This window comes from Cuculus canorus, chromosome 2 (assembly GCF_017976375.1).
Source record: "Cuculus canorus isolate bCucCan1 chromosome 2, bCucCan1.pri, whole genome shotgun sequence".
NCBI lineage: Eukaryota > Metazoa > Chordata > Aves > Cuculiformes > Cuculidae > Cuculus > Cuculus canorus.
This window is the reverse complement of record NC_071402.1, coordinates 140,148,813-140,595,529: the sequence shown is the minus strand read 5'-3', so window position 1 is coordinate 140,595,529 and position 446,717 is coordinate 140,148,813. Positions and strand designations below refer to the sequence as shown.

The 446,717-nt window shown below is 38.0% G+C and overlaps 1 protein-coding gene and 1 long non-coding RNA gene across 2 annotated transcripts; one reads left to right on the top strand and one right to left on the bottom strand.

The window, feature by feature from the left end:
- Positions 1-164,135: 164,135 nt before the first annotated feature.
- Positions 164,136-426,685, bottom strand: PLXDC2 (plexin domain containing 2). The gene is made up of 14 exons (XM_054058522.1): positions 426,129-426,685; positions 305,045-305,256; positions 285,490-285,636; positions 280,616-280,685; positions 237,951-238,073; positions 234,965-235,083; positions 226,600-226,699; positions 217,275-217,370; positions 216,296-216,377; positions 198,147-198,207; positions 195,182-195,335; positions 194,085-194,123; positions 178,067-178,227; positions 164,136-167,618 (listed from the first exon to the last, which is right to left on the bottom strand). The coding sequence occupies exons 1-14, from the start codon at positions 426,235-426,237 to the stop codon at positions 167,502-167,504; spliced, it is 1,590 nt and encodes a 529-aa protein (XP_053914497.1). The 5' UTR covers positions 426,238-426,685; the 3' UTR covers positions 164,136-167,501.
- LOC128851225 (uncharacterized) lies at positions 423,733-435,403 on the top strand. Its single transcript, XR_008448492.1, has 3 exons — positions 423,733-426,018; positions 429,873-429,995; positions 434,008-435,403. It is a non-coding gene; the product is annotated as an uncharacterized LOC128851225 (long non-coding RNA).
- The last annotated feature ends 11,314 nt before the right edge of the window (positions 435,404-446,717 follow it).

Sequence of the window (446,717 nt, the reverse complement as noted above, 5' to 3'; positions counted from 1 at the left end):
TGTTCTTGTTGGTGTTCTACTGCTTTCTTTTTCTACTTCTTGTGATATGATGGCCAAGCTGGAAGATTATGTCAGACCTGCTGATGGGAGGATCTTCTGCCAGTCTAGAGAAGTATGTTTTCTTATTTTAAGCCTTTATTCTTTTTCCCAGAACTGCCAAAATGGTTCTCAAAGACCAAGGATATGCTCAGGAATATACTTTCCCTTGTACAAGAAGGGCAGAACTGTGATATGAGCTGGTACACAATGTCTCAAAGCAAAGACACATTCACTGGTTACAATCAAACTAATTTTCCCACTAATTTGAAGGCATGATCCATGGAGCATACACAGTCCAGTGCCCCTAAAAATGTTCCTTCTTTAAATACTGCTGGTCTAGTGACAATATATTTTATGGTTACATCAATCCTATCTGAGAAACAGACTTTTTCTTGGTAAAGTAACAACAGGCTTTTCATGTCTTATTGCAATGTGCTTTAACCCGGATGACCATAAGGAACCTACACCTGGAACTTTGCAACTCAATAAGGCAGATGGAACAAGCCTACCCAGTCTGTGCATTAGTTGATTTTAAAAAGCCTTTTCTCATTTGAATTTCTGTACAAACATGCAGGAAAGTGTTCCGTACAGGACTGAACAGTTATATCTGGTCTTAGAAGGTAAAGTTGGGAAGCCATGGATCATATCAGACTAACTGGACCTTGTTTCTTAGTCCACACTAAGGTTTCTTAGTTCGCTGTGTTTCTTGTCTGTATCATGCTGTGTCTCCTGCTGAGGCAAAACAAGGATGAAGGGGCAAATTTTTACGTCTTTAGGTTCAGAATCAAGAAGATGAGTGACAGGTGAGATTTTCAAATTTCAGCTGAAATCATCGGTGTTGGTTACAGGATAACTGGAAATTTCACTCAACATTTTAACACTCCAATGTGCTTTAAAAAATCAATTATCCTTTAATGACTTAACGGTAAATAGTGAAATGTTTACTGAGTTATGGATCATAAAAATTTTGTTTACCCTTAACCAAGTATCTAACAACTAAGCTACAGCTATGTTAATACTTTTTCCATCTCTATAGTCTAAGGAATGTTTAATTAGGTTATATGAAAGGGGTCAGTTCTGTCAATTCTGAATTCTCCAGTGTTTAGCAGTTAAGAAGTTTTTATTGGACATACTCAAAACTCCTTTGTCATTGAGAAGAATAAACAAATCTTGGATGAGGATTTGAGTTACTGGATTAAAAGAGAGCTGAATATGTCCCCTAGTCATGTTCTGAAAGACCACCTCTTCTTGAATTTTCATAATAGGACTGAGATACACCCCTAGTAAAGTATTCAGGACTGTGAAACCCAAGTAGGGATGGGTGGGTACCTGTGCCATTACAAGTGAGATGCTTAAGCTCTGAGGTATCCAAGACCTGGTTTTGGCCTCAGCTTTCCTAACTGCTGTCAAGAAATAACGACGGGTCAATACATAGCACAGCTATTGAGCTGATGGAGCTGTGTGCTGGGTGCGTATACAGACTCTGGGGAGGCAGGAGGAGATGAAGAGCTGGAGGTACCCCACTGAACTGGAATAGACTGAGTCACCTGAGAGCTGAGCCCCACCACTTGCTCCCAGTCATGGAGGGCAGGAAAGGGGAATGGATGCTCAAGGACCATTTCTCCTAAGTATAAACATAAGCACTTGTGATGAATATTTTTTACAGTCTCCAGGCCAACTACAAAACTTGGAGGAACAGAAGGGGCATTCTTAGAGTAGAATTTATTTTTTTTTGCCTCAGATAAAATTATCCTTGAAAGCACTTGAGGCCTTCTTTTGGTCCACCATTTCTCAAGCATGGTAGGGTTTACCATGAGAAACAACCTTCATAGTCACTTATTTTTGTTCTTGTTGAAGTACAGAGCAAGCTTTCTCATTTCTTATTTATGCCCAAATTCTTATTCTTATTTGGGCAGTTTCCTGATGTGATGACGGCAAAGGTCTCCTCATCTGGTGCAGTGAAGAAATTCAGAAACTGCCACTGGCCAGTTGTTTGCTATAATCCTCCTGCTACAAAGACCATCGATAGCTATGTACCTAGTCACATTTTTCTAAATCTCTCTGCAGTTTAAGAAAAAAACCCGTCCAGAATCCGACATAGAAACATCCAATAATATCTCTTTTCCTCTTTTCTACTGTGAAGGAAGCTGTGGAGCAAAAAAACCTTCACTTGAGCTTTTAAAACAGCCTTGCGAGACTGGATGAGCCACAGTTCAGTAGTCCCCTTGGCAGTAAAGGCAACAGTCGTGTAAAAGTGGCACTAGGGGGCAGATGTGCACCATTAAAAGAGTGTTCATAGTTTAAGCTTAAAATCATGTTTATGAATGATCAGAAATAAGAGCAGGATGGAGTCTGGTAACTACCTTGTTCTGTTCATAAATGGCTATGTTAATTGTGTTTTAAGTAAAATTGTACTGTATATTTAATTAGAATATATACTCACATTTCTACATAAAAAGCAAAAGGGATTAGTAATACAAAATTTGATTTTCCAGTGCAGATCAATAGAAGAGACAACTAGGGAATAAAAACACGTTTCATTCATATTTTTTACTGGATCAGATGAGACAAACTATTCAACTGCCATAATGAAATGCATAAAATGTAAACATACTGGCACCATATTGTTGTGGTTCTTCAAGGTGTCCTAGTACTTAAAAATGTGTACATGCTCCCTGAACAGTGATAATTATTTAGAAGCCTATAGTGATGCCTATGGTGATGTCTTAGGAGTTCATCGAGTTAAATATGTGTACAAAACGCTGTATATGACTTCAAGAAGAAAGCCAGGGCAGCAGGCTTAGTTCAGAAAAAGCTACAGTAAGAAATGCTACAGCAGCAGCAGTTTCATTATGCTGTTAAGACAAATTAATCTGCTGCAGAGATAAATGTTCATGCAGTGAAGGATTTTCCTCCCCAAACCTCTCCTTGCCGTGATATACACTGCATCTTCATTACCTGATCTGTTCTAAATTTTATCCAAAGCAAATTAATATTTTTGATACTTTGTTAAAAAATTAAAAAACAAAACTCAAGTGCTAGATATAAAAGGAGTAATTTTATTTCATGTGATTCATTAAAAATGAACTTTTATTGCTGGCTGGACTTGGGCTTAACATAGCAATTTGTCGCCCAAGCAATGCCAACTTAAAATCATCTCCTGTTTAGATTAATCTGAAATTTTTCAATAGACAAGACATAGAGATGAAGCTTTGAAAGTACAGGGGTATTTAATGAGAACTTCATTGTGGCTGCCTTGAAATTAATGGAATTAGTGCAAGAGGATAAGCTATTTACACATTTTTACACAGGGTGACTCTGCAATTCACTGTTCATTTGGAATTGTTTGTTTTTCTGTAGAAGGAAAAAGCACTCAAGGCTGTTTAAAATCTCACTCTTTTATTGTTATAATACTATTGTCCCATCAGATGATTAAAACTTGCCTTGCAGCAGTGGAGGCTCTGTTCAGTTGGAAACGGTAGAGAGGTGAGTAGATGATGCCTGTCATGTTTCCAAGCACATTTCTCAGGCTCACTTGGATTGTTCCATGTAAAAAATGAAGATATTCCTTTCCAAACTGTTGATAGCTGACTATCAGGGTCATCCCTGACTGATGGTCTTTAAATATTTAATTTCTTCATTTTACCTACTGACCTGTAAAACTGACATGATAAAGTGATTCCTTTGCTTTTCTTTATATAGATGCTTTCTATATAAGCATAATTTTAATCTCTCTTCCACAGTTGCCAAATGTATTTTCTTAAAATTTTCTTCGTATGCCATTTGCAAATAATTTCAGTTCTTCTCTGAATTTTCCCCATTTTCTTTTTCTTTCTCTCGTTGTTTAAAATCTGTGCAAGAACTCAGAAAGGTACAGCAGAAACACAGACAGGACAACTTCTGCCTTGCTCTAAGTTGTGAAAGCAGTTAGGTAAGGCCTAGCTGAGGTCCGCGATTACGACGGAGAGAAGAGTCTAGGCAGCATCCCATCCATCAGACTCTGTGAAGACTTGACTTCTGCTCCTCTTGGGCCTCTGTAGGAAATCTGCTGCTCTTATAGCTCTACTCATTTCCTCATATTTATTAGCTCTGCAAAATTACACCTCCTTTACCACTTTCTTCCACTTTAGGTGCATGAGCCTCGGTCCTCTGTGGCTCTTCCTTGTACTTGTGTGTGCTGGTCTTGGAGTTGATGTAGAATTGGGTAACGTGTCAATGTCAAAATATAGTTGATGATCAAAGCATTTTTTGGATGAAAGTGAATTCCCACTCGGGCAAATGTGGAGGTCCAGATGTGGCTGTGTTCCTTTACCTCTCTGAGCAGAACTGAGGACTGGCTCCAGCCCCTGGGAATGGGTCTCTGGAGAACTATGCATTGAAGGCCTCCTTCTCCTAACTCTCTGTGGCACCATACAGGCTCCTCTCATTTATTTGAGAGTGTAATGAGGTGGCTGCTAAGTGGTTAGTTGCCATGACTACCTTTTCCCAAGCTTTGAGAGTAGATGCTAGTTACTTTTAAGGAATCTCCATGGTCTTGAATATTCAAAAGTTAATGCTTGTGGTTCAATAAATTCCTTAGTTATTCCCCTGGTTCCTTAACCTGAATATCATTGGGATGCATTTTTTTTAACATTTTCCTACACATTCTCTTTTCCAGTCTTAATAACTGTCTCTTTCTACATAATTTTATTAGTAAGGGTTCCAAAGCTGCTTTCAGCTTGTATTATTGTTATGCTGTTTTCCTTTTCCTATATGGACAACAATTTACCTAATTAATTCTGACTATGGAGTTATTGAATTCTTCCACTGTGTTTTGTGAATGTAATAAAGAACAGAGCAGAAGATATGAAAGCTTAAGTTTAATTCCAGATTTTTTATTTTATTTATAGCTAGGTCATTGCCAAGGTGTTATAGAGATACTTTGATTTAAATAAAAAACCCCAAAACATTACTGAAAGCATGGAGACTGGGTACTAAAATAAAGATATTTGGCATGTTGTAATCTTTTAAGTTCCAGTTTCCTGCTGTGTAAACCTGGGCTAGAAGTGGTTTCTTTGCAACTTGATCCAGTCCCACAGGAAACATGCTAACACTGTAAAAGTAATTTTAAGCTTTGTACACTATTTACAAAATTTACAAGATCATTTCCGCTACTTTGATGAAGACTTAACTTATGGTCTGTGAAGAGGAAATGTCTGTCATTGAAACATTTCCCCTGCTTCATCTTTCAACACTAGTTTGTTTTCTATTTCAAGGTTTAGTTGTTGGTGTTTGTTAGCCTACATTGGACAAGACAGCTGGCTTTAGCCAATCCGTTCTTGTAGGCTGATCATCTTTGTCCAGGCATATTGTGCAAGTTGTTTCTGACTTCAGCCCTCTGAAAACATGGAAAAAAGTGTTTCCTAAGTTTTAATGGAAGATTTGTGAGAAACTTTAGTGTATTTACTGATTGTTTGTAAAGCACCAAATTATGTTCAGCTGATGACTGCTTAGTGCTGAAGTTCAGCACATCTCACATCTAGACATTAGCTAATGAGCACAAGCTGGTCTAGATGTAATAGCTGTTTATCCTCCCAAAGAAAAAAAAACATACCAGTTTTATCCCAGGAAACCTGGGTGAAGCTTTTAAACCAGACAGTTTTACAGACATGTTGTCATCCTTCAAATCAAGAATACTTCTCCACTGCCTGTTCATGCTGTAGGAGCTATGAATGGTGGCTCAGAAAAGGTCCACCTTCTGTGGCTGGTTTGTTCAAAGGTCCTGACACAGACTGCTGTAGACCAATACTCTGCCATGCATAAAATCAGTCATGAAAATTGTGCACATGCTCTTAAAATACGTTTGGAATAAGAGTATTATTCCCTGTGTCCAGATCAAATTTCTGTTTGTGTCACTATTGTCTATTTTCATAATAATTTATTTATTTCAGTGGACAGGACACTGATTTTGTTGGTATACAATTTTGGTATACTAGGTAGGGTCCAGGCCGCTGCACTGGCCATGTTCTTCTGTTACAGAGCTGAGCTGCTGACTTCCATATTACACTAGAATTGCTTTTGCTTCCCAAGAGGTTTTGTCAGTACATTTTGTAAGCAACAAATAACTTGCAGAGAATTTTTAATGACGTTTGATTAAAAAGTTATCTCTGATGGTGCTATGACTTATAAGTCATGGCATGAGAAATTTATATATGCAATGTCTAGAAAATAAGTCTGGATGAAACAATACTGGATTTTCCAGTAAAAACAGAAAACTTGGATATTTGTTTCCTGAAGACTTTAGCCACTCTTTCTCCTCTTTTTATATCTGTACTTTGAATAGCTCTTCTTGAGCAAGAAGACAGGTGATCTGCTCAGTCAGCCCCAGATTAAACTCTGAGAGAAGTGAAAGGCAGAAGAAAGGAGAGAAAACAGGACAGTAGAACATGTGTTGGTCTTAAACAGCTGAGAAGTGCTTGTGATGTTATTTTGCTTTTCTTGCTAGATCTTCAAACATCTCCTGTCAAATAATTTAGAGGTTTTCATTCTCTAAGCCTTGTTGGCTCTGTGGAGCTGGGTTCAAAGAGGATGTGACAGGTGTTTTGAAGTTGCACCTCAAAGCTTACAGTTCACCTCTTCCTTCCCTGGCTGAAAACACCTTCACTGCCAAAAAAACTATCAGAGGCGGTAACTCATTTTTGGGCCCAGAACAGAAAAGAATATTATAGCCTGTAGATATCTCTTCCAGTTCTTGGTTTCAAATAGTCAGTACTTCATTCTGCTCATGCAGTGAATTTGTTGTGAAATCAAGAATACATTTGCATCTTTACATTCTGACTGAGATCTTTCTTAGAGCACTATGCATCGGATGTTAACTACAATGTGTACAATGACATAAAAAGATAGTCCATTCTATGTATTGACGTTCAAGAATCCTTAATTTCTGTTCATATAACAAGGAAGTTGATCTATGCTGTCTAAAATGAGACCTTAAGTAATGCCAAAAAGTAAAAGGCAATGACAAAATATGTTTGGATACTGAAGATCAGGAGTGTCTTATTATGCCTTTGAAGTGTCTTAGGTCAGTTTTCTCTTGGAGGAAATACTGAGAATTTCAGGAAGAATCACAATTTATTAACAGGTTATAAGTGACTGAGTAGCTTTTCTTGGCAGTACATATCATGGATGCAATACATATTCCTCAGTGACCAATATCTTTCAGCTCTCATTTATAATTATCAAGTGGGTATTACACGATTGTTTGCTGGAAGAATATTATGGGGTGAAGTTTTGACATTCTTACTTTCCTTAGGTTCTTATTCCTACCAAGAGTTTGTATACAAATCGGGCAAGTTGCTTACATTTGTATAAGCTAGTGGAAAATGGCTGTCAATATTTTAAAGAATTCTTGTAGTAAAGATGATACTTTACTTGCTATTTAGAAGCTCTGACTTCAGCTTCCTTTGTAGTGTATATGTATAGCTGCCTCTCACCATTATAAAAGATAAATGAAAATCTAACTGAGACTTTGCTGTTTAGAATTTAATTTTGCTTGTGTAAAGTGGAAAGCTGAGATAACTGCAGTTCTGTGGGTTGTTTTACTTGACATGATCTATGTCAGTGAGAAAAAGAACCAGCCCTGTCCAACCAGCCATTTTTTTCTGCCCTGTAACCTCCTCACTATTAGGCCGGCAGAAGTGTCTGTACAGCCGTACGGTAAACCAAATCCAGCAAGACTACAGCTAACCCACAAACAAAAGTTTTAACCTCGACCAATCCCCCATCCCAAGTCCTGGCATGGCTGATGAATGCAAGCTGCTACACAGTAGTAGAGGTCAGCCAGGAAAGAGCAAAAATCCTGTCTGAACTTATTAGTAGAAGATGAATTTCTTTCTTCAGTGACATTACAACACTGTTTTCACTGCTGTTTTCCAGACTGTAGGACACATTTATTTTCTAAAAAAAATAGAAAATCTAGATAGATTTATGTAGGATTTTTTTTGTAAAAGTTTTTTTCCCATCTCTTAGGTTATTTACAATAAAGAGCAATGAAGTTTCAGTCTTGGGCAAGAACGGTAATAGAAACAGGACTTGTAAAAGCTAAACGTCCTAACTTGCTAACACCAGTTTAATTTCATCAGATGTAGACATACAGGAAGCTCTGTTGTGCTGTATTATTTCACTGGAGACTGTCATGTTACTGTTATGATATATTTGTCCAATGTAGATGAGATTTGAGACAAAGCACAGCTGTTGATTCACATAGTCTAGTATCAGTAAGAATTTTAAAGTAAAATTTTGTGTGAAAGAAACAGAACCATTAGAATTTAATTTCTTCTGTCAATGTTTTAAGCTTGTTCCCACTCTATAAGCCAAGCAGCCTGCTGTTAGAAGGAAGTTTGCTAGGATTCTTAAGCTAAATATAGGATGTTTTTCTATGCAGCTTGGGTAAATGTATTTGGGGTTTGTTAAGACAGCTAGCCTGGATCCTGCTAGCTGTGAAGCCGTAGTGTGCAAAGTAAAATCTGATCAAGGAGCAAGGTGAGAGCCTCAGTGTTTTGCTGTGCTGAACTCTGTGCTAGGTAGCTGTCAATACTGAATTAGATACATCAAGGCTAACTGGAACATGTTTACCTGAACAGTGGGGACTCCAGCAGACATGCCCATTGTGTACTTCCAGCAAATACGAGAGAAACTATGATGCAAAGTAGAAGATAAACAACAATTAGGGCTCTGGTGTCAGCAAAACTTAATGGGATTCAAGAAGTTAGGGAAAACATTGCAATTTGAGATGACAGTGTGCTAGGCAAAGCATAGACTGCAGGCAGGAAGTTTTGCTTGGCTCATTCCCTAGATTATGTCCAGGGGGAAGAACAGAAACAAAGATCTAATAAGCCCGAAAAGCAAGGCAGTCCAGAGCTTGATTTTACTTGAGTTATACCAACCCTAAACACTTGGAAGTGAAATTCAAGCACTATAGAGTTCACTGAGGAACATTAATTTCTGCCCTTGGTTTATAGAGCACAGATGATGTCCTGTGTGCTTAGGAAAGAAAGACTGAAGATTTTGTGAAAAAAAAATCCCCTTTGCTTTGCTTTTCTAAGAGGGAGAAAATTCTTGGGCTACCTGGAAAGTCAATGCCCTTTCTCTTGACAATATTCAGGTATGTCTTGAGCAAACTTGTCAGGCTATTGCAGGAAATAGGTGTATGTTTTAATAAGATCTGTCATTATTTATTTATCTATTCTGTATATGTGGCCTTGCAGCAGAAAAATGTTCTGTACCAACAATATCTGCATCTTGTTTTATCTAATCCCTTTATTAGTAATGGGCTAACATTAGAGATATCTTTAAAAACAAGTAATGTATCATTTCATGTTAGTGTTCGTTGCTTTTATAGTCTGTATTTAGAAACAAGCATTGAAACCTCTGCTGCTTGGATCAGCAGAGATGACAATACAAGAAAATTATAAATGTTGGGTTGCATATGTCCTATTTTCCTGTGCAGATCCAAAATAATGCAAATTACAGAGCCAGCTTTAGTCACAGGTATTGACAAACAGGTAGGGTATTTCCTCTCACTTTGATGACAATTCTTTCCCTTCCTTGTTCCTAACCTGTGGGCATAAACTCACTAGCAATAATAGAGTTGTTATCTTCAGTGTTTTTTTCTTCCTCCACAAGAATCTAAATATATTTTCTGTATTAAGAAAAGATAATGAATGACAGTGACTGCTTTATAAAACAAGACATTATAGAAGGGAAGGAAATGAAACCATGTTTGAATGCCTCAGCTTTCTGCAAGCAAGCCCAATTAGCATTAAATGAGCTTTGACTTTGAAGACTATGATGGTAACTCTATTAGAGTGAAAGAAGATGGACAATTTTCAATATTTAGCCCTTTAAAAGTCTTATGGACATTCACGTTTTTTTTTTTTTTACTACTATTCAATTTCTAACCTATTCATCAAGAGACAGACACTTTACACATTAAATTATGCTTTTGTATGTGTATATTGAATAGGTCTTTTCACTCCCGTCAATCCACTATTAGTCCTAATACAATGTTTGCTTACATCTTTTCTATGTCAGGAAGCTTCTTTCTATTCAAGTCTGTGTGAAGTAACAACATTTCCTAATTTCATAAAGTCCTAGTATATCAGAGCAACCCACTGAGCAGTTGTTCAGCTGGTGAATTAGCTGTATGAATTCATCCATTCTTTGTGTGTCCTCAGGCACTCAGTGCGGGAGAAGTCCCAACTTTCCCACCACAGCAATCCTGTTAGGTGCTCCCCCCCCCCCTTCTGCTCAGCAAAAAGGCAAATACATAAAATGTCTTTGGTAATGATGAAGTCTTCCTGTCTTAATTTTAAACCTGACATAACCAGTACTAGAGTAATTCAGAGTATATCTACCACACATCCTTCTGGACTAGGAGTCAGGAGAGCAAGAATTTTTAAAAGTGTTTTTCTTCTTCTCTCTTCCCCCCGCTAGCAAGTAAGTGCCATGTATTCATGAATCATTTATATTTTTTTTTGTTGGTTTTTTTTTTTTTTTCAGTTAAGCTACGGCCACAAGAGCTCAGAAATGCATATATTTAAATATATTTAAAGAATATGAAAATTAACATAACGTATACAAAGTCCGTTGAGAGGGACTTAGTCTCTGAGAAGGACTGCAGTTTAACAAAACCACTGGGACTCAGATTTTATGTCTGAAATGTAAAGTTTCAAACTCAGTGTGCATCCCCAGAAAGACCATACGTCATCATTAAATCTAGGCAAATAGCGAGAATTTATTTGTAAACATGACTTAATTGGATGGACACTACCAAGTCATTCTTTTAAAGGTTTGATGAGAAGCAGGCAGCAAAAAAGAGTGAATGATCTTTGAAGCCTCAATTCTGCCAGCCAGGCTTTTTCAAATGGAGAAAAAAGAATGAACATGGTATTCCTTTGCAAACTCAAAACATGTAATTCCTCCAATTCATCACTCTGATATTCACTTTATACATAGAAGTGGAGTCTGGCCAGAGTTAGCATCCCCTGTCCTGATATCAGTAGAAGAATTTTGTGTTTTATCAGATGAAGTTATTCAATATAACTCTTCACTTGCCTTGGAGCTCAGGCAGCAGCTGGGTATTCGTACAGCTGTTAGGGACAGAGTAAACTTTACAGACCACTCTGAAAGTGCAGCCTTGAGTCCTGTGCAGAAGACTGACATGAGGCATAGTATATAAACCACAAAACCCTCTAAACCCTTCTGCAGCACAATGCAGCTTTTGAGATATGTTTTAGGCAGCGGGGGGGAAATACTGGCCTGAATTTAAATTTTTTTAAGTCAAAATACTTTTCATTAGCTCTAGAAGGACGGCATACTTCGGTAAGATATTGGAAGAATTATAATAACAATGCACTTTTAGAGACAGCAGTAGGTAATAGAGTCTGGAGGGTAAGCAAGGATAGCAGATATTGTAACAATCTGAGATTTGATGCTACAGCTCACTCCAGGGAACAGAATTTACTTAAGTTCCAAGAGTTTCAGAGCCAGGCACAATCTAACGTAGAGAGCATTAAAGAAGGATAAATTCCAAATTCTGTTACTTTCTTCTTTATTCTGTTAGATAGCACTTTTGACTTATGGCTAAAACGTTAGTATCCCAGGAACAGAAGAAGACTTTTCTGGACAGCCATTTCCATAGCTTCTGCTTCATTGTATCCTCTTTTGATAGTAAACAGAGATGGCTTTCAGAAGTGTGATATTTACCACACTATCTTAAACATTATAAAATAGTAATAATGAATTTATTTCCAGGCAACTGGATAATTTAAGTAGTACTGTGTGATGATCAGGTACCAGGTTTCACAATGTGCTGTGAAATGCAAAAGGACCAACATCTTTCTAATGAAACCAGACAAAATTACTGTATCAGCCCCTGGAAAATAAAATCACACTGAGTGTGCACTAATAAGTAGAGATCTGCTTTATGTTGTCACTGATCCATTAGACAGTGGAAAAGAGGTTTCTTTTCTTAGAGCATTAGAATATAGTGAAAATAGTTGAGTGTACGTTATAAAATATGTTAGTAATATTGCTATTTCAATTATCTTTCTTTTGCAACTAGGTTTAGCCTGTGGTCACAGAGGGGTGACATTTTGTTGTGACATAGGCAGCGGACACAAAGTGTGAAGAAGGTGCCATAGTTACCAGGCTATGCTGCAGAAAATCAAGTTCAACTCTGATATGATCATTACAATTTTTCAATGCACTGACTCATCTGACAAGTATTTTAAACAAATGCAGTAGACTTTAGTTCCGTTATGTAAAATTGGTCACTGTAAAAATAACACAGTATTTTTATACATACTTAGCACTTCATACCTATCAATTAGTCAATACAGCATCCTTATGAGGTAGATGGGTAGACTGCAGTAGTCTTCTTTTACAACAGACAAAATGTTTCAAAAGGCAAATGACTGTCCAAGGCTATGCAATGAGAGAGCCGCGGAACTGGGATTAAAGCTGTGAGGAATGTATCAACACATTCCTTCATTGGTGATACTTCTGCATAGGTGTCAAATAAACTAAGAGCAATGTGAAGTTCCTTGTTGAAAGAGGGATGAACTGTTGGACTTGATGGTCTTATAGGTCTTTTCCAACCTAAATGATTCTATGATTCTATTCCATGAATTGCTGCAAAAATGACTTAGTTAAGTTGGTTGTGGAGCTCTAGTCTCTGTCCTTGCACAGAAGGAGAGATGAGAATAAGATTAATTCTACTTCAGTTTAGAGCTTGATTCAGGTACTTGTATTCAGCTCACATGCCCTAGCGTTTCCCACCTGGCCTCCAGCTGCCAGTGCAGCAGGGCACGAGTATGTCTTACATCTTCTGTCTTATCTATAGCCCTAAATAAATAAACCCTGCCCTAGGAATCATCTGTGCAGATGCCTGCTTCAGCTAAATTTGTCACCATATTGCTCTCTTTGTAGTCAATGCATGGAGCAGAGTCCTGGGGTGAGATTCATCTGACCTATTTTACATGCCTCCCTTAGTATGAAAAGAATTGTACCCTGGAATCTATTGAGCATTAACTCATCCTCCATAGGCTGAAGCAGACTGGAAGGCTAGTTCTGGTGAATTTACGCTGTAGAGATATGTCATTAATCATATGAATATCGTTGAGTGTGACTGAGCAGTTTGGGGCAGCTGATCTATCACTTTGATCTATCACTTTGCTATTGGTTTCTTGGGACATCACTTTGCATTATTACTGAATTAAATTACAGAATCCCTCCTGCAACCGAGTCACAATACTCCCTAGGTACAGTATACTCAGCTGCTCTGTAGGAAATTTTTATTCCTTTTTTGGCCATTGTAGAATCAGAGGAGTTTTTAGCCATAGCATTCAGAAATGGTAGTTCTGCATGAAGTTGGCAAGAACATGTTGCCAACTGGTTCCCACCTTCAGGAAAGTTGTGGCTGCCCCATCCCTGGAGCTGTTCCAGTCCAGGTTGGATAGGGCCTTGGGCAGCCTGATCTAGTAGGTGTCCCTGCCCATGGCCCAGGATTGGAACTAGATGATCTTTAAGGTCTCTTCCTTCCCAAACTATTCTATGATCCTATGAACTTATAAGCAGTTCAGCTGCTGTATTCTGTCAGCATTTATCCATCTGTACCATTGAGTAATATGGGTGCTAACTTAACCAGTATTAACAGGCCTTGCTGAAGAGATATTATTACATTAGGACTGATTAAAGATATATTCCAAGAAGCAATGATTCTTGGAAGAGTACTCATTACTGAAATGTTGACAACGTTGATATCAGGATTTTAACATCCTGCTTGATAATTAAACTACTGGTTGGCAAAGATTTCCTCTGGGTCTGCTGTAAGGGAACCAGATATTACTTCTGAGTTACTGAAGAGAATAATATTCATTTACTGGTCAGTGAAAGATTGCCACTAGTGCTTTTGTCTTGGTCATGTTTCACAAAGATGAGCTTCAAGTTACAAAGAGCGACTGTCAGTGGTGGAAAAGTTCAAGTTCTCTAGTCTTTGACTCTTCCAGCTTGTCTTCAGTTTCAGGCTGGCGTGCTTTAGTGTACTCTGCGCTGTCAGGTTTTCATTTGACATGGATCTGTGTGTGTATGGTGCTTAAGCTAAAGAAAAGAGAGAAGCTTTATAAAAGACAACAACATCAAAGAATTATGAGCTCCTTGCAGATGTCAATGTTGTATGACACATTTAACATGAATTATTTGTGTTGTTGACTCTTCTGCTGGAGTGCAGAGAAGAATGGGCTCTGCTTCAGTTCACTGATCAAGTCTTGATTTTCCTTAAAATAAATGAGACAAAAGGCAGCTTATTAAAGGTGAGGTGTTGTTTGGAGGCTGCCGTAGAATGATAACTGCTACTTTACAGTTTTTCTAATGGATTTCTTATTTTTTTCAGACTTCTAAATGAAAATATCTTTAGTGTGGGTTTCGTAGGGAAAGAAGGGTTGTAGTAATACACTGCATGTCTTTGCATAGCTTTCCAAATTCTCTTCCGGGTAAGTTGGCTAATATCAATCCAATGTAACAAAAACGGGAAGTTCTCTGAAGAATCCTAATTTCCTCTATGGTTTAAGAAGACGTACAGCCAGGCTGAAAATATGTATCTTACTATATCCTTATCGATAGAGTATTCCACATGCAACAGAGAAAGTAGTGGCTATCCTCTTTTTTTGAAAACATATCATTTGTTTCTCACACTTTGTTAGATATCAGAGGTAGAATTCATATAATCTATCTTTAAACATCTACGGTGTGGACGGCTACATCTGAGTTTTACATGCTGGTGGAGAAAACGATACTAATTTTAGCTTGTTTTAAGTCACTTTTTTAGGATAACAGTGATTTTTAATAAGGGTCTCATCAAGAGTTTCTAGGAAGCCAATCCCTCCAGCAGTCAGATGGAAAGGACACAGGTATGCCTCAAACTTGTAAAACGTAATAACTCACGTCCTATCCAGAATCCATTTGAAGAACAATGAGCAAGGTATTTAATAACTGTCTCTAACAGATATACCTTTATTGAAGAAGAGAGAAGAGGGAAATAAAATCAACCATTCTTATGAGAACATGAATGGCTGATGACAGTCTAAGGTGAACCATAGTCTTTGCCCTTTTCCCTCACTGTGCTCTGCAGCCATGATGCTTGGTATGCTTAAGGCTAAGTTACCCTTAATTGTGTCATTTAATGTTCTTCACCGGCTTCTTCTGCCTGGGCTCATTGTTAGGGGCTTGTGGAGCACTGCGTGAAGCCGGGCCCATGGTTTGTCAGCACTGGCAGGAAGGAACAACTCGGTGAACAGGATTGTTCTCTTTCCTTTTATACCCTGCTATCTCCTATCGCAGTGTTATTCACCTGGAAGTCAAGGTGCACCTTCCACCCCACAAGGGCACACTGGCTAGGTGGTATTCGGTATTCTTTCTCTAACTTTATTGTAACTACTATGTAAATGTATATATATATCACAGCCAAAAAGTCTGCTAGTGTAGTTCTTCTGCACCAGGAAAGAGAAAAGAAGTCTTGTTTACTGTCTGCCACGTGAAACTTGCACTGGACATGAATGTTCTGTTCTTTCTCAAATATAAGTCCGTGTCCAGAAACTAGACGAGACACCTAATTCCTACTGAACGCTGGTTTCAGTGAAAGCTAGACATCTAGAAAGAAATTAGATTCCCAAGCCACTTCACGAATGTGAATCTTCCTGTTCTCTGTGAGACAGAGTTAAGAGGAGAATGGAAATGGAGAAAGAATAATAAATTAAGAGTTTTTTGGGTAACTGAAACTTATTTTCTTAGCTGGTTATTTGGAAATTTATTTCGACGCATTTCAGTCTCTGCATACAGAAAATGTCATTCTGAGTGGCTAGTGCGAATTGTTTTATTCCAGTCACTGATGGGAAAGGCAGTACACAGAAAACTGTGTCTGTTATTCTTTGAATCTTAATGTCAGGTTTCTAGGGATTTCTGAGTGGCTGGTTTTATACTTGAAATGGGGAGTTCAAATGTGCTGTAGATGTAGATGCTACAGGTAATTTATAAAGATATATATTTTAAATGGATTGTCAGACTGGAGGTTTATAGAGCAGTTTTGCCATTATTGCACTGCGTGACATTGCATAATTATATAATTTTTAATCCAGAAGGACAGAGTCTTCTTTTTCCTTTGATAATAGCATATTTAACAGGTGTATTGTTGGCTATTAATTTTTCCACAAAAAAATGCCTTATAACTTTATGTAGTAGTTTTTATTTCAAGCTGAAAATTAATGGGTAAATCTTGAAAGAGGTAAAGGAGAATGATCATAATTATGCAAATACAGCTTTACAAAGAAAGGAAGAACTTTTGCTTTCTAGTGGGGTCTGGCAAGATTTTATTTAGCAGACATTTGGGAGATTGTATAGGTAAATGATAATGATCTCCACACTTCAGTATTTAAATCTACAGATCATCCATTTTAACAGGATTCTTTGGATAGAGCACTCTCTTCAAACCTTCATTTACAGAGTTCAGAAAGTTGAATATCTGGTTGAGCCACGGTGTCCCACTGAGCTACTGAAAGGCCAGTTTTCTGTGGCTGACAGCACACAGAAACCAGCATGGCTATCACCATATCCAACTGCCTTTGATGCCTCAGATCTATTAACTTTGTGTTGTTTATAGCTTCATAGAACAGGAGTTTGCTTTATCATGAATCTGAAAGGAGGTCTGCACTCTTGCCTCTTGGTCTGTAATAAAAGCAATTAAACTATGTTGTAATATCTTCTTGTTCCAGGGTTAATGTGTAAGTATAGGCATTTATGTGTATGTAAAATGATAAATATACACTTTGATAATTTTGTATATCACAGTCTTGCTTGAATAGACCACATGTCATGATGCTGGCAGCTATCACAAGGTTTTGTGTTAACATCAGAAAAATAAAAATAACTGTCAATGAGAGAAGATTTTGATTTTTTAGTTGTCGATATATATGAATGTATGTTATTTCAAAAAGTTAAATAGCCACTCACACAGATGACACATCCAGTGTTTGGAGGGAGATTGACAGAAATAGTATATATAGTGAACAGTGAATTCAGTTTAAACTGCTCAATGTATAAAATCCTCCCAGTGGGCTTTATTAAATATTTTGACAGGATTCAAAGTTGGGATTAACATTTCCTCTCTGTTGCAAAAAGAACGCAGAGGATCAGATACTTTGGGCTGCTCTGGCAGTTTTGTATAGTGTCAGCAGCACGAAACAATAATAAAGCTAGTTTAACTGGCCTGTTAAACCTGGTTTACAGTGGCTTTGCATCACTGGAGTGGTACAAAGCAGCCAGCATCCGCTGATGAATCTGGCTCTACGTACTTAGTAGTCTGCTGGTGCTGGTAGTGGCAAGACTGTTGTGAATGACCTCAATGTGAACTGTGTGAGCGATGTTTGGTAACATTAGGGTTGGACCGTTGGCAAAGAAAAGCTGCTAAATTTTATTCTCTCATGGGTACACAGCTAAGAGCCCTTTCTGAAGGCCTGTTCCTCATTTGCTTCCCTTTGAATCAAAGAAAGGTAAAAAAAGGTGGAGAAAATCTTTTCTGGTGCTAGAGCTGAACTGACTTGCAGTGAAACTTAAGGTCACTTTTTCTCCTCTTTTTTTATATCCTGCCCAGTGTTTCTCTGCTTCGCAGAGCTCTTTGCTAGGAATCCCTTTGGACTAAATCCCTCTTGAGACAGAGCATTTTTCAACAAAAGGGAGAAGCCTATATCTCTGATGCTTCTGCCTTATTTTTATAACTGCTTCTCTAGTATGTGAGCACATCTGTATCAACCCTTTCTACATAGAGTCTCATGAAAATGCTGTTTTATTCTTCTGTAGCATTTCCATGACCTGAAATCACAGGGATGCCAAAGCTGTGCGTGACTCAGCAGAAAATCCCTGTGTTCCACTTGTTACATGGATAGTTTACCTATGTGTTCCCTTGAGATTTTTTCTGCAAGTATCTGCTTCCTATTCCAAAATGATGTAGTTCTGTGTTTGTGAATTCCTGTGCAGTGAACATATCCTCCTTACAGGCAGGGGTGTGGACAAAGCCTTTAAATTCATGGTGTTGAACTTCTCTCATGCCTTTGCTAAATTTCTGCTTTGTGAGCTGAGACAGTGCTATATAGTGGCTTCAATAGGCTTCCTCCAGGTGGAGGATGCTGACAGCTGGAGGCTGTGCCTCAGGCTGCAGGTTGGTAGCACATCCTTTGAAAATCTCTTGCAGGAATCTGCTGTCCTAGAATAGGCATTTGTTTGTCTAGACATAGGGTGAAATGCAATGAGCTTAACAGCCACAAATTCTGTAAACGTTCAACTATTTGTGTATTTACTAATGAGGCAGCTCTGAAAAGTCACTTTGGCTGTAAGAAATCATCTTTTGGCTGAGCAGTGACCCCTTCAACGAAACTGAACTAAAATGGAGAGAGAAGGCTCTGGAAAACTACCTGGGACCTTGTTTCTTTTCCTTTAAAGATCCCATTCATCAAAGCGCACAGCATCTTGCTGGCTTCCTCACTAAGCTGGGGTTACTGGGAAATGTCAGTGTTTCAAATTGCCTTTTCTCACCTCCAGCTTCTCGAGAAAGAGCCCTTCTTTTTGAGCAAAGAGCTATCCACAGCAAATACTGAATGAGAACATTTGTCACAGCGAGCCATTTGTCAGCTCCAATTGGGATTACTGTATAATGCTCTTCCTGCTGGTATACAATATGGCTCAGGCTACCACATACTCCAGTTCCCATAGTGACTGCTGGACTCCTGGTGACTGTTTAGTGTCCCGATTCAGTCTTCAGAGCTATTGGTACAGCAAACGTTGGTTATTTTTAGAGGGTCTTTTCTGTTTCATTTTTAGGTGTCATAGCAGACCAAAAAGTATGTGGATCAAAGTTTTCTCCATTGAAAAATAAGAATTAACTATGAAACTAAATTTTAGAATGGAATAGAGGGATCAAGTGTCATAGTGGTCTCTAGAGTTGGCTGCATAATATTCCTCTCTCTAACACGGCGAGAATGATGACCTCAATCTCTTTGCATTATCAATCCTTTTTATCCCAAATCTACTCTAATAAGACAAGAAAGAAAATACAGCAAGTAAAAAACCCACCAACAACACAAAATACCCAGCATACAGGGATACTCTCAACAGTGTTTTGGCGATGGAAATAGAAAATGTTGAATACTGCACAAAGCCATTTGGATACCCGGACATAGATACGGAGTGTGAGATAATTAGATAAAGTGGTGATGGGCAGCAATGCAATGCAACAGCTTAGTAATTCTGATGCCTCTTTTGTAATTGTCCTGTAATATTCTCTCCTGCCTGTTAGATAGGATGTTTGTGTAGGTATGTACATGTATAAGAGAGAGAGAAACAGAGTAAGGTGGGGGACAAATCTCTCATGTTAAAACAAGTTTGCTGACAAGGCAAAGAAATGTGTGAAAAGCCCTGCAGCAAACATTCAGTATGCTCCTGTTTACACTAGAGAACAGCTGCTACACAGATGGGCTGGGATCAGAGGAGTACAAAGCTGCTTTAAGCCATGCGTGCTTTCCCTCATGAGTTAGTCTGTGTGCATTGTAGCTGTAAGCAAAGTTTTCTCCTGCCCTCCCAGCCCAGAGGGGTGGGACAAGACAGATTGTGAGGAAGGGATTGCATTGTTGACTAACAATGTTTTTGGCCCTTTTAGTTAATTGTACCAGGTTTTGTATATCAGTATTATCTTGGAAGGCTGGCTTAGGCTATCAGCTTTTCAGAGGAGCTTTGTGTTTTGCACACAATGTTTTTGAAGTTGGCTGGAGTGCAAATGACTTCTCTTACTATATTATTTTCTAAAAATCCAAAGTGCAAAATAAATACTTCAGATGGCACGTCCTAGCCACATAAAGCTGGCACCAGTCCTATCCTTCAAAAATTATTCAGAGAGAAAAGGACTGTTCTTGTTATCCTTGACCATAGGTGTTCCACTGGAGTCTTTGTGTATTGAGATTCTCTGTAGAGACCACTAACCATGAGAGACTGCAAAGAAGGGGAGCAGATTTCCACATCTTATTTATGTGCCAAGGATGGATAAGGCAAACCAGGTGTCTCTGTGTTTCACATTTTTCTGTGGGGACATAATTACCCAACGTATAGTAATATTTGTAGGGTAGAGTGTCCTGTTCAGTGTTAGCCTTATGTAAGAATGAATGGCCTGCCTTTTTTTTTTTTCCCTTAATATCATCTTTGCACATTTGGGGAATTTATTTTCTTTTAGTTGTTGGAGGCAGTGGAGGATAGGAGTATGGACTGTCCGTAGTCAAAAGAGTGCCCGTGAGCAGAGATCATTGACTAAGTGTGATAACAAGCTTTCACACTCATTAGTTGAAAGGCTCATGAGTTTTACAGTGGTAAGAGTGTAATGGCCAATGATGTGATTGAGATTCCCGTCATAAAACTCCAAGCTCGGTGTTTCTGATTTCTGTTGTTTTCTACTGGCTTCCCTATTCCACTGCTGCCATGGAAAACAGATTATCTAGGATATATTTCACAGATTTATTATCCAAGCATAAAAGAACAATTTTCCACATTGTTGTTTGTTTATATATTTATTTTTTTTCCCCAAAGGTTTGTGATTTGCGTTTGCTAAAGAAAAAAGTCTCTCTAATCTTAATTCTTTTTGTTTATGGTGAGCCAGGCACCACCCTGGAGAGGCATAATTATTTTCATGGAAAATTTGCAGAGAATGCATATCAGTTGCAAAATTAATTCAGTGTATGTTTGTTAATTCATAAAAATAATAATAATCCCTTATTTGTGTTCCTGTCTTTGATTTTAAAGTATTCAAGAATTTTACCTGTATTCCCAGTGTCCAAAATGTACTGGAGTGACAACTCACTTTACGAGTGTCACTTAGTGAGTGTACTGAAGCGGACTTCGGAGTGATTTGTATCAACTATTTGCTTTGGAGCAGCCTTTTGGTTCATATTTCTATAGGATATAGCTAAAGTCATAAACCTCTTGGTATTTAGACAGCTAAGTACATATTTGCATGTACTTCTATGATAATTTTTACTGAATTTATGGTTAATGTATTTGCTAATGAAGGCAGAAGCAGTATTTAATAGACGCAGAGCTTTAGTCATACCTGAAGTGATATATCTGTGAGACATTATTTTGAATAACATATCTCTACCATATATACAGTTTTTACAGTGTATAATGCAAAATCAGTCCCTTGGCTGGTTAAAGTAGTTATGGTGATTGAAACATAAAGTGAAAAATGCAGCAGCTATTCTTCTTACCTTGTAAAAATTTAAACCAAAACGAAGATAATCTGTTAGACTACAGATTGAGAAGACATGTTATATATTATCAAAATCACAATGAGGTTTGTTTTCTGTCTGCTTGGAGGAATTTGTAAATGGGAGTAGTTTATATCTTCATTTTGTATCTTCTGGAACTTTAAAAGCTTCAGCAGTTTTAAATTTGTAGTTCACCTTCCTTCACTGAAGGCAGAAGCCTTCCTCTTACTTTGTTTTCTGCTTCTAAAGCTATAACATTTTCTGTGGACATGAGATATTAGACATGTTCCTATCACTGATTAATTTAGTCACATCTTCTCTGTCAGAATTTTGCCAATAAGAAGAGAAGTGTTAGTGCGAGGTTAATTTAAAGCAACACTGGGGAAGCTGAAATGCTAAGCTTGAATTGCAATAAGTGTTTGAATGTTCAGAGTGGAATTGGTCTTGCCTGAGTTTAGATGTCTAGAGTAGAAATATTTACTTGTGCTAGTGGTCAATGGAAAATAATGAATATTTCTGAGATGTGTTTCAACTGATCTGCTTTAGATTTCTTGGGGTCTTAGATCTTCAGATGTGATGAATTTCAAAAGAGATGTAGCTCCCCATTGGCATGAAAAGGCATCTGACTTGAAGGCTCTGAAGTGAATGCCAAACATTTGCATTAAACACATTTATGTTTGGGGATAGGAGTTGCACTCTGTGCCTGACATATTTTCCTGTCCACTCTGCATTCTCATCTTGTTGCATATGTCTGTGTGATTCAACATGGACTATACATGTGTGTGTGTGTGTGTGTGTGTATGTATAACTTTTATCTGTTAGTTAGGTAGTGGGAATATTTGTCATATATTAGGTAAGGCTGAACATGAAGCGAAAATACCAGGGCTGATTGATTGTCCAAGGTGGTGTACAGCCTTTTTAAAAATACGGTAATAGGAAAGCTATTTCCTCAAAGAGATTTCTTAAGAAATATTGCTGTCTGTATAAAATTGGCATTTAAACGTTTGGGAAGTAAAATGGAAAGCTAAGGTTGTTTATACCTGTGGGCTATTAGCCTTAGAATCAATAGCATTGATTTCTCACTGGGTCTGCAAAACAAACTCATAGCAGCAGTTTCCAAAGAAGTGTGCATTACAAAAACCCGCTTAGACTCTAGGCTACAGCATAATAACTGACTTCCAAAGACTGGTAATCAGATATGGACGTTTTCGTAGAATGTTCCCTTTACTGTGATGTCACACGAGATGTTCACAATGGCTTCATTTATCTCAGCAAACAGTGTTACTTGTGACAGTTTAATATGCCAATGAGCATTTAATTGTGATCTGCTATCAAAGCACATGTGATGAAATACACACAAATTAATGGCAATATAAAATCTCTGAATCAGTGCAGTAGAAAATATATCTGATAAGCAGAATATTAAAGATTAATGTCAAAGCTTTGGTTAAGGCAAATACGGCAAAACCTGACTTCGTTTTGGACGGGTCTGAAAGCAAAATTCTGTATGGGTCCCCTCCCTCATAAGCAACATGCTATTTAATTCCTCTGGAACATTTGAAAATGAAATGTTCAGAAAAAAGGTACCTAGATGCACCACTGATATCTTCCACTTCTGAAAACACTGAATCCTATTGAAATAATTCCTACTTTGTGGTATGTAAAAGCATTGAGCTCTCTTCTTTGAAGAAGAAACATATTCTTGCAAAACGAATCCTTAAAATTTTGCTTTCTCAAGAAAATTACGAAAGCTCTGTCCAACTAATTAGAAGGGCTGTTTACCTTTTTACACTTTTCTATTTGTAGCAGATAAGTACATCTAATTGATGGTTTGGGTGCTTTCCTGGGAAGTGGCAATTGCCTGGAAAGCATGAAATGTAGGTTCTTACCTCTTTAGGCAGAAAAGTTTATTAGACCTACCCCCAAGATGAGCACAGGAGGATGTAAGAGCTTATATGAAAGCAACAAGTGGCGTATCCTTCCCTGTGGCATTTTAAAGGAGAGGACACTATTGCAGTTTTGTGATACCGATTTATTTTTGTGTGGAGGAGATGTGCTCAGAAATTACCTCCTAGATCACTTATCAAAGACACTTAAATAGGAAGATGTATATCATCTGAATGAAACGAGGTTTAGACAATAAAGTTAGCTGCTGAGCTCTACAGGATTGCTGGTCTGCATGAAGTTACAAGCTCAGGTAGATGGCTGGGGGTCTATTTTGTCAGCTGAATGTGGTTTTTAGAATGACAGTTTGGGCACAGACATTTATGCCATTCATATCTTTGGCTCTCTGTTCTTCAGAATTTCCCCAAGCCACTCCTGTCAAAGAAAGAGCATCAGCCCTCATGTGTACCTTTTATTTCCAGGGTGGAGTGGTCTTTGTCTTGCACGTGACACAGCCTGCAGTGTCTAATATTGTGGCTGGAATCCTGTATAGTAATGTTGTAAGCCATGAAGCTAGCCAGGATTTGAAATGTAAGCATCATAAAAGTAAGGAATCTATATTAATATTTAGTAATCAACAGAATCAGTTAGATTTTAAAGCATTTGCTTAGGCTCTCATGTATGGAAATGGTTGCCTAACTCTTTTTAGGATTTTACCTTTCAAAATCTTGGCTGGAGTCCCAAATACATGTGAGAGAACAAACTGAGTCTTCTAAACATGGCAATCTGCCATTACCTGTTGCTGAAAGCCCATGCAGCAGGAGTGGTGCCAAGAGCTGAGCTGTAAAACAGTTCATCTCAGTAGCAGTCATCACCTGCAGCTGTTTGTCAACTTGTTGATTCTAATGTGATAATGAGAGATGTATTGGTCTTGACATTAAATATTTGTGCAGATATCCATGAGAGGATGTTTAGGAGGTTTTGGGGTCAGAAAATAAAGATGAGGGGTGGAGGCTTGTGTTCTTTGAGGTCACAGCAAACTTCAACAAGATGTGAGGGACTGACAAGGGTAACAAATGATAATGAGTCCATTCTTATTACTGAGCTATGCAGGCTAACACAATTAGCATTTTCTTTTGAGAGAGGGATACGGCTTCAAAAAACTCTTGAAAAGTGTCACCCTTTGGCATGCAGATGGAGTTGTGTTAGTCCACTGCCCCTAGGAAAACGTGAAGCATGAGGAAATCTGTTTGAGTCCTTTTGATTCAAACTACAATACTATCAATGATAGAACAATGTGAGCACAAAGTATTCAATTGAGTTGTTTTCCTCCTACTGAAAGTTTTTCTGTATTTTGTGTTTGTTGAAGTCACACCACTATGCAGTTTTCTTTGTGAATGAATAAAATAATTTAAATAAATTCGGTTGCGGTAGGGTGATCACAATGAAAAAAATGGTAAAAAAGCTCTGATTTGTTATATAAAGATTAAAGTGTAGACTCAAATCACTAGATATAAATGAACCTAATAACACTTCTGGGTTTAGTTTAAAAGGATATTAAAAATATAACAATTTTCCAAGTGTCATTTTTAATATTATTACAGTCAAGCAAAACCTGCAGGAACTGCACTATTTCTTGTCTCAGGATGGTGAAAATCTTTGAAAATTTTTGTTGTGAGATTTCCAAAGATCATGCCACAAAAAAAATCTTATAAGAATTACTGAAGAGATTTCAAGCACAGCTTCTATGGACTGAAATCACTCTCACACACAGAAAATTTCACACATGGCTAGAATTAACACACACTTATCTCTGAACACACATCTCTGTTGCTGATACCTACTTCTGATAAAATTCCTAGTAAGAAGATTTCTGACATGTATGTTCTAAAAATTTTAAAAATACCATATCTCTGGACACCTGTATGCACATGCTTTTAGACACTTTATTGTGCACCTAATAGCCTCCTTTTTTCAACTCTTCAAGCCATTTCTCACCCAAAGCCACAGCTGTAACTTGTTAACAACATCTTGAAAAGACATGGTTACTAAACACTATTTACTCTGTCTAGTTTACCCTTTCTATTGAATTTAATTGCTTGGGGTTTGTACTAGGCAACTAAGCAAGGATTAAAATGATATAAAATGTCATACATTTTATAGATGTTCCATAAGTTTGCAAAAATATTAATAGGTGCTACAGTTACTGTAGATACTAGGAGAAGGTTTTAGTTCTTTTGCAGCTGGATTATTAGTACCAATATGTACCTATAACATAATTATGACCATTTTGTTTCTGAAGGTATTCACAATATGCTGTTAGTTTGCAAGCAGAGTAATAAACGCTTCAGCTACATCTTTTGAAAATCTCTTGGGTTCAGGATATTGCTAACAAGCTACAATCCTAGCTGGTGGAAGAAAAAAAACATATTGATACTTGGTGTGAGAGAGAGAATCCAAAGCTAATAGGAAATTTATAGGCTTCTGCTCACGTAAGTTCATACTCTGGCATTTCTGAATACACTTGAGACTTAAATAAATCTCCACATACAAACCAAAATTCCATTGCATCCACAGAGTTGGGTTTTTTTCAAATGTGCTTTCAGGTCTTTGAAGCTTTTGATTTGCACTCATGGGAAATTTGAGCCAACTTTGACATGTGGCTTGCAAACTCTTGGGTCAATCTGAGCTTACAATCTGGAGCCAGATAGTAGAACTGCAGCACTATGAAAACTGGCTTAGAACTGTTCACAGCCTGTAAAGTTGAGCATGGCTTGAAGTGCATGCTGCACTTGATTTCACTGACAAATTCTTCTATATTCTTTATAGAAGTCATTTATTCAGAAGTGGAAGAGGAGTAAAACGTTGGACTAAATGGGGTATCTCAAAATAACCGAACTCTTCGATTATCAGAAACAGTGAGTGTCTGATCTATACCATACTGGGATTGGATAATGGTTTTGTTCATATGCACTGATTACTACCAATACACAAGGGAGAAAAAAAATCACATCACAGTAAAATAAAAGGGAGATTTAACTGTGAGAAAGTGTGAAGGAAAGCAATTTCATAACTGCACGGTAGATATTCGGTCTCTCTCCAATCCCTGTTAATTCACCCTAAATCAAGCACTAAACATATGGTATGTGCAGATGGTTCATGCAGCTGCTCATGCCTAGATTCCAGGTGGGTGTTTCTCTGCAGTTTTATCATATTTTATTTCAAAATATTGTTCCAATTTTTAATGAGGAAATTTTTGAGAATGCAGTAACAAAAAATGTCTCAGGTTAAGGCAGTATCCTTATTTGGGGCTAGCTTGCATTATTATGGGGTGTCAGACCCTTGATCTGAAATAGAGATCCTCAGGACATTTTTCTCAATGGGTATTTCAGCATATTATTCAGGCTCTTATACATTTGCTTACTTACACACCCTGTGCACAGTTGCTGGGATTCCTGTACCAGCTTACTACCACATATAGCATGTAAAGGTACATACACAAAGACTAGTACCACATTTATTTCCCTACAAAAGAAAATACCAGTGATGAAGTACTCCCAAAAGGGCAGTTGGCCAATGTGAGTTCTTTGAATTAGATAAAGATATTTAGAGATTTTGTAAATGCTACAAGCTCATTCCAAGACTAAGAGTGATGCCCCTGAACAGTTTTTTTTCCCTTTGCAGAGCAACAGATTGAATCAAGTGTGTCTTAAGAAACACATGACTGTACAGGGTCATCTTATCCTTCCTCTGTTGATAGCTTTGTTCTATTCTCAGCCACTAAATTACTCAGTATAAATTGTGGCTTTTATGAGACTTCAGTACTGATGCTTCTCGCATCATCACCATAACATGATTCCTGCCTTTTCTGCAGCTCCCTCTCCTATTTAAAAGAGTATCTGAAGGGGGTCTGTAACTATTCTCTCTAGATACTTGTATCTTGCTCATTGGTATTGTCTCATGTATAACTCCTGTGTGGGTTACTGAAAGAGTCCTTAGTACTGTGGTGTCTGAACAATTGAAGTCTCATAGAGCTGAAACCAAGCAGCCATGCTTATGGCTGCAATAGACCTGCCTGGAGGAATGCTGCATCCCAGAATTGTAGTCTTAGAATGGTGGTTGGCTAGAGTCCTCAGAAACAGAATTGGATTAAATACAATATCTGCAATTCTTGTCATTGAAATGAAGTTGTAACTTTTACTATTGTTACTATTGTTACTATTGTAACTTTTACTATTTTACTATGTCGTTCAGACACTGCTCTTAGGATTTAAAAATTGAAGTCTAAAATTACCATCCTTATGATTTCACTGAGCAGCTTCCTAATCCTAGAGTGTCTAAAGATTTGTGTATGAATAAAACAGCGAAAGTCACTGGTCAAAAATGTCGAACAGAACTAGCTGCACACCTGTTTTGAACCCACTCCATGGACTTCCAGTTTCTGGGTTTTGTATCTTGATCAAATGAAGGTTTCTTCCTGAAGTTCAGAAAGATGAGCTGAGCATGGCTGATCTAATAATTTGGTATTGTAAAATGGGCCATCCTGCTCCTTCTCCCCTCTCCTGCTTTATGTGCACACTCCATCTCTGTACCTTACACTAGTTCTGGAGTCTGTCAGAGCATTGATTCATTTAACTGAATTTGGCAGAAAACTGACCCAGCAATGAAATAAGTAGTTTAACAAGTTCAGCTGATCATAATAATCAAAATTGGAGAAAGGAAGAAAAGAGAAAGAGGAGGAAGACCAGCATTCATGGTAGCACTTGGCAATTAAATTTGACATAGGCTCATCTGTCTCACTAAAAGCCTCATCTTACAGAAATAACGCCTCAGAGAATGTTGGGCTTGAGGACATATTCTTAAGCTCAGTGTTTCCGTGTTAGCTGACTTGTATCATTTTATAACTTGTTTATAAGGATTTAACTCTCCCTCTTCTCATTGATTGTGTATAGGACTGTGAATTCTATCGTGTAAGTCAATGTTAGGCAATATATTCCTGATCATTGCAGTCCCTAACTCCATTCCAGATCTGTACCTACTTTCTCCATGGAGTGGACCCTGAAATCATCTTCGCTTTTCTCTAAGGCAAAATTCATTTAGACTAGAAGTCAATTAAAAAATGTTTTTCCTAGATCTGCAGGGGATTAGGAGAAAGATGACAATCAAGAGAGAAGAGATTACTTGGTATAAATAAAACAAAACCTTTAGCTCAAAACAATGGAATTATCCACCAGCTGAGGATCTTGTCTGTTTTATTTCATCTTTATATCAAACCATTCGTTTTGTGATTTTGTTTACCTGTGTTTAAATAGGCTCATCTCTACTGCAACTTTAAACATTCGCCTGACTGAAAAATAAAGAGTCACCTCAAGATCTAGGCTTTTGTTAATTTAATACAAGTCCTTTTAGATGAAATCGCTTCAAGATATGGTTCCTTTCCGCTCTTCAGTATAATTTAATTAAGTGGCTCAATCAGAAATATTGAATCTGTTTCTGTCAGAGTAAACATTTTGCTTATCCCCTTCAAAATAAAAGGCTTCTCTAAGAAAAAGATGAAAAGATTACTATCTATTGATATGGCTACAGTGTAATAATAATTGGGATGATTCCTAGAGTCTTCGTAAAGCATGGCATTTTTCTGCCTGGAGGGTTTCATGTAAATACCTTGTCTTTGACTGTAAAAGAGAGCCTCCGCAGGCTAACCTAGTTCAGTTCAGTCAGGAGCCAGGGGAATATGCGTTGCAGGAAATCTTCCAAACCTGAAGTCACAAGTTATGAAAGAAGTGAAAGCTACAATGAAGCACTTCAGGTGAAATGTTTTGCTACAGAACAACAGAATACAGGTTCTGTTGAGAATATATGCCTACAGACCATAAGCAGTCCTGTAAATTAGAAAATAGAAGATTTACTTTTCACAATAATTTTGTAATATTCTTTGGTGCAATATTAATTACAAAATTTTATCTCAAATAAATATTTTCATTATTGATTTACTTCTATTTTTACTGCTTTTTTTCTTTTAAAGTTGAATCAACTGTTTTTCAGGAACTTTGCTATGAAAATGCTCTGGACTTGCAAACATGGCCCAGGCTAGGGATCTGCAATTTGTAGGAGGAGTTAAAGGCATGCATGTACTAAGCATTTACATATCCATGGTGCGATGAAAGGATACTCAGCATTATTTGGAATGTTATAGCTCAAGAATTATTTTTTATTCTTTGCGGCCTAATTTATAATTCACATTCTAGGATTATCAAGGAGGTAACTTTCAGTGCAAGATTCATGTACACTTCAATGTCTAACATGACATCTGAAATACATGGTCTAACACAAAAATCCCTGAGACTGTGCCTGTAACTCTTTTTATTTAATAAATTAGGAAAGTCAACTATGATCACCTTCAAACTAGTTTCCTTCTGAGTTGACACACAGTTGCATGTGGTGCTACCAACCTTCAAAGCAATTCTGCAGATAATTTTCTGAAAGGCTGTTGAGGCTCTCCATTGTTTTTGCTTCCACATCTTCTACTAAAAATAAATGGGTTCCTTAGAGCACTAACTTGATCTTTGGGAAGAGGGAGCCATGTTTTGCAAATAGGGTGGGTGCTCAAGGACAATGATATTGTTATTACCTAAAAACTGCTTCACAAATTGTTGTGGGTTGGTACACACTGACATTTTCCAACTGAGGGTAAGAAAATGTCTATATTTGAACAAACTTCCACTTGTACTGAACGAAACGATAGAATTGAGCCTTGTCTCACTGTGACAGGTTAGAACATGCTTAACAACCATTTCTTTGTCTCCCACCATTGTTTCCCGAACTATAAGTTTAGTCTCATATTTTTTCTTGTGTTGAACTTGTACATTCAGATTCTTCATCTGATACAGATAGATCTGAAGAGAAAAAAACATGAGTATCAATTCAAAGGATCATATATATATGCATGTGATTGTGCTCTAATTGTGTGTTGGTGAAGCCCTATGTATGCTGAGTTTCAGCCCAAAATATCTCAGAACATACCAATACAGAAAACATGAAATAAAAGCCTTCATCTACAAATTAAGTTCAATTCTTTTTTGAGCCTTTGAGAGAGCTTGGCTGACTTCTCATTGTATTTGCTTTTCTATATATTCACTGTTGGGCTATTTTCAAACAACTGGAAGCCTAAAACATAAGAATGTCTTCTCTCCTGAGATTTCCAGTCCAAATCTACTCGCTTCAGAGTATAATAAGGCTCTGACTTCATTTTCAGAATAAGTAATAGTTTAGATGAGCAAACAGATTTTTGTGTGCCTATACAAACTGAATTTCAACTTAGTTTAGGGCTCCAAACACATTTATTCATACAGAGTATGGACAGAATATAAAGAGGTAATTGTACAAAAGCCTCAGGAATCAGTGATTCTAGGCATACCAGTGGATTTAGACTAGCTTTTTAATCTTTCATCTCTGATTTAAAAATGAAACACATAGAAACAATTATGTATTAATTTTTAATTTTCTCTGTTACTACCTTGTCATACTATTTAAGTTAACGCTGGCTTAAAACATTATGCAAAGCTGCAGACCTTTTGGATTTACTCCCCAGAAATCTTCAGTTATTCAGCTGAGGTAGCAATAAAGGGCTTAGAATTTTACTTTTTATGGTCTGTGGATGAAGTCGGATGAAACATTGCAAACAAGAGCACACGACAAGGGGGTGCAGAAGGAATATCAGCTCCAGCACCAAAGATTGAATGCTGTCATATGCTTGCATAAAAGCAACACTTGCCAGTGGCTACAGAGGAATTTCTGAACCCATGTAAATTTTATTCCAGAACCTTGAAGGAGAATAACAAAGTAACCTTCCAGCAAAGAGGCTAATCACCTTTGGGACAACAAAATGTAAACAAAGAAATGCTCTTAAAAATTAGGATTGAAGCCTGTAACATTTTAATGACTTGGCAGCTAGCACAGTATTGCTTTACAAACAAGCAGAAACCAATACCAACGCATCTGTTGGACTGGGAAGTAAATATATAATCACTCAAACCCTTTGCTTTTAATACAAATATCAAGGCTGCATAATAAGGTATACTTAGACTTATGCTGCAACGGGAACAGGTGGAGGAATTTGTTGGGTCACTTCGTCACAGGGTTCATGAGCAGACAAGATGTCTTCCATGTCAGAAAAACATGTTCTCTACCTCACTAACTTCCTTAGGCCCTCTGATGGCTGCAAAAAGTATTAGGAAATTAGCAGAGGCACATTAAACAGGGGCACAAAGTGGAGTGAAGGATAATACAGCTGAATTCCCAATTCCTGCCATGAGAGAGACATAAATTGGGTGATTCCATAAAATTTGAAGTTTCCTCCTACAAAATATGCGTGAACAAATAAGAATACTGTTTTATGGAGTAGATGATCAAATCTGATTACTTCATGTCTAACCATTCTACTCTGCCAATTACCTTGATTTTGAACATATAAATATAGAAAATGATATAGAAATATATGGATTACAAAGATGCATACATCTATACACATATAATCAAATCATGCAGATATTCACTGAGTTAGTCCTTCTCCCCAAAATTCTAGAGGATATCTCTGTAAAAAGGATAACTATTTAAAATTTGCTGTCACATTGGGCTTCCAAAAGCAGTAAAACAAATTAAGCATGTACTGCATACAGGTTAATCTGGAGCTCTGCTGCATGGAAATATAATACTAAGCATAACACGAGCAATTAGTTATTATTAAACTCCTGTCCAGTCTAATGATCAGGTTTGGAACAGAAAAATACATGGCAGGGAACTGTTGCTCTTGGGAGGGAAAAGAGCAACAGAACAGCAGACAGCCTTCATTTTTCAGAATGCTGTAGAGAGCAACGCTAAAACAATGTTCTCTATAATTGACTTTGGAAAAATGCTTTTAAAGTCAAGTCATAAACATTTTTAGCACACAAAGTAAGATGGAAATCTGTGACCTCTTTCCAAATGTCACTTAGACAGAATTTATGCTAAGGAATATAGGTTACATGCAGAGGGGTAGGATTTTTGATTTACATCATTAAGTGGGTAAGATCCCCCCTTAGGGAGATGCTGTCATCATTAGGAGAGTATCAGTGTGAATACTTTCACATGACCATAGCTGTTTTTCCGGGTGGGAGGTGGTTGGGTTGCTGAGGTAATTGTAGCGGTATAGATAAAGGAGAACATAGTTTTAATGTAGGCATAAGGACCTACTTTCACCCAATGGATGGCTGCAATCACCCACAAAAGAGACGAACTCTGACATCTCATTTTCAAAAGGTAATTTAGCTCTTAGATGAGCTGAGTCGTCCTGGTAGTTCCTATAATGTCCATGTGTGCTAGACGTCTAACAGAGGCACTACAGGTAAATACTTGAACCAAGATGAGTTATATCCAGACCTTCTTCACAGTAAGGTCCAGCCCTAGTGTTTCTGTGTAAGTTGGCTAACTTTTTAGTTACCATTCCTTGGCAACCAGCTTCTGCTTATCACAGACCACCAGACCAGACTACAGAAAGACAGAGATATCGTATTAATATTTGACAAAGAAGGTAAATGACAGAGTCCCCTTAGAGTATGCAAAAATTGGACTTCTGTTACACTTATTTTGCTACAACTGACAGCAGTTACTGGATCCTTGTATCCCCAGTGATTCTTTTCCGTCATGTTAGTCTTTCAAGACTTGTTACAAAAGGTGAATTTATAGAAACTGATTTGTATTAAAAGCCAACCTAGACTTTATACATTTTCTGTGTTCTCAGTGGATATATGTTGTGGTACTCTAAGCCCAGCTCTGCCTTTCTTACCTGCTTGCACACTCTGGTGTTAGAATTATGAGGTTATGTGAGACAAAAACTCTTTATAGCTGAGGAAGCCATTTGTTTAATTTTATTTAAGTTGGTGATCTCATAAATGTTCTTAAAAATTTTTCCACTTGAGGAAACTGTCAGATTAATAATCTTTTATGTTTAATAAAAATATTGCTTAATAAAATCAATTTAATTTGGAATCATATCCACGTGGAGTAGGTAAACAGGGATGGCTAAGGGGACGAAGGAGAATATATTATTCTGTTAAATTACACTATCTTTATACCAATCAATTTCCCCAAGTAGGCGTGCTCTAATGGCCTGATTTTGTGAGACTAGAAACGTATTCTGCAAATCTTGCTTGCAGCAGTTCATATGGCTTTTTGTTATTTTTTAAATTGCCTTTGTAGTTATTTATTTCATTGCCTGCCAGATGATAGACATTTCTGGACATGAACAATAATGTTCTGTGCCTGCATCTCTAATTTATGTTGCTGTCTGTCCAGGTAATAAAGTACTGTAGAAAAATTACTTTACCTATACCTTTATTTGTTAAGCTGAATTCAGTTCAGTTAAGTTATAAACCTTTCTAGATGTGCTACGATAATAGAAATGAAAGCATAGTCTTAAATTAGAAAGAACTTTGGTGACAGGTATGATGGCAGTGAATTATAGAACCCTGTAGGAAGGCATGAAAAATCTCCATTTTCCCGTTATAATTAGCTGAGTGTGTCCCCCTTTGTTCTGATTGTTCCTGGATCTTTTCCTGTTGAAAAGGAAAAGGAGCATCTGCTTCCGTTCCTCATTAATCACAAGTCCAGAGGACATGTTTGTGGGAAGGCAGCCACGTCCTCAGACTTATTGGACCTGGTAGTTCCCTCTCAGTACTTCTTGTGTCAGCTGGAGAAGATCAGAGGCACAGGGAAATGCAGGCATTTGAAGCCAACTTAGTTCTGCCTTGGAAAGCTGATATCCGTTTACTTTGGACATGCAATCCTCTTGTCCCAAATGACTGGGACTTACTATCTTCTGTCAAATACAGCTGGAATTGCCAAACATTTCAAAAGCTGTGAGAGGAAGCTGAGGAGGATAGGGTCTGACAGATGGGCAGAGTGACTGACAGGTGCCCACACACAACCTTCCTGCTCTCTTTTCACCTGAAAGCAGGTTAATCAGTGTGTTCCCCCACAGACTGGGGATGGGAGGAGGCACTTTGCAGGGTTAAAGCACCTCTATATAATATTTAAAAGAAAGACTTCAAGAATAATGCCTTCTTTGTTGCGGGGTTGATGTCAGTCATCAAATTGCAGCACTGGCTCAGACCTGTGGTACCTCACCCTCCTTTTCCACTGGTCAGTGGGAGGTGTTTTAGGCCCAGAGGGAAGGTAGGTATTAAACGCTGAACTTTATGGGGATATCTAACAAGTTCTGACACAAAAATTTTCTTTCCCCTGCAGTTATCATTAAAATTAATTGCTGGCACTGTGAGTGTCCCTTTCATTTGTGTCCATGTTCTGCCTGTCTCTGGATCTTGGCTAGTGAACTGTTGGCTTCTCAGCAAAACCTTCTCAAACCTCTCTCTGAGATAGATTTTGACACTGTTTCTCAACTCTGGAATATTTGTTCAGCCTCTATGAAATATTAATTATAGTAAAGTTTATTGGGTTTCTATAGGTTGCTGTGGAAATCAATTGCCTTTTTGTTTCCCAGGTTTCCCGTTTTATATTCTGATGGGGGATGGTCTTGAATCTTAGTAACTGATACAGAGTGCATTCATTCTGTCTCTGGCCTTGCTTGTGTTAGGTGGTTTTCCTAAAAAGAAATATTATTTTGCGGTTCAAACAGTCAATTCAACAAAATGAAGGAACGAGATACGAAAAAAAGCCACAGGAAAAAAAATACTGTAAGTGGCATTGGCATCACTAATAGAAGCTTTTCTTATTACTCTGTTTGTCACAGCTTTGTGTAAGTGGCTGTGATCCCTTAGCTCCTGGTAGCTGGGTAGCTTGCAGAAGGGAGGTGTTTGGGATTATAAAGGGAATACGCTTGCTCAGGGTTTTATGTTCCCCCCTCTTTTTGTATTAGCCAGATTTATTGGGCCCTATTCATGTCCAAGAATTTGAGTCTATGATCCATAGAGCATTCTCAGTTTCTGTAGAGTCTGATAGGAACGGAAGATCTCTTCAGGCCAGTAGCTATAGCGTGGGATTATGTACTGTATTTCCCATTTTTGTTTTCCCAACAGCAGTGAAGAACACATCTGAAGTGGCTACAGGTTTAGTTTTGCAGGCAATACAATGTCTCTAGAAGCTTCTGAAAGCACAAGAGTAAACATGATAGCTTCTGGGCATGTTCCAGGACTTAAACCCTTCTGCATCTCTTCAGTCTCCTTCTGTTTGGAGACATGAACACTGTCACCAGCACTTGCTTCACTCAGGGGAGCATATGCATTGCAATATGGCGTTTAATTACTCATTCGTAAACTGTTCCTCAAGTAATATGGAACTGTATCCACATTCCTCTGTATCGTCAGATCACCATTTGCTGCTCTGCAAATCACAGGCAAACACAGGCCTGGAGCCCCTTGTGAAAGAAGTATGTAGAATTACATAGTGATAAGTTGTAAAATATTTGCATGTGTTTGCTGTCTGTGGACCACGTTAATTTTCAGCTAAAATAGGCTCACTCTTGCTGGGCTGCTGTTTGCAGTGCATTTTTCTACCCACAAACTCAGTACAGATTTGGTGTGTGTAGTTGGTTGTCTTGGAGGATAGCTACTCACTGAGCTCTTAAGAGCTGCAGCAGGTACTGTGTGATCTGCGAGAGGTTCTGGGAGCAGTAGTGAATATGAATACATTTTTCAGTTGTGGTGAACATATGCTTCGTTGTGGGTTTATTTTGAGAAACTGCAAAAGTTGGCTTAAGGTTGACTCCCTCTGGAATTCCTAATGATTGAAGTTTCTTTAGTCTATTGATTTTAGTGATATTATTTGAAACACTAGCCTTAATTCTTCCATCTCGGCATGCTTGCACAGACTTTCTTATGCAGAATTCTACAAGGCTCAAATCTTACACTGCAATAGCCTGTGGGCTTTGTTTCTTTTTCTTTTTTTTTTTTTTTTGTTTTATTTTTTTTGTTGCCTGCTCTGTATGTTAAGAAAGGACACATCTAAAATATTTGAGAATCAAATGCATGACCTAAGATGTCTTGTGCAGAGTGTCAAGCTATTGCATCATATAATTTTAGGCATGAAAACGGGTATTGGTAAAAGAGAATGCTGATGTATCCAAAACACTGTGGTCCCGAAGGATTCCACTGTAATGTAATTTGCTAGAGATTAAAACCAGAGAGGAAGGGTCTCTACTGCCTATCACACTCCACTAGCAACAAACACAGCACATTTAAAAATGATTAATGGTCAGAGGATACAAAAAATATTAATTTTAACAGCTGTTAATAGACTGTATTTAATAGGAAGAAAGCTGTTCAAGTTGTCTGATATTTATTTATGCCTACTCGGGGGTACAAAAAGAGATGAGTATAAATTATTTCTGACATCTTGATTCTCAATAGAAATCAGTTGCGTATAGAAAAGCTATGCAATATCTTCATTTTATTATAAGCTATTATAAGCTATGTGGACTCCATGTGCTTATGGAATAAAGTGTTGACAGATGCTTTTCTCTGAGCAGAAAACAGTGCTATCAGCCTGGAAATGTGGAACTGCTGTGCTTCAGCTAGCACTAGGTCTTAAACTCTGTTCAGTCATTTTGAGGTGATGGCTGCAATGCAAAAAAATGCAGGCATTAAAGAGAGATACTTTTATCAAACTTGAGAGTAAGGCACTGGAACTTATTTAAGCGGCTGAAGGTAAACAAGATGGGTAATAAAGGCAGGGAGGGGGTGGTAATGGCTTTGTCTTTCCCTTAGAACCTTTGTGCTGGTATGGAAAAGGTTTAGAATTTGTCTCCCAAGAGAAAAGACAGTTAAATATAAAAAATAAAAGCACCAGCTCTCTAGTTGACACAAGAAAGAAAGCTGCAAATGAATTGATGTGAAAAAAAGGAGGAGAAACCAAATCTTTAGTAGTATAGGTCAACACATCCCCGTGTGAATCAATGAATGAATACTAAAGGAATAAATCTAGGAGGAAGGTGCCTGGTTGCTCAGCATGCAGCCAGAATCATGGGGCAGGGAAGATGCTGCATATGCTGAGGGTGTGGGCATGGGTATCGAAAGAAAGACCAGAAACAAAGATGCACAATTAACATGATGAAATTCCCTCTGTCCCCCGCCCTGTGTGTGCAAGACACTCAGTGCTTGACCTTAGGAGCAGATTTGGCTGAGGTACTGTGGGCGGAGTCCAACCTGTTGACTACACTGAGCCAGACACCACCGGCTCATGAGCACATGGGAATGTGGCACTGAATAATTTATTTCAGATGCTTTGTTCTCACCACCCTCCATGGTTGCTATAGAAGGAAGCCTTCCTTTTCTCAGCTTAAGTATCTCTAACCAATTAAGTTCTTTATAATTGAATCTATGTGCAATAAATGTCCCATTCACAATGAATATGAAATCCTTGTCTAACAGCTGCCATGCTCTGTGTAAGACATTATGCTCATATTCAGGAAATGAAGAGAATAGTGTGTTTAGCTGTATTATTCACACCAGAACTTGCTATGAATAATAATATATTTAAAGCAGCAAAAGCAGGAAGTGATTGAGATGGAGACTGATGGAGTCCTGGGCAGGGATCTTGAGAAGCAGAAGTCCTATGTAGTACCAGAGGCACCATTGAAAGTACATTTCCCTGCCACAAAACAGGTTCTTGGGAAGAAACACCTCAGAAGATGTTCTGTGTTATTCCCTAGTCATTGATCACAAAACCTTCAGCACTCCTAATGTATATGGAGCCTCAAGTTCTTATCCTTGCTGTCTCAAAAATCAAGCTTAACTTCCACTACAGTCTTGCCATCACAACTCTTACACAAGCTCCTCTCAAGCTCTTGCTACTCTTGTCCTCAATAATCTATTTCAGAGCACACTGTCTCCTCCTGATCCTTCCTGGTTCTCCATGGGGCTCCCATTCCCCCCAGACATCCTCCTGTGGAAGCCCTTTGCCATTTTTACCTTGGTCTCCAGTCACAGCCTTCTCTCCTCAGGCACTCCATCAATGTCCATTCTGTTAACTGTATATCCATTTTGGTGGCTGGCATCTTTTGCTACCACACCTGTAGCTGATTTTCTGTTTTTTTTTCAGGGAAAGGGAAGGATTTAAACTTCCCCTTTCTCTGCAACCTCGAAACAATCAGCAACTATTACAAAACAAATCAGTATACAAGACATCCCAACTGCAGCTGTGATGTCCCCAGGACTTGGCAAAGCATATTGAAGCCCCAGAGCAAAGCAGCTGTTGGAGAAAGCAGGAAAGTAACTGCTTTGGTACCACCTTCTTACCCACTTTTCATCTTTCACTGGTAGCAGCTGAGCCTGCTGGAGTGAATCACAATCCTGTTTCCAAACTCTTAAGAGTGTAAATCTGTTAATATATTTAGATTTGTTATTTTTAATTGATTTGGCAGGAAAGAGAAGTCTTAGAGGCCCTCTGAAGTACAGCATTCATTCATAGGAACACGATGTAACACTTTATTTGTTTTGCTGATGCTGTCTTATGAAGTTTGTTTAAGTTCCGAATGAAGCCTTTTTTTTTTTTTTGACCTTTACTACTCCTCTATCACAGGGACAAGCCCTGGGAGCATATACAATGCCGTTGACCTAGTGCATGATGCAATCTGTCTTAGTTGACCCTCAGCTGTCTATAGGAAGGGAAATAGTTGGGACCACAGAGCAGCTGCCTGAAGTGGATAGCAGACAAGCCCATCCTGGTAGGCTGTAAGTCAGGCTAGATATAAAAGAAATTGATCTATATTAGCATTTAGGTTTTATTTCATGAGGTCTTCAGTACTTGGTGTTGTCTCAGCTACTTCTGGTTACAGCCTGGCTGGATCTGTGCTGTCCCAGTATTAATAGGAACTGGAGAGCATGACTGTACTGTTTTCAGACCCAGACTGATACGTTATGCATCCTGATGCTGTGTTACACACACTTCCCAAACCTTTTTTTAATACAGGTTTGAAGACCTCCATGCCAAGTTCCCCAGTATGAGTGCTCCTGAGGAATAATAGGAACACTTTAAGTTGAATTCTGGTACAAGGCATACCCTGTCAGTCATGAGCTGCATTCGCACAGCAGAAAATTGTAAAATTCTCTGAGAATAGCAAGAAACAGGCAATTACTAGTAGCCTGGGGTCACATAGAAACTTCCTCTCAAGGGTATGTCATTGTATGTTTGTCTTGCATTTTCTTCTGAAGCAGGTGAGGCTACCATTGTTAGGGCAGGATATCAGGTCCGACAGCCCCAGGCCAATATGTGCACCTTTATTCCCCTTCTTACTGCCTCTGAGGCAGCTGGAGGTGGAGAACCTGATCTTCGTTCTCACCTAGAGTCCAGGAAGGGCCTGTAGCACGTATAATATTGCTTTTCACTCTAGAAGGGTTCCTTATCTTTGTTACACACCAGTCTTGAATTCTTCGGTAAAAAAACACTGGAAGAGTTTGCAGTGCGAGGTGATCAGCTAAAATGGGAGGCTTTAAAGCTGTGTGACATTGCTTTTCTCAATACCTGTGCATTGAAGCATGCAGGGAGGACTGGCCATGCACATGAAAGTAGTTGAGACACAGAACGTTTAGGGTAGGGAGGAAACTGTTTTAACATGAAGAGGAAAGGACCAGTGGTTCCCTAGGCAGGAAAGGTGGGCAGCAGTGTGCAACGAACTGTGCTTCTGCACAAAGTTTGACTTGGAGACTTTCATCTTCATGCACCTCTGAACACATGGATCTTCCAGATGAATATGTGAACCTCCCATCTGCCAGAACTTGTGTGGGTATCCTCAGAGAGGCCAGGGCTGGGGTGTTGTGTACCACCACACCAGGGTCCTGTGCACAGCAAGCTTATCAGACCAGAGACCACATGCAGGATTTATCCAGAATTCCTTCCGTAATGCAGACCTGCATTACTGATCCTTAATACTATTTTCACTTATCATCGCCAGCTGTTTCAGCCTGCAGTACTAGCTTTCTTATTAGTAACAGCTGCTCCAAATTTCAGAGGCAATGCTCTTCTTAATTTTGCCTGAAGCAAATTCTCAATGGCTTGAAACATCTCTAATGTATTTACGTGCATTTAATATTTCTGTTACCATTCAACAGAAAAAGTGAAGACAAGAATTATGCTTAAATACAGAGGAAGAAGACAATATTATTAAGTAAGTGGGTTACCTTTAGATTTTTTTCTTTCTGCTACTGTATTTGTTGTGGGGTTTATCAACATAATAAATTTCAGGGACTAAGTGGAGTCTATTCAGTCTATTAAGGTTCATTTTCTTTTAATACACTAATCCCCTCAGGATGCCATTTGCCGTAATTGTTTCTTGAATGATCCTCCAGTGTTTAAGCTTCAGCCCCTGACTCATAAGCTATTCTGCATACACTTGTGGCTCTGTGCAAAGAAAAATGGGACACATGACATCTGTTTCAAATTTGTTTTTCTTTATTTTGCAGTTATGCCTTTTGTCCTCTTATCTGTATCCCAGCAAAAAAATAGTAAGTGCATTTGGCATTAACTATACTGTTTAAGATTCTATATACCAAAATTAAATCTTCTCAGACTATTGTTTTATTGTCTATAAATTCAGATTTTATGGCCTCTTCTCATACTTTTTTGTCCTTGGATCGGTAGTACTGCCCTTCCTCTGAACTTTACAAGCATTAGAAACATTAGGCAGGCCTATGAAGTTGTGTTGGCCAGAACGATAGATTGCATTGGAGGGAGAGTGCAGCCAGACTGCACTTTTTCCACTCACAACTGGTTTTGACTTGTGGCTTAAATTCCACACACACTTTCACATGCAGTCCTTTTAAATTTCCTTCACATTGTTTAGATTAATCTAGTTCACAAGTAAGTATTTTTAACTGTTCAATATTTTTAGAGTAATATCTGTTATTAACACTACAGTGTGATTTCCATAGAAGACTTACCAAAAGGTGACAAAAAAATCTTAAAAAAATCCAGTCTATTTTCTTGGTAAGGCTGTTTCTTTCTCTGTGTTTTCTAAGTATTTTGTTTAGCCTGACTTGAAAAGTCTTGAAGTTTCTTTGATTTCCTTTGGAAACTATTTTAGTCTCATAGAACTTAATATCAGGAAGGATATTTGTTTGGCATTCGTCTGAATTTCCTTTCCTTAAATTCATGCCATTGCTGATATCTGTATTTTCATGTGTCATACTAAAGGATGCCTCACAATCCTTGGCTAGACTGCCTCCCCTTGTCCTTTAATGGTACCCTTAGCTAAGTTACACATGCTGAGCTCTTCTAATTTACTTATATTGCAGTCCCACTGTGCTCTGAACATTCTCGTTTCTACTTTCTGAGCTTCTACTTCTCGTTTCTACTTTCTGGAGGTCATAAAGCCCCCCCAGCTGAGTGGACTACTCCAGTGCAATAGCACCAGAATGTATCCTGCAGCCATGCCAACTGTCAGCAGTGAAAAATGCAATGAAGCCATCACAATTTACACTACCTACAGATTTGCTGACATGCCCAATCTCGTGCATCCCTGATATTGTATCGCAACATGATACCTTCATTTAGGCACTCTAAAACTCCTCAAGTATTTTCTGTAGTTACATCTCCTTGCAAGTATGCCTTACGTGTAATGCTCTATCACTCAACGTCAGTTATAGCATTGACGCTTCTCATATTTCTCACTTATATTCAGCATTTCATGTATAAGATTAGATTCCTCTCAACAGCTATTCAAGAGCATACATTTATTTTGATGTATCTACTTGTGTGAGTTTTATAATTTATTTCTATAATTTCCAGATTTATTCTGTATTATTTCTTTGCCACAACAGTTTTTGCTGCACTTTCCAAGCTGTTATATGCAAATTTTATATTATAAAATTCTATACTGTACTACATATATTAAATATATATAATATTTCTAAATTAAATTTATATATAATACTAGCTTTAACATTTACATTTCCTTAAGTTTAATTTCTTTCCTTTTCTAGATGATTGATAGAAAATCTAAACATTTATATGTGGACAATTTTATCAAAATAGCACTTCACCTAGTAAACTGTTGTTTTTATCTCTGGTTTGCAATTTTTTTGCAAAAATTTTTGCTTACAGCAGTGTTTTTATTCGATGTGTTGATTTTCATTCAGATAAGCCTTAAATGAGACACAGTATTTCCAGCAGGCTACTATGGAATGCAAACTTTTAAATGTAATTAATGCAAGATCATTTCTCTTAAGCAACTTTTTTATAAGAACTTTTCAAAAATTACATGAAAATTCTTATGCTCTGGTTTTATACTCAGTTTTTTTCCATTGAGAGAAAGGAAGAGAGAATAAAAAGCATTAAGTGGTGAGTGGTGGAGACAACAGTCTTTTGGTCATCAATTTATGTTTTCTTACTTGGAAAGACAGAAAAATAGGAAAAAAGGAGAGGATTTGGAAAACATGTGTTTCTTCTCTTCCTTACTCTTTTGCTCAGTAAGAAATTAAGAAAGTAAGGTGGAGAAAATAAGAGTAGTTTATTTATTTATTTTTAAAATGTGCTTCCAATACTTCATATTAAAATAGGAAAATTTAAAAAGTAAGCTTGCTCTTACTGATGATATTTTGAGGACAGCATGGAAAATACTTGTGAATTTTCAGCAGTATCTACCGAATGCTATTTAAGATCTGGGGGTATTTATGTAAAGTGTATCTCTACAACTAACGAGTGTCTTTCTCGGGCTCTTTTCTACTCCCCACCCTCCTCTTTTCTGAAATATTATTGCAACTGTTAATGCCTGTAGTCCTTTGTTGGCATAGACACCAACAAATAAAAAGGAGCTGTGCCTGCTTGCACAGTGAGGGCTAGTCAAAAGCAGCTTATCAGACTGCAAACAGTGCAAAAGTCACGGACGTATTGTCAAAGAGAGATGCTGCAGAGAGTAAATAGAGTGGAAAACATGGTGATAGGTACTGGGACATTGCTTTGCAGCCACACACCTTAGTCTTGAATTGTTCATTTTGCTGAGTCTATGGGGATGTCTCCAGCTTCTGGATGTATAAATTTTTCCCTACTGCTTTCAGCTGACAAATTTCTTTGGTGGCAGGTGTGTGAAACCTGTTAGAGAGATTTGCCTTAATGGGAATGCTCTGCTGCCTAGAGACTGCTCCTGGGCTTTTGAGCAACTGCAGCAGCATGTTTCAATAGGGCACCATACTTGGATCTCTTTACCTTGCTCCATCAAATTGCAGGATTCAACCAAATCTTATGTCTTAGCATCCCTGAGCTGTTTTCTTTATTACACTAGAGAAAATTGATTCTCATAGCATAAAAATATGGGTCATGATTGTATGTCCTCTTTCCTTCTCCTTGAAATGACAAATGTAGATGATTAATCTTCATGCTATCTATTTCCAACTTTGGCTTCTAAACAGAGAATGCCAGAGAACATATATTCTTTAAGCTAAGTAACATGAGACAGCAGCCAGATTAATAAATGTCTTCCAAGTTCAGAGCTCTAAGTAACAATTACAGCATTACAATGAGAGGTATGTGAGCTCACATGGATTAAACTATAGTGAGCAAACACAGAGCACTTGCTGGGAAAACTTTGTGAATAACAGGGAAACCTTGCCTAGCTGGTTCTACAAAATGAACAGCAGCCCTTTGTTACAGATGGCTGTGGATGAGCAGAGATAAGGAAGAGTACACCTAAGTAATAGGAAAAAGTATTTTGCAAGCACTGTGCTGAAGGCAAACTAAGGTGTAATAAACCGTTTTCTCATCAAAAGGTAGTGTTCAAGGAAGGAAAACATCTGGTAAGGGGAAAGGAGAAAAATATCACTGGTGATCAATTGTCTTTACAAAAGAAAGGTCAGCCGTCACATAGCAGAGTATTTAGTACATGAAGGGAGGACAGCTGGTGGGTGAAAACACGTCATATATATCTGGCATTTTATCCCAACTGCTGTATAGTTTTAAACCCCTCTTTTAACTGTTGCTTAGTTATTCAGGGAACTTCAAACTTGAGTCCACTCAGGAATTTTCAGAATAACTCTTCGAAATACAATGAGAGCATAAAAGTTTCTTTTCAGAAGCAGCGTTTCCAAGACACTGATGGAATTAAATGCTCAATTCCTACTGACTTTTAACGCAAGTTATGCATCTAACTTCCCTTTACATCTTTGAAAAACTCCTTGTTAATCTTCACAGTTTACAATTTGCTCTCTGAGACTGTCTCTCTTAAAATAAACTCTGATCCTCCTGAGAGATTGAAGGGCTGTACAACTTGCAAAATTCCTCCAGTGTGTGTAGTGAGGGAGAATTCTTGTTCATTATTTTTCTCAGGATCTCTTATGCTTTTTTATGCATAAACCAGAGAGCCTAAACTTAGAATTATAGAGTCATAGGATAGTTTAGGTTGGAAGGGACCTTCAAGATCATCTAGTTCTAACCTCCCTGCCATGCACAGGGACACGTCCCACTAGATCAGGCTGCCCAAGGCCCTGTCCAACCTGGCCTTGAACACCCAAAGGGATGGGATGTTCACAACTTCCCTGGGGAACCTGTTTCAGTGCCTCACCACTCTCATAGTGAAGAAATTCTTCCTTATATCTAGTCTAAATTTGCCCCTCTCCAGTTTATACACATTGCCCCTTGTCCTATCACTACAAGCCTTTACTAACAATCCCTCTCTTGCTTTCCTGTAGCCCCTTCAGGTACTGAATGGTAATGATAAGATCTCCTCGGAGCCTTCTCTTCTCCAGGCTGAACAAGCTCAAGTCTCTCAGCCTGTCCTCGTATGTGAGGTGCTCTAGCCTCTGATCATCTTTGTAACCCTCCTCTGGACCCGTTCCAACGGTTCTACATTCTTCTTATCTTGAGGATTCCAGAACTTGACACAATGCTCCAGATGAGGTCTCACAAGAAAGGAATAGAGGGGCAGAATCACCTCTCTCGCCTGGCTGGCCACACTTCTTTTGATACAGCCCAGGAAACGGTTGGCCTTCTGGGCGGCGAGCACACGTTGCCTGCTCATGTCAAGCTTCTGATCAACCAGCACCCCCAAGTCCTTCTCTGCAGGGCTGCTCTCAATCGCATCATCTCCTATCGTGTACTGAAAACGGGGATTGCCCCAACCCAGGTGTAGGACCTTGCACTTGGCCTTGTTGAACCTCAAGAAGTTCACACAGGACTACTTCTCCAGTCTGTCCAGGTCCCTCTGGATGACATCTTATCCTTCTGGCAACTGCACTACTCAACTTGGTGTCATCTGCAAACTTGTTGAGGGTGCACTCAGTCTTGCTGTCAATATCATTGATAAAGATATTAAACAGCACTGGTCCTGATATAGATCCCTGAGGGACACCCCTTGTCATGGATCTCCATCTGGACTTCGAGCCATTGGCCACTACTGTCTGAATACGACCACCCAACCAGTTTCTTATCCACTGTACCATCCACCCATCAAATCCATATCTCTCCGATTTAGAGAGAAGGATGTTGTGGGGGACTGTGTCAAAGGCTTAACAGAAGTACAGATAGATCTCATCCATTGATTTTCCCGTGTCCACTGCTGTGGTTAGCCTATCATAGAAAGCCACTAAGTTGGTCATACAGGACTTGCCCCTGGTGAAGCCATGCTGGCTGCCATTAGTCACCTCCCTGTCCCGCATGGGCTTTGGCCTGGCTTCTAGAAGGATCTGTTCCATGCTTTTCCCAGGCACAGAAGTGAGGCTGACAGGTTGGTAGTTCCCGGGGTTGTTTTTTCTACCCTTTTTAAAAATGGGCACAATATTACCCTTCTTCCAGTCACGAGGGACTTCTCCTGATTACCATGACTTTTCAAATATCATGGAGAGTGTCTTGGCAACCACATCTGCCAATTCCCTCAGGATGCTGGGATGCATCTCATCAGGTCCCGTAGACTTATATATGTTCAGGTTCCTCAGGTGGTCGTGAACCCCATCCTGCTCTATAGTGGGAGGGGGTTTAGTCTGCTGGTCACGATCTTGTTGGCCAATGACCCAGGAGGAGTGAGGAGAGTGGTTGTCAGGGAAGACTGAGGCAAAAAAGTTGTTAAGTACCTCAGCCTTCTCCTTGTCTGTTGATACAAGGTTACCATTTTCAACCATCAGTGGGGGTACCTTCTCTCTAACCTTCCTCTTGTGATTGATGTATCTGTAGAGGGCTTTCCTGTTGGTCTTCACTTCCCATGCTAAGTTAGACTCCCGCTGCACCTTGGCCTTCCTGACCTCATCCCTATACAACTGGGCAACGTCCCTTTGTTCTGCCCAGGTTACCTGTCCCTACTTGCACTGCCTGCGCAGTTCCCTCTTGATCTTGAGTTTGACCAGCAGATCTCAACTCAGCCATGACGATCTCTTCCCTTTCCTGCCTGATTTCCTACATTTGGGGGCTGTGCACTCTTGTGCCTCATGGAAAGCATTCTTAAACATTTGCCAGCTCTGTTCTGCTCCCTCGTCCCTGAAGACCATGTCTCAAGGGGTCCATCAGTTCAACTAACATCTCAAAGTAAAAGTGCAGAGTAAAGTATCTCCGTCTTGTGTTTCACTGTAGTAAGAACAGAGCTAAATCACTATGGTGGTATTTGATACATTATTAATGAAGTCTGATGTTATTTAATGGTACTACCCAGGTAGAAAACCTCCACTAAGTGGCATGAAATGAATACTTGCATAAAGAGAATCTAAGCAGACAGATGCCCTCGCCCAAAGTTTGGGGCTTAGTTGGAAGGGTTCCTGTGGGAAGCTTTCATGGAGGATAAAGAAGCCAGTGAGCACTGAGAGTTTTTCAAGAGCACTCTCCTAGACAGACAAAAACAGTTTATCCCCTCTAAAGGCAAGAGAAGTAGACGGAGCAAGAAACCCCCTTGGCTTTACTGCATGTTCCTTGGTTTGCTCAGAACCAAAAGGGAAATGTAGCAGAGATGGAAGAATGGAACATTAGCCCTTGAAAATTACAAGGGCATTAGTAGGGTGTGCAGAAATGCAGTTAGAAAAGCTGGACTGCAGCTCTGTGGAGAAGGTCCTGGCAGGGGCTTGGTTGTTCAACAAACTCTCTCGGCTTGAATAGTATGCTGCAGCAGCAAAGAAGGGCAACAGGATCCTGGGGCACATCAAGAAAGGTATCACAAGGAGACAGAGATAAAGAAGTCATTATTCCACTCTACTCAGTGCTTGGCAGGTCACACTTGGAGTAATGCATCCAGTTTTGGTCCTTGCTATACCAAAAACATGCAGACAGGCTGGAGAAGGTCCAGAGAAGGGCCACTAAAAGATGATCAAAGGATGAGGAAACCTACCATAAAAATTAAGGCTGAGAGAAATGGGTTTCTTCAGCCTTGAGAGGAGAAGGCTTATGGGACACCTTATTACCATGTGCCTGTACCTAAAAGGTGTCTACCAAGAGGATGGAGACTCCCTTTTTACAAGGAGTCACATGGAAAACACAAGGGGCCATTGGTATAAGTTGCTCCTGGGCAGATTTCAATTGGATTCCAGACTAAAATTTTTCACCATGAGAACCATGGGTCCCTAGGGTAGTGGTAGATTCTGCTACACTGGACACTTTTAAGGCTCAGCTTGACAGGGTGCTGGGCCATCTCATTGAACCTAAAAAGGTTGGACCATATAATCCCAGAGGTCCATTCCAATCTGGCATTCTCTGAAAGGTAACATATTATGAAGAACAGCTTCTATTGTCTCTTTCCAGACTTACAAAGACACAAATGCTTCTATAGATTTGAAATAAGCTGCACTACTTGTGCTAACATCTGAAAACATCGCTTCTGCTTCAGCAATTCACATTGCTTTATGTTCTCCAAGATATATTACTCATGACTTGATTAGTGGCCATATCACATCCTGAACTACAATAATTCTTCACTAAACCATAAACAGATGTGTGTGCTCCACAACCACCTAATAGAGACTTCTCTGTTCCCATTTCAAGTAAGAACAAGAGCAGGCTAGAGGGGCAGAGTATGGAAGCGGAATGGAGAGTATAGAAGCACCAATGGAGGAAAAGATCCAGTAAAGTAAAATTTATTCCCCGTGTCAGTCAAATTCCAGCAGAACCAAGAGTAATTAAATCTGCTAAACTTCACAATCTCTGAAACCAGTGAGGGAAGCTTACCTAAAAAACCTCTATGAAGTCTGAGTGATAGCAAAAATCAGTGAAGCCACAAGCATTCCAGATTCAGTGAAAGAGATTCATTCTGATTGTCCTCAGATTTGCAAATATGGAAACAGCCAGACCAACTTTGACATGAGAGTAAGGGTGCTATCTTATGAAACATAATGAAACCAATAACTGAACAGAAAGAGCAAGTGCATCTTGGAGTGTGCTGGTCCAAAAAGGACTGTTGTGTTTTAACCCCAGCCAACAATATTTTGGTGCCCAATGTAGGGCCTCTTCAGCATGCACCACCTCCTCCTCTGGTGATATTCTGAAATCTTTGCCTTCTGACCATTCCATCATCCCTTCACTGGGGTTTCCTTCTTGAACTGGTGTATGATTGGTGTGACCCACTTCACATAGTGTCAGTTACACGATGTGTAGAGGGGACCCTCCCGTCAAACACCCAGTCCAGCACTGGCAGCTGAGGTGCCAGGAGGAGCTGTGCTTCAGTACCAGCCACTTCTGAAGAAGCTCAAACCCTTTCATATGTTGCCAATGTCTCCATTTTGCTTGGAGTATAGTGGGTCTCAGATCATCTGTATCGCCAGCTCCAAACCCTATGGATAGACTTGGAATCTCTCCTGGAGCTTTTTGCCAGAGACTCCAGAGACTCTGCCAGAGACTTTATTTCTTGTCCCACCTGGACTGTCCCAAGGGCTACTGCATGTGCCTCTGTTTAATTTGTGCAAAGGCTTGTCATTTGAAATAATTTTTCTGCCTGGTCACTCGGTAGAGAGGGCTTGCAATCAGACTGTAACGCAGAACATACATTCTCAAAAAATCATGACACCTAAGAAAGCTTGTGTTTCCTTTTTGCTGGTTGGTGGAGGCATAGCTGTTACCTGTTGAGCACATCCACTAGGATCTGGCAATATCCATCTGCCATTTTTTTCCTAAAAACTGCATCTCCTGTGCAGGTCCCTTGACCTCCCTTTGCTTTATGGCAAAATCAGCTTTCAGAAGGACTTGAATTATTTTCTTCCCTTGCTCAAAAATTTCTTCTGCTGTATTGACCCATATGATGATATCATCAATGTATTAAAGGTGTCCCAGAGCTTCACCCTGTTACAGTGCAGTCTGGTTCAGTCCATGGCAAATGGTAGAGCTGTGTTTCTGCCCCAGGGTGGTCAATTCCAGGTATACTGGATGCCCCTCCAAGAGAAAGCAAACTGTGTCCTGTACTCTGCTATCAAAGGGACTGAGAAGAATGTGTTAGCTATTGTGGCATACCACTTGGCTACCTTTAACTCCGTTTTATACTGAAATTCTTGCACATTCAGCACAGCAGCACTCAGGGGCAGCATGATTTCATTGCTGTGATAGTCTGCTGTTAGTCTCCGCTTCCCACTGGCCATATAGGATTGTGAATGGGGGAGTCTTGGTTGGTGCAGTATTGCCTCCAACGCACCATTGTGGTAACGATGGGCACCTGTTGTTCTTCAAGCCTCAGCAACTTCAGAAGAACACGGTATTCTGAGAGACCGGACAAGGTAGAAAGCTGTCTAATTTCCTTTGTTGCCACAGCGGATATACAAAAAATCCACTAGTATCTTTTTGGATCCTTGAAATACTCTCTTGTGAGGTAGTCTGGGCCAGTCACAATGGGATGTTTTTGCTACTCATTCCCAGTTAGGCTCACTTTTTGGCCTCCAATACAGTTAGCTGTTGGGATCCCCCGTCACTTCAGAAATACAGATGGGTTCTGGCCCTTTATAGCTTTATGACATTACAGTACCGTGTGCACTAGCATCTACTAGAGCCTTATATGCCCACAGGTCTGATATGCCAGGCAATTAAAAACACACAGTCCAATAAATATTGTTGTCCACTTCCTCCACCTGGATGGAGGCAGGGCCCCTCTAGTCCAGGTCATATTCTTCATTACTCATTTTTTGTAAATAAAAATTAAAAATTCCTTTATTAATATTAGAAGTAAGATCAGCTCTTCTACTCTGTCTGGGGAACTGCCCATTGGACAGTGAAGCTGCAATTTTCCTGTGAGAAACCTCTTCTCTTTTTGTTTCCTTGCAACTCACATGCACATTCCTCTAGAGTCGAGGTAGATTTTACATCCCACTTAGTCATGTCCTCCCTGCGGTCACACAGGTAAAACCACAGGGTGGCCCTTGGTGTGTACCCTCTATACCTTCGTACTTGAGCAAAGGAACACTTACTCCTAACTGAGATGTTAGTCTGTACAGTGGGGAAGTAGGACATATCCTCTTTAATTTGCTAGAACTCCCAGGACAGTGTCTCCACAGCAAAGATGCAAGCCCATAGGGAGAAAGAGAGACATCTTTCGTGTTGCCACAATTGGCCAGCCAATTCATCCACTGTTTTTCCTTCTCCCTCTTGCCAGGTTGTTACTGCCACTGTCATGGTTTAACCCTGACTGGCAACTAAGCACCACAGAGTTGCTCACTCACTCCGCCCTGGTTGGATAGGGGAGAGAACTGGAAGAGTAAAAGTGACAGAACTCATGGGTTGAGATAAAGACAGCTTAATAGGTAAAGCAAAAGCTGCCTGCACAAGCAAAGCAAAACAAAGAATTCGTTCACTGCTTCCCATTGGCAGGCAAGTGTTCAATCCTCTCCAGGAAAGCAGGGCTTCATCATGCATAATAAATGACAAATAACAAATTGCAAATGACAAAAAAATGCCATCACTCTAAATGTCCCCTCCTTCCTTCTTCTTCCCCTCCACTTTGTATGCTGAGCATGATGTCATATGGTGTGGAATATCCTTTTGGTCAGTTGGGTTCAGCTGTTCCAGCAGTATTTCCTCCCTGTCGCTGTTGAGTCACGACACGGTGATGTGGAAGCAAGTTTCTTTATTGAAGTTACAGGGCTGGCCGGCCGGTGCTTGACCTTACGCGCGCCTCTTATACCCTTGATTAACACATGCGTCTCCGCATGATTGGATTAGCTTATACACAAACAATCTGTGAATGGATAGTGCTACTTTCATGCATGGTCCTATATTGTCTGCCCACTTCCCGTCCCATGATCTCCTTCCGGGTGCATTAATCAGGGGTCCTCAGCCCGCTGTGGACCCCACACCTCCCAACCTCTTATGCACTCCCTGTCTCCTCACTGATAGTGTGGTGTGAGAAGCAGAAAAGGCCTTGACTCTGTGTAAGCACTGCTTAACAATAACCAAAACATTCCTATATTATCAATACTGTTTCCAGCACAGATCCAAACCATAGCCCCATAACAGCTGCTATGAAGAAAAATTAACTCTACTCCAGCCAAACCCAGCATATGGAGGAAAAGAACTGTGTTTCTTCCCAAGGACAGCAGACACTCAATGAGATTCCCAGAAAGAAATGAATTTAAATCCTCACATTGTATCTAAAAAAACTAATAATTTATGTTTCTTTCTCAGTTTGGAAACAGAAAATATTTTACAGAGACTGGGATTGTATCAATCACTTAGACTTATACAGGCTTTGTGTGGGAAGGTAACTTTAGAAACAGTCCTCTTCTGGAAGACCAGAACTGTCAGCCTCACAGCCTGGAGTTTTTGTTGGCACATGAGAAGTGAGTGATGCAGTGGAAGCCAAATTTAGTTTTTTAAGTTGCTTTGATTTCCATGGAAATTTGGACTAAACTGATTTTGCACAATTTGCATAAATATTTAGCAAGATTCCTTAACTGTGATTAGTTTTCTGGATGTCATAGCAAGGAAAATAACTTCACAAACACTGAAAAATTTATATTATTTCTGTTTCTGATTAGTTTGTCCAGAACAAAGGCGAGATTGTCTATGCATACTTCTGAAGTTATGAAGCTGTCGGAGAAGTCCATGATGTTTTGTTTTCAAGTGTATGACTGGGCCCTTGTGGTGATAGTTCTTGTCTTGTGTGTCTCCCAGCCTACCAACAAGAGCTATTATCCTCAGAAGAAGCAGAAACCATGGATGTGACTTTTAGCCATATTTAGCACATCTGTAACATTTGCATGACTTCTCACTATTTATTAAATAACCATTCCTGTATCACTCATACATTAAAAGCTGTTTTTGGAAAAACAGATTGGAAACATATATCAATGTGCAGAATAGTTTAGAGACACAGCAGTAAAAAAAAGTGTAGCTAATTTTACAAGTAGTGAAGATTCTCAGTTGATATATATATGGGTCCTTTCCAACCTAGTGATTCTATGATTCTATGATCTGATGACCTATTACATGCCAAACCAGAATAACATAGTAAAGAAATAATTAAACCTTTGCACTAGTGGCAGAAATTGTTGATAAGTCCCATTCCAGAACATCTGAGAAATCAAGTAGGTACCTTATTAAATTTCCTAGGAATTGAAAGTTTAAAACAATGAGTACATGTTGCACCCTTCTGATTTGTAGTTATCCCTTTTCTGGGTAGCCCCCTGTGCATATATGCAGCACAGTGCCAAGATGCTCATGTTAGCTCTGAATTTGCTACTTAGGGTACTTTAGAACTCATCTCTGCCTGCAATTCCCAGCAAATCTACCTAGCCTGCAAGATATGCCCACAGCTACTCTGCTTCTGGCAGCACAGTAACTCTATATGTACTGGATGGATAAGTTTCCTTCTATTCCTGTGCAGCTCAAGCTGGTGAGGTAAGTTTACTTATCCTTATAAAACAGTACTTATATGGTAACATTTCTCAAAAGGATGTATTATTCTTAGTGGAAGCTGGATTCCGCTGCTGGAGTGACAGTTGCTCTGCATGAGATTTAGAAAATAAACAGGCACAACAGTTCCTTTCTACAGTGGTTGCCATCAAAAAATCATCATCTGTTAGCAACTACCGCAGAGCAAGGAGACTAGGGTGCCTGACTTGCTGGCTATAGCAATAGTGACAGTAATAGCCACTGTACTGCATGGTTAATTTAATGTAATCTCAAGTACTGAATATATCTGAATAGCTTTTAAGTTGTAGCAGACTTTGCAAAAGTGAAGAAATAGAGGAGAGTAAAGAAATATTTTACTGCGGTAGGATGCAAAAGGACAGTATGTGTCAGTGGAACATCCTTCAACTGAACACTCTTACCCTTGCTAGTTCATTTTAGCCAACCAAGAAAACTGTTACCGATGTGTTTACTTTTGCTTTAAGGGTTACTAGGAAGTGTTAGGCTGGCTTGTCAGAGTGCCTACAGCTGCAGTTAGCGCTAAGACTAAAAATCCTTTTGGTCAGAGAAGTGAAGGATCTTTCTTTCACTTTCTGAGGTATACGATTACTAGCATGCTGCAGTTAGGTTTGTAGACACTGTGCTCTTTGCCAACAGCTGTTTTCATGGGGCCCAGGGTGGAGTTCAGATCGCCATAGAGGCTTTATTGTGTCTTTTGATTTACACACTTGCAACCTCATTTTAGTCCTTACCAAGGAAAACTTTATTTTAAGTTAGAGTCCCCTGTGACATATCAGAATAGTGTAAGGATGATTTGCTTATATTTATCTTCTTCTAGAGAAAAAGTTTCAGCATTAGAATAATTTCACCCCCCTCTTGCACATGCTTAACAGCCTCCAGGGTTCAAGTTTGGGTTTATATGTTAAACGAAGAATGTAAAATAATGCTGATGGGGAACGGGGAGGTACTGAAATTATCAAACATACATTACTACACAATTTACATAAAACATATTTTGCCAAAATGAAATGCTGAAGGCAATGGCAACCTACCAATAGACGTCTTGGAAGCAGAAAGGACCCAATGCAAAGAATCCACTACAAGTTCTCAGGAAGGAAAAAATGTCGGGAAGGTAAGAGAGAGAAGGAGAGAGTACATGGTGACAATATAAGTTCGTACAATGTAAGCTTTAATGATGGAAAAAAGGAGTTGTTCAGCAATCTAATAGAAAGAAAAGAGAGTATAATAGACTCAAAAATAGAGCTGAAGTTCCTCGGTTCTGCATTAAAGTAGTTTAAATTATTAAGTGGGAAAAGTGACTTGTGTTTGTTTTTTGTATTCTTATATAGGTCTTTAGAAGGTTCTGAGAAATACATGGAATCTTCTTTACCCAGGAGCATACAGCAGAAAAAGGGCTAAGGAAATAATTTATTTCTTTTTAACTCTATAGCTGGTGGAAGGTTCTAAAAGCTGGCAAAGAGGTTTATGTCTTTGTGCCAGTGCAGATGGTCTCATCAAACTACATCTGGAGAGTCATACTCTATCAGTTTGGTTCAGAAGTTTTTTATCTGGTTAAATTTAATTCCTATTTTTTTTACCAAACTTTAAGACTTGAACTTTTAAGAATGTCTAGATATCAATGTGGCATTGTAATTCTTAATTATCTACAATATACCTATGTCTGAGGAAATATACCACAATCACATCAAATTAAATGGGAAGTGTTGAAAGAAAACCTGTTAAGAAGAAATCTTTTCTTCTCTTTATGAATATGAAACATAATCACAAACCAGCAGTTATAACCTCTGCAAGCAGTAATGTGCTTTAGAAATATAAAGTAACCCAGAAAAACTATTTATCTAGGTAGTGACGATATGAAAATGAATTTTTAAAAGTGACTATGCCTCATTACTGGCTTTTAGCTGTACTGTTCCTCCATACAGTCCTGCTTCTGGTTCTTATATCTTTTTAATTTTTTATTTTTTTTTTAAGATCAGTAATACATAGCAAAATTATCTTTACAGCATCTTTCTAGGTTACTTAGAATTGCAAATGCGAGTGTAAATATTTTTTTCTCTCAGTTAAATAGACTAAATTGAGGGAAAACATCTCATTATCATTTGCATACAAGAGAGGAGAAAAAATCTTTAATAATCTGGGAAACATTAATAGCTTAAAAATTACCTCACAAATACATTGTATGCATGTTCTGGAAGGATATCTCTAGACAGTGAATGACAGTTTCATGTTTTAGATACCTGGAACATCTGACCCAAATTATTGAGGTGTACTTTTTCAATTATTTGAGTAAGCTTTGGATCAAGTGCTGTGTCTTTGGCCAGCCGAATCTGTTTTCAGGAAATATCTCATATTCTTTTGTAATGTGAGCATGTAGAGCCATAAAAATTTCTTCTGACCTCAGAGGTCTATAGTGTCTTCTTTTGTAGATGAACTGGCCTCTTAAGGATCCACTTATAGCCCACGAAGAGAAATGGCACTTTTTGGGTAAAATTCCTCTTACCTATTCAATGAATGTACTTTAGATAAGATAAATCAGGCCTCTGCTGCACTGACTAGACAGATTTCCATTGAACATAGGCAAAGCCTGGGTGATTAGCTCATAATGGATATCTGCATTAGGCAGATGAATGCTACCTCTTAGTGTTCAAAGTTAACTCTGAGAATTTCTAACAAGCTGCCGAGTACAATAGATAATCATTATTGATACAGGATTAAATTCACATAATTATCTAAAAGCCTGAAGATATTTATCTAATTTTCAGTAACTTGAATCAGTCAGTATTCCTAATTGTTTGTTTTGGTGAGTACATCAGAATCCTTCACATTAAGAACATTACTGTACTTTAAACAGCTTTTAAAATATTTTTAACTCTTCTGTGAAGCACTGCAGTACTGTTTAATGACAAATGACTCTTTTATGGAAAAATAAATTGCTGGCATCCTATGTTTTATCACCTAATTTCTTTTTCTATTTTTAGACCCTGAGCGGCTGATTGAATTCCTAGCTTGACCTTGGACGCATCTCAGGGCTGTGGAAGTGCATGGTTAACCCTGCTCACCCATGCTGTTCCAGCTCTGTTTGCCCCACTCGCACACTATGGGACCTTGTCACTGATGCTTCTGCTTGGCTGATACCTGCCTCCCCATGCCTGTGGGCCACACCCTGCTTGCTGCACCTTGATGCTCAGCACAGGGAAGAGAAAGTCTTCTTTACAAGTGAAGGTAAAGTGTCTGAAGGGAAAACCTGCTGAATCAGAAACACTGTGTGTGTGGCTCTCCAACCTCTACAAGAATAAAACTGAATTTCTTAGATGAGTAAGGGGATGCATGCTTTATTGCACTCATGTAGTATGTGTGCTTTCATTTTTCAGATGATTTTGACCTCACATCCCATTTCAGAACCTGCCTGCAGTCTTATCCTCATGAAGGGCTACATGTACACCTTGTTTTTCCCCTTATATAAAGTTCTCTCATCCTCTCTTCCTGAGAGACATTCTGTATACCAGTTTTCCTCCCATGTTGAGCCTCTGCTATCCCATAAATCACTTATTTTTAATTTTTTTTGGGGCACTCCTTATTTTCTGACTCTCTCTTTTTGAGTGTACAGGGCCCTTGAATCAGGAGTTGTTTGTGCTCCTCACTGCCCAGGGTTCATTTACACTGCCCACTCCTATCATACCATTGCTTTGTACAAGTCCACAGATTATTATATCAACAAAATTATCATATTCTAAGAGGAGATTACAAATCAGTAGTGGCAATACATTACAAAATATGGTTACATGCCAAACAGGTATATGTAAGTATTGATCATATTAAATGATTTGGAAATAGGCCAGTTTCAAAGTTTTCACAATTACTATGCTGTAAGTATTTTCCTATCGCTGAGGCCTCATTCCCTTCAAAACACAGGTAGCATATCTACCCTGTACTGGAAGAAGGTGTTTGAATCTCTAGATGAGGTGAGGAGGGGGGTTAGCAGGACAGCCACATTAAACTTCCAGAGGGCAGAATTTCAGACTGTTCAGAAAGCTGGGTGATAAAATCCCATGGAAGGCAATCTTTAAGGGCAAGGGAGCCCAAGAAGGCTGGGTACTCTTCAAGAAGGAAGTCCTGGCAAGCTGTCCCCATGTGCAGTAAAATGAGCCACTGGGGAAGAAAAACAGCCTGGCTGAGCAGGGAGATATGTGTGGACATCAAAAAGAAGAGGAATGTTTATGAACTCTATAAGAAGGGACAGGCATCTTCGGTGGATTGCAGGGAGGAAGTGAGATCATGCAGAGGGAAGATCAGGAGGGCTAAAGCCCAACTAGAGTTCAGATTGGCGAGTCTCTGAAAGATAATAAAAATCTTTCAAAGGAGGACCAGGGAGAATATTCAGTCCTTATTGGATGCAAAGGGAACAACTTTGACAAAGGATGAGGACAAGGCTGAGGTACTTAATGCCTTCTTTGCCTCAGTCTTTAATAAGGAAAGTTGTTCCCTGTGTGTATGTGCGGAGGAGCTAGAGGAGCAGAACAAAGCTCCCACGATCCAAGAGGAAGTGGTTAGAGACATGTTTGGCCAATTAGACATTCACAAGTCTATGGGGCCAGATGGGATCCACTCGAGAGTATTGAGGGTGGTGGGGGATGTGCTTGCCAGACCCCTTTCCATCACCTTCCAGCAGTCCTGGCTGACTGGGGAAGTTCCACTAGACAGGAGGCTGGCTGATGTTTTACCCACCTACAAGGAGGGTCAGAGGGAGGATCCAGGAAACTACAGGCCTGTCAATCTGACCTCAGCGCCGGGGAAAGTCATGGAACAGGTGATTTTGAGTGCTATCATACAGCATATGCAAGAGAACCGGGTGATCAGGCCCAGTCAACATGGGTTTACGAAAGGCAGATCTTGCCAAACTAACCTGATCGCCTTCTATGACAAAGTGACGACTACTGGATGAGGGAAAGATATAGTCTTCTTGGACTTCAGTAAAGCCTTTGACATAGTTTCTCACAGCATTCTGCTTAGGAAACCATCAGCCTCTGGCCTGGACTGGTGCACACTCTCCTGGGTTGAAAACTGGTTGGATGGCCGGGCCCAGAGAGTGGTGGTAAATGGAGTTAACTCCAGCTGGAGGCCAGTCACAAGTGGGGTTCCCCAGGGCTTGGTACTGGGTCCAGCCCCGTTCAATGTCTTTATCAATGACCCAGATGAAGGCATTTAGTGCACCCTAAGTAAATTTGCAGATGACACTAAGATGGGTGGAAGTGTGGATCTGCTGGAGGGCAGGGAAGCTCTTCAAAGGGATCTGAACAGGCTGGACCGCTGGGCTGAGGCCAATGGCATGAGGTTCAAAAAGGACAAATGCCGGGTCCTGCACTTGGGGCACAACAAACCTTTGCAGTGCTACAGACTAGGGAAGAGCGGCTGGAAAGCTGCCTAGAGGAGAAGGACCTGGGGGTGTTGGTTGACAGCCGACTGAACATGAGCCAGCAGTGTGCCCAGGTGGCCAAGAAGGCCAATGGCATTTTGGCTTGTATCAGAAACGACGTGACCAGCAGGTCCAGGGAGGTTATTCTGCCCCTGCACTTGGCATTGGTGAGATCGCACCTTGAGTACTGTGTTCAGTTTTGGGCCCCTCACCACAAGAAGGATGTCGAGGCTCTGGAGCGTGTCCTCAGAAGAGAAATGAAAGTGGTGAAGGGGCTGGAGAACAAGTCTTATGAGAAGCAGCTGAGGGAACTGGGGTTGTTTAGCCTGGAGAAGAGGAGGCTGAGGGGAGACCTTATTGCTCTCTACGACTACCTGAAAGGAGGTTGTGGAGAGGAGGGAGCTGGCCTCTTCTCCCAAGTGGCAGGAAACAGGACAAGGGGGAATGGCCTGAAGCTCCGACAGGGGAGGTTCAGGCTGGACATCAGAAAAAAAATTTTCACAGAAAGGGTAATTGGGCACTGGCAGAGGCTGCCCAGGGAGATGGTTGAGTCCCCATACCTGGAGGTATTTAAAAGACAAGTGGATGATGTGCTCAGGGACATGTTTTAGTGGTTGATTGGAACGTTTGGTCTTGATGATCCTAGTGGTCTTTTCCAACAAAGTGATTCTATGATTCTGTGATTCTATGAGTGAATACCTGTACACAATCTGTATGTTGAAAGGCTGCATAAAATTAATAAACAACTTCATTTTTCCCCAGGTAGGCATAATTTGCATGCTGGCATCTTATAAGAATAATTTGTTTGCTCTTTACAGTTAGTATGTTTTGCATGCTCACTTGGGGAACATCTTTTATCTTGCTGACACTGCTTTGGCTGTGCTTTGTTTCTTTATGGGTTTAGTTATTATGAGTTGCCATGAGTTTGTTTCTGAGGAAAAAGAAAGACTTAATGTAACAGCTATTTGGTGTGTTTGTGACAGAAAGAAAGGTGAGATGGGAGAAAACCAGTGCTTTGGCAGCCTTGCACTAGGTCTCCAAGGTTTCAGGCAGCCAAATATATTTTGCTTATGCAGGAATCGTACAAATTTGTCATCTATGTTGACCTCTTATAAAGCACGTTCATTTTTTATGAATAGTTTGGTAGTTGATAGGAACTGAATGAAGAAACTACTTGAAGAAAATTTGTCTCTTGATCTCTTCTTTGAATTCCTTACATCAATGTCTTGTTTGACTTCTCAGCTTTAATTCCTGAGAGAGTATTTGTTAAAGCTCTTTTTTTTTTTTTTTTTTTTAATGATGATCATATTGACCAGTGTGGCTATGTCTGGGGATCTGAGGTGTCTTTGAACAAAAAGGAGTAATAGCTGTTGGTGAAACTGCACCCCTAGAAGCAGAAGAGTCACCCTGCTTGCCTTCCCTAACTCTGACTGTGCAACTGTGTAATGAAGCCATGAGTTACGTGTTCTGTTTCATTCCCAAGTTCACTTTTTTTCCCTTCTCTCTTGCTCTTTGTCAGCAAGAGTTTGGCATCTCTCTGGACTGGGGGACTTGAATTGTGGATGGCATTTTGTCTGCTGAATTGCTGTGCAAGCCTGAAGAAATATTGCAAACTACTGCACCAATTTTCTATTAATCTCTTAAATGTACTATGTTCCATATATTTTGAGACTTTAACTGAAAAAAACATATTGCGTTTTGTTGTTGTTATGGGGACTCCCACAGACCAGTCTCAGATGAAGTTCTTTCCCAGTGGTGACCCCGGCAAGCCTTAAATCCCTGTGTGCACTTTTGTCTCTTGCAGCAGTGCCAGTGGAAAACAAAGCTCAGGGATCAGCATGTAGTAAACCAGAAGGAAGATATTCCAGCTCAGGAGGAGCCAGACTCTGAAGCCATTGTACATCTGATCTCAGCAGGCTTTGGAAGTCACTTGGGTTCTATGGCAATACACAAAATCGGGAAGTCAGTCTGGATTACTTTGGATAAAGAATGAAATTTTGAAATTAGTCTCCTGCTGAGCCCTCCAAGCCTTCCACAGGAACTCATCTTCCCATAGGCTATGAGACTGTGCAGCTGCAAGTGCATCAGATCAATATTTTCTGGGATTGTTGAAGGCTGGATGATCAGGTAATGTGTGGAGGCAAGATTTTGTCCCCTTCTGGGTATTGTGCCTTCTATAAATTCAGGATTTTTACAGAGAAAGGCACATTGGATTCCAGCAAACATTTCTAATGAAGTCTTTACCTCTTGAAACTGATATGTATCTGTCTTAAAATAAACAAGTGGGCAAACAGGCTTAAAATAAAAAAAAAAGGTAAAAGCATAGCATTCTTCTCTATGTCTTTGCACTTCAAGTGCTGTCAGTGACACAGAGACTTTTGAAAGCAAAGTATAGCTTATTTGGAACTAAAGACTGACTGAGACATCATATGATAAGACACTAATCTATCTACATGAATTCTGCCTCCTTTCGAATCTCACATTTTTTTTGGTTCAGAGAAAGACCCTCATCCTCAGCATTCTTGTTACTCTTGTCAGGCCTTGGTCTGTTTTATTTCACCACCTGTATTTTGAACACCCTTTCTGAGTATTTTTAATGTCTTTTTCTTCATAGGATAGTCCCTAGAGAATAGAGATGGGATAGGATGCTTATAGGCAAGAGCTTTAGTTATCATCTTTCAGGTTTGATCTTGTTTATTTATATTGGAGAATGTATTGAATTACCTTTTTTCCTCTTTCTATAGCTGTCATTGAAATAAACAATACTAAAGCATACAGGAGGTATTGTACTAGGTGTAATACCTAATCAGAATTCTTAATTCATTGAATACTGCTACAGCATTATCTTATGAAATATGAATTAAACATTTTAAAAAGGGAAAATAGCAGCTGTATAATGTTTAGCTATGCTAAATTTTAACTTCAGTTAAAGATGTTGGATTCTCATTTTACGACAATTTGAAATATGATATGTTTTATAGTAATTGTAGATTGATTGTAATAGCAACTCTGTTGAATTTGCTGCAGCATAAAGCAATGACAGCTGGGCACTGTACAAGAAAACAGGATGTGTGGTATTCTGTTCCTAGCATCCATAGTTTGTTATCCTTAACTGTATTTCCTGAGTTAACTGTATGTAGTCATTGTAGCATAATGCATTCTTTGTACTGATCTTCCTTGTTTCTTTAGTATTTAGACATACTCTGAGGCCAAGGCTGTATGACATAATACTGGAGGTGAGGCAGCTGTTTCCTCACATTCCTCACACCTGCTCCCAGGGTGAGTGCATTTCACACAGGTGTCATTTTGGAACAGTGTAGCGGGCACATTCCTGGCAGAGACTTCCTCTTCTTCAAGATTTTTATTGAAATCACACTTATGAAAATGCAAGCAATACAGTAAGGAGGTATCCCTGTGAAATGAAATTCTCTAGCTAAGATAACTCGGACAAGTTTGTGAATACTCGCAGGATATCTAAATCACGTCCATCTGAAGTACGCTTTCTGGAACCTAAACCTGATGAGGTATATTTAAGTATTCCATGAAAATCTATGCTATGTAGCGTGTTTTACTTACCTGTGTGCATGCAAAGCCCTTATGTTTTGACGTTGTCTTGAAAACTGAATGTGTCTGTTCAGTTTCTGAAATATAGATGTCTCTAGATTTGAAATATCTGTGATGAGGGGGTACTGTGCCTTTGGATGACTTTCAGTGCCTATATTTGGATTGAGATCAGAGTGTCTATTGCTAAGCTGCTTGATCTCAAACTGTAGCTCTAGCAGGGTCTTCTCAAAACAGTACAAACAAGCCCTGGTGGAACTAATAGGAAATCTGAACCGTATATAAACAAACTAACGATAAAGGAAAATCAAACTAACAGTAAAGGAATAATCGATAACTTCCAAACAAATTCTCTCCTCAAATTCTTAGCCTTAAAACAGGAGAAGGACAGACTGATAGAATAAATTCATATTAATAGAATAATTTGGGTTGGAAGGGACCCTTAAAGGTCATTTAGTCCAAATCCCATGCAATGAGCAGGAACATCTTCAACTAGATCAGGTTGCTCAAGAGTCCTGTCCAAGATGACCTTGAATATTTCCAGGGATGGGGCATCTACCACGTCTCTGGGCAACTTCTGCCAGTATTTCACCACTAGTATTTCTATACTAGCAAGCTTTTAGCATGGTCTCATGTATGGTTGTAGTGATGCCTAAAGCTGATTTGAATGAGGACAGTCTTCTATAGGAGACTTTACTTATGTGTCTAAATCCATTCTGGTTTGGCTAGCATTAATGCTAGATTAAAAGTTCTATCTATGTATAATTTGCGAATGAAGACAGCCTAAGAGTTGGCAAAACACCAAATTCTTGCCCATTTTCTTGATATTATCTTTGTGGCAGAAGAGAAGATTCCACGTTAAGTGATAAAAATTCTTCATAGACTTTAATAATGCCTGTAACTTTAAGAACATAGATAAAACCTTCGTTTTCCTCTAGGAAAAAAGATTTAGTAGTACCATGCTGGAGCTTCTTTGTTAAATCCCTACTTTTTCACAATGTTTGTTTTTGTTAAGTTTGTCCCATAAAACTTTTTACATTAAATGTTATTTTTGCTATGGAGAAAACAAGAAAAGATGATCTTTACTGTTAATATAAAAGTCAATTGCAAAAATATAGTCTTTTTCAGCAGTCTTGGAGAGTTGGAAAAGAAATGAAATGAATGGCAAGCCGTGTTGTATCATCTTGTAGAAAAGCTCTGAATGTTGTTTTTAACAGCATTTCCACTTCAAATCAGCCTAATTATCGAGTCATCAATATGGCTCATTAAATATCTATAAGATTCTTGACCCAACAACAAAATTGATATGCAATATTTCATTGGTTTACCTCCACTTGTGAAAGATTATTTTACACATTAAATTACAGTATCATCTATGCTTAACCTTGCGTACATGCACGCACACATACACATGCACACATTTTTTTCAGTTAAAACACATTGTCTTATGAAATATCATTTACAACTATCAAAATAATTTTTGTTTTTAGTTAGTAAAAAGATACTCTGATTTTACCAAACCGATGCATCACGTCAACTTGAAAACCTAATTTGTTATAGAACAGATACACTGCCTGTCAATGTTAAATTATGTTTCCCTCCACTCATTATCAGCTTATGGTTTGCTAGACTACTTCATTTTTGAACTCCAGACTTTCTCTTACTAGTTTCTACAAAGCCACTAAAATTAAATATTTGTAAAAGGGCAACGGTTCTCTCCTTTGAGATCAGTAGTATAATTATGAATAGTCATTACCTGGTTATTTCCATTACTTTGTTGATTTCCATTACACAAAATCTTTGCATTTCATTAGTGAACTAAGCTGTAAATTCAGCCATAAGTTTGTTTTCAAAATTCAAGGGTAATCGCTTCAAGCAAAACTTCGTAGTTGGGATAGCCAATAGATTTAATTTTTAACAGGGATAATGTTTGTGTGACCAGTTATATTGGTTTTACAGGAAGTAAAATTAAAAGAATGTGGTCTAATTCCAGCCATGGTAAAATGCTGCTATACTAATACTGACACAGTACTGAACTTTTCTGGTGGCTGTAAACACTACTGTAGTGGTCTATTGAGCTATGTGGTGACCTTCACATGTGTTACAAGTTACTACCTGCCTGGCTTGACACTCATAGTCACTACAAAATATTACAGACACTGGAAATAGTCTGCAAGTGTGCTCAGATTTGCGAGTAGACTTCAGGGAGACTTTGTCATGGGTGCAAATCCAGTTCAGAGAAATGGCAAACCCAGTGATTTACTGTGTATTATAAAAACGACCTGGAACACTTTTGTGAAAAAACTGAAAAGATGTATGTCTCTGTGAAGTCCACACTTCAGGAACACATTAGAAAATTGTATTTATTTACAATAATACACTGTACTGGCAGCTATCGTTGTAACGCAGCCACAAGCACATCCACAGACATGTGTGTGATGCATAGTTAATGGGTTCCAGGCAGTGTACATATCCCTCAGCCAGAATCCTGTCACCTCTGTTGAGTAATTTCTCCCTACATGCTATACCAAACAGAGGTCTTCACAGTGGTAGGAGAAGACCGACTACTGGGGAAGAGGGGTTTTGTGGGGTCAAAAACCTGTGTTTCTGTTACTAAAGAGGATGCTTTGTTCTAGTGTCTGGGACATACACAGAAATAGAGCAGAGTTTTACGCATTAGGCCAAAACTTGTACTGTCACTCAGCAAGGATCATTCTTGTGAATGATAAATAGTGGGAAATTTGAAAGTAGAGGGCTCACTATAAATTCACTTTATTACTAAGCCATTCTAATACTAAGCTTGTAGTCATGTGACGTGTTGCTTTACCCTTAGGCTGTAAGGATGAGTGAAGGAAAAGTTGGTTGGCAGTTACTAATAACAGGTATTGAGATGTGTATGATACGCATGGTTGCCCTTCTTAGTCACCAAATCTCAGTAAAAATTGTGTACTTCGCATTACGTGTGCTACAAAACATGGAATGTAGTCCTTTCTTTCTACTTTATCTATCTGGAGTGACATATCAGGTGGAAAGACCTTAATTAGTCAGTCGTGCTCAGCTGAGCATGTCTGTAAGTCGCTGTCAGTATTCCTTGCATCTTTGTTTCCTCTGATCAAATTAGGGGTGTGGAGAGCTGTTTCCTTTAAAAGTTCATTCTTCTGTGGAATATCATTTCTGCTTTAAAAAAATCTCAAATAATCAGGAAGAAGCTTTAAGGTGAACTTTACCAGGGAAGAAAACTATTGGCCTATGTGCTGAGTATAAATGGATCAGTCATCCAATTCTTTGGAATTCCTGGCAAAAGACAGAAGTAGATTTTAGCATGTTGCTTGCACAATATTCTTTCTACCTTTCTGTCTATGAAAAGGACAGAAAAAAGGCATATCACATGTTATGTTTATCTTCATCTCTGTTTGCATCATACTTCATGTGTTGCTTCAGAACACAATTTTTTCATCAAAATAAAATAGATGAACACAATGAGAAGGGGAGTAAAAATTATGTTTGTTTTTTTATCCAAGTTTATGTTTGTTTTATTCTGTGCCCTCTTTCATTCCTTTATTTAAAGCAAAAATTAGCAGGATTATGGCTTTAATTCTCATCTCCATTATGGATAGTTTGGAGGCACTGCCTCATCCCTGCCCAGAGCTTTGACCACCTGTGTTTGATTTTGTTCAGTTCTCCTTCTGTCCTCCCCCTGCATTACCAGGCAAGACAAGACAACAGATACACAGTAGGCACAGTTTGATCAGGTGTCACCTGGGATATAGAGGCTGGCATTTATTAGGCAGGAGGGCATTTGGGCTCCATGGCACAGAAGCAGCACGTTGTCCAAAGCACACCAGGCAACAGGTGGGGATGGTGCATACGTAAGTCTCATTCTAAAAAGCAGAGAGAATATGGCAGGACATGTGGCTGAGGACAAGGATGCCAATATGCCACAGTCCAAACACAACCCAAACTTTCACATAGGCTCCCGTGATATCCCCACTGCTACAGAGCAATTACCATACAGGTTAACTGGTTATCCTGCTCTAGATTCTTAGATGGCAGAAAGGAATATCAAGTGGGCTATGCCTGCAGCTGGAGAAGAACGCATGATGTGGGTGGAAATATCTCCCATGAGGGAGACAAAAAATAATCCAAAGAAGTGAGATTATTGGCACTGGGAAGAAGCAGTGCTATTTTAAGACCTGGTCCCACTGAGTTTGAATTCAAAAGTTCCAGGCAGAACAGGCCTCCCACAGTACATTAAGTAGTGCATGCGCAAGGATGCAGTGCCAGATGGTCTGGAATTATCTTTCTTTCCAGTTACTTGAAGGAGTTCTACATCCCACATCGCATGTCCTGTTTCATTGATCATGCAGTGTAAAATAATTTTATTTTGGTGAGCAAGTCTAACATTTTAGATTGATGTGCGGGCTTAGGCAAAAAATTCTCCAGTGTGCCTAAAACCCTAAAAATGGCTCTAGCTGGAATAAATTCTAACTGCTTCACATTAAGAGAAAATAAAAAGACTGAACAGTCCACCTTCAACAAGTTCTTGGGACATCTGGAAGCGTAATTTCCCACGGCCACTGGGAATACTGACCCTTGGATCAAGGTATAGATCTCCAAACCATGTGCTACCCTGGCAGAGGAGAGCTGGGCAGCTGTTTTCCCAGACAAACCAGGAGACAAACAGAGGAATGAAAGAGCAATTCTGAAGTGTACTGTAACCTTGTGCTGTCCTTACCCCTTTCTGCATTATAAGGTAATCTGTGAATAAAGTTAGGCCCAGACAGGAGTGTTTTTCTCCCTTTTTTTGTAACAACTAAACTACAGAGTAACTTGAAAAAGTGTAAACCTGTTCTTCATATGTTAGAAAATGTTAAGAAACTTGGCGATAAGTATATGTGAAAACAAATGGTTTAGGAAAGTGAAGAAGTGGTGAGACACTGTTTGTTATTAAAAAAAAAGAATAAAAATAGCAACAGTAGAAAGGACAAAAAAAAGCATGGAGTATTTTCAATTTAATGAGAATGGCAAGAATATGAAGCACAATTTCAGGACATGCGGTAGTATTTTTATACATGTGTTTTCAGAGACAGTAGTAAGGGAAAATCCTTGCCTGAATTCTAGTGGGAAAAGTGACATTTATGTTATGAAGCCACTTAAATTTTCTAGATGCAGGATGAAATGAACTATGAAGATTTAGAGAAACCTTATGGGTGAAAGATTGTTTTAATTTAAAGAGAAAAATGAGAGAAAAATTAGACTTTCTAGCCATCTTTAGCAAATCCCAAGAGCTCCTTTCCCTGTTGAACTGGTTTCTGTGGAAAAAGTGAAAAATGTTTTGCTTAGTGATAAAAGAGATCCCGAGAGGAGAGAGCTGGTCAGCCAAGGAACAAGCTGCACTAGTTGATTTGAAAAAAGTCCACCCTTTACACTTCTAAAAAAATCCCTCAATCTTCAGTATGTAGGAAGAAATACCATCTGTAACTAAAGAAGAGATAATCATTAATAAACTGTGAAAAGTATTTTTTCCATTATTTAAGGGTTTTGTGTTTATATGCTCTTCAATAAGCTTCAGTCAAAAAATGCTAGCAAGAGGATCTGTTGAATATAGTAACACTTAGAAAAAAATACTACTTTAAACACGGAGATTGGACCACTTATTTAACTTTAAGGGAACCTTTCTCCACCTCAGACAGCTGTGACAGGTGAACATGTTGCCCCTTATATTTAAAGACTGTCGCTTAAAGCAGCACGTTATACTTCTCATCATCCTATTATGAGAAAGAGATTCTTTACTATGGCTAAAAGAATTTTAACATGAGAGATAAGTGTGTTAGGATGCTGATTGAGTTCAAAGGAATACTTTGCACTTTGGAAACGAACAAAACAATCCTATAATTTTTTTTCCAGCAAAATAATGACCATAGTGAACTGGCTATATTTTCAGAGATATCTTGACCATAGTTGAATGAATTATTTAGAAGCCACCAAACGGGTTAGAGCCTGTTCCTTTCCACCCTAACTGAATTGTAACCTGAAAAGTGTAGGTGAGTGCCTAATTGCATTTTGGGTGGCCAAACCAATCCACAAAATTGGTATTTCAGCTGCTGAGGTGAGCTGAGCCTTTTGCTGCTTATGGGTTATTTGAAGAGACTATTTCAGATAAAGGTTCTCTGTTAGTGAAGTTTCAAATGCTCCTAAGGAGAAATTCAGTTAGGCACACTCTGTTGCTTATCAGCTAACAGTATCAGATAGGTTAGCAGAATGTTATTGCAGGCACCTTCAAAGGACCTTAGGGGAAAAAAAAAACCCTGAATCAATAGTTTGCCATACAGAAAATTTCAGTGAAGTTATTGCTCAAGTATCAGATATAAATTAGGTTTTATGTATTGGATTGTGTTTTAGCAAAACAACTCAGTAAACAGTAAAGCAGATGTGTTTTTAAAAGCAAAGTATACGTGCCTGGACTAAGGAGTGAATTCAGGGAAGGCTATGCTGGGGCAGGTTGTTGCAGTGTGGTTTTCTGTAGCAGGATTAAAATGACAGATAGTGAAGAAATGAGATGACCCCTTACTCCAACATAGAAACTTCCAGAAAAGGACGGTTTTACCAGCATGGAGGGCGTTATTAGAAGGGGAAAAATAAGTTACATATATTGCCACAGAGACATGAAGTCAGCTATTCACATTTTGATCTTGGGGACAGTAAAGATACTTCTGGACCAGACATCTATAGTCATAATGAAATATAATGCTTTACAAGTAAAAAAAATGTACCTCAGTGCTGCTCTGATGTGATTACACATAGTAAATGTAATTCACACACACATGGTGGGAAATATAGTATACTTGAACCACAATGGTTTTCATTTTCACACATCACCTCTGTCTTTATAGGATGTCGCTATTGCAGAAGGAGCCGTTCTGTGAGGAAGTCCTGTTACAATGAAGAACTGAGGAGAAACACCTTGCTGCCTCCAAGGACCTGACGTTTGTTCTTTGTTACTTGGCTACTTCACTTAATCTAGAGTGAACGCTATTATGACTTACAGTATATGAACAGTAGTTGATCCCATTAATAGTCTTACAATTTAACTAGTCATGACTTTACTCCTGAGAACTTTCTGAACCTATAAAGCCACTTTGCTTGGTAGAATAGCTGAGTGTTCATTTTTCAATAAGAGCCAGTCACAAAGGAAACTAGAGGCATCAGTAAGTCACCTCCAATTTTAAAAAGTGCTGAGCAGACAACATTTGATATTTATCAACCCTTGATATATAAAAAAAAGCAGTATCTTAAATTGTAAGCCTTAAATGTCATCCTTTTGGTTTTTACCTTGAAGTGGTAGGAATTATATCTTTCAAAGACTAACCAGCAGATTGCAGCCGGCAAACAAGTGAGAAAGAGTGCAAGGGATCTTTTGTCATCATTATTAATAGCACCTCACATGTTCTGTAACAACTTAACAACTTTTATCAGTGTCCCATACTAATCTGTGCTGTTACAAAACATGGTTTATTTTTTTAACTCAAATACTAAACCATGGCAAACATAAATTACATTAAATAATTATGCTAAATATGCATTCAAATCTGTCACACAACAAGCAGAAGTGTCTAAGAAGTTTTTTAACACACTATGTTAATTCATTCTAAAATATAATAATGTCTTACATTAGGTGAAAAATGTTGTGTTGAGTGACCCTAAAAGATTTTCTGAACCAAGGGAGAAAGTTTTTTACAGTGATGAGAGCTAGAAATAAAAGCAAATTATAATTTTGCCCACCAGATCATTGTGTATGACTTTCTTTGTAACAGACATATGAATACTGAATCATTTGATGCTCTCAGCTGAAGGAAATGAGCACTGTGCTCAAATTAAAGTCTGGAAAAGTAAACATGAATATTTATGAGATATCTGGAAGTAGAAAATAACCTTGTGATGAAAAATGCCTTTATTTGCTACCTTAGTGGAATAGGTTTTGTAGGTTGCTGTCACTTTGGTGGGTATTTACTTGCCTGTCAAGTGCACAGTTGCCTGGACAGGACAGATCCTCCCTGGCACAAGAATAAAAGGATCTGAAGCCTTTGCAGAGACACTTCTCATAGATGAACTCTGTAAAACCCACACTGGAGTGCTTTATGGCCACAGCTCTAAGAAACAGAGAAAATTTGCAGACCAACAAAAGATGGGACTGAGAAGCTGAAAGAAATGTTCTCTCTTTCATAAGACACCATAAAAATCGTATCAGAAATTAAGTAAAAATCATAGATAAAAAATTATGGTTCATCTTAACAGGAGTAACTATAGCCTGAGAGGATTTTTGTCTTTATAGCATCATAGAATTCACTGGTGTGGAACTGGAGTGCTGCCTGCAAATATTCTTCCCTATGAGAGATTCTAGATTTGTTATTCTCTGAGACAGCACTTCTCTAACAACTATTGTAGAGAACAGTGTGTTTTGAAAGACTCTTGGCAGAGTATATTTTATGAAAATTTTCATTCATCCAGTCTTCCATTTGGCCTTTCACATAAGAGGTACAATCTGGCACAGGAGAGGTCTGACATGGTGGTGATAAGATTAATGGCAAGCAAGCAGGCAAACAGATTTTTTCTATATTTAGGCATATTATTTGGGTATTAATAGATATTACAAATTTTAATCTAGCCAGGGTCTGAGTTGTCAAAAACTTTCATCACTAGTACTGAAAATGAAATATTTTAAAATTATCTTGAATTAGGGAAACAATTCTTATGTAGTGGGGTAGTGCAAAAAGTAGTATCTACACCGAAAGTTTGGGATGTGAGATTTTCTTTCAGAGTTTGCAAGTATTCATTAGAACTATACGTAAGGTACTTGCTTGAGAAGTCTGCCGTGGGATACTTGATTCTGACAGTAGCCTGAAGCTAATAACGTAAGAGTATACAGGTGAAGAACTCCACAGTTTTGACTGTCCTTGTAATTTACTCACTGCCTCCTCTCAGGCCTTCCTCAAAGCCATTATAACATTGCTCTGCAATGTTATATATAGTGATCCATTGCTCTCCTGGAGGTGATAATTTATTATCGACATCAGATGATGCCAAGAAGCAGAAGTAACACCAAAATTTCTGTGCAATTCTGTATTTTATGGCTTTATAAAAGTTAATCCAATCTCTGCTCTAACAATAGGAAAATTTCTTCACTGACAAATTTTGCCCATCACACCACAAAGTAAGAAAATGAAATAAAATATTGTTTAAATTTTCTCTGACTATTTACATAGCCAGGTGTAAGCGAGGGGTATGTTCTGGTTTGAGCTAAAGTAGATTCAGTTTTCTAACTTCAGCTAAGTCTCATCTAAGTAACTTCATTTTCTGAAAGTTAATAGTGTTCTTCAGACGGTGTCTCTCTCTAGAAGTGATAACACAGTACATTGGTATGTAGAATGACCACTGCTTATACTTATTCCTATATTAACCAAGACCGTGCTCAAGCTGATAGAATGCTGTAAGTCAAAGATGAAAAAGGTTCACACCTGCAGGAAGGGTGGACAGAACAGGTGATGTCAAAATGACCAACAGAGTATTCCATTCCATACGTATCATACTCTATATAAAACCGAGGGATCACAAGGGTTAGCTCTCTCTTCTTCAATTGCTGTGTCCAATAAGGATCTTGTCTGTATCTTTCCCCTGAACCTGAGCCTGTGCATTCCTGAATCCTGTTCCTGAGCCCAGCTCCATCTTGCCACTCACCTTCTTCCCCAAGCTCCCTCTGCTGCATTTGTGGTGATGTATAATCATCAAGAAGTGGGGGCACAATTTCATATATTTGTCTATATTTTATTATTTTCTTGTTAATAGTACTTTCTTAATTATTATTTCATTAAAGCTATGTTAGTGTTAATTTCCAACCTGCAAGTCTTTTCTTCTCATTTTCCTTTCCCCTTTTCCTGGGGATGGGGAAGAAGGGAATTGAGGGCTCAGTTGCTTGGATTTAGCTGCTGATATTAGCCAGGCTGAGGCTAAACTGTGACAGGGTATTAGAACTTTATTTGTAGTGCAAACAGAAAACTTAGGAGGATAATACGGAGGATAATATGGAACTTCTAGACTAACAAATTTTGACAACAGCTTTAATGCTTCACTGATAAAACAATCCAAAGTGCAACTTTATGGATAGATTCATATATAATTATATATAACATGATTAGTTATAGGATTGAGCTTGGTGATAAGAAACCCCACTCCAGACCAGACTTTACTGCAGTCTGCACTCTCATTAAATTAGGTGTCCGGCTTGCACTTCAATACATACATCTGATTGTCTACACCACCCACTTATTGATTTATACTCCAAGAAATGTCCAGAGCAAACCAGACAATTTACCAAGTGGAGAAAGATAGACACAGAAAGCTGTATCCCACCTTTTTAGGATAGGGTGACTCCAGTCTCTCAAACCACAGACCATAAATCTTGGGTTATTCTCTGTTATAATCAGCTACTTACTATAGATTAGAACAGCATAGCAAATCTCCACCAAATTCCCCACCAAATGAGTCTGGTATTGTGATTTTTCCTGGGGCTCTATCTGAACAATACACATTTTTCTTTTCATTCTTTCTCTCTGCACACCAATGCTTCTGATTTTTACAAAGATAACAAAGAGCAACAGAACAGAAAAGGCATAAAGCTGAAAAAATGCCTTACTTAACTTCTTTAAAGTGTTCGAGATTATGCAGGAAGAGAAAAATATGTAACCCTCAAGAATACTGAAGCCAATGTTGATTTCTTCCCAGATTTTTCTAAAATTGTAACACTTGATTCCGGACAGAGCCTGAGGTCAGCAGTGTTTTTTTCATTTCAGCCAATTTTCTGTATTCCTGTAATTTTGCTTCCGATTCCAACTAATGCCAGAAAACACAGCTGTGCAATTTGCAAACAAGAATTTAACTGTACTATTTCTAACCTCACAATACAGTTTATCAGTCAATTTCATGACTTTTTTGTTACAAGGGTCAATGGGCCACCTGGACTATTTTGTCCATCTCTCACTGAAAACTTTCCCTTCTATTTTTCTATTCGTTGCTTTGATGCCTGCTGCTGCCAAAATACTTCTCAAAAAACAAGGTAATTTCTATGCAAACAACCATCCACGCATTAAGATTTGCTTCTCCAAAGTAATCAATGCCTTTTATTCCAGATTGACATGGAATTATTGAATTTCTGGTACACACCCTCTTATTAATCTCATTAGACCTTCAGTCTTGTGAAAACATGGGGATTGAGAACTGCTGGAAGTGTAGTCCCATTTCCAAACAATTGCTCAGTTGATGATGTTAGCAATGCAGGATGGCAAATTGCTCAGGCTACCCGCATTACGTAGCATACTCCAAAGGAGTTAAGAGTTGGAAGGACTTGTGTTAGCATAGTGAATAAAACTTTTTCTACAAAGATGTTTGTAGTAAATTCCTCTACACTAACAGGCATTATGTTTTTTTTTTTTGTGTGTATATCCTCTTTAATAAGGGGCCGATTCTATCCCTGGATGTATGTAAAACGAATCCAGCTCTATGTATGTGTGAGGTGTGATTAGAGATTTCTGGTTTTTAGTTTAAAGTCTGTTCTTCCTGACTCTTCAACAGAAATGAGTTACTCATAATGCCTATGCGACTCCAGAGTCTGAAACTACACCTGTAATATAGATCTGCATTGCAGAATATGGTGTCAAATGGAATAATATTGTCCCCTTAAGACTTTATTCTGTGAATAAAAATGTGGTAATTGTTCTTCAACATGCTTGCTGGAAATCTCTGTCCTGACCAGAACTTTTTTTTTCCTATGAATAAGATTTTCTCAGTGGAAAAAAGGGAGTATGAGTCAGTGTTCTTTAAAAAAAAGTTACTGCTTCTAAATGTTTAAAAACCAAGTAAATTCAGGAAAATTCTGATACATTCCTGTATCTATGGAAATGTTTGGCTTGAGAGTGGGAGAACATTATCTGTTTAGACCATCTTATCTCCTGAGAAAATAAGGGAGAAAGTAACTTCCACTTCTTAAAATTAGACCTTCCACAAAATGACTTTCTCTTTGATTAGGAGAAAGCTACCAACACTTTTCCTGTGTGAAATAAGTCCAGAAAATGGAAAAATAGATACAGGGTACTTTATCTGAATTCTTTCTCTCTTCTTACTACTGGAAGTCAGATTTTCTCTCAGAAAACTAAATAAAAATTCACAAAAAATGTCAAACGTGACTTTCTTTTTTGCAATGATATTATGATTTATTTGGACTACAAACGTTTTTTGAATATTTCTGTATAGAAAATTGCCATTTTCCATTCAACTTTTATATGTGTATCCTTACTTTATGACTTTAGAATTATATTAGAAGTCACTAAACATTGAAAAGAAAAATTCTTTCAAAATGACAAAATTGAGATGAGTTAAATTCAACCTTAGTACCTGTTTCAAATGTCTCTTCTCCTTTAAAAAGCAGCTGAAAGTTAGCATCAACCAGCAGCAACCATCAGGAATAAAACATTTGTGTTAATAACAATCAGTTGGTGTGGATTCTTAGGAGAAGAGAGCATGTGGTACTCATCTGGGGAAAGTCACTCTCGGACCTGATTGGGAAACTGAGCTTATCAAAAAAGAGATAACTTAATTTTATGTCATCAGGTAAGAAGATGATATTTTTTGTTATAACAAAAAATGGTCACCTGAAGATAAAACTTGAAACTTCTAAAATTTTTTTTATAACTTGAAAATTTTGGTTTTCTAGAACTGTATATTCAGAATATTTTGAAAATTGAGTGTTTTAGAGTTTTTACTAGTACTCAAAAGATTTATAAGACATTTAACAAAAACTCTGTCAGTGTGTGTTCCAGTCTCTAAAGTTGCACAAATATTCAGTCTCTCTATGGATGATATATTCCAATATTACAAATTTCATTTAGACAACAATATTTCTCTGAATGGTCTCTTTTGTCCCTGTCTCTAAAAATAAAGCACAGCAAGTGACCCTTGACTTATTGCCAGTTCATCCATTATGACTAATATAATTTGCCCCCCAGATCTATTGAGCTGTTCTTGTCTATGGGTATTCTAAAGTACCTTAAAAATGTACTTCCCTTTGTGGATATTGATTTATTAAAATGTATTTAGCAGAAGCATCCAAAATGATAAGTACTTGATTTTGTTGTTATTTTTAAAACTAGGGTTGGAAGTGCATGTAACGCTGCTTTGAATTATATTTGGTTAAAAACTGTGGGAATTAAAAATCTGTCCATGCTCCATGTAGTGAAATTTGAGGTCTATGAATTAAACTGCAGTGGTTGAGTTGATTTCCAAGTAACTGAACTGCAGAAGTGCTAAGGATAAGTAAAGCTAGATTGTTCAGCATCAAACAAACAAACAAACAAACAAAAAGCATATCAGATCGGGACAGATGAGATAGAAACAGGAATAAATTAAAAGCTTTTTTTCATTTTAAAAAATGGCTAGCTGGATTTTTTTGTTTGTTTTGTTTCTTTTTCTCCAAAAAAGAGGGTTTTTTTTTCTCCAAAAAGGAGTTTTTATTTCCAAAGGCTCTTTCAATCTGAAAAAATAATTTTAGTACTTGCAATTCTCAGTAGATTATTAATTTCATATACCTCTTGCACCAAAGCCACTATAGGATGAGCTGCAGAGTGCCCAGTATGAGCAGCGCTGGAAGGTCGGAAGATTGCACTGGTGGATGTGAGTCCAAGCACAGTTCTGAGACTGCTCTCGGGATATGCCTGAGTTTCCTTTGGGTATTACATCTTCATTGTACTTTGCAATATATCCCAGAGACTGCCTTAACTCCTCAAACAAATTGGAAGGGTTTGGTTAAGATGAGGAGATTAGTATTTATGTAAGGGGCTATGGCTGATAATCTTGGATGTGCCTTTCAGACTTTCTTTCCGGACACCTGATGCCATGGTAGGGAAAAGCACATGCTGAGGTCAGTGCTTGGCTCATCCCATTGGAGCCAATGACAGAGGTAATCCTCTGAGTGCATCAGACAGTGCAAACAAGAGTAGCTCTCTCAATTAAAAAACAACGACAACATTAGTTCCCTATTTTTTTGTACAGTAGCCTCAAGTAGGCCTCCATGGAGACACTGGAGGCAGGAGCTGGGCTGGAGGATTATGGTACCCTGCCTCTTCACCCTGCGAACTTGACACCAGGTAGCAAACACGTGGTGGCCAGGAGGCAGTGAAAGGAGATTTGCTGTGTAATCCAAGGTGTAGTCCTTTTACTGAAGCTTTTTATGCCTACTACTGTTTGCTTGTGCGCTGGGTTTTGGGCACCCCTCATGTGGTAGCAAAAAAAAAAAAGAATCTACATTACTTTAAGGCCGGACCAAGAGCTTGACAAACTCCTGGGCTTTGAATTCAGGATGTCTTGACTTAGTACTCAGAGTGCCCAGACTATTTATATGTCATAGCTGTTAAATGGTTACTCTGGAAATATAATTTTACTGTGAGCTGCTATGGATATAAATCAAAATGACAGAAACTTTGGTAAAAAAAAATAAAGAGTTGCTGATTTGATTAATGTCTCTGGGGAGTGGGAGGAGAATCACTGGCGTACCAGCACTAGAGAATTCTACTAATATAGCTTGATTAACAGAAAAAATATTTTCTGAATGTATAAGTGCAGAGTTAATACAGATTTTTATAATTCTAAAGTTTTATAAAATTCCAGCTAGAAGATTAGAAAAATATGGTATTAGTTTCTTTTAAAAAAATTCTGTATAAGGAAGATTCGCTGTAAGTCAGTTCAGTTCTGAGTAAGAGTAAAAACAAGAAACAGTCATATAATACTAGATTTGGGAAAGAGAACATTTTTAAACATACATACATCATCCTAAACAACATGTAATTCTGTACATAATTTGTCAGGATTTACTGATAAATTAGCTTGTTTAATCAAATGTATCTTCTGTGACTATAATAAATTATTATTGACTTGTTACTTCCTGCTTCGAGAGACCTCATTAAGTAGCAAAAATTATAGAAAACATATCATATTAGGAATTTTTCTCATATGTTTAAAGGGCAAAACCTTTCTACTGGATTTCTTGGCATATCTAGGTTTGTTTCGTTGTTGAAGACTACCAAAAGCTCTTCATTAGCTAAACTTACAAGATTACTAGGCTCATCCAAATTTGTTCCTATGAACAAAGGCAGAAGATGGAAATGAAGTAATTAATGATGCTTTGAAGTGGATAATTTGTGTTCTAGACATAAAAAAAAATTACAATGGAGCTATTAATTTTGCTTACAGTTAAATAAAGAAAGTTTTACTTTGAAGCTAACTACCTTAAATATTGCTATATTCATAAAGCTGTGCAATAACAGTTTGTCTTCAGATAATGAATCATGACATGATCCTGAGTACTCAGCTACCACATCTGTTCACTGGTACCACGGATGGTATGCCACCTGCATATTTAGTGATTTTCAGCTTCAAAGCATAGTTTAAGTATGAGATGAAGCACAAATAGACACATGTGCACTGTCAGTAGCAACTGAGACAGATGGAAAAGCTGCACATCAAATGCTGTAAGATGCATGCATAAGTTGATGTGTGTAGCATTTAGGGTAAAATAAACGAATTTATTAACTCTTTTGAGAAGCTCGTCAATAAGCTGGTCAATGCACCTGAAGAAGTCTAATCGGCTAGCACCTGCTCCTTCTGCTGTTTATTGGATTATATTCTGTTTATTCTTAAATGTTGATGAATTTTAGAGTAATATGTGTGCAAAATAAGTTTCTTAAGGGGAACATTTTTTTTAGGCTAAAAATGTTGGGCGGAGTTAAATTTGTAGGATATTCTGTTCAAAAGTCCAAATCTCCCATCCCAAAACAGTCATAATTAATTGCAAAAAGACTATGTATGTAAAGAATAAACTCAACCACTTTAATCTGTGGTATGGCACCTGGGTAAGTAGTTTTTTACCAAGGACCTCCTTGCTTTTGACATAGCTATGAAAGCCATGGAAGGTATTTCATAAGTATGATAATATTTTTTTCATATAATTAAAAGCACTTTTATTTACCTCTGATTTTGAGAAGGGAGTGTGTGATAGATGGCTTAGCAGTGGTAAACTACTTATGAATGCAGTCTATGAGCGAAATTTGTACGTAAGCCAACAAGAGGTCTCTGGTGAAGACAGGCATAGCTGGAAAGCCAGTGAGAAAGAAACACAATGCACTTAGAGTCTCTTCCTCTTTTGGGAACTCTGTGTGTATTGAAACCACAGTTTGGTCTGTTGTTTGAAAAGGTTGCATGGGGTTAAATTCTGCCATAGGATTTTGGCGTCTAACTCTGACTGGAGTCAATGGGAGTCCTCTGAGCGCATCTGAGGGCACAGCATGACCCTTCCTGATTGTTTTCACTCACTGGATTTTTATGCTACGGCACCTCTGTGTAAGGACAGTCTCAACTCCTCCTTCACTTCAAAGGCCATCTGTAAGGAAAGTTATTCTTGTGTTTCCTTTCATTCTCTGACCAGTCCTTTGCCTTCTTTCATTCCTTCCTTTCTTCTTGATTTATTAAGCTACTAAAATCACAGTCTATAAAAATTAAAATTTCAATCTGAAAGAAAACATAATGAAGTAGATAACATAAGTACAAGAGAACAGCACCAGCAGCTACCGGCAGATATAGCATATTTCATTTTCAGCTGTGTTCTCAAAGATAAAGAACAGTTCAATCAAATTAAAAATGTGAAGAGATTTTCCTTCAAGCCACATTGAGCAATCAAGTCTAAAAAGAAGCCACAGTACTCCTCAAGCAGATAATAATATCAGTGATGAGGTGTTACTATTAGGAGCAAATGGCTCCTGTAAAACAATAAACTGATTTAATGGGCCAAATGATGATAAAATACTTTTCATATATATGCCAGAGGCAGAAATTATTTTGTCAGGATTGGAGTCCTGACCTGACATTCCTACAGCAAAGCTCCAGAATTCTTAAGGTTCATGGCAGTCTTGTGATTACCATGATGGAAAATGAAATGGGACTCTGAAAGCTCAATGCTTCAGATCCCGTTTAAGTATTCTTCAGGAAGGACAATGCTTAAAGCTCTTATTGGCTCACAGAAAAACTGTGATCTAGTGCTGTGTCTTGTATTAAATGTGTTCAGTGTTTATGAATTAAAGCAGGAGAATGAGCGTCCGTGTGAGGAAGCCTGTTTTCTGTCTAGGCTGTAAATTGATTCAATTTAATTTCTTTTGGAATCTGTCTTCCCTAGGCCTAGTTTCAAACTTCCTAAAATTTGTAAGTGTTGCTGAAATTTGCAGCTTTTTGTAGATCCCACCAGAGCTGCTGTATCTGGACTTTTGCAGCACTTAATCCTGGAGATGAATGCTGCACAATAAAAAGTGGCAATGTGTTAGCTAGGGTCTTCCCTTAGAATGCCACAGAATGACAGAACAGTAGGAGCTGGAAGGGATATCACCTGGTCCAACCCACCGCTAAAGCATGTTCACCTACAGAAGGTCACACAGGAACGTGTCCCGGAGGATTTTGTGTATCTCCAGAGGAGATTCCAAAAGCTCCCTGAGCAGCCTGTTCCAGTGCTCAGTCACCCTTTCAGCCAAGAAGGTTTTCTTCATTTTGAAGTGGAATTTCCTGTGTTCCAGTTAGTACCCGTTGCCCCTTGTCCTATTCCTGGGCACCACTGAGAAGAGTCTGGCCCCATCCTCTTGACACCTGCCCCTCAGATATTGACAAGCATGAAGGTTGCACATTACTTGTATGCATACCCCTTGCTGTGATCTGTTCACTGTCCAATAGGGACCTTCTTTTAGTATCACGAAATATATATTTTAAAATACATGAGTTTGTCTTCTACTTTCATAGAAATGTTTCTTCTTTCAGTTACTGGTTTTAAATTTGCTGTACTTTGAGTCTTTCCTGTTATTTCAAATTTTTCACCAGCTACACTGTGTCTAATCTCTGTTATTTTTCCAAACTTTTTTCTTTAATGCTCCAAGCTTACCTTTGGGGATAGTACTGTAAGTTTTGCAGACTGAAAATGAATGCTATTGCCTGACTCTCTCTGCATTTTCTTGTTCCCTTGACCTCTTGGAAACAGTGTTGAGACCACTTGTCTTCCAGTATCCAACTTGAATTGGTAACTTGCTTTTATTTCAAGTTCGTGATCTTCTTCCTGTATCTATGCAAAACATAAGGTCTTTTCACCCTTCCTTTCCGTAGATCCAATTACCTTCTCTGGAGCCTGATTTGAAGGCACCTCCATTTGACAGCTTTGCCCAAGCCCTAGTTTTCTACCCTATTGCCTGTATTTCTTACTGAACATTTAAACTATCTTCTCTTGTTTTAAAGCTTTCTGAAGGGTCTCCAGTTTCAGGAATCACTGCCACTCAAAAATTAGATTGCTGATCGCTGTAATATTAATTCCAAAACAATTCTGATCCTAGCCCAAGAAAAAGAAATTAAGCAATAAAAAGTGTAAATACAGATTTTCCTATGGACCCTATTCTGCAACTAAGGTTTTTTTTTTTCTTGCTGTTATTCTCCAGTTGTGGAGACTTTAAAACAGTTACTAGAGCCTCGATGAACATAAGGAAAGAATAATTAAGATATTTATTTAGAGGAAACGACAATATTTTAATTGTAAAGTGTTTGGTTTATGCAGAGATGTCACCAAGTTTAGCTTTAGTTCAAATAAAATGTTTTAGTGTTCTTTGGAAGTTTTATCATGGGGACCAAAGATTTTTCTGAAACTTTCTTTATGTCCTCACATATCTGTCTTAATATAAAAGTAATGAATTTATGGAAGAAAAGAAATAGATGAAAAAATACCGTAGAAGGAATTTGGAGGGTTTAAACTAGATAGGATGGATAAGACTGCCTTCTATGTGTTGATAAGGCAGAGGAGAACAAATTGTTTTACTCCCGGTTTTCAAAACATGAAAACTTAAGGAAGTATCACCTCACATTTTAATCTTGAACTTTGTTTTCTCAGAATGACATTTTATGTCTAAAACATTGCCCGTGAGATAGATAAATAGTGGCTCCTGGAGCTTGTTTAAAGATGTATTGTCTCATAAGGGATGCACCATACATTTGCTGTGAAGTTATCTTCCTCAGCTTCTGATATTTTTTTGTGTTTAGGTATATACATGTGAATGGGTTTCTTTGGGTTTTGAGTTTATCTATAAAACAGTGCTCTGCCATTTCTGGCTTTTTGTTTGGGAAAAAGTATTGCAAAGATCCATATATTCCCACAAGAACAGGAAAAGTGTTGGCTGAAAAAGGCTTCATTATCAATAACACCCAGGGAGGACTATGTCATCTGAGAATACATGATGAATGGCTTTTTTGGTGTCACATTTCCTGTATGTTTCTATTAATATTTCCTGAATATTTTATGAAGGTTTGTTCATTTTCTTTGAGACTGGCCATGCACAATCTATTTTTCTTGCAAATCAGCTTCAAACCCGGTATTATCACTGTTTAACACTCTTGTGATGGGCTCAATTGTGTCTCACTGGCAATGTTAAGTTTGCGCATAACATAATGTTATCATTTATCAGTAAAAGCTATTTATTTAAGCAAAAACACCAGGGAACCATCAAGAACCATATTCTGGCAAACAGATATCAGTCTAAATGGCTCATATCCCAATGGCTGTTGGAAGTATTACATGGAGGGCTAAAGCACAGGAGGAACATGCAGCTTTTGCTTAGTTAATCATTGCTTGGAGGAAGAGAGACTTTTCTTCAGAGATTGCAGTGTCTGAAGGTTATGTTAATTGTTTAATCTATTTGGACAAAAATCTTATAAAGCAATGGAACAAGAGAGAAAATGCACGTTTGGGGAATTTCTATTAAATTGAGTATACAGTTTACTGGTTCTTTAGTCTAGTGAAAACTGTCTGCTTTTCTCTGCATAGCTGGAATACTTAATTAGTGATTATGTTGAGCTTTCACTTCAGAGGCCTGTAGGGCTTCTAGGAGAGAGCAGAAACATAGAATGTTTCCTTGGTGCAGAGAAATGCATTCTACCTTTGAGGTTAACACTTCAGAAGAGTCCTTGGTCTCAGGATGTTCACATGTGGTTGCTGGTGATTTTTCTCCCTGTGTGTTACTGAGGTCTTCTGTGGGATCGAGGAAGATAGGTGATTTGCTATGCATTTTTACCAAATATATTTTGAATTTTTTTTAAAGGTTTTCCTTGCCCAGATTTCCTGAAAAGGAAAAAATCCTGCCATCCTAATGATCTGTTTTCTCTAGATCCATTGCCAGAATTGCCACAGCAGCAAGTATATATTTCAGTGCTGTAAATGCTTTTCTATTGATCACTACATCTGACAGCATAAAAATATAACTTTCTTTTCATGCTTGCATTCTGTTTTCTTGTTCCATTAGCACTGATAATAATTATCTGTGCATAGATTAATGGAATTACATAACCCCAATTTATATACTGTTCATACAATTGATATACATGTCTCTTAACATTACTTGAATACAAAGATACATTTATTGTTCAAAGACTTACTCAGACATCTTTCTGTGATAATTTTTTCCCATTGGTTCATCTTTAATATGTATTTTGAGTGATACAACTTGAAAGCTTGCATTAGAAATGCACAAATGTATTGTGATGTCTGTAGCAAACTACTACAATTCTTAAGTGCTAGCTCTTCAGTCTTAGCAGTAATACCTAAGTTATGTCTTTTTATTGATCTGAGTAAGAAAGGCTGCACTCTTATATAAGAGCACCAGCACAGTTGTACAATTTTAACTGCACACAAATTACCTAACTTTTATTTGAAAAAAGATGAGGACAGGAAATTGTCAGGAACAAAAATGGCAGTAAGGAACAAACATTTTACTATTAATAAAATTTCTTTCCAGGTTCCTTTCTTGGATTTGGATGTGAGGAAAAAAGTTTCCTTGCACTCTGCTGTCTTTATGACAGAGATGGAAATACTACTTTAAATGATAATGTCTAATTACCTTTTATGAGACAAGTAACAAATACTTTGTGATTTTGCCAACACATTACTGAATTACATTGATATATTCCGTGCTGCATATCTGCCTAAGCCAAAACACCTCTGGGTCCAGCAGCAAGGCTGAGAAAGTATATTGTTTTGCCACATTGTTTTCGAAGTGCTCTAGCTCCATATCCAAAACTGAACGGGAATCTAAAGTCATTCCTCCATACCTTTATATGGGAAGTAAACAAGAGAAATATATTTCTGCTACAGCTCATCCAAAGAAAATCAATACTTCCCCCCACCCTGACCTAACACAATATAGGTTGATTGTGATTTTGCTTTTATTGATGTAAATAGTGAGTTTCAGTGCTTCAGTCAGTAACCTGATAATATAGTAGCATACTTTGCAGAAATATGAATTCTTTCAGGATAGGGAAAACATTTTTCTCTCCTAAACTTTTTTTCTGATCATTGATCTGTCACTTCTTAAAAGTAAAGAAATGAAAATAACCCTTGAGAGTGAAAAGCCACTCTGGGCCTATAAAAATTAGTGCTATAGCTTCACCTTCTAGGAAAGTACCAGATGAACTGCCTGTTCAAGGGATCCTGCAGTTGAAAGGTGGACACTTCTTTCTTCCAGTGATTGAAAACAGTAAAGCTGTCGTCACTGAGTTAACTCAGTGTGTCTGCCTGTGGAGGGAGTTATCATTTCTGGGTCTGAAAAGATAAAGAAGGGGCAGGATGTCAGGACCATCATTTCCACAGTTCAAGGGCTTTCTTCCCATCCCCTCACGCCCCGCCCCCCCCCCCAAAAAAAAAAAGGAAGGAGCAAATTCTAAAGGAAAATGTTTTGTTGGATTTTTTTCTTCCCAACCAGGTCTAGAATGTGAAATTATGTTAAGAATGTCAGATTCATAAGAAATAATGAATTGTTCTTATTTATATTTTGGGAGAAAGACTTAAGCCTTAAATACTGGGAATTATTTAAGACATTGGTGGTGATCTTCTGGTATGCAGGAGCCAGATAAAACTGCTCAGAAAGTTAATTACTTGTTCAGCCTCTTTAGATCTACATATATGAATGAATTTGTGTCATTTTTGCTCAATGAGTTTTACAAAATTAACATTAAGAAAACTTATTGCCTTCAGTATGATCGATGCTGTGGCATGAAAAAGGATGAGGAATATATGGGGTAATTTGCTTTCACTTGCAGAAAAATAGAGCTGCATCGAAAATCTATCAGGAGAAAATTAAGGAAAGGCTGAAACAAGCAGCCACGTTAGTCTTCTTCAGTAGCAAAACTGAAAAAGTGAAGGCTTTGAAAATTTGAAATGCTAATGAATAATAGGAAAGAATAGCCAGTTTAATTTAACTTTGATACTATATATAAAATGGTGTTCTATCTTAATAGACTAGACCATGTGACCCAATTTCTTTTTTCATTTGTATTGCAAGATTGCTTCCTTCCTTTTTTTCAAAAGACTGCTGTTTTGTTACACCTTGGCAATCATCCTTACTGAGATGCAAACATTGATCTCCATCCTGTTTCATATATGCTTTAGTGAATTTCATAGATTTTGCAGTCAGATCTTAATTACTTTCATATGAAATATTCTGCTTACAAGAAGAGAGAAAACCTGAATGTATTGCCTCAGTGATTCTACTGCATAAGTGTGCTACCATGGAAGATCTAAATAGATTGCATTTTTAATTGGCCGTGAAGCAAGGATAAAAACTAAGTATGAAAATGATTTTTGTGTACTTGGAGACTGATATTAAAAACCAGAAACCTTCATTTCTCATGAAAAAACAGTGGTGGCTGTTTTCACTATGGAAATGAATAATAATTGTTCTTTTATCCATTTAATTTTTTTTATTTGAAATTATATACATTAACAAGCTTTATCAAGCACATGGCAGTGTGCCTATTTGCATGCTAAAGAAAATGGATATTTACATATGAGAGGGCAGTGTTGAATTTCTAAAAGAAATAGACATCTGATCCAGTAAACCACTTGAAATGGATCTGCAAATACTGGGGTGTTACAAGGCTGAGGCTGTTTAATTCACTCTTTAGGCAACAGCTCTGGAAGTGAAAAATTCAATCCTTTCCCAAAGTTCCTTTTACAACAGTTTGAGAACACACGTACCTTAGAATAAAATGCAAACCCATCACTCTATTTGAGTGGGAATCAGACAAATGGAAACACCGAGCGCAGGCAAATTTCTGCAATGTCACGCCCTTCCATGATGCGCATGCCTCTGTTGTCTTCGAATCCAAAAGCCAGACTTGCACTTGAAGACAGGTACCTATAATCTTTCTTCCAAAGGAGTAAGATCTCTCTCCTTACAGGAAGGAAAACTAGTTATTTCTACAGCTGCATATTTCTTCCAGCCTAGCCTCCTAGACTAGTCACTCTGGAAATGCTTCCAGCTATGAAGTTTCAGATGGGCAGCTCTTACCTCCTGGGCTCTTTTGGTAGGTGATGACAATTCAAGGTATATTAGGAGGCAGAAAGAGATAAGGATAAAATAATTATAGATCTGCAGACTAATGCTTATCATGCTCATCTCTGAGAATAGTGTCCAGGTTTTTAGACTATTATCTTACATCAATCACTCACGGTAAGGAAAAGTAGTGGGTTTAAGTGCTTTTAAGTGTTAAGATACTTGCAGGAGAGAACTATATGTGAGTCTTCATAGGCAAAACAAGCAACAATCCAGTTCCTCCATGAGTGTCGTAATGACTAATTAGCTGCACAAAAGACAGCCACAATCTGTAGGGAACCAGCCTTAACAATATTTCTTCTGTGCGCGTCTTGAGAACATCTATTGGTCAAGCCACCTGAAAGAAGTGGAGGAAACCTAGTATATGCAGACATCAGGTGTGCTTAATTACAGTCCAGAAAATAAAATTTTGAGACTGAAAGACCATATTTGTAGCGTTTTTTTTTTCATTACAGGAAAATCTGTAAGCTTTGGGGATGGCTCACGGGGAGTTGTGGTAGAAATTCTAGACAACACTATAGCAAGTTTATCCATAATATGTGTATTATAAAAAAATGTGATAGCAAAGAAGGATTAGAGCAGGCAAAAAAATGGACATGTATAGAAATTGATTTATGGCTTCTTTACAAAGTACTTATTTATTCCTATACATATCCATATGGACATATAAGCTAGTCCACAATTCATCATATGTATAGTCCTAGATTTATTGTAAAACAACAATTCTTATAGAAGTTTCTGGATGTACTGACAGTAGGAAATGTAAGGAAAAACTAAAGAGAAACTATACAAAAGTGTCTTTCAAAGACACTGCTATAAGGAATGCTGCAATTTTGATCTCTGCTTCTTCAGATTACAAAAGTCGCTAATGCTGTAAATCATTATCCTCAGAATTAACTCTGTATGGGTCTCTTATCCCATTGACACTAATGAGACAGCTTATGCACATAAAATCAAGCACAGGTGTGATTGTGTGCAGAATTAGTGCTCTACATAATTTCCTTTGGTCATTTGATGCGACGGGTGAGGGAAGCAAGCGGACGACTCAGTGTGAGTGATAAGGCAAGCTTCAACTTTATTCAAAGTCAACCCGGATTATATACCTTAACATTCAAAAGATGCTTTGTGCTTTGTTATAGTTTATACATGATTAGTTACTAAAACTATTTGTTCTTTATTAATTCCTTGTCCCTTGTTAATTCATTGTTGCTATGTTGCTACTTCGAGCTCTGTTTATCTTCTTGCAGTTACAATTACAGTTGCAGTTGGGCTCGGTGCTCCATCCTGTTCCCTTGGGAAAGATTCGCTTGTCCTTCAGAAGTTTCTTCTTAGAGATTCCGCCTTGCATGCCTTCTTGTTCTTTTAGTCCATATCCACACTCAGAGTTTAACAAGGTTTCCATTTATACAATACATGTCTCACAAAGCTTTTCTATTGAATCATGTCCTTGTTCACTTAACCATTCCCCAGCAATGTGATAATACTTGATGAAGATTATTAGTTCACATACAAGAGATCTAGATAGAGCACAGAAGTGAAGCTCCAGAACAAGTCTGCTTCATGAGAGTTGTGGCATTTATCTAAAGTGTGTTTTTATTAAGTGTAAATTTACATGAGGTATGAATTGTTCTACTAATTAATGTTCTCTGATTTTCTAGTCTTATAGTGCTGTAAATGATAGTGATGGATTTCCCTTTTGCTGTTTTGCATTTCTTTTTTTTATGGTATATGTTCTGAACACCTTGTGCTTTCAACATTTCCCTTAACTGGTACTGCAGATATATTGGAAAAAGCAGGGAAACACTTTTAGAAAAAAGGGCAGTAATAGAATGCTTGGTAATAAAAATCCTTGTCCCCTGGCCATCGCAGTAAGATATTTGCATAAAAAAGATCAGGCTTTGCAACAAAATTTACCTTATGGCCAGTGACTCTTAGAAACGCTTAGTTTTCGTAGTTGTTGATCTGGGCCTGTAGTGCCAATTGGCAAAGATTTCAGCTATACCAATTTAGAAATGGTCAAAAAAGAAACAATCCTACCTCTTGCAGGAGACTTGAAAAACTTTCTCAGAGATTCCAGCTGTCAGGACGAGACTTGAGTGTCTATGAATCAAAGCATCCAGTGGTGAAGTGAGAGAAGACTTTCAAGACTTTTTGTGTCCATGCTGTCTTATGAGCTGAGCAGTAATTTCTTTATGAGAGCCGGGGAAATTTCAGGGATGGACATACCAAACATATTGTGTGAGTCAGATGAAATTTGAACAAGTATCCAAATGAGACCCTTTGATTCCAAAGGCTAACTGATATGGCACAGCTTACATCCATAGAGCTAAATTATTTCACCCTTAACTGACATATTTTTGCTTCACCCCGGAGTTTGTGTCTGGGAGATTTTTCTGTGAGAGTTCTAATTTTTAGGAGGTAAAAGTATAATGGGGATTATGTTAAAATTAAATGGTGATATAGTCGACAGGATGGTGGCTGTAGGTTTGCTTTGACATAATTTTGTTTCCTACAGAGCACAAAAGACGTTGAAAAGAAACCAAAAGACTCAGTTGAACTCATACGCAAGTTTCTTTGTTCTCTTTCTTTGTTCTCTCTAACCTGGTCCATGGTACATGGCAGGATAGTAGATAGAGAGATTGTGTAGGCCAGACTGACTTATATCATTGTTAATCACTCCTTTTCTGGGTAGAAATTTTCTATCCAACTTGCGCAGTGAATTCTCTTGTATTTGAGCAGTTTCTGTGAAATTTTCTTCTCTGGCATTTAATGGTTTGACGGACCATATCCTAAATGCTGAAATCCTGAAATAATTTTTCATTAATACCTGGAACTCTAAACTTTCACCCTTACTCAAGCTCAAACTCCAAAGCTACAGTTGACTATTTCCAGTCTTACCCTGCAATAAACATGAGACTCCACTGCAAGCACTGTCGTCCTATTTAGACACCATGTCTTGTGGTATTTAGCAATGAACTGAATTCTGCAGCCACTTCTGTTTGCAGCGACTTAGCATTATCCTAATCCTAGCCATATCTTTTCCATGATTAGTATTCATGCTATTGTGTTAAATTCCCCAGTCCAAATCAGTTAATCAACCTGCCTGAGAGCTCATTATGAAGCCCTGTAGACCTTCCTGTCTGAAGTAGTATAAAGTTTTCTACTCAGATTCAGGGAACATATTCTGCCAGAGGTGAAGGTTGTCCATTTTTAGTTTTAGGCATGGGTCACAGTGGTGGTGTAATGCTGAAACTGAGTTAGCTTAAACAGAGGCTGTGAGGAACAGTAACTAAAACTTGGTAAATTCTTTAATCCTTGTTTAATCTAGGAAGGCTGGTGATTGGCCAGGATAGCTGGGTATAAGGTAAGAGGCAGAGGAGGTGTTCAGAGGAGAAGAACTTTAGAACATTATTAATTCTTAAGTGTTTCAAATCTGATGAGTTCAGGAGAGGGGCTGTTGCTGCCAGAAGCTTAAGATCTCATTGTATCAATGGAATCGGGAAGTCCTACATAACTAAAATGGGACACTTGCAGAAATCTAAGAACAGAAATCTTCTGTTTAACTTCAGATAACAATATTGTTATACTGATTAAGTCCAGCTTTAGGGTTGGAATGAGAATTAGTGGTTCAGGTAACCAGCATCCGAGGATCTCACTTGTTGCTCTTTTTCTACAGAGGTCTTCAGGCTGAGGTAAGCGTGGTAGAGATAGAAGCCAATGTTGTCCAATGAATAAGGTGGTATATTGGAGTCACTGGGTCGTATTCAAACTGTGAGTTGATCAGAAAAATATGAGCATGGGGATTTTTTTCTTTACATTTGAAGGATTCCATCCCTTGAGGAGTTATCTGGCTCTGTCCCGAATGCATTTTAGCAGAGAAGATCTATCACCTGGAAGCCCTCTGCAGGCTGATGTTCTTTGTAAATTCTCCCAAGAGGGAATACTTCCACGCTAACTTTTGCTGTCTAGAAGTTAACTGTGGATTAACATGCAGAAATTTATCAGGAAATTCACTCCTAAGGTGAAAAGAGGCAAATAACAGTGGTATAAACTGCCCTGTTGCAAGATTGCATTCAATTTCAGCTTCTTTCGGGATCTGTAGTTTAATATCTGTAAATTAAATATATAGTGAGCCGAGTAAAGTTTATTCTGTTCATCAGGGGAATTTCAGCAACATTAAGTACTCCTAGGCAGAGAACTGTGTTTTTCCAGGGGAATGAAGTCAGTCTCATTGCAAAGCCATTCTACACAAGGCTGGGTGAGACCTTCCTCAGGGCAAGAATCTTGCAATGATAGAAATGGAAAAAAAAAAATTCTTAGCTTTTTCTGCCTTCTATGGAGTGAAATACAGTCTGCTGGGTAAATGACATGTCTGTGACATTAGAACGTGAGATCAATATAAGAAGGCAAGGTCAGAAATGAAACTTGGCAAAGTTCTTTGGCCTGATCCTGCTGTTTGCACACTAGAAATATTTCCCGAGATGGTATGGGCTCATGTCCACGGATCCACAATGGATTGTACAAACTAACTATTCGACTGCTTATTTAAATGGTTTTATTCATAAGGAAGAAATTAAAAATATGTTCATAAGTAGACTAATAACTTAATTTTTAATAAATTATTTTGCATGTTTTATTTTGGAAAAGGCTATTTCACATGAAGTCCAGAATGTATCAAATGGGAGTTACATTGTCACTTGGTTTGTGCTCTTTCAAGTTGCATAATTCTAGAGTGTGAAAAAGGTAATCTGATATGCATTCTGGCTATTTTTGATGCATAAGTCTTTTGATATTGGAGCATTACAAATCTCTCAGAGGGAAGCCATTATGCAATATTTATGCAAAGCTATCTGAATACTCTGTTATCCCTCTGCAAGCTTTCCTTCCTCTTGCTGGACATTATGCAATGACAATCACCAGGCAGCACTCACTTGTGGAATTTACAGAGAGATTATGTATTCCCTAAACTGAGTGGACCACAGGCAGGGCTAGAATGCTGTTAGAGAAATAAAGACAGAGAGAGCTTTCTCTTTTGTTCCCTCACTAGTTGTTTAATATAAAATGCATTACTTTTGGTATTTAAATAAATTAACTGGCAGCTGCAAGAGGTCAGTTTTGTAACATTCAGCAAGGTGTTTGATATTTGCAAACATAAAGGTCTTCATAGAATATCCATTAAAAACCAGTATAAATGAATGGGATACTTCGCAATCTGGGTTAAGCAAGGGTTGTTAGGATAAATAAAACCTTTTACTAGACCAGCCAATATAATTAGAAAAAAATCAGACAAGTTTAAAGGCATGAAAACCTTTCAACACTTTTGAAATATAAGGCATCAACCTTCAAAGCTAAGTACAAGTGGAGAATAATCACTCAGAATTTAACTTGCTTAGGTTCAATTAGAGACTGAGAAAAAAGCAGGTTAGCATCAGTAGAGAAAGATGCTCCAAGGGATTATCATAGCAAAAGAAGAGCCCAGGTGGTGCTGAGAGGTGGAGAAGAGGGAATTATTTCCTGCTGAGCATTTGGTGATAGGGAGAAAAAGGAAAATTACCGTATGACACAATAGCAGAATCTTTTTGTGTCTTTGATTTTTTTAATGTTCAGCACAGTTACAAATTTGAGTTTTCATGCGGTACGACCACACTGAGGTTACTGTTTCTGCATCTTGCTGTGATATATATATAGTGTTTCTATATAGTGAAAGAGGTATTTTTAAACAAAAAAAGCTGTCATCTTTGATACACTTAAGAAAACAAGCTAAGCACGTGTCACATACTCCTGGATGCTATGCTCTTTTGGTATAGGCACTTCTACAGACTAGGAGAATCAATGATACAGAGGATCACAGGCTTAAAAAATAATTGTCCATCAGCTTTGTTAAAGAGCTGTGCATTGGATGCATGCTAGATAAAGCATAGCTTTCTCTAGAATCAATGAAGAAGAAATTTTTGCAAGCTGTTGATGCTGTCTAAAGGAGTTAAGAGACTCTTTGAAAGATTTTTTTCCTCTGGGCAACTCATGAATGAATCATTCCTTTAGGTTTTCTACATAAGAAAAAAAAATCATCCTTTAAATAATTAAACCAAAAGTGGTTTCCATTTCCTTTCAGAAGAATTTTTACCTGAACTGAACTTTCCATCTCTTCTCTGTGACACCAGAAGAAGAAACCAATAACTCTGACAGACCCTACATCAAAAATGTACAATGTCTAGGCTCGGTTTATTATTTATTTTGTGTATTCACACACATTGTGTAGAGCAACAAAACAGAGTTTTACTGCCCATTCCCTCCCCAACTTAATTTTCGCAGGTCTACAAATTAAACAAATATTAGCTTATGTGTATATGTCATTGTCCACTGTAGTATTACAGAGTTGTTTGGTATCTGTGCCTGCATGCAAGTAAAGGGAGAGGATGTTACATGGAAGTGGAAGAGGGCTCAGCAGAAAACGCTATGTTTAAAGTAAGAAATAATCAGTTCAGAGGGACTGGCTCAGGGAGGAAGGATTTAAACCTTAACCATGTCCATATTCTCCTCCTACAGAACTAGTATTTTGTCTGATCTAATGAAGTCAGAGTTTTAAGGAGAAAGGAGCAATAGCTGAGAACTGTCTGAATTTTCAGCTCAGCCTGAAAAATCCCCTCCAAGTGTCTAGGGAAGGAATACTAGGCACAGATATACTGGGCTTGGGGGGCTGCCCAAACTGTTTGTTGTTCTGAGTATTTGATTTTGTGAATAGCAATAAAGCCTTTTTCATTGGCCTCTGAAAGATTAATTTCTTAATTTAGCACTCAGTGGCAAAGAAGCCTGCAGAAAAAAAATTTGGATGTGCATATAATGAACTGCCGTGTTTATAGTTTGCGTAAGGCACAAAACTCGTAATCTGCTGATTGCAGTTGGATTTGAAAAGTACTAACTCATGAGGGCTGACATTCCAATTATTTTGTTATTAATACATTCTTCATCCGCCTGTACCACTGTATTAGCATCATTTTAATGGCCATGCTAAACAAAGCTAAAGACAGATAATAGGAAATGCCACATTACTGTGCATTTCTCTAAAGGAAAGTGTGGGAAATTTAACGCGACTTTTATTTGATTTAAGGTGGCTGCTTTTCAAAGCAAAAGAACAAGGTGTTGTTAAATTGTGCTGACAAAGGAAGGCAGAAAGTGAACAAAAATTCAATTCCACTGAAATTTTAGACTTGTTCAATCAATAATTTCTGTGCTTGGTATATTTGTTGGTGGCCTTCTGTAAATGGCTTAATATTTCTTAAAAGTGTTGCCATGATTTTTATTTATAGCTCACTCTTTTTCTCTCCATGGGACAGATTTAGCCACAAAGATAATTATCCAAATCACGTTGTCTAAGCACGTAAGAAAGGAAACAAATGTAGAAGAATACAGCTGACTACATGAAAGTGCTTTTCAGGGAGTAAGTTTTTCTTGGTTATTGTGAACTTACTACAGAAATAAAACAGTTATACGACTTTAATGTCATGTCATGCAGACTGTGTAATTGGATAGTTCCAGACTACCTTTCTTGGAGTGAGTAAAAAGCCAATGCATTTAAAACCAGACAGGTGTTAAGACCATACAACTGCCTTGATTTGCGCATGCTGGGACTGTCAAAGAGAACACCTACCTGTTCTTCTGTGAAACTAAACCCACTACTGGTGATGCAATTCAGCCAATGTCTCTGTGTCATGCTTGAGATCTGATGCTCCCAAGCCCTGGGATGTCACTCTGCGGCATTGCAGTGTGCCACCAGCAGGTCTTACAACACATGACGCTCTTCTAATAGGTTTGCACCCCCCTTGGGCAGGATTTATTTCAATCCTGAATATGATCCCATTAAATCCAAGTTTTGTTTTCTCTGCTACATAAACGTAGTAAGAAGAGAGAGTTTTTAAAACCACCTCTAGCTTGCCCTGTTTTGCCACCTGGCACATGAAAAAAGAAATGGGAAGATATTTTTATAGATCTTAATGGCAAGCCCCTGGAGATCTAACTTCTCTCTTCGACCAAAAGCTGTAAGATATGAGCCTCTGACAAAGGATATGATTTTTAGTACTTCTAATAATCCCCCTTGGTGGCACTAAAAATGCACTATTTGTTGAAATTTCTATTTTGAATACATCAGAGTACATATCGTCAAGGTAAATACACTAACTAGCCTAGTGATAATAAGCTAGAGAATGTACTTTTATTCTCTTAATAATAATTTTAAGCAATTTAGTGACATTTTCTTAGATTATTGTAAGTAATGAAACTGGATGCCTACTTTATTCCATGGACTTTTTCTCAGTGCGTATGATACTTACACAATCTTTTCTGGAGCTAATTATCTAGGAAGTTATTTGTCTTTTCTTCTATGGTCCATGTAATGTAAAGATTGCTTCTTTCCAGTGATGAAGCAATGTTCATGTGGACAATATTTTCAGTAATGGGGCTTAAAAAAACCAGACTCCTGAAAGAATATTGCAAGGTCATTAATTATCACTTCAGTAATTGTTTGCTTTTTTTTCCCAAACAAAAAACTACTTTTGAGAACTTAGCTGTTAGTTTTTCGTGCAGAGATAAATGTCTCACTTTAGTGGAATGAAAGAACTTTTTGTCTCTGGGCGTAATAACACAGTAGGAATTGAATCATTAGTTTCGGCATTCATGCATTTGTTAGCAACCTGTCCTGTCTGTCTGTGAATGACTGTAATAACCTCTTTTCCAACCTTTACGTGCATATTATATCAGAATCACATTTTAGAATTCATTTGATTTCTTCAAGAGCTAGAGATGGGGAACATAATTTTCATAGTTCTCTGAAAACCAGGCCTTGTCTGCAGCTGCTCAGCTTGGTAATACTTTTCAAGTTAACAACAATTTTAGCCCTAGTCTAAAAAAGCTCAGAGCCTTACAGTTAGCTAGAACTAATGCCTAAAATAAAATATAGTAGGACAGTGTCATTTACAGATATTTTCTAGTTACCAAAAGTATAATTTTCTTGAAAGAGATCTAATTATGAATTGTGAGCTTCTATGACATCTTAAAACAGATAGAATGATGAATATTTCCTGCCTATATTGAAATTATCTATTATTAAATACAAGAGATTAGCAATTATCTATTCTCAATTTATGAAAACTATAATGCAAATTAATTTCAAGTTCTACCAATTTTGATAATCACCATTGAAAATGAAAACAGATAATGGAGCCAATCATGCCCCACAGAGCTTACAGTCAATAGCATAGGATACGTTGATACAAATGTCAGCAAATCAATAGTAAATAAATGCTTGGGTAGTGATGAAACACTTCAGAAAATTATTGACCATCTTACCGTTTAGCCAGCCCAGTCACACGATGCTCTCTGTCAGCCAACTTAAGTGCCTCATGCTCCCTATCAACTGCAAAGCACTCTGCCCAGCCATACCTCATTGCACTGGGGTCTGATGCACTCACAGTTAGGAAAAGAGAATTGTGAGTTGGCACCAGGAGTTCCCCAATACATGAAATTGAAGACACATAACATTGAGTAGTGTTTCTTGTGTGAGGATGTAGCTTCCTCCCTGCTCTCCTGCTTCTATTGCTTCAGCACTTGAGAAAAAATCAGCTCATTCCCCCAGCACTTGAGAAAAAACAAGCCCTTTCTAAGAAGGTAGGATTTCCTCCAGATTTCTAGTGGACCGCATCTTAGTTTAAGTTTGGCACATTTTTCACACAATAGTTAGATGTGCAATTGTTTTAAAAACTTGATATAGTAAATTACAAGAAATAAATATGTCTCTGATGACAATTTTAATCTTTGGGGCATGAAGTGTCATCTTCAGTGAATAGAAGACTTGACTTCGGAAAGACTGGAAGAAATTGGTTAAACTTGACTTTCCAGAAGGACATGAGGGTTTAGAGTTCAAGTCATAAAGAAATATTATTTGACAGATGGATGTCAGTCCTTGTTGCTCCTTGTCTCTTTTACTTTGTGGCAGAATTACAGAAGCTAACTAGTCAGGGAAGTTTTTTAGCTCTATTAATTGCTTTTTTTTAATCTTATTTTTTTAATCATGAAAACTAAGGAATGCAGTTTTATGGAAATGAAGTAATTTAGATTATTTTTTTGTAGCAAATCACTTTCCTCTGTGGATTATGCTGTTATTTACAAGTATGAGTCTCAAAGCAGCTAAATATAAAAATTCCTTTCAAATTGTGGATTTACTGTACACTTGATAAACAGCAGGGCTAAAAATCATCAAAAGGAAGAGACATTTTCTAGGAAAACCTTGACTTTGTTGTGTAGATTTAGAAATGCAGCCTTAAGCCCATGAGCTTGTCTGCTGGATCCCACTTCTTCAAACAGGCTTGCCCTGTAGGAAATTCCCCTGATGTCTGCAAGCCTTCTCACATAGTAAAAACTATACTTCAGCTTAAGAAACTCAGGATTAAATCCCACTTTTCTGAAAGTCAGTTGCGAAGTTTCTACTGGCTTTCACTCAAGTCTTATTAATAAATTTGATTTTCTTCATAAAATATCATCAAGTATTTTTGAACAGTGTGAATTTTAGTAGAAATAAGGAATGGGAACTTGATGCATCTCCAGGAGAATGAAAAAGTCACCTATAACATTAATATGGCCAGACAGAAGAATGGAACATATTTCAAGCCATGGTAAGAATGATTTTTTTTCTATATTTTGTTCTTGGAAGGGGCGGGCAATTAGATTTTTACTTCTGATTTAATGGAATCAAGATCTTCTGCACATTTGTATGTATGCTCCTCTCTATTAGAGTACCAATTAAAGGCCCATGAGATTCCTGTTGAGCTATGTAAAACAGAAACATGACATCCTTGTTTGTTAATGTATTGAAGAAAGATGTATCTAGTATGTATAGGGTGGACAGGAAAAAATCCCCAGGAGCTTAGAGGAATGAAGAAACCAGTTGCACCTGCTCCCCTGAATCCATAGGTTTCTGTCCAGTAAATTACATTTCTCTTCAAAGAGGACTTAACACTTTTGGAAAGGCAGTCCGATTTGCTACTGTGAATATGCTGATAGCAAGAGTTTGAGGTACTGATTTTTTAGTGCCACTTCAGATATATTTGAAGCAAAGTCTTGCACAGAAAGCCCTTTTTTAGGTACTGTGTTATCTTTTACTGAGACTCACGGGCTCAGATAAATAAGGAAATGGAGATTGACAGTGTTTGCTACCAGAAAATTTGAGCTAACTCCCAGTATCTGAAATAGAAAATCAATCAAAGAATCTGGAAGAGAAAATGAAGCAATTAACAGGAAGATTGATTCCAACTAATCTGCTTGGAAAAATGTCTCTTCTCAGACTTGCGAAGAGCTTTGCTGCTGTTCCCCACAATTTACGTTGTCTGCCGCCATTTATTTGATTTATTTAATTTATTTGTATAAAATGAAAGTATGTAAATCTGAAATGAAAGAAGCAGAAAGCAATTCTGTTTTATTTTTCTTATGTGTTATTTCTTGCATTTTTTTAAATGATAGACACAAGAAATTGCAACTGTCAGTGGTGCAAAAAATGCCTATATACTTCCCCTAAAACCAGACTTACTTCATTTGTATTCTGCACTGAGATCAAACCTCACAGAAGGAACTTATGACCAGCTCGATGAGGAAAAACTCAAAGATGGGCCCCCCTTTTCAAATAATTTTTTTTGAAAGACATATTTTTGACAATTTAGGATCTAATCTCAGATCTTTTTAATCTTGGTGCCCCTCTGAAAGCAAGGTTTTTGCTTTCCGTGCTAAATTGTTTTTTCACTAAAATAAATAAATGCATCTGATGATTTCCTGCGACTCTGCTTACGCAGAATTTTAAAAGCCTTTATGGAAACTTATAATAGGTCTCAACTGAAAATTCCTCAGAAATAAAGGAATTTCTTGACAACTTATGTTGGTTTGTGAGTGTAAGTCTTGAGATTCAAATTGGGTCTAAATGTCTGGAGTCCATAATTAAAATCAGACAGCCTGATGATGCTTCAATAGCTTTAGGATATCCTGCACAGCTCATATGAGTTATGGTACTACTGAATTCACATGTACACAAAAACGTACACATCTGTAGAAAAAAATGAACCAGAAAGCTTTATGGTTGAAAGACAATTCATTAATCTTCTATGCCTTATATAAAAATCTGCTGCATTTAACAACGGTAGATATGGAAGTGAAGGGTAGTAAGCATGGCTATAATAATCATGTATTTCATGTCATAGTTAGTTATGAATGCTCAATGTGGGAAAGGGATACCTTCACTCAACCGGCTTATACCAGAAAAGCCTGTCAAATATGTTCCAAAGTAGTGTTGGTTTTGTTTTTTTTATAAGAAATTGTGATACAGAAGATCATTGTCTTTATGTCTTCAATGCTGTCTTTATGTATTCTGATAGTCCTCCAGTTTGTGCTAGAGACACTGTGAAAGGCTGTAATATATACCTGTACTCTCCTTTTCCCTGGATCAGGAATCATTCCAGCTGGCACCATCCTCGTTAGGGCAGGACTACATTTACCATGAGCACATAGAATAATTATTCTCATTAATCACTTGAGATTATGGGTTGAGTTTGTAAATTACAGAAATAACCTCTTCTGAGAAGGTAATTCTGTCAAGTTCATGAGTGTCCTGCTCACATGATAAACAGATATACGTGGTTGGCTGTGTGTCATTCTACGCACCACCAGTGTAGATATAGACGGTGCTCCGGACTGAGATGCCCACACTGGAATGACCTAGGAAAGCAATGAAGGGGTGTGCTGGTATTTGAGTAAAGACTGAAGATGGGAATAAAAGGATCTAGGACCCGTCACAGCCCTGGAGAATGGAAAAGTCACGTTGTATATACTGAAGATATATCTGCTAAGAAATCTACTCAGTGAAGGACTGCATTGTTCTGAGCGTTTTTAAGGCTGGAAAAGTAGAAATGGGAGGAACTGGTAAGAGACAATTTTTTTTCTGTGGATTATATTTAACCAAGATCATGAAAGGTCTGAAATGAGTCAAGTAATGGGAATGAAATTTATTATACACAGAGATGCATAACATCATCCTACTTTGCAAGGTGCTGAGAAATTGTTATCAAAAGCTGTTTAGGTGACTTTTCTGATTTGTAGTAATCATAGAATCATAGAATTGCTTGGTTGGAAGAAGCCTTCGAGATTATTGAATCCAACCTTACCTGTCCACTACCAAACTACGTCCCTGCGCACTTCACCTGCTCCTATTTTTAATAGCTCCAGGGATGGTGACTCAACCACCTCCCTGCTCAACCTGTTCCAGTGCCAGATAACCCTTTTTGTAAGGAAATTTTTCCTGATGTCTATTCTGAACCTCCTCTGGTGCAACTTGAGGCCATTTCCTCTCATCTTGTCACCTTTCACTTGACAGAAGAGACCAACACCCACAATGTCTTTCATCCAGCAAAAGGAATCTGTTCTTGTTTCAAGTAGGTGTCTGAGGTTGCAGGACTGGAGTGTCTAAACTCAGTCACCTGGTTTAGGGAACACCTAAGGCTGCTAGCTGTTTGCGTAAACCTCAAACAGTAACAAAGATATTTTCACAAGAGAAAATACTACCAGACTTAATTTTGAAAGGGCAGCAATTGTGGTGAAGTAAGAAAGTGAGCTGACACTACTCTGACTATTACCCTTTCCAAAACCCATCTGTGAGAATGGACAAGGTAATTTATGTCACATGCTGAACCTAAGCTCATCTGCCCTCAGGTATTACAATGGGAAGGAGCGAAAAACTCCCATAGCCTTCCACACGCTTGTCTTGTTTGTGGATGAACTATGGTTTATGTGCCTGTCTCTCATCAACCCTGCTGCATGTGCACTGCACTAGGTGATGACCAGGGTGATGATGACCTTTGTTTTAGCACGTGCATGGTAAGTCTGAGACATCACACAATGATGAACTCACTGTCTAGCCACTGTACGGTTCTTGAGCACATATTTCAGTCTCAGAAATCCCAGACAGAAACATGAAGCCTTAGGGCTGTAAATCACCATTTTCTCATTGAACCCGAAGGCTGATGAAACTCAGATTGGCTTCAAGCCTGCGCACGAACAGCAAAGATGTTTGGGCTGTGGAAAGTCTGGAGGTTTTAAACAAATCTCGGAAGACCTTAGACTGTGGAGATTTCAAGTGTGGAAAAAAGCTTGCCCAAGGAGAGTTGAACAGATGATAGATTTATATATTTTTCAATATTATTTATATTCATATTACCATTTGCCAGATCTTTTGTGGAGATGAAACTTTGAACTGTTAGTATTACTAGATCAAAGACAACCACCAAGTACAAGGACTTGAAAATTATGCTTCAATACTTTTTCCCACCAAAGAAGTGAGACTGTAAGCTCTGTGGTAACAGAATACATAGACTATGCTGCATTGCCAAGCAAATTGTTACAGAATTACATACATTTGAAGATGGAAGATTGTTCTGAAACCAGTGTATAATACTATATTCTAGATTTACATATAGGGACAATCTACAGGATCTTCATTTACTATCAAATTCATTCATTCAACAAAATATCTGCATTTTATTGTGTAATCCTTATTTTAGGAAAAAATGCTAAGAGTTTTACCTGAAGTGTTTATTTTGTTATCTAGAGTGATTTTTAGGACATATTTTTAATTAGCTGCCAAGAAAAATATCTGCATGTTTGGGCCACTACTGTATGGAAAACCAATACCTGTGAGAAAAGTGGATTCTTTTGCCAGTGCAAACAAAGATATCAATATTGGCTTTGACAAAGACTATGAAGACTGTTTCCTGCATCAATGCCATTCAAGTGACTGGACCCTGGCATATCACATGGCCAGAGGAGGTGATAGGGAAGGGCTGTGGGCTGCACTGGAGAGACAGTCCAGTACTGTGCAGCTGTTGGAAAGCCTGCTATGAAGTAGGCAACTTTGGACCACAGAGTCGGACGTGATCCATCAGTCAATGAGTATGGCCTCAGAAGCCCAAAATTTTAGACCTGCTAGAGTATCCTGCATGGCCTTTACCCCAGTTCATCCCAGAACATTTGAATGTGTTTCCCATGTTCATTGTATTCAACTACCATAGCTCATTAAATACTTAGGAGCATACCTGAAACATCTTAACAGTTGCAAATCAAAGATGAGCTTTTCTTGCAACACTTTTTTTCTGTTTAAATTCACCATTTGCTCTTAAGGAATTTTTCCTGGTACCGAGAACACAGATATGTGGGCTGATGCAGGTCAACTATGCATTTAACCAGTCATGCTCAGGACTCTGATGGCTTACTACACAACAGAGATGGACAGCATGGGACAAGTCAAGGGAAGAGGAGCCCAAGCCATTGGACAGGCAAAGCAAAGGCTGCACTGCCCCTCAGTCACAAAACCAGCTGGCTTTGACTTCCAGCCACATGCTTTGATGAAGCTATGAGACTTCAGGTTTATTACGCATCGTGGGCTGGCAGAACAATTTACTTAGTAACTATAACCAGACATGTAGCTAAAGCTTAAAACTATGGGGCAAGAGAACTGGCCTTTGTTTTTTTTATACCACAACCATCTGTATCTTTTAAAAGAAAATATTTATTCTTGTTCCTCTTGTTCAATTTTAGCCATTTTGCCTTCTACACATTGTGTAGAAGACTTACCTGTTCTGCCTTTAGTTAGGTTTCACAATGTCACTTCCTTTGCAAGAATTTGTTTTTAGTTGCAGCTATATGTTCAGGGATGTATCATGTAGTCAGGTTTTCATTATAGCACAAAAGATTAATCAAAAGGAATCCAACTATTTTTTTAAAAAAAGATAGATGGAAAATATTATTTCCTTGTGTTTAAAGGAGAAACAATTATTATCTGTGTCCTTCTGAGGCAGAAGTTGGAAAAGTGGTTCATAATTATTTCTCTGTTGCCAGGTGAAACTGCTCAAATATGCCAAAATCTGAACCTTTAAATTTAGAATATCCCATCACAAATGTTTGCTTCATGTGAGATAAGAAGAGCAATGTCTCTCAGCTTGCGGTTTGAACCAGAAAGGTAGTCATTAAATGATTGCAACTCTTATTTTATGATATGGACACATCCATTCACAAAAGCAAGAAAATGAACAAAATGGAAACCATGTGCAATGTTAGTTAGCTGCTCACTTCTGCCCTACCCCCTTCTTTCTGGAAAGAGTGGGTTAGACTTGAGTTTTCTTTCAGAATGATTGTGGGGTTCTGTTTTTTAAAAAAGAAAAACACCCCCCTCCCCCCTAAAACTTGGAAAACACTGCTATGGGCAGTAGTCATGTTCCTGGCATTTGTTTATAGGGTACTCCTTCACCTGTGCATAGAAAGGGACAGATATCCTTTGGAAGAAGAGTGCAGAAGCTTGTATTGAAACAAAGAATTGTATGTGAGGACTGCATCACAGCACACAAACAAAAATGTTCTGTGACAAAACCATGTATTTACGACCTTGATTGTTTCAGTATAAACATCTTTAAGGAGGTAGTAAAATCAAGCATGCTTATGTATATTGTTCATAATTTTCTCCAGTATCCATTTTTGGAGTGCATGCTAAATGCTTCCAGAAGAAAAAATGAGTAAGCCACATTGTCATTTGCACAGTTCATTTTAAATACACAAGTCTCCATTAATATTACATACACAAATATCTCTGCTCCTCTCCTGTTCCTTTTTTACTGCTCAGCTTGAAATCAGTGTGATTTAAAATATCCTGTCAAATTACATATATTATATTACTTTAAGGCAGTTAAGCTTTTTTTTTGTTCCTTAAAAATATCCAAGCATAAATAATCCTTATTTCATACCTCAAGTATGAAAGTATCAAGCAAATGCTACTCAATTTCCTTCCCTATAGTTAATATGACTTTTTTCAGAAATAAAAAAATCAGCAAATTAAAAATGTCCTCTTCTCTCTTTTTAATACATTTCACTGACATAAAATTTGATCATGTTGGATCAGTCTTCAGGAATGCAAACAAGAAAAAAAACCTATAGCTTGAAGACAAGCAGGAAGAGCAAGTAACCTACGCAGTGTAGCGATACTTTGTGTCTTTAATGGTTTTCTGCTCGTTGTGCAACTTCATATGGAGAACATTAATAAAATAGCAGATTGAAATATATGTCTGCTAAGACTAAGGCAGTGTAATAAGTGCTGTTGTGTGTAGCATTTTGTGATTTTTAAAGAGTAGTTTTTGTCTGTTATTGCCTTAAGCTTGTTCAATGTTCTTAGTTTACATTTGACTTTTTTCTCAGGTGTGCCTTCTGTGATATGATTCTTTCCAACAGAAAATAGTGAGGATGCTAAAGCTTACAATAAAGGAGGGTTCAGAAATGAAGTCTTAATCTGAGTCCGACAGATTAAGGTCTTGACTTTTTGTAGCATGGAATACCAAAAGTTTCCTGCTGATTTCAAGGTTTAAGGATAACAGACTCCCGTTCCTCTGTCACAGGGTAGTTACAGTTTTGTGCTATACCTGTACTGACTCTCCATACCTAACCTGGTGCACTGGGGGAACAGCTGGACTGGAAGTCCTGGCAGTCCACTTACCTGGAGTGTGTCACTCCAGCAGGACTAGATAACCGGCCAGTGCTAAACACAAGATGTTAGCAAGCAGGTTTACTTTTAAATGTATTTATTTTTGCTGCTGTGCTTCAAAACCCACATCTTTCCATTCTTTTTCCAAGACTTCTCAATTCTTCCCCTGTCAAGGTAATCCTGTGCCCTGCAGGATGAGGAAAGATTCAGACATGCAGGGCTGGTGTCTGATATGTCTTTGTCAACTGGCTCAGCACAAGGGTCCTGCCTTGTTCTGTGGGGGGGAGGAGAGGGTGAAGAAATGGGGATAAATTCCTTCCAGCACTTCTCCCCAGCAAGGCCATGCAAGATACGCATATGTAGTCCCTAACGTGAGAAAAAAAGGTATTCTCATTCCTAAAACTTTCCTCAGCTTTGTTCCAGGAAGCATCACAGAGCACAGAGCTCGGCAGAGCTCGTTTTAAGAGACTGTAATATATTTGCACTTAAACATCTTGCCTGTCGCCTTACAGCTCTATTCCACTGAGTACATTTCCTCTAGCAGGAAGACCCATGGGATTTTGTTTGCACTTTGTCAGTGAGGAACTTACATGAGAGACAAACATTCCTCACTTCTGGGCTTGAATCACAGTTATCCTGCTGTCTGCTGTGAAGAGCTTTTAAGTGGAGTGTTTGCCATTAGAGCCTCTCAACGTGAATTATTTACTATTGACAATGGTAGCTAGTAGGGAACATTTCTGTGGGATATGGATTTATAATTACACTGTTAGTTTAAGGATTAAAGGTTTTTTTTGATGGCTTGGTAGAGGGTTTTTTTTATGTTTTGAAACTACAGGAGATGTATGAGAAATCTAACCTATCATGTTGTCCCTGGCTCAGGAGAGGGAATAAGGAATGAATAATAATAATAATAAAAATAGAGCAAAGAATTATTTTCTCTAAAAGCTCTTTAATCTGATTCCACAAACAGATGGCCAAAGCAGAAATTGTTGTGTTATTTTGAAAGGTTTGTGTGGCTGCCTGGAAGCTATTGTCCCTGCGTGAGGGAAGGCAGAGTGAGCTGAGCAAATTCTGGTGAGCTTCTGTGAGAAATCAGCCAGATTTGATTAGGAGCCAAAGAGCAATAACTTAAAAGCATGGAAAAATAATGTCAACGTGTATGTTTCCATGCTACCCTGTATTTACTGTATATGCACCATACAGCGGAAAGACAGGTGCTGTACGAAAGGCAAAGCTGTGCAGGGTCTTCATGCAGCATTTCCATCGGACCTGGGCCAGAGCGAAGGGCACCGCTGGGGTGAAGGTTTGGCTGCTCAGCTGGGGAGCACTGCTGTCATAATACTGTGCTCAGCTTCTTCACCAGAGACGTTTTGTGTCCAGCTTACTCTGGCTATGATCACAGAAGTGCCTGCCTAGAGTGCATATTAATACGGATGTATCATTAAAAAACTTTCAGTCTAACCTTGGGGGGTCACTGAATAGGGAAGGTCATATTTAGTGACCAGAGAAAGAAGATTTAAAATATATAACTCTGTTAGGTTCTCCTGCCTTTATTCCCTCTATAAAGTGCAATGCTTTCAGAAGTACACTTTTCTTATATTCATTTGATAAATTATGACAATAGAACTAAATTCAAAATAAGCTTGAAAGACAGCCTAAGAATACTGTGCAGCACAAGGCAGATAGGCAGATATGATTCTTTAAACAACCACTCTGAAAGTGGTTGGCTTCTAATAGTGACAAAAATTGGTTATTCTCTGAGTCAAAGTACCAGTCTTACCTAATTCCTAGTTTACTTCTTAACTGAAATAGCAAAGGGTAATGAGTTCAAATGTAGTTTTCCAATTAGACATTTACAATTGATTGGACTCGATGACCCAGTGGGTCCCTTCCAAACTAGTGATTCTATGATTCTATGAATTGTCCTTGCTTATGGAAGCCAGTGCAACTGTCATAAAAGGAATTTCAGAAAACCTCAGTGCTGACAATGTAAAATTGCCTCAGGAGGGGAACAGTGTGCAAGAACACATCGCATAACTTACAAACAAGTTGCTTGCGATTGTAATGAAGATCGCTGACTGTCTCTGGCCGTGTCATAAATGGGTGTAACAGCCACTGATGATACAGCCTGGCATGACGATGCACTACTGTGAGTGAGGCACCACTCATGGATCAGGTAAAGGACCTGTTGGAACAGCTGCTGTGTGCCAATTGCTAACCCATAGCTAACACAGCTGTTTGCTTTTCCAGTCTACAGTATTTTACTCAGCTACAGCATAACAGTTCTGACAAATGCTGAACTGAAATCTCAGAAAAATTCTGCTTTTCTGCAAGCCTTACTCTTCAAAGTGATGTGAAATGTATGACTCTGTATAAGGATTAAAGCGTGTGTCATCAAACCTTTGAGAAAATTTTAAGTACATCTATTTTTAGTATTATATTTATTTTACAATGTCTTTCACAATGAGCTGGCTGTCAAAATTATCTGATTGTGTGTTTTTGTTTAAATATTCAGATAAATAAAAACCTGTTCTCCTAGAATGCTGTCTCAGGGCAGAAAGAAATGTGGCAAATGAATTACAAACCCTTGACAGTTATTTACAGTAAAAATGCTTATGCAGCAGGAACTGTAATGCTGTGACCAATATTGTTGTAATATAAACAATCTACTTATCCTTTTTTTTTTTTATTTTGCTTTTTCTTTTCAACAGCTTGTTGAGAGGTTCTCCTTCCAGAAAGATTTCACAGGCACAATAAAAACTTTTTAATCAAATCAAAGTTACAAACTGAGAAAACAATCTCAAATTGTCACAAACACTGCTTAACTCTTTTCTGGTAAGGTTCTGGCTGTTTTTAGTCTTGAGTTTTTGTTGGGACTAATCTCTATTTTATTGAGACCCTCACGGTATAAAAACCTATGTTTTTTTTGACATGAATTACTAACAACTATAACAATACATATAATTACATACATTTTATAGGAGGTATGACTTCATAGAATATAACACAATGTTTGGAATAGTTATGGTTACATGATAGTGTGACTCTATGTCCGTAAGAAAAAACTCACAGAAAAGAGGACCAGATTTGGTAAATCTTGGTTTATAACATTTACTATCACTTTGAGAAGGCCTCAAGACATGCTAGATATTCTGGAAATGGGACTGGAAAGGACACAGGACCACTGTTTTGGATGGCATCTGGGGGTGCATGTGAGACAACCAGTCCTGGATGGAGAGCATCTAACAAGCATTTATTAACGTGAGATTTGAAAGACGTGTACTGGTGTATTGCAGAGATGTTACTTCTAACAACGAATACCTGGGATTTCATTTATATATATTACAAAGATGGAGCAGTTGTTTGTCATCCTGAAATCAATTACTGCAGTTACAGAAAAAAAGTCTGTCAGTTTCAAGATCACAGGGAAAGTTCTGTCTCACAAGAAATGTACCTGTTAGATCATAGAATCATAGAATAGTTAGGGTTGGAAGGAACCTTAAAGATCATCTAGTTCCAAACCCCCTGCCATGGGCAGGGACATCCCACTAGATCAGGCTGTCCAAGGCCCCATCCAACCTGGACTTGAACACCTCCAGGAATGGAGCATCCACAGCTTCCCTGGGCAAACTGTGACAGTGTCTCACCACTCTCATGGTGAAGAAATTCTTCCTAGTGTCTAGCCTAAATCTGCCCCCCTCCAGTTTGTACCAGTTCCCCCTCATCCTATCCCCACAAGCCTTTACAAATAGCCCCTCTCCAGCTTTTCTATAGGTCCCCTTCAGGTACTGGAAGGTTGCTATAAGATCTCCTCAGAACCTTCTTTTCTCCAGGCTGAACAAGCCCAAGTCTCTCAGCCTGTCCTTGTATGGAAGTTGCTCCAGCCCTCCGATCATCTTTGTAGCCCTCCTCTGGACCCGTTCCAACAGCTCCATATCCTTCTTACGTTGAGGATTCCAGAACTGGACACAGTATTCCAGATGAGGTCTCACAAGAGAAGAATAGAGAGGCAGAATCACCTCCCTCGACCTGCTGGCCACGCTTCTTTTGGTGCAGCCCAGGATATGGTTGGCCTTCTGGGCTGCAAGCGCACATTGCCAGCTCATGTTGAGCCTCTCATTGACCAGCACCCCCCAAGTCCTTCTCTGCAGGGCTGCTCTCAATCACATCATCTCACATTTTGTACTGAAAATGGGGATTGCCCTGACCCAGATGTAGGACCCTACACTTGACCTTGTTGAACCTCAGGGTGTTCACACAGGCCCACTTCTCCAGTCTGTCCAGGTCCCTCTGGATGACATCTCATCCTTCTGGCAACTGCACTACTCAGCTTGGTGTAATCTGCAAACTTGCTGAGGGTGCACTCAATCTCACTGTCAATATCATTGATAAAGATATTAAAGATATTAAAGAGCACTGGTCCCAGTACGGACCCCTGATGGACACCACTCATCACGAATCACCATCTGGACTTTGAGCCATTGACAACTACTGTCTGAATACATACACCCAACCAGTTTCTTATCCACTGTATTGTCCACCCATCAAATCCATATCTCTCCAATTTAGAGAGAAGGATGTTGTGTGGGACTGCGTCAAAGGCTTTACAGAAGTCCAGATAGATCACATCCATCCATGTACCTGCATCCGCTGCTGTGCTTACCCCATCACAGAAAGCCACTAAGTTGATCATACAGGATTTGCCCCTGGTGAAGCCATGCTGGCTGCCATTAATCACCTCCCTATCCTGCATGTGCTTTAGCATGGCTTCTAGGAGGATCTGTTCCATGATCTTCACAGGCACAGAGGTGAGGCTGACAGGTAGGTAGTTTAGATGAGGCTAAATTCAAAAGATGAACAAGAAATCACTTCCATACAATAGGTCCAACGGTTCTAGAGGGCATTATGGCCTTTCGTCTGGATTTATTGGGTATTTGCATCATGTTCTGACCTTATGAAGGGTCTGTTTACAAAGAGTAAAAAGATGCCCTGAAAGATACCAGTGGAAACTGGTTGATGGGCAAGCTGGTTTTTATAACGTGCCGTGAACCATAAAGGAAGAGTGAATGCTGCTTTCTGGGTGAACATAATGAGGATTATATTTATCTACATAATATATTGACATCAGATTAGAGCAATCTCAGGATCCTCAATTGCTTCTTAAATGTGCCTAGATCTACTAAGAGTCTTAGTAGATTTTCTGTGATTCAGGGGAAATTCTCATGTGAGCTGGTTATTGGTGTTCTGATTTTGAAGTTGCTGGCAGTGACTTCCAGTGAATTTACAGGTAATTAATTCTCTGGGGTCTTTATGCTAGTAAAACAACCTACCGTCATTAAGCACAGTGTCTTTTCCTGTTGCAAATATTAAGATACGGAAAATACTACAGGGGACAACCACCTCTTGAGGAAAAACATTCAGAATGCCTTGATTTAGATAGTACATGAAATTCCTACAGCTTGTCTCAAAACTGCTGCAATCTAATACCCCAATCTGCAAATCACTGCCAGCAGGATGGACAATGTTTTCTCAAAGGATGAGATAATGCAGATATTGGGATAGAGTGATGGAGAAAATTATGCCTGTGCTGATGAGACTTGGAATAGTACAGTTCATCCAAACTGTCTCTGCAGAGACAGGGATCTGCTGAGCCATTCACCAGGATGCTGGGCAGCCTGCCTGTTCTCCAGCTATTGGGGAAGTAAAGAGTGTAGGAAGTGCTGAGGGCTTGATGACTGCAGTATTAATCAACGAAAATGGAGGAAGTAGGGAAACTTCATCTTTGCATATAATTAGCTGGCATTCAAGTCACTGTCTCTATGGGATTAGTTTTAGACTCCACCGATGCAGCTGAGCTGGGCTTGTGCAGATAGTAGCTCTCAGATGCTGGCTTGAGCTCTGAAAGCAATGCAATGTTGGCTATAAATACTACAGCAGGGAATATGCAGGCAATGCTGTTTTCAATACTCATGTTAATCTATTACAAGTTTGCTTTGGTATGTCTCCCTGACACAATGTTGTGCTCTTAAATTCACTCTCCATGTGCAAGCGGTGAAGCTCACTGTTTTTCATGTGCTTAGGAAATATGTAGCTCTACAGTTGCAGCTGTAGTTGTGGAGGGCGGAAGAACAGATGGGTTGAAAGTGAGCAAACCATGTTCAAGATGTTAGTTAAAGAAAAACTTTATGCTTCATGTTGAGGGATAAAAATCTAAAAGGGAGAAGTCTTCCATTTATTTTGGTTCAGATGATCATATAGAAATGAAGACAGGGGCATGGTTGCATTGAAAGGCTGTGGAAGCAGAATGCTGCAAATGGACAACAGAGAGGCATAGAGAACTTTAAAATTCTGCAAAATCTTTTTATCCTGATAGTATTGGAGAAAGAACTCCCAGTCTTCTGGTTACAGACATACTGTATTCATTAAGACATCTGTCTGGGTAGTAGATGACTGGAGGCGCCTTGGCTGTGCTTGGAGATGTGAACCCTATATGTAAGAGTCTTCTAACTTCACTGCCAGGTGAGACGTGACTGACTGAACACAGGGCTAGAAAACACCTACACTGTGCCCTTTATAATCGGTATGATAATAAACCTTGCTACTTTTCTCAGGTTTCTGATAAACTACAAACAAGAAGAACACGGTGATGCCAACAAGAAACATTTCTGAATGTCTTTATTTTATTGTCCATTTTATATTATATTGTGTCTGATCTGTCAAAATCAAAGTGAGATAAGTCGCAGGTAAGTACGTGCATATCTATGTGCCCACATATATTGAGGTTGTTCCCTACAGTTGGTCAAAAAATCCTCTGACTTCTACAAAATATATTACCATGAAATAAAACAATATTAAGAAAAGGCAATGCCTTTCTTTAATTTTGTATGTAGTGCAAGAGGAGATAAAGGTGACAACACTATTGTATGAGGAAGGATGAAGCTCAAAAGTATAACACTGTAATAAATTAGTTTGATCAGGCACACATATTTCACTAGAATTTTCCCTTTTCAACCATGTTTTAAAAATCACTTATTTCTTCTCAGAGTCCTCTTTGCAGTTAATAACATCTTGTGGGAACTGGTGTACTGTCAGAGAAGCTTGGCACTTGAAGAAAAGTGAGGGCAGAGGTAGAGAGGTCTGTGGGTTTCCAGGCAGCCTACAAGCTTTGCTGGGAGTAGAGGGAATGCTCCGCAGCTTGAAGGAAATCACAGGGTTGTGTCATAAGGCTGTAGGGTCAGTATCTCTGTGTATACCTCTTTCTTAATCCACCCACATAATCAGCTTTTCCTCTTTCATATGGATGTTTTTGAAAGTGTTTATAATCTATATTTATGTATGGATGCCAGATGGTGATGCCCTAAGTCTTCAAACTGAACTGAGCATAAAAATATGCTCAAATGAAGCAGGGAAATGTTGCTGTGTCAAAGCCACAGATAATATTCCAGATACAAAATTTACTCAGCAAGTTGCTGCAAAAGAGCTGTCTTTTAAGGCATGCAGCAATAGGATTAGCATTTAACTAAACCAGCAAAATATTTCATTGACAAAGAATACACTAGAACGTAATATGCTAGATCTTTAAAAGGATCTGTAATACATCTAGCACTGGAAATCAGTTATGCAATGGATTTTGACTGAAACTAAGTTATGATTATCATCTGATAAGTCTATTTAGAAAAAAAATGCCTGGACATGTAATTCACATTGCTTGTCGATTACATGAGACAAAGATTAGGATTATGTTATGTATGCCTTCTGATGATAAATAATATAATATACCTGATGTGCCACATTTGGCTCTGTGTTATCTAGCCATGCTCGAAGAACAGTTTCTAAAATGTATTTTATCACTTCCGGTGCAGAGCACTGCTCTAAGCATTGGTATGTGATGGCTGAGATGATAATGTGCTACAAATGGGATTTCCATCATTACAGGCTCCAGTCACAGAATCATAGAATGGTTTGAGATGGGAGGGACCTTAAAGATCACCTAGACTCACCTCTTTGCCATAAGCAGGGGCACCTTCCACTAGATCATGTTGCTCAAAGCCCTGTCCAACCTGGCCTCGGATCACTCCAGGGATGGGGCATCCACTACTTTCCTGGACAACCTGCTCTAGCGCCTCACCACCCTCACAGTAAAAAAATTCTTCCTAATATCTAATCTAAATCTACCCTCTGTCAGCTTAAAACTGTTTCCCCTTGTCCTGTCACTGCACTCCCTGATAAAGAGCCTGTCCTTAGCTTTCCTGTAGGCCACCTTTATGTACTGCAAGGCTGCTATAAGGTCTCTCAGCCTCTCCTTACATGGATACAGTACTCTGATCATCTTTGTGGCCCTCTTCTGGACTCGCTTTAACAGATCCTTGTTCTTCCTGTATTGAGGACTCCAGAATTGAACACAGTCCTCCTGTTGAGAAGAGCAACGAAGCTGGTGAAGGGGCTGGATAACAAGTCTTAGGAGGAGCGGCTGAGAGAGCTGGGGTTGTTTAGCCTGGAGAAGAGGAGGCTGAGGGGAGACCTTATTACTCTCTACAACTACCTAAAAGGAGGTTGTGGAGAGGAGGGAGCTGGCCTCTTCTCCCAAGTGACAGGGGACAGGACAAGAGGGAATGGCCTGAAGCTCCGCCAGGGGAGGTTCAGGTTGGATATCAGAAAAAAATTCTTCACAGAAAGAGTCATTGGGCACTGGCAGAGGCTGCCCAGGGAGGTGGCCGAGTTGCCTTCCCTGGAGGTGTTTAAGGAAAGGGTGGATGAAGTGCTTAGGGACATGGTTTAGGGAGTGTTAGGAATGGTTGGACTCGATGATCCAGTGGGTCCTTTCCAACTTGGTGATTCTGTGAGGTCTCATGAGAGCAGAGCTGATGGGGAGAATCACCTCTCTCAACCTGCTGGTCACACTTTTGCTGCATCCCAGGACATGGCTGGCTTTCTTGGCTGCAAGCACACATTGCTGGCTCATGTTCAGCTTCTTGTCCACCAGCACGTCCAAGCTGTTCTCTTCAGGGCTGCTCTCAATCTGTTCTCTTCCCAGTCTATATTTGTGTTTGGGGTTCCCCCAATCCAGGTGCAGGACCTTTCCCTTGGTCTTGTTGAACTTCATTAGGTCTGCACAGGTCTGCACAGCTTGCCAAAGTCTCCCTGAACGGAATCCATTCCATCCAGCTGAAAAATGTCTGCTTCCTGACTCTGCAAGGTTTTCTTTAATAATTGCAATAAAATATACACAGTTTTTACATTCTTTGCAGAGGGGAATAAGAGCATGAGGGGCCTCTCTATTTTCCAAGAAAAAAAAATTCTCTGTCTTTGATATTTCATTCTGGGAATTCTGGTTTAGCAATAGACAGCTCTCTTGACAGCTTGAGTGCTACTGGCAGCAGACACGTTTTCTTTATGAGAGTCCAAACTTCTGTTTTAATATTAGTGAAATGACAGGATGTCAGCAAAATATATGGAGTTGGGCTGATCCTGATATTTTGACTTTGCAATATGCTCCTCTCGCTCTAAATGCTTTTCTGTTCCAGATTCAAAGCAGAAGACTTCAGGACATGGGAAAAGTGAAGTCGGCATAATTTTTGTATGTTCTTCCACTCATGACTCAGTACATTTTTTACACCATGAAGTTTGCATTGGACACTGTTCTTTCCTTGGGTCTGCATCTTTCTCTTTTTGATGTGAGATATTTTTCTTGCTAAATTTATGCTTACTAAAGCTGAAATGTATTTAAATTGCTGCAATATTGTAAGTGAATGACACTTACTTACTTTCTACTAAATAAATTTTTCAGCCTTACATAACAACCATCTGAAAGTCAAAATTCTGTCTTTTCCCAAGGACATTATTGCAAATCTACTAGTAAAAGTTGTCACGTGTAATTGCTATGCAAGGAAAGGAACTAATGAGATAGATAGTGCTTATCATTTGATATCATGCTTGTTCTACAAGCTTTAAGCACAGGAAAACTATGTCAGATTTATTTCATTGTTCACTCAGATCTTACTATACAGTAAAGATAAAGATGAATATCTGCAAAGAGATCTTTGGATTCTTTTAATTTCCTGCAAGAAAGCACATAGGAAAGGTTTGTAGCACTCCATGTACTTCAACGTTATCTATACCTGAGGGCGACTTTCTATCATAGATGTATTTCAAAAAGAAGGCTAGTGAAGATCCTTTAAATAAATACAAACTTCCTTGCCAAAGAGTTGAAGAAGAACAGGAGTTAAGTCTATAAAAAGGAAATTGGGCAGTATTATCAGTAGAAGTACACTGCAGCCAACAAAAATTATTCCAGAAAGACCCGTTTCCTCCATGGAAAATGGTTTTGTTTCAGTAACCCAATATTAAACCCAAAGTGTTTAATAAAGCTTTGGGAAATGTTTTAGTTTTTAGATATTGCTGTGACAAACACACATCAAAGGTAGTTACAGATGAAGTTTTTCTCTGTTTTGTTTTTTAGCACACTGGTAAATTTTGTGGTGTTTGCAAACTCTCTACTGTGTTCGCTTACTGTGTTCTCTTAATGGAGTACCAGTATCTGGGAAATGATAGCTGGTCCTGAGCTAAGATTCCTGAGAGCAGGAATTAACCCACATGCTGATTGGTTGTCTGATTTCATAATTCATGTAATTCATATCATCAGCATAATTTGTTTTTTGACAAATACATATTAAATGATTCTTTTTATCCTCTTGGTATTAACAAACTGATAGATGATTTGATAATTTATTCTTTGGGAAAAATTTGGGAACTATACTTTGGGATACTAAAGTTAGGTTGAATAGTCACTAACACCTTAGTCACTGTTTCCCTCTTTAAAAAGGATGTTCTCTTTGCCCTTTTACAGTCCTTTGTGATCTCATTGTCTTCTAAGCATCTTCACAAATCAGTGCTAGTAGTTCTGAGACTGCTCTGGCTACTGCTGTGAGCACTCATGGGAGCACTTTTTCAGGCCCTGCTGACTTCAGTGTCTAAATAGTCACCTAAATAGTCTTCCATGCTTCTTGTTTACCTCCCTTGCCTTTGTTAGTAATTACACAATAATTTAGTTACAATTTACTAAGTGCTTGCACCAGTAACTGGCTTGTTTTGGAACAGCTGAAGTTCATTGAGTGATCTCCATAAAGCCTAAGTGTTTGCTAGTGATCCCCACCTATGGACACGATTGGAAGCTACAGGTTGGATCAACATCATGCTCTCCTTTGCTTTCCTGGAAAGAAAAGTGCCAGGCATTCCTCTGACATCCACAGGTACCTGAGGCTCCAGGAGCACTGAGCTCAGCATAAGACCAAGTTCCAATCCAGCCTGTCTTATCTCTCAGAATAGTGATGGAAGCTTCAATTTTCCTTTAAAACAAGTCAATCCAATAGCTGGCACCCAGAGGTGAAGTCCCAGTGCTCGTTTTCTCCCAGCACTGCAACCCCTGTCACTCTCTTATGAGAGCCAGTGTCATTCAGGAGTGAACCGGGAGTGCACACAAGGGAGGCAGAAAGGAAGGGCCAGGACAAGAAGGAGTAAGCTTTGTGCTGCTCTGCTGACACGTAGGAAGAGAGAAAGTTAAGCTATGGCCTTTGTCTCTGGTTCTTTTGAACACAGAACTGTTAAAGTTTAGGGAAGTTCCTTGTGGTAGAAAATGTTGGCATATTTAATGAAAACTCATTTTGCAGAGAAGACTTGTTACATCATAAAATAATGTTTTAAATAAAATAATTTGGTTATCCAGGAGCAAGTACTCATTGTGTCACATTTGTCATGCCTTCTGGCATAACAAATTTAGCATTTACTATGAGACACATTGGCTGCTGTCACAGGAGGTAACAAAATTGATTTAAAAGAGGGACAGCATATGGAAAAATACCACTTTGGTAAAGGACATAATGCTATAGTAATTAACAAAAGAAGAAAATAATATTCTTTTATAGAGAAATCCAATACATTTAAAGTATATCCCTGCGGCATTTTGCTGTGCTTCCAAGGCTAGGTGAATTCTCCTAGGTGCAGTAAACTTCCAATAAAATTTCTTTGTCACGACTATGCTAGGAAGGAACACATAGCAAATGTAGCATAGAACATTTCACTCCCTCTGAAACCTGACATTTTTTCTTGATGAACTTTTGTACGAAAGTTTTTCTTCCTTGAAAAAGAACGTGGTATAAATACTTGAGGTGGACTGTCATACTTCTTTGCTACTCCATCACAGGAAAATAAAACTTTTGATTTCAAGATTGGACTGAATATAGTGAAGTATATTGACTTCTCGGATTCTGACTTGCCTAGAAGTTAAGTTGAAGAGGGGAGGTGATGGAAGAATTCCTTCTCTTTGATCAGGGAAGAGCAAAAAAGCCCAATGTACCTGTATTCAATAAAAAGTGGCTAAAATGTCTATCTTAGAAAGCCTCATATCTGTTGCAAATTCTCTTAGATGGCTACTCTAGAAGCCATAGCAAGTGAAAACACAAAGCACAGACTCTAGAAGAAGTATGTGTTCCCTATTTTTCCAGAAGAGAAGAAGAGGTTGATACAGTTCTAGGAGAAAAAGAAGTTTACCTGCTAGACGCTTGCAATTGATTTTAAGGACTTCTACTTTCTGGAGAACAAGAATGTGGGGTGGGATAGGAGTGGATGTTTCACTTTGTAAAGCTCTGAAGAGTGAGTTTGGCATATGGCAAGCAAGTGCGAGGTACATCCTTAGAGCAGTTTGCTGGCAGGCAGGAGAGAGCTCTCAGGCAGTAAATAGAATTTGTTAAAGTGAGTGGCTCAAATAGTTTAATCTGTGCTCATTTTAATGGACAAGCTGCAGACAGTCCTTCAGAAACCTTTAAATCACATTGTTTGTGCAAGGTTGTGTCATCCACATAGCATCAGCCACAGGTGGCACAGAACAAAATGCATCTACTAAGTCATACTGAAAAGCACGGAAAAGGTGGTATGCAAAATCGTGCAAATCAAAAAAATTCTTCCAAGAAGTTAACTACATGGTACAGTTTTACAAAGGAATGCACTCTCTAAAGGATACTTTTACTTATATCATCAGGCTACCTGTGGGTTTTTTCTCCTAAAACACGTGTGGAAAGCGAGTGCATGTACCTCGTAGTAACTTCTATATTCCTGACATACATCTCCTCTTTGTCTGCAAAGCATTCAATTTTTCAACAAGTCCTCTGACATAATGATAAGATTTTTAAGAAGCAATTGGGAGAGAGAAAAATGATAACTGTATGAAAATGTATTTTCTTTCTGCTTCATAGAAAATAGCATAAAGCCAGGTAAAAGAAAATTCTAGTTAACTAGGCTGTAATAATAAGAATCTAGTCTCTCAGTTTACTATTAGTCATGTTCTGGCCAGCCTGATAAACAGACTTACAACTTCTGGAGTTTAGGCATAGTACTCAGCTGAAAGAAAATTTAATTTATTCTCCATTATAACATTCACATGAAAAATTTTTTTTTGAGATTTGAAAAATTGCAAGAATTTTTCTGTGGTTTAATTTATAGAGCATTGTTTTCCTTGTTTCCTACTTTGTGATAACAAAAGGAATAGTGACTTCATCTTCCAAACAGTATTTCTTTTAAGTCAATCCTCTTTAGAAGCAAACATATCACAGAGCTTCTTGCAATAACAAGTAAGCCATCAGGAGCTCAAGAGAACCTGGTTGCTTCTAACTGTCCAGTGCTTACACTTTCGAAGCAAAACCTACAGAGACAGCCCTGCTCTGCACAGCAGTCAGTCAGTCTAGCAGGAATAACCTGAGCCCAGAGAAGGAACCAGTATAATGGCAATAAAGGGATTTTCATGCATGTTTGTGGAAACATCCATATCGGTTTGTAGCAATCACGTCACTGACACCTGAAAGCTCAAGTGGCAACAGAGAATGGAATCAAGTTTGTAAAGACTTGATGTTTACATTTTCTTGCTTTTCAAGAGAGGGACAAAACATAGAGATATGCACACACCCAAAAATGACTGACCTCTTTTGTAAATAATCTCCTTCAATATCTGCTGGTGGAGTAAGACAAATCTGAATGAACTCTCACCAGAATGAAGAAATCAAATGACCAACAGGGAGCCTTAATAGCAATGTGTTTTTCTCATTAATAATAATAATAATATATTTTTTTACCCAGAATAAAAATTGAGTTAGAGGCCACGGATGTTTAAGTGTCTCTCAGAGGACCATTCCAGTGACAGTCAGTTGATGGAGTCTATTCAAGGCTGCTGTACCTAGAGGCATTACAGCATTACAGACGAAAGCTGCTGGGAACTCCTACGTTTTGCTCCATGACTTCCCACTGCTAAAAACTGCCAGAGCATCCAGGCTGGGGAGAATATTGCTCTGGGGTTACTCTGGCCATGTAGGAATATAGCTGAATAGAAAAGTGTGAGAAAGATCTCTGCTTTGATCCATAAACACTGCTCTTTCAGTAGGTGCACAGTTTTGGCAGAGTAAATATTAAAAAAGTGTATCTCATAGGAACCTGTTCACATAGCCACAGCCAATTAACATGCTTGAAGATGATGGAAAAGCACACATTATTAAGAAGGGGTGAAAATAATGAATCTGTTTTCTTTCCTTTAACAGACAACTGAGATTAATTTCTGTATCTGTGTTTGGATTAAATGCTCCTGCCATTTGTGCAGTCCACTGATAACTGCAAACCATTCTGAATATTTGGCTATGTACAGCAATATTTTGTGTCATCAATTATGGATCACATACGCCAGGCCATCCATAAACGCAATAGGGAATGACAAATTGAAAGCCATATTTGGCTTTCAGTTATGCTGGTGTAAATCTGTAGTAGCTTTGAAATCTATAGTTTTAGAAGAAACTTTTTTTTCAATATTTACAGAAGACCTGAAAATCAAAGGGCCACTTTCGGAGTGCTAACAGAAGCATATAATTTAAGACAGAAGTTAAAGACATCCAGTGATTTTGTGACAGAGAAGCCTGTTTTCTAAATTTGTATATTCCAATAAATGTTGCCATAGTTAAAAAAATGGTGGCAAGTTTTAATTAGCAAGTCTTAAACCTGAAGAAACTACAGAAGGCAATAAACTAAACCAGCATAGGAATTGCATTGTTTTGGACATGTTCTGAGATCAGTTTGTGTGGATGTACTGATACCTCCTCATTCCTCTGCTCAGGGCTGGCAGAAAGCGTCTGGTTAATTTTTCAACTGTGTTGCATCCTGTGAGCAGAAAAAAAAGTATTCCTCACTTCAGCTGGGAGGTCACTGTAGCTGATGGTCCAGCTTCTATCTGAAGACCCAGTTCTGTGTAACTTTTTTTGCTTGCTTTCCCACTCTGGTCTAATCGGATTTTAATGGGGATCTGATTATTATGGTGTTAGTTGGCAGCTGTAGATGGCGATGAGACTAGGAATGATTAAAGTGAGATATAGAGGAAGGAGGAATTGTTCTGTGTAAACAAGAAAGAAAATGAGGCCAAGGCCTCCCTTATCCCTCGGTGACAACATGTCAGAATTATGGCAGTTTTTGTCATTGTGCCCTGTGAGGGGGGCAGGAAGGTCGGAACTCTGTCCAGCATTTTCCAGTCACAGATCTAAGCTGACAGGATCTGGTGTTTTAAGAATTATGTCTTTAGCTATATCTCTATTGACAGAGGTTTCATTGTGAAGGTTTGTACACATTGGTCTTGGAGGACTTGATGCATGGAAATGTATACACTTGGAGGAGTAATTTGGAGCGTCTCCTCATTTGAATGCACCAGAAGCACAGCTGGTGAAACACCAGTGAGATAGAAAAAGAGCAACAGTTGGATGCTGAGTGTATCAAATATTACCTTGATTTAAAACAAGTCTGTGCGGAGTTATGTATGAAGAGTTTATGGTACTTCTGAGATGAACTCAGAACACTGATGTCTTCAGATTTGGATCAGTGCTTCTGCTGCCTAATTTGTGGGGGACTGACAGTGTAATGCTGCAGGTGCCTAGAAATAGTTCTTATGAAGAGGTCTTCAAGGTCTGCTCTAATACTGACCAGTTTTGAGGAGAAGATGTTGGACAGTCTGAATTTGGTATACCTAAGCTCATTCCCATTCTTCCTTTGGCATGTGAATATATATGAGACACAGTGCCTCCATATTGCTGTGTGCAGAAGGTAAGGATGAAGTTGCCAAAATCCAGGTATAAGCAGCTAAGCTGCTATACTTTAGGCATACTTGGCTCCAAAGCAGAGGAGAAATTGAGAGGTATTTGAGTTATGCCTCCTGGTAATCTGTATTACCACAGAAACAGTCCAAGCTATTTTCATTACCGTTTGCTTGCTTTTTGATATTCATTCACTAGTCAGAAAAAACCAGCAATATTTTGAAAGCTTAGATTTATTCAAATCTATTCTGCAAACTTGCAAGTACTGAGAAGCACATGCTTAGAATATTAAAAGTCCAGGTGTTGCATGCATTCTTCTAATTGAAGTCCATATGATTGCCTGAATTAATTCCTATTAACTAGAGTTAGTTGAAGAGTTACCTCTGTTTGTTTCCTCTCCTACCACTAGACAACATGGAAAAAGAACAGTTTCTCAGGGAGTCAGCCAGAACTTTTTATATCGGTTTTGAGCAGTAGTGCAGCCTCTCACTTGTTGCCAAGTTACTATTGTGAACTCACAGCAATAATTTAAAAAAAAAAAAGATACATTGACATCTACGTCCTTGTAACGCTTGCCTTCTACTGAGTCCAAATCACCTATCATCTCAGTTTGTCCAGCTGGAAATAAAAGATCAGTGATTTGCTCAAGGTAACATGAATAATCACATAGTATTCTTCCCCTGCTTTTTCAGCATTTCAGCAATTAATCGTCTGACATACTGCCTTTTTTAGTTGATACTAGAATTCTATTCAATTTGATTCTAGCATAGTGATACAAAGTAGCATCTGGCCAAAAATTTCAAGTTCAAAGCAAAAGCCACAAACTTTCAGTCATATCTACGCTGTGTATCCTGACTGTAAATAACAGGAAAATCCTGGATTTTTTTTTTTTTTTGATAATGTGTGGGAAGGAACCTGAGCAGGCACATTGAACAGAAATACTGAAAACCTTCATGATATTTAAACAGTACATGGGATTCAGAAAACTTGTATCAGATCTCTATATTTTTACAAAGTATTTTGATCCTGCAGAATTTGAATTCTGCTGGCACTAATCTCAGAGTATCATAAAATACCCATATTGTCACATCAGAAAAATATTTGACCCAAATAGCTGAATTTATTGGTGTTTATTATATCACAACCAAAGAAAAATTCTTACTGAATAACATGGTGACAGTTATATGCAGTGGAAAAGGAAAATCAGTTGAAATATACAGAAAGGGGAATAAAGGAACGAAATAATAGAACAGTAATGGGTTACTGTGACACAGATGAGCTGTGATCTCAGCTTTGACTGGTCTTATAAGGAAGAAAAAATGTCCTTTCCCCCAGCTTTCTCCTGTTCAAACTGATTCATCACACTACTTCTATTTTTCTGGTCTGAGATAAATTTAATCTTCAAAACATTTGGAGGAATCCCTTCTGGTGAGGTTTTGAAAGATGTATTTCTTTTTTTCCTGCAAAAGGCTATTCTGCCCTGCTGGCAGACCTGTCTTCTTTCTTCAGGCTCTATATCTCTGATAGAAGAATTTGTGTGCTAGAAATTATCAAGTTTCTGCAATGGCTAGGATAGCCTGACCTGCTTTTAAGTGGCAAGAAAGCCTTTTTACTCCATGGGCTAATGGAGGTCCATTCCAAACGGATAGGTAATGTATTACGACTTCCCTGTGTTCTGTACATTCTCTAGGAGCATTAAACCCTCACAAGAGTCTGTTCTAGTCTAACACACTTGCCATCTTTTTAATTAATTGAATCCTTCTTGCCGTTGTCTAGCTAAATACATCTTTTCCTAGCTTCTCATGTACCTATTTTGAATTGAAGGGGTTGGTTTGTAAAGCTTGGTAGCTGATGATTGGTGATTCTGTTCTTTTTCCTAGTTCTTTCCAATAGGTAATTTTCTCAGTCTTCTTTGAACTTCCTTTTCCATGATCTGCACCTCACTTTGATTAATCGCATCACTCCATTCATATGTTCTTTTTCTCTCTGCTTTGCCAAAGGGTTATATGATGCCTCCCATTCCCATTGTTCTTTCCAGAAAACAGTCATGCTTAGTTCATTTGTCACTGTGTTCTTCTCATCTTTTTACCTGCCAGTTTGAAAGATTTCCTCTGGTCATCTCCACTTCAGTGGTAATGGTGGTTTTTGTGTGTGTGTTCCTTTAGTTCTCTTGACTATATCAATAAGTTCTTGTTTAACTCTACTTCAATTTCTACAATGTTATGAATCATGATTAAGTTTTTTTTTCCTGTAATCGCATTAGTATTGATCCACTTTTCGATTTCCCCTTTCTCACATCACCCTAAGTAAATCTACCGTCATTACAATGTTCCTGCAAACACAGTGGGACAAGTACAGGGAGGATACAGAATGGAGCCACAGCCTATATGCTTCAGTAAGTGTAATTTTATATACAGAAAAGTTACAAAAATGTAAACTGTGCCATGTCATGCTTATTTGAGTCTGATTCTTATTATCGCTACATCTTTCAAAATAACACTGCACTATAGGAATCCTTGATGATTTTTAACCGATTTCCTGATTTTGTGAGATATTGACATCCCTTCCACAGGTGAAATACTTATTGCACAAATGCCTATATAATGTTATATATGCAATTAAGACACAACATTGCCCAGTATATTCTGTTACTCTCTCTCTATGTGTTTCTCCCTGCTATCTTAATGAGTGAAATAGAAAAGAAATGTGACAGAATTCTTACGACTTTCTATTGACAACTTTGTCAGTGGGAAGTTGAGACTTCTCAGAGTGGACAGTCTTAGCCTGTCTGAAGAAAAGGATTAGAATTAGAAGAATAAATGATATAGTGTTTGGTTTTCTCCTCTTCTGGACATCAGGTTGGTTTTTTTTTAATTTTGAAAAAATTTTCATTGTGCTTTGTTTCAAACTAGTTAATACCTATTATAGTGAGTGACTGACCATGTGTTTTAGTTCAAGATTGCCAACATTACAGTCTATCACATGTCAGGGAATGAGTTATAGTAAATGTCTTAATTTCTGGTAGATCAGTGAAGGAGACAACTGGGTGTGTTGTTTTATCACTGTGAGTTTCTATGCTTTTTGGTAAGTGTTATCCCTACCTGCATGACTGTAAAGGATATATTTTAAGTGATCACTCACAACTCATTGTAAATATAATGTGTTTTCTGAGACCCGTGCCTTGATAGATACCATGGGTGTCTATTCTGCCTGTGAAAAATTAGTTGACTGGCACACAATACAGAGACAATTTAAATTTTAAATCTGCTTAGTGGAGAGAGGAATGTGTTTTGAAGCTACAATTTCATAATTTGGAACTAGCTAGAGCATCTGTTCTTTTGCAGATAAAGGTCAATTGTAGTCTGAATTGAATAACATCAAAGATTATTTTATCTCTGTGTTGTTGATATCCTTATCCTTGCACTTATTCGCATAATTTCTGATGAAACTTTGAAATTATGGAAGTGAGTTGGTGAGAAATATTTTATTCCCACTTTAGCAATTAACCTGTTTTACATTCTTTATTCTTCCCACTGTCATGCTACCTTTGTCAGCTCTTTCGAAAGTGTATATTGTGAAACAAGTAACTAAATAGAAATAATTCTACAAAGTACTAGTACTTCAGAAGAAGACTCTGTTAATACAATTATTTTCCCTCCTGTACTGCTTCCTTCCCCTCTGCATTAACTCTGTACATGAGGGTATGCAAGTCCTAGCAATCACAGTGTTTAACAGCTTCTACCTTACACAACCTAAGAAGCACTGCATAAAAAAGAAACGTGTTCATATTCTAGTAATTTTTTGATTTTATAGGGTCAGTATGAGCCTCTCCTATAAATTCTTGTCCATTATAACTACGAAGTGCCAAACCTTTTTTCTTGTGTGCCCTCTAAATACCCTTTCTCTTAAGCTAAGAATCATTTCCTGCATAAATTTGATTTGAGTAGTGATGCCTAGACTGGCTTCAATACTGCGTAGCTGCTAACAATTAAGTAAAACTTTGGCAACGTCCTTGTCAGCCCCCTTAGTAAGTTCTTGAGGTTTTTAAACACCATATTGGTGATTTCTGGGTACATAAAGCAACAGAATTCAGCTAAATCTTTTATAGTCCCTGGGTAAACCCTAGTATGAACAGTCTCACATCTAAAATATCCAACTGAATAACAGTCAGTCATGCATGCGTGCACATCCACGCTCACACATGTGAGGCCATGTCCATCATTGTCCTTAGTGTTGTGAATAGACTGGTAAAGCTCTTAAATATTTAGCACCCATGAATAAAAGTGAGATTTGTATCGCCCAGTAGTAGTCTTCTGAAAAATAAGGCAACTGCCTTCTGCTGATAATTAAGAGAGAATGAAAGACTCAGTCTTGCCTGCCTTGGATACCTATCAGAAGACGAAATGAATTACTACTCTGAGGGTGCATATGTCTCTCCAGACATGACAGAGATTACCAGATTAAACTACAGTTCCTACTATTTAAGGCTATATTTGATTGAGGTTCATATTCTAAATGGAAATCTCTATTATGGCTGTAAACAGAAATTACTGTTTGTTACCTTGAGGTGACCCTGGCATCCTCAGAAATAATAACTGGAAACAGCCCCATCATAAACTTCTAAATGCACAGATTTTCAAAACCTGAAGAAAAAAAAACATAATGTCTTTAGAAAATGAAGTTAAAGGGAAAGAAATCAACTGGGTGAAGTTCATTATTTCTTTTGTTCTTGGTCTTTCTGTGTTTTCACACTTTCTGGGATGTGATAGCATTCCAGAGAAATCTTGCCAAGTATTTTTTTATTGGCAGTATTTAAACTCAGGATGATCAAATCTCTGTCCTGGAGAGGAGACAAGTCTACACCATTTTACCATCTTTCCACATTGAAGACTGAGGATCTTAAAGGGTTTCCAGCTACAAAAATTCCTGACAGGTCTGTAGCACCCATGGCCAAGAAACTGCTGGTGATGTGTAGGGGACAAAAAACCCATTCAGATGGAGGAGCTTGAGGCATAAAAGAAACACCTACCCAGACTAGGTGTTGCCTTCTTTTTACTAGCTGAGACACTTATTAGCTTGAGTCTGCATTGTGTTTTATTACCAGTTCTACGCACACTAAATAGGAAATCCTTACTGGGGCACTCATGCATCTGATGTAGCTGCTAGTGAGTTGCTGTGACTATAAAATGAGTATCATCCACGTTTATATCACTTTTAATGCTTACTCCTGTGCAACAGAGAGTATGCAGAAGCTGTGGCTCCTTGTCAGACTACCACTTGAATCTTCAAGGCCAGATTTGTTCAGCAAAAGCACGGTTAAAATTTTGCAAACCAGATGTAGAATGTAGACACTCATCTTCACCGAGATTAGAACAAATCCATGGCATTACTAAGCAAATGTCAACATTTTCCTTCTTTACCTGTTTCTCTGGAGAGCTAAGAGCTGTTAGGGGGATGGTTAGGGGCATTTTTGACCAAGATGCGCAAGAACAGAGCTTAACGTTTTTCAAAATTTTGCATTAATTCTCAGCACAGTTTCTGAATATGCCTGGAAATATGACTAAAATGTATAAACAATAGGTAATGAAAAGAAAAAAGCTATGAGACTAACTTAAATGATCCCAAGTTGTGTCTACAATTGTAGGACACAATGAGGACAAGGCTGAGGTACTTAGTGCCTTCTTTGCCTCAGTCTTTAATAGTAAGGAAAGTTGTTCCCTTTGTGTACGAACACAGGAGTTAGAGGAGCAGAATGAGGCTCCCATGATCCAAGAGGAGGTGGTTAGAGACTTGCTTGCCCAGCTAGACACCCACAAGTCTATGGGGCCGGATATGGGGACAAGAGTATTAAGGGAGATGTCAGATGTCCTTTCCAAACCGCTTTCCATCATTTTCCAGCAGTCCTGGCTGACTGGGGAAGTTCCACTGGACTGGAGGCTGGCTAATGTTGTGCCCATCTACAAGAAGGGATGCAGGGAGGATCCAGGGAACTACAGGCCTGTCAGTCTGGCCTCAGTGCCGGGGAAAGTCATGGAAAAGTTGTTCTTGAAAGCTATCATGAAGCATATGCAAGAGAACCAGGTGATCAGGCCCAGTCAACATGGGTTTACAAAAGACAGATCTTGCCAAACTAACCTAATCACTTCTATGACAAAGTGACTCGACTACTGGATGAAAGAAAGGCTGTGGATTCTGCTTAGGATACTGTCTGCCTTTGGACTGGATGGGCGCACACTCTCCTGGGTTGAAAACTGGTTGGATGGATGGGCGCAGAGAGTGGTGATAAATGGAGTTAACTCCAGCGGGAGGCCAGTCACAAGTGGGGTTCCTCAGGGCTCGGTACTGGGTCCAGCCCTGTTCAATGTCTTTATCAATGACCTGGATGAATTCACCCTAAGTAAGTTTGCAGATGACACTAAGATGGGTGGAAGCGTGGATCTGCTGGAGGGTAGGGAGGATCTGCAAAGGTATCTGAACAGGCTGGACCGCTGGGCTGAGACCAACGGCATGAAGTTTAACAAGGCCAAATGCCGGGTCCTGCACTTGGGGCACAACAACCCTATGCAGTGCTACAGAATAGGAGAAGTCTGGCTAGAAAGCTGCCTGGAGGAGAGGGACCTGGGAGTGTTGGTTGACAGCTGACTGAACATGAGCCAGCAGTGTGCCCAGGTGGCAAAGAAGGCCAATGGCATCTCGGCTTGTATCAGAAACGACATGACCAGCAGGTCCAGGGAGGTTATTCTTCCTCTGTACTCGGCGCTGGTGAGACTGCACCTTGAATACTGTGTTCAGTTTTGGGCCCCTCACCACAAGAAGGATGTTGAGGCTCTGGAGCGTGTCCTCAGAAGAGCAATGAAGCTGGTGAGGGGGCTGGAGAAGAAGTCTTATGAGGAGCGGCTGAGAGAGCTGGGGTTGTTTAGCCTGGAGAAGAGGAGGCTGAGGGGAGACCTTATTGCTCTCTACAACTACCTTAGAGGAGGTTGTGGAGAGGAGGGAGCTGGCCTCTTCTTCCAAGTGACAGGGGACAGGACAAGGGGGGAATGGCCTCAAGCTCCACCAGGGGAGGTTCAGGCTGGACATCAGGAAAATAATTTTCATGGAAAGGATAATTGGGCACTGGCAGAGGCTGCCCAGGGTAGTGGTTGAGTCACCTTCCCTGGAGGTGTTTAAAGGACTGGTGAATGAGGTGCTGAGGGGCATGGACTAGGGATTGTTAGGAATGGTTGGACTTGATCCAGTGGGTCCTTTCCAACCTAGTGATTCTATGATTCTATGAAATAGAGAAAGTCACTGGATTCAGTCCTGCATATTCAAAAGTCTTTGCTATGAAATGATTAAAAATATTCTGCCCACATGTGCTGAAGTGTATGTTCTTTAGAAGTTAGCCTGCTTAATGGTCTGGACTGGATGAATAACAGGATCTGAGAATCTATTTATCATAAAAAAAGGCATTGTATGAAAGAACAGGATGGTAACATTCCCTTTTAAAACAGCTGTGCTGCAACACTGCATTCTGAACACCTTGTTTCTGTGTGAATTATTGGTGGGAGATCTGAGAAAAGAAATTATAATGATGAGGAGACAAAGACACAAAGGGACTGACCTCCTAGAGAAGATGAAGAGCCACACATGCATATGGTATCTTGGACAAGTGATTAATGGCTACTGGAACTATGAAAGAAGTCCTTCAATATTTAATGAGCATGAACACAGAGAAGTAACAGAACTTTTTAGGATAAGGAAAGTGAAGAAAAGTGTAAATCTCTTGGGACAGAAGACATTTGTATAGGAGACAGACTATTGGCTCTGTTGAAATAATCACTGACAGTATAACATTGTCCTAGTTTGGTTTGTAATTTTTGCATAACTGCTAAAAATTTGCTTTAATAACAATAAAGAGAAATGCAGTCAAAGTAACAAGAAAACAATAACTATATTTTGAGAAGAAAATCTTCCTGACTGGTAACTCTTTGATGAGGTGTAGAACTTTTTGAAATGTAGTAAATCCCTGTCTCTTAGGACTTTAGTAGGAGAATGGTAGAGATGTAAGCAAATGCATAACAGCAAACACTGTCATATTGACAGAGTGGACTTTCATCCATTTTAATTTGCAACAGTAATCAAAGTCTTTAACTTTTTAAAAACACTTTATGCTTTGGTGCATCTATAATTCAGAAGACGCTAGAAAAGCCAAGCAGAATAAATAAGCAAAAGGTCCTACTGTGTTGAGGCACTCCTCCTTCTCTTTCTTCTTCTTCTGAGAACTGTGCCCCAGAGGAAGCAATAGGGTGAATATTTAAGCTCAGTCTGGAATATAAGCATCTTTACCAGGACTAGTATGCACTTGCCTTGCTTTACCTAACATCACAGGAACACAAACTTCAGCATTTTTTATCATCTACTATTGCTGTATAGGGAGACATATGACGTGGCACCTCAGCAGCTCAGTTCTAGAAAGTTTGGGGGAGTTGCTGATGCCACTGGGCCTGGGATGGGCACCCACAGCATGTACCAGGTACCATGTTGCCATGGTACTTCGGTCTTCCATATTGGTACTCTTCGGTTTGCCTGCTGAAGAAATTTACCTTCCCAACCTGTCCTCCTGACTCCAGAGACAAATTCAACTCCTGTCAGTTGTTCAGAATACTGGGTTTGATTTATTTTCTTGCTCTGGTTGTGGTGATCTAGTACAGAACTGCTTGAGAGATACCCTTGGACAGCACTGATTGTGTCATTTGCATAGCTTATTGCCCCCTTTTTTGTTCCTTTGTTTCTCCACTCTTGCACCTACATTTCTCTACCACGATCTTCTCTCAGATAAACAACATGTCCCTAACTACTTTTCACCCATTTTTTTTTCCAGTTTGGGGACATTCATACACATATTCAGTATTTCTGTTACCATTACTGAGATGATTTTTCACCTTATCTGATATTACTGAGCTGGTCACCCTGGCATTGTTGACCTTGTAAAACTTGACTACCCCGGAGGTCTCCAGTGCTCCTCTCTAGTTATCTGTGAAGTTTACCCATTTCACACGTTGCTTCCCCTTAACAACCCATGAAATTCAGACCTCTCCTGCAGAACTCTCTGTAACTTTTCATAGCATCTCACACTGTTATCTGTGACATCCAAGGACTTCTCAGGTTTAATTCGTCCAGCAGGTTTTCACGTGCTGTGTAGATAGCTCAGCCTCACTAAGGCTCAATCTAATAGCCATGGCACCTGCCAACAGTCCACTTGGTCTGTGCTCTTTCTGTCTTTCTCTTATTTTATTCCACTGGGCATATTTTCCTTTTTCCAAGGTTTGTTTTCTTCCCTACTTTTCAGGCTTCTTTCCACCTTGAAAAAAAAATGTCCATAAATAAAACTAATATAACAATGTGTTGTAGTTTTAACCTATATCTGGCTATAAGTGCTAGAAGAAAGAGTGAGTCAGAATCTAGATGAGCTCTGATGTCATATGTGATTCATATTACAGTACAATAAAGGAAATCGGGTCACAGCTTAGATTTCCTTTGCTTGGTGAAGAAATCTATGACCCCCTGAACTATTGCATTGTTATTCTGACTCATCCAGATTGAAGGGTCTAAAAAATGAAACAGAACCAGATCCCTGAAGTATGTCAATACAGAAAGATTGAGGGTTTGGGATCTTTAGATGAATAAAATTGCCGATAATAATATACCTTAGAATATTGTGCTTAATATATTATTAGTGCCCTTATTATCTCACATGTGTATTTCAGACTTGCCTTCTTGAAGGCTTGTGAGAGATTAGTCTGCTCCCAAATTCTCCCCAAAGCCTGCGGCTCCTTACATCTTCCCAAATAAAAGTTTTTAGCACTCTTAAAAACCCAAGCTGAGTCCTTGAATTCTTGCCCCTGAAAAACTAGGTCTGTGCTCAGTTTTAAGTTATTGTTCCATAGAATATAATGTACACTAATAAGTAGCCCAGTTTTTGTCGGAAGAGTATCTAAGCATTTTTATGCTAGTAAGAATATCATAAACCAAGATTTAAGTGCTTGCATATATTGCTCCTTTTCCTCTCCCTAGAGAAAAGGAATGTCATAGTCACTAAGGGTTAATGCTTGCAAAATTGCTCTATTTCACATAATTTCTATCAATCAAATATATTTTAAATTTTAAAGGTTTCTTTTATAAAACAAAGCACACATACCCATTTGCCCTTGCTTTCACCTATTAAAAATAAGTTATATATACTTGAATGTGTGTGTATGTGCATGCCCTCTTCTATTCAACCAAAAACTGCCTTCAGAACAATTGTAGCCATTCACCAAGCAGTCACAAGTTGGATTATATCCTTAATGCTAAGACATCATTTGCCAGTTGGGTGGCACTTCTTTTTGGCCTTAATTGCCAAAAAGACTTTCTATAATAGACTTGACTTCCAATTTACACAGTACTAATGTATTATCCTTATGATAAAATCCCATTACACTAAAAATGACTGGTGTTCCATTTCTGCTTTCCATCTTCCATATTTTCTCCAATTCTTATCGCTGCCAATTTTTACTGTTCAATACTTTCAGCACTTTCAGCGTGATCAAGATCTTAGCTTTTTTTTTGCTATTACCACGTCTGGTCTTCTTACATTTATTCTGACTCCATTAATAGTAATATTTGAAGAATTTGGTAATGTTATTTCATGAAGATAATATTCCTTTCTTATTTACTACACATTACTGGCACCTTTCTAATGTTAGAATTTATACTCATCTCCAGACAACTGATTTACAGTTAATGAGGTCAGGTCAACCATTTTACTTTCTGAATTCGCATTTTCCCTATCACCAGTGTTCTGTCTTATGCAAATGGCCTATTTTGAGCCTCCACACTTAAAACTTCAGGCTGTTCTGTCCTCCTTCTTTTGTCAGCTCACTTTTCTGTTTTGTTCAATGAAGTTTCATAAAAGATATTCCATGTGGTTTTTTTTCATCTCTTTCTGCCTGGGTATCTTTTCCTGCTGCCTAATGACTTACTATCAGAAATAGTGTATTCCTCAGACAGTTTTGGTTTTGATCCAGTAAGTCCACCTCTCATAGTTTCTTGTCATTACTCATTGACTTCCTTCACTGATCTCATCTTCTGTACACTTTATGCCAACATAAAGTCACTTCAAGTCAGAGTTCATACACTGCTAACTTCCTCCTGCTGTTCCTGTCAGATTCCCTTAAATCTACTTTTCATCAAGTCACTAATCCCAGGCGTATGATCTAATTGGGTGGCTCTTGCAGCTCCTTAAGTTATCCTAAACATTACTCAATTTCCCTTTAAATATTCCTTATTTTTTTCATTTTCTTAGCATTCTCCAACTCCTGTCCAAAGTTGTCTACAACTACATTGCTGGATTGCCCATGCTGTAGTATTTGTGTTAATTCCTTTCAGTATTTTAAATACTGAAATTAGTTAAACCTGAATACTAGCTCTCAAATCTCAGAAAGTTTTCACAGAGGAATTAAGATAAAGGAAAACCTACATATTTTCAAGCCCTATAAAACACGTGGATGAAAAGAGGTTATGGATCAGGATTAAAGAGAGGGCAGGGACAGGTGACATTATAGTGGAGGTCTGCTACAGGCTGCCTGACCAGAAAAACTGAGTGGATGAGGGCTTCTAGAGACAGACAGAAGAAGTCTCACATTTGCAAATCCTGGTCCTCATTGGGGAAATTCAACGGCCCCAATAGCTGTTGGATAGGTAACACAGCAAGGTATAAGCAGACTAGGAGGTTCTTGCAATGTGTTGATGATAGCTTTCTTCTCCAAAGGAACAAGTAGCCTGCAAGGTATACAGAGAAATTGTCTGGGCAGCCAAGGATCAGGTTAGGAAAGCTAATGCCCTGATAGAATTAAATCTTGCCAGGGAAGTCAAGAACAAACAGAAAATCTTCTGTAGGTATCTAGATGACAAGAGGAAGACTAGGGAGAATGGGCGCTCTCCAGATGGAAACAGCAGACATGATTACTTGGGTTATGGAGAAGGCTGAGGCACTCCACAACTTGTTTTGCCTCAGTCTTTACTGGCAAGTGCTCTAGCCACACCATCCGTGTCATAAAAGGCAAAGGCAGGGACTGGGACAATGAAGAACTGCCCGTTGTAGGAGCAGATGAGGTGTGAGATCATCCAAGGAACCTGAAGGTGCACAAATCCATGGAATTTGATGAGATGCATCCATGCGAAGAATTACAGATCAGTCAATATCACCTCTGTGACCAGCAAGATCATGGATCAGATCCTCCTGGAAACTATGATAAGGCACACAGAAAATCAGGAGGTGATTGAAGACAGCCAACATGACTTCACTAAAGGTAAATCATGGCTGACAAACTTGGTGATCTTCTACCTCATGAAGTTCAACAAGGCTAAGTGCAAGGTCCTGCACGTGGGCCAAGGCAATCTCAAGTACAAATACAGGCTGGGTGCAGAATAGATTGAGAGTAGCCCTGAAGAGAAGGATCTGGGGGTGCTGGTGGATGAGAAGCTCAGCATGACCCTACAGTGTTCTCTTGCAGCCCATAAAACCAACTGTAGCTTAGCATGCGTCAAAAGAAGTGTGACCAGCAACTTGAGGGAGGTGACTCTGCTCCTCTACTCTAGTGATATCCCATCTAGGGTACTGTATCCAGCTCTGGGACCCCAACATTAGAAGTACATAGATCTGTTGGAGTGAGTCCAGAGGAGAGCCATGAAAATGATCAGAGAGTAGGAGCACTTCTTCTATGAAGACAGGCTTAGAGAGTGGAGTAGCTTAGCCCTGGGGAGACTTTACTGCAATCTTTCATTACCTAAAGGCAGTCTAGAAGAAACATGAGAAGGGACTTTTTGCAAGGACATGTGGTGATAAGACACAGGGTAATGGCTTTAAACTGAAAGACGGTAGATTTAGATCAAGTTTGAGAAAGAAATTTTTTATTGCTAAACTGGTTAGTACTGGAACAGGTTGTCCAGAGAAGTTGTGTACCATCCTTGGCAGTGTTCAAGGTCAAGATGGATGAGGCTTCAGACAATCTAGTCTAGTGGAAGGTGTTCCTACCATGGCAGACGGGTTGAACTAGATGATCTTTAAGGTCCCTTGCAACCCAAACCATTCTATGATTCTACAGAATTGGTCTTTTCTTTTAGTTTTCCAATGACTTTTCCTATAAATCTCAGTAATTGCAACCTAAAAAAAAAACAAAACCAAGGAGCTAAGCAAGAGCAAACTAGGCTTTTTTTAAACCCTTATCTTTCTGTTGTATCAATCCACTCATTTTTCTGTGCAGTCTGTTTTATAATCTAATAATAAATACCATTAAAAGATTCAAACGCAGTCTTGCAAATTTCTGTCAGTGTGATACTGTTGTACACTGCAGTGTAATTTACCTGACTAAATGGCAGGCATTTCCTTATTTGTTTGGCACAGCTTTTCTCTCTGTGCCATCTGTGTCTTCTACTTGATGACTCTTTACAACCTAAATTTTCTCATCTTTCTTGTTTTCGAGGAATCCTACCATTACTTTCAGTGCACTTGATGATTTATTGCTATTAATATAATTAATGCAGCTCATTTACTCTCAAATCCTGGGAAAACAGACTTTAATTTTTAGCTGGAACTCTTTATAACAGTATTTTTCATTAAGAAACTCTTAATTTTGAAAGTATTAAGTTAAATGCATCTTTTCTGAATTGTTTGCATACATTTTCTGAGCAGAAGATTTATGGTTGCAAACCTTTAACTGATGATTTTAGATTCTCTTCTCTGCCAGTTGCTTTCCAGTTAGGTAATTCATTCCAAATATCTTCATCTGTGATCTGCATTTTATTTTGATTAACCGGACCACACTATTAACAATTGGTTTTTTTCTATCCACTTCTCAAAGAAGTCCTTGTTTCCCTTCAATGAAGAAACCAAGCATATTTTTTCTTCATTAATTTTTGTACTCTTATCTTTGGTTTCGTATCTTTCTTTTCATTTAAAAATAACTTTTTTTGGTGGAATCATTATAAACAATATTAGCAGCAATCTGGAATATTGTCCCACAGGTAAGGTGATTAAATGCACCCTCCGTAAGTTTGCAGATGACACTGAATTGTGTGGGAGTGTTAATCTGCTCAAGGGAAAGAAAGCTTTACAGAGGGATCTGGACAAGGACAATTGTACAAGATTCAACAAGGTCCTTGGGCCACAATGACCCCATTCAATGCTACAGGCCTGGGGACAAATGGCTGGAAAGCTGGCTGGCAGAAAAGGACCTAGGAGTGTTGGTCCACAGCCAGCTGAATATGAGAAGCCCCAGTGGCCAAGAAGGTTGATAGCATCCTGGCTTGCATGGGAAATATTGCGGCCAGCAGGACTAAAAAAGTGATTACCCTTCTCCCTGCAATTGGTGCCAGCGAGGCTGCACCTTAAACACCGTGCTCAGTTTTGCGTCCCTGCCCCCCGCCCCCCCCCCCCAAGATACTGAGGTGCTGGACTGTGTGTAAAGAAGGACTATGAACCTGGCGAGGGGTCTAGAGAATAAGTCTTATGAGAAGTGGCTGAAGGAACAGACTGTTAGCCTGCAGAAAAGGAAGCTAAGTAGTAACCTTATCACTCTTTACAACTGCCTGGATGGAGGTTGTAGTGAGATGGGTATTGCTCTCTTCTAAGTGACAAATGAAGGGATGAGAGGAGACAGCCTTAAGTTGTTCCAGGGCAGCTTTAGACTGAATATTAGGAAATATTACTTCGCTGAAGGGATGGCCAAGTGTTGGAACTGGCTGCCCAGGGAAGTGGTGGAGGTATTTAAAAGATGTGTAGATGTGGCACTCAGTGACGTGGTTTAGGGGTGGAATTCAGAGTGTTACTTTTATGGTTGAACTCAATGATCTCAAAGGTATTTTCCAATGTAAAAAATTCCATTATTCTGTGAATGAATATAAAGTTACTGACTTTATATAGGACCCTCTTCAAAATAAATTCCATTCTTTAAATTTGATTTTGTGATGAAAGCTCTGTGGTAGGAAAAACATATCAGTTTTTAACTGGGAATGATAAGGACTCCTCAGATTACTTACCAAGTAACGATTTATTCAAGTTGACATGGAAAAATACCTCCTGTCACTGCTTGTAAACACAATAAACATACATCAAAGGGGTGATGTTTCTACATGTGCTGTTTAAAAGAAGACACACACAATTCAAAGTTTTCTTGCTGCAAGTAAAGGCATATGAGAGGTTTTCAGGCTCTGAGTGCTAGAAAGGTTTGTTCCTCTGCCAGTCTTTCAACTGCCAAAGAAAAGGACAGGTTGCTCTCCTACTGTGTTAGTACACAAAAAACCTGCATGACCTGCTATCATGCCCGACTGCTTTTGCTTAATGAAGAAAGTAGCCTGGCGAGAAGCCCTAGACAAAGTTACCATCTGCTGGGCCTTTGCGTTTTCTCAACAAGGCTCCTGCCCTCTATAGCCAAATGTCTATTGTGAAAACAGCGTTGAACAACGCCATGCTTTACCTTCCATGTCGGTGTCACAAAATGATACTGCTGATGACAAGAAAAGGAATTGGGATTTTGGTAGCTACATAGGAACACATTATGCTTGGCACCAAAGGATGTAATGAGGAGTGCATAATTCAACACAAAACCTCTTAGCAGAGTAATAACTGGCTCAGAATTTGCTGACTGCTTGTTAATTATGGAGCAATTCCAAACTGTCTGACAAAAAACCTGTCCTAAGTTTCCTCATTTGCTTGTCCCAGATGACTAATAGCAACTGTTTTTGAAGGGGGTCCAGGAATGTCTTTGTAGTACCTTTATTTTTCCACAACTCTAGCCAAAACTCTATGTACCAAGGACCTTGAAACTCCAAGCCAAAACCTCTCCCTCCTTGTACTTCTTCCATAAACAAGTTCTCAGTTAGATTTGAAATACAGAGCTGACTGTGAAATAGGCCAAAAAGGAAGCTTGAATAGAAGGATTCTTTGATTAGAAATTCTCTTAATATCTTAAAAAAACTGCGATGTCTTCATTACTATTGGTGCAAGTAACATGGGGAGGAAGGTAAAATCACAAACATTAACTCCTTAGACAAGCAACAAGAAGCAACAGTCTCTAAATTCATCTGTGAATACCAACAAGAACAAATGGTGTTCTGTACACATGGTATCTGTTCCTCTATCTCTCTAAGTTTCCAGAGGAATTTGTGGAACAGACACTAGATATTCTAATCTGAATTTTCAGAGTTGACATATTTAAAAATTTGTTTTTCAAATGCTTTTCATTAGAAACCGGTACTTACTTTTGACAAACTGTCAAGATCAGCTGTGCTGATTTGAGAGACTTATGCTCTAAGTTTTACATCATTGTTTATAAAACTGAGCTTAAAACTATGATGACTAAAAAAAAATATTCTAGACATCTGACCTGACTTTTGTTTTTATGGATGTCCAGTCCATCATCTCAATAGTTTCTTTGTTTTTGTGTAACCACACACATAAACTAGTGGTTGAAATGCCAATGATGTTATTTGGAAATTGTTCAGACAATAAAAGCTGAGTAGTTATCATGCAAATTGAATCTGCAAAATGAACCTGAATTTTTCTAAATATAAGTCTATTAAGACTAGTCTATTGATTAGGGGCTGTGCTTTGTGCTAAATAGCCACATCTTTTCTGCTTTCCAGAATGGATGAAAGGTTTCTGCACTCGCAGAAGGTGTGACTGTGACATCTTGGGCTGGCAAGTTGGTCACTAATGCTACAAGTTTAATGTACACAGAAGGCTTCACAGACCAGAGAGAAGTATCAGCTGGGACTTTTTTTTTTTTGGTGCATTGATTAGGGTAGGCACAACATACGTAGTGTTTTCACTTGGTGGTGGGCATCTAATTTGCTTTGAAAACCAAATAACCACATGTTTAGCATCTAAATATTTCTGAATAGTATGTCCTTTTGTTCAGTATAGGTAATACAGCCTCTATTTGATACGGCATTTTTATATGCCATTTTTTCTTTTGTATTCTATGTCTGTAGGGCTTCATTCAATAAAACTGATTTTGTGTATTTTTAATGTACTTTTAGTTTCCACCTTGATGATAGCATTACTGAATTGTCCTTGATCCAAAGCAGGGTGTTGGAGGCATGCACTAAATGACGATGTTTTAAAAAGGACTTGAAGCATCCATTGCCAGAAAAAAGTACTTTTTAAAAAATATCTGTGAGTAGGTACCAGTGAAATTTGGGGTTGGGTATGAGTATTCTGTGCAACACAGAAACTTCCTGTGTATTTTGTCACTACTCATTTTTAGGCTTGTTTTGATTTCATTCAGTATTGCGGTTCAAAATGTTTTTTCAACCACGTTTCTTCATGTAACACTTAGAAATGAGCAAATACTGAGATATTTTCTTTTTTTGGTTCACTGTAACCAAGACAAGTGGGAGAGTTCTGATGGAAGAGGCCAGTCACCTGGGATTTATTACCCTTACATGCCAGAAACTGGAGCAACTCAGAAAACTGTCCATATTATTAGATGTTTATGCATGTTCTCCAAATAAGCTAATAACTTGGTGAACTTTATGTTTCTTTATGCACTTTAAGGAGCAGGTATTATACATAATATTTCAATTCCTATAATTGTAGACATATTTTAGAAATTGAGTATGCAGCTCTTATGATGTCTAGACCTTGAAATGAATATAACAAAGAGAGTTCCATTAAAGAAGGAATCCAGTTAATATCCTTCAATGAAAGGAAGTAAATATGCAGAAAAAGTAAGAGTTTAGCAATGTCTGCCATTGAAGTAAAAATTAAGTGTCCAAAGAGAAGCTTATGTAAAAAAGCGGCAGTAAGAATTATCCAGATGGGTTTGGCACACTGAATCATTTCATAAGCTCCTCAGACTCACTGGTAAAAAAGAATTCTTCAAAATACATAGAAGCAGTGATTTTTATTCTTATGAACCAAATGCAAACAGGAGGAAGTAAATTGCAGGCTGGAGCACATTTGGTCCAGTATATACATGTGTAATTTAATGTGGACGTTTGCTCTAGGTGATAAAGTGCATGCTTTTCTCCAGGTTCCTTCTGTTTAAGCACACAAGTCATATGAAACATTAATTGGTGTCATTTAACTAGGATACGGACAGAGCTTATGTTAGGAATTAAAGATTTCCAGTGCATGTATGGCTGCGTATTTCACTCTGCTAAAATTTCCAGTATTCAAAGGGTTGGAAAGAAACTCTATACATTTGATATTTTTTTCAAGGTAACTGAGAAAGAAATAAAAAATATGCAAGTAAGTGTCATTGACCTTCCCCTCTCTGTTTCTTTTTTTTTTCTTTGATCATTCCATAAATCTACTCACACAAATTCTTTCAGTTTTGATGTTTCACCTGTTGACTGCAATAAGAACAAACACCTTATACGTAGGCAATGAATCACTTAAATTTTCAGATTGAGAATGACTCTCTCCAAAGAGGGGTTAGTGAGCAACCTGAACAGCTCGGGTTCTGAAAGCATCACTCTTGCTCAGCTGCACATCACTTTACATCAAACCTTCAAAAGAGAGGCTGCTTGTGGTGCAAGGATTAATTTTGCAGCAGTGAGTTTATCCTCATATATTTACATCATGGGCTTTAGAGAGTACTTTATGTGTTTCTAATAATGTTATTTTCAATCCTACTACTTTCCATTTTTAGTACTTACTGGCTGCAGAAGAAGATGCTTATTGTTACTTTTTGACAATTGTTTTTTGCCAAAAATAAATGAATGTTTTGAAGAACTTTGGTCATGCAACAGAAAGGAAGTTATTCGCATTGCTTCATTTTAATGTTGTTCTTCACCACATCCAGTACTGTCCCAGAAGTAAATCCTCAGCATACGTTCACTTGAATGTATGTGTGGCAGTTTCTCATTCCTCATTTGTAATATCACTACTCAATCTAAGAGAAGAAATTGTGTATAACTTTCAAGTAAAATAGCTAGTCAGGTCTTTTATGTAAACTGAAACATGACAGCAGTAATAAGTGGGATGCAATGCAGATTAAAATGAAAAGTTTAAAAAGACTTATGTTGGCTACACAATGTCAAAACCCATCCACTTTCTTCATGACTACATTTCCCAGAACACTGCACATACAAAGAGGATTTGTAGCTCCAGCCTGCTGTTCAGTAGGTACTAAGCTCTCAGAATCCATATGTATGGTGTAGACATTTAAATATATACTATCCTGAAGATAATAAGTTATTCATAAGAGTACAAGCCTTTTGCAAATATTTGTCCTTTCTCAAGGAAATTGCTATCGTGTTTATTTTCCTCCATAAACCCACAATTCCTTCAGGCAGACTGAATTACTTTTCCACCATAAATATAATGGCATAGGTTTGCTGGAGAAAGTGTATTTAGTCAATCCTTCTTATTAAAGTATTCCACCACATTCTGATAAAGGTGATGTCTGACCTGAAACAGGAATGCAAATTTCAAAAAGCAACAGAAGTCTAAACTAGGAGCTCGTTATAAGCAAAAAAACAATTATCAGAAGTTACTATGATATTTATTCTGTGATTAACACAATTTGCTAGAGGGGAAAGGGAAAGCTTTGCTTGCTGTTAGTTTTCTTTTTAATGAATCATGCTTTCTTTCAGTGAAAATGAAGCCTTATACATCACTGTCCAGCTGATCATGAATAAAACAAATTGAAACCCTGAAATATGATCTCAAACTTAGAAAAACATGGTAGCTTTTATATTTATTTCAGAGCACAGAACAATGTAATTGAAAGAACACAATATTTTAGAGTTTAAAAATATGCAATATTTCAGTCCAGTCAATAAGCTTCAAGCTATTTGTACATGAAACTCTGTCTAAATGGAGGCCACTACAGCATGTTTTTGCAATATTCTCAAATAATATGCTACATGATAGAATTATATATTTGTCCTTGATGCTAGAAATAGTTTTCAATTTGGGCGCATAACTATTTACACAGTTAATTCACGACATCAAATTGTCCCAGCAGGATTTCAGGCTGGCTTAAAAACCACTTATTTTAACCAAACAACTGTTCTCAATAATATCCTTTACTGCCTTGGTTGAAGAACATGTCACATCTCTCTCAGTTTGTAAAAGACCTACCTCTCTGCTTGTGTTTTTTTATAGGTTTTATAGTTTTTACCTTATAAGTTACTTTTTTGTATGGATGTGAAGTTTTGGAAGTAATAAACCTCTCTCTGTTCCTGACTTTCAGTGGGATCTGTGGATGCTCAGGATGTGGACACAGGCATTTCGGTGTCTTTAGCCACCCTCAGTTTACACTTCTGTCTAAGCCAAAACTGTCATTTATCACAAGTTATTACAGCTGCCCTAGTGATCTCTAGTAATTCATTTTAATGAAGTGTTTTGATTACTTTTGGTCAAACTTGAAGGTTGAGATCCTCATGTGAATTCACAGAATCACCTAGATGAAAAGTATAATACTGACTTCTACAGCTGAAAATCTGATATGCAATATATTTCCCATCTTCTCCCTCTCAAAGTTGATTGAACTCACTACAGGAGAACTAGAGAAAAAGAACTAGAAAACTTCTCTGCCTCCACCTTTAACTTAACAGTACAAACCTAGGTGTTTTCTTCTTCATGGTGTTATGGTCTGACAAATGGCCTAGTGGAGTCTGCCCTGTAGCTTGATAGTACATACATCAAATAACTCCTTTCTAAAACTAGTGGGTGTATCTGGCCTTGTTACTGAACTATTTGTTTAAAGCTTGTGCATATTAGTTGAGGCTAAACTTCCATTTGCATTGAGCTAACACAGCTCAAAGAAAAATCTTACTCTCCCAGAACTCCATACTGATGAGAAAGAAGTTTCACCTTTCTAGTCTCTCGGAAGTTAACACTTGTCTTTCAGTTTATTACTATCATAATTTGTGTTGTTATTCTTGCAAAATAATGAATTTATTTTTGCTTTCTTTTATAGGATCTTTTACAAGGACTTAGGAGTTCAATTACATCTTATTTAGATTTATGACAAATCTTACTTAAATACCTTCTGATTAATGACAATATTCATATCGACTATATAATTTGCAGTGTTTCATGTCATTACGACTAACTTTGTCACTTTCATCAATATAGCTGATGTCAGGCTAACTCTAAATAAACGTAATAGATTCCAACAGTAGATCAGGAAATAGTAACAGTGCCAGAGAAGAGAGATGCAAAATCATAGAACATCTTGAGTTGGAAGGGATCCTCGAGTCTCTCCAGCAATGCAATAAAACAAAAGATTGGAGTCAAAAGTGTATCATGGACAGTAGATCTGGTAAGAAAATTGTTTATCCAACTTTGACCGACATATCTCTGTACCATTTTCCTCTCTTGGACAAAGTGTTATTTTGCTGATAGAAAATGGCAGTTTACAGTTCACCTTGATGGAGCTGTATCCTCTGCTGATATAGAGTTCCACCTCATAGCTCCTAGGAAGATGATGTCTTCAGGGCTTGGCTACAGCCAGAGAACTATCATTACTCTCAACAATGTCTTTGCAGTTCAGTTGCCAAATAGAGCAACATATCTGCTTTTTGCGTACCCTGCATCAGCAGTCATGGACCCGAGGGCCTGTAAATCAAGTTACCAGCCCACAACCTCTGCCAAGACTGATAGTTGACAGCTAATGCCCATTGTGATGTCTTTGTCTAGGGACACCCGTACACAGAAAGAATCCAGTGAGCATTACTTAGCTGCTCTTGTGCTCAGTTACAATCCTCCATTTATCTATTCTTTTAAAGCAGACCATATGAACTATGAATGAACATAACTTCCTGATAAGCACTTATGGGAAAATAGCTTTTATAGTAGCCATTCATCATTTTATTTGAGAAATATAGTGTAGCAATGATAAATATAGTTGTCTATGGGCAACACTTTCAATTGAACTGGTGGTTTAGATGATTTCATTACAATAAGTTGGGTAAATACTGAAATTACAGAAGTTATTTGGCAAGTCTGTCTAAGGCTTCCTTCATTTACAGTGCTCTGCAATAATAACCTCTGCTGTTACTGTTATAACTCTTCTTATGTTCCGTTCTGTGCAGTGTGGTCTTTTGGTTTTGTGCTGGAACACAGCCTATGCAGAAGACCATAAACCAACTACTTAATTGCGGTGTTGATGCTTTCTTGGATCCCATTGACTTTCTTGGGCAGCTTATGAGAGAGGTGAAGCCTCTGGGCTCTTATGGGGAGCCTGTGAGAATGTGGAAATCATGCATACTGTAAGTGTGTGAAATGTTCAGGGGCAAGAGAAAGACAGAATGAGCACGTGGAGCTAGTGGAACCAAAAAGAATCAATTCAACAGCTTGAAAGCAAAGTAAATATACTAACTGACAACAGTTAAAGTGCTTTGTAAATAGTTTTAACTAATTCAAATAACAACCAAGTGAGCAAACAAACCTTAGTATTGATAAATACCGAAGGAGGAATACTTATTTTTAGTAGGAAAGAATAGGTAACTGTGCCAAGAGTAAAGAGAGGCAGAGAAGGGATGACTTCTATCTCTCCACCCTTGCTTTGGATTCTTGGCTGATTTTGTTCTACAGGCACTAGACAGTACCTCAGCTGAGAGAAATGGAGAAAGCAGAATAATGAATACCTATTGTAAGAGCAAGAAAGTAAAGACTGAGCTTCCAGAGATATTACTGCTTTTTACAGGTGGTTGAAATTTCTTGGCTTGCAGCCCTTCATGCCTTACACCTCTCTCAAGGGAGCTATAATTGCCCAAAAACATACTGCCAGTCTTTTCTTATGGCTTCATTATAACTTGGGTTTCCCAGCTACTTCTCTGCATATTTTTTTTTGTTTTGTTTATTATTAAATTTATTTAGCATTCCCTGTTTTGGACTGATGGATAATGAAAAGTAGGATATCAGTATGTTAACTCTGTTTGCTAAATTATTGCAAATATTTGTTAAACCAGTATTCCTGAGATGATATTTACAGGTAATGATATATGTGATGCAGTTTGTGCTCTCTTGGAGACTGTTTCTGTAAAAATTAAAAGGATTAGAAAGCTGCTTGGAATTGCTTTAGTTTGACTAATGTGTACATTTTCAAAGTCACTGTTTAATGCAGTGTTAAATAAAGAAAACTAAATGTGTTCTCTCAGTAAACTGTTAGTATTGCTCTTTCAGCTATCACTGGTTTAGCTTGAGAGAATCAAAATTATCAGGTGTGTAATCATCCTGTTAGTAAAGGACCTTAAGGGAGCTCAAATTCTGAAGGATGTAATTTAGAGAAAACAATTAAAATCTTGACCTGACCTTGTCAAAACCATTTTGCTGCTAGTACTTGCATTTCTAAATGAGTGTCTTTCTTGCTGGAAATACAAGAGAAAATTCGTTTAGGTTAATAAAATCCTAGTCATATAAGCACAAACAAGGAAAGGGAAATACAAGTTTTATTTGGGAACAAACAGATTTGTTCCATGTGAAAAATTTTGGAAATTTACAGGAATAAATTCTTAAGTTATTAGTAATTTATACTTATGAAATTAGGCAGAATTTTAGCAATTATTCACCATATCTCTGATGTTATTGTGGTCAAAACAGCAAGGTCAAAGCTATTCCAGATCAACTTGAAGAGGAACTGTAAAACTGCAAACATTGGTTCATGAGTTTAAAATATAAATTATAATATCCAATGCTTCATTTCTGTAATTCCCTCAGAAAATAAAGCCAAAACAACCAAAATCACCACTACCTGAGGGCACTGAGTTCTCCAAGGAAAATATTTTATACTGCATGTATAGGACAAACTTAATTACAACTTCAATCAGGAAAAAAGCACTTTACTATGTAAAAGATAGTGGGTACCAGAAAGAGTTCTGCATTATTTTTGTTTTTATTTATTTTTTTAAATTGTAATAATTATTAGAATGTAATATAATTGAGCCAGCAACGTGCACTCACAGTCCAGAAGGCCAACCGAATCCTGGGCTGCATCAAAAGAAGCGTGGCCAGCAGGGCGAGGGAAGTGATTCTGCCTCTCTATTCTTCTCTTGTGAGACCTCATCTGGAATACTGTGTCCAGTTCTGGAATCCTCAACATAAGAAGGATATGGACCTGTTGCAATGGGTCCAGAGGAGGGCTATAGAGATGATCAGAGGGCTGGAGCACCTCCCATATGAGGACAGGCTGAGAGAGTAGGGGTTGTTCAGCCTGGAGAAGAGAAGGCTCAGAGGAGATCTTATAGTCACCCTCCAGTACCTGAAGGGGACCTACAGGAAAGCTGGAGAAAGAGTATTCATAAAGGTTTGTGGGGATAGGACCAGGGGGAACTGGTACAAACTGGAGAGGGGCAGATTTAGACTGGACATTAGGAAGAATTTCTTCACTATGAGAGTGGTGAGACATTGGCACAGGTTGCCCAGGGAAGTTGTGGCTGCCCCATCCCTGGAGGTGTTCAAGGCCAGGTTGGACGGGGCCTTGAGCAACCTGGTCCAGTGGGATGTCCCTGCCCATGGCAGGGGGGTTGGAACTAGATGATCTTTAAGGTTCCTTCCAACCCAAACTATTCTATGATTCTATGATTCTATAATCAGGACATCAGTTATATGATTTTAGGGAAATTTTTAAGATTTTTCTTCCACATCGAGTGTCCCGAGGACAGCAATATTATCCAGATGAGGTGGGTAGTATTCACCCCACCTAACTAGGAAAAGATGGATTTCTAACTAGAGTAATAACTTCAAGGCCCCCTAGAGGAATTTTTGAGAGATTGATGCCTCCTGAGTCTGTTTCAACTTATTCTGAGAGAAATGAGGAAGATCTGCCTCTGGAAGTGCCACTTTCTGTTCACTAGCCATACTTTGACCCTACAGAGCTAATAGAAAGAGATACTCCTTCACTTTCAGAAAGTAAAAAATGCTGTGAAGTAAATCCTGCCTTTCCTATCCAGCATTTTCTTTCAGACATTCTCATGGTCATCCACTCACAAATGAGGTTTTTCATGTGTTTTAAGATCTTCTAGAGTGGTAACTTAGTAGGTAAATGCCCTAATCCTTCTCCATTAACAGGCAAAATAAATTAATTTAAGGTACTTTTGTGTTTTTGCAATATATATTTATTGCTATATATTATGGTTCAGTTTTTATTAATCTGAAAAATTAAGCAAAATGATTAAACTTACAGTAAGACCTTTTATGTGATTACATCTACTGCACTGGGAGGAATACTACCTTATTGTGCTGAAGCAGCTGACCTCCAAGACCTCTTACACTTGTGAGCTGAGTCCCTTGTGTTATATTGCTTGTAAAAAAAGGCAAGGAGGAACATTTTATCTCTCTTGCTGTCAAAATGTTAAGTTATCTGTTCATCCACTTCAAATTCCTCACGAACACAGAGAATTCAAATGTGTTGGAGACAACATGCAGCCCACAATTTTAGTGTTCAGTGCTATTGAGAAGTGCCCAGTTTAAAGACATTTGTCTTTATAAGTTACCTCCTCATTATTTATACTGTTGCAATTCCTATATCACCAATAGAAAAAAACCATAATGGGAAGAGAAAGACAGTGCTTGCTAGTGTTACTGGATCTATTTCATGCTAAATCGCATATTTGAATGTTCTCATTTACTAAGAGCACACTGTGATAATTTAGCAAGTCCGTGATTTTTCTGTCTGTCTATGAATTCATATTTTCAAGAGAGTTGCAATAGTATTCTTGCCAGCATAGTGATTTTCATTCAGGGGTACATGTTTTGAAATCAGCAGAGGAGAGACTGTCTGAATCCCACTAATGGCAAGAAAATAACAGTTAATCATTATTTAGGTTTCATTACTGTACACAGGACGCAAACAAAAAAAACCCCTTCTTTTCTGAACATTGCAGAATTTTATTAGAGTTGATTACAGTGACTCCTAAATGCAGTTTCTAGGGTCATTCCAACTTCATGCAGTCAGTTGCACCATCCACCAGCAAGGCTTAAATAGGGATTCAACTCTCTCTCTCTACCTTTAAAAGAAATTGAATCTACTTTACCTGTGTGGCAGATCTAGGTTGTCTAAGTTCTGCCTGAAAGTTCTGTAAGGATCATAATTAATACTACTAGCTAATGAAATAAAGTTAACGTATGAGTGTGTCCAGTGGGAGTGAGCTAGCCAGTAAACAGTGGAGCTGTGAAGTCTCTCTGTGGATTCTCTTCAAAGATGCTAAGATTTCCTGCAGTCCAGAGAAAAAAGAGAGGACTTAATATTTCTAATCTGAAAGGAAAACAGTGCTTTAAAAAAATGTAGTAGAATCACAGAATAGTTTGGATTGGAAAGAACCTTAGCTTGGAATGACCATGGACATTTTCAACTAGACCAAGTTATTCAGAGCCTTGTCTAACCTGACCTTGAATGTTTCCACAGATGGGGCATTTACCATCTCTCTGGGCAACCTGTTCCAGTGTTTCATCACCTTCACTTTAAAAAAATTTCTTCCTTTATCTAGCCTAAATCTATCCTCTTTTAATTTAAAACCATTAACTGTAAGTATAATTACTTTGAAAAATAAATTCTTTAATGCTCTTTATACATGATATTAAGCATTAAATAATGGAAAATGGATCTCTTCTGCTTAGTAGAAGAGTAGTCTTTGTAGTCACCTTTAAGACGTAACTCTTAAAGAAAATGTTTCCTAAAGATATCACAAATCCACTCCTTTTTAATGGCTTGTTTTCGAACAATTTTTTTTTCATTTTGATACAGGTTAGAATGCATTGGCAATTCTCCTGCACAAAGACAGCAAGGAGAAACAGTCTTTAGCAAAGGTATGTGCTGAAAGAATTACTCAAGGGGTTCTTTAAGTACATGAGGGAAGATAAGAGGGTTTAAATCTCCAAGTTTCTTTCTTCCATTAAGTGTCTGCCCAGAGGTGTCAAAATGGAATGTTTCAGACAGACTCCTCTCCTTGACTTCCCCTGTGGGAAGTTTAAGCCTTGAGCAATCAGGGAATTTCTTGGAAATCTCCTGGATCTGTGGTGGCCACTAAATGTACTTTTTGTCATCTGACTATTTATATGTGACTCTCCAGGGTGGATACCACCATGTTAGTCACATTATTAGTCCTAGCAAAAGTAAGGAGTAACCTTCCAGACAATTCCTGTACTTTTTAAAACAGAGGCAGATCCTTCTTTGCCTTATGCAAAAGAAGCTGATAAGTATGTCTTCTTCTCTTCTTTCACTCTGCTTATTCAGAAACGTGTAGGCAATGAAATTATTTCTGTCTATTGCGTTCTAATATAACTTTTGAAGGCAGAGTAAAAAAGTACAAGGACAAAAACCCCATTTCCTTCAGTCACTCATAACAGCGTTGGTGACTTTAATAGAAGAAGGAACACTACTGCTGCCTGTTGGAGCAGAAAGAGTATATTGCTGAAGAAAAAAAAATCAATGTAAATTATTTTAAACGTTCTGCATTACATTACTCTAAGTCAGACAAAACAGATGAAAGCAATGCTGTATGTGATGGAGAAAGGATGTAGCTAAATAAGAAAAGGCATAAATTATTTAAAGGCTAATGGATGACTAAAACAACTCAAGACAGATGCAGATGACTTATGCTCTGAGAATTTGCCTTACAAGCTAATATAATATAAAGAAAAGAAGCAGCTGGGGACTAATGCAGCAAGGTTATGTGAAATGATAATGAATGAGAAGGAAAAAGAGTGAGAAACCAACATATATGCACTGGAGTAAAGGCTGTGGATCTAGCAAGTCACCTCTTTTGCCACAACCTTTTGAGCAGGAGATGCTCATAGGTGTCAAACTCTGGGCCTCTGAGGCCATACTGCCTGATTGTAAGATCATGTAGAGCTCTGTAGTCCAAGGATTTCTACTTAATAGTGGGCTTTTCAACCGCTGTATAGTGCTAGGCTCTTCCCTTCCTGTGTGGCCCGCAGTCCTCCATCACCTCTCTGGCCACGTGAGATGCCAAGGCCAAGTAGATAACTTTGTAACCAGTTGTAGTTATGTTCTCTCATGGAGTTTGAGGGCCAGAGCTGCTTCACTTCATAACTCACAGGGATGTTACTGCTGTTGAATGACTTCTTAGCAGCCTTATATTACCTGGGTCTGTTTCTGTCAGGATGTTGCAGTCAGCACACTCAGCAATAGAGTGAACCTCAATGATTACTGCCATATTAAGGTACCTGTGAGGCTACTGCTAAAGCACTCACATGGCACTATTTGGAGGTGGGGAGCTTTGTCTTACCAGGAGGTATGACAGTTTCCCCATTGCCCTAAAAAAACCCCATTCTAAACTACATAATCATTTCAGAGGGTTGAGGACTGATGGAAACCTGTTGAACATTTAAAAAAATTTCCTTGTGTTTTCTGACTTACAACTGACTGCAGTAAATCTGCTTAAAACAACAGGTATTTTAACTATCAATGTTGGGTTTATTCTTGAATAAATAGAAATTTTAACAGTTGTGTAAGTTAAGATGAGTCATGTTACAGCACAGCCATTTTAAAGCGATCAGAATGCAGATTAACAAAACAAAATAGCATCAGGCAGATAAAAGAAAACTAATTAGAAAGGAGTACTTGCATCATACTCCTAACTAATGAATGAAAGAGAAAATAAAAAATGTAAAAGACACAGCAAAATGGCCCAAGGTTGCTATATGCAGCAAGCCTATCCTCTGTGCAAGGGCTGTAAATAAGAATGAAGCTTGCCTAGTAACATGCATTTGCATGCATGTATGTTTGATTTTGATGGGTCTATTTGTCAAGTGAAATAGCCTGAGGAAAGCAGCTGTAAAACGTACACAAGGTAAGTCACTGATAATATGTATTTGGAATGATAAAAGCAAGATTGAATGCCAGCAGTACTCTATATTTTAAATGAGTTCCTAGATACGAGCAGCAGCAGAAATAGTCAACTGTAGTCTGACTTTTCTAATAAAAATAAAAAAGAGGTTCTTCTGCATTCCCTCTTATCAATGACATTTTCATACGCAGCTTCACCAGCATTGCCATATCAAAGTTATGTATTTCCCGATTTCCTGAATTGCTTCCCACTAGTGATTTTTTTTCTTTCTTCCTGTATTAATTACAGAACTTCCTGACAGAACAAACATCTGCATTATGGTCTTATTAATGTGAGATTTTGCCATGTATTAAACTGCTGTTTGGTCTAGTATATTTAGTGTAGTTTAGGGTAATCATATCCATCATTATCGTCCATCCTGTCTCCTAAGACTGTGTTTTCTTTTTTGGTCTTATTTTTTAAAGGTCACTAGCCAAAACTTTGATGAGAAATTTCCTCTCTTTTATTTCCTCTTTTGTTGATATTTTCAGGTAGGCTGTTTTTTTTCCCACTTTTTATCCTGAAAAATAACACTTGTATGCAATATAAAATTGTTTTTTTACTTAGCATCCAAGCTGTGCAGAAACCATTCTTTTGCCATTTAACTATGGCCACCCATGAAAAAATAAAATGAGAACATGTAGTATTGAGAGTACTGAGGCTTAATAGTGTTCAAAGAGATTTACCAGTGAATTACATAATTTCACTGTTACTTGAAATCTTCAGATCAGTATTGAAGTCTTTCTGAAAGGTGAGGTCTAACGGAATCTGAAGGTTTGTTTGAGATACAGTAATCATTTAGTATGCTACTTTCTCATGTGCTAGTCAGTAGATCAGCCTAGACTACCATAATATCTTCTTGGCCATAAGTTGTTGAGCCTATAAAAGGTTGCAAACTCCTTCAAAAGAGTTTCTGAAGTAACTTAACTTATGGAGAAAGAATTGAAGCTGAAGAATGGGCTGTGCCCATTGTCTAGTCTAGACTTTAATTCAAGGCACAGTTAAAGTTTTTACTTGCAAAATTTCTTGGTGATCTTTAAACTCCACAGACAACAACTCCGTTTTGTCAAACAACACTTGTAGTTGGATATATCTATGACCACAAGTGATAAACATTAGTGTTTGACATATATGACGTCTCTGTTTAGGAACCAAAAGAGACCTCTTGAAAAGATTATCTAGTCTAGCCCCTTTGTTTAGCATCAGCTAAAGCAGGTTCCTCAGGACTGTGCCCAGTCTAGTTTAAATATATCCACATATAAAATAAAACTTAATTATGGAAGGAAATTTCTCAAATAATTATATGAGAGAACATGTCTGAGTTCTCTAGAGGAGTTGGGACTCTAGAGAGCTGGTCAAACTTTAACCATCCTAGAGACCTTCTATCTGACTTTGGGTTTAAAATTTTTATGCATTTGTTTCCTAGTCATGAACAAAATAAGAGATTATTTTTATTAACAAAAGTTTTAAGTTGGTGAGGAAGGAAAAAGAGAAGTGAAAATTTTCATTTATGGGAATCAGAGGCAAACTGGTATTCTTTAAATAAGCAGTGAAATCTTAGCTTCTATTGTACAAGCTCATCACTAGCATATACAGAAGCTTTACCAACTATATTCCTTATAGCTTCTTATATGTCAGAGTAATTCTTTACTTTTCGAAGGAATGTCTCATACCACAATCAAATGTTTGATACAATTCTGTGAATAGCAATTGAAATCCAGAGATACAAATTGCATTTGTACAAATAGCCCTGTTCAATGTTCTTGAAAATCTTAAACTAACAAGCATGAAAGAATAATGGTATTTCAGAGAAAATGGAGGGCTTTCCTGCCTTGATATGTTCTCTTATGAGTTTACTGAAAGTATTAAACTGACAGCTATGGATAATGAATCTCCCTATTCCCTCAGACAGCCAGGCCAAGCATATGCTAAGAAAGTTTTACCTGATGAGATAACACAGCTCAAATTACAGCTTAAAATGATAAAATGCACTTTGGTCTTCAGGAAGTAAGATATGTAGGTCCTACCGATAATATTTCATAAGAAAAATGTAACATACCGTGTTAAAAATCTAGACCTTCTTGAAGGTCTTGGTTTCAGTTTTTTTCTTTTGACCATTTGAAGTCTTTGCTGGGCTTTGAGTAATGCATCCAGAGAAGTGGCTGCTGTGAAATACAAAATCAGGAAAAGTATTCTGGCTGGTGATGCTACAAGAGATTGAAGAAATATATTTCACCTATTTCTGCATAGTTGGTAAGAGAGGATGTTCTCGTGATTGCTGTTCTGATTTGGAACTCAGTTGTAATCAAGAAAGTGAGTTTTCAAATGCCTAAGCAATGTTCCCAAGGAACTCGCTTCTCGTTACTTTTCTCCAACAATTTGGTTTGGTCTTTTGGAAAGCTAGGGCAGATGGGTCCTCAGTCATCTGTTGGCTTTCAAAGATCAAATGCTAACACTGCTTGTTGCCAGTGCAATTTAAATTCAACATCACCCCCTCACCCTGAATACTACAGAACAATGTTGATCTAAGATTTTACTCTGAGTGGCTTTGTTCATTGGTTGGCATTTAACTTATAAGCCCCTCAATATTATGTTTTATAAGTAAATGTCCTCAGTGAATAAATCCCTAATCAAGGTTTAGATCCAGAAAGTTTTGACTATTAAAATCAATCCTCATTAATATCCAGAGCCATATACTCATTGCCTCTCATAACGAGAAAAAGGACCTTCTGTATAAGAGGAGACTCAGAAGTTATATTCAGCTTTCTAGTGGAGATCTTCCCTTAACTATATGTAATGTCTTTGGCTTTGCATAATAGATATTTCAGATTTCTATTTAAAGTAGGTACCGAGCATAAGTAATCAACTATGATCAGATAACAGTTTTTCTCTACCAGCCTTCATAATGCATCCATTAAAGAAACATTCTTTACACCAGTAAGAAAGCCCATTGTCACTTCTTTGAGCTGGTAAACAGCAGTACTTTGTGTAATATGTTCCTTTGGCTGAAATCAGTATTCAACTGAATTAAGTATTTAAGAGGAATAAAGGTTGAGTAGTTGAATAAAATATTTTGATTTAAATCTAAAGGCTTCCCAGGGATTTTAAATGCAGTTAATGAAATTTCATTGTGAGAGGAGAGAGGAAGAAAAGAATCTCCAAGCATTTTTTTTATTTGGCAAAGCTGGAAGATGGGTTAATGAATTGCAAAATATCTTGCATGGGAGAATGCTGGAAATACAGAGAAGTGGTGAGTTTTATGAGTAATAGGAGATATTGTAGTTTCACCTTGCCTTTTAATGCACGGTCTAAGTCTGTCAGTAATTCTAAAGAAAATGTGAGCTCTGACTGGCACTAGAAAAGATGCTGGCATTGGAAAGGTTTCCATTGCTTGCTAAAAATTTGTTGCAATAACAGTATCAAAACTGAGTACTCCGTTCACCCATGTACAAATGAATTGAGATCATGGTATGTCTTGCAATCATTTTCCCCAGCTGCTTTCAAGTCCCTTCTGTTTTTTAGGGGAGTACAAAGCCTGTAATTAAGGCAATATATATTGTTATTTTGCCATCAAGTATGGACTAAAACTAATAAGATTTGGCTTATTTGTGTCTAAAGCTGTGGCCTTAATCAGAGATCTTAGGCAATACGTAATGTCTTGCTCAATGAAGTTGCCACCATGACTCAGCGGTGGTAAGTTGCCCTTGTTGTAGACCATTTTGATGAGGAGAATGTGATATGATGTTGCCTACATCTGCCTGTCTACTCTAGATTGTTGTCTAGGGGCTACTAAAGCTGAGGGATGGCTAGCATGAACATTACACTGATTTATTCTGTGCTGTTTTTAGTTCTGAGACATAAGCAGTTCTTAACTTCATCCTAAATTATCAAGCATTTGGCTGTAACAGACACTAATACCAAGCTATACTTGTGCTATCAGCAGTCACATTAATTGGAACATAACAGCAGTGTTTAATCTGTACAAGGCTCCATGAGATGAGTGTGTGCATGTTTCAGATCATCACTCAGTTCTGTGCAAAAAGGGATCGACTGCAGTTCCTGGGCTTCCCTGGAAACTCAGCATTCATCAGGAGCATCAGAGGGAGAGGAAAGAGACAACACTGAGTGCAAAGAAAACTCCTTGACATTCTGGAAGTGTTTTAAATATGTGTATGAAGGACATTTGGAAATCAAATAACCTTGGCTACAATTTTGACACTCATGTAGGTATTTCCAGAAGAATAGTGATGAGTATGGGAGCAATGATGAACTAGAATGACTAAGTGTCAATAAACCCCTCAAATTTGGCTCTTTAAAGGTCAGAAAATTTTTAACACTAGAACATTGAAGGACTGGAAATTGGTATAACACACGCTATAATTCTCCTTGCAGAAGCCTGCAGAAAGCTATAAAAAAAATCAGTGCTTCAACATACATATTATTGAATTTCAATGAATCATCATTTTATAGTGGGCATGACATGAAATCTCCATCTTCCTCTGAAACTGAAGGTTAAGAGTGATACACTATTTTATATTGCCCTGAGGTTTATATAGAATTCTGAAAACTACATATTGTACTATTTCTTCTAATACACTCTGTGCTGTGCTTTGCGCACATGAAGCATAGAACGAACACATGCCTGTGGTGAAGACTGCTGTGGTGATTTGGCTGTGTGGTGGTCTGAGTTTGGTGTGTCCTTGAGTCTGAGTGTAACATGAGTATGCACTCTGTGGGAGTTACTCTGATATTCAGTATAGGTAGTGTTGCCTGGAGTTCCTTATGCCAGAGCTCTGCTTTCCAACTGCAGTTGGAAACCTGTACATTTATGGTGATGTTGGGGACATTACATGGGGTTGCTGAGGCACAATTGCTCCACTGTGGGGAAGCCTTCTTCCTAGAAACAAGATCCGACTTCGCTGTGTGGCTTTGGGCGTGTAGTTTCTCTGTGTGATACTTTGCTACACAATGGACATACCAGTTCAGAGGGAGTTGTACCTATGGTCTCTATCACTGCACTTCTGAGGTGTGAAATGCTTTCAAGGTGCACTGCATCCTCCCATTATCAAAAAGAAAATTTCATATTAAGATGGGATACCTAAGAGGAAAATATGGTTTAGATGCAACCGTTACAGATTTTGGACAGACTGATGTGACAGGGCTCACCTGAGTGGGTAATTAATTACTTGTTGTGCATTGGCCAAAGACATATAGGAGACACAGCAATAAATGTGGTGGTTCTTACTGATTTTAGACTTGATGTGATGGTGAGGACAGGGATAACACAAAACACTGATGTAAGTATTTGCATACTAATTCTTTGGTGTCCTTGGGTGTGAAATTAAGTCAAAACTAAAAACTATTCTTTTTTTCACTCTCAAGATGTAGAAAGAGCTTCTGAAAATTGTTCCATAAAATAATAGGGGCACTTCTATCATAGCAATTATAAATTTTATTTTTTTGTCAATGTGTGTGCAATAGCTCAATCACAGTAACCATGAAATAACCTTGAAAGAAAAGCCAAATTTCCTGAAATGAACAATCTATAGCAATCACAAAAAGACTTACTACACCCCAATCTTAATCACAGCTAGTGGTAATAGCAACAAGAACTGAGAGTGCTTATGTCCGCTAGTGGCTGTGGCTAGAAAAATGTGCTGCAGTAGAGCTGAAAGATGTGCATGGAGATGAATATCACAAAGCACTTTTACATTGCAATTGTGTCACTGTTCTGCTATTCTGTATTGGAAGGAAAAGAATTGATGACAACTTTGTTTTACACTAAGACCAAATTCTACACTGATACATCTGTATTTTATTTATTATCTAAGAGTGAGCTTAATGCTGCAAAGAGCTTATCACCCACTGGGCAATATGTGTGAGAATCTGGGATGTCCAATCCATTGTAACTTCTGTTCTGTTCTGCCAACTAGTTAATGGGCCTTTAATTACAGATTAGTTGTAGCAAACCTGCCAGCTTTAAAGGACATGACACTAAAAGCCCCTCGACTTCAGTCACCTGGGAATTGCCATATATAACCACCATGAAATGCTCAGTCTGAAATGTCTGCTTATAATAAATGTGACTAGATAAAAAAGGAGAAGTCATAGGTCTGCACATTTATTAGATTTAGTAGAAATAAGCAGTGAATTGTAGAAATCAGCTCATGAGGGCATTCCACTTCTGCTTGTCTGAAAACCTTATTAACAGTGTATAATACTTTTCCCATAATTTTCATTGTTTTAAGTAAGACTCGATCATGATAAGGTCTGGTGTAAAAATTACCCCTTCTTATTCAATAGATTTGGTTCCCTGTTTATCTTGTCTATATATTAATAAATATGGTTAAGTAGGATGGGTTTGCAATAATCCATTTGCTCCAGGCACCACAATTTGCCAAGTGAATGAACTGGATTGCACTTCTGCTCACATCTCATCAGTAGATTGTTTCCTGCAGCCCAATTCCTGGGTGAGTGTTAGATGTGAACAAATCCACAAGGGCACTGAAAATGCACAGGTATTACTCAAGGCAGTAAAGGAAAAACAATCTGCCTGCCCAGGTCTCTGACATCAGCATTTAGCCTTATGTGACCTGTATTACTGGAGCTGATGTATAGGGAGGAAAATGGTCGTATCGACCTTCAGGGCCCTGTGATGATTTTTCCAGGCTAATGCTTAGTCAAAGACACAATTTGTTTCATACCCTGTAAAACAAAATAATTATCCTTGGAAGTACCATAGACAAAATATATGGATACTCACAATCACACTTGCAGTAGGCACTCTGTATTATGACTCCATATTAGTTCAGGATGATAATTTCTAAAGATAATTTTATTGATTTTCTTTTCGTCAAGTTGCTGGTTCAGAGCCTCAGCTGTATACATCACCATATCCCATTCTGATCCCATAACTGATGGTCATATTCAACCATATTCTAGTGAGTCTACTAGAAATATGAATTTGGTCGGGTATGCTACTGCACCTTTTTTGGACAAGAGTTTAAAATATACCTCAAAGGTTTCCATCAGAAAGCCAAATAATGCCACGCTGAGACTCCAGAAGGTCTAAATACAAGTTATTATGGTGCTCTTCCTTCACAAGTAACCAGCACTAGTAAGACACAAAGAAATTTTATTTTAGGCATCATATATTTAATATAGGATTAAAAAAAAGATATTAATTCATAAGCTTTTGGAAGTCTTGATGTAAAAAGGACAAAAAGGAAACAAGAATATGATTGGAAAAAAGACTATAAACGCAGAACTATTTTATTCATATACAGAGAAAAAAAGATTTCTTTTGTGATGGCTGGCCTGTCTGTCAAAAGATGAAATGATCTGATTATAATACGTAACAAAGTAGGTATAATTTTTATTAGTATTTTTAAAAATTAGTAGGCTTCTTTTTTTTTTTTTTTTTTTCAGTATTCAAGAGCTTACAAAGAATTCCTCCCAGATAAATTTCTTCCAGTGTTCTGTTTAACTAAAGTGAGTGATTCCATTTTATGGTAAACTAATTTAGAAATTTATTTAGGTATCTTTAAGTCCAAACATGAGTCCAGCATTTTCTTTGCCCCATTTCTTGTTAATCTACATGCCATATGCATTATCTCACTTCTAGTTCCACTGAAATGAGAAAGGGGATTACTTTTTTTAATTCCCATTTGTCATCACTGCAGCAGTCCTAGAGCATTAGAAGCCCATCTCCATTTAGTTTCTGTAGTCTGATTATTGACCACTGTTTGGAAACAACTTCTGCAATACTCTGAGCTGCAATATGGATCCCCATTCATGTATTAGCTGGTGTATATTGGATTCAACTAGAATTTTGGCCAGAATTATATTGGTGATGTTGAATTTTGAATTTCATTTGAGAATGGAGGAAATAAAGTGAATTTGCTGCTCTGTGTTAGGAAAACCTTACAAGGAAAGACTAGCTCTTTTTTTCTGAGTTGAAATAAAAGACTAACCCTTGGATTACAGTGTTTGGAAACAGAGTTGCCTGAGTTATTAACAATAAAACACATTGCCAATAGGTTGTTGAAAGCCTAGTCCTGTTGGCAGTCAGTACTTCAGGATTCTTCCCAGTGTTGTTGTCCTGTATAGAGATCTCATTACTTTCTGGCACACTTGCAAGGATAGATATGGAGAATGCTCAGAATTTCTGTTGCTATTCAAATTACACTCGACTTTTGAGTCTAATATTGAATCAGACACTGCTTTCTCCTGGTGTTTCTACCCACATATCTCTTGTGTGCGTTTACCTGCCCATACTCTCACTTTGACTTGTTCACCTCTTGCAAGGGAAATAAAACTTCTAAAGCTTGGCATCTCTTCTTTGCTCTCTAGAAATAAGGTTGTACTTTGCAGTTTGCCATGTTGTCCCCACAAAAGCAGAGGAGAGAAGATAAAATTGGAAAGTTCTGTGTTTGCAGTAGAGATCTCTTACCTATAAGAGACTTGGTTACAATTGCTCCATGGTAACAAGTGAGCAGAGGGGAACTTCTTTTGCTCATATTTCAATTCAGATAAATGTGAGCTGGCTGAGTACATGATGCACAGTATTTGTGATACTACTGCTCTGAGGTTGTGTTGAATTGATTTTGGGAGGTCATTTGTGTAATATCTATATAAGCTCTCCTTAAGGGAAGTTACAGGGCCTCCATTACAATCCAGTTTGAGAATAAGGATTTTTAAATTAAGTGTCTGTGGTTTCTTTTATGTGTCCGTGTTAAATTGTTTTCTGGAGGTTTGAAGAACTTCAGGTACAGAAACAACTTGTAACTTTGGCTTCGCTTATGTCATTGTCCACTCAGCCCTACTGAGAAGGCTAAGGGTATACGCACTTTCCCACTGGGAATGTTATTAAACTGAATATTTCTGTGCTAGATAGCACTGAAATAAGAATCAGAGAAAAGAAATTGTAAGCAGGCAGGAACTACACCTCCACCTCTTTCTGCTGGAAAGGGCACATTTTGTTGTGCTTTCTATGAGCATAGTTGCTCTGCTGCTTCTTTTTCCACCGCTCTGCCAAAAAGATTGATACTGGAAACACACTTCAGGGATCCAAGTCTTGCCAAGGACAAGCCTGTCTCTTACTAACAGGAACTGGAGTTTGTGTGGCCATTCATCATTGGGTTTCTGAGGCTAATGATGGAGTGGGGGAGTGCTTAATTTCCATCAGTAAAATTTCCACCTAGAAATTATGGTGTATGAGAAGAGTACATTCTACACCTCCAAGGCTTCTGTCTTTGTTGTTACAAGAGCAGAGCCAGATAATGGCCTCAGGGGTGGCCTGGAGTCAGCTGAGCTGGTGGCATGTGTCCGTCTTCCCTCTTCCCAGCCTCTTGCCCTTGCCCTGACCGATGACCAGCTCTCAGCTGCTTCCCCAGCAGGCTCCCAGCAAACACTTCACCAATTCGCTGTCACTGTGAGGATGCTCTCATTACCACAGCAACCTGCTCCCACACTGAAGTCTTTATAAGCAGGCATCACACCAGAAAATTCCCTATGTGAGCTGGATTTCTGCTTTCCCTTCTAATGCAATCACATATGTTTCAATGCAGGGATCTTTATTAGTTGCCAGCAATGTTTTCCTGTAAGGGACTGCGTCTCTGCCAAAGTCACATATAAGCATGACATAAATAATCATCCTGAGTAAAATTGTGTATTGCGTTACATAATGCCTTAAGAAGGGGGGGAAAAAGAGAGCAACAGCTACAGCAGCACTTATATTTATGAGCAGTATTTCATGGCATTAGTTCTGTTTAGGCTGTAATGCTTCTCTGACACAGATGCTTAATCTGCTCTTTATTTTCAAGAATGCATTTTCAACAAATGCTAATGTTGCCCAAAAACTGTCATTTCAAATCTAACATCACATGCTCCCCCAGACCTTTGATTAATCACTGCGTTAAGACTTTTTCGTAAATCTTTCCTTTCAAGTGCTATAATGAATTATCTGAGCTTTATTTTTGTTTTTTTGGTTTTTTTTTTTTTTTTTTTGGTGGGAAGTGGTGGGCCACAACCGCAATGGCTGTTGAGTAGAGGCAGAGGAGAAGCCATCCTGCAGGTTGTAATAGCTGATGTATCTTCTCTAAAGGAAGAAAGCAGGAAATAGCACAGTGTTTAAGCTGATCTGGGCGTTCATAAGTTTTGATATGCTGGCTGGGCATGCCATTAAGCTCTCCTCTTTCTCCACAGCTGTGCATTGCTTTGTCATTTTAGGAGGTGTCCAAGTCAGCTGAAGCTCCTTATTTTGGGGCATTTTAGTAACCAGTGAATGATTTATCGGTTTCCATATTCCACTGTAATATTGGTAGAATGGAACTAAAGCTTTGCAATAGAAACAGACATTTTTGGATCTAGCTTTTGTAGGATGGTCTTCATTTGGTCCCTGAGATCAGTGGGACCATTAACAAAGAAAGATGCTTGTCAGTGTATTTGCGTGTCACTCCCCCCCTTCTTTTTTTCCTTCACAATTTGTAGGCTTTTTGAGCAAAATGAGTAAAAGCACATCTGTATTTTGGATCTTTATCTATAATTTTTTAGTAGTATTTACATGCTGCAGCTAGATGTTTGCTTATACTCTTCTCAATATTTGAAATATTTGCTCCAGATTTAGTGCTGATGTCAAATATTAAAATAATTAAATATAGAAAATTAATTTAAAACATCTGAAATGCTTTTACTGTTAATACTCAGCACAACAGGCTGACATCCTACATGTTATCATCTAGGAAAAGAAAACCAAATGTTAATGCTATCAATCTGGACAAACATTCATATTTTTAATCCTAATGAGAAAGTTTTGCTTTTTATTTATATTTTTGGCTGCTGATTACTTTGTAACTTCATGGAAAATGAAAGACGTCTTCTCCTTTATTCAGATTAAATGTACTGTTTCCTATTTAACACTCAGAATCATTCCATGACAATTTTCATGAAAATGCATATTAGCATTATAGATACAGTGAGGAGGATTTTTTGAGTGTAGTGTTAGTCATTCTTTTCCCATTACCATGCGCAGCAATTGACATTTATTTGTAGTAGTTCAGCTGACCTCTCTACTTGCTGTACAACTATTAGTATCCACTGCAGAGAGAAAAAAGGAGCAAAATTATAGGGCTCAGAGTCCCTCTCAAAGTATCATTGCTTATTCAATAGAGTGACAGCTGATTAAACTTACGAAAACAACTCTGTCTATAAACCTCAGTTTTGTCTATACACCATCTTAGAAGAAGAAAAACAGATATATTTCCAATCTGCAGTAGGTAGTGACTGAAGAGAAGACACAGACTAGAAAAATAAAAGTTCCACATATTATTTAATTCCCAAAGTGCAAGGTGAATGTGCTAAATCATTAGAATAGATGGTGGCTAGACTAGACCCCACACAGCACTTCATTGCTTCTGAAGTGAAGGGTTCTGATTTCATTAGTGTCTTGCTCAGGATTTCCTGTTGCGAAGCAGAGAGAAGAGTTTGTCTTTTCTTTGTATGTGTGTGTATGTATCTGTGTGTACTTTTTTCCTTGTGATGCTCATCACTGATATCTCAGCATCCTGCAGTAGTACTTTACATGTCCTCACTCCTAAGGTACCTATCAAGTTCGGAAAGAGCATACAGTGATGCACAGCACTTCCACGTCAGTTCCAGGAATTAAATTCCCAAGCCAATGTTCCTAAGCAAACTTATACCTAAATCTATATTTTGGTGAACTGGATACCTGAGGATGAGGTTGATGAAAAATTGCATGACATACAAGGCAAGGGTGTATTTGGTATTTACATACTAAAGTAACATCATTAAAGAAAATTTACATCCTTAGCTAAAATTTTAGATGTTAGATCTTTTAGAAAAGATTGATTGTCAGCTCCCACCAGACTCCTTGTCATGCCTCGATCCTACTAGGCAGCAGCCCACAGGCCCAGTCAAGCCGTGAGTGCTGGCCGCCTTTCACTGAGATGCTCACCCACACCTTGGGGAGAACAAAGTACTGGGAGGAGATCTGTCAGGTCCTCACAGCAGGATACATATTGTCATTGTGGGAGATGGAGAGTGAGATAGAGTGAAATGACTTTGTGTCATCTTTTATGATAACAGAGTACTCCTGTTTTTGTATTATCCATATTGTTCACTACCCACTAATGCGTTGTTGACACTAGGCAGTAGTAGTGGGTGAGTGTGAGGGGGTGAAAGCATGCTTGTGCATGGCTGCAGGGTACTGCCCCGTGCAGAAACAAGTCTGTGCTCATGCTCCACATCTCACGTGAGCTAAAACTCACGTGTTTAGCTCGTGAGGCTGCTGAGGACACCCTTTGCTCATGCTCGGAGCTGACAAGCCAGGGGTAGGACAAGGTAATACTCTTTTTCTTGAAAGTAGAAATCTTGGCAGGGTGTCCACTGCCTCTTTACTCTCTGGGCAGGAATGATACCTGCAGTCTTCCAAGCATGTCACCCTGCCCTCCTCCCGGACCACAGCCCACATTAGAGAGGGGCTGCGGCACAGGTGAGCACTGGAGGTGATTTCACCCAGTGACAACGCAGCTGCACATCGTTTATGTTTTACAGAGTTAGTTATTTTCAGGTGCATTCTGTTTATACCGTGGACCACCAGAATCACCTCTCTAGGAACAGAATTCCTACCGGAAACAGGTCATCATGAAAATATGCACATGTCCATGGAAGGCACACCATTTTCTTCCTTTGGAAAGCTGTATTTTGTCACTAAAACAGGAATGTGTGGTTGTGGCATGATCCTGGTGTCCCTGTAGGAAAGGCAGAGCTGAAACACTCTAAGCTGAAAAGCTTAGATAAAAGACACCATTGCTGATGTGTAGTCACATGTGACAATCAGAATACAGTACTGTTTGCTACCTCCCAAAACAAAATTTAATGACTTATTGAGACTGAAAAAAAATGATCTAGTAACAAAAACATCAGACACAATGAAGTTAGTCAGACACAAGTGCTATTTATTACTGACAGCTTCTAGGTGTCTGATGAACCATTGTGCCATCCAAGCAGTGAATAAAGTAAGTATCCTTCAAACTAACATAAGCAATTAATAAAATGGCATTTTTGTTTGTTTGTTTGTTTGTTTTTCTGATGAAGAGCTACGCCAAAGGAAATAATGCAAACTGCAAAGGAAGAGTTTAATTAACATCCCTCAACGTTATCCTCCCAGAGAGACTACGGAGACAAAAGGCATCTGTACTAATTAATTGGGCAAAACTATCTGCTTAGTTAAATGGATATAACTATGAGTAATGTCTTGAGCCCTGCTTTTAGAACCCTTTGCTGCTTTAAAAAAATTATCTGGGACAAATTGTTCACTGAAGACACTTGTAGTTTAAACAAGGTGTCTAAATAAAAAGTTCCCAAGAGATTCAGAATTTAGCTTTCTAACTTCTGCGGACAGAATTCAGGCAATAACAGGAAAATCTATCTTCAGATAGTTGTATTAATCAGAAACCACATACAGAAGAAAAATCAAGCGGAGATTTCTTCAGATTGAGGCTTATATTGAGTGACATTGGAAGCAGTCATTTGAGCATGTAATTCAGGTTTTAGATGAGTGCAAAAAAGGAAAGCAGTGAGAATATGGAGTGACATCAGACACATATTGAAAAATCTTTTGAATCTAATGAAAAATCTTGCAAGAGAATTGAGTTCAAAGTGTGAAACCTGTCCTGAGAAAGACCCTGGAGTCAGTGTGAGGCTCTCTGAAATGAGCAATGCACAGGGGAACAACTACTTAAATTAGGAGAGAACTGTGTCAGGAAACGAGACTTTCTTCCCATCAGAAAAATACCTTATTCCACTTTGCATCCTCAACTGTTTTCATCTCCATAAAAAGTCAAGAAACTCTCTAAGATTTGATAATAAACTGATACTTAAAGACTATCTTTAAGAATATATTGTAATATATTGTCTAAATCAAGGTGAATCAGCCCACAGATTTTTTCAGTGCTCCAGCTTAAAGATTTTGTCTGCTCTGGATAAAATTAATCTCGTTTGTCCCTTCCAGCTTTATTTATGTAAGCTGCATCCTGGTTTATCATATTTGGCTTCTGGTAGACTACTACTGGCACACTATTCCACCTCAAAATGCTGTCTGTAGTTCAGGCTTTTTACCCTCAGGAGTGACATAAACCCTTCTTGGGGTGAAATATGGATTCCTGCAGATTTAGACAGATGTTAATGGTTCTGGTGATGTTTCTGATTTTTCAGTGATGGAGCTGTAAATGAAGGAAGACCTCGCGTTTTCACTCAGTGCCACTAGCACGTGGTGCTGCTGCTCTCAAGGCTCTACATAAAGTTTTCTGTCCTGCCTCTTGAACATCTGGCAATACTGATACTCCTCCCCTTCCTTCCTGCATTTTCCCCATCTGCTCCTATATACTAAAAAAAATCCAATCTTAAAAATCAACATCCAAGCCTAACTTACCATTACATCCGTAAATAAAAGTTGTAGTGGGTGTCAGTTCCTGAAATCTCTCTAGAAGTTGAGAATTAGGGTGCATGCTACAGTATCACTCAGTAGCACTTAATTCTGGACTTCGTTAGGCTTCAGGCTTCAAGTAGTTCTCTGCAAGAAGGCACACATGTATAAGGATTCCAATGATCTTACTCTGCACAATAGTGCTTGCTGCAATTTTTTTCACCTCACTGGAAGCAATAAATCCCCCAAGAGCAAAAATGTTGATCTGAGCTGAATTTGTTTAGTCTTCCAGTTCTTCTCCTAATGGCTAATACTATGACTGTAGGCACTATGATTTTGTGCAGCTGAGATACCATCTAGGTGGGTGCCAAATCTTGTCTCTATACAAAGCTTCCTTGCTAATGTCAGAAAATAACAGCATAGCCATTGCTTCAGCCACTGTATGCACTCAAAGTCAAATTTTCCTTTGATGTTCTGTGAGCTGGAACATGAAGGACATGGGGTAATCTGCTCTATTCACCCACCTACTATGTGAAATACTGTCTGCTCACGTCAACTGCTTGCAGAGTCTTGTTTAGAGATTCTCTACAAACAAAAGAGACGGATGTTGTAATTTAGTTTCTTTTACTTATCCTAGATGTGTTCTAATAGAATATAGAAATATTCTCATGTTTTCTTTAGAAGCCTTATTACTCTTCCGTAAAGAATATCTCTTCCTTGTCCACTGGCAAACTGACTCACCACTTCCTTTTTCCATTGCTGTCCACATTTGGATGGCAAATTATTGATTCAACTATTTGGCTGGTTCAGATATTTCTTTAGTGAGTTTTATGATTTCAGCTCTTTTGACCAAGGAAAAATGGTGAAGTTTGCAAAGTCAAATATTCTGTTTAGCCTGTGAAAATTTAATTTGGCCTCCACATTTTTTCAAAATATAGTGATGTATTATGTTTTTTCACAGAATTCTGTCACATACATTATTTGTAGAATGATCTGAAGGCAAATTACAGTGGCATAATGAAGGATATTGTTACTTACAAGACACCTATGTCATCTGCAGCAGAACCTGTTGAGAATGAGGAAGGCAGTTATGAGGAAAGGAAGAACAATTTTACATTGGCCTTCTCTGGGAAGTTGTCCCCCTTCACAGGAATGCTCAGAACACAAATAAATCAGGTGTGTGTATCCCTCAAGTATAATGATGATGGGCCAGGAGAAAAGTCCATGAAAATAAAAGGGTCTTAGGAACAGGATTTGGACAGTATGTAATGAAGTGCAACAAAATTTGAGCAATCAGGAGAAAAATATGGAATAGTTGCTTCCTATGAACTGCCTGCCTTCTCCACATCCAATGCATCATAGGGTGCACTGAGAAACATAACAGGAAATTAAATAAGACTGTAACATTATATGTACACACATGAGAGTGAAATTACAATTCCAGTTCTATTGTAGCTCAGAATTTCTTAATGTCTGGATAAAATTTTGCAAATGTAAGGGTCGTTTTTCAGTGATCTCTTTCAGTGTGATACATGTACCTGACTTAACTGTTTGATTTTACTGAGGCTTTGAGTTCTTGTAGCTCAAATTTCCCTCTTTCTTTCCTGTCAAATAGGATAAGCTGAAGCATAGCACTAAGAGTTTTAGGTGTTACGGAATGTTTAACACTAAAATAGAAAATAATAAATTATAATTTTGGGAGATCTTGCAATCATTACATGCATTAGATACACAAATTTACAGGAAAATTTGAATTAAAAAAGCTGTTAGAATAAATGACTCTGTAAGTAAGCATTTAAACAAATGAAGTAAGCATTTAAACAAATGAAATATTCTGCATTACTTTCAAATGAAGGACCAGAGGGAATGCTAGTGAAGCCACTGTTTCAGAGACCTGGATGGAAATTTCCTTATAAATTATTGAATAACACTTCAGCTGGATCTCTGGGAGGGGTTTATACGACAGTTTTTCAGTTTGGATCAATTAACCTGGTGCTTTATAAAATAATAAGAATAGGATTCTCAGTTAATTTCAATATTTCATCACACCTATGGATTAATATTTGTATAATTTTTTAATGTGGCAATTTTAGTTATTAAAAAACTAGAAAACCAGATGGAATTACAAAACAGCAACATATTACTTAATTAACTTTTGCCTACTGGGATAAATAGAACATAAAACAGAATATATCAAAGCAGACACCAATGAGACACTATGCATCCATTAGTATGCAGGAGGTTTTCTCTTCGGATACCAGTTCTTATCAGACATAAGCATATGCCTATCAGTCTTATTAAATAAACCCAGCAACTCATCATGTTATGATCCATAGCATATAACATCATGGCAAAAAATCAAAAGAAGTATACTATGATGCTCCCCACAGACCAGTGAAATCTGCCACCAAATTGAAAGGTGAGCAAATAGTGAAAAAAACCCTTGCTATTATTTTACAAAGGAGTATGAAATTCAAGTTAGTTTGCAAATACTAACAAACATCCTTCAGCTGTGCAAGAGGGCCTTAAAATAAAAGTAATCAAAATACTGGATTTAAAAATTATTGACTTGTCTGTCTAATCATGTTACAAATATTCTGTCAGCTCCATTCCATGACGTGTATTATATACATGGACAAAAATGTGAGTGAATCGGCCAAAGTGCAGACCTGTAAAACCATAACAACATAAATCTTCCTTACTTATATGAAATATCCCTTGAACTTATTGGTTGGAACTAGATGATCTTTAAGGTCTCTTCCAAGCCAAACCATTCCATGATTCTATAATTCTATGATTCTCTGATTATTGCAGTACTGTGCGGATTTATGTAAATTTTTTAGTATAATTTGCCAATATATGCTCTGAAATAAAAATTATTTCAAACATGATTCCAGCATGCTTGAATTGGAAGCTCTGCACAATTGCTTCATTTGGCCAATGAACTCTAGTTGATCGCTTCCAAAGTTCCTAGAAAAACTACTTCTAAGTACTGCACACCAAATACATGTCTAAATGATGTGCACTGATACCTTTTTATTTAGTAAAAGTGAATGTCACCAGATATATATGTGCATACATATGGTTATTGCTATTGGAATTAATAGCCTGCAATTTAATCCCAGCCTATTAGAAACAGGGCTCAGCAAACCCACACAAATTAAAATGAATGCGCGCCACAGGCTTTTCACAAGGCTTCAAGACAATGTGTTTGTTAGTAACTTCAGGTTAATACCAGTTAGGTCTTGAACAATTTCAGTCTTATGCTAGATGAATTAAAACAGAGGTGTGTTACACAAAATAAAAGAATACAGAAAATACAGTATTGTATTATTTACTGAACAAAATAACTAGTAGAAATTGCATTTGCTTTTTCTTTTAAAACAGCATTAAGTAATGAATTTTAAACCATACAAGCATCAACAAGAAATGTGAATAACTGTACTGTTAAGGTGGTATCTACATTTTTTTTAAAATGCTTGAGATTGGAAACTGCAAATGTTTTATATCTCATTGTAAAATGATTCAAGTGCCTTGTACAGTATGTAAAAATTTTGATAGCTAATGACAATAATGAAATGTAAATATGATACCTGAATTTAATATTTCAATAGTTCAGGCCCAGATCATCAAAGTATTTAAGTTCACACTCCACATGGAAGATCTAGGTTTCACTGCACATTAACCCCTTCCATGAAAGCAGTAACTGTTTTTGATGGTGTAAATTTATAGTCTTGTCTTTCCCTGTAAAGGGAGGGAAAGGGTCAATATTAAAGAAAGAGTGGTTCCAATAGGTAGAAAGGTTATGGCACTGCAACTACATGAACCACCTTCCCTACACAACATAAAAATATTCTAATATTAAGGATTATTTTACAACTCAGTGGAAATATGCAGTAATGCAACCCATTTCCTTTGTCTGGATGACAAAAATGCAGTCTTAACAGTCACAAGAGCCCGCCTTGTGTTAGCTATAAAAAAAAATATATTTATATATATATTTATGCAACTAGTATGTGCATTAAACAAAATCACTGTATGAATCAGCAGGGTTCAATAACACTTGTATCTGAATCTCTAGAACGGGTGCATTGAAGTCTGTGGTGCTTCTCAGTAAGAACTCACAATGAAATGGCAGAGGATAGAAACCCATTGGTTTAAATCTTATTTTTCATATCACATTGCCTAAGAAATAGTCCATAAGGTCTCTGACAGCTAAAAGGATCTGTTGCCTTTACTTCAGCCTACTGTTCATAAATTAAAGATATCTGTTGAAACAAACCTGATAATTGATTTATAGTGAACACTGAAACTGAAAATCAGCCCAATTCCATTGTGAAATCCCTTGAAATAAAGTTAAATATTTTCACCATTGTAAAAATTCTCTTTTATCTTCATTTCTTACCATTTGTGTATCATGAGTTGTTTAAAAGGACAGAAATCAGCAATGTCAAGAAACATTGTACGTGTTCCGGAAAGCATACATATTGTGACTCACTCGGTTAGGTAGGAAGGTTAGTTAAGAATTGAAAAGTGAGTGCATTTCACATCCACTTATAGAAGTATCGGAAAATTTCTTTTTTTCTTCTTTACTTGTTTTGAGATGTTTTTCTCAAACATCTGTGAACACTGTTCAGCGCTCTTTGCACTGAAAGAGTACAGATTTCTCATTCACTCTTTGAAATACCAGAGAAGAACACTTGAACCAAAGGGAAATAGCCTTGTGCACCAAAGCTTTATTATATTTTCGATTACTGTGCATCCCCATACCTAAAACCAAAAAAATGGCACTTCTGCCATAGTTCTGATACCATAGATGTCCACTGACAAGTGTTCTGCATGAATCATTGTGTCTCAGTCCATTAACAAAAACTACTGTGCAGGGGTAATCTGGTATCTTTGATAGTTTTTCTTCTTGGACAAAGCTTATCCAAAATCTTCTATCAGGCTACAGCAGCTTAGGGTTCCTTTTCTTTAAAGAGAGGCAAAGTAAATGTCTTACACCCGTAAGCCAGTACTAATGTTCTGTCCTAGGAACTTTAGCACTGCTCTGACACGATGAACCCTTCTTTTTCTCCAACTGGTTCCACTTCAGCATAGGCAGGATGTCCAGATCCTCTTCTGAATTTCATTGCCGGCCATCTGCTTGGACGTCGCTGTAACAGCAACAACAAGAAAACAAACTTTCAGAATACGAAAGGTACAAGAATAAATTATTAATACAAAACTTTAACAATGGCCTGTAATTCTATTATCTCATACATTTTAGTTTGAGATAAAAAAATCTAAACAAAACACCACTCTGTGTAGCTGTTGCCGGGATGGAGAAGCACAGTTCAGCAGCCGGAAAAGTCAGAGGAATTAATCTCTCTTTCCAAATTTGTGAGTAATGGCTGTTCTCAAAGACCTAAATAATTACCACTAGTCCTAGCAACGAAGAGGGTGAACTAGCTCCAGTTTAAATCTGTTGATCAGCGGATCTGTGAATTTTGTCATATAAAGACCTATTGATCCACCACACCCTGAAAAGAGCCATCAACTGCCCTTCCTTCCTAGTTTTGCAAAGGAATTATCTAGCATATTATACTCCATGGGGGAATGTGTGATAGAAACTATACTTCAAAAAATTATTTAGGGAAGAAATCTGGCAGGCTTATGCAGGACTGTCAAAATAATGATTATTTCAAGTGCCATAATTTCTACTTGAGTAGTTTACTTTGGTGGTTCAAACGGAAGTAACCTTTTTTTTTAAACTCTTATGACCTTTGGGTAGAAGAGTCTTAAGAAGTCCCCACCAATTTTCATTAGGAATTTTGGTGCCTGATTTAAAACCAGCTAATAAACAGAGAAAAGAAATGGATCTTTTCTAGAGCAGATAAAACACTCCCTGTATGATTATGAAACCTCTGAGAAGGCAAAGTGCTTTAAAAATCTCATATTTTAAACTAATTAATGTCTGGAAAGGATCAGACTGTGGGTGACCAAGCTGAGATTCTATCAAAGGGAATAGTTTTCAGGAAAATAGGGAAAGTCCTTCTTAAAATCAGTTAGCAGAAAAAGCTCTCACAAAATGATTATTGCCTGTCGCAAATTTCATCTACCAAATACTCTGATACATATTTCTTTTCTTTCCCAATAATAGTTACAATCTGCCTGGAAGAAGGGCTAGAAGATAAAGCAACCTGTACAGAAACATTGCAGAAAAATGAGAGGAGAAACAATGAAGATAAGTTACAGCCTATATTTTCATGGACAGTTCAAAATCTAAACAATTTTACTTTATGATCTTTCTTCTGAAAATAAACAATGCATTTGGTTTTCTGTCCCATAATACCCTATTTTGATTGCCTTTCAATCACAAAGAATATCTCATGTTGCTGAAGGGTGGTGTTGGGGACCGCACAACAGAACAGAAACAGTCATGACACTATGCTGGGACTCATGGTGCTGTTGCGCAGCAGCAGCATGAGTATTCTTGGGGGACCACTGCTGCCTGCAAGTACAGAAGAAAGTCTTCCTCAGTGCTCACTGTTAGGAAGACACAATATAAAAGCAAACAGTTCCTATTTCTTCTACTGCAGAATCAGGTTTTGAGGAATTCAGAGTTAAATTCTGTTTGGCAGGTAATTTAAAATCCCAGGCCTTTCAATGTAGCATCTTCCTACAAAGTCAGAAGGCAGAACACTGTCCCATTTAATGGTTGTCTTTTCCTAATAAGAAAACTTAGTCTGTTCAAACTTTGGAGACATTTATTCTACGTAAGCTTGATTCAGCTTGGTTTCAAAATTAAGAAGGATAGTTTGGTTACCACTAAAGAAAAAGGGTCATATTCTCTTCTCAGACTCACTAAAGTAAATAAAGAATAATTCAATTAAATGCAAAGGACTTATTCCAGATTTCTACTCGTATAAATGAGAAAAGAATTTGAGTGAGAGGTCTCTAATGAAAAGAGAACATGAAAAAGCACTGGAAAACAAATAGGAAAAAACAATTAGAAACAGTCTCAAATAGCTGTATATAACAGATTAAAACTCAGCTCATCCTTAAGTTGCTCTCTGATCTCATTTTAAGACAAGTCTATGATTAGTTACTACTTCCTTGCCATGTTGCTGTTAGAAATTAAGTCTACCATTTTGGGCTACTCTATTTAATTGGCCTTTCCTTATGATGAAGTATGGAACAGATGTGTATCAGTTCTAATGAAACAATGCCATACAACATAAACATCAGCTGTTGTTCCAGAAATTAATAGTTTTGAAGGTAATTTCTATTAAATTACAGCTTTCTGTGGTTTCTCTTCACGCTCGATGTGAGACTTTTCATTTCTAGTGATCGGATATTTAATTTCAATTTCTTTGTGTGCATGTGTGTAATGTAAGTGGTTGCCAGTCTTAAAAAAGACCACTAACAGGCTATCAATTCATTGACTTGTGTACTGACCCCACGAAAATTTGTAGAGATATTACAGTTTTAATTCATAAAACTAAAAGTAACTTAATTAAGATGGAGAGATATAAATCTCCTAGAGTAACTGAAGCAGCTCAGGAAATAACTAACGTATTTTCCTTTATTCTCTGTGAAGCAGAATAATAATAAGATACGAAAATCCCTAGCTTTCAATAAACACTAACCAACCAAACACATAAAAAACCCAAATGTCAAACCCAACCCAAGCAAAACAAGGAGAAAGTAAGCCGGGTATTTTAACTGATTCCTTAATTTGTGATCTGATTTAACTGAAAAAAATATGATTCCTCCTCTGGAATTAGAACTCTTGGAGGAAATCCTCTGAGCTGTGGTTGGAGAGCTATAACCCTGCTGCTTCCTTTCAGATACTAAACAGCATGAAAACAGGCCTAGGGCTTTTTCATGGGACTGACGTTTCCTTGGGTTCATTATTTTAAACAAATAGAAGGAGGGAAAAGCACTTTTGGCTGCACATGAACAGGATGCAGAAGAATAACTTATGCTACCAATTAAAAAAAAATTAGTTGCTATTGGAGATAGGAAAAATTTTCTAAAAGATTATCAAATGTTCCTTTGTATATTTCAACCAGCACAAAATCCCAGAGTGCTTGTGCACAGATCAACTCTTCACTACTATTCAGAGGTAAACTTCAACACTGGATTTCACCAAGGCGCACACACATTCTCTTTCCAAACTGAGTTTACATGAGGATAAATACTCGAATGAGAATGTGAAAGTAAACCTTTCAAAGTTTTGAAAGACTCTCCAAAGTTCTTTAGCAAACTTGATTTCCCACACAAAATCTGAAGTTATTGAATAATTTTTAGGCTGAATGCTCTGATGTAACTTTGTCTTCTCTATCATTTTCCCATATTTCAAATCGTTCAGACTTTCAGAGGACTGTTTCAATGTTTATTCTGAAGGCTGTGTCTTACATCTCCATTGATATCAACATCTTTGTCTAATTAAAGGACATAATGAATTTAAATCTACTCAAAAGCAGTATTTTTAAACTACACTTTGCCAACAAGTTCTACTTAACTCTCTTAACCAGAAATATGTAATTACAGAGCTATCCAAATTCTGGATCAGTTGTCAAAACTCCAGAAAAAATCTTGCAATGACTTAACCAAATGGTTAAGAAAAGGGGAAAAAACTATAGTACAGTCTAATACTAAATGACCATACATTAACTTGATACAATCAAGACCCATTAGTCTAAGTACACTAGTCCACTGTTAATCTGTCTGGGTATCTAGGCCTTCTACTTTCTCCTGACAAGGAAAGAACTTTCTGTCAGCAATTATCTTGCCCGTAGCATGTGTTTATGTGCTAAAAATTATCTGAAATATTGTTTAGGCAGTTCTAATTTGTGCATCAGTCTTTATTCTCTTCTAGAACCACCTAATTTACTTGGCAAATTACAGTCAGAAAGGGATGAAGCTTCACATATCTGAAATTGTACTTCTGATATGTATTTCCAGAAATAAGAAAGATCAATTGCCTGACACGTTAATTGAATATTTTGAAGAAACTGTTCTGAAACAAGGACTGCTTCAGACTTAAAATTCAATGGGATCATTTAATGACTTCATTTATTTTTCTCTTTGATAGAAGTGCTTGTTTAAAGTTTCTCATTGTGATTTAAAAGACTTTTTGTTATAACGATGTTTCTGCAGTCTTAGATTCATCTGAATGGCTGGCTGCTGATGGACAAGAAACAGAATGCCTACTTCCTCCCCACCTTTGACTTTTATTGTCAGTGTTGATTATTTATTTTAGTGCTTCTCCCCTGTGGCCAATGTAGGTTTCTCTTGTTGAGTTGCTGGTTCCTGCTGAGCTGGATAAGCTCTGGAAAAATAACTTTGCTATCAGTACAAGGCAATGACAGCCAGATCAATGACAATACCCCAAATGCCAGGACACTGCATGACATTGAAAGAAGAGAAGAATGATACTTGTTCTCTTCTTTTAAATCATCATCTTCATGAAAAACAATTCAGCTCAAACTTCTGGACAAAACCAATTGATTACTATGTCAAGCCTTTTTCAAACTAAAAGTATAATCCCCTGTAAAATGAGTATCTATAATAAAAACAATGAGCCAAATCCCAGAAGAAATCAGCAGAGCTGTGTGAGCTTCATCTCCTGTCTAAGCCAGCTGAGGATATGATTCTTTTTTAAACATTCCTTCCTTCTTTTATCATCTGTCTCCTTTTTACTCCACATTTGTTTGAAAGCATTCACTGCATCTGTGATATTAATGCAGAAACCTGGAAATGGTGTGTGGAGAACAGGACTGGCTGTTAAATTCTGGGTCTCATTTATGAAGTGCTGCTATGAGCAGAGATGTATAACAGTGAACCAGAAATGCCCATTAATTCCCTGAGCAATAAAACAGCAAGAACTGTCTGGCTTTTTTTTTGACCATTTTCTCCTTCTGTTTCCTTCCTCTAAGCAAATAAGGGATAAGCAGGTTAATATCTGAAGAAAATCTCCTGCTATACCTGCATGCTAGTGAATGTTTCTATATACTGTAACACTATGCATTATACTGTTCAACTGTGAGCAAAATACCCAACAATTAGTGCTTTCTTAGACTACCCCAGCTATGGCTTATCATGTAGGAATCACCCTCAGCCCATGCTAATAGTCTGCATGTCATCATTTCACTGTGAGGCTGACAGAGTTAAATGAGAGGAATGCAGACCCTTCCTTGCTGACTGATCTCTGTGCTAAAAAACGGTCCCAGTCTTACTTATTTTATTAGAAAAGACATAATTCAAGTTAAATTAGGAAGAGCTGAGGTGCAACCCCCAGGCTCCGATCATGGACTAGTATTTTATTTGCTGAAGATCCACAGCTGTTCATTCCTCCCTTGCTCTTTTTCTCTGCAGGGTCACCTCCTGGCTCCATAGCACCAGTTCAACTCTCTGTGTGGCCCTTTGAAAAAACATATTTTTGTGAAATTATTCAGCTTAAAGATCCAAAATGAAGTAAAACAAACAACTGAAAAAAGACATAGGTATGTGCATGTGTGTGTGAGTGCACATGCGTGTTTCTAAGCAGCTGAATCAGCTCAATAAAGCTTTGGAAAACGCCCAGGGAGGGTGGGAACAGGAAGACAAAGCCTATGACTTTTAAAATGCAATTTTAAATCAAAAGAATGATAACTTGTACCCAGATACAACCACACTACTGCTCCTTAGTGTGTAACATGTTAAGTACTATTAAGACATACATAGCTACAATGAAATGTATGGGCTCTGATTTCACTGATATCCCTAAAACTTCAGAGCCCACGTGTTAACATGTTGCACTTTGTTTTGTCCCTACAAGCTGCATACAAGGAAAAGGCTCTTTCCCCAAGGTTAGGATGGTCCCAATTTGCAATGTTAGTTTAGATTCCTTAAAATCCTCTACCCGCAGAGAACTGCTACAGAAGAATTTTATTCTACTGTTGTCCAATCTTAGATAAGCACATTTGGCAATGAGATTGTTGTGTCCAGCTGGGAAAAGACATTGCAAAGTCTTACTCCCTGCCCTTATATTGGCCAGCAACTCTTCTGCTGTCTTCTCAGCTGCAGCCAGATCATGATGCCTTTGTTCCCTAAAGGCAGAGCACTGGGACGACAGCTGAAGTAAGCTGCAAATATTAAAAGGACTTTGGACCAACATATAAGAAAGGTAAGAAAACCACAAAAAAAGCATATGCATGAAAACTTACTGTGTCACATGCAGCCCTTCTGTCCACAAATAACTGGGTGTAAACAGGCAAAAGACATCTGAATAAAACACAGTCCGCCTTATGCCTTGCTTTTCAATTTGCTAAATGTTCCCTGGACATTAATTTCTCTCAATGCCAAGGTTCACACACAAATGCAAATCAACAAAGGTTAAAAATATGAGAAAAAAAAGAACAAGGAGAAAAAGAGAGGAAAGGTAAAATACAAAATACTACTAAAACTGCTACTTGGCCCACAACTTGATGAAATTTCAACAGATCCACCTGACTCAGCTTAAAATTTCTTTACCCCTACTTACACTCAGCTCCACATATCTGTATCACTTTTGCTGTTTTCTACATCACAGACATGCAATCCCCTACAATCAGGGCATCATGTTTGGCTCCTTAGCCATCAAACATCAACTTCTGAATGCAAGTATACTACATAGGTTAGTGAATAAATGAATTACTTTTTAATGGTGGTACAGCTAGTATGTAGCTATACATGTTATAGCTAGATTTCTCACATAAGGTTCTGCTTTATTGGAAAAGATAGGAAGAGCACTATTGGACATGGATGCTACTTTTTCAGAAATCAGTGTAAGTAAGCTTAGAGCATACTCAAAAGACAAGATTCCTCAAAGTAAGTGTAAGCATATAACTTGATTCAAATTGGGAAACTATTGGCAACAAAATCAAATTCAAAGGAGAGAGAATACCACAGGGATAACCATGAATAAATAAAAGTTCAAAAAGAGCCTGCATTCATTGGAACTTTGACTGGAACTCCCTTAAATTTGAAGGTTGATAGTTCTTTTGTCTTAAGGTCACCAGAAAAGAGTCCAACTTAAACAATAAAACACATGTTGAATAGTGTGGGTCGGGAAGAAACAGGAAAACATGGATTTTGATTTGAATCTTTTACTCACTTAACAAAAGGGATTTTTCTTTTTTTAAAGTGTATTGAACTATTTGTATGGCATTCTTGTAAAATGATACACTGTCATGGACAAATTGAATATCATTGGCATGCAAGACCTCTCAAGTTTTTTGTTCAAAATAGCTGGTTTTGTTCTGGGTGGGACAGCACATATGCACTGTACTCAACAGCTACGGACAAAATGACTAGAAAAAACACTTTCTTCAAACTTTAGGGATAAGTAAAAATCATAGAATAATGTTATTCTGTTCTAAAACAATAGCTGCTTTTGGAATAAATGGTGTTTTTCTTGGCTTTTGTGTATTGCTTGTTTGAACCAACTAACACACACTCAGGATATGATTTAATGGTGCTCAGAGATGTAACAAGGGATGGCATTTATCAGTGCAAAGTCAAACAGCGCAGTCAAAGTGTGTGTGTATTTATCCTTATCTGGGGAGCTCATTGAGAAAAGGGACATGATAAATATGAAGAGCATCATGAGTGAGATTTGAAATGATCTATGTGAAATCCTGAGAGAGGTGTTAACTGAATATTAGGTGATAACTGCAGAGAAGACAAAGGAGAAGGAGACTTAAAGCCTCAAATGCAGGATTGGTTTACTATGCTTTTCTTTATTCAGTAACCAGTCATGAGTACAAACCAAATCAACTTAAACTTTCATGTGTAGCCCTTAGCCTAAAAAAACCTAACAGAATCGGACTAAAAGTGATGCTTTACCTAGAAACCATGACTGCATCCAAGAATCTTACTTGTAAAAGAAATTTCTCTATTAGTTGTGCTACAGCTTTGAACAAATGCTATGTTTACTTTCAACATGATGCTTCTTTGAAATTAAACATAAATAGGGCAGGTTCCCATTCTCTATTTAGTCCAGGCTTAGATTTATATTAATTACTGATGATAAACTGATGCAGATCTTGATTTGTCTAGAAGAACTTGATAACAGACTACAGCGTACTAGTAATTTTTAGATGGCTGCATGAGGGAGCTGCCTATCCATCTGTCACACCTTAACTGTGCAACTTGCTTTATTAATCGAGAAATTCACATAACCCAATATTATTTCCTGAAATATTTATGCATTTGTTCTAGGTTCATGACCAAGCCCATGGTAACACTCTTGAGCTTCTTCCCCAGAATGGTAATGTCAGATCCACATCTCATTCGTCTCCCACAAATAATGCAGATTGTCTGCTGTGGTATATTTGGTACCATGTTCTCTGCAACAGCTTACTTAAATATTACTTGAATATTTTTCAATTGCACAAATACAATAAGGAATGTTCTTTTGTAACAGTGACCTATTTATACCAGTTATGCCTTATTATTTTTTGTACTTTTCAAAATGCAAGTCTGAGAAGATATGTTCTCCTCTGTATTGGAGGCACTTACATCCTATAGATCAAATGAACACGGGAATAATAGATTCTACTCTTTAATTCTCATCTTATTCTGTTCTATGCTTCTATCAACAACAGCTTTTAAGTTTTGGAATTTGCAGAAATGTTTGGAAATAAAGAGCAACCCGTCTCCACTACTTGTGATTTTACCAGTCCATCAGTGGTTTTACCATCCATAGAGAAAGGCCACCCTTTCATGGCTTGAACTTTTCACAATTCTTGCTAAATTGCTGTTCTTCACAAGTATCACAATTTTCCTAATAACCAAAAAAGGATGTAGTTTATGCCATACTTTGCAATGATTTGATTTTGATTTAATTTCTCCTGCCCTTATTCAACTATTTCTTCTTTATTTTAAACAAAAATGTTATGTTTTTCTAGTTTTTCTAAAAGCCAACATTGCTTGCGAAAAGACGTCTTAGCTTTGACTGCAGAGATTGATTAATACCTTCTAAAGATTAAATTCAGCACAATGGGTTTGACAGAACTGATTAAGGCACCGCTGTTTGCATGATGAGTATGATATCAATGAATGAAATAAATTAACATGTCATTACTAAACTGAGAACAAAAATAAACAAATAAGTATGCGCTTTAATTTGGTATTTATCTGTCCTTCTTAAAAATGATGTTGCCATCTACTTAGCCTTTTCAGTCACATCCTAAAAGATAAGAAAAGATGCTTTTAATAGAATGAAAGTAATTCAATCTGTGCATGGAGAAAAAGGGAAAAATCCTTCTCTTTTGTACAAGGACTTCAGTGAAGTTTTGTTTGTCTGCATCAATAGAGAACTGGCTTGAAATGTTGCATAGACATGAAAGAAAACTATTGATTTTATTACGTGGGTGCTGTTCACCAGTGGTTAACACGGTTACATCGCTTGAGCCTGGAATACTAATAAACAATTCATTTTGATTTCTGTCACTACTATTGCATCTAAGCACCATATTTTTTTAATATAATTTTAAAGATAAATCATTCTGTTCCTATTGATATCTCACTTCAATTCACACTGCTGTCACTAAGAATGAATATCTATATCTTCCTAAGCAATGCCTGGATAGGTCCCTAGTGGCGCTTTCACTGGTTCTGCATCTTCACTATTGTCCAATAGAAAATGTTCAGGCTCTTAAAAGTAAGGGAGTATCTCAGGTAGGGTTATGAAAAAGTAGTGTTTTCTTTCATGTCTAACAACCCTATACTTATCATAAAGTAGAGGAAAACTGCTGAATTGAAACTAAACATAAGCAGGTGTAGGTATCCACAGTTTACTGTAGCATCAAACAGGTATGGAAAATGTTCCTCTCTCGTACTGTCACCTACAGTGGAGATGAACTGATTAAATGTCAACATCTGCAATGTAGAATGTCTGCACCTGAAGTAGCTATCTGTATTTGAGGGAGAAAAATGGTAATTTATCTAAACCTAAAGGACATATCTCAAATAGGTCAGATGAATCATGGTCTAAAATAGTTTGTTTGTCTTTACGCTAACAAAAAGAGCAAAAGGAGATGATACAAGAATTAGATATTAAAATTAGGTGAAAAGAATCTTTCCCACCCTCTGAGGGCAAGCGTTAAAAGATTTCTACAAATGAGTGTATGGGACAGCTAGCGCACTTTTCCACCTAATATCCTACTTTAACTCACCTCTTCTGGAGAATTAATGAATGGAAATATTTTTTTTCCCCACATGAAAATAATTGAAAAAAATTTATGTCCCAAACCAAAATGCGAGTGCTACTGGACAGCTAATGGAAAAAATGCTACGGTGAGGACAGTGAAGGATAGGAAAGAGAGGTATCTGAGACATATGTTTTAGATATATGTCCTGTGTCAAAACAAAAGAAAAGCAATAGCAGTAGCAGTTAAAGAAGCAGCTGAGTGACAAACATGTTAAGAACAAGAGAGCATCGTCTGCAAGGTGAGGTACATTCATTTCTTCAAGGCTTACACTACGAACACAAGAATACCTTCTAGATTAAGTTAAGAAAGGTCTCTTCTGGAGACTCCAACTTCCTAACCCAGTGACAAGACTAGTGACAAAAATTTTACTTTTGTCTTACCTCTATAAAGAAGAGACTTGCTGCTGACGTTGGATGATGATACATATAGACAGTCACAAGGATGGCTGCAGCCACAATGAGGACCAGGACTAGAATTCCAACAATTAAACCGGCATGAAGCGTTCCACCTTTCTTCTCTGCTGCGCTGTCATCAGTGGAAGCTGCACAAACAGCACACTTATTAGCACAGTGACTTATGTCTTATCCATTGCATTTCAATTGAGCATTTGCTTTCTCTGTGTTACATGTTTCTCGTATTCCACAGCCTAAGCCAGAAAAAGATGGTAGATGTCTCTTTCCCACAACTGAATACTCTCATAATCTTAATGATCAGACAATTCCAAATACTTTACTAATTCTAACTCAATAAATAAAATTAATATCCTTCCTTTTGAATGCATTCTGGCCATTCTGAAGTTCCTAATTATCCTTAAAATGAATTTAGCTTTGATTTTCTCATAGAACTATCGCAGTTGGTCTACAGACAAAAAGTACTAATAAAATGCATGCTGAATGTTGTATTTTTTAGAAAAAGCTTTGTTCTGGTTTAAGCTAAAGTAGAATCAGTTTTCTAAATTTTCAGCTAAACCTCATCTCATTATTTCATTTTCTGAAAGTTAACTGCATGTTTTCCAGACAGTGTTTATCTCTCCAGAAGTGTTTGTCTCAGTGCCACAGGGCACTGGTATGCAGAAAGGCCATTGCTTACATCTGTCCCTAAGGAGACAAAGTTCATCCTTAAGTTGGTGGAATACTGTAAATGAAACAGGGGGGAAAAGGGTTGCACCTGCAGGGAGGAGTGGAAAGGACAGGTGACCCAAACCTGACCAACAGAGTATTCCATTCCATATACATCATACTTGGTATAAAACTGAGATATCAGGAGGGTCAAAGCTCTCTTCTTTGACGGCTGGCATCTAATACAGACCTTGTCTGTCTTTTTGCTCTGTGCATTCCTGAATCCAGTTCCTCAGTCCAGCTCCCATATGCTGCTGAGTCCACTAATGGACCTTCCTTTTCAATCTGCAGCATAAGTGGTGACGTAGTCATCAAGGACTGGGGGCAATTTCATATATTTATATATATATTTATTAATTCTTCTTAGTATTATTGTTTCATTAAAACTGTTTTGGTTCTTGATTCCAACAAGTCTTTCTCTCATTTTCCTTTCCCCGGGGGAGGCAGGTATTGTGAACACAACTGCTCGAGTTTAGCTGCCCATCAGGCCGGGCCAGAGCTGAACTTTGACAAGCTTGAAGTTGAGACATGTCACCAACCATTGTGAGGTCTAGCTAATACACACATTCTGAAAGCCTGATTCATTGGTTTTGGAGAGGGGTTTTGAATTACTCTGTGCAACTGAATCAGGCAGCCAAAAGTGTAACGGATGTTAAATGCAATATTCTAATCTTAGTCTGAATGGAAAAGTCATCATGCCAAAGTATTACAGAAGAAAATCCACCTACTAAACCTGATACCGAGAGGAGGCTCATGCTATGTATGCACCTGTCAGGAGAAAAGAGGTATGGCTGTCACACAAGCAACTTGTCAGCAGTGCTTCCAAATACATGACTGAAATTCTTTCAACAGCACCATAACCTTTGTGGAAAAAGTCTCTCAATAAATTAGCCAACACCTGTAGAACTCCTTGTGCTATGATTTGATTTCTGCTTTGGACAACCTGGAGTATCACAGTGAGCACAAACATGATAAGCAACGTTTGTTCAGTATCCTCATGCATAAAAGCAGAAGTGCTATTCTACCCTCTACTGCAGACAAAAAAGTGATTCAGAAGCTCTAAGTTTAAGAAACAGCAGAATACTGGCCATCTGGCTTCACAAACTTGCATCATTCTCCTAACACTCCCACTGCTTTCTGCCTTTCTGGCAATCCTTCAAATCATCTCCATGCCTTACTCCACAAAGAACGTGTCTCTGATCTTGCTTACAAGAAATCTTCTTTCAATTATAGCTGGCTATAATAAAAATTGTTGGTTTCTACAGTTATACTTTTTTGTTGTGCCATGTCCCTCTTTGGTTATTTTAAAGTGTCCTGATCTCTGAGGTCAGGTTCTTTGAGAACAGCTATCGAGCTATGTGTACCATTTCAAACAAGTTACTATTACTGTAACTGTAACAGTAACAACAATAACAACGATAACGGTACACAGTCTTTTACAATTCTTCAGATTGTGAGTAGATGTTTCAGACAGGAATTTATGAAACTTTGGCTTATCAGCAATTTAGAAATTATTTAGGTAAAACTGCAAAATTCCTATTAACACTAATTTATCAGTTGATTAACAAAGTAATTAAAATTATTCAATGTTTGTGTTATAATCAAATTCATCATTGAGTTAATCAGATTTGAAAATGATGAGATTCACTCCTATTGACTACATGGTGTAAGAAGTATATATGTGAGCACAGAGATACAGAGATATATGTGTACACAAAGACATATCAATGTTTAAGCATAAGAGAAGTATTGCTCACGCGAGCTAGAGAGGCTAGCCTGAAAATGACTCTCTTAAGATTAGTGAGAATTCTCACATGTAATGCACCAGAATTGCCAGCAGGCGATGGTCGGCTCTCAAGGGGGGATAACTTCACCTCAGACCATTTGCTAACTCAGCAAATGAGATTGCGCACTATACCTTAGAGGTGTCCCAACTCGGGGTGGGAGGGGAATTACTGGTCTCAGCCTTATGCGATCCAGAAGAGCTCATAAGGCCTTCCATGTGATCTCATACTTTTAGGGTTTTGAGATAACTGACTTCTGTAAGATATTAGAATATTTATTTTGATGTTGTAGTATTTACTTTAGCCACACTTGGAAGACATCAGACCATCTCCCTGGTGCTGCCCAAGTGCTCTGGATCACTGAATCATGACAATGGGTATTCTCTCCTACAGTGCCCCTGGCCGAGTTGACTGCTTATCAATCCCTCTCTTCAGGTGATAAAGGAGTTTCTTTCCCAAATACAATAGTTTCAGGTAGGCCTTGGCATCCTGGATGACTGCCTCTAGAATGATCTTCACATCCCTATGAAGCCTGTGTTCCTCTGGATCAGAGAGTAGCCCAGGGAGGCGAGGGAAGGTGGTGTTCCAAGTGCACCAGAGGTTGTGCTAAGTAGTCTTGAACGGCCTGTGTGGTGTAGCAGGGGGATAACAATCGCACCACCACAGTAGAGCACTCCATGTAATATTAAAAAATAGAGCTGGAAAATAGCAGAAGAAGGATATGCTCTTCGATCCAGGTCACTATACAGTGTTAAATGCCTTGTAAGAGGAGCAATAAAAGAAAATAGGAGCAGTTAACCTCAGTATAACAGCTTATCCACGTGTGGCAGCACTTTTTCTCACTCAACTGAGGAAGGCTGCATGGCTCAGTGGATTACACAGCACTAATGCAACAATAGGGAGAAAAGGAAAACGAAGATGTATTATCTTAGCCAAGAGGTATTTCTAGCTATAACGAGGAAGTAAATCTATGGGAGAGTGCAGGGATTCGTGTAAATTTCCTTGGCTTTTGTTCATGTTTCCTCAATCTTGAGTCAGGATGGCTGAAATCCCACAGCGCTGCTCTGCTCTTTCCCAGGATGTCAATAAGACAGTTTGTGGAGTAAGGAGCTGAGTTACAGAATCAGATGATAAAGATAAAACCCCAATAATGTGAAAGGTTAAACTAGGACGCGGGAGGCATTAATGAATCCAATAAAAAATTGCAAGCATGCACTCCCACTCAGGTACTGCCTAATCCTAAAAGTATCTTTCTTTATACTGAAAAGTTAATGAGTACCTGTTCACACGGGAACTTTAATTTTAATTTTGCTGGCTACGGACATCACGCTTGAGCTTAGGCATGAACAGCATTCAAGAATCAGGCCTCTCCCTTTCTAAATCCTTCAAAGTGATTTACTTGGCTTTCTTAAAGCTTAGCTCACACAGATGTATAGGAACTTCTAAAAAAGAAAGTAGTGTCAACCCTAGTTGATTTTTTTCTAAACACAGTACATACAGTGAAAATTTGCAAGCCATTCTTTACATTGCAGTAAAAGAAAGGAGACATGCTTAGAATGTGGAAGATCTATTTTCAAATGTATTCCCACCTAAAGGGCATTTAACATACTTTCTGACAGTTGTAGCACTATATAGCAAAAGATGCAAATTCATGGTGGAGACAGGAAAGAAAGGTCACCCTAAAAAGGTTCCTCTAGCTTTCAGGCAGCACAGCCTTTCACTTCACATAACTATTAATAATTTACTAAATAGTTACTAACTTTCAGCAGAGAATAGATGAACGTATACATGCTCCAGTTTTAATTTCTGTTCATGCATTGTAAAAATATTTAGCACGTGCACATGTATTTCAAATCACCAAGCAAATGCAAATTAAACAATTGAAAGGCTATCAGGAAAGGCCTGCTTTATTGTACATGCTCTGGGTTGGGCTATTAATTCCCAATGATGTGCAGTTAGTTGTGCGAGTCACTCTACTGAGAAGTAACTGCTCCCCAGAAGGAGTGAGGGATCCATAGTTTGTCTGCGTCATAATTGTCTTTTTGACAGCTTCCCACTCTTCAACTCTTCCCTTCAATGCCATATGGGTGCAACACAAACTACTTTATCACTTGTACCCATTTTCAGGCCAATTTGCACTAAATGAGTAATTTGTATTGTTACTATGTTCTGGTTGAAGGCAGAACACCGTATTCTGAATACTAAAAAATGCTGGAATTCAGCAAAGCCCTAATCATCCTGTAAAGGCCATCAAATTAATCCCCTTTGAGTTGGTATTTTCTCAGTGTTTAGCATCTGACTTTGCAAATGAGAAAGCTGTCTCTTTCAAATAACAAAGGTGATAACTGCCTGCCCAGTTTCTTACTAATTTAGGGTGGAACAGTGTATGGACATCAGTGCAGCGATTGGAAAGCAAAATGCAAAAAAATAATGAAATACAAGAAATGCTTTTCTTAAATGACAACAAGTGTAACTTGTCATTTCCATAATCAAAATTCAGTTCATTGACTCCAGGGCTCAAATACTCATGAGAAATTGATTTCACTCTCTTCACAGAGAGACAATAAACAGTGTTGTCAACTTTAAAAATACTCACTGCTGCAACATCAACTGACAGTTCTCTTAAAAAGCTACCAAGGGGAAGAGATGAAAAAAAGTACTAAGAAACATTTTTAGGTGCAGAAATCTTATTATCACAGCACATCTGCTGTTCCAGACAAGGCTAAACCCATGGGAGGATATCTGTCGTATAACCAATCCTTTCCCAAAGGGAGATTTCTCAGTGGAACTTTCCCCAAACTTTCCTTTTCTTTTGCTCAAAAAAAGCAATTGTTGCATACAATATGGTCTATTGATCAATAGACTCCTCCCCAAATTCTTGCATGCATACCAAATTCTTACATGCATAAACCTTTAAAGTAGAAGGAGCATGCTATTATCTACAAGGTTAGTCTGCTTCCCATTAGGTGCTGAACAACAGTACAGAAACAGCAAGTATCCTTTTTTCCCCAAATATAAAGGCATACAATAGAAACATTAAATAACTGTTCCTCTGCCAGAATGCAAATTAGAAGCCAAAACACAATAAAAATGCCCTCATCGTTTGCATGATAAACACATAAAGACTATGTAATCTTTGTTTTTATATTACTATATTACATCCCTAGTTACAGTCAGGTTAGCTTCTTTTGATGTAGGAAAACCAAAAAAACCACAAAGAATTATCATGAATGAAAATCTTGTCCTGGTCTATGGGGACTGTGATGCTGACTTTGACAGGAACAAAGGTGTGTACAAACTGGGACGGCTCTCCAGAGAGATTGTAAACATATTGTGGATACTCCTTGACACTGTTTGTCTAACTACTGCCTATTAACCACTGAGATCTGCAAAACAATGAAATGCATTTGTTTCTATTATCTAAATGTAAGGCTTATACAAAGTTCCTAATTGTGATCTTTTTATACATGAGAAAGCAAAATGGTGATGAACACATATACACCTTTCATGATATGATATGGGAAAGGGTTTATTTACTAGAGATTAATATCTCTCCCTGTGCTAGAAGAGATACAAAAAACCTGCATGCTAAACCAAGGAAAACCAGGTGAACTTCTGGTAACTCCTGGCTAGAAACTTTCCTTTGTATAAAGTGACATGGAACCAAGGGCAAATGACAGACAAAAAAAAAATAGAATTTCATTGTATGGACTTGAAAAATAAAGCTTTGCTTTTTCTCTCCAAAAGCCATACCATTTCTTTTTACTCTTGCATTTTGATCAGATGGTAGAAAGCCCCAATTCAAACTCAGTTCTTGCATGCATATGCAGCTTTTAGGGATAATACGCAATACCTTACTTCACCCCCCCTGACTGACACAGCTATGCTGGCAAAGCCAGGGATATATATGACCTAAATAGCACCAATCAGCCTAAAGATGATAACCCAGTACCGAGCTTTGTTCTTTTCTCTCCTCTTTTTATCAGAAGAATGAATTTTCATGCTAAACCCCTGAATTTGTCACAAAGAGACTGAGAACAAACCCTGCAATTGCTTCACATACAGGAACGCTTTATGACAAAATGAATGTTTGCTTTGAGGTCATGTGGCAGCAGTTGGGTGAATTCTTAATGTTCATCAAAACCCATGATTTTTTTAGCTGGTTGGTTAGATGAGTATGAAACTATCACATGGGTATGAAAGCATCTATGCAGCACATGGTACAGGAGTGCTGTTTTATTGAGCTGACGGTGTTTCTGGCATGGTTTTAGATTTATGGCAAAATAAGTCTGGGTATAAGTGCATGAAAAGAGATCCTACATACGAGGCAGCCTGGAAAAACAGTAGAGATTTATGTATATGAGATTTATGTCAAAAACAGTAGAGCCATGTCAACAGTAGAGATTTATGTATTTTTTATCTTTCTCTTATGAGTCTGCACTACATAGATTAATCATTACAGAAACAGAACGGGTGATAATATCGGAGCCTCCATGCAAACATGCCATTTTTAGTAGCTCAGTTGTTAACTGCAGAATTTCCCTTGTGTTCTGCAATGTACATATTAGGTAATGACTCTTCTGGTATAGGTGATTTTGAAGCTGTATCAAGTCAAGTTTTATAAAAATACATTTATTGATTAAAGTAGATTGTGCCATATTATTAACAGTAATACAAACCAAGTATCTTATTATTCTTACATAAACCCCACTATCCTTCAAATGCTAGCTTCGGAAAGTCAGATATTCTTATTATTATTACTATGACTGTGAAATTATTATAGAATCACAGAAACTTAATGATCCTTAGAGAATGTTGCAATTAAGTAACTTAAAAACTTGTGACAACAAAATACAACTTTTTTTTTTTTATATATTATTCACAGGGATGCCATCAGAGACTGCAAATTCTATAATTCACTTTGTAAAAATATATTTGTCTGAAGTCCTGAGCTGTAGGGAAAAGGAGATATAGTGAAAGCTGATTTCTTAGCTGCTCATTCCTACTTCTTGGTTGTGTGCTGGGTGCTGCTTTTGCAAGTTACATAAATATGATCCATAAACAAAGGCAAGTACTTCTTAGGATAGATGCTGTTTGTTGTATCAAAAATCTTGACAATAGATACCTATCTTTTTTAAAATCATCTAAGAAGTAATCAAGTAATTTTCATCCCTCGACAAGTTTTATTTCAAGGTAATAGAACTGTTTGCCAGTGACAATGCTGGAGCATTCTGATTTTGGACAAATCAGCTGAATCTGCCAACTCAAACCCATCTCTTCTCACTACTATCTCTGTTACCTGCCTGACACGCTACCCTGTACCTATGTTAATCCCATTCAATTATCCTTAACACTTGCAATTGTTCATCTTCTATAGCCATTCTTGGACTGTTATTGATCTGGTTCTTCTCATCCAGTAGCTTAGGGATGTCTGATACCTGTTTCCAGATAAGAGATCTCCACAAGCCATCTGGCAACGCTTCTTCTTCATGTGTTTGCTCTCTTTGGGCAGCAAAAGAGCAGAAACTCTCTCTTGCTGCATGTTAGGGGATAAATCACACCTATACATCTAAGTTCACTCCATCAGCCATCCACCCTATCATATATGTCTTTGCTAGCCAGGAAGCTATATCACCTCATTTGCATGACTGTAGGTTTGAGTTAATATGCTCCTGCAAAGAGGGGAGGACATAGTGTTTAGGACAGCTAAGCACACAAGGGTTACAGCCTACTCTCAGCTGAGTAGAGCCACTGGATTTTTCCCCTCTTTGTGCCTCTGTTTATACCAGGAATATAAGTCTATCAGGAGACTGCTTCTTTTATGGGGCAGGTATATAGTTCTCCAAATCTAAGCTTTTTTTTCCTTTTTCCTGCACATAATGCAGATTCCTGAATAGATGATAGATGACCTACATAGACTGACTGTGGGAGGAAATAAGGGAATGTACAGTTGGAAGGATTCTCCTGAGGCTCAGATGACCCTCCATAAAAATGTTCTTGCTGCCTCGGAACAGCATGCTCTGGACCTTTCAGCTTCTTCACAGTAATAGAGTTTGATTTTCTTGATTTGTATGTTCATTCCCTTAGTATTTGTTAACATTTTGAGGTTAAGCCATTGCTACACTTTATTTGGCTTCATGATGATTTATAAAGTTATGGCTCAGCTAATGCTTTAAAAATTGGTTTCTGATTGCATGTAAGGAAAGATAGGTGGTCTTTGACTGAGAATATTACTAACTGTAACCCACAAATTCTGAATTCAGGCTTTGCTATCAATTTTCTCCAAGACCCACAGCGACTCACTAAGTCTCTCCAAGACTGATCAACTGCTTAGTGCAGTAAAAGGATGAGAGTGCACTAAATTCAAATCTCTCTGTTTATAGGATGACAGCACTCTAAATATTTTAGCTAAGGAATTTCATTCTTCTGCTCTAAAACATCACCTAATGCTACAACAGTTGTCATCAGTATTCATTTTCGTTCGAATCGCTTAGGGCTATGTAGGCAGTTACAATACTTAGTAGTATCAAACAGTGGTCATTGTGAAGCTTAATATTGTGCCATATTGTACTACTCCATTTGGCCTGGCGAGAGAGCAGATAGTTGCTAAATCCATAAGAGTAAAACATTAACAGATTACAAGAATTTTGATTCAGTCAGCCCACTGACACCTCTTAGCCCTACTGAAAGCAAACACAAGACCATGAAGTCAAACAGGCTGTTCCTCTCTAAAGCTATGTCTAATGCTTCCAGTTACTCACTGCCATGTCCCCTGCCCTGCTTTTGGAGACAGAACAACTACAGGTACTTTAATGCAAAATGTACAACTATATTAATCTACTTTCACTTAGTCTCCGTTTTTCCCATCCTTCACAGTGACCCACGCACACTGATATCACAGATGAGTAAGAAAAGTAAAGGAGATTGCAGAGACTGCAGGAGGCTACTGACTGCAGCTACTGGGTTAATGCCATGTAGAACAGGTAGCTGAAAAGACAAGATTGCAGGAGCTTTGTGTGCCCTAGCTGTCACACTGCTACAGCACTGCAACAGCAACAGAGCAGTTGATCAGTCTATTACATTTAGCCGATCATAAGATCTCCATTTAGATCCACATGAGGTTTTTAACCCTTTGAGCTAGTATAAAGTACACAAATTGTATGTGTTCAACAAAATCATTTAAATGTGTGCTATTACAGCAAAGTCATGACAACTGTATGAGTAGACACCATGTATCATTTTATGCCTGGCCTAGAAAACCAAAGAGAACTAAACTGGTGTAAGTTAGACTTCAGCGTAAGTCGAAGTGGTTAGACATAGTAGTTCTTGTGTAGCTAAACTGTTATAACATCATGCTTCTTTAAACTAATGTGGTATCTAATGCCTAATATGATATAAAAATGCTCTTTTGTGCTAGAGGCAGAAAGTGACATTTGCTTTTTAGGGGATGCATTCTAGCACCACTAAGGAAAATCTCTGTCATTGACTTTCTGCATATTTGATTGGTGTTTTTTACATATTTTCTGATGATAGCTATAATAAGATGATGACAGAAAAACTAGGATGCAGTGGATATGCAAGAAATTCTGGAAAAGACACAAATATCTTGCTCTAAGTAACATTAAAGCACAACCCATGTACCACAAAACAAACAGAAAATAACAGTTATTTTATGCTACCAATTCAAATGTCCTAAGAATAAAGATAAGTAATCCATTGTTCTATTTTTGACCCAGAACAGATGTGTTCAGCACTTTTTGCTTTAAAAAACACAAATTTAGCCCACTGTCTACTGCATAAAGTATGCAGAATACATTTCTTCCTGTGGCTGATGCACAAGGAAGATAGGAATATTTATATCAGAATGTGCTGCTTTTCCAAGCTTATATTCTTGGCTTTGGAAGGCTCCATTTCAATAAGATATTTGCCAGCAGGCACTGATTTAACATCACATTTAACACCAACAATGCAGCATATGCTTTCCCTAAGTCATAAGATTTCCTGAGAAGGAAGAACTAGAATTACACTAGGCACATAATTCCATATTTCTTATAGGGAACATACTATAGTAGATTCCACACTTTTTCATAAGAATAATGCTTTCATATTCTGAGTACTACAGCTGAACTTGCAGAAAGCAGTGAGCAGCACTTAGCAAATTGCTTGAGGTCTTAAAGTTCAACTTTGATCATGCTTTGATCATACTGAAGAAAACAAGAGAGATCTCTAATATACCTTAAGACTTGTGTCTAATGAGTGTCGAGAAGAGACAGCTAAGAAATGACAGAGAAGGAACAACTTGGAAATGTTCAGAAAGAAACAGAGAATAAAATGTGGAGATGCATCAGCATTTCTTAGCTTGTAATGTGCAGTGTGAAATACAATATGTTGGAAGACTTGCTGACTTCATTTGTTCCCTTTGCAATCTCTCCCCCTTCCTGAAGAGAAGAAAATGGATAAAAAAAATCTGATAAACTCCGTTTATAAGACTCTTTCTGGTTTATTTAATAATCAAGGTGGCTAATTATTCTTCTTGAATCTACTTTTCTTCATATTCTTATCCTATTAACAAATTTCTATCCATTACTACCAGTTCTCCTGACCCCTGTGTTCAGATACTTTTCTCTGTGTCTTCTATTTCCACCACTACTGAAACCACTCCACAGCTGCTCCTTGAAAAAAAATATTTTATACAAGCCCAGCATATAGCAAAGCATAGATAAAGTAACCTTTCGGAAAAGTTGTCTCCAAGGAAATCCTTGCTCACTTCAAATTGTATGAGTCCTGTAGTTTCAGGGGAACATCAGTAGTTTTGAACGAGTGCAAGACACAGAAGTAAATATATATTATCCATAACCAAATCTCAACAGGATTTTTGCAATAATGGTAAAAACCTTAAATCCTCCTTTTTTCATGAGAGGAGAGTAGAAGAAGTGGTCTGAATCTTGGCCTTCTAGGTTTTGGGGCAGGAATGGAAGTGGAACACATTCACCAGGTCAACCTGAAGGGAGTTAATATAAGGAAACATTGGGAATCTACAAGTACGATGCCTGCTCTTAGCACACCAATTAGACTATTCTTTATAGCTCACAGAGATAGGCACATCTATATAGCAATTTATTCCTAATAAAATTGATATATATATATATATATATAGCCCCAAATATATATATATTCCTAATAAAATTGCTATATATATATATATTGCCCCAAAGTAGAGCCTGTAGCTTCCTGGCTGACACCAGGTGAGGTGAAGCCTCTGGAAGGTCACTTTGCCTGTCTAGGCCAAGATCTGATTATAAAACAAAGCCATATCCCATGGATTTTATTGCATACAAGATCCATTCTAAATTAATTTTAAACCACCACTAATTGATACTGATTTGTTAACCTGAGTTAGCTATTTTGGACTGTGTGGTCATAGTAAGTTTTATGATGTCAAAAATATTTCTTTTCCATAACAGGTTTGTTTGTCTTTTTTAATTGAAATAGGTCTCATTTTCTGGATAATTTAGAAACTTAACATATTAGAAAGAAATGTTAGATGATTATTAGCAGGCACGAACCCTTGAACATGTTGCAGCTGGAGTTCAGGGTACACAAGAAAAACAGGACTAAATCTTCTCCATAATTTGTCAAGAATTCCTACGGTAGGAAGAGCTCAGACTGCAAGTTTTAAAGAAAATTAAGATAACAGATGACTAGTGGGAGTTAGTTGCCAGGCATGGAACTGTTAAATAAAAAAAAAAAAAATCCAGCCTTGAGTAAACTTATGACTGTATATAAGGCATATAAAAGTACTCTTTTTTTCAAAACTTTGGTCTGTGTTTTGTTCATTCCTTAAAGAGTTTCCAAATTTTTCAGGCTCAAATTAAGTTCTGTATAACATTAACCCTCTACATCACTAAAATTCATGCCTAGCCATCTTTCAACAAGTCCATCGCATATTTAAAGTATCAGGACACAGGCATTTCCTAGCACTACATATGCCAGCACGAACTTGTGCACAGATAAATAAAATAGCTTTCTCCTCTGGGTAGATGTTTTTTGCATAGCTTGCCTTTTTTTTTTTTTAACAGTAAGTTGTGTACATTTTGATAAATGAGAAGTGTAGTGATCTCTCTGACAGTTACTGTCCAACACGCATGCACTATTCTTTTGAGTTATAAGGCTGAACAATGAGACAGACTCATAGCAATCAAATCATCAAAATAAGGTGTCTAAAAAGGTCAAATAAAATGTCTAGATGTGCTGGCAAATCATCTGAATCATCCACCAAAGAATTCTCAGCAGGAAAATACTGCATTACTTTAAGGCCACAGCTAATTGCATATACTTTTTATGAAAAACTAGGATTGAAAAATGAAAACAACAATAGAATCTGCAATTAATAACAAAATTTTAGTGCTGCACATATCTTAAAACTTTCAGAGTGCTTGTTATTTTAAACAGCATTAATTTAAATGAAAATCATTACGGCATGCCAGCTATATTTTAAAATGATTTAGCATCTATATATTAGGCATCTATCACACAACTATGAAGAAAACGGCAAGATGAAGAAACAGAAACAAGAAATTTTTACATGTATGTTAGAAGATTGTGAGTCAATTACAGCACTAAGTTGCAAGTGATTTTCTCATATTAAAAGGTAAAAGCAGTTTGACCTGATGCTGAAATTTAAATTTAGTTGCTGCTTTATAACATTTAGTTTCAAAAGTTCCAGGCAGATGTGAGATGCAGAATTTCTATAGAATCCTTTTGTTGTACCTAACCATATATTGACTGCTATCTTCCAAGGACACATCAAGCTACTGGCCATCATTGATCCAATATAGCTTTGGTTTTCTATTATAAGAGGTTCCTTTTCATTAGAGTTTTAAAGGATCTAGTGTGCGAAAGTAAAGACCCTGTATTTGTGACCTGAAATAATCTACTCTTTATGAAAGGCTGGCAAATCACAGAGAATCAAAGAACAAGCCCACGGCTGCAGAGGTTTTATCTGAGCCTAATCTAGGGGTCACTGGAAAATTCAATGTATAATGGAAGATTCATCAAAAAGAACTTCTCAGATTAAAAGGTACGTTTACTGTGTGAATGCGGAATCCTGGTGTGTTGCTTTGCTTCTACGTTGTTTGAAGTCAGTTTCTTTTTCAAAATTTCAAGAATAAAAGAAACAGCTCAAGGAAAGTGAAAAATCACATCAGGTGCTGGTTTGTCTTCCTAAAATGCAGGTGCTTTCTGCATGGAAATTGACTTTCTATAGTTAGGATAAGTGATGCGAGAAACCCTAACACCTCACTCTACCAAACAGGCCACAGCCATCCCTCACTTGATGTAGTATTCAACATTTTGTTTGCTTTCACAGGGTTTTCTTCTCAGATCTTGGGCAAAGAATAGACAAGTAAAAAATAATCCTGTTGCAATTCTGAAACCGAAAGAAACTTCAATGTGGTTTCTAAAGCCCACATTTCAAATTATTTTTTTATATAACAACACATTATTTTGAGTTGTTTATGAAATGCTCACAACAGAGAGCTGCCGAGTCCCGCCTGCCATGGAGGGATGGCTTATGAGGCAGAGTGTGGGCACCATTCAGGTGGGAACGTGCCCTGTGAAGAGAGCAGGCATGGAACGTGAGAGTGAATTGCTGACTGATTCGCCTTGTCTATAGATCTGTAAGAGCACTGGAGCACTTTTCAAAACAAAAGAAAAAGCAATTGGATTTCAAGAAGAACAAGAGAAAGAAATATTCAGGGACATTCCGTGAATTTAGACCAAATGCCTAACTAAAAGTGCCACCCTAAGTTTATAGATGCCCTCATTCCAAGGGAACACTTATGTGTTAATGCCATGTCAAACCACACCACTGCCAATAAACAGACAATTCAATGCCCAGTACAGCCTGTGACCAGCTATACTGTGGTTAGTGACAGCAAAATGATAGATGAGCGACTATCAAGGAAGGGGATGGCAACTGCCTCCTGTGGAGTGAGCTGATCTCTAATTTGAGGAAAGGAGAAAATAATGACTGAATATTATTGAAAAACAAATGACAAAAAAAAAAACCAGACAAAAAACCAGACAAAAATGCTAAAAGCCATCCCCCCCCACACCCCATGCTTTTTCAAAACTCGAATAATTCTCTTTGGGGGCTCTGAGAGACCACTATGCCTCAGTTGTCTTGACCCACTGCACCTGAGACCTCTGCCCATGGGGTTGGGGATTCCATGTAAGCTCAAGCCCAAATCCTTAGCTATGTGGCAGGTGAACTTGTATTCAGCCACATCCCTGTTCTTGTCTCCTGGGTCATCCTCGGATCTATGCTGAAGGTAGCTTCTCTTTAGTCTTGCCCACAGGCCATGTCTCTTTTGACAGACTTTGAAGTCGTGTTTAGCCTTATCGTCAGGCCCATTTCCTTTTGCTGCTGACTCGACTCCCTATGTGGACCTGGCTTTGTGTGGACCTCACCTCCTCTGGTACTGCTGACAGGAGACGCTTTGGTCCTTGCCTGAAATGTGCTGCTGGCTGCTGTGGCTAGACTGCTCTCTTGCCACTCCAAGCCTTGTCTTGCTGACCTGGCTTCCTGCCTTGACCCTGGGCTTGCCTTCTCACTGCAGACTCAGCTGATGGTCACTAGACTGGGGCTGACCCTCACCCCACCCCTGCCTGTGCCTGCTATCATGCTCGGCTGCCAGTTCCCCTGCCCCTGAGGGAATCTTGGTGCTCTATGCCCAAAGGAAAGGCAATCAGAGACAATTATATTCCCTTTTATATCAGTGAAAATCTAATTTATTTCAGTTTGTTCAGCAAATCATCCTCTGCTTTCACAGAGTACTGTGAACCCTACAGCAGACAACCCAAATCTTTTCTTTTCCTCACCAAACTCTACATCAGCAGTGAATACAGACGCAGCCTATGTCTAATGACCCGGCTCCTGTTCTCATCAACTTCAAAGAGAGAAGGAATAAACCCCAGGTCTCAGTCCTTGAACCATAAAGAAGACAACAAAAGCAGTCCCCTGCAGACCCTCATTTAACAGAGGCCTTTATCAGTGAGACAAAGTGATTTTATTAATTTTTTGGGGAACGTGCACAGGGAAATAGAGGATTTCAGCTAGCACAGAACCACAGATACAAAATAAATATGTTTAGAACTAGCATCATACCCTCTTAGTACAGTTAAATAATATTATATTATTATACTACACTTAACTTTATTAATACAATAAAAAATATTTAATACACCCATATTTGGAAGTTAATTAAACCTGCTGTTTTATTAAAGAGTTATAAAGAGGGTTGTAAATGTTTAATTTACTAAGCAGTTGCTAAGGTTATTTGCCCTGCTGCTCTTCAACATAGATGTGAAAGGCTAAAGTCCCTTGAGAGTCTAGCAAAAGCTATTTCTGTAATCTGATTTTGATTAATGAAGTTCAGTGGAGTATAATTTGACAAACTACTGATATTATTTACAGACAAAAAATAATCTCTTACCTCCATTATCTTTTAGATGCAGTGCTATCTTGGTGTCATCTATAAAGGAAATTCAAAGTTAGTTGTAGGAAAATGTATTTTTCTAGGTCATGAGTCATTTTAGGAATGACTTTTAAATGTCAAAGAAATTCCACAATGAGAAAATGATTTGGTACTCAACTCAGTGAGAATTAGATTGTAGTGTTCTTACTTATATTGAGCAATGCCTTACTTCCTTACTACTAAGAAATGCATTTATGAGAGTGTTACAGTGTAAAGGAGGATTCAAAATACTAAAGTCTGCCTCATAACACTTACAAATAACTCATTTCTGTCACACATTCATACACAGCTTGAGCATTCTATCCTATTAAGGACTATATGAATCAACATATGACAATAAAATGAAACAATGACCTAGTTCCCCTTCTGAGAATCAAGAAAGGTTTACCAGTTTTAAATTCTATTTATTTCCATATTCATCTCTTGTAAACATTAATGAATAAAATGCCGGGCAATAATACTGCTAATGCAGTCCAAATCCTGCACTGACAGTTTCTAAACTTCTCTTGCTGCAAACTCAGCCTTTCTTATCAGTAGATTCCCACCTTGCAGTGCCTTCAGCTCAAATTTTCCTGTCACAGGCCACTTAAAAATTCTGCAAGCACTTGGCACCTTCCCTTCTGTTAACATACAATTCCAATCGGAAACTTGCCCCACCCCTGCTTTTACTTTACATATGTTATTTGATTAATCTGGGTTAGCTTTTCAACCCAGCTGAATTTTCTCCAGGAGCAGCAAAGCAGGATCTCTCAATGACTGGAAGGTTCAGAAGCCTATAGAAACTATTTTACAACAGTGAGCACTACATGAAAAGAACACGGTCAACTGATGGAAAAAAAGTACACAGGCACAATTCAAAGAGGTTTTTAATTTGGGTTATCTCTAATTTTCACCTAAGTCAAATACCAAAAAGGATTCAAAATTCATCAGATCTGTGACAAGAGTTTCTTCACTAACTTTAGAAAGTCTTTTTTCCATCTACTCTTTCAACAGTCTAAATTTCTTTTAGACTCGTCATGTTTGCACAACAGAATAATGAATTTTACACAATTCACCTTCTGTGGGCAGGCTAGTTGGCAGGTGGGAAGTAGTGGATTCTCTGGTGGTTGTTAGAACTCTGAATTTTGTGGTGGTTGGCTGCAAGGTGGTGGTGGAGTATGGATGTATTTCAGTTGTGTCTACATTCTTCTCACAAATCTTATCTTTAGACTGTTAGGAAAAAAAATAAAATGAAGAGAAAATTAATTCTCAACAGAGACTGTCACTAAATGAAGAATTTAAACACGGACAAGCTGTCAGGATAAAAAGAATGAAAATGTAATTTCAAGAGCTCTTTCTTTTCTTCCCCCCCCTTTTATTTTCTTTTACCTTTGAAGTGCTCTACATAGCATTCAGCTATATGTATTTTTCATTTAGCCAGAAAAATTATTACACACAATTGTTAATGACAAGGCTTCAAAGCCATGCCCAAATGTCAAACATACTATTTTCCCCATACAGATTTGAACAGCTGAGACTGTCACTCTAATTTTCACTCTTCTACTGTGGATGTTTGCTGCTATTGGTCTGGGTGCCACATGTTATAAGACATGTTATAAGAAGATCCGTGGGAATAAAACATATAACACATGTTATAAGAAGATCCGTGGGAATAAAACTGTAGCACTTCATAGTGACTAATGTGTAATTAACTGGAGCATTTAATTAAGATTTACATGCAGATACCACAGAAAAATATGCATATGTGTGTAAAATGTGTGTATGTTTTCAGCCTATGCAGTATTTATATAAACACTATAGAGCAACACATTAACTACAGGCCTATTAATTCTATATAATATTAAAACTTCATGTATTATATGTGTGGATATACCAATTATTATATAAGTATTATAAAATATAAACTCTATATAAACTATAAAATAATCATACAATATTTTGATTAAAATCTCAAGTATTTTTGTTTTTTTCCCTTGGACACTTTTAGAATTGGACACTTTTAGAATTCTGCGGGTGTAACAAATATTTTCTTCCACGGATCACAGAGTTGTATGGGAAAATGCATTCAACTAGCAAGCAACAAATCCGGCAACTGCCTGCAACTCCTGCTGTTCCCATCTATTTTAATGAGTAGTGGAATTGCACAAAACCTGTTCATTTTATTGACATCTGCTTGTCAAAACCAGTGAGTGCTGCCTTTCTTTTAATATGTGTGGTATTTTATTGTCTTTGTTTTACCAGAAACAACATATTACCCTAAAAAGGGTATCAGTACTTGCAGTATAATTGTTCCATAAATTTCTACGTTTTAGCTTCAAAGCCCCTGTTAATTTCACTGATGCAATTTAATAAAAATTTAGCCTCAAAATCTATATTTCAAAGAAGGAAACATTACTACGAAGATCTTCATTATTCATCTGCTTGAATGAATGCATCTAAAATTAACCTCTGTGTGCTGCTTATTGATCCTTCACTGAACTCCAGCAGTCAGCTCAGGCGTCATTCTGGAAGACGCAAAGTAAGATGTTGTTTCTACTCCAGAGAGCCTGAAAGTTAGACTGTGAGCACCAATCAAGTAGCCTGGAACTGCACTCCTCAGATACACATACTGTATCAATAATTTCCCCCCAGATCATGTGCTAAGCCTTGGGGCACTAGTTGTGTTGAAACAAGAAGGGAGATGCAGGATGGGATGGTACTGTCACGCAGAGAGCAGCTTTTGGATAACTTCATCTAGAGGTACAATTGAGTCCTAGCTAATTATAGTCTGGAGTAAATCAATACAAAGGTTGTGTACTATAATAACAAATGCTCCCAGAAACTTCCATTTTATGTTTTTGGAATGTTGTTCTTCAGAGACAAAAAATCTCACAGAAATTCCATTCTTAAATCATTAGTGCACAAAATGCAAAGCTGAAGCTTCAAGTCCATGCGACAAGGCAGTATGTAGCATGCAGTCATTTTGCAATTACAGTTAACAAGAAAAAAAATTCTTCAATCAGCCTGGATTTATGTCATTACTTCTCTTTGTTTCTACTGAGAATAAAACAGAATTTGCTTTTCCAACTAGACACCTTGGGCTGTATTTCGCCCTCAGTTTCACCTGACATTACACTTCCAAAGGGCTATGTTGTTGAAACCATGACAAAATGTAGCCCTTTCAGCCAAAATGGAAAAATAACTGCTTTTTAATGGCCACCGGGAGATTAAAAGTGTCATAAATTAATTTGTTCCTATTACCACACTCCCCAAATGAAATAATAAAAAAAAAGCATCTCACACAGAAAACCCAAAAATGTTTCTAGAGGGAAGACATTGGGAAAGAACCAGCAGCAATATATTTAAGTATGTGTTTAAAAAATTAACTGCTGTGGTCCAGGAGTACCCTCACTACCTCTTTTAGAGGAGGCTTGTCATCCCTGCTTGACAGTCCAGCATTAAAACACTCAGGCATCTTGTTCCCTTTCTCATTCTCCCACTGCTTCTCCACGAAAGGACATTCAAATACCTCGTAGTTGGTTTTTTGGTTGTTTTTTTTTTTTTTTAAATATTTGAATTAATCTATGGAATTTCTTCTGTTCTAAATGATTTGGCCTGATTTCATAACCAAAATGCAAGACATGCAATGTCTTTTTTTCACTGGAAACTGCTCTGGCACAGGTTTTTCTGAGATGAGGAACACCACAGTTTCTTCCCCTTTTCTGGCGACAGTCAGAGGTCTAAGAGACATTGTTTTGCGGTAGACTTTCTTGTATTTTAATTTTCTATTTAAAGTTTTTTTTTCAGATAAAATGTTTAGTTTGTGTCCATTTCTTTTTCCTTGAGGAGTGTATTGAGGAGTGAAATGGCTCAGCCTATTTTTCTTTATTATGTCTCACAGCATTTCCACTGAATGATGAAGATAAATATAGCATGTCTTTGGCCTTGAAACCACACTTCATAATATGAAGAATTTAATCAAAAGCATCATAAGTATATAAATAGCCTCTGATGGGCTGAGGATGTAAAGTACTCACATACCTCTTCAGGGCAACCACTGTCTACCCAATCTTGCCGGTGACGGTCAAATCCACTGGAGCATCTTTAAATGTTGAAATAGATAGAAGTTGTCCAGATGGAAATATGAGGAAGACAAGAACAGGAAAAGAAGGCAGTGGAAGAGAAAAGAATGACAGAGAGAATAAGCAAATGATGTGATTTATTTTAAAATCCATATGATTTATGTGATATTATTTATATTCAAGAGGCTGTTGCTTGCAATACGAATCAATAATTCAATCCACTTCAGTGAAAGGCAATAAATGAGTTATTATTTTAGGGGTTTTTTTTTAAATATCATAATTTTTAAATAGGAATGTCTCACTTCCACCAAATAATTATTCTTAAGACTGTACCAAGCCACAGCAGTTTCAAGGTTGATGTCAGCCATATGAATGTAAATTGGTTTAATTCTTTCTGTCCTGACTTCATAGCCAGGAAAATTTAATCTCACAAAGAATGTAGTGAACCAGTCATCACTTTCATCAGTGAGGTGATCTGAGATCTCAACATACACATACAAGGACATGATCAGTGTCCACAGACTTACATAACAGCTCCTCTGAACAGCCTTCATGACAACTAGATAATACTACACAGCTGCTCCTACCTCCCCACTACCTGCAAAAACCCTTAAGTTGCATGTAAATTTCTTATCAAATTAGGTGATGTTAATAACCTGCTTGCAATTTACTTTCTCATTTGCAATACATAGAAAAGAGATTTTAAAGCAACTTGTAACATTTTAATATAATTATTCCCTTGGTGATTGCCATCTCACAAGAGTGTTATCAGTGCTTTTACAGTAACTTAGGGTTTCCTAGACAACAGGTAGCATTGCAAACAGAGAGCATTATTAAACTGGCAAGCAAATAACTGACTACGACATCTGACTTTGAAAGAGATTCTAGGGTTTTTTATTTTTTTGGTTTTGTTTGTTTTCTGCATTCACTTCCTGCATTAATCTGTTATGAGACAGGATGATGCCATTTGGCATCCATGGTCATAACTTACCAGACAGTACAGCAAATACAGTTATTGTTGTCTTCTAAATATGACAAGGTAAGCAAATAAGGCCATTGATAAGTTTAGTAGTAATTATTAGGTAATTTTTTGTTCTCACTGAACTGAAAGCTGACAAGATATGTCAAGTATTACCCAACTTCAAATGAGACAAACAGGCTCATTTGGAAGAATGGAACAGTGGAATCATTTTTATAGTAGGATGTGTTACCAGAGGATGTAAACAATGTCAACAACACACTTAGGATAATAAATTTATCCATATAATTATTCTGAGCAGAATCTACAATGTCTTTGACAAAAGATTTTGAGAAAATGTTAATGCCCTTCTTGGTTGTACTTGTACTACTCCACATTCCATCGTTTGCAACGTTACTAAAAAAAAAAAAAATACCTCAACCCTCACAGGTGTCAGTTATCACTCACTTTAAAGCAACTGACTTTTCCAAAAGTCTATGGCAGTGAAGAAAAAAGATGCCCAAACCAGAAACGTATTCCAGAGAATAGAGTCCTTCTTCACAAAACATGGGAATAAAGGCTACCGTATACACTTTTTTCTTCTTGTCGAAGGGTGAGTGAATCAGTGTATGCTGGGATCTCAGTGCTGCCTTCTTGTCTTTAGGGTATTCTGTCTCTCTGGATGTTTGAGAGAACAAGGGGGACCTTGCTAAGCAGAAAGATATGGTGATGTGGCATTCCAGGTATGAATAGAACACATTTTTTAGAAGTCAGTCTCTCCTACTTTTCTTAAAGTTTGAAGAGCCTCACTAGCACCTTCTGTGCCCATCTTGAAGGAGAACAGGGCTAATTTTTGGATGTACTGAATACTCACAGACACATTACATTTCGGTCACACTGCTCTGGTTAAAACCTAAAGGGTTTGAGGATATTCTGCATGTCTGAAAATTAAGCCTATTGCTTACGGGTGACATCAGGCCACTCCATAATTTCCTGCAAAAGAGGCAACTGCTGCAGTTGCATATCCATGCTAATTCAAACCCAACTGTACTTAGACCTAGTAGTGATTAATGAGTAATGATTTTTTTTTTTTAATCTTAGATTTTGTCTTGTATCTAAATGATGTCGAACTTACAGATTCAGGGGTCAAATGATTAAAAGTTCTTAAGTCTTTTCTGACAAACTACTGAAATACAGTGGCAAGTAACATTGCTGTGGTTGATCTTTCCACAGAAATTAACAAACCACCAGAAGCTGAATGCAACATGTAAGGACTTGGACTGGCTTTTTCAAATATCTCAGACAGATGACCCTACCTTAAAGAAATATACATTAAATACTGGACACTATATAATACTTTATATTGATGCCATGGCAAGTCCAAACAATATTATCAGAATGCAGCATTATCAAGAATAGGCTTGATAAGTTACGCTCCATCCAAAGCGGTTTGTGAACTTCTTTTGAGGTATGCGTCAATGATATGTCACCCATAGCAGACACTATAATTTCTGTGTCATTGAGTTAGAATTCTGGAAACTGTCATTTCAGTGCACCATTCACTCACTGACTGCATTTTTCAGACCTTCATCTAGTAGCATAGTGATAATTCCCTGTTGTGATTAAAATATTGGAGCAGATTTGATTAACTATGCCATTTATGCCATCTGTCAACACGACCATTTTATAAGAACTTCATTTTCAAGTGATGAATGAAATCAGCTCCTAGCAAAGCAATAACAAAGATGTTCTAGGAAATGAGAAGAGGGAAATATATGAAATGTAAGGAATTTCAGGATTTGTGTGGACAATTTGGTCTAACTAATAAAACTGAATTTGGGTAACAAGAAAGATGTCAGAATCCTTTGAGTAAACTGTGAGAAGAGATTTACCAGATGCCATTTTCCTTTATTTGGTAGAGAATCTTTAAACAGCAAGCAGTGTCCATTCGGTGCATGAGCTACAATATTTTGTTTCTTTTAAAAGATCTCTATCAGGATTAATAACAAGAATAAATCAGATATCCTGTAAACAGATAATTGATCAAAGTGGAACCTGTAAAAGCTAAAGATATATTGGAACATTACAGAGAAAAAAAGGAGCAAAGTTTGTATGAAAATAACTTTTCACCAGGTTGAGCTGGTACAAAACAATCAAGAGCATTAAAATGCATAAGATGTGTCCTTTAAACCACCTACTCCCTAGGTTGTTGTTGTTTTGCGTATTTCCCCCCCAGGATATCTGTAACAGTATATGAAGAATGGAATTCTGGAAACTGAAGGACATTCCAGAAATCTGAAATGATTTCTTAAATACCATGTAATTACTCAGGTCAATTAAAATGTTTATTAGCTCTTCTAAATAAAATATTTACCTGGAAAATTAAATAGAAAAATTGAACAGACATAACTCTATTCTGCCTTTAACAGTTAATTAAGGCCCACACCATTAGGAAAAGATTGCTAGACAATTGCTAGGTTGTTTGAATTACTAAAAAAAAGAATTAGAACATTTCAAAGTGGAATTTCTTTCCAATTTGAGGGAGACAGCAAGTAAAATATAAAATTAAATATATAAAATATATTTAAAAAAATAAAATTACTGGAAGCCTTGAACTTTGTGCCTGTTCAGCTGAAAAAAAACCCTGATCACAGAGCGATTTTTGGAGGGCAGTCAAAAAAAGGTACGATCTTTGTGCCCAATCTGGTTTTGCCCCCCTTTACCGGAAAACAGGCTGCAGCTTGGTTCTTCCATCTTTCAGATGTTGCTTTCTCGTCATACTCTGCTATCTGGGAAAAGACTGTATTTTCCTCGCTTTGTTATTTTCCACTTTACCCTGTCACAAATGCAGGACTTTATCACAGCTTGAAGTGCTCATGATGTTCACGTGAAGTGTCAATGTGAGCGACTGTAGTATGAATTTGTAAGGTATTTGAACGGAATTTGTGCTTAGCATCTACCTTAACATGCCTAATCACACATCTTAATTCAAGTGTGTTGTCTGTATTTATAATTTCCTTCAAAGTACTGCTTAATTAAACTGTACTTCAGAATAGGATGAGAATTTGAATTGTTAGAAGATTATTTGCTCCCGCTTTGCTGTTATAAGGTAAGAATAGATAAGATTGTTTGCTCAGTACAAGGATTTTAAACACACAGCACTACAAACAGCCTTTACTATTTTAATGTTTTTTAATGTTTAGGTAAAAATCCAAAAATTACTAAAGCATAGTTAATACTTGATGATCCATATCTGTGTCTGCAGCACTGAATTCCATCATTGCCCTAACATTGTGTTCCTTTCGATATTTTCAGCATTTGGGGTGATAATAAGGAGAATCTCTGTGACACAAATTTGAGCAGGCAACCTTCAACTTGGTGATACCTCTACAATTTTATGGGACAGGAAGTCTGGAAATACACATGTACTGTAAAGTACTCCTGTAATATCATGTAAACAGAGGAGTAAAATATGCTTAAAAAAAAGCTGTTATTTTACAGTAAAAGAGATTGAAGATAAGTAAGACTTGATACTCATTACTCCGACACAACATGTGAATAGGTAGCAGGAAATAAAGACTCCCCCAGGGAATTTTTGCTATTGGAAGAGCCTAAGAATAAAAACAGGCTAAAAAAGTAAGTTTTATTTCTAATTCAACTAGAAAGAACAGAAAAAAATCCTAGTTAAACGGAAACTTGGCACAGTTCTGATTAAAGAAAAATAGAAGGATATTTTCCACAATCTTAATGTCAGATACAGCAACAAAAGATACATGCTGAAAAGCAGATAAAGCATAATAAATAAGCTTTTGCTAAAGATTCTGCTTTTAATAACTAGAAGGAAAAAGAAAGCATAAGACGATGGCGCTAGAGGCAAATTTATGAGATTATGGTATCAGAATTTCCAACAGAGTCAGTAGAAAATAATAACAATCAAATGTTTTCTGGGAGGGACACACACTGAAATTAGTCTCTGTTACTAGATTACATTCTCCACAGCTTTGGCTTTGTTCATTTATACCTGCACACAGTGGGTATAAAGACCTAACAGCACCAGAAGTTAGCAGATTCTGATCTGTTGCCATTGCTACCTGTTTTGCACACAAGAAATTATCCAGAGTTCAAGGCAAAGAGCTCTGAAGCTTTAGTGGGTGTACTTCACGCTCTTCTTGATGATCCCGATTAGTACAATTAACCCCTCTTTATCACCTTTACATGATTGTCTGAAATATTTTCTATTTTTGAGTGTACAAAATGTTCTTCTCAGTTTTAGAGTGGATGCTCCTGTGATCTTACACTTTTTTCCTAATGTTACACGTTACAATCCCTTCTGGTTAAACAAATGAAAGTCAGTGTCCAGGTGTGTTTTGAAAACTGCTTTATAATGTTCTACATTGACATCCTCAGCAGTACAGTTAGCCTCACGTACCTGTTGCTTTGTCTCTAGTTTCTAAAATATGAAGGTCACCTTTGGAGAAAATATTTTCTTTTCCACTTTAGAGATGAGGAAATAGAGCACAGGAGACAGGAAATGATTCAGCTGAGATAACACAGAGCTCTGTAACAGAACCTAGAGTTAAACCTGGATTTTTCTGAAAACCAGATGAGCACACAATAATTCACAGCTCCTATGCTTCCCATAGGACTCCCAGACATATGAACTGTGGAACTAGGAATGATACTGAAAAACATCAGGTCTCAAGTGGCATGCACCAAGGCACAGATCTCATTCACACATTGGTCAAGCTCCCTTTTGTATTCATATACTTCTACTGTTATTTTACTCATTTATAAAAAACCCACCAATACCATTAACAAGCAGTAAAGGTCTTGGCACAGGATGAAATTGGCCTGGTGCCTAGAGAAAGTAGGAAATAGGGCTGTTAGCGTTTCGGTTTCCACACATGAGCCCCCAGCAACTGCACAACAGGTAATGCGTCTGTTTCAGTACTGGGCATCAGCCTCTGAGCTGCTACAAAGAGAAGTGCAGAGATGTCTTGTTTAGTCTAGGTTACTGATTCTATTATATCTGATTCACAAATCTAAAAAGAGCAAGAAGACAAAGGAAGCAGGAGCTGTGACAGGAAAATAACGCATAATGTGCTAAACTGGCTCTACGTAAGCCAATGCTTATATGCTTATTAAAGTATGCTGACAAAACAGAAGGGCATTCTGCACTAAGAACACAGTTTTGAAACTGCATGTTCATATTAGTGCATTCGTGGGAAATATGGATGAATGAGGGTTAAGAAAACACCTGTTGTAAAGGCCCAGTGAATTCTTCAGCTACAGAGCAAAATAAAGGAAGGGCATGAATTATCCTGTAACCAGTTATTTCCAAAGGAAGTTATTCATCTCCCAAATTAGTGTCCTACTTGTATATAATTTTGTTTTTCTCTAGAAGTTAGTCAAATTCTGGAGTCAACATTCAGCAAGAACAGTCTGCAAAACAGATAACCAAAGAATTACAGAAGAGTTGAGGATCATCTATTTCTTAATTAACTATACATATTAATATTTGTTGCAATATCTGGTGGAATGCTAGTGGTTTCATTAATACTATATGATAATGCAGATATTGGAAGAGTTAAGAGACCTGAACAGAAGGGGAACTAAAGATGTAATGGCACACAAAAAAGCCTTGATAATTAGGAAGAATACTGAGAAAACTTTATTTCCCTGAAACTGGGAATATCTTCTACAGGCAAATGTTACAGAGTCCCCACTGTTTAGGTGACTGGAAAGAGTGACAAAATATAAATGCTACATAAAATCAGTAGACTACATTAAGAAATTGAACAGTTTGCCTTAGCAGGTCTTAATCTGAGATTATCCAGATTTTATGGAGAAACATGCACAGTTCAGATTTGTCTAAATAAAAATTTCAGCAACATTACAGGAGTACATGTATAGCAATATGAAAAATCTACAATATTATGCTGACAAAAGGAGTTTTTTTATTTATGGCCCTTCCTTAAAAAGCAATATCTAGGAGTGTATACAACAAATATGATTTTGGTGATGCTCGAGTTATATTGAGGAATGAACCAATAAAGGTTAGTTCTTCTGGTAGGCAGTTAAGGCTATTGTGACCATTTTGGTTGTTTCTATTCTAGTAAAATAAACATACCCAGAAATATTCCTTGGTGCTGAAGACTCCTGGCACAGAATGGCCTATGCCTGAACAAGCAAACTCTCTGAACCTTGAAAAGGAGAAGGCTGTATATAAACTGCCAACTGGGAATAATTCCTGGAACAATTCAACTCCTCCTGCATCATGCCTGGGAACTGTTCTGGACAGTGCTCCTGGACATGAACTGAAATAATGTTAGGGAACGTCATAACTACTAATGAATGGCACAGACAATCACTTTCCAATGCCTAGGAAGCTTCCTAGGCTCAGTTTAATTTGCAAGTAATTTATGTTAAAAAAAATATTTGGTATGGGAAGATGAACTACAGCGGTACTGTACTATTTTGTATGACCACTGTACTGACCATTAAATAAATCTGATGGGGACTGCCATTTTGCACTGTATTTCAGTGAAACAGAAAAAGTAAAGTAAAAGAAAATTTGATATAGTGCAAAAAATTTCCATTGAAAAAATATTGATTGATTCTATTGAAAAATATTAGATTCATTTAATTCCTTATTTACTTATTTCCATTGTAATAACAGTAGAGGAAATGAAGAGTGAGAGTTCCATATAATGCAGTGGGTTGGATACTTATATGAAAGGAAGAAAACGAATGCTTCCATAAAAGTAGATTAACATTCATCTTATACAGTATCCTAAAGTCAGGTATGATAATCTGGGCTTCCTGTCTCCACAGATGCATCCTGGATTTCTGTCCTGAACTTGGAGGTCTTCTGAAATGCTTTGTTCTCAGCTTCTGTTCTTTCACTTTTTATACACACTTGGGATAAGGAAAGATGATTATCTAGTCCAACAATTTAGAATGTAATGGGGAGGTGGTGTCTGGGTTCTGTAATATAATATCATGAACACACAAATATTTAATAAAAGATACATAGTCACTCATTTCTCACAATATAACATTTTCTGATGGTCAAAGAAGGATTCAGGGACTACAAATTAAATTAATCTCAGACATGAAAGGAAGAAATCTAATACCTTGCTCATCACTAAATTTTGGCCTACTGGACAAAATGTCCCTACTGCACAATTATTATTTTTGCTAGTCCATTAATGAACCTTTTTCTGTAACTGAATTTATCTGTCCTGGAGTCATAAAGCTTGGATTGATCAAATTTGTGTATTTTCTAATACACCATTGTATAAAAAGAAAAAATCTCCAAGTTGCCCAGCTGTTGTAAGCAGTAAAGTTGATTTAGTTCAGTCTGTTGAAGGAGAAGGTAAAATAAACTTCAAAATAGCAGTAGCACTGCTCTATGTACAGCAATGCATAAAATCATTACAAAACGAAGAACTATGGATAGCCACATTGACCTGCTTCAGTACTATATTGATGATTAATGCTTATGATTAAGCACTCAGTAAGGACTACAAAACCTAACTAATTTCATTAGGAGTACTTTGCTTATATATATATGGCTCATAAAGGGGAAGAACTGCTATTGTAGGGCCTAACTGCTCTCTTTAGAAACTAAGTACCTACTTATGTTTTCTTTCTATTTCTTCCCTTGGCATCCATATTAGAACTTTAAAGCATTTTTCTCTCTGAAGCTGAAACTCCTTCTATCCTCCCACACTTTGATTTCAGGGGTAGTGACCATGAATTATTAAGAATTTACTATTTTCATTAGTCAACGTACTTCTAACTCTTCTTGTAGCACAGGAATAGTAGTTAACATAAAATAATAATAATAATTAAAGCTATATTTGACAATTAGCTGAGTGAGATGTTGATAAAAATACCAGTAGTTTAGCAAATAAAGGTAACTCTTCCAGACAAATTAATGTTAGGTTAAGGAAAAGTTAGCAAATTTCATAGGTGTGAAAAAGAGATAAGTTGGGACTTTACATCTGCAAGAAGTGGAAGAAACAGCCTGAATATCGTGAAGACAAACTAAGGAGGGTAAAAATTATGCTGTATATGAGATGATATGTTGATATCTGATTATTTTAGGTTTAAATATATTACAGTGGGAAAACCAAAGAAGAGTTTAGGACCCTGACTGCATTTCTTTGTCTTTGAACCTGTGCTTATACAGAGGAGGTTCCTATCTGCAGATGTCAAAACCTTCTTGAAGCTCTGCCTCTGAATTCAGGTAAAGCAAGTAAAATTTCTGTCTTACCTGGTAAATTTCCTCTTAGTGTTCCTGAAGTTATCTTTACTCTCGTGTTTAAATATCGAGCTTTTCATATTCTCATTTCTGTTCTGTATTCACCTAATCATCATCCACTCATATTTCACACTATCATACCATGTAAATTAACATCCTAACTGGTTTGCACTATACTTTATTTACCTAGTGTGATGCATGAGCATGTTGTTAAGTATAAACCCTTTAATTTGTTATCAGGTAAACCTGTTCTCTTTGAGATGCGTTTATTGCAATCTTCTGATTATACAGCTGAAGTCTAATAGTTACATTAGACCACTATTTCAGACATTTATTTGGGAATCAGACAGGCTACAATGCCTGGTATAGAAACTCAGTCCTAAAAAAGCTCGTCACATGGCACAGAATGATGATCAGGAGCCTGGGACAAGTTTCTTAAAATGTCTAGTATACATATAAATTACATTCTGAGGCATCTGTCTGCACACAACTTTCATCAGTGAAGCAGGAATATGGTTAAATCTAAAATTTCTAGTAGTAGCTATCAATGAAGAAATGACTAGATAAAAATGAAACCAAACAGAAAAGATTCTAGGGCTGCTGTGTGACCGAATGTGGTGCAGTTCTGCCACCAAATGACTGTTTAGTCCCAGAGTGAGTGCCTATGTAATAGAGCAGGGCAAAACCCACTATTATGGATATAGCACTCAGTATAAACAAACAATGTAGAATTAAATCTGAACTCAAGTCTGCTGGGATTTGAAAGATTTATAGTTGGCACAGAAGTTGCAGTTCTAGATATAAATCATTCATCAAAGACTGAGTGGGGTTTTGTCTTATTTTTGTAACACAATAAATGAAGAATAAAAAGTTACTTCTGTGTAAAAGAATTGCCAAAGAAGTTTCTAGATAAAAGAGCTGCACTACCTACCTATTTATATAGTGTTTTACTACTACGGCATCTTAGGTGTATCTGTTAAACTAAACATGGAAATTAAACATAGACTTTGTGATCTTCATTCCAAATTAATCAGGAAAAGTAAATATTCTCAAAGGTATAAATAACAGATGAATGGCTAGTTATCCCCCTCCCGATGGAATTGAAGTGCTTAACTCTCCCCTGTATTTTTGATAACTTTTATAATAAAACACCTCAGGAATGTGAAATATTTGTTAGATCCACATAAGACAGACATAGCATATAGGTCTTAAAAAGCCCCAGCAGTGGTGCTATTTGTATTGACGGTGACATCTATGTCTTTGCCAAATTAGATACCACAGACACCTGTAGAGTGTATAATGAGCAGAGTTTTTAAAGTCCAGAAGACACAGCAACATCTCTGGCGACGGAAGCAATCGCTACTGAAACCAATCTCAGATCTTGAAAGGCAAATGATACGGTAAGAAAAAGACATATATGATATGAGCAGCGTGAGTGGCTTAAATCTACCACTGTATTTATATCAGATCAAGAAACTCCAAAATGCTTCCCAGTTTTCAGGTCCAGGATATCATAGAAAATATTTCAACAGAGAGATTAAGATTTCAGAGTAATGGGAACTGTAGCAATCTTCTGCCCATTTCACAGAAATGATTTAAAGTTTTGCAACCCAGCCCTGAATTTCTTAAATAGCTGCATCAGTTACGAGTATAACTGTGGTCCTTATATTGTTCTGAGTTATTTAGGAAAACAAACCAAGACACACATCTGTAAACTGTGTGTGACTAATGCTGCAGTTGTAAGAAAACTGGCTATGAAAGCAGGATTCAAGTTCAGCTGGGTAGATATCAAATCTATTAATGGTAGGATAATTTTATTTTCTAGCTTAGGGATCCCAAGAACATTGGTGAGCTGAAAAGGAGGGCACTGCAGAAGAATGTGTGGCAAAAGGAAGCTTGAGGAATGATGCTCATAAGACAAAGTTATGCAGTAGTGCAGGAAAAAGGTTTGCCCTGAAAAAGCCCTCAGGAAGTGTATGTCCATTTTAATATATCAGCTTTGAACCAGGCAAGGGGATGATTCTTGTCTAGCAGGTTCCCCCTCCAGCAAATTGGCTGGTCTTACTCTGACATGTCCCAGGACTCTGAGAGCTACTGCACCTTCACTAGAGTTCTGTTTAAAGACTGAAATGTTTAGGTTTATTTGTATTAATCATAGGAATTATACCAGACAATCTATGCTCACAGGAAAGTACAGAAATTCCACAACAATTCCAAGGAATCCAGCTATTAACAAATTCCACAAACTTATAAAATAATGTAGGAAGGCTATTTATCTGCTATTTATACATGTATCAATCTCAGTGAAAACTTAGTTCATTTGGTGCAGACTAACTTTTAATAAAGGTAGGTTAAGAGCTCAGGATCATCTATGTTCCATAACAGTACTTTCAAGTGTACCACTATGTACATTTTACTGATCTATACAACTTTATCATTATGCATTTTTAAACATACCTGGAGGCTCACTGAAGCTTACCCTGTCTTCTAAACAGAACTGCCATCCCACTTGAGAAGATCTATTATGATCTTGTGAGGCTTTCATCAAACAGTACCATCACTGGGCTCACTCTGGTATGAAACAATGTTTTGTTCATTAAGCACTTCTGTGCCACTTTCTTTCCTTGCTTTACTCCCATCAGGCTTGCCATGCATACAAAATTCTCAATTATTGAATGCTAATTTCCTAAGTTTCTTGCAATTCACGTGTTCAAATTAGCTTGTCAAATTAAGAGTGAGCAGCTTGGAAAGGATTTGAAGAAGCTGGGTGTAGAGCAATTTTCTGCTCAATAAAGTATAGATCTGGTTATCCTATCTTTCTTATCAGTAATGTATCAGACCTGACAAATTTATACATTCCTGATACATCTGTTGCACTTGATTAAAAATCCAGTTGCTGTCTCAACAAAACATTTAAAACAGAAGAAAATATGTGGCATTTTAATTAGAGCAAACTCTAACAAAAGTTCAGAATTTCTACTTTTCAGATTTTCAATATGATGGAGAGAGAGAGCGCTATACAGAGATATACAAGTTAGAAGAATAGTATTGACATTACTTTTGATTTATCACAGGATAAATTTGACCTAACTCAACAATCTGCTTGTTAAGACTCAGATGCTATGACTCTGCCATGTTTTCGTATAAAACCACTCCAGCATAAAGAACTGCTGTGGTGGAATACAGATTCTAGAGACAGATAGAATCTACGCACATTTCTTTCATTTTGCCTGAAGCAGCAGTATGATCAGCAAATTCACCAAGTTATGCACATTGATAGAACAGACTCTATTTTACAGAATACACTATATTTTAAACCTCTAACTCTTCTAAAGCATTCAAAATGAGATTTTCCTTCTTATTTATATATGCATCTATTACACTGATAGGATTATATATACTCCCTCTGGTGGTTTACTTAATCCTTACAAATGTCTCTTTTTAAAATTTATTTATTTTTTACTTTGGAATTCATAGCATCACACTACTGTCTGTTAAATAGTGCTGGCCTATAGACAGACTGAGTATAAAGCAGCAAGTCTTCCTCTATCTTTAAATTTGGAACTGAAATACGTAATATCCCTAAAGAAAACAAACAAGGAAAATTAAAATAGTTAAAATCAGAAAATATGTAAAAGTGAGTTTTTGAATAAAACTCAGCGCTACATGATGCTTATAGAAGTAGGGACAGAAGAAAAATATTTTCAAGCTTACAAGATAAAACTCCCTTCCTTGCAATGTACTAACTGTTTTGACACTTCGCGCTGCCAATGCCCAAGGTTGTTACCTCACCAATCAAGCCTACAGTAACTTCAGTTCTATGCCATCGTTGCAATTTCTTTGCAGAATAAGAACTTCCAGAGCATTTGAGAAGTGCATTTAGTTAAAAACGTCTAGATTTCCAGATTTTTTTTTAAGAGGTTCACAGTTCTGGTAAAATAAGCTGAAGGACTTAGATCAAAGCATGTCACAACAGGAGATGTTCACTACACGTTCACTGCACAATTAAGCCAATGTATTTCCAGTCTCAGTTTATGAACGTTTTTGCTCCTGATCTCATTCATTGTCTTTCCCTGCTCCATAATAGAATGGATCTACAACTTTTGTTACGGTATCAGCTAATAAATAATAGATGAGGGGAATGTAAATATCAAACAGTAAGCTATGTGTGGAGAAAGTTCCTGTGTTTCTTTCATGGATTTCATAGATTCATAGAATGGTTTGGTTTGAAGAGGGACCTTAAAGATCATCTAGTTCCAACTCCTCTGCCATGGACATGGATGGCTTCCACCAGATCACATTGCTTGAAGCCCCATCCAACCTGATGTCAAACACCTCCAAGGATGGGGCATCAATGACTTCTCTGGGTAACCTGTTCCAGTCCCTCATCACCCTAACAGTAAAAAAACCCCAAATGTTTATTTAATTATTTTCCTTTATAAATCAGGGAGTTCATTTAGTCACATTGCGTGATATTTATTTATTTATTTTAAATTCTGTGTGTGTGGTGCTTTGCTCAGCCAATAAATACTTTAGATCATATAAGACTGTTACTTATACTACAATATTTGATTCGACACAGTTTTCATGTCTCTTGTCAGGTGGAAGATACAGAAAAACAAACAAACAAAAAACCTAACCTTTTTCCTCTTCCTGATGTTAAAAATTTCCAGACATAAACTCAGATTTAAAAGTTAACTAAATATGTTTCCAATTTCTTTCTGAAAGAAGAACAAACAAACAAGACACTTCAAGACTGCCCAGAAGTTCAGAAGACAAATAATAGAGAGCCATTTTTTTATCTCAATTACCATAAGGGAACTGTGGAAAACTATCACTTCATATTTCAACTGCAAAATGTTTTCCTAAGAACTGCAAGTGCCTAGAGATTTTTCCCTTCCCTGCTTTCCAGCTAATCAGCATGGAATGCAAAATGACTTCCTTCTTTATTACCTGCTTAGATGAGAACAGTGATTACCATATAAGAGATTAGAAGTATCAAGACTTGAACTGCATTATTACTATCATTCCCCCACACATTTCTGATCTTTCTCTTCGCTCAGAACACGTTCCATAAAAACCAGCCAGAACCTTTTGGTTCACACAACTATTATTGTTGCTAGCATATGGGATTGAACATTGAAGGAAAATGTATCACGAATATATTCTTCCATCTGTTTAGCTCAAGACTGTTTTAAGACTACAAGAAGCTTTTGGAGATGTGCACACATATGTACATAAGCAGAATAAATCTGTCTAGAGTGCATCGAGTGTATCAACTTATCACTACACTCAGGAAGTCCAATATGGGAATTTGTGCAGTCTGTTCCAGGATGCTTTTTAATCTTAGGGTTTGCACTCCATTGGTCAATACCATAAACTGTACAGTCTCCAAAAAGATTATTTAATACATTGTTTAGAAAACAGAGACTCTTGAGGAAAAAAGTGCATTTATGCACTTAACATGAGCAAGATCTTTTTTGTGAACTTGGACTCCCAAAGCTGAATCTCCCTTTCCTTGCAGACTCAGGAAAGTGCCTAGCAAGGGCTGATCGGACAGCAGTGGCAGACGCACACCCTACGTCTCTGGGCAGCCACTGCCTGGGGGTAGTGAGGCTGCTCTGAGCTGGAAGCACGCAAGGGGGCAGTTTCAGTGCCATGGCTTAAGCACCTGTACCTCTGTACATCTAATGAGCCACCCTTCAGGGGTGACTTGTGTTCAGAGGACCTTAGTTTACTTACCTCTTGTGCCTCTGGGGATTCTGTGATCATTCATTGTATGACTGTTGTGTAAAGAGCAGTATCAATGAGTAGAGCTTCACGGGGCTCAAGTACTTCACTGTTGAGCCCTGATTAGACTCAGGCAGCTGCAGGTATTTCCTCAGACAAAGTGTTTGAGGCCTAGAGATGGTTTTGGTCCTACATACTTAAATACAGATTTTGGTGAAAAGATACTTTTGGTACTGCTCTTCTATTCTGCAAAAATTCCTTTGAAAACCTAAGTGAGTCAGCTGTCAAAAAACCCTTGCGGATCTAGCCATGAGGCTTTTGGGCATGCCTGGCATAAGTTTTGAAGATCTAAAAATGAATATAGATACCAACAGTGACAGCTTAATAAAACTATGATCTAAATTGTTTGCAACTCTTGTCCTTGGTCCTTCAGTGTTCCAGTTCCTTATCTCCTGTGTTGGAATGACAGTAAACTGGAGAGTTGCTGCAAGGATTGAGAGATGATTTTATCCTGTGTTACTCAAGTGAAGTATGAGACACACTCAAAACCTGAATCTCCCGCATGCACAGATTGGAAGAGTGAGCTCTTTATTTATTTCTGAACTCACAGAAATATCAGTATCCCTGTACTGCCAAAATCTGAGACTTTCCTGAAGTTCATCAAAACAAAAACATAAATGCCTACAGAATATGAACACAAATAATTTCAAAACTTTATACAAAAGGTGGCTTCTAAAAATTAATCGATCATTTAGGCATCATATTTCTATGGCATTTCAATGCCAACTCTTTTAAAGTTAATAAACACAATTTATTTCTTGATCAATTAACTTCAAATATTTCCAGGGAAACTTACAATTCCAGTGAGCAAGTTGTAGAAATTGAACCTATAATATAACAGCAAAGTTGCCTTGAAGATTCCAAAAACTTTCCTAGAAAATGACACCTCTAACAGGCAGTGCCGAGAGTATACAAATATTCTCAGAAGAATGAAAAGATATAAACAGTGATAACATTAATGAATTCTCCCAGTTTTTCATGCTGGAAAGTCAGAGAAAATGAAGAGAAAATAATCCAAGTTTCAGCCACAAGTGACTACTCTGAGACAGATACTAGCATTTTATAGACATAGATCCTTGTGTAAAAGAAAACTGCAATACCACCTTCACTTAGATATTTATTATTAGTCTCTTTTACTTACGGAATAGTTTTACTTATGGATCAGTTATAGAACATACATAGAAAAATGTAAGTTTCTAGGGGAACCCCCATCTGCTGAAGTCAGAAGTTAATGATGTGCCTTTGCTTTAGTCATGATGAAACTGTATGACATACATCATTTTGGATCTCAGAGTTTAATGATCCCTTATGAAAAGGGAAACTATGATTTAAGCTTGTAGACAGTGACAGGAATGGAGGACTTTGCTCTGAATAACCTACAAGAAGAATGTGCCTCTCTGAAGACTGCAGGGTTTGTGCAGCAGATGGGTTGAAGTTACAGGTTGGAAACAACCCACTGTTGTAGAATAAAGTTATTTTCATTCCAACACAGACTGCCCACATGGGGGAGTACAGTTATTTTGCAGTGGTTCTGCTGGTCAGTTTTCCTTGTCTAGTTACAGGTTTTTTATAAACTGATTCGGTCCGGCTTCTGAAAGGCAAGTTGCCTCTTTTCACAAAATAGGTATCCACTTATTATTTCAGATCTGTTGCTCTGTAGAACTGAATTAGTTGAAATAAGCTGCTCACTTTCAAATCTGGAAAGTGGCCAGGAAAGGTAATGGGCCTCGAGGTAGACACCATCACCTAAGACATGTTTCTGGAGTAAATAACAATTTAAAAAACAAGGTGTAAAATCTGGTATAAGATTAAGATGTCCAGGGGACTAGATCATAACCATAAAGGTTTTCAAGACCCAGCTGAACAAAGCCATGAAGAAACTGATCTGATCTCACAGCAGGCCCTGCTTTGTGCAGCAGTTTAGATGAAATGTCCCCTAGTGGATCCTTCCATTCTGAACTATTTTATGATTCTATACAGAATTCTCAGTTTGCTTAAACCTGACTGAATATTACTCATCTTCATAGATGCAAATCAGATGCTATGACTGTTTTTAAACTACTGAAATTCCTGTGTAGAGGCATAATCTTAGTTTGCTTCTCTGAATGCATCCAATTTGCCAATTTTGCCCCTTGCCAATCATGAAAGGGCAGTCACAAACAGGTGAAAGGGAATATAGTGCAACAACATGCCTGGTGCTGCTTCCTGCTAATGATGAACGATAAAATTCATTTATTTCTCCATAGTGAATTTGTGCCTCGGTGAGCCAAACAAATTTTCCAACAATTGCAGAACTCGGGAAACTTAGTTCTTCAGAAACTACAGATCAAAAGGATCTCACAGTTTGCCTATTCTTCACAAGAGGTCTAAACTTTATCATCTCTTCAAATCTCACCTGCTAGAATTGAATTTATCCAAAGAGAAACAAGAACATTGAGCAGAAAGCAACAGACCTTGCTCAAACTGAAGCAGCAGATCTTGTTGTAGCAGTGCTACAACATTTATTAATGGAAATAGAATCAAGAAATGCTTGAAAGTAAGATATAGGCTAAAGCAAGCATGATCTCTTCATGCTTGCTTAGAACAGTTTTCTACAAGTATTCTTACTCTTAAAGACATTTGATATGTTTTCTGTGAAATGATTTAATTTAGCACTAATTCCACTCAAGAGTGTTTTTTTGCAAGACAAACTGACAACACAGTGACTTCTCAAATGACTTACTAAGGGTCTTGAAACTTAAGAAAACGTGACAAAAGTGACCTGAAGGTCCTAATTATGTACCACGTTCATCAACTATTTATCAGTTTTTCAGCATGGTATCAGATTATTACATTGTTTTAGATGGCTAACATAATTTTCTCCTTTCATTATGCGTCCACTTTATACATAACATTTCTGAATCTCATCACTAGGTTTGAAAAACACAATAATAATAAATATCCATTATGATGTTGCATTTTGTGTCAAAGAACTGGTGTTAAATTCTTGCTATGAAGGTCAGTGACTGAATAACCTATGGGCAATGTTTTTGGTGCTACTTTGAGCACAGCAGCACAATCACTCGAAACAAAGAAAAATTTTTTTCTTTACCTTTGGAGTTTACTGCACCAGCTGCAGTTAAAACCAATCTGGGCAGTGACACAGGGACCACAGCTGGTAAACTGGAGACAAGCTGGGACGTAAAGAAACACAAATTATTACATTAGTCTGACAAATTATTCTCATAAAAAACATAAAAGAAGGATGAATCTTCTGATAGTATGTATTTAGAAACTCAACAGGTTCACACATGTCCAAAATAAGACTCAGCCTATTACAATGTATTTCACAGCTGTATGCACAGAGGTACATTTTATCTGTAGGATTCTATTTGTATTCCATTTGTAAATGTATTGCCACTTCCCCATCTGTTCATTCAGCTTCATTGCTGAATTTTTATCCTTACGCTTAATACCAGTATTTCTTTATATCTCTTTCTTCCTTGGCTCCAGTGTTCCTTGTAGTTGCTAACATTCAGACATGGGCAGATAATAAGACTGGAAGGAAAGTGTGCAAGAGCTATAATTGGATTAGAACAAAGAAAAACAGCTGTTTCCATTTTTTCTCACAGAAATACAGCTGACAGTTTAAATCCAGAGATTTCTAAACGATGTAGTTTTACGTTGGACAAAAGGCAGATGAGCTGCAAAATGTGTTTGGGGATATTCCTTTGCAATGTGATGCACTGTACACCGAAGATTTTGTGTTTACCTTGCAAGCATGAAAACTTCTTATATTTTTCTTGAGGAAACAAATTAAAGGCAATATAATCGTTCTTCTGAAAAAATTAGTTGGCATAGATTTAATTCAAAGCCTACTAGGAGTTATATATCTACAAACTAACTCCAGATACATAAGGATACACTGGATAATGTATTGTCCACATGGAAATAGGAGGGAGAATAAATGAATCTGTCCATGATTCTAAGTCCACAGATAAAACAAAAAATATAAAATTGTGTATGTGTTGCTGAGAAGGGGAAGGGGCTCTTGCCCAATCTGGCTCCTGCCCGTGTTATAGTTTACTTACTTGGAAGAGGTATCATTTCAACAGCTGAGAGATTGGTAATCTTTGACATTTGTAGCTCCACCCTGTGGTACTCATAAATTGTTCTTCTACGGACATCTACCAGGAAAGAAAAATAAAAATTTATTCACACATTACTGTTTTGCAGTCTGGAAACTGTGAAAAATAGTCAGTATAATGATTCCTCATTGTTTCTTAAGTGAACATATGCATGACACCAATTTTCCTCATGAATATACTTTTTGCTTCAGACACCATATAAAAGATATAGACAGAGAATTTTTCAGTTGAGACACTATCAGAGCTGACAGAATAGCTACCTATTCCCAGTAAAGTATTATGAAAATGCTGAGTGTGCTCTCAAGCATCTTAGTCATTTATTTAAGGAGAAATTCTAGAGAGTATACTGTCAGACATTTTTGCGTATATTTCAGATGCTTGCTTTCCTAAGACATTTCTCAGCCTACAGACTTGAAAGAAACACTTTATATGCTCACTTTGTCGGTTGTCAAGATGTGCAAACAAAACTGATTTCATTGCTTAATCAAATTTGTTAGCTACAAGCTAACTTGCATCCAAATGCACTAGAACTTTTTCTTCATATTGTAACATTGAAGAAGACAAGTCTTCTTAAACAGTCAATGTTAAGCATAAGCTTTACACAAGGTGACTGCACTAAGTTTCTCAAAGCAGAAGTTGACTATAGTCAAGGCACTGTTCTTATGGGCTTTGCACATACAGATGACTGTAAGACCTGTAAGACCCAAGCAAAAGGTAAGTATGAAAAAAATCACATAATTTTTAGTTTCCAGATCAATATCTTATCATGTATTTTGAACATCCGAGATTTTAGGTACACAGCTGCAATACAGACAGGCAAGCTTGTACATTTATAAATTAAAAGTACAGCCTATACTGCCAGTCTGACACAATAATGATGATTTCCTGGTGTGCTAGATTCAAATCTACATCCTTTTTGAAGGCCCACTAAAGTAATTGAAATCAATGCTAAATACTCAGCCTGTGCAATCATGCCAAAGAGAATAAAGAATTGTATACAGAGATTACTCTGGTTAATGGCTGGTCTAAGTCTACATTCAACAGAAAAAAAGGAATTGTAGACAGCCACAAACCCAACCGTATGTGGTCATCTGTGTTGCTAGCCATGTATGAAATAGGGCACACCTTGTTGCTTGGTATAAAGGCTGTGTTTGTGCAGCTTGAAGTGGGCTTATGTGGGCTTTGCAGTTGCTAAGTGATTACAAAGACCCGAATCTGAAGTGTTTTTTCTCAGCCTTTGGCTAGAAGGGAAGTTGTTTTTTTCAGACAGAAAATGGAACCTCAACTAAATTCAATAAAGTAATAAATATTTATTTTTAAGAGAAGAGAGAAAGTGCACTAAGGTGTCCTACGGCTAAGGTGCCTCTTGGCTCATTCTGCGAATAGAGACTCCAACCTCTGAAAGCACAAATGTGTGACTCTAACACCATACAGAAGATAACCATTGAACTATTTGTGTCAGTTGGAATAAACAGGAATCTCTCGGGAGGGGTGGGGAGGCAAAAGCAGAGTTGCTCTGGGTGGGATAACTCTCTTCTGCATCAGCCAGGATTGCTGCACAGGAAGCAGCTTCTCTGCCCTCTCTCAGTGGGTAAGCTCCCAGGTACAGGTAGACTGTATGTAGCTTTCAAACAATAATATTCCTATTTAGCTCCAAATCAGCACCTTTGCAAAGCAGCTCCTCTTGCCACTTATTTGCAGATGACTTTGCTATAGCTTCACATCTCCTGATAGCGAATATGTTTTTCTGGTGTGAAATGCACCTATAATTGAGCTAGTTTTATGTTTTACCTGCAAAATCATTCTGCCTAGTTAAAAGCCATGTATACGGATGTGCCAAATGTTTACCTCAATAAAAGCCTTTAGCTATGTACTTCAAACTCATTAGACAAAAAATGTTTTCAGGACAAAGCTAATCTTACGCTGGGGTGGGGAAAATCTCTTGCCAGCAGTGAGAGGTTTATGCTCCCAGGATGGTAAGTCACATAAAAGCACCTGCCAAATCAGAGTGATCAGGAAATGTGTTTGAAATGAACTCTGTCAGTGCCGAAGGCTGTAATTTGTTTCCACAGAAATCTTTACCCTTCTGTCCAAAAAAATAAGCAAATGAATACTTAAATTAGAATGGTGGGTGCTGGCATTTAAACTAAATTCCATTTCATCTCATCAGTAGTGGTACAGACTGGTATGCTTTAAACTTGTTTACTCTAAACCTTTTCTAACAGACTCCTCACAGGGTCTTACAAGAAATAAGGGGCTTCTAGTTTTCAAAAAATCCAGTGAGAATCAGTAAATCAGGTCACAGGCACTTTTATCTCACTCAGTGCATCAAATTTCTAAACCCTGGTGATTTTAAGAGAATTAAGACTGTTATCAAACAATATTTTTAATCATGCACAGATCATGACGGTTGATCCCATTAAATTCCACTTCCTGGTAGATTCAGGTTTGATCTTTTCTTCTTCAGGAAGAAGCCTGTGCCAACCACAGGTAGTGAGTATATATACAAGGGATTTATCTACTGTAAGAAACCCAAGCACAGAGAGGCATTTGCATAGTTTCCTTCTAACAGCTTTGTATACGCTTGCAGGCAGGTGGTTGGAAACAAGTGTTCGAATTTATCTGCATGGCTGGGTTGTAAAAAAATGCAGGTGTAGATTCTTTTGAAAGTCTAACTTGAAACATGACATTCTTAGCTCCTCAAAACACGCTTTTTCCTCACTTCTCAGAATTCTGAGCCTGAATCCCCTTAACAAAACAGGGTAGAAAAGCTAAATTCAAGAGGATAAACAGAAACATGAATAATCTCCCCCAACACTTTCTCCCTCAATGTCTCTACACTCCTGCTGTAACCCAAGACACACACTGCCTTTCGCTCAGGTGGAACTTCAACTTCTTTGACTTCTGCTGTCTATTTAGCTCTTTTACAAACAAGTACAAGCACAGAATCACAAGGATCTTACGAGCTCATGTCCTTCAGTATGCACTTTAACTTGATAAGAAACAGTGAAATAATTTGATGCAGTTACAGACAAAAACTGGAGCATAATGTGCAGGTATTTTACTGAAAAACAGCATTACAGAGAAAGGAAAAAAGGAAGAAGACTTTTTGCATGCATATATATTTTTGAACTACCATTTCTGGTTCTGAATTTCAGAAAATAGGTATAAATTCTTCTCCTAGACATAAGAATATTTTACTTTTCTATAGGTCTGAGTATCACAAACACCCTTTTCAACTGAATTATATAAATTATGAACTTCTTTTTTCTCAATAACAGTGTCTGTTCTTTTTTTTTTACATTTGGTTTTATTTACAGCATGGTCCAAATTGTTCTCTGGCTTGTTTCTGTGACATGTACATGTGCTATCTTTGAATACAAGGCCAAAGGAACAGTCCCAGGAGAAAAAGCTGAAGATAACATGAATACTTACTTGAGCTAAGTCTATTCCTAAGTGACCTAAAGAGATTACGTGGTGGGTCAGAAGGCCGATTGAAACAACACTTTCAAGGGACTAAGTTATGGATTGGTAAATTATAGATGGGCAAGATTCTAGTGCGATAAAACATTTTATGTAGTTTTATCACAGCAGTTTTAAACTAAATGATGGCAAATAAATAGTCTGTGGAACAGAATTTTCAGAGTCAACTAAATGTACTAAATAGGGAGAGTGTTCTGGAGATGGAGTGATGCCAGAGGAGCACCACTGACTTCATAACACACCTGAAGGGTCAGTAGCTAGTAATAAACCATTCTAAATAGGTGTCCAATAGATGCACAATCTCTCTGGTGCTTTTCCATCACATAATCACTTTTTCTCATACAGTATTCCTTATCTGAAACCTGCAGCCTGGTGAAATATGAAAATATGGGACAAGTCAGTCTGATTTTTTAAATCATACGGTCAACAAAAATCTTTGTTACTGAAAGATTTCTAGGGAACTGAGATCAGCCCTATACCCAGCAAAATTTGCTAAACAAGGCTTTATGTATTCATACAGCTGCACTTTCATTTTTAAGTCTAGCTGACAGAGAAACCACAAATGGTAAGAGGGTGCACTTGATTATACAGAAATTGATTTGAAGCAAACAATTTATGAAATATATCCACCTTACATTGCAAGCAATTTGTGAAACATATAAGGGATATGGAGGGGTGGGGCACAGATGCTGTACTATGCAGCCCCCGGCTTTGCTTGGTAGGGACTTCATTTACCATCACTGGCTAAATAAAAATCTTCATGCAAAGATATATTTTGCCAGCCTTGTATGTCTGATTGCCATCACCACAAAAGGTAAGACAACTAGAATGTCAAATCAATCATTGTGCTTTGTTTTTAACAGCTTCATATTGCTAAACATATCAAGATTAACTAATTAATTCTTGAGGCACTGACACTGGGATCAAACACATCTGTAATAAAACCACAACCACAATTGCTCTTGGTCATTACACATGTCTGAATCTAGATAAAAATTCACATTCCCTAATTGCATTACTTTTATCATTCTCTTAAAAGTTACTAAAGAAGACTTCCATAATCTGGAAGCTTCACGTGAAAAATGTATAATCTGTGAATAAGAAAAAATGTGAAGTAGGCTCTAAAAATATGAACAATGTAGAAAAACCTGTTCTGTGCCTACCACACATCATTTACTTCGAAATTCTCCATGTGCTTTCAGATTTACCTCAATTGCTGATGCCAGCTGAGCTGCTCTTAGTACAGGATATACGTGTGAAAAGCATGCTTTATTCCCATAAGCCACTATGCAATGAACTGCCTAATGCTGAGATTGGTCAACAGCCAGTTAAGTCTTTGGCTAAAACGAGAACATTTTAAACTTTGATCACCTTGTACCAGCCCCTGAAGTGCTAATACGCCACCAAAGACCGGCAGCATGCCCATCTCTTTTCCTCATTGCTTCTGAATTGGACTGCCAAGGAACCCAGCTGCCTGGCAAAACTCTTCTGGGCCAGCAGACAAACATACAGGGCTGGAACAACTAGCAGCCTGTGGAACGAGTTGAACTAGTGGAAAGCAAGAATAAAAACTGTGAATTTAGAGTGATAAATTTGGGGGCCACTTTGCACAGAGGTAAATTACATTACCAGTAAGGCAGCAGCAAGTTAGACTTCACAATTTTCCAGATGGTGCTGCACCTTTGTACAATAAATATCACAACACAAACTGCTACTCTTCTTTTACCCTTCAGGAAGGCAACACTAAGGTCCTTTCAGGGGCCTCACTACTGTAAACAAACTGGGGAGAAATCTTCAGCAAACAGCTATAACATGCAGAGTTGCTACTTAATTCTATGCTTGAGTTACACTACATATTGAGTGGTATTAATTGCACTGAAACTGGAATATTTTTAATACATAGCTCTGCTGCAATTTTATTTGCGTACACAGTGTTGCTGAGTGATTTCAGTGTCATTAAATGTTGTGTTGCCAAGGCATGGATTTCCTAAAAGAGCTGTATCTAATACAGTAGAGGCCAAGATCATGGAGAAGTACATCTCATTGTGGAGAAAAATGTAGCCATTATCTGTAAGTGCAAGACTAATAACTCACTATGTAGAACCCTCAATTCTGGGACTCTCTCACTTTACTAGTGTATTTAATGCTTTCATGGAAAACAAAGCACAATCTGGGCAAGCTCATCGGTGGGCTTTTTCATTGCTAAAACACAATAGTGAGTTGCAGGAAAAGCTAATTGAAAGACAAAAGGGAAGAGAGCACTGAAACAAAGAAAAGAAATGTAGAAACCATAAAGGAAGCGAAAGAAAGGGAAAGGAAGATGGCTATGAAATTAGAGACAGATCTTAGGAGTCTGCAGAGGGGAGAGCAAAGTACACTGTAGACAGCTGAAAGAAAGACCAAGAACAGAATGCCAAGGAAGGAAGAGAAAAAACATGAAAGATGAGGAAACAGGGAAGAGAAGGTAGATGCAATGGGACAGGGACAAGGTTTCTGGTTCAGTAAAGATGCTAAAAAAAAAGGGAGAAGTCTTGCTGAAGGAACACATAAAGCTGTCCTCCAGCTTTGTCTTCACCAACAATGTGTTGCCTAACTGGAAGACTTTCACAAAACCTTCTTAGTGTCCTTGTTACAAAATGAAAACCATGTCATGTACAAATGTTCAGTTTGTCTGCAGAAGAAGAAATCAGGGTGGTCCTTCTAACTTATTACACAAATCAGAAGAAGGGTTCAAGTGCCTGGGTCACTTCATTTGAATTACCTGGAAGAAGCAGAAACTTTTCCTCTGAAATTAATGGATGGGAAATAATTTGTCAATTTGCTGCCATATAAATCTCAGAATTTAGGGCTTTTCTTGTTAACCTTGGTGTCAAGCAAAAATTCAATTTCCTTCACACATTACCAGTCATTCAAAGCACCTCTACAGCATGCACAGGCATATGTATCTATAAACATATGAATATAAATGCAAAATAGTGGCCGATCTGCATTAACATAATAGTACCACATATAGGCTTGGAAATAAAGACATTGTCCTGTCTGCAGCTATATATAAGCAACAGTAGCAGATCAAGAAAAAATATCAACAATAGAAAACAGCCAAAATGCAACCCACCAAATATTTCCCATCTCCATGCTGTGGTTCTCAAAAGATATGTTAAAAAAAGTCTAGGTACCTGTATTCTTTTAGGGAGAGATAAAAGGGGTATTACTGCAAAGCCTTTATATGTAGGAGTATATTAATAAAAATAGGTATGAAATGCTCAAGTTCCTCTATTTCAAAAAGTTCAGAAAAGCCTTTCTTTTTGCACTTGGCTCTTCAAGACGATCCTTTTGAGCACTCATTAAAATGCACTTTTGAAATGAAATAACTGATCAAAAAGCATCTTTTTCTCTCCTCAGAATGAAATAGCTTTGCATGGCTTTAGAATTCACCTTTCTGAAGTATTAAAGAAGTTATTACTACTGTTTTGGAGAGAATTTCTGAAACAATCTGATAATTATAATAGTTCTAAGTCTTCCAAATTTTCTTCAATGCAACTAGAACTACTATACTGAAATTTTAGAACAGTGAGCATATATAGGGTGCACTAGTGACATTTAGCATTTCTAAAAACTGAGAGGATATTTTTGTTCCTTTATTTTGGGACAAACAAACAAACAGCAATTTATATTCTTTTGTCATTTTAAAGAACTAACAAATAAAGCAATTCTATTATATCACTTTTCCAGTAATTGACTAGAGCTATGGTTGATTTAGCACCTCTGAAAAACAAGAATGCAAGAACATTTGAAGAGCATCTGACACTAGGTCTCGATGGACCAGCATTATTTACCAGTTCTGTCAGGGTGCTATTATGTGTCCTGTACGTACTAATATAAACCTGTTTCACTGAAAGCACAATTTGGCTTCAGGAAAATCTACTGCGAACTGATGGTTCTCTTGATTAATACAAGCTCTAATGTAAGCTGCAAACTAGCAAAAATAATCCTGAATTACCATCATTCAATCCATAGAAGCAGTTGTTAAGGAGAAAAGCAGTGCATTATATACAGTAATGCAGAAATAATGCTATCAAAACAGTTGTGGCAGTGGCAACTTTTGAAACTCTTTACCCTCATTCTGGTTTTCATATCTGCTACTCCTTAATGTAACTTAATGAAGAGATTAAGTTTAAAATGAAACACTAGACAGGTTTTCTGGTAATTAGTCACTTCACTTGGCAGAAAGTATCATTGACCAAAAGGTTTACAGAAATACTAAAACTACAAGATTAGTAAGAAACTGTGTATTAATTTAAACCAACTTTATGTAGTGGCAGTGGAACAAGGTGCATGTCTGAAATATTTCTACAAAGAAACCATTCGAGCTGCAATAGAGACTACTACATACCATGTATTTTACATAAAAAAATATGTAACTCTAAAAAAGTCCTCTACTATTGTTTGATGATGGAAGCCTAATGCCAAAACAGCTGAATACTGCTTCCATCTCTTACACTGTATTTCTGTGTGACTATTCTCACAAACCATTTGTACAAGTCAATTAAGTTAATTTCCACCTGAATACATTTTAGGAGCTCTCACACACTGAAGACTCACAAAGATATTCAAATCATTCACATCCAAGCATCACTCAAATTGCTGATATCAGTTGCCTAGATTAATTTGTGCCTAAGCACTCAGAAGCAATCCATGCAACCATAGGCACATCACAACTACTGTACTTCAGAAACAGATTTTTTTTCCAGGATCTATCTTCTAAGTAATATCTCGGCATGCCAGCCTCATTTACACTACTCTGAGTTCACAACAAGCAACAGATGGTACTGAAATTTTCCATCTTCCCCATGACAGGGTATATAAGATGTGGTATTTATGCTCCCTCATATCAAAGACTGTTGAAATGTGAAGAAGAAGGGACAGGATAAGCTGAGGCAATGGCACCTGCAAATTCAGTGTCAGCCCCATCTACAGATGCTGGATCATGTCAGTCCTTGTGAGTTTTATCTGCACGACACCTTTATCAAGGTTCAGTTTAGAAGAGTTTGCCAGGACTTCGTTCTTGGAGGCTGCTTCAAGTACAGCTCCTTTCATCTATATCCTACTATTAGGGGATCATCAAAAATGAAACAGTAAATTTGCTCCAAAGTTGTAAATAAAACCAGCACACAGTAAGCATACTCTCTAATGGCTAAACAACTTCAAACAGTTCTGAACACAGTACGTTAAAACAAAGCACTAAGGAAATTGCACTTGATTTCCTACTCTTCATTTTCAGTCAACTCATATAAAGTATAGTTAGTGCCAGAGAAAATTAAATGTCACGTACATTACTGTTGCCACAACTATGTATGCCCAAGATGTTATTTAATGACTACATGTCCTCTTCTCTCGGTAAATCTGCATATGAATTTGAAGTTCAGAATTTAAATTATCAAGAATTTCCAGCGTAACTATATTTTTGAACAGCTTGTTTCTTCTGTACTATGGATAAGGAGACATCCAGATAGAGTACCTTACAGAATATGAAATTGTGCTGGTTGACAGTTTAATTTTACATTATTTGGCTGGCCATTTAGTTTTATTTACCTAATTTATCGGCTCAAAAGAAACAATGACAGAGAAAGCCACACTGGGAATTATCAAGCAAATAAAATTACACTTGAATTAACAAGCTGAAATTAGCTAAGTGATTTGTTGTACAGCTAATCATCCTTGATGAAATCAGCTTATACTCATTTCTTAGCCTCCAAACCATTGGCATCACTACAATACTACATACTGGGAATTTGCTGGATCCTGTGCAAAACCACAAATGCATCTGAGAGTCCCACTTTCACTGGATGGTTGGTTGAACTTATCTGTGTTACAGCGACAGGAATCTGGAAGACAAAAACAGGAAAATATGCATAAAATACTGCATAATTAAGAAAATAAGAAAAAAATAACAGCAAAAACCAGAATGAATATTTAGCAGTCTAAATTAAAAGTCCAACGGCTCAATGTCCAGATGGAGATCCACGACAAGTGGTGTCCCTCGGGGATCCGTATGAGGACTAGTGCTGTTTAGCACCTTCATTAACGATACAGACAGTGAGATCAAGTGCACCCTCAGCAAGTTTGCAGATGACACCAAGCTGAGTGGTGCAGTTGTCATACCAGAAGGAAAGGATGTCATTCAGAGGGACCCGGACAAGCTGGAGAAGTGTGCCTGTGTGAACTTCATGAGGTTCAACAAGGCCAAGTGCAAGGTCCTACACCTGGGTCGAGGCAATCTGTGGTTGCAGTATAGGATGGGTAATGATGCGATTGAAAGCTGCCCTGCAGAGAAGGACTTGGAGGTGGTCATTGACGAGAAGCTCGACATGAGCTGACAATACATGCTTGCAGCCCTTAAGCCCAACTGTATCCAGGGCTGCATTAAAAGAAGCGTGGCCAGCAGGTCGAGGGGGCTGATTCTGCCCCTCCACTCTGCTCTTATCAGACTCCACCTGGATTATTGTGTCCAGTTCTGGAATCCTCAACATAAGAAGGATACAGAATTGTTGGATTGAGTCCAGAGAAGGGCTACAGAGATGACCAGAGGAATGGAGCACCTCTGCTATGAGGTCAGACTGACAGAGTTGGAGAAGAGAAGGCTCCAAGGAGACCTTATAGCAGCCTTTTGAAGGGGGCACACAAGAAAGCTGGGGAGGGACTTTTTACAACAGTATGTAGTGATAGGACTAGCAGGAATGGCTATAAATTGGACAGGAGAGGATTTAGACTAGACATTATGAAGACATTCTTCATGATAAGGGTGGTGAGACACTGGAACAGGTTGCCCAGGGAAGCTGTGAACCCTTCCTGGAAGTGTTCAAGGCCAGGTTGGATGAGGCCTTGAGCAGGCTGATCTAGTGGGAGGTGTCCTTGCCCATGGCAGAGGGTTTCAGACTAAATACATTATACAATACAGAATAATATGACTAGGGATTTACTGAAGATCGAAGTGACTTTTTAATCTTATTTCCTTCTGGTTTGCTTTGCTTCTTATATAACAGTGTTCACACCAACACTTTGAGGTGGAACAATTCTTAATGATGACACAAAAAAGAGCAGTAATTTTCACTAATTTATTTTCCACAGGTGAAGAAAAAGTGGGATGATGTGCTAGTATGAGACAAGGAGAAGGAGGCACCACCTCTTATCTACTGTTGATCACATAGACTGTGAAGGTCCATGAACTCTTTATGAACTTTTCAAAAGCTTATGGATCAGTTAACTTGCACTGAAAACTGAAGAGCCATCTGAAGAGAGTTCTGGCATAACAATACTCGTGTTTAATACGTCTCAGAATAGCAGGAAAATGATTAATGATGTGGAAAATGTGGAAAATAACAGATTCTCACTTGTCAATATCTAGAGAAAGAAATAAAAAACCTTTGATAGCCATAGACCAGTCCATCTTTTCATAACTGAGATATTGATGCTAGACAACATGATTGTATGAAAATAGGTGTCAAATTTTATTTCATTCTTTGAGGAAAATTGCAGCTTCATCTGATACTTGTATAGATGTAATAGCTTTAGAATTCTGCAAACTGTTTGACTTAGTGATATGTAGCATTTTTACAATATTAATATAGTTAACTAGACTGCCTGATTACAAACAGCAGCCATTACTAAAGATGCAGCTTAGACTGACAGTCTCTTTACAGAATATATTGCTTCTCCAGACATCAGACCTAGTATCAAAGGTTTTGTCAAAGACAGGGAAGAAAACATAAATTTACTGCCTAGCACTTCTGCAGATGACACTGACAAAGTAAAAGTAAGTAAATGCCTGGATTAATTAGCAAAGTTAGACATTGCAAAAATTGCAAAATTATAACTCAGAGAACAAAGACTGCAAAGTAGAGGTTTGGACCCTTGTTCTAGGAACTAGCAGTTTTTGAAGGAATCTCAGGGTTGTAGTGGATGAAGAACTCCAGCTGTCAGAAGGGACATCACAGCTATTTTAATTATACCTGCACATTAGATCATGACTGAAACATTACACAAAGTTTGGGAGGGCCTATTTCTTAAAAAGATGCTGAAAACTTAGTACAAGGAAGATTTTTATAAAAGAGGCATATAATTTGAAAACTTCTGCTGTCCTCAAATGCCATTAACTGAAGAACTAAAGAGCTCTGTTTGGCTTCTCAAAGGGAAAATGGAAAATTGGCTGGATTACCATAAACAAGTACTGCCATGGGGAGAAATAACTGAGAGGCTAAAGGGTTTTTTCATCTAGCACAGAAAGATATAACCAGAAGCTGCAGGCAGATATCTGCAAAGTAGAATAAAGCACGTTTCTATGATTGAATTTTACTAACCACTGGGATAAACTGCCAAGGAAAATTATGATCCTCTATCCATTGCTGCTTTCAAAACACAAGTAGATATCATATTTTTCAATGCTGGCCTTCAGTTAAACAGAAATTACTAGACTGAAGACAGATGAAACTTGATCAAGCGTAAGAAACTCAGATACATGGTCCTAGTTAATGTAATAGTCTGCCCTGGCTTTACTTCTGTAAAACTACTAAAATGACGCCATTGGTCAGTATTTTTCTAACAGCAGAAAAATGCCAAAGTGAAAAGCTGGTTACATGTCCAATGTATGAGGATTCAGTATTGTATACATGCCAATTAATGGCACGACTTCTGGTATTTGAGTTGAGCATTAGTGCTTTTATCTTAATTCTAGAGCCTTTTCACATGTTTCTTCTGAATTTATGAATAATTGAACAATCTGCATCTTTCCCTAAAAGATTATGATAATAGCAAACTAACTCCTCTCTCTTTTTTGGGGGAGAGGGAAGTGGGGGTGGGAAGGAATGATGGGTTCTTGCAGTGCAATTGCCACAAGTGGGGTTTCTTTTGGTTTTTCATTTTTATTATTTTTAAATTATTTTCTGTACAACTTGCTTCAGAGCTGGAAATTCACTTTCAGTTTCACTGTTTAATAAAACATATGAATGACTCTGATAGCTGGTACTAAAATAGGAGGTAGTGCCCAAGTTGAACAGAAAATACAAACAAAAACTTCAGCAGAAATCAGAAAATTTTGGAGCAGAAATATCTCAGTAGATTTTGCCAAAATTACTGCAGGAGTACATGCTTTTGTGCTGGGTGTTCTAGTGAGAGTCAAGAATTTGTAGAGTCATTTTCTAAACCAAATAAAAAAAGTTGCAGTAAGGTCAAGTCTAGCAGAATTTAAGAGATAAGAAGCAGACAAAATTTTGGATATAAGTTTTAGAAACAGCGTTTAGAAACAATGTTTGCATAATGTGAGGAAAACATAAATTAAGTTTGCATAGCCAGCTCTTCAAACTGATGTACAGACTGTGTCAGCAATTAGTCATACAGAAATGCAGTCAGAGCAGAGGGGAATCCACAACCCACGAAACCTCTTTTATTCTTTTGAAAAACTATAGCATTATTAACACCTACATTTTCAAGAACTTATATTTTCCACATAATGGTTTATTAGGAAATATGCCCTTTTGACAGAAGGTTTGTATTATACAATAAAACAGTTTACTGAAAATTACAGCAAAACATATGCAGCAAGTTAGTGTTCTGAATTTCTCACCTGAATGGCAAGATATGACATGACAGGCTCATGTGTTAAATGGTTTAACAGTAAGCTATGAATGTGCAAGTGGTTGTTGATGGATGGCAGGAGTTTCATGGCACTACATTTGGAGGATGGATTTTAACTAAAATAATTCCAGTCACAATGTTTTTACATGAGGTTTGGAGTCTTTTTACTGAAAACAGAATATTTTCCACCTCACATAGCAGAAGCATCAATTTTATCTAAGTGCTCCTTTCACAGGAGTTGTACTTCAAGTCTCTAACAGTTATTTTCCGACTTCACATATTGGGCAATCTGAACTAGTATATCAACTTTAAGAATTGTTTCTGGGTGACTACCTAAATAGAGAGTCATTACTATTTAAATGAACAAGAAAGCCTTCAAGCCAATGAAATTGAGAAAAATGTCCTAACCCATTAATAAAGCCTTCGGTACCTTTGCCAAATTTGTCTTATACAAATCATAAACAGAAAAAGAAACCAAATGTTACACTAAGGAACATTAGCTATAAGCACTAACGGGAAAAAAAACCAAACTCTCTAGAACAGTTATTTTCTTCAAAAAGAAGTAAAGTTCTTTAGAATTGAAATTCTGTCAAATTCAGAACATGTCACAGAATCATAGAATGTTTTGGGTCAGAAGGGACCTTAAAAACCACCTAGTTCCAAACCCCCTGCCAGAGGCAGGGACACCTTCCGCTAGACTAGGTTGCTCACTCATTCAACCTGGTCTTGAACACCTCCAGGGATGCGATACTCATTATTTCTCTGGGCCACCTCTTCCAGTGCCTCACCACCCTCACAGTAAAAATATTTCTTCCTAACATCTAATCTACATCTCCCCTCTTCCAGCTTAAAACTGTTACGCCTTGTCTTATCACTGCACTCCCTGGTAAAGAGACCTTCCTCAGCTTTTCTCTAGACCCTCTTTAAGTAGTGGAAGGAAGGTCGCTATAAGGTCTCCCTGGAGCCTTCTCTGGGTTGAACAACCCTAACTCTCTTAGCCTCTCATCATATGGGAAGTGCTCCAGCTCTCTGATCATCTTTGTGGCCCTTTGTATTAACTACTAATACATAAAAAAAGCATGCATTTGCAGATCTTTATTACTGTTCTGTTGGCTAGTTTGCATTGTAATATATTGGACATGTAGTAGATGTGCACCAGTAAAATTTTCCTCCCAACTGATGTTACCTGATGTACTGACCATTTGTCAGAATACTAACAGCTGGTGTAAGCAAAGTTATATTTGAAATGGAAGTTGTATGCATTGTAAATAAAGTAAATTGGCAAATAAATAAATATTTGACTTGCTATAGGACCTCGCTGTATTTCAAACTGTTTTTAGATGTTGAAAATCTGGCTGTACAGCTCCTTCTACTACCCATTAACTCTCTTGAAAGATATTCTGATGTTGCAAGGTTTCACTATCCTGGTGGCTCAGCTCCTTTCCTAAATTTTTTTCAGAAACTATTCTGGATTCTGGATAACAATTGTAAATTCCAGACTGTTTCTTATTGGGCAAATGACAGAACGCAGAAGATTGGACAGAATAACTCCTTTGATACTCAGCAAACTCCAGCCAAGACCCAAACCTGGTGGTCAATACTAGGTTTATCAGGTAGCAAACTTGATGTGGAAGCAGGAAGGATATGAGAAGGAGACTCTCAAATGATTTGAATAAATAAGAAATAAATGGCAAAATTTACATGAAGTGCTTTAGGCATAAAATTCCCTATTTGTACCTCCCTTAAATGTATAATCACAGTGATTTTAAAAGTATATTCTTCAAGATCAGTGCCTGGTGTCACTAACACAGAGCCCTCGTGGGATGCTTTATAAAGTTACGTTCAAACTCTCTGCTGCATTTCTTACCTGGTGTTTCAGCCTGGAGACTTTCAAGGACAATGCAATGAAGATGTGGCAGATTTGTCATACATCACTGTCATTTTTGATGAACTGTGATGCTAAAACAAAATGTCACCAAAAAGATGGTAGAAATCTTCTTGTGCAACTTTTACTCGTGCTAGTGAGCACTCACACAAGCAATCTTACTGTAGTTAATGGGGCTCCTGGCAACGTGACTCACCAGCAAAATAAACGATTCTAGAAAAACGGACTTCTTCAGAAAGCAATGGATTCAGCACTGGAAAGTAAATAAATTCCTAGCTAGACTTATAAGCACTAGAAACACGTTTAAATTTACAAGTGTCTCAGTTTTTCTTTTCAGACAACTTGTGGCTGATCACTGACTGGAAAATTTATTCAGTTTTACTCATTTAGGTGAAAAACTGAGGTAGTTTTAATGAAGTAAGGCAACTTGCAAATAAAGAGTGTAGTCTTCTGGAAATTTCAGCCTCCAAATCCATTCTGCAAGAAATTCTCAATGGAAAACACTAGCTGTAGCATTCTATGATTTTATATCAATCTTTTGTCAAAAGGTTTACAGAGCACTAGTATGTTGATAGTACCACTTTAGAAAGTCTCTTTCCTTACCTATGTGCCATAGACCTAAAGTGATGTTTGGTAATTTCATTCAGGACAAGAATAACTCATGACTGGGGATTTCAAAGATTCAGCAGTAGGTAAACCCTGAATTTTTCCTGTCTGTAAATTCCAATTCTTTCTGTCTCAGGATTAATGAAAAGAAGAGTAATAATTCTTCCCCACAAAAACAGTGTGGTTCTGGAGGAATCTTCCAGTAATGCAGTGAAAGCAAGCAGCCTACGCCATCATAGCATATAACTTGTTTATCCACAGATTAAATGACACAGTTGCAAGCAATTCCAGGTAATCACATGTGATTGATGAGGTGGCCCATTTTCTCCTGTCTTCCTAAATGAATAAAGTTTTCCACTGCCCAGCAGTCGGCATCATCATTTACATTTATGCAAAATGAATGCAAGACACTTATCAATTTAGAACAACAGCTTCAATCACCCATATTAGATTCAGTTTGCATTGGGCTGGACAGTAACAGATAGGACAGAGCATCACATATCCAAGAATAGAAGTCTCCTGAAAATGTCACCATTTTAATGTCAGAATGCATATCTAGTTCTTGTCATATTTATTTTAAAATTAAAACTGAGGTAGTGTCCCTCCTGTCTTCTCTGGGTCTTAGAGACAGGACCTTTTCTGTAGTCTCTAAAAAGACTTTGTTTAAAAGAATGTTTCACCAATAGGAGATTAAAAATACTTTGGTGCACACTCCTTTGATCAAGTACAGGCTTCACTGTGCTAAGTGGCACAAAGCTTTCATGCAACCGGAGTCCAAATAAACTGCATTTTAATAGACAAAGACTGCTAGCCTGTACATACATCCAGAAACCCAAAGCAGTCCTTGCATCAGCATGTCTTTTGTAAGATAAGGAAAGCCAGGCATGTTGGACCAGAAGTTTCTTCTGTTTACAAAACTAATCCAGTGACAGTATCCTGCAGCAATCCTGTTTGCAAGGTGCAAAGACATCTATCTTAGCTGAAGATACGATGGCAGCTTGTACAATAACCGAGATCCTCATCGGCTTTCTAATGAAGGGGAGATGGGTACTATTATTTCAGCTTCATTTAGGTGCAAGACTCAGTACAGGCCTGGAAAATGAGCCTGATGGCTCACAAGTGGTCTGTAGCAGAGAAAGAAGAGAACACAGATTTCTCCAAGTTTGAACAATAAATTGTTACTGATTACATTTTTTCAATACAAGGAGGATAACAGAGAGTTACATTTTGTATGCCAAACTGAGATTAAAGTAACCAAAAAAGGAAATAAATTGTACTTTGCACCCAAAAACTTGAGTTTACCTACCCTCTGATTCTCATTTGCATAAAATTAAACTGGAGGCTCCAGGACTGTAGCAATTCTAGCAAAAAAACCCAACCCAAAATAATAACCTGAAGTAACAACTGAAATTCTGAAATACTTGCAGAAAGCAGAAGTGCCCTTCCAAGGCAACAACATATTGGTGCTATGAAGGCAAACCAAATGGCCTCAGTCTAACCAGTGTTATCACCAAACAGATGGAAAATCTCACAGAGCTAGAGATAAAACCCAGCTATTCCTTATTTGAAATATATGAACTTTATAACACGTCAGTTGCCAAGAAATAATAGCTGCAGGAAGAAGGAGACCTCTTAATACTAGCCATTGATTCTAGAGTATTTTCAAACAGGCCCAGACTAGTTGAACTAATCGAGCAAATTGGACTCTATGTTTCGAAACCCAAGAGCAATTTACTAAACAATCAAGAATTTACTAAATACTCAATACTTATGACCAGCCAAAAAAGGCCAGTTGAAATCCAGGAGTAGTGCATTTGAGCCCTGCTGATGGTTTTCAAGTCCATCACATGAGCATCACTTTACCAATAAAAGGTTCTTTTCAGCAAAATAGAGATCTTATAAGTAACATAATTAAATGATTTTATATAGCTGAACTTTACACACACTTCCCACCCCCAAATTTAGGGAAATTTCTGGCAGGTATAATGTAATTTGTCTACTGAAATGACAATTTTCAGACCAAACTTACTTCTTTGTAGCCGAAAATGATACGCCCATCATTGAGAAGGGTGGCCTGAAAAGTGAAACTGCCCAGGTTGTAATTATCCTGCAGATGGACATGGTCCCACTGGACAACTAGTGCTGTGCCTGTGAACCCCAGAGTGGGGGTAGAGAGGCAAAGGGGAAAAAAAAATGTGAGAAAAATATTAACTGACTGTAGGAAAAGTACTTAACTACAGTTACTTGAAACAAGAACAGTGATTTGCCTCTTTTTAGCAACTTTCAGCCCAGCATCTTGAAATGCCAAACATATTACAAGCACAAGTTGCAACCCAAATCCTCTTAAAGGTAGACGCCACTGTGCCACAAATAAGTACCTCAACCACTCTCGCAAAATTTTGCTAAAGCAAGCGTGGTCAGCTAACTCACTTTGAATTACACAAGGAGCCAATAATCCTTAAAGGTATGATTTAGCATTCGGAGTTCAGGTGCGCTGCCACAACCACTGCTTTACAGTAGCTTTTTTTACATTACATGTATATACCCTGATAACTTTAAAATGTGAAGTGCTAATAGCATTGCCTGTTTAGTAAAAGTTATTGTTTGAGGAATTCAGATTCTTCCATTAACTATGCATTAATATAAATAGCATCAATTCTTTTTTCTGCATGGTGCAAGCCCTTGCTGAGGCTCTGCAAGCTGAAAAATATTAGGTGTTGGCAATAAATAAATGTAGTTTAAATGAAAATCACTAAGAATTCATAGACAGGGTAAATACTGAATCTGGTGTGCAGAGATTTAGTTGCAAGAGGCTCGTTAATATTCATGTGAGTTCTCTGGCTGAATATCCACTTACCACACTAAAAATGTACCCCAATCGAATCGCATACCCTACAAGCATGTTTTACAGATGGTGTGGGTTATAGACACATTCAAGCAGCTTGGCTGAAAGGCACTTATCACCAAAACTGTGTTTTGACTTCTGTGAAAATGACTTCTTCATCTTTATATGCCTTCCTCAACATACTTCTCTCTTCAGCACTAATGAGAATCATGTGCTCTGATTCACAACACTTGTGTTTCCTCCTGGAGCTTTCAAGGTGAATCAGTATCCATCCAGTTCAATGCATTTTTAATATATTGCTGAAACACCTTTTGTTCTGTGTAGTAACTTTCATTACCTTCATCTTGGCAGAGGATGTCATAAAACTAAGAGCAAGCAAATTTTTGGTGCATACTGTACTAAGTCCACCACATTACCGTCTCGTGCCTTTTGTAAGTATAGTAAAGCTTATTAATTTTGCACACAGTGCTTTTTTTCCTTTTGTGACCATATTCATTAATTGCTTTCTGAATATTTATTTGATTGTGTTAAATTTAATTTTAAAGGAATTTAAGGGAACTTTAAAAATTATTGGAGAAAAACTAGCCAGAACTTCTTATAGTCAGCTTTTGAGTACCTCAGGTCTATGTGCATCTCGGAATCCTAGTCTGAAGTGGAAGTCAGCTGTCTGCAAAACATCCTTCTTATTCCCAGGGCCTTTATGCAGATTTGTGTGCACCTTGCAGTTAGCTGCATGAGTGAGACTTTGATGGGTCACTACACTCTGTGCTTGCTCATTACAGATCCTACTCTAAAGCAGCACACTTACTCACAGGAATAAAATACTGATTGATAAAAAATAAGGAGCTGAAGATATAATTTGCTCAGTTCCTTTTTATTTAGGGTAAGAAAGCAAATTCTTTGTCCTAAAACACAGGAGGTCCAAAAGATTATCATGCCTTACACATGAAGAAGGATCCAAAATCTCAAAGAAATATTCAATATTGTCATAAAAGCAGTGTGATACAGACTGATAGACTTGGTACGCAGACTGGAAGTCAGGAATACTATGAGAATTAGTAATGTCTTTCCCCAAATCCTCAGAATCTTTCATTAAAGATGACAAATCTCAGGCCATAATGTCAACTTACGAAATGAAAATATTTTTTCTGTTTGAAAAATCATGCAAGGAGTAGGATTTTCTCATGTAAGTCTAATTTACTGGATTTGTAACCAATAAGTGCTGCCAGTAATGACTTGATTGAAAGGAAAGATTATGACCAGGTGCAAAGGTTATAGGATGCATTTTGATCCCTGATACAAAGAATAAAAAAATAACACACCTAGTCAGAAATGTGACAGATGTTTCGACATGTTCATAATTTGTTCTTAAATTCACTGTGAATAAATATACATAGAATGGCACAGGGTTATCCAGGAAGATTTAAAACAATCATAGATTTCATAACATTAAGTTGTGATACTAAACTCTCTAAGTTTTAAATTCAGAATAGGCCATCACTGGCATTGTATTTGATTACTACAGGCCTGAGGTAATGCACCAGATGCCTTTTAATCACAAAGGTTGTTTTCAAAATATTGATTATAACTGACTTCATGAGACAAATATCCACACGTTCAAGGCCTTTGAAACATCTTACAGAGCTTCATGTTTAACACTGCAGTTTGCCTTTTACCCTTTCAATCTTTAGTACAAGGGACTGCTCAGAACTTGTGGTGTAGATGAGTGTATTGGATTCCAATCCTGGGACTCCATGCACACTTAAGTCATTGACAGGATTATTAAACTTTTACCTACCCTGCTTCTGTGTATTCTTGCTATTGCATTCCAAGAACGTTATTTTCATTTTCTTTTCAAGTAACAGGAACCTTTACTGTTATGGAAGACAGATTTTTCCTTTTAAAACTGATAAAATACATTCCTAATTTGAGTTTATGTACTTTAACAGCCAGAAGATAGCAGTCCAATTTGGAAAAGGCATTCATGACTCTTTAACCATGTTCTAAAATAAGAACTGTTTATGGATGTCTAGCCACATGCTTTATATGGCGCATGAGTTAGAAAAAGAACAACAAAAAAATTTGATTTTTCCTTCAAAAATAGTTATTTAGGAAAATGTGAAGAACCAAGGGACACAGATATATTCATTTGTGAAGGACTTCTACATACCATTATCAAAGTATCTGACTGTTGAATTTCTTGACACACTGGGGTCAAAATTTGCCATTAAGGGTGCAATATATTGTGTAGCTGTTAGCATTCGATGCACAACTTCTCCAGTATATATGAAACCTACAATAAAACAAAATAAATTGAGACCATTTCATTAACTTCTGAAAAGATTTAATAGACTGGCAGGCTGAATTAGGCATTGCCAAAGCATTAAAGGGTCATCTGAGAGAAATTAATCCCACCACCAATTTCATAGTGCACTAAACAAGAGCTAAAATTTCCAGGAAATTCCTGTGATGGCTACCAGAAGAACAAGATCCAAGATGAACAATGGAACAATTATTTTGAGAAGCAGGATTTCATACAGAAGTAAAACCAGAGCGAACACAAGGAAGAATAAATCCAGTCATGGACAAAAAGCAGATATGTGGCATTAACAAAACAAGCCATTTATCACCATGCACGCTCCATAATGCTTTCTATTCCTTCCAAACTATTACATCTTGAAAATTTAATCTAACCTTTTCTTTCATATTTCTAGAGTCACAAAGTAAGAAACTGTTTCAGAAAAAAAGAGGTGACAACCTTTAAAAGAAAAAGGCAGACAGAGTGGAACAGGTAGGATTTTTTCATGATTATAAGCAAATCAGCATTTCTGCTACATTCTATGCAGTGTCAGGTCTCATTAGTTTATGCTATTCATCCCTGAATCAACAATCCTCAGATCAATAGTGGGCTGCTTCTATCAGAAGTGCTCACCCAAAACATCTTACTGGATTTCTTCCTTCAAGGAAGGACAGTTTTCTATGGTGAATACAGTAATGCTGCAGTTCTATTCAAAGTAAAATTTTCTACAGTTTAATGCCAGGAAACACCAGTCATTTTAAACAAAAAAAAGAGTCTACACATAAACCTGTATTGTTTAGGTTTGCCAATTCCACTTCAACTAACCAATGAAACTAACTTCTTTAGATGCCCAAACCTAAAGCCTGACTAAAAACTCCTTTTGCCCTTGAGTGAGGCTTTTCTTGAGTTTTTATTTTAGCTTTTGCCTTGCTAGTCAAAACTGACAGTCTTTAAGTTGATTTGAGCTATAGATAGATCTTCAAAACTAATATTTGCATATTAGGTCTCCTCTCAAAGTGTTTACCAGCTGGTGCCTTGTGCTGAAGTATTTGTTTTTCTCTTTCTACTGATTTAAGGAAGTACATTCCAACAGCAAAAGCCCTAATAACAACAAGAATATTAGAGTTGGCTGAAAACTTTCTAATAGAAAAAAATTCTATTTGGAAGACATCTCACATAAATTCACTTCTTTACTGGTATATGATAGTATCCACTGCAACAGTATTTATGCTAGTTTGTGTTTTCTTTTCCTTCTTCAGTCTTATTGAGTATGTTTTCCTACTATCAAGCCCAAGAGGTCCCTTTTCCTGTTTAGTATTATTGCAATACAATACATGGGGAGGGGCTCTTTATCAGAGAGTGCAGTGATAGGATGAGGTGTAACGGTTTTAAGCTGTAAGAAGGTAGAATTAGATTAGCTATTAGGAGGAATTTTTCTGCTGTGAGGGTGGTGAGGCACTGAAATAGGTTGCCCAGAGAAGTTACAAATGCCCTGTCCCTGGAGGTATTCAAGGCCAAGTTGGGTAAGGCTTTGAGCAACCCATTCCAGTGGAAGGTCTCCCTACCTGTCGCAATGGGGTTCAAAACTAGATGATCTTTAAGGAGGGGCGAAGATTCTTTCAGTTAAATACCTAAATACCATTTTTCTCTTCTGCTAATTGACAAGGAGAGAGAAATACCAATTAAAAAATAAAACTGACACATATTTACAAGTCATATATAAATCCAAACTTTCAGAATATACAACTGTAGCTGCAATTTTACTCTATTACTCATCATTTTAGAATAGTCAACAGTCCTACCAATGCAGAGTCTTTGAAATGTATTTTCTTTGTTTTCTATTTATTTCTGTCTTCCTCTAAAATGTCATTCCCTTAATAAGTATTCCCTCATGCTTATTTAGACTTTTTAAATACGCATATTTTCATAGAATATTTGTGCCACTTGTTATCCCTATGGTCATGTGCACAAATATTTTGACACAATCTTGGGTAGGTCTATAACCTTGAAACTATTCCTCAAAAATATTTTGAAGACAATATAAACAAAACATTTGGATCTCTATTCACATATTGTAATTGGCCTTAGTACTTCCGTACTTATTCATCCCTTGTACAATGGTCTTATCTTTGCACACAGTTTCTCTTTCATGCTTTCATCCCATTTACAGTATGAATGTCACCATTATAACTAATAATGAGGCAGATACAATAGGAAAATAAAGCACTTAATTGTGCTGGAACACATAACTAAGTAAATCAGCCCAGGTAATTAGTAACCACAGAACGTATTTCCAAGTGTTTGGCAGATGCAGCTTTACTTTAGACAAAAATGGAAAGCAGGAGGTGGATGATAGCTGGGAAGCAGGCAGGCCTTGCATGAAGATCATTCTAATGAGAACTCTAGTCATGCATTGGAATAACTTGAATAGAAACACAAAGTCATTTTAAATCATCCTAGAGATTCAAAGGCTGAAGCCACTGTTGAGCATAGACATTTTATCATTGCCACTACAACTTAAAGAAAGCAGCAAATGTAAAATTAACTAATTCCTGAGCAGACTTCCGCAGAAAATTGGCTTATACTATCCGTGACCTAATTTTCTGACAGTGGTAAATGCCCGTGGTTGATTCATTTAGTCAAGGAAGAATTTTTGAGACCTGCAATTTCCTGAACCACTTAATCTTTCCTTTGTGGGAAGGGTTGGTAGAGCTCTTTTCCAAAATTCACCACAAGTACTATATGTAGAAGCATAATGTGCTCCTAAATACTGGAATGAAGAAAAAGCAGAGGGAGTTCAGCATTTTGTAAGTTTTATATGTATAAATAAATCTGACTAGAACTAAGGATGAACTAGTACTAAAGCCACATATAAATTGAGGAGGGTATACTCCTAATCCTCAGAGCATACTTACTTAATAAACGAGGAGAAAACTATATAAATATGAAAGAACACTTCCACTTGATGCAAGACCCTGACTTGATGTAGAAACACATTACACATCTGAATTTATCCATTCCAAAATATGCTCCATATATGTTGCATTTTAACATATTAGATTTACATATAAAATTTAACATACTAGATTACAACAATCTGCACATAAGATTTCTGTGGTTTCTTTTTTCTACTCCTAGTCGTGCACAAACTTAATAACATTAGAAAGTTTTTTGATGATGTTTGTGAGGTGTGCAGAATAACAGAATGCAGGTTCAAAGCAGCACAGGCAAACAGTCCTTTGAAGTTGCTACTGTGCGTCTGCAAAGATATGACAGGATATGGGATATGCATGCAACATAAAAATGAAACATCTAATTAATAACTAACTTCTCCTTTCTAAGACCCTACATGAGCAAGTTACATAAGCCTGAGCCTGATTTTATATATTTGTAGTCTTGGGCTGTGAGAAACAGAAAAAGTAAGCCATTTTTCCCATACTCCTTCTTTTCTCCCAGGCTCAATGTCACCCCTTCATTCCACAGGGGGATGGGAAATGTGGGATGCAGTCTGTTGCCTTCAACAATTGCTAGCTCTTGCCCAGGTCAAGTCACTCCCACTGTATAATACCTTCTGACTTCTAAAAAGGGGAAAATATTCTGGCAAAAAGAAAATGATCTAGAGAAAAAGAATCATTTAAATTTAATAGTGCTAAATAACAGCATTGAAATAAATTGATGTTGAATTATTCCTCCTAGTGGCTGTGACACTGCTTTCACAAAAGGCACATAAAATCTTGCTTATTCTCCAAAACAATCTTTATTGTAAATAAGCACCTGAAGAAACACCTCTTTCAACCTGAAATACCAAACAATACATTTAACAAGAACAGAAATGCTCAAAATCACTTTGTATAGCTGCCAATAAGCATTTTGATGCAGGCCTCAAAAATGCATGTCATTATCTTTCCATCCTTTCCATAGTTCTGAAGAATTAGAGGGCCAAAACTCCATAAACCAACTCTATCAGGTGCTTTTGCTATCACGGTACAAGTTGGCTCATGTACCTTTTGGACAGCAGCAGTCATGTTTCAGGTACAGATATAGATTTTGCTTTTATGATCCATGAAGCCTTATGTGTTTTAAAGGCAACTAACTGCTCTCCTTCCACATCAGTTGTCATAATCTGAAGCATGTCAGAGAGTCTTCAGCAAATCTTTTTCTGCCCATACATTGCGCGTGTCGATGCTGACTCATAGGGAAGCAAAAGACATGATGTACATTTTTCTTGGGACAGGCTACTTAATTTCTCATCAGAGAAGTGAAAAGAAATACTTGGAATTTAAAACCAAATGGAAAAAAACCCAAACACATTAGCCCTCCTCTCCTCCTGCAATGGATGGAGTGATATAATAACCTGGAGCTCAAAACAAAGAACAAATCTAACCATATCATACAAAGTATGTAATGTAGAAAGAATTAAGAAAGTTTTGGAGAAAAATAATCTTTTCTTATCATGCAGCTAATGTTAAGTAAAACCATATGTTAAATCCCTCAGTAATACAATGAGGTGTGGTTACTTAGCTGGAAAAGGAACTGCCTGCCAGCAGCAGCTGAACAGTGAAAGGCTTTGCATGGGAGAGACCGTCACTGGGCAAAAGCAGAGGTATCATTTGAGCATAGAGTTCAGTGTGGGTTTACTCGAATGCCCTTGCAGCATATAAACTAGAGGGAAAATAGCAGAGCAGCTTCCAAAGAAACAGAACCAGATGAAAGTTGTTTCCCTAAGAGGTAGGCTCCAGTCCAGATGATCCAGGGGAAAGCCGTGATTTCAGCTTGTATATTCACATAGGCAACAAGCTTTGTAAAGATGTGACAACATAGTCTCGCATATACCCTGAAATGTCCTGTTGCACATGGGAATAATTTCTTTCATTTTTCCCTTTTCATTTTCTTACTTACACAGGGTTAGAGTACATGACTTCAGATGCTCATTTTCCTCCAAAACACTGAAAACTGTGCAGCCATGACAGAAAACTTCAGAGAAACTGGCAGTACACTTCCAGCTCTCTGGCTGCTTCTCTTTTGGTGTCAGCATAATCAAAGCCCTCTTATAGGATCTGCTGTGGGTTATCTCATATGACCCCAAAGCTACCTCAATGGGTAGCAGTGCTTCTACTCTGTTTTTTACCATCTTAGATCCAGTGTTAGCATACTGCCAATTTTTGATGGAAACCAGAGTCAGCACATGTACAGTACCTAGCAATTCTATATTGTCAAAAGACTGACATAAAATAGGGTATATTATATACCTCGTCTTAGGATCTATTTTGCCATCCTTGCTGAAGAAAATAGTAGGAGAGAAATGATAAGAGATTTACTTTGGGCTTGTTTAAAAAACCCACCACAACCATCTGTAGGGCCAAGGAAGTATTTAATGCCTGGTTTCCACCAAGCAGAGTTTAGTATCACTGATCAAGATGAAGATAGGCTGCTCATAACTTAATGGGGGTGGGGGTAAAGAACTTATATCCTAAAATTGATTCACACGACATCTTGCCATCTCCAGCTGCCAGAGATACCATCTTGTCAAAAAACATTTTGTAAAGTGGATCACAAATTCTTCCTCTTTCTCAAATTCTCTAGCTATGATCATTGGTAATGCAAAAAGGTGCAGTCATCTCTCTTGTTAGATTAATATTTGCCATGACAGTAGGGAAAATGGACCAGAGATAGGGACTGAGAAATAGGATGTGAAAGTTTATATAAACATCCTGTAGGACTGAGGTTTTAATAGTAATTTCAAAAATTTAAAAAAATTATCAGACTTAGCACATTCTGAGATAAATATTATTGTGTTTAATTCTACCCAGCAACATGTCAGCATATCTGCATGAGAATAGCCTTAAACACCATTTCAGCAATTTCTGGATATTTCCATTTGTAAATAGAAAGCTGTAAATAAATTAAATAGGGAAATCAGAGTATTGTTTGTTGCTATTTGTAGCCAGGAACCCCAGACTTAGGTAGTGAAATAAAAACTAGTGAAACCTACCTGCACCTTCTGTAAAAATTACAGCTCTGCCAAAGCCAGGAAGCGAACTGCAGCCTCTGCCCTCTGGACCACCCCATGCTCTGTATGCTGTGTTTCATATACTCCCTTGATCAAATCACTACTGTACTTTGGTCCAAATCTATTACTGAGCCCAGCTCAGTGGGCCAAGCCCACAGACATCTCTTTAAGATCTCTTTTATCTGCCAGCCACAAGTTAATACATACCTACAAAAAGAAATCCCTAAAGGAAAAATATCAAACCATTAAAATCTTTCACTATGTGAACAGATAATCCTTAATGCACTTTTTCTCTAGTAAGATGGTGGAGAACACAGCTATCATTCGTCAAAGCTATAGCCTTGTCTGCCTTCTGCACAAACAACCAAACTTTCCCTGGTACGAAGGCCAAAAAATTTTTAGGAGTGTTATTACTTAGGCACATGCAACCATCACAGAATCATAGAATCACCAGGTTGGAAAAGACCTTTGAGATCACCAAACCTAACCGTACCTTTCCATGACTAAATCATATCCTTAAGCACTTCATCTACCTGTCTTTCAAATACCTCCAGGGTACTGATCATCTGAGATCAATATAAGATAGACAACAGGATTATAACTCAAGAAGACAAGCATTTGTGTTTTCAAAGTGCTCGAGAATTCCACACTGTTCTACCACTGGAAAACACCACCTTTTAAGCAACTGATTTTCATGCAGTCCTTCCCTTCTGAAAGATTTTTTTAAACAAAGGTTTATTAAGTGTTAGCACCTAATAAAATGCTGACATCCTTTTATTCATTAGCCATTCAAGAAAATTAATTTCAATTGCAGCACACAACTGACTTGCAAAACCCTCTGTTCAGTTCAAATAAGAGAGTAAATTTGTGCCGCATGAAAATGAGACTACAGAAAAAGACTCCTTCTATAAAAGACTCTTCCACACACATATACACCTCTTCCTGCTCACCTCTTTCTTTTAAATACATATAGTTGTTCTAAATGGTAGAGAAAGTTTTTGCCCCCTTATAACAACTACTCTTTTCGGGGTGATAGAATATTACTACTTCAGATGCACCTTCTCATTAGGTTGGAAAACATTTCTTTAGATTGACACTGTATAACCATGTTCTTGAAACAGTTATTACATCAGTTAAATTCCACTCTTTAATTTACTAGAGTAATTTACTATACAATTATAACCAATATCATAGAAATGAATTAAGAATAAGCAGACCAGCTCCCTAACTGGTAAAATAGTATTTGAGCTGTAACAACCGGTAGAATTATCCCCCTGTCTGTAAAGTTATCATATTTTTTCCATTTCAAAGCATATTTAAAAAATATTTTTATCAGTTTATGTTCATATCTGATACCTCAGTTGTAAAGGTCAGTGCTGCAAATTTTCTCATTGGTTGAAAGCCCTGTAGGTTGCTATTTTGTGGTAATTATTTTAATCAGAGCTGCAGAGAACAGCTCCAAAATTTTGGCTTTCATTTTATTTTCAGGATGTTTCTTGTTCTCCATCCCACTGTTTCTGACGTACTGCCTATTTTCATCTTACGCTCTTTCTTTTCATCAGAAAAGGTAAAAATGAGAGTAATATGTTCTCATTTCTTGAATTAAATTACAAAAGAACTCAAAAGACACTTTTAAATTTGATGGAAAAATGGTAAGATGTGTCATGGGGGAAATAAAACATACCAGGAATAGTGTTGCTCACATATTTATTTGCATAGGTGTATAAAGCACAGCCCACAAAACTCTGCACTGTGTAGTTTCAGCTATGCTAAAATATGTTTTCCCTGTGTTTTTCCCCGGTATTTTTCCACCAGCTAAGTCCCTAAAATAAATTGGATTGCTGAATTCTAGAAACATAATTTCATTTACTTTCATACCCTGTCCTATACAGCCATATTAATATTTCTTTGATACTTCACTGAAGTAAGTTTTAAGCAATGTCATTTGTCCCCAGATGGCTAATTTATTGTTATGTCTGTGGAAGAATGTTATCATCACTGTAATTGCATGAAGATTACAGCGTAATTGAACAAAAGGATAACAGCAACTCCAGATCCCTCAGACAATCCGTGAAAGTTAAATACTCTAACGGGCTTTCAAGATCAGTGTAAAAATGAACCAACCACTCACGCTATTTTGCATTTTTTTTTCAGCCCTGTGGGGAAAATGAATTAGAGACAGATTACACATTTTTTGGCTTTGCCTTTGCTTGACTAGATTGAATGCACCAACTCATTTCTTCTTTCAGCCTGAAAACTGGGCTGTCTGAAAACTAAATTTCAGAGGGCATAAATATAACACTATTTCTTAATCACACAACCTTACAAGGACTTCTTGTGTGTCTGTGCATGAGCAAAAAACCAAAAGCTAGCCAGAATCCTTATACACTTGGCTGCACTTCTGTATTATCTTACGTAGATATTTAAAGGCCAGAAGATTAGTTTTTCCCATTGCTTTGTTAATAGTGAAAGCATTATCCGGAAAAATTGAGAATGTGTAATGTACGTCACGGAACAAATGCCAATAAGTTTCCCAGCTTGTAGTTTCCCTTCTTCTCATGGCTTTTCTGAAAACTATAGGATCTTATGTAGCATGAAACTTTTCCAGAAGAGTTTTTCTTCTGTCATGCCAGAAGACATTCCTTGTCAGAAGCTTGTTAGATATCGCCAGGAAAACTACAAGAGCAAGAGAAGTGCTGTTGAGTAAGCATCCACTCTAAACTGTGGATACTCTGAAGTTCAGGAGGAACAAACCCAAAGGTTATTTAGAATCTAATGACTTGCACATACTTCCCCAGACAAAATTCTTGGACAGAGGCATGAAATGGAGTCTATTCAGTGAGATACAGCCATGCAATACCTCCCAAGTGTCTCTCAGCTCCAGCCAAACAAGACCAGTGTGGCTCCTAGACAGGCCAGAACCAGTGAAAAGAAGTTGGCGGGAGGATTATCTCACTTGGGCCAAATATCTTAGCAGCTGGGTCACTGCAGTAACCTTCGCACTGCTAAATCCTAGAATGAGGCCTGAATAAAGTTGTTGGGAGGAAATCTAATTTTGCAGTCTATTTCTGATATAACTGTCTCTTACACTGGTTAGGCAAAATATCCTCATGCCTGAACAGCTCTTGTCATTAATAAAAAAGTTTGGCTGGAACTAAGGAAATTGGCCTTTTAATGTTTGAAAACATCAAACAAAAGATGTTTCATCTTTTAATCAAACTGTTGTGACATCAATACATATTTTTTTTCTTTTGTTGCTATCTCTCTTTCCTCCTGTATTGCCACAGAGTCTTATGAAAATAATTATTGTAAAGCTTTTCTGCTTGACCTGCTTATTCTCCTCTGCCTTCTAACTTTTAAAACAAATTCTTACTTGGATAAAACACATGAAATGTGAATCACATGAATCATATGAATTTCATGAAATCATTATTCTCCAAAGTTTAAAAAAAAATCTGTAAGGAAAGGAATAATAGAATTTAGAACAATGCTGAATGTCATCAAATTGGGTTGTCATTAATGTCATAGAAATTCGCAACAAAAAGAAAACAATGTTGCAGAAGAAGAAAAGATTATTTTTTAAATTTTAGGAAGTCTGCTTAAAATTTATGCATAACAAAGACACTTAGCTGAATGTCTGATTTCTATTGCAGTAAATCAATATAATTTGAAATATAACTTTGACATTACTAGGTACTGGATTAATTCCACACCCGTCACATAATGCTATTATTATACTTGTATTAATCCTTCCTAAACAACTAAAACAAATCCTATGTATATAATATTCACATACTTCGATCCATATACAACAATATCCAAGGAAGACTGCAGAGGCTAGTGTGCATTATTAGAGACGCTTCAGAGAAGCCATTCCATTACATTTCACCTGCATACACAAAACCTAACACTGAAATAGCATGGCATAAAGTTCTTCAAGCTGGGGGGAACTTTTCAGAAAGGAATTTAACTCTGTGTTCTTCTACTGCCAACGTTCTACCATGGCTATTCACTCTCCAGTTCCTTTTTTACCACCGTATTTGTTCATGCTGGACACAGTTCAGAGAGGGGAGGTAGTATGGGTTTGCTTCAGACAGGAGTAGACGGCAGTGAAGATGTAGATCAAAACAATAAGATAGAAGCTGGTGGATGTTCAGGGGACCAAGGTCATGTGCTTCTATTTGAAAAGAAGTTCTTGTTGACATGCTTCGCAGTTAAAGATTGGACATACATAAACGTACTGCCCTAGTCTCTAGTTCAACCCTGCACTGGCCTTGAGAGGATCCCTCTATTGCAGGCATTGTAAGGGAAAGGCTGATGGCTCTGCCTCTTTCCATGACTTCACTCTGATGCCTAGAACTGGACACACCACTAGCCAGACGTCACTTAACAATTTTTTTACCCTCTTCGTGAAGTAATGGGGGATAATGCTTTGGATGAGGAATCTCTACCCTGGGTAAAAAGACCCTTAACCGCAACCCAAACCAAACCTTTTTAACCAAGATCAGTTTGCTGGTCTAACTCTTCCTGCACTAGACAACAGTTGTGTGGGCAGGGGAGGGTAAGGGGCTAATGAGCTGAAAAGAAATGGTCAGCAAGCAGGGAAAGCAATCCACAATCAGAATTGTAACAGGCACACTGTATCCTGAAATTGAAGCAGACGGTTTTGGGCTTATCTTTTCTTTGCCTCCTTTCTCCCCTCATTCCTTCACTATCACTTTGGGCTACCCTCTTCAGTTGTGGAATGAACCTATGAAAACATCCGGTTTAAAGCAATGCAAGAGGAATTAAGCAGGTAAAAATATAAGTGGGGAAAAACTAGAATATACTTCTAATAATCTGATCAAAAAGAATGAATGGAAAAAAAAATCAATACCACTTTGAACCAGCTGATGAAAAATTTCTGCCCTGGGAAGCATACTAGCCTCAACTTTGAACTCAAAGATTTCAGTAAAAGTAATAGCAGTACGTTTGCAACATTAAAAAGAGTGGGTTTGTGTGTGAATAAGGGCTCTAAAGGGAAGAGTGAAATGATTTCTCTTATGGTCAGAACAAGAAAAAAATCTCTGGTTCCAATTCAAGTTGTGTGGCTTGCCCCTTAGGGAAAAAGAACCTTTGCACAGGTGAGCCTTTGCTGAAGTTGTGCATGCAGAGGTATAGGAGCACAAAGGAATTAATCCTTCCTTCTGAAGACCTCAGATCTGTAATAACCCCTGTGTTCCATATAGTCAGAGCCTGGAAACAGGCCATGGCTGGCTAGTTGGTAGCAAGTAGCTGTGCTGATCAGAGTTCACTTGTCATAGGCATAAAAAGCCAACAGGAAGAAGCTGATTGCCAGCAGACAATGCAAGCTCATTTGCTAAATACAGTTCTGTTGAGTTTAATAGCTCCTTTTGTTAATACATTTTTACCAGGTTGAAGTGTATTGTCAACAGTGGGATGCACATGCTGTGATGGGTTGGCTGGACACTTCATTTTACACTAGCATTAACCCTGAAAGGTAGATGCCTTTAATATGTAAACTCTACCCCAATGCCTTGAAGCAAGACGGAAACACAAACGTGAAACTGGGTTTGTGTTTCAATGCTTGAGTAAAATATATACGAAAACACCTGCAGTTCGTGTCTTTCAGACATTTGCAAATGACTAGAAGGGTCACCTTTCATAAATTCAGTATGCAATGCCACATGATCTGAAAGAAAATCTGAAACAATGACTCAGAGAGCAAATGTATTGTACAAGCTTCCCAACAGTCACCTGATGAGTTTGACTGTTGGAGGAAGAATCATAAAAAATAAAGCCAAACTGCCTTTAGAGTAAACTACATAAAAAATTAATTTTAAAAGGCTTGATAATTTAAGTTAAAATATTGTCCTACTTTGTGGAAGATGTGTCATGCAACACACACTTCACTATGATGATAAATGTTGGTCATATAATCATATGGAAAGTTACAAGCAGCAGTAGGATATCTGGGGTAAATACCATGTAATTGCAGGGTACACAAACAGTGATCACTTCCTCCTAAACCAAAGTGCAGGTTACAACATAATTATGTTTTAGACTTACTAAAGTAATCATCACATGCGGCTGGATGGTATTTGCCAAGAAAAGCCCTTTAGGTTTCTGGCCAAAGAAAATATATTCATTCCTTTCAACACTGGGAGCTGGTGAAGCACAACTGCAGCCCCATGACTCACCACACATCCAAAAGATAACAGTTATGGGAGGAAAACTAGAAGACTACTTTTAATACATGAAGCCCTAGACAGACATTAGCTGTAATGAGGATAAGACTATTTCATCATGCTGTGGTGGAAAATGTCTATATGCTGCTTGAGACACAATAAGCTGCTCTTCCTATCAGATGAGAGCTATAGAAAAGTGGTGACAGTTTCTTCCATGAACATATTACCCACTTCCTTTTGAAAGAATAACAAAATGGAGAATATGGATTAAACCATTAATATGCAAGAAAAAAATCTTGCCTCCCATGGGCTAAAGCCCATGGAGGACATGGAGGTGATTAATGGCAGCCAGCATGGCTTCACCAGAGGCAAGTCCTATATGACCAACCTGGTGGCTTTCTATGATGGGGTAAGCACAGCAGTGAACACGGGTAAACCGACGGATGTGATCTATCTAGACTTCTATAAAGCCTTTGACATGGTTATCCACAACATCCTTCTCTCTAAATTGGAGAGATATGGATTTGATGGGTGGACGGTATGGTGGATAAGAAACTGGTTGGATGGTCATATTCAAAGATTAGTGGTCAATGGCTCAAAGTCCAGATGGAGATCCATGACGAGTGGTGTCCCTCAGGGGTCCGTACTGGGACCAGAGCTGTTCAATATCTTTATCAATGATATTGACAGCATGATCGAGCGCACCCTCAGCAAGTTTGCAGATGGCACGAAGCTGAGTGGTGTAGTTGTCACACTGGAAGGATAGGATGTCATCCAGAGGGACCTGGACAGACTGGAGAAGTGGGCCTGTGACAACCTCATGACGTTCAACAAGGCCAAGTATAAGGTCCTACACCTGGTTCAGGGCAACTCCTGTTTTCAGTACACGATAGGGGATGACGTGCTTGAGAGCAGCCCTGCAGAGAAGGACTTGAGGGTGCTGGTCGATGAGAAGCTCGACATGAGCCAGCAATATGTTCACAGCCCAGAAGGCCAACTGTATCCCAGGCTGCATCAAAATAAGCATGGCAAGCAGGGCGAGGGAAGTGATTCTGCCCCTCTATCTCTGTCTTGTGAGACCTCATCTGGAGTACTGTGTCCAGTTCTGGAATCCTCAACGTAAGAAGGATATGGAGCTGTTGGAACGGGTCCAGAGGAGGGCTACAAAGATGATCAGAGGGCTGGAGTACCTTCCATCTGAGGACAGGCTGAGAGAGTTGGGCTTGTTCAGCCTGGAGAAGAGAAGGCTGAGAAGACCTTATAGTGACCTTCCTGTACCTGAAGGGGGCCTACAGGGGAGCTGGAGAGGGACTTTTTATAAAGGCTTGTAGTGATAGGATGAGAGGGAATGTGTATGAACTGGAGAGGGCAGATTTAGACTGGACATTAGGAAGAATTTCTTCACCTTGAGAGTAGTGAGGCACTGGCACAGGCTGCCCAGGGAGGTTGTGGCTGTCCCATCCCTGGAGGTGTTCAAGGCCAGGTTGGATGGGGCCTTGGGCAGCCTGATCTAGTGGGATCTCCCTGCCCATGGCAGGGGGTTGGAACTGGATGATCTTTAAGGTCCCTTCCAACCCAAACTATTCTATGACTCTATGAAATCCCAGAAGGCAAAATACACTCTTGCTTACATTCTGTTATCTTTTAGGAAATAAAATTCCTGAAAGATTAACTTCAGGAAGCATGCACAGGCATATGCAGGAACAAAACTGCTTTCAGCTATCAACTGCACTCATAGATGTTTTCATTGTTAGAGGTCATGAATGGCAGCAGAGTTAAAATGAAGAAACTTATGGTTTTTTTTTTTTTACTTCATTCAGCTCGTACAAAAAAATGCAGATTCTATTTGTTACCCTTGAAAGTGTATAGACATATGGCTTGGTATCCTTCTGCCTGCTGTGATGCCCCGTTATGGCTACCATGGCTTCATTAGGGAACTCATTATTACTTTTACTTTTGTCTAATTTTTTTTACCCTAAAAGCTGCTAGTTTCACAAGTTGGCATCTCATTCATGGCTACAGCGAAATGAATTGTCTTTCCTGTATACCACACCAAGTCAAACCCAAGACAACTGGAAAATAAGTGAACAGCTGGAGATTCAGCAAGAGGGCTGTGGACTGGATTTAAAAGATTGTAGGCCAGGCAAAGAAGGAGACATGAGTATATGCCCTCTGAGTGGCTCAAATCAACAGTGTGGTGCTGCACAAACTGTAGCACACTCAGCAATAATGAAAGGAAAAAAGCAGCAGCTTGGATATGCAATCACCTGGAACTTACTCCTTCAGACTGACATTAGCAAAGCCTACAAAGAACAAAAAATAATAAAGAAAGTAGAAGGATAAGGTCATGCAGTTACCACAACAGATCAGCAGTTCCTAATGTTTCTTGAGCAAACTGCCTCTCCACTTTACAATATCAGTTTCTGAAAATAATTCTTCCTACACAATTGACACTAATGGGTGTTGCCATTGCTCTCACACGAAGAAGTTTAACAGGTTTATTTGTAATATTGTTATTTATTTGTCCTGTTCACAGCTATATTAGAATATGTGTTATCCATACCTCTTTATAGCCATAACTACCCTCATAATAGTGGGAATTGACTTATTGCATAAAATAGAGAATATTAAAAAGACGAGTTTTTAATATCATATACAGAAGTTGAAGCCATATTTACCAATATGTCAGATTTTAGTGATCAAACAAAATCATGAACCAAGTAACAGAAAAATCTGTGTAATTCTAAAATATTCCTTCTTTGAGGAACACAATTACTTGCTCAGAGTACACAATCTCATTTGGTAAGGTTCATATACGGTTATTTCTCAATAGAGGAAAAGAAATAATCATAGAATCATAGAATCATAGAATCATAGAATCATAGAATCATAGAGTAGTTTGGGTTGGAAGGGACCTTAAAGATCATGTAATTCCAACCACCCCTGCAATGGGCAGGGACACCTCCCACTAGACCAGGCTGCGCAAGACCCCATCCAACCTGACCTTGAACACCTCCAGGGATGGAGCATCCACAACTTCTGTTGGCAATCTGTGCCAGTGCCTCATCACTCTCACAGTGAAGAAATTCCTCCTTACGTCTAGTATAAATCTGCCCCTCTCCAATTTATAGCCATTGCCCCTAGTCCTATTACTACGTGCCTTTGTAAAGAGTCCTTTCCCAGCTTTCTTGTATGAGCCCTTCAGGCACAGGAAGGTCTCTATAAGATCTTCTCGGAGCCTTCTCTTCTCCAGGCTGAACAAGCCCAACTCCCTCAGCGTGTCCTCGTATGGGAGGTGCTCCAGCCCTCTGATCATACTTGCAGCCCTCCACTGGATGCATTCCAACAGCTCCACATCCTTATGCTGAGGATTCCAGAACTGTGTACAATACTTCAGATGAGGTCATGAGATCATACTGTCTTTTTCCACTACAGAATTTGATGATCTTGGTCAAGAAATTAAGAACAAGACAGTGTGAAAATATTTCAAACTGAGTATACTACTTGGGGCGCTTAGATAACAAAGAACATTTTCAAAGACAGATATCAGTACTATTTATTCTTTGCAAATCTGCTCATACAACTGAGTTTCCACCCTCTTTGGTCTGGGGACTCAGTTGCCATGGTCACTTTTCACCATTACATGACAGAATGCTCTCCAGCTAAATCTGTACTACCTGATTTTAAAAGTCACAGACTGCTCAACTTTAAGGTCATTGCAGAACATTTAGCAATTCTCTCTTGGATGTTTTTGGTCTGATGAGACTGCAAAGATTTCAGTCAGCTAATATATGAGAATCAAATACAAATGTAGCTAGAAGCATTCAAAAATGTTCTTATTTTCTGTATGAGTGTGATGGGAATGGAACAGGAAGAAAAGGGGGTTGGTTTGGGCATAAGTAACTAACATCAGGGAAAACTAAAACCACAATTTTGGACTTCTCTTCTACTTTGAGCAGGAGTTTAATGCTTAAGCGGTTTGTAAAGCTGGTGTTCACTTGCATTCTTATAAACACTGCTTGCTGGAATAGTGATTGCCCATACAGATTTCACTTCATCTGCTCTCTGCCTCTCTGTGTAGCAGTTGAAGGGTGTGTTCAGATGCTTCTTATTTGCAATTCTTATTGCTTCCAGAGAATGGACACTTTGCAGTAGTTTCTGAGAGAATGCAGTTTGGCTCTTATCATAGGGTTCATAGAATCAGAGAAAGCCAGGTTGGAAGGTATCGCTAGGATCATCTGGTCCAAGGTTTTTAGGTGATATATAGTTTAAATGAGATGGCCTTGAACCCTGTCAAGCTGAGCCTTAAAAGTGTCCACTGTACAGGAATCTACCACTTCCCTGGGGAGATTATTCAAATGTTTAACTGTTCTCATGGTGAAAAATTTTCTTCTGGAATCCAGTCAGAATCTCCCCAGGAACAACTTATACCCATTAGCCTTTGTCTTTACCATGTGACTCCTTGTAAAAAGGAAGTCTCTATCCTCTTGAAAGACACCCTTTATGTACCGTTACATGGTAATAAGGTCTCCCCAAAGCCTTCTCCTCTCGAGGCCAAACAAAACCAGTTCTCTCATCCTTACCTCACATGGTAAGTTTCCTAGTTCTCTGATCATGTTAGTGGCCCTTCTCTGGACCCTCTCCACCCTGTCTGAATATTTTTTGGTATAACAGGGACCAAAACTTAACACAGCACACATGCACTGAAGACAATAATAAGATTGGGAAAAGCAGACATGGTTGCAGGGGAGAGCTGGGCTCTCTATACAGACAAGTGAGTTGAGGAGCACACTGAAGACATGAATAGCTTATCAATCAACCTAAAGAACACAGAGACACAAAACCTTTCTGCCTTTTGACATAAAAAACAAAGAGAGCTATGCAAGTGGTGAAAAGCCTGGATATTACCAGGAGATACAATGAAGCAAAAATTATGCAGACAAATTTTCTAATCCCAGACTTCCAGACAGTAAAAATACACAGAAAAAGCCTTGGTATATAAGGAAAAAAAATTAGAGTAATGGTTGAGAGTAGCTTAAAGGTGATTCGGAGGATGACGATATGGGAAAGGAGTCACTAGGCAGAAAGGGGATGTTAACCAAGTATCCCAGGCCTCTTCCATACCTGCAAAAGTCACAGCACTCAGCAGGACACCATCGAACTATTGGGGATATTCTCCCTTCCACTGCCAGTCACACTGAATCTCAGCTCCCTTGCCCCATTATGGACCAAAGAGTTTGTGCCTCTGCATCTGTCATGCAAAAAGGGCTTGTATAAGCATGGCAGTGCATAACACGATCCAGCTCATTGGCCAGAAGAGTTCCTATCCTGGGAATACACTTGTCTGTCTGGACAGTTATTTTACATATTCCTTGGGATACTCTTTCTGGGTTATCAGGCCAATTCTTGATGGCTGCAATTTTTTAAATTCACTATGGACATACAAACTCATAAAAGCAATCGCAATTTGTTCTGACCAGAAATACATTTGGTCAAATGAAGCAAGGAAGAACCAGCTTGTACCCTCTATTACTAATTATAACATGTGCAGTGCATGTCATAGCTAGCAGTAACAAAAATTTTGTAACTGAGACTATGTAAAGGACCCCTGGAGATTTGATTCATCTAGAAATGTAAAGAAGCATTAGCAAGTACAAAATACAGTCCACTCCTGTGTTTGGCTGTTGCCTTCCTACCCTGGTACTATCTGTTCCCTTTTAACGATACAAACATTATATAAGACACTTCAGAAAAACAGTATCCTAATCAGGGGGTAGACCCAGCTTGATCTGACAGCTTCATCTCTGCTTACACTGGTCAATCACTACAGCAGGAAGTAGTGGAGCTATAGTGATTCCTGACATTACCAGAGCACAGCTTCATGACCTCAGTGTCTGGCAATGAGAAAAGCAACACCCCAAATGTTCAAGAGCAGCACAGTAAATTTGTTGATCTTAATAGACCTTGCATCATGAGCATCCTGACTTGTACAGTACAGTATCAGCCAGGAAGGAGTTGTGCAAGATAAGGATGCCATGCAGCTTCCTACATCTATCAAAATGACAGAAAGAAAACTTTGAATGTGATTTACAGTGGCATACACTACGACAGAATAATATTTTTTCTTGGCAGAGAGGATAATGATCGCAATAGGTCCGATCAACAGGACCAACATACTGAGAAAGCAATCAAGTCAAACCCACAATGATGACTTCTCCTGTGCAGTGATAATACTGGACTAGAGGGCTGAAGGATATAATCTCCTGAACAACACTGGTGCTTGTCGTCCCTTCTGCACTAAGCTATCTTTCTTAGGGAAAGGCAGTTTCCAAGTGGTCACATCAACTCTCTTATCCTGTCACCTGAAACACTGCATAAGAGGCAAGCTCAACAGGGATTTTCTAGAGCAGTCTTATTTCTATCCGTAAATTCTCTCTTCCCTGACCAACTTCCTCTATCTACAGATGAACTTTAACTACAGCTTGCTACTTTTCACACAAACTCTGGTATTATGCAGAACACGCAACACCTCAAAAAAACCACTGCAGAGTATTTCTACCAATGTGACTGGTGTGACAGACATTGACTCTACTTGTGTGTGTTCCCAAGCAAATAATGTAAGATGCCCATTAAAACCAGCAAAGCCCTCAATGCAGGAAAGCTTGTTACAAATATACCATTGCATGAGTGCAACTAGTCCAGATGCATCCTGTTGGGTCTCCTCTTCCTTCTGCAGCTGCGCAAGGGAAAGGCTGAAACAGAACTGCTCTGACAGTGCCTCAAGTCAGCACTAGCGGTCACTAGAGCACCATGGCTATTGCTTTCCTCTGATGCTGTTTACTAAAATGATTCATATCAGAAGTGAAAGCTTTCCTCTTTCTACATTTTTGGGGAAACTGCCTTGAAATCCCCATTACAGAACAGGGCTATCTTCCCCTTGCATCCAGTATGGATGGCTGGCACCAGACCCTTGGCTTACACCAAAATATATGCCTACTATATGTTTATAATCTCGAAAGAGGTTGTCGCTGACCCGGTACTAATGATCTTCTTGTCACAGCCTTTTTCCCTTCAAGACTAGACTCACATTCCCAGCTGAAATGCAGCTTTTCAACATCCTCATCCAACATACCATCCCAAATCACTTTTGCAGCTTTCACATTCCTCCTACCAAGGGATTGAAAACTAAGCCAGCAAAAATACCCAAAGAAAAGCTTTACTACTCCACTGTACTGCAGCACAAGCATTTCTGCTATCTTAAGCACCGTGTCCTAAAGGTAGCAGGGGCAACAGCAAGTGAAACTGCTTCTTCTGTTGTCTGTGCAGGCTTACGTCAATTCAAGTCTATGAAGTTCCAGCTTTAGACAAGTGATTATGATTTATGTTATTTTGAAAATCTCTTGAACATTCAATTTCCACTTTAGCCTCTAAGTGGGCTAATCTACTCCCTCTCAGACTTCTAGAAGTTTTGGCCTAAATTGCATCTAGCAAAATTTTTTATTTCTGCAAGTGTAAAGTAAGTGTAAACTTGCTAGTTAAACTTTAGCTTTTTCTTAAGTTCTACTATGACAGAATGGCCTCTTTCCTGAACTGAAATCGCAGAAATGTCTGCAGGTCTGGGACAGCTTAAAAACCCTTTCTCAACAGACTGAAAGATGCATCTGACAGTAGAAGAGACGTGCCCTAGAGACAGATTTTCTTCTCATTTGCAAATGCACAGATTCAGTGATGAGGCATGAAGACTATTATGATTATAACAAGAAAACACTTAAAAACACTCATCCAGAAAACTTAGAAAGGATCGTAAATCTGTGTTTTATTAGATATGTTTCTCGACAGTGAAAAACACAGTGGTTCTTAAGAAATCATAGCATCACACTTTATTTCAGCTTTTGAAAACTCATTAAACTCCACCACCTTGAAACCAATGGCTAAAAGATGTAATTTAAATGAGTGCAAAACCATTACTTTACAGAAAGAATGCAGGCATGTTTCTTTAATTCTAGTCATATATCAAAACTGTAGTAACACAGAAGGACCAAGTTCCATTAAAAATACCTATCAAAATAAGACTGATGAATCCACAAGATGGAATCACTGAAAGAGGGAATTCAACTATTCAATTTATGTTAAGTATCAAACCTAAATTTTAATGCAGTTTTTAATATACTCATGAAAATCATGTTTCATAAAATAAATACATGTTATTTATAGTGAAAATTATAAGGAATCCATGCATTTTATGACTAAATATAATGCCTGAGGTATTCAGCAAAGGCTCGTAATGCAACCAAATGGAAAGCCTTAAAGGGCTGAATATTCTATCAGTTTCAGAGATGGTTTTTCACATTTAGCAAATTATGAAAATATTTTAAGGTCTTGAGCCTGTGAAGGCTTGAAGGATGATCAATACCTGCTGAGTTCAGTCAACATTTAGGGTCCTCACAGTGTACAAAAGGGCTAACAGTTTTGACAGCAAGTCTGGTTTCCACCTATACATTTTTTCTGACAAAGGCTAATGCCTATCTCTACAGCTCCTCCTAATATTACCATAGCACTCAAGAAAAGTCTACAACTACCACACAAATACATATGGAATAGAGTATTGGAAACCAGATTTAAACTTCTACACACTTAAGTTACTACGTTAAAGGTCTGCATGGATCTGGGAGCACCAATTCAGGATGGCCCTTCAGAACTAATGAGATGTTCACACGCAGACCTCTTGGCAGTCAAATATCTCCTGCAGCACAAGTGGCTGAATGCCATGGACAATGTTTCACATTTTGTTGAATAGCCTCATAGAAAAAAAGAATTCATCCATGCCTGTGGACTCTTCTGCCTTAGGCTGCTTCCAGGCCTTCCATACAACCACAAGAAAAAACTATACTTACACCTCTAGCAGATGGAAACTACATATTCACCCAAGCATGAGAGAGGAAATCCTTACACATTTGGCACTGGCTGCTCTCACAGCACCTTTCCAGATTGCAGAGGGGGACGAGGTCTGCTCTGAGGAGGGAATCCTACTGCGGAGTTTAAGAGGCATCTATCTGAGATGGCTAAATTGAGTGCTCTGAATTGCCTCTTTCATTCCATTGACTACATAAGTAAAAATGTGTCTTAAATGAAAGACATATATCCCTTCCATATCCCTTGTCACGTCTCCTGTTCCATTTTTCCTTCTACCTTCAGAGAGAACTTTTATTGCATGAAGGTAATTCATTCTTTAAAAATGACAATAATGAAAATAATCTTTTGTGCACAATATTTAATTGAAGGTCCATAAAGCTCAGATCACATGTCTACATTTTAGGTGGAAAAGACATTTTGTAAAAACTTTTTTTTCTGTCCTGTTTATACAGCTGAACAACAACTCCACAATGCTGTTGATACATTCTTTCTTTCCTTGTTTCTTTCTTTTATTCCTTGTCTCTCTTTCATTCTTTCTTCCCAAGGATTTATTGAAATGAGCAAGCAGAGAGCACATTTAAAAGAATCAACACAGAAAAGCCAATAAAGTGGCAGATTAATTTGGCCAGAGGGATGGTGCTACCTCTCTTTTGAGAATTAAAGATGACAAATGGTTTTCCTTATTTCATCTCGCATCCTAAAGTTGGATATTTTTCATATAGCCTGCACTAGTCAGTCTGTGTGAGGTTTTTATGGCTTCATACATTAGCTTTTATTACCATTGCTCTGGTTTCTACTTATGCTTCTCCCTTGTTAATTGTTTTTAAACACTGGTGCTTTTTTTTGTGAATATCAGGATTCCACATGGACAGTAAACAGTGCAGTACCTTTTCCACTAAAACATAACTTATTCACACATTTTCTCATTAGTACAACAACTCCCTCTCAGATTGAGTAGAAATGTGCAGTAAAAAACACTTCTGTAGTGAACGTGGTTTTCAGTCACACAACCTTTTATTTGGGAAGGTGTCATTTGCTTCGTTTTGCACATTGCATCCTCTAATATGATATCTGAGTTGTGCCCCTGTACTTGACCTGCAAATTAATAAGGTAGGAAAACTCATACATTGTAGAACAAGTACCAGTATCAGCTAGTAGACGCTCTTCTTGGTGAAGCCCAAATGCAATTGCTGTGTGATACATTTTTTTTAAGTGCAGTGGACAAAGTGTAAATACCAGATAGCATACATCATCCAAGCTCAGCAAACCACTGTAGACCTGGTGGATACATCCTTTAGAGAAGCATCTATCTTGACAAAGCATCCACAATTCACACTTTGATACAGCTGGTTCCTACGACAGTATGGCTGAGCTCCCATTGAGTTAGGAATGTGAAACATAACAAGTTCTCTTATCACATGTTAGCAAGAAATTTCTAATGAAATCTATTTTGATCAGTGAAGAATTTCCTTCCTAGATATCCCAGGCACAGTTTTGACAGGCCCTTAACAACAACAACAAAAAAGCTAGAATCTCACTGGCACTTAAGACTGGGAAATGACATCTGTTTTGCTAACCTAGCCCATCATGATATTGGTGTTTCACTTCCATGAGACTGCAGAGGAAAAGTGGCCTTTTTTGATAATTCTGTCTAAATTTCATATGTAAGACCAACTTCTTCATGGTGTGTTCACATAACTCCTTGGGAAAATATGCATACGCATGTATAACTTTTCTTATTCGTAACAGATAGCACCCACTTTCAGCAAAATTGACTGCACAGAAGGAACAGGGCAAAAGCAACAGCTGATTTATCTAATTCATGCCATTCTGGGGTGCAACTGTTCACTGGATCTACACCCTTTAATCTCACACACAGTCAGCCAAATCTTTTCTGAACAAGAAGACAGAAAAGAAAGTACTCAGATGATCTTTTGATAACTTAATAAAAGTTGGCAGGATTTACCAAAGTGCTTCCTGCTTTTCCTTCCTTTTAGCATTGATGAGGAAAGGAATTTAAGATATTAGTGCTACAGATTTAGTCCTTTGCAAGTTATGCTTACTACTCAGTTGCATTTATTGAATATTTCATCTTGACTTTTCACTGCTACTGATCCGTTTGTGTTCAGAGATAAATTTTCCCTTTTCCTTTTTCTGTCAGTGCTCAACTGATCACTATTCAAAATCTTTTGCTTTATCATCCCTCCTTAATTTGAGCAGTCTTTCCTGAGGCACTTGCATTGGTCTAGGAAATATCTAAACTTTGTAATCAAGTCCTCTCTTATTTCTCAAATACTGCATATTTTCAATACTTTGGGTCTTTCCCCATGAGATAGGGTTTCTGATCTCCAGGTTAGAATTGTACCCTTTTCTGTAAGAATTTTTATATATTTTCTGAACTTCAGTGCTTAATTTTAACTACATATTTCTAACTGAGGGACTTCTGCAAAAAGAGTAGTGCAAGGGCTTCTGTACATAACAGAGCAACTCTTTTGATTTTAGCTAATTATCTGTGTATGGCAGCCTGCATACTTCACAATTTTTTGGCAATATCATAAAACAGTGGGGGTTTTAATTTAATTGTTTTCTACAACATTTAATGCCTATTTCTCCTCTTGTAGCAAGCATGCTACTAAAGGTAGCTAGAACAGCAGAAGACTACTAGCTTACATAAACTGCTTTTAGCTGCTGCCCCAATCAGAAGTCCAATTGCTGTGTATTTTCCTGTCCTGCTAAGTCTCCTGCTGATAACATCTTCCATCTCACCTATTTTGACACTACACTTCAGCAAAGGACTGCTTATGTAATTTATTGGCATATTTACAGTCTCTGCTACTAGAGAGCTGAGAACCTTACAGTGTTGAGATAAATCATTTACCTTCAGCAGATGTAACTCACTCTCTTACCCTGTTTCTTGGAGTGAAAGTCTGCTGGTAGTATATTCCTTTAGCTCATCAGGTATGACCTGCTCTTGGTTTCTCATCAACAGCCTCTTAATGGGAGAGAACTCCTATACCAGAAGCAAAGTGAAGATGTGCTGTACTGCTACAGTGCTCTGCTATGAAGATTTACTTCGGGCAGTGACTGTGACTTCGGAAATAGCAGATAAACAAGAAGAAAAATTGTGTCCTGGTTGGTAAGATATTTGTTATCAAGCTGCATACGAAACCTCCCTGCCATGTTATCATTTGACTTTCCAGTGAAGGGAGTTGATGGGACATTAAGAATTCACACTCTTACATTCAGGCACTACTTTATGTTTACCCTGTTATAAAGAGTCTCACAGAAAGCTCTCTTGGGTCTGCATATTGCTTTTTTGCTGTGTCAAGCTTTTCTTTCACTAGATGGCTAAGGAGCATCCAATTTTAAGTTACCTATTCCTAGAGCTTTGGATTGTTTGGAAACAATCTTTGCTCACTGTGTCATACTATATCCTCATCTGAGACCAACTGTTACTCAGTTAGGTGCCTGCTAGCTCTGTACCCTACCCGTCTCCTTCTCTTTTATATCAGTGCTCCAGAACAAAGCCTTTACTATATATAATAATGACAGATGTATCTCTTCCCCAGTAGCAGGACCTCAGATGAGGAATATCTTTCCAAATGCAACTGAACTGAATAAACTGGACTGAGTTGAGATATAGACATAGTGCAAAGCTAAACTTTTTCAAAAAAGGGATCCTCAATCAACACTATTTGAGAAATTAAAAAAACCTCACCAACAATATCCTTCTACAAACACAAAGCAAAAATTGTTTTCTTTGGAAGAAAAAAAAAGAGGCCACTGATCTGAACTTTTAGGGTCTTTCTCTGGTGTCATAAGAGCATGTGCTATGTACACAAAATCAGCGGAATGATACACTATAATATTCTACTGCCAGTAGTTTTTTTGCTCTTTGACTGTTTTAAAAAAATTAGTTGATGAAAGTCAGATGAATATACTACCTTTGCTGACAGCAAGAAAGCACCAACAGTTGAAGCAAAGCTTTATGAGATCCCTCCCATCACAGGTGGATGCAGTTAGGTATCTTTCCTAAAGAAAGTGTGTGTCTTTCCTGTTATAAAACAACAAGAGTCTGCAGCTAGATTTATATCATGCCATTTACATTGAAATTTGATCTTAAACACCAATTTTCATTGCTGGTCAAAGTCGCAACTGGTATAACTAGAGTGGAGTAATTGATTTTATCCACTTTAGACTTTTCTGAGCAAAACTAGAAGGCCTTGCCATTAAATTAATACCGTGTGGCAAGTTATGGTTTTAAGGTTCAACAACACCATTGACACATGTAACTCCAGCTTTGCAGGAAGACACCCCGGGATGCTGGTGGACCACAAGATGAACATGAGCCTCTAATGGTGGGACACATCCATAGTGCTGTGTCCAGCTCTGGGCTCCCCAACACAACAGAGATATGGAACTATTGTGAGAGTTCAGTGAAGGATTTGCCAGTCAGGACAGTCCAGAGAAGATGAATAAGGGCCTGTTAAGCCTAGAGAACACAACGTTCAGGGTGAATTTCACCGAGCTATATACACGAAGGGAGGGTGCAGAGAAGATAGAACTGTCTGGAGAGTATTCAAGACAACTATCTCGAGGTGGCCTTGCTTGAGTAGGATGTTGACATGATGCCCTCTTGAAGTGCCTTCCAACATCAACTCCTATGTGATTCTGTGATTCTTTTCTGTTTAAAAAACACCTTATCTATGACTCACTAAAGGCAAATGCATGCAAGGCTATTATATACATATTTTGTGACATACTCATTAATTTTCAGACTAATAAGAAATTCTGCCTCAAAAAACATCATTCCATAAATGAGTATTTCATTAATTATCTTTCTAACCTCAGCATTTTAATGAGATCAAGCTGATGTACTAGGAAACAAAATATTTAATGGAGATCAAAGTAATTAAAACAGTAGCAGACCCGATAAACTTATTTAGTCATAGTTCTTTGTATTTAGTGCCTGAGTGCCTTAAGTTGTTATCACTTGCCCCATGGGACACAACAATTTCATTCTTAAATTGTATTGTTGGAGAAACTATAGCTATAGAACAGGGCAATCTTACAGGGTGAAGTTAGAATCATCCATGAATAAAATTAAGTCGTTGGCTGCAGTCTGCTGATAACTATACTGTTTTCGTACTGCATCAAACTTTACCTGGAGGTGAAGCACTGTTTAGATCACACCACAACTCTTTTATCGATTTTCTGCTCTGTTACCATGGAAATTTTTCTCACAAAAAAATACACATCACATTACAAATTCATACATACACTGTGTTCATTTTGTTGATGGGTTAGAGGAAGGGCCAAATCTAAATGCTCCTTCATTTTAATCATCCAGTTAACTGATAACAATGCACTGAGTCCTATTCAGTAATTTTTCTTCTGGGTATTTAGTTTCTCAACCTTCTTACAAGGTTGAAAAGGTTTCCATGGATATCAATCAGTTCTTTTAATGAGATTCTTCTACTCAATATCTCTTTAAACTTTTTCCATTCATTCATTACATAGGCAACTTTTTATTTGTTTCTTCCTCAAGTTTATTGCTGTGAAACTGCTGGGCTAGAACGTACTTATATATGTTGTGACACAAAAAAGGGTTTTAGGCCAGCACTTTTAAATTACCCATTTTCTTGAGCAGGCAAAAGGAAAAATCTTTTATGCAGTTGCATTTGCTTTCATGAAATCAATCAGGGAAGCAGTCAGGCTTTTAACTGTTTTTATGGTAAGGACTAGTCAACATATGCTCAGAATAAGTGGAATAACAGGCAGAAGTTAATTTTGTTTCTTTTTTGAAAAAAAACCAAAACAAATCACCTGAAAATTCCTGTGTTTATGAAAGCAGTTTCATATAGTTTTCCTCAGCTCTGTAATTTTATTTAAGGATCACATAATATCTGATTAAGACGAAAATAGTGAATTAGGCTAATAACATAGAATCACAGAATCATTAAAGTTGGAAAAGACCTATAATATCAGATAATTTTAATGGTTAAAGAAGATCCTGCAATCCTATGGAAATTAAGTAGAATAAACAGTAACAGATATGTAAGGGGTCCTTGTCTTCCTTAGCCCTGATCTGCCTTGGTTCACCGAGTCTATAAGGGCTTTTACCCTCTGACTACAGCTGAACTAGAAGTTCAGCTGAATGTTTATGAAGAAGGGATACCTAAAGGCAGCCCATGGTTTGGTCATTTGACATTGAAAAAAACCTTTTCACTTATCAGTGTACTAGTGAGTTTCCCTTGGTCCCTGGTTTAAAGCATATTCTGTGGTTCTAACTTGTTAATATTACAGGAAATCTGTTAAGCAAATTTTAAGTACCCAGTTCCAAATTTTATTGTAACTCTAACATCAATTTTGAATTAAATATCTACCTCCCTGATTTGTCTATCTTATATATATTGAAGGAATGCATATTTCAGGCAAGATTAATTTATTAGCCCCCCCCGACTGGAGCACAGAGTTGGACACAGTAATCTCTGAAAGTCCTTCTCAATCTGAAGTACTCAATATTTCTATGAGTATTTATATGGCTGTCCCATGCAGAGTCCACAGTTGGAAGTTCAGTCTTGTTTTTTTGTGAAGCATGCCATAAACAAAATCAGCATTCAGACACAGTTAATGAGGAGATACAATAGGAGGGTAAGGTTAAACTGCATCACAAATTGATTCCCACTCTGGCCAAAGTCAATAACAAACCATCTTTGAGGTGATAACTGAGATTTCAGCTAAAAGGTTCTGATTCAACTGTTCTGTTAAAGCTTGAGAATATGCTGAAATATAGGCAGATATAGGTTCCAGAATGGGTGCATTGTTAAATAAGAACAATATACAGAAGAAGCCAAGATAACAGCAAAAAGACAACGAAGTGACTAGAGGCAGGAAGAGAAAAATCAAGTTGAAGCTCTGAGACTGACAAGAAGACTTGATATAGCCAGAGATGAATAAAATAAGATCAAGAACGTATTCATTGATTCATCTGTTCAAAATAGAAATCTGATGATGAATGTTGTGAAAAAATTAATGCAGAGAAGGCAAGTACAAGCCTGAGATACCCATGTTTAAATTCAACAGATGAAAAACTGAGTAGTTTCCAAAATGCTAATTAATTGATCCATGCCCTTTGCTCCTATTTCCAGACAGCAAAACCCACTAAACACTGATGACCATGAAAAACGAAAATCTCTAGGAGAGGTCATCAAAGAACACAAACAGAACTACAGGAGCAACTAAAATTCAGTATTATTGTTGGGAATGGAATATATATATATAAAATGTTCCAAGGGAAAACTCAGAAATTTTTCATCATAGTTTTGTGATAGGCAGCAATCCAGAAACATGATCCTTTTTTCTGTCCAGTCATACATCAACAACTGTAATGCTTCTAAAGACAGATTTATACAGCTGAGCATCAGGACTTTACAAAAATTTAAACAAGTAATTCACAGTTTTCATAGTCCTGATGTCATAAAAACAAATATATATATATAAGGGTATGTATGACTAGATACATTTCCCCACAATCCCAGAAATGGCTGTTATGCTTCCCCCCTCCCCTTTTTCTTTACCTCTGTCAAGAAAAAATACTCAAATCAATAAAATTATTTGTGAATTTATAATGTTATTGTGGGAACAGGGCACATTTCAATACTGAGCCGAAGACAGAAATTCCTGTAAGCTATGCCTGGACACAGGCTATCTGCCTGAATCAGCTATTGCCTCTTTCCCCACAAAATGATGGACATTCAGTGTTAAGGTCAAATAGACTTTTCAGAACACACTGAACACACCCTGGTCATTGCCTTTAGGAACTGTGAAGGGACCTCCATTTACTTGATACCAATGCACAAAAAATGCCAAGTGAACTGGGTGGAGCATTTGTGCTGGCTTTCTTACAGGGAAGTAGTTCCATCAAGTTATGCGGTTATGTGACTTTCTGGCAAGTCAGGACTCATCTGATTACCCCAAAATATGAGAACAAAGAATGCATTAGAATACTTACACACAGAAATATATGAGAACAATATATTTGTCTTTTGATTGAATTTCTGATCTATGACTCAAAGTCACAATAACATTAAGTGCACAGTTCCAGTTGGGTGGAAGCTAGGGACACTAACTTAAAGTAAGACAGTCACCAAAAAAACCCAAAACAGACTGCCAAACATACTGAAGGAATACTGTTAGATTATTTGATGTCAAAGTTTTAATAGGAGTGCTAGACTACCACAGAAAATAATGATGAGATGACAAGATCTCTGCAGACCTGTTCAAAATCAGCTCTGCTTTCTGCTACTTGTTATATTTTCATTTGAGTGAAGCGTCTCCTGGTACATTGCTATCTTTGGACACCACTTGTTTCGCATTGCTGGTCGATAAATATACTTTCAGTGTCTGCTGGCTTAAAGGACAAGTTGACTGCCTGCTAAACAGAATCTTCTTTTACATTGTCCCAATTTTACATTAATGTACTGAGGTGACAAAGTTATTTGCCATGTTATCATATCTTAATTGTTGCAACACAACCATCATTCATTCTCCTACAGAACTGTTGTTTAGTTGCAATACAATTAATTGGCACATAGACAGTTACACATTAGTGCAAATACACCAGTAAGCCACCTACCAACCCTGGGCTGGCATTTTCTTCTACAGTAGGCAAGCTTTTGACATGTCCAGGGAAGACAACTGACTTCTGAGGGTAACACTAAAGGAGTGCTAAAGAACAGACAAAGAGAGATCAGCATGCTTTCAACAAAAAGCCACAGAGTATTCTCTGACCATCCAGATACCTGTCATACAGAGTAAATGGTCAACAGAGAGAGAACTCTTCAGAAGTTCTCAAAATGGAACCATGCCTTCTTGATGTCAAGCCTCTGATAGAAGAGGACAGTAGCCTTCTGTTTTGGAGCTGAAGGATTGGAGTTCTCAGTCTTTCCTTTAGCATCTTAAGAACTGCACTAGTTTTTCTAAAAGCAACATTTTTTATCTGTGTAAAAGAAGAACAATTCTAACATGGCTCATCCCACCTGTGATTATTGAATTTGCAAGTCCAAAAAGTGTCTCTATTAGATGAGCAATTTCATGCAGACCACATCAAGAAGACCAAACCTCCCAAGCCACTACCAATGGGACAAAAGCTACCATGTGTCCTCATTTTCAGTGATCACTCATCCAAAGGAGCAAGGCTGAAAAGGCCTTTTCAGAGGGAACTGTTTTCCATAAGCCGCATGATGGCAAACACAGCAGAATCTGAGTGATTCAAGAGGAGCTGCAAGTTGATAATGGTGCTTACATTTCATTTCACAAGACATCAAGAAAGAAAATCAGGAGAAACCTAACTGACTGTGGCATCCATATAACATGACTACAAAGTGAAAAACTCAAGCCATAAATGTATTAGAAAAAATAGAATTAAATTTGAAACACTGAATAAACAAACATGCCTTTTTGAGTTTTCAAATATGTGATAAGTTTAAAGTGCTTTTGTAAGCAGAACTGACCTTTAATATCTATATCAACTGCCCAAATGGCTAAATTTAACAGAAAACAAAATGCCACCACTGCTATACTTCACAACAAGTACATTTCAACTTCAGAAACATTTGAAAATCTTCTTGACTGTCTAGACAGTACAGCAGTTTTGCCTGAAAGTACTTTCAACAGCTGTGAAAGCAAAACATGTCATATGAGATTCATGAAAACTCTGATCTTTCCCACCCTCCTAGTCTTTACAAGAACACGTGATCGAAATACGTTAGGTTTCTGTCAATAAAATATATACATGAAAATCTTGTCTCCAAACTAAAAACTGTCCATCACAAGGATTTTAAAATATATTTTAATGGAAAAAGTAATCCACAAATATTTTTTCATTTTTTATTTCACAGTAAACCAAGTATATAATTTACTATGGAAAAAACACATTTTACCATTCTTTTCTAGTCTGTGTAAAATGTAATTACATCTATTGGAATAATTGATAATTATACTGCTGTAATTTGTCAGTGTCCCTCTTTTAGGATGTACATTTATGGATGCATATTACTTGTGCTCCATTTGCACTTCAAGCAAAATTGTGTTTTCTCAATAAACAATAGCGATGACAGAATAAACCCCATATAAGTAGCAGTGAAAACAGCATGCTTCAAATAATGAAATGATCCCAAATACTCCTTCCAAATGTCCAGATTGCTTGATAAGAAATACTTGAGTTACTCTTTATGCAGTTTAAAAACAGCTGCATGCTTCACAAACATTTGTCGTGTTCTCTCCCCCTACACTGGAAAAAATATGAAAAAAATATTTATAAACATTGGAATCAATGCATTTTTCATTTGGAGATCTAGGGCTAGATTTTAAAGCACTCCGAGTTCTGAGAAGTATGAGAGGATGCAAGCTACTCCACCAGACCTTTCCCCCTATTTGTTGAGTGAATACATATGAACGAATGTCAAATATTATTCCTTGGACACTTCCACAGCTGAATGCACAACTTTCTCATGTCTGTGTTATCAGAAGCCCATGTTCAGACTAGAAGTTGGAATTAATGAATAAAATAGTCATAAAAGCTACAGCTGCAGAAGCATGAAAAAATATTTGTATAAACTCAAAAACTCTCCTTAAAGAGAAATTTTTATGTATCTAACCAGGCTGCTGGCTGGCTGTTTACAGGCAGTGCAAGAATATGTCTTTCACAGTAAAAAAAAGCTTCTCCTTCAAATTACTATTTAAAAAAAAACCCCAATAATTTAGTATATCTAAGAACAAAAATTGTTTTGAGGAAGCTCTGAAGACTTTTCTTCCCTGAAAATGTGGACATAAATTTTTATAACTGAGGTGAATAATTCCATTGCTGTCCTAACCATGCTCTGACGCTTGAAACCACATACAGCTCAGAGCTGCTAGGCAGCAGTCACAGGTAGGAGCATTTGAGTTGGACAGAGAAGCAGGTGTACAGTTCCCATAATAATTGCTCTGATCATTAAGGAGGCCCAAAAGACCCTGGATCTAATGACTTACAGAATATTTATCAGGGAATAAATGTTGGCCACTGTTCAAGAAATAATTTTGCCTTTAAAATAGGTGCTGTAATGCATTTTTGTGAGAGAAGTAGAAATTAGAGGGTTGGAATTAGAAAGTAAAATGTATTAATATGTATAATGCCTCCTAGTCATATTTAATCTATTCGAAAGAAGGAAAATCTTTATTTTAGTGTGTAGGATTGAGAAAGATGGCATTTAGAATCTTATTCAACACTCCACAGAAATTTTTATTCCTTTATATTTCATGCCTCCCCCACATAAGGCAAGAAACGAAAGCAGAACATTGCCAGGTAACACCTTGTTTTATTTGGCTTCACTGCAACTAATTAGTGAGATACATGAAATCATACATCTACTGCATTTGGCTCAGGATATAACAATTATGTAGCTATCTCACTCCCATTAATAAACTCTTAAATTAATAAAGCATTTATTTCATTGAAGAAATAGTCAGATAATGCCACACATTTTTAGCAAGCCACTTATGTCTTTTTATTCTTAAAACAGCCACCATTGAAGTTCTTTTCAACAGCCTTTAGACTCTCTTTGCTCTCAGATGCGCAGGCACGTATCAGACTGCCACATGCGGAGGCTTAAAATCAAAAGTCACCATTTCTGCTCAAGCAAATAGCAACAAAAGGATTTTTCAAGGTGAATGGCCCCAGGCATCAAGGGTCGTGATGCAGTTTTACAAGGTCTGGCTTTCTTTTTTTCAGGTTGCTTAAAAGCAGAGGAACAGGCTATACTTCAGCTTGAACAGATTTTGTAGTGTAGTAACGGGTGAAGTTAAAACACTTTTAACAGGAATAGCAGAGCAGACTCTCCCTACTAAGTTATACCAACATTGTCTCTGGCATCACAGGGAAGCTTTGAACCCACTAACACTTGATGGGGAAGTAGCATTTCCATTGATGGCCCTAACCTGTTACCTAGTCATCCCCTGAATTTTAAAAGCTGAGATCAGGGCTAGTCAGTGAGGTAAGGAAAGAACCTCATCCTAGTGATTCTTGCCACCTTACCATTTCCCAGAGACACACTAGAAATATACAACAGGCTGCTGTTCCAGACTGAAGTAGGAGCCCATTTGAATGTTAATATCAAAATCACACACATAACGTGAAATTATTGCTATATTATGGGCTAGTGGTAGTAGTTCTAAAATAAAAGCCTTGTCTAGAAAGTCACTGCAATGTGCTAGAACATTAAGAAGTTATTCAAAGGAAATGGAACTAAAACACATGAAAACAAACATTTAGTTTTGAGGTAAGCTTTCCATGAAAACAAGAAAATCTATTTTCTCTTTGTTCAATTTTTTCAGGACACTATCATTAAATCAATGTTTTCAATTCTTTGTGACAAAATTATCAGTTCAAGATGTAGCAAGTAAAAAAAAAAACAAACGCCTCTGATGAATTCTTCCAAGATTTATTTGAGAAGCAAACTATTCCTTAGTCCTAAATGCAATTTTTCCACTGCTCATACCTGAAACCACCTCCTCAGAAACAAGCATATGCCTGAAAAAGCTTGAAGATTGGGAATATCACAGCCAAATGACAACACCGACAGAAGGAAGGGGAAAGGATAGGAACGTAGCCGAGGTTAAGAGTGTAAAGTAGAGTGGAAAGCGAGTGAAGAAATTTAAGTCCCACTTCAAAACTTTTAAAGATCCACTGGAACCTGTTGATTTCAATGACCTTGGTTTCAGAAAACAGACTGATATCAATCTGAACAATTTACAAGGGTAATGAATTTAGCAAGGACTAACTTGGGACAAGGTTGTTGCCAAGGAAGGCATGATGTTATAATGAAGAAGTTGGCAATGGACAAGTGATTTTTCATACTGTGACTCAGACAACAGTTACATGCACTCTGTTTTCCAACTGTTTAGAATGCAAACCATGTAGTAACATTTGGTTTTCTTAAGACTATCCAAGAGTTAGACAGGGACAGTCATCACATCCACACTGCAACACAGTGGACGTATTAAGAAAGCCCGTATTCCCTATACTGTCTGTAAGAGATGCTACCAAAATTCCAGTTGCAGACATTTCCTCTGTAACTGACAGATGCCAAGTAGAAAAATTAAGGTAATTTATCTGAAGTAATAAACATACAAAGGCTTATCTAGCTGGATTTATATGTTTTTCATACTCTTTAGCAGTTTTTCTTCAGACATACAGATAGGAAATGCAAATTATGGGTGAGTACTAGCTTTGGATACAACAAAGCAGATACATTGAATAGCAAGAAGAATTTTATATATATATATATATATATATATTAATAATGCTGCTGGTAACATGTAAGACTAAGTGACTAAATAGTCTCTTCTTAATGCAAGGCTGTGCCACCAACAGGATAGTTCCAGACATTTTTGTCATTGCCTCCTTTTGGCTCCACAAATATTTCCTGCTTCCTCATCAGCGAGGACTTGCACTGGGTCCCTGTGGGTTGATCTGGAATTTTAGGATGCAATTTACTTTGTTAATTATATTTCTCCAGCAATAATTTCAGTGTTCACTTTTAAATCCTTCATTGATTTTAATTAAGCCTGTGTAAGCTTCCAGACTTCTTTGAGATAACAACAAAGCTGCTTACTGCACAACAACCAAAAACTCCATACTAACTAATGAAGCTGGAAACCAAACCTACTTGCTAAAATTGCTTTGGACACATTGCCAGTGGCTCAATGTATTAGTAAGACTGAAGTGAAATAAAAGAGGAAGAAATAAGCTCTTTCAAGATATTACAAATTGCAAATGAGGACATTGTTTCAAGGCTTTAAATTTTACTTTTCTCTTACAATTTGTCTTCCTCACAAATTAATTATTTGGATGATGGCCTTCAGGTTATTTATTTATTTTTTATATCAGGTCTTTCTAAGCACACCTATACCATGTATCATTGCATCTTGTTAGAGATATTAAATGTAATATAATGCAATGCAGAGGTCTTAGGTCAAGTTGCAAAGGTGATACAGCGTAAATACTTAACTATTGTGCTAACATTGCATTAGCTTAAATACCTTGTTATATATATCACCATATGAGCTGTTCAAATACTTTTGAAAGTATCAAACTGGATAGTGTAAAAGTGAAGAATATCTATTAATTTCTAGAACAAAAAATTATTAACTGTATAGGACTGTCATCTCATCACAGATTTAAAATCACCATTTAGTTGAACTGACATTTATGAGTTCTTCCAAATATAATATTTCTACTATCCTTTCCTGACATAATTAAAGGCACTTTATCTATGCACATGCAAAAGTCTTGCACATATTATTCTCTTCTTGTAAGTAATACCATTCAATGTATGTCCTTGTGGAAGAAAAAAAAAAAGACAGACTTTGACACTTCACCCTTTGACATTGCTCTGCTACAACTTGTAAATATACTCAGCTATTTCTGAAGAGGCTCAGGGGTGGGTAATGTTGCTGCCTTCCATGGTAGAACAGTTTTAACAAAGCAGCTACCTTGAATTGGAGAGTTGCCATGATATGAAATATAGGCAATTAATGAAACGTCCTGTGGCAACACAAGGAGCTTTACAACCTACTTTGATGGCAACAGGATCAGGATATCATATCTGTGAACAGTTATTTTAACAGTGATTTCTTCCTGAAGCTAGATGATCGGTCAATGCAGGAGTCTCTAGATTTCAGTAGAAACATGTGGAACAATATGAATTTCATATGTATTTTAGGAATACATAAATTTATGAAATTAATGGATAGAGAAAATGACATGGGAAGGAGATTAAGCTCTCAGTTTCCCTGTCTGTTACAAGTAATAAGCAACAGTACATGGTGCTATGGTATCAGACGTCAGTAGTATCGCATAATGTACAGGGGTTTGCATCCAGGTTTTTAATACATTTACAGCAGTCTGATTTGAGACCTAAACCAAGTATCTCTGAAGGACGAAAGAGCCTTCACTATGATGCACACAAGTCCAACTTACTGAAAAGCTTTTAATAGCCTTTTGCATTTAAATTTGTATCATTAGGAATTCAACACATTAAAAAAACAAAAACAAAAAAACCTAAAAAACCCCCAACAAATAAAAACCCCCAAACTTGGTTAGGAGGATAAGAAATAGACTAATAGAATAGCAAAGTTAGACATTAACTTTTTGGAAAAGGACAACTCAATTTATATTTGGACAGAACTCAAACTGATAAGACCCCACCTAATATTAGAACTAGTGCAACTTACAGTAGTCCTTATGTATAATAATTAACACAGACTCTGACAGCAATTTTCAATGCATTTCGCAGCCTGGTTGGTCTCTAAATGGTCTGTGCTTTGAAACATTTAATTTTTACAAATGTTTGAAACCAACTGCCAGCAGGTTTTTTATTTTGACTTTACAAAACAGGTATATACAAGAACTATTTTACAAACCTTAGAACCTTTATGGACAAAGTACATTTTATTAGGACCAGGACTTCCACACTAATACATCATTTTTATGAGACTCTGTCATATAGCAACAAAAGGCATACTTCCCACTCTTAATCAGGAATTTCCTCTTTTAATTAGAAACTAAATACAGTGTACATTGTTCTCCTCATCTTCCAGTTGCCTGGTTTTAGTTCAGGAATGATTTTTTGTTGTTAGCAGTAAATGACTTTTCAACTAAGGTTTGCAGTCCTCAGTTATTGAATATTTTACATTAAGAGACAAAATTATGTTATAAGGTAGGAAAGACAGAATAAAACTACATAAAATTTTATGAGACTGGACAAACATGGTAGCTTTTACAAGTCAATCGGTAAGAAGGAAAATATGGACTGAAGTTTATTTTTTAACTTATAAGCATGCAGCAAACCAAATAAACATTATATTTTGTAGGAGATGCAGAATATAAAGACTTGTCATGCATTAAAAATCTTTACTATGGCATAAAAGCACAATATTATTGAAATTTTACAATGCCGCTATAAAGGCTGAACATAAGATACATGCTTACTATAAAATTCTACAATAAAAAGTGATGGATTTGTCAGTAGTTAGGTAATACCTAAATACTTCCCAATGAAGCAATTTCTGGCTATCCTGAAGGCCTTTAACATTAAACAGTTTAGTTTATTATTAAGAGTCTGATCTGCAAAATTATTTAAGTGCTTGTTTGACATCACATGTAGGCAAATGCTTTGCCCAGTTATCTGCTATTCTGTGAAACAGAACCTTAACAGATAAACACAAATGTGGTAATTTTAAGTCCTCTTGCCACTTCAGTGCAACTACTGGCCATAAACCTCACAGTCAATGCTGGCAAATGTCTTCCTATATGAAGGTCAGAGTGACGTTAAGGCAAGTGGAATTATTTTGTTTCCTAAAGCTTATCATTCTTTCCCCTCTATGTGTTTCTGATCCAATTTGTAAAGACAAAGCATAAAAGATGGAGGAGAAAGAGTTGTAAGAGTTCACTGATGGAAATGAAGACAAAATAGAGTTTCAGGGAAAACCTAATAGAACTGCTGTACCCTTACAGAAGCAGGAGAGAGGTAGTTCCAGAAGGGACACTTGACAGGGATAACTGACAAAGGAAGTTTTACAGGGGGATTTTTATTCTTTTTTAACAGCTGTAAGGCAATATAAGATATCAGAAATGGACAGAACGTGAGAAGGCAATTGTGTTAGCTGAAATTTGCCAGTCAATGGCTAGAACTCTACTATCCTTGCAGAATGAGTTGCCCACTGGCGATGACAAGTATAATGCCTTGAAACATACACAAGGTAGTCTGAGTCAGTGATTTTGGATAGAAATACTGTGCTTCACTCAGCTTTATATCACCCTTGCCATTTAACAAATGTTGCTCATAGGGCAATTTTTATCAAAGAGCTCTTCATTAAGTGATGAATACATCTCCTGCTGGATCCTGTGCTGAAGGGGCCGGAGCAGCAGGAACAACCAAAACAGCCTGACCAAGACTTCTGACAGGGTCCAACAAGACGCTACACTCAGTACAGTGATAATCCAGGCAGCCAGGCAAAATATGCTCCTGGTTTTGAATGTTTAAAAAAGTAAGTTAATGAGAAATGCAAGGAAAATGTATGTGAATTCATGAAGTTGCTAAGCCACTATCCATCATATGTGAGAAGCAGTGGCAGTCCGGTGAAGTTCCCACTGACTGGAAAAGGGGAAACATACCCCCCATTTTTAAAAATAAAAAAAAGGAAGATCTGGGGAACTACAAGTCAGTCTGCCCTCTGTGCCTGGCAAGATCATGGAATAAATCCTCCTGGAAATTATGCCAAGGCACAAAAATCAGGGGGTAATTTGTGACAGCCAACAGGGCTTCACTAAGGGCAAATCATGCCTGATCATGGCCTTCTACAATGGAGTTACAGCATTGGTGGCTAAGGGAAGAGCAACTGTTATCATCTACCTGGAGCTGTGCTAAATATTTTATGTGGTCCTGTATGACATCTTTGTCTCAAAATTGAAGAGACATGGATTTGACAGATGGACCACTTGCTGGATGAGGAATTGGCTGGATGGTCACTCAAAGAGTTGTGGTCAATGGCTTGCTGTTGTTCTATTATTCTATCAATTTCTCAGTTCCAGTAACTTACTAGCCTTGATTTCTATATCTGCTATATGTTGCAGAAATTCCCAGGTATTACTAAAAAAAAAAAAAAAAGAAAAGAGATAAAGACTTGGGCAACAAACATAATGCTTAATTAAAATCCATAATAATATGGCTTAGCTACCACTGTCCTCTGCAATGCTGCTACAGGCATAGCAATACCATAGAGAAATACTCTGTTGATGAGAGATGACATGAAAGGAAAAAAATTCCTAAATAATTCACAGTATCTGATACAAGGCTGTACTACAAAACATAGGCTGATCAACTAAAATGTAAGCCACAGAGAATAAACAAGAGTGACTTACAACCATGAAAGTGGAAAATTAATACAACCAAGTATGAAGCATTGCTGCATGCTGAGTAGGATGCGAGGCCACAAGCTCCAAAGATTGCCATGAGAAGGGCTATGTTACTGCCTGGTGAGGTGTAGCACAGAGAAGGTTTTCGCACCTCCATAACCACTGAGGTCTCTTAGAGGTATCAGCGACAGGCAATGAAGCAGTGTTCATGAACTTAACTCCCTGACATTCGGAACATGACTCACTAATTCACAAGTCATTTATTACAGAAATAACTGCACTTGTGGCCTGTAGAGCACAAACTTTAGAAAGCTTCACAAAAAGCAAAACTCATCTTCTTCTTGTGTTATCTACTATTATTAAAGCTTTGAGAGCTCTTTAGAGGTTGCTTTTAAATGCTCTCCATGGAATGTGGGGAGATATAGAACCACAAATTAGTAATTATGTTAATAATACTATAAGCTGTCTTACCTCCTAGTTATGAATTAAATAGTATTGTCAAGTACAAGCTAAGGACAACAGCAAATGAAACCATTAGACCTCTTATTTTTACTCCCTGTTCTTCCTTTCCTTTGTCAAACACAATTGGCTCAGCAAAATAATTTGGAATAGAAAATAAATATTAGTTAAACGAAAGAAAAAGTTGAGTTCTACACCTCAGCAATTTCAAAGTCACCTTAAATAACTTGGAAACCTTACTGTGCCACAATGTACCCTCCATGAAGAACAGCAGAAACCATTTGAGTAGATGTTTTTTATTGTGACAGGGATTTAATGTGCCATTGTCCTTAATTTGCCTTTTAACATAGTTATCTAATTTATAATTTGGAGGTTAAAACAGTCTGTAGTATTTTCATTAGCATTATTAATCATATCCCTTTCTACAGGAAGTGGACATGTGTCATGAGGGACTCCTGTACACATTAACTCTGTTATTCTTTTGATCTCAGAATAACCTCCAGAAGTGTTCCAGATCCCTCATAATAGAAATGCCATTGTCTAATCTTGTTTACTAGGAAATAGTAAACCATACAGTATAAAAAGTACTTGGAATCTGTCTTCATCATTTGTCAGGCTACGAGACACACTGCACCACCAATGACTTACGGCAACAAAATTTGCAAATATAGCCAAAGCAACACATTTATCAGAGAGTTAGGACAGAAATAGATCTCTCTTTTTCCTGCTAAATGGGCTTAGGAGTCTTAAAGTCAGAAAAGGTTGTATCCTGTCCTAGACTGACAGGATGACTTACAGTAACTGGGCTTTACCAAGATAATTTTTTTAAAGTGATTATTGACTAGATCTTACCTTTTTATACCTAATTTTGAGGTTGAAAATCATGGAAATCACATGAAAGACTGAAGTATTTCTTTCCTAATATCAGTAGCTTATAGTAAAAGGACTGATGTTAAAGTCTTGTTTAGCTTGACAATAACCCATAGATCTCTTCATAGCAATATTATTTTATTTAATAGAAGTGGCATAAAAACAGAAGGGGAATTATCATTCAGTGTTCCTTTAATGGCAAGTGAAAAAAGTGCTGCAGAGCTGAAGCTATTCTAATATGCTTGCACCCTTTTTTTTTAAAAAAAACCCAACTGCCACCAAACAAAAAGACAACCAAACAAAAACCAACAACCCAAATTACCCAAATGCTCCACACTAAAATAAAAATGCTTTCCTCACAAATTACTACTACACAGCTCTGGTAGAGAGCTTAACTTTACTCCCAAAGTCTTTGGGAGCAGATGGGTGAGACTGACGAGAGCAGCATATTAGTGATAGACATGGTAAAAATTCAGGGCTTCCATTAAAAGTGAAGGCCCAGCAGAGCATTTACATGAGAAAAATTACTTGGAGAAAGAGTGAACTTTGTGGAGTTTCAAGGAACAAATTTCAGCAGTAAGAATAAGGGGGCATTTACAGAATGAACACTGTGCCCACTGCTGCCGTTTTAGCTGTGCAGGATCTACCCCACCCCATTCTTTCCAGCTACACAGACCATGCACTTGATTTTGGAACCCCATCAAATGCAACTCATCTAATATGGAACTATGCATTGAGGATCAAGCCCCAAAGCAAAACTAAATGAAAAGTGGAATGGAAATCAGACAAGTCTCAAAATCCCAGTCAGTAGTTCATGGCTCATCTGATCCATTACACCATCAAAATGACATTGCTGATCAAGAAGAGAAAATCTTGGTACTGAAGTCACACCATAATTCTGCATCCATTTTTATCATTCTTGACTGCAAATCTACTATTTAATATCAGCCTTTATTCACCTCTCTCCATCTCTTGTATTTTTCTGATCTGACAGCCAAATGTAGATCCTGACAGAGCATGACAGAAGCCTCTGTTCCAGCCCCTACTCTTGTTGAGACACTGGCTGAAATTCTTCTTTAATCTTTTAGTCATACACTCCCCATACAGAGCTCCAGTGGGACATGGGCATCCCCTGATCCTGCCTAGCTGGCAACCTTTAGCATGACAATGTATAGGGTAGGATTGGTCCTGGTGATGATGGCTCCCATTTCTATTTGCTTGTCCTGTTACATGTCCATGCAGAGCATCACCAACCAAGGTCCTTGATCTTGCGCGACTTGTTCAAGGACCAGAGGATGCTGTGGGTGTGCTCTCTGTGATGCTGCCCTCTGTTTACACATATTTTTTTGACCATTACTCTTCCTCTTTCTTTTTCTCATTCGTTGTCATTTCTTTTTCAATTTCATTTCCCTCTGGTCTCCTCTTTCTCTTTCAAGGTGGAGCAAGAGGGGAACAGAAGAGGTCAGTGGCTGTTCCTGCTGCAGGAGATTGGTGCAAGCAGGAGCCAGCAGTGATGGGAGGGAAAGCTCCAACCAAGAGCCATCAGTGGTGCCCAGAGCTACCAGATCAGGAGCTCATGCTGTGCCATACTTCCCATCTTACCCAACAGAAGCAGGAGATGAACACCACGGTACTGTTGCAGACACTGTACCACACCAATGCAACACACTACAACAGGTTTGACTTACAGGTGACAAATTTGATATTTCTAGCAGCACTTCTTATCTTTGGATAGTAAATCTTCTGCTCTCATGCAGGTAAAAAACAAGTTTCCCTTCCTGTTTTGGCTCCAGCACTGCCTCCACAAGTGCAACTGCTCCAGACATACACACACACACACACAAAATTTCTGGGGAAAACACCTAAAAAGAAAATGATCAATGCTATAAAGTCTTACACTGAGAGGGTTTTATAATGGTACATCTTACACCGAGAGGGTTTTATATCAGTACAACTTGAGCAGCTGGAGGTTTTTAATCATATCGATATTTTGTAATTTCCTTTTCGTGGAAAGAAAAATTTCCTAACTAAACACTGTAGTTTATCCCTTGACATATACTAGGAAGAAGGGTGTTTTGAATAGCTGCAAGAAACTTTTCTCATATTGCTCAGTGTAAATGGTTAGAAAGCCACTTACCCCCAGTTGCCACAGTAATTTCACGTAGAAAATGGCCATAAAATGGAAAATCGAAGGACAGATTCACCCTCTGAAAGGAACAACACCAGAAAATAAAATCAATACCGTGCAGAAAGGTAACAAAATCCAAATGAACACTTCAAACATCTGCTTAATTGCTTTTTATGTTTCACTGGAACCTTGCTTTTCTTAATTTGGAATTTTCTATAGCTAACTGGAAACAATTCTGTGGAGCACTTAAACACGTGAAAAGAATAGAACTTCATAACTGAAGACTTCAGAAAATAAAATACATCAGCAGACATTCTAACTCTCCTATACTAATTAAATTAATAAAGTATCTGTAGAGTTTTTCCTTAAAAAAAATTACTTTAACCTCTTTCTTAAGAGGAGCCATCAGTCTTTAAGGCCTTAGAAATACCTGTAAAAAGAGAAAAATGACATTTTGTCTTTATTTTCTCTAACATTGTTTCTATCCTATGTTTACTATTTTCAGATTAGATCTGGGTATTTCTTTTCTGAGGAAGAACTATATTTAAAACCACTAGAAATGTTTAAAGAGTTATTTAGCATGAAATTAGCAGTTGAAGATTTACAGTAACTTTAAATTACATTATTTTCCACGATAGTGGAAGACTGAATTTTGACAGGATTTATTAGCATTTTTTTCATTTGTTTTTAATTAGAATGCAAAATCCATTTGTATTGTGTTAATTGGACTGAGTAGTTTCTAATGACCTTTTCTGCATATACAGAAATATTGATATACAACTGAACATTTCTAATCAAAATGACATATACAAAAGACAGTTTATGCATTAACTTAAACAAATGATTTTTTCCCATGTTCTAAATTTTTCACTGCTAAGGTGTATGCTGTATTCATGTATGTGCTCTATTTAAATTATGCCCTTTCTCTGCAAAAGACTGAAAAACATCAATTTTCTCACCAAACCTTCTCTCTTTCCTTTATAGAGTATCGTCCATTTTACATATTCGCATTAACTTTCTGAATAACAAACCAGCCATTAAACTGCTTCAAAAGACAATTGTGCCTACTTAACGGTCTAAATGTCGCCAATATAAATATTAAAGATGTTTGCAATAAAGACTTGATGCTATGCCCACTCAAGCCACATACAGATCTCCCATTGTCTTAAATTGAAGAGTGATGCCTTAAATTCTGACAGTGCAAAAATACTTAATATAGACAATTGTTTAATGTAATACTGTAATAATAAAGAACCAATAAGATTTAAGGGGTGTTTTAAAGTGTAATATTGTAACAGCCACTAGAAACAAATGTTTCTACTTTTGCTGCTAGGAAGCATAGCTCGTTTTTCAGAAAGGATATCAGAATTTTCAAGCCACTGGGATAAAAATAATTTTTTTCCATGCATAAGAGATAGAATGGACTGACAGGAACAGGAACTGGAACTGAATTTCCAAGTATGAGGCAAACCTATATGTAGTTCAGTGTCTGAGTGATCAACTATTAGATATCTAATCTAAACAGTCTGAGCATCCAAGCCACAACTAAAATTTTATTATATGTTTAAGAAGATGGTGGCAAGGTATTGTAGAAAAACCTATCGCTATTAGCGATATAAATTTGACAGTGTTAGTCATTTTAATTGTTCTATTAATATTCGCACATCACTTTCACAAACGATGACTACGCTTTTTATAGAGCCAAAACATCTCATGGATGTGTCTTTACTAGTTTTTCATGTACACACAAAACCAACTGGCTGCTTCTGGGAACTCCTAGGATTACACACTTCCAAATGAAGGAAAACAAATTCAGTGTAAAAATTTTAGCATTCAAAGAATCCCTGACGTTATTATAAAAATTAATTAATACTTAGCATATAGCAACTTAACTCCTTGTTCTCCTGTGAAAATGGAAAATAATCTTTAGAAATTGTGACCACGTAAATAACCAAGTACACAGAAGGATGTGCAAAATGCCCTTTTAAAAAGAGCAATGGCAAAGTTTCCCTCTATGGAAGAGAACAGAAAAGACTGCTGCTTAGTTATGTACGATCTGCTCAGAATATACAACTTCACAGCTCTTACACAATTTTAGAGAACATGTCTCTTTTTTTAAATAACTTTTCTGTGTAGTACACATGGGTGTTGTTTCCTCAGACACATATAAGGAATGAATTATCAAACTGTAAAAAAAATATAAAGCCTTACGGAATGACTCACTGGCACTTAATCATCCTTCAGGATGGACATAAAACAAATTTCTGAAAAAGAGGTTTTCAAAACAGCAGCATCAAAACACTGCTGCAGCCACTTGTGTTCAGAGTCCAAGAACACAAAATGAAAAAATAGTTTGTGTTGGAAGGGACCCTTAAAGGTAATCTAGTCTAAATCCCATGCAATGAGCATCTTCAACTAGATCAGGTTGCTCAGAGTCCCATCCAACATGACTGTAAATGTTTCAGGGATGGGGCTTCCATCACCTCTGGGAAACCTGTGCCAGTGTTTCATCACCCTCATGAAAAAAAAAAAAATCTTTCTTATATCCACCTTATATCTACCTTCCTTTAGTTTAAAACCATTACCCCTTTTCCTGTTGCAACAGGCCCTGCTAAAAAAATCTATCCCCATATTTTATAAGCCCTTTTTAACTACTGAAAGTTTGCAGTAAGGTCTCCCCGAAGTCTTCTCTTCTCCAGGCTGAAAAAACCCCGCTCTCTCAGCCTTTTCTTACAGGAGAGGTGTTCCATCTCTATAATTATCTTTGTGGCCCTCCTCTGAGCCTGCTCCAATGGGTCCATGTCTTTCCTGCACTGAGGACTCAAGAGTAGGATGCAGCGGTGTTTTGATGTTGTTTTAAAGACTTCTTTTTCAGCAGTTTGTTTGGGCAACCTGTGGTTTCAATACAGTATGGGAGATGATGTGATTGAGAGTGGCTCTGCAAAGAAGGCCTTGCGGGTGCTGGCTGATTAGAAGCTTGACATGAGCCATCAATGTGTGCTTGCAGCCCAGAAGGCCAACTATGTCCTGGGCTGCATCAAAAGAAGCGTGGCCAGCAGAACGAGGGAGGCGATTCTCTCTTTACTCTGCTCTCATGAGACCTCATCTGAAGTATTGTGTCCATTCTGGGATCCTCAACATAAGAAGGATATGGAACTCTTGGAACGGGTCCAGAGGAGGACTATAGGGACGATCAGAGGACTGGAGCACCTTCCATAGGAGGACAGGCTGAGAGAGTTGTGAAAGTGTTCAAGGCTGGGTTGGATGGGGCCTTGGGCAGCCTGATCTAGTGGGAGGTTTCAACTGGATGATCCATGGCAGGAAGGTTTGAACTGGATGATCTTTAAGGTCCCTTCCAATGCAAACCATTCTATGATTCTATATTTAGGTGTATAATGTCAGTGATCTAACTGGAAACAAAAATGCTTAGAACAAAGGAGTGGGAAGGTGTCATCTTCACTAATCTTTAAACAACAGGTTAAAATTTCTCAAAGGAATTTCACTAATGTCTAGGTCCCAGCCCTCATAAATTACTTTTATTACGGAAACATATTTTAGTCTATAGAGTAAATTCCTTTATTACCTTTTTTTCGCATGTTTCCATTCTCCCCCACAATACTGAGAAGCAGGATCCCAGATGAAAAAGTCAAGGCGGACAATACGCGTTCTCACTTTCAAGTACCCTTGAGGATTTTTTCCTCATTAGGAACAAAGTGTCTTAAAATAGCTGATACAGTGTTATTAAATCTACCCCAGAGATGTATAACTGCCTGAATCCTCTGTATTTGCATTATCCCTGGCTCTTTACAGTCTTTTTGGCTATGAGGAATAAATTTTATACATTGGACTCTCTGTTAGTCACTTGTGGATTTATCATCCTTTCTGCTTTTTGTATCCTGAGCTAAATACCAGAGTATTTCTTCTTGCTGCCTCTTCTGAGGCACGAATGAGGAATGCATTCCTGAGCCCATAACCTGGCTGGTGCTATGGAGACAATAGATAAACTATCAAAAAAGATGAATTAAACGTGGGTTTTCTCTCTGCTTAAAAACTGTTAAACACACCTGCATTTTTAAAAAACTATGCACCTTTCATCATAAATAGGTTATTAACTAGATTTTCATTTTAAACCAGCAAAACCAAAGGACTTTTTGTTTGGGCTAAGTTGGTGAATGGATGAAACAAGAACATTATGAAACACAATTCTCAAGTTGTAATTTTCTGTATGTGCTAATATCAACTTTTTTGTGTATGCAGTTTACAGCCACTGAGATCTGAGAAGACTTGTAAATCACACAGCATTTCATTTCACATATAAGCATGTTAAGGCCATTATTTTCATACTCATTTTACCAGGCAACATTTTTACAATAATTTAAACAAGGTAGTTATTTATCTCTTTGTGGCATTTACTTGTTGATACCCTGAGATTGTGACCACATCTATCACTTCCATTACTATATGACACTTCTCATGAGTTTTATCAGTTCTCCCAAAAGAAAAAATAAGTGTGACACCTTGTAGAAAAATGGAAGAGCAAATACAGATATATTCAGAAACTTAATCTTGAAACCAGTTCCGTTGCTATTGAAGTTGAAGGAAGTTTTAAACTAGCAATGCAACTAGTTTGTATTTTGTAGTTTGTGATCCTCAAAACCAGAGGTGAATTTTAAATATATCTTTAAAGGTATCTCTGAAGGACTACCATAGTAGGTTCAAAAAGGCAACCTGGAAGAATTTCATAGCAACACTTTGAAGACTTTCATAGATTAACTAGAATTCAGAGATGAAGGTTTCTGAACAATACATAGTAATACTACTGTGTTGGTCACTGGTGAAAAATATCTATGTCTGTCAAAGAAGAAAAAGGTATAAAAACTTACTGCTGCTTGCCGATGGGTGTTGGAAAGGATCCCATGAATCTTTACTTTGTCTTTCTCCATTTGATCTATATTGACCCACAAATCCCGGCTGGTAGAATCATATGGGCCATATGTCCTTGAAGTATAATAATTATGATCTGTATCTTCCTAAAAAGAGGGGAAAAAAACCACAGCAAGTACGGGTTAGAATGGAAGATGCATTTCACTTTTAAATAAAACTCACCCTTGAAATATTGAGTTCTGTTGCTCCTGGGAGCAGCAGAAAAGATTACACTGCAAGTCAACAAGAAAAGAACTACGAAGTGCAAATATGTTGCAGAAAACAGCTCTGCTCCTAACTACAAGCAGTAGGCAAGGCAAACAGTTACCTCATTCAATCATCTTATACTATGATTATATTGTTCACCATCCCCAATTCATAATCATACAGTTCTTTGTAACCACACTAGTGAATTCTGTGGCAAAATGTGTGATGGCTTTCCAGGCAAGAAGACCAGTAAGTTGCTGTAACAACTGCCGTGCTCTAACAAAAATTTATGACTGGTACTCACAGCTAAAACCTTAAAAAGAGTTGCATATTTTAACTTTTATAAACATAATTTTTTAAATACCCTTTAAGAACATTCAGAAAATTTTTAATAGCTATTTCATTGAAAATCTTCAAAAGATTGTTTTACTGTAAATTTGCCTCTCAGAGAGAGATATGCATGCATACATTTGTAGAAGAAATCTTCCTAGTTCTCACAGTCTTTAAAATGACAGTAGTTGCAGTCAGGTTCATATGCGACAGCAAATTCAGAGGTAAAATACGTTAATCCTACGTGCACCACGGGAGACTGTGCTAGTGGTCCATCAAATTTTGCAGGTTGTAGATATCCAATTCCACAATCACTGGTTCAGAAGACAGCAAAATCTTGGCATTGTCTGATTATTTCAGTGACGAAGCTGAGACTCCAACACTCAAAATACTCCATATGCCGCTCAACCTCTCTGCAGTTTACACTTAAGATCATGTACAGTTAGCAGAGTAAAAAGATAAAAAATTGATATCTTACTATGCAAAATTTAGTAAATGTTTAAAAATCTAGCTACAGGAAATTCCAATATTTCTGTCAACGTCAGTAGCTATGATGGTCTGTAACTTCTTCAAAGGTAGTGAAAGAAATAAAATGTGCGTGGTCTGAGTTGAGAGATGAAACATCCCAGTCTTCCTTGACTCATCTCAAGCTGTTCTACCCATAAAATATTTAAATCAACAGGATTGACAGCTTTCTAATGCGTAGCTACAAGTAATAGCGTAAAAAAAAGTACATGCTGGCATTTCTCAGTTCCTTCCTTCTCCTCTGTGCCCAAAGCAAAACAAACAAAGCCCCAATGATAGTGTTTTAAAATGAGAATAAACATAGAAAATAAACAGCGTCGTAGAGAGTAGAAGAAGTGGACTCAGAATTTAGAATTACTCCTCATGCTGGAAAAGTTCCTCTCGTGCAGCACCTCCTATACCCACCAAGCTGCATGGGTCTACCCTTACATCATGCTGTGCTTCTACGCAGATCCGACACCCCCTCATCACAAACCACTCCCCAGAGCATAAACAACTCATTCCTCTTTATGTGGTCCTGAGCCCAAGATCTACTTGGCAAGTGCTTATATTCTAGATTAAGCGGTTTATATTCTAGGGGAAATATATTCACCTGAAATCTTGTGTCAGCTGGAATTCATCCTACATTACCACAATAATGATGCATTTTACTTAAACTGCTGCAGATATAATCAGCTAATTATGTCCTTGAGAAAATTTTTCTCCATCTTCTTCTGTACTGCACATGCCAGGATTTACTTGTCCAGTGACACTTTCAAAGCATTTTCTAACCTCAATTTAGTCACACAAGTAAAAATAATTAAACCTACACTGCCAGGAAGGTGACAAAAGCCAACCACCTTACAAAATTCTTTCCTGCCTTTATGGTCAACAGAAACAGTTATTACTGTCATGTGCACAAAGGAGACGATAAATTAAATTAAAGGGTTTTGACAACAAAGATGTATTTTCCCAGTCTAATTTATCATTCTGACAGCATTTCCATAAAAATTAAACGTTACATTGAAGGTATCACAAAATCTTAAGGAAAGAGCTCTGAGAGACAAAGAAGAAGAAAAAGTTACCAAAATAGCTTGTTTCAGATAAACATGGAATATTGAAACTATAATTAAATGTGCAGAAGTTTTGCACTTCCATTTTTCATAACTAATAAGAGCATTTCAGTTAACTACTAGTAGCTAAGCCACTACCCCCAAAACTAGAAGGCTCAAACACCAAGCCTAGTTTGTTGCTCTGTAAGATTACTTTAAATGTTATCTTGATCCATGCTTAAAGCAGACTCATCATACATCTCATAAATCATGCATTTAAATTATAGCCTTCAGCTCAATAATTTTATCAATGTATGGGGAATTACTCATGTAAAAAAACTACCAAATTTTGTGTAAAAAAAGCCTCATGTACTGTTTTAATACATGTTAAACAGCCTTAGATATTTCATATTTACTTGGATGATAGAAAGAAAATAGAATTCATCTTGCTCTTGGAAAAGCTTCATAACCTTCATGCAAATATACGTTATGAACATACTACTAAATATTCCTGTGTCATATACTAATGTATTTTTAGTCCTATCTGTAAATTATTAGAATATTACTACAAAAAGGAACATACAGCTAACAACTGAAGTTAGCCTGAGCAGCTTGGGAGTTCTTAGTAAGGTTGGGATCCATGCTGGTATTCCAAATCACCATCTTCATAGTTTTTAAAATGCATTACCAAGGAAATCAAATTGTTGGAGTCTTCCATAAGTTTGGCAGCTGCAGAGAAACATTATATTGGCATCAATAGATACCTATGAGTTTTCATTCTGACAGACCTGTTCATCGGCTTTGGTTGATTGCACCTGCTTCATAATACATTCCATCCCTTACAGGTACTGTATGCATAGAAAGATGGAAAAATGTTTCAGAAATTATGCTGAATTTGTATGTAAACTACTGAATTAAGAAAATAATTTCAATGTTTGCATGACACGCAGCTGTAGAGTTTTGCAGAGAGGTAGAATTACATATAAATACAAGTATGAAGTGAAACAAACTTTACAGTATCTTTTAATGACATAGACGCATGTTACCAAATGAAAGAACATGCAGAGAAAGCAGAAACTAGTTATTACTACTTCAAGAAAATTTATCTTTTTTCTTTGTTTTCCAGGTGTTTTGGGGATAAGAGAGATATTTCCCACTGTTTCTACAGACGTACAGTCCTGTTGAAATACTTGCATATATAAGAAGTAGGAAGCACCTCTCTTCTATTGACAAGCACAGCTTTCAAGCAAAGGATTTTTCCAGGGCCTTTTTGCACCAGCTATGAGGATTACTGTTGGCAATCTTTGTGACTATAAAGGGAATATTTATTAGAACTTTTCTTATAACTCTTCCCTTTTGGGGAAAGAAGTTATTTTTTACCTGAGGCAATACTTAATGCCAAGTTGCCACCTTATTTTAGACTGTAAAGAAAATTAATTTCTTACAATTCTCACAAGGGATATTGTCTGATGACACTTTGGATATATTCCCATATGTCTCCAGCTACAACTGAAGTTCATTGGGAGAGCTAAGTGCACGCACTATTCATGAAAGCTCAGCACAACTGAAGACTAAGCCTTGTTGAAATTCTTGGTATTCAGTATCTGTTGAATTCAATGACTGAACATCCATTCCATGTGTTACATACACAGATACTTTCAAACACAGTCCAAACATCACATACTCATTTCCTCAATAACTGCTGTCCCTTTACAGATTAAGGCTTCAAATGTGTGAGGTAAGCAATTGCAATCAAGACAGTATGTTGTAACCACTTGCAATAGTTAAAAGTACCAAATACGTTACACTTCTGAAAAGCTTTCATTTTACTAACTGGGATTCTGGTCAAAGATGAACATGAAAATAGTACTGAAACAGACATGAAACAACGAAGTTTCCTCTCAACAAAATAAAACATCATGATTCAATGATGATGCAGTCACCTACGTAAGCATGGGACTTCACAGGTTTAATTCTTCTCCTGTCACATTTTTTTTTCTTTTAGCATGAATTTAAAAGTAGTTTAAATCTCTAGGCAATAGAGGATATTACCAAACAAGATTTAGAGCCTCTGTTGAATCCTACTGAATGAATATTTTGCTTTTAAATACTGGATCCAATTGGATACAGACCACAGATATTAATGAACAAAACGTTTGTCGTAAATACTCATATATGTGGGTAAGCCTATAACTGAAAAAAAAAATAAAAGAAACCCCAAACCAGTAACGTCAACCAGAGTATAAACAGCTGGCATCCAAGAATAAGATCTACTTTTGCACAATAGTACACTGAAGAGAAATTCTTATTTTCGTTGTATTTGAAAGAAGAAAAACACTCAAGAAAGTGAATCATTATAGATCAGCCAGCTAGTCAGATGGCAGTTACATCTTGGTAGCTTAAGTTCTCATTGCCTTCTTCCAGCCCTGAGAGACTGTTTGTGACATGCCCGACTAAGAAAAAAAAAATCCAAGCTATACAAGGCTCCTTATCTTCAAATATCTGTGTTAAACATAATGAATTATTGCTAGATGCACTAGAAGACAATTAGAGTTCATTTAATTTGATAACTATTTCCCCTTTAAATATTCTATTTATTGAAATTGCATTTTCAGACTTCCATTGAGATAACACCACAACTAACAGACTCTTAAGCTATTAAGGATATGGAGTTAGACCTTATGGATGCCTAATTTTATCACCATAAAAGGAAGATCTGGTATCTGATTTTTAATTAAACACATTAACAAATTGCCTAAATATTAGTGAAATCACAGAATAGGCATATTTTTAAACTAATTGAAAGTTAGTTTAAAATTGAAAGAATTGCTGGTATTTGCCCCAAAAATTAGTACTGAAAAAGTTAATTACTAAATACTAAGTTCAGAGAGTTATCTTTAACTGTGATTACATTATATATGAGCATTTATAGATGAATAACACAGGAAATTAATCAGACAATTATATTCTCTAAAAGCTGCATTTGTAGAATAAAATGGAAAGACTGGAATAAGAAAACAGGTCATTATATATTTTAAAATAGACTACTTTTCAGGGAGAAAGCAAAGATAATAATAAAGTACTTCTTGGGAAATTCAGAGGAAGGAAATGAGCCAGCAATTAAAAGTATTTCCCTAATGAAGAAAAGCAGTTCAGGCAATTAATTTTGCAGAAGAGAAAAGAACATCCTCTCTATTAAAATGAGCCAGCAACAAGATGGCCCTGCACACATACTACAAATCCAACTTTGTCGAAACCATTTGCACTCTTACCTACTTAATGCTTGTTACTCTTTTACTGTATCTGTGCCTTCCCTGTCAATAAAATACGGCTAAAATTGACTTCTGAATTGTTTCATATTTTTTTTAAAAACAATTGTTCTTTGATTTCTGAACACTGTTAGCATCCACCAACTAAAAACGGTACGAGGAGGAGATCAGAAATGACAACTCATGTAGGACTTAAGCTAGGTCTGCATTGCAGCTGATGAAAGGACTTTTCCAGCCAGCACATGTTTTAGCACTGAGAAGGGCTGGGAGAGATGTATGGTCACACTGTCTGCTACCAGGACAGAGGAAGCATGTATGCATGGTGGGGTAATTGAATTTCCTCGTTTGTTTACCTTTTCTTTAGGCAGGCACTGAATGAAGCAGAGGCAGGTGGCAAGGATACCTGGAGAATAACACCGGTCTAACAGCCATTAGCAGAGGAGATGAGACAGTATGAGAAAAGATCATCTATCCTGAGATGAGGTCCTAAGGGGGAGGTTAAGACCAGAGGAAACAAAGAAAGAGACACATTGCATGCTGCAGCTGTGTAACTGCATCTTAATACAGACTACTGTAATTATAATCACAATATAGCAATGTTATGGTGCAATTTCACAGTTTTATAGGATCTGATAACTCCAGACCCCCAAAGAATATTTAATATGAACTGGCCTCTCAAAATGTGAAAGCTCTAATTTCAGTAGAAAAGCTGTATGTGAACTACTACATGAAAGTCTTGCTGAGTACATATATAGCAGCTACTACTTAGAAAGCACAGTTGTTCCCTGATGCTCAGAAGTACTGATTTCATTTCATAAGCACTTTGTATCAAGGATAAACTATCTGCTGTTCAATTTCTTAATAGAAGCATTTGTTCTGTATGAATCTCTACTGAAGAAACATATAATTTACAAAACTGGCTCCCTGCTTTCCAACAGAAAAGCTACAATCTATTCTTTTTTGGAGTTTATTTTTTTTCTTTATCTTTGCTTTTTTTTTTTTAAATCTGATGTCATATTCTCTATCAACACTGAGAAGAACCTTAAGACAGCCTGCAAACGTTACATAAACCTTAGAAAATCCATTTTGAACAGCTAATATAACGCCTTATGAATGAGGGGAACCAAATCTAACAAAAGAGGAAATCCTTTGTCTGCTTGCACTGGGGTTAAGAGCTGCATCTCACACTATATCCTCTAGCAGTAAGGTCCAAGAGTGTTCTGCAGAGTCCTGAAAGCCTGTTGTGTCTGCGCAGGAGTCCTCAAACCCAGGTTTTCACTAGGGCCAGTATGGAAGTCACTTTGCCCACAATCTCACAGATATACACGAGGAAATTGTTATTGTAAAAACTAAATGATGTCATCAGCTGCGATGAAACAAAGGCATTTAGCTCACAGCTCTTGCCCGGATGCACACACAAGACTTTACACAGCTCTAAAACATCTTAAACTTCCAGGATTTTAAACCCCATTTTTCTGAGTGCCTGACAGCACCTGTAATGAAGACTCACACACGTTGACAGACAGTCTGGCAGAGAAGAAGGCCACAAATCTGTTATTAATTCAAAAAGCCGTTTAGTCTTTCTGGCTTTGTGGAAAGTCAACGTGGAGCCACTACCTTTTTCATGATATTCATTCGCTTTTGAAAGGAAGCTTCTCTCTTGGGGACTGCTATAAAACTGTCAGCCTATTTAGGGGTCATTACAGCAGTCTTATGAAGCCCTTTGGACTGTCTTGTCATAAGAGACAAGCTTCAAAAAAAGCAAAAATCTCTGCAATGCTGTACTTAGGAAAAAAGCCAAATCGCTAAGTCACTCAAAACTGAATTACATTAGGGAGATATTTATTATGCATTTTTGTTCCTGATTTTCTAGAGTTTGAGAAATTGAGTTTGAGAAATGACGTTCTCAAAATAAGCCTTTATTAACTGCTCTGCAGCATCGTTTCCACTAAAAGAAAATCATAGGAACCATTGCAATAAAATCATCATGAAAACACCTAGCAGCAATTTGATTTTGGTATGATTATGAAATGTGATATTTTTTTTCTCATTTTAAATATGTAAAAATGTTCATATGGTTGGACTCGATGATCCAGTGGGTCTTTTCCAACCTGGTGATTCTATGATTCTATGATAAAATTGAAACCCTAAAAATGGCTGTTGGCAAACATATAAAGGTAACTGCAAGGCCTAGAATACAGACAATCATTTGTTATGACCCCGTGCCTGTTACTAGCCCCATTCTTGGGGCTCCTGACTCCAGAAAATGCCATAAATGATTATATTTTTGTCAAGTCAGCTTTTAAAGATTTACCATTCTAGCTTCTTAAAGATTCACTTCTTGTGTGGAACATACCAAACAACATATTACTGAATGTATATACTTTTATAAGTTTACAGCCACACATCCGCATTTTTCCCCCACTCCCCACCCCTGGATACATATTTCAGTTTAATATTATTCCCCTCCTTTTTTTTTTTTTTAACCAGATATTAGAACAACTTTAAACTATCCGTAGCCTATTTCTTCCTCTGACGTATTCAGACGCTGTGATCGGTGATTCATCTTCCTTGTTTTGCACCCACTGCCCCTTCTCTACTTGAAGAGACAAGAAGAAAACAGAGTAACCAAGACCAAGCTGCCCAGAGGTCTCACATAAGGAGGGAAGAAGATACAAATCTATATCAAGATGAAAATCCTCCTACAGACAAGGAGGATTAAATTAATATTAGCAGGTTTACTTTCTAGTTGATCAGGACTTTATGTAGGACAGCACAGGAAGCCGCTTCCATATTCACTGGTGTGTGCCATAATTCCTAAGCAGTTAATACTGTGTCTTAGGGATCCATCAGGAGTCACAGATGAAATCATATGGGCAATCAGTGGTAAGGACATGTACAACCGATATTAAATTGATATAGGCAGGAACACGAGTTTATTAATGCAGAAACTTTTTACCTCTAGGGCTCAAGCCTAATTTGAAAGCTCTAAAGGTGTCCTGTGTTCACTTTATACAGCACCTGTCTTTAACAAAGCTGTGCTGTTCAGCATATACTCGGACAGTAGCACACTCTTCACAGAGCCTGGGCATTAAAGGACAAATTGCATCAGCATGGCTTCTCTGGAGAACACTCTGTTTAAACAGATTGTAACAAAACTGGTATTTAACCAGAGCACTTTCTAGTTTAGCTCCCACGTAAAATACACTTGAATCATTAGTTACTAAAACGTAGGACTACTGGCTGAAATCCACAATCAACATGCAAGATTTTAAAATTACCGTTCATATCTTAGAGGGATAAGATAGTGATGATTACTGTGGTTAGGCTGTAGCCCCAATTTCTGCTGTTCTTTGAAAAGCTTGTTCTTTGCATTGGAAAAAGTATGCATTTTGCTTTGTTCACATGTGTTTTTCTAAAAACATACGTAACAGCAGTTCAATCAGAATATTCAATACAAGTATATTGAAAAGAATGCTATATACAAACTGTAACAAACTGTTTTCACTAGCTGCATTTCTCATGGATTAGTCACAGAAATACTTCTCTACCTGATCTTGCAGTCATACTCAAAAAAAAAAAACCATAAATCCCTTGAGAAGTCTCTAATGTAAGTGTCACAAGTGTAAGACATCATATTTAATTGACATCCTTGATAAGGTACATGCTGGCTAGACAGGCACTTCCAAGTCACTCCCTTTGCATAATATAAGGCTCCAAACAAGCTTTCTGCAGGATTTGCACTCTTGCTCTTTTCAGGGAGGATACTCTGAGCATTTTGCAATTACTCAGACAAGATCAAGATGCTAAATATCCTTCCTCTGCAGTCTCTGAAAGCACTACTGACTTCAAGTTAACAGTGTCTAGCTGATTCAATATTCTTGAATATTTAAAAAAAACCCCAAAGACATAATTTTATTTTTGATAGATGATGCTTTTTCTTGTGTATAATTTCCAACTTTATGTCACTCTTTAAAACTAGAGTGATTCAAAGTTTTATAAACCTGTATTTCTGTTTTTGGCTTTCAGCTAAATATACAACACTAGAAGATAAAACATAAGGTGCTACAAAATCACATTTTACTTGAAGGGTCTTTTTTCACTTTCAAGCAAAAGAGCGATAACAAGCATGTATATCCCCCTCCTAACCACTGAAAAATACAAAAAGATGAAAACATGAGATTTTATTTGCATTCCAAATAATTGTTTGAGGGTCAGGAGGGCAACTGACCCTGACCAGAAACAGGCCATTTTTATTTTGCTTGATACAATCTGTCATTAATATTTCTATTAAAAAAATAAATAATAAAAAGAGAAAGCTTGGCCTTTTCACTTCAGAGGTAGATAAACAAATAACAGGATGGCATTCAGTGTAGCTGTCTGCATAAGCACTCAGTTTCTAAGCTCTCATTAGTGGAACTACAGACCTAGTAAATGCTGTCAATGAAGGTTTGGCAGCTCAGCTTAGCGAGCTTTCAGGTCCATGTTACAGCAAACTGAATACCCACCCGGGGCCATCTGAGACTTGCAGACATGATCCAAGACCAACAGCAGACCTCTATTCTACAGCAGAAGCAACAGATCATTCAGTAGAACCACAGTGCCTAAAATGATACCAGACACCTATAGCTAAGCAACTAAATTTCACCCTGAATTTCCACCATTTATGTTACATGAAAGAACTTGCATATACATCATCTACTTAGGTATCTAAACTGGGGAGCTGAATCTCACCCTAAATTTCAATACTGAGTACATCTAGAAAAGCAAACCACCTCTACAGATTCCAGTCTTCCATAAATATCCCAGTAGACTAGTATTTTATATGAATTAACATACATTATTAGAGTACTATAAAGATGTGTACCACCCTTATTTGAATGTTTATGCAAGAAACAAACTTCTGCACTGCATTTAAGAAATTACTTTAATTTCCAAGGTGAGGGAGTACTATGCCTGATATACCATAAAGATAATACTAATATAAGGAATACAATAGCATCAAGTGTTCTATTTCCATTGGTATTTGAAAAAAAAAACAAACCAAAACCCTTAAATCCTTTTCTCACTTACATTGATACAACTGTAGTTCAAATGTAGACCATATAAAGTATTTTTTCAACAAAATGAAAATTCTCAGAAATTAGTTGCTGTTTCATTCAACTGCATAGTCATAAATTGTACAACTGTAAGAACTGGGGTTTTGTTTTCTAAACAAATAGAGACATTTGGGGAACTTGCTTATAACTATGTAGGGAAGGCATCACAAACATCTTCACTGAATTTACTGTATATTACTGTGCCAGTCAGTTATACCCCTCAAATGAGCACCTACCAGGCTGCTGACGCGTTGAAGCCATAGTCGATACACTTGTGGATATGGCTAAATTCAGTGGTAGCACATCAGAGAGTGAATATGCCTTTTCTAGTACTAGAAAGCACTTTTCCTCTCGTAGACCAGGAAAGATCCATCTAGACTTTGCCTGAAGCAGGAAGAACCTGCTTGCTTTGCTGTCAGTACTGGAGCAAATAGGGAATACCTCCAAGAGATCACGGCATTTTACTGTTCCACCTACATGAAATCAGACAGATAGTATTTCCACCTGTAGTTCCTCCCTCTTCTTACTTCTTTTGTTGCTAAGGCTACAGAGAGAATACTCTAAGAAAGTTATCTTTTAATTTATTTAAAAATTTTCATAGGAACTCTTGAAAAGACAGGCAGCTTGATAAAAATAATGCATGAAATGAACTTTCAGTAACTCTGGCACATCTCTCTACTTCTGTTAAATGTTGTGCCACTAAAAATTCTGGTGAATATGTGAAAATTTGATATTCTTTTTGTTTTTTCCCTCTGTTATTCACACTGCAATTTGATGCAAACTCTCCAAAATCTTCATTACCAATTTTGTGTTCTAGAAATAAATATACTGTTTCTTACTGATAGTCTGTGAAAAGCTAGACATGCTGCACATGAATGCATACCAGTGTTACAGAATAAAAAAAAAAATCTGTTATTTTCATTACTTATTCATTTCTGTTCTGTGTATGAAATATTACAGCTATTAAAAGTGTTACATTTGCATTTTCCTCAGCAGTTGGTAGCGTTTAGCTTGCAATTTTGGAAGGACAAATGCATATTTTACAAATGGAACTTCCTTAACTCTGGTCCTCCTCTTGGTATGAATTTTGAGCTTTGGCCCCATTTACTATTCTCTTTGAAAAGTCTGTATAACTCATGCAATCACAATGAAGACAGGCCATTGACTTCCTGATAGATGCTAAAAGCTTTCAAGTAATAATTACTAAATTTACAGACCGACAAAGAAAGTGTCTGACCAAAGCTGAAACTATGTACCCATCTGCTTACATGCCAAGTTGTTACTGTTTTAATAACAGATAATTGACTCTCCCGTATTACAAAAAAATGAAAGCTTTTCAGAGTGGCACGGAGTAATCCATCAGTGTCAGCAGGATTCCTACAGCTTTGAAAATCTATCCCTAAGGAATGGTGTTATCCAAACCGGAATTATGTGGCTTAGCGTAACAACTTTTTACTTACATACCCAAATTCCTCTGCACTAACAACTCAGTAATGTATTCACTCTCACTCCCTGCTCAAACCATCTATGTACAAATTGTCATGTGCTGTTAAATTAGTTAGGGCTGTTTGCTTTGCGTGGGTTGAAATGAATATCGTCCTCTGCTTTTTGCATGATCCAATCAATATAAGTCTCCCTCGCGAGGGCACTCCAAGGTCAACATGGTGAAGAGGGTCAGAAAGAAAGTATCTAGAAAGGAGAGTCCTTCACAGTCTTCATGGCCACATTAATATTCAGTTTTTACCAGCTGAATCTATTCTCAGCCAACTTCTGCAAGCAAGGGCTGAGGCATGTATGACTGAAATAACTAATTCTGAAAGTACGTACCAGGTCTGTTGTTGATACCACTCATAGCTCTTTTCAGTCAAGATTTCACTGATTCTGTAATAATTGTAATGTGCTTTAGGAACTTGGAGATGAAGGAGAATATGGAAATGTAAAATATTATTATCAAGAAAATTCAAAGGCAGATTCCATTAAATTCTGAATCCCCAGTCTCCTTCCTTGCTATAAAAATTCATTATCATCAGCATGTTAAATTAAATTCCTTGTGTGCCAACATAGCTAAGCATGTGGAAATGAACTCAGGATTACCATGAAGAACAGTGAATTCCCTTTTTTAGAAGAGGGAAAACTTGGTTTTTTTCTCCCTCTGGCCTCATCCCACAAGTTTAAAGATATAGAGAATGAATCTCACCTCCAGTTTTGCCTTTATCTTTTCAGCTACATCTGTGTTATTAGCAGAACCATCAATGTTTGAGTTTAGATTGAGAATAATAGAAATGTTGACAAGCTTATTGTTACAACACTTCTTGCAGAGCTGGTAATGTATTCAGTCCAGCTGAAGACTGTAGAAAGACTCAGTGCAAGTGTCAAGATTGCCTTCATTTAAGTAAATAAATAATAAATTCAATACAAAAAAAGATATATATACCTTTCATCTAGTTTATCATTTTGCAACTGAAAGCCTGAAAGAAAACAAGACAATGATATATTAGTCTGCTGGCCAGCTGGGAAGTGTGACATCACTGGTGGAAAACTCAAATGGACAAGGGGAAAAAAATGACTACATTAATGATTGTCCCAGATTCTAATTCTAGTTGCTTACTATTTCTAGTTGACATACTCTTTGGTGTGATATAGTACGAGCAGAACCTGTGTTGCTTCCAAATCAAGTCTCTTTCTGGCTCTTCCTTATAGCTATTAAAAATAATCAGTTCGATACTGGATATAGCAATAACTGACAGAAATTTTAATTTGACCTAGGATGTCATATGAAGCAGCTTGTTTTTTTAAGACAGTTCAAATATATTCCCTAAAATCACATGAAGAAGTAAGGAATATTTCTTTCCTTTGATTAAGTTTGAAAAAGGAAACTTGATTTTTCAGAAAGCAAATTACATTTTCTATCTCCATAACCTCCAAAGTAACAAGCTAATATTCTAAAATAAACTACTGGGAAGTGTGAATAAAAACATTTTAAAATAGCAATCACAACCTTTTTTTTGAAAGGAATAAAAGTTGTTTAGAAACACTGCAAGAAAATCCTATACATCTTAGTGTGCAATTGCTATATCATTTAACAGCAAAGTTTAGCCCTTTAACAACAGAATTACATCTAAATATTCTGCTACATAGAAAAGCAGACGATATATCCATGATGGTTTCAGTGCAACTTCAGCATATCCTAAGACTGTTTCTCAAGTATATCTAAATGTCTTTTGTAACTTTCAAACTTCTAACTACGAAAATAATAATAAGAAATTTAACTTAATTGAATGGATAACAATAACAACACAAGAACAGCTGTACTCTCCTAGGGCAAACATCCTTATAGTCTGGTCCCCAGAACTGACTGGGAACAATGCCCAGAAAGAGTAAAAGACCCAAGGCAAACAGCAGCAATTTCCCATTTTTCCTACGTTCCAGTAATTTGTTCTTCAGTAACTCCCTTTGTGTTTAATAATCCTTGACAAATTTCTATTCCATGAATTTGTCTGATTTTGTAACTTCTGGCATCAGCAACATTGTGTCAATGAGGTCTAGAGTTTAACAGTTTAATGACTTAGAGAAAAATCATAGGGACACTTGTTTAACCCTCTAGAACATCATGGAACCATCAAGAGCCATGAACGGCACACATTCAGAGACTTCTGGACGTAAACTACACTGACTTAAAATCAGGAAGACTACTGTGTTTTAAATACAACCGAACATGAAATGGCAGAGAACCTGATGCAATACTGTCTTCAGCTATAAACCCCCTTATTGTAGTTATGTTAGTTTTGGCCCTGCAAACACCACTAAGCTTCATCTATACTAGTGAACCAAAACTTAATCAAAAGACTAAGAAAAACATTTGCAAGTCTACAGGAATAGGCCAAATTTTCCCTCCCTACCTTGAGTGAATCCTTTACATAGGCCACAAATCACATCGTGTAGTAATTATTAACTGTAAACAAGAAACAACAATACTCCCCTCAAATTAAAAATAAGAATGAATGCAACTCTTGTTATGATAAAGGTTTCAAAAGTAGACTGGGTTAGCTGCAGCCATGTCACTAAACCAGTTAAAATGGATTTCTTCACTTAGAACTTAAAATTATCTTAAACCAAAGCTTGCAGTTTCACTCATTTTAGGCAAGGACTCAATATTATCTGAGCTCAATAATATAGTCTATGATCTCTCTGCAAAATGAAGCAACGTTAGAAAGCAGGTATCAATGATAAAACTTATTATCTCTTTGGGGTTTCTGTTTTTGTTTTTTTTTTTTCCCACACATGGCCTTTTTCCACTCTCTCGCTCTCTACAGAATCAGCCAACTTCAGTGACAAATCTGTGTTCTGCTAAGCTTAATTCCTACCCACTTATCTGTCAAATGTTTTAATTCAAATAAAAATTAAAAGCCTAAAATCTCGTTAAACCTTTGTACTGAATATGTATTATTTGATACTTTATAATCCGCATTAAAATGTGACTGAATTAAAAAAGAATTCTGTCCTGATGCTTAGCATTCTTGATTTTGTTACACTGAATGAGAATGTGAAAATTTTGTCCATGGAATTACTCTTACATTGCTGGAGATCACTGAAGGCAGAGGAAGCCACAAACACTATTTAAGCAAGATAGTTGAAATATAAACTCAAAACATAAACAAGCCTACAACTCTACATAGATAATTAAAGGCTGCAAGGATGGCAAGTCAGAAAACAGACTTTAGAAGTAAAACATCTCTCTCTCATAGCTAGGGATGAGGAAGGAGAACAGAAAAACTCATTAAAAGTATGTGATAATAAGGATTTTTTCTTAAATGCAGAATATTCTTAGTAACTTGGAGGGACTATGGTTTCAGAACAGTTTGCTCTTTGTAATGCTGTGTTTTATTTCTAAGTCTTTCAGATGCAACTGGCACTAAAGCAGTAGGAACAAAAAAAAAAGAAAAAACAGGAATAAAACAGAGGCAGGCTTGGCTAAACTGACAGCTCACTATGCAACTATGATATTGTTTAGTTTTAAGGCTTCAGTTATGCATGGACAGGTTTTTCTACTTCTCATACAGTGCATTAGAGCAGAAATTGCAGGACTACCTTATCATTTGTCCAGCTGAGTGAAATTTAATCTTAACCATTATTTTTTTTCCTTGCTCAAACTTGCAGTAAGAACACAGCAGTGGCCACGCTGACACTGCTCTCAGTAGCTGAGAGTAATTACTCTCAAATCCCAAGGGCTGTAAAACTCAATCCCTTCTGTTGTTTTTGCCAGTTAGAATCAGATCTCTTCACCTTCATGAGTGACTGGGGTGGATAAGGGAGAAGAGTTCCTCTGGTCAGAAACTCTGAGAGAAAATGCAAAATTCAGCAAAAGATTATTGCCAGTAAGAAATCTGGCAATAATCTTGCAAAAGATAAGGGCAAAACACATTCCAGGTCTAAACTACACTACAGGTCTAAACTGCTAAAACTGACATTTCAAACAACATCTAGAGAAACTAAAGAAAGGAGGGAGAAAGAAAGAAAAGCGTCTTCAGATAGCAACAGTTCTATGTTGGTTAAAAGCAATGCACAGCAGGAAATACCAATGACATCCACAGGAGTAAACCAGTCCTAAAAAATAAATCCAAAACTGTTTTGCACCAAAATAGCCACGATTTTCTATGTTCACAAATATTATGTTGGGAGAAGTGGAGAAGTAATATACAGTCAAGTTTGATTTCACATAGCATGGTCAGCATGCTCTTTCTTGCTTGGAACAGAAAATTCTTTTCAGTCATACACTGGCAAACATCTATTCTGTTCTAAGAACTTTATATGAAAAACTATGTCTTCCTCACTTCTTTCATTGTGCAAAGTAATAAAACTTCACTGTTATCATGGCTGCACTCAGCTGAAGCCTGACTATGATTTAATCTATTATTTTATTGTTGGATTTCTTTTCGATTTTGGAAGTTTTGAGACAGACACTTGTTTTAACCTAATATATCTATACAGTGGCAACAAATTCAAAAGTAGTTCACATATCCCAAAGTTATTTCACAAGGTTTTCAACCTTCTGCTAATGCCAATGAAATATGTATTAGAGACCGCTCCATTTAAATTTCTCTGTATCTCACTTTTCAGTGTTGTAGTGTTCACTGGGGGTTAAGCAGTCACAAGGATCTGGGACAGAGAATGGTGAAGCAAAGGACCAAGCAATTTGTAAAAATCTTCTAAAAAGCCTGCAGCTGAAGCTGCTTTACAAGTGATCTGGGATAAAGAGATAAATATTGTAAATAAAAAAGGAGAATCACCTCTGTAGAGATCTTTACATAACCATAATTACAGGATATCACTTAAAAATTATTAACATTTCCAACTGTGGAAAAATTATCATGCAACATTTGTGTTATGCACAATCATATATTAATGCATTCTCTAGCCTTTTCCAGCGCTCAGTGGCCATGCCTATATTAGCAACCACTGCGACAAAACAGGAATGCATTTATGGATGACTTAGTGGCACATATTGGGGACCCAATATCCATACTAGATGTGTTCCGGGGGTCAGTTCCTTCTCCAGTAAATGCGAAAGAGCAACAGGTGCTACCCAGCTCCGTTGTCTTCATGGCTACTGTGCTTCAGGGATCAACAGAAGGGTCGGTCATACCATGACCATGAATATGAATTTATTTTAGCAATATTAATATATACAAAGTAATTTAGTTAATAACAGGCATTTATTATAGAACATATATTTCTTTTATGACAGTATGTGAACTAAGGTAGCACTTTTATCCTATTTTTCTCTTTGCTTGAAAAAAAGACAGGTCAAATGATATATTCATTAAGACCTGTTTTAGTGCTTATTGCTTTTTCAAGGACTTGCGGTGTTCGCAGCAACAAATTTAACCCTATACATTGCATTTCCTAAGCTCTATTTATTCTAAATAAAGGGCGTTTCTGAAAGTCCCCAGAACAATAACATACACTTGAAATTATAGGATTATGAAATCATGGAGATTTAAGAAACAGACACTCTAGAAAGACAAATTGTTCATAAAAATGGCACACACTGTGTGTGATGGAAGGATGCTGTAACTCTGTAGCCTCATTAAGTAAGAGTGGCAGGTAGTATTCATTCTCTGGATTTTCTTCAGCAAGAACTGCAACACACACAGAAGAATGGTTTCAAAAATCAATACGCCCCCCAGCAGTACCGATAAGCTCCCAAACTGCAGAAGACTGTGAAATATGGATTCTTCCGCTGTGAACATCTGTTGTATTCTTTACCTCCTCCACAATGTTGGGCATCAAGTTTTTTGTAAAATGTCTGTGTGTTGCAGTAGGGATTTACAACACAATCCGATAACGCGTGAAACCACAACTCAGTTATCTTACTATGCTGGGAAGACTAGAAAAAGTGAAGGTTGTGACAGAACACAAAACCTCAATTCAATAAACTCAGTAAGGGTGATGTATTTTTGAGGTTAAGACATTAAAATGCCATTAGTCTGGCAGGAAAGATAGCCCTGGAAAAATACCATTCTATATGTGTCCATTTGCAAACATTAATATTTCCTTTTCCTGGACGTTGCTATATATCAGTGCTAGATGGGGAGTTCTGCCCGATCTTGCTTCGTAAGAGTTTGGGACTCAACTGAATGGAGGCACTGCACGGGGATCTACTCGTACGCCATCGAACAAACAGTTAACAGCATTTAAGACATCTTTTACTTCACCTGCTAAAATAACTAGAAGGATTAATCTGTGTCATGCCTGAGTGAATTGCTACAAGTATGGCCAGATAGAAATTATATAGGGTAAAAAACAAATCATAAAAATCAATAGCCTATTAAAAAATTTACAAACTAGCAACTTCCATGTTTATGCAAGAAGAATCGTAATTAATACTGTGCAAACTAGGAAGCTTAAATAAAAACAAACATAAAACACACATCTCAGAAGGTAATATTATTTTTTGAGTCATGCTGTAGAGACACCATTGACTCTACAGCTGGGTTTTATATTGCTTTGCTTTTGTTATCGTGTAAGATAACAACCCAAAACCTGAATGAGTTCCTCAGAACCGAAAAATAAACAGCATGGTTTCTTTGGAAGCCCAATATAAAGACTGAAAATGTTAATCATAGCTTATTCCAAACCTTATTTTCTTGAAAAACTGGATGTAGATTTTATTAATAAGAACCTAAACCTAATACTTATAAAAAAAGTACAAATACAAAAATTCTAGTATTGACACTTACTACCTATATATAAAGACAAAAATAAATCCAGCCAGTGTGCTTATGTAGAACTACAAAGATAAAATAGCAGAATTCCTACAAATCATCATAGGTGAAGACATTCTGCACCAGTCAATTACAACATGACATCATAGTCAGCTTCTGCTGTCCTTACGCTACCTGAAACCGAGAGCAGCTTCAAAGACAAATCTAATGCTCACTTGAATTTTATATCCATATGAGGGCAATCTGGCAGTTAAACAAGCAATCAGAAGTTCCATAAAAATATAAAATAGAGAGAGAATGTCCAAAGATTTCATATACATGGATTTGATCCATATTATTCTTTTTTTGAAGATCAACACTGAAATAGCATGGGCAAATTCTTTCAACGACCAAGCTGGATTATTTTTTCAGTTTCTTAAGAGCCTTTTACCCTTCCTGTCTGGATATCACTCTCAATAAAGAACAGGTAAAATCTCAAGTGTTTATGCCAACTTCTAAGAGAGAATTAAATTTTATTTGATTTTAATACTATCTTTTACAGTTCTTCATCAAGAACTGCTACAACGTGGTACTTCCTCAAACTGTTTCCCAGCAAAGAAACAAACATACTCAAGAGACTATCTTCAAAAGTCAGAAAGGACAGGCTTCAGAGTCAGGACATGAGAAAATGCTGGTTTCCATGTGCTGACAGGGTCACCAATACAAAGACCATAAGGTTTTCTTCTCCTATCAATGTTTCAGTACACTTAAGTACATGTCTTCATTTTTTACATAACTCCAACCAAAGATAACAAATTGAATCAAAAAAAAAGATGGAATTAATTTCTACCTCAATCTGGGTGGTGTTGTCATGTCCCTCTTCCAGCAGCAGGTCTGTGAACCCCCCTGGCTCAGAGGAATCCTGCCCCGTGCTGGCTCTGTTGGTGTCAACTGATTTGAGAGACTCTGAGTGTCTTCTCCACCTGTGGCTGCTTACATACGAATCCACTCGCACATTTTCCTCCACTCTAGGGAAGCTCTGAAGAACTTCATAGAACACACCTGTTTGACAGAAAAAAACCCAAAACACACAAGATAAGTGACTAGAACTTTAGTTTACTAATCATAACTGAAAACCTAAGAATAGTAACCTTGTAATAAATATTTTTAACCACACTATAGCACAGCCAGTTATACCTCTGATAAAGCTTCTACAATAGTGTAAGATTTTAAAAGAATAGATGGCATATTGTACTTCTACAAAACTCCAGAATTTGGACTAAGTTTTGTGGACTCCTCTAAGCATCCCAAATATTTTATTTTCCTGCTTATTTTATGTCTAGGAAAAGTTTTCCCTGCAAGTTTCACAACTTTGATGCTTGCCTATCCATAGGTGTCACTTTTCAAATTAAAATAAACCAAAGAAAAAAAATAGTTAATCACCTAACAAAAGAAAAATACTAGAGGCAGATAAACACTGTACGAACTTAGCTTTTGCTACTAACTTTATGTAGAAAGAGCTTGGAAGTCATGGTGAAAAGCAGTGAAATAAGCATTATGAGAGGCATGAAATTCCCACAAACATTGGTTCCAGTGGAAAAATAAAGCTGTTCTGTTGTATAAGTGATAAATGCAAATGGCATGTGAAGTCTGCAGACACACTATGTCTCCTGCAAAAAGTGAGTAGTTGGGTGGTGTGTTTTACATATTCTGTTTTGACTTTATTCATGCTTATTCACGACTTTTTCATGCTAGTAAAACTATCACCAAGACAAACCCATAAATTCTTCAGTAGTCTCCAGTTTGCCCAACCCAGAAGCCAATCAAAGTATTTTTGTTAATTTATTTCAGTTAACACCATCAAGAGAGGGGAGAGTATTTTTGCAAATTTTGCACTAAAAATCAGATATGCTTTTCATACTGTCTTTGGGTCTAAAATGAGATGTAAAGAGGTGCTCTGTGCTCTTTGTGTGCCAGGAAGAAGGGGATCTTGTTCAAAAAATAGAACTATGAGGTTCCAAATGAACTCTCAAGAGAAGTGGCAAAGTAAAAGAAAACGGAGAGAAAGGACAGACAGGTAAATAAATTATTTGTAGAAATATCTCTATTGCTTCTGTTTGGCAGAAATTTCTGACTAAAGACAGGTACCACTTCCAAGGTCCTTACTAAACATTGCATGTCTAGAACAGGAGTGACAGAAAAATAGAGAATTATTTATCAAAGTTTAAAGTAGAAGTAAGACTTTTCTGCATCATAGCAGGCACGGGTATAGGAATCATGGATATAGAAGACTCTGCCAGATATTGTTCTTGATAGACTAGAGTTACCATAGAGGAACAGTGTCTAATATGCTTTAGGCTCTGTGTTATTCCATTTTTACATCAAATACTCCCAAAACCAATAAACTTATTTCCTAAGCTATTTAAAATTCTCAATCACATTGAAATTACTGTGAGCTGAAGGTGTTTTGCCACCCAGAGAAATAAAAATTTGACAGAGACACAAAACAAGCGATGTTGAGCTATAACTTTTCTCAGAACCCTAGTAATCAGGCTTCTGTTGTTTTAATTGGTGGCCTTTTGAAACCTGCTTCCTTGCATTTCTTAAAAGCCTTAGAACATTTATCTTCAATAAATTGCCACTGCGATCCCTGCTTTATCAGGCAATCAGCTGCGAGATGCAGAGGGACAGCTCAGCAGATTAACTTATTTCTCCACAGTCCTTATCAAAATCTATTCAAAGCTGCCCTCCCTGCTTCAGCTCAGAGGCATTCACCGTGCTGCTATGGGGATAAGGGCATCAGAAAGCTGACAGACACTGCCAGTTTCTCAGATACAATCACAGATAGGTCCTTCCCGCCTGCAATACACAATGCCTGAAGCTGGATCTGTGGAAGCAACAATTGCCCTCCCATTGCAGCCGAGTCTGGCACCAAGATGCCTCAGCACCTTCTGCAAGGCACGGGGAGCATTAAACACCCACAAAAGGGTCCCAGGCTGCAGCTGCAAAAGCTACATGTCTGCAGGACCGTACTTCCTTCTCCTCAAGCATCTTCTTTGGCTGCCCCGGGGGCTGAAAATCCACTTTCAGAGATGCAAAAAGTGTATTTACCCACAATTTTGTGCTCCCATTGCAACCTACTCTTTTTATGGTGATCGATCAACTTGTTGAGGCAATCACCTAAATCAGTAAATAGAATATGTGAATGTTAGGGGGTGGTCTTAAATCCTATTCACCTCAGGGTAAGCCTTGTCTGTAAAGGAAAGCAAATGTACTTTGTTCTTCCACACCCTAAATAGAAATGGAATGTAGTTTCTAAGCTTTAAGGTGTTATAACATAAATGGCTTTTTAAAATAATAGTAATATAGTGCTAGAGAGAAGAAGGAGATAAGCACATTCGGGTATTTCCACTGGCTTGGAAAATCTACACATTTTTCTCCATAATTTTCTTTTACAGTATAATTATGTCATGATATCTGCAAAATTTAGCACAGATCATTCCCCACTAAGAAATCTTTGATGTTGTCAGTGCTCAACTTTCATCCTGCTTCAACCATTTAATTAATTATTTTTCTCTTGAAATATAGAAAATATTCTAAACCATATTGTTACTGCATCATTATACTGATAAATATTATTTTACAGGTACAAGCTATACTAACATAAGGAAGCTTTATAATCACCCAATTGTATTCAGAATGCATTAGATCCTTCTGCATTTACTAGCAGAAACAATTAAAAGCATCAACTGATAACATTTTCAGTTTAAAACTAGTCTTTGGATTTTTTTCACCATTATTCGCGAAAGCATCAACCAGTTTTACCACTAGACTACTTAGCTGTCTTGTACTGGAAGGGTGGAAATACTGAAGCTAAAAGGTGAGATAAATTCTGGATGTGTTTTCAGGGAACAGAGAAATTTACTGTAGGTTCCTACATCTTAAAACCTTTTCCTCATAGATGGACAGAGAGCTGTGGTGGGCCTGGACAGACCAGCTTTGATCCAGAGTGGTGTCTCTAGTTTATCCCAATATATCTCTAATGCTAAGAAAGTGACAAACAAGTTTTTTTTTTTCCTCAAAGGAAGCCCAGCAGGGTGTTTTCTGTTCATCTTATGTGACTATAATTGAAATAAATAATTAATATAAATTCTCACATAACTGATAGATAATTTAATTTTCAAGTTCTAAACACAGGTGGCTCAAGAAGAAAAAGTATTCACAGACCTAAAACTCCAGTACTTTACAAGTTGCAACTATTTCATATTTCTGGCTGAAATCTCTATGTAGCTAATAAATCACATAAAAGGCATTTTAGAGGAGATTTATCAAAGTATTACACTCTTTTTTTTTTTTTTTTAGGTCTCAGAGCTCACATCTAATTAACACTGAAGGAGAAAAATGTCATTCAAATCAAATGCCAAATGCTGTAATATCTGGTTAATAACAAAATCATAACATTGGAAAACATAGTCGAGTAGTAACTTGTTCAACCTGTATGAACAGAGACTCAGAACTATAGAAAGCCTTCAAATCAGTTAAAATTGGAACTACAGATTTCAACTGATATTTTCATGTGCAAACTACAAAACTATTATATATAGTTCTGTCACTGACATGCAAATACCTCAGTGTAAAGGTCTGTAGAGTGATATCTTACCGTAGCATTTTGGAGGCAGTGCAAATAGACTACAGTACTTTCCAATGAATATATATAATTAAGTTGGTGGTTTTGTCTGATCTTTCAGCTCTTGTCCTTGAAATTTTCATAAAATTAGCAATGAAAATCATTATGTGTTAAGCTCCTTTTCCCCTTGGGTTAAGTTAAAATTTAAGATTCAAACTCTGTATTGAATAAAGCTAGAAAGGCAGCGGGGTAGGGGCAAGGGAAACAAATCTATAAAAAGCTGAGATGATGTCGAGTTAATGACTGACTGTTGGCAAGTTCAGCAACTCTTGTTGCAGTTGGCCAGCTCAGCCCTTTGTAGTTGATGTGATTGATCAGCATTACCATCGAAGGCTTTCAGGGAATTGGGGCATCTTTCACACAAACTGGAAGAACCGAAGAACCTATGCAGAATATTTAGAAAGGAAAATGGGGAATAGGTGAAAATTACAGACAGACTCACAACTAAACTGCTTCAGACTTCCATCTGTACAGGTTTAGATGCTCACAGAAAAAAAGACTTAAAATATTTTGGAACCTATTGCTCAAACCACTGTGTACCCATTTAATAGTGTTTTGACTACCCCAGTCTGCATTCTAACAAATACTACACAAGCTGTTGAATTGTATTAGGCCAATCTGATGGAGGACACATTATAAAAACCTGTGTCTTCTTGTACATCAGGACCTGACTTTTGAGGTTTCTCTGCTAGTCTGAGGGTTTTGGCAGGATGATGAGTGTCCTATATTAAAAAAATATCACAGAACTCCATAACACTTATATCATTAACATAAATCAATGCTGAAAGCGGTCAACAACTGAATATGTAGACATGTTTGCCTACTTCAATATTGTGAATTATGCAAGCAGCTCTTACAGATTGGAAGTGTGGATTGGGCTATTCAAGAAAGATTTGCAGAAAGGGAAGAGGTTGCTTGACTTCAGCGAGGGCACAGGATCTCTGCTTTGCCAAGTCTGCCCTCAAACAAAAAGGGAAAAATTTAAGTAAATAAACTCAAAATGAAGCACCAGAGCTTGACAAGTAAGACAGCTCTGATGTAGTAGGGAAATCTGGTCTGCATAAAGCTCTATTCGGAATGAAGATGTACCTCTTACTTTACAAGAAAAAGAAACATTTGAAATTGTATGGACAGCAATGTAAAGAAAAAAAGGAACCCTATTTTGAAGAAAAAAAAGCCAAATAGGTAAATCATCTAGCACTCAGCTGTTTTGGGGTGTTTATCTCCTTTTTCCATGAGGTCAAACAAAGGTTTGTCAAATGTTTCAATACATCAGAATTTCAGAATTACATTTCTGAAAAACCGCATCTTAATTACATTTCATGATTGCACATATTTAGGCAAACTCTGTAATTTGACTGATTCCATAAATGCACCATAATCAACAAGACCTTTTTTCCGAAGCCTAGAAATACTCAGATATTGAAATGTGTTCAACAGATTGCTTGTGAGATATAGTATCATCCTTCTAAATCAGCCACAGCCCAAATGCCAGCAAAATCAAATTTATTCATCAAGGAAATGAAAATGCCATCATACTCCTTTAACTTAAGTAACTTTCTATAGCTCTTCTCATGAGTCTTTATTTCTACTATGACCACTTTGTTTATAAAGATGAAAAACCATGGTGGATGATATGAATACTGGACCCATGAATTGACAGACTTCTCAAAACACAAATGTTCCTTGAAATGATTCTCCAAGTAGAGGACCCATATACTGAATGCTAACTATTACAGCAAAATCAATCATACTTCTCCTAAGAAGAAGAATTTCCAGTCTAAATTATCTTCGCCTATGAACAACTCAACACTATAGAGACTTCTTTTTCTGCTATGCCTGATTTATGGGACTAGGAATAGTTCCATCCTTCCAACCTTGTTTTAGGAAAGAAATAACAGACATACTTCACATTCAATATGTTCATGACAATGACAGGATAAATTTCTTAGCAAACTAATAAATAACATGATTTGTAAAAACTGCCCGACAGTGACAATTAGCACACAAAGAGCTTGGTCAGTTTGAATCATGATCATAAAAGCAGAAAAATCACACCCTGACACCCTGATATTTTCTTTTTAAAGTTTCTCTCAGATTCCTCGAAGATTTTTAATATTATGTGTGAGAATGATGCCTATGGTGGTCCTATTTTGACCAAGCAGGAGACAGAATTTTTGTGGCATGCAAAGAGAGCCAGAGGTTAATGAAAATAAAATACCGAATGAAGACAGACTATGATCACAGTACTGAAATTACTGCTGTTGAAATGTATGCTCAGAACAAAAAATAATGTCTAGAATAATAACACCATTTTGATGCATGCTTCTCTTGCAATTATACAATAAAGAGTTACTATCAATAATAATATGTACCATTGCAGGGAAATAACATAACTAGTCGTTTCCTTATACATGCATACTATTGACAATATGAATTCAGACTTGTTTGGGTTTTTTTAATTGTCTGGTTTACTTTCATGTTGCAATTATTTCTGTAATCATGCTGGTAAATTAAAATGGTATTAGTAAAGTCACGAGTCCAAGTTCATTGGTAACAATACTGCAACTTTGATTACCATACCTCAACACTGAGGAAATATTGTTTAATTTCAGCTTCACTCTCCAGCTACACAATTTAACATGCACGTTGAATTTATAAGCAATCTGATTACAGCTTTATCATGTATTATGGATTTGTTTTGCTGCTTTTCCTGTCAGTTCCACTCGGGGACTAGGATCTAAATTTATTGCTAACTGGATACACGTTATAATAATAATAATAAAAAAAAGACAACTCATGCCTCAAAGAAGGCTTGCAGTCTTCAAGGGAGACAGAGTTTTGGTCAGTAAACAGTGATATCAGTCATCATCAAAAATCTAAGCAGTACCTAGATTTTGAAGCCATTATAGTGATAAGATTTAAAGAGGAAAAAACAATGTCATAACATTTGATGTGTTTAGATTTTTCTTTATGCTCACAATCTAGATGGATTTAAGTTGCTTTCACAACTGAGGTTTAAACAGTGACGAGAGCCTAGGGAATGCTGATGGTAACAGAAGTGGAAGGCATATAACATTTCACATCCACCAGGCACTTGCATGTCTCATAGACATCTGCATCCTAAAGGCACAGACCTTTTGTATTATTTTGGAAGAGTAAAACCACAATTATGTTTATGCTAACAATGCAGACCATAATCCTCTCTCACAACTCTTCACTTTCTGAGACAGGGAGACTAAGTCATTTTGAAATAGATACCTGGCCAGGGTAAATTAAATTTGAGTACTACTCAGCATCCCTACAAGCGAAAAAAAGAAAAGCCAAAATTGTGCCATTCTGATTTAATTTTAAAATCCACAGATGTACAGTTACTAATGTGATATTTTCCAGAACTTTCAGGTGGATCAGGTCAGAGAGCTGGACTTCATGGAACAGAGGAGAAAATTCAAAACCATGCTATTAGTGCCCATCTAAACCAAGTATACAATGTACAGGTGAAATAGTTTTTCTAATTGACAAATGGGAAAGTAAAGAGTTTTCTTTCTCCTTAAGTGCTGCTGTCTCAGCTGCTGTAATGTCAGTACAGCTTCCTTCGCATAGCTTTGATGTTTGCTATACAAACATCCATTTTTTAATGCTGGCCTTCAATCTTTTTTTTCAGATGAATATCCTTAAAAATTTCCGACTTTAGATTTCCAAGTTTAGATTTAAGTCTACTCAAAGGAATAGTTCCCAGTTCTCCCTTTCCTCTCCTTCTTTCCAGCACACAATTTGGCATTTTAGAAGGGAAGACTGACTCTCTAATCTCACCTGACTAACAGAAGAGAGGCACTTTCTGATACATTGAACAGTGTTGGGATTCTTCCTTCTGGCCTTTTACTTTCAGCTACTCATATTCAGCATGGTTAACATCACTTAATGTTTGCACACCATACAAGTAGGGTTCATATCCACATTCCTAGTAGCGCTTCCAATAAGTATTAGCAATGCAGATACCCAAGTATACCTAGATGAATGTTTATCACAAACTAAGCTTCTACATAAGGCAAAAGGAAGTATACCTGTATTGTTCTTATCTCCCTGGCACACAACTCAAAATACAAATAATTGTATTTAATCGTGGATTATAAAACTACAGAACAGAAAAGCAGAAAGTTAATGTTTTAAATCATCTGAAGTTTTCTGATTAATCTTCGTAGCAACAATGTTGAAATGTTAATTTATGTGTAATTTATGCATCTTCTTTCCAAAATGTATCATAAACTCTTCCTAAATCACAATATAATTTGTGTAAAAAATAGCAAAACATAAAGAATTCAATAAAAATTGTCCTGCTAAGAGAAATGGAAATCTCTCTATAATATTCTATTTAAATGCAAAGTTTTTGCTTCTCCAACCTAGATTCAAAGGTTTTCCAGAGATTACTAATAGTAACTGTACCTTACTTAAATGGCCTGGACAAAAGTTTATGAAGGCTTTTTAATAGTTGATAACTGGATTACAGTACAATTACCAGTATCAGACACCAACACTTATAGATGTCGTCAATGTGTACATCTCACAGTCCTGATCTGAAAGTATCTTTCATCTTCTTGAAGGACTGAGCAAACGTGCACTAGAGCAACTCAAGGATGTCAGCCCATGGTGCATCAGCTTCTCCTCTAGATTCAGGCTTAACCAGAACAAGGAAGGATTCCATTCAGCTAGAAAATGTGCACCAATGTGCACGAATATGTAGACAATAAAAATGCAGTTAAGAATTTAGATGGACAATTTTGCAGCCACATTCTTAGGAATAGACTGTCTTTCTAAGCAGTGGAGTAAAGCATAAAAAAATTAAATACTCATTCATAATTCGAACTGTAGCGTATGTTTGGAACTCCTTTCGCATGACTTGTTGAGGGAGAAAAGAAAAAAAAATCTGGTGTGAGATGAAGTGTGATACCTTGGCTAATTAATGATCTTCCCAGCAGACAATTGCAAATTCAACTTTGGTAGAAGAGTTATCTCCAGTTTTAGCCTGAGTAAAAGCCAGAGGCGAAGAAAGATGAGAGCCCATTGCTTGAGAAATGGATTAGCACACACAGCGCTAGTCATTTCGTAGTCTGCAGCGGCAAAGAGCAACAATTCTAGGGACATTCTGGCCAAGACAACATCAGGCAGCTCTCCACAGGCCTGTCAGTCACTGGAGCTTGAGCAGCACCAAAGGCTAACAGGCTTCCTGGGTAGCCCTGTCAGGCTGATTTTGAGTCAAACACAGGGATCAATGTCAGCATTCACACCCAAGGCAGCCACGCTGGATTTGACGTCTCAAGCAGAAGACAGGAAAACAGATACGAGAACAACGCTCACATATCAACACAACACATATACGTATATGCAACAACACCTTGCAGGCACGAATTAAAATCTGAGCAACCCAGCACAGTAGATGTAAGAGAAGAAATTTGGAATAACACCTTGTTGAGTACAACAGAAACCAACAGACACAGACCAAAGATTTTCTTCCTCTCACTTGTCAGGAGTGCCCAATAGGATGTAATAACCTTGTTAACAATTTTGTTTGCAATTAGGGACAAAATCCCAAGCCCCTTACTTGCTCCTAGCTAATTTCGTACTAAATCTGTGGCAGTGGCTCAAAATACAGCCTACATAAAGACTGCCACAGCTCAGAATTAAAACGAGCCTCAACACCTTCAAATAAGGCAGATCATGCAACGTAGCCCTGGCACGACTGAAACATGACACATTTCTCCTGCTGTGTCCTCAGTTCCCTCTTCCCCCCCGGCAGGAATAGAAAGGAAGCGGTTTGCAGTATTAGATGTTTCACAGAGCTCAGGATTAGGAAAACTGGAAAACTAACAAGCAATTGCCACTGCCCAGAAATGTGTAGTGGGGAATGCAATAGTATCTCATGTTTTAAAAGCTAAAGAAAAAAGCTCCATGATTTTTCTTCCACTGTGGTAGTAAAGGAGAGTTTTTGAAGGTGGGAAGATTAAAATTTACAGTTGTTTTTGGAGACATTGCTTCGGCTTTCCTTCAGCTCAATGCTAAACACACAAACTGATTTCAGAACTGAAAATTTAAACCTCTTCATTTTCATTATGGATTAAATAAAATCTCATATATTCTTTCACCTTCTGCACATGAATTTTCCTAGACTGAGAGCGATTCAGGATTTAGTTTATGCTAGGTCCAAGTGAACAAATTGATCGTTTGTAGAATTCATTTAACAAAAAGTGAAGGCTTAGTGCCAGAACTCACTGTACTGTAGTGTCAAGACAGGGTTTTGATAAAATGTCCTGCAAAAAAGTAAAAGAAGTAAATTGGCACATTCAAACACGGAGTTGCTCCAAGGGCCTGGAAAACCAAAAATGGTCTTACTGAGTTTATGTGGCGGGATTACATGTTTAGTTTAGCAATGATTGAGAAATACATTAAATATGAGTACTTCTAAATTCTCAAGATTTTTTTGACCGAATTTTCTTGGCTTTACAGATACATTGAATTATACTTACTGTGTTTTATTCTTGAAACTTTTTATGTACAGATGGAATGAACAAGAAATGACAACGATAGTTTTTTTAAAAGAAGAGCTTGAAGTTCTTTTAAACCTGCAATTACTGTTCAATTTAAATCTCTTTGTACATTTACCCAGTTTCCTAATTTCTGTATTTTCCATTCTGAAACAATAGTACAGAACTTCAAAAAAGAAGACCTATTACCTTCCATTTTAATCTCTGTGCATTACGCATGTATTTTCAGGACTTCTGAAAATACTGATCTTAAACAATAAGGGCTTCAGTCTAGCTCAATGCAGTAAGCCGGTGCCATAGATGTGCCCCCCTGTAAGACCAGCCACTACAGAAGTTAGAACTTCTCAACTTCCACAGCATCACAGAATGGTTAGGGTTGGAAGGGACTTCTGTAGATCACCTAGTCCAATCCCTCTGCTAAAGCAGTTTCACGTACAGCAGGTTGCATAAGTATGTGTCCAGATGGGTTATTACTATCTACAGAGATGAAGACTCCAAAGCCTGTCTGGGCAGCCTGTTCCAGTGCTCTGTCACCTTCACAGTAAAGAAGATTTTCTTCATGTTCAGGTGGAACTTCCTGTTTTCTGGCCTGTGCCCGTTGCCCCTTGTTGTGTTGCTGGACATGACTGAAAAGAGTCTGTCCACATCCTCCTGACACTTGCCCTTTAGATATTTATAGCACTGATAAGAACCCGTCTCAGTCTTCTCTTCTCCAGGCTAAACAGACCCAGGTCTCCCAGACTTTCCTATGAGTGAAAGCCTGTTTTACCTATTTTTTATAGTATTTTTGCATAATAGCTCAATGGATGGTTTATTTTTGCTATCTGTAAGATGCAGATAATTATACTGGCTTTGTCTATTAAACATATTCTGTATTACTGATGGCAAGCGCTAGATAATAGCTATGTACTGTTTTGGTACTGAAATGCCATTGTTTAGTTCTTTCAGACTCTCTGTTAGTGTACAGGGCAAATATTTTCTGTCTTACCAAATGAAGATTTTATTTGTTACTGAAATTAAAATGAGTTTAAATGCCTTCAGGTTATTTTCAGGAAAAAAACCCCTCATTTTATCTTCATCAGGAGATCTGCTAGAGAAAAACATCATGTTTCTAGCACACTAGTGGGAGGAAATTAGAGCAGAGACTGTTCTTAAGCTCTGGCACAAAATCTGCATTGCTAGACTTGATGTAGGAACAAAAACAAATAAATTCTAGATTAAGGAAGAATGCTTGTAGATATATATTTAAAGTCAAAGAACAGCTATATTAAAGCTATCAAGAAGGAGAGCCCTAAAGATTAGAATTAAGCCAGTTAAGAGCTATAAATGATAGACATTTTTTTGTTTGGCAGAAAAGTAATAATCCACTTGAAAACTGGCAAAGATACTGGGGAAAAAGAAAATATTGCATCATTCTTGAAACTTGTCAAAGCAATGAAATTATCTAGCGAATGTTTAATTGGACTGCCTGATATATATGGAGTATTGAATATTACCTTTCTCTTGTCCTAAAAGACAGGCAAACTAATAGTGTAGATTGTGGTAATATGGGGAATAAAGTGCAGGAAGGCCAAATTTTGACAACTATGAATACAGTATCACAGTTGTTAACTAATCAAGAGGACTGGAAGGACTCAATTCCTATAAAGGGGGGTTAGAATCTACAAACAAAGTATAACTTTATATTTATATATATCTACATTTGACACTGCTTACATGTACTTCCATTGTGCCTAAATAAAATGAGGAAACTGTATTGCTGAAGAGACTGAATAAATGTGTTGTCTTTTTTTTTTCCTTTATTATACACCTTCCTGTTCTACCACAACATTCCCAAAGAAAAATATTAAAAGCTTTGCAGTACTTCTGCTGGGGTGCCTTTGCTAGCATGCCATGTACATATGTTTCATGTGTGCATTTTCTTAATGAGGTTGCAGAAATGGATACTGCTACACTGCAAAGCACATGGTGTTTCAGATGCTGTGCAGGGATAAGCCAGCTCAAATGACATCACTTCACACTTATGAAAGGACAGATTTACAACTCTCTCTGCTGTGCCTGCGCTTTTCTAAGTGGAAGATAGGATACCATGTAATGTGTGAAGATCATTACACATTGATCGTCACATGAAGAGTATGTTATCTTACATTTCAGAGGGTAAAAAAAGAATAGAGGCAATACACAGAACAAGACAGTTCAGCACATTCCTTGAAAAAATGCAAATGAGCCTAAGGGCTTTGGAAGGACTTATTTTGTAACTGGAGCTGTGCTTATAGGGGCTCAGACTTGGTAGACTCTGACTTAGATGAATGCAACCAATGCCAGTGCATTAAGAGAGTTGAAGAGATGCTTCTATGAGGAAGAGATCTTCACAACAGTTTGTCTTTTTCCTTGGGTAATCACTACGGTCCAGAGCATTTACATTTATCTTTCAGAAACTTGCTCAAGCTGTTGCTCAGGTTCTTTATTATTACTGGTTAGAAGAAAAATTCAAAGAAGAAAGAGGGAAAAATGTCTGGAAATAAGAGTGAATACAGCAGGTTTTAAAAGTTTTTGGACACAATGAAATTTGAATGTTCACCTCCTCCTGGCTTATTAATCTAAACCAGGATTACTCGATGTACAGAACGATTTGGGAAAATAAGTCAGTAAAAAATGTGGCCAGCCTATTTTGTTAGACAGACCGATATCTGCGTAGTATATTTGAAAAATCACCTGTGTATTCTACCTGCTACAGATTTCATTCCTAATAAGCATACATTAATGTCATGTCAACGCTCTATTTTTTTTTCTTTCCAAACGAAACACAGTGCCAGCTGTCAGCTATGATTCCCCATACCCTGTCTTTGAGACTCAATGACAGTAAAGCACTAGCCAGTTGCACAAAAAGACATCTTTTACAGCAATTCTACTTCCATGTTAATGCATCCTGCTGCCAAGGTTTTAACCCACAGACTGGCTGACAGCCCATCCTGAACCACAGCAGCCACAGTAAGGTTTGGAAACCAGTTCTTGACATCTTGCAACAGGGAACTGATTCAAAATCAGCTAGACTTCATTTAGTGTTGTAAGAGTACAATGCAAAGGTTTACCTGATTTCTGGACTGAACATGACCCTAGAATTCGTTTTTAAACTTCTCCAGACATATTCATAGCAATTTTGGTTTTATGCATAATAAGCCCAATGCAGAGAAATAGCGAGATCTCCATACCACAAGTATTCACACTGTCAAACCACTTAAATCTCACGCAAATCTCAACCTGGTCAACTTAAATGGGACTTTAACATTTCATAGAACTGCTCCTCTTCCACAGGGCTGTAAGTTTAACTCCACTGAGAAATTAAACTTCTTGCTGAATACTGAATGCCTTCCTCAACACATACACCTCACTTACTCATGCAGACAAAGCTTTGTAACTACAGACATATTATTCCATGTCTGAATTTTAGAGGGATAAATTACCAGTTCTTGGATGTCAGAGTGTCCTGGACAATCAACTGCTAAGCTTGCAGAGGCTGACTCTCATTGTGGAGTATGTCCCATAGACCCATAACTTCCAAATCCACTACAGTTAACAGGCCTGGTCTATGGTATCTTCTCTTCAGATAAATGTACGAACTGGGCTATCTAGTAGTAAAGGAAGAAGCCAGGCTTAGTCAGTAAAAGACTCTGGCAGACTACTTGTCCTCTTCTTACTAAGAGCTGGTTTGGCCACTTTCCTTCCCAGCCTGAGCAACTCACCTGCTTCTGCTTTCCAGTTTGGGAAAGCATGTGCTCACTGTCACATAACTGTCTCTCAAAATGCAGAGTTAAATCTTTCATTCTTAAATCAGGGCTAGCGACAGCCCCCATAGATCCATCCTGCTCCCTCACTTTGTTTCAATTAGTCTTCAGTATTTTCTAGAAAAAAACTTCAAAAGCAAGACATCTTGCCAGGAGGTGGAAGACCTCCTCCAGGATAAAGGTATCCTTGAAGTCTGTCCCACTTCCCTAGAGACTGCACAACCACTAGGATACTATGCAAATAGAAGACAACAGAACTTGAGCTTAGAAGATAGTTGAGAGCTTTTCTCATCTCTTGCAAAGACCAACTGCAGGTGACACTCGCAGAAGTGCATTTAACATCTGGATCAAGAGGCAACAAAGTATCTTCTTGCAGCCCTCAACCAAGCAGCTAATCCTCAGAAAGCAGCGCAATTTTAGACATATGATGGACATTGCTTGCTTTTGTTTCTCATTTTCAGGTAACATCCAGATTCACAAGTGGGTGTTTGGGATTGCAATGTACATCATAACAAAAGCGACTAACACAAGGCTTTAATTCCAGTTGGGAATTAGAAAGCTACAAATTTGTCATGAAAACACTGATTTGTAGATGCTTAAATCCTTTATCACATCTGTAACCTTAAATAAGTTTGGGAGGAAGAGTTTGTTAAACATTAATCACTGTTGACAGCAAATGCCTACTTGTTTCAAAGACTAAATCTGCATCTGCAGCCTGTGAATCACATATGAGTTTTCTGGGTTTCTGTCAGTTATGTGGAAGTTTCTCATAGTTTGGTACATTTAGGCACATTGCTTGCTCTGAGTCCCCAAAATCACTGACACTTCCATGATCCAGGGCCTTTTAAAGGCCTGCTATTCAACTGAAATCTATTGCATAACTCCTAGTGACCATTTCCCCTCTTTTCCACTAATAGTAAAGGAAAAACTTGCAACTTCTTGTGCCTTAAATTAATCTCCACTTCTGCCTCAAGCTGCAGATTTTCCACACAGTGAATGCTTCATTTCACATGCTTTAGCTAAATTGTTTTTAAGCATCTGTGTAGTATCATGTTTGTAAAAAAGGATGAAGCATATATCATTTTTTACTAACTCCTGGAGCAGAAAAGTAATAAAAGACAAGACATTCATATTCCTCCTTTCATGTTAATGCAGTAAGAAGGGAAAAATCAACAATTTACTTTATTACTCCCATCAGTTTTGCTGAAGTAAGGAGACTGAAAACTGGGAGAAAACTTTTGGTGTCAATAATACAGTTTCTCCACAGGAAACATGCGGTCATCAATAGATTGGTTTTTAGTTTAAGCTTTAAATATATGTGAATTCCCAAGCATCAGCTCAAACAATTTCTTCGAGGTCTGTAAGCCACTGGTCCTCAAACATTTCCAAATTGAATCTCTCCCCTCCCTGCCCCATCCTTCTTGTGCCCTGTCCTGGACACAATCCCTCACACATGTAGAGTGAAAGAACCCAGACTGATTATTCCCTCCAATGTCCATGGACTCCAAAGCAAGTCTCTCCCCATCCAACCTAAGTTCTTCTTCACATATCCTGAATGACATCTTTTATTAGAGCCTCCACCACCCAGACCACTGGTAGGTCCATCCCAGTAGCTACAGACCTATACAGGGAAATCCCTCTCTTAGGTTCTTCCTCAGGTTTCCTTCTGCTCCCAATTCAGTAAATTATCACTTTGCAGCCCTCTCCCAGTCACCTCCTCCCTTTTCTCCATCTGCTTGGTCTCTTCAGGCCAGCTTGTGCTCTCCTAGGAAGAGGCAGAGTATTAGACCCCATGCCGCATTCCTTTCATTTAGCCTAGCTGCCAGGGAGGAGGGGTAGAGTGGAGAGGAAAAGGTGATGCTGCATGCACAGGCTGTTTCATAGCCTCACCCACAGGCTTCGGCCCTACCCTACTTGCCTGCTAACTCTTCCCAAACTTATTGTCTGAAATTAGATGTTATCCTCTTCAGTGACCTGTCAGAGGAAAATAAAACAGCAGAGGGGAGAGTAAGATTGTATGGAGCTCTGCACAGAGTCAGAAAATCACTGCTCTGATAAGCAACGTAACAAGGCTGAACTCTATTTCGCTCTCCTAAATTTTCTCAGTATCACAATAGGAATCTTATTTCCACTTTTAAAATTTTAAAAGTAGGACCTTTTGTATCTGAACTTTTGTATCTGTATCAGTAATGTGTTACTTTGTGAGTACACAGCAACTGCACTAGGCTTATTTCACACTCTTCATTCCTGTGGACAATGAGCTTATGTGTTTTAATTTACAAAACAGTCTATATGTATATTATATGTTACTTACCGTTCCATGAATAAATGTGACATAAATCCGTAAGAAAATCACTTAGTCAAGGCAGTAGCGAAATAGCAAAGTGGTTTGCATACATATACAGACCAGAATAAGATGGCTGTGCACGTTGAGTCCAGTGGGATGTCTTGAGTCCAGGAAAAAAGAAGGTAATTTACTGATGATATCTAACATACAGCAACACCACAAGACTGCGAGTCATGGAGCCTTGTTCCTCCGTAGTCAGGTTCCTCTGCAGAGCCTTCCTTCCCTCAAGCAGATTGACACTCCTGCCCAACCTGGTGTCATCTGCGATCTTACCGGGGGAGTACTTGACTCCCTTGTCCAGATCATTGACAAGGATATTAAACAGAACTGGCCTTGGAACACCACTGAGCCCTGGGAAACACCACTTGTGACCAGCTGACAGATGGATTTAACTCCATTCATCATAACTCTTTGGGATGAACATCCAGCCAGTTTTTTTACCCAGCAGAGTACCTGGGTCCAAGCCATGAGCAGACATTTTTTTCAGGAGAATGCTGTGGGAAACAGTGCCAAAGGCTTTACTGAATTCTAGGTGGACAATATTGACAGCTTCTCCTCATCCGCTAAGCAGGTCACTTTGTCACAGAAGGAGATCAGGTGAGTCGGGCAGGACCTGCCTTTTTCCTAAACATGCTGACTGGGCCTGATCACATATTTATCCTGTATGTGCTGTGTGATGTCACTCAAGATGATCTGCTCCATAACCTCCCCTGGCAATGAGGTCAGATGTCTTCCATTAACTGGCCTTCCACCTCCAGAGCCTCATAGCTGTTGTACAAAGGTAGCTGGGAAGGTGAGGTGGACAAGAAGGATGTTTGCCTGCCACCCTGATCGTGGACTCTCTTCCATTCGTTCCACTCCTTTGAGGTACTGCTTTCAGCCTGCTGGGGAAGTGATATAGGATCCTCTCCATCTTGTCTTTTTTCCAGTGGCTCTTTTTGTTTCTGTCTCTGGGAGGGCAGAGCCTGGCTCCACCAGGCTGAGCAGATCATCAATCTCGTCACATCTGAGGCATCTGTTTTCATTACTGCCACTCCTTGCCAGTGACAGGCTCTGGTACTCCCGGTAGCCTGAGACCTGGATGGCTGCATGCTTTTGTGGGAGCTCTGTCTAGGTTGCCACATCCATTTCGGTAGAGTGTAGAGGACAGAGCTTTCTGCCTTGTGGTTACCATACGTGGGCTCCTTCTGAGAGGATGATGACTGCCATATGAACTCACTATTTGGGCTGGTAGGGTGAGTGCACCCTTCCTGCACACTCCTCCTCGCAAACTGCTGCACAAACTACTGCACCACATCCTGCCTGTTTGGCCACTCTGCCTGCGGTGCTCCTGGTTGCTAGCATTCCCTAGGGCTGTCTTTTGTAGGTGGAGGGGGTTGCCAGTGCTTTGTCAATATTCATGCCTCATCAGTGGCTCCTGTGAGAGCTGCTGCAAAAGCTGCCAGCTCCTAGTGGGTCTCTGCATTGCTTGGTGCTTCTCTGCCTCAGGAAAAAAAAACTCTGTGCCAAGATCTGCTGAGATCTAACACTGCCATGCATCCAGCCAGCTGTGGAGCAGCTCCCCGTTGGTGACTGAGCTTAGATTACCACTATTCCAACATCATGCAAGATTTAGAATTATAATCACTTCTGGTAAACACAAACATGGGACCTCCTGAAGATCTAATGATTTCAGTAGAGTTGTGGATGCTCAAAATCCCTTTGATGTCAAGCCACGTCCAGTATGGCACGGTGTCTGACTGGAGGCAGTAGCCTCTCTGAATCATCCAGCCACAGAAAACTGAGTTGAACTCAGCTGTAACAGACTGTCAAATTTATGGAAACAGGTACTGCTACTTTCACACAAATCTATATGCTTCATACAACATCAGGTGGAGCGGATCATCTCCTCAACTTTTAAACCTCCTTGAACACTGCATTTCTAAAGTTTGCTCTGGCTCTGCTGTTACCGCATTCGTTTTCCCCCATGGCCCACATTTTTTTGGCCTGACTAACTTGAAATCCTTTAAACCTGAAATATTCTAGGTAACCAAGACCAAAGGTTTTCCCTCTGTGTACTGAAGATGTTTCAGAAAGGCTGGCTGCCTGAACAATGATAACAACCTCTGTTTAGATGTTTAGACAGTGTTCTAAATTTCAATTTGGCATGCAGGTAACCTGATTTTCCCCAAACCAGCACCCACTAACACATTGCCTGCTCTGAAATTTCCTGTCACTGCCAGGAAAGTCACCATTGGGTCAGTGTCAGGCATCTGCATTTTCAGTTAGGTAACTACTGTTTGTGGGAAGGAGGGCTTGAAAGAAAGGACAAAGTTCAAGAACATAACATCCTTCATTAGCATAGTTCAGTTCTAGTCCAAATAGCTTTTTTATTTCTTTATTTGAAATTAAATCCCCTCAAATAAAATCCAGATGTCCTGTGTTTATTTATTTATTTAAATATTTTAGAAGCAAAAAGTGATGCAGAAATGGTAAGAACCCATTTGAAAGCTCTGAGAAAAAGCCTTGATCACAGAAGCACTATTAGAAAACTGTTGTAAAACATTTTTTTTCCTCAACTAAAATACTAGGGAGAAGTTAAAAAAAAAAGAAAAAAAACCCTAGTGAACAGCATAGACTCTAACTAAGTAAAAAATATTTTAAAACTAAGAGCTTCTAAACACTTTCTGTGTATTTCTGTATTGTGATTCTAAACAAACACAGCTGCTTTCTTCTTTACTTATTGAAAATGCAATCAGCAATGAAGTTAATTTGTGTCTGACCAAGGCTCTTACAGTAACTGATTACTTACAGATGCCAAGTATCCAAGAGAAATTTTTGCCACCTGTTTTCAATTTCAGGATTGGCAGTTTTCTATTTCCACAGCTTACTGACCTCCTACAGGGCTATACCATCTGTTGCTATATTCTCCATGCTCAATCACCAGTTTCCACAGGACATCAACAACATTAGAATAGTTTTATCAGGAGCTTTCCTTCTTTACACTGGAGGCATATTAAATACTATATCCTGGAAATATCAAAACTGTCTTCCACATCAAAAACAATCTGCAGAGGAAACACCAATTACTTTTCTTTACTAAGTGGTCTCATTCGGGGTGTGAATATAGTTTATTTATACGTCAAATTAACCATACTGAGATGGTTACATGTATCGTGCAGGCCAAATTTTATTGCATTTTAGTTTGCGTATCCATTATCTGGCATAAACACTTTTTATGTTGTGAAGTTCTTTAGGAGGACCAATTCAATTTACTGAAACAGTGCTGTAAAATATATATATATACTAGAAAATACAACATTTTAATCAATTTTAAAAGGACAATAAATACACTTCAGAAATAAACCAAATTTATTGGTCATAAAGCAATGAACAGTATTACAGAACAGCTCAATCTTTCCAGCAATCTGCAAGGGAAAGTTGCTAAATAGTTTTGCAGAACATTTTTCTATTTCAGAGTGAGAATCTTTTTCTAAAATATATCAACAATATTGTTTAAGCTATGACTCTCCTAAAAACTAATTCCAACATGTATTCTTACTATAATGATTAGTAGATTGTATTGCTAAGAGGAGTCAACCATGAAAAATAATGATTTCAAATATCCTGTCTTTAAGTTGTAACACAAACCTCTAGGGTATGCTATGTATATTAAATTCATACCACTTTATCACTTTTGGACTCTTTCCACTATGGAAATCCCAGATGATACCAAACCACTTGGCCTACAGTTATTTGATGTCATGATCATTTCCTTGTATGATCATAATGGCTAAGTTCCCTCGCTGTTGATAAGACAGAGGATGGTAGATGACCTACAAACACAGAAGAAAAAGACCGTCTCATCCTTCCTGTTGCTGCACAAAGAGTTAAGCATGCACTAAAGGCTGTGGTCTGAGATAACCTATAGAGGATTACTGATTCGCCATAACATTTTAATCAGATTTAACCACAACCAGTTAAGACCAAAGGCATGTTGCCTGCAAACGCTGTATTTTCTCAACTGCTGAGCCTCTTCCCTCTCCTGAAGCGGCCCTAAAGCAGCAGGACTCTGAGAGAGGGGGAGGTCTGAGATGGGCACTCCTTCCACAGCTTTGAAGCAGCACATTGGGGTGGAATCAGGGCTGAAAGGGGCAGCCACAGGCACAAAGAACAAAACGGGCATGTATCACAGACCATGGAAAAATTGCTCAGAAAGGGAAAAACGGAGACTGGGAGAAGTAATATTGACCTAAGGCTGGGAATAAGAGGAAGGAGGAAAAGAAAGACTCTTTGCTAAGACACCAAAGGTCTTAAAATGATTGTTTTCCCATTTTAACATCAACCATGGTGATTTCAATACAGTTTTCTCCCTGCTACAGCAAATGATGTGTGTTCTCAACTCATCCCCCATTCATGAGGCAACTGAAACTCTTTCCTCCTCTCCAAAAGAAGCTTCTGAGCTGTTCCCCTCAAGTCCAGTATTGGTAGAGGCAAGAGACATCACAAGGCTGTAGGGCTCTCTCCAGCCTGCCACCACTCTTCCAAGCCTGTCAGACTGTGTTTATGACTCTCGTGCTGATGCTGATAGACACAGAACCCTTTACCCCTCATAACAATTTGATTAGCCTTCTGCCATATAATTTGCTATCGCTCCATCACTCCGTCTCTAGAAGAGCGAGGACGACTCTGGCATCGGTCTGAAGCCACTAGAGTTTTTATGTCTTTTGCTTAAAGAACTCTGCCAGGCAAAAATTAGACAGGATTGTGGCCCTCTTACTGCGACGTCCTCTGACCGCAGTTAACACTGACATAAAACTAGAAGAATGCTGTTGACTGGAGCATAGCTATTCCCATTGTACAAGAGTGCATCTGAGGTCAGAATCTGACTCAAACTGCTTGCCAAAGACTGCAAAATATTATGAAAGAATGGCTAACAGAAGCTATCCACACCCACTGAGCCATGGATGTTCAGCTGAGAAGCAGATGTTTTAAGGGTCAGTACTTGTGTAATAAGTAAACACATTTATTGTAATGTAGAACACTGAGCTAATAATATAAATACCAACTAGAACACTTGAAATACCATGCAAACAACAACATACATCTGAAAAATAACTACAACAAATGCTTGTTTTTCACCAGAAAGATCACAGGATCAGCAGCTGTTTACTGCTTCAGCACAGCAATTACGATGTAAGCTTAGCCAATGTTTCCAGTAAAGCCTGCTCCTGTCCACCCATTTCTAATAATCTGTGACATTTTTTCTTGGGTCTGATATTCAGAGAGCTTGCTGTCCAAAATTCTAGCGAATTACTCTCAGAGCAAGGCCAAAAGATCAGATCCTCCACTTCTCAGACACAGTTAGCTAAAACTAATTCTCTCCATTCTTTGCAAAGACCCCCTGTTTCTTACTCAGCAGTATAACTGTAGAACACAAATAAGGAAGTTTCTAAAGAGTAAACATTTTAATTAGAAAGAAAAAAAAAAAAAAAGCCCATGCCAGAAAAAGAAATCTTTGCATCTACTTTTGTTTCTGTGGTTTGGCTAAATAAAATATACTAATAAGATAGCAGCTAAGCTTTCAGCCAAGAAGACAGCACTCACATAGACTCAAGAACAGACCCAATAATTGGACGTCTGCTGACTTTGGTGGGCTCTGGGCCAGCTCTCAATAACACAAATGATGTCTCGCTTTTACCAGGGCTCAGACTTATCTTTATCCCTACGCAGTTTCTCCATAAGCTCCCCTTTCAGAGGAAAACCACAGAATCTCACTTCCCCCATTAAATGTGAGAGCAACTTTCTCACTAGACCAGTGTAACTATTGCACCGACATGGACATTTTGTATTGTATATATACATGCCGACTATTTTGTTTTTAATTTTCATATTAGTCAGCATATTAAAGTAAAATCATCATCCACACTTTTCCACAGGGAAAATGCAGATATACACACAGACTTTTGCTAGCTTATCTAAACTGTTAGGTCTACCTCCTCCTATTCCTTTTTCTAGAAGAAATTGACAGACCCTTTAATGTTCAAAATTTTAAAACAAAAGCCCCACCTACCACTGAACTCCCTTTCACAAGTTACAGCTTCCACATCAAGCAGTGAAGATATTGCTTGAGAAGCAAGCAAACTAAGCAGCCAACTTATAACTCAGTAAAGAACACCTCATAATCCATTCCAACATGCTTGAGACCCTCTTTTGACCTACAGTTTTGCATGTAGCAGCCCAGGGTGAAGGAAACTAGTCTGACTGCTCCATTACAGAGGCAAAACTTTAGAGCAGGAAGAATTTGCATGTAGAGCATCATCTAGAACTGCACTGGTTTATTTTCCTCATTGAACATAGTTTCTGCCTGTTTATTTATTATTTTAAATTCAAGAACATACTCTTCTGCTTGGATGAAAATTATTTGTCTTAAGCTTCTGTAGTCTGCAAAGGTGCACTCATTGTTTTGATCATGAGGGTTCCTCCTCTGCCCCCTAAGTAAGAAAGCTGAATATAAATGTTTATAGAGATAAACATGGTTTAATACTAGAAAACTCAGGAGCTGGACTGAGCCACCAAATTTAGAAAGTGAATTGGGTCATATCAGACACAGGGATGAAGGAAGAAGTTTTAATCAGAGCATCAGCTAGCACCTTCTGATAAATTGGAAGCGGGGGGGAAAGCTCAGGTAAACACCTCATCACCATCCTGCATCTGGATATTAAATCAGTTCTAGGTTATAAAACTGCCTGTGGAGTTTCGCATTACTGACCTCCTCCAAAGATTTACACATGATATATTCTAGCTCCTTAATGTGATTTTATCTAGACACTCCCTTTTGTATACTGGTTGGGTAAGTTTTCTCAAGTAGAGTTCAGAAAGCTATACTACTAATGTAGATGTAAAAAATGCTGAGTTCAAACTGTTAGGATTTATACAGTTTTGCACCTCCACACTGCAGCTCCGGGTTAGAAAAACACAAATAATTAAAAAGGCTATAACAGATACATGGATGACTTGCTTATTTTCATTGGCCAAGTAGTATCAAGTGGAAAAAACAAATAAGTTTTAAAAAACAAGTTCAGATTCAAGACAGCCAAAAAAGAGATAGACACATAGTTTAAAAGCAAAAATTATCTAACTGTGAGCTCTAATGTTCTCTACCAGAATGTGGAACAGAAAGGTGATTACAATGAAAACAATACAGTCTGGTCAAACAAGAAGGAGTTAATACATTAATATAGTCACTAGCTTCAGTTGTATTTCCCTAATTCAGAGCGAGATTTATGCTATTTTCACAGTAGAGGCATGTAGGATGAGACCAATGACTGTGGCAGAAGGCTTTCAAAAAAAACCAGCTTTGTTTGTATTCTGCTTCAAAAAAAACCCAAAAAACAGAGCTGAAGAGCTAATTCCTTTCATATACAAAACATCCCTGCAAAAATTCTACAACGTAATCGCCTCATAATTATCCTTTAAACTTTAGATTTCAGCAAATAAGTGACTTAAAACAACACATAAACAAAGTAGCTAATTTCAGCTTCTTAAGGAGACCTGGCTATAAGGATATAGTGATATACAGATAACATGTAAATGGAAAGCTTGTGACTGGACAGAAAAACAAATAAAAAATATAAGCCCTTCAGATTTTTGCTCATTATAAGGAAATTATAAACACAATTAGTTAATAAGGCAACATAAACCCAACTTTTTGTAAATCTCCTCTTCACTATATTTAACTGGTTTTATGTATATTTTCTTGCTTGTGAAAGGTAGAGGTTTGGTTGCCTTTTCAAAATATCTTGAGAATATGAAATCTAATCATCATTCGTGTCTGTTAACTGAATTTGTATGAAGTAACATTTTGCCTATTTTAAAATATTTTGTTCCTCCTTTGGTAAAGCAATTAATGTAGATTAGCGTAAGTCGACTGCCTGTTAAATTAGCTCAAGAATGCATGGGAAAATCTTTCTGGTTACTATCTAGTTGCCTAGCTGTGTTTTAGAAAATGTTTTAAACAGTATTCTCCAGGATGCAAAACCTCTTCAGCAAGCTAAGCAAGTTTTACCAGTAATTATCTCATTAATCTTCAGTGTGACCTCAGTGATTCTGTGAATTTTACAGGTGTCAAAAAGTATAATTATATTTATACACCATCCTCTTCAATATTGTTAAGATACCAAAGTATAAACAAAGATCTGTCACAGCAGAGGGAAAACTCAGTGCATGCAGAATATCAACACAAGAGTTATTCTCTAGATTTCCAAAGGTAGAAGAGAAGCTTTAACATGACAACTACTGTTGCAGCCTTAAAACTCAAATGTGTTCAAAATGCAGTCAGGCTATTAGGAGTAATACACTGAAAAAAAAAGTGACAAATTAATACAGAGATTTTGATACCTTAAAGGGAAAGACAGTGAAACACCATGAACTCCACCAAGCACTTTTTTAGCATTCCCAGTTTTCAAGGAAATTGTTCTAATAGACAGACGTATATAATCCTAAAATTACTCTAAATCCATTTGCTATCTGTTCTCAGTCATTCACTCTGAAGAGACAGACAAATCACTATGTATTTTCCTTGTCTGATTTTGGGGTGTAGAACAGTTCCCTGATATGGATTAGTGCCTCTTGGCCTGGTGGAAATGTGAAGCTATAAGGAGGCATTTTATGCCCTGAAGAGCAAGTGTGAAGGGTACTGAAAGTATCTGAACGCAAGATGATTCCCATTTTCTTCCACACAGCATGAATTTGAACCTGCATTAGCACACATACAAGTGTACTGTAATGAAGTGAGGCTTCTTGCACATGCACTGAGACTAGTGCTATCTGCCATGAACATTAATTAGTTCTCGCATTAGTTGGGAATAAAAGAATAAGAGTATTTTAGATAATGTAAGGGAAGTACTTTATCTACACCCTGTCATTTTCTAGCTTTCAACAGTCTTGTGCTTCAGCATATGAAAATGCAGATAGGCATAACCTTCACCCTCCCATGACACATCCGCAAGTCTGAATAACGAAAACACATAGCAAATCTTTGGAAATTTAGCAGTTCTACATGTACTCACATGCACTTTATTCTACACAGCTACAACAAGAATGCAAATGGTGTCCAAAAACAGGACAAAACTTGCCCAGAGAATCTCAACTGACTAAATGTTTCCCTCCTCCAAAAAAATTTTGAAAACATTCTGCAAAAGGAAACTCAACCTGAAGACAACATTCTCATGAGTCAACTTCCTAACCCTGCATGGAAGAAGTGGATAAGCACTTCCTTCATAATAAAATATTTCTAGAGCCTATATATGTAAAAATAAAGAAACATCAAAAAAATATCCAGTAGTCACATAAAATACTCTCCAGGTTTTATCGTCCAGGTTTTATTATATTTTCAGGATATAAGTGCTGCATTTTTCTTCCCACTTTTACCTGGAGATGATATTTTTTAGGATGTGTCAGACTGTGAAGCTCAGTCCTGCAGATAAACTGGAAGTACTGTCAAGAGCTACACAGAAGCTGTAAAAAATTTCTAAATGCAACTGACTGAAGAATGAGTATACTTTGTGAGGTTTAATACAGTGAATTGTTGCTAACAAACTACTTCTCGGTGATGGTTCAATAGCAGTAGTATTTCCTAAAGCATCTTAGTTCCTCTGATTGCTGAAATTTTGGTGTCTGTATGTGCCAGATTCTGAAAAAAAGTAAATCCCTGGTGTGTCTCAGATGTGAGGCTACAGATGACAGACATGTCCCTATCGCTTTAAAACATTTTTCTACAGGGGAAAATCAAGTAAATTTCTCATTCTAAAAGAAACCATGCTATGTTCTCAAAATGAGAATGCAGCCTTGCAAGTAGATTGCCGCCTCTTTCATTCATGCCCAAAGGATATGTTAAGAACATAGGAAGGCCTCTGCTGGGTCACGCTGCCAGCATTAATTGCTGTTTCATGAAGAAACATCAAAGAATAAACTAGGGACCAATGGAGAGAGTGATTCACTGGCAATTTCTTGCCAGGAAAAGTACTTCAAAGAAAACCAGTGGAGTTGTACCAACTGGAATAGAAAGGGGAAAAGCGTACAATACCTCAATACATGTAGTGCATTCACAATGGGCATACCGACCACTGATGTAAAATAATTCTAGTTTCAAATATCTGGAGATCTTTACATTAATGATGCTCAGATTTACCTGCAAAAAGTTTGCCCAGGATAGTAAGAATTCTAAAATGTAAAATGGAAATGATACAAATGTCTATTAGTCTTTGCAGAATAAGGAAAGTTTCCTGTCACCCTGTTTGATTTATGATTCCTTGAAATGAATTTCTAAAGATAAACAAGTTTTCTAGGTTCACCCTGAAAATATAATCAAAATAGCGTGATCGTACAGCCCTATTTTTAAGATTCTATTTTTCACTTGGTGTCTTACTTGCATTTCTGTATCTTACGAAGCAATATTTTCCTGTCATCTCCTACCTGCAGAAGAGTCTAACTATTTGCTTCTCTTTGAACAGACTATATTGTTGCTCAATCTGAAAGCATCTTTTAATAAATAAACTTTGAAGTAATCTATTTTAGCATTTTAAATTAAAAAGCAGTGCATGGAATATAATAATACCAGTCACTCAAGAAATTAAAATAAAATATTTATCCTAATTCAAAAGTAATGGAGCATTTTGAAAACAAATGTATTCAACTACTAACTTTGAGAGCCTATAAAGAGCAACTTGGTTCACAGTGACTTCTGAATTAAGCAGAAATAATACCTACTGTAGCCACGCAAATTTAACTCCTTTACTAAACATACCTCTGACTATGCATGCAACACTGAAATCCAGAAATTCTAAAAGCTATGAGATGACTTTTTTGTTGTACCACTTCAGTTGAGCTAAAAAGATCTGTTGCTGCTCTCAGTGCTGCCTTTCTCCTGCTCCGTTTTCCACAAACAGCTGTGATCCAAATGGGGGCAAAGGTATAACCGCAACCAGGGCTTTATTTTGGTACTCACTTCTGTGCGCTAGCAGGGAAGGGATTAGTACTATACAAGACTATTCAGACATACACAAGAGGCAACACACTTCTCTTCTCTCAGCCCTAGAGAACAACCAGAAGCAACACAAATATTCGGCACTAAGAGCATTGAGGCAGTCTTGCACCCAGAATACTCTTGGCCTTAAAGATCCTGTGTCCAGCTGCTGGGAGAGAAGAGGGGTGTGGGTTGCATAGACATCTGTAATGCTGGTATGCTGCAGCATTTTATTTTAACATCTGTTTATCTTGGCCTTAACTTCAGCTCATTGCTGGGTAATAATGCAAGAGATGATGAAGCAGAAGCTCTGAACTCTGAATTTGGTTGCAACCAAATTTCTAGGCAAAGCAGGTTTTCCATTTTTTCCCTTGCAGCTCAAGAGCCCCTTATGCTTTAGCCTGGTAATCACATGTCACAAGATGAAGAACATTATAGCATAGATGACTTTCTACTGCAGTCTTTACGCCAGCATCTCCCAGCAAGTTCCTATTTTCTTCTGCCACCATAACCACAAATAATAGAGGACTTTGACTTCTTCAGGCTATATATCAAAGTACCTAATATCCCATTTTTATTGTACTGTTTTTTCTTCAATATAAATCATATAGTACATTATTACTTACTAAAAGGTAAAGAAGAAAGAGGAGCAGAGCTGAAGAGAGTTACTGAATTCATTACTACAGGGGTAAAACTCACAGTTTCCTTTTGAGCAAGTCAGACAGAATACATCTCTTGCTTTCTGTCTTCTTTTCTCATACAGAAAAAGATATTATATTTGCAGGATGCAAGTATCTCTTCTCTTTGCATAAAAATAAAGGTGATCCGAGGATTCAAAGGACTTTCACTCTGACAAGTAAAAACTGACAGAAGCTGCAACACAAATCATGCTTAACACAGGAAAGATAATAACAGACTACCCTGAGCTGGACGGGGTGATAAAGGAGCAGAACTGTCATCGGCATAGTGAAGTCTGCAGACAACTGCTTGTGTGCAATGGCCAGGAGGCAGTGGGGGACAGCACTGCAGATGCTTGCCCTGATCCAGACTCAGCCTGTTATGATGGTTCACAGGGTGGCAGTCAGGGCAATCCTCTGAGCCTCGCTCTGATGCAGTCTGTATGTAACTGAAACAGCGGTGTAAGGTCATTTACGAAGGCATTGTGCTACAGGCATTATGTTCTTTGAGTTGCCCATAATTTTGACTTTTAATAAATTATTTCCCCATTCAGCCTCTCCAAGGAGAAGGGTTTGAAACAGAATAACAAAATTCCAAACCAATGGGTTTAACAAAGTCTCGAAATAAGAACATATAAACCTGCTTACCTCAAATGCAAACACACCGCACACCAGGTCTATGCTCCATACCGTGGTCACAACCACATTCTCAACACAGGTTTCTTCACACTAAAAATATAGGTACGCAACCCATTTTCAGATCTTCTGGACCATGCCGAGTAACAAAAGTGCATCTTCTGTTTATTTACGTGTTTTATTTTCCTGCTTTTGCCCTTTATCATCACAGCATGCTACAATCCTAGAAATGGCAAAGTAATTTCTGGTGTCTAAAAGGCTTTTTGCTCCAGGCACAAAATTTATGATTCTGCCATCATACTGTAACTTGTACATGTATGATTACAACTTTTCAGAGAGCAACTCATAATACTAGTAAGAGGCAGAAGATAATAGGCAGTGTTTCCCAAAATAGCAGTCACTGATATTCCACTTAACTGGTGGGAAGACAAGCTACAGACAGAAATCCAGAGCATTACAGACTGGAAGGAAATCGCTTGACTGCACTGATAGGCTAAGCTTACACCTGCTAGGGTATGGAAACAGTAGAATCTCTCTTCCATTTTATACTAGGAAATCATTAAGTCAAGGGCATGCAGTCAAATGCAGCTCTGAGAACCATGGGATATATTCCTTTATACACCAAACTGTTTCACAGGAGAGAATGCAATGCCCATTTCAACAAAACAGCCTTATATAGCTTTTTATATAGGAATTTCAAAGCTGGACTAGTGCAACCCAGCACTAATTTGCCTGATTAACTCCGCTGTGAACAGCTTCTACTCTTAAGCGTATTCTAAGTGAGTCTGACTGAAACCAAAGACGGGCAGTACAATTTCTTTTTTTCATCTCAATAGAAATAGACCATTCTTCAGGAGGAATTCTGCATCTGAGATGGACTCTGATGAAAGGCCAGTGCTGACAGCAGGCTCTAGTACTGGTCATATAACTTTCTCTCTAAGTACTATTCTTTCTGCCAAGGAAGACAAATGCTGCAGCATGTACTTCCCAAGACTATGCACTACATTGCACATGAAGGAAAAGAACTTGAAAGCACATGTATAACAGTGACATCTGTCTTACCACTTATCTGTTGTGAATTATGTAACATACTAAAACAGAGATAAAATAACATCTGTGACTGCTACAATAGGACTCCAGAATTTGGGAGGCTTTAAGGACTTTGTTTTACTGTCTATGAGGTCAGCAGTAATTTTGTTATTGCCATTATTGGACAACTAACTGAAAAAAAAAGCTTATTTCAAACCTCAAAATAGCTGCTGACTGAGGTGGAAGAAATATGAATTGTTTGAAGAGGCCTTTTTTGTAATGGTGGGGAATTTTCTTGGGGTGATTAACTGGAGCATAATAGGCATAAAGGGAATGAGATAACACAATTTCTAAAATTGTTACATACATAGATGATTTAATTTAGTGTGAAACGTTTTGCTGTGAGCTGTTGCTCTTCAAGATCACAACGTAAGGGATTCTGCAGCTTCTTCAATTAACCAGTACGTTACCAGATTAGTATGGTAGGCTAGTCAGCACCAATGTCCTTCTGGAGTTTGAATACTGTATAGTAGATATACGTATCACCTTGGATATAACAGGGATTCTTTAAACTACAAAATAGATTCAAATCTGTGTGCAATCTAAGACACAAATTTGAATTTGCAACTCCTGTTCCATTGACAATTTATTCTGAAGTATGTTACACTGGTTTCACTGAAGTTAATGAGAGTTTACAATTAATTTAATAAGACTTGAATTTGTCTTCCATGTGTTGTTCTAACCTAATGAAGCAAGTATATTAACTACCTGACTGTCCCAAGATAACATGTACTAAATGTGCCTGGAAAGATGAGGATGGACAGACATTTGGGAAGTAATTTGTGACTGTCATGCACCTCTTCAGGAAAACAGTGTAATTTCATTGCTTCAGATATGTTCTACTGATCTGAATGGGATGTAAGATTTTTTGTGGTTTTGTTTTTTTTTTTAAAGAAAACATACTTTCATTTATTTCATGTTTTGGGTCAACTTTGTAATGCTGCTCAAACACTGTCTGCAGAACAACCAGGGTTTCAATTATCACTTTTTTTTTGCTGTGCTGACTTACATTTGCACACAATTGCTAAGCCTCGCCCAAACACCACTTTATCCAGCAGATTCACAGAATTTCACATTAAGAGCAAATGTGATAACCTGTCTGATCTAATTTTATTCTACTTTTAAAAGCAGGAACCAGAAACTACAGAGTGAGAAGGAACCTCACATCTAGTGGATTTTTGTCTCGCTTTTGACTTATTTGACCACTTTGAATTATTTTCTCCAAATTCCAGTGGAGGAGGCATTTCCAGTTTGTCAGCATTAGAAACAACAGTGCCCCTTATTTAGGGGAGGAGCAGCAGAAAAGCAAGTTTACCTACCACAATATCTTGACTCAGATTTAGAAGATAATTCAATTTACATCCATTTGATTTTTGGCAACATAGAGTGTCCTAAAAAGGGTGACAATTAGTATCACTTATCATAGAATTTTTGCCAAGACCAATTGAAATAACTGCAGTTATATCCACTCTACACTGAATATAAAGCCAATTAATGGATAGTTAATGAAACACTATCACTTCAGCTTTTGCTGTCACTGGTCAGATTTAGACAGAATGATTCATACTTTAGGAAGAGAGTTAACATTTTTTTCCAGTGTGATACTCATTTAATTTCATTTAACGAGTATTATATCTCTCTAGTACTACCCAAATTACTATTTTAAGTACCAGCACTTACTGCCTCTCTAAGTCTAACCCTGAATGCTCTCAGAAGATATGCAGATGCCATTGCAGTTAAACATGCAGATGTCTCTGAGCTTGGGATGAAGCCACTGCAAACTGTACTACTTAACTCTGAACATTACAGAAGAGTTAGTATTCTCCATGAAGTCTTGTACTAAATCTTTATCATAATGGTGGTTATGGCAGTTAACTAGTACCTGTATTTCTTTTACCACTACATCAGTTTGTTTCAACCTGCCTTTTAGAAAATTAATCCTAAAGCTGCTGCCCTAAGCTACAGATAACTGTGGAATATATGCTTAAAATATACAGAAGACAGAAAAGACAATTTCAGTTGTGACAGTCTGAAACTGTGCTCACAGTTTGCTCTTCTGACATTTCAGTACTGTCTATCCTTAAAAGTCACTATCCTTTAAAAAAACTGTTTGGGTCAGTGTGGAATTAACACACTCAACTGACTCTTAATGTGCCATGTTTTTCTGTACTGCCTTTTGGAAGCTGCCTAGGAGACTGTTTTCCATTTTGGACTTAGCAATATGCATTAACATTTCTGCTTCACGCAGCACTGCAACCCACAGAAACGTGAAACTACACACTCCAAGAGATTACAGCTTTTATGAATGCAAACATTGCATTTTCTCCACAATACAGATTGCTGCAAACACCTGCCATTAGACTACAATTACTCCAATGGGCAATATTGCACTAAGCTAATGCAAACATATAATTTTTAAAAAAACTAAGACATTTACAAGCATTATCCTTTCATTATGTTAATTCCTTATAAAACATCAGGTCAGACTGATTTTATTCTTTGTCTTCAAGGATCTCAGTGAGAAATTTGCCAAGTTAGGCACACATTGAATGAGGCAGAACACTGGCTCAATTTTCAGAGCTCAATTCCAGCTGATTGAAATGAAAGGCTTACAGAAATGCTTCTGAAAATCCCAGTATGCCTGCTTGCATCCTCAGACACTTCTGCCTTTGAAAACATGACTTTTAATGACTGCTGCTAGAGTATCTAAGACTCTTTCCTCACGTGTTAGTTTGAGGAATGCAGTCAGGATGCTCCACAATCCTCTCTCCTGTAACTTGACCAGAATGCAGATCTCAATAGCAGAATAAAGGATGAAAGTCTGCTTAATCTCAGCACCTCATTCAAACGTGCTATAAGAATATCCATTTTTTCAGTACGCTTTCCCACCTATTTTTCTGTGCATAACAGCTCTTTTCCCTGAAGACTATGAAAATGAAGGAGAGAAGAAATCATTTGCATGACACATTATAATCATATTAGTCACTATGTTTCTGAGAGGCACTTCCGTACCATAGGAAGAGGTCCAGAATAAGAGCAGAGGGGTGGATTCAAGGGTACAACAGACTCACAGCATGAATAAAAGATAGTAGTTCTCAAGTAAAGTAAACCTGTAGTAATTTTGATAGAACAGCAAACTCTCATGGGAAACATCTCAAGTCTAATATATCCAGTTGAGTGTAAAAATAAAGATGTCCTACAGGTGTAATTCTGTCTCTTGGTCACTAATGTAGAAAACACCTCCGTGACTCACAAGCTCCTTCTTACTAATATAGCAGAAAATTATCAAAAAATGTCCTACATATTTCTTCTAAACTTTGACTTCAATGTATTCCTAAATTGTACATCTGTATTTATTCTTGTGCCAATGCTATTCTGTATTTTAAGTAAGTCTCCTCCTCTATGTTATTTACCCTGCTAATCATGCATGAAGATCAGTCAGTTCAGCCTGCATCTTAGACGGCTAAATAAGCCAATGCCTCTTTGTCTTCTCTCTTTTGACAGCTCTCTATTTAACGTTGCTTTTTCTTCAGTTCCTACTCCAGTTTTAGTTCAGTCTCCCCAGAAGATGGAAGACCACAGATCTCTGCAGCACCAAAAAAAAAAAGTCTTACCAGTTCCCTGCACAATGTAGTTAGTTTCCATGTACTGAAAGTGCCTCAAATACCACACTTTATGATCACATCACCATTGGAGCATATATATTTCTATGACCATTCCGAAATTTCCTTCATGAACCATGGCAGACTAAATGAAGACAAAAACTAACATATTGCACTGTGTTTTTGTCCTGAGCTGCCTGGTTTACTCACAAACAATAATAGGCTTTGTATCCCAGTGAGATGGCATTGCCATGTTTTCAAGCCAAGTAAAAAAAAAAAAAAGCCAAACAAGTGAGGTAAAACACAAAAAAGATTTTTTTCAAGGAATCTGTACACCAGCCTCTGAAAGTTCTGATAATCTGGCACTTAGTAACTTTTTTCCTCAGAATAGATACAGAAAACCACATCTTTATTTGAATGCCATAACACACTATGGTGAACATCTGTCTTATAATTGCTCTGAACAGAAGCTATCATCATTTCTCAGACTGTCCATTACATATGCTTAAGATTTTCTTAGTTTTTCAGACATTCAAGTAATCAATGATATACAATCTTAACATTGGACCACAAGAAATTAAAAGTCTGAACACTACCTAGCAGAACTAGTCTTTGAGCAATCCATCTGGCTAATTAGAAATAAATTTGCTCCTAATTTACCTGTTCTAGACAAGACAGGACATATCAGAATGTATTACAATGATCAGTACTATCAGCCAGCATCATTCAGTCGCAAAATAACTGAAGGCTTCAAGATGGGAGGATTATTCAAAGAGATTACACGGTATATTCCTACACGTTGAATAATTCATCAGAATTAATTCTCCATATATTAACAGGTTTTTTTCCTTCACACAAGTCCCAAAGATCAGTTTACAAGAAGTGATTCAGATGTCCTTGCCATGTTTTTCAGGAGTTTTGTTAAGCATCACATCAAGAATGCCTATGAAAAGGAGACAATGTTTGACAAAACAAAAAAAACAAACAATGGTAATAGTTGAGAGCAGTCTACTTGAGCAAGTGAAAAGGTCTCATGTTGAACAAATCCTAATTTCTTGGGTGTCTGAAGTCCATGTTCTCAAAAAAAAGAAATTCACAAATCATTTTTATTGCTAGCTTCTCCTCCAAGAAAACAAGCTATCAACATAATTCATTCCACAAGAATAGTTTAATACACTTGAAAGAGAAAAGCACTGCATTTCTCAGATGGTTGGAACTAAGCCAAAGCAAAGAAAACACAAACTGTGCTTCAGGTGTTCAAAAGCACTATTAGATTAGCAGGGCTGATACAGGAAACTAGCTGTGCCGACAGGTTTGTCTTATCTAATATTTCCCGAACAAAGTGCAATGCTTTATTCTTTGATGATTCCTGAACACTGTGCTTAAGCTATTAAACCAGGCCAAAAACCGCTTGGGACAAAAAAAATCTTTAATATTTATGAACAGACTTGTTCAAAATATACTTGTTGAATACCTGAAATCAAGACAGCTCAAAGTGATGTGTTCTTCTAGTAAGTGCTGCCTTATTTTGTTCTCTCTCAAAGACATGATCACCCTTCAGATACACTGACTGTCTCTTTTTAGAGATGATCAGCATGGTTCTTCTGCAGTTTATTCACATGTACATCAACACAATTTGTTAGATAAGTCACAAGTTTAGTTTAAATCCCTTCCCTCTTCCCCTATCATGTATCTCAGTTGGTAGGTCTGGACTCTTCCACCTTGCTCTGAAGTAAGATCCTTTATGAGCTGATTCTTCTTGGCCTGGATCAGGAAAAATTCCCCTTCATTACTCCTGAAAATAAGACAGATCCCCCAGATACTATATCTGAAAAAACCTCTCTGGAACACAAGGATTTTTAAAGATACTGAAAGTGTTTCACCAAAATAATATAGTAGTTATTTGCTCAGTGGGGATTAAAACAGTGGTGGCCTGTGCAGCTTGGGTACAGCCTCAGAAACATTTAGAAGATTCAGTGTTTAGTATCTCTAACTCCCCCTGAAATTAGGAATGCATTTAATGATTCAGGCCATAAGTTCTCATTTCAACATTGTCCTTTCATTGCAAGTGTAGTTAAGATAAAGTCAGAGTCAAAGAATCATAACCCTGCTGTGACAGTATTTCTGCAATCTATCAGAAAAAAGTTTCCAAAAATTTTAGCTGGCTCTCTTTTCTCCTGGGTTAAGAGGCACTTTAAAGCTTTCTCTCTCTTTCAGTCCTAAGCCTTATGATCTTGTCAGTCCACCCCGACTGAGGTTGACATTTGCCCCTTATTAGCACTCCCACTACTTTCATAAGGCCTCCTGTTTCTCTTGGTGACATCGATTCTTTAAAAATATTCTGTCTTTTTTTGTTTCTTCTGAACAGCTTTGCCTGCAACTCTGACTGATCCTGCTGAATAATATCAAGCAGGTAAAGTAATACTAAGAATTTGTGATACAACAGCAACAAAAAAAATATATTCAATACACGTTGCTCAAAAAAAAAGGTGAACACTGCTGCACTGAGAGTGCAGCTGCGAAATGGCAGCATATGAAATATAATAACAGAAGAATGTGTTAAAAGTAGAGTTCCCAATTTTGATATAAAATTGGGATATAAACATTTATTTCAAACTCTTGTCAGGGCTGATCTCACTGTCCTTCTGTCACTTCACTCACTGGAAGTCCACGTGTCTATGCCGATTATTTCATTGCTGATTTGTTACATACAAATATAATTTATTTCTGATCTTTTCTTTTTGGTAAATTGAATTATTTTTAATAAAAAGCATCATTAAATATAATAATTCCTTGTTGCTAACATCAAAATGCAGATACAGGGCATACATAAATACAATTGATTCATGTAAACATAGATAAAAGAAGGGCTTGGTTTAGCTTTGGTTTACATCCTCACATGGAAACAGCCTGTCTGGTGTCATCCTCCGTTGAGGCCTCTGACCATGGCAGATTGATAGATGGCTGCCTCTGCCTGCCATTTATATAGCACAACTCCTGCCAGGTTTTCTTTTCATCCATGTTCCTCCCTCTTTCCCAGCCTATTCTTTATTTTCTGTTTCTTCTGTGCATCCCCCTTCTCACCTCTTCCTCCTTCTTACTATTTTTATCAAGCGTTAGTACGCCTACGGTTCATTTTCCTCACTAAGGAACAAAAATGCTTCTTGGCATGGGAATCCCTTTACGACTTCAACAAGCCACACTGGAGACTTTTTTGGAATCTAAAACTGAGTGTTCCTGGTGGAAAACAAAAGTTAAAAAAATATAGTGTATATTGGTCTAGATTCTTCTCTTACTTCCTCACAAAAAGAGCAGATATTTTTGTGTCCAGCTGGAAGAAAAAGCCACTGCTAAGGACAATACAGGTGTAAGTCCTGACAACTACTGAAGTGACTAAAATAAGGCAATGGATTAATGTGAAAGAAGCCTGCATAGGATTCAGCAACTTAATCTCCAAGCTTTTATCCATTCTGAAGAGGTTTATATCTTAAGAGGCAAGTGATTTGCTTAAAAGATCTATTATCATTTCAAACACTTGTTCTCATTTTAGGAAGGGTCATTATGACTCTTATTTTTCCGACACTAGATATACTGCAAGCATGTTTATGTCCACACACAGACAGACACACACTGAGGAGTATCTCAGGCTGTGGAGAGGTGATGAACAGTTGTACTCTCTCTTACCTGAGAAAGTATAAATTACTGTGCAATCACCTTAGGTGAAATTTTAATTTAGATTGTCAAATACCATCTAAAAAGCTTTTATTAGTTGTAAAATATGTAAAGCCAAATAAAGAATATGAAGGAAAATACTGGAAGAAATAAATACAATTAACTATTGCAGCAGGTTCTGGGGAAAAAAAAAGAAAAAGGAAACCATTTACTGCGAGAAAGACTACAAAACCACTCTAGGTTAAAGCTGTGCTTATCAATATGCCCTTAAAACTAACTATTTTGTTTTCCTGAGAATTCAAAATGGTACAGTGTTTGAATGTGGAATATTGTGAAAAATATAAGCATGTTTCCTTTGTTCTACAAATGCAGACCCATGATGTTAAAAACTTTGCAATATATGGTTGATAAAAATATTTATACAGTACATACTTAGAAATATTGTGTCCCTATCTCATTTTAAAAGGCACAGATCTGATTAAATGATCTGATAAGAAATATATGCTGATTTTGCAATATGTGTTGTTGACCCACATCATATAATAATTCAAAAAACATTTGGTGAATATGTTTAAACAAACTCTTTGCCTACAGGAGTAAGCAACAAGTCAGTGGGCTTTTCTGAACTGAGAGAGACTAACTTTATCAAAATTTGTTGCTGACAGGTACTCACCAGTGTTAAATTAGCTTCTAAGGACCCATACCTGTGAAAGGTCCTACTCCATACACCTCAATGGCATCTGCCACCAAGAATTAAGGCTTCTTATCAAGTGTAAACCTGGCCCTAAGATTTGCTGAACTTGCTAAATGACTTTGTTCATAGAGTGTAGCCTTGGTGTAAACCTCTGGAGCATAATAATTATACAGAGAACATTAAGTTTGACTTGTGACAGAGAATCATAAAAATCCCAGTGAATCTTGCTGTCAACCACAGCTTCAGCAGTGCAGAGTAATACATAAATATCACTGCAATATTCAGGTCATTTAAGGGGGCAGTTAATAAGGCTTTTCTTATGGGAAAATGCTGGGGTTTTTCCCATCATTAACTAAAATTAATACTTTGTTAAAATTAATATCTGTAAGATAACCAACAAAATATAACAAAAAACCTAAAGAATAAAAATAGTTCTGTATTTTCTGAATCGTTCAGAAAAATGGTATTTCTTTTTATACATTACAGATGTAAAAAAACATTTCATATAACAGATTTTTTCAGATTTCAGCCATATGTAAGGAGAGAAGGAGAGAAAAGGAGAAGGGGAGAGAAAGGTGTTGGGATGGGGAGGAAGAGATAGAGAGACAGAGAGAGAATATTTGCATCTGGATCATCTCCAAATGTAAACCATTTTCATTCTGATTTATGAACTAGGAGGAGTTTGTTAGGGAATGGAAACATGAAATTTCCAGGATAAACTAATTAGCTAGATGCAGGAAATCAGGAAACATATGTATATGCCCCACTAGCACAAAAGTTGCTTGCGGTGAAAGTGAAAATAGGATCTCTGTAATGCTGCCATGTTTAACAGGACTCATGGATCATCAGTGATTAAATGCAGGTCACATAAAGTAATACCTGTAATGCTGCCAACTTCAATGAGGCTCAAGCATGATTGTGATTAAATGCTGGTCACATAAAATAACCTCTGCATTCTAAAAAACACAGAATAGATTTGCATTTCAAGCACACACAGGCAAATACATACACATATGAAGATTATAACTGCTGGGGATTAACTAGCAGGAAATTCATATGTTCTTTAACAGAGCTTAAAAGGTTGCAAAGTAGGCATAAACGTGAACAGAAACATTTCATGAAATCAGGACCTTTTCTAATACACAGGAGCAGACATTGCTCCTCATGTGTGGGAGGGCTGCAGGAGGAAGTATTTCATCCCCCAGTACTGGTAATTAAAGGTATTCCCGCACTTCAACAGCATGTGTTCTCCGAACATCACATTATCTTTGTGGAACATTTTGGGGATTTATAAGAAAATAAATAAGACTATTTCCCTTGCCTTTCTTTCAACCACTTGGAGTGTTGTCTCTGAGTAAGTAAAAACAAGCAGAGCAGAGCACTGCTGCATGACCTGAACTTGCTGAGGGATGGCAAGGCAGAGGAATAACTCCTTTCTGCGACACATATAAAGCAGAGTAACATGCCAAAAATATAGTTCCTCACATCAACTGCTGCTGCCTTTGGAACCAAGAGCTGGGAAAAAACCATTCATTCACATGGGTGGGCTGAGAATGAAACATTATCAGTTTCTGTTAGAGCTGTTGTCAGACCAGTTAGTCATGGTGTATCATTAAAAAGTGACAGCTTCAGAAATAAAATAAAATAAAATAAAATAAAATAAAATAAAATAAAATAAAATAAAATCTCCATTACATTTCTTTCATTTTAAAAAATATTCTGCTTCAAAGTCCTGACAGCTTAAGCTACTTTGTCCTAACATTCAGATTGGCAGCTGCCACACCCAGATATAGGCAAGTTTTTAAATCCTGTTTTTCTATAATGAAACATCCCTTTTGTCTCAGTTTAAGAGTTAATGGTGCTTTTTCTTTTCCTGGTAAAGTAATGCTGACATACCAAAGGCACATCCTGCAGTCTTTCTCAACCCAATGGTGGAAGCCCCTCCAGCTTAACTTTACCCAATGCTTTTCAATTACTTTTTACACACACACTAAATTGCTGATGCCTTTTCTTCTGAATTCTTATTCCTCCTTTCCTGACTTACTTTTTAAAAGTGAGGTTTTGGGAATACTATTACACATTTATCTACCAGATGTCTGGACCTCTTCTAAAGTGATCCGTTCATTCCTACTCTTGCGTATGTGCTATTTTCAGAGGAATAATAAGCTAACATGTTAGATTATTCACTGCTAGCATGAAAAGGCGAACCTTAAATATTTCAGGACAATGCTACGAGTGAGTACATTTGTTGAAGGTTTCTGAAAGAGTTTACACTTCCAGAAGATGAATTTTGACTTACAAGTTGAGCAGGCTTGCAAGAAGCACCAGCAAACATGCAGACAAAACACACAATTCCATCAGCTGTCATCAGTTTAGTCCTTTGACTAAAGGAAAATCTAGCAAAAATGCACTACATTATTGAATTTATTTGAATCAGAAATACAATAAGAAGCTGTAAATTAATTTGGCTTCCAGTTCTAGTGTGAATTTGAATTTCCACAGCCATTTGCTACTGGCACTCCAGGTACCAAAATCATAGAATCATAGAATCTAATTGGAAAAGACCTTTGAATTCAATGAGATCATTGAATTCAACTGTGCCTGTCCACTACTAAATCATATCCCTAAGCACTTCACCTACCCTTCTTTTAAAGACCTCCAGGGATGGGGACTCAACTACCTCCCTGGGCAGCCTCTGCCAGTGCCCAATAAACCTTTCAGTGAAGAAATATTTCCTTATGTCTAATCTGAACCTCCCCTGGCACAGCTTGAGACCATCCCCTCTCATCCCATCGCCTACCACTTGGGAGAAGAGACCAACACCCACCTTGCTACAGCCTACAGGTGGTTGAGTCACCTTCCCTGGAGGTGTTTAGGGACCGGGTGGATGAAGTGCTTAGGGGCATGGTTTAGGGAGTGTTAGGAATGGGTGGACTAGATTATCTGGTGGGTCCTTTCCAACCTGGTGATTCTATGATTCTCCTTTCAGGTCATTGTGGACAGTGACAAGGTCTCCCCTCAGCCTCCTTTTCTCTGGGCTAAACAACCCCAGTTCCCTCAGCTGCTCCACATAAGACTTGTTCTTCAGCCCCTTCACCAGCTTTGTTGCTCTTCTCTTCACACACCCCAGGACCTCAATGTCTTTTTTGTAGAGGGGCCCAAAACTGAACACACTCACCAATGCCGAGTACAGGGGAACAACCAGTTCTCTCGTCCTGCTGGACACTATGTTTCTGGTACAGGCAATGTATAATGATAGATGTTAAAAAAATTATCTTTACCTGGTAACAGGCTTATAAGTTGAAGAAGTAGTTTTATAAAAGTACAAATATTCTACTTCTTTACTCACATCTTTCCTGATTTAGTGATTGGAATCACTAAATTTAATAAGGAGTGAAATCAGTAAACAGAAGAGCTTGACTTAAATCTTCAATTTTAATCTTGTTTTTAATTTGTAGGGGTTTTTATTTAAAGAAAAGTTTAGGCTTTTTGGCTGGTATAATTTTTCATCTGTTCTTGGAACTAAGGAGTATTAGACCAATATGTCCATAAACAGTAACCAATATAATTGTGTTACTTAGTACAAATTTATTCTAGGAGTAATCTCACTTAACTTCATGCATCTAAAAATTAAGCACTCAGTCTCAGCCAGTAACTGAGGCTCTGTTTACAGTCAGTGGTGATAAGAGGAAACTTTGGTGAGTGATTCCTCTTTCTAATGATGAGATGACTTGCCATCTCCCACTGACTAAAAGGGGAAGGTCAACATTTTGCTTGATATTCAACAGCTAATGCTAGGTGAAATGATTCTTACTCATGTCATTTAATCTAAATGCTTAAGTGTATTAGAGATATTAAAAAAAATTATCAAAACATACATTATCAAATAAATAATTTCAAATGCAAAGGATCTACTATCTATAGTTTGCAATTTAAATGCATTTATTTTGGTTAGCCCAGTCTTTAAAATTTTAGAACTAATAAGCAGTATTCTCCCTAATATTATATTTTAAACACAGACTGAAAATTAAAAATATGACCAACTTTCAGCCTTTTTCAATTTCAAATTATTTGTTAATTCATAGGGAATAAATCACTGAACAGAACACAATGAATAAACTGAAATCAAATATTTCCCATGAAGATTAGGATATTTGTCGGAAGCTGATTTTGCAGTTGAGCAAACTTATGTTTCAGGTAATTGGTCAGTGGTTTCCAGTAGTTCACTCAGATGCCTTTCTAAAAATTGTCTACCTCATAGTTAAATACGTTGGTTTTTTGTAGTTGTTTTTCTTATTTCTGTTTGTTTGTTTGTTTTAGTTGTTGTGGTGGGAATTGGCTGAAGGCAAAACAAATGTTCAGAAAGTACTCTTGCATAAGACCATATCAGCTCATTATAATTTTATAGTTAGTCATTATAAGAATACAAGCCAGAGTTAAAATAAGTATGCTGCAACTTTCACTATACAATGTTCCATCTAGAGAACACATATTTCTTCACCTTTTTACATGTTTCTCAGGGACAAAAGTATTAGAGAGAAACAAACCCACCAACAACAAATTAGCAGATTTCTTGTAAGCTATACAAAGAAAGAAAAAACTTAAAGCGTGTATTTCACAATTAAAACAGTGTTTGTTAGCAATTGATTATTATGTTTCCTATGTCTGATTTAAGCACTATAGGAGGAAAAAAAAAACCTAAAAAACCCAAAGAGAGATTGAGAATTTTGCCTGCTGGTTTTTCTACTAAGTAGAAAATCACATCTCTCATGCCCCTGAGGTGTTCTGCTAACGATGTGCTGCTATAGACAATAAAGTGCTATTTGGACACTTGTTCTTTTCACAGCAAATTTACGGCTAAAAGGAAAACTAGACTTACTAAAAGCACACACCACCAACACCACTCAACGGAGATCTCTCTGTCTATAACAGAGTTGTGCAAACACAGATATTTAAAAGCTCACAATATCAGAAGAAACCCTTTAGGTAAGCCTCATTAATAAAATGAAGCTTCATGCAAGGTTACTTGGGACTCTCTACTCATAGGTGAAAATTAAAACAGAGGAACGTATCTTTCTTTATGAAAAATATTAAAAAAAAATCCTACGTGAGCAGGATAAGTTTGTGATAACATGTCTAGGATAAAGCAAAACTGATGTGTGGTACATAAAATTGTAAATTCTTCAGTTGAGAAGCTACTGCAGACATTATTTGCTGCTGTCATATCAGTTTTCTGTAGGACCAAGAAGTCCTATATTTCTATTTGGTTTTGGACCACTCCAGTAAATTTAGCTGAAGCTTTCATAGAACTATCCACCATTACCCTGAGATCTTGCTCTTCAGCAGTAATGGTCAGTAGCTCATGGTCCATCATTAAATTTGTGAAGTTGGCATTATTTTTTCACACATAATCATCACTTTACACTTACTTTTACTGAATTTCATCTACATCTCTGGTCTCTGCATGACCAGAGATATCAAGCCTGTAGTTCCCTACATGTACTCAAGAGCCTAACATAACAAACAGCACCACATTTTCTTCCCTCCAGTCCTCAGAATCCAAGGCAGTTTTAAGCAAGATGTTAGGTACTCTCATTGTTCTCATGGATGAGTTCTTGGAGACTTCTTTGTTGTACACACTTCCATACTTTAGACTTACTTCTTTTCATCAATTTGTTCCATAACATCTTCTAGAGCTTATTTTCAACAGATTCTCCACCATGAATGTTTGAAATGTTGAAAGTTAATAAGAATGTCATAAATGCAACTTAAAAAAAAAGATACGAGAAATAGGTCTATACAAGAATTATAAACATGAAAATACTTGGGCATAGAAAAAACAAAACCAAACCACATGGAGGGAAATAATGCATCTTGCAGGTTTTCTAATCACCTCTAATTACCAGCAATAATTAACCCCTATTCAGAGGCAGAAAACTAAGAATGGCATTGGGGATGGGAACTGGAAATGCTATTACCGGCATCTGCAGTAAATCCAATCCTACATCAAACACGCTAACTCCAGGACTGATAGGAGAGCCTGCTCGTTCTTGAGTCCTCCAGTTTAAGACTTCATCACAACTCTGACCAAAGATCCAGCTAAAGTACCCAAGAGATATTTTTCTCTTTTCAGTAAAAAAATGACATTTACTATGTGCAACTTGGAGTTCCCTTGGCAACATTCTGAGACCATAGTATTCCCTAGCACCTATCCGCTACATGCTGCTTTTAGCAACAGCAAGGCAGATAAGTCATCTTGTTCTATTTTGTCTATTTTCTCTATGGTGGAATTGTATTTTGCACGGATGGTAAGAGAACTAAATATAAATGCACATTGTATTAAAATGCTTATATGTAAAAAAAAAAAAGTAAAGACAAATAGGAAATAGCTTCTAAGCTATTAACATTGTAGATCTCTGGGCAACAAAGTTAAAGTAAATAAATAAGTAAAGTAATGCAAAAGAAAGTTGCTGAGCTGTTTATCTATACAGGTTAAGCACTCCTACATGCTGCCAAGTTTAACATCTGAATGGATTATCTGCCAGATACATCTCAGCACAGATATAGTATTTTTATAATACAAAAGTGATGTTTACATAAATGTGCCACCCACATTCTTTTTCTCCCCAGCTCTTTTTTATTCATTTTTTGAACTCCAATTCAGGCTATTAAAAAATCTGATGTCAGGAATATGACTTTGAGATTTATCAGGTAATAGCATGGCCCAGTCTTTTCTCAAAAATGCGATTCTTTGTTATCATCTTCTTTATTTCTAGATCTGTACTCAAATTGTGTTTCTGGTACTGATTTGAATACTTACACACTACTATATAAATTGTATTAAGGATGAAAACCTATTTAGTGTCCAAAAATGCTTGTGACCCAGGTGTATTAAATTTATTATACAGTTTGTTTTGTAATAATAATAAACACCGCTCGATGTCCAGATGGAGATCCATGACAAGTGGTGTCCCACAGGAGTCCATACTGGGACCAGTGGTTTAATATCTTCATCAATTATATAGACAGAGAGATTGAGTGCACCCTCAGCAAGTTGAGTTGTGCAGTTGCCACACCGGAAGGATGGGATGTCATCCAGAGGGACCTGGACAAGCTGGAGAAGTGGGCCTGTGACAACCTGATGAGGTTCAACAAGGCTAAGAGCAAGGTCCTACACCTGGGTTGGGGTAATTGGTGGTTTCAGTACAAATTGGGGGATGACACGATTGAAAGCAGCACTGCAGAGGATCTGGGGGCGCTGGTCGATGAGAAGCTCAACGTGAGCCAGCAACGCATACTCGCAGCCTAGAAGGCTGACTGTATCCTGGGCTGCATCAAAAGAAGCGTGGCCAGCAGGTTGAGGGAGGAAATTCTGCCCCTCTATTCCTCTCTTGTGAGACCTCATCTGGAGCATTGTGTCCAGTTCTGGAATCCTCAACATAAAAAGGATATAGAACTGTTGGAATGGGTCCAGAGGAGGGCTACAGGGATAATCAGAGGGCTGGAGCACCTTCCATGGGAGGACAGGCTGAGAGAGTAGGGGTTGTTCATCCTGGAGAAGAGAAGGCTCCAGGGAGACCTTATAGTGACTTTCCAGTACCTGAAGGGGCCCTACAGGAAAGCAGGAGAGGGGCTATTCGTAAAGGCTTGTGGGGATAGGACTAGGGGCAATGGCTATAAATTGGAGAGGGGGAGGAACTTCTTCACAATGAGAGTGGTGAGGAACTGGAACAGGTTGCCCAGGGAAGTTGTGGATGCCCCATCCCTAGAGGTGTTCAAAGCCAGGCTGGATGGGGCCTTGGGCAGCCTGATCCAGTGGGAGGTGTTCCTGCCCATTGCAAGGGGGCTGGAATTAGATGATCTTTAAGGTCCCTTCCAACTGAAACCATTCTGTGATTCTATGGTTCTAATAACAACAGCAATAACAATAGCAATAAAGCTGCTAGGAAAACATTAGCATCTGAATGACTACCTATGTATCCGTTAATGGCACATGTGAGCTGACGTGGGTAAAACGTCTACCCAGAAAATACATTCTGATCACGAAAATTTCAGTCTACAGTTGTGGAACGTGATAGCTTCTAAGCCAGCCTGGTTACCAAAGACAAGCTAGCTGCAGAGGTGTGCTTGGGATCAGTGCTTTCTTGGATCAGAAAGCATTTCTGCCCTTGCACTTCTGCTGGCATGGGAGCCACTGAGGTCATTGAAGTTGTTCATGTTCATTAATAGGACAATCAACTCCATCTTCTGCGCTGAGATTTTTGCGCCTAATGCAAGGAGTATAGCTGATGAGTAATGTTAAGTGATACATTTTAGCCACACATAAACAATATAGGAGGAAGGATTCAAATACAAAAGATAATTGGAAGATATTTAAAGTATGGTAGAAAAATATTGTGGAACTTGCTATTTGCAAGACAATGCAAAATACTCAAGAGGGAATATTTATAGATATTTGAGATTATTAATCATCCCACACTTGGCTTCCTCAGGGAACAGAGTACACATTAACAACATTCTTTTATCATTAAATCAGAAGACAGATTTTGAACAGAACACGCATATCATGAGGGACTTTGTGTTGACAATGTGCTAAGAACATTGGCCAGCAGGTCAGGTGCTTAGCATCTTCTGCCACAATGCAAAGCATCATCTACCAAAATTTTAAGAAGGTTGCAGTTTTATGAAGACTAGATTCTTTCTTATGATGCAAAGTAAGTGGTAGCAAAACCTGTATCATATCACAAATAACAAACACACCATATAAAAGACTTACAAATACAGCTACCTCATGTTCTCCAACACTGCACACAAATGCATAAATTCTATAAAACCATTTTTTGCAATAGGCTCCTCATGAGGCTGAACAAATAGGACAGCTTGAATCAAGAGTTCGTATCCCTTTTAATAAGTATCTACATGCAAGATATTGTGGTTTTACCCATCTTCTGCTAGTGAACAGAACTGACATGAAAATAACAGTGTCCATCACTAGTCACACCTCTGCCTCCAGCACTAATCTTAGGGAAAAGGAAAGCAATAGGTATGATTCCACAACCAACCACTCTAGAAAAGCCAGGGCATAAGATCTCTACCTGAGTAAAGGCAATTTAAATCAGGTAAAATTTTGGACATTTTGTATTTCATTCTGTGTTCCAAAGGAAACATAGTGAAGCTTTTCTGTAAACCTAAAATTCACACAGAATAATCCTATAAACATTTACCCAGTGTTCTGAAAGTACAGAAAAATGAAATTCTTTTGTACTTACACTAATTTCTTCTTTCAAACCCTTCTTCAAACCCTTCAAAACCCTTTTGCTTTTCTTCCCTAGATTAATTTTACCAAGCGTCTTTGCTTTCTTCATAATTCTTTTAAATGCTGCTGTGTTCTTCCTCATTATTCATCTGTTATGACACAGAGCAGATCTGATGCTGAAATAGGACCATACATTACGGATATTTTTTTTTGTGGCTTGCATTATTCTTTCCTACAGAGAATTAAGTATAGTCAAGTACTTTCTAAATCATGTCTCTTGCCTCGGAAATAAAGAGTGTCCAGAGCTAAAGAAATGTAAATCAATAAAAAAGTAAATCAATATAGTGTAATTTCAGTGTCAAAAAAATGCTTGTTTAGGTAGCAATTTTCCAGTAGGAATATCTGCTCTTTAACTCGTCCATCTTATTCCACTGAAATTAGCAACAAAATTCTTGGGTAATTCTGGAGTGCCATACTGACCTAAAAATCTGCTCATAAAACACACAATATTTTAGTATTTTAATTCCCTGATTCAGAAAATATTGCTCATACTGATAGAAGTAATACTTTTCCTTGAAATGAAGAGGCAAAACCAATGAGAAGTTAACCCACATTTCATCCACTCTGCCTTTAATAAAGTCCCCTGGTAATAATCATGTCCAAATTTCATGTAATCACAAAAAATTCATGTATCAATTCCCTTCATCCTTGAATCACAGGGTTTTGAGGGAGGAGTACCAACACAAGGTGGGAAAACAGGAAAGCATGAAATAACAGACCAGCCACATCATTATCTCCAAGAGTTCCATATGGGGAACTTTTGTGAGGAAAAATAATTTTTTTGATGTGTAAAACAGTAAAAAAAAAAAAAAGAAATTAAAAATTGAAAACATTTTTATGACCTTCATGTTATGTCACACCTTAGTACTGCAGGCAGCATAGGTTACATTAGCTTCAATGTTGCAGATTCTTTACTTTTGATCAGGACTGAACACGAAAGCATCAACCAAGGATGTGAAAGACCTATGCTGATTTTCCCATTGCATGTCATCTGGTATTAAACCTCTTTGTGATATTTTCTACTTGAAAAAGCCAAATGTATAACATCAGGGGCTCTGACAATTTTAAAAAAAAAAACACAGTTGGGCGCATCTATTGTCATAACTCTCTAAAATAAAACAAAATTTAAAAAAAACAAATAAATCAATTTTTTAAATAGCCAGCTTCTCTGATGGATTCATCATCTAGCTTTTAAGCTCTTCAGGGTAAATACTATATCTCATATGTTTGCACGTTGGCTGAAGTAGCAAGATCATCAGCTCATTTGAAGCTCCTCTATGTATTACATTAATTTACATATTAAATTAATAGAAATACATAAGACCTCCCGTGATCGTAACAGTTAGGTGAATAAGAATGTCAGTTTTAATGTTTCATAACTGTTCTCTTTCAAATATTTATCTGCTCTTCTAAAACAGATCTCATTTTTTGTTCTCATTTCTTTCTTTTTCCATTTCTTATTTCTCTCTGGTATCATTCCTTATCCGTTATTGCAGTTGCTTTTAGAAATGGAACCTAGAGAAAACTCCTGCTGAAACATAACAGCTCTGTTTGCAGATTAAACAGTCCATGAGGAGACTGAGCACATGCAGGATAGCCAATTCTGCTTGGTGCTAAGCACCATCAGTCACAGTCTGAGCATCAATAATCACAGCTAGCTTCAGTTGTCTCAAGAGTGGCAACATTTTACTAGATTCAGCCTTCCAAAAGAAGAGAGAAATAAAAGCAAAGAGAAAAATAAATCCACAGCTTAAACATGAGCAAAGGAAATATGTTGCAATCTAGATGCGATGTAACATAATTGTGACAGGAATATTTTGTACATCCTAAAGCCAGAATTACAAACACCCTTTCAAATCAAGCATAGGGTATTAAATACTATATGTACTGAAAACCTCACTCTTGTATAGCTGATCTATTCTGCCAGCCTCTAGAACAGCACAAAAATCTGAAGAGAGCTTAGGAGACTTCCTGAAACTTAAGATAAATATATCTCATAATACAGTGACAGGCAATCATTAAGAAAAAATTTTGTATGCTGTGATAATCTTCTCAAAGCCAAACAAATCAATCACAGAGTTATTTTAAAAAAATGCTGAAATTTTGAAGAAAAAAACCACAACTGTATTTTCTGTGATTCAGCCTCTCAAAATATTCCCTGATCTCTAAGAATGATATACAGGCTGAGACACTAAACTAGCATTTCCCTATAGGATAGCCTACTTAGAATTACCTAAGACAAAAGAAAAATGAAAAACAAAATCAACCAAAAAAATAAATGAAGAAATGAGAATGATTTTCTAAGTTTTAGAAAATCAAGCATACTGAACTACATGCATTAAGTTTGGTTAAAGCTGAACCAGCCTCAAGAAATATTTCCTCTCCCTTCTTAAAACTCTGTGAGTATTTGTGCATCTCTAAAGCTAAGACATACAGGTGCTCAGACTTTACAGTGGCCGGGGAGTCGAAAACAGTAGTCTCAGTAACAGATAGAAGCACTTCACAGTTTCTAGTGTTTTTATCTTCACAGTATCTGTCTAGTGTCCTGACCACAGAGGAGAACAAAAAGCTGAAGGTTCATTTTAGTTAATTTCAGCAACTCCAAGTTGCCAGTTAGATTTAGTCTGAATTAGATGTCTCAGCTCCTATACAATATTGAAAGATAACACACCAGCTTATCCAGAAGTTCACGTGTCCCAGTATGTCACATACATACTGGGCTGAATGAACCACGGCAGCACTTAACTCTCTCCACTGGTTACAAGGGGATCCTAGACAATTAACTGATTAGACTCAGCTAACCCAGCTCCATAGCCAGCTAGGGTTCATGAAACAATTTCCAAAAAGTAAGTTAGACTCCTACCCATCAATAAATTTATGCACCCAAGTTGTATGGACTTGCCGATCTTGACCACAGTAACGTGGTAAATCTCACAGAGGGAAAAAGCAACAGGTAACCTCACAGTTATGCCAAGTCCAAGTATTTTACTCAGTGTATAATCCTCCCTCTTAGAGTTACACACATTTTTAAATCAGGCATTTACTCAGTAGGAGTACGCTCCCAAGGTGGCATTGTGGAGTTTCACATCAGTGCAATAACAAATTGGCTCTGCTCAAGAATATTAACCCCACTTTTTTTTTCCCTCCCATAGTGTTTTTAAAACCAATTTTAAGACCTGAAATCATGTTCTGTTTTGTAAACATGGGACATAGATTTATAGTCAACATACCAGTAAATACAGGGCTGGAACATACTTCGGAGGTATGCAGAGATATTCAGAAAGCAAGGTTTAATTATTATTTCCAACCCTCTTAACCAGCATGTCACATAAACTATGGTTCTGTAAACTCACTTAGGGCAAAATCCAGTGTTACTTTTGTTGAACCTGTAAAAAAATGCTACCTTGCTAGGGATTAAGCACAGCCCCAAGACAGCAGGGTGTATCCTGTCATGCTGTACAGATGATGTTAAATGTCAATCCTCTTTTTCCTGTCCACCTCCATCTCTTCTTATTTAGCAAAACAGTCCAGAGACAGCTTATTTTCATGAACTCCACAGGCTTAAACGTGGTTTTAAAATCTCTGACATGCTATTGTGCTGACTTAGAAAATTCCGGCTGCCTTGGATTCAACAATACAGAAAAAAGAAGCAGGATGCATTACTATGAACACCTGGAAGTGTCCCAGGTTTGACTTTGAGGAGGTAGACGCGCCTATATTTAAACTACTCATGCACTTAAAGCTATATTAAATTTTTTAATGAATATACGTTTTGCAATGCTGCAGTAAAGCTGGCGATTTCAGATACATTCATTAGGGGAGCATCATGCTGAATACATCTTCTACTTCAAATGCTGTAACAAATGTCGTATGTGCAAATGAATGTAGTCTTCTTGTCAGTGGTGCTTTTCGACACGTTTCAGGGCATAGCACAGGCAATCAAAAAAGTGCCAAGGAGAGAAGTGAGAGTTCTGGTTTTCAGTCTGCAGTGCCCTCCAAGAGGGACTGAGCGCCTCATCGTTCCTCCTGGGCACAAACTGCAGGAAGGAGGCAAAATTTCTTTCACCAAATTTACAGGGAAATAAAAGGTAGTGTGGATAGAAGGAAGGAAAAGAGAGATGACTGTAAAGAAGTAATTTCATTGTGCACGGTGTGTCTGACTTAATGAATAAAACAAAGACAATTTGATTCATTAAATGGAGACTGCCAGTTTGCAAGCACAGGCTCCAGGCTACTGATTTAACTAAGTAAATCCCATCTATACTAGGATATTGTAGGCATGCACACTTTTAACATTGCTCTAAGCAATCTGGTATACTTCTTTGTGTTGTACTTTTAGCTCTCATTAACAAGTGTTTATTTAATATAATAGCACTTGTTGTGGGAGTAGTATACACGTGCAAATTCTTGTAACCTCTTTTAATAGGCTTCCAGCTCAAGGACAGAAGACTGTTCCAATAAGCAAAAAAGACTGTCAGATGTCTTTAGTAAGGAGCACAACTAACAATGCTCATCATATTTTCATATTTTGCTGTGAGGAAGCTATAACTAGAAACAATTTCTCAAAGTTAGGTCAGACCTGAATCTATCAAAACATTCAATGGATTTGAGAACTGCAAGATATTAGTTACCAGAGCCTAAAATTAAAATGCCATAATGTCTCACCTTGGAACTAGCAGAAATTCTGTGCCTGAAACTGCATTTCCCTGCAAAAGAGAGATAGCTTGTAAGTAGAACAATGCCAACACCTTTTCAGTTCCATCTAAATTAGGTATGAGATTTTGAAGATCTGCTTTATTGCAGTCTTACAAGTACAGCAAAATGGAACAAGCCAGAAGAAAAGAAAGGCTTCATTTAGTCCAGCTATTATCATTTTGAATACAAATTCATACGAAGTCATGTTCCATTGAGTGCCTTTACTTCTATATTTGGTAAAGTGTGTATTTCCCTGGAGCTGCATGCCTGCTTATCATCATATTCCCAGAGATTGCTCAGCATTATAGTATGCTCTAGGAAAGTATACCTTACTTCTTGTTCCACAGAAGTTCTCATTCACCATCTCTTATTAAGTCTCAAAGTAAAAAAAAATTCATCTGTTTACTTCACTTGTTGAAACAAAGTGATCCATCACAGCCCATTCATTCTGCATGAATTACTGGCATAAGGCATACAAGATTTACTGTCAACCTTGCCCTGCAGATCAAAATGTAAAATCCTGAACAAATGTAAAAAATGACTGAAACATTCCAATGAAGAAATGATTTAACGTAAATTCTCTTCCGCATGTTAAATGTGGACTGACTTTTCCTGGTATTAGACTTTTCTTTTCTGTTCTTCCCCCCCCCCCCCCGTTTCCTTTTTGTCTCCCTCCCCTTCCCAGGTGCTTGAATGGAATCATAATGAACCATGAACCACTATGAAAAAAGAAGATTCAATAACAGTTAAAGTCAATGCTTCTTACAACACAAGAAAAAAAAAATCTCATTATCATGTACCAGGAGAATGAGAAAACTGACAGGAATTTTGATACTGTAGAATTGGAATTTTGCAGCTTCCCTAAAGATTCTGCTTATGTCCCATGAAGAATGAACAGAAAACTACAAATCATACAGACATAAAACAAATATTCTCAATTTGAGGAACATGGAAGTTATACTCATGAAAATAACCATCTCTTAAGCACATATGACACTTGGAAAGCAATGGACAATGGAAGGGACGATGTTTAGGCATATCCCATGACTTGGGTTAAAGGAAAAAATCACAGAAACTGGCGCTTTGTTTTCTTCCCCCACAATGACACAACTTTGTTTCTTGCCAGCTGGTCTAAAACAGAGCAATCTGAGCAAATCAACTAGCAAGAAATTTTAAGTCAAACATGATAGCGATCTTTGCTTCTACAGTGATAAACTTTAAACGCCAGTTGAACTTCCATGTGCTATTTCTTATAGCCAAGAAATTGAATTATCTCCTTCCATGCCAAGGCTGCTATAGCTACCGACAGGAAAAAATTTATCACACGCAAAAAAAGCTCAGCTGTGAAGATGACAATTTTCAGACCAGAACAAGCTTCTGTGGGGAATGAAAACCTCACCAGCTTGTTTTATCCCGAGTGCAACAAGGACTCCTTTGATTTTGATAACAGTATTTTAGAGCATATATATGGTGTACATATCATTTACAAAAGCTCCTTAAACCTAAACAAATGTTGCCTAAACAGTCTCCCACCTAGACATAGGAGAAAAAGAATGTACCATATATAACAAACATTAGCCAAGGTGCTTAGCACGTGTCTGCAAGGCAGCGAGAAACTTCCTGAGAATGGGAGGAGTGAAAATATAAACAGATCAAGCAGACGAGGGGAGAGGATAAATTATTTAAAGGGAAATGTGGCAAATGCCTATCTTTATAAAGAACCAATAGTTGTCATTACATAGGTCCCTGCAAAAAGTTCATACAGAAAGTGAAAAAGATATATTACAGAACTGATAAACTGTGTCCATAGTTGTTTCTGAAAGGCAATACTTTGACTGACTTCTGAAAGGAAAGAAGGCGATGCAGGGTATTAAACTTCAAATGAAAGATTTACAAAAAGCCAAGACATCAGCTTTTGGTATTGAGTAAATGAAAAGAGCCGCAGCAGTCACAGGAAGGTCACTCCCATTTAAAAAAGATGAAAACTGTGCTGTTGTAGTCAGTTGATTTAGACTTATTAGGAGAACACTTGCCAGCTCATCTTATTCCTGTTAAGCTCCTTCTCTTCCAGCATCTTTCCTCTTGATTATTAATGTCTTTATTCAGGTACAAATGAACTGCTGCTAAACCTACTGCAAGTCTCCTGCTATAAATCTGTTTGGAAGTTTGAGTACGTGACCAGGGAACTTTGACAGTGTGTTTATGCATTAAACATACACATCACACCTACGTATAAATTTCTTTTGCTTCTTGGTCTCCCCATGCATTTTATCCCTCTATGTCTTTCTGGACTATGGCTCTCTGAAGCCAGAACTGGCTTTGTATTTGAGTCTGACACAGTGCCAGGGTTTAACAAAGCATTATTAGTAATAATATTCCAGAGGGTGTTGTGCAGCACCAGAGGAAAGCTGTTGTGAGATCGCATCAGAGGTGCCTGCTCACTGCCAGCAGGCGTTAAAGGGTTTCAAGGAGAACCCCTGCAGAATACTGAGCAGGAGAACCCCTGCAGAGTCATTCATCCAAACCCTGCATCCTGCTACCAGAAATAACATCCCTGGGAATCAGGTTGGGGAAAGCAAAAAAGGCAAGGAAAAAGAAAATAAGCAATAAACTTGACACATGCGTACAGCTAAACTGCTTGGAAGTAAAAACTCAGCAGGGAGTTAAATGTGGCTACATAATCGTGAGACTCCATATGACACAGACAGTCGAAGACCCTCCAGTTTCCACATAGTTTTAATTGTGAGTTCTTCCCTCCTTCAGGAATTAAATCAGTGAGAACCATATAACTTCAAGTGGCTTTCTGTGGGCTCTATCTCCTGCAATCAAAACCTAGTTTCATTTTCTCATGAATGCTGCCTGTGTTGTTACTTCTCTGCTCCTGTATTACCGGATTGCAGAAAAATGTGTGTGGGAATTTTTAGATGGAAAAGTCTGTCAAATTTGGACGAGACAGCTCCACTCTCTCATTTCAAATCATGCCAAAAGGTAGATGCAGAGGCTGTAAAAGACACGCAACTAAGGGCTCAACAAATCTTCCATAATAAAGACTGGAATACAAACTAAGCGGTCCAAATAAAAAAGGCTGAGCCTTGTCTTTTGTTTTTTAATTAGAAATCCACTGCATAAATTCCTTCTAACAGGTTAAAAAGGGTAAATGAATGATCCTGACAATACTTGCAGAACAAAGCTGAACATTACATTTTTCTGTAATTGAAAGGGACAGGGTAAAGCCAATCAGAATTAAGACTCAGACATGTTTCTTTTTCTTATACTTTTAGTAATTCAGTTAAAGAATTCTTCCAGACTGTTCTCCCCTAATGTTTCCACTCTGCTCCTACAATGAAAAGTTTCACCTTGATACTACCTTTTAAATCAAAGACGTCTGCAGTTATGTCTGGTGTGGAATTAGTAGTCACAGAGAATGGCATCCACTCCCAGTTCATTGCACAGGAAGATGGACAGCAGAAAATTGCTTTGCAGGTATCCTCCCAGCTCAGGTATGAAGATGATAATTTCAATGCAAATTTGGATGCATGCAGCTGTGCGAGCCAGTGAGTATGCTGGTTGTATTTACACATTCAACTAACAGCCATAGTACTTTGTTGTGCAATGGCAACTATCCAGGACCATCGCAGTTGCCACCATCTCCAGTGAACCACAAGATCAAACTGCATTGAGTTAACTTCACATTTAATTTGTACTCAGCACTTTGGTATTTTCAGTGCTTGGTAATATCCATGGGTAGTTATCCCATCAGACTTTTTATTGCCACAGGAAAAATTCATACAATTCAAAATGACCTGCCATTACTTTACGAAGTTTTAGATCAGAGCAATCTCTGACCTCACTTCTGGTGATTCCAGAAGGTTGAACATTTCCTGCACTAAGTGCTATCAAGGTAACAAGGAAACACTGTACCAACGGGAGAAACATGTAGCATCTTATGAAGCCAGCTATTAGTTTTAAGAGTTGCATGCACAGTGTGCTTCCAAGCCATGTGCATGTATTTCCAAGCTTTCTTCCCTCCACAGTCAGCCCTCCCACCAAGTTTCATGCAAGTTTCTACAGCAATGCTTACAATCAAGTGCCACACACAGCAGCAAGATATCCTTTATGAATGAGGACAAAACCAGCATATAATGCTGCCTCAAACAGAATGCAATTAAAATGAGAATGGGATTGTGCTTCATTCATTCACCGATGTTCTCTGACAATTAGCAGACATGATCCTTTACACTGTTTGCCAGTAGTGAAGGGAATAAAAAGTGCTAGAAATCTTCTTCTTGGGGCAAGATGCAGTTGTGATGGGCACGGGCAAAAGAACAAAAAGGAAAGGAAGAGTTTACACAAGCAAATAACCTGCTCACATATTTTGTGACCAGGGAGCTCCTGTCCCATTCAGCACATTACGAGAGTCACATCGCAGGGCAGTCTCACCCACCACTCATCTGCGATGGCAGCACTTGTTTGGCCCTGGGTCAGACGACTGCACATCCTTGTTAATGCATCGCATGAAACGGGACTGTGCATTGTGCCCTCTGGTTTTAACAGGGAGTTAATACACTCCTCGTGCTCCCCACAAGCAAGCAGCGCCCGAGGTCATTAGTCTGGAAGGCTGCAATGGACAGATGAGAACCACTGCCTTTGTAAATCACCTCTTGGTTATCAGTCACCATACAGATATGCTCTCTCCAATTTCGTTGGATGAAGACAATCCTCTCAGATTCACATTTTAATAGATCCAGAAGTTCACACTCAATTTAAAAAGCTGCTCTTGACCACTTCTCAGTGGTTTGTGCCTATCACCAAGTTTCAGCCTGGTTCACCATCACTCTGTCCTTGCATCAAAAAGAACGTTATCTGGAAGGCCTTGATTTTCCCTGACCCTTAAATTCTTTATAAAATTTCAACCTACAAAGGTGCCCAGATTCAGGGATGGATGTTGTGGGTGGTGGAAAGAGACCGGGCAAAGGCACAGCTTTAGCTCAATGTGCAGACACGCCTCTCTCTCTGGAAAGACAAACAACTCCATTTGAAGATTTCGTGTGAAGAAGAATCTACCAAATACCTGTGCAAGCTGTTCTCAGGGTTAATTATTTTAGCCATTTTGAAATCATGTCTCATTTAAAGTCTTAATATATTAGATTGAAACTTTCAGTCATTAGAACACTGTATACCTTTCTGCTAAATTAAGTGGCTCTGTACTAGAATAAATATCTTCACAGGATTTCTCTAGAATGTGAAATGTCAGCCTTTTGCTCTCTCATTGACAAGCTAATGAGATCAAGTTTGTCACTGAGAGAAGCATCACCTCTGACAATGTTTTGAAGTTTACCCAGTATCATTTCTGAAGGAACAGGGTGATGGCCTCAGCCTCACTAATGATGCGTATTATTTTTCGTTCCTTTTAGCTGGCTCATGCATCTGCAGATGGTGTTTGGTTTCCCAGTCTACTCACCACACCAGAAATCATGTTCTACTGGTCACCATTGAAGCTGTTAAACTGATGCAGAGTCATTGTTTTGGAAAACAACTCCTTTTCTAGAAAGGTCATTTTTGTGTTTTAAGTGGCATTGGGGGGTTGTTGTTGTTAGATTATTTTTTAAGTTTATGTATTTCAGATTGAAATCCATCATAAAGTCATGTTTTTCTTATATTTATTCAGTGCTGAAGTTGAGGAGATTGAGGAAAAAAAAAGTCTATGCTTGGGCCGGGGGGGGGAGGGGGAAAGAAAGCTTCATTTGCAAATGGGCAAAAATACCTTTCTGAATTGCCAGGGAATACCGTTATAGCTTGCTCTTATGTACCAGTATGTATTAGAACATTATTTCTCATTTGAAATAATATAACGTAGTCCATCATGTAATCATTTTTTTCTTTCATACACTAGAAATATTCCCATTTATTCACAGCATAAGCATTACGTGAAATTCCTGACTTAACTATCTGTGTAAAAAACTTCAGAAGAATGAAGATTACACTGAAGCTCACTTCCTTTATATACCACCAGTCATGGCAGGGCATTCATTCTTTGACCAACAAGTTCCTACTTCAGACAGAAAAATAATGAATAAAATGTTAAAAACAATCAGAAAACGGCTGGCTATGAATATTACAATGCACAACAGCCCTGGTGCAATGGAATAGTACAATTTAAATGTAATAACTTGGAGTGTTACATTCATTTCTGCAGTACTGCAACCAATATACAAATAACAGGGACACCATCTGTTCTCTAAAGAACCACAGAAAAAAAAAGCCTGCTAGCAATTAAGAGGTTGTACATGAGACACGATTTCTGCAGATTTTACTTTTTTCCTTTTTTTCTGTTTTGTTTTGTTTGCTTGGTCTTGAAACTATGTCATCACAAATACCAGTGGATGGTTTTACCAGTGGTTTTTTTTTTTTTTTTTCCTGTTCTAGCCTACTTAGCTTACAGATGTACTTTTTTAATCAGTCTATTTGGTATTCATGACTAATGTGAATTTGCAGAGAAGAGATCTGAGAGAATTATGTGGATTTAGGTTTAGAGCTTTTCCCATCCTGGCAGACTGACGTTATTTGAACATTTATTCTGCTCTAGCTAATGCATTTTCTCTCTCTGGCTTCTCAATTCTTCTTAGTTTTCGCTTTCTCTTTTTAATTGTTCTGGTACATTAGTGTAAGTACTTCTTTCAGGTTATGCTGATATCGAGACTTTGCTAACATGTGGACAGCAATGCTGTTGCAACTGATTTCACTGTTACAGATTTCCACAGTCCTAGAGGGTTTAAATTTAAAAGAGACTATAGGTTCGTTAATGTACATTACAATTTGATTGTGTTAATGCATTCAGTAATGTATTCAGATCTTCAGAACAAGTCTGTAGCTTTTGAATTGTATTTGAGAACGCAGTACCATTCTAGCACATGACGTAACTGCTATCCAAATAAGTCAATAAAGACACAGTGAAATGCAAAACAAAAGCCATGCAGGAGAAATAGATGACATGGGCTGCGAGGTTATTTGCTGTCATATGTGTTTCTCTTCAGCCAAAACCCCCTTTCCCTAAAAACAGTGGTTCCAGTTCACTACTACCATAATGCCTTGAATAGTTAGCTCAGCTTTGGCTGCAAACTGGAACAATCCTTTTTGTTTCCATTTACAAACTGGCTGCAGTAAGTCTAAACAAGACCACGTACTTTTTTTAATGTGTCCCCACTCTTGAAAAAGGATATAATCCTCCCGTAGGTAGTACAGCGTAAGGATTAGGATGAGTAGGAAATCAATTGTAATTTTAAGCTACATGAACACCTGGGCTTCTGCAAAAATCTGTCCTTGTTGCAAAAAACGCTTCCAGACATACCATGCTAAATCAGTCCTCTGTGTCACGCCCTGTGAAAGCCTATATAAGTGTGACCAGGAAGATATGATTGCATTTGTCAGTCATAACAAAAAAAGGGATTATCGCTTTTCATAGTGAGGAAGGTCAGGACTGGTCCCTTAGGGCAGAAGATAAAACAGAGCAGCCTCTTCATAACACAGAACAACCCTGACTCACAAGACTCAGAAGAAGTCATACTGGCCTTAAGAAATAGAAGTTTGCAATATCATTGGTTCCTCTTAGCTGCTAAGGAATGAGCTTCAAGACTGACAAAAACTGAGCATGCGTAAATTCAGAGCTACACAGAACATATAGAGAAACCACATTAATTAACTGAATGATTTTAACAGTAGAGAATGTAATGCTTGGATTTAAAAACAGCATTTTACAGTTGCCAATAAAATTGCCCCAGTACAACTGAGCACAGGCTTGGGTTTCCTAGAACAGAACCTTAATTTTGAAACAATCCTGCTCTTGCTGATGTCTAGTAAGAGCCAGCATCTGATCAATAAGAAAAATTTAATGGTAAGCAGCAACTAAGTGGATCTGAGATGAATGCAATAGTTATATTTTCAGTGTGGAGAAAACAAGCCCCATCAGCTGTGCTAGTGGGAGTTATGCTTTTGAACTTGATTTGTACAGTATGTTGGAAATGCTATTCTGTTCTACTGAACAACATGATCACTATACCTAAAGGAGGAAATTAATGATTATCCTGTTTCACTTTGTTCCTAATGTGAGTTCCTGACAATTTAATTCCAAATGACAAGCCCCGTCTTACCACAAAAGATAGTATGTTATATAAAAGAGCATTCTCTGCATAGGAAATGGAGATGAATAGGCAGGCACACCTGCAGACTGGACTTCAGAGCACATCAGGGGCAAGGGAAAGGACAAGCCCGGGCTCCTCCAGCACAGCCAATCACAGGGGAGGATATGAAGCAACGGCAGAGACCTGCAGCGCCCATTTCCCTTAGCAGTGGGCAAGCAATGTATGTGAAATGAGGGGACAGGATTGGGGTCACTGATCAGGTATTTTCTGCTATGGGTATGAGCAGAGATGTACACACACAGCACGTGCTGCCTGCTCTGTGCTTTAGAAGTGTATTTCAAATTTCATGAGCTAACAGGGCTTTCAGAGGCACCCATGGGCCAAATATTACAGTATATTCATTTACATGTGAGAAACAATTCGTAGCCTGTTTGTGAAAATGTGCATATAGACATATAGCATAAGAAAGCTTAAATAGATCTAGATATTTAATTGCCTTACTTGCTCAGAAAAGGCTCAATGAATAAAATAACTTCTTGTTTCTGCTTCTGGAATTAGTGCTCTAGTGATCACAGCAGAGCAGAAATCATCTAAGAGAAAAAACATAACTGGTCACTAATACCTTGCTATAGGGCACTTCGTGGCAACAGGCTATTCAATAGAGGAAGATTATATATTCTATAGGAAACCTAAGGCTAGCCACACCGGCTGCATTTTGGTGGATGGTATACATGTCACTGCACATGATGAAATGCTTCTCTGTTCCATCTTTCTGGTTTATTTCAAAAGACATGGTGCTGAAATGTGCAAAAGCCTCATTTTTCAAAACAGTACGTATCACAGGATTACTACACATTTCAGCACCCTGCCTGCCCACAGAATCAGGGCAGAATACCCCCTTTCATATAGCTACAAATGAAGAACACTCTCCAAACACTGCTCTGCTGTTGCTTTGTCTTCCATTCAGCAGAAGAGGCCATTTACTGAAGTTCACTGAGTTTTGTTTTATCCCTCCTTCACTGCTTCCACCATAATTTCACTCTTCAGAAAGGAGAAGGGTGTATTTTTTATATGAAAGAGATTACGTTTTGAAACAGCCATCTGTGAGTAATCCCTGGCAAGGTGGTATTGTTCTCACTTTCATTTAACTCTCCAGTTTCGGGACTTTGTATATTTTTCAAAGTGAAAAATTGTTCATTTTGGCACTCGACAATTTGGCCTGGGAGAAAAATAGTGACAGCACTGAAAAATCATTCTTGTAGTGATCAGGCTGCAAAAATAAAGAGATGTCTAGGTAAGACAGAAGATATATTTTTGCAAATTGGTCTTTCTAACAGTGACTTATTTCTACCATCAATTTTAGTTTGGTAATAGACGCAAAGATTCTCATTTGCACCTGTGGCACCAACATAAACCCCTGTTTTCTGTATCTCCATTTAGCAACACCTGCCCTGACCCAAAGGGAATAAAATAAACATGCCAGCACCAGGCTCAGTAGTACAAGTCTGCAGGTCAGATCCCGACACAGCAAAGATAAATCTTCTCTACCATAAGGCTGAATGTGGTCTCTAGGGAGAAACTTTCTCAGAGCCTGGTCCAAGACAACATGAATGACCATCACAACCCTCATTACTGCCTCCCGCACGCAGAGGACACTTTTCTGTGACTTTGTCCTTTGCACACAGGGTTCTACAATCTGTTTAGAGAGGCATGATGCTATCACAACAAGGTCTCCATGACAAGAAATAGCCCTATGAAAACAAGGTAGCTCACTGCAGACACATGGGCACTTGGAACTTGATGAGGGGATAAACATGTCCAAACCTGTGATGGATTTCATATGGCCTAACAGCAACAGAATAACAGCTTATGGAGTACAAAAAGTTGCACTCCAAGTCTAAACACTGCTGTAAACAGGAACCAGTCTAACACCCATTACGTGAACCACTGCAGCAGCAGGCTCTGCCTATGGTTAGACCAAGGTTCAGCCTCCAATCCTGCCCTACTTACTGCTCTGTTCTTCAGTCTTTGATCCTCTGCTTTTCTTTGGGACTTGAGCAGAGTCCCAGTCCACAGGCTACTGCTCTGGAGGAATAAGCAGCCAATGCAGACAATACAATCTAATGCTGTCTACAAGCATTAGGCAGTTCCCAGTGTACAGCAAGGAAGATGGTCTCTTCTGGGAACAGCTCAACTACAATAAACCACCCATCACCTCTGCAGAAAACTCAGGAAAATAATTTGGAGTTTGCTATTCCAGACTGGTCCCATAGAAATCAAATATGGTTTTACTACCAGTTTGCTTGAAATACTTTACCTTCTATGCCTTGTTTCAGTGAGATGGTTGTTCTTTATGTTCCCTTCCTCGCTTGATAAGAGCACTCCTGATGGACTGATGAGCTACTCATTCCACAGCTAACGAGTCTTGTTTTTTACTGAAGTTTATCATACAGCTGGTGACAGTCTTAATGAATGTCTATCAAATATTTATCACTCTGACTACAGCCAAGCTTTAATTTGAACTCAACTGATGACGACCTGAAGCAAAGCACTTAAAAAACCATTACAATCCAGAAAAAGAAAAATCTGACTGTAATCCATTTGTAATATGCCATGCAGCCATCACAGTGTAGCAAAGCGTAGCAAAAACTGGTGAGTTCATTATAATACTACAAAAGTAATTCCTTACTACTCACATAGCTATTTGGTTGTAGTAGTAAATAATCTATATTTAAATCATAGATTCACTACAACCCAAAGCATGTAAATTTCAAAACAGGCTATGCAGCTTCTGTGTTCTGTTTCATGAAAAAGAAAGAGCGGTAAAAGGAAAAGAAAAAAGGAAAGAGGAAAAAAAGGAAAATGGAAAAAAAAAAAGGGAAAAGGAAATAAAATGCTAGGAACTGACTTGCTGATTCACAGTTTAATTAATGGTCAAATAAATGTCAACAAGTTTTTAACACTGCCCTGAAGGAGTATTTGGAAGTTCAATATTGTGTTAAGACTATAGCATGCTTCAGTGACCAAGATAAATCAATAGTCAAGAAATCAGGGATCTGTGTTTGAAAAATGGAAAACTGCTGTTCTCTGCTAAATGCCGGATTAACCAGTATCCTCACCAAATATTTTTGCCATTTGCAATACCACAAAAAAAGTAGCCCATTACTCACTTATTATTCCTTCCGTTTTTTACTTGCAAAGCTGTTAACCCCCCCCAAGATGCTAGTCAGTTGAGGAAACCAGGAAGGAACAAGAGCAAATGGCACAAAAGATCATTTCATTTGCTTGACTAGGCACATTAATGAATTCCACTTAGACTGGAAAAATGCAGTGAGCACCACAGCATAATACTCTGTTTTAGCTTGAATGATTCAGAGTCTATGCCATTAAAATGTACAGTAAACTGTAATTAAGCAATTAAACATGAAAGAGCATAGGCTGGGGTGAAATAATGTTAGACCCCAAATGCCTTGTTTGTCTTATGCCTTTAGCAGCTTCAGCTTTAACTCTATTTCAAAATGACATATGCCCTGGCAGAGCTAACCATGGTTATAAGAAGCTATTTCTTTTTTTCTTTTCTACCACAAAATTATTCTTTAATTATTTTGGTCTTACACTTCTATGTAAGTTCCTTCAATTCCTGCTAACCCTTTTACTGCTCATAGCAGCTGCTTTCCAGAGAGTGTGATGATGGCTAAGAGGCAAGAAATGAAGAGCAAAGATAGGCTTTCCCTAACATTAAGAGAAATAATTATTTAGTTTAGGAGACTTTTAGCATAACCAGAAAGGGTTCCAACATAAAAAAATCATTTTAATTAAGCCTATAGGCAATTGTAAAACCTTATCGTAAGAAAGAAATTCTCTGCACCTCTCACATCAAAATGCAAAATATAAAACCAGGAATCTCATGTGAAGGACATAAACACAGACAAGATAAAGTGATCTACACTGTAACGGTTCTTATCATATGTCATTTGTATAGTTTTTCCAGTACTCCGAATATGTGAAAAAAAAAACCACCCAAGTCTCACAAAGACTCAGTGATGAAGTCTAGCCTATATGCAGCAGCAAAGCAAATAAGAGAATACATTTCAGTAAAAGAAAGTAAAGATATGCCTGCAAGTATTACATCATAAGACTTAATAGATTATAGCAGTATTTGAAATGGTCTAGGATGGATATGGCATATCCTTCTTTCAACATATGTTTTGGTGATCTCCTAAGAAGCCTTAAGAATGAACTTGTTCCGTGCCAGCATGTCAACGTTTTTGTATCAGAACTTGTAAATATTTATTCTGACCACAGGATAACCTCATTCTGATTTTCATAATGCAGAGATGACAGTTGCTGAAAGTGCTAGCAAATGATTAGGAAAAAAATACTGTAATTATATAGCAAGCATTTGGCTAAGGAGAGTTAACCAAAAACAGAACTTCCCACAGAGCTAAGGAAAAAGCATAGCTATACTTTACCTATCACAGTGGGATCTTTAAACACAAGGTTTGACATTTTCACATGTGTTTTAACTTACCTTTAGGATGTTATTAATATCCTAAAGCATATTTCTTTTGGTACAAATAGGAAGGTTAAAATTGTGAGAAATATTACTGTATAATGGCTACTAGTCAGCCACGTGACCTTCTGTTCTTTTTTCCAAGACTAGAACTGTAGGATTTATTTTTCACCTTTTCATTTTTTGTCAAAAAGATAATAGTTATTCGAGCCACGAAAATAAAATATTAAAATTAAGCAGAAAGGCCTTATAAAGAAACTTGTGAGGTGTGATTCAGGAAAAAAATAATCAAACAAACCTCATTAACTTTTAAAATTAGAAAAAATAAGTACATAAGGTGCATTAGAATGGTTGTCACATCTGAATTACCTGCTAATCAACATTAAAGGGATCAGTCTCATGAGATTCAACACTGGCCTGATTCAGTGCCATAAATTTTATTTTACAAGGCCTTCTCCCTGCTTTCAGTGCTCTCTCTTGATCCCAGACAGCATAAGATTTTCCTCCACCCTCAGACAGCACAGGGAGTTTGTGTTCAGCAAAAGCAAATGGCGTTTTTGTGGTATCAAAATCTCCCTCCTCTGCATATCAAGAAAACATCTGTACAGGGTCCATGGCAGAAATTTACTCCCAGCAAGGGAAATGTCATGAAAAACACATGAATCTCAAAAAGATCTTTCTAGCTTTTTCTAACATACACACATAAATGTATTTCTTCAAATAGCTTATCATTAGCCTACAAGGAGTCCTCCACAGCACGCTTAACCTTGGCGCGTACAGTCATCTTCAAAAGTATGCACAATGAAGAAATTAGAGATGTTTCTTAGATCATGCCATATTTTGGAGACAGTGAACTCCCTTTTTTTTTTTTTCTACGCCAGTAACTATCACGTTCCTGCCAAAAATTTGTTTTTCTCTTTCCATGTTTTCTGTTCTTCCTTTTTAAATTAAGATCACATTTGATTCAAAGATTTAAAACAGCTGAGTTTTCTTATTTGAGAATAGTAATTTAACTATTTGAACTCTCAAAATTAATTTTACTTATTTCCTACAAATTTTTTGTCATATTTTTCCAAATAATTTTGTGAACTGGGCTATATTGCCACTACATAATTTATCAGGCTGTGAATACTGAATGAAAAAATAAAACGGCAGTATTGAATACTTTATATTCTGATTTTAGCATATATGTCTGTCAGCAACAACACAAACTTCATTTTGTTGATGTCTTTCCAAAATAATTTCATGAAAACAAATATAAAGGTTACGAAAGGGCTTGGATCAACAGACTTGCAGACTCATGTCTTCTGTTTTTCAGAACAGGAGGAATGTGGATAGTGGCCAGGACATCTGTCAGACATACTCTGTCAACAGCCATAACTCAGTGAGCCGGATGTGTGCAATCTAATAATCCTGGCAAATTGATATTACGTAACATTGAAGCTGGAAGACTTGCAGTGGAGAAGACCTTAGCTGTGACTAATTATTATGATCAATTTACAGTGTGATAAGACACAATTACAAGATTTGTACTGCAGGCCAAACCAAGCTCGGGTTTTTTTCACTTTTTTTCATTTTTTAAAAAGACAAATACCAGTCACCAAAACCAGCAGAAAGGATAAGAAACTGAAAAGAATTATGGCTCAAAAGCAAAGAAAAAGGAGCCAGTGAGATTTATCAGAGACATATAACAGGTCATCAGTACATGACATAACATACGAAAACCTGGTAGAATTATTATTCACAGATTAATTACCTCTGGGGGTCATGTGGTCCAACCCCTTACACAAACCATATTGTGTGGGTTTTGTCCCCTAAAAGCTAACTAGATTTCTTTTGTTGCCACCTGATTCCATTGCCCACCACAGATACTTCCAAAGCCTGAAACAACAAGACAACCATCAGAGTCACTTTTCTCTCTCTCCTTCTCCTAGTGGCAAGGTCCTGCGAGGTCACCCTAGTGTTGACTCTACTTTAGTCTGACCACTCAGTCAATCAAATCACCTCACCAAGCTGCAAAGTATTTTTGTTGGAGTTTTATTCTGATTTAAAGCATCAAATCAGCTGACACAAGACAATGCACAAGAGCGACTGTGACTAGGCATCCAGATTTGGGGTCAAGCAGTGAGGAGAAGGAAAGCACCATCCTTTTGGTTTGCCACCACGTCAGTCAGCTCCTTTGGCTCACCTAACCCTGTGCTAACAGGGTATCTGTGCCTGATAACAGGTACTCAGGAGAGTGCTTTGTTCTTCCCTCAGGCATATGTTCCCCATGCCAATGCTGAATGGTATTGTGTTAACAGAAATGCTCCTGAATGGAGGACTTCACTTTCTGACTACACAAACCCTGGCACATTTGTGTCCAAGTTTTCAGAAGCCAAATGTCTTCCTGCATTCTCATGCAGAATTTGGGTGGTGGTGGTCTGTGTTTTACACTGGAACAAAATGCACAGGAGCTTGCTCGGGATGAGAAGAACGTGTAGGGTTTCTAGTTCCTGTCAAACTCAGCTGAGAACAACACTCACCAAAGTCAGAAAGTCCTAGGGACATGTAATTTACTTAAATCCTCACAGTTACGGGGAAAGAGGCAGGGAATTTCTGTAATACAGAACCTATCACTGCAAGATTTTAAAATCAGGCAGGAATTTAGAATATCAGAATTTTTCAAAAACACTATCTGATATACCGCACATATATAGGTAAACCAGGAAAGTAATTGATTTAAAAATTTATTTGTGCTCTCTACACATTAAAAAAAATAATTATCCCAAATTCTGTTTTGAATGGAGAGAATGTTTTGCATATAAAATTAACAGATTGTACATAAGCCTGTCTCTCATGATGTCTAGTAATAGTTTGTAGAATAAGCTCCCATACGATAGACTGAAGTAGAGCTTAGTTTTGGGTAGAGAACAAAGAACAAGAACATGTTAGAGCCACAGAATATTACCATGGCTTGGCTAAGGAAGGAGAAACCTCTCCCATCCAGCTGGCCCATATGCACTCTCTACAACAGGTCAGGACCAATGTTAGGATCTCATTTTTACAACACACAGGGGAAGCAGTCAGTGTTAAGATCTGTGTAAAAGTTAAGAAAAGAAAACAATGGAAGAAAACAATGTACAGCTACACATTCGACTGAACACATCTCCAGAGGCATTCTGACTCCTAGAGTATGTTCAAAGCTAACTACTTATCCTCTCCTTAAAGCCCAGTATTCCCTAGAAACAAGGGAAAGGAAAAATGTTAGATTTTTTTTTAATGGGTGTTACAGTAACCTAAGCCACATACCAGTTGCAGATTTGGTGTCATCCCTTCATGGTAGTGTTCCCAAGGCTTCCTTCCAACAAAAGCAAAACTCAGCTTTGCCACATCAGTAATAAAGAGCCTGTTGGTGGAATTGAGGGGCTCAGCTGGGATGCCTGGGATAAAGGACAACAGTCTCAGGGAGCTGGGATTTCTGCTCCCTCGGTCCCTCACATGGTGCAGCAGATCTCCAGGTCCTAACCGTTGGGATGGGCAAAGCAAAAAGCATAGGCATGCTGCTTGTATGTCCCTGGCACTTTGTCTGCCCTGGCTTTGTCCATACTTTGAACAAGACTTGGTATAACAAACTGCTCAGGTTTTCTCTCATTAGCATGGTAGATGAAATGATGTTCACCATTTTATCCACTGAAACTACTCTTTCTCAGTATTACATGATAAGAAATTTTGTATGTATTTTACTACATGTTATACATTGCAGATAAAGTTATAAGATATATGTGTGCCGCCCTATAGCCATTTCTGAACTGCACTGTCAGTCTATGAACAACATAAAATAGAGAAGCAACCTGCTGCAGACTTTAAATGTCTGCATTTAAAGTCACCATATCCTGCTTGCAGAAAGAGAAAAAGACACGTACTCCTCACTAAGCAAGCAGTGATACCTGCTATAAATCAAGTTGCACTTATAAATGTAAAGAACATGCGAATTTTACTGTCTGGTCTATTACAGAAGTGCTCATCCTTACCTAGGTTTATTTCTTTAGCAATATTTTAGCAATTGCTTCCTAATGGCACTTATTAACCTCTTTTTATTTTAAAGAAATGACTGGACAAGCATTTAGATGAGATTTTAATTTTCCAGTTGCATATATGGCTTGGTAAGTGTGGCTTGTCACACGAGCATAGAAGCATATATCTAGTAAAAATTACAAGTCTTTTGAGTTTAAGATCACATTGTTCTGTAGCAGAACATTAAGCTTTAAAGCTATTTTGCATCCAGTAGTACTTACTTGACAAGCTCAGATGAAAAGTACAGTTGAACTCCCCATACTAAACTGCGTGTCAGGAGCAAAAGCAGCTTACTCCCTTACTGTAAGACAAACTCAACTCAAACTGAAAATATAAACTTTTTATTTGTTAAAAAACAAGATATTACCAGTGTTAAGAGCAAAATTCCAGCCAATCCTGTTGAAAACTATGACAGCTTTTAATGTCTTACCAGGTCAACAAACCATATTCTCTTTAGTCCAAAACCAATGTAATAAAATATTTGAGATTTCTACAATCCTACCTTGCAAACTAATAAAGAATGTGTCTGAAAGAACATGAGAATGCTGATTAGTCTCCTAAGATAACTACACAAACAGAGGCAGATTGGATACAAAAACATAGCCTTAAGAAATCTTAAATAATTCCAGAGAAAATCTGATAAGATTTATTATTATGTTATGAATATTATACCATATTGTCTTCTATCTCTCATGAAAATGCACTAAGAATCAAGCTCCATGTAAATAATTTATGTTAGTTCTGGCTCAGCTAATTATCTGAATTCGTAGTTTGCGGGTCTGAAACTATCAACCCCATCCAAGTGGTTCTCAATAGGTAATAAACAAAAGCAAACCCATTTTCAGTAAAATAAGATTATATGCACAAGCAATCAGCAATCATTAGAAAAACTTAGCAGCCTGTTACTGTGTTAGGAAAATCTACCTTACTGGTTTGTAATTGTCTAGCGCATCAGCTAGATGAGCAGGATTATTTAAAAAAATAAAGGAGAAAAAGCTTTAGACACAACAGAGAAAAGCAAGTTACCTGTCTTTACTGAATCGCTTTTGAAGACAGAGTGATCTGCCTCTCCCTCCCTTATACTGCAATATGACAAACAATCAAAGTTGTGACATTTGCTACAATGGAGAGTGGCATCTTGTTCGAGGACTTGAAGACATCCAAATGGCAGCATTTTAACTCGCCTTTTATCCCAGCACTTTCAGAGAATTTGACTACTCTTCAAATAAAAAGTGTAAAAATCAATGCTACTACAAATAGAGGAGATAAAATCAAAGTAAGATAACTAAATTCTGCAATTTCTTTTGTGAGTAAATCAGAGGCATGTCAGACTTCTGATAATATGAGAACAGAAGCAGCCCTGGACATAGAATGGAGGAAAGAAGAGACTCCTTTCTTCCAGTGTAGACAAAAAGCAATCTTCATTTATTATTGGGCCATATTTCCCTACACTTATCCTAACTGGATTAATAAAATGTCACACTTTACTAGTCACAGACTGTACATTCTTCATTATATTCTGAAAGTTGGGAGTTACTAGTTTCTTTAATTGAATGTTCTCCTACTGGCTTTAACATGTCACTGAACTGGTAGTATTCTGACAGCCCAAATACATCTGCTGGAAAGATCTGATCCATCCCTACTCCTAAATGAGTCACCATATAATTGTAAAAGCCACAAATATGACTATCAACCATCCCACTTACTTACTGATGAACTGTGAGTGACACAATTCCACAGAGAGCAATACTGAAAGAAGCTGAGCAGCCGGCAGGCCAGACATGAGTGCAAACCACAAACTTTCAATTTGCATTTGGACTCATTATCATTCAGATTTCACTCACTCAAAACTTCCACCCAGCCAAGGCAATCAGAGAATCTACAGGAAACGGAAAGAATGCAGTAACATATGACTTCTTCATGATGCTGGAGAAAGCCAAAGGTCAGTTTTGGTTTTCCTCATTGATTAACATCTCAAAGCAATCCTTTCAATCTAGGGAAGGCTTCAATCAAGGTTTGTTAAGATTAAGCATTGCTTCAGAAAATTCTAAAAAGGTAAAAAGTGTAAATCAAGCCATGGAAGCCAGAACGTTTCCAACTTGTAATGGAGGAGTTTTAACAGTGATGCTGAGGGCAAATGTCATGCAGAACACACTGTGCATTATTAACACTTGGCAATTGCAAGACTGATTAAGAACACGTCACTACAAATGCTTATTCACAGAAATAATTGCTACTCGGATAAAAAAGCCTGCTGAAAACAACGGATCTACTAAGGGCTGAATTCAGGGTAAGACCATTCAACAAATGGAAAGATAACACCAACATAAAGCAGGCTGGTCTATCCTCTGTCTTCAAGAAGAGACACTCACAGTATTGAAGCAGGAAAGTAGGCCTTAGTTTTAAGTGAGGTGTTTCCTTGGTTAATCGTCTTTTGTGCTGTGCTGTGCAATAAATACCCATGATTTAGCTAAAGCGCAGGTAGACAAAAGTCCCTAACAGATCTAGTAATCTCTACCAAACACTCCAGCTAATCACACAATAATAAAATGCATTATTTTTACCTACTTTTCACATTGAAATTACTGTGATTGCAAAATGTGATAGTAACCTTTAAAAAACACGTCCCATTTTATAGAATACAATAATAAGAAATGAGATACAAAAAATATGATATGCTGTAGGATTATAACACTAGTGTCCTTTTGCATTTCTCAATACTGGAAATAAGAATTTATATTGCAATGCTTCAGTCCTGTTACTCATTTTTATTTCAACAAGTGCTTTAATAGAGCTCATAGCAAAGATGTGTAACTCGTGGCTTCCAAATCAAACGTTTATCTTGCGCTGATCATGAAGCTGGTATCTTCCTGGAATATGGTTGACATCAGAAGCAATCTGGCACGAAAGCAAATGAGAACTTAAAAAGGGATCTTCTAAGATCAGGCTTGCTGGATTACATAAAGCCCAGCTGCATGCCCAAACCAGCCTACTCCTGAGCATACCATGATGCAGTATTAGCCTTGCCATATAACTGCTTCTTGTCTTTGAGATACATACATTTTTTCTCCTCTTGCCTTTCTGAATTATATGCTGTGTGGCTTGTGGCCACATAAAGGTTCCCGTGGGTATCATAGGACAATAAGCAATCTGAAGTGCATCTAACACTGGGATAAAGAAATTAAACTTCTGTAAAAATCTTTTACCATTAAAATTCCATTCATAGACACTTATGTCTCAGTCTGTAACTTAAAGTGGGTGATGAGTGTTAATTTTAAAATGAGAAATTTTCAAAACCAGAGTCAGTTGCACAATTTAGCCAGTAATGTTATGGCATAGTTTTCCTCAGATCCACAGGCATAATTTCTACAGTCAACAGGAACAAAGTATGCTCAGAGAGGTAAATGAAAAAAAGAGATCATTTATCATATTTTTGCCAAATATATTACTGTAGATTTCACACAGCAGGCATAGATTTTCATTCTCACAGTCTGTGGCATGTAAATATCCATATTTTTCTGCCTCTAGGTTTAGCACTTGGCGATAAGCCATTAGATAACCCATGAAGCACAAAGGAAAGAGCAAAACAAAGAGCCTCTACAACCATCAGTGCATACTTTGCCAGATGGAGCAGATGATGTGGTCAATGAAGGTGCAGAAGGTGAAAGAATTAATCTAAGGAAATTAACAGGATGCCTGACTGCTGCCCAAAATCTCTTGTGTCAGCTTCAGCCGTCTGTGCAGAGTCAAGTGCACATGGTGGACATGTACTAATTATGCATGTCTCTATAAGCTGATACTGAATTTATTGGTTTTACTATGCTAATCTCACTTTGTTTCCATTATTTAGTTTGGCCAAGAAGTCTCCACTCCAAACACTTTGAATTGTAAATTAGAGCTGCTAAAAACCTAACTTCTAACACTGTTTCTTGTGTATTTTCCACATTGTCGCCAATGGTATCAAAACATGACTTTACTTGAGAATTCCTAGGACCTTCTTGCCATCTCCAGCACAGCAGGCTTGCTCAGTGCACCTACAGTTATTTCTGGTTTTTTCCATGCTTATAGCCATATGCTATTCCCCACAGAATACTGTGGCTACATCTTCTCATATTCTTTCAAGATCTGTATTTTTTTTCAATTCAGCCTACGTAGCACACTGAAGATGCAAAGGAAAAAGTACATAGTCTAGGGCAACAGTTTTTTTCAGTATAGACTTCAGTGGCTCCAAAAATGTATTCTGTTCAAGATATAGGATAACACTACTCAGTTATAAACTTTGAAAGCCTTGGATATAAAGGTCTACTTCTAACAGCACAGGTTGATTTTGGGATACTTCGTCATACAGTCTCAGATTTTTCCACACAAAGTACTTGAAATGAAGGTCACTTCCATTCCCATAAGGTATATATGTGTTTGTGAGGAAAAGTATGCAGAAGAAAGGCTTGTAACCACTTTTCTATTTAGAAGGTTCACACTTGCTCCCTGTAGTTTCCTTTACTTGTTTTTAACTCTACTCCAAGTTATTTCTCTTAAAAGTGCTACAAGCCCCTCAGAGAGCTAGTGACCATGGTGCAGCAGGGCTAAGGTCATGTAGACTTAGACACTCCCCATCTGGGCATGCATGCGTGCAAGTGCAAGCAGAATTATTACATGTGTGATGTCATAGCTGACCTAACAAGGGCCATCTCTGAACTGCTACCTCAGGTTGCAGCCACTGCCCTCAGTGGAACTCACAGCAGGGAGAGTTTAATGAGGCTTATTAAATGGTTTAACCATGCACTGCCATTACACCTGAAGTAGCTGTGCGCACTGCAATAGTGTGTAATCTGAAAAACCCAGGGGAACCAGAATGGCTTTCCATGGAACAGAGCAGCCTGTTTAGACAGCAAATACTTCCAAGACTCTCCCACACTGGCAACTTGTTCACCCTGTTGCTCCCAGTTACATTTCCAGGAACTAACCTCTCCCTATCTCTCCAAACTGGCCATGATCTCACCTAAACAGAAAAAAAACTAGGAATCAGATTCTAATCAGAATTACCCTTTCAGGGACAAGAGCAGCATAGTACAGCATAGTATGTCTCCTCTCTCAAACCTTTTGCAATAGAAAATCATTAATTTTCTCTTCCAAACATCCCAATAGTCCCATAAATGTGGCAGAATATATAGTTTGTAGACTTATCATAGGAACTGAGGTTCTGAGGTTTTTCATATTTTCATTTTCATTTTTTTTTGTAACTATTTGTGAGGTGAGTTCAATGAAAATGAGACTTTAAAAGATGAAGAATTGGGAATTTATCTGATTCAATAGTTGACACTTCTATCCCTTTCCACAGCATCTAGACATTATTTATACTTTTAATCTTGTGCTAAGACCTCTGCCTCACTGCCAGGAAGAAACCTATGAGCAAAATATATCCCTTAAATTTTATTCTTTCCTTTCTGTCAGATGCTGGCAACAGTCGATCAAGAAATCAATGAAAGTAACAAATTCTGCCTTTTGTAACTTTTCCCAAGCTGCATACAGAAATAGAAAATGCATACATAAAAACATATAAGGAATTATCTTTTACTTCATCCTCCTCTTTGTAGATTTGATGTCCTACCGAATAGTCAAACTTTGCAGAAATGCTGGCTAATACACCATGCATTTTCCTGCTTTATTAACTAGCTTGAAGTCCAAAAGTAGCAATAACAATTATTTGTTGCCTTGGAAACATTAGAACTAAACATTCATGCGTTTCTCAAAGCATATGATTTTTTTCGATAATGCTGTAACAGAGACATACCAAAGCCGGGATATAAATTACCCTCTACAATTCAATTATTTATCAACTACTGAAGGCCAAATTTTAGTTTAAACAAGGTGTGGATGACTTTTGAAAGTCTATCTCTGACTAGTGTCATTAAAATGATTACCTAGAAATGTCCTTTTTCCCAGCAAAAATTAAAAAGAAAAAGGTTGCCCTTTATTATAAAAGAAAAAGTTTGCTAGCAGTTATGATATATTCTTTTCATATCCAGAGTTTCTTTGGTTTGGCAAACTAAACCAACCACTGACTTTTAAAGAGATTATGTTGGAGGGCATTCTTTATACTTATTTTCATATACATTAAAAGTCTTTGCATGTCCTACAATGTATTTGGGAGTCTATTAGCAAAAAGCAGTAAAACTTACTTCCACATTTATCATACCACAGTAACTACATAGATATCAATCAAAATCATTGGTGTAAGAACAGCCAGTGTGAGCCACAGCTCACAAGCATCTCATGTTAACAAAATATCCTTACCATCCAATCTAAATACATTCCTTCCCACCAAATTAGCAGAAGGATATATTTGCCTTATTAGCCAATTAATAATAATCAACCATCTGCTTTCTGAGTTAAAGGCAAATGATGAAATATACCAGCCAAGTCTCACTTCTATTACACTAACCAAGAATGCTCTCATTAAGCATGGCTTCTAAGCAGTCCAGATTTTTTATTTTTTTGCTTTCCCTTCGCTCTGTTATAATAGCTAAAAATGAAAATGTAGCCAACGCCATTTTCAAATGCCATTTTCAAAGGTGTGCTTACAGCCCATTTTCTAAAAGCCAGACACCTAAATTGCAGACAGGCAAGTCCCACTCAACTAAGAGCTCAGGGAGAGATGCCAGCTGGAGCTGGGCAGCCGTGGGGCACCCACTGATGCTGGCACCTGTGCAAACAGAGCTGGGAAAGAGGGTAGAAAGTTCCCTGAAAAGCACTTCATGGAAATTTGGCCAACATTTCAGTAATACCTGGACCTCACAAAAGGTGTTATTTTGCTTAAAAATATGAAGAACCAAAGTCCTAACTAGATTTGCAACACTGTATTCAGGTTTTCCAGTATAAGCAATTAGGCAGGAACATTATAACTAAGCTTCAAAAGAAATAAACTCTCATTTTACTACCAGTCCACGCTGATTCATCAGAACACAGTATTATACAAAGAGCAACACACCTAAAGTTTCAGAAAATCTTTTCTTTGCAATCACAATGGGGTTTATCACTCGTATTGTTTTTTGTAAGTTAAATATATAATCAAATAAAGACCTTCAAGAGTATGATGGCTATGACTGAGGTGTATAAATAGACCCAGCAGTCAGGCCTCAAGTTCACATGCTAAGGAAAAGACCCAATATGCATATGATTTTATTAATATGGAAAAAGCCTTGGTATACGCACAATGCACAGTCCTCGCTTTTTGTCCCTGCCCATTATTCATCTAGATTTCTTTATGGGAAATTATTCTAAATGGCAGGTGATTCTGTACCCTACATAGGGAAAGAAAAAGAAAGCAATTTCCCAACAGTCCCCAGCCATCAATCCTCTTGAAAAATAAGCTTGACCATAAGCTCGAGGCACCACCAACCCGAGCTGCAAAATACCCAAAGGGCATTCCAAGCTATGCTAGAGCAAGCAAATTTCTTATGTGAAATGTGACTTCTAAAAACTTTCTAGTTGAAAAAGTTTTTTAGTAAGGTAAGATTTTCAGAATGTGTACACAGTGAAAGGCAAGAAAAACAATAGATTGCATTTTCATTAGCTAAGGCTGCACGGATTTAATTAGAATGAACCTTCTCATTAGTTTCCTTGTTTTCAGGAAGAAAAATTCACTTCTCTAAATGAGATCAATGATTTTTTTTCTCTGCACTAGGAGTTCTTTGATCATCAGTTTTGGTGATAATTTCTGTTGATTTGTGAAGAACTTGACAACATGGCAAACAGATGAAACATTGACCTTTCACAGATTACTATTGTACTGGGCTACATACTTTCAGATGCATATGGCTGATCTTGCCTGCTTCAAGAAAAGAAGAGAATTAAATTTAAGCTGACCAATTTACTAGCTATTCTTCACAGCTTTGATTTCTCTGCAGCCAACAGTGTCCACAGCTGACGTCAACATGATTAATATAAAAGGAAATGATCAGCAACAGAAACCAAACACAGAAGGCTGTCCTCCAGTCTGATTCTGCCCTTCTTTCTGGACAAAATCTATTATTTAGCTTCAGAGAATTCAAGAAAGAGTTTGTGTTTAAGAATGCAAAACTGACTGACATTTTGAATACTTAACGTTTTAGCCAGATAAATCTGTGCGTGAGCTGGATCTACAGAGATATCATATTTCAAATAATGCAGTCATGATTTGTGTAACTCATTATTATAGACAACTCAGATAACTCAGAAACCTCCGCTTTTGTCCAGATCCCATCACAGATCAGATAGTCCTTGTCAGGATATTTTAGGAGAAGCTCAAAGACCTACCACCAGGAAATAAGACAATAAAAAATTCTGCCTCTCTCTTTGTGGTGGAGTACTAAGGAAGACTAATGATTATGCAGAAAGAAATGAATGGCTATCATTTGCCAAATGAAAGAAAAATGCTTAAGTCTTCAAGAGCAAAAATAATACTTACGCCTTACCTTTTGCATTTTTTGCTTAATTTAATTTCCCCAGCTTTCGCCAAGGCAGTATTCGCTAAACAAAGTATTCTAGACAGTAAAGCCTCTCAAAAAAATCCTTTCCTGCTTGTAATTATCTAGCTTACTTCCTCCTCCTTCTGCTATCCTCATTGCTAATTATTTTCTTACAATAATAATCAAGGGACACTTCAAGAAGAGTTTCCTTTTCTTGTCAGTTCCCTTTTTCCCTTCCCTTCCATTAGCCTTTGCTAATGTCTGCTGCTGCAACACTTCTTCCAACACAAGTATCTCAGAGCTCCCAGCTGACATTTCTGAAAAATGAAGTTTATCATCCTTACATTCTTCTGACCTATTTGAAAGTTTTATCTATAGTTTATATATTTCACTTATTTTATAAATACATAATTTTGTATAGATCTTTATATGGCACCAAAGTATAGATTTCCACTTGTCTGCTAAAAACTTCTTTTCAATAATTTTGTAGGAACATATTTGCATACATACAAATAAATGGAAAATCCTTTGTGTTCCTGTGTGATTAGACACCACTTATAGGAGACAGTTTGATAATGCACAAATTTGTTATTGCAAGGAAACAGATGAACAAATGTTTGATGACTAACTTGGTACAGATCAAGTCCTTAATATGTTAAACTGGACATTCTTGTAACACCTCAACCTTCTGGCTTGTCAATGGACTGTAGTGCACTCTACTTTTAACCTGTTTATGTAGCAAAGCCTGAAAATGCCACAGGAGACAGATATGGTGCTGCTGTTGAAAGCACCACAAAATATCATTATTTAGCATGGTCACTTCAGAGCATTTTCTGCATATGGAGAGGTAATGATATGATTAGTGTACAGTGGGAACTGAGGTCTTCCTGGCAAAGCTACGCTGATGGGTTTTGCGTGTGTGTGCATACATGTGCGAGCGTGTGTGAAGAAGAGGCAAGCTCCATTCAGAAACTTTACTTCAAACCCTGAAGTACAAGACAACATCTTAAGTTTGCCTGTTTATGGGAATGAATGTCACAATTCTAGTCCAGTACAGGTAGAATAACACATCTTAGGATATTGGTGTTCAAAAATATTACACTACAAGGAAGTCAAGATGAACAATCCGATCTAGTTGAAGATGTCTCCTTCCAACCCAACTATTCTATGATTCTGTGATGATTCTACGATTTCAACAGGTAGACTTTCCACTAGTCCTCTTTCAAAGCACATATCATAAACAATATGTTTTGCTTCCATTTTTAATTTATCAGGTTGTGGAGAAAGAAAGAGAATCCTTGAAGTTATTCAGTGTTTCACCTTACGGAGGCATCAGTTTCTGTAACATTGTTTTAGTTCAGCTTTGTCAGACAAAACTTAAATTAGCTGTATTAGATTTGAAGATTAGTACTTATTAGCAAGTCAGCAGATCAGCATATAGGTTTGACAATATTTTCACCAGTTTTTCAATTCACCAGTATTAATTGCTCATTGCTAGCATTTGTAACTAGCGATGTGCAGACTTGGAGCTAAAGGAAATGATCCAGAATCAAATATTGCTGAGGGATACAGAGTCAGGACTGCCTTGGTATGTTGCTGTCAATATCTGACAGCATTGGTGTAAAGGGTAAAGTATCGCATCATTAAACCCTTACTGCTACTTTCTGAGCATTTAAATCCAAAGTTTTGTACTAACCCCATTCATTGTGGGTAGATGGAAGGTGAGCTTAAAAGCATCAGCTAATGTCTGTTATCAGCCTAAGGAATTTCAAGCACAGCAAGTCTCTGTTGAGTTTGCACTTGGAAAAAAGACTGCTTGATTTATAGTAATTAATGCCACAGTATTTTTTCTCTAGGTAGTGAGTAACTTTTTCTTCTCAAAAGCACTACTGCCACTTTACTGCCAAGAGCCCTTTCAACCTCTGCACTACATTGCCCACACAACAGTACAGCCATTAGAGCATTGACACCTAAAAGAGGAAAAGGATAGGTCTGCAAAAGGTCTGGAGTGGCTAAAATGTAATCTCGAATGGATCCTGAATGATTTTGTCAGCAAATGCACTCACTGTCAAAAGATGGCAATGTTCAGCATTACCTTGCTTTAAAACAACCAGCAAACAAGTAAAATTAATTCAGTGAAGATCACTGTGAATGCTTTGATTGAGAGATCTATAGAGTATTTCATTATCAAACATTATCAGAAAAATCCTGTTTTGATTAGTGCACATTTTTGAAAGCTAATTTCCTAATTTTCAAGCCTATCACCTGTGAAACAGATATATCCTATAGCTATCTCTCACAGAGTCTTTATATTGTCAAATTCAGGCATGCAGTTATGATCTGTAAAAGCCAAAAACCAAACTCAAAATGTGGGATACACTTAGATGCTTGACTATGCATTTAAGAGCCAGATCTTTTACCCTACCTTGAAAGAATGGACAAGTAAAAACAACCCTGACAGAATCATACGTGTTTTATTATTGTTTCATCAAAAGTACACATGAAGAGCTAATTTATTTTTTTACAAAGTCATTCATGACAAAGACATACATAACCCATAAATATATCACTATCTAACAGATGTGTATCTCCTATCATCCTGAGTTTTGAAAACTGAACATCAACACATTAGCTTGTTATTTTAAGTCATTGATGGACACTCTCTTTCTTCCTCTGTTTCATCCATCAAGCATCAATCACTGTGTTAGTAGCAAATGAAACTTTTATTGGGCAGTTACCATCTAGGTTTAGATAAAATCCTTGCCTTTCAATCCATGTATTAGGTAAAAATTCCAGGGCCCAAGGAATACAGCAATAATATAATATAAATTTTGAAATTTAATAGAACAAGTGTTGTGGTTTTTGTACCATCAAATTCCTGGATTTAACTAGTGTATAGAGCAGAAATGCCTGATGTCTCTCCCACTATTACATCAGTGAAAACAGAATGTTCTCCTGGCATTGCAATACGTGCACTAAACCCAAGCATAGCGTTTCTCAATCTTTTTCAGCTGAGAGGAAAAAAAATAATAGACATCCTCTTCCTTCTTTCTCTCCCCTCAAAACCTCTGACCCCTCTGGTATGCTTTTACATACTTTTGGAAATTGAGAGTAAGGAGTAGTGAAGCAACTACAAAAATAAAATATTATTGCTTTAAAAATTGCAATTTTACCCTTAGAATTGAAAGTGAAATAAAATATCAATGATTAGTATGCTTCTGACTATGCAAGGTGATAGATTTGGACAAGACTAACAATTATTGTATTAACTTTATTTTTCCCCATTGCTTGCTTACATACACAGAGATGTTACAGTGCTTCTATTCTTCTTTCTGCACAGGTTCCTGATATTTTTGGATGAAGAGTGATCACAGTGAGTGAGCAAAACCACGCTAAATAATTAATGAGGAGTCAGTAACACTCAGGCTGTCTAGAATATATGGCCCAATCTTTCACCCTTTACCACATGAAATGCAATTTCTGGCCAATTCAGCCATCCATACACAGGCAGAAAGGGAAAAATGTTAAGTGCATGCCAACCACTCCAGACTTACAGTAACAGGATGTCAGCTGACAGCTGTTTCTGCAACAATTCCCTCAACTATGTATATTTTTGAACTGAGATGTATGCAGATCTTTATGTCAATAAAAACTTTAGCACAAACATCTAACAGAGGATGAAGCAAGCACATTCAAGATAAATGATTTAAGGTAGCTCCTGGGACAATGAATGGAAAGCCAAAGAAAAAAAAAAAAACCCTAAACAAACCAACAATTCCTGTAACAATGAAACTTCTGTATTTTTTCTTCAGAGGCTATTCAAAACCAAAATGTAACACGGATATGGAGCTATTCATCAGGTTAAGCAATTTAAGCCATGGATTTTCCTGCTAGCCTTTACATATGAAAGAATCCCTTGCCTCCCAAAATGTTCTCTCTATGCCTTAAACAGGTATCAGATTAGAAACTTTTCACAGGTTCATATAAACAAAAATCAATTAGTAATACAGGTTAAGGCTAGGAAGCCTTAGCAGTTGGTATAGGCATCAGTTATTCAATCTGGTTCTAAAAGTCTTTACTATCCAAAGCCCAAATGTGGAAAAAAAGCACTGATTAAATAATATCCAAAAGAAATAGCAGAAAGATTTCCAATAAACACATAAGACATTTTGATTACATTATTTTATTTTATTCTTTACAATCTCACTGCCATAAGGTTGTTTCTTTTCTCTCCATAAATATTGTTTTCAAACAATGGAATTGAAATAGTATCAAGTTTGACATGCAGTGAGGCTGGGACTAATACTAGCAAAATCATTTGGATGTCTAATGTTGAGATGCATTATTTTCTTCACAGCATATTCATACTGAAAAAGCTAAATTTGTTCTCTCTATTTTGATCTTTTGTTTTCTCTTATGATGGGTTTGCTACTTTCAAATTCAAGTGTTACAGTAATGCCCCAATGAGTAGAGGCTTATTCAATTCTCCTATCTCTTTTTAAAAAAAATGCTATTTGAATTTTATTATACGAATTGACCAGTGGAGCTTTCCTAAAAGCAGATATCCAGAGCAGAAATCACACAAAACTTGCCCACAAATAACAGCTTTGACTCAAGCAGGTAAAGGACACAGCGTGGTCCCAATAAGTGGAAGATTAATCTTACGTGATCCTTACTTTGTCTTCACTCAAGACAAATAAAAAAACAGGAATTCTATGCCAGACCAAATATAAGACAGATTACCAATTTAGTATAAGAAAAGTCTTTACTAAGTAATAAATCAATACTGAGGGAATGCAAAATTACAGGTAAGAAAATGTTTCTTTTTCTTTTTCTTGTATTATATCCACTCTAGGGGACAGAAGTAATAATTCATAGGAATTAGCAAAGGATGACCATCATCCATCAACTGCACAGAAATGGTTACACAAGAGTAAAAAACCCTGCCTCCACAGAACTCTAAAACTCTAAGAAGTATGGGAATTGAGGGTAAATTGCGACAAAACCTCCAACCACTTCAGTAAATCTTTTAGAAGGCAGAATTAGCTGGAGATTTAATTCAATTTTATTTTTTTTCAGTGAGTTAAAGACCATCCAATTATTTTAGAACACGAGATTTGCTGCATCAAGCCAGAACAGAGGTAAGAGAGGACAGGCAGCAATTCCTACTGCGGAGCACCAATGATCTCCAAACTCTAAACACAAGCTACAGAGGTTTTTTTGGCATGTTTTCAAGATCTTTCACTAATGCATGAAAAAGCATATCTTCTCCAATTGATAGCATTTAAGTTCCTAGCGAACATCAAGCATTCTAAGAAGACGGAGATAAACAAAGATGGGAATGCTAGACATCAGCTTTTCACACAGACAGACTTCCCTATTCATGCACACAGCAGACAAATATGTATGTGTCCATAGCTTGTTTTCTACTAGTGGTATGAATCTTTCTTCCAAAGATGTTTCTGAGCAGACTGAATGATTTGCTATTTAAATAATACATGTAAACACAGTTCTGGAAGAAAACTGATGTTTCTCCAACCAGCACCATCTTACCTGCTCATAATCACATCTCTGTCAAAACTGAAATCTGAAAGGATGTTCCCGAATTGCCGGCTTTCATGCCCGAAAAAAATGGAGCAATTTGACCTGGCAAATGAAACTGCCATGCAGCACAGGAGATACAAACAGTCTTCTTCCACAGGTCAGAATGGTTCAAATACACATTACTGTCAAGACTATTCCCCAACAGACAGAATAAATTTCAGCGTTTCTGAAAAAATTTCATTCCACCCGAATGGTAGAAAAAACAGTAAAAAAATTGTATGCTTTAGGTTGAAATCATGGGGAAAGGCTTAGGCATCCACGTGCCGAGTTTTTAATATATCAAACCAATAATACTGGTTAGTAAGTAAGAAAAAAACTTGTTAGTGCAATACACCTTAGTACATGCTCTGGGTCTGTTCTGAAGAAATTATTTTAAGGAACTGCATAATGAGAAGGATGGCAGCACGAGGATGAAGCACAGCTAGACACGCTGGAGGTGGGTTCATTCACTCAGGCTTTTAGAAGCCACTTCCTACTCAAGCTCTTTCAAGCTCTCCTTCAAAAAGGAGTTTACTCTAATGTCTTTCACAAAGTCAGCTCATATCCTAGTATCTTCAGTATATGTCCCACTAAGTACCAGGCAAGACACTCTGTGGACGCTGCAGATGCTGTTCTTTAGGTTGTCAGATATATAACCATAGTGCAGAGGTTTTGCTGTATTCCTTACTCCTGCTGGCTTGAATAGTGATAGAGAAAAAATCTGCCTAGATCTTAGTTTTGCACTTGGATTCTGATTAATTTTCAAAAGATTAATGTATTGACATAATTAGCCACCAGACTCTAAGGGACGGAAAATGGCTGGTTTTGTATTTTGTTTGGTTTCTTTTGCCTTGAGAAGGTCTCAGTAAGCTATAGAAAATAAAAAGATTTCAGAGAAAGATTAAAAATCAAAAATGAAACAATACACTTTAAAAAGATGTGGAAGAGCTATAACTGAAGACTCTTTGGTACAATCAAAGTACAAACAAGAAAACCTGCATGATAACTATTTGTTTGTGGGAGGAATAGTAATTAAGCATATAAGCTAAGTGCAAATGTTAAGAAAGATGTTTGCTTTATATCTCTCAGCTTAGGAACAGACCTACCAAATGCTGAATCAGTCATCTACTCAAAAGTAAACAAATTTTAAATCTACCAAAGCACAGGAGATTAGAGTTTTCTTAAATTCTCAAGTAATCAAATATTACTAGATCTACAAGGCATACATGTAGTGGTCTGCAGCTGTTCCATCCCGTTCCTTAGTCCCTGCAAACACTGGCTTTCTGAGGGAGGATGTTTGCCAGGTAAAGGTTGGGAGCCAGGGCAGCTGCCTGGATTCAGACCCAGAGGGACGCTGAATAATACAGCACAGAATGTGAATCCAACCAAAGCCATTTTGGATTATACAAGGCACCGCACTTGCTAAATAAAATTTCAGTTCAACTATTTTATTTGTTATTTGAAGTGCTTAATGCTTTAGTACTGGCTGAGAAGCAAAAGCAATGAAATTCTTGTTCAACAAGACAACAATCATCCCAGAGGAGTAACTTCAATTTGTACTTCAATTTTCAAGCTTGAAACTTGGGGTGATCACACAGTCTGGAATTTTGAGCATCTGAAGGACAGTCACAAACATATCCATTATTTACTCCTCAAGGAAAAGTCATGAATGTATCTGGCAGTTTTGAACATTTGAGTTCCAGTGTCAGATCATATCACAAATAAGCACAAGGCATTTGCCACTAGTCTAGCCAGCTCTCAGAATCCCATTCATATAACAGTGCTCCAGGTCTGATTTATTTCTTTTTACATTAAGAAAAATTCCCATGAGTCTCAGGTTTCATAAAGTCCCTGGACTTCCATCTAGGATCCTGTAGGCAAGAATACAAATGAAGTAAGTTCTTACTATTACAGGAGGAGAAAAACAAAAGTCTTGAAACAAAGTCTTGACCTCACACAAGAAACAGTCAAAGTTCCTTGACTCAGGGGAACCCAAACTTTCCCCTAAGGCCCTTCTGTCAGCATGTATGGACAAAGACAGTAACAGCTGACATTTTAAAATGGAATGAAAGACAAACACAGTGATAACCAAATGAATATCTGCAAATTTTCCTGAACTGTTGCTGTGCTTATTTCTTCTGGAAGGAAATAGTGTTATGCTTTCCTCCAGTTGTGGTAACTGTATTTCTGTCATTCAGTACTGACAGACTGACTGACTTCTTGTCAACATTTTAATATGTTAATCTTTTAAAGCCGGTCCATAATAAACCAGTAATAAAACTTCCCAAAGATATTTTTTTCTGAAACAGAAAAAACTTTTGCTCAGTTTTGACTCAAAAGATCGTACCAGCAAAAGGCCCTAATCCACTCCTACCTGTAACTTTTTCAACTGTTGAGACGATTTCCAGGGTGAATACACGGATTCCTCTGCCTCAGTCACAGGGTCCATCTAAGCAACAACAGGCAAGATTTGGCCAGCAGTAGTTATTCAGCATAGAACCAACTAAGATGCCTCAAACTAAAATGATCTGGCAAACGTCAGTGACTCTCTGGAGACAGACAAAGTGAGTATCTTTTTATGCATTTCACATAAAGCATAGAAAATTAAGCAAGAAGAAATCTATTACATCCCTCTAAATGGAAGCAGGCTCAATTATACCTCAGATACTCCTGCCAGATATTTGTCTCATACATTCTCAAGTATCTCTGCAAGTGGCGATTTTCCATCTCATGAGGAAATTTACTGTAGAGCTTACCTGCTCCTACAGTCACACGGGTTTTCCTAACCTCCTACTCTCATTTACCTTGCTGCCATCTAAATCCAGCACTGCTTATCCAATCCACAATGGACAGGAAGAGCAACTTATCGCCTTTCCTTTGCAACTACTTTTTAAGCACCTGAAAAATATTTTTGTGTTCCACATCTGATGCCTGTTATACTAACCAAGTCCCTTTAATGTTTTTTTCTACTTTCCAGACATGTAGGTCACATTTGCTACATCTTCTTTATCCTCTTCTTTGGTCTAGTTAGCTGGTTTGTGTCCTTTCCAAACTGCAAAGTGCAACCCTGGATGCAGCATTTCTGTTGAAGCTGTATGAGCCCATAAGAGAACAGCCAGCCTTCTACTCTTATTCTTCTTTTCTGGATCCATTTTAGTCTTCTATAACTTCTAACACAAATCCTCTTTCACCTATCTTTTCTCATTCCTGTAATGGTTCAGACAGTATTCTGAGGAACAAATTTTTGCACATTTTCACTTAGAATCAGCTTCTATTTATTTCAGAATGTTCCTCTCATTTGTCATGATCATCTTGAATCCAACTCTCCAATGTACTTTTAATACTCTCACCGTTGCTTCATCTGCAAATTTAGTATTTCTCAGTTGATTTTTCAAAGCTGACAGCCTATTAGTAAACGTGTATAGCATATGCAATAGTATCTGAGTTCTCGGATGAGAGCACAGAATTGTTAATTTCTTTAGTTTCTTTTCAATGTTATAGAATACATAGATACAGAACAAAATATACCGTTTTCCCTTCCACTATACCCTGAATTCTCCCCCCCTCCAGGTATACTGTCACCCAGGTAATTTTCCTGTTCTTTGTAACTGTGTTATACAATCTGTCTATTTGCTTTTAAAAGTCTAAATGTTTTGTTGTATAAGCATGGCATTGTAGCCATTACTATTTGCAGTTAATCTCCTTGCTGTCAATGCAGCTGTTCATTTGAGTTACACAACGGATTAAGAAAAAAAGCCTTTTGTTTGTTTGGTTTTAAAGTTAACACACATATACTACAAAATTATTCATGGCATACTTTTTGGGCAAAGCCATGCATGTTTCTTGGACAAAGTGCCTAGACTATTAGGATGCACTGTATCACGTAGTATCATGGCATATACAGTCCCTAGCTCTCCATTTTTCATGTGCCTGTGGTGAAGTCATGTCACATTGAAGCCCACTGAATTTCAGTCTTAGCCTTCATGCAAACAAAACTCATTGCTTCTACCGATCTTTCTTGTAGCGAAGGTCTGAAGGATGGGCTCTGGTCAATAGTCACTAATTTCAAGAACATATCTTATTCTGGCGTGAATACTTTTAATTGAAGTGTCAAGGAAGCCTAAAGACATCTCAGATGGGAGGTTTGGTGAAATAAGGGATGTAATTAGGGAATCTTTCAGGATGATGGAAAGGGTGCTTTCCATTAACATCATCTCTGTCATTTCAGGCCAATCATTGATCTTTGCAGAAAGGAGTTTCTGAACACCAGGAATGTGAAACACAGCTATTTTTACTGTCACTGAAGTATGACACATAGGTGAGAAACAGAAACTATCCCTCCATCACTTAGAAAATCACAGCGCTAGCTAAAAAAAGCATTTCATGTCTGGTCTTTACTACAGAATTCTTTAAAACTATTAGCAGCATGTTCTGTTTTTCTCAGAATGAAAGATGATAAATTAGCAACAGAGAGCAGAGCTCCTAAGCTAGACAGTTCACTTGGAATAGTTATATAAATGGCCTTTCTGAAATGTGTCCAAGACACAAATTATTCTGATTAGTTGACGTCTGAGGAACTGGCAACAAGCCTTTTCACTGTTGCTCTCATGGCAATTATTATTCTTGTTTCACTGCATACTTTACTAGCATTTCTCAAGTGTCTAGTTATAAATCTCTTAAAAGCCTGAGGACAGTTGAATCAGTAGAGATGAAACATGAACAGATCCGTGCTGATATTATGCTTGCCTCTCCTGTACAACTATTTTTGAAGTTGAAAACAAGTATCTACCGACATTCAACCTATAACTGATCAGAATGCACTTCAAAAAGAAACAAGGATGCTCTTAAGCCTATCCATTATATTTATATACCACAAAAGGATATCTAATTCAAAACAACAAAGGTATGAGTAACTCACACAGTTTGTTTCTTCTTTTTCAACTCACTTTTCTGGGAAGAGGAAGCTAACTGTAAAAAAAAAAAAAGATTTCTAATATTCATCTCCACAATACATTTGCTGTGTAGATAATAGCTCTCATTAGATCAAGAAAGCTCTAAAGGATCCCATTTATCTGATCTATCAGAACCAATTACTTTTACCAGAAAAATATTCCTCTCATATCCTCAAACATCAGACCTTTCATGTTCCCATAACTCATCTACCCAAACCGCTACCAACTCTGTAATTGCAGTCTGTGTCTCTCTGTTCCCACAGTTCTTTCAAACACCACTTCAAGTCCTATCACTTCTCATTAACTAGTAACTTCTGCAGCTCTCTTTGACAGAAGAGTCAAATCCCCCAAGTCAAAACTTTGTAAATTAGCATTCATTATTTTGTGTTTCACCCTGCTTTGTATTATCTGCTGCTGAATCAGGAACAGAAACTGCTGTTGCAGTTCCTAATATGCTAAATAACTTTAGAAAACTGCTCTTTCATTGCCTTCTGTACAGATCATTCCTTTGACCCCTGTGCTGTCTAAGAGTGATACAATCCACAAGATATTTCTCTAACAATATATCGTAACATGCCATTGAAAATCAGCTGTGAAGTACTCTCTGACAGATGATGTAAGAAATTTTCCATGCTGTAAAATGAAAGCAGATACAAGCAACCTTTTAGTTACTTGCACCGTATTTCAGCTCCCTTCTAGCTTTCCTTCTTGACCTCCCATACCCAAACAGATAAAGGGCTTAATTCTGGTATTTTTGAAAGATTCAGCTGATATAGTCTCAAACGAAAAATATCTTTATACTGAAGTAAACAAAGAGACTACACATGCATTAGTGTAGAAGCTGAGTTTCCATTTCAATGGGTTCAATATGCAAATACAAGGCTGGCAATTGCCAAAGATGAAAACTATCACTTTTGAGAGGGCTCCAAAAAACTTTCTATCAACACTCTTTTTCTGTTCAATAGTACAAAGCAAAATGGCCAGACAATAACTATTCCCATTCGCATGAATAACATGAATGTTATTAAAAAGGCAAGGAGATAAGAAGGAAATTCTTCAGTAGTAAGAAGTTAGGTTACTAAGTGAAAAACTCTCTACATGAAATACAAGATGATACCAAAGAAGAAAACAGTGAGTCGGGTTAGGCACTTGGGAAGCAATGCCAATAACTATCAATACAGACAGACTTACCCTGAGCAGAAGATGATAAATGTGCAGTGGAACTGTTTGTAAGCTGAAAATTCATCCAACTGATTAGGCAGAAACAATTTTTCCTTAGGATTTTAACAGGGTTTTGTTTTGTTTTCTCATCTGACAGTACTTTCAATCAGTGAGACAGAATGACAAAAGAACATATGCGCTCAATGATCAGAGGACCTGCACCATCAAAATGGGCATCTGCTACTCATTTCTAAAGGATTCTGCAAGTGAGAATCAAGTGAAAATCAGAATGCCGAATAGTATTGAGCCAGGCCAGCTGGAGGAAGATCAAGAAATGGGGGTATCTGCAGAGGAATTTAACATAAGTGGTCTGTAGAAAGTAATTTGTACCTTTTAATTGTATTGTTGTACTCGATCAGCTACATTACAGAGAAAGGAGACAGACATACACATGACCAACAACAAACCAAAGAGAGGCGCAAAGGTGATTCCATTTCAATATCCTTGACTTTGCTTCCAAAAAGAGTGTCCAAGCACACTGCCATGAACCAGCCATTAATCTATGAAAATACAACTGGATCTGGAGGTACTGTATACTTGAACCACACACGTCACAGAAATAATAACTTAATTTATTAAGTTGAAGTGTCTCCTCTGACTTGATTTTATTCTAAACTGATTTGCACCTGCCCCATGCTGCCCAGAACTGCTTACTCATTTTAGAAAATGTTATGCTACCTACCACATTCACCAGCTGTAATAGCAGCTGTTATTTATGTTGCCCTTTTTTTCCACCAAAAAAAAGATCTTCTTCCTTCCTTCTTTGCCCATAAACAGTCAGCCTGGAAAAACATATTTTGCTAACAAAATTCTGAACCATTTCAGAAACAGGGAGTCTAATCAATGCCTTGAATAATAGCTGCTCAGTGACAGAATCAATAGGGATGCAATATTACTTATAACTCCTTTCCATTGACCGCACAGCATTTACAGGAAAGATGGTCTTATTTCAATTAATTTTTATTTCAGTAAGTCCTACAAATATTTTTTTCTTCTTGCATTGCTTCATGTAAATCCCCGAATAAACTTCTTAATAATTCAGTAAGGGTATAGTTTCTCAGATTTCATGAAGACAGTAACTGCTTATAAATATATGTTGTACAACACAGCTTCTACTAGAAACCTTTCTAATCTCACCACATTATGGGAAAGGGGAGAGGGAGAGAACTCCTTTTCATTGAAAGCACAGTAAGGAGTGAATTTCTTCAAAGTAGTAAATGGATTCAGAAGATCACAGAATAACTGAGGTTGGAAGAGATTCCCAGGACTGTCTAGCCTGACTCCTGCTCCAAGCAGGTCTACTTAGATCAGACTGGTTAAGCCCATGCCCAAGCAAGTCTTGGGCACCTCCAAGGATAGGAACACCACAACCTCTCTATGCATCCTATTACAATACTTGATCATGCTCTAGGTAAAAAGAAAAGTCTTATTGTCTAATCAGAATATCCCACATTAATATATTTTTTCCCAAAATTTTAAAATACATGACTGATTAGTCACACTAATGAATGCAGCAGTACATCATCTCACAGCCAAAACAAGACTGACAGGTGTCCAAGAAACCATAATTAAAACAAACAAAAAAGCCTTTACCAGTCCTCTACTACTCTCTTACACAGAGCTTAAAATGTAAGCAACAAGTTATTTGCATTTCCTTACATGGACATCACAACTCCCATTTGTTTTATTATAATAGAAAGCCCTTCCCGAACTGGTAGCAAATGGAGCACTGATCAAACTTTTTAAAACTTTGAAGCTGTTTAACAGTTAATGCTCCCCTGCAGAATATCAGGAAAGAAGGGATATTTGTAGCTTCTGAGGAAAATTCAGTTTCTGTGAAATAACAGAATTTAAGAATTTTATCTATCACAGCCCTAAGAATGGTGCATATCTCTGAAGCACATTTTTATCACTTATGTTGTGGATGTTCACATTATCCTCGTAAGTGACTTACTTTCTTCAAAATTCAGCAGAGCTCGCAGACTTGATAACTTTCGGCAGTGAGTTCTTACAGGTTAAACGTGAGTCACATGAAAAACAAAAACAGATTAAAAAAAACACACCCTCTTGTTTTCTTCAGCTTTTTTATTTGAAACTTTCAGTTTTGCTGGGTATGGCTTTACAGTCATATAAGAGGATGAAAGCAGAGTGTTTTATTTGCATATTCCATCCTTGTTAGTTTTTCCATCTTTCCTCAGCTGGTGCATTTCAGAACTAAAGAGTCCAAGCCAGAGTGATACTGTCCATCTGGGCAGGTCTTTTAACCCCCAATTATTTTCTACTTCATTTCTGAACCCCCTTGTCTTTTGATTTCTCATAGGTTGGTCTTAAATGAATTCAGCACTCAATCAAAGGAGAATCACTGATATATCTTTAAAGAACAGCAGGAGAAAAAAGCCACAGGGAACGTCATACCCAGAACAGATAGAGAGAGGCAAGCCAGGTGGCTATTTGGTTTAAATAAAGACTAGAATGAGTTTTTTCTAAAAATGGTTAATATGCAATCTCAAAGACACGGAAAATGCAACAACATTGAAAGGCACAGAAAGCCCTAAAATGGCACACATCAGGGTGACCAGGAATAACACAGAAGGAAGAAATCAGACATTTGGATCTGATTGCACCTCAAGATAGTCATTTGTTTTCCATAACTACTCCAGCTATGGTTTTGGAGGCCTAATAATGATTTCTAATCTTATATACTGCTACTTCAGTAATGCCAAAGAATTACAATGGCTACAATGAGTATCCATACACATAAATAGATTGCCTCAGAGTTTACTGGGTCTTTTCTCCAAAAAAAGCTTTCATATAGATGGGACTAAATGGAGCTAAGATGGTAAGAACAGATGGCAAAATTATTTCTTAAGTCATATTAAATCACAGTTTTGCTAATGCTGCTTTTCGTGCTTTAAACTAAATGACCAATGGTAATTTTGCCTTTTGCAGCAATAGCAACAGATTTTCCTGCTGCCCCTGACTACTGCCAGGAGCCTTGAATTTTACTAGGGAAATTATAGAGCCAGAAGTCTATACTAATCCTTAATCATTTTATTTTATGTCTTGGCTGTTGTAAGGTGCTTCAGCTGTAGAAACTCAGACTAAAGTGTTTTAGTGGTTTATATTTTCAGAGGATAACATCATTCTGAACAGAGTTACTCTGCTTGCTTCCACATGACCCTTGTGAGACTTCTCTCAAAACACAGAAGGCAAGTTCTGTCCTCAGCTGAAGGAGGATGAACATGTGTGAGTTTGTAAAATGTTATCTGGATTATCTGGATCTATTTCAACATCCACCTGCACTTTGAAATATGGAAAAGTCAAGTGGCAGATTTGTGAGGGTATAAACCATCCCTTAACAAAAACTCTTTGAAATTCCTTAATATCTCTCTTGGAAACAGCAGAACAACTTTGGCCTTCAGTGCTGGTTTCACTGCCTTATGTTAGCTGCTAATTTAAAGCTAATTGTAGAGCAGGTCACATTCAAGTCACTGGAAAAAAGCCCAGTTACTTTTATGGTGCGTGACCAAGCCTTGAAAGAAAATAATAAAACCATTAATTAAATCCATTTAAAATGAAAAACAACAACAAGCAAACACAACCCAGCTATGATTATTTAGAATTACGTGTATTTTTCTAACCAGTTACTTTCCCACATAACCACAGGGGCCATTGCTTTGTTAAGCTTTATAAAACCAAACCACAGAGCACTTCCTGTTGTCATGCACTGCTTGGGCTGTAATTTGCAGACATGTACTGGCACTTTCAGCTAACACCTTCTTATCCATCACTTCTTTTTTCCAAAACATGGAAAACATCTATGAAACATCAGACCTCAAAACTGAAAAAATGCTTCCTCTGGGTTTCATGCAAGAAGCCCATTATCATCAGAAGACAAAGATGTTGTTTTTTTCCATAAAAGGGTGAATTCAAAATATTAAAATATTTAAAACTGCAATTATTAAAACACTAAATAGTTACAAAATTTCAAAGAATATGAATCCACTCAATCCAATGTGGAGTATAGCATCTTCATTTTACATCCCTGGTAATGCTAAGACTCAAAACATTCCCTCTTTTACTTACTTGTGCGCAACAACAACCAAGACTGTTTTCCAGGTAGCAGCAGGCATACCAAAAATAGAGTTCAGTGACTCAAGACTGAGAAGAGAGAAATCCCAGCAGCATGGCACAAGATAATTAAAACATACTGAACTATAGCTCAGCTTTACAAGTAAAGTAAGCTGTATAAAGCGACAAGATGCCAAAACTTCGGCACCTACAATGCGTAAAAAGACAACGTACCATGTCCAGACTCGGCAGAGCACAGTATCCGCTGTTCACTAGGCTATGTAAAATACTTAATGAGACCTTGGATTAAGTATACCTAGTGCATTCCTTCTGTTCATCCACCATCAAGCTCAGTAAAATGAACGGCCATGAAATCAATAGCTTCCCATTTGTTCATTTTTTAAGAGAAGCACAATGCCGTTTTATATAAAAAGAGCCTGATTTGCCAACAATTCAACAAATCCGAAAGGACGTACCAGCCACTGACCCAAAAAGATAATCAGCACACACTAGTGAATGCTCAATGCTTCGCCACTAGAGAGACAGTTTAGTAATGATGACATAACCTTTAACTTCTGGGTCATCAGATATAAAATATCATTACTGTCCAGTAACTATTCAGTGACCCAAAGGACACGAGAAGAGTTGGCAATCTCAGTCCATTTTGGACTAATGATGAGCAATTTCTTGCTAGACAAGTAGTTTTGTACTGTGCCAGACTAAAGTATGCCAAGTCTAGTCTGTTCCAGGACTCACATAGGTATTTCAATAGGATTACCCAGAAGCTTGACAACTGAGTGCAAGTTGGAAGGTTATGTTGGACTGGGACAAATAGCACTATGTCTCTCTTGGTGAACTTCTGTGTATGCACATGTACTGCAAAAAAATAGAAAGACCTAGATCCTTAAAAGTATTTAGCTACCAAAATCCCATTGCTGTAACATGCTTAAATATCTATGAAGACAAGAGCCAAACCCACCCTCCACACTCCCAATTACTCTGTGTGTTGGGAGCCTTAGCAAAGAGGCCAGTGACAGAAAAAAACATGCAGACAGAAAAATTCCATGTGGCAAGCTGAGATTCTAGAGAGCGCCATCACAGCTCATTGTTCCACAGCTCAGACTTCTTCATAAACATAAAAGTTTCTGCTTCTTTGATTCTGTTGTCATCCACTAGCACTAAAAAGTCTTCAAAATAAAATCCAAGATGCTTCTGATTCTACAGCAAGCCTACAAAAGTAGCTATATAGTTTAATCACAGTTACAAACCCACCACTACATTACACTGAGTCACACAGACCCATTTCCCTAATCTGTATCAGGGAAATATAAAGACTCATTTCAACAGGCTAACTAAAACACTGTTATAGCTGGATGCTAAAGGAAAAAAGCCATACTAGTCCTTAAGTGGATAGTCACATTGCACATTCAGCTGTGGTTCACGTTTTATCTCTAATTTCCCTTCTCTGAGTGTTAGAGGTCTTTGAGATGCAGAAGAATGGACAGCACTTGTCAAACTATGATTACTCCAGAAATTGGAATACTTAAAATAATAACTGATGCAATCAAATGCACATCCAACGATCATTTGGTTGGAACACATACAAGTAGATAGCAAATTATTCAGTTAGCAATTAATTCACAGAAAGAATAAGGAGTTGAAAAAAAACCCAATATAAATACGTTCTTCAGGACTTGGCAGAAAATAATGACTGAACAAGCATCTCAAAAGGGAAAGTTAATGAATGACAACAGGAGCAGCACATGTGTAATTTGAGATAGACTGCAAGAAAATTAACCAGGTTGCTTATGGGAAAATAGTTACCTTCTCCATATTTTGCTGACAAAAACCTACATAGTTCCTAATTGAATTGAAGGCTATTACTGAATCAGAAGCTTCTCATGAAGTCAGAAACTGAGAAATATGCTTCCAAAAGCAGAGACCCAGGAGATAACTGAAGCTGTAGAACCACACTGATGATTTTCATCAAAACTCATCCCCAGGTTACCTAAAATAAGATCTATCAGAAAATACAATGCAGCAATATAAAGGTAATGGTGAGATGTAAACAAAGAAAGGGGAAGAAAATAAAATGTATAAACATTTATTGGGAAAACAATGCTTGAGTACTTGAACATGTATGCACGCAAATTCAACTTTACTATACAAAACATATACCTAACTAAAGCTCATATTTTTAGAAATCCCAATTCCCCTTTGAAAGGGCTGTCTAGAATCTTCACATATCTTAGCATTGTTTTAAGAGTCTTGTGATATCTGCAGTTTTCAGAACTTAACCACAGTTTTCAAGATCACACATGCGCAGATTTCCTAAAGGAAACACCATGGTGTGTATAAACACCCCAGATGTCATAGCAGTGCCATGTGAATAGCCACAATTCGTGGTTTTAAACTGATGGAAAATTAAACAGAAGTCAGACCCACAAAGGTGATCACAGCCTGACAATTCTCATATAACAACTGCCTAACTAACAGCAAGAAATATTTTTATAGAAGTTGTAGGGGTGCAAAAAAAGTATTGAATTAAAAATCAAGTCATAAATTCTATGCTGCCATAGAACTGGAGAGAGAAGAAAACAGAGCAATTTTTTTTTTTTTTTCCCCAGGATCAATACTGAAATTAAATCTGTGGTTTTCTCAGTCACCCTGCCAGCACCCAAGGACATTCAGTGCTAAAATAACAATAGTAAGAGTCTTACATTCCTCATTCAAGGAGTAGATCCCACTCTGTGTTCCTGTTCCAGATGTTAGCAGACAATTGCTTGCTACCCTTATTGTTTGCTTTCAAAGTTCCCTCACCATCAAATGAACTTTGTTACTGCTGCTCTGAAGTTAGGGTCAGAGGACAGCAGGGACCGAGATCTGTTATCAGTATTTGCCATTTAGTACTACGTAAAACCAGTGCACTCATTAAAGTTAAATGCCAACCTGCAGCCAGAAAGAGTGAAACAATTTTCTGCCTAAATGAGAGACTTTAGCCATTCTTCAGTCCCAAGCTAGACAGTAAGCACACCATGCATCATATAGAGATGCAGAACTATCTCAGTCTGAAGCAAGGAGCAGTACCATCAAGGAAGGCCTAGAGAAAGGATTATCAGCCTAGGGTACGGCAATGCCAGCTGGCAAGTGTTTTGAGAGACCTTCATCTAAGAAGCAATAAAAACTACTCGGAGCATCTGAGACCTAGTGGGCAAAGGTGGAGAAATAATGGCAAGATATTAAATAGATTTAATATACTACTGAGCTCTCATACTTAAGTGTCATTAGCTCACACATACTTCATTTTCTAAAAGATCAATTACAAAAGTCCTGCCACTGAATAAAGATTGCAGCTTTTACTCTTAAGCTTCTAGAATGGAAAAAAAATAATAATTAGTCTGGCCAACTCAGAAATTATACAAGAAACAAAAAATGCCAATAGATGATTTTTTAATGAATCCCATAGTTTCTTGTGACTCCTGGCATTTAATTTTGGTGTCAGTACATCTGAAGACACCACTGTGGTATACCGGTATGGGGTAAAACTTTATTCATGAAAGCAGGTGTACAAGTCTGTCATCACCAGTATTGAAAAAACCTGAACACTGCACCAGTGTGAATCTATTGCTTGTTCAGTCTGTACACTGAAGTAGGAAATTCCAACATTACCAAGGAAAAACTAAAATTTCACATTCCTATTTTTTCAATTAGACTAATAAAAATCACTTTGAAGCATACATTAAATCAGTGTCAGGCAAAACAACTGCAGCACTTGTTCCTCACAAGGAGGATACTTCCAGCCAGAGCAAAATTTGGCTGCTATGTTCATGAACTTATTACTAGAATGTTTTCCTGACATCTGCTGCCCTATATTCAGTGCTTGGATGCTAATATTGACATAGCATATGATACCGTACATTTAATCAGTGCTCCAGCAAACCTTAGACCAAGTCAGAATCAGAAGAAAAAGAGAGAATTCAATATCAAACTAACATGGAATGGAATTTGGGGTTCTCAAGTGTTGCTACTACCTTATGTATTTTTGATATGCAGTGTAAAAATGTTATTTCTATTAAATGAGGTACTAACAAATCAATTTCTAAATCACAGCTCTCTTTCAAATCATTGCTGCCATAGTCTTCATAGAATCATAGAATCACCAGATTGGAAAGGACCCACTGGATCATCAAGTCCAACCATTCCTAACACTCCCTTAAACCATGTCCCTAAGCACTTCATCAACCCATTCCTTAAATACCTCCAGGGAAGGTGACTCGACCACCTCCCTGGGCAGCCTGTTCCAGTACCCAATAACTCTTTCTGTGAAGAATTTTTTTTCTGATATCCAGCCTGAACCTCCCCTGGCGCAGCTTGAGGCCATTCCCCCTTGTCCTGTCCCCTGTCACTTGGGAGAAGAGGCCAGCTCCCTCCTCTCCACAACCTCCTTTCAGGTAGTTGTAGAGAGTAATAAGGTCTCCCCTCAGCCTCCTTTTCCCCAGGCTAAACAACCCCAGCTCTCTCAGCCGCTCCTCATAAGACTTGTTCTCCAGCCCCCTCACCAGCTTCGTTGGTCTTCTCTGGACACGCTCCAGAGCCTCAACATCCTTCTTGTGGTGAGGGGCCCAGAACTGAACACAGTACTCAAGGTGCGGTCTCACCAGTGCTGAATAAAGAGGGAGAATCACCTCCCTGGACCTGCTGGTCATGTCGTTTCTGATACAAGCCAAGATGCCATTGGCCTTCTTGGCCACCTGGGCACACTACTGGCTCATGTTCAGTCAGCTGTCAACCATTACCCCCAGGTCCCTCTCCTCCGTGCAGCTCTCCAGCCACTCTTCCCCCAGTCTGTAGCACTGCATAGGGTTGTTGTGCCCCAAGTGCAGGACCCGGCATTTGGCCTTGTTGAACCTCATGCCATTGGCCTCAGCCCAGTGGTCCAGCCTGTTAAGATCCCTTTGTAGAGCCTCCCTACCCTCCAGCAGATCCACACTTCTACCCAGCTTAGTGTCATCTGCAAACTTGCTGAGGGTGTACTCAATGCCTTCATCCAGGTCATTGATAAAGACATTGAACAGGGCTGGACCCAGTACCGAGCCCTGGGGAACCCCACTTGTGACTGGCCTCCAGCTGGAGTTAACTCCATTTACCACCACTTTCTGGGCCCGGCCATCCAACCAGTTTTCGACTCAGGAGAGTGTGCACCTGTCCAGGCCAGAGGCAGACAGTTTCTGAAGCAGAATGCTGTGAGAAACTGTGTCAAAGGCTTTACTGAAGTCCAAGAAGACTACATCCACAGCCTTTCCCCCATCCAGTAGTCGAGTCATTTTGTCATAGAAGGTAATCAGGTTAGTTTGGCAAGATCTGCCTTTTGTAAACCCATGTTGACTGGGCCTGATCACCCGGTTCTCTTGCATGTGCTTCATGATAGCACTCTAGATCACCTGTTCCATGACTTTCCCGGCACTGAGGTTAGGCTTACAGGCCTGTAGTGTCCCGGATCCTCCCTGCAACCCTTCTTGTAGATGGGGAAGCTCTCGGGGTGGAGGTAGCATAAACTCCTATAGGTTCTCTTCACATAATGCTGAAACGTGTTCTGATGGGGTAGGCTACAAAGTTTCCTTAGCCATTCCTACCCTTCTTGCTAAAGCCTTCGGACACAGGTCTTTTTGTGTGGAGAGGCACAGGCAACATAAACACCAGCTTGCTTGAATCCCGGAGTCCAAACACAGTCATGATTTCACTCCTTCTGTGTTTTGAATAAGGACGGAGGCTTCCTTGCTATAGGAATCATCCAAATGTATTAAAATTTACCATCACCCTCAAAGACAAAAGGCAGAAAGAAGAAAACACGGTTCTCAAAACCAGAGACCAGGCACAGAAATGGATTTGCAGTTAGGTCCTTTCACACAGACAATGCTTGAAAGAACTGAGATTGGAACTGAATCTCCTGAAAATTTGTTTGGTGACTATCCTGTAACTGTAGGATGAAACTATAGGTTGGGGTCTTTAAGTCATATTTCTTTTAAAACACAGGTATAATCAGGCCTAACAATACAATATCAAAATTGCAAACGCCCAGACTCTAAGAACTGACACTGTGTTACTTTGTTGCCTACCACAGAGTTTTTTAGATTACTTTGATGATGGGTAGATGCTTGTTACACAGATATTCCTAAATCTCTCTTCCAGTTTTTAAACTAGCCTGTACAGCCTTGCTATCCCTTAGATACTCCATAGAAAGACACTGAGACCCTGCACAACATAAGAGTGGTTTAGTGTTCTTTGTCCACTCTAAACAGATTTGCAAGACTGAAGCAATATCCAAGAAGACAAAAACAAGAGAACACACTGTCAGCATTTCCCACAGTACAGTTGCTCTGTCAGACTGACCAGCCATCAGCAAGCTTTTGCAGATGCATTTGCTTGGTCTTTCTCAGACAGCTCTCCTGGCCATCAGTTCTATCACTTTTTCAAGACTCTCTTTGGTACTGAATGTTATAAGCAGTTTTCTGACTGCTTTTGCTTAATTATTTGACATTTCAGAAAAGGGAGGAATGGCACAAGAGTAGAGCTGGGATCTTCTCACTATGTTTCCCAACTTCAAAAGTCAGAGCCCTGCCCATTTGTCCTTTCAAAGGTTGATTCCTCTTTTCCTGTCAGTCTGTGCTGGGACACACATCCTTTCCCTTCTTCTTTTTTTCTTTTTCTTTTTAATATCTCTAGTTTTTTCTTAATTATGTCAAATTTCTGGCTTAAACTGGTTTTGCTAGTCAAAAGTCTCATACATACAAACAAAATTTTACTAATTGCTATCACACCAACCTTGCAGTGACACATGCATTAGTCACATAATTGAAATTCACCTTCAAGAGCCAACACAAACTAAACACAGTACTTGAGCATAACTTAATTAAAGGATTACAGAATGGCTTGTCTGATGTGCGTGACATACCTGTATCCCTGCAGAGGGATGCTGGAAGGGTTCAAACACAGTGGTATGATGCTTCATTTTCTATCCTCCAGTACACAAGGGCATCAGTGGTTTTAAAACTCAGTGACCAGGCATCCTCTCAGTATTTAAAATCGTGCTGCAAGATTTGGACAGACTGCAAAGGAGTACAGCAGGCCCATGTAAGTACCAATCACGGTTTCATTACAGAAAAACCTAGAATGAAATCCATAGTTAAACAGCCATGCCATAAAGGCTGTGCAGAAGCCAGCAGGTTAGACACACAACTGCTATGCTAAGAAACTGCTCTCGTTGGGACAGCTCAAGCAGAAACTGCAAAGTTCTGATATAACTTGTGCCCACAGACAGCATTGCTGGTGACACTGTAGACTGAGGCTCCTGGACAAAGTTCACTTGGGATACTCTCCAGGCAGCAGAAGCTGTGGCATTCATTTTAGAGTATAGCACACATAATTGAAGTGTCTTTTTGGATCCTGGCAGAAAGGGAATTGCAAGGCAAGGCCAGAACATGCCAAAAACAGTGGATTGCCTGTGAACACATCTACTTCTCTTATATCTCCAACCACAGACTTTGGGCAACATTCTTCCCTTGCACTGCTCCTGCAGGTGTTATCTGTGGAAGGCTCCCTGAGGCATGTTGGAGGGCTCATTCATCACCTCCCAAGATGGACAGAACAATTTTCTCTGCAGTATTACACAACAGGACCTGAAAGGAGCAGTGTAAGTTATGCGGTGGTTATATGGGAGTTAGGAATCCAGCACCTTACAGCCATGTGCATCCACTATATAATGTTTCATAAATTTTAGGTACACACTCTTAAGACAGCTCTTTGACTTTGAAAGGGAAGCCTATTCAGAACATCACTGCTACATTGGTTACTGATTTTTGTATTTACAGCATAAATTTATTCATAACCAATGCATGACTGTTTGTTCTTTACCTCAAATATTGCCTCTTCACTGTTTTATTCTCCCTAAATATATTTATTGAAAGCTATTACATCTTCTCCCAGATTTTGTTTTCTGAGACTAAATAAATTTATCCTACTTCACAGAGGATAAGATGTCCCTTTACATCCCAAATATGTTTCATCTACATCTGTTGCAATTTGAATGAATTTTTATTGCAAATGAATGATCAGAACTTTATGTGATATTTTATACTCAGTTATACCACTGTACTTCCTCTCTCTCCTGAAAAAAATGGTTCTCATATACTTAGCAGTACATTCTCCTTTCCATATCTGTCACACATTTTTAAGGTCCATTATTTTGCTGCAAGGAAGCAGATGATGTTTTTTTCAGCTTAGAAGCAGAAATTTTGGCTATCAATCACCAAATGTGTGAATTTTAACTTTGTATTATTTCATGCCTTTTTCATACTCCACCATCTCCTAATTATTTTTCACATGATTTCCTAGTCCTCCTTTGTCACAAATTAAGAGGAATCATCAGTATAAGTGCAGAATTTACTGGCATACTGCCACTTTTTATAACACATTTATTATAGAAATACTAAAAAAGATCAGTCTCTAAGCCAATTTATGAGAATTTTTATTTGCTTGGAGGAAAGCTACTCCTACTTTCTCTTCCACAGAGACTTGACATATCCATTACAATTCTTCTGTTACCATTTTCCCTAACTGAACTAACAATGTCCATGTGATACCATCCCAAATGCCTTTGGGAAGAAAAGAGAAATAAAATGTACCACAAGTCCCTTTCACTAAAGAGGAAAATAATCTTCCCTTTCTCAAAATTTCCATCACCCAGAGCTTAAAAAAAACCCTCAAAGTTAAATCATTATGTCAGTATATAATTGAAATTTTAAAATTATTGTTCCAAAATATGTTCTAAAGCCTAAGAATATGATTGCCTGCATAACTGTTTTCCTCATTCTGAGCAATTTGCAAAATGTCATGTGTTACCAAAACAAAAAAAAACCAGATTTTTTTCCTAGAGAAACACTGAAAATAAAAGGGTGAAGAGGTGAAAGCTTCTTTTCTTTCTCGAATGACTACATTTCCCTGATTTAGCAGTCTTAAAAAAAAAAAGAAAAAAGAATTTCTTACAAAGTCATCTGCAAAATACTGACCCGCCCATGCGCCCACTACTAAAATACACATTGAGCCTGCACTGATATTCAATTGAGAATGGTTTCCATTTGTATTATTATTATGGGGTAAAGACAGTAGGAAATTTCTATGATAAAACTGTTGGATAAAGTTATAAGAGATCTTTTTGAGTATCTAAGTTTAAGAAGTCTCTTCTTTCAACAAAGTGCTTTGTATAATTTGCCTTAACATCTGTGGGCCTGCTAAGTTCCTTCTTTATTCACGTTTCACTAGACCTATAATTAAACCCTTGTCAAAATTGCATCACTTCAGGTGTCCTAATGAAGGACGCTGGTAATAGTTTGCAGAGGGAGAGCAACAAAGCTGCCTTGTTACTTGAAACTATTTTTTGCAAGATTCATTCTCTTCAGCAGATGGAGAGCTGCAGTAAAAGATAGAGACTCAGGGCTGAAGAGGTCATAAAACTCTCAAGAGCAGGAAATGAATGACTTAGGCATATCTGCCAATGTGGTCTATTTATAAAAAGTCATTTGGCGTTCCCAGTCTATTCAGTTCCTGATTCCTCAAACAGGAAAACTGTATTCTAAGAGCAGTAAACTCAAATAATCTTGTTTTAACATAAGCTTATTCTTGATATTTGCTTTTATACACTAAGCTTAGAAATCATGCCTAACACCAAAAATATCCACCTGCTACAGAGAAACCAATTAGATGTATAAGCAAATGGGAGATTTTCTGCCTTAAAACTTGATACTGCAGCCCACGGAGAGTTTTGAAGCAGTAAATATTTCCTACAGTATTGATAACACATGAATCAGTCTATGAACAAGAGTTTTAGCTCCTAATGCTAACAAACTTTGAAGGCCTTGTATTATTATGCCGCAGATGTAAAGCTCATGAAGTCATCCAGCTTCCAGCGGCTGTGTCACAAGTCAGTTGACCAGACTGCACTGTGTACCCTTCCTTCTCCTTGGCTGTAGAGCTCCATGAGGCTCACATGCCTGCTTCCTCTTGGGCTCCAAACAGTCACTGTGAGCAGCTGGACCCTGTGGCTGCTCCATCAGGGACAGCTTTAAGCCTTAACAGGCAAACTGTTAGTGGAGCCACTAGGATTTTTGCCAGGGTAAGGAAAGCAGACTTAGACACGTATGTGTAAGTATAGCACTGTGCAATGGTCACCAAGGTGCAAAGATGCTTGCATAAGGACTAGCAAAAAAAAAGCGATCAGAAGAACTCTGATACCCTCATAGAGTCATTTTACTTGAATGCACTCTAAGGTACTATTAGAAAACAGTATAAGGTAATAACAGAAATGAAAAGTTAACAAATGAAAGAAACTTTAAGAACAGGTAATCGATTGTGGTTTCAAAGACTAAATGGCTGAAATTCAATTTGCTCCCAAGTGAAAGGCTTACTAAGCTGCACAACCTTCACATTACCTGATGTTATTAAAAGTGAATAGAAAATAACCTCGCCCAATGCAAAATAAAACCTTGTATATTGCACCTCTAGAAGTGCTTAAGGAGATTTTTGGCTTTTAGCTCCCACTGACAACAGTGCTAAATGCCAAAGATAAAGTAATTAGGAAACCATAAAGAAACACTCATGGAACTGCATGGAATAACTGTAAGTTAATTTTGTCGTACTAACTACATTCTCATGTTTTGAGTTTTGCTGAGACGGCTCCAAATGTACCATGGTCATTGTAAAGCCAGACATTCCAAGCTAAATGGAGCACATGTTTCATGGAAGCTATTAAGCAAAGGATTACAGAACTTGTAATATAACTTTTCCTATAAATCTGCCCTAAATATTAAGACAATGGTATATCTTTCAGAATTGAGACAATAATTTTACTTGATGACTTGATTAAATTTCCAAGCCAGATAATTGTTCTTCAGAGAAAACATCCAGCTGATGCATTTAATTTATAGCAAACTTTAAAATAAATGGTACAGGTCATTAACTTAATATTGCAAAAGACCTATAAATTAGATTAAATGCTCAGTTGCATATATTGCACAAGAAAATTAATAGTTCTCATTTGCCTGCCTCTTCTTGGTCATTGTTTCTCTGGGAACAACTCTTCAGCAACCTGGCATGCCTTTCTCAAGGTAAACTGAATTAATGGAATATTTATACACTTATTTCTAGGCTACAAACTATACAATCTACAGACCAATGATAGAATCCAAGGAGTTGTTGTGCTGGTCTTCCCGCCCTAAACAACATGGAGTTCTTCAAGCACCAGACCTCAAACTTCAGAGTGCTGCTGCTGCTGGTAGTTCCTAAGCTGAGCTCAGTCACAATATCAAGTCAATTATTTGCTACCTGTAAATATGAAGCATAATTCAGTGAAAGACTATGTGTGGGCCAGAAGAAATGTTAGGGAGTCACGTGGGGGAGGTTTAAGTCCTTGCACACCGAGGCATAGAAACTCATGCTCTTAGTAAAATGCATCTGAAGGGAGCATTTGGAAAAATGTCTTAGTAACCCAACTATCCTCATTTCTACATATTCGTATTCTGCAAAGGAGATTTCTAGGGTCTTTATTATCTCCTTCACATAGACACAAAAGAAGCCGAACCTAAGCCTTGACCCTTCTATGCCTCCACTTCTCTGATAAGCCTTCGCACCAGGACAGTGCAGATCTCTGCCTGCTCCTTTGGACTCACATAACTTCCACTATTACTTCTTATTCATAGCACTGAAGGAAAACTTAAAAACTAAAACCATGAAAAAGATGAGAACAGAACTGTAGGAAGGTTTTAAAAAATCTAGAATGGCAAAGAAATACAATCCATAACTAAATTAATAACTTCACCCAGAGGTGGGGATTTTGGGGGATGATTGGGGTTTTTTGTTTGTTTTTTTTTGGGGGTGCTGAAGTTTATTGCTGTTGGGTTTTGGTCTCGTTGTGGGGTTTTTTTGTAAAGTGTGTATTAGTATTCCCAGGGAAGCAAAGCAGATTTCCTAATTAAGAGATTGCAGATCTACTCAGCAGTAAGATTGAATGGCATCTTGCAGCAACAGAGAAAGGAAAAAAACAGTCTTGGATTGCCAAATATTTAAATGATGTTAAAGAGCTGTTGGCAGGATGGACAGAAACTGCAGAGAGTACTGGCTCATGTTTCAGTGAATAGTATATTCTTGTATATTCAATTTTAAGCCTGTAGTTTCATCACTATGAAGTATACAGTGTCTGCTCTGAAGGTTAAACATGAAAACACAAATTAGAATTGTCAGATTTTTTTCTTGCGCCCACACCAAATTTGCTGTGTGTGATCTTGGCAAGTCATTCAATACTCCACTGCTCCATTGGTAAAATAAAAATAAATAATAGCAGTTATTAGCTATGGCAGATTTGCGGATAAATCCATCAATCTTTACAAAGTACTTTAATATATGATGATGATGAAACCTATAGAAAGGCTTATAAATAGTTATTTCAAAATTCAAAGCCATCCATTCAAAATCCACAAATGTTAAGTAAAATATATTACAGCATAAATATCAAGAGGGATGTGAAGGAGAAAAAGCACAACATGACTTTAAATCATGAAATGCACATGGGATTTCTCAGTGTGTTTGTAGAATGATGGCTATTATTCTTCAAATGCCATTTGGCTGGATAAATATGAACAGCAGGAATAGCTATAGTTCAATGAACTTTCTACGAATATCTTGGCAGGTGGGTATCAAAATCCCTAAGGGAGTATGAGCAGAGATGCTTTGTTACTAATAAAAACAGCAAGCTGTGGGGGAAGGGAGCATCTCTGAACCAGAAACATGTTTTAGAATTCCTGGGAAAGATGAAGACTGGAGCAATTTGCCTTGGAGAACAAAGATAAATGATCTACCATGTCAGTTAACATGTTAAGGAAATACAGCCCACAATCGCAGAGGGATGCACTGTGAGAACAGAACACATTCACATTCAGCAACTCATTTATAACGAAGTTATTATTTTGGTTTATATCTCATGGCTTTCTGCTGTGATTTGTAGAACCGCAATGATGGTCAGAGGAATCTCTTGCCAAGCTACAAGTTAAACCACTATTGCCACAGTACAGCTGTAAATATACAGAAAATTACCATAGGGTCAAATGAACTCAGCCTGTACTTATCTTTATCGTCATTACTCATTTTTTCCCCCTTTCCCATTCAGAAAAGCATGTTATATGGATCTTTGAAGCAGTGCTACAGATCAGAGGGCCCCCACTCCGCCTTCCTGGCCCGTCCTCCCTGCATCCTGCAATGCCTTGCTAAAACAGATGTTCAGGAATGCAAAAAGAAGCATTGCTCCTGAATGCCTGGAAGCATAGCCCAGCACAGACCTGGACAAAAAACTTTTCATTCCTCAGGTACTTTTTACGAGGCAACCATTGATAAAAGCAGTCACCTGGCAGGGAAATACAGGTTGGAAACTTTCTTTTTGAGTTTACCTGTCCTATATAATTAAGAAGTTTCAGACATTCCTTGAACTCTGCAACAGACAGTTCCTCCTTTCTGTGACTTTCTGGAGTACAGAATCAGAGGTCTCCATTGGAAAACAAAACAAACAGAGTACACAGTATTTTCCCCTGAAAGGACACTCCTTCCCTACAGAGCTTCTGCATCTATATTTTTCTCTCTCAGCTTTCTGGCTGCCTGCAGATTTAAATTAAAGGGGGAGAATATTTGTTCTCAAAGTAACCTATTTTTTTTTTTTTAATCAACATGGCTGGTTTTATCTCTTTTCTCTAGACGTCCAGGCTGAATAGCCCCACAGAATTAATACGGCTGCTGAAATGTATAGAGTGAACTGAATCAGGCCTTTCATTCCTGCCCAGCAAATGTTCTGATAGCTCTCACAGTAAACCCATGGACTCCGTGCTGCTTGCTCCTCTTTTTCCTGTTTCAAGACCCTCAAGCACTCTGAAAGCCAATACTCTTCCTTTACCCTTACAATTAAGCAATGCTTAAATAATAAATTCCAATTATTTTTGCATAAATTATAAGAACCTTCCAGTCTCCAAATCCCAAATACCTTCAAAAAGTACAATGAACAACTTTGGGAAATGCAGTTGGTTTTCAGTACCAAGGTAAAAATCACTCCCATTCATTCTCTTCCTAGTAGCGTACAAATCATGCTTACTGCCCATGCTAAAGTGGTGTCTAGCTGCATTGTGACCAAAGAACCCACACTGCAATACTTCACGTACCCTAAGGGTTGTTGAGCATAACACAGAATTAGAGAGAAGGCTTTGTGGGCTAAAGACTCTTTTCAAATTGGCCCAGACTGCTCTTATAGGAGTAAACCGTGGCTCTGCTGAAGTACATGAGGGCAGAATTTAACCTCCTTTTTCCTATATTAAATTCTAGATATAAAAGGCCCTATAAACATTTTAGCAACACCTACCAGCATGTTCTAGCACAAGTCAGTTCAATAAAGACTTTACACATGTACTTTTCTTCAAGTACACATTTCAGTTGCTTTTCTAAGTTCTATGCCAAGTTGAGTCTTGCAAGGGTAGTAACTATTTCTTTTTATAATGAGTTTACATCCCCTTATTGGAAAAAAGAGGGTGTGATGGAGGGAATCTATGAACTTTAGGTGCCCAGGGTTCCTGTGACCTGAGAGAGTCCAGTTTGGATCGCCACAGAGGGCCAGCTGGCTGGCTCTACAACTGTACCAGCATAAATAAAACATGATCGTGTAGGTGCAAGACATAACCAAACACTGGGCAATCTCTCTGGCCTCAGTTTTTAAATCTCAGTAGGAATGCTGGCTTGGTATGCACCCCCACTAAAGGGGATTCTATAAAACAGCAGAATGGGGATAAAATAATTAAAATATAGGCAGGGAAGGATCAAGCCTAAAGCTAGAATAATTGTTTTTATTTTACAGCCTACACTAACTACAGCAAACTTGTACAGATGAAACTGGACATAATTTCCCATCTTGATGACCCCACCTTCAGATTACTATCTTTGCCTGCCTGGGGACAAGAATGTGATTCATTAACAACTCTGGGTTATCTCTTGAAGCCAGCAACAATTGTGTTTGTGCAGAGACTAGAACAATAAACCATAAATTTGCATTCAAGAAGTAGCATGTAATAAGTGTTCACACTTAAATGTGATATGTTTGTTGTTTCAAAAGCTCTGGCCACATTTCAGTCCCTTAGAGACAGATCACAAAATCTAAGTGAATATTTTAGTTAATGGGTTTCATAAATGTGTCTTGCACATCATAGAAAATAAATAAATAAATAAATAAATAAATAAATAAATAAATAAATAAATAAATTGCCAATGTCCAGCTCTTAAAGGGGATTACAACATGCATCACAGGATAGATTGCTTTTTGTAGTCCTCTGCAGTTATCTACTACAATGACATGGGAAGGGGGCAGTCAGTCTTTCCTGCAGGCTGAAAGATCCAGAAACTTCTCCAGTATATGCAACAAAGCTTCGGGCCAATTACATTCCGGGGTCCAAGATCAGAGAAAAATCTTAAACATCTCCATCTTTTCCAGTCCACCCATCTGTAGGACACCACTTGTATGCATTGCTACTGTTAATAAAACATTTAAGCTCAGTTCTAAATAAGGGAATTTTTCCACAACTGAAGCCTAGCGACTCAACCCCAAATATTCAAAAGCATAAAGACTGATTCTGTTGTTGCTGCTTTCTCGTATTGTTTTTCTAAACCCCCTCCCAAATGTTTTTATAAGTCTGGAAAAGATAATTTACATTTTTTTTCAAATTAGATGGGGGGAGAGAAGCTCCTATACTTTACAAGCTAAGAATAACAGCTTTTCAAAATGCAGGTTTTAAACTTATCTCTGTTTCCACAGAACAAACAAATAACACCATTGGTGATAAAACATCAGACGCTGAAAAGCAATGACTATTAGAAGATCTATGAGTTCTGGTTTTAGCCAGATACTCTATGGGAAACTTTAGAATGATTTACAGCATCAGAGGCACAGCATTGTATGTGGACTATACAAATATGTGTTACACAGCATCTGTCAGTAACGTTACTGTTTAAAAGTTCATGAATATAAACTCCAAGTAAAGGCTGCTATCATATTTGTCCAGTAAAATAATAATACCTACATCTTGCAATGTTCATTTTCTGAGGAGGATAAAATTTTTTAAAGAGTCAAACAATTCAAGTCAGCAGTGCTGCAAACTGACTGCTTTAGAATTATTTTTTTTTTTTTTTCTGACTAGTAATTGCTGAATCTGGATGGTTATTCTCCAAGTATAACTACAGGAAAAATAATTTTACAGTTTGTGAAACACCACTGTTTTCTTCTCTCCAAGAATCCAATGGCAAAACCAGAAGTATTTGGATATAATCCTTTCAAATTGTTGAAGTGCCAACCAGCAGAAATCTGACCCAGTATTTGTCTATCCTTCTGACACACTTGTATTTAGGAAGGAAACTTATAATTACATTAGACTAGAAAATGGGGCTATTTGGGATCTGCTGTATAAACAGCTGATACACACATCCCTGTCCTGTTGCAAACCTAAGAGAGGTGCATCAGAAATGGCAAAATCTACAGCAGTTCCAAAGTAAGCCTTGTTGTTTCTGATCTAACGAGAGCCCTTAGCCAACTCTAATCTGGATTTTTTTTCCAGAGAGACACAGGTTATTTGATTAAAGGTCTAACTGGGATTTAAAATCTTAGATTACAGAATTCAAGGATGAGAACACAGAGAGAAATTACAGTCCTGAATTTGATGAAGCAAGGGAAAACCTGAAAGGTAACTGGGCTATTGAGAAAGAAAAAAAGCAATTCATATACTCTGAGATCCAAATTAGGCATTTTGAACTCTGGCAAGGCAGTCACTTTTTCAAAACCAACTTCCTATTTGTAAAATTAGGATATTACCTTACTCCTACAAGTTTTTCCAAGAATAAGAATGCTAATGGATATAAAGTGCATAGCTATGATTATAGGAACAGCACGAATTCATATCCAGGAAAAAAACCCAAACCAAACCAAAACCAAAACCCAGCAAAAACAAAGAAACAAATGCTCCCCTTCCCCCCCCAACAAACCACAAGTAAAAAGTTTGACCCTGGTATGGCAGAACTGCCAATCCTCAGGCATCTCAGCTGAGGCAGAGTATAAATCTGCCTCCTTTTAAACACTGGACTGCTTTTCAGCATCTATATACGGCTAGCTCAAGAGGCTGACAAAAGATAATGGTAGTTCCTTTTCTCCATTCAAACTGACAAGTTTACTATAGGAAGAGCCATTTTGCAGGTCGTTTATGTTATTCTAGAAAATTACTCTGAATTGAAGCAAAACCAGTACTACCAACTGTGCAATATTCATCACGCAATCATGCATGAGAGAAAATAGAGACTGCAAAACCCAAGCGTATTAGGACAAGAAGAATTAACAGAAAAACAGGCTAAGCAAAAACAGATAAAGAAAAACAAGCTTTCAAACAGAGAGTACTGAACTTAATAATTCTTTGCTATTGCAGAAACTTAAACTGTTATCAATGCCTTCATTATCTTCTGTGGCGCATTATACTTGTGGCTGCTACCATGCGCATGAAGACTGTTATACAGAAGAGCATCACTGATGGCCTGTGGTGCATGGAGGCGTGTGGCACAGACATCCATGACACAACAGCTTCTCATCCCAGGGAAAGATTTGATGACCTAGTGGTCCCTTCTAGCTATGCTATCCTAGGAAAGAAATTGTTAAGGAAACTTGCTACTACTATTATAATCTCATTTGTGCCTTGGAAAGATGGAAATTCCTCCAAAAGCTTGCAGTATGAGAAGTGAAATGAGAAGGTTTGGGAAAGGTAAATACATTAATATTAGCAAAACCGGAAGCCATTATGGTTTTGCTTAGCTTGATGTTTAATAGGGGAAAGATCTCTTCGGTTTTTTGTAGTTGAATGCAAACGTGAAAAGCTGTGTAGTCCCACATACATTTATCTTACAGTCTCCTCTGGAGATATTCAAAACCCACCCGGATGAATTCCTGTGCAACCTGATCTACTCACACCTGCTTTAGCAGGGGGGGTGGCCTAGATGATCTCCAGAGGTCCCTTCCAACCTCAACCACTTTGTGATAATGTGATTGTGTAATTTCAATTATTTATTATGCAAATCATGCAAGACACAACTAAAAATAATGATTACACTACATATATTTTATTCATAACAAAATGCTTTTAAAGAAAATGAATAAAAGATGTAATAAAAAGTAAATGGACACCAGAACTGATGATAATCTATAAATGGTGATTCACCTGATCAATTTTCTTTGTTTTGAAACTACAGCTTAGATCAGTGTATACACATAAACAGGAAGCAGTAATAAATTGTGTTGATATTGAGTTCAGGTTTCTGCAATAGACCAAATGCCAAGCTTCTAGTCCATAAATGCCTTCACAGCAAATAAACCATAAATCTATTATCTTTACAGCTGCTGCAATCTGGAAAATGTGCTCTCTTTTAATTTAGTTGCCTCATGAATATCATATTAACCAAGAAGCAACCTGAATGAGAAATATTTTATAAAGTTAAAAACACCTAAAGACAACCGTTTTATTCAGCCATTCCCCCCCGTTCCTGTCATCAAATAAAAGTAAGATTTTTACAAGATAAAATGGTCTGTTCTTAATAGGGCTTACAGTATGTACCCAAATCCTCAGCAATGGTTAAGTCTCAATTAGAGATGACTGGAAAGTTAATTTCACGGCCTAAGTAAAATTTTAAATTTTTTTCTGATTAAAAATAAATAGTCAGTGTTTGCTGCGGGATATGAAATGAAATATCTATCATAGAATCATAGAATGCCTTGGGTCGGAAAGCAACTTCACAGGTCATCTAGTCCAACCCCCCCTGCAGCATTAAGGACATCTTTAACTAGATCAGGTTGGTCAGAGCCCCATCCAACCTGGTCTTAAACGCTTCCAGGGTTGAGGCGTCCACAACTTCCCTGTTCCAGTGTTTTGCCACCCTCGTTGTAAACAATTTCTTCCTTATAGCCAATCTAAATCTACCCTCCCTTAGTTTAAAAACATTGTTCCTTGTCCTGTCACAACAGGCCATGCTGTAAGGTCTGTCCCCATCTTTCCTGTAGACTCCATGTAAGTACTGGAAGGCCACCATAAGGTCTCCCTGGAGCCTTCTCTTCTCCAGGCTGAACAGCCCCAACTCTCTCAGCCTATCCTTGTATGGGAGGTGCTCCACCCTCTGATCCTCTTCATGGCTTTCCTCTGGACTCGCTCTATCAGATCGATGTCCTTCCTGTGCTGAGGACTCCAGAGCTGGATGCAGTACTCGAGGTGAGGTTTCACGAGAGCCAAGTCAGATGGCACAATAACCTCCCTCGACCTGCTGGCCGCACTTCTTTTGATGCGGTCCACAATGAGGTTGGCCTTTTGGGCTGTGAGTGCACATTGCCAGCTCACGTTGAGCTTCTCATCAATCAGCACTCCTAAGTCCTTCTCCGCAGAGCTGCTCTCAATCGCATCATCCCTCAGCTTGTATTGAAACCACAAATTGCTCCGCCTTAGGTGTAGGACCTTGCACTTGATCTTGTTAAACCTCATAAAGTTCACGTGGGCCCACTTCTGCAGCTTGTCCAAATCCTTCTGCACGACATCCTGTCCTTCAAGAGTCTCAACTGCATCACTCATCTTGGAGTAATCTGCAAACTTGCTGGGGGTGCACTTGATCTCGCTGTCTGTATCACTGATAAACAGCACTGGTCTCAGTAAAGACCCCAGAGGGACATTGCTTGTCACAAATCTCCATCTGGACATCGAGCCGTTGACTGCTACCCTCCGGCTGTGACAATCCAATCAATTCTTTATCTACCGAACAGTCCACCCATTAACTTCCTATTTCTCCAATTTAGAGAGAAGTGTGTTGAGGGGGGGGCTGTGTCAAAGGCCTTACAGGAGTCCAGACAGATGGTATCCATTGCTTTTCCCTTCTCTGTGGATGTGGTCACTCCATCAACAGAAAGCCACTAGGGTGGTTGGGCAGGACTTGCCCTCATTAAAGCTGTGTTGGCTGTCTTGAATCACCTCCCTGCCCTTCATGTGCTTTAGCAAAGCTTCTCAGAGGATCTATTCCATCATCTTCCTAGGCACAGAGGTGACGGTAACAGGCTCGTAGTTCCTAAAGCTCTCCTTTCTACCCTTTTTAAAGATGGGTGCAATGTTTCCCTTCTTCCAGTCACTAGTGACTTCACCTGACTGCCAAGACTTTTCAAATATCATAAAGAGTGGCTTGGCAACTACATTGGCCAATTCCCCCAGGACAGGGATGCATCTCTTCTGGTCCCATAGACATATAAATGTTCAGGTTTCTCAGGTGGTCATGAGCCTGATTTTCCTTTACTGTAAGGAGGGACTTTAGACACACACACACACAAACTCCAAAAAAAAGTGCTTTTCAATTATACTTATACATACTAATATAATGATTTTAATTTAAATGTCAAAATGAAAAATTTGAAATGAGACATATTTTCATCATCAAAGTAAGAACCTAAAAATTATTTTGACAGTCCCAGTTGAAATATTTGACAAGAGCAGATCAACTTTGACCTAATTTCAACGAGTTATTTCTTTGAACATTTTTTGACTAAACCTACATAATGCCTGGTAGCATTAAGAAGTCAGGTATTGTACTTTCCCAGAGTTTTTATGTTGTTCTAAGAGGATTTATTATACAATGCTCAAAGCTTCAAAAATACTACATTTCTTCTCCTTATAACTTTATCTTCACCTCCCATAACTCTTTCAAAATGTAGTCTTTTCTGTCTCTCTTTTTAAATCTCACTTGACTAATGACAGAAGGTCTGACTCATCTGACCTAGAGCACAGCCACATGAACTACTGAAACAGTGCAGGTGAGGAAGAAGCAATCCCTGAAGCAGGCAGGAAGGACAATGAGGAGATGAAGGCCAGGAGAGAAGAGCCTAAGAACTCTGAAACCTGTCCTGTCATGGAAGAATTCCTAACAAAGGGCCTTGGGTTTATATCCCAGGGTGATTGAGGTTGAATTGCCTTAGTCAGGCTTGCAAATTCAAAAGGAGAGTCACATATACACCCACACAGGAAAGCAGAAACGTGCAGCTGGATATTATAGTGGAATAACTATAGTAATAAAGACTCATGCTGGCTCCCATTCTCTATTGAGACCAAGAAAGCATTTTCCAATAGATATTAAGTTCACTACTGTCTCACCAAAACAAGAACCTGCATAGTAATGAACTCTCCACTCTTTAACACTTCACCCTTTACAGCCAGCCTAGTAAAAACTCTTGCAAAGAGAAAACCTGTAATTATTTAGTCCAGATGCATGATTGCCCGTTTAATGTTTGCAGGATTCACATTATGATTCACATTGGGGGGAGGGGGAATAGGTAATGCTTGAATAAAAGAAAAAATTAATAATGAATTAAAGTGCTTATTTCTGGATAACCATTGCACCTATACTGCTTCAAAATGCAGATGAAACTTACAGCAGAATCTGCCCTACTAATTACAGCAGTAAAGGAAAGCTACAGTAAAAACTATAAATGGCATTTCATCCCTGTAACATATGTAGTCCTCTGACATAGTTCAATTACATCTATAAAGAAAAGGACCAGAGCTCCTAGCATCAACTCTGAAACACATTCTTGAAACATTATCAGACACAGGTTAAATGGAAAGGTTTATATATTCCACTTGTGAAACTCTCACTATTCAAGTCAAGGATATTTTGCTCAGTAAAGTGACACGGGATAAGTGACGCCTGCCTAAAGTCCAAAAAGTCACTATGAGAATATTTTAAAAAGAGGAAAACACTTTATCAGTTTTTAATAGAACCTAAATAGCTTTCATGTTAAAAGTTCCAAAACAAGAACAAAATCTGATTTTAAAAGCTTTATTTCATGACATAAGAACTCTAAATAAAGCAGCATTTAAAAAGTATGTACCTTGTCTGCATCCAGAGAAAGTCTATGTTAAAATCATATTAAAGCCATATATATCATTGACGAATGACAGGAAGAGTCCTCAGGCTAAGGCAGCACATGAATTCATGCTTGTCTCATATAACTGCTGAGTTCTAGCTGGATCCTTGTGTACTTTAAGTTAGCCACGTGGAAGGATATAAGATTGCTGAGTGAGACCTTGGAAGGTCACACTGCCCAGCCATTTGCTCCAAGGCAGGAACAGCTGCCTTTCTAGACAGAATGACATTTCAGACATATGTTTATCTAACCTGTTCCAGTGATGAAGACTACTGAGAGTTAATCTGCTCTCTTAGCCTTAACATTTAGAAGTCTGCCTTGCTGCAACTTAGGTCATTACTTCTTGGAGGACAAGTTATTCCCATCTTTTCTGTGGAAGCCTTTTATAAGTTTGAAGATTGTTCCCATGTCACCTCTTAATTTTCTTCTCTCTAGTAGTGTTCTTTCCCTTTTTTCTTCATATATTACTCCTCAATTAGTCCACGTATATCTTAAAGTGTAGTGTTTGAAACTGGAGGGAATATTTCTGTTGGGATCTTACCATTGCCAAGGTGAGCAGAAGTAACGCTCTTGTGATGTCTTGTATCTATCTTCAATTAATCCTTACACTTATCTTGTACCACAGAATGTATCATCCCATCAAGATGTCTGCTACTTTTGAAACTATGTGTTCAACTCAAATGTAAAACCTGACCCTGGATCTAGCCTGAGAAGCTGCTCCATTTGCCTGTTTCAGAGGAAGAGGTTGGGCCAAATCCAACTTGAAAACACACTCCTATGTGCTGCCTTTTGGTCCAGGAAGATGAAAATGTTATACAAGCTCCTCTAAATCCAGGATTTACAAGGACACTTGGCACAACTGATTGCTCAAGGTTGACAGCAAGGAGTGCTAATTGAAACTATGTTTATTAGTTGGATGAGGAAAAACAAAAGTGGAGGAAGTGTTCTGTGATGAGACACAGTACCCAGCACTCAGAGACATTACCTCAGGGCAATGGTTTATGCTTACTTGTTGGAAGCCACAAATGAAAACAAAACCCACGTGCATTTACTTCACATGGCTTCTCTGCATACTTATCCATGGAAAGTAACCTCTCGGATTCTTCCAGTTCCTGCCCTGATTATGTAATTCTCCAGTTTAGTAAACATGACATCTGCCAATTGCACCACATTAAGCTGCCTTCCAGTGTTTAAGGGGGCCTACAGTTAAGATGGGGAAGGACTCTCTATCAGTGGAGGTAGTGATGGGACAAAGGGTAAAGGTTTTAAGCTGAAAGAAGGCATATTTAGATTAGATATTAGGAAGACATTTTTTACTGCAAAGATGGTGAGGTGCTGGAACAAGCTGCCCACAGAAGTCACGGATGCCCCATCTCTGATGGTGTTCAAGACCAGGTTGGATGAGGCTTTGAGCAACCTGACCTAGTGAGGGTGTCCCTGCCCATGGCAGTGAGTTTGGAACTAGATGATCTTTAAGGTCGCTTCCAACTCAAACCATTCTATGATTCCATGATTAACACTACAAGCTCAACCCTCATGAAACCTAATAGATGAAAATAATTTCACACTGCCTGCAAGCTTGCAACATTTCTTTTCACTGGATGAGAAATGCTCACATCAAATTACCTTTTGTTCACTCTGTAAAGAGCTTCCAGCGCATGCCTACCTTAACACCTAACTGCCTTCTTAAATTGTTTTGGTATTCATTCCCCTTAGGAAGCACGAACCACACCAGGAATTCAAAATACACTCACACCAGTTACCCCAGGTGTGTTCTCACTTAAGAGGCTCCATAATTTTTCAAACTAGGGCTGCTATAGATCTTTCTTTTTGCCAGTACTGTCAAGGTTACCAGCAGCAGAACTGCCCAGTCCTTCAGACAGTCCAATGAAACCAGTGAATTTTATTGAAAACAGAGTAAAATGGTGCTTTTATTTTTACTTTTTTTAATAAGAATTTTTCTCTTCTCTGTGGAGAAACTTACTGGGATTCCACTAAGCATGCTTCTTGTGTGACAGCTGTCTTTGGCATTATTCAAAGGAAAGCAAATTTCTGGGCATCACTGCAAGAATCCTACAAGAAACACAAGCTTCCAGTCCAAACCTCCATCTCATGGGCTGTGCAGGTGCGGGGACATACAGCACTGGTACACTAGAAACGCCCCCAAAAGTCTGTAGTAAAAATGCCAGCTCACCATAGGTCTGTGACTATTTCCCTCAGTGAGCCTCTCTCACCACCTGACATTGTCAATTTCCTCATCTACCTCCTTCATGATGTCAGGAGTCTTTTTCCCTAAAGGAAATAACCTACTAAACTGCAAATTTTTAGCGGAATCTGATATTCAGCAAGGCAGTACATGTTGTCCCAGAATTTTGCTCTAAGTGGCCTGTTTATGTTGCTATTAAATTGTTGCCGAGAACAAAAGAACTTTTCCAACTATAAAGGCCTCTTCCTCACTTTCTACATCTGTTCACAGCGCAGTGAGCTAGATTCCCTGTTATTTATCATGAACTCCAAGCAAAGTGTCAGATGAAACCTAGCATCTAAGTCAAGTGTTTGCTGGGGTTAAGTGTCTGTGTGAGGATGTAAACACCTAAGAGGAATATTTATAGCCAAACAAAACCACTGCTTTTGCCAAGGAATTTTTTAAACCTTCAGTGAACTATGAGTGTTGATCTTATATAAATTTGTGGAAATGAGTTTCTGTGAAACTGCATTTAATTCCTAAGTCAACTTTATCATAGTCTTAATTTACCCACTACTAGCAATATTTCGAATCACCCTTTCAGAGGAAATGACAAAAAAGCACAAAAAAATAAAAGGAAGAACCAGTATGAATGTTAAAAAAAAGCATAATTACTTAGGAAATTCTTAATACAATACAGATCATAGGTAAATAGGATTTACTCTCAAACATCACTGGGACCCTCTAACCTGATTGTCACCATTTACAGGTCATGTACAGAAAAATAACATATCATTTTGAATGCAAAGAGAAAAAGGTGCCACACACACAAGTTGTCTAATACTGTATTTTCTCTGATACTTCCAAGACAAAAGCTGAAGGTCCTAATGTGTAGTGACAAAGATTTGGTCTTGGTTGTTTATTTTTTTTAAACAAAGTAAAGCTCAGGCAATGCAGAAATACTATTCAGCAGTACAGAAATGCTAGATAAACAATCTTTATAGTAGCTTATCCCATAAAAATAATTCTCCCCCTGTCTGAATGCTGATGCCTGAAGACAGCAGCAGTTCAATGAATAGAAATTATACCAGTGTTCTGGAATATGCTTTGACAGAAGAAGAATTACAATAACAGCCTCCTAATTCTAACTGATGGTGTTTGTAAAGGAATGCAATATTTTCAAGGCTTCTTGCAGCAACACTTCAACAAGCAGTGAGCTCTCACTTAAACAACTGGGAGCCTTAACTGTGGTGCGATCTTTCAAAAGTCGACTTGCTTCAGTCACTAAATTTATGTCATATTCAGTTTGGTTACTATACAACACACATGCATACAAACCTTATGTTTAAGAACCTTTACCCTTGGTTTTTATAGCATTTTTGTCAGCAAAAATGAAGCTCTGCCCATGCACCAGGGAGGGAGGGAGGGATAGATGGATAGATGGATGGATGGATGGATGGAGCACTCCTGGAGGAGAGTCGCGTCCTGCACAGCTGTCACCATGCCCTCTAGTGGGGACAGCCCCCCTCCTGCCATCGCAGCTTCACGGACTTCACCTTATTCACGAACCCCTGGATTTTAAAAACAACCAGAGGCAGCCAGACAAGTTACAGCATGCCTAGGAAATTTGACTTCAATTGATCCGACACGATTTTACCCAGCAAAGTAATTCTGAGAAGCTAGCAAAAAAACGCCTCTGCATTTTTTTTCCATCTCTGTTGGAATCACGACATATCCCTTTGGTAACAGCATCCTCAAAAACCTCCTGGCTCCAGCTCTGCCAGGGCATGCTAAAGGCTTGCATTTCTTGCTACTGTTACATCATTCAGTTTCAATAAGGTGTTTTGCTACTGACTATTACAAGAATATATCAAAAAAAGACTCCCTTTAAGAATTCGCAGCTATTTCAAAGATTCATTTCGTACTTTAATTCTTCGAAGGTTTTAGCTCAGCTACCTGAAGTATACAGTAAGTACTGAATAGAGTAAAACTTTTAAATAGCACTTTTTATTTTTACAGAGACTGAAGTTGAATTTCCCTGTCTTTGCATAATTATCCTCCTGTTACTAATTTGACACAGTCCCCCACTGTATTTTCTCAAAAGAAGCGCAGCATTAAAACAAAAACAGCAAAAGAGAATGACGAAAAGATGTTAAATACAACTCTGATTACATTAATGACATTTAATTCTTGCTGTCATAATACAGTCTTCTAACCAAGAGGAAAGGAAAAGGTGCCAAGGTTATAATCGTATAGCTGTCAAAACTGACATCAGATTGTCCATCTTACTAGTTGAACACCACAATCACTTGGTATATATTCTTAAGAATCTATTAAATATCAAAATAATATTTGCCTGATTATAAACCCCTTGATACTTCACAGCACATTCAGGAAAACACAAAACATTAATAAATGATTTACAGAAAAGCAAGCCATTGGTATACCTTCTATTTAGCACCTCCTGGTACAGACACTGACGATTATTACACTTAATAGCCTAAATCAGTGATGTGCAGTGATTATTTGCTGACTAATAAAATTATATTTCATTTAGTCCACAGTGAAATTTTCTAGAATAATACAATGGCAGGAAGATTAATAAACTTTGTGAGCTCAGCCTACTGCCACACAACATAGTAGTTTTCTTTTTCTAACCTCACCACCAGGCTTTATTTTTGTTTATAACCAACATCAACAAACAAATACCAGCATTTGTTGCCTAAAGCCCCAGAGCAGCAGCATGAATTTTGCAGCAGTACATGAAAAATCTCCTCCTGTTTTTTTCCCTTTGGCTCCAAGTGACATGTGAGCCCCAGCAACCTGCTGAGCTACCTTGCCATTTAGCAATTCCCAAACTCAGCGGTAGGCCCCTGTCTGGGAAAATCCCCACTCTGTCTGGCACATTATCTCACTGGACATTTCAAAAAACTCCCCAGTCTCCCTTGTTCGGGTCAGTTACGCTGTGACCACAAAACTCTTCACATTTGTCTCAAACCTTTCAGAAAAGGAAGAAGGGGCAGTTCTGGCGCAGCAGGGAAGCCAGTGGACATGTTTCATCAGATAATAATCTGGCTGGTATTCTGAATTCAAAGGCACAGCTTTTGAAAATACCTATGAGCTAGAAGTTGCTGCAGCAAGGTCTCCTGACACACAAAAACCACGACTTTCCTCACTTGTTCCTTAAATATCTATCTGCAAACGTGCCAAGCTTTCCTTTAGCAGCTTTCCTCTCCACAGCACAGGAATGCGGGATACAGAAAGGAACCCCACACTGTGGGAAACTGCGGTCCAAGAGAAAGCACTCCAGGTGCCGTGTGTCACGCATTAACAGGTGTCTCCAAGAAGGACTGGCGATAAGACCCTAAGACTGTCAAAAGCAAACTTAGCCAACAGAGCGAGCCCATCGCTCCTGACGAACCGGTCCCACAGCGCCGTGGGGCTCCTGACGTTATCTCGCTCCTTCCTCTATACGCCTGGTTTCCAGGGAAGGCTGCGAGCTCCGCGGGGGAGGAGAGTGCCCGCTAGCTCTCCCAGGCAGGATCTGCAGGGAAACTTTGCCGTGCGCGGTTCGCTGCCGGAGAAGCAGCGGGAGGAGACGGCCGGGGCGCCCCGGGCCCCCGCTCCTCCGGCTCCCGGCGACGCCGGAGCCTCCTCCCTTCTTTCCCGAAGCCCTCCGCCCTTCGGGAGCGTCTCGTGGCTGGAAAGGAGGCTCCGGGGACCTCGCCAAGGGGCTGGGGAGGGAACGGCACCGGCTCCCGCCGATCCCGGTGCGGATTTATTAAAGGAGTAAAGTCACGAATTCTCATTAAAATAAAAACAAAAATGAAGAGCTGTTTCCGGAGAAGCCAGGGGAGGCAAAGGTGAGAGGCCGGGACGGCGGGCACCCCAGCTGTCCCCGGGGAGAAGGCAGCCAGCCCCCGCGCAGCTGCCCCGTCCCCCCGCCCCGCCGGCAGGTACCGGCCCCGCTTACCGCGGCTCTGCCTCGGCGTCTCCCCGCCGGCCGGCTGCCAGCGCTCGCTCAGGCACTGCAAAAGTAATAGAAATCCAGCGGCTAGTTTGCTCCTCCGCAGCCTCGCCATAGCACGGAGCCTGCCGACACAACTCTCCGGGATGCGAGGCGCGCCGCTCCTCGTCGGGGTGGGAAAGTCCTGCGCGGGGGGAGGCGGAGAGCAGCCCTAGCAGGCGCCGAGTCGCCCTCCGCTCGGGGCGGCTCTCATTGATCGGGGCGGCACAGACGAGCCACCGGGGCTGAAAGCGCTGGACCGGGGCTGGGGGGCGGCGAAGGGGGGGGGGGGGCTCCGTCCCCCCAACTCGCACGGCCGCGCCGCTCTCAGTCCAGCGGCATCACCGCTGGGGAAAACGAGCCCAGCCTCGCCCGCGAAGTGCTAAACTCTTCCCTCCTCGCAGCCTGCCGACAGATTTTAGGAGAGCCACTGAGATCCTCCCTTCCTGGCTTGCCCCCACCCAGCTCCCTTCCCCCGCAGGGTGCCTTAGAGACGGAGCCTCCCCTCGGTACAGCGCTGCCGGCAAAACCCCTCCGAGGGAAACCGGCGGGGAGCGCTTCGGGCCAGCCCCGAGCCCGGGAGGGGCAGCAGGACGCGGAGGGCGGGCGGATGCGCTGTGGGAGACGATGCGCGGGTGGCGGGCGGAGACGCACAAGTTCTGTTTCGGGGCGGCGTCACGCGGGGCCGCGGGCGCTCCCCGTCCCTGCCCGCCGCTGGGGGGTCGCCCGGGGCCAGGTCCCGGCCGGCCCCTCCGCAGGAGCGCGGTGCGGCGCAGGCGCCGGTGCCTCAGGGGCTTCCGCAGCCGCGCTCTGCTCCGCGGGCTGGAGTCGCGGGAAGGGGGTGGGGGACGCGGGGCGGGAGCGCGGGGCGATGCTCGGTCCCTGCGCGGGGAGGGGGCGGCCGCGCGGGTAGTGCCGCGGGACGCGGCTCCCGAAGCCTTGGCAGTCAAAAGTTGCTCTGTAAAGATGCGTCTGCGTCGCGGAGTTACAAATTCCAGCAAGCTCCGAATCCCCCTTCCTTACTCCCCTCCCCCAATTTCACTGTGCTTCCAGCCCCTCCTCACGATTTCTCCCCAACCCCCCCTTATTTTATTTTTCTCTTCACAAATCGGAAGAGTTGCTTATGTACACTCATCATTTAAAAAGTGCACGACCGGGGGGCTCTGCTGCAAGAAAATTATTTATCTGCTCATTTTAACGCACCGTGAATAATCCCATCCCCTACACGAACCTGTGAACAACGGCGTCGAGACGGAAACTAGCAAAGGGCACATCAGTCAAGCCCAGAGGAGCAGAAGGGGCAGCGGGGACCAGGCGGCAGCTTTCTACCGGTTCAGCAAACTGTGGCGTTCCTAATATGTTGAGATCCGTGTAGAGAACCATGAATGCCCCCGTCTCTCAAGCCTCACTACAAAATAATTCTATTAATTAGGGTGACAATTAAATTAATCAAATAAATAAGGCTGCAGAATGTCAAACATAGCAGATAACTAATATTTAATCACAAAAGAACAACGACTAACAAGGCTGTGTTTTTCCTTAATTTACCGCTGTTTCAGAGATTAAGAGTTAATCAGCTCCATTGTAATTGTCTTGCTCTTTAATCTTTGATGTGCTTATGTGTAAATCGACACAGAATACTTGTGGTTATAGGAAGTGTAGTTGAAGTATAAGCAGAAATTTACAAGAATCTTTTCAAGATATATTCAAATAGGATACTGGAGGCTAATACTAGTAAGGTTTATCCATTTGAGTTTACAGTGGGGCCTTCTAGTCCAAGCTTTTTGCACACCCTCTTAAACCCCAGTAAAAGAGTATTTGACTATTGCTAAAAGATCACTGCAGAAGATCTTTTCTAAGAGATGATACTGAAGATCTTACGGTAAGTAACAGCAGCAATGAAATCCTGGGGGAATCTGGGGAGTTTGGTAGTCGTGTATTATGTCAGAGACTTTTGTGCAGAGTTGGTCAAGTTATTATTAAAGCTACTGTTGTTTCTTAAACAAAATGGGGAAAGGGGGTTTCTTCATGCTCTTTGAATGTTTTCTTTCCTTGACACTTTGTCGAACTGCCTGATTTTGTCCAAGATTTGCTGGAGTTGCTGAGAGCTATTGAGCTTTTGGCCTTCCTTTACTGGAAGGGGGAGGAAGGGAGTCTTAAAGGAGGACTGCCTCTCTTTCTCTTTCTCTCAGCTGTTTGTCCCCAACCTCCCCTTATTTTATTTTTCTCTTCAGAAATCGAAGAGTTGCTTATGTCCACTCATCATTTGAAAAGTGCAAGGACTGGGGGTATTTATTGGGGGAGTATTGTGAGATGAGAATAGGAATAATAAGATCTGGAGAACTTTTCTGGTGACAATCTGTTTTCATCTGCTTTTGCACTTTTTTGTCATAAATTAGCATGTTATAAATTTATAGTAAACCTTAAAATACAAAAGACTTGAATTATTTGGGAAAAAAGTTTACATATTGCTAAAATAAATAATAATAAATAAATAAATAATAATAAGTCCTGTGACCCCCCTCTGAATAGCATAAATACTCCTAAATGAATGGAACTCAAATTTTCTTTTATTTATAGTCTGCTTATTAGTCTTACAGAGGTTTATAGTTCCAGAGTTATATTCTTCATAGAAGGACTACAAAAATTTAGTATTTTTGAAGAAGGGAAATGATTAACAATAGTCAGCTGAAGCATGCAGTTGCAGATAAAAGTATCAGCGACATACTAGGTCCCACAGTCTTGATTTGCAATGCTCTATGCACTTGTGTGACAGTTTTGCAGTGTGCATGCTGGGACATTTGCATACAGTCACTGCATTCAGTAGCTCTTGTGCTCCATGGTAAAAATCAAACCATGCTCTCCAAGGAAGACTGTAAGCATTGTTCGTCTTCTATTAAAGTAGATAATTGGGATGTAGCTCTGTCTTTCATAGAATCATAGAATGGTTTGAGTTGGAAGGAACCTTAAAAATCCTCTAATTACACCCCCCTCACCCCTTGCCATGGGCAGGGATACCTCCCACCAGATCAGGCTGCTATCTTTGTATAATTGTGTGCAAAAGTACAGGCACAACATTTTATTGCACTGAAAGAAAAACCTCTCAGATGAAAGCTAATAATGAATCCTAAAATGGTTAATGAAAACGTCAGTGCTGCAGAAGCATTCATAACGGAAGTGTATGCATTCATTATTGTTTATAAAGCACAAGTAAAACTGAAAGAACAAATTCTTGAAGGCTTCCTGAGGTTATGGAACACAGTGCCTGTGATAAGTTTTCATTTCTCTTATGTGCTTTTATCTTTACCATCCTTGCACATTATCTCACCTCTTATCTCACCTCACAGCATAAACAGCAGTGGCTCCATAGAAATAAATGTGAATGCTTTAGTTTTCACCTGTCAAAAATATGTCCTTATATTTTTCTCTTCTTGCATAGCTCCAGCATCCCTGATTATAACATCAATCACTCTCCCTGTTCATTGTATTCTACTTTCATGGTGCTTGCAAGTGCTTACTCTCATTCACGCATTCATTTAAGAATATGCTTTTTTGTTATCTTTTTTATCTTTTTTTTCCTTTTACATCAACATAATATTTTCAACCTACATGTATTTTGGGCTAATTGCATCTGATTATGAAAAACAAGAGTTTTAACATTTCTGTTCTCTGTCTTTTTTTAACATGCTGTTATCTATTCTGCCTTGATAGGTACAAGTGAGTCACCCCTCAGCTGTGCTCTTGCAAGCATTTAATGTTGGCCTGGAAGGACATTTGCTTTTGAATTTTGGAAGTCAAGAGTGTATTTCTGCTTCATTTGGGAAGAAGAAACTGGTAGGTAATTGCAGCATTCGTGACAATGGAGAGAATACCTCTGTATTCTTTTCCAGGAACAAACCAAAATCAGTTTTCCTATTTAGTGAACTTTCACTTGCTGTTGTTCTGCAGAGGATTGTGTCTGCATATTAATAAATAGATTACAACCAGCAATATCCTCTTCTATAACAGCAATGTCTAAAAATTAGCTACTTTCTCAGATGCAGAAAGGAAAATACCCAAATACCTTTAGAGCCATAAATAATACTTGATCTGCCAAGATTAGTCCCTATAGGGACCAAATCAAGTATGTGTCCCTTGTGGGACAAGTAATTCATAGCCTGATATTATGAGTATCACACATTGAAGCTGCATGTAGGCTTTAATGCCCTGGAATGAGTTTGCCACTTGAGATTCACCTGCTTCCCTTTGGATCTCTGCTGATAGCTGATTAGAGCTCAAAAAGGTGAATAGTATTGCTAGTGGGAATCTGGCTGAGGCATTAGGTTTGGTATTGTCAAAGCGAAGTATTAGAGCTGTGAATTTAGAGTGCTGCCCTGTTAGCAGCTGCCTTTGACTCTGGCAGTTCAAAGGAGGAGCACGGCATTTTAGCTGAATCACCAAAGGGCCATGCAAAACTCAGATGTGAAGTATGGAACAGAGAGGTAGCTTCCTTATTAAATAGGGAAATACAGTAACTTTCCAGAGAAATGGCACTGCACTCTTAAATGAACCTTTGTTTCTTCTCCTGTTCCCCCAGCTGTGAGAACCTCGAGTCTCACCACGCAGCTTGATTTCCTTAGGCGAGAGCTGAGGTTCCCTTCCTGGCTGAGTACATCCAGTAGACATCTGCCAGGTTCCCTGTAACTGTGTGCAGTGCTATATGCAAATACATGAGTTTGCATAATTGCCATTAATTAGAATATGCCCATACTCTGTCTCTAAGAGCTGTGTGGTTAATGCTAGCGCAGCTTTGTTCAGCGAAGCTTTCTGCTTATCTCTAGTACAGCAGCATGGCAAGCCTCCCATACGTACTGCCTTACGCCTCTGCCTCAGTCCATAGACTGAGGAAGAGGTTCTGTGGGGTTAAAGAGATAGTTCAGATTCATGGTGTGGTAAATACTTTGTGATGTGGAAACTGGAGCTCAGTCTCATTATCTCATGTAGTGATAAAGTGGTTCACTGGCAATTTGAGGGGGGGAAATTAAAGAGAAACATTTCAGCAAGCAAGGCAGCATGAAAGAATAATACAGTCTGAGGTTAAACAAAAAGCTTAATCCAAACCAATTTTGATTCCTGTTTGAGCTCTGTAATGATTTTAAAAGAATGGAATAGTTTTTGAAATGGAACATCCTTTCAAAATGAGAAACCAAAAAGTTCCAGCTAAAGTTCAGTTGTTTGAACTAAAGATGCTTCAAACATATTCTTTCAATGAATCTTTCTTTGCAACAACATTGACACAGGCACCAGCAATGCTGCACCAAACAATGCCTTTGCCTGCCTGTGATCAGGAGCTCTGAGAATGTTACTCAGCTTTAAAAACCACAAAGCAGCAAAACCCAAAATGGGGCCCAGGAATTCCAAGTCCCACTTCCCATGCTTCTAAGTCCAGCAAAGGCTGTGGTTGTGACCGTTATTTGACATATGTCTAGTACAGTGATAGCAATAGGGCCCAGGAATGGAGGAAGAGCCAGAAGGGCCCCTGAATGCTTGTGACAGAGTTAAGTTTGACACAAAAGTTCAAATTTCAGTATAGCACTGGTCAGCAGGCTAAAGTAAAGCCTTAGGAGAACTGAAAGAGGCTAAATGGTTGTGCAGAAGAGGAAACAAGCATGGAAGTAAAAGTGAGAAAGAAAAAAGCCATTTTGCCAGTGCTGTTTCTTTGTTGCTGTGGTGGAAACCTAAATATTTATTGATCCAAACTTTTGTTTGATGAACCATGTATGCACAGCGCTCAGACCTTTTATCATGGATGGCCACAGTGAAGGTGAGGTGGGCTAAGGAGAGGAATGAGGGCCAGAATAACCCACTAAGTCTCATTCAGCCAGGGCAGCAGGGCTCAGCACAAGGCAATATTCAGAATGGACACATTTGGTGGATGTGGTGGTACCAGTAGTCACTGAAGTAGTCAATTTAAAGAAGGTGAGGGAAGTTTTTAAATAGGACAAAAAAGTCATCTAAAATTAAAAACCAAATAAATTTCAAACACAGCTTTTCAGTGGCCATGTTTTCCAAGAAAGCAACCTTTATTAGGATATGCAGAAGCACACCAAGCAGTCACATACTAAGGCCTTTCTTACTCATGGTCTGGATCTGGTAGGGCCTGAATAATTACTATGACAACTAGCACATTTTTTTACAGTGGTCACACAGCATAATAATTTTCTGCACATCCATCAGCTCATTGCCCATTTGCCTTTTCTCAGCTTGCTTGCAGATGAAACCACACCACACACTGCTGTAGCAGTTTGTGGTCAGGAAGACCTCTGTTGTTTATATTGCCACAGCTTGGTCCATTATCGGCATCAAAGTCGTGCAACTTTAGGGTACGGTTTATATACTGCATTTTTTTCTTCAATTTCATACCTGGAAGAAATAATAGTGTTGAACAACTGTCTCCTTTACAGTATGGGATCTATGCGGTAGAGCACTTTGGCTTCTTGCCTAACATATGGACAGCTGTCTCTAGGCACAGCTGTCAGATCTGATGAGCCAAAACCTGGTGATTATGCTGCATTGAGTCATCCAACATGGAAAAGGCATCTTTATCCTTCAACTCAAGGTTGTCCCCTTCTCACATGTATTCGATCTTTTTTCCCTTCAGCTCAGTTCCATATAATATTCATCCTCTGTGGAGTAGAATTACATACCTTAAATCCAGGATCCTGTACTGAACTCCCTGTTCTCATCCTCATCTCCACAATACAATTTATGCTGACCTTTCATCTTTCTGCAGCCTTTGCCCCTCCCCTCCTTTCTCCTCCCTCCCTTCCTTTATTAAACATGCAATTCCTGCTTTTTTTTTCTGGACCTCTCTCTCTCTCTCTCTCTCTCTCTATATATATATATATATATATATATCAGTGGGATATTTACATAGGTTAGACAAGCACAACAGTCCCATTAAATAATGTGTGCATTTCACTGTAGTAGATTAGGGCTCTGATTTTTCCCCCTGTCACTTGTGTATCCACTTGTATCTCTTCTGCAAAGCTATTTAGAGAAATTTGCTTGCTTTCAAGGAGCAGTTTTGAAGAGTCTATCAATCAACAAACTAATCAGTAAATCCCAATAGCTGGCACAGTCTAGCTAGACTGTAAATAAGTTTATGCTTACCTTGGTATCCTTGTCCTCTGCAAAAAGAGGAGAATTTAAAGGCCCAAATTCACCTGCAACATTTTGAAAGAGACTTTCTCACTTCTAAAGAGAAAAGAATGAATTTTCAACTGTGAGGCAGTCCGGTTCTTGGGTCCTCTCTGATCTCCAGTTACACATATGACCTCTGCATGTTCTTCCTAAGTGGTTGTCACATCAGAACTTCATGTAGGAATGGCATGTTAGTACTGTGAGACTTGCTTCAGAAGCACGCCCGCATCCCTGGCATGGGCATTCCAGGACCACACCAAGATGGGAAAGCAAGTACCTGGCCAGTTAAACTGGTCACAGAGGCTGCAGCCTGTGGAGGCGGAGAACGGAGTTTGCCAGAGACATATTTTTTTAACACTGCTTCCCTTGAACTGAACTAAATCACCTTCAGTACAGAGCTGATCTTGAAACAGAAAAAAAAAAAAAAAAAAAAAAAAGAAGAAATATATCTATTTAGAAGCTATGTTGTCTTAGATTTCGCCTTAGCATGTTTACCCTGTGTGTTTACCCTGACTGAGCATCTTAAAATGTATGATAAACATTTGGTGTGTGGGGATGCAGAGCAGATTTATAAAATGCCACTGCGACTTGTGATGATAGCAAGTTTAAGGAGAGGATATACTTTGAAAGAAGAGTATAACCTGGCAAATTTTCTTCTTTCCAGTTGCTGTAGCAATACTTCCTTTGCCAGAGAAGTCTTGAAGTGGAGGAGAACTTTCCAGAAGCAGCCGGAGGCTAAAGCAGATGAATGTCTCCTTTTAGCTTGTTTTGAAGTGGTCCCTACTTGGATATTGCAGACTGAAAAGGTTTCTCTAGTGGTTCCTGCCTCTCAGAAATACACAAATTATTTCTCCTAAGGTAGATATACCCATCTGCCAGGCAACGTGCTTGCCTCAAGCAGGAAGTCCAGCTCTGACAGTTTCCACTCCTCTCTGTGGTGAGGTTTTCCTGTGATTTGCCCCTGCATCAAGTATACCCTTGAACACTTCAACCCCCATATGAACATCCAGATGTGATTCTTTGTGGCTTCCATGTACATCATGGAGCCTGGCTGTACGCCTAATGAGAGAAACGGTAAGCAAGAGTCCACTGAAGGGTAGCATTTACTTGATGAATTTTCATGTCAGAAATCCACCCCAGCTAAATGTTTATCATGAGACTTTGATCTCAAAGATTTAGCTCTCCCTGTGGAGCAAAAGCAGATGCTTGGTAAGCTGTTGCTGTAGTCCTGACAACCCTTTCAAATGTCTAGACAGTGGAAAGAGATCATTACATCCTCTTTTAAAGTCAACAGCAACAATTCAACGCACTTAACATGTTTACCTCAGGATGACCTTATTTACACTGCTTTGCTTTGTAGTACCGCAAATGTCTAATACTATTGAAAGATGGAGGATAATAAGGTGGTTCCAGATAAAAACCCACTTTTATTTAGAAAAATAAATATGACAGATGTGCTAGATCACATATGGTCCCTATGTAGATTTTAGCTTGGACCTAGAGATTAAGGAAATTGATAGTATGCCTTTACAGCTAGCATTTCTCATTTAAGAATCATGAAAACATTAACCTTTGCAGAAAGGGTATTTAGTTAGTGCTAGCTGAAGTTCCCATTAAATCGTAGAGATAAGCCCAGGAAATGTCCAACATTGCTGCATTTACTTTGTGCGATGTATTGAACAGGGGAAAAGTAAGTTATTGTAGTCATAACTGTTGAAGAGCTATCTGAGTGTAGTCTTACAAGATGATAGACTTAAGAAAAGGGATCTGAAAAGAGAAGGAGATTCCGACTTAAGCAGCCTCCTTAAAATAAAAATAAAGTCTGAAGGTTCTCCAAGATAAACCAGCCATGAAAACAAGAAATGCTAACTTACCAGGTGTGCCTCATGTCGGCCAAGGCACTGGAAGTGGTATGGAAGAAGTTTACTAGTATCGTGATTCAGGACTACGTGAACTGTTTTCCAGTTCTGTAAAACCTTTTCTATTAGTAAATAAAGCTTCTGATTTTCTAGTTAATATGTTGTGGTGTTTAAAATCAGCTCAGGAGCTTCTGACAAATCAGAAGTTCTTCTTACTCTGGCAACCCAAACAAACTGATATTGCTGACAAACCCTTTGGGTACCTGAGAACTCAGACAAGTTTGGGAATCTTAGATAATTAATCTTATTCCATGCCACGTTTTGACTGGATATTACCTCCAAGAGCCAGATTTTAAAATAAGGCTCTGAGTAAATGTAAACTGTTCTCACCTCTGGCAAAGATGAGCAGCTGACATCTTTAGGAAACCCCATGTTATGACATGCTTCTTATTCTTGTTACATAGTCAATTGTCAAAATACCGACTCATGCTGAAAAATTGAGGTTTCTGTTGTCGAAGCGTAGTCTTCAGCTTGATTCACAAGTGGTTTGTGGGCTTCTTTGTCAACTTCTCTTTCTCCTAACTTTAATTTTGTACAATTTGATTGCATGTGATCATTAGAAACTATTTCATAGTACTGTTTGTGTGATGCCACTAAGTGAATGGGAGTTCTCATTTTTCAGGGGCAAAGTACAAAGTTTCTGAATGTATGCTTGGTTACAATTTCAGTTTGTTGCATCTCTTTCGGTCACATAATGCTGAAGAAATAAGTGTTTGAAAACATCATCAGTATGGTCATGCCACCAGCTCAGATTGTATTTCCAAAATAAGTGGCTAGTAAAAACATACAAGTGATATATACACACTCAGTAGATATAAGAATTTTGTGACGTTATGCCCACTCAGTTTTATGAAGTCTGATATGAGTTGCCCAGCTGCAAGAGTCAAAGTTGCTCCATTAACATCAATAAGAATTGAATACTTTTATTTCTAATGGCAAATGAACATTGCATACAGAAGACAGACTATGCACATGCAGATTGCAAAACAAAAGGTTTTTTAAATTAAAATAAAAAATAGCATCCTAAACTGGCAGTTTTCAAATCCTAGCAAGTAAAAGAAAAAAGAGGCTATATTTTATTAAGTTTGGAAGCATTTAGTGAATTTTTAGGAGCAGATGACACATGAAAATACTAGCTGAAGGCTGTTTAACTCACAGTTCCTCCTGAACCCATGCAGTTATGCTGGCAACAAGTAGGTATTTAGTAATATCAAGGAAGTGAATTATAGAAAAGAAACAATTTTCCTGTCTTCCTTTCAGTAATAAAATAAGAAGTCTATACAGCTAATGGTGTTGTACACAGTCTGAGGATTTTGTCATAAATTGAGCTTATTTGGTATTTTGGCAGCTACAAATTTCTGCATATTATGGAATGCACCTCAAAGAGGCAGGTCAATCAGTGTCACAATCTGTTCGGTAAAGGAAACTTCTCTGCTTCTCCTAGATATTAAATCTGCTTGAACCCTTCAAATTACAACAAAATAAGAAAAAATTGTTGAAATTTTATTTTTCTTTCTAAAGTGGCAGCTATTTTCCAAGCTTCAAAGAGTTTTAGTATATATATATATATATATAGCCTTACTTTCCATTTCCCTCGATAAATTTCCTTTATCTCACTTTGTACCTGCAACTCTAGAAAACATGTTTTCCCAATATAAACATTCAGAGTTCTTCTAGTGCCTACAAAATGCAATGCAGTTTTAACTGAAACATAGCATAGTTCATACATGGGAAGATAAGAGTAAATATGTTCCCTAAGATTAGTGGAAACAGATATATAGTCACAAGTGGTCTTGTTAGCCCAATTTATCAAGATTTTCAAGCAGAGGTGACTTCTTAGTAGGAGAGGAAGCGCACAGAGCCAGAATTTACAGCATGGGCTTGTCATTCAGAACTGGGCTGAGTTCCTACATTATCACCGTGTATTTGTAAGCCACCAGGAAAGCTGATTCCCCTCTCCTAAGTTAAGAAAATAGTTTGTCCTTACCGCACAAAGCAGTTGTGAGGTCCACACGGGGAGGCTATGCCTGACATCATGTTGGTAAGGGCAGCTGTGCAATAGATGGTGCTATTCCCACACCTCAGAACCTGCGTGACCTGGTGTCTGTCAAGCTGCAGGTCACGTGCTGAGAATTTCTTGATATTTTGCTGAGCTTTTTCCTCCTTTGATGTTCACACAAAGAGCGGGATTATTAAAACATTTCCCCCACCTTCCTCAAGTAGCATTCAGCTTCCCTGCTTTGGGTTTTTTTAACTGTTCCCATAATATTATCTCTCCCTACAGCAGTTTTCCACTACTAAATAAGGTCAGTTATTCATCTCACTCTCCATACATTGCTCTCTCTCCCTAGAGCAAGTAGAAGAGGCTCATTCATTCCATTCAAGCATGGAAAAAACATTTTCAAAATGCTAGTCCTAACTGCTACATCCTGGAATCAGCTTAATAATTTGAATCAAACTCTTTGTTTGGAGGACAAAAGGACCAGCAAAGAGGATAATGGATTATCCACTGTCATGTCTCATCTGGAAGTTATCTAAAGGTTGCTTTGATACATGGAGTGAGAATCGGTGGTGTGACTAATGTAGCATCATTATATTACTATAACCTGTAAAACACAGAGATATTAGGCTTATAAGAAACACTGTTACGGAGCATCCAGACTGGATATCAACAGTGAAGGAAACTCTGGCATGTCATCTGTTATATGTATCACAGTGAAAAAAAAAAATTCAGTAGGAGAGAGGTATTAGAAGTCTTTACAAAAAACAGCTTCTTATTTGTGGGGAGAAAGTTAGATGTTTTTAACATGGCATAACAAAATAATTAGATGAATGTAGAGATGCACATATTAAGACAGAAATCTTATTACTTAGTTGTCTTGTGATAATTATAGGTATACCTGTCAAAAAATCTAGATACTGCCCTTTAACAACAGAGAGAAACAGGTTAATGTGGTGTCCTCAGCTCTGCTGATAGCTGTGTTTAAGGAAGCAACTCCACTGGCCTACCATTTCCTGGACAGTTACAACAGGAATCCTGGTTTGCCATCAGAGCTACTCTCTAATCCACTTGCAATACTTTAAGTCGCTCTTAAAGGCTTCCCTGTACTGAAATGTTTAATATTTCTAGTAACTTGTCAATCAAAGTATTTGATTAACAATGATTTCAGCACCATCCTTGTCTTCCTCCTCTTGGCTGAAGAAGCATGAGCAATAGCAGGTTTTTAATTCAATTGCCCGAACGGACAGAATAATATTTGTTAATATATTAACTTTTTTATATATTTGTATATATATTAACTTTTATGTTAACTTTATGCACTGTGTTTTCTTTCCCCATTGTGCATTTCTGTCTCTGAAGCATCCACATCTCTTACATCTGTCTCAAAATCTTCACAGTACAAAGTGAAGAACATGGATATTCATGAGAAGTGTCTCATGGATTTTGTGTGCCTGGATGTGGTAAATCGTTTTTGTCCTAAAATCAATCATTGTTCTTAAAGACTCTGATAGTCATTACTTAAGAACAAGAAATGTAAGTTTATGCTTAGAAATCCAGGAAATAGACTGCAGTAATAAACTCCAGGAAATATTCATGGACAAGAGGGTCAACAGAAGTTAAGCAGTGACCCTGAAGTAATAGCACATTACGGTTTTCAACTCCAATATACTGAGTACAAAGAAACAAATTGATTTTTTTAAAGCTTTAAAAATTAAACCAACCGCAGTAAAAGTGTTTCACTACACATCAGCAAAAAAATGTAAACCCCGCCATAAAAGCTATTCAAGTAAAAACAAATTTCACCACAGACACAGAAGACAAAATTCTGCTCTTCTTAATTCAGGTGATGCCTCACTAGGGCCGTCATTCCGTAATGGTTTCATTGCCACGACTGACAGCAGAATGTAGCCTAGCCCTGGGAACTGGTGCAGCGTGACAGTACAGAATTCACTTTCTTTTGGAAAAGAAGAATGTGGAGAGAGACTTCTGAGATGAAAAAGAGGGAAAAAACCAAACTGAACGATTTCTTCTTCTAACCAATTTCAATCTAATGATACTTTTCTTTTTAATCTCAGGATAGGGTGCCAACAGCCAACACCTAGGCATGCTCCATGGTGTCTGTCCCACACTACTCCTACATATAACATGCATTACACACCTCTGAGTAACAAAATTGAGGTTGGATTAGTCCTGCATTATCAGTCCTTTAATCTTGGAGCTGTTATTTCCCTTGGGCATAGAAACCGAGACCCAAATTCAGCCTTTTGCAGTCTGCAGCCTGTGTTAGCCTGCTGATGCCTCCTGCCGTGGCCAAGGCTCCTCTCCCCGCCAGGCTGCTACAGCCACTCTGGAGGCACCTGCAGTGTTTTCTTCTATCGGATTTGCACAAACTGATTTGCAGTCTTTTATAGCAGCTGCCCCTCATTAGCTGCTTGGTGGGGGAGTAAGGAGGAAGAAGGGGGAGGAAAGCAGACTGAGGTGTTATTAACTCTTCCCAGATGGCTGCTGAGGAGTGAAATGTGTGTTCTTCATCAGGGTCTTTGGTCGTTCCAGCCAGTGTGACTGGGGGAAGAAGTTTATAATTGTCAGATAAGAGCTGGCTGAAAGTTACCCATTCGTTCTATCATAATCTGCTTAAAACCCTGCTTATGGCTGAAATTATTAAGATAGTAGGAACAGAGATCTTAAAGTGACATCATGTGATTGATCTGCATTATTACTGGTCTCAGTAGCCGTTTCTTGAAATCAGATGTAACCGTCTTATATTTGCAGCTCACAAAGAAATGTGTTTACCTTTCAGGGACAATGGTGTGGTAAAGGTATTTGTTGAAGAAAATCTCAACTATCAATGTTTTTTTGACCATTGCTTAGAAACATCAATGCTAAAAGGTCTCATTCTACTTTTTGATTGATTGCTCTGGTTATAAAAACAAAGCTGTTTCCTCAGATCTTGGTTCTGAATTGATTCTGTATTTTAAATGTTGTCAGGAAAGTAATTGCATTTTAAAATGTATAAAGCATGTGCAAATTTCTGTTTATGTGTTTGAGTTTTTATGTGTGTTTAGAAAGAGAACAAGAAGAAAATGCTTGTGAATGAGACAAATCATCTTTATGCTGGATATGTAGAAACATATCTTTGTTTTAATAAGGATCCAAAATGTACTATTCTGGGGAAAATATATAGCAGAAAACCTGTGCCAAACGTTGTTCCTTATACAGTAATATGTAATTAAGTTCCAATCCCCTCCTTCCTCTTTATTATATAATGTACAGCACAAGAATAAAAACATAATAGAATGTCTGGGTGCTCAGGACTGAAGGTAAATAAAGGTACCTTTTCAACACTTCATAAAATCTTCTGTTAGAAATATTGCTAGCACAGTATCTCAAATTGCATTTTTAAAATATATATCCAGATACCAAATATAATCTGTCTGCTCTGTGGATAGAGATCTTTAATCTCTGCAGACACAAATAAGCACTTCAGAAAATTTGTGGATTTTATACAGTAGGTTGAATTAACCCTGCATTGCAAGGCGCTCTGCACACCCGTTCTGTGCTGATGGGAAAGGCATCGGCAAGTATAAGTTGTGTTGTCTGGATTTTAGTGGGAGTCTGCTACAGGCCACCTGACGAGGAAGAGCAAATGGATGAGGCCTTCCATAGGCAGATAGGTACAGCCTTGTATTCACAAGCCCTGGTCCACACAGGGGACTTCAGCCACCCCAGTGTCTGTTGGAGGGAAAACACAAGAGAGCACAAGCAATCCAGAAAGTTCCTGGACTGCTTTGATCATGACTTCCTTCTCCAAGTGATAGAAGAGCCAATGCTATGCTGGACCTTGTTCTCACCAACAAGGAGGGGTGGTGGAGAATATGACACTCAAGGGAAACCTTGGCTGCAGTGACCAGGAAATGGTGGAGTTCAAGATCCTTAGGGCAGCAAGGAAGGTGTGGAGCAAGCTTGCTATGCTAGACTTCAGGAAAGCAGACTTTGACCTCTTCAGAGATCTGCTTGGTAAAGTACCATGGGATAAAGCTCTGGAGGAAAGAGGGGCCCAAGAAAGCTGATTAGTATTCAAGGATCATCTCATCCAAGCTCAGAAGCAATGTGTCCCAGCAAAGAGGAAGTCAGTCAATAACGCCAGGAGGTCTGTGTGGATGAAGAAGAAACTCCTGGACAAACTTATGTACAAAAAGGAAGCCTGCAGAGGATGGAAGCAAAGGCAAATAGCCTGCCAGGAATACAGAGTAATTGTCCATGCTGCCGTGGATCAGATTAGGAAAGTTAAAACCCTGATAGAATTAAAACTGAGCAAGGATGTCAAGGGCAATAAGAAAAACTTCAATAGGTACATCTGGGGTGAAGGAATACTATGGAGAATGTAGGCCCTCTCCAGAAGGAAGCTGGAGACCTGGTTCCACAGAATATGGAGGAGATTTATGTACTTATTGACTTTTTTACCTTGGCCTTCACCAGCAAAGGCTCAAGCCACACTGCCCAAAGGACAGAAGGCAAAGGCAGAGACTGGGATAACAAATGACCCACTGTAGGAGATCTTCTAAGGAACCTGCAAGACAAACTAAGGAACGTGAAGGTGTACAAGTTCATGGGACCTCAGCATAGAAAGGACATGAATCTGTAAGAGTGAGGCCAGAGGAAGACCATGAAGATAATCAGAGGGCTGGAGCGACTCTCATACGAGGATAAGCTGAGAGAGTTGGGCTCTTTTAGCCTGGAGAAAAGAAAGCTCCAGGGAGACCTTATAACATCCTTCCAATGCTTAAACGGAGGTCTACAGGAAAGATGGGGAGGGACTGTTTATCAGGGAGTGTAGTGATAGGATGAGGGGTAATGTTTTTAAGCTGAAAGAAGATAGATTTAGACTAGATATTAGGAAGATTTCTTTTACTGTGAGGGTAATGAATCACTGGAATGGGTTGCCCAGGCAAGCCACGGATGCCCCATCCCTTGGAGGTGTTCAAGGCCAGGCTGGATGAGGCTTTGAGCAACCTGATCTAGTGGAAGGTGTCTGCCCATGGAAGAGGGTTTTGAACTAGATGACCTTTAAGGTTGACTCCAATCCAAACCATTCTATGATTCCATGATTCCCATTTCCAGATGGATGGCAGCATTTGTGCACAGGCTACTTGGTCTTTATTCTTACAGACACCTTTAAGTATCATAGCTTTCATGGAAAAATACCCATTCTTTGTCAGTTATTATTATTAAGCTAAATATTTGTTCAGCTGTATCTGTAAATTGATGATTTTTACTGAAGACTGCAGTTTGATAAACTGTGAGAACCAAGCAGAAGTGGTTTTTTACTGGTTTGTGGTCTTCGTCAAGCACTGGGCTCAAAGGAGCCAGAGCAAAGCACTGTGGTCACTGCTTCACCATATAGCACGTACAGCCCCTAGTGCATGGTCAGCTCTATCAGGACCCAAGACTGCTTAAAAGTGAGAGAAAAATCTTTTTATTCACTAGCCGGCAAGATGGGGTGCCCTGATCCCTTACCTGTAGTGTACTGCTTATGCAGGCTAGGGCAAACGTAAGCCTTTGGTGCAGGCTCATGAAGAGTGTCCCAGTGGAGCAGGGTATGCAATGAATGAGGCACTGTGCTGAGGAAGGTCAACAACCAAATTTCCTTGTAAAGTAAACAAAGTAAGCTAGATACAGAGGAAGATGCTGCCCACCAGGCAGCACACTCAGGAGATGCAATTAAGCCAGCTGCTGAGAAGTCCTGAGTAGAAAAGGATATCTCCCTTCCCAGTGCCATCCAGCACTTGGCCACGTGCTTTTCTGGAAAACCTAAGAGTAAAATTTAAGTTCATAGAATGAAACCCCCTTCTTAGAGCTGATTTTGGATAACAAGCTCATTCCCTTCTAATCTGTGATGGGGACCGTGTCCTGGAGTCTGGTACCAGCTCTGAAAGGAGGTGCATTTTATTTCAAGGGATCAGTACTGAAAATACATGAAGGATAATAACGAGAAATCAAGGCTCCTGTGCAGGAATCTCTTGCTTCTGATTCTCTGGCAGTGAATCTCACATTCACTTTAAAAATGTGTGTTTGCCAGAAAATTTGTGGAGAACGTGTGTAGCTTGCCCTCGCTTGTATACTTTTCTGAAAAAGTAGCTACAGGTTTGACTGCTGTATTATTTTCCCTTTCACTGCTTCTCATCAGGAGAATAACAGAATCTAGGAATCCATATCTCACTGATTCTGAGATAAGCACACTAACAACCAGGTAATTGTCCTGCTCATATTTGTAAACATAAGTATTGGTGCATGTTTGACCCTTGTACAGCATAGAAGATGTACAGCATGGAAGATGATCAGCATGCTCTGCTCACCAGACTGGTGCAGGGAGACTTTGTGAATTAGGCAGGACACTAAAGTTGTCACAGGTCTAAGGCAGAGTATTTGGAGTTTACTTGCTTGCATAAAGTCATCTGAATCCTTATGCTGCACTGCATACATCTAAACCCTTGCATCTGAAGGGGAGAAGGAGATCCAGACCTTGGACTCTGTCTCTGGTCCCACATTTAAGCTGAACCTCAGCTACTGACTGCCTAGTAGACAGTTGCATTAGGAATGGACGATCTAATACGGATGAAGAAGCATTTGGATAGTCTGGTGATAAAGGCCATGTGAGTTCTTTAGATAGTTGTGGCATGTTTAAAAGTGAACATGGCATATCTGATTTCTTTCACAGAACTCCCTGACTGAAAGCCTATAGCAGAGGGCAGGGATCAAAGTATGTTTACTCAGGGACAACATCTGTATGTTCGAGTCCAGTAATTGTTAATTCTAGTTTCCATCTTTGAAACTGAAAGGTTTAGCAGATACGTAGTATTGTTTTCAAACCTGAAGAAGATTAAGCTTCTTTGATAGCTGGACATTTATGTTCTTTGCTGGTTAAACAGTGTGACGTTTGCTTTTAGTGAGTAGAGTGGGAGATGACCTTGGAACATCTTGTGACTGTAGCTGTTTGGGACCTGCTGTCATTTTCCTTTCTTTGTTTTCTCTCCACACTGGGTGCAGGCTGAATAGCAGCCCAGCATGAGCACGACAATATTTCCTTCTGCGGGAGCAGAGACTTGAGTTCAATGGATGCAGCACTGAGGCTGTGCTAAGGGAAGAGATCTCTGTGCAAAAGGCCAAGAGATGGAAGGGCATTTCTGAGGAGAGTGAGGGTGCAAAGTGAGTCCTTTAGAGAAGCTGGAAAGCAGCATTTGTGTTGTTAGGTTGCACAAAGCACACTAGGACATAACTCTGGTAGTCCGTGCTGACTTCCAGAGGCAATGTGCAGACAGGGTGCTTACCAAGTGATAGGGGGCCGCTGGCTGAAGTGAGGAGGTTGAGGGCTGTGAGATGTATGAAGGTGAGGGAACTATTAGGGAAAAGGGAAAAAACTACTCAGTCTTAAAACATTTCAGAACTGCTGCTTTACTTGCTCAGAAATTTAGTGTTTAAGGCAGTTAAGGAATAAATCGAAGCAATGAAATTTGAAGGTGTATTCCAGTAAAGCTTAAGCAAGTACTTTCAGCAGATGCTTAAAAGTTGAATGTGTGCTTAAAAATGTCACTTAATCTTCCCTTTGAGCAGAACTGTGTGTCATTTACTGTAGTTACATCTTTTGCTTCATAACTAAAAACTTGTGCTTACCACTATTTTATGGATATTAAAGAGAAGTAGATAAGCACTCCAACTTTTAGGGGATTTACATAGGCTAGCCAATATTTATCTATTGCTACTTAGAAAAAGCTAGTTTCATATAAGAACGGTTCCGAATTTTGTGTTTCTGGGAATGCACATTAATATTTTGGCACTCATGTAACATCTTTTGATAAAAAATTAGTCCCACCTAAGGATATCCATTATAATCCATACCAAGTCATCATGAAGTAAGATATTGTGGATTTGCTAAATAGCATTTTTGACAGCACATGATGACTGTAATCACACAAAAAACCACTATGGCCATGCTTGTCTTAAACCATTTGTACAACCTTGATTTTGATGGGAATACCCTTGAATTACAGATACATTTAAAATTAAGCACCATCTATACACTTTGTTGGAATGTGATTGAGGGAAGGCTTGGTAAGGCAATTAATTGGTCTCTTTGTGTTAGCCTCAGAACTGGTATACCTATTCTTTTTTGATCAAATACAAACGTGCAAAAGTACACTACAAACTGGATCAATGAATGTGTAATTACAGATTTGTCTTGGTTTCAGCTGGGTAGTGTTAATTTTCTTCCTAGCAGCTGGTATAGGACTGTGTTTTGAATTTAGTATGAGAATAACATTGATAACACACTGATGTTTTAGTTGTTGCTAAGCAGTGCTTATATTAATTCAAGTATTTTTCAGCTTCTCATGCTTTCTTAGTAGTTGAAAGTGCTGAAGAAGCTTGGAGGGAGCATCACCAGGACAGCTGGCCCAAATTGTCCAAAGTGATATTCCATACCCTATATTGTCATGCTGAGTATGTAAAATGTGAGGAATTGGCTGGGAGCAATTGCTGCTGGGGAAGGCCTGGGTATTGGTCAGCAGGTAGTAAGCATTTGCATTGTGCATCACTTGTTTTGTATATTTTTTCTTTAATATTTTTTCTAATCTTCCTTTGTTGTCCCATCAAAGTTTTCTTCTCAGACCACGAGTTTTACTTTTTTCCCATTCTTCTCCCCATCCCATTGTGGGTAGTGGTGACGGTGAAGCGAGTGCGCAAGCAGCTGCATGATGCTTAGTTGCTGGCTAGGGTTAAATCACAACATTGCACATAACTTCAGGATCTATTTCTGTAATTTTTAAGGGCTGCCATTAGTGTTTAACAGCAACAATATGCAGTGTTACTTTCTATTGAAAAATTATATAGAAAATTTTGTCATAAGATAAAGATTAACAGAAAATAGCTTCAAGTAAATATTAAACTGAGTATTTCTTTTCATTAGACTATACCTTAAAATTACATTTAATGCACACCCCTAAATATAACAGAAAATACATATTTTGTAAAATGTTTCAGTGTACTATATGAAATGTACAAATATAAACAAGAATGGAAGGTAGTTCTATATTATGCATGTACAAACGTTAAAATCAACTCTTTTACAATTTAGATTCTGAGGACATTGCTAAAGGAAATATTTTCATAGGGAGCTGTTAAAAATATGCATAAGTATATGCATATATAAAGTGTCTCTGCCTAAATTTTGCTACTGGACAAGGTGTCTTTAGCAGTAGGAGAGGGTTTTTATCCTCCTTTTTAAATTTAGTCATGATTGTTAAGGTTAAAAGTTCCCAGTGTGCAATAATACACTGTCCTTCGTAAGAGCTCAGATCAAATATTTTGGGCATTTCCTTTGGGCAGTTTGCCCTTGTTCTGTTGGGCTGGAAGTTACAGCAATTTGACTGGTATGTCTATTAATCTGTTTTTTCCCTT

Excerpts from the sequence above, each read along its gene's own strand:
- PLXDC2 (XM_054058522.1), bottom strand. The coding sequence starts at position 426,237 with ATGGCGAGGCTGCGGAGGAGCAAACTAGCCGCTGGATTTCTATTACTT. Across the intron at positions 238,074-280,615 it reads AATTACTGTGGCAACTGGGG|GTTTCATATATACTGGAGAA; the intron begins GTAAGTGGCTTT and ends GTTTTATTGTAG. Across the intron at positions 235,084-237,950 it reads AGTCAGATACTTTGATAATG|GCACAGCACTAGTTGTCCAG; the intron begins GTATGTAGAAGT and ends TGGGGTTCACAG.